The sequence below is a fragment of the Gymnogyps californianus genome, chromosome 15, assembly GCF_018139145.2.
Source record: "Gymnogyps californianus isolate 813 chromosome 15, ASM1813914v2, whole genome shotgun sequence".
Classification (NCBI taxonomy): domain Eukaryota; kingdom Metazoa; phylum Chordata; class Aves; order Accipitriformes; family Cathartidae; genus Gymnogyps; species Gymnogyps californianus.
Genome location: NC_059485.1, coordinates 4,142,439 through 4,689,932, shown reverse-complemented (window position 1 = coordinate 4,689,932; position 547,494 = coordinate 4,142,439). Strand labels below are relative to the sequence as shown.

The 547,494-nt window shown below is 50.1% G+C and overlaps 17 protein-coding genes and 2 pseudogenes across 27 annotated transcripts; 9 read left to right on the top strand and 10 right to left on the bottom strand.

Moving 5' to 3' along the window:
* Positions 1-11,634: 11,634 nt before the first annotated feature.
* MMD2 (monocyte to macrophage differentiation associated 2) lies at positions 11,635-14,616 on the bottom strand. Its single transcript, XM_050906180.1, has 7 exons — positions 14,552-14,616; positions 14,358-14,439; positions 13,525-13,685; positions 13,358-13,432; positions 12,949-13,050; positions 12,245-12,314; positions 11,635-11,838 (listed from the first exon to the last, which is right to left on the bottom strand). Exons 1-7 carry the CDS (start codon positions 14,614-14,616, stop codon positions 11,635-11,637), a joined length of 759 nt encoding a protein of 252 aa, XP_050762137.1.
* A 16,209-nt stretch (positions 14,617-30,825) lies between these two features.
* Positions 30,826-54,112, top strand: WIPI2 (WD repeat domain, phosphoinositide interacting 2). 2 transcript variants are annotated; one of them, XM_050905709.1, is made up of 12 exons: positions 30,826-30,959; positions 39,808-39,890; positions 44,539-44,708; positions 45,983-46,079; positions 46,692-46,789; positions 47,249-47,341; positions 48,147-48,217; positions 49,152-49,259; positions 50,016-50,180; positions 51,178-51,285; positions 52,465-52,562; positions 53,414-54,112. In XM_050905709.1, exons 1-12 carry the CDS (start codon positions 30,886-30,888, stop codon positions 53,524-53,526), a joined length of 1,278 nt encoding a protein of 425 aa, XP_050761666.1. In that variant the 5' UTR covers positions 30,826-30,885; the 3' UTR covers positions 53,527-54,112. The 2 variants fall into 2 exon arrangements, with proteins under 2 accessions (XP_050761666.1, XP_050761665.1); XM_050905708.1 differs by having other exon boundaries at positions 52,465-52,595.
* Positions 54,113-70,757: 16,645 nt separating this feature from the next.
* On the top strand, positions 70,758-74,891 carry SLC29A4 (solute carrier family 29 member 4). 3 transcript variants are annotated; one of them, XM_050906054.1, is made up of 10 exons: positions 70,758-70,927; positions 71,632-71,763; positions 71,877-71,990; positions 72,072-72,200; positions 72,720-72,794; positions 73,197-73,462; positions 73,551-73,686; positions 73,927-74,114; positions 74,387-74,627; positions 74,702-74,891. In XM_050906054.1, exons 1-10 carry the CDS (start codon positions 70,768-70,770, stop codon positions 74,842-74,844), a joined length of 1,584 nt encoding a protein of 527 aa, XP_050762011.1. In that variant the 5' UTR covers positions 70,758-70,767; the 3' UTR covers positions 74,845-74,891. The 3 variants fall into 3 exon arrangements, with proteins under 3 accessions (XP_050762011.1, XP_050762010.1, XP_050762009.1); XM_050906053.1 differs by having other exon boundaries at positions 70,768-70,927; positions 72,109-72,200; positions 72,725-72,794; positions 73,197-73,498; positions 73,563-73,686; XM_050906052.1 differs by having other exon boundaries at positions 70,768-70,927; positions 73,197-73,498; positions 73,563-73,686.
* Positions 74,892-76,557: 1,666 nt separating this feature from the next.
* TNRC18 (trinucleotide repeat containing 18) lies at positions 76,558-133,978 on the bottom strand. Of its 4 annotated transcripts, XM_050905666.1 has the most exons (30): positions 133,777-133,975; positions 116,318-116,443; positions 114,992-115,862; positions 114,060-114,937; positions 110,686-110,788; positions 110,054-110,259; positions 109,695-109,841; positions 108,996-109,180; positions 108,254-108,256; positions 107,789-108,212; positions 106,333-107,280; positions 105,506-105,681; positions 104,614-104,750; positions 104,030-104,158; positions 101,955-102,129; positions 100,518-100,878; positions 97,573-97,854; positions 90,311-90,550; positions 87,470-87,912; positions 86,487-86,648; positions 85,480-85,621; positions 84,900-85,017; positions 84,539-84,614; positions 84,052-84,160; positions 82,996-83,112; positions 82,554-82,718; positions 80,697-81,991; positions 80,113-80,349; positions 79,539-79,613; positions 76,558-78,978 (listed from the first exon to the last, which is right to left on the bottom strand). In XM_050905666.1, the coding sequence occupies exons 1-30, from the start codon at positions 133,973-133,975 to the stop codon at positions 78,772-78,774; spliced, it is 8,736 nt and encodes a 2,911-aa protein (XP_050761623.1). In that variant the 3' UTR covers positions 76,558-78,771. The 4 variants fall into 4 exon arrangements, with proteins under 4 accessions (XP_050761623.1, XP_050761620.1, XP_050761621.1 ...); XM_050905663.1 differs by lacking the exon at positions 108,254-108,256 and having other exon boundaries at positions 86,487-86,651; positions 114,060-115,862; positions 133,777-133,978; XM_050905664.1 differs by lacking the exon at positions 108,254-108,256 and having other exon boundaries at positions 86,487-86,651; positions 105,506-105,678; positions 114,060-115,862.
* A 41,054-nt stretch (positions 133,979-175,032) lies between these two features.
* Positions 175,033-196,495, bottom strand: FBXL18 (F-box and leucine rich repeat protein 18). The gene is given in 6 exon segments (XM_050906305.1): positions 175,033-177,624; positions 177,627-177,703; positions 189,482-189,700; positions 192,553-194,093; positions 194,991-195,191; positions 196,437-196,495. Coding segments are annotated over 6 exon segments (2,133 nt in total). The 5' UTR covers positions 196,455-196,495; the 3' UTR covers positions 175,033-177,547.
* Positions 196,496-202,153: 5,658 nt separating this feature from the next.
* On the bottom strand, positions 202,154-207,010 carry ACTB (actin beta). The gene is made up of 6 exons (XM_050905812.1): positions 206,936-207,010; positions 205,301-205,429; positions 204,745-204,984; positions 203,775-204,213; positions 203,276-203,457; positions 202,154-202,896 (listed from the first exon to the last, which is right to left on the bottom strand). The coding sequence occupies exons 2-6, from the start codon at positions 205,421-205,423 to the stop codon at positions 202,753-202,755; spliced, it is 1,128 nt and encodes a 375-aa protein (XP_050761769.1). The 5' UTR covers positions 205,424-205,429; positions 206,936-207,010; the 3' UTR covers positions 202,154-202,752.
* Positions 207,011-231,867: 24,857 nt separating this feature from the next.
* Positions 231,868-242,523, top strand: FSCN1 (fascin actin-bundling protein 1). Its single transcript, XM_050905900.1, has 5 exons — positions 231,868-232,701; positions 240,143-240,299; positions 240,792-240,913; positions 241,200-241,367; positions 241,468-242,523. The coding sequence occupies exons 1-5, from the start codon at positions 231,879-231,881 to the stop codon at positions 241,668-241,670; spliced, it is 1,473 nt and encodes a 490-aa protein (XP_050761857.1). The 5' UTR covers positions 231,868-231,878; the 3' UTR covers positions 241,671-242,523.
* Positions 242,524-248,363: 5,840 nt separating this feature from the next.
* On the bottom strand, positions 248,364-325,837 carry RNF216 (ring finger protein 216). The gene is given in 18 exon segments (XM_050905813.1): positions 248,364-249,288; positions 249,291-249,407; positions 250,062-250,131; positions 258,606-258,828; positions 261,348-261,445; positions 296,724-296,802; positions 297,263-297,411; positions 298,414-298,551; positions 299,567-299,617; positions 300,569-300,708; positions 300,994-301,108; positions 302,116-302,280; positions 303,200-303,302; positions 307,026-307,102; positions 308,894-309,751; positions 310,845-310,978; positions 312,169-312,297; positions 325,779-325,837. Coding segments are annotated over 17 exon segments (2,784 nt in total). The 5' UTR covers positions 312,236-312,297; positions 325,779-325,837; the 3' UTR covers positions 248,364-249,088.
* Positions 325,838-329,753: 3,916 nt separating this feature from the next.
* Positions 329,754-330,966, top strand: LOC127022547 (urotensin-2 receptor-like; annotated as a pseudogene).
* A 6,402-nt stretch (positions 330,967-337,368) lies between these two features.
* Positions 337,369-380,816, bottom strand: SMURF1 (SMAD specific E3 ubiquitin protein ligase 1). 2 transcript variants are annotated; one of them, XM_050905753.1, is made up of 18 exons: positions 380,740-380,816; positions 353,490-353,528; positions 352,704-352,812; positions 351,964-352,097; positions 351,781-351,846; positions 350,827-350,902; positions 350,225-350,463; positions 349,339-349,423; positions 346,903-347,049; positions 345,436-345,640; positions 345,059-345,162; positions 343,590-343,704; positions 342,438-342,616; positions 341,440-341,577; positions 340,938-341,058; positions 339,224-339,425; positions 338,319-338,403; positions 337,369-337,607 (listed from the first exon to the last, which is right to left on the bottom strand). In XM_050905753.1, the coding sequence occupies exons 1-18, from the start codon at positions 380,792-380,794 to the stop codon at positions 337,508-337,510; spliced, it is 2,199 nt and encodes a 732-aa protein (XP_050761710.1). In that variant the 5' UTR covers positions 380,795-380,816; the 3' UTR covers positions 337,369-337,507. The 2 variants fall into 2 exon arrangements, with proteins under 2 accessions (XP_050761710.1, XP_050761711.1); XM_050905754.1 differs by having other exon boundaries at positions 338,319-338,394.
* A 4,619-nt stretch (positions 380,817-385,435) lies between these two features.
* Positions 385,436-394,069, bottom strand: KPNA7 (karyopherin subunit alpha 7). Its single transcript, XM_050905780.1, has 10 exons — positions 393,961-394,069; positions 393,142-393,279; positions 392,502-392,587; positions 390,788-391,056; positions 390,197-390,279; positions 388,708-388,971; positions 388,108-388,341; positions 387,572-387,754; positions 386,719-386,868; positions 385,436-385,653 (listed from the first exon to the last, which is right to left on the bottom strand). Exons 1-10 carry the CDS (start codon positions 394,066-394,068, stop codon positions 385,573-385,575), a joined length of 1,596 nt encoding a protein of 531 aa, XP_050761737.1. The 5' UTR covers position 394,069; the 3' UTR covers positions 385,436-385,572.
* Positions 394,070-407,296: 13,227 nt separating this feature from the next.
* Positions 407,297-436,288, top strand: LOC127022546 (myosin-16-like; annotated as a pseudogene).
* Positions 436,289-445,758: 9,470 nt separating this feature from the next.
* ARPC1A (actin related protein 2/3 complex subunit 1A) lies at positions 445,759-461,554 on the top strand. The gene is made up of 10 exons (XM_050906131.1): positions 445,759-445,819; positions 449,092-449,196; positions 449,784-449,888; positions 452,179-452,401; positions 454,107-454,214; positions 457,629-457,841; positions 459,001-459,076; positions 459,277-459,470; positions 460,192-460,282; positions 461,171-461,554. Exons 2-10 carry the CDS (start codon positions 449,133-449,135, stop codon positions 461,207-461,209), a joined length of 1,113 nt encoding a protein of 370 aa, XP_050762088.1. The 5' UTR covers positions 445,759-445,819; positions 449,092-449,132; the 3' UTR covers positions 461,210-461,554.
* A 4,422-nt stretch (positions 461,555-465,976) lies between these two features.
* On the top strand, positions 465,977-473,972 carry ARPC1B (actin related protein 2/3 complex subunit 1B). 2 transcript variants are annotated; one of them, XM_050905852.1, is made up of 10 exons: positions 465,977-466,048; positions 468,904-468,977; positions 469,826-469,930; positions 470,526-470,748; positions 471,131-471,238; positions 471,613-471,819; positions 472,080-472,155; positions 472,240-472,436; positions 473,121-473,211; positions 473,662-473,972. In XM_050905852.1, exons 2-10 carry the CDS (start codon positions 468,914-468,916, stop codon positions 473,698-473,700), a joined length of 1,110 nt encoding a protein of 369 aa, XP_050761809.1. In that variant the 5' UTR covers positions 465,977-466,048; positions 468,904-468,913; the 3' UTR covers positions 473,701-473,972. The 2 variants fall into 2 exon arrangements, with proteins under 2 accessions (XP_050761809.1, XP_050761810.1); XM_050905853.1 differs by lacking the exon at positions 465,977-466,048 and adding an exon at positions 468,124-468,140.
* A 2,516-nt stretch (positions 473,973-476,488) lies between these two features.
* PDAP1 (PDGFA associated protein 1) lies at positions 476,489-485,317 on the bottom strand. The gene is made up of 6 exons (XM_050906003.1): positions 485,279-485,317; positions 481,202-481,293; positions 479,136-479,243; positions 478,615-478,736; positions 477,550-477,701; positions 476,489-476,838 (listed from the first exon to the last, which is right to left on the bottom strand). The coding sequence occupies exons 1-6, from the start codon at positions 485,289-485,291 to the stop codon at positions 476,780-476,782; spliced, it is 546 nt and encodes a 181-aa protein (XP_050761960.1). The 5' UTR covers positions 485,292-485,317; the 3' UTR covers positions 476,489-476,779.
* Positions 485,318-486,080: 763 nt separating this feature from the next.
* On the top strand, positions 486,081-487,993 carry BUD31 (BUD31 homolog). The gene is made up of 4 exons (XM_050905706.1): positions 486,081-486,285; positions 486,838-486,960; positions 487,201-487,367; positions 487,715-487,993. Exons 1-4 carry the CDS (start codon positions 486,192-486,194, stop codon positions 487,763-487,765), a joined length of 435 nt encoding a protein of 144 aa, XP_050761663.1. The 5' UTR covers positions 486,081-486,191; the 3' UTR covers positions 487,766-487,993.
* A 646-nt stretch (positions 487,994-488,639) lies between these two features.
* Positions 488,640-493,049, bottom strand: PTCD1 (pentatricopeptide repeat domain 1). Its single transcript, XM_050906178.1, has 7 exons — positions 492,579-493,049; positions 492,200-492,340; positions 491,774-491,992; positions 491,036-491,137; positions 489,938-490,690; positions 489,045-489,227; positions 488,640-488,819 (listed from the first exon to the last, which is right to left on the bottom strand). The coding sequence occupies exons 1-7, from the start codon at positions 493,047-493,049 to the stop codon at positions 488,640-488,642; spliced, it is 2,049 nt and encodes a 682-aa protein (XP_050762135.1).
* Positions 493,050-493,399: 350 nt separating this feature from the next.
* CPSF4 (cleavage and polyadenylation specific factor 4) lies at positions 493,400-500,472 on the top strand. 3 transcript variants are annotated; one of them, XM_050905704.1, is made up of 8 exons: positions 493,400-493,555; positions 494,507-494,557; positions 495,079-495,231; positions 496,023-496,118; positions 496,271-496,364; positions 496,821-496,893; positions 497,784-497,876; positions 499,255-500,472. In XM_050905704.1, exons 1-8 carry the CDS (start codon positions 493,453-493,455, stop codon positions 499,321-499,323), a joined length of 732 nt encoding a protein of 243 aa, XP_050761661.1. In that variant the 5' UTR covers positions 493,400-493,452; the 3' UTR covers positions 499,324-500,472. The 3 variants fall into 3 exon arrangements, with proteins under 3 accessions (XP_050761661.1, XP_050761662.1, XP_050761660.1); XM_050905705.1 differs by having other exon boundaries at positions 497,766-497,876; XM_050905703.1 differs by having other exon boundaries at positions 496,821-496,915; positions 497,731-497,876.
* Positions 500,473-501,634: 1,162 nt separating this feature from the next.
* On the bottom strand, positions 501,635-503,396 carry ATP5MF (ATP synthase membrane subunit f). Its single transcript, XM_050905707.1, has 4 exons — positions 503,362-503,396; positions 503,166-503,273; positions 502,180-502,296; positions 501,635-501,811 (listed from the first exon to the last, which is right to left on the bottom strand). The coding sequence occupies exons 1-4, from the start codon at positions 503,375-503,377 to the stop codon at positions 501,783-501,785; spliced, it is 270 nt and encodes an 89-aa protein (XP_050761664.1). The 5' UTR covers positions 503,378-503,396; the 3' UTR covers positions 501,635-501,782.
* Positions 503,397-547,494: the final 44,098 nt, after the last annotated feature.

Here is a 547,494-nt window from a genome sequence, read left to right as displayed (position 1 = left end):
TGCCCTTGTCACGTTAGCCAGGGCAGGGCTGCTTAGGGCAGCCCCAGGCTGGCAGTGACCGAAGGAGAGGTGGCCATGGCTGTGCGACAGCTCCCGGTGCACCTCGGTCCCCAGGAACGGGCTGGAAACCACGATGCTCTTCTGGCTTTAGGCAGATAGCGGTCCTGCCCGATGTCACTGCCAACATCTGGGGCTGGCTTTGAAATTGCATCCTGGATGCACGAACACCCAGTACTTGCACGGTGCTGATAACACCACCGGCTGCACCACGAACCGCTGGCAGGGAAGGTCTGGAAAGAGAATTTGAGCATTTCTGATTCGGACAGGACGGGGATGTCCCTCACCTCCAGATTTATAACGTGCAGCCTGCGTGCAGGGAACAGGCACGGTCAGGGACTCAGTGCATACACAGAGGATCCCCAAAATGTCCCATCTGCAGCTATCAGAGCGCTTTGATGCAGCAGTTGGCATGATCCAGCTGTGCATGGCCAGGGAGATGCAGGGTGCCGGCAGCTTTCTGCATCTGCAGCCCCGTCTCGCTCGGGCAGGATCTCGCCGCCGGAGCAAACCCAGCGCTATCAGGCAGAATGATGTCGGCCCTGGAAAGCCTCCAAACCACCATCTAATTCAGGAAGAAAAAGCGTCCCTGCTGCTAATGGAAGAGGTCACCTTCTAACCCAGAAACAACCTTCCTGCTGTACACGGAGGATTTCTGCAGGGTGTACATCTCCCCATCCCAGGACCAGAGGCCCATTGAACGCTGCAGATGGGGAAACCAAGGCACCAGCAAGCGCTAAGGCTGCAAGACGTGGCTGGGAGCTGTGCGATCCTACGATGCTGCTGCATCCCAAGTCACCCCTTTCCCCCCCCCAGCCCCACCAGGACTGTGAAAACGCTGGGGTTTGTCCTTACCAACCCACTGGCTCCGAAAGTGAGGAGGCAGCGGCTGTCCGGGTGCTGCGGGGCAGGGAGCGGAGCCGGCAGCCGCCCCGGCCCTGGCTCATCGCTGCTGCCTGGCTCCCTGAAACTGGGCTTAGTGATCAGCCTGGAAAGCAGAGCTTAGCATCTTGTGTTTTGTACCTCGCCAGCCGAGCGTTGGCCCCAACAGCTTCACCGCAACTCGCTGGATTTGGGGAAGGCTGTTCCTGCTCCCACCTTGCAGCTGGGGAAACTGAGGCAGGGATGAGGTCAGAGCTATGGCTCCCCCCACGCCGCTGCTCCTCCTCCAGCCAAGCCCAGAGCTGCTGCTCCAGCTGGGGACATCCCTTGGTGTCTGCTGTGTGACATCTCCCGGGAATGCCAGGGCGGACCCGACCTGGGGAGCAGGTCAGGGCACTGGCAGACAGTCGGGTTCAAGAACTGCTTCCCCAGGCTGTTAGCACGGCCCCGCCAGCCCTCATTAACATCGACCAGAAGAAAAACTACCCCAGTGTCCCTACGAGACCTTGCCATCAAGAATGCAAAAGACAAAACTTTGTCATCAAATCACTGTTTTCAGTTGGCGGATTTAATCTCCTCCACCCTGAAATACCTCCAGCACAAAGGGAAACCTTTTAACATCTGCTGGTGGTAAAATCGTTCCTTCAAGCCCACATCACAGACAGAGACACCATCCTCGCTTCTTGCAGGTCCCTGCCTGGTTTTGAATACGTTATTTATAGCTCAGCTATTTTCCTGCTCTTTCTATCAAACGCAGCTTCTACAGAGTACAAGGGCGAAGGCATTTCACAGGGAAAAAATAAGAAGCCTGGATCGGGAGAAGCTTCCAGCCCGGTCACCCCATTTTTCAACATCTGGAGCAACACTGGTGTGATTTCACCAGGCGCCAGTCCAGGTCACCTGAGAAATCACAGCCTTCTCCCAAAGAAAGCGTAATACATGGTCTTAATCCCCCTGAGGACTCGAATGGACACAATAAGATGATAACGAAAAGGGCTCTTCCTGCATCCGTGTGCTCAGGCACGCCAGTCACGGGCATCTCCGAGGAGGCTAAAGAGAAAACGGGTACGTGCAATGCTGTTGGGTCCTGCTGCAAGAGCGGGGATGCTCCAGCTGGACCCAGCTACCTGGGGACAAGCCGGCAAGGGCATTAACTGTTCAGGCACATCTTTCTGCAGGTTGGTGGGCCCCGTGCTCCTGGACCGCCCCAGCCCACGTGAGCCCCCTCCTCGCTGCAGGCAGCCCAGTTCCCCGGCCGTGCCGTCGCAGCCATGCACTGTTGGAGGACACACTCCTGCAGCTACAGAAGCGTGACCCAGACTTTCCAAAGAGTCCCTTTCTTCAGCATTCGGTGACATCTCTGCTAACAGCTATACAGTAATTAGCCAAAAGCCTGTGATTGCCTCCCAGCAGGATCTCTACCAGGTATCCTCCACCTCCTCACACGCTGTGCCTGGCTACACCAAAACCTGCTATTTTCCCCAGCCAGCACTGTCTGTATTTATTCTGCAGAATTATGACAAATGCTTTTGGTATTCACATGGCCACCACATGTCCTTCCATCACCACAACTGACTCTGCAACCACCGGGGACTTTCCTGCAGGGTCCAAGGTTCCTGCTCCCACCACGGGTGAGCAGCTCCTTCCCGCTGCCCCCACCCAGCACCCACTCAAAGCTTCCCCTTACCGTGCCATCCTTCTCATGTGCCTTTTCTCCTTCCATTCATCATCTTCCTCAAAACGGGCCTTCCCCGCTGTCGTGCATTGTCCCGGGCAGGTGTCCGTTGCACTTCTGCAAGAGGAAGAGGAGGAGCGGTCCTGGGCTGCTCACAGACATTGGCTGCTCACAGTGTGGTGGCTTTGGAGGGCTCAGAGATGCTGCAACTCCGCTCCCAATGTGCATCACATTTGCACGCAGGCCACTGGGCCACGTACATATCCCCTATAGCTCAGCATCTCACTATATTCCCCCTGCCTCAAATCAAACAGCCCAAGTGCTCGCTGCAGGCAAGCGCTGCTGACGCCTGGGACGGAGGGGGCACATCACCCACGCGGGACGCGTGGCTAGTGACACGTGTGTTTGCACATGTTCATCCAGCCACAGCCCATAGATGGGGAAGACCAGCCCGGCCCCAAGCTCAGGCTCCATCGCAGCAGGAACACGGCAGCCTTGGGGGGGGCAGATGGAGCAAACCCAGCCACGATGATGCCCACCAACAGCACCTACCCCATCGCAAAGAGACAAGGAGAGCTCAGGCTCCATCGCAGCAGGAACACGGCAGCCTTGGGGGGGGCAGATGGAGCAAACCCAGCCACGATGATGCCCACCAACAGCACCTACCCCATCGCAAAGAGACAAGGAGAGAACAGCTATAGGAAAAGAAACTCTATTGGAAAGGAAAGGCAAAGGGGAGAAGATGGGACCAGCAACAACCCCATGACCTTTATCTCCTTCTCCCAAGCACACATGTCCCTGGGGACGCCAGGCTGGGGACCCTCTCGCCCACAGGTGGACAACGAGCCCTGGACCAGCTCCTTCCCCCAGCAGCCACAACACGCTGGGATGCTCACCAAGATTTGTTTTTCCTGAATCTCAGTCTATTTTGCTGGACATCAAGGAGAGCCACCAAGCACGGTCCCCTCACCCCCCCACCACAGATCTGCGGGAACGTGACCGCTGGTAACCAAAAAAGAAAGAGAAAAGAAGCACCTGCAAAGTGCCTGCACTGATTTCACGGGTGTTTCTCAGAAAGAGGTGGCAGGGCACAAGAAATACTCTTTTCCATGGCTCCGTCGTTATTAAAGACAAACGCGCCATCTAATTAAATCACCTAATCAGGGCCTCGGTGTGGGTTCAATCCAGCCCCTCTTGCTGGCCCAGCACCGGGGCTACAGGAGAAACTTTCTGCAAGGTGACGGGTTGTGATGTGAAAGGCAAAGAGATGCTGAACCCACCTCTGCTGCTCATAGTTTCTTCCGATGATTAATCGCTCCTGCCGGTTAAATATTTATGCCTTATTTCCAATGTGTCTGGCTTCAGCTGCCAGACATTGATTCTTGTCGTGCTTTTCTCTGCTCAATTAACGAGCTTTTGGCTACCATGTATTTTCTCCTCTGCGAGAGTATTTAGATGCTTTAATCAAGCCCCCCTCATTCCTCTTTGATTTGATTTATGAGTAGACTAACTGGATAGCCATCTCGTCTCTCGCTGTAAGACATTTTCTGCAGCCCCTCGGTCCCTTCCCCTCGGTTCCCACATCGCCGCCGCCGAGATGGAGAGACTGGGTTTGGCTGTCATCATAAGCCCAAATTCGGTTCTGATAGCGCCCTGACCAAAAATGCAAATAACTGCTATTTTTTCCAGAGCAAAATTTCCCATTACACTGAAAATTTTCAATTCTCCAGCACAGAAACTGGGACAGACACACAGCTGCCCCCCAGGCAGCTCCGGCTGGAGGAGGGAGCCGGTGAGCCCCTGCGCTGCCTCTGCCAGCATCTGCGAGCAGCTCCTGCCGAAAATTTATCATCCAGATTAGGGACAGGAAAACACGTACAACTCCGGTTATTATTTCTGGGTGCAAAAAGGTTTCCATTTTCCTTTCCGCTCCAGCTAGGACGCCTTTCGCTCGCCCAGTTTACCATCCGGATTTGTACAAACTATTAACACTGTGCTGCTCTGGGTCAGCCCCAGGTTTTTCCAGAAATCATTTCTATCTCCTTCCAGATTAGTGATAAAAGCACTGACACGCCAGCAGCATGCTACCATCTAGCAGTGCCCAGCAGTGATAATCTCCTCTGATAACCGCCTTTGAAATGGATCAGGTTTATTTAATACTGGCTTTCTTGACAAGGTATAATGTCAGCTCTAAATACCGGACTGGACTGACTTTTTTAATACGGGAAAGTGCAGATTTTTACAAGAATATCACCTCGCATAACTCAAAGGCTTCACAAAAGCGTGTTACAGCCAGAGAGTCACCTCTTGTGTCAGAGATTGAAATAATTTCTACTTGCCCGGAGTTATTTTCCATATAGCCACGTTAGATGGCAGGAATTTATTCCTGGTGCTGAAGTCTTTAATCAATTAAAGCCTGAGCCAGGTTTCTCCCTCTTCTCCCCGGGGGGATGCTATCAAGCCAATCAACCTGTAGCTACCAGGTCATCTTACTCCCTTTTGGGAAGAGCAGCAACACTATTAAAACACTTTTTAATCTTCTGGAATTTCCCCGGGGCTCGACCCGGCACAGACACAGCTCTGCACGGATGGGCAGTGAAATTTCAGCTATAACCATCTCAGAACAGCAATCAGAAAAGCTATTTCCCCAGATCTCTATTTGAAAATTTTCCCTTTTTTTTCTTTTTTTTTTCCCTTTTTTTTTCTTTCTTTTTTTTTTTTTGACGGAAACCACTCGAGTCGCAGCCTCGGTCTAATGGCAACGACCGCAGCCTGGAAGCTGCGAGTGGAGGGAGAGGCCGCCCCGGCACTGCAATGTGGAACAAATTATAACTCAGAGAGCAAAGGAAATGAGAACACCCTGGACACGGCGGCTTTGACGTGCGCTCCTCGGCTCCAAATCCTGCCCCTCTGCAGATCCCATCCCTACAGCGGAGGCTGCTGGGGCAAAGCCCAGACCCCTCCGTTCTGAATCAGAGCCCCCACTCCCTTCCATTCTGGATCAAGTCTCCGCTTCAGAGCCCGGCCTTTTCTTGTGTGAGTTTTATCCATCTAATCTAGGGACAGATTGGAGGCTGATAATGGCGATGCCAGCCTCGGCGCTGTCTTTAGCTGGATCAGAGTGGTTAAACTCCTTACCACGTTATTATTAGCAGCAGGCACTCTGCGGTAGCGCCCTGGACCCCACGGCCCAGGGACCATTCAAACAGGATATAAAGGCAGTCCTGGTCTTGCAAAGATGAACTAACAGTTTGTCCTAAAGGCAGCTACAGCTCCACAAACAGATTATGATGATTTGGGACCCGATTCTACAAGGACAACAGGAGTCCTTTTAGCAGGTTTTCTTTTCTTGCAATTTTTTTTTTTTTTTTCATTATTTTGCGGGGTCTTTTGAGCCACCAATGTGCATCAGCTCTCCGGTAATGCGCAAGTACAAATGCCAGCCCTCTGCCTGGGTAGCTCTATTCACACACACACACACACGAAACATTTAACAAAGAGCGTTTGCTTTCTGCTGCCTTCCGAGCAGCAGAGTCTCGGTAGGCTGCCTAATTATAAGATCTTAGCAATAATTTTTTTCCAGCAATAATTAACTGATCCTGGAGAGCACTGAAAATAAGCACTTCCCAAGCAAGTAGCAAACTCCCCTGAGTTTTCTCTGCTAAAGTTACAACTCAGCATGAAACTGCTCCAGCCTCCCAGGGACACAGACCATCCTGGCACCTCCCTGCCAAGGCCTGGAATGCCACGACAGTCACAAGCAGCTGAATACAGGTGAAATAGCGTGTGCGGAATAGCAGTGGGATCCCAAGGAGTGTGCAACGGGACAAGGATCCCAAGGGGCATGCAATGGGGAGAAGGATCCCAAGGGACGTGCAATGGGTCAAAGACCCCAAGGGATGTGCGATGGGACAAGGACCCCCAGGGATGTGCGATGGGACAAGGACCCCCAGGGGCGTGCGATGGGACAAGGATCCCAAGGGACGTGCAATGGGGAGAAGGATCCCCAGGTGCCTGGCAATGGGACAAGGATCCCAAGGTGCTGCGTGTGCCCAGCACAGCCCTCCCTGCCTGCCCGCTGCCCGGTGTTGTTCGGCAGGCAGCAGGGCAGGTTGGGTCTCCAACGGCAACCGGACAAGCCTCAACACTCGCCGCCGCTTCCCTCCTGCCTCCACTTTCCAAGGCGAACGAGAAACAAACGTTCCCGTCCAAGCAGGCGGGGGGGGGGGGAACCTGCTGGCCCCATCCCGGGGACAGGCTCCCGGGTGCGGGGGGGTGTCAGCGCGGAGGAGGTGGCGGGGGTGTCTCGGGGATGCTGCAGGGGGGGATCTGCCCCAACACCCCTCCTCTCCCCCCAAAAAAGGGGGTACCTCGGGTAGGGTCTCTCCTCGCCAGCCCCCGCGGTGCGCGCCCCTCGCCCCCGATACTCACCGTGCGGGGCCCGGCGGGGCAACCTCGGCGCGGCCCCCGGCGGCTGCAGCGCCCGGAGCCGCCGGGGCTGCGCGGCCCGTCCCGCCGCCGGGGCGGAGCGCGGCGGAGCGGAGCGGCACTGCGGCGCCCCCCCGCGGCCGCCCGCCGCCACTGCCCGCCGCGCCGCGCAGCGCCGAGCACCGCGGGACGTGCCGCGGGTGGAACGGACGCGGGTGGAAGGGCTGCACCTTTCCGGGAGTGCGTTATAAACGGCCACGCCGCGGCGTGACGGTGGCCGGCTCTCCCTGCCGGTGCGTGGGCACGGTGCCCGATTAAAATGCCAGGGAGCGAGACAGGCAGGGCTGCGCGGGCAGCTGCTGGCTTTGGCTAAACAGGTTCCGTCAAACAAGCTCCGAAGTCGACCTGGAGACTGCTGTGGCTGCGCACAGGCTGGTGGTTGAAATCGGGAAGGGATGGATCGCGACTGCACCCAGTTGTTCGAGATGAGGTGGTCGCTGATGCTCTGCCTCCCTCGGTTAAAAATTCCCCTTTTGGTTAAAGGCGTGTTTCTCTGCCCCACGGTGCAGGGGTTACGCTTTGGGTGGGAAGGTGGGTCTGCCACCCAGACACCCTCTGGGAATGACAGCACGAAAGCAAAGCAAAGCCAGGAGGCCTCCCAGTCCAGCGCAATTGCCAGCAGCAAAGAAATTATGGGCAAAGTGGAAGTTGTGGGTCAGGTTTCGGGGTGAGTTCAGCTGCCCCTGGAAGCAGGGAACCCTCCCCAGCTCTCTGGAAAAGCTGCTGAGCATCACAGCCTGTGGGGGATCCAGCCCCAGCATAATTACGATGGAGAGGTACGAGCAAGAGGGCAGCCAGCGTATGTGCAGAGCCCAGGGCAGGCAGCGCCAGGCGGCAGGCTCCCTGGATGGCAGCAAATTCTCCCTCTGCAAGAGGAGGCAGTGCCCATGGGAGAGGCTGGTGGGAGCCAGTGGGTGACGGTGGGGGGGTTTCCCCTCTGGGGTCCACAGCAAGCAGTGCTTACCCTCTGCCTGGTCTGCCACAGATTTTCCTCCTCCCCAGATCTGGCATCCTTCCTCCCCTGCGGTGGCAGGCCCAGGGCTTGACACATGTCAACCGCAGACTCGGCCACCGCAGGAGGAGAAATGATAAGGCCAGAGCGGGCGTGCAGAGTGGTTACGCTGAAACCACTTTGGTGAGGCGCTGGCAAGCCCTTCAGCCGGCACCGCCGAGCACAGGGCCACCATCAGCAAACCCACCAATTTATATTTTTTTTTAAGGAAACTCTGCAGCTTGGAGCTCAACTCGTCCCCAACCTCCCAAATTTCCCCATGCAGCCGGTGTGAAGGGCGAAGAGGCGCTGGCCCCCCCCCGGCAAGCCGAGCCAGCAGATGGCAATGCTATCCATGCACCGAGGTGAGTTGGTGCTCAGTGCTCCATCGCCACGAGCGGGGCCTCGCTGCAGCTGGCTGAGTGGCTCCTCTCCTCACCGGGGAGCGATGCCGTGTGGAGCAAGTCTGATAGAAAATGGATTTATTTCCAGATGCTGCAGGGAAACTAATTTTGATTTAACAAGCAGGCAATAGTGAGGTATCTTGAGTTTTTATTTCAATCCTACTCCACAGGAAACAATATTCACTAGCGTTACCTTCCTTACATTTGTTTTTATTTGACCCAATACTGTGTTAAATATAAAATACTGACTGAACAAGAATGGACAGTGGAAAACATGAGATGCTAAAAAGGTCCCTCGAACCCTCCTCCACAGACATCCTGAATGTTACGAGTCATTTAAAATTAGTATAAAATAGGAGGACAATCCGATAACCTGCTCTGTGCCCCCCACCCTGCTTTGCAAAGGAAGGATTTGGGAAGCAAGAGAAAAGGGGGGACTTCTCAATTACAGAGAAGCCCACTCAGCAAATCTGGGCTCAAGGCAGGATGGTGATGTCCCCGACAGAGCCTGGCCACCCATTCCTGCCCGGGCATCTGCCCTGCGCTGGGTTTTCAGCAGGAGGCTGAGATGAAGCGGCCTCAGAAAGGTCATTCTGGCACCTCCCTGTGCCTCGGGAGACCCCAGGATGGATTTAAGGCTGAAAGCCCCCTATGGCAAAACGGCTTCCGAGATAAATCCCGTTGGATGAAGTCCGCGGACAAAATGTGATGGTGGTCCCTGGGCATCCTCAGCCCCTGCCAGGGGATGTTTGCCCGGCGGCTGGGACTGCTGTGTGCATGGTCTGTCCCCAGGGTGGTTCCCTCATGGGATTTAGGGATGGAGGGGGAGGAGACCCGGGCACACTGAGCCGCAGTTGTCACTGTGCCCCACGATGGCTCTGGGAATCCAGTCCCCCAGACTCAGTGAAAATTGAAGCGCATGTTTGTAAAGCACTGGTGGTCCTCCAAGTGCTTCACGGGGTCCTCACATGAGCCCTGTGAGGTAGATTGGTGTCTTCACCCCCATTTTACAGATGGGGAAACTGAGGCACGGAGAAGGGTAATGACTTGCCAGACAGCAACAATGGCAGCTCCCGCTCTGGGACCCCATATCCCGCTATTCCAACCCCAGACATGCTCCACCAACTGCTGGTTACCCACAGCTCATCCTTCTCCATCCCTCCATCTGCAGTAGGTGACGGAGCAAGGGCTGCATCCTGGGGACCTGGGAGAGGCAGCAGCAGAGACTGGGCTCACATTAGGTCATTCACCTCCTGTCCCTAAGACCACCCGTCACCCCAAGAGATGTCCCAGCCCAAAGGCTGCTTTGGAGCGCCCCGGACAGAGACCCCCCAGCAGCCCCATGCCAGGCTGGGGTGCCGGGCACAGCACTCGAGGCTCCTTATAGGAACCTTCTGCCTTTGGAAATAAAAACCCGCCAGATTTTTTTGCCAACCTGGTGACCACAGCCACCACGTCAGGAGAGGAAGAGTATCTGGATGCTTTCTCTTTGGTAATTTGTTGCAAAATGGCACAGCCCTGGAGAGCCGGTCCCGGGGCGCCGGAGGCTGGGGGGATCCTAAGCTCTGCGGGAGGTGGGGTAGAGCTGGGAACTCAGCTCCTCGGCATGCTGCCAGAGAAACAGGAGACGCGGGACAGTGGCCGTAAATGTCCTTTGCCTGCCATGTCGTGCTGAGACTGCTGCAGTTGTGATTAATCAAGAGGACAAAAAGAGATGATGGGAAATCGATGCCTTCGGGGGCTCCTGGGGAAGGGCTGAGAGCATCACTGCTCTGCCGCCTGGCTCCCAGCACAGACCTCGGCATGCACCAGAGCCCGGCACGCACCACAGCCCGGCACGCACCAGCCCCTGCCGGCTCCAGCAGCTTTGCTGGCGTGTTTGGGGAGCAGCACCGGGTGTGGTTTTCCCATTCCAGCACCATCGGGGCTGCTCCTGACAGCTGGATGGGTGCTCCATGTCTCGTTATCCTGCCTTGGAGAGCACTGTGTAGCCACGGTTAGGTGTTTAAAAACCAAGCATGACTAGGACCTCCCCATCACAGCTCACCTCCAAGCATCACGTGGATGCATTCCTTCCCTGCGGCAATCCTGGGAATGTCGGAAATCCTCCCAAAAGTGGAATTAAATCTGATGATGACCCTATTGCTCAGAATGGGAGCAGAGAAGGCAGGCAGCCCCGTGATCCCGATCCAAGGAGGTTCACTTCCCTCCTTCAAGGATAAAGAAAATCCCCTGATGCGGATGGGCTGACCCTAGCCAGGTGGGTGCCAGGAGCCCCCCTCTGCTCCCCACCGAAGGCACACATGCGGCAGAGCCTGGGAGCGGGGCCATGCTTCGGGGCTGCCACCGGCACCGAGATCGGAGAGGAAAACAAAGCACCTCAGGAAGAAAACGTCTGTGGGGGCTCCCAGGGCTCGTCTAGGGGGGATGTACCAAGTTATGCACTTAATACTGGCTTAGAGAAAGGGTTTTCCAGTGCTCAGGGACTCTGGGGTGCCCTGGAAGTGATTCACCTTTCAATCTCATGTAAGGCTTTGTTGACTCTGGACCTTCCCGTCAAGAACTTGGGAGGAGGCAGTTAATGCTGACATGACTTAGGACCATTTGGGAGCTGAGCCCGGGTGGTGCAGGGGTGCCAATGTGCCCCCCTCCCCGGCTGGGGCAGCCACATGCCCAGGCATCCCGGGGGAAAGGGGCTGGGTCTCTCCCCGTATCCCGACTCCTCCAGTCCCCTGGGTGGCCCACACTAAGGGCTCTGGTAGCCAAACCCAGGGTGTCACTGGCCAGGGATGTGCAGGGCCAGGGCCCCTGCTCCCGCGGGATGCTCAGGGTCAGGCAGATGAGCGAGGCCTTCCCGAGCCCCTGGCAAGTGGTCACTCCCCTATCACCCGCAGCCCATCGGTCGGTCACCATGTTACGAAACCTTTGCCTAAAAAAATAAACAGTTCCCGAGGTTAAAAAAGAAAAATCTGTTTAAAATCAACGTCCGGGCTCTCCTGTCTGTGCGGGAAGGGCACCAGCGGCTGCTGCCCACGGGGCGAGCTGGTGGTTTGGGGCGAGCCCACGGTGCAGGCTGCCTCCCCGCTCCCCTCCATGCCCCCATGTGCCGGTTGGCGCAAACGAAGTCCTTAAGGCGTCTACCGGGAAGTTTTAGTCTCCAGCACGCCAGGCCGGTAGAGGTACCTCCAAATGGCGTAGTAGTGGATGCCAGCTCCGATGGCCACAAAGAGGTGCCAAATGGCATGGGCGAAGGGAATGCGGCCGTCGCTTTTGAAGAAGACCATGCCCAGACAGTAGGAGAGTCCACCGGCCACCAGCTCCAGGAGGCCGTCCCTGTTGGGCTGGGAGCAAGCAGGGAGGCAGGGCTCAGCGGCGGCCGCGGCGTGCCTGCCCTTTCCCCACCATTCCATCAAGACCAGAAGCGTGGCCCCAGCTGCAGGGTGCAGGCAGGACCCTCGCTCTGCCTTCTGCTACACCCTCCCTTCCAGCAAGGCAGCAGGGACCCAGCAGCCTGGCTTTGCTGGGAAGATTTCAACACAACGGAGCCCGGGTAGGGGGTCTGCTGGAGATGCACATGGTATCTGCTGGGCACCCAAAGCACTTCCAAAAGAGAGCCGGGCCACATCATATTTGGGGATGGCTTTATCCATCACACAGCTTGGACCATGCCAACCCACCGGAGACAAACCAGCCCCATTGGGATTTATCCCTCGCGCTGAGCCCATGTGCTTCCCAGCAGTGGCTTACCATGGAGAGAATGACCAAGGCAGGGAAGAAGCCCATGATAACGTAGCACACCAGCTCCACCAGCTTGTACCTGCGACCGACAGAGAAGCTGCTTGGAGGCAGGTGCAGAGGGAGCGCCGACTTTTACGCTTGTAATGTCCACTGCCGTGCTATAGGAAAAGGGTTGGAGGTGCCATCACAGCAGGTCCCATGTCCTCATGTGTGAGCCACACCACCGCGGCGGGGCTGGCACCCTGCTCCGGGGGTGATGGACCCCCACCCTGGCTTGGGAGCTGCCAGCTCAGGGCCAGGCGCTTGGGGCTTCGGGGAGACATCGGGGCCTTTTGCTTTCTATTTGGTGCCACCATGTGGAAGAAACAACTCATGGCAGCACGTCCCTGCTCCCACGTCCCTGCTCCCACATCCCTGCTCCCACATCCCTCCTCCCACATCCCTCCTCCCACATCCCTGCCACCAAAGCTCCTAAAACCAGGGTGCGGATGGGGAAGGACGTGGGCCAAGGAAGCTCTCCACTGCCAGTTAACCAGGAGGCTGCCCAGGGACCCTGTACCTCCCTAGCTATCTGTCTGTCTGTCTGTCTGTCTGTCTCCACCTTTCTAGCTCTCCCCTGCAGCTTGACTGCTGTCGGGGCATTACGAGGGGCTGGCAGAGCTGAGCTGGGCTCTGCAGTACCCACCAGCACGGGGCCAGGTAAAGGCACTCACCGCTCATGGAAGAAGAAAACGTAGACAGTCCCGACAGACGCCATGATCCAGATGATCCAGCGCATGTGGGAGGCCCAGGGACCCAGCTCCCTCAGGTTCAGCCTGCAAGACCCAGGTCTGCGGTGAGGTGGGTCTAGGGCAGCACCCTGGTCCGGGCTGCGGGCAGCGAGGTGCCAGGGAAATGCTGCCCTCACCCCCATGGCTGTCCCACCAAAGGGTCTTCCCAACCTGTAACTTCCTCCACTTAAAGGGGTTGAAATCTATAGGATAGGAAGGTTTTGTGGAAAGGGGTAGGGTACAGCCTCGAGCAGAGCCAAAGCTGGAGAGGGAAACCCTATTTGTTGGAGCCAGGCTGATTTTCTCCCCTCCAGTGGGGCCAAGCAATGGCCCCCACCCACCAGCAACTCACCAGGGAGCGTATGACGCTGCGATGAAGAAGTAGATCACCATCCTGTCGAACATGTGCAAGCAGTGCTCCACGGTCCTGCAGGACAGACAGATGGGTCACAGCCTGCGGCACCGGGGGCCTTCGGACCCTCTGCCCCTTCCTGAGCCCCGAGCAATCGGGGCTGGTACCTGAGATGCCTCTTCTTCCAGGAGATGGTGTGGAAGATGGTGGAGACGATGAAGAGGCTGGACAAGCCAAAGCCATAGATCCAGGCTGAGATAGTTTCCCACTGGTCATCAGAGAGGATGTAGAGGATGGAGCTGCCGAGGATGCTGGGCAGGATCCAGAACTGGAAGGGAGAAGCAAACCTGTTGTTGACTCTCTGTGTTTCCATTCAGCAGCTACAATACAGTCTCTGCTTTTCCTTTTAGGTGTTTCTTTTGCTTCTGGTCAAAGCTACCATCCGTAAGAGGCAGGCTGGCCACCCACACGGGCCAGGCAGGGTTTCTCCCTGCATGGTGCAGCTCCATAATAGCTTCTCCAAGTGGAGGTAGGGAGGAGGAGGAAGGCACAAGGAAGATGGCTACCTCGGAGTCATCTCCCAGGGCTCGGAGTGGGAGCTGCCACCTCCCAAGGGAAACTGATGTGGGGAGTGCTCCCTCCCACTGCTGTGTAGGCAGCCCCATGGGGTGCCTGTCACCGTTCCTGCTGTGAAAAACACTCCATTTTCAGGGAGTTTTGCAAAATACTGCTCCACTAAGCCCATGGCCAGCTTCCTCAGGGACACAGGACCATGGTAGGTGAGAGCAAGGGAGATGCACATCAGCTTCCCAGGGCAGAAGGAGGGAGAGCATCCCCAGGAGCACCTGGAGCACATCTGCCTCATCACAGCCCCGAGACCCTCAGGAGCTGCTCCAGGGCTGAACACAGACATTTTTAGGTGCTTCTTGAGGTTCCTCAGGGGATCCCTGGAGAGCTGAGCACCATCCTCCCTCGCCCTGGGACGGGGACAGGGACTCACTGCGTGGGTAGCACAGTTCGCCGCATGCTCATACTCAGTCGGCTGGTACCTGCGGTTGGACGGGACGCGGTGATTCATGAACCTGCAGCGAGAAGCAGGGAGAGAAACACGCTCAGGGGACAGGGTTTGGGGGAAAGTCCTTTTGGAGGGGTCTGCATAGGGACACCCACCAGCCCCCCAGCCTGGAGGCCCACCTCGGCTGAGCTTTGCTCCAGCTGCCCTGCAGAAGTGACCCCGGCACCGGGCATGGCTTGTCCATCTGGCTGGCTCCAAACGCCAGGACCCCAGGTCTTGCTCAGCTATGGCTCAGGCTGAAGCATTTCCTGGTAGCTGCCGTGGCTTGGAGAGCAGAAGGCAGGAGCCAGCTCTGCCTGCTGCTGCGGGCAGGAGAGGGCAGACAACAGCAGTGGTGGGAAGAGCCCCAGCAGTGAAGAGAGCACAAGGGGTAGTGGGGGGACCTGCTGCGGGTCCCCGACCCATCCGCCGGTGACACCCTCATGTCACAGCAGTGTGCCCAGCTCCGACAAGGGTATCCCCATGATGCCTTTGGTTTCTGAGTACCACCTGCATCTACCTCCAACCTGTGGCCGCACATCCCAGCACAGATTGCTGCAGGGGGAAACCCCGCCACGCTCCCTTGAAAACCTGTATCTTTATTTCTGTTTCTCTTAGTCTGAAGTATCAGCTTGCTCTTGGCGTTCAGAGGAACATACCGATTTCCCCTGTCGGATCAACACACAGCAATAAAAAATAGTGTCAGGCTTGGCTAGTCCATTGCTAGGTGCATAACGCTGCATTAAGAGGCAAATTAAATGTGCATCCATGATAACAGGTCGGAGCAAAGTGCTGCCTTGCTCATTGTCCTCTTCTGGCAGGGGCCAGCAGTGGAGGCTGAGCGAAAGGGAGTAAGAAACAGGCAAACAGAGAGTGATCCTTCCCTGGCTGCTCCTGGTAATCAGGGATTTAAAGACTTTTTCTGCTGTGGCTCAGGTCAGGATGGCCAAGCTGAGCTGGCGCCAGCGGGGCTGCCCTGCAGGACCTGGGCTAATTGCTTTCTGACCCCGTTTGCTCTCGGCTCCGGCACCATCTGTGGTGCGTTTCACAGCTGGGCTGCACCCGGTGAGGGGGCGAGGGGGCTGGCAGGACCTTGCCGCTGGGTGCAGGGTGACCCCTCAGTCTAGGGCAGTGGGAAAGGCAGTAGAAGTCCCCTCTCCCCATCCCCAAGCCACCCATGCCTGTGGGGACTCCTCTGGCATCGCCTGCCTGCTCAGCCCCACCGCCTGAGCTGCTCACTGCTGTCCGTTAAAACTGCGCCAGGACGGATTAAATAGCTCAAATGACAAGGGTCTGAGTGGAGGCAGGGAGTGTGGCCGCAGGGGGCTCAGGCATGCGAGGTGATCCCCGGCAGGCAGCAGTGACAGCCCGTGCGGGGACCCTGTCCCCAGCCCCTGCCCTGCCTGCAGCCGGAGCCTGGCACTGCGGGAAGATGCATGGTCATCGTCACCAAAAAATGTCTCGAATTAAGAGGGGGAAATGGAGGGGCTAAGCTCTCGCTGCTCTGCAAATCAAGGACACGCGCTGGGTACATCAGGGTTTAGCAAGGCTGCCGTGGCCAGGAAGCAGCCAGGCATCCCTGGGGATGTGGTCATGGCCAGCATGCTGTCGCCTCCATCCCAGGGGACACCAGGAATGTCCTCCCCATCCCGCCGCTCCGGCCATGAGGGCTGGCCGGGCTCCCCGTGCTGGAGCCATGTCCCCCTGGCAAGAGGACATTACTGTCCCCAGCGTTGCCAGGAGACTGTCCCCAGCTCCCCTTCGCTTTCTGCTTCCCTTTCTTTTCCCTTTTAATAACAAGAAGGCGGCGGGGGGAAGGCCAGACATCCCGCGTGACGTCGTGGTTGCTGAGGAAACACGTTCGAGGCCTTTTCCTTGACTTTATTTATTTTAACAAAGCCCCGCACCATCTCCCCTCCGTTCTGGCGGTTGCTGTTCAGAGCAGTAATGGGGAGCAGAGGCAGGGCCGGTTCCCACAGCCCCCTCCACCAGGGCCAAGGAGTGCCCAGACCCTTTGGGAAGGGATCCCTGGGGTGCAAATATCCTCCCTAGCTCTGGTACAGGGATGGGGAGGCCAGGAAGGGCCACCCTGGCCATCGCCACGGGATGAAGGCGAACAGCATGCGTGTCCCTGAAGCCCAAAGCTGTGCTGGTGTGGCACACTGCAAACGCCTGCTTTTCCCAGAGGGAGAAATAGCCTTGAGGAGGAACTTTTTTTTGACCTGGGGAGAGATTGCTCTTGTTTTCCTGCCCTGCTTTCTAATAAGCATCATCCTGTGAAGGATGGGAAACGGAGTATGACGGATGTGGGACCTTGCTGCAAAGTGCTGGGCCAGCCTGGGTACAGTAGGGCCCTGCCGGAGCAGCCAGCGTTGCATTTTGGGGCTAGTTGGGCACATTTTCATGGTCCTCTGTGCTCAGAAGCAGAGCTGTGCAAACAAGCACGGGAGCAGCCAGTGTTTGCACATCTCCTGGCAGTGCAGGATGAGTCCCTGACTGCCCTGCAGCACCTTGCTCCCCAGGGGTGCAGAGGCCATTTCCTCGCCTTCTCTCCTGGGACTTTATCTATCTCCCAGACTATCCCAGGATGCCAAGCATCCATCCAGCTCATGTCTTCCCTGTGCACGCTGGCATGGGTACAGGGCAGGGCACGGGGAGCTCTGCATCATTCCCAGCCTGCAGAAAGTTGCCATACTGGTGTGCAAAACCAGCCTCAAACCTGAGCTCCAGCCAGGACAGATGAACGGACATGCTTGGAGAGGGCACCTGCGACTCTCATGAGAGCTCCTGAAAGCCCAGAGTGGCCGAGAGCCCCAGGGGAGGCTGCTGAGTGATTCCCAGCCCCAGCTCTGTGCAACTGGGGTCGGGAAAAGGAGAATTGCTGGCAGCCAGACAAAGCTCCAGGGTTTTTCAATGCAAGAAAATAAGGAGAAGAGAAACACCTCTCCAAACTTAGATCTCATCCCTGCAGCAAGTCTCCTGCCCTGCTGGCTAAATCCATGATCATCGCCAGCTCCGTGTCATTGTACCCGTACACCTGGGGACACCCTGACAGTGTCCCTGGGGTGGGAGGAGACGAAAGCGACTTGTCCCCAACAACCTCCAGCCTACACTGCCACGCACCTGGGGACTCAGAAAAGCCGCAGCGATGTGGCTCGCTCGACATGGCAGGTCCGGGAAGCCATGGGCAGCTGATTAAACACCGGCTGGGTGCTTCAATGCATTTTAGCAGGTGCTTTAGGATTGCAAAGTCCAAAAGACACAGAGAAGTTTAAAACCTCCTGCACGGCAGGAACACGAGCGTGTTCATTTTCAGGGATGGTGCCTGGGAAGCAGAGACTCGAGGGGCTCCCGGCCACCTTTTTCTCCCAGTGCTGTTTCTGGCAGACACTATACAGACCAGCTACATGAAGATGGGGAGCCTGGTGGGGGTCCGAGCAGGGTTTATTCACTGCAGCCCCAGGGTTTTTTGCCTGCCCTGCTTGTGCCTGCTTCCCCCTGGCCCCTTTCCCAGGGAGGGAGAGTGAAAAGGGCCAGTGCAGCAGGCTCCGGCCGGGGAAACAAAGAGCCCCTTGTCCCAGGCAGCCGGGGCAAAGTGCAGAGCCGGCTTCCCAGGCTTGTTCCTTTCTCCTTCTCTTTCTTCCACTCTGTTTTCTTGTGCCTTTCGAGGGGTTTTTTTGAGTTTTTTAAAGACTTTTATCCAAGAACAAAGTTCTGACCTCAAAAATCATGCAGATCTGCCTGGCTCTTGCTTTGCTGAGGTGGGGGAGAAGAAGGTAAAAAAGGGGATTAAATTAAATTCTTCCTCCGGAGGGCTCATGTGTGAGCATTTCAGCATCTGAGCTCTCCTGGGGGCACCAAGACAACCTGCATCAGCCACGCAGTCACGCGGGCAGAGCCGTGGGACACTTTGCAGGAAAGCTGTCCCCTACACACACAGGGGGCACAGCCCTGACGGAGACCCAGGCCAGGCTGCGATGGGGTTTAGTCCTGCCTTTGACACTGACTCGGTGGCTGGCCTCTGCCACGTCACTTCATTTCCCTCTCGCCCCCTTTTCCCCCTCTCCAAGTGAGGATAATAATTTTGACATCCTTTAGGCGAGCTGGTGGAAGGATAATGTGAGGAGGGTGTAAAATCACCAGGATACTAATGGAGAGGTGTGAGCTGGGGGTTGCCTCTACTCCCATTGAGCAGCTCATCCCTGCTCTTGCAAGAAGCCAGTCCAACACCTGACACCCCCAACCCTGCTATAAATCAGGCTATATACATGACATGTGGCTGTGTATCTATGCATTGAGGAGCTGGTCTTCCTCTGCACATTGCTGAGGCCGTGGCCGTGGCCATGACACTTGAAGAGCCAACACATCCCCTTCACAACCCGTGAAGCACTAAATGCCAGAGCCATGTGTTGCACTGCGGGCTGGGTGCCGCGGGGATAAAGGAGCAGCCGGCATGTCCGAGGTTGGTCCCTGGTGATGTGAATCTCCCCAGACCAGCTAATGTCTACAGGTTTTACCTGCAAACGGCTTATAAAAGGGCTTGGCTTGCTCAGGATCTGGCCTAATGTCTTTGGAGGCGGGATGCTGGTTTGCTGTGCATCTACCCTCCTGCCCAGGGAGCTGGGGCATTTCCAGGCTGCGTTCCCTGCTGGGCAGCTCTTGGGAATTTGACTGCAAAGGGAGAGGATTTCTCCTTCTCCTTGTGACTGGGTGGCAAAACCTCTTTTAGAGTAAGAGAGGAGGATTGTATCCTGATGGCAGTATCTTGTCAGAGAGGACAGGTGGAGAAAGCATTTGCTGGATGCTGACCAGCAGCGGTGGTAAGTCCTGCTGGGGCCCTTTGGGTTGTCCCTTGGTAGAGCAAGTGTTGTGACGCCTGAGGTGACAGTGATGGAGCAGATGTGTCCCTGTAGGGCAGACTGGCCCCAGACTCCTCTTCAGTTCATGGTCTGGATTTGCCCTAATGAGCCCAGAGGCTGCACACTCAGTGCAGATGCCAGGGCTTGGTCCTCAGGCTTGTGCTCACGTGTGAGCTGCAGCGGCATCCCTGTAAGCTGGGGCTTGGTGTGTGCTCTTGCTTCTGACCCGTAATCTGGTAATGCTCCAGCTGCAGTTCCTGGTAAGAGGCTTCATCCCCTTGAGCTCCTCTGTGGTTCATAATCAGCTCAGTCCTGGGGAGCTGTGTGTGATGGCACAGTGTACAGCCCCGAGTGCTGCTCATGCACAGGGCATGGTCCCAGGATGCAGGAGACAGAGCAGGACAGCAGAGATGTGCTCAGGGCCCCCTCTCAAATCCAGGACATCAATTCTGCAGCTCAGTGATGCGGGAAAGGCTCAGCAGCCCTCCCTTCTCCCCTGTGGCTGCAGCTCCCACTGCACAGCCCCTAGACTCTGCAGTACCACAAAGCTGCTTTACCCAGCCCAGGAGCACTCGAGAAATCCTGCTTTTCCTTCCTACCCATTGACACAGGAGCGTTTGCCACTGGGAAGCAGAAATGCAAAGGCTCAGGCTGATGCTGCCCAGCATTGTCAGCTGCAGAGCCACCCACGTGGGCATGTGCACGGCTGCGTGGCACCCCGATAAGAGCCGAAACCTCTATTGCCATGCCCGCTCCTCAGTGCTTGCATGCTCCTACGCGAACATATGGCGCTCCTGGTTTGGAAAGCTGAGCTGTGCATGGTGTGAGCTTGTTGGTAGGCTCCCTGGGCCAGGGGAGAAGGGGCAGCCAGGGCAAGCCTGCTCCGTGGGCTACTCCTTTGACTCCAGCCCATCCCGCATGAGAAGGGGCAGGAGGGCTGATGGAGCAAGACAGCGCAGCATTTTCTTTTGTACTGCTTCCTGGCATCATGCGAAGAGCTGGCAGCTTGCGTAGGGAGCAGAAAATGAAAGGCTTTTCATCTAAACCAGCATTTCTCAACCTTTCTTACGGGTAAATTAGCGGATCGCCAGATTTCTGGACTAACCTGCCCAGATGCCCCTGGTGCAAGCCTTGCTTCCACAAAGCAAGTCAAAACAGGCTGCAGATTGAATCGTCATTCATCACCTCCGATTACCCTCATCCCAATTTTGCTCGTTCCCAGCACTCTGACATGTGGTAACACCCTGGGCTGGCTGTAGACCATCCCCTGGCACTAAATTGCCTGCATGCCATGAGAAATGCTGAACAAGTCTGCTTGCTGACTTAGAGATGCTCCCAGACAGGGACCACGCACTCAGCCATGTCTGTGCTGTACCTGGCTCTGAACCGCAAGGCACAGATGTCCCCCATGAAGGGACAGGCAAGACACTGCCCCGGCGCATCCTGCTGCCACAGCAGTGGGTACACGAGGGGCCGAGGCTGGCAGGAGGGAAAATGCTGCTATTTCCCTGAACACACCAGGGATCACACCAAGGGTATACCTGATTCCTGTTCCTTGCTCCTCACCCTAGCAGAGACAAGCACTGGAGGCTCCAGGCTAGGCTGGATGCCGTTTCTGCACCCATGAAAGCCCATATATATCTAGGAGGGCTTGGCTGGTGGGTGGAAACTCAGCAGGTAATTCCCAGCAGGGTCATAACTGTCCGTATTCCCATCCTCTGTGCAGGGATATTTATTTTTCTCTCCAGCAGGCTTTCTGCTCTTTATGTAGATGGTATCTCTAACTCTTCCAAGGCAATTCATGACCCTGCAACTACCGCAGAGCTGTTTGTTTATTCACAACAGATGGGATTGGTGAGTGTTTCCCAAATTACTTTCTGAGCCGGGACTTCTTGTTTCATTTGGTACTCATGAGACCTCCAACAACAGCTGATTAGTCACAAAATGACTCTGATGTCCCAGGTGTTTCGTGAATGTTAGGAGGACTGTTTCCAGAACTGAAAATTCTCTATTATTCACTATTTGCTTGTTTGGAAAGTCGTTGTGCATGTTCCTTGCTGCCTTGCCTGCATTGCCCTGAGCACAGAAGTTAGTGGGACAAGTCCTGAGCTGGCTCTGCCTGCTTGAACTCTGCAACAGCCCAAGGTGGGCAGGAGTGAGTGCCACCACCGGCCCTTCTGCCCGCTGGCAGAGGATTTGGACAGTTTGGGCGCTGGAGCCTTCCCAGCCTCTAACCCTGGCTGCCACTGTGCCTGTGAAATGACATGGGCAGGTCACGGTTTCTCAGGTCCATAAGGTCTCCCCATAGCATCCCCCGAGAGACAGGGCCAGGCTCTCATTTGGGATTCCTGGATGCGACTCAAGTACAAATGGTATCTGTAAATTATTCAGCAAATGCCTCTGGACAACGAAGGCACAGAAGGAGAATCGTGCATTTCATCAGCCAGGCAAGCAGATACTAGGATTTCCACTAGTATTATTTGCAACAGAGAGCAGGGCTGTGTCTAATGCTATGGTACCAGCCAGTGCTGCTCAGCACAACAGAGGAGGTAACTCCTTGCCCCTGACCTGCTCATCAGCAGCAAGCCTGGACCGTAAACTTGAACAGGAGCACAGACTTGGATCCAAACTCTCCTGAAGGTCAGCACTGCTCAGCTCAACTAATTGGCATCTGAAGCAAACATCGGGAATATGATGCTCGTGGTATTGTCTTATCATGAGAAGTTGCAGTGTATCACATCAAGCCCATCAGACTCTGGATTTTCACTGCATGAAAATGTTGAGGTTCAATTACACCTGGAGAACCCCAAAGGGAGACCTGAGCTCTGTGTGTTTGGTCAGGTCTCCTCTGCCTTGCTCAGCCCCTGCTCTGAGCATCCATCCCCTTTCAGCATCTCTCTGAGTATTCAACCGATCTCCTTTTGCAGCTCCAGCTGAGCACCCCCCAAGAGCAATGAACTGAAATAACAGTCGTGCTCTTTTCCCTTCCTTTCCGTAGGAGTTGTAGTTGGTTTGCATTGCTTTGTCTCGCTGTGGAGCTGGGGGTGTGGGAAGGGAGGAGGAGGGGAAGGCGAGCCTGGGAGCAGTCCTGGCAGAGCCCCGCTTCTCGCATTCACTGACCTGCCGCCCTGGGCAGTGGCTTGAATTTCCCATGCATCATGTTGGCCGCTACGTCGTGAAGCTAGCCATGGCGAGCTCTGCCAAAGAATCACATCAGGCTGATATCCAACACCAGCTGAAGGAGGGAAAAGACCATCGTGCATCTGTTTCCCAGGCAGCCAAGAGACTGTCCTTCCCCCGAAAGCACAAGGCACAGGGCTTGGCTTGCCCACTGCTGCACATCTCCAGTGTGGTGCTCCCCACCTGAGCCTGTCCTGCCGGGTCTCCCGACCCACCCAAAGGAGGGAATGGGGCAGTTTGAGGGAATAGCCCATCGCAAATGATGCTCCGAGTACTTGTTACCTTCCAAATACCTGGCTCCAATGATAACTGCACCCTGGGCATCTAAACCTACATGAGATGAATCCTACCAGTGCTATCTTAAGAGGGTATCTGAGTCAACCTGGCCCCACAGAGCAACCAATATGGAATTAGGCAGTGACATCAGGTGATCCCGGTTTTCCCTAGGTATTTTGGGGGCCTCCCCATCTCTTGGAGCAGTGCCTTTTGCAGCAAGGAGATCTGCTCAGCTGCAGGCAGCCTGGCAGGTCTTGCTGGGGATGGTGGGATGAGGCTGGTGCTTGCACAGTGAGGAGCCCCTGCCTCTTGAGCAACTCTGAGCTGCGATATCAACACGGAAAGCATTTCCCTTCTCACTGCTTCATCCCACATGGGCTGTGGGGGAAGCAGAGCTCTTGGAAAGCATCTCGGCGTGTGTGGGAGCAGGCGAGGGCTGCTCGCGCTTTCATCATAAAGCAAACGGGGACCAGATCTTCCCAATGCGGTAGCTCTGCTCAGGCTGTCAGCCTGGCATTGTTTTCCTCGCGGTTGGGGTCTGAGGACCCCAATGTTTTCTCTCCCTCCTATTCCTGCTGGTTCTCCTCTCCCTCTCTTGCCTAGAGATGCTGGAGGAGGAGTCGGCGAATGTCCCCTTGCTCAGTAATTGCAGGTGCAGGGAGCAATAAGGAAGGTCTTCCCAGCTGCCTTTCCCCAAACTATGAGGATTTGCTTTTGAGCAAGCGTAGAGTTCAGATCTCCATCCCCTCGTGCCGGTGAGGAGGTGGCAGTGTCTACTTTGTGGACACCAGGTAGGTGAGGACAAACCTGGACCACACACCTACTCCCTAACCTCCTGCTTCTCGGCTGAGAAATTAACGTGGATTTTCCTGGCTGCTCCTCTCTGTGTTACTCTGTGCAGGGCAAGACAAGCAAATGCAGTAAGATTTAGAGTCTTTTACATCAACAAATCAAATAGTGAACTGCTATCAGTTTATTAGGATGATTCAGTGCCCTGCACAGCCTGCAGCTCCCAGCAAACCCCTCTCCGCCGGCTGCTCCAGAGCTGCTGAAGCCGGCCAGATACAGCAGCTCCCTGCTTAATCGTGTTTCCTTTCAATTACGGCTCTGGATGGCCAAAGCCTGGGAAGCGCTTTGTGTCCCTGCGGGGAGATTGGGGCTGAGCTGCAGCCCCATGGCAGCTACGTGGGCAGGAGGCACCGGCCCACGTCTGAGCAAAAAGTGGGCCAAAGCAAGGTCAAAGCCGGCAGTGAGGTGGAGGGAGGGATCGGTTACTGGCTTGGTGTAACCTGGCTGATGAGTTTAAGTGATGAAGATGCGACTTGCACCAATCTCTTGCTCTGGGGGGAAACCAGCACCATTTAGGTGAGCTGGGAGGAAGGGAGGAGGAGAGGGAAGGGTGGAGGGAGAGTGGAGGAATAACTATGTGGTGGTTGGATAAAGCAGGAGGAATCATATCTGCTTGCACCCTGTCACTGCGTGCTGCTGCTGGTGTCATGGCTGAATTTGGCCTGTCGGGCAGGAGATGGATATCATTTGCCACGGTGCAGGCTGTGAGCGACTGGGAAAGCCTTGCAGCAACCGTGCTTTTTAACTCCCTTTCCCCATCCCCAGTGGCAGATGATGGAAGACCCTCCTGGACCCCGAGCAGAGCAGAAACCACCAAGAGCCTCATTTATAACCACAACCTGCTCACACGGCATTGCCATGCATCCCTATTCCCACCACGGTGACAGCCCCCTCCCTTTGCTTTCTTCCCCCCTGCCCAGCTGCGATGCTCCGTCTCTGAAGCCCAGCCGGGAGGGATTCAGGGACACCCCGGTGCCCCTCCAGCCCCGAGTTTTCTCCTGGCAGTTCACGAAACGCTCCCACATTGATTGCCGCCTTTCATCTCTTTGTTCAAAGCCCAGTGCCTTCGCTACAGCTTTCCACACAACAGGTCTTTCATCACCACGCTGTACTTTATTTATTCCTTTTCGTGGGTGTATCGATGGCCAAGTTCCTCCTTTCTTGGTCCTCACTCAAAATTAGATAAAACAACATTAAAAATGAAGCTGTTCCAGGCTTTTCCACCACAAGGAAAACTTTCTGCTTTTTTTTTTTTTTTTTCCAGAGAAGGCCACAAGCAAGAGTTTCTCGTCCTCTGAAAAGATGTTGTAAGATGCTTCTGATGCCTTGAAGGGCATATGCCACTGTGAGCCCTGTGGCTCCTACTCACCCCATCACAGAGCCTGGTCCCTGTTACTTGCAGCCCAGGGAAGCCGAAAGAGCATCCCTGGCACAAAGGAAGGAGCAGCTTTTAGGGTTTCTTTTGGGATATGCCACAGCAGAGCATTTCTGCGGAGAGGAGAGCTGGTGTGCGTGGAGCACGGGGGGGGACAGGGATTAGCCAACTGTTATTTTTAAGCACTAGGCTAAGAGGATCTCTGCAGTGATTTAGGAAGCTCTAGGTTAGCATTACATGCTGGCGACTGCTTTGGTGTGTCTTGGGGTGAAAGCCAAGGGAGCACCCATCTCCTCCTGCTCCCCGTCCAGCCCTGGCACCCAGCGAGAGGTGGAGGACACCCTGCAGACCTGACCCTTCCCATGCCCCGCAACCCCTGCCCAGCACGTGGGCTCCATCCCTGCAAGGTACTCTGTAACACCTCATCCCCATTTAACAAGCTGTCTCCAGAAAGGACCATGACAAGGTTTGAGCACGCTGATTTTGGATAAATCAAGCAATAGGTTGGCAGATGGGTTCTGCGGGGCGGGGGGACTGAGGTGGAGGAGCAGCCCCTGCTCTGCTGCTCACCTCCCAAAGAGCCTCTGCACCGCTGCCGTGGGGCAAAAGTATGGTTTTCCTCCTGCTCTGGGGGTACAGAGTTTCACTCGGCTCTGTCTCCCCCTGGCCCTGTCCTCTGCACGCCAGCTGGGAAAAAAAAGTTTTGAATTCTCTGTTTTCACAAGGAGTTTTGTACCAGATGCATTGTGCAGACCTGCCGGGTACCTCCTGCATCTCCCCCAGGCAAAGGTTATTAGGAGGCAGCTACAGCATCAAAATTGTCTTTGAGCAGGTGCCCACAAGTTTCAGGCAGCTTTTGGAGGTGCAAGCATGGATTTTCCCCATGGGACACCTGGAAGGAGAGGAGCTGGTGGCTTGGGGGGGTGGGAGGGAGGTCTTCTGCCCTTACCCAGCCTGCCTGCCCGGAGCAGGCAAGAAACACCATCACCACTTCTTTCCAGACAAGTTTTTCTCTGGGATCTACCTCTAACAGGACCACTGGGAGTCTGGCAGTGGCAGCAGCAGAGCTGGGTGCCCCCGGGAACCGTGCCAGCCCATGGGACCCTCCGTAACCATGAAAACATCCCCACCGCAGTCACAGGGAGCTGGGAGCTAAAGCCTGTCCTTGGTAGGAAACTGAGCACCCCCAGCACCCCCCTGAGCCCCGTCTGGCCGTGCAGCACCCAGCGCTGTGCGACCTGACTCATCCTTAGCCACCCAGCGTGCCGGAGGGCTGCGGGTGACCGCTGTCCCCACGTCACCCACCAGCTCCCTCCTAAAGGCCACATCTGATCCCGCAACAGCGTGCGTGGCCAAGTGCCCTCTGACCCGTGCCCAGCGGTCCTCAGGTTTCCCCCTGCACAGATAACGCCACGACGTTTCCTGACACCCCTGAGCTTTTAAAACAAGTCCCTGCTGCTGCTGGAAAACCTCCCTGGGCATTTCATGGAGGGGGAGAAGGATCCACCACCGGTGCATCCCACGGGAACCCCATGGAGCCCCAAGGTCCACGCTGGGGGACCCACCCCGAGGGGACTTCACCTGGGCACAGCGGGACCCTGGGCAACATTGGTCCCTCTGTGGAGGGTTTGTCACAGCGGTGAGGTTTGTCCCCATGGCGAGCCAGGCTCCTGGTCCCCCAGCAGCGGGAGAACAACAGTGAAGTTAGACCCAGTGAAAGGCAGCGAGGGCTCCCAAGGATGCTCTGAATCCCTTAGGGATGCAGGAAAAACAGGTAGCCTTCTGCCAAAAGACCAGCCCGCACCTGGCTTTGGGGCACTCAGCAGCTTTTGAAGGTCCCTTCGGGCTCCATCCCCGCCGGAGCCGAGCCCGGGCAGGGGCTGGGGCTGTCCTGGGGCTCCGCAAGTACCCGGGGGTCGGGGACCGCCGCATCGACGGCTTTACCTGGCGTAGCGCGTCTTCTGGAAATCCAGGACCCGGGACACGAACATCGCGGCGGTGCCATGGGGGTCCCGGGGGGGGGGGGGGGGGCGGCGGCTGCTCAGCCCCGGGGCGGGAGGGAAAAGCGCCTCCCGGGGGGAACCGCACCAACTCCGCGGGCTCCGGCGGGGCGAGGAGGAGAAGGGGCGGCCGGTCCAGCCCAGCCCAGCCCAGCCCAGCCCGGCCCGGCCCCGGCCCCCTCCCGCCCCCCCGGCTGCTCGGGAAAGCGACACGGGGAAAACAAAGGCGACCTCCGGGAGGGGGAAGCCAGCCCCGCTGCCGCCCTCAGATGTGCAAAGAGGAGGAGGAGGAGGAAGAAAAAAAAGGGGGGGGGAGATCCCGTCCAACTCTGCCCGGCCACAGCAACCTGCACGATCTCTCTTAGCCGCCCCGGCAGCTTTAAGTACAGCTAAAAATATTCCCCCCTCCCCGCCGCCACCCTCGGAGGATCAAATAGCAGCAGATTTGAATTGAAAATGTGATTAAAGCATCGGGGGGGGCGGGGGGCGGGGGGAGCGGCGAGGGCAGGCAGCCTGCCCGCTCCTCTGGCCACGCTGTCCACGGCCGGGTCCTCCAGGAGGGGCACGGAGATGTCCCTGCCTGCACGCTGCCTGCCCCAGGGCAGGGCTAGCCCACCCCGGCATCCCCAGGGAGTTGCTTTGTTTGGCTTTGCTTTTATTTATTTGATTTTAATGATTTTTTTTCCATTATTTTCCAAGGGCCCCGGCAGGGGCGGGCGGCTCGGCCCCAGCTCCATCACTGCAGGGTGCCCGTGGGTGGGGACACGACTCCCACCAGCATCCCACCATCCATCCCCGCTCGGGAGAAGGGGGACAAAGCAGCACAACAGCAAGGCAAGGACTGGAGACCCCGGGAACCTCACCCCATCTCCATCCTAAGCCTTCACCCCTCCACCCTCTACATCACCCGGGGAGGCTCTCGCCGGAGGTGAGATCCCAATGTACATCTGAGGTTGGGCAGCTCGGAGAGGGGCTGTAAAGGGTGATGGGGGCTTGTCTGCAGGCAGATGGGCATCATCCGTGCCCACTTTGTGCCAGAGGTTGCAGGCACCTTCAGGCCAGCAGCTAAGGGACAAGAAAGGCCAGCAGCAACAGGAGGAGGAGAGCCCTGGTCTCCCCAGTGCGACCTCTCCTTGCTGATGCTGTAATAACATTGACGGGAGGAAGGTGGAACAGCCGAGGACATCTCGACACGAAGAGTTATGCTCATATGACCATTTCCATGGGAAATCAAACACACACACACACATCTTCCAAAAGCCAAAACAGACAAAAATTATGGGATCCCTTAATTCAAGGCATGAATTAATCCTGGCACCCTCTGCAACCCCTTCCAAAAGCAGCTCATCCCCCCAGGGGATGCAAAAGAGGTGAGGGTCCAGGTGCATGCTGCATTGTGGGGTGTCCTCAAGGCACACAAGAAGCACCCCAGTTCCCCAACGCCAGGAGCTGGCAGCAGAGTCAGCCTTCCTGCACGTTTCTCATCGTGGATGGAAGACACCTTTGGGGACCAGACTGGCGACAGCGGGATCCAGGAGGTGCGGGGGGAATAAAATAAGCCCCATCTTTGGTAGGACCTTCCCAGCGTATCTAGGACAGCCAAGCCCTGGCTGAGAGCGGCAGGTCCAAGCTGAGATGCAGGGTGAGATCATCTCCGAAAACCTCTCCCACGCTCTGCCACTTAGCCGGGAAGATTTTTTTTCAAGTTCCTTCCCCAGCGTTCTAGATGATGAGGCTTTGGCAAAGGCTATTTCATGATGCCTGTGCCCTGCTTTACCTTTTCTCTGGGCCTGAATAGGGGAGGGAGAGAAAATGGTGATAAATCGCGTTTAACAGAATAACCCCCATCCCGAAAGCCCCCAGCCCGCAGCCAGGGTGCTGGCAAGGGACACCTGAAGTGAACCATCAATCCCGAAATAGATCTGTCTCAGAGGGCAAAAGGCAAATTGAATGAAAAATAAGTTACTATTTTTGAAGCCTGAATCCAGTTGTTATGGCAACCAAAGCCTCGCGCATCGTGCTGGGGAATAGCTCCAGCCCCAGCACTGCCTCCAAACCCAGCGGCTGGAGAATCACAGGCAGCCGGGAGCAGCTCGATGGTGGGATGCGGAGATGTCCACGCTCACACCAGCCATACCCCACCGGGACATGTCCCCTCCCTGCATGGCAGCTCCCCTCACGTATCAGCTGGCCACGAGACTGCCTTGCTTTTCTTTTCTCCTCCATCCCTGGTGCAAAGATCTGAGTAATTGTAATGATGTTAAGGAGAGTTTCCAACATTAGGGGTACCCTGAATGCAGTGACATTTTTGTAACGTCACCAAAACAGGGAGGGGTCTTGCAGAGTTTTCCATTAGAGGAGGAATGGGTCATGAAGCTCAGGGCTGCTTCCTCCCCAAAATATGCAAAGTCCCATACCCTGCAGGAGTCCCAAAGCTGGGGACACCTCTGTGCGTTGTCCCCTGCTCCTGATGACAGGTCCCAGCGGGATCCTAGCTGTGAACGGTGCGAATATCCGCGCCTTTGGGTGCTATGATGGTGGCGTTGGGCTCTCCTGGCAGTGCACACTGTAATCACATCTGCCCAGGGAGGGAGGCTTTCCTGCACACTAAGCTGCTGGAGCCAGCAGGTAAGAAAAGAGACAACTTGAGATTAAAATCTGCCATCCCGTAGCAGGAAAAAGCTTCCCGCAAGAGAAGAAACTTTGGATGGGTAGAAGGAGTTACAGGACACACGGATGGGCTGGCAGCAGCTGTAGCAGAGGTGAGCGTGGGGGGCAGGACCGGCTGGGGGGTGGCCGTGGGCCGTGGCAGGGTGGACGCAGGGCAGCAGGGTGCTGGGGCAGGGCTGCTTGGGTTTAAGCCATTTGGAGGAGTCTTGTCACCAGCAGCTGGAGGGTGGTTAAACGTGGGGGAGCCCAAAGGGTCCCTTACACATCGGGACATGTATAATTGGTGAAGGAGATGGCTCCATCACTCCCTGCCACTGCACGGGCATCACTCACGAACCCTCCCGGATGAGCTGGCCCCAGAGGCACGAACTCCAACACCCTGCGCTCCCCAAATGAGCTCAGGCTCATTTCCCTGAGATTAACTCTTTTCAGGACCAAGCCCTTGATTTCAATCCGGTTTCCAGACATTCCCAGTTCAGTTGCCTTTTTTTGCCTGCCATTTTTATTATCTCCTGACAAGCTGCTCGCCGGATCTGGCAGCCCGTGACTCCCCTTGCTCTGAAATCGCCTCCTGCCCACACCTGGCTGTCCTGCAAGCTGGGGACCCCCAAAGGCAGACGCACCCCTGGCCACGACAAGGCCATTGCACTGAGTTGCGGGCTCCCTAGAACAGGCTGTGCCCGGGAGCAGAGCCCGCTGTCCCCCGCTGTCCCATCTGCTGAGCCTCGGGGACCTCCCCTGGTACCAAGCAGAACTGCAGAGGCGCCGGCGGGCGGGGACCGTGCCGGTAACGTGGCGGCCGCCGTCAAGGCTGGGGACACCGGGGACGCATCCGAACCGGGGACAGCCAGCCGGGCTTTGAGTCTCCCATCCAGCCGCCGATCCCCGCGGGCCCTGCTTAGCTTTAGAACGCCGCTGCCCGCCCACTCACCCCCCCCCCCCCGGCCTTTTCCCAGCCGAGTTCGGCGCCACCACCCGAGCGCATGCGCGACTCCTCCCGTCCCCCGCCGTAGGGCGGGTGCATGCGCGGCGGCAGTACGGTGGCCGGGAGGAGTGGCGGGCGGCGGGGGTCGACGGGGCGGGGGCGGGGCGGCGCAGGCGCGGGGCCGCTCCGCCGCCCGCAGCGTAAACAAGGGGCCGGCGGGGATGAGGAGGCCGAGGGTGCGCGGCGGGGGCCGGGGCCGCCGGGGCTGAGGTGTGCTGCCTGCTGGAGGCATTTCCCCCTCCCCCCCCCGCCGGACGGGGGTGGCGAGGGTCGTCCCGCCATGAACTTGGCCAGTCAGAGCGGCGACGCCGGCAGCGGCCATCTGCTCTTCGCCAACTTCAACCAGGACAACACGTAAGGGGGCGGCGCCCGGCCTGAGGGGGAGCCCGGCCTGACCGGGGGGCCCGGGCGCGGGGAAGGGGCGGCTGAGAGGGCTGCGGCCGGGGGACGCCGAGGAGGCCTGGCCGTTGGAGGGGGGGGGGGGCGTGGCGGGGTCCCCCTTTCCGCCATGGTGCCACCCCTTCCCGTGACAGGGAGCCCCCCTGCAGCCTCTCTCCTCGCTGCCGCAGAGCGGGGCCGGGGTCCCCCCCCCATCCCTGCAGCGAGGAGGGGTGGGAACAATCCCCCTCTGCCCTCCGGCTTGTGTGCCGAGCAGCAGGGTGTGAGGCCGCTCTCGGAGGGACACGCAGCAGAGGGCTAATGGGCTGCTTGAGCTGTGGTTGCAGCATGTCGCCTTCTCCCTCCCCCAGATTGTTGCCCTGGGGAGCTTTTCCTTCTTGTATTTGCGAAGCATTGCTCGCTGTTGCTTTGGGAAAGGGGGGGGGAGGGCTGCTTCTGCTTCTTGATGATGTCCAGCTTTTAGGAGGGCCTGAGATAACATGAAGACCCAAGTCTTCCAGGAGGCGCAAAGACTTCATCCGAAAGCTCGTTACAGCTATCTTTTCATACAGCTTTTTTTATTTTCACCTGCTGTCTGTGTTGAAGCAGTATGCCTTAGGCTTAAAAGTATTTTCAGGAGCCCATACTTCTTTTGGTTTTGATTTTGACAAAGAGGCCTTTCTCATGTAGTCCTTGAAATTGCACTTATTTGTGTTTCAGTTCTAGAAATGGTCAGATGGTTCATGCTGCACATCTTGCAAATTATTTAACCATTGTAGCATATTTAGATTAATTAGTGCATATTAATTTTATATGGGGTATTAAAAAGCAATATTTTTCAATTAAAGAAATCCCTAATAGTTGGAATTGGAGCATTAAAGATCCTTTAAAGAAGGATTTGACTGTCTTAAATACCTAAGAGGTGAAACTGGGGGGCAATAACCGAAAGAACTTGTACTTGAGAAAGGAGGAGTTTTGTTTTAGGAAGTGAGTAAGAGGAAATGATCTCAGGTTGGCATCACAGAGTGTAATCCATGTGTGTGGCAGTGGTTTTTTCTTTTAACAACTTATTTGTTTGTTTTACAAGCAACGATATCTTGTCCTCACCAGAGAGATCTTTGACTGTCTTCAGCATGTACTGTAGCATATGGGAATTGTGAAGGCGAGAATATTATTTGTGGTGACTGCCGAGATTGAGGAGAAAGGTCACATCACAGAAGGAAATACTCTGCTTGCTTTTGTAGGTTTTGTTGGGGGTGAAGAGATGAACAAGTGGATCTGGATAGACTTGAGACAAGAGACTTTAACAGTAAATAACTTACAATAAATGATGGGGGGGAAGCAATAGTCTTCTATGTATTTGTAAGTAAATCATTATCCATGTATTGATTCGAGCCAAAGACTTTTGCAGCTACTTTTCACGTTTTTTCATTGAGTACCGTATAGAGCTCACTCTGTGCATATAAAACATGCCCATGTTTTGCTCAGATACCATCCATTTTTTACCTATTACTAGATAAAACAAGTCATAATAACTCAGAAATCTGTCACGTCTTTCTTTTGCAGTTTATAAAGGTCATTGTATAAGGTTTTGAAGTTAAACTGTGCTGTCCAACGTGGTGATCTAAAAGCGTTAGTATTTCTCCTGCCTTAAAGCAACAGCCTGTTTTCAGTTGCACCTTAGCTTTGTGGAGAGCTGTATATATTTAAAGATCACTGAGTTGTGACAAAAATCTACTTCTTTTGAACAAGAGAGCTGCAGGCTTGACTTGAGAACAAACCCAAGACAAGCAGAAAGAAAGCAAATGTAATATAAGCTTATCTAGGTCTTCTTTGGCTTGTACGCCTTGAAATCTTTCTTCAAGGAAGAGTAAAGTGTGATTCCTTTTTAACTTTGAGTTTACGGAGGGGAAAAAAGGGACAACTGGCTAATGATTTCTTTCCTCAACTGTGTATGCTACTTTGCTACTTTTCCCATTTCATTTTCGTAAATATCCAACAAGTATTCTTCAATTTCTGTGCTATAGCTGATTTTTTTTTTAGTATTCAGCATTCTGATGTCCATTGTGCAGGTAGATTATTATTTATATATGTAAAGCATCTTGAGATTAGCTGACGAGAATTTTGGTAATATATCTTTTTATGTGATCCAGACCTGACCCATGTATCTTTGCAATTCAGAGTCTTGGGATACTAGGTCTTTTATGTCACTCTTGAATATTTTTGCATTTTCAGATATCCACTATGGAAACAACATAAATATAAAAAGGCTCCTGTTCGTATTTTTGTCTCAAAATTATGAGAATAATTTAAAAGGCCACTTACTTTGAGACAGATGACATGGTTGGATGAAGTCAAATAAGTATCCCTTCTTTCTAATAGTGTCTTGAAGAAATCTGTCTAAGAAAAGTAGTAAGTATAAAACAAGTCTTGCAGATGGCTTTGCAAGCAGCTTCTTACTGAAACACTTGTCTGATGTGGTAAGTGACCCAAATAACCAAGTTGCATTCTAGTTCTTAAACTGAGTAGAATTTAGTGGTTGTGTAAGTTCTTTAAACTGAAGTTTATTTGATTTTTATTTATTTATTTTTGCCCCTGCCCCCGATCTCTCTTAGTTTCTTGTTTGAATAGGGAAACAAGAAGTCAGCTCTCTGGGTTTACTAGTATACTATTCTATATATCTAGAAGATCACCATTTACCAGGTGAGAGGAGCTGAAAAGAACTTATTAGGAATGAATTACACTTTCCCATGCTGAGCCTCAGAAAGCTTACTTATTTTCAACTTATATTACAAGTAACTGGAGTCCTTCTCCAGACAGGCAAGGTAAACAAATGCATATTCTTTCAGCCAGTATATGAAAGATAAGCTTTGTTTACATCTTCCCAGTCAGTAGAGCTCGCATGATGTTTTAAGGTGTGCTTCAGTAATTAGAAAAATCACTGACAGACAAAACTGGAAAATAAATTACATGGGCGCATTGTTGTTATTACATTTAAAGCTTTTACCTTCAACTTAACAAGGTGCCAGTTCCACTCATGCTCAAATGTGTCTTGCTTACCTAGACAGCAGAGCCAATTGTGTTTATTAGGAGAAGATGGTACTTGTTGCTGTAAAAATAGGTATCAAGCTAACTTTTCCTAGGCTTTTTGAAGGGTTGGTAATTAATTATTGTCTCCTGTAGGAAGGAGATGAGCTTCATGGTGGCTTTTAGCCTTGGGAAATTGGATTGCTGGTAGTTAGAAGAATGTTGTCAACATAGAAGTTGCTGTTGCTTTTCCCAGTTGTTGCAATCCCTGGTGGCTGAAGCAGATATCCTCTATCTTGCTTTTAGTTGTTTGTTTTTTCTCAGACTTAACTTTTTTTTAACATTCATTCATGGATGCTGTATGTAGTGACATTGTCTCTTGGAATAGTATCTAGGTTATTGCAAGTGTTGTCTTGCCTCTTTATTCCGTATTGCCTGAAGCTTTATTTACATGAGAGTTTTGAATTATTGGCTGGAACTGGAACTCTGCCTGAAAACACTCCACCTATAATGTGGCAGAAGCAGTTGGTTTGTGGCTTCTCTTTGATATAATATGTTTTCATTAAGTAAAAACATGGAGAAGGTAGTTTTCAGATGTTAGTGTGCTTGTTTTGGACCTAGCCCTTTTCCCCAGTGAATCAATCATTGCACAACTCAGCATGACTGGCATTCTCTGATTGAGAGGCAGAAGCTCCAGCTTGCAGATGAAAGTGAAGTAACCGATCAGAATTCAGGTATCCTAGCAAAACCGTGCAGTAGAAGCTTGTGGGTGATCTTGGTGCTAGGTATGTTTTAGCAGTTGGACATCTTTAATGATAGATTTGGTAAGAAGTACCACTTAAACCTGAGTGCTGTTTGTATTGCTTCTGTGAGAACTACTAAAACTGAGCACAGATACATTTATGAAAAATTAAACTCACCTCATGAACTCATACAAGCTTTAAAACCCATAAGGGAAATGCATAATGTAATAGAAGTTTGTAACTCTTTAAGCAAAGCATAACTTCAAGATCTTAAAGCTGGTATGTATCTATAAAATAGGTAAAACTTTCAGTCTTCAAATTGTTACACAAATATTCCCAGAGAAATGCCTTTGGAAGAACTTAAATTAACTTATATGGTGTTCAGATTCAATTTACAAAAAAACCCCAAAAAACAAAAACCCAAAGAACCTGCTTGTGAAATAATGCAAGCTGACAGACTGTAGAGAAGTTTTAGTCGCCTTTTTAAAAATAGGTAATCACGTGACAGCACTTGCAAACAAAACAGTCGCCGTAGCTTTGAAAACAGACTCCTGATGAAAGGACAAAAGGAAGCCTTGCATTTGGACTTCTAATGAAAACACTGGTGTATGCCTTATTTGCAAGGTCTTCTTTAGTCTCTGCTTTCATTTATGTATGGAGTTACATGTGAGAGGTATCAGCCCATATATCTGGTCTTTCTGATTTAATTCTGCCCTTTTTTTCCCAAATAAATCAGTTTCATTCTATGTTCTGAGCAAACGCTTATAGCTCTAAAGTTGTATAGCATGCTTCATGTTGCAAAAGTTGTATTCTAGTTCCCTTACTGTGTGATGTTTGGATCTCTGTAGTAAACTGCTTGTGGTGAGAGGAACAAGGGTTAGGTGCTGAGCATTCACTCCTCTGCCTTTGTTTCTCCTATGTTTAGGTGTCATTCACCCATGATCCTTGAGGACAGGAGAGCTCTTTATTCCAAGGAGGCTTTAAAGCTAAACAAAAAAAAAAGGAAAGTGATCACATAGCTCTCATGCTCAGGGAAGATAGCTGAGAGAAGCAATCCTATGTTGTGTTACTCGCTGTTGTTGCAGTGGAGATAGCAGCTGAGGTCGGCTTGCCAGAGGAACTGTTCCTCAGTGTGTGACAATTTGGATGGGAATTTGGCTGAGGGCAGTGATATTTACTTGGATTACGAACTTTCTGTTGTCCCAGCCTTTTGCTGCATGTTAAGTAATGAGCAAGTGTGGTCTCCTTTTGCTGTAGCAGATTTAAGTTTGTGTTGGTTTTCTTTTAATATAAGAACAATGGGAAAATCTCCTGTGGGTTGTTGGAGTGTTGCTGACAAATCTGTTGAACGTATGAGTTTCTGTATCTAGCTCTTGTCCAAAATAATGACATTCTTGAGCTTTCTATTAAGACGTGTCTGAGATGTTACGACTTTGGTTTCAGCAGACATTTAGGAGGGGGAAATAAAGGAAAGTAAGTTTCCTTAGTAATTATTTTCTTACGTAATTTCATTGATTTTTCTTTTATTATTATTATTTTCCCCCTCTTCATCATAAGCCTTTGTTCACAAAATGTTTTGTCTTTGGAGATTTACATTGGTTTTGAAATGAGGTGGAGCATTAGTATAATGCGACTGTATCATAATGAAAGTACGTTTAATTAACCAGTTATTTAAAATAGTAATGACTTCTGGAGTCATGTTTATACTGCAGCTGCAATTGATTTTAATCTTTGAGAGAGCTGCCCTTAGTAGGATCTTTCTGATTAACATAGAATATTTCTGATTAATAGTTAAGGTCCTCTGATACGGAAAGGGAAAAACTGGTTTTCTTCCTTCTGTATGTATATTAAAGAAGCAAAAGAAAACCTGTACGTTTCTAACCCATCTGAAAAAACTTGTTTCTAAAGAACCAGAGAGATTGAACCAGCTGATTTCCCACTCTAGGTGAGCACACTTACAGTGAATGTCAGCATCTTGAAATGAGTGTGTGAAATATCTCATAACACTGTTTGCTTGATGAGGTTAGTTTTAATTATTTATGACAGCTGCTCTTGAAAATACTCTCAAGATCTATGTAGTCTTGGATCAGACTACAGTATTATCTTTGAAAGAAGTGGGTAAACACAGTTTCATAAATCACAGCTATATTGGTAATTTTGTACTGAGTAGACAACCTTGATGATGAAATAGCTCAAAGTCTACAATCTAAGGTGTGTAATAGAGGCTACACATAATAGAGCTAAAAACCCACCTGTGTGTAGCATAATGTTAGAAGAAAAAAGGCAATTTTTTTGGATATTGGTTTTATTTTCAATTTCAGTCTCATCAGCTTCTGAAAATTGGTGATAATAAAGCATAACACGAATGTTGTAAAAGGAGCTTCTGATAAACTACAGTAGCTTCTTGTTGGCCACTGTCTATTTGAGCAATAGCTGAATGGCTTATTGATCATATTTCTTCCCCATATGGTTGCACATTTTTTCGGAGGTGAGGTAATTTTGGCTAGATACTTGTTTTGTGGATTTGGTCATTTAGATAGCTATCAGGTGTCTTAAGGGCTTAAGTGTAGTGTCGGTGCAAGGGAAGATGGGGGATTTAAATCATTATGATTATGCTGGTATAACTCAGCCTAGTGAGTTCTCTTATTACATATAAAAAGCCTTTTTCCAATAGTTTCATAAGAAGTAATTTGAGAGTACATTAAAAAAAAAAACCAAAACAAACCCAAACCCTCCAAAACCAAGAGTGCTGTTCTAGAAGAAAAATAGGTTGTTTTGCAGTTATGCTTGTATACTGAAATGGATTTAATTATACTGACTCGAACTGTTCTGTGTAAACAAATGATTTGTGACTTCATCACCTTGATCCTGAAAGAAATAACAAAAAGCAGTTGCCATGGATGGAAAGGTCTGTTCTGTGCTTCTTCATTTTCGCTTCTACTCCGTCTAATGATTTATATCATGTATACAACTCGCTTTCGCCATTGTCTGAAGCTTGCTTAAATGAGATGTAGGTAGTTCGTAGGACAAGAAAAATGGGCTTCCTTACTGGTTTCAGTGATGTTGTCAGTAAAACAGTGATACAGCAATATTCTGTATTTAAAGCTGTAAATACAATACAGGAATCAATTCTGCCTAGTAATACACTCACAAATAGCTGCTATGTGGAATTCTCCATGAGGAAATCATCCTGTGTCTTTTGTAGATTGTTTATATTGCAAGGAGTCTTGTGACTCCATTTATTTTTAACTCAGTTGAGTGTTTGTTTACCTTTGTGAAATGACAGTTTTAATGTCATTCTTTGTTAAACTTTCTTTTGAGGGAAGCTGTAGATGATCTAAGAAAAGCTAATTCATTACTTTTTTCTCCAAATTAGTTTCATATGTTTTTTTCACAGAATTTAGATCTTCATTGAGTTGTAAAAAAGTAGTTGAGGTAAAACACTGAAGCGTATTTGGCGACTAATAAGATACAGTCTGTTGAACATACCGATTTTGTCTGAAGTAAAATTAAATTCAGTATTTCTAAGGTGACTTAGAGGAGCAGCAACAAAATTCTGTTTTATAGTTGCTTCTCTGTCTCTAAGCCTAATATGCTTTTTTAATGTCTTGGTTATTGAATCTGGGAAGACTTACTTCTCTTGCCTGGATAGTGCCTATTTTAATTTGAAGGTTTAAACCTTCTCAAATATAATTTCTTAACCAGACTGTGCTAGTTGGATTTTTTTTTCTAGAAGAGAAGGTCATACCATCATACAGAAGTTGATTTTATAGCTTGGGATCTTAATTTCAGAGTGTAAGCCATTTGAGGAACAATTTTTAATCTTCTGGGTACCTTGAAGTTTAAAAGGGCTCCCTTTGGAGCCGTGAGAGAAAAATGCAGGAACAGCAAGAAATCTAGGAATCTGTATTGTATTCTAAATGCAGAACTAATCATTAGTGCATCTGAATTACAAAGAATCATCTTACTGAGTTCAGAAGGGCATTTTGGCAGGCTGACTGGCAGGGTTAGGTTTGAGCCTTGTATTGAATGACTTGCCACAGTTTGGCATATCGAAATACATTTTATTGGAATTTAATTAGTTTTTCTCCATGTGTCCTGGCAGTAAGAAATACATGAACTATAAGCATACTAATACACTTCTGCACAACTGTATTGACTGTTAATATTCTTTTTCTGTGGCATTAAATCATCCTCCGCATGGGGAGGGGAAAATAAGAATGTGCCATTGTCTGCTGCCTTGATGTGCAAAGACCTGCAAGACAAGCCTAAAGGTTTTTCTAGCTTAAAATTTAAGACCTGTCTTTGACTCTGACTGGAAAAGCAATTAAATGGTCTGTGAGCTAAGTGTGAAAATTGAGTAATGGAGGAAAGAAGGGTTTGTAGTCAGTTTTTTAATGTTCTCTATTGTTAAAATCTGTTTAATATCAGTGACTAGCATTTTTAAGAGGGGGGCCTCTGATCAAAGATTCATCATGAGTATTTGTAAGACTGAGACCTAACAATGTTCTTTGGAGGTGCTAGAATATCATCAAATAAAACCAGAGAAAATTAGTTGGCAGTCTTTAATTCCGTTTTATTTTTTTTAATATGAAAGCTCTTTTGGGGTGGTTGGGGAAGGTTACAGTACAAAGAGCAAAAAATCCCCAGACAGCTCAGTTTAAAAGGTCTTGGAGGTCACCTCTAATGATGAGGCAATGATGTAATTGGTTTGCATTACATTATTCAAGTCATCATCTGTCCTCCACACTAAAGCTTTTAGTTTGTGTGGAGAAATCGCCAGTATGAATTGCACGGTAGGCTTACATTAAGCTGTGAACTCTCATTTCATAAAATGTGAAGCAGGATTCGACACCTGGGGTAATTCTGAAGCTGTTTGGCCTTTTCAGAGTTGAGGAAGCTATCTGTGTCTGTCATGGCTTTTTCGGTCAAGCTTTTTCTCGCTTTTCTTACTGAGCTAACCCAACTGGAGTTTTAGAATAGGATAAGAATCTGTCCAAGGGTAATCACAGCTGGTGTAGTTTATGTTCCTGACTGGCTTGTTTCTTTTTCAGATCCCTTGCAGTTGGCAGTAAATCAGGCTACAAATTCTTCTCTCTTTCTTCTGTGGACAAATTAGAGCAGATCTATGAATGCAGTGAGTATCTTTTTTTTCTTTTTTTTTCTTATCCGCTCAGTTGGCTTAATTTGGGAAGAATAAGACATGTTTCATTTTTTCACAGGTGGTTTGAAATTGACATAAGAGGAACCTTAAGTGTATGATGAAATATCACACAAATACAAAACAATTGATTGCTGGCAGGGTAAAACTGTATATATGTGTTCTGTATTTAAATTTAGCTGGTATGTTGTGAAATTTGGTAATAGCTATGAAGAGAACTCTTTGCTTTTCTAATTTTATGTCCAAAAGCCAGGTTATGTAGCAGCTGGGCATAAAAAAAAAAAATAATTTACGGGTGTGAGTGTGTCTTTTGCATCTTTCTACTGGCTATTGGGGCAGGCAACCACTAAAATACCTTTATCAAATAAGAAAACAAATCCTTGATTATCTTTTTCGCTAATCCTAATATTTGCTGTTAGAAAAATACTTTTTAACATGATAGCTGCAGGTTTACTCATCCAAAAGGGTGAATAATCCAAATTCCCATAACTTATCAATACCGGTCACAGCTGAGTAGGATATGAGATGAAATGGAGGGAGGCTTGGGGGAGAAGTGGTACCGCCTGTTTTGCCAGCAGTTCATACACTTCCCTTTTTTGAAGTGCTAATAAGTAAACTATGAATGCTATGCATGAGTATCCTTGCTTTCTTGTAAACTCCATGTGAACAGATGGTACCAATAGCTATGAGGTCAGCATTTATACTAGGATCTCGGTGTACCATGCTACACAGCAGAGTTGTCTTCAGACTCATTCCCTAAGTGACCTGACCCTGTGGCATCTTAAGTTTGAAAATGGTGTGTGATTCAGATCACCTATTATCTGTGGTGACAGCCTGATTCTGTATACAGTCAATGGAGAGAAGTAATTGTGAGGTTCAAATTAGGCACCTGTGGTCAGGTTAAATTGTGTTGCAGCTACATGTGCCTGTTTGAGTCATGATCTGGTTGTACTGGTTAATCGGTGGCTTTAATTCCATTTTATGCCGTTGAGTTTAGGTACCTGACCTCTGTAGTATGTTAGGCACTTACAGTATCTGGCCTGATATCACCCCAGGAGACTCAGTGAAGATGACTCCTGTTACACGAGACACTGAATAAACATACTGAGAGAGACTGAACTGAACTTTGCAGGACTGTTTCTTCTAGGTAGTCCTTGAAAGAAAAAGTACAGATTGGGTAAAGTGCCTTGCTCAAAATCTTGCAATAAACTGATAAAGCAGCTGGCATTGGAATTTAGAGCTGCTGATTCCAGTCTTGTCTCCAAACTGTTCTGGGATGCCTGTATTGGCTTAACCTCTTTGATGTTGTAAGTTTTCTTCCCTGAGTGTTAAGTCCGTAAATACAGAGGACAGAGTGTGAGGTCACATTTGGTAGAAAATTTGATGGTTTGACATGTGTAAGCCAGCCTGTCTTGACCTTTGCTCATAGGGCATGCAATGTCTGCAGCAGATCTAAATATCTGAGATCTTCATTTTTTGTATGCAGTTAAATAATTTTCAGTCTTGGGCTTGCAAACCATGCCTGTTTAAAACTTGATATGGGGATGGAGGGCTTCCTATGTGTTGGGTGCGGAAAGGAATTTTGAGGCCTGCTAGACGTGTGCCTCTGCCTCCCAATTTAGTTTAAGTGGGTCTAAAGACTTTGTGTTGTTTTGAGTGAGCACTTTTAAGGACCCCTCCCTCTCTTCTGTAAGACTGATGTGCCAGTTCTTGTGTAGGTGTCTGTAGTAAACTACAGAATATGCCCCGGCTGTCTTGTGTTTGAGAGAAGGACTGAAAAAGAATGGGAGGTTTCTTTGTCTGCTCCCATCACTGACTTCTACTGTGACTCTGCACAAATCGCCTAACTCCCTGCTCAGTTGATCCCCTTGTAAAAATAAATATTAGATTGGAGGGTGCTTTAGGGCTTAATGAATGCTTATAATGTGCTTCATGTTCTTGGATTAAAAATGGAATAAAAGCACAGCTGATCATAATCTAGCTGGTTCTAACCAGCTCTTGTCTGTGATGCTCCATGCTTGTGTTTATGAAACTGTAATCTTGTTATGTATTTGCTTGTTCTCCCCTCACTGCTGATACTTAAATCATTTTGCAGTTCTTCTTTTTGTTCTTACTGTATTTTGAATCTGAGTTTCTGGCAGTGCTCACTTGTGTAGTGTGAAGGAGAAAATACAAATAGAAAAAAACCTGTGATTAACAGCATTGCTATAGGACTTAACTAGTGCTTCTAAACATATGATTAATTCAGGTCAGCTGAATGTAGGATGTGCAGTATAGGCTGGTACTCTGCTTGAATGGTTACTCGTTAGGAAGCATACATGACTTGGCAGCTGTGAAGAGATTTTATCACTTCTTCCTGTTAGGGGAAGACAAAGGGACAGAGGTGCATCCTGTATTTTTAAAGTGAGTTTAATTAAAAGCCATCACAAAGCCCTTCTCTAAAGGTAACTATCTGTATTATAGTAAGTCTTTTTACGGTGAGACTGAAGGATTGTCTATACCTTTTAAGCGTTTTCCTTGTTGAAAGTTTTTTCTTCTGTCTGTGACTTAGTTCTTGATAGTGCTCTTCCCTGTGTGCCTTCTCTGCTGCCTATGCTTCCCATCAGTGCAGCATAGGACAGCACTTTTTCCATCTGAATCTCTGCTGCTGTTCCTCCTCTGAAATACCGGTTCTTCTGCCTGCCTGGAAGAGTAACAAATCCCAGAAGCTGTGTCTTAACACAGTTGCCCCTGAATGGGGAAAGAAGCTGTTCTTGCCCAGGAGCAGGGAGCAGTCAGACTGTGGTTTTTGGGTCTCTGTGTGCTGGTCTTCTGATTCTTGTAAAAGTGATGCCATCATTATAAAGGACTCCAGGCTTAGATGGAAAGCTGATAACCTATACTGTAAAATATTTGAGAATCTTTTGTGTTACTAGTCTGATTCAAGGAACATGGACCTCTGCAGTTGAAAGTCTATGCATAAATTTATTGAAGCAGATTTTTGTATTTCTTTTTCATGTGTTGTGTGTGGTATCAGGAAAATGGAGAACAATTCCTTGAAAACAAAGTCATTGCTAAAATGCATTATCCCTGTTGCATGAGGAAATTGAATTTTCAAAGCCTCTGAGCTGTTCTGTCTTCTCTGGAAAAGTACCATATTAAATATGAGATTTAGATAAAAGTCAATTATGTTGCATAGAATACTGAAAATGCTTAGTATAAACCTGCTCCTTTTCCATAAGGAGGCTATTTCTCTCTCTCTCAAAAGAATGTAGAGCATTGAGTATTTTCTGTTCTTTTTCTTGAAATAACTGCCCAGAAAAAGCACTTTCAAAGCAGACATGTCACACAGTGGTGACATTGTCATATGCTGAGAATGTTGGACAGAACTTTTTTCAGGGAGTTTCTGTCACTGGTGATGAGAACAGTGCCAACTAATTATTTATTGTGTCTCTTGGCCAAAACAGAAACCTTCAGAAATAAGCTTTTCTTTTTTATCAGCAGTTTTACGGTTTGGAATGTGTTAAGCATTGAGCTAATCCAGATACTGACTTCTGAAAAATTCGGTTGTTTCGATGGATCAAGGCCAAAGGCTGAAGTCACTTGTCTTGATTCAGTTCTGTAATGGAAGGGCATGTGTAGCCGGTAGCTGTGAGAGAGCTACAGAGAGTGGTAAAACTCTCTCCAGCTTTCTCCTGCTGTGAAAACTATGTCTACTATGTGTCTGGGGCTTTTGGAGAGGAGCTTCAGGGGATGGAAGGAGGAAGTACACACGCATGGGTAACTGGTGGTGGGACTCCTTGGACTCCTACCAGCTTAGTCCAATACTGTACTATAATCGAATGCTCTGAAAGTGCTGCTTTGCCAGAGATCCTGGACTCTCCTCCCTCGTGCTGTCTTCCCCATGTTTTGAATGGTGACTTGTGTTCCTCCTTTTCCTGCAGTGCTTCCATAGTAGAACACTTGACAAAAGTAACGCTGTTTTATGGCTACGTATACATGCTGGGCTTCGGTGATTCCTGTACAAATTGTTTTTAGGGACTGTCAGGTAAAAGATGGTATGTGTAAAAAATACTGATCAGTGGCTGAAGCAGTCTTATAACAAATGAGTTTACCAGCTTCTTTGAGTACAGTAACCTTTCTTTCTTTATGGAGAGGTGTGCAGAAGCTCCAAGGTTTTTGGTCATCAAAAACCCTTCCATGCATAGTATAGCTTTAAAAACAAAACAAAAAACACACACAAAAAAAAAACCCCAAACCCAAAAAACCTTTGCTTTCCTAGATTTCTGTAGAGGTAAGAGAAGATTATAAAATTCTAGAACTTGACAATTTGTCATTTTTTGTATCTTTGGGGTTTTTTTTCTGTTGGATCTTGGGCAGGAGGGAGTAGATGCTGTGTTCTGAAGTGTAAACTTGCGTGACACCTCGGGGCCGGGGGGAGGAAGTCTTTGTAAATCAGTATTCACTATGTAGATTTTCTGCTTTAAAAACCTGTCCTGCATCCCACCTTGACTCTGAGCTGTTGGGGCAGAATGTTTGTGGTGTTAGACTGTATTTTCTTAGACAGTATTTCTTGTTCATGTGCATCATTCTTCTTCCCTGAAATTTCCCTCTGTATTTTTCCCTTGTTATTGTGATTCCTCAGCTGACACAGAAGATGTGTGTATTGTGGAGAGGCTGTTCTCCAGTAGTCTGGTGGCCATAGTTAGCCTTAAAGCTCCACGCAAGCTGAAAGTTTGTCACTTTAAGAAGGGGACAGAGATTTGCAACTACAGTTACTCCAACACCATCTTGGCTGTCAAACTCAATAGACAGGTGAGTAGTCATTTTGACTAGGTGAAAACATGGGAAGGGGTTGTAGATCTTATTCTGGCAATTCCTCTGCTGATTGATGTCTCTTCCTTTGGTGACAGAATTGCTATTTGAAATTAACTTGTACTTTTCCAACTGTAGCTTCTGTATGGCATCTCAGTACTCATATTTGCTTAAGTATTTTTGGTTGTATGTTTATGTATTTACTTAGGAAAATGCCCTGAGTAAGCTGGGCATGCTTTGAGTAGGAGGTTGGACTAGAGATCTCCTGAGGTCCCTCTCAATGTGAATCATCCTGTGATCCTAAATATGAAAGTATCTGAAACTGACGGTTTCTGTTCAGGCCTAAACTTAAAGTTGTTGTCTATTCACTTTTTATGTTTTTAAATACAGTTTGCTGAATTCTTTTAAAAAAATAAAAATTTAAAAAAAAAAAAATCACTGAACTGGTGAAATTTTTGAGTTACGTACCTGGAACCATAGTTTGCTGTATTACTAAATCATTAGTAGGCTATTCTGCAAATACAAACTTCTCTGTTCAACCAGTTCATTCAAAGTAGAGAGAATGGCATCTGAAGGAGAAAATCTTCTTAGTGTCTGTCCCCGCTCCCAAAGATCAGGTGTGGGAGGATGGGATTCCTGTTTAAAATCATAAGGGAAACAGTGGCTAATTTGACTTCTGGCATAGTGAGGTAGCATTAAACGACTAACGTCTTGTCAGTCATCCAGATGTAGTCTACAAAAGTGTAAATGAGATGTTGAAGAACTTAAAAAAAAAAAAAAAAAAAGCCCCTCACAAATGATTATGAGTAAATAATAGGCTCTATAAATGGTTAAAAAAGTCTTCAATGATTTTTCTGTTTAGCCAAAGCAGAAAATTATTTCCACATGTGAATTGGCCTCTTGAGGGGGGGAATACATATGGGCAGGTACAGAATAAGAATTAAATAGCTTTAAATGAAGGTTTCTGGCTTGCTGACTTAAACTAGTAATGTAAATCATTTTCATTTAAATCAATTTGCACTAGCGTGGTTGAGAGGAGTCAAGTGCACTGGTCAGTTCAAGTGACCGAGTGTAGTATTGCGCTGTTGAAGCCTTGTCAAGAGGTGTATCTTGTGTATCTTCTATCAGACTCTTATTTCTTCCCATCAGGTGGGTACAACCTTTTCTCTATTGGAAGGTACCTACTGCATTTTTGGATACAATTTTTTTAGGATTGATAAATTAGTATAAACTCCAGTTTGATGTCAGCATTTCGTCCTCTTTCCCATGTCTAGAGGCTGATAGTATGTCTGGAAGAGTCTCTTTATATACACAACATACGAGACATGAAGGTATTACATACAATCAGGGAGACACCTCCCAATCCTGCAGGTATGTTGCTAGAATGCACTTTTCAGAGTTATGCTAGCTTCTGTGTCAACGTATGACATTTCCTACAGGGAACTGTAGCATTGTTAATTGCACTTTCAAATAAAAGTAACGATTAAATACATGAGTGTTGTCTTAAACCCTACCCATTTAATCCAGGTGAGGTTTTTCAGAACAAATAGCTGACTTCACCTTAAATTGCATCATCTTCTTATTTCGACCTTATTTTGGTCTCCTAGAGTGGATGTGTTGAAATGTTAGAAAGAAGTAGTAGAGATACAAACTGGATTTTGCCAGCACTTGGTATAGTTAAAGGCTTTGTCAGGTTGATGCTTTAGGAGTCATGGCAGACATGGGAAATTCTACTGCTTAATCAGTTATTGTAGCTCTGTTGGTGTTCTTCCTTTTCTACTTTATATTAAAGTTTAACTTATGTTAAAAAGTTGAATATGTTGCAGGTTGACTCTGAGATTACTCATCCTTGTTCTGTTTCTGTTGATACCTTGTGAGGATAACTTGAGTTGTCTTTGTAATATTCAAATGCAGAATCAGAAAGTTTTGCTGCATTTGTTTGGAATTTGCCTCTTTCTAATTCTGTTTCTGCATCCCTTCTAGGGTTGTGTGCTTTATCAATAAACAACGATAACTGCTACCTGGCCTATCCAGGAAGTGCAACTATTGGAGAAGTACAAGTCTTTGACACCATCAATCTGGTAAGGATCTTTGTGAATGCTGTTCCCCTTCTAAAGATCCAGTTTTTGGAAATGACTTAACTTGCTCAGAGAGGAATTACTAGACACTCAGTTAGGTTTCTCTACATCAGTTTACAGTATCTCTTATAGCCAGGCTTCACAGAATGTCGGCGAAGAGCATACAGATGCTAATATTAGATTTCATGAGTAGAGTTGGGCAAATGGGTGGAACAAAGTAAAGTAATTTCTATTTGAATTGTCTTTTAAGTATCCTTCTACTGCTTGTACTGTCTATGCACATGCTTCAGTGATAATTTTATGTACTTTTACTTAGCAGTTACTGAAATGTTGAAGCTGTTGTCCATAAAGTAAGACCCATATTTGCCTTGAATGCTCTTAACTATGCGGTCTGAAGCTGCAAAATTGTGGCTTTTAACCTGTACTGTACTAAGGTTATATTTTATTGATCCACTCCTGCAGAGAGCTGCTAATATGATCCCAGCTCATGATAGTCCCTTGGCTGCTTTGGCATTTGACGCAAGTGGTACTAAACTTGCCACTGCATCAGAAAAGGTAAGGTGGCTTTTTATTGAATTGCCGACAGTGATAAAAATGAGATTTGTTTCTAATCATTTTAAGTAAGTTTAAGTGTGCACAATTCTATGCGCAAGTGCCAAAAAAGGCGGCTTACAGTTATAACGGCAAATCTAAGTTAAGAACCGTTAATGATTTTTGACACAATTTCCATGCTGTGAAATGTTGGATAATAAGGTTACTTAAATAAACACATTTTAATCTGGCTGTAATCGGGGCAATCCTCTAAGTGTTTCTCCCTTTAGTGCAGAATACTTCTTAGAAATAGTTGTCTTGTTTTGATGCTGTCTTTCTAATGAAAACAAGACAGTTAAAAGTCAGAATAGAGAGAAATGTTTTGCCAGTCTTTGGCACATGATGACAAATTGTCCATCTAAACTGCGTAAATTAGAAAGTCTGAAGGTAATAAGCTCTTGGGGTAATAAGCTTAGAATATAAAGGTGTAACTGCATCTGATAAAGACACACAGACATGCGGGTGACTGTACTTGTGGTACTTGTCTAGTGTGGTCCTTTTCATGATCAAATATGATATGATATGGCTGTTCTTGATGCATAGCTTGTTCTCTACATTAGTAGCTCCCACCTCTTGTTGTTTCTCTACTCTTCAAACACATTCTACGAACAAGCTCCATAAATATTTCGTGCTAGTATGCGGTATGCATCAATGGCAGTAAGTTAACAGCAAAATGGTTTGCTGCTTGTAGTTGTACTCTGCTCACTAGAGCTAATACACAATGAACGAACTTGAAATGAAAAATGATTTATTTTTTTTTTCTTTACAGGGGACAGTGATAAGAGTGTTTTCCATTCCAGAGGGACAGAAACTCTTTGAATTCCGAAGGGGAGTGAAGAGGTAAAGTTCAACTGGGCTAATTATCTGAAGCTCATTCCACGTGGTAGATCGCCAGTATGTTCTGCAGTTGAGCTGGCATCCTGATTTTTGCCTATTTTCATCTTCATTCATCCCTGCCTGTATGCTTATAACAGTTTCAACTTGAATGTCTTCCAATTTCACTCCTTTGGACTTGACTATTCTACAAATCAGTCCTGTCAGAGTTGTACTCCCTCTTGCCTTTTAAAAATTTATTGGTGAGGGAACTTGTTTAAAGTGGGTCACCTTTTGTAAGATATATTATATTCTTATGGTAATTGGAGGCAGTACATCTAATATTCTGTCTCTCTTCTAAATCCTGCTAGTGCTGTGATCATTGATAGTCATTGTGAAATGGTACTATGATTTGTGGTAGTAGCAACTCTGTAGTTCTACTGTACTTTATAGAGAGGTAAGACTGAGTTCAGATTGTTACTAATTAACCCCCATATCTGGTATACACTGGAGTTGAACATCATTAATGGGGATCTTGCTCTTGAAGTGCTTTAAGAAGGTATCAGAGAATTCAGAATGCTTGCTATGGAAATGTTCTTTTTTTCTTATTTGCAAAGCAGTGGGTGACTGAGAAATTGGCTTAATTATTAATTAAGCCAAATACTTTGGCTTAATTGTGAGTCACCTGCAGTCTCTGACAGGAGAAGAGCCAGGTGAGTCTACTATGTGGCCACAGTTCCTCCCAGCTCTCCTAGTACAGCTCGTGTGAATGCTATGGAGCTCCTTATGAGTCTTTCTGCACATTGACTACTACCTACCAAAATGGGGAAGTAATATTCTCATTTAAGTCAATTCCCAGGAGTGAGTTAACACTAGCTTTCTTCTTGTACCAATTGGTACGGTACTAGAATGTCAAAAATAACGCTTCATTGTTTTTCCTTTCTTTTTTTTTTCCCCCTAGGTGTGTGAGCATCTGTTCATTGGCTTTCAGCACGGATGGCATGTTTCTGTCTGCATCCAGTAACACAGAGACAGTGCATATCTTCAAACTTGAGACTGTGAAAGAAAAGTAGGTTTCAGAGGTGCCTTAGATTTTTCAAGGAAAAGGCTTTAAAATAAATTATACTCAACAGGATGAGTTCTGCAAAGTGTGGACAGACTTCTTTTGAATACTTCTGTAAAGGGCTTAAGAAGTAACTTACGAATCAGCAACTGTAGCTGAGCTGTGTACTGTTCTCCCAGTGAATAGAAAAGGTATTTCTGCCGAAGAGAAATTGGCCATCCTTGGCAGAGGAATGTGGAGCAGTTTTAACATTCTCAGTTACATTTGTGTTTCATCTCTTCTGACATCCATATGGGAAGAGCTGTCTCAGCAATGCCTTCCAGCTGCCTATAGGGCTTTAAAAGGCACCAGGTTGTAAAATGTTCCTGTTTATGATTTGAGAGGACAGTCTTACATTTCTGTGGAAGTTGTTGGAAACAATGATTTGCTTAGTGATAGACAGGTGAATAAAATCCTTGAAGTGTAGCACTTTCTAGTAGATCTTGCTCTTGTATAATGAACCTTATGAAATGCAGTTTTATAAGCAGAAGTATCAGTTTACAATCAAACATGCTTAAATAACAGGCTGAGGGTACTGTAGGATACATTGTGCCCTGTAGCATAAATGGAGTGCCTTAGAGTTCTCAAGGGTGTTAGTTATTTCTGAAGAGAAACAAATAGCTGCTTAATATCTTTAAGAATAAAAAGATGTTTCAAAGTGTTTACACACCTTTCTCTCTAATGTGAAGGCAAAGTCAGTCACTTTTTTCTTCTGACTTGTAGACCTCAGGAAGAGCCTACAACCTGGACAGGTTACTTTGGAAAAGTGCTGATGGCCTCAACAAGCTATCTGCCCTCTCAAGTGACAGAAATGTTCAACCAGGGTAGAGCGTTTGCTACAGTCCGCCTGCCGTTCTGTGGGCACAAAAACATCTGTGCGCTTGCCACGTGAGTAAGGAAATTGAGCCTGCATTTGTCACCCACTGGATTGCCACGCTGGGCTATGGAGAGGCTGACACTGTAGAACATAACCTCATCTCCAGCAGAGCGGGTAGTACGCAGAGCAGTGGATCACTTGTAATCATTTCAAAGCCTCTTCCACTTCAAGAGCAACGTGTTAGAGCTAACACCTCACATCCCTGCGAGGGGAGGAGGGAAAGGCATAATATTTGGATGAGAATAGACTGTTTCTAAGCGTTGTTTAAAGATGTCTTTTAATTTTGAAAGAAGAATGTTGAGAACAGACCCATGGGCTTACGACGTTTGCTTCCATTAGTGTTAGGGGGAGTGAGACTGTATGTTGTGTTAGTGAATTGCAAAATTGGCCAATCCAGACTAACCATTAAAGAAGTTTTTGAAAGCAAGTTCATACTATTTTTGTCTCTAAAACAGCGTAGCATTCATTAAAGTTAATTTTGAGGACTAAATCTAATCTTTATTTTGTCTTCACTAGAGGCAGGTCCCATTTGGCACAGCTACCAAAGCAATAAGCTGAGCAGTGGTAAACTTTACTTTGTGGGGGTTTTATAGTTTTTATGCCAAATTGACTTCATGTCTGTACTCTCACTTCTCTGGTCTCAAAGCACCCTTTAAGCAATAATTAAGCCTTGTAACAACATTTCTGAAATAAGTAAATACTTCCCGTTAGAATATTTGTCTCTGGAGTTGCACAAAGCTCGATAACAGGATGGTAACTTCTGAATCTGTTTTACTGGTTATATGTAAGTTGCGTGATTCCTGTGGCATCCCATTAGCCCCAAAATGTGGTTATGCCTTTTTTACACACAGTTCTGTCCTAGGTGCTCTGTCTAAGTGCTAACAATGTTCCCTGTCTAGAAGCAAGAGCGTGGAAAATAATGGCTTAAAATCATGGGAGGGGAGGAGAGTGTGCTGATACAAAACTTAAGTTGTTCTTAATCTGTTGCTTTCCCCTAAACCTTTCTAGAATCCAGAAGATCCCTCGTTTATTGGTGGGAGCTGCTGATGGATATCTCTACATGTACAACCTAGACCCCCAAGAAGGAGGAGAGTGCACGCTAATGAAGCAGCACAAGTGAGTCCACATTAGCTGAGGACTTGTATTTTATTTTTTCACAAAATCCAGTTTGTTCTTAAACTTAGTTCTGTTCTGCAAAAGTCTAACTTAGAACAGCTCATTTCTTTAATCTTTTTCCAGACCTCTGACATGAATGAGTAACTTCAGAATCCCCCTGTGCCTGCCTTCCTAGTATCTACTACACTAAGCACCGCTTAGTATACTTGACACTGTCCAATTGCAGTGAAGGATCAATCGCTGTTAGCTGTATGATCCTGTTTCCTCTTACTTGGCAGTTTGAGTTGAGTTACTTAAACAAGAACTTGAAACGTCTGACACCATCCTCTTCATCAATAAATGAAGCGGTTACAGAGATAAGAAAGAGATGTTACTCTGACTTCACGGAGGGGAATCTGGCCTATGAAATTTTCTGTAATCTCTCTCTACCGGTGTCCTTATTAAACTTCCTTGCATATAGGCCAGCCAACTAATGTTCTGTAGCAGTACTGTAGAACACTTAAGGAAAATACGACAAGGCGTTGTAATTTTTTAATAAGGTTTGGCAGGAGAAGCTAGAGTAATATAGTCGGATTACTTGCATGATCAATCACAGAATTAAAGCCAGTAACTCAGGGTGATAATTCAGGTTTGCAGCTTTGGTCAATCTGTAATACTGGTCAAAAAGCATACCTTTGAACATTTTAAGGTATGACCTCTGGTTTCACTTGTAGATGAAGTGAAGTCTCAGAGGGAAGTTTTTATCAAGTTCTTAATCTCTGAAATGCTCTACTACCTTCACTAGAGGGTTTTCTAGTATATGTGTATGAAGCAACCGCTTCTGTTGTGGACAGAGCTCAAGAGGCAATCTGTAATATTGCTGATTGGAATGGTGGTTGTTTTTTTAAATCATGCACTCTTGTTTTGAGTCTCTTCTCGTAGCATCAGCTGCTAGGATTTAGATTCTCATGCCATGTCAGAGGCAAGCGTGTCGCTGATGTGTCTTCAGTGTTAAATATGAAGTGTTGTCAGATGCCGTCTTGACAGTCCTCTGGAATGGAGGGACCAAGTTCCTCCTGTTGCATGCGTATATGTATTATTCTTGCACATCTAATGAGATATTCTTCTGTAGCTGTCAACTAAAGCTGTATTATGCCCAGGTAGATCACCTCTCCAGCTAACCTCTACTCTGCTTGGTAGGCTCGATGGCAGTATGGAGCCAGCCAACGAAATTCTAGAGTCTGCATCCCATGACCGGCCGTTGGTAGCGCAGACATACAGTGCTGCTGTGACTAAAGGTACATATGTGCCTTCCTCACCCACAAGGCATGGTAAGGAGAAGGCTGGAAATGGGGCAGAGAGCACCTCTGCGTATTGCTTCATTCTAGATGGCTGCGTGAGCTCGTCTACTTCAACGCTGAGCTTTTCATAACTGCGGGTGTGATGTGGAGCATTGGTGAGCAGTAGGAAAAGAGCACTTGTGACGTACAGTAGCCTCCTATAGATGGATCACTCATCTTTCCCACTTTCTGAGTAGAACTTTGTCTCAAATTGTGGTTGATTACTGTAGTGATAGTTGCAGTACTTGCCAAATGGTTCTTGAGATGTCCTAACACAATTATTTCATGTGGGAGTTCTGCATCCAGACCTCATGCAAAGCATCTGAATTATAGCCCCCTTATTTTTTTAACAAGGTTGATAAGTGCTCCTGTCGTTCCTTTATGGGAGCAGTGACCTTTTAGCCTGATTTGCTGCTCTGTTAAATTGAGAGGATGAGAATTTGGTTAATGCTGCAGCTCTCAGAGTGGAGCTTCCGCCATCTATGCGTGGCACTCAGGTCAGTGCTTCAACTGCAGAGGAAGGACAGTCTGCATCAGTGCTGCAGTTGCGGCTGTAATGCATGGGTGGGGATTGAGAAAACCATCAGCCTGCCCAAAGCAGAAGTACGCGTGGGCGCACGTGCAGAGTAGTTTAACTTTGATCATAAACTGCTCTTGGCTTGGAGAAACACGGTCATGATAAAATGAAACATAGGGTGGCAGTGAAGCTGTTGCAAGTAATGTCTGGTGCTTCAGCTCTAATCGTTCACTTTGGATCCAAGCCTTGGTTTGTGCTGCTGATCCCCAACGACTTGTTCCTTTCTCTCCAGCCTATACGGATGACCTGGGTGCCGTGGGTGGAGTTTGCCTGGAAGATGAAACCAACTCACTTAGATTGGATGAAGACAGTGAGCATCCTCCCATGATTCTTCGGACAGACTGAACTTTGACCTGTGAACTCACTCCTGAAGCAGAGAACACTGGCTTGATGTTTCTTGAGGAATCTCGTGTTATGCTGCTATGAACTTTGACATGAGTTGGGAGAGAGGATGACAGACTCTTACAGTTTTAAGTCGTAGCTGTAGTTCTAATTCTATACAATTGGAAAAATATATGGTTTTCAATTCAGTGGCTTTTAATCTTGCTTATCTATTTTAGCTGTGTTTATTTTTTTGTTGCCAAAACCTGCTGTTTGTGCAGCCCTCAGAGCCTACTAGCTTTGCATGCGTTCATGTGCCAAGCAAGCATAGGAGGGGGAGAGAGAGAAGCCACTTTATAACAAACCCAAGTTTGTATTTTTTTTATATATGTATATAATATTTAGCTTATATAAGGAAGGAGTAGAGAAGTGGTTCTGGAAGCTGAGACTAGTTCTGCACTGACAAAGGTCCAAATGGTTTCCTGTGCATGGGCTTGCAGGCATACCTAGTGACTGACATGCAACCTTTCAAATGCAATGGCCTGTTTTTTTGGGTTCTCCCTCCCCTTTCCTGGACCATTTTGTTAATTAAAATTCCTTCTGAATGTTGTGTATTTGTGGGACTGTTCTGTTTGTTGGGATGGAAAACGGGAAGTGTTTCCCTGCATAAGGATATAGAATATAGAAAGTGCCTTTACATGGAAGAAAAGGAATTGCTGCAGGAAGAGAGCTAGAATGAAGGCGGACTTGCTAGAGACTCTTGTTTGTACACCTTTAGTACTTGGGTGTCTATAGCCCATAATGGCTGACTAAGCTCGTGGGTTTTTTTAGAGAAGGCTTGGAATGTACTCTTTTTTTCTCTCCTGTAGATTGTCTTATTTCCTTGGCAGAGTAGCAATAACCTTTTTTTATACTTTTTTTTAAATTATCCAAAGCAAGGATTCTGTCAGGCTGGAGGGAAGTCCCTGTAGAGTATGGCAGCCCCACTCTTTAAACAGCCTTAAGGTTTTCAGTTGGAAGGCATAGCTCTCAATTCTTGCTTCTCTTCAGTCTGGGGCTGAGTGTACTGCTCTGATAGTGAAGGTTCATGATTTTTTTCCAGATACTGATGTAAGTATAAATGATTTTGAAAGATTAATTTTCTTCTGGGTGTTCTTCTGCTGGATAACAGTGCTTTTTTTTTTTTATTTTTATTTTTTATTTCCCCTTTCATCAGAGTACCTCTTGTGATACACTCCAAGGACTGGTTGTCTCTTTGGCAGTTTTGGAATAAATCCTTAACTGCCCTGACCCTGGCTAGGGCTTTCCAAGGCTGAGCAGTGCTGCAGACTATTTTTAGGGTTGTAATGTGCCTTCTCTTAAGTCTTGGATAACAGTTAGTGAGCAAGTGATTAGCAAAGTACTTGGTGAGTGTTACTTTCCTTTGCCAAAATGAGCCTGCTTTGCCTTTTGTGTAGCAATGTGGGTTGCTTCCTTTCCCTCTACTGACTGCTTGCAAAGAAACAAAAACAGACAGGGAAATTGCAGATCTTGAGAGGAGGACAGAAGCTGAGTACTCCAGCTATGTGTGAACTCCCTACCACAACTAGACAGTGATGTGCTTTTAGGATTTGGTACTGTTAACAAGTCCTCTCTCAAGCAATAGCAGGCAGTGGTCTTTGTCCCCAAAGCCCTGTGTGGACAGGTGGGCTTCACCTTCCTCTGAAAGTGCAGAAGATGGTGGTAGCCCCTGCCAAGAGAGCTGCCTGTATCAGTGAGGTTACTGTTAGTCCGTGTAAGTGGAAGATGTTCTTACACGAGCACGTGTGGGAGAGAAGGGATCAGGCTTGTTTATTCACTGAAAACCCTTGAATGTCCTAAGTAGTTGGCTGGAGTGGCTTGTGGTGTCCTCTCCAGAACCCAGCACATTCAAAGCAAACCACTGAGCCATGCTGAAATCTCCCTTAAGTCTCTTGACTTTAAGCTCTGGCTGACAGCTAAATTCCATGGTCTGGAATTACTTTTTTTTTTTACTGCAAGTGCTATCAGCTTTGCTGTGGAGCTCATAACTGCAGAGTAAAATACAAGTCTTGAAGTAAATATAAGCTCAGTGAGCTTTGCTGGCAAACTGAACCGCCCAGGAGCTGTCAGATGTCTGCTCGTTCCAGACTAAAGCTGGTAACATTCCTGATAACATATTTGGAGGCTTGGCGTAGACTCCACAAGTAGAGTTAGCAGTAAACACGCATAAGCAACACAGGTCTCCTAAGCACACAAGTTCTACAGCTCTAGAGTGTAACAAAGGCCATCTTACATAGTAAGATACCCCTTAATGTAATTACTAACCTTTTACTGCTAAAAATTGAGAACACTTATTGTACTAATTTTATCCCCTTCTTAACTTTCACACCTTCTCTTCCACAGGTGAGTTGGAGATCCCATATTCACTGTATTTGTGTCTTCCATATGCTGTAGTATGCTCCTACTCCTGAGCCACACACTGTTGAATTGCTATGCCCTGCTTGGTTCACTTAAGTAGAAGCTGGAAGCCAGTTAAAGTATCTATCTTTTTGTTGTTGTTGTTATTGTAACTGGGAAAATCTTTTGAGAGCAAAAGTATTACTATTCTGGGGTTTGTGACCAGCGTGGAGCTAGTAGGGTAGAGTAGGTGGTTTCTGGTCCCCACTGACTGTATTTAAGAGTGGTGACAGTAGTTCGTCTTAAGTTCGTTGCATGAGGACATAAACTTTTTCTCAGATAAAATATGACTAATACCATTTCCCTCTGGCCTTAGGCCCTCAGTAACCGCCCTGTTGTGGTATGCTACCAAAGTTAGAAGCCTTTCAGGTTGGGGTTTCATCCCAATGACACAAAGATGGTTTTTTGGTTTTTTTTTTTTTTTCTCTTAAACATACCAGAAATGCTGTTTCCAGCTGCATCCTCACCTGAGTATGGAGCACGTGATTGCACTGTTATGCTCTGTGGATCAGGTGGTGTCTGAACATTTCTATTCTGATGGTCTAACAGCCCTGGATTCCCCAGGATAAGCCAAGGAAGCTCTAGCCCTGTGCTGTGGCCGTGGGCTTCTAGTCATATGACATGGGAACACCTATACAGCCCCTCTCGTTTTAGACTGACCTTCCTTGGAAGGACAGTGTTTGTTCTGTGACAGTCTGTGTCTCTAGATATGGGCTGTGCTTCTTGATAGCTTTTTAACTCAGTAGAGGGTTGGGGTCAGAGATAGACAACTGAAACAACCAAAGCTGGGGAGGGGGGAACACTTAGAAACTTGGAATCCTAAACTCAGGTCTTAGATTGCAGTGGGATCTGTTCCCAGTGAGTCCCGCAGGGAAGGAGCTCTTTCTCTTGATGTGCAAATAGGTAGCGAGTGTACATACTCCGCTGCTGTCTCGACATCTGTCTGTTTACCCTACTTTGTATTTCAAGTTCTGAGGCAGAAAGCTTTTATCTGCTCTGGTCTGTTCTTATGTCGCTGTTTCCAAAATACGAGTGATAGATACAAATCTAGCAGTTAAAAGGCTGGGCCTGGCAGAGGAGGAGGAAGTAAAAAGCATAAGGAGGTTAGTAAAAGCTGTTTCTTCTGGGGCCCTGTTCAGCAAGACATTTGTGCGAGCGCTCCCTCCGCGATCAGATGTGCGCACGTACCTCGCTGCCTCAGGTCGTACACAAGCGAGTTTCTTGGGCCTCTTTCTACAGAGGGTGGGGGTAGAGGTGGTGGCTTTTCAAGTCTGCCTGAATGCAAATAAATATCTGAGAAGACTCTTAATACAGTCACAGGTGTCTCCGCAGAGGAAACTTGCATCTGACCTATGGGTAATAGTAAAAAGGGAGGAATGAACTGAAGAGCCACCAACTCGGTGAGTAGGTTAGCGTAGAGCCCTGAGAAGCCGATCAGCAGAGCACTCTCTCTGTTACATCCCATGCTGTGCTTTCTTGGCTCTAGTAATGGCATTAGCACCAAAGCAACATGCAGTAAGACGGTAGAATTTCTTTCCTCGTAGGTCCCTGAGCTATTCAGTATACCACTTGTGTGCGCAGATGCTCCGCTGCTGTTTGCAGAGCAACAGGAGTCTTTGTCCAAAGCACTGGTGGGGATTAATCACTGCAGAGGTTTGGAAAGCTTTATTCTGTGCTCCAGCTGTCCTGGCTAACAGTTGCCTTGATTTAACCTGTTAACATCTGAGAGCAGGGCAGAGTGTCCTCTCCACATGTGTAGAGCAGGCCTTTCTTTTTCTGGAATCTCTGCTGCACCGTGAAAGGCTTGCACTGAAGAAAGCATGGCTCTGACGGTAAATAAATCAGTTTCCAGTTGCACAACCAAAGGAATTCGGGAAATTCCTATTTTTCTAGCCATGACATGCCTTCATTTTAACACTCTTCAAATTGGCAAATCTCATCTTACACTGCCTTGAAAATAACGGACAAGAAGTTTTTATTCTGGCTTGCAAATAGCTGCAGTTGTGCTCGTTACAGATGTCTCAGTGCTGTGGCTTTGACCGTGGGGCTGCAGCGATCTGTATGCCGCCTCCCCCTGCGCTGGCTTTGCGTGTGTCCAACTGGTTTCTCAGGAGTGGGGAGTTGTTCCCGAACCTGTAGCTCTGGGTTTCTATGGGGCGTTGACTCAACCCTTTGTCTGCTTGGATCTATTTGCTCTTGCATTTGCTTCCTCACCTGGAAAAAACCCTGCATCCTGCAGTGCTCACTTACTCTGATACCTGTGTCGATAAGTGGAAAAATCTGTCTAACATTCCACTTCACCAAGTGTCTGGCTCTCACTGCTAGTCCATCGCTCTTTGTAATTTTATAACTGCCTAAGAAATTAAATCTGTGTTGTGATAAGTATTCTGTGTCTTCTTCCTTTTGTTTGCTGCTTGGAGATGGAGCCGGATAAGATCAGGGAGATGCTACGTGTGTTCTGTACGCTGTGGCCCAAACCAAAACGCCAGCAGTAATAAGCCCTCAGTCCTAGCTGTGCTTTGTAGCCACTCTCAAAAGACACTGTCAGCTTGGGTTTTGCAGGGACTGGGAAAGGACAAGCTGAGTTTCTCCTGGCACATTTTGCTTGCAAATGTAATTTTCCCTCTCGTTCCTCCTTAAAGCTGCTCTTCTTGGGACTTGCACTCATGCATTTTTCTCCTGCTCCTCAGGTGAGTTTAGATAACTTTATTCTTTCTTTTATGGGTTGCATCTGAAGCAGACCTTTCAAATACGCACCCTGCTCACTGCTGTCATTCCAAGCTTGTTGCTTCTTGCCTTCGAGCCCAGGAGGAAGATCTGGAGCGAGCCCATGCGGATGGGTGAGGAGGCATCTCCTGCTTCTGTATGTATCCTTCCTTTTGCAAAGCCACGACAAACGCTTTGATCGGGGTGGACAGGAGGAGAAAAAGCCTTTCTGCTCTCACTAGCAATGGTGGAGCGTGCAGTGATGAGACTCTCCTTGTTCTCCTGCATGACCGTCTCATAGCGAGGCCTCAGCTGTGAAGCTGCAGACGTCTCCTCTCCTGATCTAGCTCTGGAGGGCAATGCTGTCCTTCAGGCGAAATAGGCTACGTTAGCTCAGATGAGTGTTTCTAAACTGTTCAGTCGGCTGCTGGTGACGTTTCCCGTCTTCTGCCTGGAGCAAACCGAAGATCTGAGAGAAGCTGCTGGTGGATTCAGTAAGTGGCAGCAACTTCCCGCTGTCGTGGTGATGCCAACAACTCCTCTGTCCCGCACGCCCCGGATGGATGTGGTCATCCAGACCTAGCGATGTTTCAGGAGGTCTGACTGCCCCTCTGCTTCTGCCCTAGGAGAGCAAAGCAGAATATTCTCCAGTAAGCGTGGGAGGAAAAATTGTAAATAATGGATCAAACCCAGCCCTGAACTGGGCAGCCGGAGTTGCGTTCAGATTGGCAGTCTCGCGTCTTGTCTGCTGTTACTGAGCCTGGCCCATTAAGCGTGAATTCCCAGGGAAGGGACTGAGAAATCTCATCTCCAATTATTTATCTTATTACAAGGGTAGACATGGACTCGTGCCTGTGTTCCTTCCCGGCACGCTTTCTCTTGGTAGTGAGGAGGCTTTTGGGTTTAGCTGCGCTGCAGTGGTCTGCCAAGTGACCGGGCACCGAGACCCTTTGCTACGCAGGACTGCAGTCCAAGATGAAATAACTGAACGGGAGCACAATTCTGGTGTAAAGAGCCCAACTTCACGGGCTGTGGCCGTGCCGAGCATGCTGCTGGGAGCAGAGGAAGGAGCAGAGGTACCGGCAGCTCCAGATCAGGGCTGATATTTTTTATCTGTGGAGGGCAGTCGGAGCGATGTCCCAGCGGAAGCCTGGGCCTTCTGATTGTGAAGGCGAGGGTGCTGGGAGCCGGGGGGGGCCGGGGGGAGCCGCGCTCTGCCGTCGCGCAGCCGCTAGATGGTGGTGCGGGGCCCCCCGCTCCTTCCCCGGCAGCGTCCCGGCCTCCTTCCCCTGGCACATCCATGTTCTTTCCTCCCTTCCCTGGGAGCAGCCCAGCCTTCTGCCTCCGGAGCATCCCTGCTCCTTCCCTGCATCCCTGCTCCTTCCCTTGTTTCCTCTCAGAGCAGCCCAACCTTCTGCCTCCGGAGCATCCCTGTTCCTTCCCTTGTTTCTTCTCAGAGCAGCCCAACCTTCTGCCTCCGGAGCATCCCTGCTCCTTCCCTGCATCCCTGCTCCTTCCCTTGTTTCCTCTCGGAGCAGCCCAGCCTTCTGCCTCTGGAGCATCCGTGCTCCTTCCCTTGTTTCCTCTCGGAGCAGCCCAGCCTTCTGCCTCCGGAGCATCCCTGCTCCTTCCCTTGTTTCCTCTCGGAGCAGCCCAGCCTTCTGCCTCCGGAGCATCCCTGCTCCTTCCCTTGTTTCCTCTCGGAGCATCCCTCTGCCCGCTTCTGCAGCAGAGCTCTGCAGTGCTTTCAGTGTGTGCTCAGGGCACCTTCTCTGCACTCTCATGACTCAGAGCAGAACAAGATAAGGGGGGGGGGGGAAGTCTGTGTCTGCGCTCACCCATTGAGCCTAAGCTGCTCGGGAAGGCAGAGGGCTCTTGGATGCTGTGTGTGCCACAAGCCTCCAGCATGGGAAAGCTGCTGGGAGGCTGGAGAAGGAGCTTAGCTGCAGCCGTGCCAGGCTGGGGGGACCGTGGTGGGGCCAGGCCGTAGCAGAGCGGTGATGGTTTTAGCTGTGTCTTTAAGCCAGTGACTGTACCGCTACTCTGCCATGTTTTCCTGAGCAAATTGTATTGCAGCTTTTGAAACTGGGCCCAAAAATTGAGTCCTGGCAGGAGGGGGCAAAGCTCTGGGCTTCACCTAGCCCCACAACCTCTGCTGTTGACTGAAGTCTGGAGTAGGTCTGGTTTGTAGGGAGATACAAACCCTACGCTGTGACCCCTCCCTATGTACCACTGGGGTACAGGGGTCTCTGCTCCAGGTGCCCCCTGAGGCCCCCCCGGCCCTTCAGCACCCCGTGCTTGCTCTGTATGGGCAACAAGCACGGCAAAATCGCAGAGAGCATCTCTTCTCTCTTCACCCGAAAACAATTTTGAAAATGAAAGCAGGGAGGCAGAGCCACCAGACGTTATCTCGCTCCCTTTTAACGTTTCATATAGGAAACAGCCTTTCATCTCTCCCAGGGCGAAAGGCAATTTGCATTTCAAGAGGTCAGGATGTAGCTATTTCTTTTTACCATCTGAAATTAGTTATTAAAAGTCTATTTGGAAACAAAACAACGCATGCACGGAAGGATGGCCTCTGCAGGCTCAAATTAACTGCTCCTGTCATCCCTGATTTCCCTGGCTGCTGCTGGAGGAATCTGAATCAAGGAGGTACGGGCACCGCCGGAGATGCAAACGATGCAAAACCACAAGCTCTTCATGTACGGCTGGAGCTGCTCCAGCCATGGGAGACCCGCCAGGCTAAGGGGGATCAGGGGTCTCCCCTGGGAATCAGGGGGCTTTGCACCCCGCTGCCGTGCACAAGCTTGGCTCTAGAAAGGGCGCTGCGGCGAGGGTAACTCAATAACCATCTCCCTGCAAACCCTGCCTCCCTGCTTGCTGCCAGCTCCCGCGCTCGCCCAGGAGTGGGACCTCAGCCTGGGCCCGGCAATCCAATTCTGCCTAATAAAAAGCCTCTGGCAGCCCCGAGCTTGGCCGGGGTTTGCTGGGCGCTGCTCGCTTTGTTTTCTCAGCTGCCGCCTCTGCCCTCCCTGAGCTCACCGCTGCCGCTTATTTATATTGGAGTTTGCATTAGCAGATGCACTCTGGGATATTCAATTACCTATAAAGAGCTGTAGCAACGCAAGCCTTTGCTGGAGCGATCGAGGGGGTTGGGGTTTTTTTTTCCTCGGTTTTGGGTGTTGGTTTTTTTGTTGGTTTTTTTTTTAACTTGCTTTTAAAAGAGATGTGGGGATGGGTAAAGTGGTGGCATTGAATAAAAAGAAATAAAAAGTGGAGTAAAGAGGGGGAGAAATAAATAAATAATTCTGTTTATGAAATGAAACAGCCGGGTAGAAAAATGATCTCCGGGAAGAAAGCAGCTCCCAGGGCTATTTTTAGCTCTTTTGTTTCTTTTTCTCTCCCCCCCGGCCCCCGCTCCGTGCCGGCTGTGGGTTTGGTGCGTGTCAGTCCCGCTGTTCTCCCTCACCTCTTGAGTGCCAGGTGATGCCTTTTTTTTATCTTTTTTTTTTTTTTTAATTTTTATTTTTTTTCATCTTATTTATAGTGTGGAGGGAAGGGGAAGGGCAGCAGCAGGCGGGAGAGGCTGTGCAGGCATCGCCCTCAGCCCTGGCTGGGAAAAGTGGGGGGCAAGCTGGCAGGGGGGCAGCAGGGGCCATGCCTCTCCTGCAGGACCTGTGTCAGCGGCGGGGTTACCCCAGAGCCAGACATGGGCCCCCCTTTTGCTCCTCAGCAGCTTCAGGGGCTGCTGTAACCCCCGCAAAGTCCCCTTTGCCTGGATCCTGGGTGGTTGCAGTTGCTGTGCTCCCCGCGGCTCCAGGGCAGAGTCACGTTTGGTGCGTTTTCATCCTTTGTGAGCCCCACGCTGTTGCAGCAACCAGGGCTGGAGGAGCCCCGGAGATCCATCAGGTCTTTCTCCTCCCCCTGGGCACCATCACTGCTCAGCCCATCCCAGCAAAGCTTTCCTCTGCTGCCCTCAAAGGCACTCGGCGCTGCAGCCTTCCCCTTCCCCAGGCATCCCTCCCAGTGCCCGTATCCTCCCTCGGCCCCAGATCTCCCATCACATCCCTCCTGGATGGTGCTGCTGCCCCAGGACCCCTCTCCCCGCATCTCCTCTGCCACCAGCTTCCCCCCCCGCCCAGCGAACATCCGCGTGGGCTCCCATCTTTGTGCCTTTATGGAAGAAATACATAATTCTTTTATTATTCAATTAGGAATTTAACACACAATCAGGTGATCGCTTTAAGAGGATTTCCTATAAGGCAGGATTTGAATAACCGGGCTACGAGTAATATATTCCCTTAACTGGTTTATTCCTTTATCAGATTTTTTTTTTCCCCCTAAGCACTTTAATGCATTTACTTTCCCATTGTCGACACTTTTCTCCGCGCTCTTCCTCCCTCCCCAAGCTTATGCAAATCCCCCGTAAGGCGTTTAACGCGCCGTGTGTGTCAATAGTGCTGAAATCTTCGCAACGGCATTAGGCTTCATGCATGCCCCGGCTGATTAAGAGGGGCAGTGGGGCCAGCCTGGCTGCCCAAGCCCCCTTTCAGCCCTCGCCGTGGGGCCGGGGAAGGGGCCCCCGGGCTGGGAGCTGCATTTTTCTAGAGAAAAGGCTGGAGCTGAAAGTAGCTCTTTTCTTTTGCAGGACGAAACGTGAATAGGGAGCGCGGGGCTGACCTGTCTGCCGCTGTTTGCTGCCCTGTCGCTCAGCTTTCGGGGTGCTGGAGGGGGTGCGTGGAAGTGTTAAAGTGGTGGGGGGGAAATGTCTGTGGGTGGGATGTGAGTGGAGGAGGAAGAGGAGGGTGGCAAAATAACTCACGAGCCAATATCAGCATCAATTTTCTTGCACGTCACCTGCCCGCGCGGCAGCGGGTGCGCAGGGTGCATCGCCCCTGGGTGCCCACCCGCCCCCCGGAGCCCTGTGGGAATGGCTTTGCGCATCGCTGGCAGGAAAAGCAGATTTTTTTCCAACTAATTGTGCCACCGAGGGCTTAGGTCAGCTCAGCTGGTGGCTCTGCCCATTGCCATGGCGCTGGGCGATGCTGCCCGGCCTCCCTCGTGCCGCTGGGTTCCTTTCCGAGGAGGTAGTGCCTTGCCGGCAGACCCGGCTTGCCGTCCTCTGGGCCTTGTTTTAGAGGAGTGGGGTTTGACAGCCTTCATGGCCACGGGGGTCTAACGTACCCGGTGGGTGGGGGAGAAGCCTGGAGCACTGGCTCTGGGGGATGCATTTGCCCCGCTCACCTTGGTGGAGCGTTCACTCTGAAACCTACAGACAAGCGCTTGGACACTGGAAAAAGGGAAGCATGGGGAGGAGGGCAGCATGTGGTAGCACGATGGGACTAGCTAAAGGGGCTGTATTGCCTGTAACTTGCAGTTTCCCCATCACCAGAGGGGCTCAGGCTTTGTGGCTACTGGCGAGGCCCTTTGTGAGCCCGGCATGGGGGAAAAAGCTCCATCCAAGGGTGACTGTCACCATTTTCTCCTTCCAGAGAAAAATCTCTTCTCAACCTGAGTCTTTAAATAGCCCGGTGAGTGGGAGCGAGCTGAACCGGCCCTTCCTGGCCGTTGTTTCCTCTGCGCCTGCCGCTGATTGTCTCCTTTTTTATCCCGTCCTGCCGCTCTGCCTGTGCGTGCAGCAATTATGCAAAGTTGCAATCAAGGAGCTGAATTAGGAGCTCATCTTGGATTAATTAGTGTGGATGCAAATCTCTTCCAAGAAAGAAGGGGGGGGGGGGGGGGGGGGAATGCAAAGGCTGTGCGTATCCTCTCTGGGTTTCTCCAGCTCTCCCAGGCTGGTTTAGCTGATTTGGGGGCAGGAGGGATGCACAGCGTAACCCCTTGCAGGAGAATCGGGGCATCTGCGTGGAAGAAGTTGGTCCTTGGCCTTGGGACGAGGGCTGGATGCCCCAAAGCTGATGCTCAGCTCAGCCCCTGCATCTCCCTAGAGCATTTAAACCCAGTGCTTTGGGTTTAGCGCGCCTCCTCCTCCCACCCCAGTCCTGTTGCAAAGCTCGGGGAAAACCCAGTTAATCCCCGCGGCCTCCAGTGCCGAGCTCCCGCCAGCACCGGGGATTTCTGTTCGCCTGCAATCGGATTGCAACAAACCCCTCCACTTGCATTGAACAAATTCCCTGGCTACTCCCCACTTCTCGCAGGCCCCGATAATCCCCCAAGTGTGACTCCGGCCAAGAGACAACATCCCTGATTAATCTCCGCCGTCTCCGTGCAAAGCCGGTGCTGCCGAGGATGCTCCCGGTGCCGGCACAGCACGCTCGGCTGGCGTTGGGAGCAGACTCCAGGGAAGGATGCAAAGGCTGCGATGCTATTTAAAGGAGCTTTTCCAAGAGGGGCTTGCAGGCTTGGGAACAGCCTCCCCTTCCCATGAAGCGGAAGGGATACATGCACAGCATTCCCGGGAGCACTGAGCATGGGGGTGCGGAAGGGGGGGGCTCAGATGTTTCATCCCGTTGCCTGGTCCCCCCCCCAGCTCAGCAATCACAGGAACGGTGTCACCCACCCCGGCTGGTGCAGAGGGGACACGGCATTGGGCACGGAACACCCGAGGCACCCTGGCAGGGTGAACACGGCTTGGTTAAGGAGTCGGGTTTTGCCACTCCTTGACCAAGGGACGGCTCGTGGCTGTGCCCACAGGGATGGGGACAGCAGGGACAGCCGCTTCCCGCACTCCCCAAGGGTTTAAAGCCATGGCCTGAGGTTTTTGGCAGTGCAGTGGGATGCAGACACCTGAAAGGTCTCTCCTTCGTCTCACCTCCGCAACAGCAATGATTAATAAAACCTGACTCCACTGGAAGAGCAAGAAAAAACTGCAATACAGGGGATTTCTGGAGACTGTCCTAATCCGACATCTTCGAGCCAAATGAATCAGCAGCATCTTATTCCACCCAGCGGGATTAATCAGTGTTCGACCAGGCTCCAGGAAAGCGAGGTGAGGCTCTGAACAGCACGGAGCCGTGGCGAGGTGGCCGCAGGGTGTTAGCTGGTTCACAGAGCCGAGCAAATCCCTCCTCGTAATCCGGCAAACACCACCGGGATGCACCCACTCGTGCCGGGAGCCGTGGTACAGCAGGGAGAGGCAGGAAAAGGGGAGAAGGCAAAAATACCTCTAACAAGCTGTGGTGTGGGTGAGGGATGCTCTGTGGCCCTTGTTGTTGGATGTGGGGGTGCAGGGGGAGACTCCAGGATGGGGCTGTGTGCGTGGGATGTCCCTCCTGCCACGGGGAACCAGGGCGTCTGGGCCAGCTTCGCCCCATTGCACTCGGAGCATCGTGCCTGGCAGGTTTTTCTGGCTGTTAAAGTGGGTCAAGCAGAAACCCAAGGAGAATCCAAGCTCACCGACCTTGAGCCAGCTACATCAAAGCTGAATTATTCAGGGCCAGCTTAAAAAATTGAAGAGCCCAGCAAAACTCAGGGATAGCCCAGCTCACAGCACCGCCACCCATGTCCCTGTCGGGCAGAGGCGGCTCAGCCTGCCCGTGCTTGGGGGGCACCTTGGGCACTTTGGGAGGGTGGACAGTGTCGTTTGGGTCTAACCCTGCCCTTGGGGATGGGGAAAGCAGAGACAAAGCACTCGGAGAAGTTCACCCTGATGGATTCATCTCCCTGTGATGCCTCATAGCCCTCCAAGCCGTAGCAGTTTCTTCAGGTACCCCAGCAGGGCCCGGTTGCACCCGTAACAGAAATAGCAGAAAGGGAACCCCCTTGTCCCCCAAAATGGGGATCAAGAGGTTGTGTGATTTTAGACAGGACGGTAAAAGTCAGGGGCTTGTTATTTGCCATGAGGTGTTCTGTCGCAGCATCTCCCCGCTGCTCAGAGAGTACCAAGCACATTTGGGAGCTGAGATGCTCCCCTGAGCTCGGTCACTTTTCAAGGACCCCCCCAGGCTCCGTACCTGGGGCTTCGGGATGGGGGAGAACCGGCTCATGGGGAGAATCCCTGCGGAAGGCGGTGAGTAATGCTGTCTGGCGAGTGCCGAGGCAGCAGGGCCTCGCCGGCGAGCTGTGAAAAGGCGAGCGCACATATGCTTCAGCTCGTCCTGCTCTTTTTGTAGAGCACTCGCACCGTCTGGGTGCCAACCAGCGGCAGGCGCGGACAGGGGACTCCCACCACAGTCACCCCCTTTTCTTAAATTTCCAGGGTACCTGGCAGGGGGTGACGGGGTCTGGTATAAGGCAAGGGGACATACCCCAAGAGGAGCGAGGTGGTATTTGAGATTTTACAATGACACTATCAAATTAGAGCTGAACAAACCCAGCCAAAACAAGCAGCCCGAAAAATCCCCTCTTGCACTAGTGCACTGAGCTGTGCAGGTGCTCAGCCAAGGGGGCAGTGGGGAAAGCTGAGCCCCTGGCTCCGGGCAGAGCTTGGCGCAGCAGTCTGGTTTGCTCTGAGCCAAGCTCCGGCTATTTCAGTCAAGGAGAAAAGATGGAAATTTCCACCTGGCCTGTTTTCCTCCCTGCGATGAATTTGCGGGAGACCCTTTGCTCAGCCCTGCTCCCGGCAGAAAGGCGGCTGAGGAGGCGCAGCCGGTTTTGTCTCTAATTTCCTCTGGCGTGAGCGACAGCAGCGCATCCCGCCGGCCCTGCGCACTGATTTATACGACGCAGCATTTATTGACTGCGAGAAGATTGTACTTCACCGCCCGGCGCGTTGCAGCCATGGCGTGCGAGCAGGGATGGTACCTCTCCTCCTTCCCGCTGCCGCCATCCTCCCACGCTCCGGGTGGGAAGAGCCCAGGAAGAGCTGGTCCCCCAGGGCTCTCACCCAGCTTGGTGGGAGGGGGCACCCGCTGTGTCCCCCCGCCGTGCCTTGCTGCTCCTGCGAGAAAACCCGATAGCATCAAATCCCCATGATGTTGCCTGCAGCCTTGGCCAGCTCACCCAGCTCAGGAGGGGTGGGGACACCTGCAGTGTCCCTGCCTGGAGCACCCTCCTCGGGGACACGCGTCCTCTCCCTGGACAGATGTCCCCACCGCCCCACGCTGCTGGTCCTCTTCCTTCTCTGCTTCCACCCCCTGGTTATGCTGGGGAGCAGAGACCCCCCACTTGCTTCCCCAAAAAGCTGCGGGATTGCTGCGTTCTGCTAGCCAGAGCTGCAATCCATCCATCCATCCGTCCATCCATCCATCCATCCGTCTGTCCGTCCGTCTGTCCGTCTGTCCATCCAGCCAGCCAGCCAGCAATCTGTCTGCCCATCTATTCATCCATCCATCTTTCTGTCCGTCCATCTATCCATCCTATCTGTACATCCATCCATCCATCCATGGGACAGCTCATGCTGACTCCGTGGGCCTGTCTTGTGCCAAAACCATTTGCAGGGTGGGAAGGACCCTGTCCCTGCAAAGCTCATGTCCTAAATGAAATTACCAGGGCTTTCTTCCTAATTAATCTCTCTTTGCAATTAGCTCCAGGCCTCCGAAATCCCTCTAAAGCGCCTACAGGCAGTGCCTATAGGCAGTACCTATAGGCGGTACCTGTAGACAGGGATATGAACGCGCCCTGTTCATTGGAAAAACCTTTCCTGCGGCCCCCGGGGCTAACCCAGCCCTCGCCCGGCGGCCCGGAGCTGGCGGAGGGGGGGGTCTCGGGGCGCCCCGGCTCCCGGTGCGCGCCCCCGGGGGGGGGGGGACGGGACCGGGGGGAGCGGAGGAGGAGTAAAGGGGAGGCGGGAGGATGCGGGGGGGGGGGAGGCGGGAGGCAGGGCCGGGGCCGCCTCTGCTCCTCGCTCGCAGCCGCCGCACTCGCTGCCGGCCTCCCCCCGCTCCGCGCCCCCCCCCCCCCCCCCGGAGGAGGCTCCGGCATGGCGGGGCCGGGGGCCGGCGGCCGCCGGTGCTGAGCGGGGCGGGCGCAGCGCCGATGCCGCAGAGCCGCCGCGGCGGAGGGAGGTAAGAGCCGCCGCCGACCTGTTGGGCACGGCCGGGACCGGCTGCGGGCGGGGGGGGGCGAGGTGCGGGGAGACGCCTCCCCCCGAACCCCCCTGCCCTCCCCGGCTCCCGAGCATCCTCCTCCCGGGCGCGGCCGGGGACGGGATTCCTCCCCGCTCCCTCCAGCGAGGAGCTTCTCCTTCAGCCCGAGGACGGGGGTTATTTGAATTCCCCCTGTTTATTGCAACTTCGCTGCTTGCAAGATGTCGGGGGACCCTTTTGCCAGAGCAAAAATCGTTTCTCTGCCTTGACGGGGGGGGGGGGTCTGCGGTGCCCGGGGGTCACCCGGCACTGGGGTGCAGTGGGGCACTGGTCCCCAGCTCTGCCCGGCCCTGCGGGTGCCCTGTCCCCGGGTGAGACCTCCCACCCCTGGCCGTGATGGAGGACCCCCTCCCCTCCCACCTTGGGTCCAGAAGGGCAGCAGGGCCCAAGTCCCCTCCCGTGTAGACGGGTGTAAATCCAAAGGGAGGGTAAAATCTGATTTACCGTGGTGCAGGGATGCTCGGAGCAAGCGAGGCAGACGGGTGCTGGAAGGCTGGTCCAGCACCGTGGCTGTGCAGTGCATCCGCTCTGCTCCCGGCCCCAAGAAGTTTGGGCCACAGTAGGTACGGGGCGTTTCCATCGGCGCGTTCTCCAAACTGGGATCTCTGCTATGGAAAAACCCTGCAACAGGCTTTCCCAGCATCCCAGGAGGTGCTTCCCATTGGGATTTATTGCCTGGGGTAGCATCAGGTGCAGGAGGGTGCTTGGTGGAGGGGATCACAGCCACCTCCTCCACGAGCAATGGGACGGAGCAGTGTCCCCAGCCAAAACGCGCCCCACTGGGTTGTCCTGCCCACAGTGCTCCGGGATGGGGGGGTCTTGGGGCCCACCCTGGCGTGGTGCAGGGTGGGGACCCCAGCCTGGCCCCATCCAGGCCTGCGCACAGCCTCGGGGCCGTGGCAGCGCTGCTCTGTGCCACCAGTCCCTGCAGCGAGCCGATGCATTTTAGGCTCCAGGATTGCTCTCGCAGGGTCTGTGGGCACCGCGTTTGCCACCCACCCCAGGGCCCCCCAGCATCCGACCCATCCCTGGCAGCCGGGGAGATGCTAGAAAACCTCTCTGCTCCTGCAAACGCCGCGTCTGGCAGGGAGACCAGAGAAATCACTGTCATTGATTTTTTTCCTCCCTTGCCTGCCTCAACCTGCTGCCTTGGAGAAGATTTATTTTTTTTTTCCAACCCCCCCCCAGCCGGCTGGGTGGTCTGCGGGCGGCGGGCGCGGAGGCAGGCTGGCATCTAGCGACTGGCGCCGGTAATACAGAGCGGCCCCCCCCAGCTGCCCCGGGCTGCTCCCCAAGGGCATGGGCTGGGATGGCCCCAGAGGGATGAACCCTGTTTTTTGGGTGGCTCTGGTAGGGTCGCTGGAGAATGCCAGGTGTTTTGGGAGCTCATTTTGGGATGCATTTGGTGCGGACCCTCTCGGGCATGCTGCTGGGGTCTCTCCGGCAGCGCTCTGAGCATTTCCCTGCTGTGCCACGGTCCCTCGGAGAAGCAGATCCAAAATGCTCGCCTTAAAAGCTGGGTTGCATCCCATCCTCTGCCTGAAAAGGCTGCCAGGAGTGTGTCTGCCCAGGCCGGTGGTGCTGCTCCAGCCCCGGGCAGCAGAGATGCTGAAAAAAGGCATAAACCAGAGTAAGTGTGTGCTGCCTGCGGAGAGCAAGGGCTTCCCGAGGCAGCCACGATCTTCCCCAGCAGCCACCCTCCGTGCGTGGTTTTCACCCATTAATTTCTCTAATTGCTTTTGGAAATCGCAGCGGCGTTTGGCATCCCAGCGAGGTGCTGAGCAGGGCTGGGGTGAGCGCTGTGCCACGGGGGTGGCTCATGCGGATCCCTCTCGATCACTGCTCACCACCCCAAATCTAAACTCCTGCCCAGTGGCTCAAGGGACCCTGCTCTCCTCAGGGAAAGCATCTTTCCAGGTGGAAAAAACATAGAGGCTGCAGCGATACGGGGGAGGGGGGGGGGGGGGTGACGAAGGCTCAGGGCCACCCAGGTGCCATCCGTCCCTTGCATACCCCTGGCATCACCCAGGGGGATGATCCCCAGGGGGGACACAGGAGCCGTGACCCACCTGTGTGCCCCAGGGGTGTCACCACTCTCCCTCCCAGGTTGGCCACGATGGGCTCGGTGGGAGCCGAGCGCTTCAAGGAGCTGAGCCCGGCGGGGACGCCGGAGGGCAACGTGGTGATGAGCTTCAGCTTCGACAGCTACCAGCTGGAGGAGGACGAGCTGCAGCGGGGCAGCCAGGCCAAGGGCGTCCTCACCTTCATGGAGCCAGGTGAGGGCAGGCACGGCCCCAACCCACAGCCAGGAGCAAGGTTCCCTGCTGGTTTCCCACCCATTTAGGGGCTTCCTGGGATGGGTTTAATAGCCACAAATGGCCTGAAATGCCATAAAATTGCCTAACGCCTTTTTTCGGACCTGTTTGTACCCACGTGAGCCACCACAGCATGCCATGGCAGTGGGCTCTGCAAGCTGGCAAGGAGCTGAGGGTTCATGCCCTGGCTCTCCTACCTAGCTCACCCCCAGCCTGCAGCTTCACCCTTCCCCGTGCAGGGCTTGGGGATGCTCCTGGGATTTACCCCAGCCCTGCTCCACATCCCGGGGCAGCCCTGTCCACCTCCACACCCCCCTCAAGCCCTCCTGCACCTTGACTTTGGCTGTTACCTACACTGCCTGGCTCTCAGGTTACTCGACTGCAATTAAAACTCATCAGCCCCCAAAGCCCGGGTGTTTTCCTGCCTCCTGGGTCTCTCGTTGAAATGCCTTTATTTAGGGAAGGAGTTTCTCGGGGCTGGGACCATTTATTTGTGAGATCTGCGGGGCGCTGGGCTGCTCGCTGTGGGTGGGACCCCCCCTCTTTTGCCATAAAGGATGTGGAAGCACCATTCATCGCCCCAAGGCTGGGGTCTGCTGCAGGTCCCATGGGTGCAGCAGTGCCACTGTCATGTCTTCTTCTCTTTCTTTCCCCTTTTGGGGCAGTTTCTGAGGATCCCGAGCCCCAGGATCGATACCATGGGATTTACTTTGCTATGCTGCTGGCCGGGGTGGGATTTCTCCTGCCGTACAACAGCTTTATCACCGATGTGGACTACCTGCACCATAAATACCCAGGTAGGTCTCCAGCAGCTGCAGCACTTCCCAGCCACCCCAAACCTGGGGAGAGCTCGGCCCCGCTTCCAGGGGAGCCGTACCCCTGCCACCCTCCATCACCTGCCTCCCTGCAGGGACCTCCATCGTCTTTGACATGAGCCTCACCTACATCCTGGTGGCCTTGGTGGCCGTCATCCTCAACAACGCGCTGGTGGAGCTGCTGAGCTTGCACACCCGGATCTCCGTGGGTGAGTGGAGGTCCCCGCACCCCTTGGCAGCGCCAGCCCCATGCTGTATCCCCACCAGCCGCCTCCGTCTCCCACCCGCAGGCTACCTCTTCGCCCTGGGGCCCCTGCTCTTCGTCAGCATCTGCGACATCTGGCTGGAGCTCTTCACCCGCAGGCAAGCCTACGCCATCAACCTGGTCGCTGTTGGGGTGGTGGCCTTTGGCTGCACAGGTATGCGGGACAGCGGCTGGCGCTGGGGCAAGCCCCTTCAGATAGGGGTGGGAAAACAGCCCCATCCCCAAGAGCCGTGGTCTCCTGAGGCAACTTCTTGCTCTGATCGCTATAAGCTGACCCTCACGTCCCTGCTCCATCCCCTCCACCTCTGTCCAGGCACCGTGGGACTGGCCAGGGGCACCAGCACCAAACCGTGCATTGGTCCTCAACACCACCGAGCTGGGCCACCACAATGGCTTTGCTATCTATCTATCTGGGCTGCCATGGTGGCTTCCCAAGTCCCTGCACCTGGTGGCCACCCTTGGTGGGAATAGCTGTGGTGGGGCATCCAGGGAGGGCAAAAAGCCCCCCTGCTTTTGGGGCAAGGAGGCTTTGGGCACTGCAGCGGCTGTTTGGGAAGGATGCAACTCCCGGATGGCACAGCACATGGGCTCCCACCGGGGTTTCTTCCCCCTGTCCGGCGTTTCGGCTGCAGCAATAATCCCTCCTTCTCCCCTCGGCGCATCTCTCCTGAAGTGCAGCAATCCAGCTTCTACGGCTACACGGGGCTGCTGCCCAAGCGCTACACACAGGGAGTGATGACGGGCGAGAGTAAGTACCTGCGTCCGCCGCCCGCGTCCACGTCCGACCGCATGGGCTTGCGCGGGGGGACCCTCCTGCGCCTTCTCCTGGGGCCCCAGTGAGTCACACCTGGGGCCCCGCTGTCCCCAGCACAGCCAAGCCAGGTTGCCAGTAGATCAGGGACACCCCAGGCTGCTCCCCAGCAAACTGGGGTGTTTAATGGTTTCTAAATCACTTGCAAGACCCACTGCACTGCCACGCCAAGCTGGGAGTGGGGATGTCTGCCAGGAGCCGGCTTCGTCACCCCAAAATCACCGCTGGTAGCTCCTCCACACCTGGAGGCATCACATTCACGTGGTGGGGGGCTGATGGGGGTTCCTGAGCCACGGGGCTCAGTGGGACCCGGTGCCCATAGCTCTCCCATGCCACCAGGCACTGCCGGGGTCATCATCTCGCTCAGCCGTATCTTCACCAAGCTGCTGCTGTCAGATGAGAAGGAGAACACGGTCATCTTCTTCTTCATCTCCATCGGCATGGAGCTGACATGCTTCGTCCTCCACCTCCTGGTGAAGCGCACCTACTTTGTCCGCTACTACACAGCCTGCTCCTGCAAGGGTCTCCCTGAGACCCGGGGGGCCAGTGACCGCGGGACGGGCTACCGCGTCCACCACGACGTCACTGCTGAGGACGTCCGATTTGTAAGCCAAGGGTGGGTTTCCCCGCTGGCCCCTGGGGTCCCTCTTGCCACCAGAGCTCAGCACTGGCGTCCCCTCTCCCCCCACCCAGGAGAACCGGCAGCGGGGGCAGTCGAGCTCCCCCCGGGGCAGCCCGGGCCCCGAAGCTGAGCTGGCTGGCAGCAGCACCTACATGCGCTTTGATGTCCCTCGGCCCAAAATCAAGAGGAGTTGGCCCAGCTTCAGAGGTGGGTGGTGGGCTTTGCGGGCAAGCCATACCAATGGGGTGGTTTTGCAGCATTTTGTGGAGCAGAATGAGCAATTGGTGGCCCAGGGCTTTGGGGAAGTGTCATGTCTTTCTCAATGTACCCAAAAACATGGGGCAATCTCATCTTTGGAAGCCACCCTTGGGGTGCATGCAAGACTTTCAGGCTCTGCAAGGGGAGGGCTGCAAGTTCTGGCTGAGCTGTGCTGCCTGTCCCTGCCAGACATGCTGCTCCACCGCTACATCGTGTCCCGCCTCATCTGGGCCTACATGCTCTCCATCGCCATGACCTACTTCATCACGCTGTGCCTCTTTCCTGGGCTGGAGTCGGAGATCCACAACTGCACACTGGGGGAATGGCTCCCCATCCTCATCATGGCCATCTTCAACCTCTCCGACTTTGTCGGCAAGGTAGGACAGAGGCCAACACCAACACAGTGGGGGCCTGCCTCCTTTTTGTGTCCTCTTCCAAAGCCACCTGGCTCCACCAAGGGTCATCTCCACCCATGGCTATCTAACCAGCGTGAAGCTGCTCACCAGCATGGGCGAGGTTGGGCTCCTGCAGCAGTTGGTCTTTCCACCATCGCATCTCCTCCTTGCTGCCCCATTTTGGGCACCATGTTGCCCTCCCCAACCTCCTCACCTCTCCCCCCCCCCAGCATGGTCTCTGCCCCTCGCTGCAGATCCTGGCTGCCCTGCCCTACGACTGGAGAGGGACCCACCTCCTCATCTACTCCTGCCTCCGCGTGGTCTTCATCCCCCTCTTCATCATGTGCGTCTACCCGAATGGGAGGCCCACCTTCAGCCACCCTGCCTGGCCCTGCATCTTCTCCCTCCTCATGGGCATCACCAACGGCTACTTCGGCAGCGTCCCCATGATCCTGGCTGCCGGCAAAGTGAGCCCCGAGCAGCGGGAGCTGGCAGGTAGGACCGAGCCCTCCCGGGAATCCCATGCAGGGTGGTCAGAGTGCCCTGACACCCCGTGTCCCTTCCCACAGGGAACACCATGACCGTGTCCTACATGACAGGCTTGACGCTGGGCTCAGCCGTGGCGTATTTTGCCTACAGCCTCACCAGTACGTCCCACAGTACCTGTTTCTACACCGAAACCTCCAACGGCTCCTTTACGTCGGGGTACTGAGCCCTGGGGCAGGGCGATGGGGACAAGATGGGACCTGCTTCCCACCATGGTCCCCACCGCCCCGCTTGGCCCACGTCCTTCCTTGAGGAGGGAGCCCGGAGCCAGAAAGCTACCCCAGAGTGGACAGGGACTGCCATCCTGTTGGCATGGGCCCGTGGCATCCCGAAACGGCCCGTGGCATCCCGAAACGGCCCGTGCTGCCCAGCCAAGCGCTGCGCAGGGCTACTTCTTGGGGTGACACTCCCCCCCACCCCAGGGGACGGTCCCATTGCTCTTGGGGGGCTCCCCATCAGCGATGTGCAGCTCTCTGGTGGAGGCGGGGGGGGGGTCTTCTCCTGTTTGAGCCAAGCCATTGCCAGGACAAGAAAATACTGCCAAATCCCAAAGGGAATAGGACTAGCGCTGGGGAGGAGGGTGATGGAGGGCTGGTGGGGAAGAGGAGGAGCAAGAGAGGAAGGAAACCCTCCTTCAGTCCTCGGTGGCTCTGGGAAGGTGGGTCTCAGCTTTCATTGATGGTGCTGCAGGTTTTCACCAAGAATGGCTTGAAATCACGATCCCTCCCCAAATACACCAATCGCTGTGTAAAAGACCCAACTCACTTCTGCTGGTTGGAAAAAAGTATCTTTTTTTTGGATGTGTCTTGTTTTTGCCACCCCTAACTGCGAGAGAGGCAGGGTCTTGCCTCCCCCACCCCACGCTGCAGGTCTGCCCCAATGGGGCAGAGGGGGGTCTTGTGGGCACAGCACTGCAGATGCCACCCATGGGCCACTGCTGAGCTTCAAAATTTATTGCAAGGGACAGAAATGAAGCCGACACCAGATTAAATGTCTCTGCAACGATGCCTGGTCATTAGCCGTGCCACTGGCACTGGCACGGCCTTGGCACTGCAGGCACTTGGCTGCTGGTGATGGGCTGGGCTGGCAAACACACACAGGGTGATGCCTGCTGCCTGTCCTGTGGGGTCTCGGGGTGCCCCTTGTGCTGTTCCCCATCTCCAAGGTCCCCTCTGTCCCCTGGGGCAGCTGGACTCGTCACCGGGTCCCATCGAACCCCTGCCAGCCTGCAAACTGCTGCTGAAGTGTAACACCTTTGTGGGCAGCAAGCGAGAGATGCAATGGGCTGAGCGGAGCAGAAACCATCTGGAGAAGGTGCCAACACCAGAGGCTGCTGCTTTTTGGGACTGGCTGCACCTCGCTGTGCCAGGAGTCGGCGGGTGCCACCTCCCAAGGAAGCAAAGCCCAAGGGCTGGAGGCGGTGGGAGCAGGAGGCAGCGAGCGCCGGGCTTGGCACCCCTGACCCAGCCCCACCAGCACCGGAGGGTCTCGCCATGCCAAGCCCCCGGCTGGTTGAAGCGCAGCTCACACCAAAAAGAGCAAATCCAGCGTTTCATCCTCAACACATCGTCCCTGCAGGGCTCGGGGTACGGGAGTTGCCGTGAGCGTGGTCGCAGGGGAAGGACTCCCATCTCCTGCCCCACGGGCCCCAGCGAGCAGAGACCTCTGCTCCAGGGTCCCATCCCGTCCATCGGTGCCACCCCGCAGGGGGACTGTCGGACGGACGGGGTCTCCCCAAAGAGCCACGCGGCGCCTGGGTTGGGTCTGTCCCCAAACATGAGGCAGGGGCTGAGCCAAAAAGCGATCATTGCCACCAAGGGGAGAAAAACCCCGCAGTCAGGACAAGCGAGACAAAGAAAGATGCTTCGTAGGGTTGCTTTTTTTCAATTATTTTTTTTTTTTTTATGAAAAAAGATCACACGGAGTTCTCCAACAAACAGAATGCCAAAAAAATTGTTTTAAACAAAACATAAACAAAACAAAACAAAAAAAAAAGACAAAAACCTGGCTCTCCTTTCCTCTCGATTGTCTGAAATATCCTTGTGTTCCATAGAAGGCAGTGGGTTTTAAGTGCTTTCTATTTAACATTAGCATAAAATCTCTCTCGCGCGCTCTCTCTCTCGCTCTTTAAAATATGCTCACACAATTTGCTTCTAGAAGTACAGTACACTTTGAGCGTGGGGGGTGTGGCTGTTCCCAGATCATTTACAATCACAATCCAACAGGAAATAAAAAATAATATTCTAAACGTCAGACTGTGTTCATTTCTGTTGTTGTTTTTTTTCTTTTTTTTTTATAATTTCATAATTTTTTTCACAGTTTTAAAAAGTTTATATTTATATATATATATTTATATTTATATTTATAATTAAAAAGTTGAATCCATTTAAAGACTTATAATACAGGAGGGCTAAAGAGTCTTTTGGTACATTAAAACTGTACAGGCTAGAACTGTCACTATCTGCCGCGCCGAGGTGCCGGTGGCCCGGGGTGGAGATGGTACGAGCTCAGCACCATGTGGTTCGTTTAAAGGACGAGGGGTAACTTTGCAGGGGCGTCCCTCTCCCCTGAGCCCCGGCCTCCAGTCTCTGGTACGCAGCCGGTACCAGGGCGGATAGTTTCCAATCTGTCCTTGTCTTAAGCATCTCCCCACCGGAGCCTGGGCCGTCGCTCCCGGCCAAGCCGGGCCCCGCTCCGTGTCCCAGCAATCTGTAGCGCGAGTCGGTAGTTGCAAAGATCAGTGCGTCTCTTGGAGGTTTTTTTTTTTTCATTTTAAGTGCAAGGATGTTGCATCGTTGCGTGGTTCTCCTCCGGTGTCCCCTCTGGCCAGGTGCAACCCTGGTGCGGCGGCGGTGGTGATGCCACGGGTCCGGCGTGTGCCCAGCGGGAGCGAGACGGTGGGTCAGCTCCGCAGAGGGAGGGAGGAGGCGATGGTGGCGGCTCTCCAGGAGCCGTGGGGAGGTTGGCCGGCTGGATGGAGCAAGCTGAATTGTCCCCTCCCCGAGCCTAAGGTGGCAGTGGGGCTGTGGCCGTGGAAACGCCGCAGGCAGGCACAGCCGGGCTTCACACTCTATCCTTCAAATGATGGGCAAGGGCTTCCCAGCAGCTCCACGTCCCTGCTCAGGCAAGGCATGGCGGGTAAAGCCGGGCGAGGGACGCCGAAATCCAATGGCCTGTGGTCTCCTCTGCTCCAAGCACCGAGCAGCAGCTTTTCCCAGTCATTTCCTGCCCCCCTTCACTGCACGCTCCAAGACGAGTTCTTTGTTCGCCAAGTGTCACCCCCTCACCATGTGCTTGCTCCCCCCAGCACCTTTCCAGGGCAGGAGGGACACAGAGTGACAGGGAAAGTGGGTTCAGACTGTTCAAGGCAGTGGGAAGGCAGCATCCCAGACTGGATGTTGGCTCGTCTTCCACCCAGCTCCTCCCAGCCCGGAGGACGTCTTCTGCCACCTCCATGCTGGGGCCAGCTCTGCCCCTTCGTGCTCCACGCTGCTGGCCGGGGGCCTCCAGGGAAAGGCAACCACAAAAAGGCGCTGAGAGGATCGAGACGAGGCGCTGAGAGAGACTCATCTCCTTTCTCTTTCACCCTGTCCTTCCTAAAGGGTCATGCGAAAATAAGCAGGAAAGGAAATATAAGGACGGAGAGGAGCGTACGCAGAAGGTTAGCGGGTGTCCTTCCACGTACAGGCGGCTGCTGAGTTACTGATGGGGCAAATGACACAAAAGGGATCCCTCCTGCCGGGGGGTCCCGCTGGTGAAATGATCACGAGACCCATGTGCTTTCCTGGACCAAAAGGAGGAAGGGAGAAGTTGGTCAAGTGTCACCTTACTTAAAGCCACTTCCAGAAGAGCCTTGGGGTTCAAGCACCACCACCACCACCACCCCCCAACGGCATCTTCCTCAAGTCCTGTAACTGCTTCCCCAACCCCTTTCTTCAGCCCTCTCCTTCCTCCTCGTGTCTCTCGCGCTCTCCTGTCTGTAGTGTGACACAGAAGTCATGAGCATTGAAAGAAACAATCATGTCGTCTGAACAGGCACGTCCTCAGGTTTGCCCCGTCCCTTCCCAGGGGGTGGCACGTGTCCCCTGGGCAGTCAGCAGATGACAGGGACCCCGTCAGTGTTGAAGATCATGCCCGTAGTGGGCTCGTAGGTCCCTGCAAGGTAGTAGAGGTCCTCACTGTCTTGGTATTTCTTCGTCTTTAGCATCTGCTCATACTGATCCAGACCAACAACAAGACACTTGTGTGAGATGGTCTGGACATCGTTTTCATCCACGTGAGAGGACTGGTAGAGGGCTCGCTGCATTACAGGAACAGAAGGAGGGAGACAGAAAGAAAAGGAGCAATTAGATCTCACAGGATTTACAGCATCACCTTCAGTATGCAGGAAAAACTTCCATTACAACTGGCCAGAGCTTGTGCTCATGCTCAAGCAGAACTCCCCGTTCATCCCCTGCCCCCAGGGGAGGGACACTGGGAATCTGCACGGGCCCACGGGCAGCGTGGACACAATCTGTCCAGCGCACTAAACCTGAGCTCTCGCTTTCACTCAGCTCCCACCGACGGGAACGCCGCGGCTGCCGAGCACACGGACAGGGGAATACGGAGGCCAGGAGTTCGTCACCCTCACTTCAAGGATACAAATGCAAAGATGAGTGCTGGATACCAGCCCTCTGTTCCTGCTAACACCTGCAGCGACTCCCACCCTCCCAGAAACACCCATCCAAAGTCCTGGGCACTGCGGACTCAGAAGCTGAGGCAAAAAGCAAGAGCCAGAGAAGCTCAGGGGGCATTTCCCCAGCAGCATTTGTTTTGGAGTCCCCCAGCATCCCCTCCCAGCACACCCCCAACCTCACGAACCTCCATAAAGTCCTTCCTCTGGTTGGATGCCTGCAAAGCTGTGGACAGACTCCTGCCCGATTTCTGATCCCAGCGCTGTGCCCAAGAGGAAGAGAAAAGAGAAAAGAGAAAAGAGAAAACAGAAATGAAAAGCAGGTGAATTAGTTGTTTTTCCATGCTATCACCTCCTGCCCACCACATGTGCCTTTACAACATCAACCCCTGTCCACAGCCACTGGTAATAAATACCAAGAGCTTACTGTAAACCACACTGCACACGTGTGCAAAATCCAGTGTTTCTGAGCACCAGGCCAGTCATTCTTACACTGTAAAAAGACTCGATCTGGCTCTTGAAACTCTTTTTGGACTGACACAAAAGTCTTTGTTTCCTAGTATGATAAAACCGACCCCTCCCCTGCTCAAGGGGTAAACACCAGGCTTGTCCACACCACAGGCAGCCCCCACAACATGAAACGATGGGGCCATCCCCATTATGGTACCAGTAACAAACTGGGTCACGGCTGTTTTCCTCATCCTTGGAAACAAAAGGGAAGAAGCAGCTTTGCAGCCCTCTCGGCAAAGGAGACCAGCCTACCTTGCCTTCGTTGAGTTTCTTCCCAGGGTTGGTTTCTTCTGGGTGATAAAACCATTTGACTCGGACCACCATGTTGTTCCCCCACGACTCCCACATGCTCTGGATCCGGCCAATGTAGGGCAGGTTGGGGCGGCCGGCTGAGAGGAAGACCGCACAGTCTCCGATGCGGATTATCTCCTTGCCCCGGACGATGGCCTTGTAGAAGAGCTTCCTGGCCTTCCCTTTCATTCCTCGTCTCTGCCAAGAGAGGATCACGCAGGTGAGCAGCCAGGGATCACCCAGGTTTTCCCCACCCACCACTGCCTGCCCTGTCCCACATCCCACCCTTCGCTGTCGGCAGAGCCACAGCATCCACAGGCATTCCTACAAGCAACGGGGCAGAGGGACACGCCAAGCAGGATGGCTCCCCGACACACGGCGAAGGCCAACCCCAACCTCCTTGCAAACTGGAGACCTTAGCCGGGGACACACCACGCCAGCAGAGTTTCACCACCCCAGGAGAAGGGAAAGGGCATGGGTAAGAGGCACCACAAGGCAAATGCCAGTGCCGAGCACTATGGAGCCGTGGGAGCGGCTCTGTTTACCTGTGTGGGTTTCCCAAACCACTTCCACAGCTGCCGTGCAGGGAGGAAAGCAGCAATCTTGGGCCTGTTCTCCACCGACGGCAGCCGCTGGCGCTTGGCCAGCTCCTTGGTGGTGGGCAGGTGGATGCCCTCGCGCTTTTTGGGCCTGCTCTTGTTGCCGCTCTGCTGCGGTGCCGGCTGTTGCACCGGCTGCTGCGCCGGCTGTTTCTGGCTCTGGGGGTGGGAGGATGCACGGGATTTCCCTGCCTGCTTGGTTTGCTTGGGTGGGAGGGTTTGCTGCACTGAGGAACTTGGCTGGGCCTCAGCTACTTCGTCATCAGAGCTACAGGAGGAGTCTTCATCCGTAGTGGAGGAGGAAGAAGAGCTGGAGCTCGATGAAGAAGAGGTCGATGAGGCCGAGGAAGAGGAGGAAGAGGAGGAGGAAGAGGAGCTGCTGCTAGAAGAGGAAGAGGAGGAGGAGTTAGAGGAAGAGAGAGGGGTGGATGCTCTCGAGCTGGCCGAGCTGCTGTCCTGGGCTTCCCCTCGGTTCTTCTCAGCCTCCTCTTCTCCCTCTGACTCCGAGCTGCTGTCGCTGCTGTTGCTCTCAGACTCCTCCACGGCTGCTGGAGCTGCTGCCTTTTCTTCCTGGTCCTTCGAAGCAGTGATGCTCTCCGCTGAGCCATCGAACTTTCCTCCAAAGCTGGCAGGGGAAGGGTCTCCCTCAGCTGCTTTGGCTCGGGAAGATTTCTGCTTGCCCTCTGCACCCACTGCAGGGGAATAGCCCAGCCCCAAGAGACTCTTGCCGTCTCTGCGACTGGCCAGGTTTGAGTCCTCCAGCATCCTCATCGCCTCCTTCATCTTCTTTGTCTTGGGAGACATCACGCCCTCATGGTCCAGCTTGATCAGGATTTCGTTGTCATGCTTCCTCTGAGCCTTGACCATGGTGCCAAACTCCTGGGTCTCTTCTGTGGGCCGCCCTTTCTTGGCCTTGGCTTTCGACGCCGAAGTATCGCTGGAGCCAAAGGCCGTCAGCGTCCCTGGGAGGTCGCTGTATGGTTCCGTGCCGAGGATGTTGCCGAACACAGCAGGCTGGTAAGTGGATTGCGGGGGGCTATGCAGCTTAGCGGAGATCTTCATTTTGCTGGCTTTTGACCGCTTTTCCTCTGCGGGGGCAGGAGAGCCTCCAGTCGGCAGCGGCTGTGATTTTCGTGACCCCTTCATGTTTGGCTTGCCCAAGCAGGCTGGCTTCTCTGGGACTGAAGAGGCAACAGGTGAAGACTCAACCTGATCCTTCTCTTCTGGCAAGGCAGCCTCTTCTGCAGAGGGGAGGAAACACAAAGGCATGATGGTATCCATCCAGATGGGCTTTATTAGCTCAGACACAACCCGACACCAGGGCTGACCGGTTTCTGGCCAAGGGTGGCTTGTTCCTGACTGCTTAGGTATCCCCAAAGAGGCAGAGGCCCCCACTGCTCACTGAACAGCCTTACTAAGCAGCCTGGCCTGACGCCAGCGCCTGTGAGCAGCTGATGGGCAATGCCCAGCGATGCTGCTTCAACAGCAGGGGAACCAAACTGCAGATCTCCTGCATCTTTGGCCCTACTGATGGCTGCTGAGATGCTCAGCTGAAAAAGGGACCCTGCTCTGCAGCCCTGACTGACAGAAGGAGGCTCTCGCAGCGCAGGCCAGCTTCTGAGCCAGCCTCCTGCAAACTGTAGCCACAGCAGAGCGAGCTGATGCATGGATGCTCTGCACTTAAGCAGTGCATCCATTTGCCTCCAAATCTTGCCCCAAGCAACAGCTCTAACTTGGGGAGAGTGGTGGGGAACCGTGCAAGGACTCGTATCAACTCCAGGTCTGGCAGTGGTGACAACCTACCAGCTTTCGCCTTGACGCTTGGCTTTCTCCCTCGCCCTTTGCCCTTTGACACAGGCTCCTCTGACCCCAGTGTAGCTCCCTCTTTTCCTTCTCCAGTGTCTTTGCTGGATTTACGGCTACGGCGCTTGGTGCTGGGTACCAAAAGGGCCGGGGAAGGCTCAGCACCTGGAACAGGTCAAAGAGATGGTCAAATGCAGTCAAATAACACATAAAACAGAGATGCGATACAGGGAACGTATCCCTACCAATTCTGCAATAGCGACTGGGCTTTTTTCCCTATGGGTTATATCCCACCCCAGCTCTGCATGTCCATAATTGATGGTGCAATCTTTGTGATTGAAAGTCTGTGAATTCATCCCAAAATCTCAGAGGCAGGTGGCCCGAAACTCCCTACATTTCATAGTGGGAAGTGTCATACAAAAAACTGAACAGCAAGACTCACACTGGATCTTGTAGTCAGGTGGGAGAAGCCGAATGTGAGACAGCGGGATACGTCCTGTGTCCCCATCATCAAACTCTACTGTGATGAGATCACCATCTTCCTCCAGATCCAGGGCTCCTGTGGGTTGGGGGAGCAGAAGATGGGATTAGGGACAAACATCAGAGTACAAACTCCTTGTCAGGGAAGCGGGGACGCGGGGAAAGACAGGGATCCCACACCAGCTCCAAAGCATCCCGTCCCCACCTTTCCTAGGCTGTGCAGGGAGAGCACAGAAGGCTCACTCTGCAACGGAAAGTCCCTGATAATACTAAACCAGCCCACTCAGTGTAAAATTTCCCAGGCAGCAGCACTGCTCCAGAACATAACCACCATTCCAGTTTGACTTCCCACCTCTTTCCCCTATTTCCCTCTATTCTTGCAGAAATTCGCTTCTCTGTTTTCACTGCAGTATTTTTTTTTAACCTGCATTTTGTTATCAGCCATCACAAGCTGCTGCTTTTCACCTTCTCTCCAAGAGAAACAAGCTGTGTTCCCACCCTCTTTTCTTGCATCAGCATCACTGATCTACAATTTATAAGTAATTCTTCCTTTATACACACGTAGTGCGACCAAGAGCCCAAAAGCAAGACCAGCCATGGTAGAATTGCCTAGGGCTCCTCACTGGCTTTTTAATGGGACCAGATGGGGGAGTTGATGTGTCAGAGGCAAAGCTATGAGTGTGCAGGTGATTTAGAAACCTCCACAACCTCAGAAATCTTTGGTGCCTGGAGTTAATTCTGACTTTTTGAAGTGTCTTGTATTTCTCTGATATTTTAAGCTCCTAAATTGCTCAGACCTCTTCCTACGAGAGCACATCTCCTGGACCAACAGGATGTTACTAAATCAGCATCACGACTGAGTTGGGCGTGACCTGGAGGAGAGGAATGCACGAGGCTCTGACCTCCAGGACACTCGCAGCAGACCTCAGGGCTTCCCCAGACAAACCTGACATCCCTCAGGACACATAGGACTGAGACATCCCTGGTTCGCAGTGCAGAGCAGCCAGGGTGGCCTTACCTCGGACAACTGTCCCTGGGTAGAGGCAGCGGTACTGCTGGCTCCAGTAGGCTGCAATCCTCGTGCCCTCGGGCAGGAATCGCACTGAAGGTGGTTTCACGTCGATGATCTGCTCGGGGCAAGAGGAAGGCAATTACTGACGTTCTTGGCACCAGCACAGACCATCCCACCACACTTGGTGTGTAGCAAAGCAGCTCTGGAGAAGGCAAGGGACAGTTTCCCTGTTGGGAAATGGCCTCCTGTCTGCTCACAGGGCAGCGTGAAGGACTATCCCTGCTGGCATACAGGCCTAGTGCCCACTGCCAGTGGGGGAGCTCAGCCACGGGGCAGCGACCCACCAAGGGGAGCTCTGCCCAGACTGGCCGTGGAGGCAGGACCAGGGCATCTCTGCAGCCCCAGCTGGGGGAGGAGGAGGCTTCCAGCTAGCCTCCTCCACCGCAAAACAGGGTTCAGGCACCAAGGACAGGCACCCTTTGGTCTCACATACCGCTTCCTGCAAGAGTTGCTCCAGGCAGTAAATGTGGGGACGGTTTCCCCTCTCGCCTTCCACGACCACACGGTATCTGAAAGACAAAGGCCCGGTCAGACACGGCGCATGGAAGGCATCACCCCGGATCAGCGAACACCTCCCTCTGAGCCCTACCACCAGTTTATTTGAGAGCATTTCATGAGAGGTAATTGGATTTTCCTCAGTGCTGATAAACCAGAGTGAACTCTCCTTCCCTCCTTGCCAGACTCTGTCAGTCTCTCTCCAGCCAGCTCTACACAACCCCCAAACTGATCCCTGCATCAGCTCCGTCCCCATTCACCGGCAGAGCCCGGGTGGATACGGTAGCTCCTCAACTCACATGTCTGGTGAATGCACCGTCTTGACATGCCCAGCATAGAGCAGCTTGTCATCCATGGGGATGAGGACACGCAGACCGTCTTTCAGCTCATCCTTGTCAATTATGCAGGAGCGGGGAGCTGTGAGGTGTTGGAGCAAGATGGGGATTAGAGAGCACCATACATGAAAAAGCGACAGCAAGCGGAGAAGGAAACCTCATACTCCCAGCATCACCCTCCCCTAGGAAAAGGCCAGTAAGCCCTTTGCAGAAAGGGTGCTCTCTGGCTAGCTCCTGGCAGAGGAAAATTTTGCCCTCTTGGTAATAATAAAAAGTCCCCCCTCTTGGTAATAATAACAATATACCAGTAAATGAAAATAGGGCAGCACAGAGACTGGGCTTCATCTAGATGTCACAGTGGGCCACTTTGATAAGGCTTGGTTTTGGCAAGCCAAATTGACTGGGAAAGTGGTATCTCTACCCCAAGGACTCATGGCTTTGGATGAGGAAGGTGTGAAAGCAGCACAGTCCTCTGAGCAGCCCTGGGAAACTTGCCCAGCTCCTCTACCTGTACGATTAGCCCCCTGGCCCCTCCTGCCCTCACCTGGTGTGGGCGGTCGTTCAACCAGCATGCTCAGTGGGATGTTCTCATCCTCTGAGAAGCTGCTGTCTTGGTTGGGTTCAAAATCCTCCTCTGCTGCCATGCTCTCCATGAGCTTGCTGACAGCTCCTCCTTTCCCTCGGTTCTGCAGGAGAGCAAGCAGCACGTCAGCTGGATGACAACAGGCAACAGTCTGATCCCATCTCACCTTCCTCCAGCAACAAATAACCTGAGGATATTGGGACAAACTTGTCTCCATCCTCAGCAACATTAATCACACAGAGAGTTAAGTGGGTGTACGCAAACTTGCTTTTTGGTTGAACAAAGACCTTTGTTTTTGTGGGTTTATCCCCAAGCATCATTGACAGCTGACGAAAAGCTATTTTACACATCCTAGCTACATCTCACTCCTGGAGGTTAGGAGAGATGCTGTGGAGCAGACAGCTGTAGCTTTGCTCTGCATTCACCATCTCTCTGCACAGTGTTCCTGAGACCCTGACTTCACTGAACAGGCAGCAGGCACTGTTCCTATTTCTTCTCAAAGCCCCACGATCCATTTCTTGCTGTTACACACAGACCATAAGCATTACACTCAGAAATCATGCGAGAAGATGCAGTAACGTGTGTTATGAGAGAAGACAGGCTACAGCAATGGAGCAGAAACCAGTTGTGACCCGGCTCACCCAGTGCTGAGCAAGGCAACTCCATCACCATCTCCTTGGTCCTTGCTATCTATGAAGGCTCTCCCTCCACCCTGTGGCAGCCTTAGAGAAAATCCTGCCTGCTCGTTAATTTGGGGGATGAAGGCAAATGAACACCAGATGGTAGCAGCAGGTACTACCTGATAGTCTTCCTTGGATTTTAGGCTTCTCAGACCAGCATTTTGCCTGTAACACACCCAGCAAAACCTGCGTGTCTGTTTTCCCTCCCTCACACTGCAATAGTCCAGGAAAAGAGCAGGGCTCTGCCAGCCACCCTCCAGTTCACCCAGATTAGAACCAGCCCCTCACCTCTTTTTTCACCTCCTTGGCTTTCACCTTGGCTTTGCTCTTCTTGGTGGAGCCCAGGGCATTTGCCAGGCTGACACGAACATCAGATGGGGAGCTAGGGATGCCAGGAGGAGACATGGACGAGGAAGAGGAGCAGCAGGGTGTTTCTTTACCCTTCTTCCGCTGCTAAAAATAAAAAGAAAACACTCCAATCAGTAAGGAGAGGATTGGTAAAGATCTGGGCCCAGAGAGGGGAAAGGTGGAGCAAAGCAGGCTGTGCACAGGTAGGATGACGTGCAGCCAGCAGTTAGTTCACTGACCGCACCACGTCCTACATCTCCCAGCTCTGCTTTCAGGCTTCACACATTTTGAGAAGTGCTTTTAATTACCCTGGAGAGTAATTCCTGCCCATCAAACCTTCCCCCAAAGAGCTCCAAGAAGATCCCAGCTGGCCTCATGTCACAACTAACTTGTCTAACTCTCCCCACAATCAGTGCTCCTCCATAATGCTGCCAGGAACTGAACCAGAGCCGGAGAGAGCCGAGCTTTCAGCCGAGATGAAGACCCAGCAACCCAGAGATCACTGCCACCACCAGCCAGGGACAGCCCTCAGAAGACACCATAGAAAAGGTGAACGGCCTTAAAGGCCAGCGTGGGGGCCACAGCTCAGCAAGTGGGTAAGGTCGTGCAGAGAGTGGGAGAGAGATTTCGCAGATGTTTTAATGCAGGATTGTCCACTGGATGGATTTGGGACATGGAGGGTGACACAAGTAACCTGCCCTGTTCAAACACAACAGGCTTTTACTCCCTGCGAGTCAGATCCAAGCCTGACAGCTCCTCTAGGCGTACATGGGGCTGGCAGGGGTGACAATGGGCAGCCGAACAGCACTGGGGCAACTGCCGAGACAGGACTCAACTCTCCTCTGCTCTAGCAGAGATAGTCGCCCTCCCCTCACCCTCAACTCCCAAGGGTCCCACACCAATTCCGCGAGCGCGTTCCTCACCTTGTTTAGCTCCTTCCTCTCCTTCCCCTTGCTGCCCTCCTTTTTGGGGCTCATGGGTGCCCCCTTGCCACAGCGCCCAGGCTTGGAGACAGGAGTGGAGCTGGCAGGTGCCGCAGGGGTCAGCATGGCCGAGGATGTGGTGGCGTCGTGGAGGAAGATCCGCTCGCTCCTGCGCCGGTTCCACAGGTCATCATCGCTGGCCTCCAGCCCAAACTCAAAGCTCAAGTCCTTGGGGGACTTGAATTTCTTCAGCTTGCGGCCTTTCTCAGACCCAAGCTTGGCCTTGTCAGTGCTCCCAGATCCGGAGTCGAGGCTGCTGGGGGCCTGGCTTGGCGGGATGCTGCTTGCCTCCAGTGGCCCCTTCTTTCCCCGCAGCAGCCCTGAAGGCGACTTCTTCCTGATCTTGATCTCACTCTCCGAGTCAGTGTATTCAAACTCTGTCCCTAGGTGCAAAGGATTTAACCATCAGTCAAAGCGCTGGCTGAGCCAAGAGGGGCCACATCCCGCTGGAAGCTTTCGGGCTCCATGGGAGATGCCGTGCCTGTTCAACAGAGCCCTTGCTTGTTCCCCTTTCCAATCCCCACATCCCTCAGATCTGAATTTCTGCCCCATAAAACACTGATTTCCCTGAAAATAAGTCTCCCCTGCCCCAAACCACAGCCCACCCATTCAGGCAGTGTGGTTCAGTATGTTCCCTGCCTCCGTTTTCTCCCTTCTCCCACAACCAAAACCCTACAGGAAGCTCTTAGGAGAAAAGATACTCTTAACATTTGCCCCTCCACAAAAAGGAGTTGCTCAGCTGAAGCCAAGCGTGAACCCCACAAGCTGAGCCTTCCTCCCCTCCCGGTGGGAGTCCTCTCCAGGCTCACCTTTGTTTCAGGAAAACAATCTCTTTAACAAATTCAATAAACCCATATTTCAAGCTTATTTTTTCCCATTGGCCAACAGACACCACAGATCTTTTTATTGGCTCAGGTAATCGCCTTCAAGTCAAGAGAGGTAACTGATCTTTTGTCTGTGGCAAATGGAAATCCCCTCACATTGGCCTCTGCTCAGCATCATTGGCACAGCAGTACCCGGAGGCCTGAAATACTGCAATAATGCCAAGATGTTCACCACCTTCAGTGTGTTCCCCAGAACTTGATAAAGGAGAGCAAGATCATACGTTTCCAGGGGCAGAAGGGAAACTGAGGCAGCACCTACATACCCAGCAACATGGGCAGGAGGTAGGCAAAGCACTGTGGCTGCACAGGCACTGTGCCATCAGAGGGATACCAGCCAGGAAGAAACCTGCCCAAGGTCATGCAGTAAGTCTATGTTGGAACAAGATACTGAGCCCAGATTTTCTAAATCCATTTATTTCCCAGGGCACTGGACCTCATGGGGTGGCACAGCACCTCTGAAGATGTGTACAAACATCAGCAGAACCTGGTTCTCCCTCCCCAAAAAAGAGCATCAGCCAAAGGTCTCTCTTGTATCCTCCTCCAGTCTGCTGTGGATCCGCCCTCTTTGCACACACATCTGCATGACTCTGCCTTCAGACCAGCAAGGTCTGAAATCAGGCCTTGCTTCATGCCAGGGACGTTGGCAGAAACTCTTCTCAAGCCCAACAGCGAACGGCCACTGCTGTGATAAACACCGCGTGCAGGAGACCCTTGAGAAAGGACACAAGGGACCGAACAACATTCACATGGGAAAATGAAAACGTACGAGGCACAAGCATGGAGAGCATCTTCTCTCAGTTCTCCTCTCTCAAATATGCTCACTTTCCTGGGTAAATTCAGTCTGCAGGAACCTGCCCTCATCTTCTACCCAAAGCTCTTCCCCTGAGACAGCCCCAGCACGAACAGGAAAAGAGCAAGCCTGTCAAAACCAACGCTGGCAAGGCTCAAAATGAAAAACCCATTGGAAATTACAACACTCCTCCTCTCTCACTGCCTCATGAGGCAATTTCTAGATGCTTCCAGTTTCAAGGAGGGCAGGTTACAAGACAATAAATTCTTAACAGAGGCCGTTGGAACAAGTTGGCAAAAGCCTAATATAGCATGGAAACAGTGCTAAAACAAGCCAGGCTCCTAAGGAAGACATCATTTTCCATTCTGAAGCATGCTATAAATTCCATTATCATTTAATAAATATTAATAGAGAATTTATAAATGGAGCCCATATAGATCTGTCTGACCGGGAACAATGTCACTAATGGGCACTTGTGCAGCAGGGCATGGGCAGGGGAAGGAATGAAACTCCCAATTATGTGTAACACACTGACACTGAGACAGAGATGGGGACAGAAACACAGGGTCTGGCACCGCAAACACATGAGCAGAGGAAGGAATGCTTGTTTCAGGTCTCGCTGGCTGGTTTCTGTGAGGAAACTGATGGAATGGGCCGATTGAAGGGGTTTTTCTTCTGCTTGGGTGTCTCTGCTTCTCTTGGGTATCTAAGATCAGCTGCATTTAGCACATGCTTCCTGCCCTAAAATGTAACAGCACTTCACTGCCTTCAGCACTCTGTCCAAGCGGACACAGTATCCCATCGCTTGCCTTTGCAGCATAACTGTTAAGGATTCGCCAGGTAGGAAAAGAGGAAACTCTGAGAAAGCCACAGGCAACTGCCCCTAGGGAAGCCATGGCTGCAGCTGCTAAACCTGCCATACCCGTGACTGGTTCTTGTTTTCTTGCCAGGTGATTCCCCCCGCCTTCAGCATCAGGACCAAGCAGCCAAAAGCAAAGAAAGGGCAAGACAGTGTCTGGGTAACAACCTGCTCTCTTGCAGCACAGCTGGGACCTCCTGAACCTTCCACCTTGCCCCCATGGCACCAACCCTAACCATGCAACTCACCCATCAGGCTCTGCCGCTCCTCCTTCTTCTTCGCCTTCTGCTTGGCCTCCAGCTGGATGATGGAAAGTGGAGGGGGAACGATGGGGCTGGGCATTGCACTGGCGGCAAACCTCGCTAAAAGGCCCAGGCCGCTCTCGTCAAGGGCAGGCGATGAAAGCCTGTCGGTGCCATCCGTCCCATAGTCCTCTGCTTCCTCCTCTTCCTCTTCGTCCTCCTCTTCCTCCTCCTCTGAGCTAGAATCTAGCACGCAGAAAAGAGGGAGCCCATTACAAATCTCATGGAGTTGTGCATCAGCCACATTTCCACCCCGAACCGATTACTCTCCTGCTGCTCTGTGCTCACCTAAGTAGCAATGAGCCACCCATGAGCTGAGCCAGAAGATGCTGGCCACGGACACACACGTGTCTTTGCAGCCATACAGCTGGCATCACCCTGCCTACCACCACCCTTGAAGGACACAGCAATACAGGGTACGGCAAAGAGGACCCACTCAAGCTGAGGGAGGGAAGAGCAGGGTGTTGGCAGAGATTTGAAAAGGATGCCACGCACCCCTTCCCTGCAGCTTTCAGGAGGAATTAAAAGCTTAATTCCTTTGAAAATCCCAACCTCGGAGCTGTGGGATTCCCCTCCCGCCCACCACCTCTTCCTCCATAACGAAATCCATTAGCGTAATCAGAATCAGAGATCAGCAGGGAAGGGGAATACCAGAGATCAGCCTGCGCCACGGCGGGAGGCAAGGAGGACACAGAGAGGAGAAGGGGCAGGAGGCAAAAATGCAAAGCGGGGGGGGAGGGAAATAATAATTCGAAAGCAATGGATTTGGAATGCATAAGGGGGGAAAAGTGTAGGTATTGTTGGAGACAAGGAGGAGTGTTTAAACACTCTGCCTCAAAACTCTCCGTGCCTTTCATTTCCCTCTCTACAGCTCAGGCTAGGGAAGCCCAGCTCAGCACAGGCAGGAAGAGCTGCCCACAGCCAAAATCTAATTCTGGCAAAGAAATCAGCCTTGCTGCCTGCCTCGGCTGACACCTGCAGAGAGCAGTGGGCTGGGGTTTTCCTTTATGGTGTATATACAGCAGGTATTTTGGGGGCAGATGCTCTGAGAGTGGCACCTCTCCCTTCCTACAGCACTTCCCAAGAGTCTGTCATCAGCTCAAAGGCAATTAATTTTAACAGCATCTCATCCAGTTAGTGCTGGTGAGCGAGAGTCACTACACAAATGCACATATACCACACACATACATATACACACACATATATGAGCACATATAGCTATAAATACATATATATATATATATTTAACTGCAAAAAGTGGGTCTGGAAAAGATATTTCATTTCTCTTGAAATTGAGGGCTTAAGTAGGATCATCAAGGTTGCTGGAGTATTTCCACCACTAGCAGGAGCCCTGCTCTCCCTGCCTGAGCCCACTCGCCAGCTCCCCGCCAGCCGCTATCCCTGTGTCTGAAAGCCAGCCAAATGAGAAACCAGATCCCTTCAAAATGAGCTGGAATGAACATGAAAATCCTTTTCTTTTCACGTATGCCCTCTGGGATAGATAAAAACGTCCTCAACACTTGGTTGTTCAAAAAAAAAAAAAAATACAATAACACAAGTGTTATTTTTCCACTTTGGATTATTTTTCCACGACATTAGAAATAACAGGAGTATCAGAAAACAGTGTTCTCATCCTTGCATTTTATCAACTGAAGTAATGGCCAGGTTTTTTTTTGTTTTAACAACGAGAGCTTATCTCCGTAGCATACATCAGATAGTCACAGAATACGAATTTTTAACTGCATAAAAATCCCTCCCCATTTCATTTGCTCAGGCTGGTTCCTTGTGATACAAAAATGCTAGTAAACCTACAGTCCTGCAGTAAATACTACAAAATCCACAGCCCTGCTCACTCCTTGCATAAAAACCACATGCAAAATAAACATCCGCAGCAAATTAGGATCAGATTCCTTCCCCTACCAGAAAAGGGGGCACAACTGCTGTTTTTCTACCACATTTTGCCAAAAAGAAAACAAATCCAGATGAACTCGGCTATTCTGAGACGTGGAAACCACCTGCCTGAAAAGCAGCAAAACCGTGCTTGAGTTCAATGACGCACCATGGGGTACTGAGACCCCCTCAACACATCACATTTGCCTCCGAAATTCAGCAATTCTCAGCAAAACCAGAAAAAAATTGGAAAAAATCAACCTGTACAGCCCCTCATGCCAAACCTAAAGTCGGCCGAGCCGACAGTGGCTCGCTGAGCAGCTGGGGAGGAGAACAGGCAAAAAAAGGGGAAAGTTTGCAGGAAAATCCCTCCGTGACCTGTCCCGCGCGAACCCCCCGCAGCACCCTTGGCTCAGCCACACCGACTGCCCAGGGGCTGTGCCGAGCACAGGCAGCACCACTCCTTCGGCACTTAAAGACTGTGCATGTGCAAGGGCATAAGGGTGCCCAGCAGCTACAGTATTTCAAATGCACCAAGGTAAAAGAGATTTAAAAGCCAGGATGAAAGCGGCTATTACTCACGTTACAGAAAACGTACAATACTGTAACGTACCTGGCAGTTATTCTAACCTCTTTCAAATATACGGTGTCACACTATGGAAAAGACAACTGAAGGTAGTCTCTTGTCAGCATTTTTACCAAAACACTTACATTTTTATCTGCATGAGATACCATTTTCAGCCTGAAAATAAACACATTTTAACACATTCACAGCACAGATCTATCCTCCTCCACCTCTCATGGCGAGGGCAGATCTTGCTAACTCCACTCTACATGCACAGCACAATCCCTGCTCCTCTTCCTCCTGATTTTCCAAGGGACAAAAACTAACAAATGAAACAAAAAGAACACATTTGGGGCTCTGCTCCAAACCCACATGCTTCTAAACTAAGTCCCCAAATTTATGGTCATGGTGGCAAACAAGCTGCTGGTGCTCTATGGCCATCTGCACGGCTTCTTGGAGAGACTCATGATGCCTGTATTTAATGTGAAGCAGGAGTTTTACTCCTACTGTACCCAAACTATGTGTGGGCTTAAAATGAAGTATGCACAGATGCCTTTACACAATTGAAGCCTCAATTTTTTCTCCTGAAAAGGTGATTTTTAGTTAACAATGGGGAAAAAGACATTTAAAAAATCATTTTTTCCTTCAACGGTAATTCTGTTAACACTGAGCAAGGGTAAGGGCAAAAATATTCAAAGTTAAAAATATCTTTTCTAATTGACATTTTTAAGAGCATGTATATGTGTGTATATACCCACACACGCAACCACACGTGTACATACAACTCTACAGCCAAAACAAACAATAAATTCATATTTAAATGCTACTGATGCCAGATAAACTGGAGCCAAAGAAGCTATTTTTTTCCTAAAATTTCTACCTGCATTACATTAAAACCAAACCCAATTAAAAATACTAAATTTTCTCATTGCTTTTAACAGCTAAGCTGCCGTGGTATTTTACTGTAGGAGAGCAGTAAATGAAGATTTGTGAATGATGAACAGAAATTGATTAAGCAATTTGGTTTTTAAAGACTGATGTAACAAGATGGATTGAGGAGGGTGTGGAGAGGAAAGGCTTGGGAAGGGGGGAGTAAAAACACACACTTAAAAGAGTCATTTCACATTGTAAAAAAAATAGCATGATTTTCTCATAACACCAAGCAGGCCTACAGCATACAAAGCAGGCTAAGTACAGGCAGACTTTAGACAGCTACTGGGTCATTGACATCTGATTTGTGTGATCTGTCCAAATTCTGGAGGTTACTTTTTTTGAATGTCCAATTTAAGATTGTACCTTTTTTTTTTTTCCAAACAAGTCAATTCTCATCATTGGAAGATTTTTTTTTTCCCCCCATATGTGCTGTGCTGCTGACTCCAGAAGTACTTATAAAAAATGAAAAATATTACAACTATCACATGGGAATGACTGTGTAGGGAACCGCTTATCCCTCGCTTTTTTTTTTTCACTGGGGTAAAATCATCCTCCAAGTCAGAGAAAGGAGAGCAGGGAAGAAGGTACTAATTTCTTAAGGAAAACAGAGTATGGAGGAGGAGGAAGTATGGGTCTTCAGTCTCAGAAAGCTCAAGGTATTTCCTATCCTGATGGCTTTCAAAAGTCCCATGTGGGTTTAGCCCACATTAGCAGTTTCCTCTCCAAGGTCACTGGATGAAAAACCACAAGCTTTGCCTGTTATCAAAACAGCAACGTGGTGTTTGGTCTGTAAGAAAGCAGTGTGTCCCTACCTCTTCTATCTCAAACCAGATGAAAACAGGTCTTCCTGCAGCTACTCCTACCTCTGACATAGACATTGGCAGGGCCACAGCCAGGCAATTACCCTCATACTAGGACAGTCTGCATCGTGGCCCAGAAACCTTTAAGGACAGTGGCAGAGCCTTTGCAGGCAGCGCCGTGACTTCTCATCTTGGATCCATCTGCAAATCCTTCCCTTTGCTAGGTTAAGGGGATCTCCAAAAGAAGGTCTGCAAACAGTAAAGCATTTCTGGAGTCCTCAAACACATACACACAAGCAAACCTTCCATGCAAGACTCTTCATGGACAGAGGAAAGTCAAAAGTGGACAGCAATCATCTTCAAAATTAAAATAACCAAGAGAATGCAAAGAGCTACGTGTCATTATTCATGGAGGTAACATCGAAACATCTGAGGCTGACAGATGACATAAAGAAAAGTTGTTTTGCCTACCTACATAACAATGGTCAAGGTTCGGGTTCATGGCTAGTGACCCTCGCTGAGAAGTGTCTGCCCTACAAACAGCCAACCACTTTGCTTCTTTAGTGCAGCGTGAGAGCAAATGCAAGAGACCGACACAGACATTCAAAGCATCATGGATAGGGGCAGGGGTGAAAGGGTTGGTCAAGCAGCTGCAAGGAGAAAGCGAGCACTTCTAGAAAAGCTGAGGTTATTAATCGGTTTAGTATCAGGGAAAGCCATTAGAAACCCTATTACCCAAATATCCCTTCAAGTAATGCTTCTGAGAAAGAACAACAACAAAAAAAAAATCATTTGCAGAAAAAACCAAAACTGTAACCAATAATCCCTCCCCGCCTCCCCCTCCATGCCCACCTCCCACCCCAGGAGGTTTTGCATCTTTGGTTTCCCCACCATTAAATGACACCCCAGAGGGATTTACAATGCATTTCCCCATTTGTTCCAGATTCCCCAACCTCCTCCCATATCCCATCCCCTCCCCAGACTTTATCCCATAAAACTGGGATTTTTTTTTTTAAAGCAGACAGGTTACTTGAAAAATAGACAAAGCCAATTAGGGACAAGTTACCTATCTGCTTACCTGGAGCAAAACCAAAAAGCAAACCCAAAAAACCCTCAAGAACTTGGTACCTAAAAGGGACTGATATCCTCAAAATTTCCAACAGCAGCAAAATAAACAAAGAAAAGATGCAGGAAGGAACAGGGAAGGGAAGAATGGAAGTTAACGCAGACTATTCATGGAAATGTGCCAATCTCACCCTTACATAAAATCCACTATCCACAGAACTTTTTGGGTTCTCTAAAGAATAATTTTATTAATTTTTTTTTTTGAAACATGTATTTCTCTCTTTTGGGCTTTCTTTGAAATGCATTGGTGGATCCAGCCCAGAGCCACATCAAACCAAATCAGCGTTCTGTATCTTTCTGCTGTGTTTGATAATTTTTTTTTAGCTTAAATCATCTTTCTTTGGAGGTCGGGTTTGGAGGGAAGAAAAAACAAACACGTGCATGGAGGAAATTAACATCAAAAAACTAAGAACAAACAAAACAAAAGCAAAATTATCCAGTCCCGTTTTCAATTAACGGCCGTCTGAGCAGTGTGAAATACTAAAAGGCTTTTGCTGTGCTACATCCAGGTCTGCCGTGTAACTTAGATGATAACAACTGGGGATGCTCTTGCTTAGCATTCAGCCCAGACGAGCTACTTTCTTTTGGGAGCTGAGGGCTCATTAAAATGACCTTTCCCCATGATTATTATTTAATGAGTGCGCTCTAAAACAGAAACCCCTTGTGTCTCTGGAGGAAAAGTCTCAAGTAATCTCTTTTCCCACTGAAGTACTAATGACAGGCTGACAAAAAAAAGCTGCAAGAAAAAAACTGGGGTGAGGGTGAGGGAGGGAAACTGCAGAGTTGAATTTAATGCAGTAATTGCCACATCCTTGAACACCGTGGGTTACATCTGGGCATCTGAAAAAAATCACCACCCAAAAGAGATGCAAAAACTTGCCGTATACATTTTATAAAGTGAAAAAGTAAAATTTCTGGCTGTTAAATAATGGGGACCTTACACCCAGCACCCTCCTGCAGCAGCAACAAGGACCAAGTGCCTCCACATTTTATCTGCCTGCCTTGAGAGAGTCTATCAACAGAGGAAACAAACTGAAAAAGAAAAAAAACAAAACTGGGTGAACATAATAAAAATTAAATTAAAGGGGTTGGGGGGGGGGAGGTAAGGCCTAGGCTTTATCTGGACAAAGGCAGCAGGGATATTTGAATAATAGAGAGTACCCCAGACTAGGTTAATTCCAGTTCTACTCATGGGGAGTGGGAGCAGGAGGGGGATGCAGAGCAGGATGAAGTGAAGCGGCAACCTAATCGCCTGATAAGAGACACAGCAAGAGAGACAAGGTACACAGGTTTAGTTAAAAATGAACTCGATATGTTTAATAAAGCTTGGTATACCAAATTGCAGTACAAACATCAAGTCACACGGCCACACAACAGTATCCCGGTATCAAAAAAAAAAAAAAAAAAAAAAAGGAAAAAGAAAAAAAGGAAAAAAAGGGGAAAGTAATTTTAAAAAAAAAAGCTCCTTCCAAACCTCTGCAAGGCTCATGCCAAAATAAAATAATAAGAAATAAAATAATAATAATAGTAATAATAATAATATAATGGTGGTGGTGGCAGCAAGGAAGAGAGTGAGGGAAAAACTGAAGGGAGGAAGGGAACAGGAAAGCAGGGAGAGGTGGACACTAAAACCCAGTTGATATAAAAGCTCTAAAAGAGCCAGCCAGTAATAATATCACAATGATACAGGTACAAAAAGGATAAAAAATAAACGTCGGGCTGATAAAGCAGGCTACGCTGCCAAGAACAAAGATGGCCGCCCTGGCTCCGACCATCAAAATGGCTGACCCCGGCCCGCCAGGCCCCTCGCTCACCCTTGCCCCCCGCCCCGCCCGCTCCCACACAGACATGGCAGAGGGGTGCGTTTGGGGTTGCGTTTGCTATAAGCTAGTAACCTTGATCGAACGAGTCCTCCGAGGAGTCACTGAAGGAAGATCCCGCCTCGGCCTCCCGCAGCAGCAGGCAGAAGGGCTGCTTCCGGCCCGCCGCCACCTTCGGCTTCAGCGGCCGCCCGGCCGCCGCGCTGCGGGGGGCCGCCTTGGGGCCACCGGCTGCCCGGCTGCCTTTCCTGGCTGCCGTGCTGTAGAGACCGGGTGGCCGTGGCTTGGGGGCGGACGGGGGCTGCGCCGGCCACTCGTCCCTCAAGGATCCCTCCTCCTCCTCCTCCGAGTCCGTATCTGTGGTCAAAGCGGGTGGGAAGAGTGTTACATCAGAGAATGGGGGTTGGGGTTTTTTTGGGTGGGGGTTTTTTGGGGGGTGCTTTGGTGCATTTCTTTGTGAAGAAGCTGTAAACCAGGAGGGAAAAACAGCTGCAGGAGGAGCCATGTGCCACCATTTTCCACCCATGCCAGGTCCCTTCATCACAAGTCTTGGGTTCAGCAAGTGGGAGCTGAATAAACACAGAAATACGTATTTCCTTCTTTCAGTCAGAAATAGACACTTTCCACCTAGGCCAAACGACTCCTGTCCTCCCTTAAGACAAGATCCAAGGAGTGGTTTTAGCTCAGGAGCAGACAACTGAGGTAGACATTTCTGCTATGAAGACGTCCACCAAAGGCACAGCAATGCCAACAACCAGGCTATCGACCTGAATTAGTCTTAACCATGGTTACGTTCAACACTCTGACCTAAATCTCCTTTTCTACATGAACCAACTGTCCCAGAGCGTTTTCGACACGGGCAGCCGAAGCGAGCCCAGCTGCCAAGCGGGCAATACATCTAACTCCAAATGTCTAACGCCAAACACTCTGTGGCATGCAATATAAAGTACACTGAAACAGAGCAGGGACCAAGCCGCTCCTCGGCCTGTGAACCGCGGCTTTACAAAGCTGCCAAGCCCCGCAGGCGGTGAGAAGTTATCCAGCGGTCCCCTCTGGCATCTGATGAGTGGAACAAAAAGCATACGGTACTCCTGGATGCAATAGAAGCGGGTATGAATCGTCACCTCCCCGTTTGTGAATGCACCATCAGCTCCACAACGTTACGGACATTGCAGTGGGGACCATTCCAGCCTGTGAGCAGCAGCAGATGCTCTCCAGCATCAGCCCAGGTCGGGCATCGCTCCCCACCTTCATTGCGTTGGTTGTGGAGAGGAAGAAATGAGGGATAGCAAGTTTAGGAGGCCCAAAGCCCAAATATGCAAATGATTTTGGGCATCTGACTTCTGTTAAAATCTGTGGGAATAGGATGCTCAGCTTGCCCTTTGGATCTATGCCCAAGGTTTTCAGGACTCCAGCTAGAAAATCATGAGATTAGGAGGCAGAAGGACTTGGTGCCAGTCCCACTTCTCCTCCTCCACAAGAGCAGCCCACCAGTCATGGGAGGTGCTGCCATATGCTCAACCTGCCTCCCCAAATCCATCACGCCTGAGTAACCAAATGACAGGCTAAAGCCCTTTCCTTGAACCTGCACACAGCTGAAAAACCACGCACCAAAGCTGAGCCATTTCAGAGTCGGTTCCTCAGTGACAACAATCCTCCTGAGCTGAGATTCACATGGCGAAGGGGCACATTCCTACATCAGGAGACTTGCTGGAGAGGGGAGGGGTCAGACAGAAGCTCCCTTAGGTCCGGGAGGGAGTTTTTGTTCATGAAACCACAGTACCAAGTGCAAGGGCACCGCAAAAGCTCCCTCTGCCACAAGCCAAGGCTTTTAGCTCCAGCAACAGCCCATGCCTCCTCTCCGCATTAGCTCCAGAGCTCCCAGTTTAGGAGCCATGGGAGTGTCTGTCCTTGGGAGTGAAGCACATTCAAGAACAGAACTGTTGGGTGGTGGGTACAGCACGATCAGCCAAAGGCTGTGTTCAAGTCCAGTGGACACAATGGCTCCTATTTTGCCATGTAAATGGCTAGTTTCATGCCAAACATTTGTTCCGTTGGAGAATCACTAGCTCATCATCTTCCCCATTAGTGAAATTTCTAAACCAGTGTTGCACTGAGAGATATATTTGTTATGCACACAAACACCCCATAAGGGTTTTAACATGGGACTTAAATAGCTGCAAGCAAAGGAAAAGATGCGTATGCAAGTGAGCTAAGACAATTACACAACCAGGCCTCAGACCATAAACTCCAAGTCCCTCACATGCTCTCTGCCCCATTGTCTGCCTGAATTGTTAAAGACTCTTCTGCCTCTGGTTCTACCGTCTTCCTGACACTATCTGCAATTCAGATTTTTCCTTCTGTAACAGGGGTCCCCAGCTCTGCTCGGTTGCAGGAACTTTTGCCTCGGGTGCACTTTGGGTTCAGGAACGGCAATCGGTACACAGGATGCCGGGGTGGAGATGAACACTGATGAGACAGATGGGAATGCTGAGCAGAGTCAGCCAGGAACCAAGCCACGACACTGAAGGGCAGGAGGATGCTCACAAACATCAGTGCTCTCTGGCAGGCTTTGCCTTCTCCAACTGACTCCGTGGCATGATCCTAAAGCCAATCCCACCCAACTCAACAAGGACTTCAAAAGTCAATCGTTAACCACCTCCTGGAGCGGAGGCTATGAGTACGCACCTGACAGGCAGAAGGAGAGTGTCTACTCCCACCGAAAGCAATAACGTAGGTCAACTTCTTTTTTAAAGCATTTTTCCCCATTGACGATAAGTACAACACAGGCCAGGAAGAGACGCACTGATATTGGTCACCTCTTGGAAAGCAAGTTGGGTGGACAACTCATGCTGACCCCAAAGATGCAGCAGCATTGATTAGCCAGGAAGGACATCACCTTTCACTCATGAGCAAAACCAGACCCATCTCCAAGACCCCTTCCAAGAGGCGAGAAACCCCCACCACAAGCCCCCACAACAGATTACACTGTAAGAAGAGATAAATGAGGGGTTACTTACTATAGGAGTAGCTGCTAACTTCAGATATTGCTGGTGAATGGGAAACCTTGAGCTGATTTTTGACTTTTAACCCCACCTCCATCTTCTTCATTTTGGCAGCCACTTTGTTTTTACCTTCCTTGGTGGTTTTCAGTGACAGGCCCAGGTTTTTGGCCAGGCTCTTCTCCTCCTTGCTCGGCAGAGCCTCGTGGGGTGGGAGGTACCTGCTGCCACCTCCACTAGTTTTCGGCCTTCCCCCAGAGCTGTCGGCAAACTTGAAGGGGGATTTGAGCTTGTCTTGTTTGGTGAGCGACAGGGCCTTGTCAAGCTTGCTGGCCAGCTGCTCCTGATCCGATGGCACCTTCTTCTTTTTGAGCTTTAACTGCCGAGGTGAAAGGAAGAGACACAGGTGAATATAGGGCAGATATCATGGCAGACCTGAGGAATTTTCCTAGCCCTCGTAACAGTCTCTCATGCACACTAGTTAATAAGGCCTCAAAACGATGGTCTTAAGCCCCAGTTGCCATAACCCACCATGGTGCTAGGGAGGAAGAAGAGGAAGATGTCAGCAAACAGCACAGCTTTAGCCTTATCTAGCACTACAAAATCACAAGGTTAAGTTAGAAAAATTGAATTTTCCTCCAAAAGACATATGTTCGTAGAACAACATGTTTTGGAGTTCTTTTTTTACAACACCTTTCAGTTTTTAGGATATGTTTGGGTTGGTTTTACAAGCTCTTCTCTAAATCATAAGAATTAAAAATCTTCTTTACCCAAAATCCCAGCCAAATAAATACGGATTTCCACATAATCAACCAGCTCCAGAGGCTGGGATACCAAAAAGACGCAAATACCTCTCAGCAAGAGCATCAGCACCACTGCATTACAGCCAGAGCTGTTACATCCTTTTCAGTATTTTCTTCTTGAAAAAAGTAAATATACTTTACATGTGCTACAGCTAGATAACAGCAGCTGTAACTCAGTACTTCGCCCGTATGCGTTTTGGATTTCATCAGCAGCTTAAAGCTCCAGTAAATATCTCATTGCCTTAGCACGAGCAGAAGAAAACCCTGCATTTAAAATAGTGAGGTTGCACTCCCTTTCCTCCCTCGCTTCAGAAACTCCATTCCCCTCCGCTATCTCGACAGGCAAAGGGATAAGACAAGCACTGCTCTGGATTCAGAGCTAGTGCAACACTGCTATGCTCTGGCTGGCTTGAAGGCGCTTGCCTCTCTGCTGCCTACCAAAGAGGTCCAACCTCTGTAAGCCAACGTTAGCCTTTGCAAACATTCCTCTGCTGCACAGACAGTCCTCTCATGAAGAGCTTCTAAACCCACATGAACTGAGAGCAGACACTCTAAGATCAGGAGGAGTTAATCAGTGCAAGCCAACACCAGCAAAGCAGGAAAGAGATCTGCTTTTGGCCCGTGGCTCCACGTTCCCCGTGAGGGCACTGACCTCATTTGAGAAGCTGGGAGCCGCATCGTGCTCTTCCCAGCTCTGGTTCCTCCCTTTCATCTTGCCACTGCCGCTCTCCACATCCTCATCCTCCTCCGGGAGGGCCCCTTTGTGCCTCTTCTTCATGCCCTCGCCAGTCTCAGAGTCTTCGGAGAGCAACAAGGACTTGCTCAGTCTGCAAGCCAAGCACAGGATGCGTCAAGGTGGGGGGCTTTCCTCCCTGTGATCCCCACCAAGCTCAAAAATGAGGTTAAATGCCTCCTAGGACAGTGGGGATCCTCAGCGGGAGCCAAGTCCACTGTGAAGTGACAGCAGTTTGGACAAGGTTTTCCATAAAACAGGAGAGCCCAGGAGCCCTTCTTGCACACTCTTGGCCTCCAGCACAGATGAGGGTGCCTGAAATCAGAGACCTGCAAGGTGGTCTCTGAAAGGAAGTATGTGGTGTCTTGAGTAACAGCCACCAAAAAGTGCCTGATTTGGTACAGAGCAGCAGAGGGAAGGACAGACAGCAGAGCTGGTCCTGTAGGTCTTTTCCCACCTCTACTTTCATGGACTCTGTAGGTGCAGAGAGAGATTCCCAAGGACCAGGGAGGTGCCTCACTGCCCAGACACTTGCTCTGGTTGCTCCGGTATGAGCAAGGAGGTGGTAAGGAAGTGCCACGCAGGGTGACACAGAGGGACAAGGGCACTGCAGGGACTGGCTCACTCAAAGGACAGGGAATCTGCTTTACAAGCCCAGCCCCTCTGTGAGAGGCATTTGTGATCTACGTCTTCGGTCTCGCTTCGGGATTTGGAGGAAAAGGAGAGGGTAAATAAATAATAAAAAAAAACCCAAAAAATAAAGTAGGTGAGACTAGAAGCACATCTTTCACTGCTCCCCAGCTGTCTCCAGTAACTATCTGATGGCTGATCAGTCAACACCTCAAGATCTCTACCAAGCCTCCATTAAAAGCTCTCATATGCCACCTCCTTCACGCTAAGCCTGCTGGCCCAGGTCATACCACCACCTAAAAGCCACTGACACGGGGCAGCCTCCTCAGCTTCCAAGCATTTCCCCTCCCCTCCGTCCTCTCTGCTGACCTCCGCAGACAGCTAAACCAACACCTCAGGCCCTGGACGTTGGCTGAGGGTGCATCTCCATCTCCCACGCCAGGCTGCTCAAGCATTCCTGTGATGCGGGGACATGCACACGCAACACGATCATGCACGCACACATGCACAACTCCAGCCACCTCTGGATGCCTCCAGCCTGTCCAGCCATCCAAACACGAAGAGCAAAACACAGAGCCACCAAGAGGACAGATTTTCAGAAGCGCATGGTCAGTGGGAGCTGGGCACCTGAATCTAATTTGTAGTCTTGAAATGACATTTGCAAAAATATGTAGCACGCAGGGAGGCAGCTTGGAAGTGCCTTCCCATTGGAGAGACGTGGCCATCTATGGGTGATTAGATGGCCAACAGTGGTGAGATCCAGGCATCCAAACAAGAGCAGCTGGACTTGCAAAAGAGAAAAAAGCAGAAGAGAGAATGATCCAGACACTTGAAAGAGAGAGGTCAGGCGAAACCAACTCCCACTGATTAAGGGAACAGAGATGAAGACAGCAGAAACCCAGCAGAAAGGCCCTACAAAGTAGATAACCTGGAATAGCCCTGTCCTTCCAGTTTTTGACATCAACATCCCTGCAATTAGCTCTACAGCACCCGCTTGCACCGTCCGCTCTCCTGAAAACACACGAGGATGCGCTCCCCAACACCAAGAGCTCACCTACAGGTCCCTGCCCAGCCGGCTGCTCCGTATCACCTCATCGCTGCTCAACTCAGCCTGTCCTACTTGCACCCAACACCACAGACACGTGCTCTACCAGCGGGGAGGGAGGACGCTGGCACCATATTCCCACTGTAAGGACACACTCACGTTAAATGCACACGCTTCCACAACACCACTGCTGCCAGAGACTGGCCTGCCAACAACAACGCCACGGTGAGCCCCCGCTGCATCCAAGATGCTCTCCCCAAGTAAGACCCTGGTGCAGCGACCCTGCCATTTTCCCGTCTTCCCCAAATTCCAGCCTTACTTTCCACTCTTGCTGTCACTCTTCCCTCTCTCCTTAATGGGTGACAGAGCGCTTGATCCAAGTTTCCTCTTCCTGGGCCTTCCAGGGCCTCTTCTCGCCAAGCTTCTACTTTTCTCGTCATGCTTTTCCCTTTAAAAAAACCACACGCTTCACTGTTAACCAAGGCAACAAAAAAAAAAAAAGGCAAAGAAAAAAAAGGCAAAATCAAATTTTGCAACCAAAAAGCAAAACAAACAGGAAAAAAAAAAATAAAGCAAATAAATCCAAAAAAGAAGAAAAAGGGAAAAAAATTAAAAGAAAGCAAGCAAGAACGGGAGCCAACCCAGAACCTTCGCCTGTCACCAAACTGCTAAACTGAGCTGCTGAAGCCAAGGTTGTCTCTAATACGGTCTCCCAGCTGCATTCACCAGTGATCAGGTTGTCGTGTCACATAGCCTAGGAGTGTGTTGTGCAAAGCTCTGGCGGGCCGTACCAGGAGGAGAGGACAGAGGGAGGGATGGAGGGCTGTTTTCTCTCCCGGACCGAGAGGCAGTGAAAGTGCCCAGCTGAAAAAAAAAAGACCGAGTGAGCAGCCTGCAACTTACTCGGAGTCCCTGCGGCGCTGCAGCTTCACCAGCTCCCGCTGCTTCTCCTTGTACCGCCGCTGCAGCTCCGCCAGCCTCATCCTGTAGTCCAGCTCCATCGCGTCCATGTTCTCGATGGCCGATTTGATGGAGTACATCTAGGGTGGGGAGGCAAGAGGGGGCGAGAAGGTCAGGACATGTCCAGGCTCCTCACCTAGACGGGGGTGGTGCACACTGGGGTGCCCTTGCAATGGCCAAGATCTGCACCCTGGCAGGGAAGCCCTCCATGCCGACAGTGGACCAGAGCACCCTCGCCCACAACAAGCACAGCCCTAGAGCCGTACCCAAGCAAAGCCAGCGGAGTGAAGATGTTCTGTGGGTTACGCATGGGATGGTATCAGCTTTGAGGGAGAGCAACCCTGAGAAAGAACCTGCAGGATAAAATACACCCATGGAGTCTCTCTTCCCTTATTTAAAAAGACAGATCAAAATATTCCCTGTCTTGGAACACTTACTTGCTAGGTACAAAATAATTTGTCAGTCTTTCCCAGGGGGAAGAGTCAGCAAAGAAAAAAACAAGGAAAAACCCCCTGCCACTATCTTTATTTATCCCCCTCCTGCCAAAGCAGTAACATACGAGTTCCTGCTGGCTTTGTATTACAAACGCCACTTCTAGGGCTGCCGAGGGTCCTGCTGAATTCAACGGTGTTAATTCACAAACAAGGGAGGAAGCTAAATCACACCACACCGTCTCCTGCACAGCTACGAACGCGACACGAGGGAAGCGTCGGCTCGCTTTGCTGAATGCAGAAAGGCAGCACAAGCCGGGTGGCAAACTGTGGCTGGAAGAGCAAGCTGCGGTGAGTGGATGCACTGTGGCTTTTCAGGCTCAGCCACACTAAGAGCTACTTACGGGTTCATCTTTCTTCTGCATCCAGCTGTACTTTTTGTTGGGATTCAGCTCTCGAGGCAGCCGGATGGTTTTCAGACTTTCCATAAAGGGGGTGGAAAGTACTTCCATGAGCATGTGGGTGCTGGCAGCCAGCAAACTCTCCAGCGTTGGCCGGACAGGGAAAGTCTCTGGACCTGCTGGGAAGGACAGAAAAAAAAAAGCTATAGAGGTTCCCATTCCAAGACTGTTCCTCCAGCAGGCACAAGGAGAGGCTGATGTCCCTTTCTGGACCATGGCAGCTCAAGGAGCCTCCCAGCCACCCTTGGCCCCCACTTGAGATCTCCTGTTGTACCCAGCCGTGGTGCAACTGGCAGTTCCCATCACGTCTCACCTCAGGAAGTTACTGGAAGGTGAGATCTTTTCAGGACCTGCCAAGCTCTTGGAAAGCATCATCTGGAGCTACTGGGGCCTCTTGTGCCAAACTCCGACAGACTGTAGACTCAGTGCCTGCCAGAAGGGTGTTACCCTGGCAGCTCTCGACAAGTGGGGCTCCGTTTCCGCTACGCATACCACAAACTGTCTAGACATGGCGAGGGCCTTTGGAAGGGGAGAGCAGTACAAAAGCCACACGTAGCTCAGCCTATTGCAACAAAAACCCTGCTCCAACTCCATCCAAAGTACCAGCCGCTCCTGCAGCTCAGGGCAATGCTATCCTTGCTGCCTGGCTGAGGCTGCAAGAGATCCCACCTGTGCCTCTGGCTCCTCTGCCCGCACGGAGAGCGCAGGGACCATATGCAGGGAGACCCAACCTGGCCCAAGGCTGGTCACACTCTGAACTCAGGACTTACTTTGCATTTCTTGCTTCCGTTTCTCCAGCTCCATCTCTGCAATTTCACTCAGCAAAGTGATCCCTTGCAGGAAGGAGTGCTCCAAGGCCTGGTCAGGTAACACCTCCACCTTCATCTGGGATGGAGTGACACTGGTGGTAGTCAACAAGGAACAAGCCTGAGGCATTTCTGTGGCAGCCACCAAAGCGTTCATCCCAGCCAGCGGGTCACCCGGCTTGATGTCCAGAGCTGGGATTTGGCAAGAGATGGCCTCTTCCGTGTAGGAAGGGATCTCTGGCCCCTGCTCCCCCTCCTCGGGTGGCAGGTTGGGAAACTCCCTCCCCCGGGGCACATCAGTGCTCTGCAGATCCATGGCTACAGAGGCCTCTTCCTGCTGGGGTGTCAAGTCCATCTCAGGCGGCTCGGTCTCCGCGTGCACGAGGGAACCGTCATAGTCCATGTGCATGGAGCAGGCTTCTGCTCCACTCCCAGTCTCTTCCTGAGCCTCTGCTTCTGCAGGGCAGGCCACAACCTGGTAAGGAGGTGGACAGCTCTGGAGGTCTTCCTGGTCCTGCTCCATAGCACCCAGGGCATCACCTTGATGCAACAGGAGATTGCAATTGTCCACGTTCTGCACTGGGACGGCTGCAGAGGCGGTGATGTTCAGAGTCCCCATGTCCTGCTCACAGATGCCTTCTTGGCTTTCCTCCATCTGCACCTCTGATTTCACCCTCTCTTCCAAGGACTCCTCTTCTGCTGCTGCTTGGATGGGCTCTAGTATTTTGGACGGAGACAGGTGGATGGGCTTGACCTCTGGGGAAAGCTCCATGTGCTCAGAGCCTTCAGCAGGCAGCGGGACATCAGGAGCCAGGCCATCCGCATCAGATGCTGCGGTGGGCTGGAGGAGGTAGGGATAGTGTCTTCCAAAGGAGGGAGGCAGGGACTGGAATGGATATCCCGGGGGGATCTCTGCAAGATATCAGAAGGACAGGCTGTGTAATGGCTGGGTCTCCAAAGCACCTTCTCTCTCACTAAGGCATAGAGATGGGTTCCCTTTGCTTCCATCACCTCTCGTCTCTTCCTGTTCTCAAGCAGTAGCTGCTTTGGGCACCTCTCTCCTGGCCAAGCTGCCACAGGCAGCAGCACCCCAGAGGTCCCTTCTCCACCTTTCCAGCACTCTCCTGCAACTGGAGAGAGATCTGCTTCTTACATCCTTCTCCCACTGAGACTTCAGCCCTGGAGGAACCGACCCAGGCTCGACCCAAGGGAAGAAGACAGGCTACAGCCCCAGGTGCCCCTACGACCCAGGCATCGATCCCAGTCCATCACACCACCCCTGGTCCTTGCCCCTCCCCTGCCTTTTAGAGGAGCTACGTGGTTTTCTCTAGGGGAAGGGATGGAAGCAGGAAAGAGCCGAGGAGAAAAAGGGAGGCAGGCACAAACACAACGGGACTCTGCCAAAGCAGGGCTCTCTTACCTGGGAACAAGGCCTGATATGGACCGGCAGCCTCTTTTTCCAGCTCCAGGTCTTTCTTCTCCACGGTCTCGGGCGCCTCTTCCTTTGGAGGGATGGCAGGGGCAGGGGGTGGAGAGGCGGGGGGCGGGCTGGAAGGGTGGGAGCTGGGGGTGGCAGGGTAGGAGTAGGCTGGCTGCGAAGGTGGCTCCTCCATCTTTTGGATCACCTCAGCTTTGAGCACAGACACGGGTGAGGCCCTGGGAGAGAGGGGAGGTGGACTCACAGCCTTGCTGTAGGACGTGGAGGCGCTGGGAGACAGCACGGGTGGTTTTCGGTGTACGAGTCCCGGGGCAGAGGAGGAAAGGCCTGATTTGGCACTGTCCAGGCTCCGTTTCGTCACCTTCTCTTCCATATCCGCACGCTGCTCGTTTGCCTTCAATCTCTCCTGCAACAAGAACAGAGCAAAACTCAGCACGACACCTCTACCTGCTCCTGGGAAGCGGCACAGACCTACCACCAAGGAAGACCAAAACATGGTCTTACCAAATACACACTGGAATAAAACACACGTTCCCCAGTACAACATCATTTTAAGACCAACCTGATGGAGGGTGATACTGATCTGTGATAGCTTTCTTTACAAATTCCCAGCTCCGGGAGTCATGTGAAGGGTGTCTCAGCTTTCACTTACAACTAAAGCAAACCATTTCTATTTCTAAGCCTCCAGCCTAGCAAGCACAGATGTAAAATGAAGGCTGAAAACCAGATGACCACTATAAAAGTTAAATGGGTGTAAAACACCCAAATGAAAGCTCACAACTTCCAAAATCATTTGGTGAATGAGAGCTGGCTCCAGGACCCAGCGTGATTGCTGCCAGTTTTGCAGCTGCTGCTTTGAGCCACTCAGGAGGTTTGTTTGCAGGTGACCAGGGATGAAACCACTCAGCTAAACAGAGACATCCCTAGGGAAGGAATCAAGGTCGTGCTGCTGCTGGGCAGCTCTCCTTGACAGCACTGCTCAACGGCTCTCCACCAAACCCCTCCAAAACCCACCCTAACTGTGCAGGATCCACTGAATGCCTCATATCCCAGGGACCAGGGCAGGATCGCTCAACGCATCTGTACCCGTGAGACACACTTGCACCACAGGCACAGCTGCTTTTTTCCCCCCAGACACTCCAACTTCAGGCTCGTTTCACGCCCAAGCAAGAAGCTCTTGAAAACCTACCACGAGCTGGGCACTTCTCTGTAGCTCCATGGCGTGGGCTGCTTGCTGCTGCAGGATGTACAGCTCGTGCTGCCGCAGCAGCTGCTGATGAGAGAGGAGCTGGAGCTGGTGAGCATGCTGGAGGGAGCTCCTGGTCGGGGGGTACATGGCGGGCCACAGTGGGGGCGCCCGGTCCATCAGCTCCGCTGGGGAGTGAGCAGAGATGCAGTCAGGGAGGCAGGAGGATGGGGATGGCTAGAGGATTCAGGATCGCTCAGGGCAAGTGTCTCTACCCCAGTCCCAGGGCGTGGGGGATGCCAAACATCGGGCTATGCAGAAACGCAACCAGAAATGCAGAGGGGAAAGCGTGCTGTCTTCCCCTTGGCAGCCCCACTCCCACCACCCTATGGGTCCTGGGGCCGTCTGACTTGCTTTGCTCTCTAGGCACCCTTGGTTTGACTGTCCCTGGCTGAGCCCATGAGTAGATTCTCCTAACCAAGGACTCAAACACTACGGGGTCCTGCAAGGGATGAGGAGCCACCGCTGCAGATTACACATTTCCATCTCCGACACACATCTAACAAGAGGTTAGCCATGCCCACCCTAGAGCTGTGGCTGCTGGTCCCCACAGGTACGTACGCTCCTATCCAGCCCTCTCCAAAGCCTGTTTCCTCCACAGCTGTCAAAGCACGGTCCTCAGGGACACGCTCACAGCCTTACCGAAGTGCGGCAAGTGCTCGCTGGGGATCACAACAAGCTGCCCCGACTGCGGGTCTCTGGCAAACTGGTAGGCGGAAGGGAGAGCTCCCCCCATGGCAGGGGGGAAGCCTGGAGTCATGCCCTGGTGCAGGGAAGGGTGACCAAGTCCTGGAAGAAGAAACACCACAGTCACAACTCAGGGGATGCAGGCAGCTCCTACCCACGCAAGAAGTCATCTACCATTTGATTGCTCCAAAATACCTCCTTCCCTTTCCCCTGTGATCAGACAGCAGCCTCACTGGGCACTTAGCAACACCTCTCCCTGGATTCCATCAGTGTGAACAGCCCATGGACACATCGCTCCCTCCCAGGGCACTCACCGTAGGGATGGCCGGCCAGCCACATGGAGGGGCTCCCTGTCCTGGGGAGCCAGGGGTGGGCTGCCAAGTGCGAAGCCGGGTCTGCAGACCAGCGCCCGGAGCCCGTCAAGGCTGGGCCTCCCGTCACCATGAGGTTGGAGTTCAAACCGTTCGTGGCGCAGCTGGAGGGGTGTATCCGGGCAAAATCTGCCAGCTCCTTGCTCTCTCTGGTGATGGAGGAGGCAAGAGAGAGAGTGAGGGAGGGTCTGAGCACTGCAGGTTACTGCATGGCTGGAGGAGCCCAGGGGTATGGACCAGTCTGCAGAATGAGTATGTTTGCAAACCAGGGTCAGACACTCAAGGAGAGCTGTGATGGAGGTGGTTAACATCATGTCCAGAATAAAACATCCCATCTCTCCATCCCTTTGGAGTAGGCACAGATTTGCAGCAGTCTATTAGGACTGCTCTGCTGCGGATTCAGGATCTGCCTATAACCCCATGGTACCCCACTCAGCGCTCCTCTCTGCACCAGCAAGGCTGGTGCCAGCAGCTACACCAGGATTGACGCAACCCTGTCCCCTCTCCGGACAGGCTGCCACCGAGCTCTGCTTGTGGCACTGTGGCAAGAGACCCCATCTCCCTCCAACCCTCACCTGAGCAGCTTCTCCTGATCCCGCTCCAAGCGCCCTGCCAGGAGGTGGCTGTCCCGGTGGCGGCTCCTCTCATCCCCACAGTCATCTTCTGAGCGTCCGTGCCCTAAGAGACAACCCAGCACCATCAGACACAAGAAACAGTCTGGGGGAAAGCTGTGCCCTCTCCTCTGGGCATGGAGAGGCAGTACCCTAGGAGCCAGCACACCCAAATGCCACTGTCCCCAAGACTATATCAGGCTCAAGTCCTAAAGGACTGGGCAAGGCTGTCTATGTGATCAAGATACTCTCACTAAGGTGGCTCCCAGTAGCACCCAGCTGCATGTGGTTTGAGGTTCGTGTCTCCAAGCCATCAAAGGAGCCACTCGCCAGGCCAGGCCGGTCTCCCAGGACAGGACGGCCACCAGCCTGGGAGCAACAGGACCAACGGGACCATTTTTGCTGAAGGACAGTGGCAGATTTCCCATCTCAGAAGGAGATGAGGCCCAGCTAAATCCCTGCATCAAACCACAGTCCTGCTTAGCACATCTCGCAAGGGGGAGGATTTTATCTCTGCACCTTCTGAAGCACCTTCTGCTCTTGTAAACCAGTCTGGGAGCACTGGGTATGCTCCAAATCCCTGTCCTTCTGCAACAGGCAGAACCAACACTACCGACCCTCACCAAATCAGCGTGCTCCCCTCTGCAATTCAACCTGTTAGCAGGAATCTGCATCCCGCCCTGAGTCATGCAACAAGAAAGGGTCTGACGAGGCAGGGACACATATGGCAGATGAGGGCAAGAGTCCAAAAAGAGGGGCTGGATGTTTGGCTGGAGAAATGGCTTGTCCAGAATCAGAACAGCTCTTGCAAATACAGCCTGGCATGGCAGCTGCTGCATCTGCGAGAGTTTAGGAAGCACCTTCACAGGAGTGAACAGCAGTGCCTCGCTTGGCCCTGCCAGGACCAGGTATTGGATCCACCCTTCCCTTATTTTATCCAAGGTCTTCACCTCAGCTGCCTGATTTTAGACTTGCTTTTCCCTAGTTTTTTCCCTAGCTTCTTTCTTGCATATGCATTTTTTCCACAATTCCCTGTTGCCCCTCTCCATGTTACGCTTTGGTGATATGATCTGCTCCCAAATCCCAGCCCTGCTTCCAGCAAGCAGCCAGCCGGTCTAATGGGGCCAGGAGGAAGGTGTCTGCTTCCCCCCAGCTCTCAGTGCTCCCTGCCAGCACATCCCCTGCCCGGGCAACGCTCTGCACCCCACGGGGCTCAGTGGCACAGCACAGCCTCGCACGGCTGCACTCTGGCTCCCCAGCAGCCCTTTCCAGGGTCCTCACTCTCCCGTTTGGATAAGGTTTGGCACATGGGAAAAGCATCTCGGAACATCAAGTCTATTCTGCTGACAGGCAGTCTTTTCAAGGAGAGCTCCGCTGTGTATTTCCACAAACCTGGACAGCCCATGGTTTTTTCGCTGTCAAGTCTCCAATTCCCTCAGCTTTTACTGTCAGAAGGAATCCAGGAACAAGACAACATCTCTCCCGGCTCCTCTCCCCAAGGCTCCTTCCATGGGCTTCAGGCAGAAGGCAAAGATGCTTTAAAACCTGCCACACACCTCTCCCTCCCGAAGGACTTTCCAGGGTCATCACATTGCCCTTGCAGCCTGCCAGGACACCGTGAGGAGTGGCTGTCCCCAACCAGCCCCTCCTCGACTCACTGAATGATGCCCCATGCAGCCTCCGTTGCTCAGTTTTACCACCCAGCCTCCACGGCATGAGGCACCGGGGCTCACGAATCCCTCCGGAGCCCCAGCATCCCTCCCTGCCTCTCCACCAGCATCCCCACTCACACACAAATCCCCTTCCACCCCCTAGCCCAGGTTTTGCCCCCTTGGAGCCCCTTTTCCTATTTATTTTCCCCAATCGATGCCCAACTGCCTCTTTGGTGTCAGCAATATGGAGCAAGCCCTTGGTTAACTCGCAGCCTCCCTCCCTTCCTTGGCACAAGGTGAGTTGACACCCACCCCCAGCCTTTTATTAGAAACACATCATTTTGTTATTTTATCTCCGCTCCTCCCTCTCCCATCTACATTACTTGCGCTCCGTTATTTATAGATTTTTTCATCTATATTATAGATATTTATCATCTTTTTCTCATCCCCCATCCAAACACACACACTTTCTTATGCCTCTAATTCCCGCCTAGCCCCCATCCCGCCGACAGGACGGTCCCTTTTCTGTACAGACCGACGATTGTCCAGACAGTGAATGATCATTTTGTCTATATATATGAACATGACGCACAGACCACATAGAAAAATTCAATCAGTTATGCATGGAGGAAAGGCTTAGGTCCGTTTCCTTGACAACCAATGCCCGGCACTAAATACTTGCATTTTACTTGCCAAATACTACAGATTAGCCAACTAAAGCCTGCTTTCTCCTTCTTAAAAGGTCTAAACATTCAAGCACCGTCCACTCAGCGCAAGCAAGCTAATGTTATTAGACGAATATCTCCTGGCACACAAAGGGGGGGCAGCATTTGGGGGCGAGAGGAGGAGAAAAGCAGTCTTGTTTTCTGTCTGAAAGCCAACTGCATCACTTAGCAACGAGCCCAGAGGCCTGCCAGAATTCAACCCTTGTTTGCAGCCTTTTAGTTCGGCTCAGTAAATTACATTTAACGCAAGCTGGGAGGGTCTGGGACGATTGAACGGCTGAACAAGCAGCTCCCTGTGCTGCCCACGAGGTCCTCGGTCAGCTTCTGCCCAGCCGCGGGGAGGGCGACGGGAGGTGATGGGAATGGGGAGAGGGGCTGCTGGCTGGGAGAAACTGCCTCTCGCCACTGAGGTTCGGGAGAGGGGGGCAAAGGCAGAAAAATGGGAACGGTGAAGGCTAAAAATGGAAAGCCAACCATCGCTCGCCGGCCGCTCGCTTTCGCATCGCTCCTTGGCACGCCAGAGCCGAGCTCTCCCCATGCTGGGCAGCCTCCAGGCGTTATTGTGCTACACAAGCCAAGCAGAGCACCAAAAAGCTCACCGGAGCCATCCCCCTCCTGCCAGCACCATGGCTTAAATCAAACCCATGAGATTAAAACACCAGCACAAATGTGGATTAAGGGGTTTCTCTGTCACTGCCTTTGCTAATGGGGATCAGACTCATGGGGAGGGGTTGTCCTTGGAGGTTGATAGAGGGGATGGAAGCAGGGAAAAGGGACTCCCGCTTGCGCAGGGAGTCTTGCTCCCCACTGTGGTTTACAACATGCCCTTGGCTGGGAATGGCGGGCAAAGGGAGCTGAGGATGCCAAACTCAGCTCATGCCACACAGCCTGCACTGGGTGGCTGCTCTCCCTAGGGAACAGATCCCGCAGGGAAGTCCTGAGACAGGTCTGGGGAACCTACCTTTGATGCTGCTGAGAGACAGTGAGCGATCCCGGTCTGCCAAGCTGGGCCCCAGTTTGCTGCTGCTACTGCTGCTGTTGTCCTTCTGCCGGGCCACAGCCACGGCAATGCCGACGGGCAAATGCCTCACCTCCACCTCACCCTGGGAGCCGATGCTCTCGCGGCCAAAGGATTTGGCACTCTCGGGTCTCTCGGGGTCCCTCTTCAGCTGCTTTGCTGGCTGCTGCAACAGCAGCTGCTGCACTTTGGAGGCACCCAGCTGCGAAGAGTCCAACTTCACGTTCCCCAAGCCACCAAAGGGGCTTTTCTTGCCGCAGCTCTGCCGGGACGCCGTCTCCTTGGCAAAGCTGCCGCTGTACTTGATGAGGCTTTGCATGGCCGACCCTTCGCCATGGGAGGCGGGGTGGAGGACGTCCGCAGCGCCCCGTGAGCCCACCACCGAGGACCGCGGCAAGCCGCTGGGGTCAAGGTAGACCTTCTTGGCTTCCTCCTCTGCCCGGGTGACGTGGTTGTGCTGCGCAGCCAGCACCGCCATCTGCGTGGTGGCAAAGTTGCCCATCTCAAAGGGCTTCCACTTCTGCTCGGGCGGTTTCAGCTGACCGTGGTCCAGGTGCTGCCGGGAGGAGTCCAAAGTGCCGTAGACCTTCGCCGCTTCTTTGGAGCTGGATCGCTGGAAGCGGTCCCGCTCGCAGGGGCGGTGCTCTGCCTCCGGACTCGGCTTCAGCAAGTCCTTGGAGGCCAGGAACTCCCTGCTCTCCGGAGAGCCCAGCCCCGGCCGGTTGAGGAAGGGCTCCGAAGTGACCTGTCTCTTCAGTGCCATGGAGTTCGCCCTGATCACCGAGCCCTTCTCCCTCAGAGCCTCCATCCTTTTGGCATCGCTGTGGCAAGAAAAGTCCTGGGACAAGAGCGTGCGGGAGGCATCCGTGAGGCACCGCTCCGTGGGCGACTGCAGCACCCCCACCTTGCCAAGGTCCTTGTCCTTCACCTTGTTGTCACGGGCCTGCGACGCGATTTGGATGGGCCCGCTCCTCTCGTCATAGGCTTCGACCGAAGGCACGAAGGTGGGGGCGATGACTTTGTGCTCCCTCCCCAGCTCCTTGGCCGGCGGGAAGATAGTGTACATGCTGGAATGGACAGGCTGCGGAGGGAATGTCGTGGCCGGCGTCATCTTCCCCGGCTGCGAGGGGTGCGGGGACGGGCAGCTGCAGGAGACGTGCAAAGCGCCCACGGAGGGCAGGAGGGGCTCCCCCCGCTTCAGCCGCTCAGCATGGGCGTGCGCAGAAGGCCTCATGTTCTCATCGTGCCGAGCGGGATCCTTGGCACAGCGGTCCTGCTCGGCACCCAGGACCTTCAGCATGGGGTCCCCGCCACCGTTGCAGTTGCTGAGGGAAGAGCTCTGCAGTGGGTTCTTGGACTTGGGTTCCCCACCGCCCATGCCCCGACTTGGCATGTGCTCGGCCAGGAACGGCGAGAGACGCTCGCCAACCTTCACCGCCTTCTCCACCACGCTCACTTTCCGGTCACTGTCGGGCTTGGTGTCCTGCGTGAGGTCTACCACGCTGCGGGGCCGGGGCTCCTCCTTCGGCTTGCCCTCCTTCTTGGCAAAAGGCATGGACAGATCGCTCCGGCATGCCCGCTCCTTCCCGCCGGGGTCTTTCAGGCCTTCTTTCGAGCTCTTGTGCAGCTGCCCAAGGTCCTTCTCCCGGAGCAAAGTGCTCGACGTGTGGTTGCCCGCGGTCCTCGAGAGGGGAGGCTGCGGGTGCAAAGCAGACTGGCCCGCGTGGCTGGACAGGTAGAACCCATCTGCAGAGCAAAACCAAACAAAATTACCATGGGCCTCCAACCCCTTCAGTCCCACACAGACAGGCAAGAGGTGGCAAACCAGGAGGGAACACATTTCAAGGATGTCTCAGACGTGGCCAGGAAGGACCAGAGCAGAGGAGACCAGGCAGGTACCTCCATGTGGCCCAGGTGGGACACAGGACAGCCCTGTCTCCGATGCACGCTGAGCCCTGTGATGCGGCAGCACGTGGGGGCTTCAAGGAGGGACCTGGCCAGGTTCCCCACAGCACAGCCACATCCAAGACCTTGGTACCGCTAAGGCCAGGAAACATCCCTGGATGATAACCCCAGGGGGTTCCTGCTTTTCACCCTCAACATCCCAGCATCCAGCAGCTCCAGCAGCCAAACAAGCTCAAAGGACAGGGCGAGCACTCAGGGGTGACCGAGGGGAAGGGTGCGTGGGGACCCAGACTCACCCTTCTGCGACTCGAAGAGGCTGTGCTGACCCAGCTGGGCCAGGAGAGGACTGCCGGCGCTGGGGGGCTCGAGGTGGCTCAGGGGAATGTACGATGGGTAGAGCCCGTTAGGCAGATGGGAAAAGCCTGCAGAAAATGGGAAACAGAAGAGGGAAACATGTTTCAGCCTAAGCAGCACGCCGCCTTGGAACAAGCCCCGCAGGAGCACAGACTGTTGTGGCTGTCGGTCCCTCGCGTGCCAGGAACGGCGGCTGCGAGGACGCATGCGGCAACGCACACCGCACGCGGCCCACGGTGGGGAGCACTGCTCGGGACCCCCGCTTCAGGTACTGACCCCCTCACTGTGGGTCCCCCAGCTCGCCCCTTGCACCTCTGCGGGGCTCTAACTTTGCAGCCGGTGAACTGCAAATGGAGTGTGCTGCTTTCTGAGCAGAGCCTTAAATCTGCAGGCTAAACGACCGAACCACCTGGCCGATAAGCCATTTTATCACAAGTACAGCGACCTGTGCGTGAGGGCACTCCCCAACACGCTTCCTGAGCAGCGATAAGACCCTCTTGCCAGCACAGCTTTGCCAACACAGCCCGTCCCTGCTGCAGCTGCCCAGCACTGGGTACGGGCTTTGGGAAAACACGAGAGCATCCTCCAAAGCAGCTCACACAAAGCATAGTTTCACATATCCGAAACCAGCACCTTATCCCAGAGGAAGGCAAAACAGAGCAGAAAACCTGCCACCCATCCACGAACTGATACAAAAGCAGCGTGTCCCCAAGGCCCTGCTTCCAGCAGTCTGGATTATGTCTTGGACACTGGGGCCTCCTCCAAGAGCGGGCGCCCCATCAATGTCCTCATGCAAATAACCATCATCAGCATTTCATCAGTGAATACAATCATCATAATAGTGATAATAACACAAGCTCTTGGCTACAGGCAGCAATTCCTCTGCAACACTGCCACCAAACGGCATCTGCGCAATACTACAAACCCCAATGCTCTGCAAAAACCAGCATCCCAGTTGGTGCCATCATTTAAAAAACGAATCAAAGCCATCAGGAGAGTCTGAAGGAGCCAGTCAAGCCCTCTGCAACCCTCCTCCCTTCCCCTCAGACCCCATCAGCAACCGACTTCCCCAAAATTCAACGATCCCACTGAAAGCAACCAGGCAACAAGTTTGTCAAGAGTCCAGCATCCAACTGGATCAAAACAACATCACACCAAAACCCAAGAGGAGACAGAGAAGTTCAGTCCCCGAAGCTGCACGTGGAGCACCATCTGCGAGAGCTAGTCAATATTTCACATTATTTAGACAGCCGGGATCTCTTTCACATACATGTTTGCATCCTGGCATATGTGCTTCACTGACGCGGTGCTCCGCACAGCTCCTGGCCCAGATCCATCACCCGACAGCTCCCAGCGGCATCACCCGCCCACGCCAACCCTCCAGCGGCAGGACCAGGGAGCTGCTGTGCCCATGAAGTTCAATGCAGAGCCCATTCCCAGCAGGTAAAACTTGCTATTTAATCTTGTGCAGGGTGCTGTAAAGGCACTGAGCGTGCACACACATTCACACCTCTCCTTGGTAACCCCAAAACCTTCACACTGGAGCATTTCCAAACACCTTTTCTTATTCCAGGGCTGGAGAGTGCTGGGTAGCACCCAGGAGCACCTAGCCCGGCTTAGCTGTGAGCAGCTCCACTCCACAGCACGTTTGCCTTGGCCGCGTCACCTCCACCGCGCCGCTCCGGCACGGCTGGGCTGGCGACGAGCCAGCGGCTGGAGCAGGAGCGACACATTTCCAAGGGAACGTGAGTCCCATCCGGCAGAGCACATGGTTGCAGCACGGCCAAGCCCTGGAGCACCCCAAGCCACACCAGCCCAGTGGCCCTGGCCCCAGACATCCCCATGTGAGCCCCTTCTTCCAGCCAGACCTTGATCCCAGCTGCAGCTGCTCCAGCAGGCGACAGCACCGGCATGGAGCTCGTGGTGAGACACACCCCACGCTGCAGACACCACCGTGCACAGATGCCCATGGCATGTCCCCACTTGCACATGGTGCAAGGACACGAAGCCACCTGCAGAGCTCCAGAAAGGGGACACGATCCAGCCCTGCCATCCAGCACAGGGACACCTGCACACAGCTTAAGCTACTGGTACCCAAAGAGGCATTTTGGTACCGGTTACATCCCTGGTCCTACTGGGGCAGCTACCTGCCTGCAGCATCTTATCCTGCCCAGGGATAACACAGGGTCAGCCCCAGCCTCAAATGCTCTGGGTCCTCCTCTGCAATCAGCATTATCACATCCCACCACAGGGACCCAGCCTCAGCCCAGGGCTGCAGGAAGAGGATGAGGAGGAGTGGAAAGGTTGGCCGAAAGAACGAGGAACTGTGGGATGACAGTGTCCAAAGGACAGATGAAATCCCCTCCAGCTGCCCAGCATAAGACGAGCTGTCACAGAGGTTTTCTAGCCGCTCTGCTGAAGCAGGGAGCAGAGTGGTAACAAGCGGCTTCATGTGCAGTCCGAGCTGCGGACAGGTTCAGGCGGACAGGTTGGGGACCCTGCAGGGCAGTGTCACCACCCCAGCTGGGAAGCAGCAGCAGAACCGAGCTGATGCCACCAGGCAAGCCCCAAAGCCGCCTCACACCAGGCAGCCCTTCCCAGCGCCTCCCGTGAGCCACGGCAGCAGTGCTGCTCCTGGGAGAGGCATAAGCCCAGCACGGGGGCTCAAATCACATCCCAAAGCTTTGCAGGTGAAGAAACTGAGGCACAGGCAGGTGCAAAGACTTGCCTGCATCATCCAGCTGATCAGCAGCAAAACCAGAGAGCCACTTGAACCCCAGCCTCAGGTTTACCGGTGATACCATTTTCCCTTGCTAAATTCCCAGAGGAGAAGCTGCCCAGGCTGTATTTACCTGGCCTGTTCCCTGCCAGGAACCAGAGCCGGGGCAGGGAGGAGGGATCTGAGCCACAGCCTTCCTGGGGATGAACCCAATGCAAATCCAACCTCGAGGCACTGCCAGAGCATCCCTTCCTCCATACAGCCCTCCAGCAGCAATGCTGGCAGGCTGGCGTAAGACTCGCACACAACCCGAAACTTGCTACCCTGCTCCCCCGGGGCAGGACCTGGAGATGAAGCTGCTCCTCCATGCACTAAGTAGCTGCATTTGCAGGAGGCGGCCACGGGCAAGTCGCTCCCTCCTTGGAACTCCGTGCCAGAAAGCGATGCCAAGGGGAGAAACTCTACCGCAGTGAGCAACGCACAGCTCACCCCAACCATGGGCTTCTGCCAGGAGAAAGGGAGGGGAAAGGGGGAAACCACAACCATCTCCATCTGCCCGGGGCCAGAGCATTTGCTGAACCAGCGCAAGATCCGCTTCGCCCAGGGACACACCAACAGGTCTCGGCAGGCTGAGCCACGCTCCTCCAGCCGACTGCTCGCCCAGAGGCAGGCTGGCACCACGGCACAGGCAGGGAGGTGCGAGTCGGCAGCGCTGCCAGCACCAGACCGGCTGTGCCCCCCTTCCCTTACCCGCCATGCCAAGCCAAACGCGCGTGCCCATCAGCACGGCCTCTGGCCGCCTGGGAAAGGCACCACCAATACAAATCTCACGCGAGCGCTTTGCCAGCATGGGCACACACAATCCAAAGCAGCCCAGCTCAGAGGGTAAAGGGGTTTAAGGGGCACAGAGATCGTCCCTCAAGCCACCTTAACCCTGCAGGAAGGTGACAGCCAGCAGCCAAAATGCACGTCCCTGCTCAGCTCCCCCGTGATGCTCCAGTGGGTGTAGTGGATGGGCATGGAGTGGGGACACACACCCGTCCCTCTCCTTCCCAGCTCCAAGATGATAAAACGTACCTGCTTTGCACGATTGAGACATAAATCACTAAGGGCTGTTACTAGAGGAACTTGGCGGGTGCAGATGTGTCAGCCCAGTTGAAAACATCTTCTTCGTCTTTGCTCAGCTCTCCAAAACAGCACGGGGAAGGGGGGAAGAGGTATGGCTGGGTGACTCACCACCGAGAGGGGATGTGACTGATGGGGAGATGAGATACCAGCGACCGCACAAACCGCACACCAAACGTCTGGAGGCCGGAGGTCGCGTCCGGGGGAAGCAGGAGGGAAACGGGCCCCACGTGCTCAGCTCGCTCGGGGTTTGCCCAAAGCTCCCCAGGAGGAGGGAGCCGCCAGAAAACATCGCCTGGCAGAGGTGGCGAAGGCAGGCGGGCGGGCGGGCATGCCCGCAGCGGAGTGGGCTGCCACGTGCTGCCGGTCGCCCAGAGTTTTTAACCTGCGGGGTCTCTCCGTCTCAGCCCCTCCAGTCCCCAGGCCTGAAATTCAGCCCCAGCCGGACGAGTCGGCCAAGCCTGGGTTGTGAAAGAGCCAGGCAGGAGGGGGACATGCTGGAGGGGACATGCTGGAGCTGAACGCATCTCCCCCATGGACAAGGCTCCGGCCGACGAGCAAGGCTACGTGCCTGATGCGACACGTGTGTGCGCCAGCGCTGGGAAAGCTGCTCCACCCCAGCCCGGCTGCAGGCAACCGGCCAGCACCTTCACAGCATCCCCACGCTGCCCTCCATGCCGGCTGCCGACCTGGCGCAGAGGTGATGCCTCGCTCGGGCACCCATGAAGGGTCAAGGACAGCAAGCAGGAGTGACACAGAGACATCACTCAATGGGGAATTCACTCCCCTGGTCCGGTTTTCCAAACCAGCTGGCAGCACTGATGCACCAGGGAGAAGCAGCATCCGCAAAGCCTCAGCTAGTGCCCAGGGACAGCTCTCCGGTCCCTGCTGTCGCCTCAAAGGGAATCACGCAACAGGACGCAGCTGTGTGACAGTGCCGGTGGCCTGGACAGGCAAGCAGGCAGCCACGTGCGATGCCGGTCACAAAGCACACCCCGAAGCCGAGCCCCGGGCACGAGCCATCTTTGCCTGAGAAGCCAGAGCCCCATCACCGGAAGACCAGTGGCCTCCAGTGCCCCGGGAGAAGTGAAGTAACTCTCCCTCATCAGCCCCGTCTGCCCGTTATGGGTTTCTGCCACTTATGAAATATTTCCAACTGCCAGCATCTCGCCCCATCCTCCCCGGGCCGTGATGGACGGACACACTGCTAGGAAGCAGGCTGGCACCACGCAGTGCTGTGCAAGGGGCTGTGGCCACAGAGGGACCTGAGCTGAAAAGCCTGGCCCCACGGTCCCTCCAGTCTGAGCCCAGAGGGGCTGGGAAACACAGCGGTGAGGCTTTGGGCTTATTTCCATGGGATGTTTTCAACTCTGGGCATCCAAGGGAGATTTGCAGCCCTGTTGCAGCCAGGGTCTCAGCTGGCTGCTGGGCTCTGGCACGGAGCAGGAGCCGCAGCCGCCCTTGGCCGGGAGCACAGTCACCTCTTCCCCAGTCCGGCTCGCAGTGCCTCACAGGCAGCCAACTGGGACACCAGTCCATGCCACAAACAGCTGGATAAACGTTTACGTCCTCATGAGTCCCCTTTCGCTGGCAGGGAGGGAGGGGAACCGGGAGAAGTCCAAGCACAGTGAGTACCCGCTGGCTGCCAGCCCCCACGGGGCACCCTCCCACTGCCGGCAGGACGGCTGCCGTACCAGCACCAGCTGCCCGTGCTCACCATCATCAGTGCATCCCTGATCCTCTCCCTGCAGAAGCAGCAGCTTCCCGGGGGAAACTCTTTTAGGGCCCCCCCCTCCAGCACACACCTCCCCATCTCTGCCCCACGACACAGGGGCATGCAGCGCGGCGAGGCACAGCCGCAGCTATTTCTCATGCACACATTTATGGCTGCAAACAGCTGAGAGCCAGGAGCGCTGACAGTGTAAATCTTTGCCGCCTCCTCCCCTGTCTGCCAGGGCAGCTCTAGTGACACCCAAGGCACCGGAGCCACCTTGACTCCGTGCCACGCACGAGACGCCAGCGATACGAGCCTCCGAACACGCCGGGCTGAAACCAAAGCCCCTGGATCAGATGTGCCCGGACCTCAGCGGCGGCCAGTCCCCGTCCTGTCCCCGCAGCCCCAAGCTGCTGCCGCCGTCGCAACCCACTGCTCTCCGCCCCAAAACCTGACCCTGCCCTATTTACACCCCGTGCCACGAGGCTGGCAGTTGCTTCAAAGCCTTAATTTAGAGCCTCGATTCTCTGCGTCCTCTGAAGGCCTTCGATCTCATCCCCTGGATCCAGAACAGCCAGATCATTTTAACTCCTCGTTTAATCTTCTAAGGGCCCCAGCGAGCTCAGAGACAGCATCCTCCGGTGGGGGGTCTGTGCTCCCAGCCTTTGCCGGCTTGAACACTGCTGCGCTGCTTTCCTTCAGCTGCAGAAATCACTACCTTAAAAGCCAAGGCGAGCTTCCCCCCAGCTCAGCGCAGCTCTCTACTGTTTCTTTTAATTTTATTTTATTCCACATGGGAATCTGTGTCCAGGTTGCTTTATTTTTAAGTGGCTCTTGCTCAATATTTACTATTGCTCGCAGCTGCGTCAGCACAGGAACACCACGCGCTCCCGCCAGGTTTCCGAGGAGCCCTCCCGCAGCCATTACCCCGTGCCGATGCCGTGCCATGATTTAGTGCCATGCTACCCTCGTGGTGAATCACCGCGTTGCCGGGCCTCCCGCAGCCAAGGCACACCAAAGGGCAGGGTGCGTGCACAGGGCATGGCGGAGTTCCCTGACTCTGTGGAAATAAATATCATCAGGTTGAGCCCTACTGCTCACCTCCTCCTCACCTGGGAGCTGGAACAGCCCCAATGCCTCGGAGATGGCGGAGGAGGAGAAAATAGGAAGAAGTGGCTGCAAGGGCTCAAGGGATCGGTGCTCACACCCCGGCTCTGCCCCTGGCGTCCTGCAGACTCAGCTTCCACCATGCAACAAAGCAAATGCAATCCAAGGTACACCAGTGCTTCAGGGCTTGGGGCCACAGGGGAAGGAGACCGATGAGATGCCCTGAAGATCTTCTGCAAGGTCACCAGCTGCCTGCTGACAGAGTCTTCATGGGGGGCAGCGAGAAGCCACCCAGGTTGGGACACGAATCCCTCTGGCAGAGGGAAGGTGGCTTTTCCTCCCACTGGAGGGGCCAGGATGGAAATCATCCCACTGGGATCCTTGACATGATGTGCAGCCGGTCTGCACAGCCTGAAACACGCGGTCTGGGAAGCATCAACCCGGTCCCACGTTAATCCTGACGCACAAACACTCAAACCAGTGTCAACGCTCCTGGGTCACTGTCGGCTGCTACAGCAGAAGCTTCTCCTCTGTGCCCCCAGCCTGAAATCCCCCACCATGTCAGATGTGTCTCCTTTTCCGCTGGCGTAATTAAACCTGACACCCCAACGGGGGTCCACCATAAACCTCCAGGCTCTCACTATGCAACCATACAGCTTTCCTCAAATAGCAAGGAGCGACTCACTGGGGTCTTCAGCTCCACATTTACTAAGATGCTGTATGGAAATTAAAAAATAGTAATTTTAACTCTCAAACTGATTAGCAGAATCCCAAGGAATGCAGAACCTGGCTGCTAGATTGTAGTCTCGCCTTCCTCTCCTGATTTTCTAGGACAGCATCAAAATGTCTTTGCTCCGGTCCGTCCTTCGTCAATGGTGAAGACCCTCCAGCCACTGGTGGCCAGCACAGGGGCCCTAGGGCTGACTCTGCTCCTGGCACTGGGCACACGCTTTCATTGCAGGTGCTCCCCCTTCTTCCCAAGCACAGAAATTTAACCCACTCTGGTTTTTTGTTGGTATTTTTTTTTTAAATCACCCAAACTCACTGCAGAAGATGAGATGCAAACAAGCGAGCCCCCACTCCCCAAAGGCTGAGCCCTGCCCGTGCAATTAACCCAGCGACACTCACGTACCAGCTCTGAGCCGCTGTCCTGTGCCTTCATTAGAAAAGAGCTCGTTACCCTTCACTGCCGGAGCTGGGAGAGCTACAGGCGCTCGGTGGGGGGAGGTTATTGTGGGATGGCACGGGTGCTGGTCCCCACATCACCTGCACCGAGTGCCTGCCAGCAGCAATTAAATCAGCCTTCAAACAGAGATCCCAGCTTTCCCAGCGCCATTAGCCGTGCCCTGGAGGGAACACAGTCTATTTTCAGCCACAATGACTTAAGACCAGGTCACCAGCAGGTTAAATGGGACTGTGCAGCATTATCTCCCTGCCCTCCCATTGAGAAATTAAACACCGCTGCGTGATGGGCAGCAGCCAGCCCTGCGGACGCACGCCGGGGCACCCACCGAAAGGTAAATGCCACCTGCCCTCTCCTCCCCTCGGCTTCCCATCGCCGGCCGTGGCCACCCGCTGCCCTGGCTGCCTTCCCTCTGCGTGGGGTGGTGGGCCACCGCAGGATCGCCCCCGGGTTCATCCCTGCCTGTCCTCCCGTCCAGCACAGTGAGGGGTTGCAGCCAGGATGGTCCCCACCATGCCCAAGCCCAGGCGTGCTGGAAGGAGCCTCAGCACTCCCCATTCTGCAAACCCAAGCCCGCACGGTGCCAGACCAGGGCTGCTCATCTCACCCCTTCCTCCAGAAATCAGGCAGCCCGACTGCAAGTCCCCAAGCTGGGGACTGCCCCAAGCCACAGGTTTCACCAGGGTTTCACCAGGGCCACCAGAGAGGTAGCATCTCCCCACGGCAGCTCAATCCGCTTTGCCGGGAGGGCCGCCACCGAAACCCAACCAGCCACCCCACCACTAACATCTGGCGGGGAGGTGGCAGCTGGATGTGGGTTTGTTTTGCCTCCCAGGCCCCTGCCAGGCGCAGTCAGCACGAGCCAGGATGACTCAAAGCCCTGGGAGACGTGGCCTCCATCGCTGTTTATTTTAAACCTTCTTGTTTGCAAAGCGGCTGCCACGGCTCAGCATCTCTCGGGGCACCTTGCAAAGGGGGGTGGCACTGCAAGGGGAAACTGAGGCGTGGAGCGGCACAGCACCCCGATCAGACCTGAACGCTGCAACACCAACACGTGCATGCTCAGCAAACAGCCGGCAACCACCACACGATACGGGGGTCCCAGCAGCGAGAGAAGACCTGCTCCAAGAAACACCCCAGGGCTGGAGCGAGGACATTGCCGATGACCCAACCGTGTTGCATCAGCTCCGGCTTTACAACTCCCACTTGGATACGGCATGGCCAGGATGGGGTAAGCGCAAGGTGAAGCCGGAGGCACCGGCATGTACTGCTCTGTGTGCCATGGGGGCGAACGCATCCCTCTCCCAGAGCCCAGCGCTGACCTCCACGGCACCTGCAGGGACCAAAACCACCCCGGGAGAAATTCAGCAACGGGCTGCAGACGCCTGGGGGTGGAAGAAGGAGATCCACAGACGGAGCACAATCCCGTAAGCCTCTTTTCCTTAGGAAACCAGGCTCAAAAGCTCAGCCTGTGCCCAGCCTCCCCTCCCGACCCCACGTTCAGCCCTTTTTCCTTCCAGAGGCTCCTGCCCTCCCCACATCCTCCTGAACATCAGCCCACGCCACCTTTTCTGCACCAAAAAAGCACCGAACCGTGAAGCAAAGGGGTCCCTGCGGCTAGCAAACGCCTAACACCGCACACCTCCCCGCTGCCGATAATGGGAGATAAACACAGAGGCAAATATTATGGCGGTGCAGTTTAATTCCTGATGAATTATGCAAATCTGTATTCAAATTGAAGCACAGCCCTTGGGCTCTTGACAAATTGCCAACCTGGCCCCGATGTCACAAGGCAGGGACAGCCAGCCCTCCGTCAGGTGAAGCACTAGATGGATGCCCTATATATGTATGTATACACACACATATGTTCACACATCTCAACCAGGGAGACCAAGGACCACCTGCAAGAATGATTCAAGAGTGACTTTTGCATTTCTCCTTCCTCCCAGCTGCATTTAGCCTGGCCAGGGAAGGCCACCGAGCTTTCGTGGCCTCCACAAGATGGAAGCGGCTTGGGCTGACGGCGAGATTCAAAGGAGGAAAGATAAAATTCACCGTGGCTGGGGCTGGGAAGGAGGAGAGGCAGAGCGGGGCGGGAAGGGAAAGCCTAAAACACTTGTGCCAATATGAATGTCAGCCCTGAAGCCGAGGAAAGGAAGATCTGTCCACCAAATACTCACAGAGAGGGCTCATCTGATGAAAATAGGAACTTCCGATCCCACACAAACCCCGAACATCCATTAAAAGCAGCAGAAGAATCACCGCTTTGTGTCACTAATCTCATTAGGGAGAAAGCCCCACTGTAGCGCTGGAATTGCAAAGGGAAACCCCGGCACGCTGCACACGCCGGGAGCCCAGCGCGGTGTGCCTGCCTGGCAGAGCGGAGCCAGGGGAAAGGTGTGTTGAGCTTTCACCAGGACCCCAGGAAGGTGCCTGCACCCATCTTTACTCGCCTGCCTGGATCTTTACTTGCTGGAGTATCATCCGCTTGGCTTGCGTGTGACGTGGCATGTGGGATGCCTCCCCACCCAGCAGACGAGGACACAAAACACCAGAATTACACACGCTGCGCGGCGATAACATGGGGGCTATTTCATTCACACACGGCTACCAGCACTGCCTGCAAGCAGCAAAGAGCTGAATCCCTTCAAAACCCTTCCTCTCAAGCACACTGGCCATTTCAATTACTATTTTTTTTTTTTAATTAAAAGCAATTAAACCAAATGTATTAAAAGCATATTCAAGCCACAGGGAATTCTGCTGAGAAGGGATCGGGGGCAGAAAGGGAAGCACGGGCAATATATCTAACCGCCAAACATAAACAGGGATCTTTGCTCGCAGTAACGTGGCAGGGTAAGATGGATGGCGGCAGAAGCAAGAGCAACCTTTGCAGAAGTTGCCGGGGATACAGATCCAGAGAGACAGGGCCGAGCGCTTTAAAATCTCCGTTACTCCCCTAAAAAGCCACATTATCTCCCAAACATACCACATCGCTCCTTCCCTTGCTCCGAGCCCACCATGTTCAGCTTGCCTGCCTGCATCCAGCTCCTTCAAAATGGCTCTTTGGCCACGGCTACGCTGGCAATAAAATTTATTCCCAAGGTCACTTCAATCCTTTTGCCACTATTTCAAGTCTCGCTGGATTTAAACAAAAACCAGCCTCAGCTATACCGAGCCCTCCCTCACCCCCTTCCTTTCTGCCCATCACCTCCCTGATTCAGAGATACCAAACTCTCAACTACCTTTCGCTTCCCATAACCGTCAGCAACAACAGCTGGAGAGGAAAACCGGAGCATATTGTGCACCCAACAGCTGATCCTCGCGGCGTGGGGAGAGAGCCCAACTGTCACCGCTGCGGCGCTGCCGTACGGCAGGGCTCCTGCCGCACCGTCCTCCCCAGCCAGCGCGGACGGGGATGGGTATAAAGGGTTTGGGCGGTTGCCGTCCCCTTGGTGTTAAAGAGCTGGAGAGAGGCGAACGATAAGCAACGCAAATAAATAGCAGAGAGAGACGGTGGTTTTCCCCAGCCGGTGGGTGAGTCGCAGTGCCTGCAGACATCCAGCTGTGCCATCCTGGAGTGAAGCCAGCCAGAAACGCGGGGCTGGGCGGAAACACGGGGAGAAGGAAACCCCCAAATCCTCATGGCCAGGGAGAGGCAGCACCCTGCACAGCAGCCGTGCTGGAGCACTCCCCTCCCAAACTTTGCTTTTAAAGAGCATCCCCAGCTGGAAAAGCCAGCGAGGGGCTGCCGCAGCTGGACGCAGCGCTGCTCCCTCGCCCCGGCCCCGCAGGCAGAGAGCTCGGGGCTGCCCTCGGCTCCCCCCCGGCCTTCCCCAACCCCGCCTGCATTTTCGGGTCGGTTCAGGGCCCACCATGCTCTCCGTTTCAGCAGCGAGGCAGAACAAAGCACTCCCTTGTCCTCGGCACCTCGAGCAGGCGATGCTGGATCGCGTTACCTAACCCAGACCAACATCTCCTCATCCCGGCAAGGCAGCTTTCATGTCAGCACATGCCAGGCTGGCCCCGATTCCCTGCACCACCTCCCGCCTGAAGCTTTAACTGGACCAGTTTAGTACACGCTGAAAACACACGGGGCCTTGTTTCAACTCGTCGGGCGCTAACCCCGGCTAAAGGAGGTGATCCGACACCCTCCCGTCGGTCGCAGCCGCGGCCGAGCCGCAAGGCGCTCACCTGGAAGGCTGCCGTAACGACATTAATTCCCCTTAACAATGTTCATTTCCATATTCATCAGAAGATGGTGAAATGACAAGATGGGGGGTTATTTACTATATAATTATAAACTAATTTCAGCTTTACCCTGGGTTATCCTAGGAAGGAGATCTAAAATTTCCCTTACGAAAGCCCTGCTCTGCTAACCACGTCTGCAGCGAGATTAATTCCCGGTAATTTCCATTTCTCCAACAGCTGCTGTGCTAGGAAAGAGCAGAAGCCTGTCCCCAACGCCGAGGACCTGCCCGGTGCCCCATGCCATCCCCAGATAGGATTTCTAGCACCGGCACATCCTCCAGATCAAATTTTCACTGGCACACCATCAGTCGGGGCTGGAACCAGTGGTTGTCCAACTCCACCAAGGAGACTTGGTGCTGGGTGGGGGGCAAGGCTCGCTCGGGGTGGGAGACGGGCTGCTAGGATCCATGCTAACAAAGCACATCTTGACCAGCACCGTGTATCAGAGGCAGGGCCAGGCTCCTGCACGTTCAGCTGCGGAAGGTATTAGAAATCCTAACACAGCAGAGGGTCCCACAGGACCTTGCTCCGAGCAAGTTTATGTCACCACACTGGCCCTTGGGCTCTCGTCTGCAGTCCGAGCCCAGCATCCCTACCACCAGCTATGGCCACTTGGGATGGGAACTTCAACGGGGGCTGGAGGACAGGGTGGACAGTCCTTCCCATCCCTCCTGAAGGATGTAGATGCCACCCCACAATCCACCCGGACCTCGGGGAAACCACCGGGACGTCAGAGAAACACGTCCCCAGCGCCCCAGGAGTGAATGGTGGGAGACTCCCAAAAATGCAGGAGGCCCTTCCTTCCCCCCCCCCATTTCATCCCCAGTGCAAAAACCAAAGAGACCGCTCCTGCCTTGCTCACAGCCTACAACTTGGCCGCAGGCCCGAGGGAGCTGCAGGGGCATCACTTCATGGTCGAGCACTTCCTCCACCCCCAGGGATGTCAGGTGTAAACGGAGAGTGCGACGGGTCCGAGCACAACATCCCTGCCCCGCACAGGCCAGCACCACCTCCCCGAGCCCTACCGGGACAAGCACGCTCGCTGCTCTGCCTGAAAACACGTATCAAAAAGCATCTAATTTCACCAGGGCCCCAAGGGAGGAGAAACATCTCCCCAGTCAGGCCTCCAGCCGGTCCACATTCCTCCCAGTGTTACACGGCAAGCCCCTGCCCCAAGGAGCCCCCCGCGCTCAGCCCCTCGCACCACCCCCTGGGCGGGCAGGGAGGGGGAACCGCGATTTCAAGGGCCATTAAACACCGATGGTATTTTCCTTGCAGCATCAAAACGTGACCAAAAAGAGCTGCATCAAACCACAGCCAAAATCCCACCGCTGATCCGGGAGTCCCCCCTCCTCCCCAGCCCAGCTATGGGGAGGAGCAGGGCACGGCTCGGTCCAGCACCGCATCGGTGCTATCCCGGTGTCTCCTATCAGCGAAGCGATTTTAGCGTGGATGCAGTTTAGATGAGCAAATTGTGCTTCTGCTGGCACCGCCGACGGCAAGGCCTCCTCTGCAAAATCTGCGGGCTCAGCAGAAGCACAATTTTGCCATTATAAGGATGGCTACAGTGGGATTTTGCTGGCACAGCAAAGCTACCCTGGGGGGGAAGGGTTTTTTTTTTTTTGTCCTACACTCCTACCTGGCCCAGCTGTCTGGAAAACTTCTCCCTGGGCACAGCAGGCCTGGAAGCAGGGATGGTCTCCAATCCGCCTTAAATCCCTGCATTTGAATGCACATGCTAATGTGGAAGTAGGAAAGCAAGCAAACCAAAAATCTCTCCCCTCCGCCTGACCACTTTCCTTTCAGCCATCGCTCTCGAGCTGAATTTAACACCACAAAGTCAGCTCTGCTCGTACAGGTGTGTCCCTTTTCCCAGGCACTGGAAAGCGTTTCTGAAGCACACTTTAATGGAAGAGGCTGGGCATCCTTTTATACAAACACGGATCTGTTCCGGCAGCCCCCCCATACGCATCCCACCCAAGAAAGGATACCTCAGTACATGGCAAAAAGCAGATTTTTATTGTTATTATTATTTTAAACTCGGAGAGTCTTTTTTGCATGTGGATGAGATTTGCTCGCACACAGACCCGCTGCCTGGCAGGGACGCGATCCCGGAGCAGCCCTTCGCAACTGAATCGGAGGGAGCCTTTTCCACCTCCCCCGAAACACAGAAGCGGCCAAGAACAACGCGCCCGCCGCGGGATGGAGCCGAGACCAGGACACTCGCTTGGACCTGAAGATGGTGGGGTAGGGAACGAGCAAAACTATAAACCCCCCCGTATTTTGAGCCACGGGCTGCAGAGCAGAGCAAGCTACTGCTTGAATGAACTCGGTCGCCTGACTCCATCGATTGCAGCCTCTTTTTATGCAAGGTCTTCCCGGCAAGCTCGGCCGCTGCCAGGGATGAAATTCCATTGCAAACAGTCACCTTCCTCCCCCAGCCCTCGGCGGGGCCCATCCGGAGCACCCCGCTGCTCCCTGGCCCCTATAACCCCCCCTGCCCTCCTCGGGGACGGGGAGATGGCGATGCCCGAGAGCGCAGGGGGGAACACGAGATGGCAGCCCCGCAGCCGAGGGCTGGCTCACCTCCCGCCTCAGCCTCCAGCTCACTCCTCCCTCCGTGCGCTTCCAACAAAGGGGCTTCTGTCCCTGTCCCCCTGCCCTGCACGGCAGCGGCTGAAACGCTACCACGGAATAGAAACCCCCCCCAGAGAAGAGCCAAGGGTCCGGGGGTCACTGGACGCAGCCCAGGCGCCTGTATTTTGGTGCTGGGGCAGAGCCCGGGCTGCCGTAACGAGCAGAGGGTACGAGAAAAATAAGGAGTCGGTGCCGGCGATAACTGGATTCTCAAATATGGCCAATCGCGCTATTTTTACAGGGGCGTATTTATTTTAGGAGGACGCTGGGACGGATTCAACAGTCTCTTTCTTCAGCCCGGAGGTATTTAAAGATCAGTTTGAACTGGCTCTATTTAAAGGCTTCACCTCCTGCCCACTTTTCTTAACCCCTTGCACAAGCCTTTGCTTTCCACCCCTCCAAACCCCTCCTAAAAACAAAACAAACCAAAAAAAACACAACAAAAAAAAAAACACACACCAACATCAACACTGCAAACGCAAACCTACAAAGGGCCCCTCCGTAGCAGGAAGCAATCATCATTTCAAACAATATTGTTAAAGCCGTAAAAAAAAAAATAATCCCTGCCTATCCCACTGCTGTGGTATAATGGAAGTTTCGACTGTTAATTGTACGGATCTTTTTAATGCAGTTTAGCCTGGTTGTGAATTGCCGTGCTGTGGAGAAGCTGATCTCACAGAGCGAGCTTTGCTAGCGATCATCCCGGGGAGCGCACGGGGGAGAGCCAGGCGCCACGGAGGTGCAGGCAGGGATGGGGGGGATTTTCAAAAGACTTCAGAGAAAGGAAAATAAAAATAAAAAGAAAAAGAACACATTAAAAAAAATATATTGGAGGGATCACAAAACCCACTCCCTCTGTGAGGGGCCCCGAATCCGAGGCTCGCTCCCAGCCCAAGGGCTTGCGGCGCAGTGGGAAAGCTCACGGACTGCGGCAGGGAACAACACTTTGTCGGCTCGGCCGGAGCTCAGCGCCTCCCTCCCGGGCTGCCTGGATTTCAGGGAAGCACCAGAAAAGGAAACTTTGGGAGGGGAAATAAAAGAAAACAACAAAAAAAAAAAAAAGAAAAAATCACCCAATAAAAAAAAATCAACAACAACAACAAAAAAGAAACAACAACCCGCACTCGGTTTGGCTTGAGATTGTCCAGACGAATTTTTGCAGAGATTGTATTCTGCTTTAGCAGGAGGTGGAGAAGGGGGGGGGGGAAGTACCCAGCACAAAAAAAGGAGGGGGGGGGAAAAAAAAAAAAGAGACAAAAGGGAAGGAAAAAAGGTGTTTGCCCATGTGCTTGGCTTCATAGCCGTTCGCTTTACACCTCTCCTCTTTGCACCTGGGAAATTGGCACTACCACCTAGTCTAAAACTAATAAATCTTTTTCCCTCGATTCGGGCTGCTTCCTTCTCTGCAGATGTTGGCAATCAGGTTTGCAAATTTCAAAGTCATTCATCCCGGGCGGCTGGGAGAAAAGCAGGTTTATTATTGCAAAACCTGTCACCCTCCCAACGCCTAAAGTAAACTCCGAGTCACCTCTCCACGCCCAGGGGAAAGAAAGGGAAGGGGAAAAAAAAAAAAAAAAAAAATAGAGCCAGAGAGGGAAATCAAACGGTCAGAAATCCCTCGCAGTCCTCCCAGGGCAAGCTCGGCGGCAGGCCGGCAAAACAGCGGGCAGGAGCGCGGGCAGGAGGGTGCAGGCAGCGTCCTCCCGGCGGCTGCCGGACCCCGCGTTATCCCACTCTGCGAGTCGCTGGGAAAGGGAGCTCGGAAAGGGGGGGAAAATAAAAATCCCTCCAAAAGAAAAAGTAATTCGAGCAAATAAATAAAAAGCTGACTGGCGGGAAAAAAAAAAAAAATAAACCCCGTACATTTCAATGTCTGCTTTTTTTTTTTTTTTAATGGCGAGGCAGCCGTGGGGCTGCCCGAGGATGAAGCGAGTCGAGAAGGGGAAAAAAAAATATAAGGAGAGAGCAGCGCCTGCATGGAAGTTTTGTTCGCAGGTTTAAAAAATAATAATTACCAAGAAAAAAAAGAAAAAAAAACCAAAAAACTCCAAAACCCGCGCTGCCGGCAGCGCTGCCCGGGGGTGGCAGGGACCGCGGCTGGGCTCGGGCTGCACCGCCCGCCGCCCCCCGGCCCCAGCGCGGAGGGAAATCACCAAAACTGCCCCGTTTTGCCCCTTTTCCCAGCCCGAGGGTGGTGGGTTTTTTTTTTTTTTTGCCTGGCCGTGAAGCAGCCGGCGGGGCAGCGCAGCCCCTTCCCCTCCGCACCCCGATCTGCCTCTCTCCCAGCCTTCCCGAAAACCGGATTTATTCCCTGGATTTTTCCACAAAACACCCGCAGCCGCCTCGACGGGCATTTTCCTCGGTGCCAACAAAACCGTGCGCTGGGGGGGATTTTTATCGGCTAGGAGCGATTTTTTTTTCCCCCATTCCCCTGTTTTTCTCCCCATTCCCCGGGGGTTTTTTCCAAATCAAAGGCAGGCGAAGCAGAAAACCCTTGGGAAAACATGCAAAAAAGCTACAAGCGTACATATATATATTTTTTTTGCGCTTAAAGCCCCGCCGGCTGCCGGCTCCGGGGGTCCGCAGCATCCGCCGCTGCCCGCGGAGGCGAAGGGGAGGCAAGGCGGCGGGGGGGAGGGGGCTGCCGGGGGGGTCCGCGGAGCCTTACCCGGGTGGGAGTGGAGGCTGATGCCCGATGCGAGGAACTTGCCGGGCTGGAGGGCGGCAGGGAGCCCGGCGGCCATGGGACCGGCGGCGGGGGCCAGGCGGCCGGTGGCTCCCAGGCGGTGGTTCTCCATGGCCAGCCCGGAGAGCAGCGGAGGGGGGCCGTGCACCGAGCGGGGGGGCCCGAAATCTCGGCCATCCATCATCCACTCGCCGGCTTCAAGGAGTCTCCCGGATCGCTGTCGGTGCCCGCCACCGCCTTCCCCCCCCCCCCGCCCCCCACCCCCCCTCCTCCTCCTCCTCCTCCTCCCCAAAAAAATCAGATGGTTTTCAAAAATAAGGCGTCCAAGCGTCCCATGGCGCGGTGCAGGGAGCCAGCCCCGGCGCGGCGGTCTCGGCGGTGCCTGCAAGAGAGAAGGGGGGTGTCGTGAGCCAACCTGCCCCGAACCCCCCTGCTCCCAACCACCCCCAATAAACACCCCCCAAAAACCCACCCTCACCTTCCCGACCGGGTCGGGGGGGGGGGGGAAGAAGGGGGGGAGAGTAATAATCCAAGGAAAACTTGTGGCAAAGGGCGGGGGGGGACACACAAAAAGTATTTTAAAATAATTTTTAAAAAAGAGTGTTAAATTTGTCACCCCCAAAACCAAAGAGGGGGAGCGCCCCGCCGCAGCGCCCGCAGCCCGGCTCCGGCGGCACTGATCCGGCGAGGACGCGGCATGGCACTTCTCCCCGGAGCGCAGGAAAAGAAACAGAAAAAAAACCCAAAACAACAACAACAACAACAAAAATTTAAAAAAAAAATCCCGATTTTCCTTTTTTTTTTTTTTTTCCCCTCCGTGGGGCTGCTTTACCCCGCCGAAAGCCGCCCCGGCAGCGGCAGCGGGCGGCAGCGCCCGCCGGGAAAAGGGCTCCGGCGGCGGCATCGCTCCCTCAGCTCCGTTTCTCGCCTCTTTTCCCCCATTCCCAGGGCTCCAAACCGCCGCCTGGGTTTTTTCCCCCCTCCCGTTTTTCCCAGCGCTGCTCCCGCTCGGGAAAAGAAAACATGTATTATTATTTCCCGACAGAGTGAAAAATATATATATATAAAAAAATTTATATGTTTGTACTTGCAGCCTGATGAAACGATCCCCCCCGCCCGTCGAGTTTTGCACCGGGATAGCAAGAAATAAACACTGCGGGGAATAAAGTGGGTTTTTCTCTTCCCCCCCACCCACCCCCCCTCTCCAGCGCTCCCGGAGCCCCGGGAGCCGCCGCTCCGCTCCGCCCCGGCTCCGCCGCCCTTCCCGGCTGCTCGCCGGCCGCTGCCAGCGCGGGGGAGGGGGGGTGCTGGCGGGCCAAGAAATGATTAACGAAAAAAAAAAAAAGAGAGAGGGAAAAATGCAAAATAATAAGAAAAATCCCACCGCCTCGTTCTTGTTTTTTGTTAATTTATTTGGGTGAAATTTTAAAAATTAAATCCTGCCTGCGTGGCTGAGCGGGGCGAGTCTCACCCCGGGGCTGCGGGAGCGGCCGGATCCCGGCTTGTAACTACTAAAATGAAGGGGGGGAAAAAAAAATGGGTAAAAAGGGGCAAAAAGCGCCCCGGGATGGGGCGGGGGGGGCCGGAGCGAAGCGAGGGGGGACGCGACGCCCCCGCCCCGGCCGGGCCGCTCCGGGGGAGGGGGCCGGGTCCTACCTCGGCGCGGTCAGGCCGCCTGGTCGCGGGGCATGGCGGCGGCGGTGCGGGGCTGGGGCGGGGGGTGCCGGCTCGCCGCCCTGCCCGCCGCCCGGCTCCGCTCCGCTCCGCTCCTCAGGGGCAGCGCGGGAGCGACGCGGCGGCCGCGCCATGGAGCGGCGGGGCCCCGCCGAGCTGCAGCATCGCCTCCACCCCCCTGGCCGGCCCCGCGCGCGGCTCGGCGGCGCTTAAAAAAAAGGAGGAGGGGAAAAAAAAAAAAATTTAAAAAAAAAAATTAAAAAAAAAAGGGGGGAGCGCGAGCGCGGGGCGGGCGGGAGGGGGGAAGAAAAAAAAAAAAACCGGGGTGGGGGGGGGAAACGGCGGCGCCGGGGCCATGAAACACGCATTGTTCTCGGCGCGACCGGGGCGGGCCCGCCGCCCATCCGCGCCGCCCCATTGGTCGGCCGGCCTGCCACTCACCGGCGGGTAAACAGGCGGCAGTTTCCAGGCTCCCCGCTTCCCCCCCCCCCCCCTCCCGCCCCTCGCGGTGAGGCGCTCCCGCCGCCGTTTCCAGGCCCCCCCCCTCACTCTCCCGCTCGGAGCTGGCGGCGGTTGGCGGGGGAAGCGGCCTCGGGTCCCCCCCCCCGCTCTGGGGAAGCTGCCTTGGGGGGGGGGGGGGTCCGCCCCACGACCCCCCCCTTACCCTTTATTATCTGTGGGGTTTAAATCCTTCTCCTCGCCCGCCCCCCGCCAGCACCGGGCTGAGGAACGTGAGGGCCCCCCCGGGAAGGGCTGAGGGGGAAGTGCCGGCGGGCCCTCTCCCACGGCCCCGCCGCGGACAAAGCGGCCTTTCAGGGAGAGGGGGAGAGGCTGGAAGGGGGGGGGAGCGGGGGGAGGGTCCCCTTCCCCCCCTGCGGGCCCCGCCCCCCCCCCAAATTTAAAAATAGGGTGAAAAGGAAGGCCGGGGGAGGAGATAGACCCCCCCGATTTAACGAAAACTCTGTTTTTTCCAGCTGGGCTTAGCGCGAGAAACGGGCGGGAGAAGCCGCGCTGCCAGCCGGGGGGGGGGGGGGCACGGCCCCCTCTCAAGCGCTGCCCGCCCAGGCTTGGGTTCTTCCCCGCCGTCCAGCCCAACTTTTACTTTTTTTTTTTTAATTTATTTTTCCTTTCTGCACCCAGCCCTGTGCAGCGCGGAGCGCCCCGGGTCGGGGGGGGGGGGAGGCGGACACCCCATCGGTGCCAACGGCCCCCCCCCCCCATAGAGCCTCCCAATCCGCCGCCCCGCTTCTTAATTAAAAAAAAAAAAAATCAGTTTTTCTAACGAAAGGGGGGGGAGGGGAAAATCTAATTTAATCTCGGTTAAAATTAAAAAAATAATAATGAAGCCGCCCCCCCCCCCCGCACGCCCGGGCAAGGAGAGTTTCGAGGCGCCCGCTGGGGCAGCGGCCAGAAAACGGGCGAAACAGCCCCAAAAGCGGAGGTCGCAGCCCCGCGGGAGCGGAGCGGCCCCCCCCGGGACACCCCCACCCCCCCCCAACGCCGCGAGACCCTCCCGCCCCCCCCCGGCACTTTCCTACTTATTTTTAATCGTTTTAAGAAAAGCGGCGCCGCGTTCCTCGAAAAGCTCTCACGCTCCGAAAGGCGCTGTGTTTAACGCGAAAGGAAAAAAAAAATATATATATATGTTTTTATTTATATCTAAGAGCAAAACCCGGCTGCGTCAGAGGCGAGGGCTCAAACCCCGACGCTTCCAGGGGAGGGCTTTTTTTTGCTGTCTCCTTTAGTAAACCAAAAAGGGGGGAATTGGAGGGGGGGGGACAGAGATATTAATGGCTTGATCGCTTTTATGTGGCTTTAAAAGCATATTTTATAAATGTTTAATGCCTTCACGCCCGGACCTCCCCGCCGCTGTCCCCGGGACGGGGGGTTGGCATGCCATAAATCAGGGAAATGCTAATAAAAACCCCGGCCCGGGCGTGGCGGGGGGGGGGCGCGCCCCCCCCCCCCCTTCCCCCGCGGCTCCGGCCCTTCCTCCTTCTCCTCCTCTTCCTCCTCCTCCTCCTCCCGCGGCCGGGAGCCATCTTGTAGCAGCAGCTCCGGGCTGGGGCAGCGCTGCTGCAAAGCACCGAGCTGTGTTCCCCCCCCCACCTCCCCCCACATCTCTATATACACATTCATTATTATTATTATTATTTATTATTATTATTATTATTTTTCCCTCCGAGGCGCGGTGCTGCGGCTGCCCTGGGGGCGGGCACCATTTTCCACATTACCGCCCCCCCCCTTTTCTCCCGATTATTTCCCCGAATATGGGGAACCTTCCCACCCCCGCCCACTGCAGCTGCCCCCGGGGCGGGGGGGGGGGGGGGCTGGGCTGGGCCCGCGAAGGTCCCGGGGAAGTTGGGGGGGTGGCGGCCGCTCTCACATTTTCCCCGCAAAGCTTTACCGCAAACATCGCTTTCTCCAAAAATACCCATTTTTATTAAAAAAATATTGGGGGGGGGTGGGTCCCGCGAGCAGCCGCTTGCTCAGCACCGCGTTCCCCCCCCCCCGTGCCTTGCCGCGGGCTCCCGGCAGGTTCCCACGGTGCCGCCCGCCCCCGGGCCGCCCCCCGCCCCGGGGAGGGGGCACCCCCGCCCGCCCTGCGCGCCCGGGTCCTCGTCCTCCATCTCTCCCCTTACGTTCTTTTCCCTTATTTTCTTTATTTTCCCTTTTTTTCCCTCCCTTTTTCTCCCATTTTTTTTTCTCTCCCCCCCCCCTTTTCGCATTTTTTTTCCTCTCTCTTTCCCCCCCCCCCCCGTCCACGAAATTCTCTCCGGGCCGGTCCCTCCTCTCCCCGTCCCCGCGGAGGCGGAGGGGAGCGGGCAGGAGGCGGCGGAGCGGTGCAGAGCTCACAGCCCCCGGCCCCACACCGGGCATTGCACCCCCCGGGGATGCAGGTAGGACCGGGGAGGGGGGGGAACGGGGGACGGGACACGACTGGGCTGGGGGGACACCTGTCTGGAGACTTGGGAGGCAAAAGAAACTGATGTCGTGTGTCCCCCCCAGTGCATCTTTCCCCATTTCGGGGGGCTGCCAAGGTTGGGGGGGGGGGGGCACTCACCCCTTCATTGCAAACCCAAAGCTCGACTTTGCACCCGCGGGCTGGGAGCAGGCCCTGCTGGAATCCCGTCCCATCCCCGGCCATCTGCTGGGACCCCCCCACATCACAGACACCCCCCCCAATAACCTCCCCCCCGTTATCTCCGTCCGCAGGCTCGGCAGCCCCCGCAGTGGGGGTGCTGTGCATCCCTTTCGCCCGGCGTTTTTAACGTGCTTACTACACGTTTTCAGGGTGGTTTTGGAGCTATATTTAAAGCGTGCAGTCAGTGGCTGGATTTAGAAAACCAGGCATAAATCACATTAAAACGCGGACGGCGACGATCCCAATGCGTCGGCAAAGCTTTGCCCTCATTTCATATCCCCCCCCCCCCCATCTTAAAAGCAGAACTGAGTCCAACAGCGGGGTCTCATCCCCCCCAAATAAAACCCTGTGGGGGCAGAGGTGGGATTTGAAGGCAAGGGGGTCCCTGCTGGCATTTATTCCAATGAATCCTGGGGGATTTATTCATCGATGGGGGGGGTTGGTTAATTCAAAAGCCCGGGGTCCCTCCCCACCCCAGCCACCTTGCCTGCAAGGAAAGAGCTGCCGTCCGTGGAGAGGGGGCTGCGGGGTGGGGGGTCCCGATGACGAGATCCCTTGGGAAATGGCTTGGGAACCGAGCGAAGAATTCCTGATTAATGACCAGAACAGCTCAGGATTTCGTTTTTCTCCATAAATCCTGGCTGATTATAAACCCTGCGCTCAGCCTGGCTGCGGGCTTTGCATGGGACGGGGGGGAGCCCGAGAAATCCCCCCCCCCCCCCCCAGGGGCTGTACCCAGCTCCCGGGAGCAGCTGGAGGCTGCAGCATCCTCGCACCATCTCGGCCCCGCTGACCCATTGCCCCGCCGGCGTGGGAGAAGGGCTGGGGGGGCGCACAGGGACACGGGTGGTACCCCCCCACCCCACCCCATTCACAGCAGTTCCGATCCCACAGCTCCAGGATTTGGAAAGCCAAACGTCTCCCAAACCGCAGTCTGGTTTTCAAGTCCAAATAAAGCCTGCTGGGTTTTTTTTTCCCTGCCCGGCACGGCAAGGCGGGTGTGTATGCACAAAACCGCCCCTGCTTTCCCGCTCTGCCACCTGCATGCTCGCTTGGCCCCCCGAACCCCGAGCTGGGACCTCCGTGTGTCAGGACCTGCCCCGTGGTGGGTGCCCCGTACTTCTCACAGCCTCCGCGAAACCCCCAGTACCGGGCTTTTGTCACAGCTAGACTTGATCTTTGATAGATCAGGGTGGTTTTCTTTTCTTTTTTTTTTTTTCCCCCTTTTACCCAATAATAAGCTTTTTTCATCCAAGATCAGGAAAAGAAAAAAAAAATAGGGAGGAAGGCTGACATGCACAAGCCGTAGAGCCATTGAGAGGAGCGTGAATCCCAAAGCTGTAATTACTGCCTGCGTTTTTCGGCTACGGACGGGCTGCTAAATTGGTTGTAAGGCGCGGAAATGGCAGTTACACCTTTCAGCGGAAAAAATGTGGTTTAGCAGCGAAACATGCATGGGAAACCTCCCCAAATCTGCAATCCCCGTATAACACCCCAGCATTGCACGTTCTGCATTTCTGAGTTTAAAACGATCCTACGTCCAGGCGAACGGGAATGCTGAGCTCCGAATGACAAGATCTTCTACATCAACAGAGTGAATTGGGGATTTTTCCCTTGATCTGTCAGTTAAATCAAAAATACCTTCCTGGATGCAGGACACGAGCGAGCGAGAGGCAGTAGCATGTGCTATTTTGAGGTTTGATATAAAATAGATACCCTTGGCTTCAGCATTTCTCCGTAGCCCGGCCCACAGGAGCTGCAGGTACTTTCGTATGCATACAAAACATTTTAAAATGGAAAATATTCACAGCTGCTCTTGCCGTTTTGATGGGGGGAGAGGAATCGCGGGGCATGTTAAGGAGATATTAAAAGCTGTGGTTTGAAGCTCCTAAAGCATTTACTCAGCGGGAGATCCAGAGAAAGAAGTTTAGAAGTTAACTGCATACTTGTGTGCCTTTGCTCTGTCCTTCTTAAAATTCACCTCTCCTATCTGCTTCTAATTTAAACAAGCAGAGCCCTCCAGGAACTGGAAAATCCAGATTTGCAGCATCTCCCAGGGAAAGATGATTTCCTACGTGCCCCCCAGCGCGAGGGTCCTGCTGAAGGTTAAACTCCCGAGTGCCTCTGGTTTTGCACCAAGTTAATCTCCCCCCAAAATAAGAGACCAGGGGAACGCCGGTGAAAACTGCCCTGATGTTGCCAGCTGGTCCCCGGCTTGGTCCCATCCCTCTTCCAGAGCCAGGCAGGGATTTCACCACCGCTGCTGGTGTTAAATGCTCATCCCCGCACCATGCCCTGGCCTGCTTCGGCTTCTCCGCCTGCAAACAAGGTAAACCCATCCACCTCCCCGGGGTACATTATCGTGGCTTAAAATTAACACTCACAAATGTATTTTCAAATCCCTTCATGAAAGGCACCAGAAGCTCTAGGTATTATTAGAATAGATCTTTCGCCTTTTAACAGCTGTTAATTGCCATTAAAACCAAACATCCACAGCTTTATTGGAACAGCATCTGAATTTCCATGTCGCACGCCGCGCGTTGCAGAGCCTGCGTGTGTGCTTGGTCTTGCTTTCTCGCACGTGCCAGCCTGCCACGACGAGGTGCGATCGCTAAATCCTACCTCAGTGGTAGTTATCTTGCATACTGGGACCCGTTTTGGGGTCCCTTGATGCCAGGCTTTTTCCTTCGCCCTCCCTACCGTGCTGCAAGTCGTTGCACCAGACGTGCCGTCATTGCAAGAAACTCAACACCCCCCCCCTCGACTTGCTAGCAGAAAAGAAGATGGGATGCAAAACCTGTTCCCAAAAATACCCCGAAGAAGCAAGCAGGAACCTGCCCGCGAGGAAATGGGTCCCTAAGGCTGAATCCAGCCTGCAGCTGCCAGCAAAAGCACGTGCTGGGTGTCACAGGGATGGGAATAGCCCGCTGTGAGGAACGCGGAGTAAATCAAAGTCATTAACCGGCAGGGCCGGGGGGAAGGCTGCCAGCCCTGCCCTCCCCGCAGCCGCCCCGCTGGGGGCTCCTTTCCCCGCTCCCTTTGGGGTCCGTCGAGCCAGCCCTGTCTGCAGCATCCCTCCATCACCTCACGACCCGGGATCTGCGACCGCCGTACGGAGAAGCCGAGCACTGGGCAGGGGAGAAACCCTTGGGAAAACGGTGCAGCAGGAGTTTTCCCCGTGTCCAGGAAGCTGCTGGCTCCTCGCATCCCTCGTGGGTATTTTATGCGCCCACCAGATGATCGCACCCGCCTGGGAGTCCCCTGCCACGGCCTACGCTGGGTACCGAACTGCTGATGCTAAAACACGTGAGGTGGATTCAGCGGGGCAAGAGGGGAAGAACTATCTGTGGTTCCAAGCCCTCAAGCATCTTGTTAGACCCCAGTGTTTCCTCTCACCCCGAACCCCAACCCAAGGAGGGGGTGCCCATGGCTGGCTCCTGGGGCTATCCCCTCTCTTTTCCCGTCACCCTAGTCCTCTGCACGGCCCCGGGTGGAGCCAAGGGGGAAGGAGCGGTTGGGCAGGTCGAGCCCTTTCTGCTCCACAAAGCTCGTCAGCCAGCAGCACTGGGCTTATAATTATTACTTCCTTAAAGACGAGCCGAGCAGCTATAGACAAAAAAAGTCCCCTCTTGTGGGAGCTGGAATTTGATGTCCTAACGACTGTTTTTGTGCTGTGCCTGTTAGAGGAAAGAGCTCGGCAGGAGGGGGAAAGAGAGATTTAATTATAGAGCTGCATTGTGATTTTGCACACATAGCTGGCTGTTGTAATCAGGTTACAAGTGTATCTGATTTTCTTCCCTCCCCTCCCTCTTCCTCCTCTTTCTCTTTCTTTTCTTCCCCCCACCCCCTTTTTCCTTTCGGTGGTCCAAATTAGTTGCTTATGCTTGGGTGTTGCAGAGACGAACTGTTATTTGGCTTCGCTGAAGATCTTGATCAAGGGAACAATGTTTCCGAAGAGCCTCGGCAGCTCTTTGCCGGAGAAAGCCGACGGTTCCCAGCTCCGGCAGAACCCCCCCGGGCTGTGCCAGGCACTCGCATCCCACCATCCCGGGGATCCCCTTCCACCGCCACAATAAGGGGACACACACATATACATCTGCCCCCTCCATGCTCCCCACCAAATTCCTGCACATCCAGGATTCCCTCAATAAATAGCGGCTTTGGAAGAAGAGGAGGAGCCCTATTTACCTCCATTGGGGTGGGAGGAGGAAAAGAGAGGAGAAAAGAGAATGTTTAAAAGCAACTTTATATTTTTCTGTCCAAGGCAAGTGATGCTGCACTTGGATTGGGGACTGTTGTTGGGTTCATTTAGGAATCCATTGTTGTCCATGTGAATTCTTTTTTACATTTCAAATAACAGGATTATTTCCCCAGGGGGTAATATCCTGTAATCTGAACACAATAATGGGAATAAATTACTTACTTAGAACTAATAACGACAGCCTGATTCCAATATATATAGGAACTGTAACAGCTTTGGTTAGTTAAAGTGTAATTGTGTCGACGGATGACATTTTCTTTCAAAGGAATCTGAATGACTTTTAATTAAATTTGCTGGGGGTGGGGAAGAGAGGGAGAGACACGCTGGGAGATCTCGGCTGCCGGGGCTGCCAGTAGGTCCCAGCCGTGGTGCCCCAAGCCGGGCATCGCCCCACGGTTGCCGAGTTTTCAGACCAGGCACATAACAGGGGAGAAGGAAACCGCCGCCGAGCCCCATGGCCAAGGGAGGTTTGCAAAGTTGCAGGGCAAGGAGAAGGGACAGCTTCCCCCACCCCAGTTTGCCCAGTTTAGCATTCCCAGGGGGCCAGATTGCCACCGTCCAGACAGGACCGCGCTGCCCCAGCCACCGCTGGGCCATCCCCGGCCTCGAGCGTGGATGCTCCATTTCAACCATCGCCGTCGGGATGCAGGGATGCTGCGGTGAGAGCCCACCGGGCCCCCAGGGCACTCACCCTGTCCCCTGTCCCACCTTGCCGGAGCATCACCTCTGCTGCTGCTCCGGATGGGCAGGGAGGGATGGAGGGATGGCGGTGAGGGATGGAGAGATAGAGGGGATGGAGGGATGGACGCCAGCCCATTTCCCAAGCTCCAGCCTAGGCCAGGCAGAGGGCAGGGCAATGCCCGTATCCTGCCCTGGGTACCGCTACGTTGCCTCTACCTGCGTGGGGGAACGGAGGAGCTGACGGAGGGCAGGAGGCACCAGCAGCCAGGCAAGGCTCTGCTGCTAATATTACCGATATTGCCAATATTGCCACCTCAGCCTGGGGTGCTGCCCCATGGGGATTCCCCAGGGAGGGCAGCTCTGCCTGAGGGGGACCTGCACCAGCAGCCGTGCATCCCGGCTCCTTACCCTCACCCCAAAACTCCCCTGCAAGCCCTGGGCTTTGCACCTCTCCCCACCGCTGGCTTCAAGGCCAACCGCTCCTCGGGTTTATTTTTGAGTCAGAAGCACACGAGGTTCCCTTCGGAGGCAAAAGAAAAAAGCATCTTTCAGCTGCAGCATGCAGAAAGCCAAGTTCCTGCCCTGAAATATCTCCGAGAGGAGCGGCGTGCCACTGTCAGCGGCTCCGACCTCCTCCAGGACTCATTTTCCTCTGTTTATCTTGAAAATATTTCTGCGCTGAGGTCCCACCCCGCACGGCGGAGCCCTGCGAGGCCGCCTTCAGCCTGACACACGGCCTCTTGTTTATCCAGAGCGAGTTTTACAAATAGCTTATTAAGCCCAGAGGTCTGTTTGCTGGAGGAAAACCTCACGGAGCAGCCCCTGCAGCCCCCACCGAGGCTCCTGCCAGCCGGCTCCCCCCTGCCCCAACCCCTCTGACATGCATCGAGTGGCTCAGGCCTCTGCAGACATTGGTGTCTGCTGGTTTTTGGAATCACTCATGTTTTAAAAAAAATAGCAGGTGTGCTGGTGATGGAGCTCCCACCGCCCTCATCCTCTCCGGGCTCCCGAGGCCGATGTCCCAGCTGGGATCTCAGCGTGGCACAGGGATGCCATGGCACTGCCAGCTCTGGTTCATGTGATCCCACAGTGGCAGCCGCCGGGTCGTTTTTGCTTTTTGTAAGACCCCACTGCAAAGGCTGCTGGTTTTGGGGGGCTTGCAGGGGTTTGGGTTGCAGGGAGTATGTGTTTCAGGGGTAGCTGAATTGGTCATGCTTTGGAGGTTGCTGAAAACATGCCCAAACCCATGAGAGATGAGGACAGTCGGATGCTGCATACGGTGGTCCTGGCAGAGGCCCGGTGGGACCGTGCCTCGGTTTCCCTGCCTGCGCCTCTGCTGCCCACCCAGCCCCGGGAGCCCCCAGGATGGAGCTGGGATGGAGGGTTTCAGCCCACAGCAAACGGCATCAGGGATGTCCCGTGGGGCTCGAGCCCACGGGCACCACTGCGGCCACAGAGTCTGGCAAACACATGCCTGAGCACCTCTGTCCCTGCTGCCACCACTGCCCTCGGCAAGCGGGACAGGAGCCCGGCTGTGCCCTCTCCCCATCCCCACTCCCTGCCGATGGACTCAGCACCGACCTGGGGCACCCACCCCTAGAGCATCACTCATCGCCCAGAGCACACACCCACGCGAAACCCCATAACACAGAAACATTCATAACCTGGCTGATGAGATTAAATTACCTGCCCCTGGAAGAATAAAGGAGGCATTCAGCCATTTTTTTTCATGTCTTTTCCCCTGCCAAGGCCAGACACCACGGTGACAGTCGCGCACAGAGGCAGAGAAACATGAGCCCTCGCCTCTCCCTCCGAGGGTGACCCCGATCCGCCCCGCGTCCCCCCCCTTCTCCGACCCTTTAACACCCAGGAGAGCACATGCTTCGCTTGCCCGTCACGAGCTCCCTTATCTTTTAATAAAACCTTTAAGAGCAGAAGTCAGGCAATGCCGGCACAAAGGCAGCTAAACCTCCTCCCGGGACATTAATCATTTTCTTTGACACGTTTTGCTAATTAGCCAAAGCGTTTGCCTCGACAGGGGAGAAATTGGGGCCTGGGAAAAAAAAAAATAATAAGAAAAAGGGGGAGAGGTGGAAAGGGAGGAAGAAATGGGGGAAGAAGGAGCTGACGTTGCTCCTGTGCCATCCGGCATCCCTGGGCATCACCTCGCCGGGAGGAAACCTGGCCCCAGCCTCGTCCCGAGGGTATCAGGACACGGTGATCTGCGATACCCGTTTTACCTTCCCCATCCCACTCCTTATTACCCCACTTATTACATATTGCAGCAGCGGTGGGTTATTTGAAACATGCTGTTTGGAGGTTTAACTCACTGCTTTATCTTTTACATGGCTGTTAATCCTTGGGACACATGTTTCCTATCAGCTGTTGATATTTAACATACAATAAGTGTCTTATTAAATCACAGCGACTGGCTCCACACAGACTGCTCCCCCCAAAACCCACCCCGGGGGCACCCCGAAGGCAGCCGGGGCACCCCGGTTCAGGCACCGCTTTCGGGTGCACAACATGTTATACCCAACGGGGAGAGAAATACAGCGGGGTGAAGGCTCCTCTGCAGCAGGAATTCAGCCTCTAAATTGGGTCTTTGAGCCCCTGAGCAGCCATCACTCCCGCATATAGGGAGAATCCCTTGCAATTTTTAAAAATATATTATTTTTAAGGGTTTTCTGGCAACACTGTGGTGGCCAGTGATCGCAGGGATGAGCCCATCCCGGGCAGGACCAGCTACTGCCCCAGCATGACTTCTTTTTCCAAGAGTCCGACCCAGTTTTCATAAGACCTGATGGTTTTTTGGGGATAGGGACCGTAGAGAGAGCAACCCACAGTGAAATCGCTCTAATCCACGGCATTGGGGAAAAAAAAAAAAAATCCCAAGAAGAAACCATCGCCTGGCTCACGCCTCCCTCCAGCCTGGCACGGCAAAATATTGGCTCCTGTCCCATCGCTTAACATCGGTTCTCCATCCGAATCCCCTCGGGAAGAGCAGGGCAGAAAACCGCATGGCACAATCCCCTTTTCCCCGCAAAAACAAGTGTAAGGACAACTAAATTGGGTGATAGGTCCCCCGCACTGGAAGGGTACCCACCTGTGGGTGTCCCCTGCCCACGGCAGCTCGGCCATTCCCATCGACGGGTACAAGGGAGCGAGAGCAGCATCCTGGAGCCAAGTCAGTCCTTTGGGTAGCGTTAAAAAAATAAATCACAGCTCTTTGCGCCTCTTCAGCACGAGCTTCTCATTGCTGCGGGATGACACACATCGTCCCCTCCAAAACAAGGCGCTTTATTATTATTCTGTTTCTAATTTAGGGGTTGGAAATAATTTTCCATCCCGGCTTCCAAACTAAACCATCCCAAAAAAAAATAAAATACTGATCTGCTTTCCAGAGAGCGGTGGCAGGGTCGGTGCTCTGCGAGAAAAACGTGAAGGTGTGTAAGTCAGGCGGGAAAGCTCGCGGTGACAAGCACCAAGGAGCATCCCTCTCCACTCCCATTTCCAAGAAAAAACATTTTAAAAAGCCAATTCAGTTAAATATAGAGCTGCCCCGGGCTCACTCTCCGACCGGCTGGGGCTGGGATGGGCTGGTCCCACTGGGAAGGGGCCGTGCTCCATCCCTGCCCTCTGAAGGATGGAGGGAAAAAAAGAGGTGAAAGGCAAGTATTTGGGAAGCAGCGCAGTGCTGGGAATCCAAAGCGTAAATCAGCGTCATTCACCATTTTGAGTGTTTTAACCCAAATCGACCAGTGGATCCTGCTTGCTCCCTACAAGGCAGCAAGGAGCCAAGCTGTGCAGCGAGGTCCCACTTCACCCTGTCCTGCCTGGCCTTGGGGACAGCAGGGACACGCAGAAAGAGCCGGGCTGAGTCCCCAGCCCCGTCGCCCCAGATTGTGCCACAAACCTTGTGGAGAGGCTTGGGGGGGGCCCGGTGCAGCCGGCGGTGCTGGCAGGCGTGCCGAAACCAGCACGCAAGGAGCTGGCGCGGGGCGGTGGAAACCCTCCAAGCTTCCTCCGCCGTTGTATAAGAGCTGCTCAAAAATAATAATCCCCAAAAAATTCAACCCTGGGAGCGCGACCGGGCCGCTTCCCAGGCGGCCGCCGGAGCGTGGTTTGCACTGCCAGCCCTGTATGCATGCAGGGGGAAAAAAAAAATGCCTTCAGGTGAGGCAAGCTCCGCAGGAAGGTCAGGATCCCAGATGTTTTCATACCAAAGATCTTTTTAAAAAAAAAAAAAAAAAAAAAGGAGAGTGAGGCACAAAGGCAGAAACACCCGTCATGCCGAGCGGCCGCTGCAAAACAAGCATTTTTCTGTGAGTCACCAGTGGAAAGACCAGATCAGGCGTCCCACGGGTGGGCTCGGCCAGAGCCGGCTCCCCGTCCCCGGCACGGCCGGGAGGATGCTCGGCTGGGGGATGCTGCGTGTGCAGCCCCGTGCACCTTCGCTGCGCCGCTCTCAGCCCCGGGGCCGGCTCGGGATGCCTGACCCTGCTGGGGGGGGGGTTTCCTGAGGCTGCCAGTAAAATTGCTTTGGGGTCACGCTGGGATGGATTCAATGGAAAGCCCCAAGCGCTGAGGGCCTCCGGGCACGGGGCCGCATCCTGGTGGTGTTTAGACATGGGGAGCGGTGTTTAGTCTGTACCAGCGGTGCGGGATTTTCCCGACACCCCTTTTCCCGGCCACCGACATTTCACATGGAGACCCAACGCGTGCCCTCACCGTGGCCTCGGGGCTGCTTCGCTGCTCTGCCGCTATCCCCCACGCCTCTGGTATCCTCCAAAACCCTCGGGGACTGAGAGAGGCAGCGGCAGGGGGAGAAATAAAAATAAATAAAGGAACGGGGAAGGAGCAACCCGAAACAAACAGGTTTGATTTATCGGTGGCGGGAAGGAGGCGAGCGCGTTGAAAGGCAGCGCAGGAAGTCCCGGGGATCGTAAATCCTGGCGGGAGCGGATAAAGCCGATGTGCTTCCATGCGCTGGGAAAGCGGGAGGTTACGGGGAGGGCGGGCGGGTAAAGTTTAGGGAATCTGGGGTGGGGTGGGGGGTTTTTGTGGTTTATAAAAAGGCGGCGATGAAGGGGAGGCAACGCCGCAGCCCCGACCGCCCTCCCCGGGGCAGCACCCAGGGCAGGGTGCCGGCTGCAGCCCGGGAAGGGATGAGATCGCATCCTCAGGAGGGCTGGAGCTCCGTCCCATCATCGTCACCCGCAGAATAACAGCAATACTGGCTGTGTTGTGGGTACAGAAACGGCACGTACTTGTTGCTGGCCGGGTTTCCTGGCAGCCCCAGGCAGGATTTGGCTGCGCAGGAATTTGGAAGCTGCCTGAAATCCAGAAAGAAATGAGAAAAGGCTGAGAGCGACTTTCTGAGCAGAGTTCAGCTGCAAATCTCTGCTCGGCGGCGGCTCAGAGCGGGGCACCGGCCGCGGCTGCCCTCTCCTGCTCCTCCCGACGCATGGGGTTGGGGATGAGGTTGGAGACATAGCTGCCGGGTATCGCGTCCTCCTCCATGGGGACATCGAGGAGGGCTCCCCAGCACCCCCGGACGCCACCGCTTCCCTCTTCCCCCTCCCCAAAAAGCCTCCTCGGCCACGATGCACCTCAGCACCCAACCCTCCATCCCACCTCCCCGCGCTGAGACGGCCCCAGCGATCGATAGCACTGATACGAAACCCCATAAATCCACCTCACCTTCGCCCCGGGGCTGCCGGTGGCCGCTTTCGCCCCGTGGATGTGCTGGCTCAGCTGCGGACCGACGCCAGGCTTCACCCTGACCTTGAGACTGACGGGGCGGCGATGGCATTGCTGGGAAGACCCATGGTCAGCGGCCACGCTTGTTGCTCATTTGGGAGGTATCGAGGAGGAAAGGGATGAAAAAGAGGCAGGAGGTGCCAAGCACTCTAAAAATCAGCAGCAAAAACCCAAAGAAATTAAAAATCACCCCAGAGCCTCCTCCAGATGCTCAGGAAGGCACTTCCCTACCTCTGGAGCTCTGCACAGGCAGCTCTCCTCATCCAGGGTCGGTGCTGGGGTCACCTCAGCCCCATACCCATCAGGAGTCCGGCTCTGGCTCTTCATGACCCCAAATCCACTTCCAGGGACCTGCCTCCTGCGCATCCCGGCTCGTCATATTCATGGGAAATTCAGAGTTTCTTGGGAAAAACAGGCTCAGTGCCTGTGATGGGAGATTACCTGTATCTGCTCAAAACCGCTCCCCACCGTGCACAAGGATGCTCCCCGCAGCCGCAGCTCTCCCTGCAATAACCGAGAAGCGTTTTTGGCCGCGCATGGGAACAGCCACACCAGCTTCAAGCTGGAAATCAGTATAAACCACCACCATTCCCAACCCGCTCCAGTTTCCCAGCCAAAGCTCGGCTTCCCCGGCGACATCCCCAGATGGAGAGGGTTCCAGTGATGGATGGTTCCCATCCCTGCATCACCGGAGGAGGCTCCGGGATTCGGGTTGCCCCTCGTCCTGAAGAGCTGAGGAGGAGCAGCAAAGCGCTTTCCACCGCGGCGATTTTTTATCTCACTTAGGAGAACATTTTTAATTAATATTGCCATTACCCCGTGCACTTGCTGGATAAACAAGACCTCTCCTTGATGACTTAAACGGCCTGAAATCACACACTTTAATTAAGGCATCCGTCGGGGTAAATAACCGGCCTCGCCGTTCTGCCAGAGGAAGGGGCAGCCCAAGACGAGGAGGCTGGTTTGCTGCAGGAATGAATATGCTCTGAACATACCCCAAAAACCATCATCTTCGTGTTTCCCAGCTCTCTTCTCATTCAGAGACAGGGACCAACACAGGGCACCCCGTGCCATGTCCCCTGCGAGTCCCTATATTTGCCCTAAAGGGATTTTTCTGCCTTTTTGCCCTGGCTCAAGCGCCGTCCTTTCCTATAGCACCTGGGACCCGACAAACATTACTCAACATCCCAGCTCGGTTTTAAATATTAATCCTTCAGCTCCCAAACTGGAGCTTGCAGGGGGAAAATCAAGTCTGATGGGAACGGGATCCCAGTCACAGCACTCCCTATTTTTCAGGCATCTCGGTCGGCCGCTCGAGCATCGTTTCGGGGAGAGAATGGCTTTTCCATATTGGGCTGTGGCTCGCGCTGTCTCTCCTCGCCGGAGAAGCCCTTGAGCATCGTGGAAAGGGCTTAGCTTTGCTTTGGTGGAAAGCTGCTTTCTCGGCAAAACCTCAAAAAACAAGCTTTCTGTAAGAAAAAAAGATGGTTTGGGGTGACCGGGGGATGTTCGTCAGGGATTTGGGACTGGCTTTGGGCCCCCTGGGGCCCCCATCAGCCAACGTAGCCCCCCCAAAAAGCCATTTTTGCTAATTGCTAATAATCCACTGCAAAGAGGGGAGGAAAAAAAAATCCCTTCGTGCCCTAACTTATGCACAGACAAGAAAATGTCGTTAAACTAAACCAAAGAAACGAATCAAGAGGCAAAGAGAAAAATCACATTAGTCCGAATCATAAATCCCGGAGAGGGGTATTTACAGGCTGAATTGCCAAGTGCATTGAAACTGCAGAGAATCCGAAAAGCAGATAGCCATAAAGGCAGACAACGGCCCTGAAAAAATGCTTTGATTAGGATCTGGGCAGCATTCAACCCAGATGTTCATTTGTCAATGAAAGAGGGATGGGGGGGAGGTGAGAAAGGCTTTAAATTAATCTTTACAACTAGAAAGGAGCTTGTAATACACACCATATGGGGAGAAACGTCCTTCGAACCCCCTCGCCTTCCCCCAGCCTGGCGTGTTCGGAGTCAGGCTGGGACCCTCCGGCTGGAGCGTGTCCTCCCCGGCTCCCATCGCTGTTTCATCCCCCTATTTTCTCCATGCCCCAAACACCCTGTGAACCCAAACTGCTCGGCTCGGCCCCTTCCACATGTGCTTTTTTTTACCGTGAACAAAACAAACTGCAATTCCTCTTACAACACCAGCTCTCTTTTATTATCTCCCCCCCCACCCCATACCTGCTTCCCCCCCCCCATCCCCGATATCCACATGTGGTTTCTTTTTAACCCTTCTGAGATGGCGGCGGGCGGCGGGGGGAGAGGAGGAACGAGGCTGTTTATTAAATGCCAACCATTCAAATTAATTCCCCTAATGGACTCGCCGACATCATGGTGTGCATTTAAATGAACGCTTTGTCATATTTCATAGCCAACCTGCAGCTCTCTGCAGAGCAAACCTGCTGGAAAGCAGGGCCGGGAACAGCAGCAATGACAGGGACAAACCTATGAAGAAATAAATAAGAATTAAATACAAATCCCAAACACAACACGGGGGTGACAAGGGAACCCAAGGAAGCCCTTGGAAATTTGCAGGTGGGGCGCAAGCGAGACCCCGGGCAGGGCAAAAAGAGCTGTGCAACGGCAACAGGAGCTTCTCGTCCGCATGTGAGGAGGAAAAACCCTCTCGCTGCTGGGGCAGGAGGGCCCAAAGCTCCCTTGCCTGGGATGGAGACCCCTCGAAGCCACCGCTTCCCAGCTGGTGTCTGGGCTGTGTTTGCTCCACCGAAGCCCCAGGGAGCCCCACCACGGCCGGGACCAGCCCCAGCACTCCCTGCTCGGCCGCAGGGACCCAGGGAGGCAGCAGACCCCCATCCATCCTGCACCTCCAGCCGATGCATCCCCCTGGACCATTGATTTGGGGGCCGACGGCGGAGCTGCCTGGCCAGTGTCCCTCCTCACAACGCGGGCTGGGATGCTGAAACCCAACCCCTCCTCGGCAAGCTGTTACTGCCGCAGAGCCGACCGCCCTGGCTCCTGGCAGAGCATCCCTGCTGCTCTTGAGTAAACAGGCCTTTCCCCCCCGCCGCTCCCGGGACAGCCACAGGTTACTCGCCTTGGCTTCAGCTTCAAGAGCTCCCGGTCCTTTCATCAGCCTGATGGAAAGCCGGCATGCATACACACACATGCTCGCTCGCTGCAAGCACCGGCTATGTCATGCTCACAACCTCTCCTCCCATCTTGTTCCATCTCTTCCCCCCCATTAAGAGCTGCCGGGGGGCTTTCTTTCTGCCTTTGAGGGTCCTCCTCCTTTTCTCCATCCTGCCCCACTCGGCTTCCCCAGGGGCCAGAGGATGAGGAGGGGATAGGGAGAGGGGATGGGGGGAAGCATTGCTGCTCCCCTCCTGTTTGGCACACTGGCCCGAGGAGGGGCTTTCGCACACCATGAGGGCCAAGGGAAGGGGGGACCTTCGTGGTCCAGGATGGGGATGTGGGCGGCAGCCCCGGCCACGGGTTTGGCATGGGCAGGAGAGCAGAGGGAACAGTGAGCGCTGGCAGCCGGGTCTCCCTCTGTCCTTCTAACCCCGCTGCAGGCTGAAGGTCACTAAACACCGACGGGCCAAGAAAGCAAAAAGGATGAGAGCAGGCGCTGGTCCGCGGGCTGGGCTCAGCGGGTGGGATGCTGGTGGCTTTGAAGGAGCAGAGCTCTGCTGTTTTGAAAGCAAAAGTTAAACCAGATCCAGCTGATGATGTCTGAGCTCATGGGGTATCAGCAGCCCAAGTAAAATGGGAGTCGGGGGGAGGAAACAGCTCACGTTGGAGGGGACCACGGGAGCAGCAAGAGCATCCCAGCAAGAGACTGGGCTTAAACAGAAACAGGAGCTGGCTCAGGAGGGGGCTGGTGCTGCCCTTCCACACCAGGCAGGGTCCTGGGTCATGGCAGTGATTCGGGGCTCCTCGGTCACACCTGGAGCAAGTGGCCGAGCCCCAGCGGGGGCATGGGAGCTGTTCAGACGAGGGCTCGCTCTCTGTAACACCCGTACGCAGAGATTTCTTCTCTCACCCCTGTCCTTTTACCCTTGCGCATCTCTGAGCACGGGCGCTTTGGGCTCCTGCTGCCGCCGAGCCGGAGTCCCCGCTCCTGGGGGTCCCGGTCCTTCCCCCCCGGCTTGTCCCTGGACCATCAGGGCTGGGGAAGGGAGAGGAGACCACAGGGCACTCGCTGCCCATCCCCAACCCGGAGAGCTGGGCTAAGATGGAGCTGGCCAGAGCAAACCAGCCCAATGATGCACCTGGAGAGCAGGCGATGGAGGGGGAGACATGGCTTCCCCACACGTCTGTCCATCCGTCCATCCGCTATTGCATCAGCATGGCAGCCCCAGCTACAAACATGGGCTGCAAAAACATTAATAACCATCATCATAACAGCTCTTTCATTTTCTTTCGATATGAAAATAAACCAGCGCTGTTTGCAGAAGGTTCTCATTTAGGGAAACATCTGGAGTCAGCACTTCTCCCCCGAAGGGCAGCGAAGGGTTCAGAGGATACCAGCCCATGTGCCGGGGAGGAAGAGGAGGAGGAAGGAGCCAATTGCCCGTGGTCCCGGGGAAGGGACGCGGCACGTTCCTGTGCAGTGTCTGCTACCTGGCCTCAAGCGAGCGAGGCACTGTCCCTCCTGGGGCGAAGGGTGCAAACCCCCCTGGCACCCCGACCAGGAGAACAGCCCCTCCAGGTCCCTAAAGCTGTGGGTGCCAAGCAGGTCTTGGTGATGCCCGAGGTCCCCCCAGGGCCAAGGAGACACCCGGGTTTGGCTGCTGGGAAGGACCTTGGGGACCCGAGAGGACAGGAGGAGCAGGGATGCTCCTGGTCCCCTGGGCTGTGGGTGAGTGGGGAAAAGGGCTTACAGAGGGGCAGCACATCTGGTGGCACGGGCTGGCATCACAGCCCAGCCAGGGGTCATCATCCCTTCTTCAAAGTCCTTCTGGACCTTCTTCCAGGTCCTCCGAGGGCCCCAGGGCAGGAGCATCCCCCACCCATCAACACCTGGGGTGCAAGCGAAGCCCTTCCTGCCACCCCGGGGGCTTGCAGGCGAGGAATGGTCCCCATCCCATCCTATCCCATCCCGTCCCATCCCTGGCAGGTCCCCAGAAGCCAGCAGGACACTCAGGGCCAGCACGGGGCGTGGGAGCAGGACTGCTCCCCGGCTGGCCCATGTCCCCCAGGCGGGACGGTCCCCGCGCAGGCTGTAGTGACACCAGGCTGCAGTGACATCTGCTGGGCTCCCACTCGGGGAAACCCTCTAGCCCCGGGCTGGCCGCAGACCCTCTGGAACCCCACAGCCCCACGCCATGACCAGGCCCCACTCCCACGCAGAGCCCGGGGGCTCCCAGCTCCGGCCAGGGCTCCGTGTTTCCAGCCCCAACCCTGCACAAGACCACCCTGATCCTCTCCAGCTCCTGTTCAGACACCTCCACACCACGTCCCCCACAGCCAGCTCCAGGCAAAGCCCACTGCAGCCAGAGAGGAGGGGCAGCACCCCCCCCCAGCACCCAGCACCCATGCTCCCTGGGGAGGGGTCCCAGGGGGGTCGTGGTGCTCCTGAGAAGACCAAAGAGCTGAAAAACCTGCATTAAGGGAGAAAACGCACAAATTAAGAGTGGTGGTAGGGATGCGGGGGGGGGAGAGTTGTTTATCTAGAGCTGATTTTGATTTTCTTCTTTCAAATATCAGCAGGATGCTGAGCCTCGCCTCATTATGCAAATAGAAGCAATTAGAGCTCACCCAGGCTCTGCCCACGTGACGGGTTTATGGCACTCGCAGAAATCCTTCCTGCTACATGAGAGGAATAACAACAGCTCCCCTGCGCCGGCTCCAGCCCCACACGGCCGGGAACCTGGGATGGTTTGGTAAGGGGAGCCCCAGAGTCGGGACAAGCCCCCCCATCGCCACCCCTGGGGCCTTTCAAAGCCCTCGGAGAAGGACTTTCCCAAGGAAGAGTCTTCCCCTCTTCCATGGAGACACCAACCCTGCCGGCAGCAAGTCCTCACCGGCTCTCAGGATGGGAGAGAAGGAGGGATGGAGGGGGAGAGCATCGCTGGGAGCGACTCGCAAGCCTTTTTCTCCACCAAGTCAGAAAGTCAGCCCCCAGCAGGGCATCGCTACGCTTTGGGACTGCTGCCTGAGCAGACATGCTTTGCTGAACACCAGCAGAAAGAGGCAAAGCAAAAATACCTGAATTCCCTGAACTGGGCTTAAAAAGCAAAGAAAACTCACCCAGACACACCACACCAGCCCAAGTCCCACCTCAGCTGCAGCAGGACGCCGGGGCCGGGGGCTGGTGGCGGGAGGTGCGGCGGCAGCTCCGGTCCCCGTCCGGCTCTTCGCCTCCCCAGGGGCACACGCCAACCTGCAGGGACCAGATACAGGAGCGTAAATCAGGCACGACTCCCATAAATCCATCATCTTCCTCCTGATTTACATCAAGGTAGCCAGGAGGATTTATTCCCAGTACCTGCCTCAAGTTTCCCACCCCCAGAGGAGCATGTAAAAAAAAAAAAAAGGCTCTATGAATATTGATCTTTCTCCTAAATCTTTTTTTTTTTTTTTCTTCTTTTGAATGCAAATGGAGATTGATGAGCCCGGGCGGGCGGCTCCTCACCTCTGAGGGCAATTTCTATCTGTGTTCCCAGGGCGGGGAGGAGGAATGAGCAGTGGGATGCCCGTGAGTCCTGCTCCGCAGAGGCCATCACCCGTGGCCAGGGGAGAGCTCCCAGGCACCTGGTTCAGCCCGGAGGCACTCGCTGCGGAGCGGGCTGAGAGACATCATCACGGACCGTTTCGCGGTGTTACCGCGTTTGAGCTAGCGAGCATCCCGCGGGAAACCTCCAGCCTGCATCCCTGTTCTGACTCCGTCCCTGACTCCATCCCCACACCGGCTGCTCTTTCCAGGGCTTATAGGCGGGAAGAGCACCCAGGGAGCCCTTTCCATCTCCCCCAACTAGAGCCGCTCAGGCTCCCATTGTAAGGCAGCGTGTGATTGCCGTGGAGAGATGTATTTCTGCAGCCACAGGATGGTTTGGGAGTAAGACCCTCATACCCGCCCTGAAGGACTCAAGTGCGACCCAAAGCTTTAGGAGCCACCCAGGCACCCAGGAGCATGGCTGGAGCTGCCTTGGGGTACCCCCACATTGCCCCCCGAAAGAGACACGCTTGCTCAGAGCTTATCCACGCACTGGAAACACTCAGTGGCACCGTACGTGACACCAGCACCAGACATAGAGATGAAGACCCTCCTTGGTGCTGCCACTGGAGGACGGGGTCCGGCTCAGCCGTAGGCTGCAGCGCTCTGGAGCCGAGCTGCCTTTTTCCCAAGGACTTGATGCTTTCCAGACCTTCTCCCTAAGGTGCAGGCAGAGCCTGCAGGCAGGGGCTGTAATGGGAGCACTGATCCTCCAGGCAGGCTGCTTCCAAGGGACTCCTGCCTGCACAGGGTGCAAGACCCCATCAAACTCGTGCCAGGGCTTGGCCACACCACAGGGAAGCAGGACAGCTCCAGCACAGCTGAAAAAGAGGGGTCAGGTCCCGATAACCCCAGAGCTTGGCACGCAGACTCCTCTGCCCCACACTCGTGGGTCCACGGAGGAGCCGAGGAACCACACAGGGCAGGAGTCAGCTCCCCAGAGCCGCTTCTCCGCCGAGCAGTGCAGGCAGCGGGAGCTGCAGGCAGCGGGAGCTGCAGCAACGGGAGCTGCAGGCAACGGGAGCTGCAGGCAACGGGAGCTGCAGGCAACGGGAGCTGCAGGCAGGCAACGGAGCCGGGAGCCGTGGGGAAAGGGCTGAGTCAGCACCAGGAGAGTTGCCCCCAGCCAGGCCATTTGGCAGGCAAAGGTTGGGAAGGAGTTTTTCTTCCGTAACAGGGCCGAGCGAATAATTCATAGCGGATAAATAATTCACCAGGATTTTAGCCTTCCTCTGGCAGTGGATTGTCTGCGAGCTGTTAGCAATTATCCCGTATTTATTTGCGATCCTGAATTTTTAGTTGAATTATTCAGACAAGTCGTCGTTGGGCTGAGGAAAAGCCTGCGGAAAGGAGGCGATACCTGAAACGACAGGAAAAATCATCGTCAGGATGAGTCTGTGGCTCGGGAAGACATGGTGTTGTTATGATTATTTAGCATCTGTAGTGCAAGAAATACCCAGAGCTGCAACGGGCCCCACGGCCGGAGGCGATGCAGAAGTGAGCAGATGGATGCAGAGGAGGCACCGGATTGTTGGGTTTCCACCACCCAGCTCCATTTCCAACCAAGAGCCCCTGGACATCCCCGGGTTTTCTGTTTCCTACCAGCAAATTCGTCTGCTGGGAGATTTGTAGAAGAGGACACCAAAGGAAAGACAGCGCGAGCAAAATAAATTCACATTTCTGTTTGGATTAATATCTCCAAAATTGTCTTAACGAAGCATCTACCTGGTTCGTTCAGCAGCAGGGCTGCTGGGTGGCTCTTCTACAGCCACACAAGTTCGTGTGGTGGGGACACCCACACGTGTCTTAACTCATCCGGAGTCATCAGCCCTAGGGCTTGGTCCCTGCCTCCCACATGCAAACCAGAGCTGGCCTGCAAAGACACACCGAGATGCGTTTCAGGGGAGAAAAACCCAATATACTCAATTCAAGCAAAAAAGAAATTTTCTTGAAGGACAAAGCAATGCTTCCAGCAGAAAAGGAGTGGATTGCAGGGACACAGAGAATGAGAGCAGCAACAACCAGCAGCAACAACCTCGTGCTGTGGCTCCTCGGGCTCTGGCTGCTGGACCCGCTCCTGCTTCCACGGAGGTTTGGCTCTTCCCCTTGACCAGAGCAGAACATCCTCCACAGCAGCAACAGCACCGGCTTCTGGCTCTTGCCCAGGCAGCTCTGTCTACTTTTGATTCCCAGAACAACAGACTGGTGAAGAAGACGACTCAAACCACGCAAGGCAGCCTGCCACCTTTCCCAAGACACAGCCATGGATGTTTAGCTAGCGGTCTGGCTGGAGTCACCTCTCTCTAACAAGAAACAGCAATAACCCACCCCACTGCAAGCTACAGGACCCTAAACCTCCCAACTGCAGAGAAAAGCTTTGCAGGTGACTCCTGAAAACACCCAGACGTACTGAAGAGTCTAATAATAATAATAATCAAAACAAACACGATCTCATCGTTGGATTTTTTTTAAGCCCATCTTGTGATTTTAAGTGTTTAACTCACGTTTACTGGCTCCTCAGGGCTAGCCACCCAGCACCCCAGGGCTGGTGGTGACTGTCCCAGCAGCGTGACCAAGGGTCCTTGTCCTTTCCCGTGGTGGAGAGCAGCTTTGGCAGAGCTGGCGACCGCTTTCCTGCCTTCCCAGAGCCGCTCCAGGCACCACACGCTGCCCAGGAAATAGAGCAAACACCTCTCCCAGCTCCCTCGGAAGGCTGGCGTCCCAGCCCATGCTGCCACGGTCCCCACTCATGGCACAAAGCATCCCCCCGAGCCAGGAGCTTCAGCAAACTCCCACCCTCCACCAACCAAAGCTTTGCAAGACTCCTGAATTAACAAACCTCTCTCTCTGGGAGCCAACTGCTATAGGCTCCGGATCAATGAAATAGGTAAAAAGAAGAAAAGCGAAAGAAATTTGCATGACTGTTCCCTGACGGATGTTTCGTTACACAAAAGGAACTCATCTCCTCCGGCTGGGCTGAGATCCTCAGCAATAATAAGCATTTCTTCTATTTTCCCTTGAATTGCCAGTCATGCATTTAAAATTATTAAAAAAAAAAAAAGAAAGAAAAAAAGTGATCACCCAGGGAGAAGCTAACTCAGAGGCATGGTCCCGTGGAGAGGCGTACAGGGAAGAAGGAGGTACCAGACCAGTGCAAGCTGCTTTCTGGGCTGCCAGAGCCCACCCAAAGGAGGACGAAGCCCACAGGAGGGTTTTCCCGCTGCCTAGAAGGGACTCGCTCGTGGGTGTCACACGCTACCTTCCTCCACTTCTTGCTCCTCACCCTCACCTCGCCCCTGCCAGCTCCCAGGACATTCAGACAAGTGGTCCTCAGCCTGCAGCCATCTCCATCTCAGCTGGGACAGCCCAGAGAGACAGTCTTGGTGAGTTAATCCACGTGATTTCGCCCAAATTTGATGAGGGAGCGATTTATGACACGCTGCAAACTGGCAGGGGTGGCAGTAAGCAGGCAGGAGCGGCAGCCAGCATCCCTGGCAGGAGGGGAGATGTGGGCAGAGGTTTGGGCGCAGGGAACAACCCCAGGGCTCAGGTTGGGAAGTCCAGGAAAGTTTCCTCCTCCTTGCTGAGGCTGCCCAGGTGCCTTCATGGGGCAGGCTGGTGGAAGGCTGGAGGTAGAAGAAGCCATTGAGGACTAGGAAGGGGAGCCAGTGGCCAGGGAGGGTGGGTGAGGACATTGGGGACCCCCTGCCCAGCTCACCAAGCACCTCTTCAGGTATCAAGTGGGTCATTGGGTCATGCATCTCTGGTGCTTGCTTGGTCTCACTGTCCACTGCCTTGGCTGTATCCCCTTTCCCCAGGATACTCTTTGAAGGACAAACAAGGCATCAGCATGGATTTATCTCACTAGTCTTCCTCACCGGAGCCCACTGCAGGATGAGCAGGGGCCTCCGTCTTTCCTGCTGTGTCATCCCATACGATGGCCACCAGCTCCTGAGATCATGTCCTACCAAACCAAGCGGGTGTCCGGAGCTCAGTGTCCTACGTGTCTACTGCTGATGGAAGGCCCAAAGCACATGCTCAACCCGTGCACCCAGCAGGACCTTGCAGGCAGGAGGAGGCTTTCCTAACAGCAAGATGATGGATAACCGTTTCCAAAGATGACTCCTAGCTCTGTCTTGCATGTGGATCACACTTGCTCAGGGTCCTTCCCACTTACCAACTCTTCCTTCCTCCACTACCCAAACATGATCCACCTCTTCTCCTCCGAAACTACCATTCCTCCTCTTCCTCTCTGCAAGGCTCCCATTGCACCGGCAGAGGCTCCCGGCACGCACCAGGGCTGCAACACCAGCCCGGGAGCCTGAGCCCAGGGTCTGAACATCTTCACCCAGACCCTGCCTGGAGGGTTGGTTGTTTTGCTCCGGCGCTGGCTTTGCGAAGGATGCTGGCTGCCGGGAAAGCTGCCCAGGAGCGAGGACAAAGCAGTGTCACAAGCTGTGGTAGTGGAGACGCCTGCCTGGGGAGAGGGTCAGGGACAAGACCCAAAGCAACCACAGAAGCAACCTCGGCATCCCCCCCACCGCCTCACCACCTAAGCCAGGGGCAGCCCGTCTCAGCCCTTTCCCAGGGCTGGGGTCCTCCCCTGCAGACCCCTCCAGGGTGGAGGCTTCCATCAGTGCCGGGGGGTCCCAGGGGATCTGCTCGGCCACCGGAATGCAGCTGAGCTGGGGGTTGGCACCTGGCTGCTCTTCTGCTGAGTGCAGGAGCTGCAGCCAGGCACTGGCACATAAATACACCGTCCTGGAAGGACCCTGTGGTGGATCAGAGAGCAGCCCACGGCCACGAGGAGACCTACTCCGTCCCATCCCATCCCATCCCACGGGAGCCGGCTCGCCAGGAATGCCCTGCGTCAGCGCTTCGCCAGTGATAAATAAGGGAGGAATGTGGTGGTTCTGGCCCCCAGGATCTGCCAGGCTTCTCCATCAGAGAGGAAAAATGAGGGCTCTGGAGATGCTGGCACCCTTGCCCCTGTCAAGGCTCCCCCTCCACCACCGCCAGCCCGGGGGTGACAGCGAGGGTGTCCAGAGCTGCCTTCTTGCTCCTGTCCCTGCACGGCCCCGAGGAGGAGGATGATACACAGCAAGGCATCCCGAGACCCCCAGGACGAGGGGAGAAGTACAAGCCAAAAAAAAGAGCTTTTATACAAAAACCAGATACTTCCATCCCAGCTGATGTGCAAGGACATGGGGAGTGGGGAGAAAAGCAGCAGCTGGGATTTCGGAGAACAATGTGGGGAGAAAGAGAGAGGAAGACGAGCGCAGTTGAGTCGCCCGCGGTTGTCAGCCCTTTTTGGGGGGAGGGCAGCGGGAAGGTTAGTGATCAGCCACATCTGAAACCAGACAAAACTATTTCCACATGCCAATAAAACCCCGAGCGCGAAGAGTTTGCAGGGCTCTGGGGCCCCCGCGCTGCCTCTAAAACAAAACAGAAGAGCTGGGAAGCTCACCCGGGCAGGAGCTGGTGCGTGGAAGGGAGCACAGTGATAGCATCTGACCTTTCCTTCCTCATCATCCTCCCCCTCCTCGCCTGCCGCAGCTCATCCCTCCCGGCATTGCTTGGTCTGCGTCAAAGGGACACATGGAAAAGCAAGCGGGCAGCGCAGGCATCGCTTAGTGGGGCCAGTGATGCTTGTGGGGGGACCTTGCCTCCCACAAGGGTCTGAGAGCTGAGAACCTCAAACTCATCTCCCTTGTGTCTTTGGTAGGCTGCAGCATGTGGGGTCAGGGATTGAATGGCTGAAAGCATCCCTGCTGCCATGAAGCCAGCCCTTCACAGAGGCTGAGCTGAGGCAGCCCCCGCCCCGGGGAGGCCGACGGCCCCAGCCCTCCCCATGCCAAGATGGGGACGTTCTCCAAGCCGCAGCTGAAAGGGACCTGCTCCCGCCCGCGTCCCACCACGCGGTGACCTTGGCTGAGCCTTTAACTCGCCCACAGCTTAGTCACGGCAGCCGTAAAACCCAGTGCAATCGCCAAGACCTTGCCAGAGAGGAAAGCAGCTGCTGCCCTGAGCCACTATAAATCACCGCACCAAAAAGCGCGGCACCCACCTCCCCGCTCCCCGGCTGTAAATCTGCAGGAGCAGAAACCAGAACAGCTTATCAGGAGAGGCCACATCGCCGCCCCAGCCCGGCTCAGCCCTCGTGAGGCCACGTGGGTCCCCCCCCGCCTCCCACACCTCCCCGGGGAGAGGAAGAGGATGCCCGGTTAATATTAACTGCCAGCAGCACTCACAGCCTTATCAGACAGGCAGCGGGCACCCTGCGTCTGCCGAGCTTCGCACCACCCGACGCTTGCTCCCACGCTCGGGGTAATCGCTGCCTCCATGGCCCCCGTAAGGGAACCGCCAGCTCCGGGCTGTGAACAGAGCCGAGCAAACCCTCGGCATGTCCCCAAGCCCTCCGTGTGCCCGTGCTGTCCCCCAGCCCCGGGGCTGTGTCTGTCTCCGTATCTCCACACCCTTCCTGCCACTTGGGCGGACGATGGCCAGGGCCCAAGGCCAGTCCCTCAGCCTGGAGGAAACCTCTTCATCCTTTGACCATTTGCTCAACAAGCACAAGGACTGGACAACTATGAAGTTTCCCTCTTTGTTGCAAGAGTTTAAGAAACCTTGGACAACTCAATCCTATGGGAACCTCCTGTTCTCCGGTGGGTACAGGAGCCAGAACCGAAGGGCAGCACTGCCATCTCCTCTGGACACGGGAGAGGAGGCCATCAAGGACGATAGAATCATGGAATGGTTTGGGTTGGAAGGGACCTTAAAGATCATCTAGTTCCAACCCCCCTGCCATGGGCAGGGACACCTTCCGCTAGACCAGGTTGCTCAAAGCCCCATCCAACCTGGCCTTGAACACTTCCAGGGATGGGGCATCCACAGCCTCTCTGGGCAACCTGTGCCAGTGCCTCACCACCCTCACAGTGAAGAATTTCTTCCTAATATCTCATCTAAATCTACCCTCTTTCAGTGTAAAGCCATTACCCCTTGTCCTATCACTACTTGCCTTTGTAAAAAGGGCCAAGGACACACCGAGTATGGTCCTTGTGTACTTCGGGCACATTTGGAAACTGAAGGGTTTCAGTTCACAAGGCAGCCTGGAAGTCGCTGCCACACTGATCTGTGCTCACGCAATGCCAGTGCCTGTCTCTCCAAGAAAGGCTTCACCTTTGCTACGTTAATTAACAGCGCAGAAGAAAAAAAAAAATCGAGCACGGGTCTGTGCCCTGCCCCATCATCCCATCCCACCAAGGCAAAACCATCAGGCTTTGCAGCTCCAGCCGCCCAGAGCCACTCCCCAGCCTTCCCCATCCCAGGGAATCCACAGGTTTCACCAGAAAGCAACAAAAATTCATCCACTCTGAAACGCTCTCCCCTTGTTCTCCACTCCCATCCTCCCTCCTGCGCTCATTACCCGGGTGCTATTCTGCTCAGGTCCTCCCGGCGTGCTCATCACCGCAGCATCCCCACCGCCAGCAGTGACTAACATCTGTCACATGTTTGCTCTCTCATCCTTGCCCAGAGGCAGGAAAGCGCCTGCATGTGTGTACACGCATCCTTCAACATGCCAACGCCGAAGCCCCAGGTTAAAGCCACTGGCTCATTTCGGTGTAAATCACGGTTTTGCGAGGTGTTTGCATCAAAGACAGCGTCTTGCCCTGAGAGCAGAAGGCACTGACTTGGCTGTGGTCTGTGATCCCAAGGTGGTTTGTGCTCTTCCTCACCGAAGAAACATCACCATCAGCATCACCACAGAGCATTTGCAAACGCCCAAACCTGCCCAGCACAGCATCCAGGAGACCAAGCGATACTCCACACACCGCAGCACATCCCTCCAGCCCAGCTCTCCGTGCTGCCCCGACCAGCACCAGCACACGGGGCTCACCGCCGCCCGGCCGTTCATCACTCTTGAGCTGGCCTGATCCAGGCGCTGGGCGATGCTGGTGCCGGCAGGGCTGCAGGCAGGGAAGGAGAACGCGAACTGGGAGTCACTTGGCATTCCCAGAGGACCAGCACAGTGGGGAGACCCTGAGCATCTTGGTCATCTTAAAAAAGCAGCAGCTCCTGGCAACGTAAGGAGAGATTGCGTCCTACTGCCGAGAGGCGAGGAGGGCTGCCCGCGCCACCCTCACTCCCGTCTGCTGCACACCACATACCCTTAAAGCTTTCTTTGAGTTTTTTAATGATTTCTTTTTTAATCCAAGACTGTAAAAGGAGTTGGATTCCTGTGGTTAATCCAGCGCAGGGTCCATGCAGTGAGCCCACCTGCTAACACAGCTCCATCGAGTCATCCAGTCACCACCATCTCCACATCACTCACTGGGGTGAGCTGCAAGTTGCATGTCGGCCGTCAGGAGTAGCTGGCTCTTACTACGAGCATCTTGCAGCCCAGGGAAGGCGGTACGGACCCTCCTCAGTAAGGGACACGTGCAGAAGATCTGACCACCTCCACCTCCAGCCCAGAACATCGAAGGAGGCAGCTCAAGGAACTGCAGGATTTGGATAGACGGCATTAGCAAGATGTGAGTGGTGTCACAGTACAGGAGGAGGGCAAACGGTGTCCCCGTCATTAGGAAAGGGGAAAGCAACTCAAGGGAGAAATGAAAAACTGCTAGGCCAATGTCAGTAGTAAATTGAGGCTCTAAAACTCATTTAGAGAGATGCTGTGTAAAGCAAAAATATACATGGGACCAACATTTTGTCACCTACACCTGAAGAGAGTCAGATCATACTGGATTTCCCCAGCATCACCTGACTTTCTTGAGAAAGGAAGATCAGTCCTGGAATCACAACTAATCCTGGCACAAAAAGAAATGTCTGTGGCAGCAGCTCTGGGAGGAGCCGGTTTCCCCTGGGAACTGGGTGGCCCTGAGAGCAGGGCGATGGAAGTGAGGTGGCCACCGGCAGCACAATGGGGAAGGTGACGCATTCAGTGAGGACAAATTTTGGGTATAAGAAGGCAGCCTGCATGGGAAGCAGCGAGGCAGGGATAGACCCAGGTGCATTGGGACATCGGGAGCTGATCAAGAGCCACTGATGGGTGAAAAGGCATATGCAATTTTAAATTTGAGAAGCGTTTTCAGTAAAGGCAGAGGAATACAAGTGCTGTTAGACCAGACACTGGGGGAACTTCATCTGAAAGGCAAATATTTCAAGGGGAGTAAAATCTTGAGAAGGACAGAAGACCTCATCCAGCTGAAGGTCAGCACTGATCCAAGAGGAAGGGTACAAACCAGTGTAACTTAAAGAGGGTGGGAATTTGAGGTCTGCTCCCGACCGTCAGAGCAAGGAGATGCTGGCACAACCCTGCCTAAGAAAAGCAGGCGTGAAACACCCAACTGCTCAAAACAGAGCAGGATCCGTTTCCCTGACACGGTCACCAACAATAACAGGAGATGACAGTCAAATCGGAGCCTTAACCCTGCTATAAATGAAGAGAGACACATTCTGATTAAAACAACTGGGCGCCTAGTTAAAGCCTGATTGCAATAGGCTGCTCACACATTTGTTGACCAGCTGAGCTGTGCTCCTGCGGAGCTTGTAGGGCAGGGGTAGGATTACGCTGGAAATGGGAACATTCCTCAAAATCATACACGCTGATCCTCACGGAGTCCGTCACCTTCCCCATAGCAAATGAGCCTGCAAAAGTCAATGGGACAAGAAAGAAAATGGTAATGAGACATTTGGAGTTTGAAGGCACCACTGAAAACCAGGTCTTAGGTGCAGATAAACGTTACCCTGAGTTTTGAAATAATAAAACCTGATGCAAACGTCAGAGCTTCTGCAGGAGGCTGGTGAAAGCCTTGCCCTCTCCCACCACGCTCGGTGGTCCTCACTTCCCACCCAGACGAGCTTAGTGATGTGCTGCACCCAACATCTGCAAACCATGGAAGAGCTGGGAGGCTGGAGACACAAAATACCTCTTCGTCACCCTTCAGACTATCAACTACCATCAGGAACATGGTTTGTGGAGCTCAACCGGGCTCATGCCCCTGCAGCTGCACCAAACCCATGTGCTTCTGGGAAGAAAGCTACAATCCCAGAAGGGACCTCAGGAAGCCACCCAGCTCCGTCCACACCATGGTGGGATCTGATGTACCCCAGGCTTTGCTGGCCAGGAAGCACTGGTATGAAAGCCGTGCTGAGCACAGCCATCCTGCACGGTCACTGCCCCCCTCGGGGGAATGGAAACCACAGTAGGGTTTTACGATGGCATTAAACTCAATGTTCCCAGCACCTCTGGAAGCGCGGGACCTGCTCAGAAGGGTTATTCCAGCCTGAAGGGCAGATTTACCAGAAACAAATCCAAACGGAGAAGCAGCCGCGGGGCTGTTTGCACACCTTCTGCCAAGAAATGTTGGGGCCTCCAGGACGAGAGGGGCAACAACTTGTTTCTTCCTTTCTCCTTTCTTTTTCCTAGTAAATTAAAAATAATAATAACGGTAGTAAACTCCCCTTGGCTTTATCCTCCCCCACCAGAGCAGATTCAATTAGCAGCTTCCCTGAGTAGCAGAGGTGTGATTTACTCCCAGAACGGGACGCATTAAGATGTAGGGCAGCGGGAAGTTTCCATCTGCCCCCCAACCAAATTCCCCTCCCCAGCCGTTCCCACCGCTGAGGATCAGATAAGCTTTCCTGCTTCGCTTCCTCATTAACAGGTTTGGGAAGCACAGCCTGTGGTTTGGTTAAAGAAGCCCTGAAGACACATTCACCCGGGCAAGCTCACACCAGACTCCTTTCTTCATGCAAAGTGGATGCCATCACCCATCCATGGGATGCTCTCTAAGTCCGAGCATCCCCCGAAACCGTGTTGGTACCCACTAGCTGGGCACAAGCTGCTTCATAACCTGAGTTGGCAGCAGCTGCTGCCGATAGGCAAAGCCTCCCAAAATATCCCAGGCCCAACGTGAATTCCCACGATACTGGTGGGCAGCTGAAACCTTAACAGGTCCCATATCAAAAGGGCCAGTCCCCGTATCAAAAGGGCCAGTCCCCAGTATGGGACGCGGCTGCAACCTCGTGGCATCCAAACTATTCAGCTAGCTGCAGCAACTATAGCCATCCCCATCCCAGCACCATGCCCCACACGAGGGGCAGCTATCAGCCCCCCCAGAGGACCCGAAAACACAAGCTGTTCCCTGTCCACCCACATATCATCCTCCTGATGCTCTCAGACAGCTTTTCACACCGCTTCCCAGAGCCGAGCTCCCAGCGAGGGCTGCTGTGTCCTCATGGAGGCCGGGGAGGAGAGGCAACGATGCTCCACGCCGTTCACATCAAGCCCTCCGCACCCCGCGATTTCTATTTGATTCCCTTTTAAAGGGGCTGTAACGCAGCGCGTATTTATGCTTCAAAACAGCTTGTTTGTGTAATTGCCAAAAAAAATGTAAAAAAAAAAAAAAAAAAAGACACAAAACAACCCTGCTACAATGACTAATTAGCTCGCTCCTGCCTCGTACCCTGTAAACAAATGTATTTGTAACCAATTTGCAAGCACTTTGCATAAGGGGCCCAGAACACTCGTGCCTGTTTGATGCATTTTGACATTAATTTGATAATAGCGGCTTAACAAGGAATCCAGGCTCCCTAGCTATAAATATGCTGCTTTTCCACTTCCTTTTATCTGCACAGTGAAATAATGTTGTTTTTCCCCCTGCTGCAATAACCACCATCCAAGCCTTTCATGAATGCCCTTTATGTCCTTTAGCATTTTCAAGGCTTTTTTTTTTTTTTTCCCCCTCCTCCTGGAGAAAGTAGAAGGGTTTTATTAGTTGTATTTTTAATTCCTGTTCATCGGGGGGAAGGAGAAGAGAGGACAGCGATGGTACTCTGATAATGCAGCTTCCAGGAGACAGGGATGAGAGACTTGTTTGTTCAGAAATACTTCTCCATCCATTTGTGCTTCTTAGGAGAGAGAATGCTCATCCTTTTCCTCCTCTTCTCCACTCGCTGTGGCTCTCCCTCTCCATGCAAGCCTTCACTGGCACACCAGAAAGCAGATTCAAGCACAGTGAAATGGGAACAGGACACTGGGGTCCACTCTGATGCCAACCAGAAAGCCACCATGGGCCCCAGCCCTAAAGAGTGGCACTACAGGATCACGCCACTCCAAATCTCTGCTTGATGGGACAGTCCACTCCACCACAAGAACCATCACGTGTCCCACGGGGAAAGCACAAAAAGGGCTGGATCATGGCAAGTGAACTGGGGCTACGGCTTATCCATGCCCTGACAACACCGTTTCTCCTCCTTCTGGTCCCTCCCAAGACTTTCCACCTATCCCCATGGTCAGAACCTTCCTCACACACAGGTTCTCACTCGTGCACGTGTCCTCCACCTCTGCCTTGCCTGTCAGCCCCTGAGGAGACACTGTTTCTAGGGTCTGGGAAGCAGCAAGCACAAAATTAGCACCTTGGAAATTGTCAGCTGCATCCTGCGGCCACAGACGAAGCCTCTGGGAGATGGAGCAATTTGGCCTCTCTGCTCCATACTCCTTTCTCCCGCCTCCACCTTGGAGCCAGTGATGCACAAGCTGCTCCCAAATTGATCCAGGAGGCGAGAAGTCGCACTCAGAGCACAGACCCGGAGGAGCTCTCCTCCTGCCATCCCAGGCCTAGAGACCTCCCAGACAAGGTCCCAGCAGACGGAAGAACAAGTGTTTGCTGCTGTAGGCTGAGTGTGAGGGTCTGGGAGGTGTTTTAGCCAGCACCCTGCAGACCTGCCTCCTCTGAGGTGCTCTCACCCAAGACACAGCAAATGCTGAAGAGCAGCTGGTAGGAGATAAGGGCTATGAAAAATAGATCAGGTGGACCAGCCCAGAGAGCAGCATTAGTGCTCATCCACGCTTCCCATTTTGACCTGCAGTGCTCAGGTGTCCAGTAGCAAGAGAGTCTGCAAAGCGAGAAGAGGACCAGATCTCCAGGCAGAAGAGAACTGGATCATCTGGTCCGTTTAAATGTCCTCCCCAAACCCTTAACTACAATTACCAGCCAGCTTCTTTCCATGGCTAGAGATACCGTTAAAGATGCTTCGCCCCTGCCTCCCCGCTGAATCTCCAGGACTTCTTCACACCGTAAGTGCATCAGCCCCCCACGCTGACCCTCCTCTGCCCGACGCGCGCAGGCTGCAGAGCTGCGGTGTCAGTGGTAACCTGCTACTTTCCCAGCAGGCTGGTACTTGCTGCCCAGCAAACCCAGTTAAACCAGGCAGCAAAAAGGCAGTTGGGCAGAAAACAGAAGCAGAGAGGCGGGGAAGGGAGCAGGGGACAGCCCCTGCCCCACCGCACGGCACTTCGGCAGGCGGGGGAAATCATTAACGACCCAGACCTGCACGTACAAGGTCTCCTTTCCCCTTCACACGGCAAGGAAAGGCAGGCACAGCCTTGTTCTCCATGAGCAGGTCCCACCCGACCCTCTTCACACAGCTGGGTCTGGAGGACAACAAGGATCTGGGAACTGTCTTCTGCACATCCACGTGCTGCCGTGAGCCCAAAGGTCTCTGTCAGCCCGGGGACTATCGAGCATCTCTGGAGGTGCAGGGCTCCAGCCCTGCGGCCACCCACCCCCATCAGGAGACAGGCAGGAAAGGAGGGAGAAAACCCACAGGGCAAGCCAGTAGCCTTCCCAATTTTATTTTTTCTTCTCTTTAAACACATCCCAGATTGCCATGATCTAGACTGAGGCACTTGTGCTTGCTGTGGGGAAGGAGGAGGCTGGGCAAGCGCCTCTTGCCCCCTCTCCCTGACCCTCCCTCGCAGAGATCAACGCTCCATTTGCCCAAATAATGGCTGTATAGGTGAGGGCAAAGCCAGAAACACACCAAGCCATCCAAGCGGTCACGGGAGATCTCTCCCTCTGCCAGGCTGAGCTCTTCACCCTCAGCCTTTTCACACCTCCGCTCCAGTTCTCCCTCCTGGAAACCGAGTCATGTCCCTCCTCGCCAACAGATAAGCTGGAAGAGGGCACAACGTCCGTACCGAACGGGAAGAGGGTTGCTCCGCGCGGGCCTTGCCCAGGTTTCCTCCCACCAGTGTATCGTATCGACCACAGCCCTTTCAGCCATTTCCCCCTTAAGTCCTCCTCCGGGATCGTTAATGCCGAAACCCCATGGCAAGTCCCAGCGATAAGTTAGAGGCTTAGCAGAGTCCAAAAGCACATTCTTTCCTCAGCCTCCTCCCTCCTTATCTCTTTCCTCCCTCCCCCAAAAACACATTTAGATAAAAGTTATTGGAACAATAAAATCCATAACTTAAACACAAGCGCAGGAGGGATGGAGGGAGGGTCTCTGCTCTGTGCCCTGGTGAGCAGAGCTGCCAGAACAGAAAAACAACAGAGGAGAGCCCATGATCCCCTCTGAAATAAAACCTTGCGCAGGACTGCGGGGAGAGACCGCAGCACATGTGCTCTCCTGCAGTCCCACCGCAAGTCCTGCACAGACGCATTCACCTTTTAAAAACCGATCACACATCAATTTCGAGTGATCTCCTACTGCTTCACCTACCTGGGGTGAGTCGATTTAAGCATGTGGGTACACGAGCTGCATCATTTTCCACCAAGCTGTTCCTCCTGCGTGTTTGTTTTGTGGATTTTTTTAATCCAAAGTAGGTGCTGCCAGTACCTGAAGCTGGGTTTCCCCATGTATGACTACCCTGTGCTGCAGAAACAGCAACACAAGAGACAGCTCAATAGCATGCATATTTTCTTTAGCATTGATCAGCCTTTCCACGCAGGCCAGCCCAGCGGCTGGTGCTGCTCCAGCTGTAGAATGCACAGGGCTGTGGTCCAGCACATCCATCCCACTCCCCTCCACCCCTTCAATATTTGGTGGCAATACACTTTCAGCCACCACCGCGGGCCCCCAGGATCCAGGGACCACGCGTCTGCCGGGGCAGAACTGCTGCTGCCAGGGCAGGTTAATGCCTGCAGAGTTTCCTTCATCGCGAGCAGCCCGCGCTGCCCGCTTCCACCATACCAGCTTCCCCTTCCCACGGCGTCAGCCATCCCAACTCAACTACATCCATGCACTCGTGGTGGCATTAATGGGATTTTGGCCACCCCAGTTCACATTTAACCAGACCCTTGATTTCAGCTCTTGGCTTCACGCAAAGAAGTGGTGCAGGTCCAGACTGCTGCCCGAGGGTTGGAGTGGTCGGAGCAAGGCGTAGGTTGTAGCCTGGGGTTTCTCAGAGTAGCGGACCTTCCGCAAGTCACTTTGAGTCGCTTTGGTTCACTTACCCAGGGATGACGGTTGTTTTGTCCCACAGCAACACGGCTCAGCAGTTGAGTGCTCGGAGATCCACGGAAGAAAAGCATTTCCTAAACACAAAATAGCTCCTTCTTTAACCTGCAGCTGAGCCCGCAGCCACAAGCACCAAGGTGCATAGAGCAGCATCCGCAAACCTCAGACCTGGAGGAACAGGGCTGTAAACCCCATTAGCACCGCTCACCCCAGCACTCCCAGCAGGTGACACTTCCACAGCTCCCAGTCCAGACTGGGGCTACACCCAGGCACATCCCTGCCCACGCACACCTCGCCACAGCAACTCACCTCACATCGCTTAAACTTAAAATGCGACACCAAAGCGTGCCTCCTAGGAGGATGGCTTTGGGCTTTGGTTTTAAAGGGAAATGAGAGGCAGAAGGCAACGAGAGAGACCTGGTTCAAAATGGTTTTCACTCTTTATTTGAAGTTTTACATGCCACCAGCGTACATGAAAGTTGCACATTCAGAATTCGACTCACTACTAGAACAAAGGGCCAGATGCAAACACAAGTGTCAAACGAGCGCACAGATGGAGGAGCCCGAACTGAGGAGCTTGTCGGTATTTGCGACCAGGCTGCGCCGCATCCTGATGGCGCTTCAGGCGTCAGAGGCGAACCCACAGTTTTGAGGGCCACCTCCCTTTGCAATCTCCAGGGCATTGGTTGTGACCCGGGTCTTCTCTCCTAAAGCAGCACCGTTCTCTTTCAACAAGCTAAACAAGCATTTTTTGGTAACATCTCTACCAGAACCGAGGGTGTTTGGAGACCAACTGCCCATTTAATGCTTTTCTGAATTCCTTTTTCTATCAATGCCAGCAGTTTTTACAATGAGAAACAATTTCCACCCGCTGTTTATAGGGAGAGATGACAGAAATAGGGACTCTTACACTGACATTTTATATTCAAAAAAAGTTTTGATAGAAAAACATTTTCCCCAGCAGCCTAGGGCAGAGAGTCGCAGCTTCCACTTCAAAGGACAAACTTCAAAAACAAATCCAGTGTCCTAATGGTTTTGTGCTACATTACTTAATTGTCATACAGCTAATTAGCAATGCCTGATTTCACATTCTCTGTACATAGATGAAGTTCACAAAAGAAGAGGCTACTTAAAACAATAAATAAAACAAGGCACCAGGCAGCCAGACTCCGACAACATTAACATAAAACGTTACACTTTGCCATTTAAAAAACCGAAATAAAAACCCCATCATGATTAAACCTACATTGATCTGTCTTCCTTCAGATCTCAGAGCTTTGAATCTCTGCAAGGAAGGGGGGAGAACACAACGCAGGAAGCGGGGGCTTAGCGTGCGCGTCTGTGTATGTGTTTCGCCAGCGTGCAGCAGAGATCTTTAAAATTCTAATTATTTCCCTATCACCAAGTAAGATCGGGATCAATAGATGGTATAAACTGACCCCTTTCCTCAAGTGTCAGGGGGAAATTAAAAAAAAAAGAAAGGGGAGGGCGAAACGAGAGCGTCAGAGGTCAATGCCACAAAACAATAGATATTGATGTCTCCATTCATTTCAAACAGCGGAAAGGTCAATGCCTCCCTTGCTTCATGTTTTATGGCTGAAATCCTGCTGCTAACAGCAACAATGTTAGTAGTCAGACCTCATCCATCCTTTTTTATTATTATGATTATTTCTAACCAGGTTAGCCATTTTGAAAATTTGACGAAAGCTGGGAAGCAGCAGTGGGGGGCAGGGTAGGAGGAGAAGAGGGGAAGCTGCCTGGAAATTAATGGAAGGGATGGTTTCCATTAGTTTTCGAGCCTGCCTGTCCCCCCACCTGTGCTCCGGTTTGTCCCTCGCTGCCCCCTAAAAAATGAAAAGGGCCCGAGGCAACATCCCTTCACTATTAATCATTATTCCCCGTACAACATCCCAATTGGTTTCTATGGAAATGATTCTCCTGCTAGAGTACCCTGGCTGCCTGCGCATCTAATCAAAGAGGTAGGAGAGCTGCCATGGAAGGAGCTTTGCCTCTGCAGCACCCAGCACGGCTCGCGTGGCTCCCTGCACAGGTCTCCCTGCAGACAGGGGAGAGGAGCTCGGCTGGACACTCTCCGCTGGGACCGGCCAAGGGGGGATTGCATCTCCCTTAAGAAGACGAAACAACCCTTCTGCATCGATTAACTCTGCCAACGGAGAAGCCCCACATTTCTGCGGCCGTGGGGGGATACCCCATCCTGAAAAAGGGCTGCTGGGAGAAAGCACCCAGCACCTCACAATGCACAGACCCGTTCCTGTACGTCGCCCCACGACTTTCATGCCTCTGAAGATCGGCAAGGCGAAGGGACGGATCCTGCTCTGCTCCCCTGGGAGTCTCACATGCCTCGGCAGAGGAGGAGGTAGTCATGCGAATTAAAGTGAGCAGGGTTGCTGCTCTGCTACCCGTCAGCCTGCGTTAGCAGCCCCAGCGCTGCCCTCTCCTCTCAAGGGAGCACCACCTCGCCTGGAGGGGAGAGCGTTTTGCACCCCTGCAAGCTCCCTTGCGCGAGGCGGGTGAGCTCTCCTCCCCTTTCACAAGTGGGGAAACCGAGGCCAAGTCTCACAGCGCATGTCTGGCTTCCAGTTCGAGGTCCGTGACACAGTCCTGCCCTGCCTCCTTTCACTCCCATCTCTTCTCCTCCTGCTGAACCACCTCCTCGACAGACGAGCAACTGCAGTCCAAGCTCTCCTGAAGGGAGAGGCCGTTGCCACACAGCCCCCTTTCCAAACGGAGCAGTGGATACACCGCCATTTTCTAAAGAGACCATGAAATCAGCTTTGCAAAACGGCTGAGGAAGCAATCCTTTAACTACAGTCCTTCTAAGAAACCTACCGAAACACTGATGACTTAGCCCCACCAAATTCCCCACACCAAAACCACTGTCACTTTTCGGGTCTAGACCCTCGCAGCCTGCAGGAACCCAATGCCACTTTGCTAAACAAGACTTTGGACATTAGCAGAGCAGCAAACAACTTCTGATTTTACACGCTAATGGCACTTGTCCCAGAATATCCTTCTCCCAAAGAAGCACGGACACCGCGTTGTGGTCAAAGCAAAGATTTCTTCTGCAGTCCCCAAAGATCAGAGGTCTGATTTGGAGCGCAGCAAGAAACACGGCAGCAGGGACTGGGAATCCTGCAGAGGCACTCCCTGCGAGAAGGGCACCTTCTGTAATTGAGTTCATTTATTTTAGACTACGGACAGTGGCATCAGCAGGCTCAGAGATCACCTCATTAAATGCTCACAGATAGCGGGAGGGAGGTTTCTGGAGAGATGGGTACAGAGACCAGAGAAAAGGAGGGGGAATTTCGTATTAAATAAAAGCTACAAACAGAACACCCATCTCTCCGTTCTCCTCTCCTCCTCTAACACTGCATGCCGGAGTCTCAGTGCTGAGCGGGCTCCGAGACCCATATATTGCTCTGCTCAGAACATATGGTGCTATGTTTAATAGCCTGGCTCTGCCAATTGGGGACTATTAGGGTGGGTTCTTTTCCCAGTGTAAATGTTGCAGAATATAAATTGTAATTAACACCGATGCCAAAATAGCACTTAGAGAAAATAAGCACATTATTAACATCTGGTGAATCCTGCCTGGAGTGCAGAAGCAGCGGAAATTCTCACTCACCGTAAGAGGATTTGTAGTAGAGATATTGAGCATTGGCCCGGAGTTGGAGGAGAGTCTCGGGGCGTGGGGATAGCGATAAAGGTAACATTTGCATCAGGACTTCTGACCCACTTGCGTGAATACAGATGTCTAAACATCATACTCCAGGCAACAGAATAATGGCGTTATAAAACATGCCCGATTGCCTGCCCCGATCTAGCAAGACACGAGGCAGATGATGGGCATCGCTTTGCCAAGCAAAAGGTACAGCACGTTTCATCAGGTTACTCTAACCCCCAAGACCAAAGGGTTAACACCACCATTAAGCAACAGGTAGTTTCTGCACACCAGTGTCCCCCAAGCCAGGTTTTCCAGCGGGACGGGAACAGGCGAGCTGGCGGTTCTGCCAAACTCTTGCCGGTGCCACAGCGTGCATGTGGAGGGGAAATCCCTGCTGAGGGTGGGAATGGCCTCGCTCCTATAGCGCAGACCAAACGTTGGGATACCTCCACAGGACAAAACGGGTCCCCTTAGGCATCAGAGAACTGGCTCCATACCCTCAGCCTTCCCTCTACCCTGCCCTGAGGCTAGAGGCACAAGGAGGAGAAAGCAGCTTTGCTAACGCTTCAAAAAAGGAGCAGAAAGCAGCTTTGAAAACACTCGCTGCCTAACCCTCGCTATTTATTCTAGGAAAGAAACCCAGACAAAAACTAGGCAGAGCTGAAGTGGCCTGAACTGGACAGAGCAGTGGCTCGTGTTCCTGCCAAAAAGTACATCTGATTTGCTGAAGCGAGGGAGAAGGAGAGAAGCAAGCTGTTAGAGAGGGAGAGAGGGATTCAGACAGGCGAGTAATATGACAAGAGGTAGAAAGAACGACCTCGTCGGGAAAGCGGGAGAGAAAACAGTGGCAGGATGCCAAGAACAGGGCACCAGCTCCTCGCACTCACCCGCACAGTGTCTAACCTGAGGCAGAGTCTCAAATACTTCAGGAGTGATTGCAGCTCAGCTGCAGCCGTTCCTGGAGGAGCATGAGCCAGCCTCACCACCTTGTTACCGGCTGCAAACCGGAGACCGCTGCTGGCACCCTGTCCTGAGTGGGGAAGGGAGAGAAACTCAGGGCAGACAGCAAACGCGTGCAGGGGTTAGTTTTAGCAATGCACAGACTTGTGCTAGTAGAAGGCTAACATTAACCTGCTTGTTAATACCGTAACCTATCTGAGCACAAGGGTTACCGCAGTCTGGCTCAACATTTACAGCAGCAAGACAGATTTCCAGGCAGGTTCACACCTGACTGATGGGAAAATAAGGAGGGAAAGTCCTCCAAAGCTGTGAGATGCATTCTGCTCTCAAATCTATCCCATCAGACCAGGCTTCCTACGAAGCACTGATGGCAGAATACCATTTGGGAGATGGCATCTTGTGTAGAAGATGCCGACAAGGAGATGGGGACATCATCTTTGGACGACACCGGGCCTCCCCAGAAAAGCACTGCTCAATACATTAGGCAGTGTTTAGGTGGAGAAGTTAGACAGCTCTGGTTGATAGCTGTTTTGCAGAAGACAGACCCAGTGTGCTACCACAAAATACTCCAGCAGAAGGGAAATCCGACTGCCACCCAGAAACATAGCTCCAGGAATTCGTAACTTGGCTTTTGGTACAGCTGTCTGATGCTTTCAAAAGTGCTCAGTAAATAAGGCAATATGAAAGTGATCCAGACCACTACTGATGCCCGAGGAAGTTCTGTGGAGCAGAGAAGCTGACTGAAATCACACTGTGAAAATACTTCATAACATCTCTAAAATTAGCATGAGCTCAAGGCATGGGATCTAAGGACAGAACTGGAACACTACATTCCCATCTACACTGCAAGACAGACTGCATTTAAATCAGGTCTGAGCCTCAACTTTTTCACTGTAGGCACCATCTACCCTAGGACAAGGATTTCCAAAAGAGCTGAGAACTTTTTCCACCAGACTGATGGAAACAGCATCAGCAGGAACATACCATGGTTGAGGCGCTAATGACCTTAATTTGTTATTCAAAAATAAAAAAGAGTCCTTGTGGTACTTCTCAATCAAAAAAAAATCCTTTAAATATCTGTGATTGTGTGTGTGTGACTACAAATGCATATTTGTAACATAGAAAAGATGTGATGCACTTCAATTGAGCAACACATTTTTGTGCCTCTTAGCTGGCTTAGGCTTTCTACTTTGCCAAAAATAGGCTGAAGCAAAGAATGATTTCCACCAATATCACAAAGCACACTGCCAAAGTACACAGGAGCCCTTAGGAAATACACCAGGCGACACAGGGGAAAGAGCATCGTTAAGTCAGTTTCTCTTACCTTTAACTTCAGTAAAATAACAAAACAATTCATATTAACCGCAAGGAAATACTCATCAGATTCCAGAAGCCTTTTAGACACGATTTTCAGATGCAAGCAATATCCAATAGATGTTTCCCCACTGCAAAGGACCAGCTTTTTTTTATTTTGCAATTGCACCTATTTAAAGTGATTGTACAGCATCCAGTGAGGTGGCCAGGAGCTGAAGATGGGGAATCTAGGCCAACAAGAAGCTATTTCATGTGTTCACGCTGACTGTCCTTTCCATGCCATGACAGTCACCACCACAAGTTGGGAGGTTCCTCGGCCACTCTGCTTTTAAACAAGGTAATTTCATCCAAGTGGCGCATGGGACATCTCTGATGACCTCTGTCAAGTCCTCATGAAGCAGAGGGAAAATGACGACATTTAATGCAGGGCGGTCCGCCTGGAAACTAAATCAAAAACAGGTTATTAGCTGAGGAAAAATACGAATTCTCCAGTGCAAGAGAAGGGAATTGCATGGATATAGATCATGCGGTGGTGGGGGCAAGGAAGGATTGTTCAGGAGGCAGGAGGGGCAGCTGGAAGTCAAGGTCTCCCACTCTCCTCTCTATGTGTCAGCGGGGAGTGCAGGCTGGGCTTGCACCCCTTTTCAGCAAGTCTGTTGAGCTGACACAAGTCCAAATTGGGCCCAACATGGGGAGGGAGGAAAAAGTTTTTAAAACTTAATAAATAAATCACAACATCTAGGTATTCTTAGAGGACTACAGATCCTAAGAGCTCTGCCCAAGCTGGGCAAGGTGCTCAGAGATAACAATTTAAACCACCTACAAACCAGCGGCAAGTTGCAGACCCATTAAGAAAATCAGGCCATAGCAGTGCCAGGCATTCCCTCGGGGCTGATCTTGGGATTATCACTTCAGGCTGGGTTGTTCTGCATGCAGAGTCTACACTCTGCAATTAGAGCACAGGCAAGTTTAGAAAGCTCAGATCTGCAGATAAGCATTTAAGTGCACGCGTGCACAGACACACACACACACACACACACACACACACGCAGGCACTGCAGCCTCCTTTTTAATCCAAGTTGCAGAAAACCTGTCTTGGCACGACAGGAATTTGCCCTAACAGAAACACACGCAAGTATCCCTGTTTGCCACTTGAATTTTGGGTTCCAGTTTCTGAATCTACAGCCTCAGCCTTTTGGTCCCCTCTTAGAGAAATCTGCATTCTCCTGCTCTCCCAGCTCTTCTTGCCAACATCACACCACTGGGTCTGCCTTCCAGCACACATCCCAGACCTTGCAAGTGAGAGGTCTGATAAGACAACATGAGAGAGGAGCAGCAGGGTTATAACTACAGAGCAGAGGAAGAGAACAGCAAAAGTTAAAGCCATTTATACAATGTAAAAAGAACCATACAAAAAAAGCCCAAGTCCCCATCAGCAAGTACTCTACATGATAGCAACCTGGTGAGTAAGAGAACACGGGGGAAGAGAAATCATATTACTCAGTGTAGCATAACAAGAGTTCAGTCTTTTAAAGCTGGGGGGTAAAGGGAAGTTATGCTATAGCTTAAGAGTTACACCCTTCAGATTAAAAGACTTGTGACTATTAGCCCCATGCCACCAAGATGCTTCCTCCGAACCGTGTGACAAGGGCCAGTTCATTATCACTCTAAAGGAGGCACAGTCAAACTGGCAGCACCAGTCCCTTGAGGCTGAACACAGTTGTGTTGGGTCAAAAGAGGAGTTCACTGCTCAACAAACTTCTCTTATACAGATGTGTGTCTGGAAAATTCCCAGCTCATCTCTAGCTCTGAAATGGCCAGATTTCTGTCAAACAGAGGGAACGGCAGGAGATTCAGCTGCTGGAAACACACATGAAAACCCCAGGTAGCAATACAGCCAGCTGAAGAAAAGGCCACGAGAGACTGACATTTCCCAGGAGACAGAAAGGATATTCCCATCCACAAATTATTTGGAGTAGAGCAAAAATGTAGCAGAGAAACTCCCATTCCAAGGCTAGTTGCTCAGTCCTGGTGGGTTAAATTAATTTGCCTGAACCTAAGTAGCTGCAGGAGTAAGGATTTCCAGCAAGAAAGCTACCCAGGGCAATTTTATATCTTTCTGCATCACAGACCTGCCCTTCATGCCTCGTGCCTAAGGGCTGGCAGAAAATGACACTGCTCCTTGAGTGGATCTGGGGGCTTGTATAGGAGCTGCGCAGTTTCTTACTTCCACAGCGCTGCCTATAAGAAATCAACCAGCAAATAACTGCTGATCTGGGAGGCAGTTGGTAAAGTCTGCAGTGAAATTACATAAAATACAGCAAATGTCTCTTTGATAGTCCCTCTTCTGCCTCAGCTCTTCATGTTTCTTATCCAACACCACAGTCCTGCAGAGAAAATCATGTTAATAGACCAAGTTTACTCAAGTTCAGCTAGGAAGAAAGAGCCATCTCCCCAAGGCAAAGAAACCTCTGCTTCTTTCTTTGTATACAGACTCTCCCAAATTAGATCTGCATGCTGCCTTCTCACCATATACGACATTGTAGTTTATAAGCAGCCTTTACATGTAGCTATAAAAACGAGAACCTAGACAAGTTTACATGACAATCTGCCACCAAGACAACTGAAAAACCCCAACACAGTAAGTATACCTTCCAAAGAGGCTGGATTTATATGCGAGGTTTGAACTTGATCTTAAAAAAAAAAAAAAAGAAAAAAAGAAAGCTTTGTAATTTTCTCCCCCCCTCAACAGGAAACTGTACGTTACTGCAAACCTTGTAAATTCCATACCCCAGCAAGTTGACGCCGGAGAATTCTTTCCATGTACAATTTGCGTGATTTAAGAAAAAAAAAATCAAATGCACATGGTTCACTATTATTCTCAGCTAAATGTGCGTGCAAAGCCTCTCCTTTAACTGCCTGTTAAAAAACACCCTGATTTTAACGAGCAGCTGTCATAACGTTAAACTGGGATTAGCAGTTCCCAAAAGCAGACTCCCTCTGCAATCTATGCTCCTTTAGTCCTTCCCCGGAAGGCAATTCCTTTCTTCATACACCTGTCCAGGTGGGCTAGATTAAGTGAGAAGCACTTAGAGCACTAGTTCGAAAGGCCCCAGGCATGGGGAGGAGATAACAAGAAGGGGAAGAGATTGAGTTAATGAGTTGCAGAATAGCTCCTGTAATCTTCTTGACGGTTCTTTCCTCATTCCACACCTGGATGGACTTCAAACTGGATCCACCTCTGCAAGCGCATGGCTTGTAAAATTAAAACCCGAAGGACAGAGAAGGATGTCGACCTGGGGAGACAAAAGAACTGCAGTTTCAGACATGAAACCCTGCTTTTTTTCCAAGGGAAAGAAGCCAAGGATATGCTTGCTTGCTCTCTCCTACAAAACCTCCAGACTAAACTCATCATGATTAATTAAATGAAAGCAAGTTTTCTAGGCAACTGACTAGGAGCCCCTTCAAAACAGATCCTTTAATCAGAAACAACCACTGGGATAACAAAGAAAATACCCCCACACAAACATATTTTCCAGCATAGCCTCTGGTCCAGCAGACTCAACACCAAACCAACAACCATCCAGCAGGAACTTTTACAAGGAGGTCTCTGAAGTGTCCTCATTTGGATGTGGACACGTAGTGGGCCTGACCTCAGCAGCTGGCTGGAATCTTCCATGCAGCTGGGAAATGAACAGCGAAGCGCACCCTGTGCCACAAATTCCTCCTGCCATCAGCAGAGGTATAACCTCACTCTACAGTTAGATCTTGAACGGGTTGCATGTGGCTGAAAGGGTTAATGGCGCTTTGTTATTTGCCTCCAAAATTATCCCAGAACAGGTGTGGACTGGACACAGTAAGGTTATTTTCAAGTGAACAGCTTGGTAAATAGCCTAACACTACGGTCTCAATTACTTCCAACCAGCGTGGCAGGATCCAAGATGTAGGTCAGGGACAAAGTCAAAAAGAAAGAGAAAAAGTCTAAAGCAAGGCTGCACTTTGATCAGATTTCCTCGATTTTAGCAAGACAAAAGAGTCACTCCCTGGAATGCAGTTATCTCCTGGCAAACACTCTCAGTGTGTGTTTTCAGACATACCTCTCTAGAGAGGCCAGTGAGTCCCCAGGACTCCACCTGCTGATAGAGCTAAAGGGCAGCCCAAAGCCATAGCAGAATCTCACCAGCCAGCCTGTAACGATGGATTATGCCGTCCTGCAACTCTCTGCACCACGGACCCCAGAAGACAACAGCTCCACTGCGTTAGGTGCTGCTCAGACTTACCTTCCCTTATTTGTAAGGAAAGGACAAGGCAGCATTTGGGACTGAAGAATGTATTTCCCCTTGAGATTTCCAGAGAAACCTAAGAAAAGCCCTATGCCAAATTCAGACATTTCAGCACATCCCACTTCACAAATGCTGGCAAGCAGGAATAAGGGCACACAAGGTGGTATAATTAAGCACTGGCAACAAAAGCAGTACACACCAGATAAAATGAGGAAATACGGCGTATCAGGAGTGGATCAAGGCCAGATTTTTGAACTCCACCAACTGAGATGAGCTTATGGGAAAAGAGGCTCTAGAGAAGTAAAGTAAGGAAGGAAATCAGGAGAAGCTTGATTTGGGGGAACAGAGCACAGCGGGGACAGAGCAGATGTGGACTCTGGTTTGCACAAATGCAAACCAATCTCTGCTGCAGTCGCACACCTTCTCCCCCCTCCATTTAGACTTCCCCCACAGGCTGATGAGCTGCTTCTGGAGAGGCACAAGTTTCCCAAGAGACGAGAATTCAGATCAACTCACTTTTTGCCCTGTACACAGCTCTTTCAGCTACACGCACAAAAACCTTGTTAATCCTCCACCAGGCACAGCATAAGTCTGTTTTCACTGGAAGACTTGCTCACATCTGAAAGTTCAAATGTGGCATCTGTCTTGAAAGCTTCAGCCAGCATACCTGAGCCAGGCTGGAAACTCTCATCCCTGAAGCATGGCATGGTGGAACGGAGGAAGTGCCAGGACAAGCTGGAGCAGCTGACAAGTGGCATGACCCGACATACACACACACGCTTTTCTCATCTTTTCAGGGAAGGCCAGACATGCACTTAAAATTTGTTCCACTGGCCATGCCCTGAACTCAGTACCAGGAAACTGCAAAAGCTCTCCTTGCTTACAGTGACTGCCAACAGTGTAAAATGAAGCTTCTTCAGAGCATCTTCCAGCCACGCCAAAGAAACTGCGGGTGGGATTCCCCCAGACCCCTTCCTCTGTGAGCAGGGAGGACCCTTGCCCCCACTCATCCCCCAGAAGCCTCTCAAGAAGGGTCCAAAGCCGCCACACACTGACTAAAGCAGACCCATTCCTTAGTGCCATTCTCACATCCAGCCCTGCCAGAGTACCAGCGCTGAGCAGACTTCATTTTCCAACCTCACAAATGGACTTCAAAAGTTCCTGAGGAAAGCTGTTGTGATTCCTCACGTTGCTCTCAACTCCACACAATGAGATATTTCCTCCATAAAGTGTTTTCCTTTAAGGGTGTCTTCCATCCCCTCATGTCTACACTGACAAACTGGCATTCTCCCAAGGCCTGTGATTTCCCCTCACCTTAAATCCCATCACTATAGCCTCCAACCTGAGACAAAGGGACATAGACAGGACTCTGGAAGTCACTTGCACACAACACTGCCAACTCTCCCATTATCTTCAATGCAGCATCCTCTCCCACTGCATCGTGTCATGGGGAAGGAGCAATATGCATCAGACTCATGCTGGGTAGAGGCAAATTACACCTCTACTGTGGTTTCTCTCTGTAAGGCATGAATGACACTCCGCTACTTCTCCTGTGAACTGAGGTTTATATCAAACACACTCGCAGATTGAGGTTCTTACATTATTTTGCCAGCTGAACTCTGCATCAGTCAAATGTGACCGGACAATTAGAGGGGGAGGGAATAAGAACCCAAAGAGCGATGCCAGAGTGCCCAGGACACGTCCTAGGGGAGTGCTCTGCCAGAGCAAGCTGAAAGTTATTTCCTAATCTCTTCCACAAATTAAAAAGCTACTGCAGTAACTGCTCAATTAGATTTATTTTACTATGGAAATGCTTTAAAGCTGCAGTTAATGCTTCCGTTCAGCCTTTTACACCCTCGTGAAGAGAAAGCACGACAGTACTATTCCAATACTATTTCTCAGCCAAGAGAGAGGAGGACATTCCTTGAAACCTATTTCATGCACAAACCAATCTACCCACTAAGGAAGGTTTCAGGACTGAATTCCCTTCAAAACACATGAGCTAGCAGTTAGAACAAGCCATTTGGGCCAACCACAGGAATGCATTTAAGAAGGGGGTATGTTAGTACCCCCAAAAGAAGATACATTAATATGCCAAACTGGAGATGGTCCCACAAGCCGTGCTGGCTTGTAAAGTATTTGAACCCACGCATAAACAACATCCCTGATAGAAGCAAAGGTGTCCGGGCCACACCTCAAGCAGAGTCAGCCTTCGCCAAGCCCGCCAAAGAATTCTTGGGTAACACAAGCTGACAGGGATGCAGTTTGTTATTCAGTCTGTGACAGAATGATTCAGGGGTTTCCAAGAGCAGGAAATGAAACAGACAATGAAAGCTGGAACAGGATGCTAATGATTCACTACACCAGCCTAGCGATACATTAAGTCTTCTGCAATCAGACGCAGGGCCTGAGCCCACAACATGCTTAGGCTAGCGGAGTGGGATTGGCAGCTACCGTGCTGGCTCTGGGATTCAGGAAAGCCAGCAGCGTACTGAGAAGGACTTTTTCAAGATCAGAAGGAAGAGAAGGTGGTGAAGGGATGCAAAAACAGCTTGAAAATCTCAAATAAGCCCTAGGTGGTAATACCAGCTTTTTGCAGTGTCAATACAATTGCAGCAGTCAGGTGGGCAGTGCAGGATGGACGCTGGAGGACTCTGCTGAATTCAAAGATGAATTCAAAGATGATCTTGCACTCGCTTACTGCCCTAACAGCCCCCTCCCACCCAATCTAACAGTAAAAAGGATTACCCAAAAGGGCTTTTCTGAGGCCGAGCCCACAATGAGAATCCAGGCAGGAGGAATACTGCAGGGATATCCAGGGCCATAGCAACAAGGGAGGGGGGAACGCTTAGCTCTGAGGTGAGCAAAAATTCATTTGTGATAGTTCAGTCCTGTGCTAAATGCCAGGAGAGGGACTGGCTCACTCAGCACTTTCCAAATACTCAGTTTCACCCCCATGCTCCCACCTGGAAGCCCTATTTCTGCAACTGAATCCCAGGAGGGTGCTTCATCCCTTCAGCGAGCATCACGGCTCTCACAGCCACACAGAGCCACTGGAATCAGCAGTTTAAGAAAAGGTAAGATCCAGCCAAGAGTTTCATGTTAAAAAAGGACAGTAACAAGCAGGGGAAAATTTAGGCAATGCTACAGAAGCTTGAATAGTAAAATCTAATTCAGACTGAAATAGCTGTTCCTGGAAAGTGGCAGGAGTCCTATGGTGAAAGTCACTTCAAACTAAGCGGTGGTCATACCTAACACAGGCAGAAGGAAGGTTAAGTTAGTGTTTCTCTTTCTCTCAGCCTTGGATCCCCAGAACAGGCAGATTGTCCTAAAACGGTAAAATCCTCTGCACTGTCCAGCACTGGTTAACCCTCAGAGTCACCTGAGTCACACATTCACTTTGCAAAGCCATTTGCTGGAGACAGGTAGCCAGCGTGGCTTAGGGGAACAGGGGCAGAGAGCTTGAGCTAGGACTGCCAACTCCCTACTCCAACCCCACAGCTCTCGGGGGATGCTGCACCAGGACCCCAGCCAGCCCCAGCCCTCTGCACCTTCTCCCAACAGCTATCAGACCCCAGGAGGTTACAACAGCGCTTTTGGGAGACACGAGCAGCTGAGCCCAGCTACCCACCCACCTCCCCAAAACACACTTCAGCCGCACCACGATCTTTCGCTTCCTGACCACGCTCTCCACCATGGCTTAACTTGGATTGCATTTTTATAAATCACAACTCGCCTCTATGCCTTGACACTTTCCCTCTATGTATGAAGAATCCCTAATGACACTGCGCGCTCAGAGATTTTTTGTTTGGCTTTGGTTTTTTTTTTTTTTATTGTTGCTTTCTTGATCTTTTCCAAGGTGTTTTTTTCCAAGGACTTTTCACAGGCTTGTATTGTCTGGTGTTGTAGAGTCCTTGAAATCATTACAATGATAGGAGCTATCTAAACACTTAAGCTAAACCCGACAAGATTCTAAAGAAACACACTGAAAAATAAAATCTGTCCTTGAGGCCAAGGGGATATTTGCCAAAGCACTTCCCATCCCCTCTTCCAGCCTGTTTTCTGCTGGTAAGCTTCACCAGGAAAGCAACTTCTCCTGCACATTTGTGAAGTGCCCACTAACCACAGCATGTAGCTGTGCAATCCTGAAGTCATCCAAATTCCTTGCCCGCAAGATTTCTGGGGCAGAGAAATACAGGCGTATAAATACGATTATTTAGCATGCAACACATCAGTAAGCAGTGGGACACCTTCCATAGGTCACAGCTCCATCTACTGACTGTTTCACAAAATAACAGTGTTAAAACCCTCGGGGAAAGCTGCTCGAAGCAAGCCCTGTCCCCCCGGACCGGGCTTTGGACACACAGCTCTTTGCAAGCATTTAGAAAGAATCCCAGCACAGCAACTCAGTCCAAAAGGGAGAAGCACATCTCCCTTTTCTGCAAAGAAGCCTCTTTGCACAGCAACAGGTCTGGGGTCATGCTTGAACCTACAACCGTGGGTCCTCAAATTGTGGTATTTTAGTGCTTCTGGAATTACTGTTGCAGTGGTTTTAACAGAAGAGTTATTTAAACAAAGAAAACACGCGCTTGGAGCTAAGCACTTTGGCAAAGTTAGGGTCCAAGCGTAAAAGGGAAAACATTGTGTTCGTCAGATCTGCTACTATCTGAAGTGTGGCAGCAGCTGAGCACCATGTGATAGGAAAAAAAAAATGTCATTTTACAGAGAAACTGAGACTAGACCACTGTCACATGTGAAATCTGAGGAAGATCAGGGAAGTGGATATGGATCACTCAAGCCACATCTCCCACTCTAACCGCTAGGCCCTTCTTATGTGCACAGAGTATCTCCCTGAACCATAAAGGAGATTATCCCTCCCATTCACACAGAAGAAAAAAGAATAAAGAAAAACACTGCAATGATTTATCTGCCCAGAGGGAAACAGTCTTCTATAAAGCTCAGAGGAGACCTTGCCCTTGCAAGCCTCTTGTTTGCTGATGAGGGCTCCAGATGAGTGCTGTTCTGCTTCCTGTGTTTCATTGCAAAAGAGGCAGAACTGAATCAGAGGCTTTTAATGACTTAAATACATAAACTAATTTGTCCCAAATAGCAGCAAACTTCAACCAGAAAACTGCCCACAAGCAAGGTGGACACCACACGGCCTGGTTTAGAGCTGTCACAAGACTAACAAACATGAGAATAACTCTCTTTTCGGGCCAGTAGAACAGAAATGCATAATACTAACCTTATTTTACAGTCAAAGGGAAGAGTTTGTGAATCAGTTCAGGCTTTAAGCCATCGGTGTGATGCAAGAGATTTAATACCCAAGCTCCCATCACCACACCCTGTATATATACCATCTTCCAGTACAACTCCGCAGCTGAAACCCGTCTGTTCTCCCCAAATCGGTCCCAGCCTCTTCTGTGATCCGAACCCTCCTGTGCATTCACATCTGAAAAAGGATTGTACTGCACTAGATTGCATTTTCAAGCCCTCCCAGCTCTACCACCTGCAGCAAACTACTGGTGCATTTCCCGTTCCCACTCACATTTCTTCTCTTTTTAGAGGCATCGGGAGAATGGGAGTCACTTTGGCCCCATCTCCCTGTTCAAAAACAGCAATCCCTTGGCTGCTCTCAGCCTAAACAAGACCATCTCCATAGCCCTAAACCAGGAACTCTAACCCTTAATGGGATCCGAGGAATATGGATCAATTCCTCCAGCTCAAGAAAGGGAGCAAACAAAGAAAGGCTCACAGCCTTGCCTTCCCTCCTCTCGCCTCCTCCTTCCCACTCACTCTCCATGTTTTCACTGCACACACAGCATCTGCACATATTCCAAACAAACAAAAACACCAAAAAAGAGGACAAATCACCTTATTTCATTCTGGCACAAGGATATATAACTTCAAACTTGCTGCCCAACTGGGCTCTTCCAATTTAAAACTTGGATTCAAGAGACACTAGCAGCACATTTTCAGAGGAAGCCATGCTGCGTGAATTAGAGCCTTATCGGCAGGTTTAAGCAATGAACTAGCTCACACAGGGATTTTACTGCACGTCTCTCTGCCCTTGGAGTAGTAGACAAAATACAGTCAAGAGAAAGTCAATTCCTGACCCCATTTGAAGGCACATTTGTGCAAGGATGAGAATGGGATCACTGGAAAAGTCACGTGGTTAAAGACTCACTGATGGCTCGTGGAAGACTCCAGGCTTTGCTTACACATCATTTTCTGTATTTTGCTCCTTCCATTTTATTACTAGAGACAGTTGCATGAGAACGGGATCTTTGTTGCTTAGGAGAGCATCTGCTCCCACCGCTTATCCTCCTCCTGAAGTCATAATGTTACGTGACATCAAAATCATTTCCGGAGCCACCAATTACAATGTCACAGAGGATTATGACTTCAGGTGTAGAATTTGCAGTGGGAGCAGATGCTTTCTTCAGGGGGGGAAAAAAAACCAAACAAACCTTCAAAAAATCCTGTTTTCATACAAATGTCTCTATTAATAAAATGCAAAAGAAGAAAAATAGTATGACAGTCAGAACTGTTGCTAAATATAAAAACAGTTTTTAACATTTCCACGAGGCATCAGCTGCTCTTTGGAAAGTTCCCAGGGTTTAAATTATTAAGAGGTACAGAACGTAGTGAGAATCTGTCCACGACAGAGAAAAAGAGGGAGAAAAGACTGCAGAAGAGCATATTTCTGCTCAGTAAGTGGACATGAAAATTTTGGCCAGTGCTGCAATGGCATCTCAGAGGGGAGGGCAAAATAAAAAACGTGAACTGTGGATTTTTGGTTCTTTTTAAGGATCCCCAAAGCACAACTGAAATCAACCAAGAATTTTTTTTACAGATATGAAGCCCTGCAAAAAACAAACTCAAAGAATCCTTGTCACATCACAAGGAATTTACTTCGACGTTTCCAACGATCACTATCCCAGAAGGACACAGAGCCTTTTAGAGGCAGTAACAATCTCATGTGCAGTTTGGTAGGTAGCTAATATAGTCATAGGCTCTTCTGGATTTGATCCGTGGAAACAAGCCAAGTGTAATAAGTCAGTCTGAAGCAGGAGAAAGGCTGAGGGGGAGGAGCACCCTTTAGGATGCCGTAATAATGCCGTGTGATTTGAAATTTTTATTAGAGCTTAACAGGGCAAAGCAACAGTAGGTGACAAAGAAAACAGACTGAAGGCGGAGAAAAAGCCTTATAGAAAAAAAAATAATAATGGAAAGTCTGTTGCATGGGAAATATTTTGTAAGATGACTGCCACTATTAGAAGATTTCAAAATGCCAAGCGTAATTAAAAGCTCTCTTTTCAAATGCAGTTCACGGCTCACACACAAACGTTTCCCACCACGTGAGCCTCAGAACACTGCAAGGGGCCAAGCAAAATGCATTTAAGAACTGCCAAACGTGCAAAGGCAGTTTGTACCAATTCTCCCCCACACACACCCCCCGAAGAAAAACCCTTCACAACAACCCTTTAAAGGCTTTGAATTGCGCTGCCAGGGGATTATCAGTAAGTGACATTTACAAGTGATTAGAGGACAGAGAATTATCTTAGTCACTTGTGGGAAAGGAGGAAAGCTTCAAGGTCAAATCTCTCAGTACTTAAAATGTCGGCAGATGTTTTGTTTACACAAAAAGTGTCATTTGATTTATGATGGAGCTTTACATCCAGAACTTCAACTCAGCCAACGGAACTGCAGAGAACATGGGTGGGAATGGAATCAAAAATTCATATAATACCTTCAAGTATTTCACTGATTCACTCTTATTAAAATAAGAGGCTAGTTCATGTGCCAAGCGGTTACACCGTACCTATTAGCTTCTTGGAACAAGTGCTCCAAGCCATATAAACCTTGGCAAGCAAGGAAATGGAGATAAATCTTCAACAGCTCCAGAAATCCCACATCAACCCCTTTCCGCACTCACCTCCGGACAATAGATTGCTGGAGATTTTTGCAAACGGTAAGAGATTCTCCCATAAACATGTGGCACATGATGACCTCAAGGCAGTTGGCCATGAATGACATCACTGCGTCAGACTGCAGAGTCCCACTTCGGGAGACGATGCAAAGCCGCTGGAGAGAGGAGCAATGACTCAGTGCCTGGAAGAACTGGGCGCCCGCACAGAAGTACGGCTGTTCCAGCCTGCAAGAATAAACAAAAACAAGTCAATGGGCAATTCATGCTTGGGCCACTTTCAGACAAGAGGGAAGACAGCACATTCATGGCGGGGGGCTGGCAAATAGAGCAACCAGTGTCCCCCACCGCCTGTTTCACTTACACATGCGATAACATTCTACCTGCTTGTGCCAGCGGCATGGCATAACAAACCCAACATTGCAAGCTCAGACCTCTTGCTTGCTAGTTACTCTTGAACGGTGTGTGCTAAAGGACAAGGACACAAATAGGCAGAAAGGCCCTAAGCTGCAGAATTCCAGCGCCCATAGGGAGTAACTCTGGTTTTGCAAGTTTTCCATAAAGTATGTTGCGTAAGATGGGCCTTAGGTCTGACCAGCAGATCCATTCTGGTCTTATGACAAGCACAGCCTGGCTTTTGCTACCTGACATCCACCGAGCAGATGGTGTGGATTTAGGGACTTACTGCTCCAGTGCACCAAACACTGATCAGACTGGTCATCTTCAGTTTACTGCCTAGAGAGAAGCAGGCATGAAAAATTCACAATGCACGCATGGTCATGCAGAACTTGGGCCTCTGAGCCAACAGAGTGACCACAACCAGCCCTCCCTGGTCAGAGGATGGCAAAGGATCAAAGCTACTGCTCTCCCACAGGAAGAACAGCCGTCATCAATCCAACCTTTATCTTAACCACTTGGCCTAGAGAAGAGAGACAGGATCCTCTATCATGCCATCCACAATCTTACGTCACAGCCCAGATCAGGACAACAAAATGACATGGTGAAGCCATACCTGACCAACAAGGGGTCTATGTTTTACCTAGCAGCATAACTGGATGACTCCCTCACAGAAACCAGTCTGCAGAAAGCAGAACCTGCTCAGGGCTGGTGTCACCAGGAGAGTACATCTGCTTAGTGCAGATTTACTACAGGGCCTCAGAGCACTTGGGAATCCCAGTCATTCGGTCAGCAAGGCCAAGAGCTCCAAGAAGGTTAATCCACTAGGTGATAACAAGCTGTTGGTCCCAACCTGACCTGGATAATCTCTGCATAGGCTTTTGTAGTACATGGGGGTATCTCAGCAACTTAATCCTGTTAATTGATAAATTCTGTTTTAAGAGTCTCAGCCTGCAACTGCTGGTCAGGTAGCATTGCCTGAAGAGATCCTAACAGCCCATAGGCACTTTGGGTAATAGCTTAAAATTAATATTAAGGAAATGGGAAGCCTCTTCAATTTTTCAACAGCGTTATTGGTCCATTGTAAGTTTAGGACAAAAAGCACAGCATCTCTGGCAACCTCACAGCAGGTTTCTAGGTAAATCTCTGTGACACAACAGCCATACTTGCAATACTGCCTTTCGCTCGCTAGATGACAATGTTGCTTTAGAATATCCCCTTAAACTAGTTTCTCAGCCTGGAAAATGGGGAAGGGGAAAAAGGGTAGAAGCAGCAGAGAATTAGTCAAATGAAAAGGAAACTATCTTATCAGGAGGAAGTGCTAAACATTAAAATCCTCTTAAACCTATATAAAACCTTAGACTTTAGTCAGGAAAAAACAACGACAGCTTACATCGAAATGCCTGGCTGTTACAAGGAGACACCTTTGTTTGTCCTTTATTCAAGGCTCTACGCTGCCTCCCATCTTGATCACTCTTGGCCTCAAGTCTCTGGAAACCACAGGGCCTAGACTGAGGGAAGCAACACTGCACACTCAAGCCTCCTTCCCCAGACCTTAGTTCTTCCATGGCTATTTAGTCTCCTGAAGGTTAAAGATACATTCACATGACCCAAGCCATTAAGCAACTGAATTTCCAACAGCTGCCATGCCTTGGATGAGAGACCAACACACTCCTTGCCTGTTATAAATGGGAAGTAGTGGAAAATGAAGACCCTCCTGAGGTGTTTTAGCCACCCTGGCTCCCTTCACTATCGCAATGGATCAGGAACATGCATACAAACAACAGTCTCAGCCGATCAGCAACAATTTTAGTCACAGTAAGTCTCTTTGTGATCACAGAAGTGACCTTGCTGTTGCTACTATTAGGCATTTTAGACCCATTTTGTGAACAGAGGATGACAACGGGACTGACAGGTCTAGCAGTTTCACCAACAGAAGCTGATTAAGGGAAAAAAAATAAAAAATAAAAGTGTCTTTCTCAAGTAATAACATTTGTGTTCATATGGACTGGTGCAAGGAAACAGTCACAGTTTGTGCCCTTTGCTTTCATAAGCACATTTTGGCTACTGTGAAGTAACTTTATGCACCCCTTAGGATCAGATCCTTGGTAGGATCCTACCAAGAAAGAAACATCAACAGGACAAACTCTAAAATGCTTTCAATATACTACCAAGAAAAGAAAAAGAAACCAAAAAAATAAAGAGGCAAGACTGTAATACAAACCAAAGGCAGAAAAATATCTCATTGGGAAACCTGAGGAGAACTCTACATTATCTAGACATTGTAGGAGTCTCTTCCTTCCTGGAAATTTAAGAGATGTATGCGTACACAAAGCCAAAAAGTCAGCAAAGGCACGTAGTATTTAACCTAGCCCTGACAGGCTGCTAGCTCTCAAATATGCAGCATCCACTCTTCCTTGTCTAAAAGGAAGGCAGTTGCAGCACAGAGACTTTTTGCTCTTAAAACACTGGTTAAAGGGCATATCCTGAGCCTTCAAGGACAGCATGTGATGCCTTCCCGTTCTCCACAAGTCAGGAAGGAAAATACCCGGTTTTCAAGCCATTGCAGCTACTTTTGACCAGAACAGGAACACTCACAGTTTTAACACTAGCCACAACAAACCACGCACTACATTTCTGGAGATCCACAAACAAAACGGAGATGTTCAATGGCAGCCCCTCACCTGAGATCTCTCAAACACTTGCAGTGTTTCAGCATGTCCATGAGAGCAGACATATAGACCACTTTCCCCATCATGCCCAGGTTGGCCAACGAAAGAGTCCGCAAGTGCTGGCACTGCAATCCAATGTTAATAAGCCCAGAGCCAGTAAGAATATTTGGCAGTTGTGCTAAGGTGAGGCTCTGCAAGTAAGTCAATTGGCTAATGGCAGCCACCTCTGAATCCCCCACGCTTTGTGCCCGGACACAAGGAGGCAACGAGTTCCGAATTGCTGGCTCGTTGCGGGGCATGGCAGAGGAAAAACTGGACCCAATTATTTCCAAGGTTTCCAAAAATCGGAGGCTTCCCATCAGAGCCCAGAATACTGAAGACTCTATCTTCTGATTTGCCTGGTCTGCTAAGTTCCTCGGATATGTCTGTATCCCAATCCGAACTTTCCTTCCAAATGTCTGGGGCACCAAATTAGACGCCATGGGAGGCTTTTCCACATTCGCAGCAATATCTGTGATGGAGCAAACCGGTAGCGCTAAGGAGAGCAGGTGCTTTAGCCTGGACAGAAGCTGGCACAAGTGATTCCCTATGCTTTCTGAGCTGTGATGGTGAGCTGCAGAGAGGTTGAGATGTCTCAGGTTGCAGCAAGACACTACCAGGCTTTCCAGAATGCTGCTGTCAATGTCATCTTCCGCTTTTCGGAACAAGGACTCCGGAGCCAGACAGTGAACGCAGCCACTGAGATTCAAACTGGTCAAGCTTTTAAGATCCTTCCCACCATTAATAACCCTCTGGATGAGGTGACCACCAGATAAGGTGCATCGGCTAAAGCTGAAGTAGAAAGGGTTGTTGAACTTCAAGTGTTGCAGAAGCCCAGAGCCATTAATCCAGGCTTTGGGCAATTGTAAAGCATCCAGACGTACGTTTCGAGCCATAGAGTCCAGGAGGTTTTTAGTGGCTCCCGTCTCCGCAAAGCTACCGGGGGCAGAAATAAGGAAGGCATGAAGGTTCTCAGGTGTCCGATCACTTAGCACCGCCAAGTACAGCCTCACCACCTCCTGATTAACATAGCCAGGAGCCAGCCTGGCATAGAAGACGCGGAGGTTCTGGTAATGGGGCACATTGCTCTCACCTACCATTAGCTGCCCAGAGAGCATAAAACCTTCTCGCGAGCGATCAAGGATCTCAAAATAAAGCAGCAGTTTCTCAAGGCTAGTGCAGCATGGAACGACACCATATGACGGCGTGTAAAGGGTTTGCTTCAATTCCAAGACACGGCTAAGAGTGGCTTTACACTCACTGCTTAGCCGACTGGCATCGAAACCCGGATTTACATCTATCGCCAGGGAGCGCAGGTGCTGGAGCGTGGACAGCATCTTTGAGAGACGGAGGGAGGTGATGTGGCACCCAGACAAGTTCAGTTTTACCAGGTTCTTGCATCGTGTTACGTGATCAATAGTGGAGCTGGGCAGCCAATAGCACCCAGCCATGTTCAGCTGGTAAATCTCTTTTCCGATATCCCTCATCAGTTGCTTCACTTTGTCTTTGTTTACCTGTACTCAAACAAAACCAGATTCAGTGAGATATATGGCAATGGTGTGTACTGACTCAGTTTCCCATCTGATGATGGGGATAACAGAGGTTAGCACTTAGATTACGTGGCTCATCCAAAGGTCTCAGGATGCTAGCACAGTCTAAGAATTATTATCCTGCTGGTAGCTGGCTTAGTCTGCCATGCTTTGGACTCTTAAGATTACACTTCCTTTAGCTTCTTAGTCTGTGCAGTTCTGCATTACTGCCTGTGAGGCCAAATCTGCTCAGCAACTGATAGTGGAATGGAGGACCATCTCCATTTTCTAACAGCAAAGCTATTTCAGCAGAACTAGCTATCTGCGGAAACCTCAAATTGAAAGAAGAATGTTTCCATTCTCCTTCATCCAGTTTCCTCTTTTGGAAATGAGTAAGAGAGGCTTCCCCTTGCCTGCACTTGGTGATACAGTCCTCATAAAACATATCACCCTTCATTCCCAAACTTTATTTTTGTTATAACACATACACAATTCCTGGCTTAGCTGACTGCATGCCTGGCAGCAATATGCACAACATTTTTTTTGCACAACAATATGGAAAATGTATTTTGAGAAAATGATAACTTTACACAACCACAGCTACAAATGGAAAGTCACGTTTACTTTCATTTTAGCTTCCAGAAACACAGAGAAGATAGTTTTCACTGACAGTATTTTATATAACTAAGGGAGCACAGAGCTGTTCTAACAAAGCATTCTGGAAAACAAATGCTTTTATAAAACAGTTTATTCTTTATTTGATTTCAGAGTTCAAGAGCATTTCATTTATGCAGACACATTGGAAAGTTCTACTTCTTGGCATTTTTTCAGAAGTCAGATTTGTCTTCATAGCTAACAGAAGCAGCAAGCTACTCTCCCCACCTTATAGTCTTTCTGAAGTAAAACAGTATGGGTTAGACTCTTGTCAAGGCAAAGCATTGCGAGTTTCCTGCAGGTTCTCCTGACGTTCAGGACAAGGTCTGTGCAAGGGACATAGCTGAGGATGTGCAAAAGGATCTCATCTGAGAACTCCATCAAGTTGATGCCATTACTTTCCTCCTCGCTCTCCCCACTTATGATCTCCTAGGGGAGGGGAAAAAAAAAAAGAAAAAGAAAAAAGAAAAAAAGAAAAGCTACTAGCTCAGAAACTTCAGCAAAGCTTGTGAGAAAACAGATACCCCAAATCTCATAAGGATTTATAAAGTGAGACAAAACAGAAATGCTTGAATCTTTAAGTACTTCCATCTGCATGAAGAAATCAAAACCTTTCCCTTAGAAGACAATATGGAGGTAGTGCGAAACTTCACAGAAAGCCACAGTATTTTCACTTGCTCTTTCCCTGTTGGCTACTTTAGAATGAGGACAAAAAACATTTACATTCATTCCACTTTTGCCACTTACTTTGCCATTGGAGAAGTGACTGTCCCTGATTCTTTCTAAATATAACACAGCAGTCTCTTTCTACATCTTTCCTCTAAGTGCCATCCATTTCAATAACCTTAAGAGTTATATAACCATATATATATAGAGATATATACACACAAACAAAACTGCAGTCCAGCATCGGATCACCCATAGCTCTTCTGCAACGTGCTTACACCTCAACCATATGAAACCAGACGATTGAGAGCCGGGCTCCAAAGGGGACACGAGAACCCCCTTGCTCCTCCACCCCACACTCCCTTCCTTCGATGCTGGGATGACAAGAGGCACCCCAGCAATCGCACCCCAAACCCACCAGGACCGCCTGACAAGGCGGCAACAGGGTGCACGCAGCCTTGTGTGGTGCGGGGACCTGACACGGCCCCCAGCCCACCCCACCACGATGATGGCCGTTTCGGGGTGGGCAGCTGGGACTTTAGCACCGTTTTTAATAAAGCTCAAGTTGGCATTAATGCCATGGCATCCCCTAAAGGGAAAGGGGGAGCTGGGCCCACATCACAGCCCCTGTAAAACCCCCACAGAGGCACCCCAGAGGAGGGCGATTTCGGTGCCCGTACCCAGCCCCGTTAGACGGCGGCAGGCCCGCCTCAGAAACCGGCTCCCCGCGGCCTCCCCACGCCGCCGGGCAGCCCGAGCCGAGCCCCGCGGGGAGAGTGGGCCGCCGCCATTTGAGCCCCTTCACCGCCCCCGGGGCCGGCTCCAGCCCCTCTCGCCTCGCCCCCATCCCTGAGAGGGGCCCGGCTCCGCCCGGCCCCAGCCCGGAGAGACGGCGGCGGAGGACGAGCCCCGCTACAGCCCCAGTTAACGGCCGGCCCTCCGAGGGGCCGGGGCGGGGGGGAGGGAAGCGGAAGGCGAGAAGACACCCCCCCCCCCGCCCCGGCTCACCTCTCCACAGCGGAACATGGCGGCGGCCGCGCAGTGCCGCCGCCTCCCCCGGGCACCGCTCAAACCGGCCGCGTCCCGGCCTGGCTCCCCGCCGGCCCGGCCGCCGCACGGTTCTTCCGGCGCTGCCATGACCCGGCTTCCGCGGCTCGCCACACCCCCGCCGCCCCCTCGGCCGCTCCGCGCCGCCATCTTGAGCGTGGCCCGGCGTGCGGTGGGAGGGAGGGGAGGTGTCATCGGTCGTTCGGCGCCATCTTGAGGGCGGCGCCGCCATGATGGGAGTGGCGGGTCCCATGTTGTGGACGCCCGCCTCCGTTGTGCCGTCCCCTCACGCTTCGGCTGTCTCTGAGGGCGCCCTTCATCTTGAGGGCGACGGCTCTCTGCGGAGGCGAAATCCGAATTGTTCAGCGGGCAGCAGCCTGGCTCCCTCCCCTCTGCCCCAAGGCCACCAGTGCTGAGGTGTCGGGGACGGTAGGAGCCAGGCGAGCGGCCGCTCGGCCTCCTCCGCCCTCGGCAGCTCCCAGCCACGGGCCCTCTGCCACCCCAGCAGCTGACTCACACCGGGCCCGCACCCCACGAAGCCCTGAGTCGGCTCCGAAAATGTAAATCCGCCCTGCGAGGAGCCGCGGGGCGCAGCAGTGACTCAGCGGGCGAGCGGGGGGCAGAGGGAGCCCCGCCGGTTTGGCGGGACACCCTCGCCGGGCTGTTGTGCGGCCCCCCCCCGGGGTGCTCGCTGCGTTAGCACCCTGGTTTTCCGGGGAAGCGGCGGAGCATTTGGGAGAATGATCTCCCGATTCATGCTGTGGGTTGAAAGCAGCCGGGGCGTGGAAGACAGGACACCCATGGGCACTGAAGGGGTGGGTGCTAACAAGGGGGCTGCAGGTACCACGCCCTGCCTCGCAGGAAAGCCCTAAATACAAACCTGCCGGCTTCAGGTTCGCTGGTCACGTCTGCAACGATCATCCATCTGGGCTCTAGCCAGGCTAAATATTCGTAACTTTGGCTGTGGGTGTGAGATACGATCCTTCGCTGATGCGCAGAGGGCCGTGCAGAAGTCATCCAGAGCTGCTGTGAGCGCAGCCATTGCGCACAGTCACGTCCAAGGGGAGCAGCTGGCTCAGCACTGTTACTATTAGCTCCTCATCCCAAATCTCAAGTACAGACAGGACCGGAGTGCTGGAATTTCCAGTTACGTGTATGCTTCGGGAATTTTGTTCGTAGAAAATGTGTTTTAAAGATGACCCACAAAGGAAGATGAATAGGTTGCTGTTTTCTTCCTTCTTGATTGTTGCCATGTAAGGCCATGAATTAGATTAGGGGTAGATTGGGGGTTTCGCTTAGAAATAGCAAGTGTCTCAAGTCTTGATTACCTATTCTGCTTCTAGGCCTGTGAGAAGGCTCTGGAATTGAAGAGGAAAACTCCTCTTAGCCCTTAAATGAGGGAGAGCCTCAGTAAGAGAATCTGTACCTGCTTTGTTTGTCATGTGTTTTACTTAAATAGAAGGTAATGACAAATTAAATCCGGAGGGCCTTCAGTCAAGACTGACTTGTTTGACATCTGGGAAAAATACCAACCCACCATATTTGCAGTCATCAGGGAAAGCAGAGACCAGGGTGGAGGAGACCTGCATTTCCAATGCAAATGGTAAATAAAATCATCAGCAAGGCCCATAAGCGGAGTAAAAGCCCTGCCCAGAGAGCCAGATCGGCTGGAGCAGCCTGCGTTAGGACTAGCCATGCGTTCCCTCCAGCCCTGGGGCGTACATGGACCAGACAGCAGTTGACAACCTCGAATAAGAACTGGGAACAGAGATAGGTGTAAGAACCTCCCGAGCAGAAACCAGGCTCACAGCAGTTCGTAAGAGGAGCTGCACTTGGACTTATGAGCTACCAAATAAATGAGCAATGTGGCGGTGTAGATAAGACACACCGGTTGAACACAAGGCAGCAGCAGGACACCAGATGGGCGGTAAAGGAGGAAGGAAATGAACAGCTACACCGAACTCTGGCATTTCTCTTGATGGTCGCTGGGAGGTGGCCAGCCGGTGAGAGGAGAAACCCTCCCTGCTGCGCCTCGCTTCAGGAACGCTCTTCTCAATGTGGGCACTTACGAGTCTTCTGTGAAGATGCTGGTTCAGTTCAGGGCTGGGCCATCTTGGGGCAGACTTTGTTCATCTTATGACTAATACACAGTTTTCTTAGCCCAAAGAAGGCAGGTACATACCATGCTGTCCCAGTCCTGGAGGGCAAACAAACAAATTAATGCTAGTATCAAGATATTTTGCTCTGTATAAGACAAAATCTCTCAACTGTTCAAGACCAGACTGACCTGGGGATTTTATATTTTTTCCTCTGCAAAGTCTTGGGTCATTTCTCTCCTCTGATTCTTCTTAAGACTGATACAGTCTGGACATCTCATCTTTTTGTTAGCATGACTAAAGCCGAGCTGGACTACAGTGGCCAGAGCACTTAGTATGCTTGGGTGAACTGCTAGCTCCACTGCTGTAAGTGATTTTCAATACTTGATACGGTTTAATACCATAAGGCCTGCTAAAGTAGATTACAGATGGGTGTAATACAAGTCAGGGCAGGCTCCAGGCCAGCAATCCCTCTGCAAAGACCAACTTCAAAGACCAGGAGTCCTCCTGCCCCAAGCACAGCCGATACCCACAGTCCCATCCCTGAACTGATACCTCGGAAAACCCATTTTCTGAAGCTGACGCTTTGCACCCTCGGAGGGGACTTCTGTGAGGAGGCCAGTTTTGTTTGAATGCTCTGGGATTTCCTGGGACTTTTGCATGCAGCCAGCTGGCACCTTTCCTGAAGCAGCACACGCTTGCTACGAGAACGGGCTCCCCCAGCCAGGGACCATTTCTGGTTAAGACTCCCTGACACAGCTAACAGACAATAAGGCCCTTCAGGACTAAATCCCGAGAGCCGCAACCGTCTCCTTTGCCAAGGACATCACTAATTCCTGGCGGTGGCTTGATTCCATAAGCGGCTCAGCAAGGTGACTTTCCAGGTCAGCAGCTAATTGCAGGTGAAGTGCCAGTGACTGTCTCCAGCAGGAGCGAAAGTTGGGAGCTCTGGGGGAAGAAAGGGCGTAAAACGTGTTTGCTCAGCTCCCTTGAGCTGAGCCAGCTCCCCCTGGGCAGCTAAAGGGAGGCGAAAAAGGACTGGGTGGATTGCAAGGATCTACAGCCGAGTCCCGCCGTCTCTGCAGCCTGAGGAATCCTGGTACGTCACCACCGCTGAGCCAGACAGGAGGACGCGCTCAGCCTGGCCCGTGGGCGGCCATTTTAAACCTCCTGGTCCCCCCCCAACCTCTGGCTATTTGTGTGCTGGAGGAGGTAGTCAGGGGACTGATTATTCCCTACACACCTTCTCCTTTGAGTCTTGCCCATGGCTGGTGGCATCAAGAGCCAGGACACGGCTAAACCAACTCCTCTACTGCCCTTCCTGTGACAGGCCCCTCAGCATTTCCCCACCTCTGTGAAACAGCGAGGGGCGAACCAAGCCCTCCGAAACACGATGACGGAGAAACTGCGGTTAAAAAAAAATCCCCCCCTCTTCCAGCGCCTGGCGTTCCTGAGAGGAAACCACGCCGGGCTCCCCCCTGCTCGCCGGAGTCGGGAGCAGTGAGTAATGCTCGCAGGCTTCCCTGCCCGGCACCACATTCTTTTCTCCAGCATGTAATGGCCCAGAGGAGGAATAAACTGAGCCTTGCTGGAGCAGCCTGCAGAGTAGCTGTGCACGCCGCGGCCTCGCGCCGGAGAGGCATCGGGAAGGGTTGTGAAAGGCTCAGCCTCATTTTATTGGGGGGCTGGTTGCCTGGAACAGCAAGTGAAATAGGAAGAAAGGAGAAAAAACACCCTGCAAAGTGATAACTAACAAACAGAAAGCCTCGCCTGCTGTGCTCGGGAGCATGAAAGTCAGCCCGGCTCCCCTGTGCCCAGTGGCTCTGCACCAGCCCATCGCTCGCCTTCTCCTGTGCCCGCACCTCTGCCCGCCTGAGCGGCTCTTGGCCCCCGGTGTTTTGCTGTTCTCTGGTTTCTTCCTCACCACCACCATCATCTCTTCTGTTCTTTGTGTCTCAACACATTTTTCCACAGCCATCAGTGACCGTTTCAGGGAGGGCTGAAGAAAGCCGCCCCATTTCCCTCTTGCCATCATCTCTTCTTGCCTTCTGGCCTTTTTCCTGCCCCGCTCCCACCAGCTCCCTCCCCAGGAGCTGCCATTGCCTCCTCCTCACCCCATTTCCCCAAGACCTCAGGTTATAAGCCCAGTTTGGGCCTTGCCGCAACCTGTTTCACCTCCCCTGTTGCAAACTGGTGCTTCCAGTAACTTGTCTGCCCAGCCCAGTGTCTGCACCTACAGCCCTGCCAGTCTCCTACTGCACCCAGGGCAGCCGGGAGGGAGGCCGGGGAGATGAAGGGCAGAAACCGGCAGGTCCACCCTGAATACAGCATGATGCCGGAGCAGGATCAGGCCAGGCAGAGGATTAAAGAGCCAATGGAGCCTGTTCCCTGCCTTTCATCTGCTGTGAGCATGACACAATCACAGCCATTAGCTCTTCAAAGACAGGCAGGTTGGAGGAGCCTTGGGAAGCCAGCACGCCTGTCAGCAAGGCTCCAAGGTCTGGTCTGCCTGAGTTGGCAACGTGCAGTGTCACCTGGCTTTGCTCTCCCTGGTCCCTGACCTGGCAGCTTGGTCCTCTCTCTCTCCTTCCTTCCACACCAGTGGCTCCAGCTCCTGGGGCTCGCAGGCTTTGCTGTGCCCAACAGGGTCTCAGCTCCCAGCACGGCGCTGTGAGGGTCCCCACTGTGGCTATACTCCTTTTCATGAAACTGGAGAATTTCATCCATCAAACAAGGCTGAAGCTTCACAGGAGGTTCAGAAGCCCAGAGGATGAGGACAGAGCCAAGAAGCCGTGCAGACCTCCTTCCTGGCAGAGGCTGGGCTAGAGGCAGGTATCTGCACTGCCCACAGCAAGTCCTGGAGCTGTAGGTGTCACTTGCCATGCAAGAGCTTCCTCCTTCCCCACACCCTTTTCCCAGCCCCACCCCTGCCCAGTGGCCCTGCTCTCTGAAGTCATTTTTTTTCCACTTCACAAGACTTTCTCTTGCTTTCACCTGAAAGCTGCTCCACCCAGCAAGCAGCTTGCCAGAGAGCATGAGTCTCCCAGCCTGAACCCAGGCCTCCCTCCCAGGGCAAACCAGCAGGACAGCTGAGCTCAGGCACCTAGTGCAGGGAGAAGAGGGGACACTGCCCCATGGGCCATGGAGGGCTGCAGACAAGCCACAGGAGAAGCCAGCTGCTTTGGCATGATGTTTATGTCACCACCACCCCACTTGCTTTCATCAGGCCAAAGCTAGTCATACTGCTAAGGAGACACACACAAGGCAGCATTTCAGAAGATGCAGTTGAATCCCCACTAAGCCCAGCTCCTCCAGCAGCTCCCTGTTGCACACACTGGCAGTATCTGGAGAGCTCCAGCCCAGGGCAGCCCGAGAGACCTGCAGGTTTGGCAGGCTCAGCTCTTCCCCACTGTATCACCATGAGCCATCTGGCTTGCACACCGGACAGCCTGCAGCACCAGCATCCACCCCCAGTCAGATAGCTGACCTGTGCAGCCTGGCAAGGCCAGATCAGAGCACGTAGTAACTGTCAAGAAGTGGCACGGAAGAAAGAAAATGAACAATCAACACCAGTCAAGCCTCTATGGTGTGCACTTTTATTTGAACTGGTCTTAAGTCAGTGTACAGATAGCCCCTCCCTCCCCCACATACTGGCACCACTTCTCCTAGATCCTGCGGGGGACTGTAAAGCCTTCATTCACATCTATCACTGGGGAACACAGCCTGCTTGCTTGACAAATCGAAGAGAGAAAGGATCAAGTGTGTTTTGTTTTTAAGGCGGAAAGATACAAAAAGACACTTGTTGGGTTACATAATTTACAGACAAGCAATTATAACCTAACACCAGTAACTGGCATCGGCTCCCTCCGAGCTGGGCTGCTGCCTTCACAGAGGCGAGTAACATCCTGTAACAATGCATTATAACAATATTTGGAATGACTATTAAAAAAAGAAACAAATGTACAATCAAAGTCCTCAGATGCATTGTAGAACTTTGGGGGCGTTCGCTCCAACATGTTTCATTTTAAGACTGCTGCTGACACCTTCACCGTTCCAGTTTTTTAATCCTGAGTCAAGCGCCAAAAAAAAAACAAATAAAGCCATGCCAATCTCGTCTTGTTTTATGCGCACTTATGGGTTTCATTTCATCACAAGGGTGTGGGTGTTGGTAACAGTCCGGTTTAGAAGCATTTGCGGTGGACAATGGAGGGTCCGGATTCATCGTACTCCTGCTTGCTGATCCACATCTGCTGGAAGGTGGACAGGGAGGCCAGGATGGAGCCTCCGATCCAGACAGAGTACTTGCGCTCAGGTGGGGCAATGATCTGCAGGGAAGAGGAGGAAATCAGTCAGGTGCACAGTGTCACACTACACTCACAGCCCACGCATGGCCCTGCAAGACAGAGCTGCCCAGTTCCCTTATCTAGCCTTGGCGAAGATACTATGAAGTCCAAACAGGCTTAAGACACAACCTCACACGCCCACCTCTCTCCTCCCCCCCTTTGCAGCCAGTATTTACACTAATCCCATTATTCATACAGTTGGGTGGATGCCATCTTGCCCAGAGCAAGGCCATTAAGGCTGCACCAAACAGAGAAGTATGGTTTCTATCTTTTCTAGCAGGAGTTTAGCTTACCCCCCTCCACCCACTCTGCATTTCAGCATTAACAGGGGTGCCGAGAGGTTCCCCTGACTCCATCCTACCTTGATTTTCATTGTGCTGGGTGCCAGGGCTGTGATCTCCTTCTGCATCCTGTCAGCAATGCCAGGGTACATTGTGGTACCACCAGACAGCACTGTGTTGGCATACAGGTCCTTACGGATATCCACATCGCACTTCATGATGGAGTTGAAGGTAGTTTCATGGATACCACAGGACTCCATACCTGTGAGGAAGAAGCAGTCTCAAGTCAGCAAGGGCTCAGACACAGCCAAGGAAGCCTGAGGAACTACTACGCAGCCCCTTCGGTGGGAAGGCACTACAAAGCCATAGCTCTGACAAGCAAAACCTCCTGCTCTACTGTCCCAAGTCCCTCAAGCAAACAGCTTTGGGCTGTGTGGAAAGTGAGGCTAACAAGTGGGACAGCACAGGCCTTGCTATGGACCAGCAATAACATGGTACCTGGCTGCCATGGTCCCCAGGTCACCCTTCACAGAAAGGAACACTGAGGGGCACAGGGTATCCTAGAAGAGTTGGACTTACCCAAGAAAGATGGCTGGAAGAGGGCCTCAGGGCACCTGAACCTCTCATTGCCAATGGTGATGACCTGGCCATCAGGGAGTTCATAGCTCTTCTCCAGGGAAGAGCTAGAGGCAGCTGTGGCCATCTCCTGCTCAAAATCCAGGGCAACATAGCACAGCTTCTCCTTGATGTCACGCACAATTTCTCTCTCGGCTGTGGTGGTGAAGCTGTAGCCTCTCTCTGTCAGGATCTTCATGAGGTAGTCCGTCAGGTCACGGCCAGCCAGATCCAGACGGAGGATGGCATGGGGGAGGGCATAACCTTCGTAGATGGGCACAGTGTGGGTAACACCATCACCAGAGTCCATCACAATACCAGTGGTACGACCGGAGGCATACAGGGACAACACAGCCTGGATGGCTACATACATGGCTGGGGTGTTGAAGGTCTCGAACATGATCTAGAGAGAGGAAAGAAGGGGTTGAGTCAACAGCAAAAACCAAGGCTCTCGCTACAGGTCTACGCCAAGTCCATGCAAGTGGTTTTACTTTTGTCCCTAGCAAGAGACTTCTCTCCACTCCCCCTCAAAGTCCATGCTTATCTTGCCTGGTCTCCACCCACACCTACCAGGTCAGAGCCTGAGCAGGGACACCACCACAACAGACCCATCCACATGTCACAGCAAGGAACAAAACAAATGCCAATAAACTACAGTACAGTCACTCAAGGTTGGTAAATGGATTAGTGTGCCTAGGCAGAAACTGCAGTTAGACAAGTTGCTAGTTCAGTCTCAGAGAAAGCCAGCTTAGAAGAGCAAACAAAACCTGTCAAGGTCCAGCAAAGAGGAGACTCAGGTCAGGAAAGGAAAACCCTGTAAAGATGGCAAAAAGGGAGAATAGTGGTGAAGGAGGAGAGAGGACAACGTGGAAGAGGAGAGCTGGCCTGCAGCAACATCTGCTGTAGCTCCAAGCTCCAGAGTTTTTTTACACACCTGTGTCATCTTCTCTCTGTTGGCTTTGGGGTTCAGGGGAGCCTCTGTGAGCAGCACAGGGTGCTCCTCAGGGGCTACTCTCAGCTCGTTGTAGAAAGTGTGGTGCCAGATCTTCTCCATGTCATCCCAGTTGGTGACAATACCGTGTTCAATGGGGTACTTCAGGGTCAGGATACCTCTTTTGCTCTGGGCTTCATCACCAACATAGCTGTCTTTCTGGCCCATACCAACCATCACACCCTGCACAACAAAGAATAAGCAGTTAATTACAGCTGAAGGGCAAGCCCCACTGGATGCATAACCCGCTCTTCCCAAAGCCGGGTCTCCGATTACTGTCCCCACTCTATCAAGAAAGGCGTTCAGCCAACTGCTCCAACACACACTGCACAACAGCTCTGCAGGAGGCTGTATTCCCCACCAGTTGTGTTGCAGCACAGAAGCCTCTTGTGTTACAAAGCCAAATCAAAGGGCTTCTTGAAGCTCAATGCCTCTAGGGGAACCACTTCCAACGAAAACACCTCTCTCTTGTCTGATAACGGGCACCCCAGCCACCTACCTGATGTCTGGGGCGACCCACAATGGATGGGAAGACAGCACGGGGGGCATCATCCCCAGCAAAACCGGCCTTGCACATACCGGAACCATTGTCAACAACGAGTGCGGCAATATCATCATCCATGGCTGGCTGCAGGAAGAAGAGAAGAGAGAAGGGGACATGAGCATCACCGGTCACGCACCAGCCACCCAGCCCTGTCCCCGCAGCGGCAGGCAGGGAAGGGAAGGCGATGCCGCCAAGGCCTTCCCCACCCATTTCCTTCCTGCCGGCACAGCACCGCTTCGCCCGGCGCCCGCTAGAGGGTGCGACGCCCGCCAGATTTCGGCGCTGCACGGGTTTGGGACAAAGGAAGTCCCTGCGCCCTCTCGCAGTATTACCATAAAAGGCAATGGATGGAGCGCGCCGCGCCTCATCGGCCTCGCCCGCCGCCAGCTTTTGGGGGGACGCTGGCGGCCACTCCCCTCCCCACGCCCCCCCCCCCCGGGCTGGGTGGGCGCGGCTGCCACGCCCCAGCACCCCGCCGTGTGCCAGCCAGCGGGGCTCGACGCCTCGCCCGGCTCCGCACAGACCCTGCGGGTCATGCACGGTGCTCGCCCCGGTGCAGAGCGGCTCGGGGAACCAGAGGCACCCCAAAAGCGCTCCTGCAGCCTCAGAGGGCCACTGCAAGGAGCCGCGGCAGGGTGAGCAGTAGCCACCTCGTCCAGCTCGCTAGCCAAGCGTGACCAGGGCTCTGCCCCCATCAAACGCCGGCAGCACGGGTGGGATTAAAGCCACCATCTTATGCAATTGCCGCCTGCCCCGAGAAAGGAGAGCTCAGCTCCGGCGCCTCCGACAGCACCGGTTTAATCCGCTGGCAAGGGGGGGGGGGGGGGGGGGGGCCGGCAGCTGCCGACACATGTGCCAGCCCCGCACGGGGCAGCCTGGGAAGTGTAGTCGCTGCCCGCAGCGGGCAGCCTGCCTGCACAAGGGCACCGCCGCTGCCCAGACACACGGGGGCTCTTCCTCTTCTCCCCTCCCACCCCTCTGCATGCAGCTTTTGTTCCGATGCAACAACCTCGCCCTCGGGAAGGGGTGCCGCCCCCCTTCCCCTGCAAGAAAAAGCCACCGAGGTTGTTTGCATGTGCCCGGGCGGGGGGGGGGGGTGACGACGGCACCCCTCCCCAGCGGGGGACAACGCCCCCAGGCCCAGCCGCGCCGTGGGCCCCTCAAACCCCCCCACCGCTGGGGGAGGGGGGGCAGCACGGAGCAGACAAAGCCCCGCGCCCCATTTCCCCCCTCCCGCCGCTCCCCGGGACACAATAGCCGAGCCGCCCGCTCCCACCAGCCCCGTGCACGGCCGCCAGCAATCCTCTTACGAGGTGGATTAGCCCCACGGGCAGTAGGGGGACGACCACCCCACCCCCCCCCCCGCAACACCCCCGAACCCCTATTAAACCGCGATGTCCTTTTACATCCCCTAAAATATTACAGCGCACGGCTGGCCGGGCTCCCCCACCACCCCCCCCAGCAAACAAAGGGCGCCCCAGCAGCGTGCACGCCATCTTCTAACACGCTTAATTCAACTAGCATTAATAATAGCAACGTTTTAACGCTGGGGCGCGGAGAGGAGCCCCCCCCCCCCCCGGTCCCGCTCACCTTCGGGGAGTTGCGCGGTCGGAGCCGGGGCGGACGGCGCGAGACGGCGGCGGGAGCGGGGCGCGCGCGCGCGAGAGGCAGGCAGAGCTCGCAGCGGCTCCCGCCCGCCGCCCGCCCCGCCTTTTATCGGGCCGCCGCCGCCGCCGCCTCGCCATAAAAGGAAACTTTCGGAGCGCGCGGCTCTGATTGGCCCCCGCCGCGCCTCCCCGCCTCGTGCCGCCCCGCCTCCCCGGCGCGCGCGCGCGCGCGCTGCGCCGCCCCGCCCGGCGCGCGCGGCAGCGCCCCCCGCCCTGCAAAGCGAAAAAATATTGGGGGGGAGGGGGGGGGTGGGGAAGCAAATCGGGGGCGGTGGGGTGCGGGGGTGGGGGGGCGCTGTGGGTGCAAATCCCCCCCCCCCCCGGTTTCACTCTGCTTTGCTGGGGAAGGGGCCTGTTGCCCCCGTGCTCGGCCCCCCGGGGGTCGCGATGGTCCGGCCGTCCCCGTGCAGTCCCGTCCCGTCCCCCCCACGCCCGGAGGGGAACCGCCGCAACGCTCACACAAAGCCCCGCGGGTGGGAGGGCCCGGCTCGTTCACCCCCGGGATGTACGGGAGCCGGGTGGGCACCTGCAGCCCCCCAGGAGGGGAAGGGGGTACCCCCGGGGGCAACGTGCTGCAGGACCCCGCTCCCTGCGGGGGGGGGGTGGTGTTGGCTCCTGCCTGCTCCTGCCTGCAGCGCTGCCCATCGCCCTGGCCATGGGGAGAGCCCGTCGCCTGCACCCCCTGGTGCGGGGCAAACACCAGTAACCCCCAGCGGGTCCCAGTCTAGAGCAGGATGCGGGGCCAAGTTCACTGCTGATGTCAGCAGGCAGCGGCGACGCGGCTCCTGCCAGACCGCTGCCAGCCCGCTGCCAGGCCTTCGGCCCTTGAACCTGCCCGGGGATCGTCGTGGCCGCCTCCGGGCACCGTTAAAGGCCGTGTCGGCGATACCTGGGGGAAGGAAACGCTCCACCGGCTCTGACTCGGGCACTGAATCAAGCAGGGGGCCCTGGTCCCCACTCCCTGTCCTGCCCCAGGCTGGCAGGGGTCACCGTGGGAGCAGCAATTTGGTCAGATTTGGGCAATATTTCTTTCCGTTCTCTTTGATCCAAAGCTTGCCGGAGCGGGAGACGTGGCTGCTCCTGCCCGGCCTGCCTTTCTGCAATTCCCTCTTTGGCTGTTTTGATCAAATATTGGTTGGAAATAAAGGTGAGGGCAGCGTCCGCGGAGCAGCAGGCAGCAGTGACAAGAGGGCTTTGCATCTCCAGAGCGTTGTGCGAATGCGGGCTGATTAATCAAGTTAATTAAGCAGCCGTGTAAGTAAAGTAGCAGCAGCCACTCACAATCTGTTGCTGGTTGGAAGCATGCAGGCTTCGACATGGGGACCTTGAACGTCTAATCTCAGCGGTTTGAAAACAGCAATGACAGAGAAAAAAATTAAAATTCCCTGGAAAAAAAAAAATGCTAGAAATGCCTGTTCTCCGCAGGACACCCCTCGCCTGGCGTCGTGGGGGAAGCCAGCCCTGCCATCAGGGTCTTGCACCCCACACCAGCCAAGCTCTTTGTCACCAGGGAGCTGCAGAGATCACAGTGAGGATGAGGATGGAGCCTGGAGGATGGGGCTCCCTCCCCGAACCGCCAGCCACCCTCCCCAGCGTGGGGTCTGGCCGAGGGGGGGGGGGCCCAGGCGTTATTCCCCCCACCAGCATTGCTCCCTGCTGTGGGACAAACAAAGGAGGAGAGCAGCAGGAGGAACCTGCCAAAGCCTGCTGAGATGGAGATTTGCAATGACCTGGGGGAGGGGTGGAGGGGGATGGGAGGAGATGGGACGCAGGGCATGGATGGGGAACACGAGGAGCAGCCCTTTTCCATGGGACGGCATCCCCTTCCCCAGGGGCACCTTGTCCAGAAGCTGTTGGAGGTGCCCCAAAACCCAGCACCATGGCTGCTCCCAGATGGGTGCTTTGGTGGGGATGGCGTGGAGAAGAGAGACAGGAGCTCTGTGGGCTCTGCTGGGCCACCCCAGAGTGGCCATGCCTCATCCCTCGGAGTAGAGGTGGCCATGATGATGGACCTGCCCTGCCAGGCCACCTTGGGACCGTGCCATCCCCTCCACGCTGGAGATGGCCATGGGGACGGAGCAGAGATACCCCAGCACACAGGGACTGTCCCCATGGGAAGCCCTCGGTGGAAGGAGACCCAGCCCCGGGCGCGCCAGGGTTTCTGCAGGGCCATGCCGGAGCAGAGCTGCCTTTGCACGGTCATTTCCCTGCCACCTCGGGTGGATCGTGCAAGATCTCTCTATCGCAGCTTCCCTTGCAGTAAAATGGGAGTCATGGCTGTTAATTACCTACCTCACGGGGAATTAATTAATGTTTGTGCTCCACTTTGAAAAGGCTGATTATTAATTAGAAGATTGTACGTCAAATAAGGGGACCCACAAGGCACGGGTACAGCTGATGGCCCTTGCGGGTGTAAAGTGTGGTCCACGAACGTGCTGATAAGGGGTCTGCAGACAACAGCAGCGGGAAAAAGTCCTACAATAGCACTGGGGTGATGGGTGTGGGATGGGGAACGTCAGCAGGAGGTCAGGACCAGGTGGAGAGGCCACCATGGCTCATAGGGGTCTTGGTCAGCTGGATGGGGCGTGCATCAGAGGGATGGGATGCTCTGCTCCGCTGCATCCCGGTGAGCCGGTTGGGTGGAGCGGGGCAGGGGAGCCACGGATGCAAGACAGCCCATTAGGCAGGGTGGGGAATTACCAGGCAATTAGCATCTCTTGATTATTGGACTGAATCATAAAGCAAGCAATCCGCCAGCATCCGGCGGGCAGTAACACCGGCCCCGCGTCTCCTGGCCTTGGGGGGGTGGTGGGATTTGACCTCGGTGGGGATGGCAGGATGTGGCCCGCAGCACACGGCCGGGTGCCACCGCTTCCTCCCAGCCTGAACATGCTTTGATAGCGAAGCCACCAGCCAGTCACCGTGTTCACCACCCAGACCATGCACGGTGCGACGGACCAAGCCGGCTCCGCTGGCCACGGCTTGGGGCTCTCCTCCCGCCTGCTCCTGGGGTGTCGCAAGAGCCGAGAGGAGAGAAAGGGGAACCGAGCAAAGAGGTCCCCGGCTGTCGTGTTACCCTTGGGCAGACATCGCAGGCTCCCGAGTTTCCCTGTTTTGCTTCACTTCTCCCTGCTTGTCCTTGGCGCTCGGCTTGCCCCGGCTCTGGACAAAACTATCTGGGGGAGGATCCTCCTGCCCTTCGCTGGCTGATACGGCCAGGCTTGAATTTCTGCGCTTGTGGGACAACATGTGAGCTCTCCTTTCCACTCGCTTCTTCCAGCCCTTCCCCTAGAGCAGAAGCCCTTTGCTCGCGCAGGGACGGCGTCTGCTGCACATTTGGGGAGAGGAGGGTCAAGCGGGGGTGAAATAACCCCAGCAGCTTTTGGGGCTGGCTTGAATTTCTGCACATCCCCTTCAGCGCCAGCTCCTCCATCGCTGCTCCCGCCATGCGCTCGGGCCTCCGTTCTCTCCCTCCCGCTGTCGTGACAATGAGAAAAGAGGTGGAAACTTCTGAAACCAGCCCAGTTGCTTTAAATCACCCTCCTGCAAAAATCGTGGAGGTTTTTTGGAGCGCTGCCTTTCTCCTCCCTTCCCACTCCCCAAGGGGAAGAGGGAAAGGCGCTGGCCACATCCCCTATTTCGCAGGCCCGGGGACCATCCCAGCACCTTCCTCTTTTTCAATTCTCTCCTTGCAGCATCAGCTGCAATGGGAATTTGCAGGAGGTAAAACCTAAGCAGGAACACCAGGCCCATCTGCCCCTTTGGAGATGTTCGGGGGCCTCACTGCAGCCCCTACCTCTCCCTTTACGGGGACACGTTCAGCGTTAAAACCTGAAGCAAAACAGACCCTGACATTTTCCTGACTCGTTGCATTGCATCCCCGATGCTAGCTCATCTCCAACGAGCTGCAGACTCTCCTCTCCCCCTTTAAGCATCACTCTCCACTCTTGTACGTCCCTCCCTGAGGTTCTTGCTCCTTTGTATTGATCCTCGAGCTCTCTCCGATTTATCAGTGCCTTTTGCAGAGAGAGATGAAAGCTTTTCCCTCTGCAGACCTCCATGTGCAAGGGACCGTTCTCCCCTGATCTGCTGCATCTGCATGGATGGGCTAACGGTGCATGGAGCATCTCTCCCATCCACACCGAAGGTAAATCATTATATTGTATCACGCTGGAAAACTGTATAAATTCACCGCTTTCCTTCTTTGGGGCACCAAGAGACAATTTGTGCCAGGTTTTGTTGAGGCTGTTGGAAAGGGCACAGCCCAGCCCAGGTAGCAGAGGTGGCAGAAGGGGACACGTGCCTGGTTTACAGCCTGCTGTCCCTGATAACAGGACTTTGCTGGGGGGGCTGAAGCCCTGAGCAGTGGTTTTTCTCCACCCATTTCCCCAGCCGTGCCTGTCCTCGCTGCCTCCAGACCCATCTCGCCGTGCCCCCGTGCCTTCCCTAGCCCCTTCATTGCGTACCCCCGAGCTGATCCCTGCGCCAACATTTCCAGATCATGACGCTGGCCCCATGGTCCCCCAGCCCGCACAGGCAGCAGGAGACCAGGGCTTTGTTCCCAGCCTTGCAGGCAACCAGGTAAGCAGCGGTCAGCCCGTGCCTGAGCTGGGCATCCTCTGCCCAGCTCCGTCCTGGCCCCCAGCAGCCGTGCCGCCCTCCCACCATCCCTGGGCTGAGCTGGTTCAGCCGGAGCAGAGCAAAGCCCTCCCTTCCCCCACCGGTTAAATGTGCCGCTGGTGCTGTCTTGGTCGACCTTGACAGCAAGAGCCGGTGAGGCCCAAGCATTGAATTGTTTTCCGCCCAAGGTCATTCCCCAGCACAGCATGATTACACCGGCGCAGCCAGACCCCCGAGGCGATGCCGGCTGGGCTCCCAGCCTCAGCCCTCCTGGCCACCCTGTGCATCTTTGGGGTCCGCTTCTCCCACGGCGATGGGACAGGTATAAGCTAAGCCCTACGCTGGCCTCTTCCCCCAGGCGAAGAGCTTTCCCGCAGGGATTGAGAGCAGCAGAGCAGCCCTGCCCCTCCAGCCAGGCCTGGCGTCAGCTTCGGGGGATATTTCCTCCAGCTAAAAACAGAAGGGGAAGAGAAAAAGCTGATTCTCCCTCGGCTTTCTCTGCAAGTCTCAGCCCTCTGGCCCCGCTCACACCACCCACATCGCCTCCCAAATGCCACTGACCCCTCTATTGTCATGCAGCCCCCGGGGGGGGACTTTCCCCGTAAAGGATGCTCCCTGGGGTTCGGTTACCTGGCCCGCCAAAAGGCTCCCGCACGTGTTACATGGCGCTATGCTGAGCCGTACGGTGTATTTTCAACTGCTTCTTAATTACTTTGAGAATTGATTTTTCTCGGTCGCTGACGATAAAGGCAGGGAGGCAGCTGGATGGAGTTTTCCGCTCGTACTGTACCTAGGAAATGAAACAGATCCTGGGCTACCCAAGCACACTGGGAAATTCGCTTTGATCTCTGCTGGGCTAATGGCTCTTTCCATCTGGGGGCTTCAAGGCTTTGGCAGAGGTGACCTGTCCCACCTTGGAGAGGGAGGGAAGAGCGCTGCCTTTGTTTTCGGTGTGGGAAATGGAGGAGCAGAGAGCGGGGATGCCTGTTGCCCCCGGTCGGGAGGGCTCTCCCACCCGTCCCAGGTAATATAAAGCACTTCTGACTCTGCAGGCAATTCTGCTTTGCGTTTGGGGGCATAATCCCCGTTTATCTCCAGCAACGGGGGTCACGTTGGCTTAGCGGTTAAATGGAAGAGAGGGGTCTGAGACAGCCGTGCTGTGCTGCTGCGGCTGGAGCAGCCCTGAGCGCCTGCAGACGGGGACCCCCACCCCTCCGGCGGCCCCAGACCTGCACCCAGCTCCCCCGCCCGTGGGTGCAGGGATGCTCGGGGAACGGGTGGGCGAGGCGGGGTTTGCCTGTTCCTAGAAGGAGGGATACGGAGGCACCCACTGGAGCCTCTCTGGGCCCCGTCCCAGCCCCATCCCTGCCCGGGCTGGCCCCCGGCTCTGTTTGCACAGCCGATGCTGAGTCCTGACGCAAGCGGCTCACCGCAGGCGGGGAGTCGGTGATGGAGGAGTGGGACCTGCTCTTGTCAATGCCCCATCCACTCCCCGTGCTCTTCTGGGTTAAAATAAACCCTCAGGGGTGATTCAGCCTGTACGGAACGCTCAGCCCTTTCACGAGAGCCACCAGAAATGAAATTCAGCTGCCGTCCGTCTCCCCCCACATTGGCTCCTTACCGGGGAGCGGGTGCAGGGGATGAGGACCAGGAGGTTTTCACCCGCTGCCAGGCAGAGCAGGCTTGTTTCTGGTCCCCATGGCAGGGATAACGGCGGGGTGACACCGCTCACGACGGGCAGTCGGCGGGGAAGGAGGGAGCCCGTGTGCTCTGCGGGGTGATGCCGCTCCCAACCAGCCCCTCTGGTTCAGCTCTCGCCGAGATCTGCAGCAAACCCAGGGGCAAGCCAGCGAGCTTGCAACGATATCATCCCTCCGATATCATCCAGAGGCCACTCCACACACAAACTGGGGACGAAAAGAAACCACCGCCACAAAGGCTGGGTGCCTCCGCTGCATTTTATTACCCTCTCAGCCCATTGCCCCCAAAGTTTCCAGCCCTCACTCGAGACAGTATTTCCGCGTGTGCTTTGTTTGGCTCATTTCACACATTCCTGCTGGCAGGAGATAAGATCTCAAGAGAAAGGCAAACAAAAGCTGTGGGTGCCATGTGCTGACTGTCACTCCCCTGATGCATTAAGGTTCCCTGCCTGCTCCTCACCAGCTCTGACCTGGGACTAGCGAGGACATCCTGGTGTTCATCCCACCATGGGCTGCTCTGTGGGATGGAGATCTGGAAGGAGAAAGTGTGATGGGGCTCAGGTGGTTTTGTGAGTTGTCAGGTCCCTCCTGCTCGTGAGGAGGAGGACAGCAGACCTCTGCTCTCTCCTGGCGCCAGGGTCCCTTTGCCACCCTTGGGTGCCCTCTCTGCTGTCCCATGTGGGTGATGTGTGCCTGGGCAGGCACTGAGTCCCTCCGGGGTGGTGGAGGTGTTATCGGCTCTCAGAATATTTGAAAAATGCACTTAAGTCCCATTAAAACCTCGAGGGCTTGCAGCTCACAGGTGGCACTCACCCGAGCAATGGCACTGCCCTGGGGACTCCCTGCCTGCCCTGGCCCAGGCATCCCGCAAGGGACCCCGTGCTGGCACGTGCAGGATGGTGTACGAACACATCTCTCCCTCCTCTGGCCCTTAACGATAAATGGGATTAAGACCTCCACATTCCTGTTCTCTTCCCTTCCCCATGCTGGAGCCGGAGCCATGCAGGGTTGCAGAGGTGGCTTCCAGACCTCCTCCATCACTGGAGCACCATGGGCAGCAGAGCAGCAGAGGAAGCCAAGCAGATACAGGGGCCACCAGGGCCATGGTGGGGCTCAGACAGAAAATGGGCTGAGACAGGAAGGGTAGCTGCTGTCTCTACAGCTTCTCAGCCCAAGGAAGAGGCAAGCCAGCAAGCAGAAAACCAGGGAGCAATTTTCCTACAGGGGCTTTGCAGGAGCCCCCTTGGTCCCAATACCACTACCCATGACTGTGAGATGGCTGCACAGCGCCTTTCACTCTCTGGGAGCCCTTGTTCTTGTTTCGCAAGAGCTCGGGGGGGGGCCACAAGCAAGAGGAAGATGCAGCGACCAGCTGCAGTGCTGGGAATGAGGAAGCCCTGAGCACGGGGCAGCTCCGGCCCCGGCACAGCCTGGGCTCAGTCCTGGCAACAGCCTGGCAGGGCAGGGGGTGTCCCTGCTTCACCCTGGCATCACCCAGCTCAGGTCCCTCGCTCGGGGCTGGCTCGGCGGGCAGGGGGGCTGCTCACCCAGTCCCATGGGACCGGAGCCCCCTGCCCGGACCCTGCAGCCTCTGGGACCGGGAAAGGTTTTGTCCTGCCCATCCAACACGGGGCACATCGCTCCACAGCCGAACCCAGATCCCTTCCCTCGGCTTTTTCCTTTGCTGCGGAGGTCGGCGAAAGGAGGAGACATGGGAAGGAGGGAGATCGGGATGGCGAGGGTCCCCCCTCCTCGCCCGCGAGCACCCACCCCTCTCTGGGCACACATTTTAATTAACGCAGAGTGCCCAAGGGACCGACCTACCCAGCAGCTCTCAGCACAGCCGCCGGCCTGGGGAAATAAACCTTAAATGGCAAAACCTGGCCCTGTCTTCATGTAACCAGCCAGAGAAAGAGGCAGCGGAAACCGGAAACCAGAGAGCAGCTGAGGCCTGCCGCCCGCCACCCGCCACCCCCTCTCCGTCGCTTCATAAACCCTAAATTCACCAGGAATACGCCTTAGAAATGATCCCCTCCCTCCTCTGCCCTGTCAGAGCGGTGGGGGTGCCCTCCTGCGGGATGGATGCCCCGGATCATCCTGCACTCTGGATCATCCTGCACCCCTGTTCCCGGGGCAGGCACGGGAAGGGAAAAGGTCTCCGTATTTCCCCTCCCTTGTGCATCAGCTCAAGGAACAACGACAGACAAAAGCCCCACCGACCCCCGTTGTTAGTTTTGCATGTTAACTTCCAGCAGATGCCAGGGCTCGAGTTGCTGAAGTGCTGCAGGCCTGTGCTTGCTTCCAAGTTAACTCTGTGCTCAGCACTGAAAACATTTCTGAGCTCCCAAAGTCTCCATGTACTGGGATGGAAAGGAGCTTGGATGCTCACTCATCTCCTGGGGATTTCGAGGTGCCCCCTCAAGTCCAGCTGCCCGTAAAGGAGAGCCACCGATCTGCTGGCAGCCTGAGCCCCTCTGCATGGTTAATCTTCTCCATTGGGTTGTGGGCAAGGGGGGGTCTTGCAGTGCAGGACAAGCCCACCAGCATCATGAATTTCCTCCCATAAATCACCAGTCCCACCTAATGAACCCTACGCTGGTGCCCGGCGTGTCGGGAGCTCCCAATATTTGCTTTGGCGGTTTATTGGCCATCCCATTTTTTTTTTTGGATGAGCATATTTCTTACACTTGGTCTAATCACATCCTGATAGCGAGCGGGCAGCGGGCTGTCAGCAAGCCCCTCCTGGCTGATGCTGGGCTGGACAGCAAGGTCCTTTGCCCAGCTGCTCCCATGGATTCACATCTCTGGATTGGGACAGACAGCCCGGAAAGCTGCGCGATCCCAATGCCGAGACTTGCTGCGTTACCATTTCCCAGCGTGTTTCTCCATGAGTGCTCTGCCAGCAGACTCGTTAGCTGTGACATCTCATTAAAGCAACCGTCCTTGGGGGAATTGGCTTGCACACAGGAGCGCTGGTTTTGGCGTTGCCCTTTTCCTCCACACCTTCAGACGGGAGCGAGGACCGAGCGGTGGGAGAAGACCCGTCCGTTGGGATACGCGCAGCAACTCCCCTTGCTGCAAGGGAAAATCTGCAAAGGGAAAGTCAGAGGGAGAAGTCTGCACACATCAAAAAGAAATAATCTCAGCAAAGTCACGATTATTTAAAAACCACACAGACAGTCGCCTCCCTACAGCTCTCATTGAGCTTGCAGAGGAGATGGGTTTCTCCTCTGCCAGGACTGGTTTCCGAGCTCGCCAGCCGGGTGTGGATGAAGCTTCGCCTGCCAGCCCCGCTCTGTCACAGGGTCCCCACCCCGGCCGGCCAGGGGACGGGGAGTCGCAGCACCCACAGCCCCTGGACTGGGAGCGTTTCCTCCTGGAGAAGGAGTATGGAAAGGACCTGAAACTGGCTCTGGGTGGATTTAATCCCGTCTGATTTCCTCTTCTGTGAGCTTCAACCAAGTCTTTTGAAATTGTTTCCACTCCTAAATAATAAGAGATGTTTCCAGCATGGGATACGCTCTTCTTCATCAAATAGGGAAGCACCAACCCCTTCATCTCCCTCTGCTACAGAAGTCCTGAGGCTTAAGTTAAATAGGACACAACCATCCCTGTTGGGTAGAGACTTAAATCCCGTAATTCTAAGCCCAATTTTAAACAACAAAATGAGGCTGCGGGAGACCAGCAGAGCGATCGATCCCTGCAGCCGTCCAGCACTTTGCTGTCCAGGGTGGTTGATTTTCACCATTAAAGGTGATGCCACCACCAGCAGTTGGCCATTGTCACTGGGTCACCTCCAAGCTGCTTCCCGGTGCTCAGTCTTGCAGAAAAATCACAGAAAATGAGGCTCTGAGGATGGAGACCCCACAGTCTGCACGGGAAGGGTTTCCTCACCTCTAGCCCACGTCTCTGCCGCTGACGGTTCAGCCCAGGATTTCTGCCATCGGTCACTGTGGCCATGGAGGACAAGGTGGTTCCTTCCTCTCCACCTTGCCCAGTTGTATCTCCTCTAACTTCTTTTCTCCAGACAGATAAGGGGAAGGGAAGGTTCCCTGCAGCCCAAGCGCTGGGGATGCTCAGCACAGTTCTAAGGCAGGTGAGGCTTTTTCCAACCCATCACAGCTGGGTCTGGAGCTCAGGTCTCCCAGCTCACCTCCACCCTGCTTTATTTCTAATATTTCACATGCGGCGGGTTTGAGCATGACCAGCTCAGTGAGGAGAAGAAAAACAAAGATTAAAAAGTTTTTTAAATCCCTTCACCCTAACTTTTTCAAGCCTCAGAGAAGCTCAGCCCCTCTCGGCATGAGCTCCTGGTCCTGGGAGGACCTCACTGTCCCTCCAATGCAGGCAGCAGAACCAAGCCATAAAAAACCAAAAGGACTCTGAGCCCCTTCTCCATGGTTTTATTTCTCTGCCGGCAGCTGCCAGGAGCAGTCATGCTGCTCAAGGAGGTCGGACGGTATTTTTTCCCCATGGGTTGTCTTGACCCAGGGTTGAGCGAGCCCTGCCCTCCAGCCAAACCCAGCTGCCAGCAGCTGCAGTCGGGCCGGGCGCCCGCAGGGACCGTCCTCCGTCACGCCGTTCCCACAGTCCCAGCCTTCGAAGGTTTCACCTTCTCTGAGGCGGAGCAGTGCCTAATGACAAGCGAAGGATGGTGCCACACCTGCAGAAAGCCATTTTTGGAAGGACACCTGGGGAAGAAATGATTCCCATGTTGCTGCTCTGTAATTAGCATTAATTACTGGGGCTTGTGAAACCTCTTCCCCATTTACTCCAGGCAGCACCTGATGGAAACTGTGGGAATCCCGTCAGGCTGAGTCAGCCGGGAGCTGGGGAGGGGACGACGGGCCCCCGCGGGGTGCAGGGACGAGTCCCTGGGGTCCCTCCCTCTGCGCCCCAGCCCACGGGGACAGGGGTTTGGTTGGGGGACTGCAGGGCTGGTTAATACACCAAAGGACAGCCAAGGCTCATCCATCTCGCCCTTCCCAACGAGGTGCCGAGGTCCTTCCCCACCCCGGTGACAACATGGCACATCCTGGGGCTGGGGGGCTCTCATGTGCCCCCCTTTAAAGCATCCTCGCTCCCCAGCCCTGCCTTGCATGGCAGAGCAAGAGGGCTGTCCCCAGCAGCACATTCCCTCGGGTATTTGCCTCTACTCCAGCTCATTGCCTTCAGCAACACCCCGAGGTGTTGTTATAGGCCGGGGGAAAATCCACCCCAAAAGCCTAACCCCAAGCAGCCGCTCCGTCACCACCAAATGGCAGGGTACCACTGCCTGAGTCACTCCTTCTTCAGTCTTTTCTTTTTTTTTTTTTTTTTTTAATATTAATGATTTGAATGAATCAGGACATTTCATCATCCGGAGCCGCTTCGGAGTCATCTCACCCTGCCCCAGTGACTCCTCGGTGGCCCGGGGCTGGGGACACATCCAGCCTCGCCCCCAGGGGGGCCGCCTGCTGCAGCCTCACCCCAAACCGGCAGTGTTTGGCTTCAAAATAAAATTACAAAACAAGAGGAAAAACCCCTCCCCACCCACAGGGGCTGTTTTCTCCCCAACTGCTTGCAGCAGCTCAGGGTGCTCCAGCATCCTGGGGGGGCCGGGGGTGACCCCAACCACCACCCTGGGTGATGGTCCTAGTGGCATAGGGCATTACGATGGGGGTCCCAGGGGCAATGCCTGGGTGTCCCCCAACTTTCTGTACACCATCACTGCTCTGATCCCCAGTGGTGGCCGTGGTCCCCGTCCCCCACACGGGACCCCCATCCCTCCCCAGGGACCCAGGCGTCCCCTCACCCTCCCACTTGACCTAACCTCCTGTCCATAAATGGAGAGGTTTGAGAGCGCGTCCCCGGGGTGGAGGAGGAGGAGAAAAAAGGAGAATAATGCCAAGAATGCAGGACACAACATGAGGAGCCCGGTCCCAGCCCTCCGGCGCGGGCTGGGGGCTACTGGGGTGGCCGCCCCGGGTGCTGGGGGAGCCCGGCCAAAGCCTGGCCCCAGCCCCGTAAGCCACCCCAGCCACTGGAAGGAAAGGTGCTATTTTGGTTTCTCTTTCTCTGCATTTCTCACCAGCTGGGGACTTTCCGAGGCTGGGCTGCCCCATTTCCACCTCAGCCCCATGGAGCAGCCCCGGGGTGCAGAGCGGTGCCCCCCTCCCCTGGGGTGTCCCTTTACAGCAGTGTGTCCCCTGCAATGCCGTCACCTTGCAGCAACATGTCCCTGTGCAGATGATGTCCCTACCCCTGCAGCAGTGTCCCCTTGCAGCAATGTGCCCCCGTGTAGAGACAGGTCCCCCCCCCCGCTTCCTCTCTCCCCTTCACCCCAGTGCCCACAGGACCCCCAGCCTGCGGGACAGCCACGCTGGGATGGACGTGGGACAGAGGGGTGGCCTCAAAGGCGGCTGGCATGGAGGGTGCCAGCAGCCGCACGCCCTGGCTGGCACCGTGGGCCAGGCCTCCGCTCGGGGCCAGCGTCCAGCTCCTTAAAATAGAAAGTGAAAACATTCAGGTGCCCCATCCGGACGAGGGGGGGGGGGGGGTCCATCCCCGCCTCCACCGGCCGCACGCTGCCCCAGCGTCTCGCCACCCACCCTGCTCCTCAGCCACCTCCAGCCACGCCATCCCCAACCCGGCAGTGCCCATCCCCAAGGTCAGGGTGGATCCCTTCGGGTTCTCTCGGAGAATTGCTCCAGCGGCTCGCTCAAATCCTCCATAAAAGGAAAAACAGCCGGCAGGTAGCACTGCCAAACTTAGTCATCCCCAGTCCGGCAGCGCTCGCAGCTCCGTCAGCAGCAATTTCCTCCCCGCGTTCCCCTCCGTGCGGGGGGGACAGGGAGGAGCTGCTCTGCCTCGGCAAACGCCATGCCGAAAGCACCCTGCGCCGGCCACGATGTGCCGGGCTTGGCCGAGGGCCGCTGCCGGACTCATTGGGCTTGGGGAGATGCTGCTGTGGTCCCGCACAAGATCCAGGGGGGAAATGCACACCCTCGGGCCAGGTCCGGGGAAAGCAGAAAGCTTGGCACCTAGTGCAGTGGTACCGCAGTTGGCCAGGCATGGAAATCTCACTCTCTGCAAAGAATTTGGTCTAGAGGCACGGAAGTGTAAATGCACCTGGGAGCACCGTGAAGCACCTGGAGTTTGGTGGGCAAAGCCTGTTCGCTGCCTGCAGGACAGGCATCACGGAGCCCATCACTAATATAAAGGACCTCCAGCCCATCCAGAGCACAGGGACTGGATCCTGGTCCCATCCCGGTGCCGGGCTGGCTCCAAGGGTGACCCCTGAGCTGGCCCATCCTTCCCCAGAGTGGGACATGGGGCATCCCTGGGTCCCCCGCCATGCCACCTCCTCCAGCCCCAGCTCTGCCTCGATTTCCCCATGGAGGAAGCAGGGCTGATCACCCGCTCCGCCCCGGAGTGGTTTAACAAGCCCTCAAGAAGCAACCAGGGCTCAGCGCCGCCACGGTTCGGCTCATCCCTGCCGGGGATTGCCCGCGTGACGCATTCACCCGGGATTAAATGCCCCAGGGCGCGAGGGAGGAAGCGGTGTTTTCTCCCATCGCCCTGCGAGACAGCCCGGGTATTGGTCCGGGTGGCCCCGTCACCCGCCCATCTCCTGTCACCTCGCCCCGGGGACATGGCAGTACCCTGCGGTTGGGAGCCTTCCCCTGACCAAGGGGCTGGGAGGGAATCAGAGTGGTGGCATCCCTGCCTGCACGATGGGGCAAACAAACACCCTGAAATACTCATGGGGAGGCCAAAGCAGCAAAGGGGCAACAGCCAACCCTGCAATCGCCCCAGCAGTAGGATTTCAGCTGGGTTCTCACTCCAGAGCTTTCCCAAATCCTGGCTAAACAAACCCACCCCAGATGGGCAGCCCCAGCAGGCAGCGATCTCGGCCACGCACCGACCGTCCGCCCCGTTCCCTAAATGCCCCTTTTGCAACCGGTTCCCTGTGCGGGGCAGAGGAACCGATGATGACCCCTCAGCTCACGGCTTCACTCGGGGAGCAAGACCCCCCCCCGTCCTGGCACCAGCTGTTACCAGGCTTTTGTAGGCAGCCTGCCTGCCCTGGTTAATGATTCACCCCAGTGATAAAAGACTGGGAAAATGTTCTGGTGACGTCCTGCAGCATCAAAGGCGTGTGTGGGGCCACGGGTGTGCAGCATCCTGGAGTGAAGGAAGCCCCGAGGGATGGCCAGGGCTGCTTTGGGGTAGTTTGTGCTTTTCTAGTGCAGTTTTCCTGCATGCTTTGGTGAAGGGCGATCTGGTCTGTGCCGAGGCCAGGTCCCCCCCGAGTCCCACCAGCCACAGGGAGCAGCAGTGGGGATGATGCTGAGAGCATCATGTGGGGTGGGGGTCTGGGGGACCCACAGCCTCTCGTCCCTGCGCTGGGTACCACAATCTGGATCAGGCTGTGATGGAGTGAGCGGTTACACCATCACTTTGTGAAATCACAGCGCAAGACAAACCAGCCCGAGTGATCAGGTTGGAGTCTGCTGTCAGCAGCACCAAGCCTCCGGCTTCACTGGCAGGGATCGGCTGGCGCTGGGGCACCCAGTTCCCCTTGCTGTGACGCTCGCTCCCACCCTGGGCTCAAATCCTGCAGCACCAGCTGGCAGACTGCTGCAGAGTCCTGTTTTGTGTTTGCAGATGATGCACAAGAGCAACGGGTCTGCTCCTGGAGAGACGCAGCATCCCCAGAGGGCATCAGAGACTGCTGTGGGGCCTGTGCACGCAGCAAAGCCTCCACGCTCACTCCCCTTAGCCGCTTTGTTCGTCTCCATATTGTCCACCCCGCCAAGGATTTCCACAAGCTGCAACACCAGTCTGACCCGCTGCAAAGCACGGCCGGGCTGCTGGGTGGCAGTGTTGGGATGCACACTGCACTGCGCAGAGCTGCACGCAGGGCCCCGTACAGCCAGACACACGCTGCACGCAGGACTGCGCACGCCAAGATGCACGCTGCATGCGGGATCACGCACGCCAAGATGCACGCTCCGCGCGGGATTGCATGCACTGAGGTGCAGACTGCACATATGCACCTCGGTGTGCGTGATCCCAACACACATGGAGGTGCATGTACCAACGTGCGCACTGCACATGGGATTGCACACACCAACATGCATGTTGCACAAGGAATTGCACACGCTGAGGTGCATGCTGCACACAGCAAAAGGGCACACTGCACATGGGATCGCATGTGCCAAGGTGCACACTGCACACTGAGGTGCACGCTGCACATGGGAGTGCACACAGCAAAGTGCACACCGCACACGGGATCATGCACACCAAGGTGCACGCTGCACACGGGATCACATATACCAACACGCATATTGCACAAGGAATTGCACGCACTGAGGTGCATGCTGCAGGTGGGATTGAGCACTGACCAAGGACCTCATCCAGCTCCAGCCCCCCCCCACCGACACGTGGTCCCCGCTCCCCACCAAAGGCCTTTGCTTTGTCCTGCAACGCTACAGCAATCCCTGTCCCACCCCCCTCTCCTTCCAGCGACCCTCAGGGTGGCTCTGCACAGGGGACCCAGTGCCTTCCCCAGAGTGCAGGAAGGCCAATCTCCAGCCCAGTTTTTTGGGTGCATGCCCAGGACCGAGGAACCGCTCTGCTCCCCCTGGACCCCCAGCCCCACATCATCCAGGGTTTAGTCTCCTTCTCGCCTCCATTTCCAGCTGGGAAGCTCTCGCACGGATTAACCCCGGTTGACAAGAGACCGGGGGAGGGGGTTACCAGCACCTTCACTAAAAGTGGGGGGGCTGCACAGGCGAGCCACAACCGCCCCCGCATCCCCGACACCCCGGTGGGCGCAGAGCCCGGTGCCGGGCGGTGCAGCAGCCCCTTCCCGGCCCGAAGCCGAGGGGCCTCCCGCCCGCAGCCGCCGCCGGGCCGGATGCTGAGAACCGGGGCCCCTGCACGGAGGTTTTGGGTTTCAGCAGCGGCCCCCCCGCCCCGCATTCCTGCCTTCCCGGGGGCCTCCCTGCAGCCAGCCCGGCCGCAGGCTTGCAGAGGAACCCCCCCCACCCCCCCCCGTGTCTCCCCGTAGCCCTTCGCCCGTGGATAAAGCCGGCTTGACAGCCCCTGTAACGGGAAGCGAAGGCAGCGGTGGGATGGAGGGGTGGGGGAGGCGAAAGCCCCCCCCCCCCCCGGCTCCCATTGCCACCAATTTCACACCAGAAGCCCCCAGGTTTGCCGAGCCAGAGGTTGGATCCGGCACCTCTTTGCAGAGCACATGGGGAGTCACGGTCAATTCAACAAGCGGCTCCAAATTTTGGGTGTCCCCCCACCCCAGCCCTACCACCCCTCCTTGCAGACCCCACAGGAAGGACAGCCTCCATTTTCATCCCAGACGTGGTTTTCCACAAGTCGGACGGCAAGCGTGGCTGGGCTCCCCCCCGCCTCAGTTTCCCCACGTGCAAAACCCTCCAGCCTCGCTGGGGCCCTATAAGAACGCGTAGGAAGCCCAGATACTAAAGGGAGATGGGCATGGATGTACCTAGGGAGAGAAATGAGGGGCTGCAAGGACTCTCAGGCTGTCCAAGAGCCAAAATCCTGGTCTGGGACAATAATCCCTTTCCCTCCTGCAGCCCTGAGCCCCCCTGGCCCACAGCTGCCCCCAACCCTACAAAAGCACAGCCTGCCCCGAGCCAGAGCAGGGAGGTCTCTGCTTGCCCCAAAGGCTCCCTCCTCCCTTCCAGCACCCGTTCCCCGCCAGCGGATCAGCGGCCGAGGCGGCACGGTCCTGTGCGCCGGCTGCCGGCAGTGCCGCCGGGACAAGCAGCACGGGGGGCTGCAGACTCCCCCCGCCCGAGGAGTGCTGTGGCTGGGGGAGTTCGCAAGCACATGAGAAAATGGAATGGGGAGTAGGATATCGAGTCGCTTGGGGACCCAGTTCACTTCTTTCCGCCAGCTCCTCCATTTCTCAGCCCCACGGCTGAACAGGAGCCCCATTCTCTCCTGCATCTGAAAACGGGGTGGGGTGGGGAATGACACAGTGCCTCAAGGAGGCAGAGATGGGCACCCCCCAGCCCCACACCCACGGGAAGCAGGGGAGGGCTGGGTGGGAGGTGCGGGGCTAATCCCCAAAGGCCCTGTTCCTAATCCTGACTAATGGACTCTTTTCACCATCAACAATGGGGTTATCCATCTGGAAGGGGATGTCCGGGCCCAGGAAGGCACAGCTGGCGGGGCCGTGCCTAGGCAGGGAGGTTTGGCCCCCCCAGCCTCAAACCGCTGCTTCCAGCCCCCTCCCTGGGCCAAAATCCCAGCCCCCACCCACCCCAGTGCTCCCCGCTGCAGGTATGGGTGCACGCACTGCTGCTGCCCTGCATCCCACCCCAGGATGCTCTGATACCTCCACCAAAGAATCAAATAACCCCTCACCTCCTCTCCAAGCCAAAGCCCCCCCCAACCCCTCTCAGCCCTTCATAGGAATCCCCTGGGGCTTCCCAGCTGGCTCCTGTTACCGCTCCCTCATCCTTAAAGAGTTGGGCCCCCCTGCTCTGGGGGTGTCTGGGGGGAACCCCCTGGTCCTGTTGGGGCTTGGCCTCTGTTTCTCTCCAGGCTGAGCCTCAGCCCTCTCACCCCACTGGAAGGGTTTGCACACAAACTTGTGCACCCGTGGGTGCAGCCCCCGAGGGGACGGGGGTCTTGGCACCGGCCCCCTGCAACAGCATCCTGCAAACGGTGTCCATGCATCCACTCCAAAGCTGTGCCTCAAGCCTGCACCGAGAAGCTAGGGAGATGGCAAACACAAAAACATGAGCTGCCACCTCCTCCTCGTCCCCCATCCTCAGTGGCTTCCTCCCAGCCTGCTCACCTTGTCCCCTGTTCCTGACATCCCTCCCCACCGCCTTCTGACTCATTTCCAGCCGCTCCAAGGCTTCTCCGTCCCTCTTATGTCCTCTTTGGGATGCACCGTGCACCAGCCCAAGGTGAGGCTGGAGCCACTGCGTTGTGTCGGATCGCAATGGCGTTGTGCCGGGGATGGGGACCGCCATCCCAGCCACGCTCAGACCAGCTTTTTGGCACGCTGCAGGTTCGGAGAGAGCAGCCATGCCCTGGGGATTCAGGCAGTGCCATTCCTCTGCCCACCAAAAACTTCGGCAGCCCTGGATGAGGCCATGAGCGGAGGCGGCGCTGGGGCCGTGCATCGGGCATGGTGTACAACCGCAGCGGGAAACACGGATCCGGGCATGACCGAGCGAGAAAATCAGAGCAGAAAGGAGCTGCTGTCGCAAGCTGAGTCACCTGCTCTGCCTGGCGCTGCCGAGCGGCTGGGGCCGTGTTATTTTGGAGAGCTGCGTGGGCAGATGCTGATAACACACTTTCTTCTTCCCTGCAAATTCTTCTGCGCTGACTCTGTGCTGCAGCGGGGAATTAAAAGCGGGGACATGCGCTGGGCGATGGGGCTGGCACTGAAGTCTTCCTCTTGGCCTCCTGGTTAGGGTCGTGGCTGCGGCTTAAGTGCTGACGGGTGCAAACTGCAGGCGAGAGCTGAGCACGTGCGCGCTCGTTGCACCTCTGGGCAGCAGCACCCCTGTGGCTTCCCCCAGCATCACCCTCCTGTCGCCACGCACCGACCCGACCCTGGCCCCGGCCGAAACCTCCGCACTGGAGCAGCCACGGGGAGGAGGGCAGCCGGCATTGCCTGCTGCCGGAGGCTCCTCTGAAGTGGTTTTGGGGCCAAAATTCACCGCCGGGCTGCACGTGGGCGGCCAGCAAGAGGCAAACACACTGCGACACTGCCCGTGGGTCGGGGCAGGAGGCCCAGGGAGGCACTGCAGGAACCTGCCACCATCACACAGACACGGCTTATTTTTCCCCCTAAGGGACTACAACAAGCCCCCAGGGCTCTCACACCGGCCGCTCGCAAAATGTGCCGCATTTTTCTGCAAGATGGGCAGCAAAGAATGGACACGTCCCTGTTTTTTTTTTTTTCCCTGTTTTTTTGGTCTTTTTTTTTGAAAGGCTGGAAAGCATCCCCTGCTACGTGATTATTTTGGCCCACAAAATGCCCTGCGTCTCTCATCTGCGGCTCCTGGGCACTTCCATGGGGTTACGGGTACCTTGTGCCCCGACAGAGCCCCCGGGGACCAGGCAGGGCGCTGGCTCCAGGACAAAGAGCATCGTCCCTGCCGCGGAGGTGAATAACCGCTACACAAAAGGTCTTTTAAGCTTTCCTAATAAAATTCATTCTCCTGCTGGATGAACCCGGCTCCGGCCTCCGTCCCACCTCCACGGGGTCCTCGGGGGGAGCTGGAGGAAGGGGCAGGTTTTCGCCTTAGCTTCTGATAATGTAAAAACCACACCAGAAAACAAGCTTGAGCAGGAAGAGAGGGACAAAGTCCCAACCAGACCCAGCACTGCCTGGCTGTACATGCTTTTCCGTCCACTTTCTTCCTTCATTTGTTTGAGCCTTGCCTATGCCCAACACCCAAACTGCTTGAAACGGGGCACTTCAAGCATTTCCATCCCTTATTGCGCTCTGGATGCAATTAAATTAAGCTAACAGGATAAACCCAGCTAATAAAGCGCCGACCAAGCACCACGACCAGTACCATGACCGCTCCCGACGGCTGCGAGATGCGGGACATGTCTGAGCCCCGACGACGCTCCACCACCGTCCCTTGCTTCCCGGGTTGTGGGGCTGAGCAAGCTCCCTTGGGGCAGCATCCCATGGGAAAACTCCCCCGGAGCGCTATCCGCCACTCCGAGCCCCTCTCAGGGCTGCCCTTTGTTTTCCCTGGTGCCGCTGCTTTTATTTTAAATACTGCCTAATACAATTTTAATGAGGCTGAGGCGCCTGCCAAATGTCAGGAGAGCTGCCAGAGAACCTCTGCTGAGCTGCTTGGCGGCATATGGCAGTGAGGACGGGGCAGCCGGGCACCCTAGGGTGTCCCCCATGGCCCCCAGCAGCGGCAAGGGACACATCAGGGACCCCGGGGAGATGCAGCCTCTAACCAGGGAGTTGAGTCTGTGCCTGGGGCTTGTTCCCGGCCCTGATCCAGCATTCCCCGATCGCCGGGTGGTTTTGGCAAAGCCCTTTATCCCACCGGAGGACAGCTCGCTGGGCTGCACAAGGCCACCCCATCCTGCACAAGGGCTCCTGTTGTCACCAAGCCCTGTCCCACGCGGGGACAGAGGTGGCTGGAGCGATGGTGGCCACCCGGCAATGCAGTCCCCAATCTCTGCCAAGCCCCTCCACGGGGTGAGGGGGGTACCCCCGCTGGGGGGGGGCTTCCCAGGCCAGCCTTGGCCATCTCGCAGCCACTGCCACCACCACGAGGGACATTGACACCCCTGGGACGTCTGTCTGCACATGGCAGTGACACCGAGCCAGGGTTCGCAGCACGCAGGCGTCCCGGGGGAAGCAGGCGGCCGTAAGCCAGCCCGTCTCCCCTGTGCTGCTGGGATGAAAACCTGCGAGCAGCCCCCTCGCAGCGAGCCCCCAAAATTGCTCCAGCAAGGACAAGGAGGGCTCAGGCCAGGCTGGCAGCTGAGATGTGGCTTGAAGCCAGAGGACAGATGTGCCCTGAGGGGTGACTCTGTGGCACCGGCTCTGGACACCCCGTGACATAGCCGTGACCCAACAAGCTGTGTGTGCCGGAGGAGAGGAGAGGGCTGGACACACAGCCCAAAGCATCCCCCGGCTGCTGCGCCTCGGGCTGCTGCCTCTGCCTCCACACTGCCCCTTCACCCAGGGGTGTCTCCCGCTGCCCTGGGACGGCTCCACTGCCCTCCTGGGGGACACAGGGATGAAACAACCCGTTGCACCCCCATAATGCTTCTCCAGACATTGCCGTACGCTGTGTTTGCCATCTCTGCCCCCCCCTCAAGCCCCTCGTGCCTGATGTTGGCACGGTGCTGGCGTGCCCTGCAACCCACCCTCCCTGCAGCGGTCCCAGCCACCAGCTCCGTGTTCAAGCCTGATTTCACAAGCTCGACTAAAAGCCCCGGGACCGCTCACAAACGAGGCTGAGCTGCAACAAAAAGCATCCAGGCAAGCATGAAAATCTGAGGGCGTTTCTGTGCCCGAGGCAGGCAAGACAAGGGTCACTCCATGACCGGGGCTCCTTTTCTCCTTGCTTTTCTTTTCTGGAGCTGGGGTTTATTTGAAGTCCCAGCGGGTGAGTCACGCAGCCCCTCCGGAGGGGACACGGCCACGCTCCGGAAAGCCCTTGTCATGGATGCCATGCACCGGGGATTGGGTCTCCTGTGGGAGTGGCGGTGGGACGGTGAGGTGACCTCAGAAGCATTTAGTCACGCCGGCTTGCAAAGACAACGGGAAATGCAATATATAGAGGGAAACCCAGCACCTTTCTTACTGCTCCAGCGCACCCGGCATGCACGGATGCACTCAGGAGACAGGTTGTGGCTGCTGCATCCCCAGGCCGGGGGGCACTGGTCACCCTTTGCCACCACAGTGACATGTGGGGATGTCTCAGACAGCATTTGGGGCTCTCCTGTCCCCCGCAAGCAGAGGGTGCAGGCAGGACGGGTGCAGGCAGGCTGCCCACTCCGCAAGGGCAGGCCCTGCTGAGCCAGGCGGTGCCAGCCATCCACGCCGCGCTGCTGGGCGGTGGGGAGAAAACAGGGTGGTTTTTTTTTTTTTCCTCCCTGCATAATTGCTATTTTTTTTTTATGTCGAGCAGAAAAGCCGTTTCTTTCTGAGCCTCACCACCATCTGCCTGCTGCGGCAGGAGAAGGCAGATCCCGGCAGCTGTGGGCCCGGGCAGCTGCTCGGCCTCGTGGCCGGGTCCTAACGCCTGGGTGCTTTTAGCAAGAAGAGCAAAAGGGGTTTGCAAAACAAACGTGGATCTGCCTCGCTGGAGCTGGGGGGGGGATTTGTTTCCAACCCAGCTGAGAGGCTGTGGGGTTGGTTCTGGTTGCAAACGGTCGATCGGTCGGTCTGTCCGGATTTGCAGGGCTGCGTGGCAAGCACGAGCACAGAGCAGGTCTGCCCAAGGTATCCAGGAAAACAAACCCTATCCAGACCTGGCAGGTTTGCCCCGGGGTGGTTGTGCCAGCGACCCCCCCCGGGCAGGGGTGGGTGGTTGTGGTGCAGCCCTGAGGTGGAACAGTGGCTCTAACCAGTATGGCCAGTGCAGAACCAGTGGAGCCTGGAGTGCCTGGGGAGACGGGGGCTGGATGAGGGCCTGCCCCGGGGGGGGGACGGACACAACACACGAGCCTGGGGAAAGCCTTTGTGCCAGCCAGCCCTGCATGTGCCCTTTTGCACCCTCCCATCTGCACCCACGCTCCAGCCCTTCCCTTGTCCCGCTTCAGCCGGGGCAGGCGGTTCAGCTGCCTGATCCGGCTGAAAATGATCCCCTGTGTCCCTCCCATCCCTCTTTCTCCGATTTTCTGTTTCTGCACATTTCCCCAGCAAACAGCTCGTTTCCCCCAGCCAGCTCCCCTCACTGTGAGCACATGGGTGTGCTGCACCCAGGCCGTGGTCCCTTCCTGGGATCAGCCCTGTCGTACGTGCCAGCGGAGCACGGCCTCACGCGTGGACAGCAATGCCGCTCACCTACACCCTGAGAAATGGCCTCGAAACACCCCCCCCCCTTGCACAGGAGTGCCCATGTTTTGCTTCTGGCTGTGCTGGAGGAATTTGGATTCCCCAGGGCCCGGATACTCCAGCCTTGCTGGTGCCTGGCATGGGGTGCTGGGATGGCTCAGAGATGGCGGGGGGCCGTGGCATCTTTCACCCTTCCTGCCTTCTGTCCTGCAGCCCTGCAGCATGGCCAACAGCCCGGGAGGGGCAGAGGGGTGCGGGGGGGGGGGTGTCCAGCAATGTAGGAGGAGTCTTGCAATGGAATGGGGTCTTGCAATGCAGAGGGGATTCTTGCAACGCAGGAGGGGGACTTGCAGTTCAAAGGGGATGTCTTGCAATGCAGGGGGTGGTCTTACAATGTGGGGGGATCCTGAAATGCATAGGGGGTCTTGCACTGTGGGGTTGGGTCTTGCCACACAGGGGGTGTTCTTGCAATGGGGGAGTGTCCTGTGATTCAAGGGGGCTCTTGCTATGCAAGGAGGGGGCTTGCGATGCCAAGGGTTTTTGCAATGCGGAGGGGAGTCTTGCAATGGGGGGGGATGTCTTGCATTGCAGGAGAGGGGTCTTGCAATGTGGGGGGTTCCTGCAATGCAGAGGGGAGTCTTGCAATGGGGGGGGTGTCTTGCATTGCAGGAGAGGGGTCTTGCAATGTGGGGGGTTCCTGCAATGCAGAGGGGAGTCTTGCAATGGGGGGGGTGTCTTGCATTGCAGGAGAGGGGTCTTGCAATGTGGGGGGTTCCTGCAATGCAGAGGGGAGTCTTGCAATGGGGGGGGTGTCTTGCATTGCAGGAGAGGGGTCTTGCAATGTGGGGGGTTCCTGCAATGCAGAGGGGAGTCTTGCAATGGGGGGGGTGTCTTGCATTGCAGGAGAGGGGTCTTGCAATGTGGGGGGTTCCTGCAATGCAGAGGGGCTCTTGCAGTGTGCGTAGGGTGGCCTTGTAAGGAGGGGTCTTGCCTTGTGGTGGAGGTTTCACAATGTGGGAGGTGCCCTGCAATTCAACGGGGTTCTTCCTATGCAAGGAGTGGTCTTGTTATACAGTGGGGGTCTTGCAATGGGGGGGTGGTGGTGGTCCTGCAATTCAAGGGGGCTGTTGCAATGCAGGGAAGGGTCTTGCCATGCCAAGGAGTCTTGCAATGTATGGGGGGTCCTGCAATGGAAGGGGTCTCTTGCTATGCCAGAAGGGGTCTTGCCATGCAGTGGGGCCTTGCATGGGGGGGGGGGGGCTGCAATTCAAGGAGGCTCCTGCAATGCAGGGAGGGGTCTTGCCATGTGGTGGGGTCTCGCAATGTGGGGGGGGAAGGCCCTGCAATTCAAGGGAGCTCTCGCCATACACTGGGGACTTGCAATGTGTGTGGGGGTCCTGCATTTCAAGGAGGCTCCTGCAATGCAGGGAGGGGTCTTGCCTTGCAGTGGGGGTCTTGCAATGTGTGGGGGAGTCCTGCAATTCAAGTAGGCTCCTGCAGTGCAGGGAGGGGTCTTGCCATGCAGTGGGGGTCTTGCAATGTGTGGGGGGAGTCCTGCAATTCAAGTAGGCTCCTGCAGTGCAGGGAGGGGTCTTGCCATGCAGTGGGGGTCTTGCAATGTGGGGGGGGGGATCCTGCAATTCAAGGGGGCTTTTGTAATGCAGGGAACAGTCTTGCAATGCAGCGGACTCTCGCGGGGGGGGGGATGTGGGGGGGTGTCCTGCAATTCACGGGGGCTCTTGCTACACCAGGCAGGGTCCTGCCACGCCGCGGGGCTCCGCAGCGATGCCGGGGGCGGCGGGGGGGGTGCAGCGGCGGAGGCCGGAGCGGCCGGAGGGGCGGCGGGGAGGGGGCGGGGGGGGGGGGGGGGGTCGCGGCGGGGGGGCGGCCCCGGCGGGCGGGCGGGGGCGGTGCCGCGGCGGCGACGGTGCTATAAAGGCGGCGTCGGGGCGGGCGCGGCGGCAGCGGCGGTCGGTGGCGGCGGCAGCAGGAGCAGCAGCAGGGGCGGCAGGATGACGGCGAACGGGACGGCGGAGCCGGTGCAGATCCAGTTCGGGCTCATCAACTGCAGCAACAAGTACCTGACGGCGGAGGCCTTCGGCTTCAAGGTGAACGCCTCGGCCGCCAGCATGAAGAAGAAGCAGATCTGGACGCTGGAGCAGGACGGGGAGGACTCCAGCGCCGTGCTGCTCAAGAGCCACCTGGGCCGGTACCTGGCAGCCGACAAGGACGGCCGAGTGAGCTGCGACAGCGAAGAGCCGGGTCCCGACTGTCGCTTCTTGGTGGTGGCTCACGGCGACGGGCGCTGGTCGCTGCAGTCCGAGCCCCACCGCCGCTTCTTCGGCGGCACCGAGGACCGGCTCTCCTGCTTCGCCCCCGCCGTCTCGGCGACCGAGAAATGGAGCGTCCACCTGGCCATGCATCCCCAGGCCAACCTCTACAGCCTGGCCCGCAAGCGCTACGCCCACCTGGGACCTCGCCGCGATGAGCTGGCCGTGGACCGCGACGTGCCGTGGGGCGTGGACGCCCTCATCACCCTCCTCTTCGTGGAGCAGCGTTACAGCCTGCAGAGCTGCGACCACCGCCTCCTGCGCTGCGACGGCCGCCTGGTCCCCGCCGCCGAGCCCGGCACCGCCTTCACCCTCGAGTTTCGCTGCGGGAAGGTGGCCTTTCGCGACGGGGAGGGCCGCTACCTCGCCCCCTCGGGACCCAGCGGCACCCTCAAGGCGGGCAAGAGCTCCAAGGTGGGCAAGGATGAGCTCTTCGCCCTCGAGCAGAGCTGCCCGCAGGTCGTGCTCCGAGCCGGCAACGACAGGAACGTCTCCACCCGGCAAGGTACGAGGGGATGGGGGGGGACGACACACGACCTCGGCCGCCCCCAAGTCCCTGCGGCGTCGCCGCCCCGGGGTGCGCCCTTGCATCCCTCCGGCATCATCATCATCCCTCGGGCATCGCCCGCCCCGAGCTGCCCCCCTGCATCCCTCCGGCATCACCTCCTCCGTCTCCCCTGCATCCCTCCAGAATCGCCACCCCGGAGCGGCCCCCCCCTGCAGCGCTGCCCCCCCCGGCAGCCCCCCACGTCCCTCCAGCATCCCCTGCCTTCCTGCAGCAGCAACCCCACAGGGTGCTCCCCTGCACCCCTCTGCCATCACCTCTTTAGGGTCTCTCCCCCACCGCTTGAATCCCTTCTCACACACGCCCCTACACCCCTCCCCTGAAGTCAGCATCTCCCCAGGGCACCCCCCTGCACCCCTCCAGCATGGCTGCCCGCGGTCCCTCCCCAATCCCTCCATCATCATCCCCCCGCATCCCTCCCACATCCCTTTCCCTTCCCCCTCCCGCATCCCTCCAGCATCGCCTGCCTGGGGGCCCCCATCCCTCCAGCACCCCCATCGCTGCAGCATCGCCTCTGCAGGGCGCCCTGGGTGGGGGAGGAATGGTGAGGGGCCTGCCTTGGGGTTCAGGGATGGACCGGGGGGGGGCGGCTGTGGGGGGGTGGATGGGGTCTTCCCTTGCTGCGAAGGAGGCAGGGCTGCCATCCATCGCCTTCCTACCTGCGGAGCTCATTGTTCACCCAACAAAGCCTCCACCAAACTCCCCCTTCCCCGAGCATTGCTGAGCCACACGACTTGCAGAGCGGGGCCCTGGGGGCTGCGCTCCCCCCCCCCCCCCGGGACTGCAGTTCCCTCCATGGGGCTGCATTCCCCAGTGGGTGGGGGAGTGGGTGCCACCTGCCCCTCCCCAGGCCTCGGCAGCGTTACAAAAATGGCTTCGCCAAAACGCTCATGTCGAGCCATGACCTACATCCACCCGCACAAAGGCAGCTGTCCCTCCGTGCCCGCTGCGCCGCTCGTGCCTGTCCCTGTCCCTGTCCCCTCCGCTCGCCGGAGGGGCCACCACGCCGCCTGCCTCGAGCGTTGTGGCCACACGGCACAGCTCCCGGGGCACATGGCCGCCTGCCCGCCTTCGAGCACCCAGCGTGCATCCCACCCCCAGCTTGAGGGGTGCTTGCTGGAGGACGGGGGGGGGTCCCCCCCGTGTAGGCAGGGCAATGCTGGAGGTGCACGGCTGTGTGCCGCGGCCAGGCCGGTGTGGGAGCCCTGGGGCACATCGCCGGCGTGCCAAGTCAGGCCGGCACACGCCGAGCGCGGAATGGGTACGAGCATGTCTCGCTGCAGCAAAGCCTGGAGGAACAAGCAGCGGGGAATTTTCTTTGTGTGTATAGGTTGCAGCTTAACCCCCGTCCGTGCCTGGGCAGCTCCTTGCAGGGAGCTCACTGCCTTTCTCCTTTCCGAGAGCAAATCCTGCCCTGCAAAGCAGCTCCTTAAAAAAAAAAACAACCTGAAAACCAACAAAATGCCTGCAAAGATGGGCAGTGGGGACTATTTGCCCAGGCGCAGGGGTTTGGGGAGGAGGATCGCGATGGCGGGAGGCTGCCGCAGCGCCGTGGGGGAAGGGCTGCTGCAGCCCTTTGTCACCGGAGATGGGAAAACCAGATGTGGGGGGAGATGTGCGGGATGGGGCGGCGGCGGTGGTGGGGGACCCCACGGCGTGGGTGGGAGCGCTGCTGGCAGACCCGCTGGCTTTGTGTGATTCAGGATGGATGGGGGGGGGGGTGAGAAAGGGGGGGGACGACAAATCTCCCCAGCAACAGGGGGCTCTGGGCTGTGCCCGGCCCCTTTCCAAGCAAAACACAGCGAGGAGGGGTGTGCTGGGGCTGCACATCCTCGCTCGAGTCTGTTTTAGCCGGAGAAGCTGTTTCTACCTGGTTTATCCTGCCCGGCAGCAGCGAGAGGCTGGGAGCTGCCGCTCTCTGGGGCTCGCCCTCCCTTCTCCTGTCAGGAAAGTGCCTTGTCCCAAGGTTACCACGAAGGCAGGCGAAAAACAGCCGTCGGAGGAAGCGGTTGCAGACAGCCCTTTCCCCCGCCGAGCTGATAAGCGCCCTGCTGCTGGCAGATGCGCCGCAGGCCGGCGGGGATGCGGGATGTGGGCAGGGAGCGGCTGCGGCTCCGCGCAGGCTCGTGGGAAAAGGCAGCTCGTGCCCGTGTGGAGTCGGGCAGGGAGCAGGGATGGCAGTGGCTGTGTTTCCCCCCCCCCCGCCCCATGGGAGGAACGGGGATGGGGCCACAGGGCTTTTGTGGCTCCCCTGGCTGGGAGCTGGAGCCGGTCCAGCCTTGGGACAGCGCTGTCCCATGAGTGCCGAGTCAGCTCCTGGCTTGGAGCCTCCTCCCTGTCCCCGGGATGGCTGGCGTCGCCATCCCCTGCACGCAGGGCACTGGGAGCCACGACGCTAGCCATCCCGGGGTGAGGCATGAGGTGGGTGCCAGCCCTACCTCTGCACTGGGGCTGGGGGTGGCCCTGGCACCTCTCCCCTGCCTCCAGCTGCAGAAGGATGGGGTCCCCAGGGAGCCCCAGGCTTCGTGAGAGCCCCCATCTCCCCATTGCACCTTCAAACAGAGCTGAGTCGAGTGCTGTCAGCAGAAAGCAGCCTCCTCCCCAGCTCAATGGCTCCTTTCTAGCCCTGGCTGCGGCAACAAAGGGCCCTTTGTGGGCGCGAGGGTCCCCGGGGGCAGAGCGCTGGCGTCCTCCCCGCTCCGCTGGGCCCCTGCCAGCCCCCCGCCCAGGGGAGGTGTGCCGCCTGCCTCCCCCACCCGCATGGGGGGAGAGGATGGGCCCACTCGGGAGCGAGGCATTTCGGGAAATGGGGGTCCGGGGAGGGGGGGCGAGCGAGCAGTGCGGCGACGGGAGCGTGCCTGGGCATGCCAGGTTGGTGATGGGGAGCTCTGCTCCGGGGCCAGGAGCCCTCCTGGCACGGGGTGGCTTGGTGCTGGCTGCAGCCGCAGCCAATTCCCCCCCCCCCAGTTCATCTCTGTGCCGCAGCGAGGTGGGGAGACGCAGCTCCGGGGCTGGGGGCACATGGCCTCAGCCGCAGGTTTTAATCCATAGATGCCAAGTGGCATGTTGGCACTTGGTGATACCACGAAGCCACAGGAAATCCATAGGGAAGGAGGGATGGGTTTTCCAGGAAATCCGTGTTTCACCCCCGCCTATGACCCCCTTACAGAGCTGCACCCCCAGCAGAGGACCTGCACGGTCCCCGGCTGCTCCAGGCTTTGCTTTTAGACAAAAACATGCTTGGATTTATGTACGGGTACAACATAAGCCCATCCAAAGGGCAGGGAGGGGACAAGACAAGTCTTGGGGCACGTGCGTGGCTGCAGCATGGGGTGGTGGGTGCCAGAGCCCTGCAGGGAGACTGGACCCGACCTGCATGGGCAGAGCTGGGTGCAGCATCCCCTGGGCTGCTGGGGCACGAGGACCCGAAATCCTGCCCTGCCGCTCACGAGGGCTCGGGGCCGCTGCAGGGTGCTGCCGGCGCTCCCTCGGAGGGAGGTGGGCTTGGGTTTTTTTTCAGGCATAATCAAGGTTTTTTTGAAAGGGAGCCTCTTGGCCTCTGGGGAGTTGGAGGATGGGAAAGGTGAAGCCTCCTGTCTGCTCCTGGTGCTGGGCAGGGCTGGCAGCTGCCTGCGGGCCCTGCCGGCTCCCAGCCGTAGAAAGGCAGGGAGCAGAGCCCGTGCGTAGGCAGCTCCTGATGTGCGGGTCTGCCCCGTCGTGGGTCCAGGCATGGGGGCTGCTCCAGCTGGCTTGTCCCACCGGTTAGCCATGGTCCTCCAGGCTCTTGGCCTCCTCTCCATGGAGTGTATCCCACTGGGTCTCACCAGCATCCCGAGACGGCTTGTAGGACACCTTCTGCATGAGTTTAATGTAGAGGGAAAGTCTTCTACATGCCATAAACGCCCCCCACGCTGGGTCTGCGGCCCCTCATGGCATGGAGGTTGGCACAGCCACAGCAAACTGCTGCTCCTTTGGATGGAGAAGCTTGTCTCTTTGGGAGGTGTGGGAAGGCGTGTGCGTGCTCTGGGATGGCCATGGGCCTCCGTGCGCATCCACTGTCGTGGGCTGGAGAGCAGCAAGGGCTGGGGCATTGATCCTGCAAACCTGAGGGGTTGGCAGCAGCTGGAAACCTCGGCAGCCGAGGAATTGGGAAGCCCTTTCCTGCTCCAGTGCTGGCTCTCCTCCCCCTTGCCCTTTACCAGCTCTCTGAGGACCTTGAGCCCAGGGGCTTGCTTTGGGGGGGCTCGGCGTTAGGAAGCCCTGAGGGGACACACACCTCAGCCCCCAGCTCCCACTGCCAGCCTCTGCGTCATCCCCAAGACCCCCATGGCGAACCCGTGTTGCAGACTGAGCGGAGGCCATCCCACGCGGGGAATTTTGGGGGGCACAGGCGTGCCTCCGCTCTCCCCCCTCCTGAAGCGCCGCTCTGCCGCGGCGTGCTCGCTCCCTCCCGCCTCCAGCTGTAATTAGCAGCTTCATCAAGGTCAGGCAGAGTCATGCCGGCTCCAGACTGTAAATTTACCAAGATCAGTAATTAAAGCGTGATTGCAGCGGGAGCGGCTCGGCCGGGCGTTGCGGGAGAGCGGGCGGACGCCGGCTCCCTGCCACAGCCCTGGGCTGCAAAAAGCAGGGGTGGTGGCGGGGGGTGGCTGCAGGGACAGCCTCTGTCCTCTGCTGTGGGGACATGGGGACATCTCTGTCAGACCCGCCGTGGTCCTACCACCTCTCAGCCCATGCTTCCTGCAATGTTTCTCCCATCCCGCCTAGCTCTGACCCCTCAAACCTCCTGCTCCAGCTCAGTTACAGCCCTTTGAAGCCTCCTTCTGCCCCAGCTGTAATTGCATTCCTTTCTGCTGAGTCGGTGTAACCCAACCCAGCGCCGCTTTCGGGGACAGGGCGGTGGGAGACCCTCCTGCCGCCGGGCCCTGCGAGGCACCGGGGGAAAGCCAAACCTCTGCGCAACGGTGAGAGCGTGGGCAATCGCACGGCAGCGGGGTGGGGGAGGCTGGTGGGTTCGCTGTGCTCCGTGGTGGGGGTCTCTGGGGGAGAGGGGATGGTGTTGGGAGGCTCCCGGCACTCGCTGTCCCGTCTCCAGCCCATCCGATCCTGCTCTGTGGCACAAAGCATCCCCCTCAGGCTCTCCCCATCGAGGTGCCTGCAGGTCAGGGAGCTCTTCTCCTAAAAGCGCAGGGAGGAGGAAGCGCTGCCACCCGCTTCTCCCCCCCGACGCAAACCGCAGCAGCTCTTGCAGGTTTGGGGGGGTTCAGGGGTGCTGGCAGCCTTGGGCGGTGGGCTGCATCCCCCCTCCTGCAGCCCAGTTTCTCTCCACGAGCCCCCGCAGAGCCCCTCTCTCCAGCGAGCAGGCGGTGGTACGGCTCTCGAGAGGGGCTGGAGCAGCCTGCCGCGGCGCTGCTTTCCCCGGCGGGGGTGCAAAATCAAAACCAAATGTTTCCACCGACCGCCGGTTCAGACCCCGGCAGCCCTGGGAAGCGGCGAGTGTGGGCTCAACCAGCGCAAGCCGAGGACTTGGCCAGTGGGGCTGGGGTTGGTGGCCGTGCAGCACCCCTTTCCCCTGCCCTGCGCTACCCCAAATACCCTGGGGAGCAAAGCACCGGGGTGGCTGCGTGTCCATCAGGAGCTGCAGAAGGTGCTGGAGGATGCCTGGCGGGAAAGGGGATGCTGTGAAGAGGCAGCGGTGTGGCAGCCGTAGGACAGTTTGGGTGTGGGAGATAAGATTATAGCCAACAAAGCAAAGCCTTCAAAGCCTAATCCCTTTGGGAAAGGTGGGAGACTGATATGCAAAGCGGAGGCTGCTCCCCCGGGGGCCACTGGATGGGGATGCCTGTTTGGAGATGCAGATGGGGCGACGGGAAGCCGCCAGGTAGCTGTGTGTCTGCAGGATCTGAGGGAAGATATCTCCATTTCCAAGGCTGATAGCTGGTGTGTGGAGGAAGATGGTCCCTCCCCACGTGGGTCAGCACCCGCTGGGTGCAGCTGGTAGGACTTGGCTGGTGGCTTTCCAGTGCAGAAGGGCCACCAAGGCTGCAGTCCCTGAAGCCCTCCCAGCGACCGTGTATTGCAATGCTTGAAATCCCAGCACTCGAGAAACTGGGAGGCAGTGTGCTGCGGAGGTGCATGGGGCTGAACACATTGCCAGCCTCACGAGCAGGTTCTTGGCTCTAGGAAAAGGCAGATTTGGGCAGAAAGGTTGCGTGCACGCTTTGCATCCTTTCCAGGACCAGGTGCATGGTTGGACTCGAGCCTGTAGCACCCATGCGGCAGGGGAGGGATGTGAGTGCTTTCTGCTCTGAAAAACTCATCTGGTTCCACTAAACCGCAGTCCGTATCGCCATCCCCTCCCGGGCTGCTCTCACTGGTTACGGACCCATGCCCCGCTGGTGCTACTGGGGCGCGTCTCCACTCTTCCCAGTTGTAGGTAGGCAGGGAGGAGCGGGGCTGAGCACCGTACCCTGGCTCTCTCCCCAAAACCCGGCATGGCAGCTCGGCCGCTTTGCTTTGGCTCCAGGCTACGGCTTTGTGACTCGCATCCCAAAAGTATTTTTAGGCAGAAATCCACCAAGTGGGAGAGCTCTGGAGAGGATTTGGCCCCGCTAGCCCTGACTAAGCAGGTTTGCTTGGGCTCAGTGCCTGTGGGTGGATGTGCACGTGGCCGGGGGGGGCTGGCGGTGGCCCCAGGACTGTGGCCAGTGGCCCCAGGACCAGCTGCATCCACCTCCGAGGCTGCCGGGGCAAATGCTGTCTCCGGTCCCTTTGGTGCAGGGACAGGTCATCCCAGCTGGCAGAGCTGGGGGACAGACTGGTGCCGATGGTTTTTTTGGGAGCCAGGGAAAGGCTTGGCTGACCCAGGGCTTTCCCGAGCTTCCTCTTCCTGCAAAATTCACCGCCCCAATGGGCTGTGACAATTTACGGATGACAAACGGTGCCACAGTCCTTAAACATGCCACGAGCTGGGGATTCATAGGTGGTTCGGCGGCCTCTGGTAATGGATTGAATAACCTGGCTGTCACCTCCGGGGAAAAAACTACAGCCCTTTTCTGTGTGAAATATCTAAGTTGGTCTTTGCTTGGTGCTTAATCGTGATGGAGATGGAGAGTCCTGAGCTGAAGCTCATGGCTGCCTCAGCTCAGTCCAGCCCTCATTTCTGGCCTTAATACTTGAGTGCCCAAATGAAAACCTGGATTTGAACCGAAAATGCCAGGGGGGAGATGCGTGTGAGGGATTTGGGAGTCGCCAAAGCTCACCCAGGGGAGCAGGAGCCCCTCTCAGTTGGGTTTCCCTGGCTGCCCCTGCACCCAGACCTGCTGGAGGTGGGTTGGGGTCCCCCTGGTGCCCCCCACCTCCATCTGCCTCTGTCCCACAGGGATGGACCTCTCAGCCAACCAAGACGAGGAGGGTGACCAGGAGACCTACCAGCTGGAGATCAACAAGGACACCAAGAAATGCGCCTTCAGGACCTACACTGGGAAGTACTGGACCCTCACCTCCAACGGGGGCATCCAGTCCACCGCCTCCACAAAGTGAGTCCCCTGTCCCCGGTGGCTCTGGGCCATGCCTGGGCTTTGGGGACCCCTCTGCATCTCCCACGGGAATCCAAGGGGGATTTTCCAGTCTAGGTGCTTGCCCCAAAACGCTTTCCAGCGAAGGCAGTGAATTCCCCAGAGAGCTGGGGCCGGGTTGAGGCTTGCCGCCCACGATGCTCGGGAAGTCCCTCAGGCCACGTAATCCTTCCCGGCTGGCTGGAGCTGTCGAAATGCTTTACCCTGCAGTTCAACCCTGCGCTAGCTGAGAGCCGGGCGGAAACCCCAAAAGTGCATTTGGCTGCCTGCCTGCCTCCTGCCTGCGGGGCGAGGGCTTCCCATTGGGATGGCCACCACGACGTGGCTCATCCCGCAAAAATGGATCGACTTGGGGTCTCCCGATCCAGCTGTGGCCCTTTCCGAGCCGGCGGGGTGGCACCGGCAGGGTCCCCATCCGTCGCATCCCGCTGACCGCCCTCTGTGCCCCCGCAGGAACGCGAGCTGCTATTTCGACATCGAGTGGTGCGACAAGCGCATCACCCTGAAAGCTGCCAACGGCAAGTACGTGACGGCAAAGAAGAACGGGCAGCTGGCGGCCTCCATGGAGACGGCGGGTAAGGGACCCCCTTAGGGACCCCCGCCCTGCGCTGAGGCGGCAGGGGATGAACAAAGTGTCCCCGTCCCCCCCCGAGCCAGGCTCCTCTTCCAAGTGTGCAGGATGGAGGCAATAAGTTTTCTTAATGACTGTTTCATGTGCTGTGAGATGGGGGGACAGATGGGGCGGGTGAGAAATGGGTGGGGGGCACAGCCCACCCTCCTCACTGCTGCCTGCCAGCCGCGGGGTCCGGGCTCTGTGCTCCCCCGGGGCTGCTCTCACAGCCCCTCTCCCCTCCGGTGCAGGTGAGACAGAGCATTTCGTGATGAAGCTGATCAACAGGCCCATCATCGTCCTCCGTGGCGAGCACGGCTTCATCGGGTGCCGGAAGGTGACCGGCACCCTGGACTCCAACCGCTCCTCCTACGACGTCTTCCAGCTGGAGTTCAACGACGGAGCCTACAACATCAAGGGTGAGTCCCCGGGGATGGGTATGGGCTGGGGGGGTGATGGCCATTGGGGTCCCCGTGGTGGCTCACGGGGCCACCTTGTCCCCTCTCCCTCTGCCTGCAGATGCCACTGGGAAGTACTGGATGGTGGGGAGCGAGTCATCCGTCACCAGCAGCAGCGACACCCCCGTGGACTTCTTTTTTGAGTTCTGCGACTATAACAAAGTGGCTATCAAAATCAATGGCAAATACCTGAAGGGCGACCATGCCGGGGTCCTCAAGGCATCTGCCGACGCCATTGATGCCTCCACCCTCTGGGAATATTAATGCACTTTAGCGTACCTCCCATTGCCAACTTTTCTTCCCCCTCCTCTGTCCTTTTTTTCTTTTGGGTTTTGTTTCTCCTCTTTAAAAGGATTTTCAGACTGGCTTGCCCTTCCCTCCCACCGTAGAGTTGGTGCGTTATGTGGGAGGTGGGTCTCCATAAACTGGAAAAGTGATGGGGCAGCCTGCCTATAGCTTTGTAGAGGGGTCTGTCTCCCTCCCCCCCCCCGCCTCCCTCCAGGTTTGCTGGGCTTGGAAACTGCCGTACCCTCCTCCCGGCCCCGAGCATCACCTTAGGTAGTTTATTTTCCTCTCCTCGATTGAAAAAAGGGAATAAGATCACCTTTGTGCTCGCTTCTGCCATATCAGCACTGGTGCCACCTCAGTCTGTGCTGCCAGTGTCCCCCGGAGCACCCGTCCCATCCCGCCCCACTCCAGCCAGGGGCAGAGCGACGGTGCTGGGCTCAGCCAGCTCCTCCCAGCTGCCCCCGGCATCTTCTCTCCGCTCCTGGCTTTCGGGGCAGGATGCATCCCCAGCTGAGCCGTAAGTGGTGACCTTACACATCACAGCATCCCCAGGGATAGGGCTGGTGTGTGCCAGCATGCGTCCCCGTGGAAGGGCCAGCGAGCTGACCTCTTCCCCGCCCCAGTGCACCTGGAAATGATTTTTTTTAGGGTGATCCCGTCTGGAAAGCCTCAGCCTTTCATCTCGTGGAGCCCTCGCGCTCCTTGTGTCCCTCTGCCCCTCCTTGTGCTTCTGGCTCTGGAGGAGCAGCGTAGATCCCAATGGTGGGTCCAGCCTGGCAGGCGCCTGCCCTGAGGCTGGTCCTGCTGCTGTGCCTGGGAGGGGATGGAGTGGGGGGGGACACACACACAGAGCAAGCCCGTGCCGGGTGGGGGGCTTCATCCAGCCCACCTCCAGCGCCGGCAGGCTTTGGTCCCCGCAGGAGCCTGGCTGGCTGATACAACCTCCCCCGGGCAGTGGCTGGAAGCATGAACTGCAGATTTTGGTTTACAGAATAGAAAAGTTCCTTAGCAAACTTTGCACAGTGATATTTGCTCAGTACCTTTGTGGTTTGTTCCCCCCCCCCCCTTTCTCTCTCTCTCTCTCTCATAAAATACTGGAACAGTGAAGCAAATCACTGAACACCTGATGCTGAATTAGGAAGCGCCCGTTCCCGCGGGCTCCCCCCCAGGAGGGCAGCTCCCGGTCCCGCTGCCCCCGGGGCACCTGGGCTCGGCTCTCGTGCCATCGCAACCCTACTGGAAAAAAAAAAAAAAAAAGAGAAAAAAAAAGAGAAAAAAAAGACCAAAACAGTATTTTTGTTAGTCTCTATTTATATATGCTCTCCATGGCACTGTGTTACCAGCTGTTGTCTGTACTAGGTCTGCATTAGAGTATAACGCTGTTTGTAACGGGTGATGCTGACGTGTTCGTTAGGGTGTTGAAAGGCACTTTATCCTTTGGGGCCTTCCCGGGGCCGGTATTTGCTCCCTGCAAACACACCAAGGAGCCTTTTTCCCCCGTGGGCCCCCGCCAGGGAGGGAGCACTGGTGTGTCCCCCCCCACACCCACGCCAAGGGTGCTCGCGGCATCGCTGCCGTGCCAAAACAGGGCCGGTCCCTATTGCCAGAGGCAAGGTAGGGGCTCGTCAGCCTTAAAACCATGTGGAGGGCTAACCCTCTGTAGGAGCTTGGTGCTAAACTCTCAGCTGGGAGAGCGAGCAACCCCCGTCCCCTGCCAGGGGGACAACTCCGGGCTGGGGTCCCTCACCGGCGCAGGGGATCCCGGCTGGGATTCTACCTCGGCTCTGCGCTCACATCCAGGGGCTGCCTGCGCTCGCACGGGCACCACACGTGCCCGCCCGCCCGGGGACCACGATGCCCCTCGAAGGACCGAGTGTCTTGATGAAGCCCTGAGTGACCCTGTGACTTGGCACACACTTTTTGCTGGCCTTCACCCCTCCACCCCGTGTCGCCTCCTCCCCGTTCCCCGTCGCAGTTCGAACCATCTAACTCCCGCTCCGGCTTCTTCCATGTGACACTAGGTCAACATCTCTCCTGTCCCCTCTTATCGGGTGTCGTGACTCTCTGAAAACATCTCACTCTGAAAAGATAAGTTTTGGGTTTGTTCATTTTTTGGTTTTGGTTTTTTTTTTTTTATTATTATTTTTTTGTAAGTGCCATTTGTATAACTTAAAAAAAAAAAAGCTTCAAATGGAGAAAGATGAATAAAAAATAAAACCTGCATTCGGATACGAGCGGTGCTGTGTGGTCTGTCGGGGTGACTGCGTCTGGGGCTGCAACAACCTTTTAATGAGAGGCACGAGTCTGAGCAGAGAGCATTTGGGGTGCCGGAGCCTTTGGGGGCCAGACTGCTTCACAAAGCTTGAGCTGGCTCTAGAGGGCTCAGATGAGTTGGTGGGAAGGGAATGGTGAGCAACAGGCTCATCTTCGCCGAGCAGGCCTAAAGCCAAAGCTGGCTGGAGGCTGGGTCGCCTCTCGAGATGCTCAGAGCAGCCCTAAGCCACCGAGCCCACGGGCATCTTTGAGGATGGGTGACCTATGTATGGGTCAGGGAGATGCGCCAGCAAACCGGCTCTCCTGCAAACCACCTCCTCCTGCAAACCAGCTCTCCTGCAAACCACCTCCTCCTGCAAACCAGCTCTCCTGCCCTTGCAGCTGGAAGCGAAGCCGTGCCCCCCCTTCAGCCTGGCAGCGCTGCGAAGGAGCTGCTTTTTCTCCCCCTGGCTCAGATGTTTCCCCCCCATACGATGGCCCTGAGGGGGAGGCACCTGCTGGGAGGGAAGAGCGATGGGATGCTGGTTTTGGGTGCGTGGCATGGTGGGGGTCAACAATAAGCCCCCTCCTCCTCTGCTCGGTGATACTGAGAAGGGGAAGATAAAAAAAAAAACCCTCAGGATGGGAAGGAGGTGGGAAGCCCAGCCGCTGCAGCCCAGCCCAGGCCAAAACATGGCGCCCAGCCGGAGGAGCCAGGATGTCTGGGATGTGCCCCCAGCCTTCCTGAGACAGCCAAAACCAGCCCTAAAACTCGACCAGCCCACTCAGGTTTGATGCTGGGGCCAACCTCAGTCTCAGCTATGAAAATGGGGTGCAGCATGTGCTTATGGAGGGGCCGGGCACCAACTCCATCACCCGTGCCAAGAGCAGCCAGCCCCTTCGCTGCCCTTCATCGCCCACAGCCCAGCTCAGCACCTGCAGGTCACCGACGGGCTCCTGTTTGGCTTTTAAAAACTAAAGCTGGTTTGGTAAAAGCAAGGTTTAGGAAAGGGGGGCTGCCCAGCTCCCCCCCAGACGCACATCCCGGGGGGGGACGGCGGGAGGGCACTGCCAGGAGGGACCTTCAACTTCAGACACGGGTTTAAGCAAGGGCCGAACGAAGGAAGGATGTTCATTCCTTACTATAAACAGGGCGAAATTAAGGCTGTGCAGGAAACGCTGAGCAGCTCCAATTGCCACACGCTCGCCCTCGCCCCCCCAGCGACATCTGCGTGTGCACGAGCAAACCCGGCCATGACACCCCCCCGTGACACCCGGCCTGGGGAGGAGGTGGCAGGGAGGTTTGCCGGCATGGCCGAGGGGTGCCGGTGCAGGGAAGGGGCTCAGGAGCCGCTGCGCCGTGGCAGGGAGGACCCTCGCCCTTCCCCTCTCCCCCAGTCGCCAACACACATTTCCTTTTGCTGTTAAGGCCAGATTCTGCATTTACCATCGCTCCTGCGAGGGGGGAAAGCCCCCCCAGCCTTTCCCCCGTGCAGCACGCATCCTGGTTTCCATTTAAAGCAGTGACTGGAAACCATTTTCTATCCCGTCCAGTTTTTCCTCGGGAGCATGTGGAAAGTATTAAGCTTTTCCAGGAGGGTCAAATGGGTTTTGCCTTGCAACTTGCAGAGTTTTCAACCGCACGGGCTGAGCTCTGGCGACACAGCCCTGCCTGCTTGGCCCTGCTGCCTGCTGCTGCTGCCTGTCATTAGCCCCAGCATCAAGCCGGCGCAGTCGGGATGGAAGGACGATGTTTCAGCCGTAACGCAAGCACAGAGGTAAAAGCCAGAGTGCACAAATTTATTTACAAAAATTCAAATTACAATATAATACAGGAACTTTTTACACACAGAATATTAGAACGGTTTACTACCAGAAGGTAAAGAAAAATATTTTTTGTTTTGTTTTGTTTTTTAATAAACCACCTATTTATTTTCAGCTATTGTTATACAAAGTTGCAGAACATGCACATCTTTACAGGGTTTCTTTCTTTTAATATAATGTTTTGCTAAGTGCAAATACTAAGTTTCTCTCTCCACCTTTAAGGCAAGTAAAATGGGACACTGCAATTAACCATAAGAAGTACCTGTTATGGGATCAGCCTGGGCACAGCAACCTCCCTGTCGCCTTTTAAAGGACAAATGGTTTCAAGGATGGCGGGGCGGGAGGGAAAACAGGATGCAGGAGTCAGAGACCAGATCACGGATGGCTCTGGTGGTTGTGCAGTAAGGTTTGGGGTTTTCTTTCTTTTTTTTAAATAAATCAACACAGATGCGAGCGCTATCAGCAACCACAACTTGAGGTCTCTTGGGTTAGAGGGGAGGAGCAGCCACACACTTTGGCTGCGGAGTAATTTTCAGTGAAATGAGTGTTTCCTCGGGGAGAGAAGCAGTGCTGGGAGCCCAGCGTTGCCCCAGGGCTGGGTGGAGGGCTCAGCCCATCACCTGGGGCTGCCGGGTGCGGTGCACCTCCCCGTCACAGACCAAGCACCGATTTCTCTTCTCTCAGACACAAATAAGCTCATGGTTTTGCCGGGGACATGGGGACAGCGGTCCTCTCTCCCCCTACCTCTACCAGGCTCCTCCAGGACCATGACTGCTGCACCACGGCAGCAGAAGATGCTCACATCCTAAGCAGGAGGACAGACCACGGACACCAACCTTCCCTTGCCACCTCTGCCCGACGCTTCTCCATCCCTCTCACTCCATCTCTGCATTTCCCTCTGCCAAGGCTTAGCTCTTGACCCCCCCCCATCTCTAGACACGCACCAAAGATGGGATTAGACCATCATTTTTTTGCTAGTGCTGCCAGCCACGTAGCGCTGGGTGGCACATCACGTTTCCTTCGTAGCTTGGGCCACGGGTTCAGCACCTGAGCCCCGGCTGCCCGACTCCCCTTTGCCCAGGCAGGTGCTGGGGGACAACCATGACCACCACCCTGCCGGAGAAAGGCACGTGCTTTAGAAAGCCGGCCTTTGAGCCCAGAAAATCTCAGCTATCAAAAACCCCCAGGATTCCCTTTCCATAAGGGGAAGCCACCTGTGCTTCTTCTGACCTAGGTCCATTTTCTCACCACCCACTAACGCTGTGAACACAGCTCTCCCCAAATCCAACGGGACACCCTGCTCCTGGCTACTGCAGGAATCACTCGGTGCAAGGTAGGATTTAAACCTGGCTAAAACCTAGCTGAGCAGCAATCGATAAGCTGCTGCAGCCCCCAGACTACTTCCAGAAAGAAATTAAAGTAAAAAAAGCAAATGATAGCAGCAAGGGAATACCACTTGGTTATTAATGCTATAGAGACCGCGGCACTGAGGAGCTGGAACAGAGCACTCCGCAGGGTACGTTCAACCCATAGGCAATGCCCAAGAGGGGAGAAATTGCTGACTCAGCTCCAAAAAGCATGGAAGTCCCTTCTGGGAGACCTCCTGGGGACAGCAGTCCCCAGATGCTGTCCTGGGCTGCGGTGGAGGCTGCCTCTCTCCGGGAGCATCCCACTGACAGCCCCATGCCATCGCTCACTGCACGCCCGAGGAGATGCTGTGCCGCGAGCAGTTACAGAGAGCTGCAAGCAAGGGCTTGGCAGAAGCCACGAGGCGGAGGCAGGGAGTTTTACCTGAAAAACAAATAAAAACCAAAAGACACCTAGATGCTCAAATTCCAGGGGGAATAACGGGAGGGGACATGCACCCAGCGGGTTCCCAGCAGGACGGAGCAGGATGCAGCCCAGACCAAAGCACTCGGGGAATGACAGCCCAACTGGGCTGCTAAAAAACAGCCCAGTGTTTCTGGGAGGAGGTTTTTTTTTTTTTCCACTCCAACTATTTTCTTTTCTAGAGGGGGCCTGTACCAGAGAGTACAGCCAAGGGCTGTGGGGAAACGGCTTTGTGCCAACGCTCCTCCCGCAGCCCAGCAACTACACCCTCCGCTTCTTACACGGAAGTTTTGCTTTTCCTAAACCCTCGCTTCCTAAGCCCAGCAATACTCGCATTTGCCTTTTAACGTGCTTTTCCGAAGCCAATTAAGCCGAAACACGCGTCTTCAGAAGTTATTAAGCGCCACGGAAGCAGCCAGCTTCCCGCAGCACAAGGCTACAGCTGCCCGTTCGGTTGCAGGGGGTTCGGCTAAGGGGGCTCCCGGCTCGCTGCCGCCTGCATGCACGACTACAGGGGTAGTTCCTAATTTTTCTGCCACAGCACACATCACACACCACTGTCTACGCATCTAACCGGGTATTTGCCCAAGCAGTTTTTGCAACGAAGGGCGCAGCTTAGGCTCCGGCTGCTTCTACCAGCTGTTCGAGGACTGTTTGAAATTTGGGATGCCAGATGAGAACAGCAAAGCAAAGGCCACGTTTTGGAAGCTGAGAGGCACCACCTCTGGGGGAAAAAAACCTGAGCCCTTTTGAAAGGGGCAAGTTCAGTTCAGCCAAAGATTAGGGTGCCCGAGTCTTCTGCTACTTGCTAAAGCCCTGAGACAGAACATAGCTCTGGGCTTCCTACCAAGATCTCAGCAACGAGATGGCTGCTGCACCCCCTCACTCCACTTGCAGAGGGAGAAATGCTAAAAACACTAGTTTGACTTGGTTTTGAACAATTTATTTCTGCTGGGAGGTGCTAGCAGGTTACAGGGATGCTGGAGAACGTGGGAACCCCAGCCTCGTGCCTCTCCGCAGGCAGGAGGCTAGGGCAGCCGACTCCTGTTAACTCGAAGGTCTTACTCAGATGCCAAGTCTCTCCTCCCTTCCCCCAAGACTCACTTGACTGTGTGGCAGCTGCTCTGGCCAGCAGGAAGGTAGGATTTTTGGAAAGTCCCCGAGGAACGGCTGCATCCCTGCGCTCCACAAAGTCTCACTTTCCCTCCCAACAGCTGCCTGAACAGGCTTTGTCAAATCAAAATATCTGGATGCCCAACCATACGGGAAATGCAGCACCAAGCCCTGTTGCAGCACAGGTTGAAATGTTTGACTGCAAAGGTTCAGAGAAGCTCTAGAGCGAAGGGGTGCAGTGCAGGTACGCGTCAGTCAGAGCAGGTCCCCTTGCAGCTGGCTAAACCGAGAGGGGCTGGAGCAGGAAGGGGGGTGACGTTACCGGGGTGGCTTTGCCCTGCAGTGACTCTACGCCAAGTGCTGTTGGAACCAGGTCAGAACCGGTGTCGAGGCTGAGGGCCAAAGTGCATAGGCAAGTTGTGCTCCAGCTGAACGTTGATCTGGGGAAAATCATAGTTCACCCTCATGTTAGGTAACGGGGGGACGTAGGGGGCAGGGATAGGGCCGATGTTGAGGGGGATGTTATTGTACATGGGACGGACAGGAGGGAGCGGGAAGGGAGGGTGCACAAGGGGTAAGGGGGCATCCGGGGCTGATGGAGGTTCTGAGGAACAGGTCTGGGGATGACTTCAATTCTCTGGATTTTCTCCATGGGTTTTTCTGCAGGAGGGCCGATCCGCTTGAAGCTGTTCTCTGCAGACGGAGGAGAGAAAAGAACCAGTCATCCCACAAACAAAAACTCACCGATCTTGGTCCGTGGTTTACATTTGCAATCGGCATCCTCCATCCCCAGCACGTTCCTTAAGCATGCTCTCTACAGCATCAGGCACCTCTCTCGAGGCACCACGGAGCACAGCACTAGCTTCCCAGGTTGGCTCCTTTCATCAATACCACACCACAAAGGGGGAACGCTTCCTTTTGCAGGGATGTGGGGCAGCCCCTTGCACACCCCTGTGCCCCCCACCACAGAGCACAAGAGGTTAGGCTGCCCTTCAGCTACTTTGCCAAGCAGAGAGGAGACAGGTCTGTGCATCCACGACACCCGGCGCCAAGCGAGAGCCGGACACAAGCCTTGTGCCTCCCCACGGTCCCAGCCAAAGCCTGCAGGCAACAGCACTTTAAAGCTAGACGGTTCCCAGGAGGAACAGGGTGATGGCTTGCACTCCTCTCTGGAGCAAGATTTGGGTGATGCTTGGTGCAGCATAGCAATCCACGGAGAAGCCTGCAAGCAGCCAGGCCACGGGAAGAATCCAGTGAAGATCCAGAGACTTGTCAGTAGCTGGTAACCCTATGGTCTCCGGTCATGCTCAGTCTGATCTCAAAGCACAGGTACAGACTGTGACTTACCTCCATTTTTCTTCCTTTGCTCCTCTTCAGCCTCTTTCTGAATCTCCTGGATTATCTTCTCATCATCCTCCTAGAAATCACAGGAGTATCAAGAGTCAGCGGGCTAATTCCTGCTGCAGCAACCTTCTATTGTCTCAATGCTGCTTTTCTTTTCAGCACATGTTTGCATGGGAATAAAAAGGTAAATTCGGCTGAATTGTCCTCATCCGGGGTTGACCCAGGTTTAGTCAAAAGCAAGGCTGCGAAGGGGGATTGCAGCAGGAGTAACTTGCACAGAGCCAAGCCTACTCTACGGAGTATGCCTAAGAGGCTTAGATCAGCTTTCGAGGGAGATCAGTGCTAAAATTCATTGACTTGACGGAAACCAGAGAACTGCAACCCAGCTCCGCCCACCTGAAGAGTTGCTGGAGAGCTGTTAATCTTTTAAATGGCAATAGTTTATTAAATATTTACATTATGCTAGCACTTCTAGAGTTTTTGGCCCAACAGCTGGAATTAACACAACTTAAATTCTGGCTCTAGTAGCTAAACGGTGCCGTGACAAGGCCATTTAGATCTTATCTGTAACTCTGAGGAGGGCATAAATTGCAGTATGTTTCTTTAATGTCTATCTAGAGGTTATAGCAAGAATATTCAGACCTGCTGCTCAACAAGAACACAAGGACAAGCCAGAAATTGAAAGCATCCTTCTGCCTCTCATCATCTTCGGTTTTCTCAACCCAAAGGAGCAGCAGTGAGACCAAACAATGCAGTGAAGCCTCAGGTGGCTGCAGGTATCTACAGAGATGGCATTTACACCACCTTTTACTAGACCAAGGGAGCGTGATGGACAAAGTCCTGGAAGAAGACTACGCGACTCCTGAGCTAGCAGAGGCTTGCCTGGAGGGATGGCCACGGGCACCGACAGCCCATAGGGTCGAGGCAGCTCTCAGGCTTTACACAAGGCCACGCTAGCGTTGGCATGAAACCAGAGAAACACCCCAATTCATGCTTCAGCATCAGCTGTCCGCTCCCAAGAATGGCTGTGAAAAATGAGTTTCTTCACTGCACCACAGCGTGCAACATCTATTAGGGTAATAAAGATCACACCAAACAACTAAAGAGACAACTCCCTTTTAGTGCCAGGCAGCAGATGCTTCTGCTGGCCATATGTGCAGCGATGGCAACAGAGGTCCTCCCGGTCTCTGCAGGGTTGCATCTGCTGCTGCTTCGTGTCCGTTGGGATGAAACACTACCTGGCACTTTGAGAAAACAAATGAGAATAGCTAAGCCTCCTGGATAGCGTTTGTACTCTTGATGTTAGTTATTAGGGAAGAAGGCCAAGAACAGGAGCTGTTGGATGACACACAGCACCTGCATCAGGCATCAGCCACTCCGGGTCTACCTGCATACGAAGGAGCATTTGGTTTCCTTCAGCAGTTCATCTGCAAGCGCTAACGGTGGAGCAGGAGGGAAACCCCAAGCCCCACGTACCCCACAATGCACAAGACACGGCTTCATTTTATTCATCCTAATTTCAGTACTGCCAAAACCCATAAATTTCTTCCTGAACACTCTTAATGTGGAAAATATCCTCTATTTTGAAGAGTGCTCTGGGACTCAATTCAAAATATGCTCCATGTGTGCAGCTACGTTGAAATTATTTTAAGTCTAGCCAGCTTCCCAGTTCCAATCTCATGGTCCTGCATATGTCTAGCAGCAACGCCTGGGAGGCTTGCTAAGATGTCCCCTCCTCCCGCCACCAGATAAGGTTTCCCTGGGAGACTGAAGTTATCTTAATCTGCAGAAAGCCATCAAACTCAATACTTCCCTCCCTTTTATTATTCTGTGAGTCAATGGTTAAAATTAAGACTTTCCAGGACATACCTTTTTTTTTTTTCCCCCAAGCAGGCTGCTTCCATGGACTGTTAATTACAGCCTATCTATCTCCATAAAAACTGCTGAAGAATAGCTCTTCTGAACCTACACAGAACTTCTAATTACCCCCCAAGTATCAGATTGCGACGTTCCCTGGCTGGAAAACAGCCTGGGCACGCTCTGCAACAGGCAACCAAACACCCGCCGCTCCTTTGCTGCCCGAGCAGCGCTCTCAAACGGTGGCCCCAAAGCTTCAAGATTTCAATATTTTTCTTCTCAGAATATTTTTTGCAATGCTGTTGAAAATGGAGATAGCCACCTCTCCCATCTTATTGCCACTTCTGGAAAAGATGCACCTGAAGGGTTTTTTTTAGTTATATGACAAGTAAGAAACATATTTTAAGCCCAACTGAACCAGATCACCCTATCTCCTTCCCTCACGCAAAGGCGTAAACCTCACCTTAAAGCCTAGAAACATGCAGAAGTCCCTTCTAACTTAAAAAACGCTTTTACTGTAGTCTAAGTCTGGGATTAACCCTCTGAAACAGTGCTTTCCACGGACACCACCACCCGTGATGCTGCAGCTCCTGCAAACCCCGCTGTCGATACCAGTCAGCCCTGCAGAAGTCTGGGGAATCGGACACATCAACAACGCAACTTTACAAGATCCTCCTGCAGCGAGGGCTACTCAACCCTCGGAGTTTAAACTGCAGCTGACCTCCACACTAATGAGGGATCAACAAAGCCATCTGCCCCCAGGGCTGGCGAGCCAGCTGCACACACACCCAAGGTGATGCTGGCTTCAATTACTGCAGCTCCCACAGCGCCGGGGAAACGCATAACAGCAAACCCCATCTGCCAGATCTCCGAAATGACGTCTATCTCGCAAGGACAACATAAAACACATCACCTCAAATGCAGCAGCCAGAGATGCATACTCATCCCCATCCCCTCTTGGTCTTCAAGAGGGGGCAAACCTTGCAGCACACCCTGGATGCAAAAAAAGGGCTAAGAACAGACCTGGATTGCAATGATGAGTTCCCGACTAGTTCTGCAACTGCAAATCACAGCAGAGGCACATCAAACCACATCTCCAAGAACAGAAGTTACCAGCTTTGTTGCTTCTCTGCTGATAAAAGTGTATTCTCACATTGGAAGGTTAAGAAATATTTATACTTAATCCCACATACCAAGCCTTGGCTTAGAATTTTTTTGCATCAGTATTTCTGAAAAACTGGTGTCCACTGATACAGAAAGAACAAAAAACCACTGCACAATACGCACCTTCCTACTTAAGAAGCTGACATTAAATTTGGAAAGTGATGCATACACAGCGCAGTTCAATACCTGCAGTATTTAGGAAAGATCCACATCCCAGCTGGAACAAAAAAATCGATGATATGTGCACAAGAAGTTAATTTTAGGATATTTGTGAACGAAAGCTGATGCCACAAGTTCTGGCTATTACACATTGCACTGGCACAGGTCAGAATTAGAAAACAAGTCTCAGTCCTGCAAATATTCACCATGTACAACAGCGATTTTTGCAAAACACCGCTAATTCTTTGAGAAGCAAAGGCTGGTTTTTTTGACGCCACAGTTAATTGGAGAGAGATGACAGATTCATCTAGGGGCAAAGCATCCACACCAAAAATTAAGTTTTCATTAGCGCACTTATGGCTGGCTGTTGTGGTAAGAAACCATTTAATGTCACATGAGGTGGAGGCTGCAGTACAATTTCAAAAGCCTCTTGTGTCCATTTTCCTGAGCGGGTTCAAGTCCCTTAATAAAGGATTAGATTATAATTTTAATAGCCTGTTCACAGGCTGTGTGGATTGAAGGGATTTATCTTGTCAAGTTAACAGTCATCTTCCTGTCAGCTGCCTTGCCTAGAGCAAAAAAAAAAAAAGAAAAAAAAAGGAAAAAAAAAAGCAAAAAGCAAAAAAGCAAAAAGCAACCCCCCAAACCCTGGGGGGTTCCCAGCACTGGCCAGCCCGCATGTTTTTTGAGCAAGGATGTAACTTGCCTCTCCTCCTGAGAGAGAAAATGCAGGGCGATGCTATAGCACGGCCCTTCCCCATGCTCCGTTGCATCACGGGAGAAGGGAGGTGGCCAAGAGAAAAATGCAACGGATCTATGAGATGTATTCACCCTTCTTATCTGCAAACACTGCAGAAAGCAAATGCCGTTATTAATAGCAGCTGCATTTTTAAGTGGCAAAACAGGACCGAGCTTTGCCCCAAACCCAACAGCAGGATGCTCCTTGCAGGAACCATCCCCAGTCCCGTAGCCAAAAAAAAAAATGTTGGTCCCTGGCCGGTCTGAGAGCCTGTCCTTGTGATCCCCCACCTGCGAAAGGGTCTCGGCATGGAGGAGGCTTTTCCTTTCAGCCCTCTCCCATTGAATCCAGGGAATGCGGCGAGCACGGAACCAATCACAGCAGAAAGGATGGCTCGGGTTTGTGGATGGATTAACTAAAGAGCTGGGCTGGGTTGCTAAGCGAGGCACCTTTTCATGGCAGGGAGGCCCGTTTCAACAATGCTGGTACAGAGAAGCCACGTCCAGCATCCACGCAGGGCCCTGCACGCATGCAGAAAGAGCCGCCGGAGAAACAAACAGCCCATCGGGAACAAGAAAATACAGCAGCAAAGGAGATAAAAGCTCCACCAGTCACACAGAGACAACCTCCCCTCAAATAAAACCTCCTCTGCCCAGAACAAAAGTGCCATCCATGGAGCTTTTGAAAGCTGTTTTTATCTACTGCGCTTCTTGTTATCTTTAATTATTAAGTGTCACGGGAAAGCGGCTGCCCGCCTCCTGAAAGAGGGAAAACAAGAGACCTGGTAACTATTTCTGGGCTGTGCAACCCCTCCCCTGGCTTTAGAAAGTGCCTTCGCCACCATTGCCTCCCCCTTTCTGGCTTTTTTACGGCTTTCTTTTTCCACGTACGTGTGGCCGCAGCCGTTACTAATAAACTTGAAATGATTTTTCACGACGGAGGCTTCCAAAGGACTAAGGGGTTTTGTTTCAAATCATTCCCAGATCAGCTGCGGAGAGCCTGAGCAAGAACAGGCATCGGCTGTCTCCAGCGTGTTCCTCCATGCAGCAGGAAGCAGGGGATAAAAGCAGGCTGTGTTGTAACTGGAACAGGGCATCCGCAGTGCTGCAGGAAAAGGGGGGCCAGAACGGGGATGAAGCACACGCTGGCGTTTAAGAAATGCAGAGTTATTTTAGCAACAGGCATTCCATATTGATGGCTTTCTGTGAATACCCTGGATTAACTGTATGCTTATGATTAAGGCATTTTATAGCACGTTAAAAAAAAAAAACCCACACCCTAAATTTAGGGGTGCTTCCCCCCCTCCAAATCCTAAAGGCAGTGCTGTGTACTTCATGCATTTCCTCAATGCATTTGAAGTTTTACACAGTCTTCGCTCAACATCTTCTTTTTATAACGCTAGAAGGAGGGATAATTGCAAACACCTTATAATGATTAGTCTTCTGCTTTGAACTTTAATGATGGGCCTTTGGGAGTGTTTTAAGAGTTTACTGAAAACATCTTAAACTTGAAAGCCAAAAAAGCCGCTATGCAATATTATTGCTAGTCCAAAGATGAGTATTAAATTAAAAATAATACATACGAGAGCAGAACCTGGTTTACCGAAACGGTCAGAATGCATTAGTCAAATTGCATCACGGGATTTGTACAAACCGGCTAAAACACACACATCAGCCTCAGGTTTGCTACAGATATTCAGAAATCAGGGAAAACACAGCCCCCGAGTCCCAGAGCCTGCTGTTCGCAGAGCCAATTCTCACTGCTCCGTCCTGAGCTTTGTCTCTGGCAATATTGCATCAGCCCCTCCTGCAGCCAGCAACGTCTCGGCGAGCCGAGCCAAAGCTAGCACGGGCTGCAGAACAGGCACACGAGGACTTGTGGCCAAGCAGCTTACTGAGAAGAGCTCCTGGCACGTGTTCGTATCCTACAGGGGTGCAGGGCACCGATTAGCTCTGGAAGAAATGCAGTGATTAAGCGATTACCGCCTGCTACCCTGGAAGCTGCTGACCACAGCCCGATTGCAGCTTGTCTCTGAGCCAGCAAATATTGCACCAGTACTTTTAAATTAGACTCCAGTCTGATTACAGCATAGGGACCAGATTTTAACTAACCTTTTATTATGGGAAATTTTGAAACGTCTGCTTTACTCTCTCAAGATCATTTGAGACAAAGACTAACAGATGCTGCAGTTCCTAGAGGACTGTCTTTAATTTGTTTTTAACCCAAGCTAATGAATAGGTTTACTTATACTTTCGCAAGAATCATTTCAGACTCAGAAAACGTTAAACATTTGGAAAAGAACAAAGGTCCCCTATTTTAAAGAAACCTGAATTTTGCTGTAAATAATGGGGAGTTAGACCCAAAACTGATCCTTCACAAAGGATTATCCAGGTTTGACAGAAAGCTGAAGTCTATGTCCGTGAAACGCAAATGGACAAGACCATGGTACTGTGACCGTGCCACTGGTCTGCTGTAAAGACGGTTGAGGCTGTACATGAGCGTATCAGAAATCAGAACAAAAACATCCTGTCACCCCCTGGAAGCCAGGCTTTGGTGTCACATGTGTGCCCTCTCCATTTTGCAGCAGAGCCTAAATCCAGGGAGAGGAGCGGCAGCTCCTAAGCGATGGGCTGCAAATTCCATGGGTGACGAAACGACCCAGTCTCGCCTCCTCTGTACTTGCACGCACACAGAGCATGGCTGCAAACACTTGCAAGCCCACAAAGGATACCCTCTTCCTATATGCACAGCATCAGCTGGCTACTGACTTCAACAAAATAGAAGAAATTGAGCCAAAAGAGGAAACAGAGGAGTTGAGAAAGGCACAAGAAGATGCCAACGCAGCAGCCAGAAGAGCCGGGATGGGGTAATCCCTTGGATGGACATCATCCCTGACAAAGGACAAGACGCTACTGATACAATGGCCTTTTGCTCTTTCAGATCCCTACGCCAAGATTCAAATTCATTCCCCCTCTTCACACCTACCACGTTAACTCCTGTTTACATGTCCCATACGAGAGCGCAGATCACCCAGGTGGGACCGGGTGAGTGTCACTAAGCCCCTTACGAAGGGGGACGATGCACACAGGTATCCATCAGTTCAGCCTTAGAAGCCAACAGTTGACTTTCACGTTATTCTTTGCAGCGCAGCGAGGACAGTCACCCAACTTCACCTCCCCAGCCCACCAGTGCTCCATCATCCAAAAAAAAAAAAAAAAGAAAAAAAAGCAGGCAGTGCCAGCTCTTTGCTGACGGTGGGAACTTTCTCTTTGCCACAACGTTGGTTAATTAGGGCTGGAAAGGGCCTGGTGACAGTGCCCTCTTTGTGCTGCTTATTTATTTATTTATTTTAAAGTACAGTACGAGCTTTTTGAGAGGCCTCATGTTTTCTCTGGCTCTGAACAAATGCCATCACCCAGCACAATGAGCAGCCTGACGGGAACAAAGGACGCCAGCGCTGCCGAACCCTGAATCACATCCTGGTGGAAAACAGGGAGGAGTGGGACAGGAATCTGAGAAGCGCATAACCAGGTGTTGGAAACGCTACAGGGGTGCCTAGAAGGAGGTGTCTGTGTTTAGTTTAACACCTCGCATCGACAGGATAATGCAGGGAATAAAGGCAGGCAAGCAGAGGACTAGGAAGTTTACACTGGTTGGGACACCGCTGGGAGATGCCCACGAGCCTGCAGGTAGAAGGGAGAGATTTAGAGTGGCTTTTCCTTGGCTCCATGCACATGCAGGATTGTGCGCATCCCCTGCAGAAAGAGGGGCTGGTAGCTGTCTGGCAAGCTGCAGCAACCTGAGACAAAGAAGTGTTGGGACAAACGAAGCGCAGGCAAGCCCTGGGAAGGCAGATCCACATTCACGTTTGCTCTACCGCTTTGCTGAAATCAGGAAATTGAACTCCTGCTCCTACCTACACTCCTTCTGGATTTCTGGTATTGAAGACTTCTATTTACAGAGATGCTGCACTAAGTTTTCCCATTCTTCTCACAGCTACAAGCTGTATTAAGTTACTACAGCTTCCCTTACAGCTCAGTCCATGCTTCGGTTCTCCCTCTGCAGCTGCTCACAACAGCCGTGAGAACAGACCCAACGATAACTCGGGCCCGCTGGCTTGCAGGCAGTTTTCTCGGTGGGTCCATCTCTGCAAAGGGACTCGCAGAGGGAGCACTCGGACGATCTGGGCACCAAAAAGACGCAACTCCCTTTGCCTCCAGATGCAAAGCCATACCAAACAGCATCTCAGCTGCAAAACTAGGAACGAGTCCCAATAATCCCAATGCTGGCTACTGTGCCTGGTGCCAGCACACGCTCCCCACCAGCTCTTTCCACAAGCCCCACTCCCCAGAACAATGCTCAGAGCACTTCCAGCCAAAGCTCTCGTCTAACAGGAGCTGTTTTTCCCTAAAGCAACACCAGTTCCTTCCAAGTTGCGGTCAGATGTGACTCTGTGCTGATGTAGGCTTCCAGTGTGTTTTTTAGCTGCCTTGGGAAAGGAAAAAAAAGTTGTGCTGTCTAAAAACAGCCGTTTTCCTCTGGTGGAAGGCATGTATTTCAACGCGCTGGCGTCGAACGGTAATGGAAATCAGGGTGCGAATCATTCACAAAAGTCCTTCGTTACTTACTGTGGGATCTGTCCAGAGAGAGCACTTTGCACAGTCCTGGCAGGGAGCCCCGGGCGACCGGGGGTGTTGGCAGAAGTGGTCATACCCGTTAATGGCAGCGCGGCAGAGGTAGCACATCTGAGCACCGCAACGGCAGGACATGCGGTTGCAACCCTCCGATTTAATTAGGCCAGTCCCACACTTGTGGCATTTTCTAATTCGGGCAGCTGTCATTTTCTCTTCTCTGCAACACAAGGGGAGGGACAAGAATTAGAGAAGGGGTGTTCGCAGTCACCAGCCTGCGGTAAAATTACTGTTACGCTGTCCCAGCAACGCTTTAACCTCCCTTTCCCCAGTGCATTTCTCCCCCTCCTCTTTCCTCCTACGCCATCCCCACGGTCCACCGCTGTTCCAAGGAGGTCTGGGCTCAGCTCCACTTGGAGCCAACCCATGACAACTCAAGAACAAATTAAGTGAAAGAAAGTCAATCACTGGCTGCATGCTGCAGACCCGATCCTGGTTTCCGTGCGAGCCAAAACGCCGCAGCGCCAGGCTCTGGCTTGGGAGGAATTTAAGCCGTAAGTCGAAGGGCCAAAGGGCACGTGGATGCTTGACTTGGCTGCGGAGAAATACAGCCCGGGAGATAAAGTTCAGGAAAAGCAAACCCTTGGCTGTCATCTGCTAGCTAGTTTTATGTTTGCCTGTTGCTCCGGCTACAAAGTTGCCACGACCATATAATTTTTTTTCCAACCCTGGCTGCTACACTCCAGATTTATTTGGTTTTTGTTAAATTTAAATCAGTAACTGAAAAATAATCACATCTTTCCCCACAGAGACTGGGCTTTCCCCCTTCTCTTAAGATTCCCTACATACATTTTCCAGAGGTTATTGCTTTAGGTTCAAGAGATGGGTTTTACTCTAACGGAGCACAAATGGGAATCCAGGACAAAGCACAGTCCCTGTCCCCGAGAGACACCCTGGCAGCGACACGCGCTCCAGGGCAAAGGCTCAGCTCGCAGCAATACTATTTTGGCACAGAAATGGAGGAAAGCCTCGGTCATTTAATTAAAAGACTTAAGAATATAAGTTGTCATCCTAAGGGCCAATTTTCTGACCGCTGGAGATCACATTACCATTTAATTCACAACCTAGAAGTGAAATCTGATGACAGAAGAGTAAAGAGACTGTGTTTTCATTGAGGGAAGCACAGTTCTCTGGCTGTGCTGACCTGACAGTGGGGAATGATCTTCCCCAGCCAGGCATCTCCACCCAACTACTTTAGTGGACCTGCAAAGTCAACATATGTTTGGGAGATGACAGGGAGGTATTTTTGAGGAGGATCACAGCAGCAAACCAGGCTACAGCACAACCCCACAAACCGCTCCGTCAGCCTAACCGGAGGAGCAGGGAACGGCGAGGTGGGAACTTCAGCTGCCTTGCAGCTACCCAAAGCTCCCAGGCAGTTATACCTGGCATGACCTGCGCCCAGGCATTTGGAGATACGCTAAGAATAGAGACAAAAAAACCCCAAAACAAAACACAAAAAACCAACCCAACTTGAGACTGACTTTCCTCTGAGCTGCAGCTGCTCTTCCCTCCACTACTCAACAGGATGCTGCTGCTGCAGATTTTTTTTTGGAAACTTTGAGCAAGGCAGGAAGTTTGGCCATAACTCCAGCTGTGCTTCCCTTTCCTTACGCAGGGCTTCAAAAGGAAGCTTTTATTGTATCAGGCAGTTAGACTCATCTATCCACAGCAACATTCTGCTAAAGGTTTTGAAATGGATATTTTTTTCCTTATTAGAGACATGACAACTTGTTCCTCCTCCCTCTCACCACTCTTTCCTACAGGGAAAGGAGTGGCAGAGAAAGAAGTCATCAAATCTGTAAAGATTTGGTTCTGAATTAGGGACTGCGGGATGAGCAAGCAACAGTCATTCTGCCTTCCAGTGGTGGAGCTTTCCAAACTCTGCTCATGCCAGACAGACTCTAAATCAGAGAGGAAAGGATTGGGCAATGTGGGCAAGTCCCATTTGACTGCACCAGACACGCAGCTCCATGGATGAACCTTCCCTTATTTCCTAAAGGCAGAGGATTTTGTCATTTGCTGTAGGAACGAGAAAGATCAAACTTCAAAAGATTTTAGGAAAACACTCAGGATTTACACCTGCGTATTTCAAAACGTGACGCCATTCTGTAACAATTCTACAAATCAGTTAGAAACAGAGACAATCTTCTGTAAGAAAACACTTCCCCTCCCACGAAGCCAGAAAGCAGTAGCTGAGCAAACCGCACATGTCTCCACTCTAGATTTTCAAAGGGTAATAGCGACTTACTGTGACTCAATACACTTCTTTGCCTCTGTGCAACACCTCCCTTCTCCCCGCCACCCCGAAGCAACGCTAATGGGGGTTTTTCACCTCTGAGAAGGACCAGGTTCCAGCCTGCGAGACACCGGGCTAGCCAGAGGAACAGGCTGGTCTGGTGACAACTCTCCCACGTTCTGAAATTACCAGCTGGATCCACTGCCAAGTGTCTTTCACAGAAAGAAATCCCATCCTGGGAGCCTTCTGACCCCTCAGCTTTGAGATCCCTAGGACCTCCCTGATGGAAGGCAGTGACACCCAGCAGAACTGTAGGGCCTCTACTAGTCACAAGAAGAGGGGTTTCTCACCCCCTCCACACCAGAGCGTATTGCCTAGCGTATCGCTATTATGAGTTCATCCACTCCCCCCGTTTTTGCCTGGTTGTGGAGTTTACTTACATGGACGTCCTGTATTTGATGTCATCCTTCTCAGCCAGCTGCTCGCAGGTGAGGTTCATGTGCTCCTTCCACAGCCCCTGGCACTTCCGACACGTTTCCTGAGGAGGATAACAAGCATTAAAGGAAGAGAAGACCCAGCACACCACTAACAGCATCAGGAATTGGAAAAATTCCCATCTCTTGCCCCACCACGTTGCAGGTTCTCAGTTGAGGATGGGCTGGTAGTATGGTATAGAGGTCTGCAGGTCTGTCCTCCACCGGAGACCAGAATAAGTCCATCAAATAATGGGAGCCAAGGGTTTTTCCAAGGCACAAGAACCCAGGTACAAAATGAGTCCATAAATCCTATTTCACCTAAAACTCATGGAACAGCTACCAGGTTCACCAGTTACTTCCCGGAGGAGACTGCAGAGATGAAAACATGGTGCTAAAGGACATCAAGTTCATCTGTTTCCTGACCAAAATCCTTCACCTTCATATAAAGGGCTTCTAGTTCAGCAGGCAATGGAAACCTTGCAGCTGCATCAAAAACTCTGTTTCACCATGCATACAAGCAAATCCATATTATGCTTTGTAAAACCTCACAAAGTTAAAGCAGTTTACATGAGTAAACAGCTTAAAAAGACAGGATGTGGACAAACGTCCATAAAACAGAGGTGGAATATGAGCAAATATTTATTAATTTAACCAGAATAGCTGAACTAAACTTAGAGCATGTGACTGAACTCTCCTGTCCTTGTAAACTCTTTAGCAACAAGGCTCTAATCCGGGACCGGTAAAGCTGCGTGGAGCAGGAGAGCTGTGGAGGCACTATTGGCAAGGGAACTTGGACTAACACTTGGAACAGAGTTGATTTTTTCAGTTGGCTAGCCAAAGAAAACATAATTTTGTTTTGGGTCAAACAAGAGATTTTCCTTTAATTTGAGGAAGATTAAAAAACATCCAGATCAGACTTGGAAAAAGTACATATTTCACAATCCAACTGTTTCATCTTCAGGATGGCTGGGGCTCAGGCTTTTAAATCCAACTTTCTCCCCCTGGCAGGAAAACCCATACGGCTGTGAAGCATCCTCTTCCCCTCCACACCAAAGAAGGTCCCAAAAGAGCTTTGCCCAGCTCTGGTCACGCTGTTAGCAAAAGGCGACGACTGCAGAGACACATCTTATTTGCTTGCATTACCTTCATTTTATTTTAATGAAGAAATTGGACATTTATATGAGATATGATAGAAGTAACTGCTTAAAGACATACGTAGGCAGCAACACTCTTTTGATCGTGAATCAGACAAACAGGATGAACACCAAAGCTTCCAAGGAAGCCACCCCTAGGAGGGGGGTGCAAAATGTTGTCTTGTTTGTATTTGTGCTCGCTGGGAGATGCGTAACAGCTTGTGCTTTCATCTGGAGAAATAAAGGCTCCTCGTCCTGGCTGGTAAGCCAGACGTGTTTGCAGACTGCAGGGTAAGGGCTGTAGTAAGAGGAGAGCCAAGTGCGTGACTGTGTCCCAGAAGCTCAGCAGTGGATTTTGTGATCACTCACCTTGCAAATGCACCCCTTGGCAGGCAGGCACTAGTTTTAAGGGGCAGTAAATGCCCTGGTTCTATTGATCCTCATGAATCATTCATCATACCCTGTGTTTTCCTGCTAAAGCTGTTAAAACAGGCACCATTTTGTGTGCATTTGTTGGCAGGCCACGTCTGGCTGTTATCGGCACAGGAGGATCAGACTTGGAGCCGTTCATGTACCTCGATGAGGACCCACCTTCCCCTTTTAGTCTCAATGCCTGGCCACGTGCCATTCCAAGATCAAAAGTGCCGTAGGTTTTGGGTTTTTTACATATACCAAGGGTTAAAAACAGTCTTTGGAGCCCTGCTACACAGAACCACTTTCACACGCCAGCAACAAAGATTTAAAAGCTTTTTGCCAGAAGGGTTGGCACACTTTCCAGCCAGGAGCCTACTATTCCCAATTACTTAACTCCAGGAGCCTCCTTCGCTGCCGAATTAGAAATGATGCCCTTCTGAAGCAGATGGTGCCGCTTATACTTTCATACCAAGTCATTCCCTTTGCCTTTTGCTACTGCCACCATCCTTGCTTTGCACGCTGCAGGTATTTAAAAACAATGCTCTCCCTTGAGCTGAGGCTGCCGTTATTTGCCAAACAGTTGTCTCCTACACTCAGGAAAAGGGATTTCTGTGCAGGCGAGGAGAAAGGGAAGAGGCATGGCAATATAGATTTCCCAAACGCGCTGGGGTGGCATGAGACAGGAGGTATCTGGTTCTCCGCATTACTGTGACCGCTGCACAGCGAGTGCCATCGCAGCTGTGCACATTTCTGGGATCCCTCCCAAGACACGTTGGGCACGAGGAGCTGCAAACCCATGGACAATTCTGCCTGCCTGTTCCAATGCACCCCGTGAAGGAGATGTCCCCATGGCTTCCTAACTTCGAGTGTCACCTGGTGCTGCCTCTGACCAAGCCACATCCTCTCCAAAACAGAGGCAGGGGAAAAAAATGAACAATACATGTGCCATCAGCAGAACTCGGTGTGGCTTCTCCCCTTGTTCTACCCAAGACAACGGCACATTGTTGGCAGTTACAGGAACCCGTGTTGGACCCCTGCCCACAAAAGCGGGGAGAAAGCCCACAGTTCAGACAAAGGCAACTGCTCCAGCGCCACAACTGAGGTCACAGCTCTCGCCCAAGAAAAGAAAAGTGACTTTAATTTTTACTCTTAGTCGAATCCAACCTGCTCGCTGATGAGGGTTTTGCACATCTCGCGTGATGACAATTCTGATCTCTACAATTTCCACAGGGGGTTCTTTTATTTTAGAAACAGCTTTTTGTTTGATAAAGAAACATACTCTGCCATTACCATATTAATTAACCGAAACACACAGTAGGATAGCTGATTTTTTGCAACCAGTCTAGATTATTTCTATTGTAAGAGCAGCACTTGGCACTAAGACTGGCTACCGCAATATAAGGCAGCTCCTAAACCCACACAAAGAGGGAACGAGTCCTTCCCAGCCCTGAAATCTTCTACTCCAAGTGTAGCAGCCAAAAAGCAAGTCAGTCCACCAAAACAAAGACCTTGCCCAACTTCTTCAGCACTTTGTCCATTAGCAAACCCTGGCCTACTCGCGTAGGGGTACCTGATGTGGGAAAGCATGTTTTGTTTTAGTTTTAACAGCTGTTCAACTAAATTCATCATTTCTGGATGGTACGCATTCCATGTGTTTCTCCCGCCCTTCCCCAGCCCGCTCCTCCTCGCAGGCAGGTACAGCTAACGCAGCTCACGCTTTCGGTGCGAGGGGCGGCGTGTTTGCGGAAGCCTTGGCATTAGCAGACGGCTCCAAACCAGGCATGGGTGCCGGAGATTAAGTATCTGCTGCCTGTTACATCTGCCCGAGCTTGGCAGGCAGCCTAGTACAGTCCATTAATGTGCCAGGCTGGGATGGCGGAGAGGAGGATGTCATGGAGAGGGTGTTTAATCGCACACTGTAATCTCCTCACTGTACATCTGTTAGAGGTAGTGGCTCCGTTTCCTCTCGCTGGCCGCCAGGAAGCAGCCGGGATTAACACAAACATGTTTGGGTTCAGGAGGATCCTTTGTTCCCAGGGTCAGCAGTGCGGATACGCAGCTTTCTGTGCTCAGGGCCAGCCTGGCTAAGGGTGGGCAGTTTGCTTTTAGCACGGGCATCACAATCCTTAAACGTCCTTGTTAATTGTCCCAGCACCTAATGAAGGTAGAAGGGAGCATTTTATGCGAACCTACCACCTTCCTCAGCGCTTCTACTGGTACTTACAATGGATGCTACAGTTTTAAAACACAGCCTAAACTTTTTTTTCACTCTGCTATCTACTAAAAATAACTCTCCAAGGTCCAGCCCACATATCAGGGGGAAAAAAACCCAAAACCCAAGTAATCAACTTCTCCCTGCTAGTCTCCATATCCTTTTGGCTACAGTCAGGCTGTTGTACGCGCTGCCGGCAATGTAGATGCACCAGCTTTCCTGGTTTCAACCCAAACAAACGCCACACGGACAAAACCATCAGATGATACACACAGATCACGGACCAACTGCCCACGGCATTCCTGCGTGCCCGCTTCTTCTGTAGGAGTTTACACGAAGCCATTTACTGATTGAGCAAAATGCAAAAGGGAGCGAGGGGGGAAGCTCAACTTAAACAACAACAGGCAATGGACTAGGCTGTCATCACCACCCTCCAGCTCTCAGTGGTGGCTCCGAGCAGAGTCCAGCGCTTGGCTTAGCTCTCCATATGCCGGTTAATTAAATCCTTTTGCCGCTGTGCCGTGCGACTCCCTGCGTCCCCCAGGAAGGGCAAGTTGCACACTCCAGCGGTCTCTGCTGATTGCACACACGGGGACATTTGCTGCTGTGCTCCCTGCTAGGAGTGAGAGGGAGGTAAAACATACTGTGTATCCCTTCGATGCTCGCTGGGATGGAGCCCCAGTGATTGATTCTCTGCTTCTTCCTGCTTTTAGACACACAATAGCGCAGGCTAACCTCAAACAGGCCAAGTTTTACCCAAAAGCAGATGTGAATGCAATAGTCTTAGAATAGCACCTCAGGGCCAGTCCATACTGCGCTGGTTTAATTAAAGGGCTGCAATTCCCAACCAGATGAGTTAATGGGAAAACAAAGAACCACACAGTCTTCCTCCCCACAAAGTCTCCACTGTCCATAAAGCTGCACTGACCTTAACTTAAAATGGATGCAGAAGTAGCTAAATGAATACAACCTTTAAGCATGGATAAGTCCTCACGATCAAACTCCTTCGGGACTGTTTCTGGAATTTCCTATATGTTAAACTGGGATAAAGAGGCTATAATCCAGCCCAAGACAATCCATTTTGGTGAGAGACCCCTCTTTAGAGATGTACAAACACCCAGCACAGGGAAGTGGGACCCCAACTCCACAGGTACCCGACCGTCCAGTACAGAGAGCGCTCCTTCCAGCACCAACTGCTGCAGCAGCTCTCCAGTCCCGGAGCCACCGGCATCGCTGCATACAACGGGCAAGAGAGGCAGCGGGTACCAACCCCAAATGCACCAAAATCCACGTAGTGTGGAGAAATGAATGCTGTGCCTCGGATGGGCGATGGGGCAAGGAGCAAGGGGCTGGGAGGACATCGGTGCTGGGTGGGTTTGCTGCTCCCCCCCGGGGGAGCTGTGCGGGGTCCCCGAGCAAGGCTGTTCCCCGGGCAGCGCTGCCGCTCAGCGGCCGCCGGCCACACCGCAGCTCCGGGCCCTGGGACAGAAAGGAGGAGGCGAGCAGCTAAGAGAAACCCAGGAAAAAACCGAAGCCCCCTCTCCTTAGCACAGCCGTGATTTATTCTGGGAGGGGAGAGGTTGCAGGAAGAAATAAAGCAAAGGCACAAGCCTTGGACTAGGCTGTAAGAACGTGCCAGGGTGTAAACATAGAGACCTCCGAGTGATGGAGAGTTAAAAGCTGGATAAGGAAAATACGCATTTATATCCAACATCCACCAGGAGGGCTGGTTAAAGCTTTTATGGCCATATATTAAACCCCATTACCAAAAACGATGACCCCAACCAATGTCTCCTGTTTTGCATGCTCTTTTTAAATTGAGCATCTTGTACTCCCTCCTCATCTTTGAGACACTGGAGATAGGCAATGCCCTTTTGCTTCCAGAAACGTGCCAGCAGGCCGGTTCCCACAGAGGTTTGGGTCATCCGCATTAGAATCTGAGAACCAGAAACACATGGTAACTCTAACCCCACGCTTGCCTAAGTCAGTAGGACTATCTCGTATCTGTAATTCAGAAGTTCCTGAAACACATATACCAAATCAAAGCAAGCTTTTCCCCTCCCCAGAGCTTGACTTTAAAAGGCCAGATCAGCTGCTGGTTTGGGTGCAGTGGTTAGGGACCCATAGAGCAAAAATATCTGCAGCTTCACACAAGAAGTACTGCTAAGCATCAATATCACCCTACGGCTGGTCAGAGGTGGAAACTGCGCTAGCACTAGAAATTGCTCGCCGATCTCATGCTCATGTACCACAGTGTAATCGGAATAAGAGAAACAGCTCTTTCACCGACAAGGAGTGTGACTTAATTTGAACTTGTACAAAACTTAAAGGTTTTTTCATCAAAGCTACTTCCTCTCAAGCTCCAGAGGCGTGAGGAATATATCAAAAGCTGCAGGCAGCAGGTCGGCTGCGTAAATGAGCACTGGAGTATTTGCATCACACATTCATTGCACCAGGATCCCTTCCCCTAAACAGAGGAACAAGTGTTTCTCATAAGGATAAGCTCCCCTCCCCTAAAATAACATTTTTCAGAAGCTAGTCCCCTGCCCTGAGCAGACTGATATTGCACACAGCATCTCTCCAGCTCAGCACACTGGGAAATTTGGGTATGGCCGGGGTGGATAGGCTTTGTGACCTATCCAGAGGTGGTCACCTACCAACCTGAGTCAGCCTGCAGTGCAGGTAGAGGAAACCACCGCTTGGTCACTTTATAAAGGCAGGTTAAATATAGTCTGCGACCTCACACCGAAGATGTTGTCTAAATCAGTATACCTGAGGTCATATTGCTCCTTCCCAGGGCAGAAAGTTAAGAGAAATTCAGTAAATGCTACTGGAAACACATCTGTAGTTGTTAACCACAGTTTTTGGATCTGTTGGACTGATTGCAGATAATAGCTATATGCCTTCCCAGCCAACGTAAATAATTAAATACTAGCAGACTAGTTCAAAGCACTCAGCAGCTGACCTCCTTGCTCTCCCCCCAGTGCAGATTGCCTTACCCCATTCAGCAGAGGAGATCTAAGAGGTTATCCATTTAATCCTACGCACAACCTCACACAAGAAGGGATGTTGCTTCCAATAGCTGGAACTCTTAACTGATGAGATCTAGCAGGGCTAAACAACAGCGGCAGCAACTGTGGAACTGGTCGAAACAAGAGAGACCTTAGGAGAGGAACAGATTTAGATTTCAAGACAAGCAACCTGATTTTTAAAGGATAACTCTGGAAGGTTACTCAAGGGGTTGCACCCAACAACATCAAGAAGGTTAAGGTGTAACAAAAGCAAGGTATCTTATTTGCAGAGGCATCTGCTAGTGATGCATTGTAAGACTGAGAGGAGGAACAATTACTGAAGTTAATTTTGAAACTTCCCTCTTACACCAGCATATGATAAACAAATCCCTCCGTCACTCCGCCCCAGACACAAATCCCTACCCAGGGCCGTCGGTGGCAGGAACTGGAGAAAGCCTCCCCCAGATCTGCCCTATTTTTCCTGTGGTTCTCTCTCCCCCTACCGTCTCCCAGATTTTATCGTATTATGAAAGGCTCACATGAGGAACTCTGTTACAGATGTCCTCTCCTCCATCAACAGCTGCGTGGAGACCCAGGTTTATGTAACACACCTACAACCACTTTTAATGACTCTCTGCAATATGGCAATTTTGATGGTAATTTAGCAGCATTAACACACTTCATTTCCAATTTAGAGCCTTTTTAACCGTACTCTCTACCTACAGCAGAAGTTAACACTCCAGCTCATTATAACAGCAGCAAGGGATGAGAAAAGGTGAACTGTCTGAGCAGAGCAGCTATACGGGTAAATAGCTTTAGTCTAGGTACAAATAAACCCTCAGAAACTGGGCAAGTACAGCTTGCTTTGCCAGGGAAATTAAACCCAAATGAGGGGAAAACCCCAAAGTAAGGTGCTCCTAGCTTTAAACTGGCCATAGTAAAACAAAAATAAGTAAAAAATGTTCAGGAACTAGCAAGGATAAAGAAAAATTAAAGCAAAGTGATACCTGGCCTCCATGAAATCTCAGAAGTTCACATGGTTTATTGTTTTAATGCCTATGTGGTACAGAGTTACCTCTTACCTGCTGCTCCCCGCAAGAGCTCTGTGCAGACAGTAAGGGGACTGCTTTGCAGCCCCTGAACCGAGCCACACAGCGCAAGAGCCACAGCAGCTGGCCTTGTAACTATAGTATTTATAGCTATAGTATTTGCAGCAGATAAACTGAAAATGGCCCTCTGAACTGCTAACCTCCATCTTCCAAATTCACCAATGTGACCGTGAGTCATCTGCAGCTCATTTGCTATGCTAAAATAAGCTAGTGGTAAAACCAAAGCCGATGGCCCATACCAGCAGCCTGCTGAAACTTCCCGGCAAGAGAGAGCGCTGTGCGAGATTTTAAATAGCCAAAACCACCAAGAAGTGCAGCGTGATGGAAGAGTTTACATCTGAAGCTCCAGTGCAGACATGCACTGGATTTCCTCCTGCACCACAAAAGCTATTCAGTTGCCTGTTCAAAATAATAACAACAACAATAAAAAAATGGTATCAAGCAAATGAGTATGCAAATAAAGCAGAGTAAAGTACTGAAAGCTAATCAGGGAAATAGATATGCTGGCAACTCACTGATTCCTCTTTCAGAGGCCCCAGATGATGTTTCCATTCCCTCGCGTACCTAAAGCACCCACCAGCCCAACCTAACACCGGCTGGGCCTGGGTTTCTGTTTGGTGCAGATGTGGCAAAGAAGCCTCAAAACTGCAATTTGGGGGTGTTTTTTTAAGCCCTGCTAAGGCTAAGCTTAGCTGCAGGCTAAGGCCCTGCAGCTTCGGTACATGCAACGTGCCTCCCCAGGGCTGCAGGGAGCAGAGGGACACTGGGAAGGAGATGCAGTGAGACAAGTGATGTCCAAAACCATTGGGCACAGGCTGCAGCGATCAAAAGTCTTTCTTACCCAAAGCACACGTTGCAATGGGGGAAAACACCGCTTCAGCCCTTGCCGGGTGTACGTTGTCACATCCCCACAGGTCACTGCACCAGCACCGTGTGAAGAGAGTATTTAGCAGGCAGGAGCATACCAGCCTTGAGGGGGAATGCCCAGTGCACACCCCGCAAACCCGCCAGCCCCGGCAAAGAGCACGGCAGAGGGGATAGAGCGATCTGAGGCCATTGTGCAAAGTGCCCGCTTACCCCCAGACCAGTCTAATCTTGACCAAAGCCGATCAGCCGCCTTAACTCCTGAGGGAGGACGGGCAGGTTAATAACAGTGCGGCTGCAATATCCTGCCAAACAAGGGTAATTCAGGACACGTTTGTCTTCTAATTAGAAGAGTTCTTTAATCTGTAATTTAATTTTCATTTAAGTCATATAATTCCTTTCAATTCACTTTTTTTTTTTTTAAATAGTCACAGAAAAATGTGGGGCTTGGAAACACTTTGGAATAAGAGGAAAACCATCTCACATCTGGGGATATTGAAGCTAAACTGAGTTAGCAATTCCAAGGGGATCCTCTCTACCCGCACCAGCTCGGAAACAAAAGCTGGTAATCCAGCAAGATAGGCTCGCTTCCGCACAACCATGTGAGACTGGGCAAGAGGCAGGGAAAACGAGACGGAAAACACCACCTTGAACCCTGAAACATTTGTGAGGTCCCAGCGCCACGCAGAAGACGGCCCATCGCAACAGAAGTGAGACGGGAAGAGTGCGCTGCAACCCTCGGCGTTGTGAAATCCCCAAGGCAAGCAGTTCCCTTTCTGTTACGCTTAGAAACACCGATCAGAAAGACCCGTTCCCCTCTTCTCCCCCGGCTTCAGTAGAGCACACAAGTTTAAGTGCGCTGCTCAACTATTTGCATGGCATGACTTGTCTACAAACCAGAGATGTTGCAAGCCTGTTTTTTGTAAAAGCAAAAAAAAAAAAAAAGGGGGGGTGGGGGGGCACAAGCCACCTCATCTCCAGGGATCCGTTTGAGACCCCGCAGTCATTCCCAAGTAGCAACAGTCATTTCTGCCACGACCCAACCACAACGGCAAAACAAACCGGAATATTTCATGTTGTATCGCTGACATGAATTCAATTCTGAGGGGAGAATCCTGGCTGGTTCAGGAGAAGGAAAGCCATCCTACCACCCCGGGTCACTGAGGAATGCTGCTCCTGTTGCAAGACGGGGGTCCACTGGGTGTTCACCTTTACCACACACAGACCATCTCCCTTCTTCTACACCCATACAGTAAGAAAAAATTAAAAGAACTGCAAGTACGGAGTGCTTTGGTATGGTTGAATGTAGGTAAGAATCAAGACTGGTGCTTTGGGGGTTACCTTATCAAAAGGGTGGATTATTAAGTTATGCTGTACATGCAGTTCCTCCGAAAGGATTAAGTACGATATCCTCAGAGGGGTACGAACCACAGACAAAAATGTAGAGTGTGGGATACTGAAAGATTAAATCAACAATTTTGGCAGCACAAGTGAAGTATTTTGAAACAGGGCTGCTTTCGGCCATTTCCCCAGCCCCAGAGCAGCTTACAGATCCTGTTCTCATTTTCCCGGGACCTCTATTGTAAAGACAAGGAGAGGAAGGGGGGAAAAAAAAAAAAAAGTGCGATCACAAACACACCATCATTAAAACAGAGTTGAAGAATATGCAGATGCTACTGAAAACCATTTCCAAACTGCTTCCCCAACACGTGGGGAAGCACTAGCTCGTACTGACCAGGTAGTAACCCTGGGGAAGAGGCTTTCCATACCAGCAAAACCTGCTGCCCTTCCTACAGTCAACCACCAAGGAATGGAGATCTTCAAAACACCTTTCTCCAAAAGAGAAGCCCCAACTGTACGCCCGCAACTGGAAGCGATGATCTAGCGAGGGGTGGCTGGAATTAAACACCAGATCCATAACATACTGAGATAGTTGCATGAGACCACCTCCGCCGCTCATTTTGAACGTCCAACTCATTTGTTCAAAGCTGCAAGTAGGGAAATAACAACCAGTTGGACCAGGGTAAGAATGGTCTTTCAGCTGCCTGCCAGAGGAAAGAGCAGGGGAGCCCGTAAAATGAACCATTTTGTTTAGGTCAGCAGCTACTGGAAGTAATGCAGGCTCATGGACAGTCCTGGGAACATCACAACAGACTCTCCTAACTAGTTACTCTTTTTTTTTTTTTTCCTCCTCCTAATTTCAGAGCTCAAGTGCTGAATAAGAACCGAAACTGAAGTGGCAGCCAACGGGTTTTGCAGGGAAGAAACACGAGCTGTACCACTTAAAAATCGAGCAGTTTAACCGATTGCCAAACGAGCCATTTGCATTAACGTCGTGAAACAGGATATGAAGCACTTTGTAGCAAGAAACAGGAGATTCACTTTATTAGAAAAATACTTTTAAGGTTCAAATTCATCGAACCATTTCCAGCCACAGATGATTTGTGAAAGACATTATTGGCTGACAAAGTTGGCTTTTGGCTTACCAACACCATCGGCAATTACCACCCAGAGGGACATTACCTGTTCTCAGCTAATGGGTGAAACCAGTGCCAAGTGTCAGGCACAATGACCACATTAACTGCTGCAGAAAATGCCTCTTTAGGGTCCAGGAAGAAAACTATTTTGAGACATCCATAAGAGGCCAAGACATTTTGCTTGGTGTAAAGGACTGAAGGTGACTGTTAAAAAGAAGTGGGTATTGTCCTCCTATGCTTATCTAGATTCAATTACAGTTATCTAGACTCAATCAGCCTATCTGAAAACCATCCTGCGTTTGGACCAGATAAACTTCTCCCCATGAAATTAAGGAGAGTCACAATTCCTAATTGCTGTCTTAAGCAACAGGACTGGAAACCTAAGGCATCCCTCAAGCAAACAAAACCAGCACCTCTGGGTAGATGTTGTAACTTGGTTTATTTTAGCCTCAAATTTACTATGTCGCAAATCACATCCCCACCCATTCAGAGCTGGTAAAGCCAGCCCCTTCCCCCTGCCTGACTTCTCCCTTCCACTTCTGACCCAGGATTTTATTGCAAAGGGAAACCAGCATTATTGGCCATAAAAGGAAAAGACCCATCTGTCACATTTCTGCGGAGGGGAGTCAACGAGGAGGAACTTCATCAACTTCCTTATAACTCCGGAAACACCAGAGGCCACCGCTGTCCCCCCCGTAAGGATTAAAGGGTTTTTCTCCCGTTTCCGTCAGGGATGCACATGGGCAACGACACCCGACTGCGGAGGAGCACAGATGTCTCGTTTTAAAGGAAGACAAAAGGGGAGGGAAACAAACAAAAAAAAAGATGGCAGCAAACAGGCAGAGTCGGGCAGCGTTCCGGGAGCTATGCCCTGGGCTCCCGTGCGTGGGCTGGCAAGCCTCCGCGAGTGCACTTCATATGCACGATGCACCGTTTTACCAGGTGACCCAATATGCTCCTCTCCACGCAACCCTACTTATGCATCTGCTGGAAAACGATGCTTAACAAGCTGAGAATTTCATTTAAATTAGGAATGCATTTGGCCTTTTAGTTGTGGCATGTTTACGTTTGCTTAACAAACCCCTATGTTTCTTCCATCAGATGTTATTCCGAATTCCTCAGCTTAAATGCAGACACACTCAATCCAAAAATAAGAGCAGGCAGAAGCTATTCTATTCAGGAACAGTAACTTTGCTTTTATGCCTTTTTTTTTTTTTTTTAAAAAAAGTATTCTCTTACCTTTACACCATTAAACACAGCCATACATAAACCCACTTACACGAAGACAAAGGTGAAATGACCCTGCACTGAAAATCGTTTGCTGGTTGCCATGAGCACTTTACACCTTGCATTTCAGATGCATCAACAACAAAAGCTGACAGGACAATTTCATTTTTGCTCGGCCCTAGTTTCACTTTCAGAATCACATAAAACAATGCAGCAGTATTGGGTGGAAACCACAAAACTGATCATGACTCCAGAAGTAAAAATGAACCCAAGCTTCAGTTTGTCAAGTCTTATTAAGGGAGATGACATCTGCACAACCGCATTTGGGGAGAAAAGTCAGTGTAATGCTTGTAGGGCACGTTAAGATCCCAAGATATCATCTACTGTAGTTTTTTGGGGGGAGGTTGCTATTACTGAGGAAGCTACATAGTTGGAGCTCTATGTTAAAAAGGCGTTTTAGAAGACGTCAAAGAATCACCGCTTTGTACTCGCAATGTCTCCAAGTTTCTTCCCTGCTGTGGTTCCCACATGCACGACTGGTGCATCCCCCCTCCCCAGCACCAGCCTCTCAAACCAGAAGACTTCCAGCAAGAAGGGAGCCAGACAACACTAAAGGATCTGTGTCCTTCCCCTTTATACCAACGGAAATATTGCTCTGTCTCACGCCAGACCTTAGCACAAGCTGCTTCACTCCGGGCATCTCCCGAACGTCTCCAGTTGCTCTCCAGCGAAAGTCCCACTAGTAGAGCACCCAAGACCACTTCCAGTATTTATCTTGAGTTTCATTTAGCCTTGTTCAGGTGCATAAGCTTAACCTTCGGTAACACACACACTACAACCGAGTACTTTTGTGAAATGGTTTGGTGTGGCGGGTTAGATGCTGCCTAGCAGCCAGAGTGAGCAGCTATTGAGACCCTCAACCTTCTCTCCCTTTTTTTAATATATAAACACTACTACTTGACTTCCCAGGAGCGCAAAGAGGATATACTACAACAGAAAACCCACAAAAACTTCACTTATTGATTTTGGCCACCAATCTGGAACCTCTCCCTTGGAAGACCAGCTTTTCAGAACAAGCCTGAAAAAACACCTTGTCTTATGGGAGCGTCTACATTACAGGACAGGTGAACAGAAAAAAGTTAGCCTCCCCGAGACACAATAAAACACCAAAATTAAATACAGATCAGATAGACATCAGACAGCTTCAGGCTGCAAGGTTTCTCTGGGTGTATTGTTCAAAACATATTCTTCTTAAATTAGATCTTCACTGCCCACTAAGTGTTTGGCCGGTTGCGGGTCCCACTGCTAAACCTGGTGCTGATGTCCCCTTGCAAGCAAGCCAGTGGGCTGTTAGCTACCCCAACAATTTCCAAAGCCAATTCATTTTATGAAGCAAGAGCCTCAGCACACATACTCAGAGAAAAAAAGAAAAAAAAAGCAGGTACAATACCTCGTTTTATTGTTTTCAGACGCAAAAACCTCACAAAGCTTTTTTGACATGAGGCTGCTAAAAATAACTCATCCTTAAAAAGTCCTGTTATTTTTATACAGTCACAAGAATCACTGGATTGCTTCTAATTATCCCATCCTTCCTTGGAATTTCTATTTGTGCTTAACAAGACACAACAGGCTGCCTCACCAGTGCAATCATCACGCATCTTGAATTACAGGCAACTGGATAAGTTTAGTTTCTCCTTGTGAACAATTTTGGGAGAACAACAGTTAAAAAAAAAGCCTGTTTTACTGTGGTCTTTGGAGTCTATGTTAAAAAAGGGACAAGCTTACAGTTAGGTGCCAGATCAAAGTAGAAACAGACCTTACACTGGCTGTGCTTGAAAACAAACCCAGTCTCTAACATGGATTCACAGCAGGATTAGAAATGTTCCACCTAAACAGGATCAACAAGGAGATTCCTAAACAGCCCCTAGAGCAGGACTAGGTCTATTGGACTTCACTAGCTTTCCTGCAAATACATCCTTACTGCTTCTGGCTTCCAGGGGACATTTACTTTCCCCGAGACTGTGGTCACATGGAGGAATCTGCTCTAGGCACAACAGAAATATAAATAGTTAGCCATCTGCACTGTGCCTGACTGTACCAGACTGGCAGCTGTATCTTCACTGGTAAGCACGCTATCAGTGCATGGTCCCTACTCGCCCAGTATGCCCCATGGTGCGAGTCAGCAGTCAGCTATTACTGGAACTCATTACTGCATGTCCAAATATTTGCATGGAAAACTTGCTGGACGCTTACTCATAGGATGCCTGGCTCCTGCATGATCTTCTTAATGCTCCCTCGACACCCCAAGGGGAAGAACATTTCCAGAATTAGCACCTACAGCCCCACGTTTTTCTAGCAAGCTGCATCTACTTGAAGCGAGAATTCACACCATATTTCAACTGCTATTATTTTACACCACTTTTTTTTTTTTTCCTCCTTTGAAAAACGTGATGCTTTTATCTGAAGAGTCATCCATTGCAATTTGTATTGTCATGGCAACACAACTCCCTCCCCTGCCCCAAACCCCATCCCCGAGCCTCATTGTGTTCGTTACCAGACGGGCACGCAGCACGCTGCATACAGATGAACGGCACCTCTCAAAGTGGTCTCAGGCCTCCTCTCCCTGCAGCTGTACTGACACAGCTCCTGCTACGGGGGTATAGTTGCAACAGGAGAAGGGAAGGAGTCTTACTAAGTCAAATTTCTCTATTCAGACAAAGAAATAAGCTTTATTAGTACAAGGCATTTTTGTAGTATGTACAACTATACTGGTTAAAATGAAGAGACCGGGTTCATAACCAGTCTGAGCAATATAAGGAAAAAAAAATATTTAGAGCAGGTGTAAGAGGGTTTTGCTAAGGCAGCTTGGAGATATTGGTAAAGAAAAAGGGGAAGATCGCTCCACAAAGGAGCGTACTCAAGAACAGGGCTCTGGAGCCCTCTTACGGCAGCTTGCTCTCAGCTTCCTCGGAGCAAAATCCCACGCATGCCTCATAGTATCTCTGTGTAGACAAGGATGCAATGCCATTGAGATAGGGTGGGAAAGAACATCATCTGGCTCGGAGCAAGCTTTGATAACACAAACATCAACCCCCCACACTTCCAGCTACTTGACTGCTCCTGATGTGGGTGCAAAGACTGGAAAACGCTCATGTTTAAAGGGGGTGACTGAAGACAGTGAGACCAACCTCCTCCGAAGCTAAAGTGTTGCTTTAGCAATAGAAACGCATGAGGGGTGCTAAGGAAACTACTAAATCTACCACTCCAGTACTAACAACTGCTCCATAGGGATGTCAGGCTGCCCAGTGCCATGTAGGAAGGCCATCCTGGTTTCATACCAATCCTTTCTTGATTTCTTCAGGCCAGTAAGGTCCAACAGAGCCACAGAGCTCAGTTATCGATAGGTGAAAAATCTCTGCCCAGCAGATACTCAGGAAGCACACGGCAAGGAGGCGGCTCGCTGCTAGCAGGGAAGAGCACGGCTGCTGGGCTCCGAAGGGGTTACAAAGATTCAACAGCAGGGAAATATTTATGGAGGAAAGATGCTGAGCTGTGCATGTTTCCCAGGCTGGAGATGGTTTTAATTTACCTCTTGCAAAGGCTGTGATTATTTGCTGCTGTTTTTTGTTGAAAGCAACTATTTCAGGCTCACTTGCTCCCTCTGGTGTCACAGCTCTGCAGCTGATTCAGAATAAAAACGCTCCCCAAACCCACACAAACTACAAGGAATCCTGGGGTTTTCCCCCCCACCCCGGGAAAGAGGAGGCAATATTTATAAGCATTAGCGATTACCACGGCCTTGCCAGGCACAAAGCATTCTTTGACTATGGCATGCTAAGGACATTACAGATATCTCCCAGAGTTTAGAGCTACATCCACAAAGAGTCTCCTTCTCTTTTTCCAGCTTTCCCCTTCAGAGACTGGTCTCTGCCTGACTTTAGCTGAACTGCAACATCCACTGTGCTCCTCATTAGGTTTTCCTCCGCAGCAGCCCCCGAGTGCACGGTTCACACGTGTGAGTGACATGCTGCTATTAAAATCTTAGTTTAGATCTTTTTATGAGCACAGGGATTTTAAAACTAGGAGAGTATCCTCACCATTAGCTAGACTGCAGTCTGGCACCTTGGGACTAGCTGTACTGTGAGGGAGGAAGCCGTACCTCGTTTGCCCTCTCATGTCACCCCCCAATCTCCAGAAACCTGCACAGCCCCACAGACAAAGAAGAATCAGCCTACTCCACGATTAAAACTATCACCTCCCATCCAATACTGCCTGCCCAGGCATTTATTAGATGCCACCTTGCTGTATAGCTCTTTTGCTTCTTTCTTCCAGCCTCAAGCTGCTCCTCCTTTGCTTTGCCTTTGTGTTTCTTTTCCTTTACTCTCATCGCTGAGTTGCTGCCTGATGCTGCTATAGCACCGAGGGCAACTGAGACACTGGTTCTCTTTGCCCCCTTTTCCCTTTGTAAGCTGCAGCTGCTCCTCTCCCCATCCCCACCTGGGGAATGCCGCACACCGAGGCTGCCCAGCCCCTGCGTCCCCCCCTGCACCCTCACCAACACCCCAGCGGCGTCGGCTGCCCCGTGCCTCTTCCCCAAGCCAGCAGCAGCAGCTTACCCAGCCTGGCAGAATCCCTTCAGCCCATGTAAGCAAGGGCTTCCAAGCTCTCCTCAAAGCACCTACCCCACTTCACATTCTCAGATTAATATGTACCTTGAAGGGAATCATAAATATTTGCCTGAATTTTCTGTTAATCTTGCTATGACATAGCTATTAGGATTACTGGAGTGCGGGTTGATAAGCAATGGGGTGGAGTGCTGAAGTGTTTCAGGAGATGACAGTAACATCTCGCTGTATTTTACTGATGTGGATGCCTTGGTGACCTGCGCTAAGCCACTTGGAAAATTACTATGAGAGAATAAAGAGTCTTAAAATAGGAAGCAGGAGTTAGAGTGCTGCAAAGAGGAGTTTAGTTCCAGACCAGCCTTTTCTAAGTATATGCATAAACATCTGTGTTCAACACCAAGCGGAGAATCACAAACAGAAACACGCAGAGAACCACCCAGAGCAGGACCTTCCTGCACGCCCACATCCACGTGCATTGGTTCAGTAGCAGGAGAAATCGAGGAACCCTAGTTTATAGCATAACCTTTCTCTCAGTATATAGGTACAGAAACAACTACCTTCAGCCTGGAACAACAGCTGTTTAACAAACCACCGTGCCAAAATGAAGGCTGTTTTGCAGAGTTCAGGCCAAAAGTGGAGTTTTAGATGCAGCGATTACCTACAGCCCTTTTCATACAGATCTCTTACTCCTGAATATCAAGATGGTGCTAGTTTTCTCCACCGGTAAAATTAGTGTGACCTATAGCGTGGTGTCATAGAAGTCCATCTAGACCTGTGTTGTTTCCAGCATAGGAAGACGGAGGGCAGGTAGGAAGCACCTTACGGACAGGGCAGGCATGCTGCTCCTGCATGCTGCTCCGCGTGGGCCAGGGACTTCCAGCACCATTGGTGGTACTTCATCTAATGGCTCTCTATACATTTTTCTTCTTTGAGTTTGTCCTGTGGCCTTTGAATCACACATGTTCCAAGGCTGTCTCTCCCCTGGTAGTGCTAATTAACACAGCACACAATCCCCAGGAGAGCATTACCTATTGAGTCCAGGCTACCACTTCTTGCAGTTCTTCGGCTCCTTGGCTGTCAGCCAGCCACGTCTGTTCACACCTAGTCTGGCTTAGCCTGGACAATCTAGCTGAATCACAGCTTGAAATGGTGGGGCTACAGATTGTAATGATGTTAAAGCAATAGACTTCAACCCAGAATGAAGCCACAAGTGACCATTAAAGTAGGGAGTCCTGTAAAAGCATCTATTCCCTACATAAAAAATTCCATTTACAACTAAGTCTAAAATCTCCCTTCCTCCTTCTCCACCAAGATATCCAACTTGATCCAAAAGCTCCAGGCTGACTCAAAGCATGGGTTTTCAAGCAGCTTTACCTTTTAGACTTTTAATACTACCTTACCATTACCTGTTACATTTAAGATGTTACATACATCTCTGAAGGTGTACATTTACAGACTTATCAAGTGATATCGTAACATTTCTCTTTGAAGAGTTAACTTTAACACCTTACCGTAAGGCAGGATTTCTAGACTGCAGACAATACTTTTAAACCTTTGCTAAGGGTCTTCTAGCTTCCTGTCATTCTTGACTAAGGATCAGAACAAAACATTGGTGTCACTAATGCCATAATATAAAGAAAATAAGATCTTTCTCCAACTCTCCATGCCCCAGCATGCAAGTCCAAGGACTACATCAGCTTTCCTGGTAATTGCATTGCTTGCTTTCACTTCTCCATGGTGATGTGAGGTACTTTAGAGGAACTGTCCAGTCCAAATGTTGAGGATAGCATCTGTCATCAAGCCCACAGAAAGCAGCGAGAAGGCCCACCGATACTCCAGGCATAAAACAGAGAGGCACTCTGAACAGAAAGGAATCTGGAGTAACACATGCAAACAGACCATGGGAATTTTGCATCTTCCTGACAAGTAGTTGTAATGAGTCCACGTGGGAGAGGAGTCAGAGGAACTCGGTCTGTTTTGGTACAGCTGTGCAGTTGCACAACTCATTACATACAAGAACAGTCCGCCCAATGCACTGAGTAAATACCTTTCAGTTTTACATAGCCAAATCAGCCAAGCCAGCCTTTCCCCCACACCCTCCAACTCCCCAGCGCCTCTGGGCTTCTCAGGGTCGGGGCTGTTTATCCAGTCTCGCAGGCAATGAAAAAAAAAAATCAGAGAAAGGCTGTACAGGAACAGCAGGGGAGTGTGTATGTGCAGGCACACACAACACACTAACAACACTTGCTTTTGCAGATACTTTCTGGGCACTGGAGATGACAGATACCCATTTCTATAAAAAAAGCTGAAGAATAATCCTCGATTTCAAAATAACAATAATTGATCGGTGTCTTAGCCATGGCAACTTGCTACATATAACAGGATGCCGGCAAAGGATAACATGTCTCTTATTCAGCAGCTACTTCATTCCCATTTAACTTTCAGAGCTCACAGGAAGGAACAGAAAAGGTAACAGCTACAGCTAATGCACAGCAGCTTTTGCCTGATCAGGTCATCTCATTCCTCACCCTGGCTCTGCTCACAGCTGGACTTTAAGGCTGCCCCTCGCAGAGACAAGAGATTTGAGCCAACTGCAATTTGAGAAAGCGTGTATGCTTTTACACATACGGCCATGCACAGCTATCGCTTGCCAGTCATTTTCCTCTAGTACGAGTCGCCCACATTGGGACCGAGAAAACTGATTTTATACTACATGTTTTAATTTATCTACTTATGGAGGTAAAGCGTAAGGAAGGCAGTTGCAAGTGTCACAGCAGTAAGAGTTCAAATTTCAGACAAGGAACCTGATCCACGTGTTTGGCGAGTACCCGGGGCTTGTACCTGGTCCTTAGGAGATCACCTGCATTTCTCCATATGACCATCGCTTTTTCTCATTTGCACACTTTGAGTTCATCACCGTGCTTAGATCAGAAAAAGGAAAGTAAATACAATTATACATAAGGCACTGCTTTTCGAAAGAGCAATGCTTGGTTTTTTTTAGATCAGGGGTCAGCTTTAACTAGGTAAAGGGTGCTTTGCTTTTAGAGGACCAGCTCAAAACAGCTGCGTTAAGTCTCCTATGCAGAACGTGGTTTAGTCTGGCAGATGGAGATGCTAAGTAAAACTCATTAATCTGTTATCACTTTCACTCACCCACAAAAATCCCAGTGGTCTGAAGTCATGGTTTTCTGACACAAATCTAGAAATCCATAGCTTGTACAACAGCTGCAACCAGAATAAAGTTCCAGGAAGAAAAAAACGCTTCATTTAATTACATGGGTAGGTCAGAATTATTCCAGGCAGGGATCTCTTACAGTAAAAGAAATTTGCGTCTGAATGTATCTGTGTGCTTGTTTGTGGTACAAAGCTGGAAAAGCTACCTAATGACTCCTGCAAAGCTCCTGTTCTTCACTCTGCACACCTGAAATACACCACAAAGGGTTAAAGCCATAGGATAACAAAATACTCCAAAAAGAAGCTTTTATTAAAAAAATACCCCAGCTTTCACGTACAGACAGAACAGCTAAAAAAAATTCTTGTTCACATAACCTCATCTAACTATCCTGTACCCCAAACACGGGAACAGCAAGGACCAAGCCTGAAAACAACAACTATAAAGCCGAGAAGTTGGCAAGCTGTTGTTCAGAGCTGGCTGGTGGTGTGCCTATCTCCATATCTAGAAAGCTTCAATGCTTTCATTCTGGGAGGCCAAGAGAAACTAAATATAGTAGCAGGCTACCAGCAAACACACTAACCGGCACAGCTTCCAGCTACCTGAAAGATCCATCCCTCTCTTCGCAGGCCACTCCGATAGCTGCGATCCTTTCCCTTGTTTGGGGAGAACGTGCCGTAAGGAGGCACTTTCAGGTTTTACTTACATGGATAATTGCATACACAAACTTCAGGATGGAGGTAATGCAATAACACCACCGATACTCCTCTTGCTTCACCGAGGAGATCATCTGTCTCTTTCAGATTGTTTTTTTTTTTTATTAAGCCTGACATCCGCTTGCAAATAGGAGGTAGCATCCTCGTTTCGTGTGCCAAGAGCCAAGGCAAGGCCTCTTACGGCAACTGCCTCTTAGCAGAGCAGAGACACCATCCAAGAGCATCTGTTTTGTTTTAACCTCTGCCCTTTAAGGAGGACCCAGAAAGGAAAAAAAAAAACACCAAACACAAAACCCTTCTAGCTGCAGACTGGCTTTGTTGGTTTGTAAGAGGCTGGATATTGTGGCGAGGCTTTTCAATACAGAAAAGGCCTTAGGGAGAGATGCTCACCTCTCAGCTTCTGAATGGCATCTCTGCCACTAACAGCCCACAGATACTGTGTTTTAAGCAGCAACCCTGAAGACAGACCCCAATTTCGACCAGGCTTTGAGATTTAGCTTAAAAGCATGCATGCTCCCAACACAAAAGATGAGGTCAAAGAAGTTTCTTTTGAAAAAATAAATAGAGCAATAAAGCATTCTTTCAGATTAGCTTCACAGAGGATAAATCACTGAACAAATATGACCATCTTATCTTGTTGGCAAATGGTGCATTACAGTGTCCAGCTTTATGGGAAATATGTTGGTTGGTCTGGAGAGCAAACTGAGTTTACATTGTCTAGAAAAATGCTGTTCTTTACTTTTTACAAGATGTGTTTGTTTTTAAAAAAATCCATATGATCTCTAAGCAGTGCCAAGCCTGCTTTGCCTCCTGCCTCTTGACGCTTTCCTGGATGCCTCAGGACTTCCTAGCAACCTCGAGGCAGAAACACGATCCATCTCCTTTTACCAGAAGGACAACTTGTTTAAAACAAGATCCCAGCTGCCCTCCTGCCATTCACCAAACAGGTGGGACACAGTAACCACGGGACCCCACAAACGCTGGGGGCAAGGCGGTGAAGCAGGCAGGGCTTTCCCAGCACACGGAGGTCAAGCTTTCCCCAAACCCTCTGTTTTCAGCCTCTATTTGTCCCTTCTAAAGTCAAACACTAAGAGCACCCAGCAAGGAAAGCAGCCACCAAATAGCTAATGGGTGGTTACAGAAACGTCGCTGGCTGCGGGATCCAGCGGCAGCTATGCCTGTTCAGTATTTTGGCACTGATTTATGACAAGTGTACTTGCGTTTCCATTAGCTGCAGCTTTCTTAGTTGACCCCTCGGCTCGGATAGGCAGACTCGACATTAAACTCCCATCAGCTTTCAGTACCGCTGACCTCATCCTCAAAACTCGCAGCGATGTTTTACATCAGCCGGGGCCGATGCATTCCATTAATGCTCCTCCGACTCAGGGAAACATCTGCTCTGTTTACACTGGTAGCAGCACGGAGACCACTTAAGCATCACCTCTGCTCCCTGAGCCCGCGGCGGGAGGAGCAGCCGCACACGGGCCAGGCTCTGGGCCTCCTGGCCCCCACCACGACGACCCGGCCATAGTTATTCGACAGGGTAGAGGTCACTTAAACCATCAAGGTGCAGGAGAGGTGTTCTGTAGTAGCAAAGAAGGTGGTTTCCTTCAGGCCAGAAGTGCAAGCTTGACAGAGGTATTTGTGCTGACTCCAGCTGAAGATGAGCAGGCTGACTAGAAATAAGGAAGGATTAAAGAATGCCAGAAAATAATTAAATTTTTTTAACCCCAATGGTTTTACGGATTCATCTTTTCAGGCAGAGATTCAATGGATACGGCTGATTAATGCAGGTTAGAGCTCACACATGGAGGGCACCTCTCTCCATGCCGCCTCTCTAAATGCATATCACTAGGGTGCTGGGTGCCAAACCCACCCTCGCACCCCTCCGGCTCCACGGCCAGGGCAGAGGTACCTGCAGGACCGCTCTTCCCACAGCAACAGGAATAGACCAGATACCTTCCTGAAAGCAAAGCACAGTTCATCCAAAACAAAGCCCCCCAAACGTACCCCAGGCACCACCTTATACACCACAGCTTACCAGCAGCCACCAGCTTGTTACTGGGAAAGCCTGACAGCTCTGAAATACCTGTTCATGTAGGGGATGCTTATCTATCAGTACCACATGCCGGACTACTATGGCAAGTCTCCACCAGATCAAGGGGATGCTACTGCGTATTTTCCCAAGGATTTTTGACAGCTAAGACCTCAAAAAGGCAAAACTCTAACACACTTGTTGCTCCTATCATTCCAATGTTAGATGTGCACTAAATTAACACTCGATGTCTTCTGTTGCTGCTGGAAGCTTTCGTTTCTATTAACCATCTAGTCAAGGCTATAGTTGCTAACAAGCCCATGAGGACACATAAAAACCTACAGTAGCCTTGGAATATTTGACAGCATCTGTCACAAATAGAGATAGAGCGCGCCACGTACGGGGGCATTCAGCAAGGGTCGTAAGTTTTTATTATAACGAAGTCAGGAACACGATCGGCTGTTTCCATCACGGATCATTTCACTGGTACATGGATTTGCTGCATTTTAGATTTTTGCCCTTTTACAGAGCTTTGCAGAGCTTCGACTACCAGCTCGCACAACAGTTAATACAAGAGGACCACAAAAAAGACCTTGATTCTCACAGAGGTCTTAGGCACTAAAACCACAACTCAAATGCCCCTGTAAACATGCAAGAAATTCACCCCCAAAACACCCTTTTTTTTTTTTTTCTTCCTTTTTTTAACCGCACGCTAATGAAGGCTGGTTTGATTTGGGCTGTGGCATGCAATTCAGTTAACTTAACCCCACCAATCCTGAATGTGATGGCAGGTATTGGAGTGGGAGAAGAATAAAAACCATATTTGCTCTCGATCTTCTGCCATACATTAGGGATGAATGACACAATCTGCACAAACACTCCCTGTTTTTCACCTCATTCCCAGTGTCCGAGGTGTCGGCAGCTCACAGCTTTGCCAATTCCACCGCAAAGCTAAAACACTGACTTAAGAAAACATTTTTATCTAATCCTCTTTCAACCAAAAAGAGATGAAAAATCAGGAGAAGAGGAAGAAGCTGACACTGAATGAGACAATTCAAATTGCCCCTTTCCAGTTCCTTAATTCACATGTTAGGGGACAACCACAGCTGGGAATTTCAATCTCTGGAGCAATTAAAGAAAATTAAATTCAGGGAATGAGGCCTTATGCACTCAAAGCTTCATTAACCCTGTCGCCTTTTAATTAAATACGTGCACATGAAATTTTGGTCAGAGAAAGCATTTGCCTTACTGACAATGCTCGGTTTTAATGGCAAATGAGTACTTGTCTGTTCAAAAAAAAAAAAAGAATACTGGGGTCGTAAACTCTAGACCTCTCCAGCTCCACAATAGCTTTATTAAATACGTGGTAGAAATTACTGCCTATCATCAGCTCCCACTGCATGGGAATGTCTGCTCTCCCTCAAATGCCCTAAGCTGCACAGGCAAAGCTCTGCCTTGGGCTCGCTTCAAGATAACAGGCAGCCCCACCAACACCACAGATAAAACATGAGCCAGGATTTAAGAGCTCTACACTTATTATGATCAGTTAGAGAAATCAAGTTGGCTAGCTACAGCAGGATAGATTTTTCAGCCCACAGAGAAGAGATTAGAGTAGCCAGCCTCTCTTTTAAATACCGTTCATCCTTATAAAAGGCTCCGGCAGGCGCCAAAGGCGGTGTGCGACTAGGACAGTTTAAAGGATAAACTTTGAAAGGCGATATTGTCAAGTCTGCCCAGCCTAAATATCCAGCTCGCTTTGTGCGAGTTACCATCTGACTTGTGAGGGAGTCATGCTGCTCATGTGCCAGCCTCCCGGCTTTGTCGAGAATATAAATGAAGCACGCCACTAGTTTATCTGGATGCACGACCGCCTAGCAGGGACTGAGCACAAATTGCTTTGATGCTTTCCCATATTCATCTAAAAGCAGCGTCACCCAACTGATGCATGCAGACGTGGTCACGCATACTGGGACCAGCGACACAGAGAGGGAAGAAACGCACAGTCCCTTCCCTGTCTCCAAGAGAATTCTAAGGAATGTGCCACCTTGAGCCAACCATCTCGCCCAGAGACATGCTCTTGTCCCCTCATCACTAGCAAACAAATTTATACCTCTGGGAGAGATTAGACTTCAGTTTGTCTTTTTTCTTTTAAAGCATCTTTCTGGGGGATGAACTTCAGTCTTTTGCCAGCACACGCTGGTCAATTTTGTATTTGTGTTTTATCGCTGACCTATGCATTTTAGCTGTTTTAACTATTTCAAAGACGACAGCATGCGTTTAAAGAGATTACTTTCTCTAACTGTCACTTACCATAAGAGTCGATATGTTTTACAGTAAATGACACTTCCCTTTTCACACTTGCCCCTCTCTCAAGGAGCAAGCTAACGTAACAGCACAACTGTTCACGCAAGGCCTCCAAGGGATGCCAGATTCCCAAACGGATGCTCTGCCCAATTGAGTGAAGAGGCACAGCTCCATTAACCAGAAGCAGGATAGACAGGCAATTCCTTATGCTTACAGCAGCCCAGTACTCACAGGTTAATTGCTGCATCCCCAAAATAATGTTCTCATTCTGATTTCACAGCAGCCATATTCTCTTACATGGAGCATGGAGAGCAGTTTGCTGCTATAGGATGCCCTTGGTACTACCAAGGACAATCTGAACGCATCGAGTGCGACAGGCTCTCACTGAATGCAAAAATAAACGCAGCCACTTATGCTTCCTCAGCCTTTGATAGCAACAAGGGAAGGGGCTTCCTACTACAGTGCCAGCAGCGAAGAGCACATGAATTTTGTGATGCTTGAAGTGCTACCAGGCAGAACACAACATATCACTCCATTCCTCTGCTCCTGGAAATTACAGGTCCATTAACCTTTTAGTGTGTGCGAGATGGTCTCCCCATCTGCATGCAGCAAATAAGCAAGGAGGACGCGCATGGTGAACGTGCACAGGTATGCTACTGGGTGAAGGAGGCCATTTCCAATGCAAACCTGCTCGTACAAAGAATTCTGCTCCCCGGTTCTGATGCTATCATTTTATGATGACAACATTTCCTGACCCAGTTTCTATCTTGCTCCTCATTCCTCTGCTACAAGTAGTAATTAGTAATGTCAGTGTTCTGGCTGAATTGCTACAGTCCCATTAATAATGCAAGAGTAGTAACAGAGAGAGAGGAGAAGAGGAGAGGCTTGAAGGTTAAAAGCAATAAGAGAATGCATTTTGGGGGACACTGGAAGGGGAGGGAGGAGGAGAAGAAATGCTGGCCTACTGAGATTATAAACCATATACTTCAAAACATATCGTTCCTTTCAGGTGGAAGTGGTGAGTCAGTCATGGCTAATTAGAAGATAATATGCAAATAAGAATGACACACAGAGGTGATTTTTACTAAATTAGAAGAATACTTCTGTTTCACCTTCCCTTTCCCCCTCTAAACTTGCTGCCTCACCACTTCATGTTCCCATTTCTCCGTTACTCATGTTTCAGAGGTCAATGGTAGCCTGGCATCCAACACATGACACACACTGAAGTCTCCTCTCTCCAGAAACTTCTGCAGAGACCAGCCCGTACCTGCCCATCTACAGCCAAACCTTTAACGCCGGTAATCAAGCTGCTCCTGGTGCACCTTAACCTGAGGCTCTGCTGAAGCTGTTTATGACATGTACTCTGAACCTAAAATAGTGCCGGATTTGAATAGGTAACCCAGCATCTCCCTGTGCTTCCAAGGCCAGGGACTCTTCTCCAACACAGACAGCAGCTCCCTCAACAGCAATAGCTTTACCACCACGTAAGGCACACAAGCCTCCCGATCGCATTGAATAAAGCTGCTGGAACTGCACCCTCAACTGCATCGCCTGGAAACTTTTTTTCTTTTCTTTCTCTCTCTCTTTTCCTGCTAAGTCCAGCATAGAAATAAAAGTAATAAAGGAGCCTGCAGGTTTGGTATTGATTCCTCAGCTGTTCCTATTGCTGAATGAAAACTCACATTGACAGTGGAAGGGCTAAACTGTCTCCTGCGTGCCAGGAAGGCAGCTTGTTTGGGGCTGACTCTGGTCCAACACCAAAAAGCAGGCATCTTCTAAAGGGGTTGGCGGTCGCTAATTTTCTTAAGGATTTGCAAGACACATGAGCTAACTTTTAAAGGTCATTTAGCAGAACTGACCAGCCACATTATTTCTTTTCCCCGTGTTTGGCATTTACAGCTTCCTACATGGTACCAGGCCTCTTGTTAGTGCTGATGTATGAAACAAAACAAAGCACTTGGTCTTTCCATTAGCTGAAATCACACACGTCTCTCCTCCTTGCAATATATATTCCAATATATCAGCTTATCAATGTTATTATTTAACTGCAGCATAGCCCCCTCTGTCACTTAAGAGAACTATTTCAAAGTCCCCTAGCACTAAGGGCTCACATGACCACCCAGAAGGGACAAAAAGCCAGCAGGCTCATTGAGATGAACTCACGAAAGAGTGGCAAAGGAGGAAAAAACGAAAAAAAAAAATTGGAAAGATCAGCTTCAGAACTGCATTGCTTTTTCAAAGAGACCTTTCAAGTATCACTTCCTCTGCAGAGAGGAAGTGAGAGGAGCTGGAGGTTCTCCGATACAAACAGCTTCCCCTCCACGACAATGATATAAAAGGATGGGTGTTTTTAAAAAGGAAAGAAAAAAAAAAAAAGAAGAAAAAAGGAAAGCAGGCCAGCCCTGAGCACACTGTGACCAAATTAGGAAACAAACTCTACTGACAGCCTCCAAAATGGACATCATCTGCAGCAGCCTTGTATTAGCTCAGGAAGTCTGATGACTCTGTCATCTGCTGAAATCTGTTTATGTGCAAACAGAAAGGAGAAGCAAAACACCTCCTTGCACTACACACGCCAGGTTAGGCCATCTCAGTGCTCTGGCCCGAAGGAGCCAGTCATCAGCTGCCCTGACACAATACTATTCAAAACCTCCACTGCTGACTCACGCCCCTCCAAAGATAACTCTGCCCTGGAAGCGCTAAGGTACAGCAAGATGAGGTGTATGCAGAGAGTCAGTGGTTTTTAAGTGCATTTTTTAAGTGGTTAGCTGTGGCAGATGAAGCTGAGGTTAGAGATCAGTGATTACTACGACAGGAATGTGAGGGGGAGGAAAGACAGAGGGAAGATGTAGCTTCTTGACTAAGGTCAGAACAATGTTTTTAATTTGGCTTGGGAACAGCCTTTTTCCATCCTTTCCAACCTCCATTTCCACTGTAGCAGCGAAACGATAACCCTGCTCCAACGCCCTGCAAATACAAGTAGCACCGGGCAGAGTTTTAACCTTAAACTCGCCCCTGTCTGCTGTGGAGGGTACCTGTACTGAGCTCCCACAGCAGTTCCAGGGCAGCTCGGTGGCATCGCTACCTGTTGTGAGGACAGACAAGTGACAGAGGCTAAGTTACTTCCCTGTTTAAAAATCAAACAAATCAAGCAATCTGAGCATTTTGGTCCATACAGAGGTTTAGGGTTTCTCCCTGATGTTAGGGCAATCACATTACATTCCTCCCTCTCTTGTTGCCTGCCTGAAATGGAAGAACACCACTCCTCCCTTTCTTTTTCAAAGGGACCTCGGAAGAAAAGGCAAAGCTTACAGCTCATCTCAGCCTGCAGCAGGTCTCAGCCTCTGCTCCATCCTCAGCACAAATACAGCCTTCAGGCTCCTTCCAGCCCCAGCACTTTGGCTACGGGACCACTCCGGCGACTTGCCGCATTCAAGGCAGCCGAGGACCTTTCACACCCCGGCACCACCCACCCAGGGTGCTCTTATCCAACCCGTAGTGGACTCCATCAGCTTATCTCCAAAGACACCGTCATCGCACGTCTGCACCGACACCGTCATCGCACCGACCACCACAGGTTTGCAGCTGGTCTCAGTGGTTCCTTTGCCTAAATGGTGGCAGGCTGTGCCCAGGGAGAGAAGGTGAGACAAGACTGCTGAGGCTGAAGTTTCCATCCCCACCTGAAGTTGTGTTCAGCTTATTACCTCTGGACTTTTCCTCGGCAAAGGACAAAGCTATGAGGGGAAGATAGCGCTGCTACCTCTTATGGACCTGACAGAGGTATTCGCTGGTCAGTAAACAGTGGGAGAATTGCCTTTTCACTGAATGGATATTGCTATATAAGGCAGAGAGCAAGCACAGGAGTAAGCTTTGTTGCTTGAAGTTGCACTGACTTACACAGTCTATTTTTAAAGAGACTAGTTTGGGTTCTCGCTTTCAGCAGCTTTTGTTTTTTTTTTTTTCCCCTCTAAGAGACAGATACCCCATTTAAATTGACCTCTTTCCTCAGGTCCATTTCCAGGCTGGGCTTCGCCCTCTCCTCCTCTGCCAGACTCATTTATCAAGTGAAGCATTTCCACATACCACTGCATTAGTAGACTTGACCTTGTAAAAGCAGCAGCACCTGAGCTCCCACTGATGGAGTCTCTCCACCCCACCACAGCAACAAACCCAGCCTGCTCCTACCCTCTTTCCAGGTGAGGTACTCTCGGAGCTCCTACAGCCCCTTCCTAAGTGTCCCGAGGAAGGGTGGCAGGTATATAGACAAGGCAAGGAGTGATTCTGGGCTGATCACTGTGCTTCCTCTATGGAAAGGGGCATTTAGGAGCAAGCTACTGCTGGCACCACTCAATTCTTGTAGCTGCTCCCGGCCCAGACGAAGCATACACCAAAAAAATCAAGCTATGGGAGCTTCCCCAGGGTGGACGACTCACTTCTGGTCCCTGGCTTTCCTAGATGCTCTCTCTCTCAGCCAGGGAGCAAGCTGTGGGCATGCACCATCCAGCTTCCAGGGAAGCAAGGAGAGCCCCTGACATGTGGCTTTCCCTTGTTCCCCTTGCAGCCTGCTCTAAAAGGTAAGTATCTTGCCCAGCATAAAGCTGGGGATGAGAAGATCTCCCAACTCTCAGCACTCCCCATGCAACTTTGACCGTACATGCCTCGATGGGATGGACCACGTGGTTTAGCACACGCATACTCTTCCTACATGGGACTGTACTTTTAAGGCTTTGCTGTACCAGGAGCACTCTCCTGTTATCTATCTTCCTTTAGGACTTGGCAATAAAATCTACTGGGGTGTTATCTGCCGCCTACAATCACCTCATCCCCACCTTCGGCCTTGGTCCCTCCCTCCTGCCCATCCCTTTGAGGAGAGACATGGAAATCACTGGCACTCCTGCTGCAGTACTGCCGGCACTGCTGTCGATAGCATCGCCGCTCGCCCTGCCTGCAGCACAGAGCACCGCCGCTGCAGACGAGTTTCAATGTCCTTTTATGGAAGAAAAATGAAAATCGCCTGCCCAGCCGCGGAGTGCCTCAGAGCCGAGCCGAGATGACAGACGGAAACTTGCCATTTGTTGTGGTTTTGGCAGTAACAGAGTGGAGCGTGTTCCCATGCGCACCGCTCATTTAAAAAGGGTGCAGTGAAGGCACTGAGCTGGAGGAGAAAGCTGAGAGCTCCAGAGCGGGAGGTTTCAGGGATGCAGTGCTGAGGAGGAAGATGGCAGAGTCATGAAAAGATGGCTTCGACCATTCTGCCGGCCCGGACAAGCGGGAGACAGGCCTCCGGACAAAAGTGTACACAGGCACAAGTGCTCCATTCCCAAACCCCCCAGTGAGACACATAGCAAGGTCCTCCACACCGCATTTCCCTTTTTTCCTCATCCCAACAAATTCTGCTAAGCTGCATTCATACAGACACAGGAGGATGGGAATTTAAATGCGGGAGTTGGGCCTTGAGGTCATTGTCACCAGAAGAAATTACAGGGGTCTCCCATAAGCGAGTGCCACCTTTGGCTCCGCTCTCCACTAAAGCTGTGGGGCTAAGCTCTAAGTAACAATCAAATCTAAATAAATAGGCTCAAGGAAAAGCATACAGAGAACAGCAATAAGAATGGCTGAACACAGAATGAGACGGGGCCATGGGACCTTCAAAAATGTTTGCGCTGCTGTCAGGAAGCTGAATGAGACAGCAGACTTCAACAGCTGGGAAAACATGTTGCAAAACAAGGAGAATTAAGTAATTCTCCATATGCACATCCTACTCCGAGGCATTTTGGACAAGCTCAATTTCTCCAACCAGAACAATTTTTTTTTCCATGTTGCACACGCACCCTGCCAGTGACAAATCTCGATACAGTTTAAGCCTAAAACCACAGCGCATCTGGAGTCGGGCAGGGCAGCTCCGGGCAGCAATGGGCCAGCCTCTGGCACAGAAGTCATGGGCCCTGTGGTATGTGTTAGATGACATCCTTGGAAGGCTATGTCATCCCGAACACATCCCCTGCTGCTGGGTACTTGATCACACAAACATTTCCCCTTGCACCCTATAAAACACTTGCAACTGGATCATAGGTGGCTGGGGCTGCCTCATTACCTACCTCTGAATCACAAGCAGCTGCGTGCCCCATTACCGCACCAGGTACAGAGATCACAGGCATTGCAGCATGCCCCTTAGCTGCTTCTGTAACTTTAAGTCTGGTTGATCGTGCAACAATTTATTTCAGCAAGGCCACTCACGTCAAAAGTTGCTGCAAACCGTACAACGCGACTTACGCTTATTAACATAGGTTGCGGATGCAGTGTTAGCACCCTGCTAAGAGAAGCCATGTTCAGACACAGCTTGCTAGGCAGAACTCTGTACAAGCTTAAACCTGTCTCGCTTCCAACAGAAAATGAAGGTTAAAAGCAGCTGGGTGCATCTGTTCCTAGCCAGCACCTTGAAATCAATCCTGAGACATTCTAGCAGCTTAAAAAAGAAGTCCCCTAAAATACCAAGTCTTAGTCCTGCAAATTAAAAGTACACACAAGGAGTGCTGTGACCAGAGAGCCTAACCTGAAGATGAAAAGGGAAAAGAGCGGAGATTTTATCCATCTGACACAGGCACATCAATGCTCCTTTTTCCAGCGTGACAGTTTGGATGCCCGGCAGGCAAACCCGCTCCCCAAACACAGCCTCATTAATAGGATGCACGAAGGAGCCCTGAACAAGAGTGGCAGCTGCCCAGTCCAAGGGCAATGCGATTTAGCACCATGCAACCGTATACCATCACCTCTTTGCATCCAGCCAGCACGGAGGCAGACAACAACTCGGTACAATAAAGTAACAAAAATTTTAAGCTATGCAAAAGGAGTTTTAAGGAAAAGTCTTGGAAATGCAAGTCCCTGCAATGTGGCCTGGCTATGAAATGAGTGTTGAGGGTTTCGAGCTCTCCGGCACCAGAGGGACAGCGCTGCTCCGTGCATGCATTATTTCCATGGCAACGGCAGCTTTCACCTCCCCATCTCTTCGCTGGCTGAAAGCCCTGCAGTGCTTTGTGCTGAGACTGCAAAGAGGGGAGACTATCTCCCTCACCCGCAACACGGCGCTGGGGATAGCAGCAAGCAGCCCGGGAACAAAAGCCTTGTCTTCACCAACAATATGGGGTGCTGGGGAGAGGGAGGCTGAGCAGAAAGGATGGACTTCCTTTTCTGGTGGGAAACAGTACTTCCCCCAACATGCAAAAGTGCATGCTCACTTCCCAGTGCTGCACAAGTCAACAAGCAACATGTGCCTTTCCTAGTTTTACCAGAATTGCCAGTTTTGGTTTGCTCTATCAGAGCGCTGGGAGGAGAAACGCACATCAGTAGAGATGAGAAATTCGAGCGCTCCTTCCACGCAGTGATCCCTGTGCAGAATAAGATGGAGGTTGACCAAGCAGGCTGGCAAACCCTCCTGTCACCGGGAAGCCTGGCTCCATGCGTGGTCAGCAACCCATTATAGAGCGAAATCTCAAAACTCGGACAGGTCTGAGCGAAAGCTGCCTCTCCCCCAGCACCAGCTCGGATTGCACACACACACAGGAGAACGCACCCATAGGGTGGCTTGGGCAACGTTTTTCCTTGGCTAATTAAGCTTTTCCTCCACCCTGCAGTTCATATGATTAAGATTCAAGCCCTGGCCACCTAACTAGGAGCCAAACTTCACGCCACACAGCTGGAGCCACAGTGGCCCTAGCAGATGGTGCAGGCTCATCTGCATGCTCTCCATGCAGCCGTTCAGTCACAGAAGGCAACGGGCAGCTCTGCCCATTGCTGAGGTTACAATTAGCCACATTTTGGTCCCTGCAAGGTGCAAATAACTGGAACGACAGGTGAGATGCATAAGCAGCAACCTGGGTATGCCTAGAGCTCTTATTATTGAGCCCAACATACATATATACAGCCAAAATGAAGGCTTCCAGCTGGTTCCCATCGCTTACTTTACAATACATCCATAGCTGGCCCAAATATAAATCAATCTCTCTGCAAGATTTAAAGGAAAGCCTGAGAGTATCAACACGAACTCTCAAAGCAAGACAAAGCATCCAGGTGATGCAGCACAGAAATACAACAGGTCCACCATCTGGTCCTCCTCTCCCCACCCTTGAAGAGCTTTGAGGTTTCAGGACAGGCACGTTTTGACCTTTCCCTTTCCACACTTCCCCTCGCTTTAGGTTCAGCTGTGCAAGTGCAGTCCTTCCAACCAGAAAGGGACTCCTTCCAGGATCAGTCATCACCACCACCGAGGCTGCCAGAGGCACTGCTAGCAAAGCCAATGCATCCTCTCCAACCTCTGTAGAGCTCCCTAGATTAGCCCTTTCCTCCCTAAGGGCAACAGTTTCCTGCAAGCAAGAGCATTAACGGAAATTCTTCATTCTGGAGAGAGACAAGATAGCGGGAATATGAAGAACCACTGCAGTTGATGCTGTGAGACAACACCACATCCTGCTATCCAAATTCCTCACCCTCGACTTCAAATCCTAAAGTCGTTCAAGACTCCTAAGAAGAGCACAAAGCTACTCAGCAGATTTTCAGCTAATGAATCAACACAAGCTGTCCAGGAAACCAGAAATCCAGCCCACTGGAATGCTGCAACCCCAGGGAGGGGGGACAGGCAGTACGCTAGGAAGGAAATGAAACAGCAAACCAGAAGGAAAGGAACATTTCAGCACTGACCCTTCTTACCACAGTTACTGTGCCACATTACACATTTTAGGAAAAAAAGCAACTTCAATTCGTTTTGCACATTGAAGCATTCATGTTCTTCAAGCCTGAATTTTGTTCTGTGGTGCTGACATATGTACATTTTGAAAACAACTCGGTTTTTGCAAAAAAAAAAAAATTTAAACGTGAATCAACATTGCCACCTAGTGACTAGCAAACCTCCTTGCTTATGACACTTGGATGATCCATCAGAATCACATTTCTTTCCCTAATGCTAGATGTGGATGTTAGCAAAACATATCTGGAGATCAGAGATCTAAAGTGGAATAGTGCATCTTTCATAAGCAGCTTTCCCCTGCCAGTACATTCAATTTTCACTACAGAATGCAAAGTTCACTGCTGGCAACTTCAATTTTTCCAGACAACAGAACTTGACTTCCTATAACTTTCTCAATACAGGCAAATGGTGGCATCACATCCATACGAGAACCCAAAGCTATGGCAGCTACAAGCATAAGGTTAATGCACTCAAGGGGAATTTCAGTGATTAGCAGAAATCTCTGCTGGGGGACAGGCAGTTCCCTGAATATTGCACAAGAATTCATTGTTGTGGCTAAAGTTACCCAAGACGCCTTGTAGCTCCAGTGCTAAACACTGACACTGTACTGGCCTCGGCTGACTGGCACCAGATGTAAGTGGGGTTCTGCATACATTCAGGAGACTGGAAAACACTTTTCTATGTTTCTATTTTTCCCCAGAACAGATGGTGCAGAAGTAGCAGCAGCAAGTCCGTCCCCGCATTGGGCCAGATGATTCTCCCGTTATGGCTATTAGCAAACTTTAAGAGAAGCACAAAGATCTTCCACATGAGCTCTTCAAACAAGTTTTTTTGTCACTTCCCACTGAATCTGTATTCAGGCGACAGCATAAATGAAAAATGCAGATGCTAATTCTTTTAACGATAGCACGTAAGGTTGTTTCAGCTCATTCTCCAGAAGTTTCATTAGATAAAAGGATTACAATTTGGTTTTATGCCTTTTAAACACCCAGATCCCTGTTCACCTAAACCATTTCTGTATATGCAAGACAGCAACCTATCGCATCCATAAGCTCTTTTAGCCAACATCTTCCAAGGAAAGAAAGGAATACTGTTGTCTTTACCGACAGTGCCCTGAAATTCATCTGTCCAGCCACACAATTTTATAGAACATCAGTAGGATCCAGCAAACACTTTGACTGCTGCCCCATGTAGCCACATTAGATATTGATTCACCTGCTACTAGGAAGCGTGAGTTGCCCTCCCAGCTCTCCTGCCCAACACTCCAGAAGAGACTAAATGGCAAAGTATCCCCCAGTTACCTTTCTGCAGCGGGGATTAGGGCAGCTGAACCGCTTCACATCATTGTCCAGTAGAGCTGGGAAGTTACAGAACGGACACCTGCAGCCCAAAATAAGATGCCATTAATGCAGAGTGCCAAACATATCTTTGCTGAAAGCGGATTTAGTCAGATAGCTATGTGGTAGTTAAGAAGGCTGCCAACCAAATGGCTGCCGCCAGGATGTGCTGACTAGCGCCTTTTTGCTCATATTTCTTCGATCACTTCCCTGTTTGCAATCAAAATACTATACGCTCAGCACTGCTTTTGACCATGTAATTTAGTGGATCAGCACAGAGCTGGCAAGCAAGTCTTGGGGGAGACAAGTCTATTGAATTTTAATCTGCTCCTAGTCAAAGGCAGACCAACCTGAATAAAAACAGACCTGGGAAGGCAGAAGCCTGAATTTATAATACAGCTCTTTGAAAGCTACCTATCTCATAGTCAGCACACATTTAGGGGTTTTAAGGAACAATTTTCTACAACAGAAAGTGCAGCCTGCATCCTCTGCTGGACACTTACCTGACAAGTTCATCTGCACAGGCAGCAGCCACCTCCTCCTCAGCTTTCCGCTCATAGTATTTACAGAGGATGTTCTCTGGAAGCACTTTCTCCAGCTCGCTGGTGGGGAACGAACACGTGCAACTGCCTTCCATGCAGCTGAGCTCTGACTAGGGTTGGAAGGAGAGAGCTCAGGTTCAGTATGATACTAGCAAAAAGCAAGACTCAGTACCCAGAACGTTTCCAAATAAACCAGGGCAGAGCCTTGCTTAGAGAGAATACAGCTTAAGTCGGCAGATGACTGCTAGAGAATGGGCTTGCTACAGAAGAACAAGACTAGTTAAACGGATCAGGCCTCAAACAAGGATGGGCATGAAGATGCTGTTGATAGCTGGGATCACAGTTCACTCACTCCAAGTCCACCGTGACCACATAGCGGCCCGTTATTACTGTATGGTCTCTGCTGAGAACTCTGCTCACTAACAACATGTTGCATTTTTGGCAATACGGTCATATAAAATACAGCTGCCAGTTTATAGGTTTACATGAAATATAGATGACAGATTACAAAAGCATCCCACAATTTGATCATCATACCCCAAGGCAAAAGCGCATGCACACCTCAGAGCAGGTTAATGACTTGTTTATAGCTCAGCTAAGTACCAGGATAATTGCTAGCTAAATTGGAGACTAAGAAGGTTAGTAGTATCATAGAGGAACCAATCCCCAAATTAAGTTGGGATCACAGTGATATTACAAAGGACAAATACTCTTAGCTAGGAGAAGACTGGCCAAGTCAGAGAGAAGAGTGTGTTCTCTGTGCAGATACCATTGGTTTATTAAGTAGAAAATAAAAAACAGACAAGGCCAAGTTATTGTTGTTACTATGAATGCTGTAGAAAGTTTTCCTAATAATCCAAGTTGCTAAGCATAGAGCACAAAAGATGGAGGTTAGCAAAACTGAAATCCTATCCAGCAAAGATCCCATTGTGAAGTTGTTGGCTTCGCTTGATGGTGAGACTGACTTGTTGGATTTGGATTTCAGGACACAATTCCATTCAAACATTTCCTGGGAAATGCAGTTACATCTGATTTAAGCAACAACACTAGGTAAACAGCAATGTGATCTCCCAATAGCAGTTTACCCATTTTCCCTTCAGGGAAATTCTTACCTTCCCAGAGCCAAAGACTGCCTCCTGAGCATATTTAATTAGGCACTCCTTGCAGAACAAGTGACCATCTGCACACTGAGTTAGCTCTTCAAATGCAAACTCCCCGTAACAACAGCGGCACTCTATCATCTGACCATCCTGCAGCCATAAATAGAGGTATTAGCATCATCATCAAAACATCAATAGCTATAGCAACATACAGACACATACAACTGCAAGCCACAAGCAATGCCAGCATTAATTCTAAAAAAGAGCAACAGATATACAGCATTCCATTAGATATCCTATTTGGTGGTCAAAACTCACTAAGCACAAAAAGAAACTCAGTTTTAAGTAACTTAATATCTACATGTCCTGCTTGACAGGTTCCAAAAAGCTACAGAACACATGGTGTTAATAATTCTTAGCTCACAGGCAGAGAAGCATCTTGGGTTCAGGAAGCTGCAATCGGAGGGAAGCGGCAGAGAGTACACACCATTCATATAGGGAAAACCAAGCTTCAGATCTGTTGCCCTCTAAAGGAACATTTACCCATCTGCCTGGAGAGACCTTGTCTTGGCCTCTTCACTGCAGGGGTGGAGAAGCTTGCCGCTGTTAAAAAGTAAGTATGCCCAATTCTTCAAAGGTCCAACATCATCTCCAAAGTTTGAAGAGAAATGGGCATTGAGAACGAAAAGGTAATCCACAGCTACTGAACTGATCTAACTTTTCTCTCTTTGTTTAAAGGGAAAGACCTGATTTTCAGGTTTTTAAAAAGTCCTTTCTGCAAATGAGGAAGACCTTTCCACTGGCAGAGCTCCAACAACAGCGAATCTGTTTTAAACAGCCATAATAGTGGCAGCAAGAGCAAACCTGGTACTATTCTATTGCAATGTTTGTTCTGGCCAGTAAAGGTACAAGCAGCAGACGACTGAATTACTACAGATCATTACATGCATCAATACTGTCTTGCTGGACTCAGCTCTTGTCTACCTTTTCTAAAAGCCAGCCAACACACACTATGCAGGTTTTACCAGCTCAGCAAAAGCAGCACAGTGCAAATGCAGCTTTAGAAAAGCTCCATTCCAGAAGCCAAAAGTGCCTGTGAAGTAGTAAGTGCAAAACAGTGTCTATGCATAAGCTGAACTCAACGGACCACATTATAGATACTGACCTTCTGATACTGCTCCTCATTCATCTGCAGAGCAAGGAGAAAGTCTGCATGCTGTAAGACAGACATGTGCATCTGTATTTACAGAATAGATAAAGCAATTTTCCAGCCTCTACACTCTTTTACATTATCTCAGGGCTTACAAACCACCATAAAAGGCTCACTGTCTGCTTACAACATCACTCAGCCCATCCTTCCAATCCATTAAGCTATTTATGATTCAGCTAAAACAGATGGGAGAAGCAAAGGCAGCAAGAACAAAGAACCAAATTCTATATTACGGAGGGCTGCTGGTTCAGGTTTCCATGGGCAGAGATGATCTCACCCAATGGGCCCCTCCAGAGAAAGCCCCAAGGAACATTAGCTTTGTGTTTAAAAGGAGACACTATCCATCTGCCTAAGAGACAAGGATCTTTAAGAAGCTACTTTAGGAAGGACTGTAGGTGCAGAGCTGTGAATTCAGTCTTTCCTCAGGCTACGAGGGGAAGACAACACACCAGCGGGTGTTGCAGGGTTCTGCTTCCAAACACATGGTCCTCAGCACAGGACAAGATGTTCTGGAGACACAGGACTGCCAACTTGTGGAAGGCAGAGCGAGTGGACAGACCGCCTTGGGCCTGGTCATTATTCACCACCAACACTGAGCTGCAATTACAAGCCCCAAAGCAGCGGAGAAGGCTGCTAACAATTAGAGGAAAGAATTAATTAGTAGAGCTTTTACTACTTCATAGCAAAAAAGGTCCAGAACAGTGTTTGCAAAAGTAGCAGCTATATATTTAAGTAAACATGAAACTCTGTGCTTGGCTTTTTTTCCTTCAAAAATGAGTTACTTGGGAAAAGTCATACATGTTAGCAGGTAGTAAAGGGGCAAAGGTAGTCAGTTACTCAGTATTTTGTTCAGCGTTTGAATTTCTCTAAGAGGCAGATTTCCATGTTTAGGGCCGAGACCCCTACAGTAGCTGAAGTCGTTTGGACCACAAGATCAAAGCAGCTCCTACCGCTCACCTCCGCCATCTCTTTAACTTTCTGCTCATAGAATTCCTGCTCCAGTAGCACCGGTGGGAGAAGTGAGAGCTTGTCGTAGGACCTCCAGTGCCGTCTCTTATTCTCCAGGAAGAACATGCGCTTCTCAATTTTCACATCCCCTAAAGCAGAGTTAAAGGCACAATGAAATGGGATGGAGCAGCCAGAACAAAGCTTAAATCCGTCTCCCTCGACACACCACCAGCTGCATAACTTCAGCATCTCAAACAGCACTCTATCAAGCAGAGGTACTAATGAAGAATATCTCCAGAACAGATACCAGACAGGGACAGAAACATAGCTGTTTTGGGATCACATCCCTTTTCAAGAACAGTACTTTCTGCTGCAAGCCAGTTCTCCTTACAATAACGATGCAGGGAGCACAATACAAACAGCTTGGTATTTACCTTGCTCAAATTTGAAGTCTATATATGAATACTGATTCATTTCTTTCCTCCTTTTTCGTTTCCCACTGGTTTCGGGAGACAGCTCCTGCCATTTTTTGATAGCATCTGAAAAGGCCTAGAAAACAACATACAGACTTAAATCCTGTCTGTTCCTGGAAGAAAGCAGAAGCACGTACTTCAAATCGAAGCACAGTACAAACACGTGCATGAGACTGATCCAAAACCAGAAAGCCAAACACCCCATATAGAGGCAAGTATACTTCTTTCCTTTGCTCACCTTGTTGCTTTATGTACTCAGAAAGCAACCGTTCCATAAAAACAAAATAGTTGAATGATACTTCACAACACCTCAGCTATTAACTCTTATACAGCTGGTGTCCACTCTGATGCAACAGAGCTGGTTTGGCTTCTTTTTGTTGTCAGGTTTGGTTTTTTATTTAAGAAAAAATGAAGCCTAAATACTCAGTGCTCAATCAGGCAAGTGAAGAGACAAGGAGTTTTTGTTTTAGTTAAGTCCTGGAATAGTAGAGAATGAAGCTCAAGCAAGAGGAGTGTATCAGAGGGCTAGATCCAAGTCAAAAGCTTGAAGCTACATTTACATTCAGTTTGTTGATACTTAAAAACAAGTGTCTCTGCAGCTCCACTACAGTGAAACTCTGTTACGAGGAATATAGGACTCATTACACAAGTCATAATAAGAAGAAACAGGATAGTAAGACTTGGGCTTCTTTTCAGTTATATGCATTCAGTTAACTAATAGCAGCAGTTAAATGTTTTAAGATTTAGCTAAATGTCTAGGCTTTATTGGCAATTATATCGCACTTCAGCAGCGACGTACAGGAACACTTCTCAGTTTAATGCATCACCCAACATCAACTAGCTAGTGTTTCCCCAGTTCTCCTATTAGGGAAAAGTAAAAACTTCCTGCAGCATTCTGTCTGGCCAATAAATTTTGCAAGTCTCTACTAAATGGATTAATACTTCTTAAAAGGAAAGGAAGATTATTAAAAAAGCCCATAACTACACACTAGCAGATGGTACAGTAAGGCAAAAGACATCACACTGCTCTCCACAGACACAGGAGATAACCCTAGGAAAGAAAACAGACTTGAACTGGAGAACCTTTCGCGTGATTGCATAGTGTCCCTTGAGTTCGTGTAGTGCCCACTTAATGTCTTGGCTGCTCAGCATTTTGAAGTCTGCCATAAGGAGGTCAGCTGCCTGAATAAAGCACCGCTGATCAAGTGGGGCAAGCTTGGAAAAGTCGAAGTAGTCCACTTTAGGCACCTAAGGAGAAAATGCAAAAGATATAAAAAGGCTGCTATAAATACACACAAGAACACCTCAAACCACTCTTTCAGTGGTCAGGATCTTCTGCAAGATCACTCAAAATTCAGGTTACACGGCACCCAGTTCTGAGCACCTATCTAGCCATCAGCTTAGAGCACAGCATGGGTGTGAAGCCTACTGGCCTATGCACTTGTGCGGGGAACCTGCCCTGAGCTGCACCACACCGCAGCTCTGCTCCTAGCAGGACCCACACCACGTAGTGTAAAGCAATTGTGCGTGGCTGCACGAGACAGTGAGGAGAGGATACATTTAGGTTACTATAAAGGGTGAACAACTTTATTGGCTCGAGGTTGAGAGATGCTTCCAAGAGTAGAAAGAGGTATTCAACGTTTCTCTCTCTCAGGCCACACACAGCTATTTCAACATACTCAAAGCGGCTCAGAGACAATTTTTTGTCAAACGGACTTTAAAAAACAAATAAAGTCAAGAAGCTGTAGGGAGATTTGCAGTTAGGAGGCTGAAAGGCAATGCCCAAAGGCCACACAAGCCAGACCTGAGGGCCAAGTCTACTTCATGTGACAGAATGACCATGGAATTCTTGTATCAGTTTATCAAAATGAACACTTCAGATGGGGTAGCTGCAGGCAGGCAGGGCAGAGGGTCTCGCTGAAGCAATAGGGCAGAGACGGTGCAGCTATGCAACAGCAAAACAGGAAAGTCTTGCAAGTCATCTTGCAAGTAACTAGCTATTGCTATTTAACACCATCTTAAACGCACCCAGAGGCCTCCTGTGAAAGTATGGCTCAACCAAGCACTCTACAAATACGTGCTAATAGAACCAGACATCCCAAGGTCCACTCAGGTTGAACAGACTGGATGAGAGGCATGCTGTAGATGAGGATACTCTCACACTTGCCTTTGTCTCATCTTGGCTGGCAAGCAGGCTGCTGCTGGGATTTAAAACCACTCTGCCTTCCTTCTTTGGGTAATCTGGATTTTCCAGAAGAAAGTTACAAAGTCTGAAAAGACAAATATAGTTACTTCAGGGTTTGGGAGCTCAGGTTCATTCCTCGCTTGTCCAATTTTTAGTATGCTATAATTATGAGGCTAGGCAGGCAAGTCACAGCCTGCCCTGTAAGAACCAAGGGAGGTCCTAGACTAGAGCAAACTGCAAGTAAATGACTGAGAATTAAGTAAAGAATGACCGGCTGTATGACTGCAGAAGGAAAAGCAAATAGCTTTGTCTTTCAACAATTACATTTACATACATGAAGCTTGTATGAGTGAGCTACTAACCAATCTACATCTCTCCATGCCAGAGGTGAACAATCAGGCTTACTTCCCCACTCACATCCATGGGTAAAACCATGTAAAGCGGTACCTCCTTTGAGCACGTGTCAAATCCTGCATGACTAACAGTTAAGGTGTACTAACTTTCCACTATTCTGGAATTAACATTATGAAGACCATACAAGAAAGAACAGTCACAACGTTAGCAGCATTAATTAAAATCTATTTGTCATCTACTGTGGCTAATGCAAATGCATCTACGGAAAAAGAAGCATACAAACCCCTACAAAACCGGTGAAAGGTTGATGTCTTCCTCAACAAAAGATTACAGATTCAAATTTGAATTAAGGCCTCCAGTCTCGATCTACTTTCACATTAAAGCAGAGACAGAAACATGTTCAAACTGTGTTTACATACAATATGTACTCTGAATACAGGTTTCATTGTAATAAAGCTTGAAATCACACCAGCATTGTCCAAATTCCATTAGAAACTCGTCTAGTGAGAACAGCATTTAGAAAATAATCACCAAAAATTGCTGAAAAAATTGCATACTAGCCTGTAAATGCAGCATACCTGAGGTCCTATCACTATCAATCATAACTGTCAGGTAAATTTAGTTTAACCGAGTATTTCAGCTTAGAAAAGACTCTAGCAAGTAGTTTCAGAATACCCCATTGCCAGAGATCCACAAATACTTCAGAAGCCCTTTTGAAAGGGAAACTTGCTGTAGGCTATCTGTCTGAATCGGACTTTCACAGCTTATTCTCAACCATCACTAACCAGCTGTGCTAGCTGGGTCAAGTAACATAAGCTGTTCCTCAGTTTCCCCAGCTGTAGAACAATATCCTTCTGAAAGGAGCTAGGACAAGCAATTAACATTTGTAAAACTTTTTGAATGAGAAGGTGCTAGGTTGCAGCAAAGACATAATTGCAGCTAATTTACATTCCTGATGTCAGAAATCAGTCCCTAATTAAGAAACCTCAACTGGCTTGAAGCATTAACCCACTATCAAGGCATGATTACTTTAGCCCTGCTTTCACATTCAAAGCAGAGGCATTTCTTTTTGTTTAATCAGGTATGGACATATTGAGCCAGAAGCTTTTGACTGAGTGTGAATGCTTCTGGAGCGCAAAAGCTGAATAGACGATATCCTGCTAAGAGGAGCTCCCACATCTTATCTTTCACATCAGTTGAAAGTTTTAAGACGATCATTTCGGAAAACAACAAAATATCTTGGCACTGAGCATTTAATAGCTTCCATCCCTCCCTCCTCCATCCCTTTTGTAGAAGAGAACTGTTTTAATCCAACAAAACAGAAACTTCAAGGAGCTCAAATCACTGCAGCTCAAACGCAAGGGTTTCAGCTGGGGCACAGTCAGAACACATTTGAACTATTCTGCATGTTGCCATTTCAATGCTCAGGATTTTCAGAGATGTTAACCTTCAATGTCTGACAATTAGTTAAGTGGGTCCCAGCGCGCAATGCACGCACACTTGCAGCACTGTTCATTAATATCTGCACCACAGGACACAGAGCCAGTTAAAAGCCTCATCCCTGCCCAAACCCAGCCACCCTTATTTATTATATTTCAAGCCTGATTCAGCTTGACATACCATGGAGATCAAAGAGACCCTGCCAGCGAGGCTGACCAGTGCTTTGACCCATTTGTTCTCATACAAAAGATGCAGTGACAACTCAAAAGACAGTTTGGTTAAAGGAATAAAAATATGGAGAAGAAATCTTTATCATCCAGTAAGTGGGTAACGCACCGCTGAGCAGACACTGTAGATGGCCTACAGGGAAGCCTGTAAGCACCTTTTCATCTCACTGGGTCTGTGGCACACAATAGGAGAGAAGAGATTTCGGGAGCAAAAAGGGAAGGAACACATTAAGGCTGATAGAAGCCGATACTGGGATTTAATTCTATCAGGCTTCACTAAATCCCCGCAGGACACAATAACGAGTTTTTTCACACAATCTGTGAGAGGGTCCTGCAGCCAGATGCCTAACTTCAACGGCCCAACCGCCCCGAGGAACGGCCCTACCAGTCTTCTACACTCCCAATGCAACCATCCACGCCGAGGTGCACCAAGTACGCGGTGTGGGCACCTGAAAGCTTCTCTCATGCTGACCACGCCACCGCCGCAGGGAAAGCACTTTCGAAAGACAAGAAAGAAGTTACAGCCTGATGACTTTCTAACCAAGAAGCCCTACTTCGGAGACACGACTTCACAACACAGGCAAAGGCAGCAGAACAGGAAATCTATGCCCAATGGATGGGATCATCCTTAGTTCCTTGCCAGTTAACTTATTTATGGTCCAATAATTAATTCTAAGTCTCACGCACTTAAATACTGCTTAATTAGTGCCCTAGTTAACTGGAAAGGGCATTGGATTCATACTAGAGTGAATACTCTGGCAACCAACACCTATTCTTCATTCTTGTATCACATAATAACTAGTTTCAACATGTTTGAGATAGCAGTGACAGCTGCAGAGGGGGAAAGAGAGGGGTTGATGAAAGCCTAGCATCAGACACAAGTCACAAGTGATTTCCTTCAAACCACTCTCCCCTCTGTGTAGCTGGTGCCAACACACACAATCCTTTGCTCTTCAGCTGTACAACCTTTACCCAAAAGGGTAGGGAGATAATGCAACTTATCGATAAGGTTAATGACTTTTTTTAAACTTTTGATTCTAACATGACTCCAGAGATATCAAGCATGACGAACACTAAGGTATTCTTGAGCCGCTAACACAATTGGGAAAGCAACAGTCCTCACGTTGATTTTCCACTCCTTTTATTTCCCTTCTTGGCTCACGTTTCTGCTCAGTTTGACCAAAATCAGTCCCTCAACAGATACCTGGAATCAATCCTACCAGCCCTTAAATGTGTTTGCTCTATTCTATCTGCAAAAAGCGATGCGAGAGAACTCAAACAGTACCACTGCTACTTAATCAAGAAAAGGGGATAAAAGCCAACAACATGACACTAAATAAGGGAGTCCAAAACAGGTCAGCTTTACCTGGAAAAAGCCAAAAGCCAGTGGAATGAAGAGGTAGGAAACTATTTTCTCCAACTCAAAATTCACCAACCCACCTTCGTACTATGTTTTATAGACGTCGTCTCAACACCTTAATCCTGACACTCACCCTTTTTAAGAACCCTAGTAATAGTTAAGAGGAAATTACATGTAGTATCTTTAAATAAGCAAATGATCTTAAAAGCAGAGAAGCTACAGCACAACGTCAGAATTAGAGAGCATTTAAGAAAAGCTCTACTAGAAGGAAAAAAATAAAATTCTCTGCTCTCTGGCACTATCAACGCAGTGCTGATTCCCAGCCTGGATATGCTCTAGAACAGCACCATTAGCAGGTGGGGAAATGGAAATGTGACTGCAGCCAGACTGCTGTATGATACACCCTGGCTCTGAGCTCTATACTTACACATTTAAGTCATAGCAGTTCTTGATGCTGATTAGCTCTTCAATATATTCCTTCTTCACATCTGGGAATCTTGCTTCCTACAGTAGGAAAAGCTAAAGGTTACGTAGGTATTAGAGGAGCTGTGTAGCACAACCTAGCAACAGCACCAAAGACAGAGATTTATAGGTAATTATCTAGCACGCTCTTGAGACAAGGGCCAAAATGGATTTCAAGAGACCATTTATATCCATCCAGCCTGGATACTGCTGCCCTTCCTTTGCTCCACAGGATGATTACTAACAGCTCTTTCTCACAAGAAGAGTATGGGTAGTGATGTCAATGGCCATGAGCAGCTGGCCTAATGAGTGATTCAGGCTGACTGGAAAGAGGCAAGGCACATAGGTATGATCTACAACACAAGAAAAGCTAATATTTACCTTCAGACAGAAGATTAAGGAGTTCCACATCATGTGCTGAAATACAGCATTCCAAAGCAAAAGGAAAAAACCCAACAATACATATACCCACCCAAAGCACCCAGACACACTAGCAACGAGATTACAACAGCCAACAAACCTTTACTGGCATTTCTGTGAAAGCTCTCCCAGCATTAGCCACGTAGCAAAGAGCACCCTTTGCTGCTCTCTCTTGTTGGGTTTCTGTACGGGTATTGCAATCAATTGCACCATATGATATTTTGCTTTGCAAGATTGGACTGGTCAGGGTTGTCTGGCAACCCTGACAATGCAAGAGTATCTACTTACCCATCTCAAAGCAAGTCACTGACCAACAAGGCCTTACTTGGAAAGAACTGAATTTTGTTGGACTGCTGCTTAAAGAATATTTTCCTCAACCCCAGTTTTCCCAAATAGACTGAGATATGGGATGTGGAGGGAAGACTTGGAGGGGATGGGAGCAGTGGTGTAAGACACAGACACAATAAACTACGCTTGTTTGCAAAGAAGTATTCCATAAGGCATCAAGAGAGACCCTTCCTCCCTAGCCATCAAGGGGAGGAGTGTGCACTGGAGGGGAAAACATTAGACATGAGAAGCATCACCACATTTTTTTGTTTTGTTTTTTAAATATACACCACATTGCCCAAGCTGCTGAATATACCAAAGGTTAAGGAGTACCCTTCTTGGTAGTTCAGTTCTTGTAACTAGTGCCCTTCATGCTAAGCTTCACACGCAGAGTCAGAAAGGAGCATGTGGAGTTAACATATATGAGTCTTCATGCTGCTTATCCAGTAATCCCTCAGTGCTACTGCTTGGAAACCCACACTGCAAGGGCAACCACTACCCCTGACCACCATGGTGGTCTTAACATGGCCATGGACCAAACTACAGCAGCCATGGCTCTCAGCCATGTGTCTCTAAGCCTTCTCTACCCCACCCTCTATCCCGCTGCCAGTGTTCAGTGCCTCAGTTTTGCTCGTTTAGCTCTACATCCATTCCTAAACCAGCTCTACAGAGTTGGGTTAGGAATCAGCCAGACAAAAACAAACTAGCAGAACTGAGAGGGCAGTAGCCTTTAAGGGAACAGATCCGTGTTATTTCACCTCACTGTGCCCTTGAGACCCTGCAATCAGCTCTGCTAAACCTCTCCAGCCAAGAGCCCATCCCAAAGCAAACAGTGCCCTCAAGATCTGCATCCTCTCACCATTTCTGCCATAGTGCTGGGGTTAGTCTTTCACACCAAAGTTTTCCAAGACAGTTCATTGCATGCTCCTCACCTGGGGCATAGCTGAGTCTCAGCCAAAACGAAGAGGATTTGCAGCTGAAGTCAATAGGGCTGTGCTCTGAGCATGTGAAACACTAACACACCTTGAAAAACCTGTCTGAAAATAACATGCACACAGAAGGCAAACAAGCCCTGGGAATACTTACTGTCTCTCTGATGAGCAGTGCAGTAAGGTCTTGGTCCTGCCCAGCAGCTCCTTGTTCCGGCACATTACTAGAGCCAAGTTCGTGAGAGCCCTGTGCGGGGAATGCTGGACCTGGCTGTTCATTGTCTATTGCTGCCTGCTGACCCGTTTCTTCTGGTGGATGCGCTGGCTGGGGCGAAGCGGGACCTGGAATCCCATCCTGCTGTGGTTCAGGTCGGGGGAAGGCTGGCCCAGGAGCCTCCTCTCCGTATGCCCTCAAAGATCCTGGGTCTGCTTCAGGCTGCCCTTGCTGAGGAGCACAACCATTTACTACAGCATGTGGCTCACCTTCCAACGGCTGGAAGTATGGGTGATCCAGCTGGCTGTTTTCGTGGATCTCCTGGCCTGTGGTAGTTGCAGCAGCTGTTCCGCAAAGGTTTTGCTCTGGCTCCAAGTCCTCTCCTTGCCATCCCTGGGCTTCCACCTTTTCTTCCTGTTGTGGTAGAAGGTCTGCATTCTCCAGACTAATGATCTCTCTGTTAACAACAGGCTGTGGACTCGTCTTTACTGCTGGAAGCAAACTTGGGCCAGGCTCCTGGTTACTTGTAAGTTCAAACCTGGGGCCGTTAAGCTCAGATGGTCCAGGCTGCTGCAAGGCAAAGTTCATATTCTCATCCCTGCTTGCTCCAGCACTGCTCTCTACCATGTGATTATACCGGTCTCCCTGGCACAGCAGAGCTGAGATCTCATCTTGCAGATATATGCTCCTCAAGGGCTCGACAGCACTTCTGGATCCTCCTTCTCCCACAGTGTTTGCACCCTGCCATTGAGCAGCAGGTCTGATGACATTGGGACGCAGAAGCTGCTGATGCTTTGGGGTCTAAAAAGAAGACAGACAAGAGTAAGTAGGAGTTCTTGTCTGTATGTCAGAATCCTTGCTCCAGATGATCTTTTGCATCTAACCAAATTTCTGATGGGAAGCAGATGAGAAGTCTGTTTAACAAGGTGCTTAATAAGGCATAAAACTGCAAGCCACATACCTTTGTTTCACTGAACTCCATCCTCAGTCTGTCCCCAGGTACTAAGAGAACATTTGGCAGAACTGGGGATGCACAGGACTTTCACACTGGAATAATTTCCTGAGCTCATCTTAGTCCCCACTTCCTTCCCAGTAAAATAGTCTGGGAAGGAGGAACTACCTGATGGAATATTTGCATTCTCACCGATTTATTTAAACAGGCAGGAACCAAAGCTCAAAACATTAATCTCTGGCCTTGTTCTTGCCTCTGGCAGACAGACTGCTGTGTGCCAACAGAGTCTGAATATTCTCTGCTACTGTTTTCAACTAAGAAACAGAAAGGTCAGCTTCGCAACCCATTTCCTCAATGCCTCTGGTTACTTTAACAGAACAGTGGAATATATTCTTAATATAGCTTAGATATGAAATTAGACACTTAAAATAATCAGGGTAAGCTAAAGCCTTTGGCCCTCCTATGTGTGACTGCCTGTGCCAGTGGCAAGAGATTTATCAGGTGGGCTGGCTTTGCAAAACTGCAAAAATTTAAGTGCCTGCAACAGCCCAACAAGAATCCAAATAGCACAGAGGAATATAAAGCATACAAGGTCAAACAAGGCATGTTTTGAAAACTTGCCTTCTAAGGAACATCAAGTCCTCTTACAAAGCACTCCATCTTTCTGGATTTAGACAGATAACTTTATGGAAGCTACAGCCTTCGTTAAGTAGAACTTTAAATACAATGCAGTTTAACAGTCTAGTTCTCCCCTCCTGTGCCCAAAATATGATTAAACACTTAAAGCCAGCAAAATGCCATCATTTCAACATTCATTCCAGACATCCTAAGTAAATTACTGTAACCGGACAGGACTCTCAAAGGAATGCATCAGATATTTGCACAAGAGTTGGCTATAAAGGTCATGAATAAAGCAGGGCAAGTACAAGAATGAAAAATTACCTCTGCCAAGATGACTACATCATCGTCATCTTCCTCACGCTGCTGCTCTGCTGGCGTTTCCAGCAACAAAGGTAATTCTTCATCCGAGGAATCTGATATCGTGATAAGACCTTCGTCCCTGCGGTTTATCCAGTCTGTAGTAAAGTAAGTAAAGTTAGCTATTTGCTAAAGGTAAATAACTGAAATTACAGGGCATAAGCACCGAAACATCTGAAAAAGCAATCTTCACATTTGCATTGCAGCAACAGGGAAGAAGCGCTCAAAGGTCACGGTTCCTCTGCAAGTTACTGTTACAGCCGCTCCTACCTCCCTCGGCCCTCTGAGCAAAACACCTGCACAAACTATAGCTCACCACAACGGCACGTGCATGAAACAGTCACTCTGACACTTATGCAGAGATTCTTCTATCCCAAACTTCAGCACGAGTCAAGCTGCTGCAAAAATTATTCTGAAAAAGCTATGTACAGAGTACTTCCTAATTTTTGCAGAGAAGTCCTGAAGTTTCAGTATCTCAGGGACGATACATTTTTTTTTAATTAATGTGCAGTGCATTCTAGAGGAGAGATAAGGTTCCCTGTGCAATTCAGCCTCTTCTGAAAGAGTGTGACTTTGCAGGAGTACCTTACACAAGGCTGAGATAGGGCCCCTGGCTGTGGGTGCAGAAGATATCCTGCTATTAGATGACAACCTTGTCCCTCAAGGCTTGTCAAGAGTGGAATACAGATGCTACTGAACACAGCTGCTGGAACGCAGGAGAGACACTCAAGCCAGAAACTGAGGGTTTCTGTACTGCAGAGACAGCATACAACCATGCTTTCCCTACAATTTGACACAACATTTTGGCTTATGCTTTAGCATGAGTATTCACGACTATTCATTCATCACCTTTCAGGCATACACAGAAAGCATCACTTTGAATTCCACTCTTGGAGGAACGGGTGCCAACGCATACAGTCCCATAAGGGTATGAAAGCAGAGCCAGCCTCTCTCCTAGGAGGTCCTCAGAAAGGTGAAACACCATAAGCCCCTCAGATCTGCTGAACTACCTCTACACGGTGTTCCCAAGAAGTTAGCAATCTGCCTTAAGGCAGTACAACATCAGAAAGACAAGAGCCAAATATTTTGCATGTCTGCATAAAATGAAAGAATTTTCTGGAGGTGGCTGTGAAGTTAAGTGTAACAGAGCAGTGTATGACATGGCAAAACAGACCACTAGCAGGTTCCCATTAACAGCACTCTTGCAAGTTTAGTGTCTATGAATCCTGCTGCTTGTAAGCAGAGTTTTACAAAGAGAGTTTCGAAATACACACCGATCGGTACTCACCTTTCCCTCTGTGACTATGGAAGCTGTTCAAGTTAATTACTTCTTCATTTCCACCTCTCTCTGCCATTTTAAATGGCTGTACCTGAAAGTGTCAATGCCCAGGCATGGCAGTCAGGCTCGCATGAGGAACTAGAAGACAAAATAAAAACAGGAGAGAGTAAGGCAAACTCAGCAGCACCCTAATCAGGCTTTCCCAAGGCTAAGCTGCTAGATCATTTTGGGGGTTCTCCTGGCTCTCCCAGCACAGTCTCTCCATGAGGATATTTTTCTGTACCACCTTCTCAGTGCCTAAAAGCAGACATGTTTCTGTTATCTTCTGTTCCAACAGTTAAGACAGCCAACTGAAGAGTGAGATCAAGCCCGAGAAGCCTCTCTGGAGAAGACATGAAGATGCTTATAGCTATGCAATGACAAAAGGGCGGGGGGGAGATGCAATTCTGTCCAGCCAGGACTTAAACCTTCCCCATATGTGGATCTTCTCCTGTTTCCAAGAAGTCAAAAACCTGATACATCAACTCATATAGCGGTGTTTCTGCCACCATCTACTGGTAAGAGGAGCTAAAGCCACTTGCCTGAGCTGCCACAGGGCAACACCATGTAAGCCTGCATCTCAAACGTACCAGTCAATGTCATCACAACCATCCCCTATCGCACTTAACGCCATGAAGTCACACCACGCACAAGCGCTGCAGGAACGCTAGCACGGAGGTGAACAGCCAATATTATGGGTCAGACCTGACAGCCTCGCTGTTGAGGAGCTGAACCATGAAGTGAGCCACGCTGCTAAAATGGAGACACCAGCACCACACCCTGAATTCTCTTGTGTGCTGCCAAGCTGAGGCACAACTTCAGAGGGCCCAGAGACACTCTGAGCTCACTTCCACAACATCCATGTTGTTGGCACGTCAGAAGGAAGCTGCACCCCTGGCAGGGCAGCATGTAAGTCCGTGTTTTGTGCCTGCACTGTGAACCAGCATGGGAACAAGTCATATTTACAGAGCACGCTTTCTTGCCACCATCTGCTATTTTAAAGAAGAGACTTCCCTGATTTACAACACATTCCCTCCTCAGTGAGGGTTTGGTACAAATTCCAGGATATGCCACCTGCTCTCAAACCGAAAAGAGGGATCAGGTTCCTTCACAAGACTGGGCTTTTGGGACTAAAATTTGCTACCCCCACCTGTTCTCAGAGAGGCACAATGAGCCGGCTGGAGGCTCCCAAACAGGATTAGGAGGTCAGAGGAATCACTGCAACCTGAACAGTAGGTTTCCATTTTATGGTCTGTCAGCTTATAGCTCTCAATTCCCACTATCGCAGAGCAGCTGAATACATACAGGAACTCCGAGCACAATTTGATCACTGGAACGAGAAAGGAGGTCTTTTTATTGAGAAGTATTCATCTCATTATTAGAGCACAGAGGACTCTGTATTATTAAATATTTATTGATGCATAAGTTGGAAGAAAATGGTGGGTCTGCTATAAAATCCTGTTTGCTAGTACACAAGAGCAGTATAAATTCCTCCTCGATAATTCTACTTAACCTCCTCTGCAGGGAACAGGATTTGCAGCTAGGACAGCAAAATGAAGAAATCAGTTCAGATGCCTACTACGTACTCATATCTATATCCCCCCCAAGGACTAGTCATTACCATCTTCAAAATATTTTAATACAGGATAAAATAATAAAAAAAGTATAATTTAGCACTTAAAGCCAAAACCCAAGTCACATTTCACAGAAAGCGCACGCTGCACGGCAGCGCCGAGAGTCGGCCAGCTTTGGGCAGGAACGCACCCTCCTCCCGCAGAACAGCCTGCGCAGACACGGTCCGCAGCCTCGCACCGTAGGCAGTGGGATAAACGAGCACGGCAGCAGCGTTTTCCCATTTGCAGGGCAGGACGCTTGCTCAACGCGCACAAAGGGTGCCAGCAGCACGGCTCAGTGCCTGAAGCAGCCTTCTCCGGAGGAACCTCCACCATAAGGGTTTCAAGGCTGGGCTACAACCAACCACGCTCACCTGGTCCCAGCACTGGTGACGGTCCAAATTTGAGTGGGACATTAGGCTAGGGAACTGCAGAGGCCTCTTCTAACCAGCATTACTACAAATATGCAACTACCCCTATACTTGAGCCCTGAAACCTCAGTAGCATGCCCTGTTTCCAGTAAGCAACTCCAAGAGTATCACGGGCATATTGATGCTTTGAAAACACTTCAAAAGCAAGATTTTGGGAGTGTTTCCACTAGGTTCTTCATCTTCTGCCTTATAAGCAAGGAGAAATAAATCTTAATTTGCCAGAATGGCATGAATGTGCTGTTCTCATCATTGCAGACAGGTGCTGGAGCAGCAGCTCAGTAGCTGGGTCACTGTAAGCATACTTGGTGAAAACCCTGTCCTTTTAAAGGACACATCCACATTATTACAGTTGTATTTCCCCTGGTACTCGTGAATAGCTACCACCTAGTCCTGCATAGCATTTTTCCATCCTTAGCCCTCTCAGTACTTTAGAAAACAAGATCCTTGCCATTTAAAAGATGGAGAAATGGAAACATGGAAAGGACCAGTGTGGTCAAGGCCACCAAGCAGGCTAGCAGCAAAGCCAGGAGCAGCACCCAGGCCTCTTCAGCTCACGTACCCATGCCAGCCACTTCTGCTTCCCAGCAGGTTGATCCTACAAAGCACTCCTTGCAATAACCAACAGCCCCTGCATAGCTAGCACCCGCCTCGTCTCAGCTGCCTTCATGCAGGCTCACGCTCAACAAAGGAACCTCTTGGCAGGCAAAAACTGCAAAGGATCACTCCAAGACTGGCTGGGGAGGAACAAGGACGTTCACGAAAGCCACAAATCAGCCCTCGCAGCATCGAGCAGTGCGGACAGAGGCTAGACAGGTGTCTACTCAGATTTGCTCTGAGCAAAGCTAAGTGGCTTGGATATTTCTCCCGTACAGGGGCATACAATGCATTAGCAGAGTTGGGTATGCGTGTACACGTGGGTGGGTCGACATCGCAAATGCTCAGCACAGTCACCAAAAAAATCTTCTCCCAAATAGCTCAAACGGTGCTTTGTCCAATGCTGGCTAAACCACAGCTGTTCACATCCCAGAACAAGGGATAAGCCACAAGACTAACATTAAGACTGTATTCTCTATACGCAACTCTGGTTCCCGTAGAGAGGAACTTGCACACTTCATAGAATGGTTCGGGTTGGAAGGGACCTTAAAGATAACCTAGTTCCAACCCCCCACCATGGGCAGGGACACCTTCCGCTAGACCAGGTTGCTCAAAGCCCCATTCAACCTGGCCTTGAACACTTCCAGGGATGGGGCATCCACAACTTCTCTGGGCAACCTGTGCCAGTGCCTCACCACCATTTCAACCTTCAGCATCAAGAAAGAGGTACAGGAGATAATCTGAAATGAAATTTGGGATAACAGACTGTCTCCCCCGTTGTACAAGAGAAAGATGTGTACACATCACTAAAGACTCATGGTGGTTTAAAAGCAGGAATATAATAAATAGCATTAACTGTAGTACACAGTCAAGGCAACAACAAAAAAAAGCCAAGCCTGGAAAGAACTGGCAACGTACCACTTCTCTATTTCAAAACAGACTGCATAAAAACCCAAGCAGCTTAATAAAGCACTGCTTTGAGGGTAAAAGCCAAGCTTCCACTGAGAGCTAGCAATTCATTTTGTCAATACTCAATACAGAGCTCAAGTTTAAACAACTATCTATAAGCATGGGCCAGTTCCACCTAGTGGCATGAATAAGAAGTTTATTCATGTTTATAGCACTAGGCCGCCAAGAACGTGAAGTAACAAGATCAAAGCCACCCTAGGGTCTTGCCCTACATAAACAACATAATAAAAAGCAAGCAAGACAGATGGAAAGAAGCTATCCCACACTACCTCAGTGATTTCAGTGCCTATTTATAGGTAAAGAATAAGGCTACCTATAACCAAGCTCTAACATGACCATCAGCTTTTTTGCAATACAGTTAAGGACAGGATACTAGAACCATTTTAAAAGAAAAAAGACCTGGCAGCAGGCAGTTATACACTTTGCAAGCTTTTTTTTTTTTTCTTTTTCCTCCTTTTTCTTAAGAACTCCCACTGGCACTACAGCACACCAAACTGGATTTGGACTTGAATCCCTATACAGCATCCGGGTGACACAAAACTCATGTCATGACTTCAAAGGCACCCGCTGACAGCGCAGTGAAGACCGCCACACCGAAGATGTGGTTCCACCAAATCTCCCCTCTGTTTTCCACAGTACTCCATGTATTCATGACTCTGCACATCCAAGTTGTTTCACTGTGCAGGCAATAAAATCCTCCCCGTTTTCCTACAGCAACTTGAGAGAAGAACCCATTAACAGAACAGCTACTGGAAAAAAAAATCAGAGACCATCAGGGACTTAGGTATAACTGTTCTCTGAACTTACTAGATCTCAGACTGACAGTTGAAGTTGTACGTACTTCCCAAACAAGCTTCTCATACATGCAAAAATATAATCTACAAAACCACTGGTCCCAACCACTACTATGAGTTTATGGATCAGCTGCTACGAGGTGAAGCAGGTCTCAGGTGCACACAGAATGCTTACACAAGGATTTCCAAAACCCATTCGAAATCCCTGCAAACACCACGTTACATATTTTTAGCCTAACCTAAAAATAGCAAGCATCGGTACTGTGCATATATTTAAACTCCCGGTATATGCAGGCATTTCTGGACTGCAGTAATTGGAGCAGAACTCAAGTCCGCTCCCTCCACCTCGCATTTGTGCTGCAACGAGCATCTTCAGACGGTGCTGGAATTTAAAGCGACAGTCGAGGGGAGACCCCCTCTCCTAGACACAGTGTAAGGTATTTTTTCTCCCACTTAGGGCATTTGAAATCTTGAACTCCCACACACCCAAGGTGGGACTAGACCCAAAGTGCTCTTTTCTGGCTCTAGCTCAAGGCAACAGGACTAGACAGAAAGCACTGCAGGGGAGGTAGGAATTGAAATCCCAACCGAATGGCGGCAGGGGGGAACAGCAACTTGAAAGAGATGTCAGCAACTTCAAATCATTGTGTGTTTTAGCCTCTCCCCCATACAGCAACACCACTGTTGCTCACCTACGTTGACAGAAGAGCATCAACTCCTACTTTTTGCCTGCGGGCAGCAAACGTGTCTGCAGGTAGCCTGCGAGCAAGGTGAAATTCTGGCTCGTTTCAAGCTGCTAAAACAAAGAGAAGCTACTTAAATAATGCATGGCTTGTGACAACCAGCAAAATGAAAAGCTAAAAATTCAGCCCTTAAAAAAAAAAAGAAAAGCACAACAGAAGGGAAATAAAACAGCCCGACTTACTGTCAAGCATTTCACTGAAACATTTCAAAGGGTTCACAATTTGCTGGGGGCTGCTCCTTGTAACAGTCACTTAGCAAAAGCAGGGAGAGTTTAACAGCGGTTGATCGTGTTAAGCGGCATCATCCCAACCGAAAATTAGAAATCCCCTGATCATAAGCCTGACAAGAACCGCTGTGCACAAACAAGTCCTATTTGCTATGCACAAGGCAGCTACCGCCGCTGCATCGCACCTCGCAAAGGAATAAAGCCAGAGGTTAAAACGTGGACCTGCAGCACGGCTTCCTCTGAGCAGGTTTGCACGGAGGCCTGCCCACAGCTCAGGCAAAAGTGGGAAACCACGCCAAAACAAAAGCTTTGGCCCCAGCCCAAAAGCCTTACCCTTGGCCTCCTGAAGATAGGAGTGTGTGGGCAGTGGCTCGCAGGCAAGACCACCTGGTTCCCAGGTTTGCTAAGAAAAAAGCACAACCAGCTACAGATATCACAGAAAAGCTCCTCTCAGGAGCACAGAACGAGGGTAGACTTATGACAACTGCATCCACGTAGCTCTGCCACCAATTTTTGGACCCGTTGCATGTGCTGAAGAGGAACAACATACCAGAAGATCATTTAATAAACAGAACTGGCTTATAAGTTTTAGAACAGTCCCTAAGTGTTTCACAAGACTTTAGCAACTGGCTTCGTTTACCATTAGACAGACACATACGTCCTCTAAGAAGGAAAAGACAGGATTCCTGATCTGAGAAAAATCAAGGAACAGAAACTGAAGTGAACAATTTTTTCTCCATTAAGAGCCAGGTAACACAGTTCTGCTGCTGAAAGCTAGAGAATTGATTTCATCACACCAAAACATAAGACAGTATAACGCTAGAAGCATTTTGTGGCAAGTAAATCAAAACTGAATGTTTACCTCCCCATACACACAAGACGGCCAACACACACATTGTTCAGAAAATACCTCAGAAGAGCAGCCACTATTTCTGCAGCCACATCAGCATCGTAACTGGCTTCAGAAGCAGTGCTCCAGGCTAGGACATTATTAAGATGGACAAGAGGGACAGGGAGTCTTCAAGTTTCTCTGGCAGCAATCACAACTTCTAGTTATCTCACTGACATTCCCTATTCCTCGTCCTCTCTTACCCAAGAAAAGCCACACCGTGAAACACGCACTGAAGCAAGCGATGCCCTTCCCACCAAGGCATACCGTTGATGCGAGCTCTCTTGATAACTGCAGAGTGCTTAGTGATCACTGCATCGACGAAAAGCAAACTATGAGCTCACTAACACGGGGCTGTCCGGCTTTACTAAAATCCTGCTTGTGGCTAGAACAAGGACCAGGCGTTGTAGCTTCGTGCAGAGCTCTGCTGTGCATTTTTACAGTCAATTGTCAGTCAACGGCGTTACCAAGAACACATCAGAAGATATTTTGAAAAGAGAGGCTATGGATTAACAGGGTATGAGCTACATCTATGTGCCACTGCTCTGGTCTAATGAAAATTGCTTAGTCAGGAGCAATTAAGAGAGCAGATTTTCAGCGATTACTTAGGTTCAAATCCCTAACTATACTTTTCCCATTTTGCAAGTCAGCTTAGGACTTAGAGGAAACTTCTGCACTGTCTGTACATCACAAGATTTCTAATCAACCTCACTTGCAGTTCATCATTCCATTAAGGTGACAATATCGCTTAATCATAATTTTTTGAAATACCCAATCTCCATTTTTATTGCATCTTAACACAAAGTACAAGAGAAAAGAAATCTGTCCAGTTTTGTCTTACTCACCTAACAGCTAGCCACCTACAATGATACCAGTTTTCCTAGCAAAACCAATCTCTGCTCTGTGAGCTCGTCTCTAAAATGTAAGACTGTTTTGAAACAGATGTATTTGTTTTCCAAAAATGGGCAACTACTAATTCAACTCAACTGAAAGTTCCTGATGCCTTCAAGCTACTCCCTGATGATGGGCATCAAGGTCAACTGCTGGACATTTCAGTGCCTTCCCACGACCCCCGTCAGTCCTTCTGCTAAATAACAGGGCTCCATATCGTCACATCTCCCTGACCAGCACGAGACTGCTAATTTTGATGTATGCAAAAAACCACACTCTGCACTAGAGGTGGGGAGCTTTGGATCAGTCATTTGCCTTGCCTACCAAATTGAGTCCTGGGGAAAAAAAAAAAAGTTAAATTTACAAAGTCTGGTTAGAAAGGAGAGTTAATGCCATTGCCTTGGGCAGCTCATTTTAAGAGCAAAGTGAAAATTCATGGCTTGGAGGGAGGAAGAGGAGTCTCTGCCGTTAGCTCCTGTAAAGGGTACTACTCTGCCTGCCTCAGGCTTCTGGCATGTGCAAGATCATACGGTATAATCCCCCAAATCCCAAACCTCCCTCCCACATCACAAACACAGGTGCCAGCTTGGCGTTTCATGTTCAAGCAACAATTCAGACACCAGCAGCTCAGCGCTTAGCTACGGCAACACACACACACAAACCCAACCTCTTTGGGCTCACAGCCTATCTCCCAAATCATCATTTTAAAGAATTGTTTTGTTCTGATTTTGCGGTATAAGGGTGGGGATGAACGGAAAGGCATGTGAAACCATATGATTTGCAGCTTTACCACTTCCAGAGCAAGTTTTACTTCCAGTTTTCTTGCCCCGAACTCACGTGTATGCCAAGAGAAGGGGACAGAGGCTCCTTTCTCCGAGCAGCACCGTTATTAAACCCACTGGTGTCTGAAAAAACCCGGACTCCACAGACTACCAGGTGTTGCACATACCTGCCAGGGCTGTACATAATATTAATTGCACATAACTTATCTCTTCCCCATCAACTCAGCGACCACACAGAAAAGAACAAAAGAAATGCCCTACGTCCCCCAGGATGTACATGAGAGCGCTCCTCTCTTACTTGTACTTCATAGAGCTCTCCAGGGGAAAGGACACAGCATTTCCTCTCCAAATCCTTAGTAGTTTTTTTCCTTTTTTCTTTCCTTTTTTAAGGGATCCTGAATGTCACCTTTAAAAGGTGTAACAGAACAAAGAAAACCAAGTGCAACCTTTTAAGTAGTTATTTAACAAGTCGGATGCACGTTTTCAGGAACCTTCAGGTTACCATCTTGGCACCGTTTTTCACTGGAGAGGAAACAGAGAAAGAAAGGAGTTTAAGGCTGCTGGTTAGAGTAACCCTAGGAGAGGCTACGGCACTGACATTCACATAGATGAGCAACCAGCAGCCTGCTCCGCTCACAGCCCTGTTCGCAGGGGGCACCGGAGCAAGAAGAGAGACAGGCTGCCCACAACCGCAAACTGCTATTAAAAGCAGCAGCGAGGGACTAACTAGACCAAAGTCAAGAGGGCTGGAAAGCACAAAGAGTCAGTTTTAGTTGCAGTAACAGCCAGAAGACTTTAAAAATCACAAAGGATTGATAGGTTGCAATGGCATCCTAGATGTTAAGCTGCTGCTCAGCAGAGCAACTCCAGAAACAAACATCTAAGCTGCAACTGGGAAGTTGCGTTCCAGAAAAAACATAATGCACCCCCAGGAGCAAATGTGGAAAGGAAGGGGGAATTTATTTTATTTTATTTTAAACGTGACCTGAACCTACCACAAGAAACTTTGCTTTCAAGGATGGCTGCAGTCTGCAAAGCACACCTCACCTCATTTCACAAAGCTGCTGACAATATAAAAGCTAAGACTTGACCTTGAGGTGGCACAGAAGGAAAAAAAAACTGACTTGTTGCATTAGCCCACCTTAGCAAAAAGGAAGGTTTCTGTGGCGATCTGCACAGTACTTTTAGAAGTATCGACTTAAAGTTAGGTGTCAAACATCCCAGAATTAAGGGCTTCACAGGTCACATATTCCAGTTGTTATAGCCGTACCCTTTTTTTGAGCCATGTTAAGCATCTGAGCATGCCATAATTTCAAAGGTCAGTGGCCAGAAGCTGTGGCTTCATGTTAAGAAGGGTTTCACTGCAATATCTGCTTAAGATGATCACATTCCCGCACCACAGCCTGTCACCTCCTCTCACACTGAGCTCTACCAGCATTTGTTACAGCTTTGAAAAGAAATGCCCTGGAAAACTTTTTTGTAGGATTCAGATCAGATACCTTCTCTCCTTACACATCCACCACAGTATAACTGGGAGAACAGAAATAAGATGCTAAAATAAACTGCAAGAAGGGGGAAGATCTTAAGCTGCAGCCTAACAGTTGACACTATGCAACCACAGCCGATACCTAACTAGCACTCAAACTACACGTGCTCCAAGTCCAAGATCAGGCACTGCCTTTGAAAGATGCTTTTACACATTTAATTGAAGGGCTTGAATACATACAAAAGTCAGCTTAGAGCCATACTGAGCCAACAGGCCAGGTTCACTGCAGTGAAACGAGTTTTAAACTGCCTTAAGTACTGAGAGTAAAATACAGATAGAAACCTTCTAAGGCACGCACAAGACCTGAGCAGCAAGTCCACGCTCTGCACTGATTCCTGCTGGAAAGAGTAAAAAAAGCTGCCTATTGCAGCCAACAACTGCTGCACAAGAAAGATTGCCACCAACCCATCTGGAGAATGGTAACTATGTCCTTACTGCTCAAGCACCGCAGATGACGAGTTGTTACAAGATTTTTCAAGCCAGCCAGCAATTGCTTTTGTAAAACTGGGTTTAGTTTTGTTTGCGGCCACGCGTTAGCCTTGTGGCCAACCAATTCCAGCCCAGCAAGCAGGCTCGCAGCAGCAGAAACTGAGGGCAGCCTTCCAGGCTCATGACAGTTGTCCAGTCTGACTTCATCCACACCACGTGGCAGTGGCCATTGCAGGGTTTAAGCAGAATATGTTAAAGTAGCAGAAAAGCAAAGAGGTTGTATTTGAGATAAGCATACCACTACATCAGAACTGAAAACAGTGAAATCAGATCTCGGCCAGATTTAGAGATGCTCCATATCCAGCATTATTCTTTTCTGAGCCTATTAAAGTTCACAAACAAATGAGTTATCAGTTGGCCACCTAAAAAGCAAGGAAAGAAACACTGCACATTAATTCTCCAGGTCCACAGTCACGCAGGTTTAGGAGACTGCAAGGTACCTAACAATTTCACCCCAAGGCAAACAAACATTTCACATATGCAAGCCTACAAAAACCACTACAGGCCACAGCTAAGAGATTACACAGGCTGCAGTCAGACCATTTGCTAAGGACACGACTGTTTTCAGGCTGCAAATTTGCGTGCCTATCCCTTAGTCATCGCAGTCAAGTGTCCAACACTGTTTAAGCCTTCACATAGCAGAATATAAATTCTTTTCTTGGGTGTTGCAACAGTACAACATCAAACAGATTATTTAACCACCTGGGACGGAGGGGCAGTAAAAGCAGCCACAAACTGCTAAACAAACACAAAAACATTAAGCTGAGGAGCACTCTTCAGACACTGAGTTCAAGTCAGAGGTGCGTTCCAGCCATTGCAAGCTGGTCTGTGCTAGTTGTGGCTGATCCAAGGGCACCTCCCAGTTTATACACAATGAAGCCTGCTCCACTACAATAGGATTCCGGTTTAACAATATAGAGAGAGGACACGAACTATTTATGCTAGCCAAGTTACTGCTAATGGGTCTTGCCGGTCTTGTTCATCTGTAGCTGGAAATCCTAGCAGCAGGGGAGGTATGAAACGCCCTACGCTGCTGGTTTCCTGCAAGGGAGAAAAAGCTTCTTTTCCTGCCTCCCCATTATGCTGCTGCTGTCATCTTCCTCAAATTGCATTACAGCGCACTACAGCGAGAGCAGGGAGAGAGGAAAGTCTTCTAGGCAGCATCGCCGCTCTGCTGCAGGCAGCTGTCAACATCGCTGCCTGTTCCACTCTGCTATCCCACGGTAACACGTTTAGCCAACAACATTTTGTACTTGCCACGGGTATGCAGGTAAGCGCTCCTTCCGCTACCAGCCTTCAGGTACCTTCAAGCAAAAATGATCTGCAAGAGAGGTTTCCCTCCCCCCTCCATCAAATATAAAAATGCATCACGTCTTCAGGATGGTATTTGGAAGTAGACACGTAAATCTGTTCCTAACTCTGGTTTTGCAAAGGCTGCAAAAAGCCAACCACTGTCTTCCTTTCTCCAATCGAGAAACAGCAATAACAGTGCCCACAGCTTGGTAAGAGCACGTCAGTATTGACAAAGCAGTACAGGAGCCTTGTGTATATTACTTGAGGCCATTTTCCATCCCTATATTCCCCAAACAAAGATTCTAGCCAGTACAAATCCTGATCACCTTATACTACAGAGTAATATCACATGATGCCTCCACAGATCTTGTCCAAATGTTTATCTAAATAATGCAAACAGTAGCTTGGCCTCCTTACAGAAGGAAGCAGACCAAGCGTGAGCAATACAGCACTTGTCCTCAGAAGCCAACTGAAAACATTTCAGGTCACCCTGACACCTACATACACTCCCAGATTTATTTCAGCTTATCAACTTTGCTTCTCGTTACAAGTGACGACGACAGCCTCCAAAAGTCACCCTGTGAACAGACAAGCACCGTCAGCATCAGCAAAGGAGTCGGGCTCCCCCAAAGCCAGCGAGGAAGCCACACTTAATTTAAATTCCCCGAGACCTGGGTCAGAAACACTATGAGATGGCATCATGACTCGGGGTAGCAGCTGCCCCGTGTTGAAATCTTTCCCCAAAGCTCAATGCTTTTTCCACTTAATCGGGCACTGACAGTTCCCCTCACGAACACGGGGAAGGAACCACAGCAGCGCTGGTAATTAGGAGAAAGGTGTCATTCAGCAGGAATATGATTTCTAGTCCTCAGGAATTGAGCTTTCTCAAGGATCATTATGAATTTAAAACCACCGCAAGCTCTTAAGCACTGACCCAGAGGAAAAACATCACGCCTGAGATATTCCAAAATAAACCTGAAATTCTATAAAAGCAACATGAAGGCTGCTGAGAGTGAGATTATCCCAGCTCAGTAAAACATTCCTTATTATCTCACATCTCAGTGCTTTGGCAAGGATAACTTATTCAAGCCACCAGGACACTGCTAAGTGGCCTTTTTCTCTTTTTCCTGTTCTCCCTGCCTACCCCTCCCCAGTTTCCCAGATTTCCCTGTCCCAGTAACCTGCTTAAAACAAAACCGCTCTACTTCTCGTCAGACTAATGCTGATCAGCACGTTATTTAGCTGAATTTCAAACACAGGAACTATCATGTCAGTACACAGATAACCTTATCTCCTGGGCTGGTACTGGAAGATAGCTAGCGTCCCGAGTCAGCTGCACGTTTCACACCTTCCACTGCTCACTGTATTAAAAAAAGGCACCTACCCCACCAGGGTTAGATCCTACCGAGAGTAATTGAAGTTACATGTAGCAGCTTCAAAAGCCCACCCATCGACCAAGGCAGGCAATACACAACACTATTATTTTAGCGCACACACAGACTTCTGAGACTATTAGTGCCTCTCCTTTAAGTAGTTAAGAAAATGTCTGAATTCAATAATTTAAATTTAGACTTAAAATATCTCCAGACCAAATCCACGTGCAAAAAAAACCCCAAGCTTCTGACGAGAGGAATTAGTGGCGTAGTTCTGACTGTCCCGAAAAGAATGCAGCCAGCGGCAAGCCCCGACACTCATCACCGCGCCGAGCTGCCGGCGCTATGACACAGTAAACCACTCACAATGACTTTAAAAAGAAATAAATAAAAATAAGACACCCATTCCAAATTAATGAATGGGAACTTCTTCCAGCCGGCACGAAAACACACCCAAAGGGCTCCACGGCTCTCTCACATGGGTTTGTGCGACTCAGGCTTGCTAATCAGCTCCTGGCCCCCGAGATATGCTTCCTGCCTCTCTCCAGCTGCGCCGAAGTCGCCGGAGTTGCGTGCTCGCTCCACCTATTTTTGCCACAGGACTTTTGAGCGATTTGTGTCCAATTTCAAAGCACAAGTCACACTGCCAGCGATTGTAGCTCGCCGGCAGCACTAACGCCCACTGCATTCTCAGGCAAAGCATGGACTACCCAGGAATTTGGACTTCCGAGGCAGTTTCTGAAACACAAGCCCAGGAACAGGCCACCAGCACCCTGCTGGAAACCAGAATGTACCTTATCATCAGTAAAGCCTGCCCCAACAGCCCTCCCAGGCACTGTTATTCGTGCCCTAACTTATGCAGTTGCCCGAGAAGGATGCCTGCAGCCAGGCTGACAGGAAAACATCCTAGGAAGGAAAGAAAAAGAGATGGAAGAAGGCCCATTACCAAAATGTAGCACTACCAGGCGGGCTGAATGTGTGTACAGATCTTCTTCAGGAAGTGGGTCTGAGTCCTTTCCCAAGTCTTGGTATTCCAGGCACAAACTCCTGTCAAGACGATTGTTTATTAACATCCAGTCACACCATGCAGACACCCAGCACATGAAATCTATTAAGATGTTTACAATATCAAAAGGCCTGATGTAAGGCAGTGGAACTTTTGCACGGCATTCATCCTAGAAATGAAAAGCTCAGATTAAAGCCGTAAATCCCACAGTTCTGTAATTAAAAGCTGTCCTTGCAATTCTACTAGTCCTAAAGAAAACGGGTTCCACCATACGGTTTGTGCTGCACGCTCCTACGGCCCAGCACCTGTACAGGGATGTACCAGAACCTGCTCAAAATTTGGGTCTGCAGAATGATGGGTCTCAAACATCCCCCCTCACCTTCCAAACAGGTCGCTGGAGGGAAAAAGCTCTTATGCCATCCTCTCTGGAAGCAGCACGATGCCACTTTATAACTGAGCATGCAAAGTCCAGTCTATCCACCTGATGGGGGACGCCTGCCTTCTCCTCCATTGCTACCACTGGAACCCTGCAACAGCTCCTAAGTACATCAATCGAGATAGCAGAAATTGTAAGAAAGAGGAATCAACCACCACAGAGACAGAATAGAGACACAGAACTCTGCTCGTAGGTCTTAGCACTAAGGCCGCCCGTCCCTTTCAGCCACCAAGGCAATTAGCTATTGCTTTTAGGATTGCTGCCCGAAATACAGCAAGAAGAGTCTGCTGTTCTGTGTGGCAGGCAGTAAGCTGGAAAAGAAACACAAAAAGAGACGCTGTGAAAAGTACACAGACAGCCGAGTTACAGTCCCTCAGCATTTGACCTCGATAATGGAAATAAAACTGCACAGCAGCAACATCAGCTTTTCTTTTTTAAAGCATCGGAGGTCTCAAACCAGTGACCGAACCGTAACACCTCACGTAAGAAACTGAACCTTGCTTGACGAGCAGTACGGAAGCTGCATAGAAACACTGACAACTAAACTTACTCATATAAAAGCTATGTTTCGGTATAAGTATTATTCCATAAGACTCTAAGATAAGGTATTAGAAGACATCTGAAGACAACGCTTCAGGTCATAAAGCAAAAGGTGAGATGAAAAGAAAAACCTCCCGGGCCAGACTCGCAGGCGCAAGCGGCCGTTATCCGCCCAATGGCCGCACAGGGGTTCCAGCGAGCGCAGCTGCAAAGCCAGCGGATCCACGAGACGACGGCGACTTTTTAAGCTGACCTACATTTCGCCCATCCCAAACCGGCGTGCGGGAGCGCGGCCTGGGCGAGCTCACGCTCCTCTCTTCACACGCACGCTGGAGTCAGCTGCGGCTCTTCACTCTCAGAATACTTTGGTGAAACCCTGGCCTTCCTCCAGCCATTCGGGGGGAACGAGCACGGCTCCAGAGGCAGAAACACCCATCAGACACGTCCATTATATAAACGCCATGTATGTTAGCGCTTCCAGCGTTTGCTCTCTCCCACCAAGCTGAGCTAGCACTCAAATCAATAGAGAGAGAGGAGAAGAGGAGGAGGAGGAGTATCTCTTACACAGATCCCTCAACTCTGAGGACAGCTGTGTTTCGGGTTCCTTTTCTGCAGCAGCTCCCACAGCAGATGCCTGAAATGTCAAGATGTCCCAACGGCACCAAGTGTTTCCACAACAAGACGGGGGTCGGAAGAGAAGAACAAGCTTATATCCACCTTTCCCCACCAGCTCCGGAGCCGACGCTATTTTTCTTCCCCAGTATAAACACGCAGCCCAGGGTACCTGAAACGAGCCGGTGAAGAGAGCCCACAGAGAGCAGCGCCGGGACATTGTACCTGGGTGCCCCCCACCCTCTTCACCTCCCTGTTGGGGGGGGACACACACACACCGGGACTTCAGCAGGACCCCAGGGCCAGGAGGGAGGTGAGGGCCTCACCGGGGCCAGCCACTGACTCCGCGGGAGGGAGAAGGGAGCGGGGCCGGCCCCGGGGAGGGGGAGAACGGACCGAGGCGGGGAGGACGACACACCACGACGACGACGACGACGACTCCGGCCCTGAGGGCAAGGGTCGGGGGGAAGGACCCGGCCCTGAGGGGGGGGACGGACACGCGAGGCACGACTCCAGCCGGCTGCAGCGACCGACCCCCCCCCACCGAAGGGGCGGGCGAGGCCCAGGGGACGAGGCGGGGAGCCGCAGCGTGAACCCCGGCGTCCGGACCGAGCCCCTCCCCCGCCGCCCGGTTACCGCCGTTCTCTCCCGCCCCGCCCGGGATGCAGAGACCGCAGCCCGGGCCCGCGGGTGAGGCCCGCGGCCAGCACTCACCGGGCCCGTCCGCCCCCGCGCCGCCCCTCCGGCCCCGCTTCATTTAGCCGCCGCTGCCCGGCTCCTTCCGGCCTGCCCGCCCCACGTGACCGCACCGCCCCGCACCATAGAGAAGAGCGGCGGGGAGCGGAGAGCGGCGAGGGAGAGACGGGCGGCCCGAGCTGTCCCGTCTCGGCAAACCTACCATAGAGGCGGGGGGGGGGAGGGCGGTCCTCCAGGCAGCCCCGCCCCGCCCCCTTCCGGGCGGTCAGTGTTTTCGGGGGAGTGGGCGGGGCCTGAGGGGAAGGGGCGGGGCGAGGAGCTGCACGTGTTTCCCATGGGTGGGGGCGCTCTGCTATGGGTGGGGGGTCAGTTCCCCTATGGGGTGCAGGCCCCCTATGGGGTGCTCTGCCGGGGGAGGGAGTCAGGTCCCTTACGGGGTGCAGGTCCCCTGTGGGGTGCTCTGCTGGGGGAGGGAGTCAGGTCCCTTACGGGGTGCAGGTCCCCTATGGGGTGCTCTGCCATGGGTGGTGGGGGGGTGGTGGTGCAGGTCCCCTCCCGCTGCGGTGGTTAAGCTGCTGGAAGGGAAACCCGTGCAGAGGGCCCGGCCATCCTTGTGGGCTGGGAGCCAGACCCCGGGGTGATCCCCTGCAAGGGCCCTGCTGCCTTTGGAGGTGTTAAATTGTGGGTTTGGGGTGCAAAGTGGCTCTAGAACAGAGCCGTGGGGCTCTCTGCGCCCTCGTTGCCTGTGGACCAGGATGCCTTTCTTTCCTCCATCACCGACGTTTCTAATTCAGCCCCAAAGCATGGGTGAAGCCAGGAGCTTTCTGTTTCCCATATGTTGCTCATAAGGACCCAAGCTGGTCCATGGACTCTTCTTCTCACCTTCCTGGGACCCTTGAGCTGCCTCCTTCCCAGCACCGCATCGGTGGGGGCCGGTTGCCATCCCAAGGATGCCCTCAAAATCCAGCAACCCTTGCCCCCTCCCTGCCCAGCCATGGGACAGAGCAGCTTTGGGGACAAGACACCGCTGTGAATTTTTGATGACATTAATTTCTCCTTTGATACCTGGTCACGGGGAGCTGAGCCCCCTGGGGAGGGCGAGGGCTGGGCCACATCCCGCTCCCACGAAGCCTCCTAGTCCAAGGTCAAACCAGCACCGCAGACCTGGAGACACCCGGGAGATGGGTAAAAATAAAAAAGAATAGTAATTAAAAACAAATCTCATAGAAAATGATCCGTCTGCAGCAATGCACATTACGGAAGGAGCAAGGCAGGTGCCCAGGGGCAGCGGGAAGGGCTGGTGGGTGGCTGGGGCGTCCGCGGCATCCCTGCCACGAGGGCAGAGGGACAAATCCCACCTCCACTGAGGCTGGTCCCCCCCTCGCTGCGTGTGGGGAAGGCAAATGGCTTTTCCAGGCAGTGCCGGGGAGAGCGGCGCTCGTCGGAGCAGAGCTGCTGCTGCTGCTGCTGCTGCCACCCCGTCCCACTGCCGGCTCATCGCCGGGATGGCTCAGCCGGCAGCTCCCGCTTCTGCAGCTCAGGATTTTCTCCAGAAGAGCTCCCTTGGGGCGGCTCTCGGCGAGGGAGGATGGAGCCGAGCACGTGCATCTCGGTGCCCTGCCACCCTGAAAATGCCACCCGAAAATGCCACCCCCCAGCCCAACACCTCTTCCGAAAGCGCCAGCGACCTCTTGGTCACCTCCTTCCTCGGCTGCATCCTGGCCACCACGTGCGCGGTTGGGGTGGTGAGAAACATCTACACGCTGGTGGTCACCACGGCTCCATGAGGTGCACTGGCTCCATGTACGTGTACATCGTCACCGGGGCCCTGGCCGATCTCCTGTACTTACCCACCATCCTCTTCGTGGTCTGCACGTACTTTGCGCGGGACTGGTACTTCGGAGACCTGGGCTGCAGGATCCTCTTCAGCCTCGACCTCCTCACCATGCAGGCCAGCATCTTCATCCTCACCATCATGAGCACTGAGCACTACCTGGCCGTCATCAGGCCTCTGGACACCCTGCGCGGGTTGAGGGACCACCGGCGGGCGGTCACCTGCCTGGCACGGCTGGTGGCCTTCCTCCTCACCCTCCCGGCCATGATCCTCGTCGACCTGCGCACCAGCCACCGTGCCGGGGTGACCAAGCGTATGTGCCACCCCACATGGTGGATGGGGACCTACGGGGTGTATCTCACCATCCTCTTCAACACCTGCATCCTCGCCCCGGGCATCATCATCTGCTGCTTGTACACCAAGCTGGCTAGGACCTGCTGGAGGTCCCAGCGGGCTCTTGTTCTCAGCACCGAGGAAACCCGCTGACGTCCCAGGCAGAAGGTCCTGTGTCCTGGACTTGGTTCCTGCCCTTCTGGCTGTGGCAGCTCTTCAGCATCTGTTGGTACGGGCAGGGGGACCGGGGTGGCACCACCATCATCCCCATCAACTTCCTCGTGACTTGCCAGGCCTACAGCAACGGCTGCCTCAACCCCTTCCTCTACACGCTGCTCTCCAAAGATTACAGTGAGTACCTGTGGAGCTGGCACCAGGCTGCCACAAGCCTGCCCGGCCCCCGGTGTGTCCCCCCCAGCCATCACCCGGCTCCCAGGGGGCTCTGGAGAGGACGGGTGCTCCCTGTGAGAGGTGGGTGCCCATCTTACACGCCGGTGTGCCATCGGGTTAAGCCTTTCTGCCGGGGGACACGGTGCTGTTCCCGCCTGCGTGAGGCCGGCAAGAGCTATCGAGTACGGTAATAAACAAAAGGATAAAAGTCGGCTCCCCTGCGGCAGGGCGGCTCTGATCACTGAACTCGCCCTGAGCCTTTTGCTAAACGTCTTTCTCGCAGTTAAGTTTTTATCTAGGAGCTCTTTTGAGAACTAGTTTATTGCCAGAGGCTGTGTCAGAGGACAGTACAGGCACCCGGTGACACTAAACGCAGCCCACGTCAGACAGCAGGGATCGGTCCCTTTGGATAAAGGACGTTCGCTTGCTATCCTCCTGCAGAGCCAGACCGAGCAGATCTACCCATCGGAGCATCCAGCCCAGATCCGCATCGTGCAGACACGTCACCGTCACTGCCCCTTCCAGATCCGTACCGAGATACACAGCATCGGTCTCGCGCGTCCTCGGCACGCTCAGGAAAAGCTGACCAAGCCAGGCATCGCCGGCCACCTCCCCTCGGGGTCAGCGGGGCCAAGACGTGCTCCTGGACCCGACCCCCGCGGGACTTCGATGGCAGGTCTTGCCTGGCTGTGTCCAAGACCGGAATCGGGAGAGGCAGCCAGGCTCGTTTAATCAGCATCCAATTAAAATTTAATTTCAAAATCTCCCAGACCAAATGCTTCACACCAGCCCAGGAAGATGCAACGTACGGTAGCTCTCTGACCAGGGTTATCTCTGTAGAAGAGACCAAGCTGCACCAGCAAGACTCACGTTGCTTGCTTATCTTTTCCGCCTCATCACCACATCCAGAAGGTTTCTCTCGCAGATCTTCTCCTAAAACCTGGCCAAATACCCCAACCCGTGCCAGGCTTTCCCCGGCCCTCCAGGAACATTTCTCTCCCCGCTCCCTGCACAGGGACCGCTGTGGCTCAGCCATGTTGTTTCCAGCCGCAGCCTGCCCTCCGTTCCGGGTGCCAACTGCTTCCGAATCTGGGACAGAGATCAGCAAAACTTGGCGCGACTCTCCTGCGGCCGTCTGTGAAGCCACGCTCACACCCCCCCCCCCCCCGAAACACCCCTCTTCTGCAGGCCATAAAAGCCAGGCTGTGGGGCGAGAAAACCTGTGTCCTTCTCAACCTGCTGGCGCCCAACCTCCTTCCCCTCCATCTTGCATCCAGCCACGAGCAATCCAGGCGGATTTTCTTGCATGACGTGTCTGTGCAACGGAGCGGCATCCTGGTCCCGTGTCAGGGGCTCTCGTTCTCTAGAGGGATATAAGGAACAAAATAACGCTGCGGCCAAGGCTGGGAGAGGGTCCGCAGGAGAGGTGGGCGTTGTTTCCATCATCCATCCAGCAAGTAGCTGTGAGATTGCAGAAAGGGGTTCTGTAAATGTATAACCTCCCCTCCTCATCTTGTTTGATCTTGTTTCAAATTAGCATCATCAGAAAGAGAGGCAGCATCCTCTCCTCCTGCCCTCCATCCCCCCCCGCCACCTGAAAGGATTTTGTCTGTCATTGTTTATTGGCAAAGCTTTGGGGTTTTAGATTTGCCCTATGCCAATGTGAAGAAAGGCTGAAAAGGGAAGCATCAAACTGTAAAGCACCAACAGAAAATATAAAGAGATTTGCTTGTGAATTAAAACCCATTCTGCCGTGCCTTTTTAAAGCACATACTACTGGGCAGGGGCTGTCTTTCCCCAAGCAGGCAGAGTGCCTGGGACACAGGAGCATCACCATAAATCAGAAAAGAAATTGCCACTCAAGACCAGTGCTCCTGCTCACAGTCTGGTTTTGTACCTCCTGCAGAAAGAGGCAGAGACTGGAAAATTTAACTTGAGGAATTTAATTGACTTGCCAAGCTTCCATAAACGAGACAGCCAATTCCTTGAGCTCTGTAAGATTTCCTAAGAGAAGTATTAATTTTTTTATCGTGTTTTCAAAAAGTACACATAGCGCAGAAGTCCTACAGCAACCCCTCTCCAGCATACCACATCCACTGGAGCAGGCTGCAGGAATCCTCCTCTCTCTTAGCTATGTCTGCATACCAAAAGGATACCAGAAATCGGGAATACTTCACAAAAAGTATTCATTAAACACAAAGCAGGACCAGCGTTTGACAGAGCACTGAAGGACCGACAGCATTTCTTGCTCCGAATCAAGCAGAAATTGTTCAGTCCCTGCTGCTGGCTGAAATGAGGGGGTGGGCGAAACTGGCTCCCCAGTCATTTGCTCATTATATATTAATGCATTCGATCATATTGTGAAGTTACTCAAAGAATAAAAAACATTACTGAATTGTGTGCCCCCCCCTTTTTTTTTTAAATAAAATATGCACAGATTAAAGAACTCCTGTCTTTCAGCTTTAGAGAGGGAAGGCTCTGCTGCAGCGCACACCCTGATAGGGAGCACTGACTGATCACTGCCAGCACCGTCCTCAGACTCGTACCTGTCTTTCTCCACTTGCAAAACACTAATTAGAAAAACCAAGCAAACAGGAAAGCAGCGGTTCATCAGCATTAATGAATCTTTCTCCAGCTCTCACTAAGGAGGGGATTGTAATTTCTTTCATGAAAACTGAGGTTTCGGAAAAGTAACAGGACAAATAACAAGAAGGGAAAAAGATAAAGGCTGGTAATGAATCAGTTAAAGAATGAATGAAACGAAGCGTTCTACCTGGAAAGGAGGAGTTTTATCTGGGCAGTCCGTATAAATCTGTTAAATCAGTTGCATTTCCATACCTTGACCACTGAGTTAGCTACCACAACCACAATCCCACCGCAGAGGTGCCGGTACCCAGAAAAGAGTGAGCCAGTTTTGTGAGCAAACACTGATGCTCAATATTCATGAGAGACCAGTGCTAACACCAGGACAGCTTCACCACGCCGAACGCTGGGTCTGTCAAACAAACCGGGGTTTTTTTTTAACCTCACTCGCTATTTTGTAATGCTACGCCATTTTCAGTAACAGAAATACTTTTGTTGCTGCCTTTAACACTCTGCCTTTATCCTCCACCCCCCCCCATTTCCAGCTAAGCACAGCACAGCACTACCACACTCTTTAATTATGAGCGTATCAATTTTCCTGTGACTTCCATAAATATTTTAACAAACAAAATGGTGGATACCAAGAGTTTAAAGTTGTGAGTTTATTGCATATGTAACAAAAATGAACATGACCTCCTGGGTCCAGCCTACTATACAATCACTGTTTATTCCAGCTGGTTCCATAACCACATTAAATAGAACTAGTATTTCTTTAAATACTTTGATTTAGACATAAAATGAAACATTAGTGTACAACTTTCACAAAATAAATCTGCAATAAAAACAGTGGGAAGAATAACAAGGATAGCAGCAATACTTAAACATGACATTACAAAATAATAAATTAAAAAAATACATTATAAAGTGGTTGAGGAACAAAAAAATTAACAAATTAAAAACAGATCCATACTGTGTTTCTGGGAACTTGCTGTGCCACACAGCCCTGAACCTGGGCACCGGCTCCAGAGCGCCCGGTGGCTGGATCACTAATTTACAAAATCTGTTGGATTTCATAACCACCTCGACTTGAACTAAGTACATACTGCTGAGCAAACGCCGATTTCACCATCTGGAGCTTCGAGCAGCCTTTTTGAAGCAGGGTCTCGTCTAACATAATGCCCAAGTTAACGCTAACATTCATAAAACAGTCTCGTTTCTTCCCGATTTAAAACACGAGCGAAGTGGTGGTTTCCTACATCCCTGAGCATATATAGTGTAGGCTGATGAGCAGTATCAGGGCAAGCACTGAAGGTCTGTGCCAATGGACCAGCTTTTAGGTTTGCCTTGAGGACAGGAACAAAAGACACACTGTACCTTGTATTTCCTTCAGGTCAGATCCAAGAGTATCCATGTACAAGGTGGAACGGGTAACGACAAAATGAACACCAGACTCGATGTTATTCTTTGGGCAAGTTTGAGAAGTAACAACCAGTTCGAGTGCTGGCAGACCAAGTGGGAACGAACACGCAAATTCAGGCAGCTGAGGTTATCCGAGCAGCTCCCGAGACCTCAGAGAGTCAATGGCTCAAGCCATGCAAACTCTTCTTTGCGTTTCATCCTTCCCTGGCCTTGAAACCAGCCACAGGAAGAACAAGCCATCGCTCAAAACCCATTCTGCCTCGCTTCTTTATTTTCCTCCCTCCACCCAACCAGCTTTAAGGCCTGCCTCAAATGCACGTGCAGAACAATACAAAAAAATGTCTTCGTCGTCGCTGAAGTGGCACAAAATTGCAAAGACAACACGATGGGAGAGGTGGTGAAGCTGTTTAAAAGAGAACTGAAATAATTAAAAAGACAGCGCCCCATTCTCGTTACTGTCAGCATGGAGGAGGTACCTTGACAAGGGCTTTTAAATACAGCAAAAAACAGACGGACTTTTCAAAACAACAATCCTTGCCTATTCTTATTTTGTGCATTCAATAAAACACTGACCTAGCAAAGACATTAGGAACTATCATATGTCAACTGTGTCATTGACATAAAGCTACTTGACCTATAGATCTCCAAATCAAGGGCCTTTACCTTCACCTCGCTTGGTTTTTACTGAGCCAGCTGTGCTGCATGTAGAGCTTGTGTGATAGGATTTCTGTCAGTGGTGGGCTTTAGTATCTGTTTTTTTTAAACTCTTTTAGTGAAAAATCCACATGAGACTGCATGCAAAGCTTTTGGGCAATAATCCATTTTGCATTTTTCCTATCTGACTGGTTTATTGCACATTCAAACGTACTGAAAGGATTAAATACACTCTATGAACAGGTACAACTTCACAGCCATTTTGCAATCAAGCCAGGGCTGTGGGGATTCTGCTACTCAGCCCAAGACCGTAGAGATGCTTGTCTGCCGACAGTTGCATTTCCTCTCTTTTCTGCAAAAGAGCCCCATAGTTTCATTTACGTCCCAACAACCAGTACTGCAGACGCTGGTCCCCAAGTGCCAAAAGATTCCTACAGAACATGGGTCTAAATACGCCTCTCCTGTACAGTCTTGCAGGATGAGCATCTTTAGCTACCCCGTGCAAATCTCACAATATGGTACAATTTTACACCTCCAATGCAATCCTTACTCCCAACAACAAATCACAAGAATTATGGTCAATGGAAAAAAGAAAACCACAAACAAACAAAACAGAGAACGATGCCAGGGTTTTGACAAGTGTCTACTTTCTGTCCTATCACAGTTTAAAGCTATTATCAAATTCAATTAAAAAAAAGACAAAATAGAAGTATTCCAGTAGACATCTTCTAAGAACGATCTCTTACCCACAGCTGAATTTCAATGCACTATTCCATAAACATAACATCTGTTAAATGTTTCAGTAATGAATCTCTCTAAAAATCAGGCTTGCCAGAGAAAAAAATCCTATACAAGCAAGTCTGCATTACTTAAGTTTAGACATGTCTGATAGATAACTGGGTCTTTCTGAAGCCGTGTTATTTGTTAAAATACTGTCTCATCTTGGTGTGCAAACTGGAAAAAATGTTAGTGATTCAGGTATTTGATTTGCTTTTGTTTCCCCTGGGAAGTCATTTTAGCAATGTGTTAGAGAACAAACCTTTTAATATTAGTTTCAGATATTTGAAAAAATAGCCTTATATGGCTCTCTGGAGAAATTTTCATCCCTACAGAACTGAAGTCATAAATTCTTCCAATAGCTTTCCATAACATTTAAAACGTACTCACTATATAGTTACCCTTTTACCTCAACCTCCAAATAAACCTTTCCCAAGGCCAAAAACTTCAGAACAGAAGTCTGCTCTGTTAGCTTTCAGCGATTTCCATGTGAGTCTTAGAATTTGAAGTCACACAAACACATCTCGGGTAAAGAGAGTGGCACAGAAATCACAGCTTTGGGATTGAATAGAGTTTTATCCTCCGTCTCCTCCTTACAAGGCTTCTCTGCAAGGTACTTACATCTGAACGAACTATGGAAAGTAATTCTGCAGGAGGAAATAATTGTTTTCATGTGCAAAACAATTAGATTTCAGCCAGGACAACCAAAAAGAAATCATACAATACCATTTAAGCTGTCCCAGATTCCTTCACTTTTCTCAAGGTGAGCCACAGCTTCCACTGGGAGCTTCCTGCTAAGGCAGAACTTGGATTTCTTTACCTTTCAGTTAAGTGTTCATATGGAGGTATTTTCTGCTAGAAGTTTATTTTTTAAACAGGTGTTTAAAATGTGCAATGCAAATTCTAGTGCCAGTCAGACACTCTGCACCTGCCGGACTCTACAAGGGCTCAAGCTTGATTTAAGACAAACTAACCAGGTACACCTACCAGTGGCAAGTCCTCAGCAACTTAAGCTCATTCTTAATTACACTTTGATTCTCCTATTAAAAAAAACCCCACAGGTCACCGACCCTATCACAATATGTGTTACAAATCTAGCAGAATATCCTGTGTAACCAAAGCCAAATGCTGAACTTGGCTGCATTTCGTTTTATGGGGGATGGAAGAAGAGGGAAGGGGTTATTGTAACAAAGGGGAGAAAACAGAGTTGGAAACCACCAACAAAAGCCCCTACCCCCCCCCTCATCCACCAGCGGCGGAAGGGAAACAGCCCCATCTCTAAGTTGTCTAGAGTTCCGATGCTTCAGACAGCTTAGCAGGAAGTTCACAGCAAGCTTCTTCTAGCTTTTGATTTGGTGGTCCATGAGCTAGCATCTGTTTCCTTTGGTTGCTTTTTCACTCCACAGCAAACCCACATGTCTCTTCCACAGCTGTCAACAGCTTCTCATAAAGCTTCTCGTATGACTCATAAGGCGGAATGTCAATCCGGTTAAAGCTAGAGGTAAAATAACAACACACTGCAGTATATGAATCTAAAATATTTATTGGAAAAAAAAATAATTTCTAGATCAGCTACATATAGATAGAATTTGTAAAAAAAATCGAAGAAAGCCTCAGCCACTTCAGTGGCCAAAGGAGGCAAGATAAAAAACAACTGTATTACTGCAGCAGGAATGCGTGACTTACTAGGGCAGCATTTGGGAGGAGGAGGCAGGTGGCAGATGCAGGAGACTTGCAAATAAAGCAAGACCTCAGAGAGGCCTGCTCCCTGCTCTGCCTGCAGACAATCTGTGCCGCTGCCGAAATGATTTCCTGTCTCTGACAGAGGGAGACTTCCGTACAAGAGCGCAGTTCCGTGCCTGGACTGTACCAATAGCGCACTTTTCCTACAGTTTACATCTGAAAACTCTTCTTTGTAATCCTGCATGAGGACTCATTGCTGTGAGTCAGTCGTTCTCACAAACACCTCGCTATCCATGGGATAAACAAAAACCACAGACAGTATAGACGACAAATCAAGCTATAAGAAGAGAAGTCGATTATTTTGCTGGCTGCAGAGTACAGATATTTCCAAGCTAGCAGAGCACACTTGGAGTCATCTATGCATATCACATGGTTAATCCATACCCAGGACAAACAGAGATGAGTCCTTTAAACGAAGACAAAGGGAAAGCAAGCACTGACATGCAGAATGTTTTCATCTTACCAAGTGTGGGCTTTTGGAAGGTTGTCTGTGTTTGCATCTATTAAATGGATGGTAAACAGTCTGGGTCCTGCAGCGCCTGTAGAACCTTACAGACAGACATTCTAGTTAATGCACTTCAACAAAACATCATTCATGCACACAAATTTTTCTGCTTATAAAAAGGCAAGAGAGAAAATTACAGTTCCAGCTGCAAACATAAGTATGTCATAGGCTAAATCTGTAAGATCAGATTTGCAGCTGATGAAGGGACGGCAGAAGCGATAGGGCTGTTCATGACAGTTAATTTGCAGACTGGAATTTTGGAAAGCTGCTAAATTTTATATTAACAAAGTTGCATCTTCAAAAATGAAAAGACTTAAGTGCAAGAAGGTTTCCTTGTAAAACAGAACTATATATTTTAATTTTGAACATCAGTTTATTGTCGGCCACAGATGGAATGTTATCAGAAGAATCACAACAGGCTAGGACACTGCCACCTTTTCTGATGACAAAAACTGCAATTTTCAGGAACTTGTCTTAAAGTCTAATGGTTTGTTGCCAAACAATGAAGGGAATACAATTCTCATGTCAAAAAGTTGTTCGGTCAGCTCTATAATCATGCACGTGCTTACATGCAATGATTTTAACATCAGTCCAGAGTTGTAGGAGACTGATAAGCTAATATTGACACCAGTCAAAGCGCTACACGATGACAGATTTACCAGCTTCTATCACTATCAGCAAGGGCTTAAGTGTTCGCCATCAGCAGAGCTGCGGACAAACGTAAAACCGCTCTTGGGATCTAAAGTTTGTAAGTGCTTGAGTTATCCAGTAATACGCTGATATTTTACAAGGGGCTAGTAAATACCACACGATTTTTATCTCTTTCTCCCACCGCAGATTAACTCGGTCTCCACATCAGTCACCTTGTAAAGCCTTGAAACCTTGAAGTGGGACACGCGTCGAACCCGTCACAAACTGCAGCAGCCTTGCCCTTCTTTCTTCATCAAATGTTTCCACTGCTTGCCAGAACCACTTCACAATATTGCTATCTGCCATGCAGTGCTTTAGACGTGTGTTTGACTTCCAGTCATTCAGGTCTATCTTATCCAGACCTCCTATGATTAGCTGTTAAAGGATTAGAAAACGCTTTAACATTCAGAGTCATTTCGGGTTTGCAGCTATAAAAACATACATCCAACCATTTCACGAAGCCTAGCATTCTTCACGCGCTTGAACCACCTTTTTGGTGCAAGGTAACACTCCAAAACAGTTTAGAAGAGGCCGTAAATCTCTCCCGTTTAACTGCAATGAAACTGAGGCCAAGGAGTACCCTTACCAGAACTAGAATTTTCACAAGAAACTAGAGTCAGAAGCCCATTCAAGACCTGCTTCGTTAAATCTGTGCTACCTGAAAAGTACAGCATATCTTTACGAGGGTACAGCACAGACTTGGAAGAAGGCTGCACTACACAACGTCATTGTCCTGATGCAGGTTTGTCCTAGAGGTGCCAACACCAACTACGACAGAATCCTGCTTGGTTTATGGTAACATCCTAGTTGGTTTGTTGTTCCACAACAAACTACAGAAACTTTTCATCTGTGTTCTGATGTCGTTTGTGAGAGGCTCTGACACAGACCAGACATATTACTTCAATTTCTTTTCTAGATGATACCAAGTTGCAACATACTGTAAAAGGAAGTCACTGCTGGCCATGAATCTAACCACCTCCCCTGGCAATGACAAATAAATGGCATAGAGAAAACTTCATCACTCCAAACAAAATGTGTGTCATATTCTAAATTTCCCCTAATATTTCATATTGAGGATCACATTTCTGAGAGCTACCGTTTAGCAGCTGCCTTTTTGTGCCACCAAGACAGCACCCGCTTACGCTCATTTACATTATTAGGACAGTTGTGACTGTTCTGACGTAGACAGTATTGAAATATTTAATGGATTTTTAATCTGCCTTTTCAAGCAGCTAGCAAATGGAATGCAATAACTTCATGGGATTAATCAGTATGCACGAACAACTAGCATGAAGCTAGTGCTTCCAATACCACAAATGGTTGATATTCCACAGATTGCCTTATTTTTTTAAAAAGGCAAAAACAGAGGAAAAATTGCTATAACAGGAATTATTTTAAGAGGTAGAATTCTGCACCTCAGGATTAAATGAGAAGACATTTAATTCATTTCTTTTCTATATGTTCTACATTTCTATTTTAGTCCCTGTAAACCATGCCCTATGTGCATATAGAAACAGCCATGCATGAAAACAGTTACTGAAGAAAACAAGTTCTGGAGTGGATAACACGTTAGGTCTTGCCAACAATTCCTCAAACTTGCAGTACTCCTTCCCTGCTCAGACCACCTGCTTTGAGCATTAGTCCTTGGTTAGACAACATGGTGTATTTGTCTTTCCCTGTTTAAGTAGCCCTCTCAATAATGTTAACCTAAAGAACGTCTAGAATAACCCAAAAAGGGTTTGTTAAACAAATACACAGCTTTCTGGTATATAACTTGGAATAAGTTTTGTGGGTTTGTTTTTTGTTTGTTTTGTTTTTTTAAAATCAGTGCTTGATTGTGGACCAAACAAATTACAAAACAATATTCCGTGTGGATAAAACATATACCTCAAGTTCCTTCTGGTCGAAAGGCTTAAGGAGATGTTGAGGAATAAGTTCATTAAAACCTTTCTGCAGAGCCAGGAACTGTGCCTCTATTCCTCTCATAAATCGCCAGTTTACATACAACCTGGGGGGGGGGGAAGAAAAAGTCAGGGATGATGAGCTAGATAGGACTGGTTTTTTTATATAGCAGAGCTGGAAAATGCTCGCTTCACAGAGGAACTTGTTTTAATACACACATTTTGTATTATGAAAGAAGTGCTTATCAGTTCCTTTTTCCATCAACAATTAATTATTGCACCATCAACAGAAAAACCAAAGTAACAATTCACAGCTTCATCTTCCCAGGTCTTACAATAGCGCATTGTGTGAAAACACTCTGTCATTAATGAGTCAGGTATTTCCCCTCATAATACTTATTTCATTAGTTTCACTATATAAAAAGAATTCATCCATTTACTACCTTCTTTCCACTACATTTGCAGGATATATTTTTGTTCTGCAATACCTGACATATTCTTTCTTGTTCTCTTCTGTCACTGGAATATTCCTGCCATTTGGTTTGAGTTCATGCTGTAAAATCCGCCCAAAAGCATTGTGTTCCACACAAAATGTATGGTCCAGAACTGGGGTGATATCGTTCTCTCTGGCAATGGAAAGACAGAGGGTAAACCTAGTATTTTTGATATTTTGATAACTCTCAGTGGTGATGCTGACAGTTTGTTATTTGAACACTTAGCCTTCAGGATAAACCTAGTAACTAGCCATCTGCATTTCACACCACTAGAGGAATACTGCCACAATCACCAATTTCTATATAGCTTAATGCATGTTGAACAGCCTGATCAGATATGGGTCATCCATCTAATTCTAGCAGTACTCAGGATAATGAATAAACCCCTATAGACACAAAAACACACACAGACGTATATATACACAGCAATAATCTGATCTGCTGTCATGTATCAGTGTGAAGCATGGAAGAGATCACATGCAGTGAACTTCAACATCAGTAACTTTAAACAGAACATTCAAAACAGCATTTAGGAAAAGAAATCGAGATAATGCAAAGCAGTGCTGAAGAGTCCCAAAGCTACACTGAATGTTGGATTTTGTTCTGAACTGTAAGCATGCAGAAGCCCAAATTACTTCCATTTATTTCCATCTTAATCAAAGTTGGTTTTCTTTTGAACAAGCCTGTACTTCCCCTCAGAACTCTGTGCTGAGCTTGGATTTTGATACTGTGATATTCTACCATACCCATGCAACGTTTAATGATTTAGTATCTACTTCGCTGCAAGACAGCTAACACAGAGTTTGCAATGAGAACTTTTCCTCAAGTACCTTCAGCTTTTTGACATAGAAACAGTAGTTTAATAATTTTGTACAGATCTCCACCATTACAAGATTTTTACAAACATTTTCTGTCAAGTGTTATCTCACTATTGCCAATATACTCTACCCTATCTTCTCTACAACGAGACAATTGATAAATACAGTACTTACAAGATCCAGACTAAACTTTTGTGTAATTCTGGGTCAACAGATTCCAGATCGGAGAGCTGAATGGGCTTCCCCAGCAGCTGTTTGTAAAAGGGAACCGTGAAACCCCCATTGATATAGTGTCCATGGAACACAGCCAAACCCATTATCCGACCAACAAAATGGAAATAAGACAAATGGTCCTGCAGGGAGAGAGGAGAAGAAAAATCAGGCAGCGGGAAGACACTGACATCTTGTGGTTATATCTGTGCCATCAGTTGTATGTTCAGTGCAAGTTACCTGCAACCCTCTGGGCAAGAGGAGCCACCATTTTTGCTCGTAACATAACCAAGAACAGAAGCATTTAATGATTAAACACCTCAAGTCTCTGTGCATTACCTGACTAATAAATTGGATACAAGTCCTCTAGACCTCTCACAGGGCAAAACTCAGAAAAAAAAAATCCCCATGAAACCCCCAGAATCCCAAGAAGATATGACAATTCCAAACAAATTAGTTTATTCTTTGTTTAACCATCAAAATCTTTTTGCTCTTGAGGAAGCAGGCCATGTGCTTGTTTCCTTCATGTCGCTTCTAAACTGACTTTTGAAAACTGAGGCATAATCCTACAGTTGAGATTCTTCCAATCTACCTTCCCCATCTTAGAGAGCAAATGTCAGGAAATGTCATGTCAGGAAAAATTCCCCTGTACTAATAGAGAATTGCTGCTGCTTTTAGGGTCTGCATCAATACAAATCCTCCAGTAAGAAAAAAGAGCAAGCACAGCAGCTTATTGAGAAAGGGCAGCAAGGCGTACAAGCCCCTACAGTCATGGGGTGAACACTGCTTAGAATGCAATGCTGTTTACACAACCGCCTGCATTCACAGCGAACATGAATTTCACCTACATATACCTTCTCAGAATCGCCGTGCATCCCTATCAGCATTGAGGAGTCTCAAAGAAATCAGATACTTATCAAAGGATACCTCTTCCGTCATGTTTTTAATTTCTGAACAAAACCCCTCTGCTTCATACTATATCAATATAAGACTCTAACACATTCTTATTCTGCTTTACCCTTCAGTTTACACTCTTGTCATGGAAGAACAGTTGTAAGAAAAAACTGCAGGGGACATCTGTTAAAGTAGGTATGTCGCTCAGAAGTTAATACTTACAGGATTGATAGAAGAGTCTGGATTGATTTGCAGCATGTAAATATTATCTGTGGAGTACTGGAAGAGTCCATAATAGGGATTCAACATTTCATGGCACAGTAAATACAACCATTCTCTGCCCCAAAAAAAAAAAGTTTTAGAAGGGTGCAACCTCCACTTAAGTTTCAGACAACACAAGTATTGTGAATCATCAGTTATGAAATGCTTATTTCAAAATCAGATCACCTTGTACTGCCCTTCATTTGCAGACCAAAAAGGTATGCTTAAAAACCCTTAAAGTGTCTTACTCCACTCACAGGTAGACTTGTTTTAGTTTAGAAGTACTAAAGGGATTAACATCAATTAGAGAAGCTATAGCAAACTGTTAGACAACGCCACCAACAAATTGAGTCTGAACAAGACCCACTCCCAAAAAAATCTTGACTTTGTACTGAGTTCAGATATTTGGAGACTAAGAGATCTGCTCCTCTGCAACTTGTATAGTATAAAGAAATATTCAAAAAAATCTGTTGTTTAAAATCAGCTCAATCACTGCCCCATCAGGGCAACAGTGCAGACACTCAAGGTTGCGTCGGGTAAGGCAACTCAGAATGTTCCAACTCCTTTCCTTCGTCCAGCGATGGGTTACTGAAAGACACCTAAGTGGGTGATGCAGCCTTTGTGGATTTGAGAAATTTCTCAGTGAATTTACACAATGCATCTGAGCCACCGCAAAAATGAGCATTTTGGTGATGCTACAATCAGCTCTAGAACTTCAGATCTGATGTGACTCACAGGGAATTATTATTATTTTTAAGAGGGAGGCAAGTCCTCTCTAAAATTTTAGCCTTTGTTTAGGATTAGTTCATCTCCATTCCTGCTCCAACAGATCAGAGGACTCTCCTGAACGTGGTCGAGACGTAACAAAAAGGAACCCCTATCGTCTTACAATCTGCTGGAAATCAGGCAGGTGTATTTAACAAAACCTTTACTGTGATTTGGATTTTACTTCAGAGTCTATATGCTTCTTGAAAGACCTCATAATTTGAGCTGATCACACTTTCACTTATGAACCTGGAGCCTGTTGCTGGGATCAGCACTTTCTCCTGTAAGATCAATAGCCTATCCTAAACAAGCCTTTCACACTCACTGGGTAATGGTGATGACAACAGAGTACCTACGGAGAAGAGGGGAAACAGAAACACCTCAATCTGGCGTTAATTCCAGTAATGTTCCCAAATACAAGGCATATCAAGTCATTTAGTACGAGCCTTTGACACCAGGAGGGCTGTGGGACAACTGTTAAATCACATGCTTACACTTTCCAGTCTACCATGATATGAAGACTGAAGCTATGACCACTACCTATAAGCTAGATCACAAATAACTTATATATATATCATTAACCGATAATTTGAAAGGGAATGGTATCAGCCACGGGTCACTTTAAGGACAATTTAAAAAGTGTTAGAGAACCCCCCAAATCTCACCTTGCTACTCCTCCATAATCCAGGCCTTCCTCTCCTCGAAATTTCACCATAAGCCTCTTTTTCAAGTCCTTTGGCCTCATCTTCATTATCTGACGGTAGGATTCCTATATGTGTATTTTTAGAATTAGATACTTTATTCCCTTCCTATAATTAAGTCTACTAAGATGCATTACTGTAATATATAGATTGTTACTCAACTACAGAAAACATTATTCTGTTAAAGTGCTAATCTGAAGCAAATCCCAATGACAACTCTGTAACACTTGGTGGTATTCGCTACCTCTCTCGTGAAGCAAACTTGCTATAATCAAAGATCAGTTTTACTTAACTCTTGAGTGACAAAAGCCGCTATTAGTAGTAAAAACTCAATCAAATACCTCAAATATTTCCTCTCTGGATACTTCAATGCGACAGTGACCAGCCTGTGGTTGCTGAAGAGAGAGCTCATGTCTAAGAACTTTCAACTTTTGTACCAAGTCTCGTTCATATCTCTGCGCAGGCAACTCCTCACCGTCTTCTAGTGAGCCCTCATTTGGAGCTGGCAGAGGCTGCTGGCTGGGCTCTTTTAGCTGGCATTGATGGCTTTGAAAGAAAAGTAAAATATTTATTCTAGAAGCATAACAACAAGGAATATGTAAAACAATGATGGAAGAACTGATTAAGCTTCTCTAAGAGGAACCTGGAGCGAAATGTGTATTCAGCTGGGTAACTTCACCTACGTTCAGGGACGTAAGGAATACAGATATTTACAATAAAGAGTTTCAGCATTTTTCAGCTCAGTTTTTATATGGCAATACATTGTGGAAGGCTGTGGAGCATGATCACTGAATGCTGACTGAGCAGTAATTAAAAAGTTTGTGTGGTATTTCTCCCATATGGAGACAATTTTCAAGAGTACAACACGAAAAGAGGCCTCTAATGGAACAAACAGCTTTATAAATGGAACTATCTAACAACTGCAATGAATTTTTTTCCAGCTCCACGCAAAATAAGGCTGGGATTCTTGACACAGTAGAAGTACTGCATCTATGGTTATTAATAGAGTAAGATGTACTTGTCCCAAATAGTTGCAGCTTCATACATTCAACTATCCTTATCCATCAGTGCTTTATTTGGGTTGTGGAGCAATTATTTTTTAGATACAGAGATTCCCCAGCTGGTTTCAAGCACTGACAACTCAGATACAGAAAAAAGTCTGATCTTGGGCACAGCAAGCACTGCCAGGCCGCTTCCAGGGTCAGTTCTGTAACAGTTCAGCTGCCTTTGCATGATGCAGAGCTTGAGCTTATTAAATCCTGCTAAACTCAAACTGGCTGTGCACAGCACCAGGCGACCAGACTCCAGCTGGCTTTATATTCCTGTTGTCTGGAGCTCAAAGGAGCACGAAGCCAGTTCAAGTCTAGCATAGCTAGCACAGAGCTAGAACTGCTAATCCAGACAGGCATGAGCTGACTGCTGTGGAACTGCCTGGCAGACCCTCTACCCCACGCCCCAGCATTTCCAGAACTGCATATTCACTCCAGCACAGCTTGGGGCAATTTTGTCAAACCAGCTTAAAGAGATTAGTGTTGTGCCAAAATAAGCAAGCCCTCCCTTAAACCTGAGGACTGCAAAGCATAGTAAAAACATTTTTGAAGAGTCTCTGCAAAAAGCTTAGATAAAACCAGCAGTGAGAACGAATGCTCAGACCCTGACTAGAGCACTGGTTGCATCTGTTCCCCACTATCGTTATCATGCAGTTTTTCAGCCCCTTGCGACTCCCAGACTGTAGTTAAAATTGGACAAAACCAAAAGGTTTAAGAATCCAAACGTGACATGAATTATTTATCAGGCAAGGTTCTTACTTCATGATGTGATGTAGTCGTGGATCTGTGAATTGTGTGGTTCTGTTGTTATGATCTACAAAATATATTCTTCCTGAAACTGTACTTCTAACTTCCCAACCTGGAGGCAAAGGTCCTAGTTCATCGCAATTCACACTGTTAAGGTCTCTAAGGAGAAAAGCAAACAAAATGTTAAAGCACTTCTGAAGTTAAGATGAAACCAATTTACATTCAGGGGAGAGGGGGAGAATGAGTTCGGTGCTCAGTGATTCTACGCTATGAAAGTCTTAGGAAGGACAGAATAGCTATTTTAATGCTGTCTTTTTAGAATCCTCGATCTAAGCAGTGCAACTCCCTGTGTATGCATGGTACACGGGTAGAAAGGTAAATCAGCAAAACACCTTCTGTCTTTGAAAGGCTTTGAAAGTAACAAAGCTATACAGCTTAAAAGTAACTTCAATATGCAGCATCATCATTTAGGTGATGACAGGACTTCTGAGGGCTGTAAAAGGAGGAAGAGACATTTTTTCATAGCAAAAATCTCACAGAAGAATTCCCATTAACACTAATGTGATCCACGTGCAGAAAGCCAAACAATTAACCAAAGGCCTCTGCACCAACCACTGTCTCCAAACACCCAATAAGTTAAGAGGCTAAGGCAGCCAAATACTAAGATCACCTAAAAAAAAAAAAATCACCTCTTTAATTACACAAGGTTAGAATCCTAACTATTTGACTGATAAATCATTGAGAGTAAGGCTTTACCAACACATTCACCCCTTTCATCCTAAATAAATTTCGGATATCATTCTAAGTGCTGCTAAAGGTAGTCACCGACTTCCAGGTAGTGTTTGAATTCAATATGTAGGATGTATTTACACCTAGAAAACTGAAAACACTTAAGGCCCCAGCCACCTAATAGAGGAAAACTCTAAGAGTGGCAAGAAAAGGAAGGAAGGAAACCTGAAGATTATTTTTAGACAGAAAAGCTATTGTTAAGTAAAGCTGGCATGGATTCATCTATTATCCAGGGTTGAAGACACCACTCTATATATTTCCTTACCTAAATCTAACCATGCAACATCAGTGTAAATGAGTAAACTGACAAGCTTTAGAATGGTAGAAACACTTTGTACACCAAAGGCTTCATTAGTGTCACAGTGAGTATAAGCCAGCAGGGGATACGCAGGCAGACAGACAAGCCTTTGTTAGGCTCCTTAAGGAAGATTATGGTTGTAACCATTTGTTTCAATCAGCTGTGCATCTCAAAGTACTGTAGAGATCTGATTACATCAAGTTTTAACCTACATCTGTGCTAAATGCCAAGGTTAGGTTTTTGCACTGCGAGTCGGTAGTATGAAAGCCACCTTTAAAATAAGAATGACCTGTGACTCACAAGACACTGTTGTGTCCACTTACACTGCTGGTCCTGAAAACCTGGCTCTAAGATTTGTTGAGAGAAGACGCAATACCTTTCATTGGGCCAACCAGCATCACTTGAAGAAGAGACAAGGCTTTGGGCACACAAGCCTGACACGAGTGACACGAAGAATGAGCATTGTCATTTCTTCTTCCAATGACAGCAGCTAATCTATCAGCTATTTTCTCTCTCTCAACTTTATTTTTCATATCCTTCCATATACTGTGGTTTTATCAACACTTTTGCCTACACTACTTTATATCATTTTTCTAATATCCTGTATCACATTCATGTATTATCCAGCCAGCGCGCAGCTGAAGGAGTTACAAACTTCGTGTTTCACTCTTGAATCTGGTGTGCAGGTGGTCCAGCGAAACAGCCCAGATTCAGAGCTCCTCAAGGAATAGCGCCAGACCTTAGTCACAAAGACCTGGATTAACTGTAGGTTAAGGTTTAAAGAGGCTTTACTAAATTAATCATGTGGAGGATTCAAATTTTCTAGCTGCAAATCATTGGTCTAAAGCATAAAAAAAACCCAACACCACTTCAAGTTTAAAGATGACAAGTAATCTCTGCTTCAGTTATACATGAGCGAGCACTATTAGAGCAAAAGTTACAAGTTCAATACTCAAGAAACAATGGCTTTAAGAAAGTAGCCACTTTTCTTCAATTTGCAGGCCAAACGCTTTTCATACAAAAAAAAAATTTAGGTAAGATTCAGAAATCTGTAGCTTCACCAAAAAACAAAGTCACATTGACATTTTAGGAAGAATTTGTCAAATGGGAATTTCTGAAGGACTACGTATTTTTTTTCCCTTTTGTTTTACATGATTCACAAGTAGATAATTCTTTCTTTCAAAAAGAGCAATCCTTAATGTTTGGTGAAAAGGTAACTAGAAAGATCCAAAATTATTCCTCTGCTCATAGCTCTCCCTTTAGACAGGCCATTTCATAGTTTTTTGCTCTTAAAGATTCAGTTTACTGCCAAAGACACACACACACCAAAAAAACCTGACTTTGTAACTATAAATACATACCTTGGTATCCTAGGGTCATGCCATGTGCTAACTCCAGTCTGTGTGTGCAAAAAATAAACCTGTCCCTGTACCGTTGTTCTTTGTTCTATGAAAAGGGAAGAAAGAGTATTCTTAATTACAAATCTGAAAAAAATCAGAATAAACAGTTTGTTCAAAGCCATTAGCATATTATCCTTCTGTCAGAGCTAGGAGAAAGTACTTGAGCCATCCCCTGATCTCTTGCAGCATGGACTGCTTTGTCCTTAAACACTGTCTTCACAAATTTACTTGACTACACATTTCAGTCTTCTTTTTGAAACTCACAAATCCATGCACCAGTACGTTTTAGTTTGCATTTTTATTTTTAGATTTTGAGACAACCCAAACCCCCAAACTGGATTTCTTTACTCCTAGATTTGGTGTGCTCTTTTCCAAGATTTAAATTCTCCTTAATCTTATCCTCCCTAATCTTCTGTACTACTGGCTGCTTTGTTGCTTTTATATTTTCCTGATCTTTTCTCAAATGTGGGCTCAAACCTACACAACATGCCAAGGGGGAAGGAAAAAATAGCACTACTGCTCTAGTTTAAAAAGCTCTTTACATTCGTTCTCCCTAGATACACAGCCAAGATTAGCAGTGATTTTTCTGTAACAGCATCATACTACAACCTCATGTTTAATTTACCATCAACCCCTGAGTGTATCCTGGCGTAGCCAACTGCTAATTAGCCAATCTCAAACTCCCATCTGCACTGCTTAGTTCCTTTTCCAAAATGCAGACCATTAGATGCATGTGGATGCTGCATGTTCTAACAGGTAAACCACATCTATATATTAAAATGGGAGAATTTTTCTCTGAAGTCTTTTGAAAAAAAACTTCAATTTTATAGTTCTGGAAAACTCTTACCGTAGCCTTCTGGTAGGTCAGGCGACTGGTGACCGTGCGGTCTGTTCTGAGGTGTCTGTACATGACCTCTGACTTCAGGAGTCCGAAGTCGCTGTGCCTGAAGCCTCTGATCTTGACTGGGGGACTCCACGAAGCGACAGTTGCCTCCGCCAGCAGCCCCCGTAGTGTCTGTATACGGTGCTGGTTCTTCCATAAAACAGCTCAGCGGCCTTCCCGGTCCAGAATCTTCATAAACCGTTCTGAAAATAGGGAAACTTCAAGAGTTTCCATCACAAGAGAAGTGAATGCAGAAATAACTGTTTCTCTCTCTCTCTCCATTACTTCAAGTACTGCAACTTTTAACCCAAGATATGCCACTTTCTTAATGTTTTTATACCCCAAATTTCTCATGGAAGTGCCAGAAGCACTGGTAACAAAAAATATCAAGTCCTACCCAGTTTAGCTTATTTTCTTCAAGTAAGAATCCAGCTATAACCTTATTACCTGATACATATTCCCAGACAATATATAGTCACACTGATATTTAATATTTATAGTGTTAATTACATTCTTTCCACATATAAACCATTTTTCTAATTAAGTGTAAAGAAAACAATCCTTACCCTTCATTCTCCAAAAGCCCTCTACAGTCTACTACAGAACCTCCTGTGCCTATTCTGTCCCGTGTCTGTAAACTGACTGAAATTAAAAAAAAAACAAACACAAGTTAATAATAAAAGAACAACTGTTCCCTTAAAAACAACATAAAGACAAAAACCCCACATTTATACAGGGTAAAATATTCAGGAAAGCTATATCCTATACACAAGAGCACACCACTTACCAAAACTCCTTCTACAACCCTAAAGCATTACTGATTTTTTAAAAAGGCAGAAGAGAAACCAGAGGCATCACCCCCTCAAAACTTAAGCTGAGTCTATTTCTGTAAATATCAAACATGTCAGGTTCTACATCTGTGTTTCATGAGGATCCAGAAAGGTAAGCTGGAAAGGAATTACTCACCACTAGATGTCATCATTACAGTGAGAATTTGGGGTTTGCCAAATATATTTATGTATCAATGAAAAGCTTGGCTTGGGCGGGGGGCAGCAAAACGTGGTAAGATGGGGTAAATTAGCCATAAAACTAGCACTGCCTTGTTGAAATGTGGAAATGGGTTGCACGAGTCGAAGGTATTAAAACAGCAATTTGCAAAATTTCTTTTAACTCCTTCAGATCCTCTTTTCCATATAAGATTCTCTTTGCCTGTCACCTTGGTCCAGATGCAATCAGTTTCACAGTAACATTTACCCTTCCAGAGCTGCATTAGAAACCTTGCCAGATGCACTCCCTCTTTTTAATATTGTTTCCCATTATCAACTGAGAGAAAACAAACTCCTACATAGGAGTACAATGAAAATTTTCAGGTTATGTAATTTAGTCCCATTAAAGTCAGAAGAAACAACACAGAAAAGGCACAGAAGCAATAATGACTGCAGGTTTCTTTTTTCATACACCATCTGTCCATATAGTATATTTACCCAAGAAGATGAAAGTTTAGCTGAGAGTATTCTTACCCACTATTTGGCCTCGTACAGCATCGGTATCTGTGGGATTTAGTTTGCATAGATCCAAACGCTGGTCTGCAAATGAGAATAGGAAAGATCAACAAAACGCTGGGAGGGTGTGGGAATACTATTCACTACTCAGATACAAGGCACCGAAGGCTCTCGATTGCACCAGGTAGGAATTGCTCTTACATCCAGTATCTTTTAGCCTGCTGATGGCATTGGAGAGGAGTCGGACACACCCCAGGAAGCCAGCTCCCTGTTTCTTGTGGATTTTTTTATGGTTCCATACACTGATGGTTATAGAATCTGTCTTCCCAACATATCTAGAAAAATACATATCAGAAGAGTAATTTTAGAAAAAATAACCTCTTTTTACTCCACAGAATTTATGCTTTATTTGGTACAAATTCAGATACATTTTAGTGCATTGGTCATGCTGCTTTATTATAAATACAGAAGTGCTTAAGCCTGAAATGGTGTTATTAATGAATTACTGCACTATGATTTCACACAGCATGTTAAATTGATATTGCTGCAGCATGAATTTAACTAGACAGCCTCATTAAGAGCTATGCAACAAGCTGATTAACGTACAAAACTTTAAAATTTATGTTTCTAATAATTTGAAGAAAATAAATCACTACAACAAGGACAATCTTTTGTAAAGACTGGACTGCACTGCTCTAGTAGAACTTATTCTAAGCAGTTGTGCTGTGTACCTGACACACAAATATTTCCAAATTCAAACACCTAAAAGCAAAGTACCACTCCTTTATTAACAGGTAATTCCTTGTTGCAAAAAATCAGTCCTCCTCAGCAAATGTGACTTCTTGCTAACACAAAATGAAGCTGCAGTGCCAACCCTCGCATTCCGTTTACTACATAAATCCCTGGAATATTTTTTACTTATGACTTTATGAACAACTCACAGATCGTAATGCTGGTTCCATTTGGGGTCCAATGTGTTCTTCACAGTGTCAGTTGAATGGCACTGACCTGACCCATCAACAACTATTTTTGCGAATGGGTCAGGAAGTCCTGTGGAAGGGAAAAGGTGCTATTAAACATAATACTTTCTGGTTTGTTTCTTCCAAGATAATGCTATCATGAGCTCCTGCTTGCTCCCCCTCCCAAGAAAGGAAAGTTGCCATTACCTTAAAATGATTTTAGTAAATCCAAAAATAGAGAATTGAGTTCCTAATTAGATAACACATTTCTGTCATACAGATTGATTTTCTGCCATAAATTGTGAAAGTTTTTAGAAAACAAAAGGTTAAACATGCTTAATTTAACAGTGCTTAAGTGACCCATGCACACTGGTAAGTAGCCATTTTTATTCAGTCCTTAACGTAACATCGAGACTGCAGCACTGGGATATTTTACTCGTACCCTTGGCACGCTTTACAACAGAGCCGTCTTTGAGATGGATGCTCTTGGTACCCCCCAACACAGAATTGTAAGCAGCAACCTGCTTGTGGTCTCATCAGCCAGACTTTCAACTAGAATTTGAGAGTCCTCCGTCTTTCCAACCCTAGAGTCTACGCTATCTAAATACAATTCAGGGTAATGTGTACTCATGTAGTAATGCAATGTTACTGCAAGAATGGAACCACAGAACAAATGACATACATAGATGAGCCACGACAGTAATGTACAATCCACAAATAAATCTGATTAATCAAGAGCAGAAAGTTATACAATTAGGGCATACTTACTGAAGAAATCTTTCTTTGCAAGATTCTTGGCACATAATACTGCAAAACAAAATATCAGATAAAGGAATCTTAAAACCATAGAAAAAAACTTTCTGGCAATCATAACAGCTACAATACTACCTGATCACAATTCATTAAAAAACACCCAAGTACTAAATGTGAGCATTGTTTTATTTAGATAAAGATTTACATAAAGAGAAAAATTCCTTTGCTGCTTTTGTTCTATTGTTACAATACACAGAAGATTTACTGAACGTCCCTTTGCGTTAAAACCTCCTAATTTTCTATACTGCATACTTACACAAATGCTAAAGCAGATTTTTGTTGTTGTTGTTTCAGAACCCACCCATTTTAGAACAAGGACTAAACAGTTTCTAAACCAAGAACAGTTCTGGGACTCCTGGAAGAGACCTCTATGCTAAGTCCCATCAAATACAGTGCAACCTCCTGCTCTTTGCACACAAAAGGTACATGATACTTGTAAAACAAAACATGGGAGGTATGCTATAACAGCATAAGCAGTTGGCAATACAAAAAGGTTTTGTGGTAAGTATGGCACGACCTCACTCAGGAGAAAAAAAAAATACTGAAAAAAATTGCATCAAGATGTTTTCCTTTGAAACGGCCACAAATGAGACATCATTTCCCTCTCTCCAATTCAACTAAATAGCACAGTAGTTTAAGCAAAAATTAGATCAGGAAACTCACATCAATCTCCATTTCTACTAGGTCTATTACCAGCTACAAGTCTAATTTTGCTTTTCAATAAGGACTGCTCAGTACGATCTCAGCAACCCAAGTTGTTCAGTATCCATTAAACTCTTATAACAGGCCAGGAAAAATAACTACAGAGCCAAAGATGAAAATATTAGAGCTCTAACTTATCTAAAACTAGGATCCAAGAGAGGAAGATAACTATAAAAGACCTATTTTTGAGGTAGTCTCTTTCCCACCTGGTTCTGATCTTTCAGCATGAGAATGAATGCTCACTAGATACTCAAATGGCCATTTCCCCTGGTACGGACCATTTCTCCTTCTCATCTCTATCTCACCTTGCTCCTGACTTGCACTCAGTCTCACCTTAACTCTATACTGGAGAAAGTGAAGATGCGGTAGCAAAAATAAGGGAACAAAAAAAAAAAATTTTTTTTTTTTAAAACACATCTACTAGAATTGCACCTCTCAACTCCAAAGCAATGTTCCCCACCTCACATAGCTAGCAGATAAAAACTGCCTCACCTCACATGTCGAGCAAACAGACCAAAGTCGTCCACTATTTAACACAGATGTTCATGGAAAAAAAACACCCCCACAAATCCTCCGTCTTAGTAATAATTAAAGCAGCCACACCAGGAAACTATTTTTAGAATGGATTAAAAATTACTTATTTCTTACATTGGCAAACTGCATAATCAGAGAAAGCTTCTCTTGTATTTTTTTTTAATAACTGACCGAAAAAGAGAAGTCTGCAGGACTATGGCAATTCAATTTGAAACAAAACAGGATTACAGAATCACCATCCGCTGTTCTATGGAAGCCCAACAGAACAACCTTTAATTTCCTCTTCCTGTTGCGAGTGCTTCAGCGGACAAAAATATCAGAAAAACAGGGCATAAGTACAGGTAAAATCAGAACTTGTATGTTCTGGTACTAGCCAAAAGGAATTTTAAAGTTCCTGTGAGTGGTGGAGCTTTTTTTTTTTTTTTTTTTTTTTTTTAAATCAAGTAACTCATTTTACTTTCCCATCCCCAATTTTAAGAATACATTATTGAGCTGGAAAAGCATGCCATCTGTAACTATCTGCATGTAGTCTGACTATATAATTATTACCTTTATTCTATATTTCAGGTGTGCTTTCTAGAGCTAACTAGCAGCATAAGTTTCTAAAGCTATTATTGAAGAATTATATTTTTTCATTTAACTCTTCTCCCTCTGCCACGGGCTTTCAGTCTACAGTAGATGAGCACGGCTGCCAATTTTCCAGTTGCAGCCTGTGAAACCCTCAATTTCAGGTTGCAAAAATCATTACTCTTTCTTGTAAGAAAAATATTGGCACAACAGCTAATAGCCGAAATAAACCTTTATGGAGCAATCTCCAGAATCAGGCTGCCCAAGATGGACCATTGGCTCTGTTCCACTATTTGCATATTAAACCCACTAGAGCAAAAAATATTTTCGAGTGCTCTATCACTTAAAAGCCATAGATTTCTAAATTCCAGTAAAGAAACAGGTGACAAAGGTCAGCAACGGGAGACTTGGACATGAAACAACGCCAGCGGCAGAGCAGACAGCCCCTCCCTGCTCTGTAAAGCTGGGTATATGCCAGCTTTGCTTCTTAAATGCATTGTCTCCAATAGGAGTTCAGCAAGACTGCTAGCAGGATCTGACTGCTGCTACCTCAAGCCCAAAACCCGTGAACTCAGGTAGATTTGGCTACAAAGGCTTAAAAAGTTATTAATTTTATCCCTGCATCAGAGGCGGTGTAGGAGAACGGGACGGATACTTATCTGCAAACCAGGCAACTGAGACGCGCGTTGCAGAAGCTTTGCACAAACCTCGTCTTTGCCTATTTTCCATCTTTCCAAAGTGCTTTTTCTTTTCGTTTTTCTTTCTTTTAAACGAGAAAGGTTTAGGGCTTGTCAGCAGGAGCAATCTCCCTGCATTTGTTGCAACATTACAAAAGGTACTAATTCTCCTGACTTGGGCATTTACATTCTGCCTTCTCAAAGTCAACCGACTTGTTTCAGCTTGACATAGTATTTGTTTATACTCCGCTCTGGATTGCTGCACAGCACTGAAGAACTATTTTTTTTTAATACAACAGATCCCAAACAACACTGAAACAATGTCTTTACATCTAGATTATAATATTTATAAAGGGATGGGAATGTTTTTTTAAGTACCTGACATTACTGAGATAATTTCAAAGGCCAAATTAGCCAGCTGGGTAAAGTACTAGTGTGAAAGCATATTTGGCAGGAGGTGAAGAAAGGATGAGCCTTGTACAAAGTCAGTATTCACCCTGGGGATGTCTTCAATGCAGATGTAACTTGAGTGGTTCCTCTGCCGGCCCCCCAGTTGTCCACCCTGCTTCCAAAGCAGAAATGAATCATCTGCTGTGGTTCAGGAGGTGCCGCAGGAGCAAGCTACAGACGGGTGTAGCAAGGAAAGCACAGAGTGGCACCAATGTCTGAACAATCCAGCCAAGAACCGTACCAGAAAGCTGCTGCTTCATCACTGAGACACCTATCTCTGCAGCAAGACCAGCATTTTCAGAAAGGAGGCAGAGAAAGACAGCCTGGGTGAGGAACCATTTCAAACATCTCCAAGTAAACAGACCCAGCCCACAAAATCAAAGCCTTCGTGTGCAAGTTCCTCCTCCTGAACTGTCAGCGCTGAAAGGATGGCTGCTAGTCTGCAAGAGAGTCCTCACATTGCTGTCTCTGCATTAACACCGGATTTATTCACATGCAACGTACCCCATCCCATAGCACAGTGCTAAGATGCTACAACTGTTTTCAGCTGCACAGTGTAAAAACTACGTAGTTGTGTTTTGAGACCTAGGGAGAAAAAATAAAAGGAAAAAAGAAAAAAAAAAAAGGTAAGCAATGAAAATATTCTGTAGGTCCCAGCCTGTACCTACGCAAAATAGCAGGCAAATTTGCACCTCCTTGCTCAAATTAAGGACTTTTACACATGGATAGAATCTGAGCTAACGACAGCCTTCAATTTAGTACTCAAGTTAATTCTGAAGACAAGACAAACCAGCAGTACGTCCGCATCTTCCTTAGGAAAGGCAGGGAGGAGGTCATACTGAACGATGCTAGCAAATACACCTTTCAGCCATCTTTGGCCTTCCCTTTGATATTCCAGGTTAATCATTTGTGCTTGTACAAACAGGCAGCTAGATTCCAGGATACATTCGTTTTACTTTCTGACAGAAGATAAACACAAGCCAGCAGGCTGATGACGTAGAAAGGACTTTACTTAATATTTACTTCTGCACAGACCATCTTTAATCATAGAGATATGTGGCATAATCATTAAAAGCATCACAGGTCGGTTGGTTTGTTTTAAGATATAAGCAAGAAGCAAAGAAGAACAATGAGGCTTTGGAGGAGAGAGCAATAAAGATCTTGATATAAAATAAAACTAAAGTTACTGCATACCATTGAAAAATAAAAAAGGCTGCAAAGCAGGTCAGATTTGATGCATCCAAGTAATGGAAACATCTCTGCTAATGCTTCAATGTCTGCCTAGCTTTTGACTTGTGAAGCTGGTAACCTGTGTTGGACATAGGGTTGCTCCAGCTCTACTGTATGACGGCAGGACACCCCCCGTGCACGCCAGCTTACAGGTTGGTTTCCACAGCAAAAATTTTGCCATTCTGAAAAACAGTTTTCAGAAGGCTGCATGGCAAAAATAATGTGCTTGAAGTGTAAAAAAGCCTCCAAAAAACAAGGAAAAAAGCAAACATCAGCTATTTACCACATGCTGCTCTAACGCCCCAAAGCGCCGTGGCCCACAATTAAAATCTTTGCTGAATCTGTTATGTGAAATCACGTCTCGTCCAAATGGTTCGGCGTATTTTGTGGAAAAAACTCTGAATACCACAAGCCACCCCTTCTTAATCGCCTTTACGAATGACTCTGCTTACTGTTCCTATTCTCTGCACATAACCTTAAACGAGACTTCACTGCAGATAAACATCTGCTTTTATTTCTACTACTAGGCAACCCATGAAGGTTTTAAGTGTTCTGTTTTTTTTAAGGGTGACAATCATTTATATTTGGTAGGGTACAAGAGAAAGGGTTTAATGGGAAAGGAAAGATGGCTGAAGGCACCAAGTGTATAAAAATGCAGTTTCTTTACAGCTAGCCACATTACTGAACTGAAATATACCACTTTATTCACAAATTGGAGTTTAAATTGTCACCACAAAGGCCAAGGTTTCTATTCTAGTCCTTTTTTTGTTTGCTTTAGGAATACTTTTGGTCTTTCTCTTCGTCTGCTTGAGACTGAAATGCATAAATCCACAGACTGCTTTAACTTCTCAGTAACCGAATCTGAATCACTGCAGCGCCTAGCATGCAGAAAGAGATAAACAAAACTGAAATCTTCTGTTACATTTGCCAAATAAACCAATTAGCTGTACAGAACTAATTTTATACAGACGTGTACACTGAGTGGCCTTCACCAACAATCTTAGCATCATGGTGCCGATGAGATTTGCAATCTGACACATAAGTCAACCAAAAAACTCCCGAGACCCCTCAGACTTCAGGACCAGCATACATCATGCCCTGACATTGGGAGACTCTGCCTGAACTCATGCTAAAACAGACCTTGACTACCAGATAAAAGCAATGCTTCATTAAAAAACCTCAATTCTCAAAGAGTTGCTAGATTTGATACGCGAAGCCTTTTCGTGGCCCTTTTGTGTAGGCTGCAGTAAAAATCAAAGCCTCTTTTCAAGGCATGCTTTCCTCGTGGGTTGGAACTTGGCTTCGTGTAGCCAGTTACAAACACTAGACAACTTTGAAGAGATCTTCAAAAAACCACACACCCAGAAAAAGCCATTTTTATTAGTCCATTAACATGTCATTAAAGTATCTACTTAGCCAGAAATCAAAATTCCATCCTACCTAAGCAGAAACCTGTCACGAATGAGAGTCAGTCCTCGTAGTGCAAACAATACCAAGTTGACAGAACAGAAGAGTTTCATCTCCAGGATTCCTAAGAATTACTCAAACTGAAAAATCCTCCTGGGCACTGACCAACAGTAAGTCTTCATATACACACCAGCAAGGGCTGATTTAGCTCTCAATAACATAAATCATTAAAAAACCAGCACAGGACTATTGGAAGAACAAGACTCATTAAATTCCCAGTTAACTGAGACTGCGTGCAACACAAGACCAGTAAAGCAAGTTTAAGAACAAACTGACTGAGATGTAAAACTTGGAGAAACACTAAGAGTTATGGAATTAGTTTAAGAACTTTGCAGGGATAAAAAAAAGGGAGATCAATAGGAAGCTGAATGAATGCTGATGTACAGAATCAGAGAAAGGCACACAAATCAGAGAGGTGGAAATGAGCATATCCCATTATCCCTCATACTAACTTCTTTCTCTTCTTCCCCCTCTGCTCACCCGTAACAAATGCCTGATATGAAGGCTACCTCCCAGATTAAATCTTTCATTAAATCCTAGCTATTACATCAGTTTTCTTACAACTTTGCTATGCCTTCCTCTAATCCAGGCCAAGAACCTTCTCATACTCTCTACACAGTCTATTTACTAGATAGACATAAACCCCAAGCATCCTTGACTGCTTGAGTCTTACAGACATGCCCTCAGCCCAGCCTCAGCTCTGAAAGCAGGAGCTGCCCATGGGATTTGTTTGCCCCATGCACCATGGGGCAAATTCCAGCTACATTAAGTTCCTATATCTCACTCAAATTGTATTTCCCGGGGCCTTTTTTTTTTTTTTTTTAAAGTTTATTTTTTAGGGCAAACCTTTCATAAACTGCTGCTTCACCACCTTCAGCTAATTATTCATCTTGGCCCTACAGTGACTGCTCAGCTGTAAGAAATACAGCTGGAGATACTGGGGCAAGAGTGAGACCATAACTGATGAAGCCTCCTCTGTCATCAAGAAGATGCCCTTGAAGCACTGTCCTCCCTCACATCCTTGCACCTTTTCTTTGCAGACTGTCTCCCAACATGTTCAAAGCACAACCATTTTCTTTGAGAACTGGAATTCAAGAGGTAAATCAGTTGTTACTATCGGCATTTTACAGCCATTCTCAAAAAACATCCTATCAATTACACAGATTTACCAGATAAAACATTAACAGAACATAAAGTCATTTATATCCACTGTCTGGTTTTTAAAACTCAGTCCTCCACCCCCACCAACACATCTGTGAGAACCACAACCAAGTAGAATAATAATTTTGTAGAGGGAGATTTACCAAATTCAATCAAGTTTTTCCTCTGTTAAAGTGTCCACAAATGGTCTCCCAACTCTCTGAAAACAGAGTATACATTCAGGCTTCAGCTATAGCGTCAGCTTCTGTATACACTAGTAAGAAATAGAAATATCTGGAAAGAACTCAAAATTTCTGTTAAAACCACACAGAATAATACCCTGTTCTCAGGGCAAATACAATCGCTTAGCTGACAGCGAAACAAAACAATTCCAATGACAAAATTCCTACTGGAAATGCAAAATGGCATTTTACATTTACTCTGCACTTCATTGTGCAAGTTGTAGTTACTGGGGCCAACACAATTCTGGATTTCTTCCCTTACATCTCTTGCATCTCCAACCACGTGCACTTACATTGAATAATTCATAATTACAAGCAAGTAGCGTCTATCACGATAGGCTTATCTGCACAGCTTGCACATACTTGTGCTCATATTTTGAAACAGACGCTGACATGCGCTGTGCGACATCATCGCCATAATAAAGTTAAAAACACGCCACGAAACTATGTGGCTCAATTTTCTTAAATTACATTAAAACTGAGGAATAAATCCATGCTGAAGTCTTAATACTTTAGCTTTTATAGTTACCCAAGCACTGAAAAAGCATCTGGAAAAAAATTCCTAAAGCATGAAAAACATGTTCCTCCACCCACATGCACTCATAACTCAGATTCCAAACTGAATTTTACTAAGATTGCCAAAAATATTTTGCACTTTTAACACTTGGAGTTTTCAAAGCACCTTTTTCAAATCTTTACAAATGTCAATACCTAACAGGACCATATACTCAACCTAAGATTACTCACAACAGGTCCCAGGCAGAGCTGGGGATCAAGCTCAAACCTAGCCCTACTCCCATACTCCCAGTAAACAAAAGGTCCTTTCTAGAAATACTGTCCAGCTCTTCAGACGTATAGATTTGTTTCCCTGAAAAATGCTAGACGAACAACAGTGAATTACTAATCAAATACAGAAAAAAAAAAAACCCCCAAAACGCAAACACGCTAGATATTGCTTAGGCAGAAATTATATATTAAATAGTTGACACTCCTGTAACGGAGAATGAGAGCCCCTGTGCAGCACAGTCTACTGCTCAGTCAGCATTTAATTTAGGTGTGTTTAATTTAACATGCCTCTGATCTCCACTTTCATAAGTTAAATGTATAAAGCATTAAACACCTTATTTTCATTACCAAAAAGAAGCTTATAAGGACTCTCCCATGCAGCTGATCATTTGCTTACTAATTCAGTACATAAAAGGCTTTTCCAATAAATATTATGTTCACTATAAAACACAGAAATTTAGATTTCCCTTCTTCCCAAATATTCTCTATGGGGCTACCCATACCACTACTACAACTGTATGTTTTATAACCAGTTTGTGAGACTCAAGTTACAAGTACATTTCTGTATGAACAGCAGCTTTTCCCCCCCCCAACAAAACACCATCCAATTAATGGACTTAGAGCTTTTACAAGACATTCATTTCCTAAGTCCAGGAGGAAACCCTGCACAACTGCTCTCTGCTGCTTTATAAAGGAGGAAAAAGTACAGAACAAGAGACCAAAACCAGAAGCAACACATTTGCAGATGCTTACCATAGACCTAGAATTAGTAGAAAGCCCAAGCAATCATACCAATTAGAACAGATCCAGCCTTGGGGTCCTGTCCATGGAGCAAAACATTTTTGCAATGATAGGAACAGAACACACAACTTTTGTACTTTCTAACCCAATATTATCTCCAGCTCTCTTCATATACATATCGTCTTGCCTCAAAATATCTGCCTGTTCTGCAGAAAGCAGAAAAAAGTCTGACCTTCCACTGCAAAACATGTAAAACCTGTGAAAGCAGAAACCTCGGTACTGAAAATCTTGGCAAAGTTTGACTAGATACAACCAAGCAACATTTCAATAGAAACACTGAATTTCTGTCAAACAGTAAAAGGTCTAAAACTTCCAAGCTAAAATGAAGCAGATTTTTCAGTTTAAAACCTAAACCATATGTTTTATATCTCCAAAGAGTGGCTGGTATTTACATCCCTTTACATATAGGTAGCGTCAATATTTCAACAAAGCAATTTGAATGTTAAACACTATTGTAAAGGAGGAAAAACGAATGCAATTTAACACATTCTCAAATTAAGAACTGAGATTTGTTTTTCCAGGCAGAACCAGTATTTGACTTCTTTGCTATCTTACTGCAATTAAATAAGGTACAAAATCAACTTTATAGGAACAAAAGTTTCCAATGGGGGTATTTTAATAAACGGTACAAAATTAATGTCTGGTTTTCATCAAGCGCTAAGTAGGTTGCTTAAAAGCAAGAACACTGTTATTTAAAAAATGAATGGCATTAAGTTATGTGTAAGTTGTAAACTATGTAAACTATTAGTTCATCTCATGAGGGCTTAAATGTATCAGTAGAAGAGTTTTAGTTAAACAATTCACATGGAAGATTGCCTTAAAGCTGAATACACAGGTTTGGCTCTGATCAAAGTAGCTCAACTCAGTGTTGAAGTACAGCTGCACTGTGAACCAAGAACAGGAAGCTGGCAAGAGAATTGCTTAGGTGACCTAGGACGCTGCTGGTGTTGAAATTAACTGCCAGCAAAATGAAAAAAAAACCAAAACCAACAACCAAAACCAACCAAACAAAAAACAAACAAACTTTAAAAACATTGAAAATACAAACCAACAAATTTTGCCAGAGTAACTTTTAGAAGTCACAATTAAAAGTATAAAACACTGATGACCACCATGGTCACAATATTCAAGAATCCACATTTCTTCGTTCATTCTGAAACATTTGAGTGAAGAATCTCCAATACCGAAATTCCACAGAAAAAGAAATTTAGCCTATAGAATATTAGGTATATAAAAAGAACAAACCTCAGGAAAAACAGTGCACTGGGCTTAAGCTGTTTTAGTAAAACTCGGATGCATTTTGCATTTCTTTAGTAACTGGACAGTTTTATAACAAGCAGTTTCTAGAAATCTACTGCAAAGAATAATAATTACAAAGCACCTCTTCTAGCATTACTAACAACTTCAGTAACTGCTACCAGAACAAATTCCAACAGGTACTGGATGACTTTTCAAGAGGCACAGTCAACACCCCAAATTTTTCTGCAAGTAAATGAAAAGCATTCTTTCTTTCAAGCAAGTACCGTATCATTGCTTTAAAACCACATACCTCAGGTTAACAAATGACTTACAAACTTTCCCTAATTTCTAGCGCATCTAGTTGTTTTCCATGCTCGTATTTTAACTGAGGTATGCCGAGTGCTTTTTGGCATGTTTGGATAGAAAAATAAAAAGCCTCAAGTCTTGTCATATAAAGCTTTTCAAAGTCATGGGCCTCACTGCTGAAGAAACTTTTTCATGCTCTTACAGCTTTTGCCTTCCTTATTTGTAAATCTGTTGTTCGTTTTGCAGTAAGCATGCTAACAAACAGATGAGATGGAGTAGTACTTTCTGAAGAGACCGCGAGCGAGTTCAGATTTAAAAATCAGGGCAGTGAAAGTCAATATTCAGTGAAGAGTTAACAGTGTACAAAAGCCTAGAGCAATGAGTTCATTTTGTTCTAGGCTACTTAGTGAATGGACAGCCAAAAATTGAACAAGCTGGAATTCATTCAGAAGTACTTCTTTCTTCCCGTAGCTCCCTGGGCTGTCATTATCAACTTGAGGATAACAAACATATGGATCAAGATCGAGCTGGTGCTGGAAAGAAGTGGCATAGCCTAATAGCCCATAATAAAAGAAGTTTTGATCCTCACTTAGTACTGAGGTATAAATGCTTTTAGTGTCTTGTGGGGAAAACGAGGATTTGCCCACGCTAGATGGAGTTAAAAGATTCTACTGACTTCTCTTCTTGATGATTACCTTGTTACCAGCCCTTGTACATGTAATGTTTAGTGAACAGCTTTAACCTCCATTCTTTTGCCGGGTTTCAGCTGCTGTCAATACAGAACAGACAGTATAGATTACTGAAATGGGAAGACTGCATCTGTTTTAAAATACTCAGTCAAGTAAAGGTATTACTGCAAAAAAATGCCAGAGTTGTTCAAAATGCCACCTGGATACCTTTCTGTAGCAGATCTGTACTAAAAGGGAGGTGAGCAGTTTTATTCGTCGCACACAACTGACACCATATGTCGAGAACGGAGCGGGGTTTCACATAAAGCACCATCTTGTATTTTTTCCAAGTCCATTCAGCCGGGCTGAGCAGAGCTTGGCCGTCGGTACGGGCACAGCCACCCCACGATCGGCACAGAGGAGGATCGCCCTTGCAACCGCCACCGTCAGACCAGCGTTCTGCAGGAACACTAACCACGAGCCTGTTACAGCAACTCTGCGTACTGACATTGGGCAAAATAAAGCCACACATCTATTTTTGTCTTCATTACCATTTCATATTCAAATTATATCCATCAGGCTCCAGACAATTCAAGAGGCACATGCAAAAAACTGGAAAAATGACACCTTGACTGTCCAGGTAAAATTAAAAAAATAATTCAGACTGATTAAGTGCTTAGCTACAAAAAGGGAAAAATTACTTTAGTAATTTCCAATACAAAAGCTAAAATAAAGGTGCAAAGTTTAAATTCAGGAAGAGGAAAGAAAAAACTGTGTTCGCCCAAATTAAATTCTTGACATCACATCTGATTTTGAATAAAGTACATCAGCTGTTTTAGAATATTGGTTTTAATTACTGGAAATTTTCAACTCCAAAATCTTCAGTAGTTTGTTTCGTGATTATTCAGCCTGTTATAATCCCTTTCAACATCCACCCAAGATGTTACAAATCGCTCTCCACTTTCTTTATGCAGTTCTTTTTTCATTTGTTCAGAGAGCTCAGCTTAAACCCTCCTTGTTTACAAATGAAAAAACACAGGAATCACCAAACGCATGACTGTATTTGTGAAGGGCACGGATGCTAAAAGGTGAGCACCGACGCTGGATACCTGCCAGTCAATAAGCTTGTCTCGGCTTATTAGCCTGGGCTCCGCGCCAGCACTGCTGAACTCGCAGGGGGTGCGTGGGGAGCGGGAGGTGACAGCGGTGGCACTAGTTCATGGGGAAGGGGGGGGTGTGTGTGTGTGTGTCTGCGCGCTGTACGTGCAGGAATAAGGAAGCTGTGGCAGAGGGGAAAGGAGAACAGGACAGAAACGAGGCTTGTTCCAAAAAAAGACTGCAATTACAGAGATATTAATAGCTTTTGGAAGCCAAATTTTTATCATTCATTCACCTACTTTTGTTCTATTAACCCCAGTACAGAATCACTATTTTCTTCTATAGGACATTTGTCCATCTGTTGCAGGAAAAACATCCCTATGTCACAAACTTTCCTAGGAATTAGTATGAAAGCTTTTATGTAGAGAAAATAAATCTGACTTAATAACCAGTCCTATTTAAAAGCTACAATAAGAGAACAATGCATAAGAGACTTTTTTGATGCTGCTGTTGTTATACAGTAAGTCTTGTCTACAAGAAGCACATACACACACTCTCTACAATCCACCTACACCTATTAGTCGCACTAATTTTAGGTAAATCCCTAAAAGCACTTCGGCTCGGGTCATGCAAATGCTGGATGAACCAAGTTACATCAGTTATCATCTGATTTCCAAGCAATGAGATGCACGTGACTGCTGCTCTGCCCGAGGAAATGTGGGTCAATATGTGTGCATCCTACGGCTGAATTTGCACGCTCTCTAGGGACTCGCAGCAGTGTGACTCAGGAGCACTGGGCTGTCTGCAGGCGCACGCTGCACATATATTAATGAGATTATCACTGCTCCTTGCCGGTGCGTTCACACTACACCGCCAGTCGTCTGTAATGGATCTTCAAGGAGTCCAGCACACATAGAGCAAAATACTCCGCATCTCTTATGGCCATGCTCCATCTAAAATGTTAAAATGATTTAGAAGGCTGACAGGCACATCGCACAACAGTAACCATTAAAAGGAAACGTCTTCCTTCAGAAATAATTAATCACCCGTTGTGTTTGAGTATAAACATCCAGATCTAACAGGCATGTGTTTCTCTCAGCTGAGCAGCAGCGAGATGGACAATCAAAAACCGCTACTGCTTCAGAGCTGGAAGTAAGCTGCTCACTTGCTTGGAGCAGTATTCCTCCCCAAGACATGCTCTAGCTGGATGTGGTTAACCAATAATCTCATGTTAGCACCCCCTTCTTCCAAACACGATTTCCAGTTAGTATCAAAGTTCAGCAGATTCATGTTATATCAGCGTCATCGCTCTCTTACACAAGCAAAGTCATCCTCTTCACTTTAGATATTTTAAACAAAATGTCTAATTCTTGTGTGACCTACGGAAGGCACAAAACTGAGAGCTGAATAGCACCAAACAAGATTTCATGAAAAGAAGGCTTTTATTCAGAATAAAGCTGTATCAGCCTATGTGTTACTCCCTTGTTCTAATTATATAGGACAGCATCTATTTAAACTGCCAAGTTAATGACTTCAAATTTGATCAATAGTCTCTGTTTATTCAGCCCAGCGCTACTGACAGTCACCAGGGACGAACAACAAAACAAACAGACTGGTCAGAGCCAATCTATGGTTGAGCAAGAAAAACCAATCCGCGACGGCAAATACGCTTCGATTTAGTTGGAAGGTGGGGAGGGAGGTCTGTCGCCTACGGACATTGACACAGTCCCTTTCCTTCGTGCCCATAAAACATTTATCCGCATTACTCTGCTAACCACCAACCCGTGAGTTGAGTGAGCTCAAGCAGAACTAACATCACGGATACAGAGTGACTCCAACCCTTATCTTGTACCATCTAGCTATGTTAAATATTTCCATTTGTTTTCAGATTAAGCATGGTAGGACATAACAACAAGAGGATGTCACTAAGCCTTGGGACCATAAGCAGTGACTTCCCTCATTGTCACCGTATCCACTACGGAAGGAAATTTCCTTTGGAGCAGCTTCAAGAAAGGCTGGAACCATCTTCTTGAGAGCAGGATGAAAAACGTCCTTGACTAAATCGCCAGCCAAAAGATGCTAGGAATGTTTTAGTTACAGACTGGCTTCAGAGAGCAAAATAAAAATAAGAGCTTAGAATGAAAACAGATAACATACAGCATGCATGTAGCATTCTAGCAAAGATTTTTTTTTAAATTAAAAAAATAAACACTTTCATTGCAAAGTCAGTTTCTCAACAGTGGCTTAACAGCAACGTATGTGGACTTCCCCCCCCTGCCCCGGGAAATTTTTTCCCCCAAGAAAAACTTGCAAGCTACTCAATAAAGGAAACCCCCTTTCCAATCCCCGGTGAATCCACAGTCACAAAGGCTGGGATCTTGATGAAAATGCTTTCGTGCATTATTCTGACCAGGATGTTTGGTTACCATTTTCTCAACATTATACAGTCATCACTTTGTCTGCAAAAGCAACTGTTTGCTGTTTTCCTTGTATGAAATGTCAGTGTCCATTACATCAATAAATTATAATCCCACTACTGCTCTGAGATACCTCAATCAAAGGTATTATATAAGTAAACTGGAGCTTGAATGAAAAGATACCATGCCTCTTCCCATACGACCTTAACGTATGTGTTTCATATTCAGACATAGGATTTTATGCAAGTGACACCACTCAGCTGCAGGATCCTGCAACAAAAAATATGAAGAAAGTTCTCCTAAACAAAAAGTTCTTTATCAAACTACTATATTAACACATCCAAAGTCCAAAATTTAATATCTAAAAAAAACAATACATGAGGACAGCTGGTTCAGTCAAAGCCTAAGACATTTGCTTTCCATTTTAAATTGATTAAATAGATTCAGTACCTTACATTTCGCACGGGTGGTTAACAGTGCTAATATTCCAGATAAAATGAAATGCTGTATGAGGAAAATGCTCACTAGGGCTAGGTCTCACTGGATATATTACTTGCTCTCACAGTAATTTAGTATAATGGAGGCCTAACAATTTCACTGAACAGGATTACAAAAAACATCTCTTCACAGTTCATGACACAGAAGCTCCCAGAAATATTTATTTCTTCACTACCTTCTCAACACAAGGAATGCACTTGGAAACAGGCTAATGCTTGCTTTGTGGGAACCATAAAATAATATAACGTTTGTGGTTTGGTTTTTTTTTTTAAGAAGGTGATTCCTATTTATCAAATAGTCGAGCTATTAAAAGCAAGCCTTTTATTTGCATTCATATCACTAACAGGACTCGCACACCTAGGAATCTGATATTGTCCAAGCACTGAATGACGAACTACTAGATAGAATCAAAAGAGAGCAAAATTTAATAAACAATTTTCATAAGAGAAAAACCTTTAAACACCATTTCACTCCTTACTAAAATAAGCTATGTGGCACTAATTTGAAGTGATAGTGCTGTTCTTTTAATTAAAAAATGCCAGTAGGAGGTTGATGCATTGGCTGATGCTGCAAGTGACATCCTCACAGGACACAGATGAATCTTTGTGTAAGGAATTAACGCACAATTTCATCTGGGTTAAAAAGCAAAACAAAACCCCTAAGTCAAAACAAACACGTAAGGAGTGTTATTACAGGTGCTTGATAAAGTCATCTGGATGCTTTCCTCAGAGAATGTTGTTAAATTCTGGGGGGGAAAAGAACCAAAAAACCAAAACACTCTCAGTCCGGCTGTGCAATTAGGAGTTTAATTCATGAAGCTTGATTTACCTATCGGTGTGTGGTGGACTTAATACATATATGTCCCTCCCCTTCCTACCTCAGAACTCCTCTCCCACTCTCCCAGGTTGCTCCTTCCACGTCTCCTGTCCACACGGCTGGGACCGGGGCTGGGCACCCCTCCTTGCCCCCTCTGGCAGCTCCGGCAGGCCAAGGGAGGGGAGTTTCGTTCTACCAAGCTACTCCTCTCCACGAGTCTTGGAGACCTGGTATGCTTAGGATCTCTGCCTCTTAACAAATTTGACTGGAATCAGATGAAGAGCCAAAAATTAGTTAGAGGAGAATGACAGGTGTGATCCCTTTTTCAGCCTGGTAATTTTTTAGTCTGGTAATTTTTTAGTCTGGAAAGAAGATTAAGCTTGTCCCATAAGTTTATCCATTAGCCTGATTATCAACTAAGGCAGCAGCGTCTCCCGAAATCTGTAGACAGCTTCCGTGTGCCAGGTTTCACTGCTGATTTGTGAAACCACCAAAAGCCTAGAAAACTGATTAATATCAGCTTTCCAGTCTAGAAGAAATCCCCGCAAAAATATTTGCTGGATCCTTTTCCCCTTGGTCTTGCAACATCTTAATTCCACCACCCCAGAAGAGGCTGGCAGCCATGACCAGGACCTCCTGCACAAGTCTTTCGTTGCTGCTATCATTTAAAAAAAAAAAAAAAAAAAAAAATCTACATCAGCATCTGGAAGCATGACCGTCCTTAAAACTGGCAGCTGCTCCGCCTGATACAGCCTCATTGGTGAAGAAATATCACAGAAACAAGCAGGACATTTTGTCTTTACTTGGTATACAGACTACCAAAGAGAAGTCAGTTTATCCAAAGGCTTCTAGTATATTTACTCACCACTCCTACAATGACTATTTCAATCATGTTTACACTACCAGCATCATCTCAAACATCACAGATTAATCTGTTTCCTTCTGGTGTTTCAAAGTCTGTTTTCTCTCTGCACACTTGTAGGATTTACATCCTAAGGCAATGACAAAAAAAAAAAGGTACTACTTTCCAACTGGACTTTTTCTTTTTTTCCCCCTTCTATCAAAAATAGTTCTCATCTATGCTCTAGTTCAATTTGGAAGTAGCACATGCAGACTTGATAAGCATCCTGCGAAGGAAATGCCTTGAATTGCAGACTACTTACAATACATTTTCCCATGCAACTTTTTATAAATCCCATTTGATGGCTGCCTTGCTAATTTCTATTGAAGTTTATCAAAACATTATTTGTAGACAAGTCAAATTACTTCTGTGATTGAACAAAAAAAAAAAAAAAAAAAAAAATCACTGTGACTGCAAGTCGAAGCCAAGCTGTTGGATTATATCGAAGTATTATTTATCCTGTTACCAGACAGACATTTAACTCTGAGAAGGTATTTAATTTTAAACTAAAGAACACAACACAGAAAAGCGCCGATTTACATGTTTCGTTTGCCTAAGTCTCCTTCTAGACTATGTAAAAGCACTACTAAGAAGAGCTGGTGACAGTGCAATTATTGGCACTGATTACATTACCCTAAGCAGATCTAGGGGTTGCACGCTGGTGTCTGTCTGGCCGACTCTCATACCTGTGCTCGTTTATTGTGCTGTAACAGACACATCTAATTAATACACCTTGAAAAAAGTCTATTAACATTCAATTCCCTAAAAATCTTGGAAAGAAGGAATAAAAGATGTAGGTGCTCCTATTATGGCATATTAGCTCTACATGTAGCATACTATATTTTAGTTAATTATTGCACAATATGCAGAAGTCAGTCTTACAAAGAGCCAGACATTTATTCCTATAGCCTGTGCTTTTACAGTAGCAAATTTAATGTTGGATTATTTAATGAATTATAGGGTCTCTGGGAAAAGGTGCAGGGGCAGAGATTTAAACCCAACTATGGTTACATCACACAACTTGGTTACATCACACAACTACCAAGTTGAACAAAGTCATTAAAGTGTAAGTTCACAATTCGGACCCCTTCTCTGACTCCGGTACATTCACAGGCTGATGGACCACACCATGTTTCAAACGGTTGTGCCACTCGCTGGCACGTACTAGCTCCCTAACTTCACTGACACCTTTTAATCTTATCTCATCTCATTTCAGCATTCATCTGTGAAAGGGGGACCTCAACAGAAGTATTTTCACTCTGGTTAAAAACAATTTCAGGAGCAGGTTAAATGCATCAGCAGATCACAGCATGAAACTGCTTCACGTAATAAATAGCTGGGAGATGAAAAATTACATACGCAGAAGTTCTCTGCAAATTCCAAAAGCCCCAATACTTCAGGCATTTTTTTTTTTCCCCCACCAAGCCATTTCTGTTCTCTCTGATCTGTTGTTTAGTAGGGTATTTACAGACACATGAAATATGAACGTGCCCATCGTAGTACTTACCATGACAGTTACCTGTCTGCAGACATTTTTAAGAAAGAGATACAAAAGATACTGCTTGGAATTTCTACTATATATAACGCTGAAGTAAATACCATTTCAAGAGCCCAGAAAATTCACCCAATTTTTCTTCCAAAGGCTGACATCAGACCTTTAGCTTACATTTACCTACTCAATTCCGAACCCAAAGTTTACCAAATCTAACGGATTCTCTTCCCATTAACGCTAAAGATGCCTTTTTCAACAATGAGGTATCCGCTAATTAGACTTATACTTGTAGAATACGATGCCTCTGCATTTTAACTCTGAGTTTAAACTGAAGTTCCCACACGCTTAGAAAAATGTCTGCATGTGTGAAAAAAAACCCAAAACACATCAGCTGGAAGGATAAAGGCGGCGGCTTCCCCTGGAAGTACATCAGTCACTGCAAGCCTGAATCAAATTGAAACTCCTCACTTTTCTAAATTCTGCACTTGTGTAGTCAAAAAATGACGTTAAAGCAACAGCACAATCCATACACTCAGTTAATTTTCATATGCAGTCTGGACTTTTTTTTTTTTCTTTCTTCTGTTGCTCTCCAGGAAAACGGAGCACATGCATTTCAAAAGATGTTTCCTTTTCAATAAACTTTTTGGGTCATACACCCTGTGTACTAGAAGATGTAAAAACGCTGACCACAGGAACTGAATTTTCTGTTGTTATGTCCGGTTTGCTTTGGGGATGCAATACAGACCACATTGGGGGTGTGACAAAGAAAAGTCAGGACCATGAAAAAAAGAGAGTTCAGACTGATGTTAGTAGTTGCCTTGAATTCAAAAGAAATAAAAAGGCAACTATCTTCAATGGGTTTTTAACCTTTATTTTAAGGAGAAAAATACAAAGGGAAGCTTTTAATAGAATTCCTGTCCTGGAAACTAGGGAGATTAATTAGAAGAATAGATTTTAACACATGCAAATTTAATTTGCCATTTTGTGAAGTAAACAAGAGATGGAAACCATGACAAAACTTTAAATTGATAAGAACATATGCATTTTATCTTGGTCTAACCATTAGAGGAAATAGGCAGATTTTTATGGAAGGCAAAAATGCAAACATATGAAAAGGTCAAAGAAAACGCTATTCCTCCTAGTTCACTCATACAAAAATGCCATTTTACTTCAAATAATAAAACGTATCTAGAAAGACCTCATCAACTTCAGGAAAAAAGATTGCATCCTATCGAAAATATTTCTTTACCTGCTACTGGTTACCTGTAAAAGCAAAAACTACTGCAAGAGAAAGATAATACCAGGTTATCTATGAAAGAAAGAGAAACAAATTTTATGTTCTTCAGCAGGGCTTCTTCATAATCATTTGGGAAAGAAACATCTACCAGTCAAAAAAACCAACCATGGCTAAAACTGCATATTAGTGAGGACATTCAGGGACATATAATATTCCTGGAGTATTCTAGTGGTCAATAATACTTGAAGTTAATAGTGTGGTTTAACATTGTCCTTTGTTCCTAAATGGGCTGCTGTATATTCTTAGGAGAGAAACAGGAATCAAAGTGTAAAATAGAAAGCTATTACAAACACCTAATTCCACAGGATTTTCCATCATTTCTTATGGCCATAACAGCACGATTTAGGATTATGAGCTTAACCCATCTGAACTGCTTCATCACACAACAGCCAACGTAAAGAGCTGGTGCTCACCGGGACGCGATGCTGGAGCCGGTCCCTCCAGCTGTGGCGGAGGTGAGCACAGCTGGAACGGCGGAGCAGCCTGCAGCACCACGCAGTCACTGGGGGGATTGTGCATTATTTTTGCATTACTCCCAAACAATAATGGATTGTTTTACCCACAAACAGATGAACAAACCTTCCATTTAAATACTTTCTGTTGAATTGTATTAGTATGCGTAATAGTGTCCATATCCTCAAAAAAAAACCCAGGCAAGAGGATTTTTTTTCATGGGGGAAGGGAAGAAGAGTCAATGAGTAAACCATGCTCTGCCAGCTTTATCTATCTATGCTGTGAATTGGGTAGCCTTGGGGATTTTTGCCTGCTGTGCTTAGTGTCCTTGACAACAAGCCAGTTTGAATTTTGGCCTTTAACTTGACAAAAATGACTTACTGAAGAGGAAGGCATCAAGCTATTACAGCCCTGTGGAGAGATTCTTTCTAAAACAGCATGCATGCTTATTCTGCCAATTCAACTGGAGTATCGTCAAATTTATCATCCAGCTCCTATACCCCCAAATATTCCCAATGTAGTTGCCAGTTCATAAGAGAATATTTGAAAGAAAAACTTTAAACATTTTTGCTATGTCCTCCCATTGCATTTTTAAGACTTTCACAAAGAAAGATAGAGATGGAAAACAGAGAAAAATATCCCCAGGGATCCCCTCTCAGAAATTACTGAATTTCCCTTCAAAGAGATGTGAAACAAAGTTTAAAAAAATGTAGCATCTTAACCTGTTATAGACCTACTGACTCTCCTTTAGCAAACATATGTGCGGGTTTCTTCTTATATTACATTAATACTTAAATAAATCTTTTGTAAATTGATATATACTAATAAACAAGCTCTAGCAAAGCTTGCTGTGTTGTTTAAGAAATCACTACTCTCTCTCTCTTCTGTTTTTCTCTCCCAAAATCAACTCCCAACAGAAGGCAACACATGCACATACCTCAGCTTTTCAAAGTCCAGCATCTTAGCTTAAATTCTTGAGCTAGACTTACATGGGGAAGCTGAATTTGCACTGAAGCAGCTGAAGTACGAGCACAGGTTTTCTTCCGCCAGACTTCTCGTGGTGGGTGACAAATTTTTGGCAATGGGGGTCAGCAGACTGGCAAGGAGATAACATCTTCAGTTACTGCAGCAATATCTGCGGGAACTCATTTGTAAGCACCTAAAACATCACAATCTGAGAGCAGTGCAGCTTCCTCACCACCAGCCATAACACGAGTGCTCGATGTCAACTACCCGCATGCTTAACTTTAGGCTTTCCAATATACATGCTAAAGAAGGTGAGATGGTATCAAGGTAAAAAAAGCTGGAAGTCGATCAACTGTAGCGCTGTCCTCACCATCAAAAGAGGAGGCATCCTGGTGTTGGCAAAAGCATCGAGGACTATAAGTGAAACCTTGACACAGACATACCCTAAAACCTAAACAGATCCACAACAGGAGAAACAACGCGGTGATTGTCAACAAGTATCTCGAGACTCAAGACCTCACTGACTCCTTTTCCCCCTCGCAACTGCTGGTATAAGAAACAACAAACCATTTTCAGTAACAGCTTGTTTCACTCTGGGAGAATAAATCAGCATCAGTTTTCATGAAAAATATATTCCAGAATTTGGTCCTTTTCACAGTAAAATTTTGACCATTTCCAGAGGAATCATAATGGAAAAACATGACATAAAAGATTCAATTCTTAATTTAGGGAAAAAGATGGCAGGTGGAACTGTCTCTTCTAGCCTTTTTTTTTTAATATTCTCTTCACTCAAGTCTTAAACGCGTTGCTCTGCTGTGTACATACCTAAACTTTACAAGTATACTACACTGACCAATTTAACCGCATCTTTTCCAAACCGCTGTGCCCTATCACGCTACCTCAACCAACACGGCCCAAACCAACAGGCAGCCGAGTGAGTAGTTAACTCTAGAACCATAAATAGCAGCAAGTAATCTAACCAGATTAATCCAACTTTAAGCGTGTCAACTGGACTTGCTTCAAGTTGGGCAGCAATCCAGGTAAACCTCCAACACATACACACACACGGACGGATGGTATTTCCATACAGTACTTCTTCATTCTGTGACCCACCAAGCACACCTCCAGCCAGCCACAGAAACAACCGAGGGGTCTTGTTTATCTTTATTTACAGTGGCAGTTCTAGCAGTCTCTGAGTTGCTGTCAGTAAGAGGTCAGCTACCCAGCAAACATAACATCACAGCGTAAAATCGACTTCCTCACTGAAAAATTGGAAACACTGCTTATATTACCCCGGAATTGATGCTTAATTTTGCAACACAAAGAGAAAGTATGATGCTACAAAATTTTAGAAATGTGATAAAGCCATTTAAGGAAACGGATGAGAAAACTGTTCTTAGACTGGTGGGTAGTATGGAATAGAAAAGAAGAAATCATTAAGTAACTGCACAACCACATCCCAAATTGCATTTCTTTATATGAAGCCATTCAGTTTGAGAAAAGAAAGTTTCAAGTTAGGAATAAAGTAGTTATTGTTTCTACTTTCCCTGCCTGAGGGGGATGTTCAAACAAACTCCTTTTGGAGATTTAATTTACTTCCACCAGGACAATGGTGCTGGCACAGCTTTGACTTACTGGGAGAAACAAAAAAGGAGACTGGCTACCCATAGCCTGCCCAGAGGAAAAGGCTGCTCTTTGGATTCCCACTCCGGCAGCCCAAAGATGCCAGCTGGCTGGCTGCAAAGGCTGCGCTCTCCACTTCCCCCCATGAAAGCAAGATTTTATTTTTTTTCTTAAAGTCCCCATAGTGATATGCCACAAGCCTTTTTGCCATCCCTATCCAAGGGGCTCTGAACAGCCACAAATTTACCTTCACGAAAATGCTACTACTTCATAACACAAATGGGGAAGAGAGGCAGAGAGAGATTAAACGCCTCGCTCAGCATCGCACAGGAAATCTGCGGCAAAGCTCAGCGTCGAGTTCCAGCCCAGCGCTCCAACCACAACCAGGCAACCCGCTCCCACAAGACGTGGAGTAGAGAAAATCCTTACGAGAAGAAAATAACGAGACATAGATTTCGACATACTCCCAGATTACCACGCAAAATAAATTTGGAGCTACTAAACTGCCGCTTCCCACCGTGTTCCCCATTGCATGAAACCGGCTCAATGTTAAATTCCAAATGCCAAGGCAGGCTGGGCTGAGCGGCCAGCCGTTTCTGCCTTCTTGCACCAGCACTCTTAGCCTGTAACCCATAGTCTTTCTAATGTACGACCATAAAACTACAGACAGCCTATGAAGTATTTACGATGTCTGATATAGAGATCCCTACACAGATATTCACTGTTCCTGAACACTGGACATAAAACTGTCCAGGTCACCAATATTAGTGTTGCTATTGATCAGTCAGTTAACTTTGCTACATTGATCAATACATTAGTCATGAAAGGGAAGCAAAACATACTGACGTTTGTGACATTTTAACCTGTGCCTTTATAACAATCCTACGTGAACACTGCTTTAAGGTAACATAATATTTTATTTTCTACTTGAAGTCGCTGTGTTCTTTCATGTATTCTTTAAATTACAAATGCATGTCTGCAAAAAGACCCGAAGCCACCCATTTACCAGCTACTAACTGGTCAGGTTTTGTGGATGGGACTTCCCTAAACCATGCTGACTACAGTGAACTGAAAGTGGTGTTCAGGATACTCATCTGCATCACTTCTTTCCTCTTTCCCTTTCCTTTGCCACTGCTAAGCACCACCACCTTTCCTACAGGAATCAAACTTGTCGCCTACAAATCCCCTCCGACTCTTCCCCTCAACTCACAGAAACCACTTGCTTCCCCATCATCTTCCTCACTCCTCCCCAATGCTTCTGCCACTGCACTTTCCTCCTCCTCACACCTGGGAGGGCTCTCACCTATACCCTCCCTCCAAAACGGCAACAACAACAACAACCAGCAGCCCAGCACCTCCCCAAGCCAGGTCTGCCAAGGAGGAACATATTTTTACACTCTTGAGTACTCTGAACTTCGCTAAGTGAGATGCTTGGAGACGATTATTTGTATTCTCCTGTTATACCAACTCCTGCTTTTCTGTTAAAGAAACTGGTTTTGCCATCAGCCCTCAACACGGCCATCTGACCTTATACACAAGATCCCCCCCCTTCCTGCTCCATCTATGAAGTGATCCATAAAGTTTAAACTAATGCCTTTTCCTTCCCAATCTTTTCTCAGTTCCACAATGGTACCAGGAGCCAGCCAGCTTTTAACACCTCAGCTGAGACACTGCTGAAAAAGCCAGTACCAATGAAGCCAGAACACAACTTGCAGCTTTTTTTGGTAGAAAAGTTACATGTTTAGTCCACTTCTTCACAGTCTTTCCAATTCCATCTGCAACCTTCGCCTGCAAGCTACCTGGAACAGGAACACCTCCGATACCCAGCACAATGAGACTGCAGTTTTCACGAGTACTTCTGGGTGACATAACAGTATGAGCACGACGCGTTTAAGCCTTGGAGATGATGAACCCTTTGGAACTTCCCCAGGGAGCAGCGACTGCAGCAGCAAACAAAGGCTTCAGAGAAGCACATCAGTAAAAATGGGACACGTGCTCCACGAAGGTCCCCTGGCCTGTGGATTGTGTTCCTCCCTGACCCGGCAGATCCCAAGCGGACTTTTCAAGCACGTGCACTCACAATATCACTTTATTATTTCCATCCCTGTTTTGGTAATTCTGCCACCGTTGCACTACCCTGATGACACTACGGATACAAAGAGACCACAGACTCAACAATAAGTTTTACCTTACTTTGCCTAGAACTGCTCCAAGCGGCAAAAGACAAGGCCATGAGTATCTCTGGCTCCTACATCACCAGCAGTGGTGAAAGCTCCAATGGGAATAAAAGGAACAGGCTTTTGGAGAAACTGAGATACGACGAGAGATTAGCATGTTTGAGATCCATAGGACACAAAGTCATTTTAACCTGCTATCCAACTTACTTGCTGATGTTGTTTTTTTAATATATTTGTAAACAGGATGCATTATTTGCCATTTTACTTCATTACGATTTGTATCGGGATAGGACTGACACCATTCTGTATAAGCTGGAAGATCATATCTGATAATCATCAGAGGATCCAGAGCTTTTAGATATATTCACATAAATAATCCCAACACTCTGCTAATACAAATATCTTTCCAATATACAGGGAAAAAAAATTACGTCTTTAAAAAAGCATGAAAGGTTCTACCACTGTTCACTTCCCATTTACAAAGTAACGCTCACAGGCATCTTCAGACTAAGTGGTATTTACACACCTATTTTCAGTAATGCAAAACGTAAATGGTTTCTAATCACAGGAAACACAATGCAGGTAGTAAATCATAACAGAAGAGGTCCTCTGTCTTGATTTAAATCTGCTCAAATCTCCCAATAGCAAAACAGATGAGAAAACAAAAGCCACGCTAGCTACAGCTATTTGAAACAGGTAAGTCAGCACACTAGTCTCCAGCGAAGCCAAGAATACAGCATTGCCTAACGATTCTAAAGCTAAACCTCTCCCAAAGCAATTTATTTTTTTATTAAATACAGCAATTTTTGTCACACCACCCAGGTTTCCTGCTTGTAAAAACAGATGATGTGTTTGAGCAAGCAGGGGACTTCTTCAATATAGTTAAAAAAGGAGAGTTTAAAAAAAAAAAAAAATCCATGAAGTTACTCAGTAAACTAAAACTCCAGTCTCTTCCAGAAAATATTCTCAGCTAGGAGAAAAGACTAGTGCATGCTAAAAGTAAAAAAGCATTTTGATGCAGCATTCGTTCTTTAAAATTAAAACCAACAGCTTCTCTCTGTTATTTAAACGATATCCTCCAGCTCAGAAAAAGGGCTATGACCACGGCGTAAGTTACTTAACTGACAACATTTTTATTGACTGACTTGCATAAAAATAAGCCACATTAATGACTGAGTTGACATTTAGTATACATCACCACAAAACTAATTTCAGATCAAACATCATCCATACAACCTAAAAATATTTTCAGCCTTCTCACATCCAAGAAAAGGATTTTCAGATTTACATTATCCTCACAAACTTTAGTCTTCTACAGCACAAGCAGTGCAGAATCAAAAAAAGGATTAAAAGAAAACCAGGATTTTTTTGAAGAGCTGCTTCTGATTGATTGCATTATACGCCAGAAGCAAGTTAACCTGTAACGGAACTTTAACTAGCGCCGTTTTCTCATTATTTGACGATGTTTTATGCTCTATATAGATCGATGCCAGTGACTCGGAGTAGCACCATGGCTCCTTCAGCCCAAGAGATCTCCAAGCACCCACCTGTTGCTTTTGAAAGACTGGACTGGACCTTATTTATTAACAATTCACACGGCAGTCTCAAGAAGCAGAAACTGTATCTCTTCCCATTAAAGAAGCAGTCTCGGCATCGACCGGAGCAGCTTCCAGAAAACTTACTCCAGATCTTTCAGGCTGCAACAGAAGTTGGCTTATCCATACGTGCACCCTCGCAGAGGCCTCGTAAGGAGGCACGACACACACCGCTTTTGGTGTCACCTCTCGCTCCGGGAAGGAACTTCAAAAGTTGAATGCGTGATTTGCCAAGCGAGAGCAAGTTGCAAGGAAGAAGGGGAAAAAAAACCCCCAACCTACTAGAAAAAAGCTAAAAGCAACTAAATGCACGTTTTCTCATTAACAACTGAGTTCTCCTCGGCACATGGAAGGCTGGGGGGATTTATTAACTAAAGCGAAGCAAGGCAAATTACAGAAGGCTTTGCTGAAAGCCTGTCCGGGGGAAAGGTGGCCCTGGAAATCCTCCTGGGGAAGATGCAGAGGAGACCCCAGGAAGGGACAGGGTGGGCTGGCTTGCTGGAAACAGGGTGTGGGGCGGCCCCCCATGGGGAAGGTGCAGAAGAGACCCCAGGAAGGAGCAAGGTGCTCTGGCTTGCTGGAAGGTGGGGGGACACAAGGACCCCCCCACGGGGAAGGTGCAGAAGAGACCCCAGGAAGGGGCAGGGTGCCCTGGCCTGCTGGAAGGAGGGGAGAGACAAGGGGTACCCCCCCCACCCCCCAAATTTGTGTCAGCCCGAGGGCTGAAACAGCCAGTGGAGTCCACACGGGGCGAGGAAAAACAATATAAATAAATAAGAATTAAGAGAGGCTCCGCCGGGCCACGGAGGTGGAAGCAGGACTAAAAAACGGCGGATAAAAGTTAAGTAACGATCGGAGCTCGGTCGCCGCCGCCGCAGCCTCGGCCTCCCCTCACGCCGCTGTCCGTCCCCCCCCATCTTGGGCCCGGCCTCCCCTCCCCTCACGCCGCCAGGCCGGGGAGGGGGCGGCCGCCCCCTCCCCGGCCTGGCGGCGTGAGGGGAGGGGAGGCCGGGCCCCAGGAGAGTGTGTGTGGGGGAAGACGGCGTCGCCGCCGCCCCGTTACCTGTGAGGCGGATCTTGATGCTGGAGCCGTTCCGGCGGGTACCGGGATTCGACATCGCGCTGGGAAACAGCAGCAGCGGCGGCGGCGGCGGCAGCAGCAGCAGCAGCAGCGCCGAGATCAACCGACGGCCCCACGCACCCCCCCCATGCGGGCCCGCCCGCTCGTCGCGATGCCGTTGATCCCCGGCCTCCGCGCTCCGCCGCTCGCCTCAGTCGCCGCCAGACCGACGCGCCCGCCCGGCCCGGCCCGGCCGCGGAGAGGGCGCTGGCCACGCCTCCGCCCCCGCCCCGCGCACGTCGGATGGTGGTGACGTCAGCGCGCGGCGCGGCGCGGCCGCACCGCGCCGCCATCATGGGAAGGTCGGAGGGGAGGTGGGGACGCATGCGCTGGCGGACGGGCTTTGAGGGCGGGATAGCGCCCCCTGGCGATGGGGAGGAGGCTGGGGGTGGCATGCGGGGTGGCATAGGGTGTATAGGGGTGCGGGGGGGGTGGCATAGGGTGTATAGGGGTGCAGCGGGGTGGCATGGAGAGTGAATAGGGGTGCTCTGGGGGTGGAATGGAGGGTGTATAAGGGTTCCCAGGGGTGCATGGGGGTGACATGCAGGGTGGCGTGGAGGGTGCACGGGGGTGCCTGGGGGTGGCGTGGAAGATGGCATAGGGGTGGCATGGCTGTGGCATGGAGGGTGGCATGGAGGGTATATAGAGGTGCGTGGGGGTGGCATGGAAGGTGTGTGGCGGTGACAGGCAAGGTGGCATGGAGGGTGTATGGGGGTGACATGCAGGGTGGCATGCAGGGCAGCATGGAGGGTGCACAAGGGTGCCTGGGGGTGGCATGGAAGGTGGCATAGGGGTGACATAGCTATGGCATGGAGGGTATATAGGGGTGCATGGGCGGTGACATGCAGGGTGGCATTGAGATGGCATGGAGGGGGAATAGAGGTGCATGGGGGTGACATGCCAGGTGGCATGCTGGGTGGCATGGAGGGTGTATAGGGGTGCACAGGAGTGGATAGGGGTGACATGGAAGTGGCATGGAGGTTGAAGAGGGGTGCATGGGGGTGACATGCTGGGTGGCATTCAGGGTGGCATGGAGGGTGAATAGGGGTGCCTGGGGGTGGCATGGAAGGTCGCATAGGGGTGACATGGCTGTGGCATGGAGGGTGGCATGGAAGGTGGCAAGGGAATGGGTGTCAACACGTGCGCATCAAGCATGTGGGGTCTGGGAGCAATGCCCACAGCCCTGGGCAGCTGGGACCACCGGCTCAGCCCCCAGGACCCGCCCTGAATGGTCCCCACGTCCCCACGTCCCTCACCTTGCAGGCTAACAGCCGCTAACTTCAGGTGCTGCTGCCCGCCCGCTCCGCCGTGCCCCATCCCTCCGTCCTTCTCGTGACCCAACCCCAACTACTGATTTATAAACTGCCAAAAAAACCCCCCAAAGCATCCCACAAACCAGCCCTCCCACTCCCACCAGAAATGAAATCACATCCAGTGGAAAAATCCCTAAATCCTGAACCCCTCCAGAGGCACAAGCGTCCTCCCGGTTCCCTGCACAGAGGCACACCTTGGGGCCAGCCTTGCTTCACACCAGGCGGCTGAGGCTGCGCTGGGCTGTCTGCTCTGGCACGTGCCGAGGGTACCCACGGCCTGGCACAAGCAGTAAATACCTGGCTTTTATTTCTTTGTTCTGTCCACCCTTTCCCAGGGGCAAGAGGAGGAAAAAGCCTTTCCCCATAAATTCCAGGGAGAAAGCAAAATAGGGATGGGGAAGAGGAGAAAGCCTCAACGATTTATGGCCAAGCATCAGGTGCAGCAGCAGACCTGGAAGCTCGGGCGGTGCTTTTCGCCATCCAAATTCTTCCTTAAAATCCCCCTCCCCAGCCTTCCCCTGCCCTGAAACACTAACCTGGCTTGGTCCCCACACCGAGATGCTGCCCGCCCCGGGCAGACTCCTGCCCAGCCAAACTTGCCCAAAGCCATCTCTCCCACCTCCTCTTCCTTCTCACCAACCATCGGTTTTCAGCTCACGTAGCTCCCCAAACTGGCTCCTGCAGGCTCCAGGTTTGCAGCCTCAGGGACAGCCACAGAAAGCCCCTTCCACCCGCTCCTGCAAAGCCAGACCCGGGTAACGAGTCTGCACAGTGCTCGGGAGGCTGCGGGGTGCACCCATGGCGGTAGGAAACAAACAATTAGGCATAAAAGTGCTTTAGAAGAGACACTGCTTCGTATGCATAAATTAATTGGGTCCTAAGTCAGAGCAAACAGGCCACCACAGGCACTGGCAGCACCTTTTCCAGCTCTCCAGTGACGTGGGGACCGAGCAGCCATCACCGTGCTCCTCTGGGGCCAGGACACAGGATGCTTTAATTAGAAAAACTACTTTTTTTGTACATCTCTAGAGGGAGGTTGTGCTGCTCTGGGGAAGCAACGGGGAAGCGGCATGGCAGCATCTCACCCTCGCTGGTCCCCACGGATGCCCTGTCCCATCCCACCGGGAGAACTGGGTGGCTCCAATCCCGCAGAGCAGAGCACCGAAGCCAAACTTGCCACAGCGGCTGCTGCCTGTGCCCCGGGCGGGAGAGCCGGGGCTGGCAACGATCAGAGGAGAGCAGCTCCAATTAACCAGGCAAGCAGACGCCTGTAGGTCGCTCGCACGCCCACGACACAGCAGCAGGCAGGTACAACCCAGTAGCCTCGCCGTTCCGGCAGGCACCGGTCCCGGTTCTCCAGCCGCTGTGGGATGACAGTGGCGGTGCTGCCCCAAACACCTCCTCCACTTTGCTTGCCCTGCGGCACAGGACAGTATGCACATACCGAGGCTCTTAAGGGGCATGTTTTTCTCTCCATTGCATTCAGGACTATAGGGACACTATTTTATTGCAGCTTAAGGGCACGACAGCAGAAGCGAGTAGCTTTGGTCCCAGAGCTCTGCGTAACACCATCTACCACAGACTTACATCCAGCACACGCAGGAAAGCAGGAAAAAAGTCAAATAGCTCTGCCCTTTCTCTTTTTAGTTCGCTTTAAGTCAGCAGAGCATCAGCAAACAGCAGCCCTGCTGCCCAAGCGCCTGTAAGCGACAGCCCTGCCCGACCGTGGGACAAGCCACGTGGGATGCCCTGCGCTGGACCACGGTCCAAAGTCAGGGTGGCCGTGCAGACCCCAGCTCCGGTCTGCATCTCCATTTACACTGAGGAAGCACCTGCCTCAGATTCGTTTTACCTGGTGAAATCTGACCATTTCCAGCCTCGTCAGCAGCAGCACGCTACGAGAAAGCGCACGCAGCCGAGTCGGAGCCCTTTGTGTTAACCCACGGGCACAAACAAAGGATTTTCACAGGCACTTGTTTCAGTTGCATGTTCAGGCATTGCTTTATCGCAGTTTTAAGTACCTAGTTTTGGATCCAAGAAATAAAAACCAAGAAGCACTTTGTGATTCGTCAGTTCCAGCATTTTAATATTAAATAAGTGACACCCAGCTCTGGCACACACAATCAGGGCTGCACGCCTCCTTGCAGGGCACAAAGCACAACCAGACTGTAACTACCAACTCCCTTTTTCCTAGGTGGCCTGGAGGAGAAATGCATAAATCCTCTGATGAACAGATCCAGGGTGGAGGAAGAGGTTCTGCTTCCTGGAGAGAAGATTTTCCCTTCAGATTAAGTTACCTGTCACATCACCTCCCACTGCATCTGAGGAAGCAAAGCCCTGAACCCACCCAGGGTCATTTTGACAAGTCAGACCCCCCAGAGCAGGGAGGAGGATGCTGCCACCCCCATCTTGCATAGAGCAAAGCTCCTGAGATAGCTTCAGCCCCTGGGGACTGAAGGGTACTAAGCAGAACCTTCCACAACCCATCAGCACTACAAGGATGGTGCAGTGTCCAGCAGCCTGTTACGAACCTGCAGCACGTAACATTTGTGCAATGCATCCGCTAGCAGAGCAGCGGCTATAGCTGCAGGGATGGACAAAGGGCACCAGAGCTTGCTGCAAGCTGGGCTCAAGAGCCACATCAACTCCATCCTCACCTTCTGCTCAGCCTGCAGCTAGAGACCAAAGTTGGAGGGCTTGGAGAGAAGGAGGACTCCTCTCAAGGGAGAGTGACACACAATGGAAACCTGAAATACAGGTCCTCAATATTAAAGGGCAGCTCTAGGCAGAGCCAGATCAGCGGGCTCCGGGCTAGTGGATGGCATCTGGGGGTGGGAGGTGAATTAGCTCCCATGGCCATAGCCGCCTCTAATATAGCCTTGCTGCCAAAGGACCAGCATTTACTCCTGTGTCCAGACACCGACACTTCCATGTGGAGTAGCACACACAGGGGTGAGAGTGACCTACCTTCCCCTGGCCGATTTCCTTCTCTGCTAGAAGGATCTGCTCTCACATGGAGGTGGCTTCACCTGCAGAAGGGTGAAACACCTCTTGAATAGCTCTTCAGACCTGCTTCAGCCACTCCAAGTCAAGCCTAGAAGTTTCAGCACAAGCACTGAGACCCAGTTGGATTTGGTGGTAACACCCTGCTCTCCAGCAGCTTAATGCAGTTAGCAGAAAGTTTCTGGCTGCACTTTCCACCCAGAAAACATGCCCACAAGCTCCAATACATTTCTGCAGGGCCTTAAGACACTATGGAAAAGAGTCTATACTGTTTGCAACAGCAGCTTATGAGGAAAAGAAAAAAAAAATCAAAAGGCAAGAAGTACAAAGCCAGAAGTGCAATTTATTGACAAGTTTCAAAAGTAAAAAGACTCAGCATCTTCGCTCCTCTTGGTTTGGATGCCTGAGCTTTACCAGGACACCTCCACCCATCAGCTCAGAGCTGTGTAGTGCTTCATCTTCAGAAGTTGAAGTCTTGCTTCTCCACTGAGAAATCGTATAGTCCGTCTTGGCTAGTGCCAGGCTGCAGATCTGGATTTTCCTAGGAGGAAGTTGATAGCCATCAGTTGGAGGTTCTGCATCTTAATAAACCTAAGCTCTTTGCACCAGAGTTTGCCTGAAGCTTTTTACACCAGCTTACTGTTTTATTCTTGTTTTAAAAAATTCTGCTGCTGTAACAAGCTGTTACGATCAGCTTGACTCTAACAGCACCCTTGGAGACCAGACCAAATCCTGTTGTTCTTTACAGCACACCGAAGCTGCAGTGTCCCTGCCTCTCACACAAAAAGCAGCCAAGCCTACAGGCTCAGACACCAGAGGTAGAAAAAGTGGCTGGAGTGACAGAACTCACTCAAATTAAATAGCCTGCTTGGAACAAGCCAGGACTGCTTTGGAGAGATGTTCCCTCTGGCATCCAGCCCCTCAGGCAGGTGCCAGTGTGTAGGAGAGCTTCCTCCGCACCCTCTCACGGGGACATCCCGCAGACCCTGTTCTGGGCAAAGGACTAAACCAGACGTTTGCTGCCTGCTGCTGCAGTTCACATCTAGACTGAGCCTCAGCTCAGAGATCTGCCAAACCGCTAAGCCTCTTCCCTGATGTTTGCCCATCTGCAAGACTAAGGCTAGGACCAAGCATGGCATCTGTGACAGTCATGGGACTCTTGCAACTGCTAGCTGGTGTCCTACCCTCTTTTTTTCCATAAGTTCGTTAGCATGAGAAGGGTCAAGTAATCCAAATGCAACCTGAGCACGGTTATCAGCTGAGTAGGAGGTTTCCATTCATAGTGACAAGCTAGCTCAGCTCCAAAGGAGGAAACTTCTCCACATTTGGTATTCATATCAGCAACTGCAGTAACTCCAGCTGATGCCAGTTTAAATTCCAGCAGCAAAACACTGTCAAGGCATCCATATCTGTTGTGCAACTCATCAGCTGACAGCTCAGAGGTTTTGCAGACCTTTAAAAGCAACTGGAACAAGCTGCAAGGACTACTCTAGTCATGTAGAGGTCTCTTCCAAAAAACCCATTTCAGCATCCTTAAAGTCTGTGCTTCATTCCAGTGTGTAATAGCTTCATATTTTCAGATGAGAAACAGCAAGAGCTCACATACCTCACCAGAAAAATATTTCTCTATGATAGTCAGTGCAGCTCGGTAGACCATGTTGTTGTCATGGGTTTGCAAGGCTTCAATTTTCTCCAGACCATCAAGCTCTTCCACCAGCAGACACAACCTTTCTGTCTCTCCCAGCTTCTCAGCTGCCTGTGACAGCAGATAACCAAGCAGGAAAATATAACCTTATATCAGTATCAGGTCTGCGATGGTCTTTACTGTAAGATCCTGATCTACAAGTCAAAGGACCACAGTCCCTGCATTTACAGTCCCTACCTGATCCCAGCAACATGACTACCACGTATATGAAACATCAGTCCCTGCTGGGATTACTGCACAATGGCTTGACTGCCAACCAAACAAGCTAGCCAAACCCTACTCAGTCACATCCACCACTGAGAAGCAGCAGGTGTGACCTGCCACCCACCATTTCATTTGCAAAAGCCTTTTCACTGGTTCAAAGGTGCTACAAGAAACAGGCTTTCAAGTGAGAGGCACATAGACATCAGCTGGCAGGGAGCAGAGCTGAAATGCCCCCAGGACCACTTGATTTCTCTACAGTTGCATTTCTGCAAGACCTTCACCTCTGTCCAGCTTGGTGATTAACACATAACCTCTTCTCCTTTCCAGAAGGAGACTAAGTCACAGGAGGTGAAGAGGAACACTTTGGGAACTTAATCTTGTCAAGCCCTTTGGACAACCCTTGGGTTGTCCAAGAACAAGTTAGACAACATGAAGTCTACCTCTTACTCCTGCAAGATCAGCAGCTGCTGTTCTAACCACACAATGTGAGCATTCGGCTCACACCTTGCTGCTCTTTTGGAGAAGGAATGCAAGAGATAGGCGATCTTACCAGGAAGAGATTTGAAATGGTATCCAGGATGACCAGGATGGTTTTGCTGTCTTTGGCCAAGAGCAGGTTGAGCAGAGGTTTGAGGACCCCAGACTGGACGAGCTCCACCACCTGCTCCACAGTGCCTCCTGTCGTGAAGTTGGCCACTGCCCACACAGCCTCCTTCTGAGCTTTAAAGTCCCCCTGGAAGAGCAGCACAGTGAAGGCACTCCCAAGCTTTAGCATCCCTCTAAGATCAGCGTGAGGTGAGGGTAGCCATTTCCCTTGTATTCAGCGTGGGCTGACCCACCTTCCCCAGCACTGAGCAATGCGTGGACACCTGGCAGAGCTGCCAAGAGCAGCTTCAAGCCATGCTTTCATCCAGGTGTACTGACAAAGTCTGAGTGCCCAGGCTGTTCCAAGGATCTCAACAGCTTTGAAGCAGATTGCTCAGGTGGGCACATGTGAGCGCTTCACATATGAGGCATCATGGACCTCATGAACCTCAGCATTGCTTCTGCAGCAGCTGTATGTGCAGCACTGCACCCATCCCTTACCTTATCGAGCAGCTCCACCAGAGGTGGCAATAACCCACAGGTGATGAGTTGCTGGATCTGCCGGCAAGGCCCTGCTGCGATGTTACTGAGCGTCCATGCGGCTTCCTTCTGTATAGTTGGCTTTGCATGCCGCAGGAGACAGGGCAGGACAGCCAAGACACCAGCATCAATAGCCGCCTGGGTCTGCTCGTCAGTCCCCGTGACTACATTCCCAATGGCACGGAGAGCTGGAGTCTAGACAGAGATTAAAAGGAGATGAGGAGAATCCTTACCTCAAGGGATACATGCCAGAAAGTCAAGCGAGATCCCTTACTAAGTGCTTGATCCTTCAAGTAAGGAAAGCATCGTGGGTGATTACTCTTGTATTTACAGACCTATCATCCTCCTATTTTGCTCTAAGCAGCTTTACAGTCACTATCCAGTCTGCCAGCCACAGCAAGCTGGAACAGAGCAGTGGCTTGATCAACAACCAAGCAGTGCCGCAGTCTGAGGAGACAGCAGACCACACTAGCCACATATAGTAAGGAGATGTGCCTTCCCTCTCCTCAGATGTTCCTACATTAAGAGACCAGAGGCTGGAGATTGCCAATTGTTTCCTACCATAACGATCAACTCTGGGCTGGCCATGAGTTCCACCAGCCTTGGGAGAATCCCTGTATCCACCACAATTTGGATGCGATCGTTGGAGCCGTCAGTCAGATAGGAGATGGCCCAGCAGGAGTCAGAAATGATGTCCTTGTCCTCATGTTCCATGAGGCAGATGAGGACTGGCAGCATCTTTTTTACCGCATCCAGGGGAGGGTAGGGGTTCTTGTTCCTACAGAGGTTTGACAGCGTCCATGTGATGTTCCTCAGGAACCCGACCTGAAACAAGGGAGGTGTAAGATCCTCACTGCAGTAACAAGTGAGGAAGAGGTAGCACCCTGCCTCTGGTCCCTACAGCTCAGAGGTGTTATCCAGTAGCCAGAAGCAGCCTTCCTAAGGGCTGAGGCTTATTGGAAAAAGGCAGATGAAACAGTTAAGTGACTAAGACAGCAGATTCACCTCCTCCCTCCCCAATATTAAGTTCCAATAACTTCAGCTCTAGTGGTGTGACAAGCTACCATGACTAACAAAAGGTGCCAAACAGCTTATTTGCTGGGTCCTTGGACAAATTACAGAGCATTCTTCAGACAATCAGGAATTTGTTTTTTTAATGTTAGCATTAATAAATATTAGCAGCTCATTGTTCTAGAGTAGGGCACCTCGAGGATTTGATTAAGTTGCATCATTCAGACAGTTCACCCCAGTAAGGATGCTCCCAGGAGAGCAGCAGAGCTACATTCAAAGCATCGCAGCTACCAAGGTGTGTGTACATATGAACTGGTGTTTTGTCATGTTTCCTCCACACGGCTCCCTCAGAAGAGGCAAGGGTGAGCTGGGCTAGGAACCGAGCAGCCAGAAAAGTTCGTTGCTATACTGCAAGATTTTTTTTTTCTTAAAAAATAAACTCCCAGAAGGCCTAGAGGGTGTTTTCTTAACACTAGCCTGAAAGGCCAGAGTTATGCCTACAGAAAGCATACAGCTTCCACCATACCCAGGGATGGGAAACCTGGAGGCATCGGTGCCACTGTTACAGCCTCTAAGAGCTTCTCAGTCCACCTTATGCTTCTCCAAGAAGGTCCTTCTCCCCAGAGACAGAGGAAGCAGTGGGGCAGGCACCATTGCAGAAGGGCAGAGATAAGGCACAAATCCAGTAGTTTAGAGCTACCCAAAAAGCAGCAGGAGGAAGCTGGAAGGGCAAGTTCAGCCCTTCCAAGTGCATATACAAGTCTACCTTGTACCAGTTTCATCTCATTCCTAGCTTGAGATGGTCAAAGCTGGATAGGGAAGCTGAGACTAGAAGACATCACATTGACTTGAAGACAGTCTGCTTGGCATCCCCAGCTTTGTATATAGCTCAGAGGCAGGGTCATTAAAAGCAGTTTAGGACAGGGTCTCATTCAATTATACAAACAGCTTGTTGTTTATAAGGCAGATTGTAGACCACCATTAACCCAGTACCCAAGTGATTAAAAGCTGTTAAGTCAAGAAAATGAAGGTTATTTACTGGAGTTACAGGTGACACCAGAGCCAGCAAGGGAGGAATCACATTGCAATTGATAAGAGCATCTCTGTATAGAGGACCATCACCTGTACAGATGAAAAAGGGTTGGTTGTTGCATCTGCCCAAGTCACAAGACAGTCAACATCAAATAGCAATCAGACCTGCAGGCACAGGCCAGGGCTGGGTGACCAGGCTCACTCACCAGCCATACACCATTAATAGTTTCAGGTGGGGAGGATTTACCAGGTAGGCTGGAGTGCCATCATGGCTGGTTTGTGGCAGGCTAACTAGACATGACCCATTCTGTTCTCCTTACTGACAACACTAGTAGGTTAGACCATCCCAGCAGGATGGAGTCTTGCATTTGGCTTTGGCCAAAAGCCTCTTGCAGAACCAACACAGGGTCTCAAAGGCTGCCAGGCCACATGAAGGGACTGAAGGGTTAAAAGTTTCAACATGGGCAGCAGCTTGGAGACAAAGCTGCAAGGAGACAAGGCTATCTTGAGGAGCACCAATATTTTTAGCTCCCCAGCACTGGCTTGGGCAGTGACACTCTGCATGCCCCTAAACCCGGGCCTGGAGACCTCTGCTTACCTGCGATGTTGCCCAGTGCCCACACAGACTGCTCGCTGATGTGCATGTGCGGGGAGGACAGGAGGGAGATGAAGGCTGGGATAGCACCTCCCTCCACCACTGCCTTGGTGTGGTCAGAGGTACCAGAGGCGATGTTAGTCAGTGCCCAGGCTGCTTCAAACTGCAGAGGAGCACTGTCAGCACGGGTCAGGAATTCAACCAGCCTAGGGATGATCCCCAGCTCTATGATCTGATTGATAGGGGGGTCCTTCTGCCTGGACAGCATTCTCCTGCAAGAGAGGACACCGCACAGCCTGCCATCAGAAGCCACGTGGTGCCATGATGGACCGCAATCCTGTGGCCACATACAAGGCTGTGGCCTGCAAGGGAAGCAGCACTTGTAAGAGATGCTTGTTCAGCACCCCATGTCAGCAAACCCTCTGGCAGAGGAGTTGCCAGAGAGAGGCTTCTGCAGGAGGCACATCTAAGAAGATGCTGAAGCAACAGCAGGGTGTCTGTTAGAGTGCAATACTTCACACATCCCTTTGGGACCATGACAGCATTATTCCATGCTCCCCACCTTGCAGGGGTTTGAGACAGTGAAAAATCAGTATCTGCAATTTGTTCTCTTACAGCCTACAAGCCTGCTTCTGCCACTTCCCGGCCCAGGAGCACTGGCCAGCCCTGCACAGACCAGAGATCACATTTAATATGATTTTTTCACAGACTGCTTTTCCAGCTAAAAACCAGAATCACCAACTCCCTGCTGCTGTTCTGCCTCATACCGGCACAGAAGCATGTGGACCTGCCAGGGCATTGATCAAGTCAAAGGAAGCCAGAAAAAGAAATGCTTTGAGCCAGATCTGCTTTCCAGCCTGGTTTGTGAGTGCTGGCAGAGGCTAGCACACAGGCGTGAACCCACAGCTCAGAGCTGTGTTAGTGCTGCCGCTGGTACCCCACCATGGCTTGGTGGGCTGTCAGGGTACCCCTGGTGCGGGCAGGCTTGGTTTGGGCAGGCAGAAAGCCAGCTCTGTGCTGCACAGCAGCTTAGGGAGCTAGTCATGACTTGCCCCTTTAGGAAGGGTCTGCTCTGGCCAGCCTCCAGTTAACACCTTGGGAGCAAAGCCTTTGATCTGCTCACCATGAGCAGACATGCTCACAGCCATTGGGAACGGCACTGGTCCCCCCAGCACTGATCTGGCAGCTCAAGCCAGCCAAGGAAGCACCAACAGCAACGCAGCCTCTCCTGGACCCTTGGGAGACATCCCTGCTGCCAGCTGGGTGATGATGGCACCCTGTGATCCCTCCTACCCCCACCCAGGTGGGGACAGCCCTGCTCAGCTTTGACCCTTACAGAGCCAGGCTCTCCAGCCCTCATCCTGCCCAAGCCTTTGGCACCCGATTTCTTGTGGGAGCCAGCGTGGTCTCTGCCCCAGCAGAGGCACAGCGAGCAGGGCAGCTCCAGGAGCCACGGCCAAGCCCTTGGCTGGCTCCAGCCACACAGGTCCCTGCCACAAGCACTGCCCAGGACTGTGCTAGAGCCAAGCAAGGCACACAGGGCACAAAACAGGCACCAGCTGAGGTTCCTCAGGGCAGTTCAGGTTACCAGGCTCCTTCCCCCTCTGTCATCTCTTCAGAGAGCTCTTCAGACAGGAAGAAATGCCTTCTGCTGGCAGGACCCACCACAGCTCCAGCAGCCACCTCCCTCCCAGCGCGGAGCAGCCAGGCAGCATACCTGGTGGCCTGCGTGGCCTGCAGCTGCAGCTCGGTGTTGCTCCCATTCACAGCTTGAACGATTTCCTCCAAGGACAGCTGAATAATCTGTGTCACAGGGAATGATTCAGAGTCAGATGGCAAGCCAGGACTCCCTCCAGTTTAATCTCCACAGTCAATCAGCTGTCTAGACCCGAGTCAGTCACCACTTCATATCTAAGCAATGTCTATTCTTTATGCAATGCAGTTTCGAGATGAGGCAGAGGAAGAGAATCCACAAAAGCCTTCAAGGCAACTAATCCTTATAATCAAGCATTGAAAGAGTCACTGACACACAGTAATGGGCCTACGAGCTCAGTAATTACCCCTCGCTGTACAGGGAGCCAGACAGGAGCTTTGCCAGCTCCCAGCGAGGTGGAGCACCAGCCAGTTCTACCTGCCATCAAGGGAAGCCACACGGGACATCATCTCCATGCAAAATAACACAGAAGAAGGCTAGGCAGTCTAAAACACTCCCCAGCACTGGGCATGGCGATCAGGAATGGCCCTGGCTATTTAACCCAGGTCACCCGAGCTGGACTCAGTAGTGGTCCAAGTAGATGATACCTACTGCACAAGCTGCAGCACTGATCTTACCTGGGTGCAGAGCACCCATCACCCACCTCATTTCTTTTGTCTTCTCCCGGAGAGAGACTCTCATCCAGCAGACTGAATGAAATACTCCTGCGCTTCAGGATCTGCTCATCCTTCTTGGCCTTTCGTAGCTCGATGTTCACCTCCACTCTCTGCCTCCGCAGGGCCTGGAGGGGAGGAGGGCACCATCCCACTGGTGTCTGCATCACCCACTTCCCCAAGGAGCTCATCTCTACTCAGCTCTGTAACCCTCTGCCCCAAGTTGCCTACACGAGGAGCATCTGCTCTCAGGCAGCTCCTTGCTATGGCCTGGAGGGTTATGTAGGAGATGGGACAGTAAAGCCTCTCAGTGCCTCCCAAGGACCTGGGCTTCTGGATGAACCAGCAACCAGTGGGCTTTTTTAAAAAGTAGATTTACTGAACCTGAAAGGCAAACCCTCGTCTCCTCTACTGGCTTAAAGCAAGCTGACAGATCCCATGGTCTGACATCCCATACCAGCCCCCTCTCCACAGGGAGAACCGCTGCTGAGAGCTCAGCAGGTTGGGGCTGAACCATCTCCCTTCCCCAGCACATTCACCAGTGAAACTCAGAGCCACCCACCCAAAACTCATGTTCCCCTTGCCTGTCCCACCACACTCCTTGCAGCCCAGCCAGCTCCACACCACATCTCAAAACATAACTGAGCATCCCTGCTGGCAGAGCCATCCCCCCCCACCCCAACCTTTGCTACCCCGTACACGTAGATTTGGGGGCAATTGCCCTTCAGAAGCCTCCACATCAGCTCCTGCCAACAGGCAAACCCTCAGTGGGGGCCAGTGTCCAAAGGGTGGTGGAGATCAGTACTTACGGCCGTGTCCTTGCCCTTGTTCTTGAACTTCTTCATCCGCTCACTGTGGTCGCTCACAACTGGCATCTTGGCAGGTTTGAGAGAGGCGCCAGCTGAAAGCCTTGACATGCTTTTGGGGTTCAGGACAGAGCAGGGTCAGGTCACAACTGCACCAGCAACATCCACCTCCATCCACGGAGCGGTCTGGAACCCCCTACACTCCCACCAATAGCCTGGGCCACGCATTTTTCTCCCCCACCTCCCCAGCACAGGAGATGCTGGGGGTCCCCTGCCCTAAGCAGGGCTCAGTAGGATCCTCACACGCTGCAGCTGAGCCACTGAACTAAATGCAAGCACAAACTACCACTTAACAGCAGGCTACAGAAATTACAGCTGCTGCTATAATCCCATGAGGAAGCAGGACACACCACTTCTCATTGTTACAGGAACACCACCTTCCTCCGGTTCTGATCCCAGGGCTTTTGGGTTTGCTTAGACACAGAGCCCAAGCCTGGCAAGGCCTCTTGCCTCCAAAAGCATCAGCTTAAGGTCTGATTTAAGGACAAGTAGCCACATCCAAGCCTACTCTTTCACCCCACCATGCAAGTCCAGCTTGGCTTCCTACACCAGGGCCCCCCCCGCTAGGAAAGACACAAGGTCACATGCAGTGGCACAAAGTGACCAAGCTGAACTAAGCAAAGAGTTCTCCTGGAAACTCAGCTACCAGTAAGGATTGCCAGATGAAAAACATTAAATAAGGACAGGTAAAAATAATTTCTAAGCCTCTCCTAGTAAGAGCCACAGACATACACACAAATAAGACCAAGAGCAGGCCTTCAGACAGGTTTTGTCAGAAAAAAAGCAAGGCTTCCACCCAGCAGAAGCGGAGGCATTTTCAGAGCAGCCAGACACCACCAAGGGCCCCTTAAAGCCAGGTTGTGCACAAACACCCTCAGGGGTCAATCACACACAGGTAGTGCATCTTCACCTTCCCTCCAGGCTTACAGCCAACACCTGTGGCTCAGACCAGCCTCCAAGAGCTCCCCTCCTTCCATCTTTAAGCTAAAGGCTTTGGTGGTGGGGTTTTTTTTTGTCCTCTCTCTCCCTATTTCCTGCCCCAGCAAGCAAGGCTGGATACCAGCAGCATCAGCTCTTTACCCCAACACAAGCTGCAGACCTCCCCCAGCTCACAGAGGGACCAGGATGAGCCACCTCTTGGCTCAAGCCAGTTACACCCCATAGCCTTAAGCCCTACACTCAAACCTCAAGGACTGCTTTAGCCTCCCTTCTTCTGTTTCCCCTCCAACAGAGAAGAGTAACACCCCAAAAGACCTCTCCTTTTTGGGGACCTTCCTCCACCCCCACCTCAGCAGAGGTGCACCACAACCCCCTTGCTGATACCAGCCAAGCAGGAGACGCAGCACAGCCCCAAACAGCCAGAGTCCAACCAGCAGCCCCATGCTTATCATAGGGTAGAAGGGAACAAACAGACACTTACTACCCTAAAGAGAGGTAACAAAAACCACTCACCCAACTCCTTCTCACAACCCCATCACCCTCAGACTGCCTCTTTTATTGCCGCCATGGAGCCACGTACCCCCCAGCTCCCCCCCACGATTGGCTCTTCCCAGGACAGCCTCCCCGTTATCTCCAGCTGCTTCTTTGCCATGGCCACCTGGATGCACCTGGAGGAGGATGGATGGTGATGCCTTCCCTCCGGAGCTGGGGATGGTGATGCCTTCCCTCCCTCCCACCTGGGCCTCCCTGCTCACCCCCCCGCTCCCCACCTCCTCTATACATTTACGCTTTGCTCACTTTGCCCTCGTTTGTGGCCAGACCTTTCATGGGAGATGCCAGCCTGCACCCATCCAATGTCCCGTGACGTGGGGGACAGTCTGGGTGCTGCCTCCCCATCGCTGCACAGGTGAGGGGGAGTGCAGGGGACGGGCAGTCTGGAGATGCTCCTTTTTTGACTGGGGAGCTGGAAAGTCCTTGTGGGTGGTGATGCAGGCCAGGAGAGCAGCCGCCTTCGGTGAGTGGGAACCAGTATCGTGGAGCCAGGCGGTAGCTGAGCGGAATTGGCTGCACGGAGGTTGCAAGTGGGCTAAAACAAGATTAAGAAACTTGGAGCAGCAGCAGGCGCTGAGCTGCTGGCTGGCACAGGCGGGAGCCCGGCGGGGCCGCGGCAGGAGGTAGCATGGAGAGAAACCCAGCAGGAACCTATTATCTTCATGAGTCCTTTAGATTTTGGCCAGGAGCTGCTGGGCAGCTTTTATCATGCTACATTATGTGCCTATCACAGTCTCCATCAGCTTTTGTCAAGAGATCGTTTGCATTTATCGTGCCCTAACACCAGTTACGCTGATGCTCGGGCTGCTTGCGCAGCTTGTCCTCCTGCCAGTGCCACCGCTCCAGCCAACAGGGACAACAGCATCCCTGCCCTCAAAATAACCACTCGCAGCGGGGCTTGGCTACAGCACTGCGGGCAGTTTGGGGGCCTCTGAAGTGCTGAAGGCATCCTGGTTTTGCAAGCCCTCCAAGCCATCGCCCTTTCTAGCAAAGCCCCGTAAAACCCACTCCGTGCCCCTCCGTGTGTGCGGAGGTGCCAGCCTGGTCCGGCCGATGGGGAGAGGAGGAGCAGCGTTTGCCAAATGGGTAGGGAAAGCAGCTATTAAAGTATTTAATTAAAACCTGATTTTAATTTACTTGACATCTTTTTCTGCGAGGGAGATGGGAAGCACAGTAATTCAGAGCGGGCGCCTGGGCTCGCTGCGGGAAGGCGGGAGCGGGTGGGTGCTGGGAGGCAGGCGGGAGCAGCACCCACCGCCGGGGTCTGCACCCTCCGCACCCCGGGAGCGCAGCCTGGGCCTTTGTACCCTGCCAGCCACGTACACGGGAACCATTTCAAACTAAATTATATGAGTTACAGGGAACAACTAGTTCACTGTGCAGCTATTTCCAGCATGGAAATACCTATGGAAATACGCTGCGCGATACCCAGGCTGCTTTAAGTCACGGATTAAAATCCCGGGCTCGTACCAATTCTCCCTTTCAAGGCAAATGAAACAAGTTGTACGAAGCTTTGTGCGGAAGGTGATGGGGGGAGGTTTGAGAGAAGACCTTCAGATAAATCTGTTGTTTGTGGGCATTAAAAAGCCAGTTGTGCTAATCCTAGATGCTATATTTGTAAGCTTCAAGTGCCACCAGTTGCATTATCGTGTTTCTTGGCTGCTTGAGACAGGAAAATTACATTTCAATTGCTTTTTAATTCAACTTAATCTGGTGCAAAAGTTAGCGTGCACACTCTAATTTTGTTTTCTGAGCGGTTTGTTTCAGCTAATTCCTAATCAGCCAACGCTAAATCAAAACAGGCCTAGCTCCAGCTGAAATAGATGAATCCTCGCAACCTTGCCAAGCAATTTAATTAAATTGGCTTAAAATCACGCCCCAAGATAAGTGGGGGCAGCCTCCTGCGTAGGCCACCCCCCAGCATTTGCTCCTCTGCCTGGAGAGCTCTCTTGCCCAAGGTGTTGCAGGATACGGATGCGCAACAAGGCTGCGAGAAGTTTATCGTTATCCTGGGCTGCTCTTTCCTTCTCTGCCCTTTCCATTCCCTCTCCCCCTGCCAAGCGCAATCAGACCCATCCTGTTCAGTTGCTCTGTCGCTGCCTGCGCAGGCAGGGAGAGGATGGGGAGAGAAAAACACGTGCAAATTGATTAGCAACCCCCCTCCCCGGCCTTCGCTTCAGTCCCTGATGGCAGGAGAGGTGGCACCACCGAGCGCTCGGCCCCACGAGCAGGCAGAGGATGAGCGGGGCCGATTTCAACCCGTGCTGAGGACATGGGCAGATCAATATTTGCCCAACGGGAACAGGAACAACCGCCGGCGGAAAAAAAACGTTTCGGTTTTCAGCGTAAGAAGAGGGTATCACAGCCAATGGAGAGGAAAGGAGATAAAATCCTAAATCTACATGACAGTGTCCCCTGAGCTCAGCCTTGTGTGCTCAAGCTGAAAATCCGCATCATGACAGGTATGAAAAGCTGCGGTTCCAGTTTGGAGGTTTTCTTTGCGGCTGCTCGCTCCCACCCTGCCGCCCTTCGCCCCACGCTCCCACCAGGGCACCGCAGGTTAGTTAGACTGTGACTGGTGGCAGATTTGAAAACACCGGTTTTAAGCCCCGAGATAAAAGCACTGATTTTCCCTCCTCTGTTTTTTTCATGTTTCTTTAATAGGTTTACCCTCACCGCATGCAGAGAAAGGTACTGGTCAGGAACGATGTCAGCGTGTGGCATCTCCGCAGCGGGGTATAGACGAGGCAGGAACAGCCCGGGCTCCATCGCGGGAGGTTGCACGGCCACCGCAGCTGGTTGGAGCAACCCTTCTGCTAAAGGAGAACCTCACCTGGCAGAGAGCGAGCAAAGGCAGGGATTCCTGCCAGCCCCCTGACCGTCTGCTCTCAGACAGCATATTTTCTCCGTCAGCTCTAATGTAGTCTATTAAGTTAACATCAACAAATTAATTTTACTTATTAGTTACAGTAACAGCAAGGAAATATCCATGCGGGTTCCTGAACCAACTGCCGAGGTAACTGCTGGTGGATGCGGGGCAATTCCCAAGTGTGGCAGGGATGGAGCCTGGAAATTCCTCCTTTTTCGGTTGGGATGCATCCTCCCAGCACACGATCCCGGAGCTAGACAGCACTAACTCTGCAGCCCGCACTGGTTCCTCCCGGGGAGGCAGATGTCAGGCAGCCGGAGACCTCCCCGCCGCCAGCCATTAGATTCATTTCAGTCCTATTGTTCGTGCTGCAGCCACGGGTTGGAGTCAAGATCCGAGCTGCATTGTGCCAGGCACTAAACAAGGACGCAGTAAGTGACAGCCCCCGTCCGTTACAGTCTATCTAATCAGGACATGCAGAAAGTGGGAGAAGGGATTTATTGTTATCCCTGTCTTACTGCTGAGCCAGAGGCAAAGCCGAGCTCTGCAGCTGGATTTTCCAAGGCTCAAGGTGCAGCTTGTTGTTTCCCCTAATTTAGTGTAGCAGCCTCAAAAAAGTGGTCCTGCTTTTCTCCCCCTCCCCTGCTTTTCTCCCCCTGCTCCTCTGCAGCTGGGGAGCCATGGGGATGCGTTAGTTCAGACAGCTCATTCGAAGGGAAAGCAACCCAGGAAAATAAAGAAAGAAATATGGTTTTCCATCCATTCGGTTGAAACAGCTCCTGCTGTGGCCATGGGATCATTAGAGCTGGTAGAGAAGGAGGAGAGGTGTCCCCGAGGGCGGGTAGCAGCGCAGCATCGCATCTTGCATTGCCGGCAGTTACGGCACGTCACGGCAAACTGGTCCCCAGTCCAGTGCCTCGTCCCTGCAGTCGGTACAGGAACGTACCAGGGCTCTGCGATGGGGTGGCACCAAGAGGAGGTAAGTCTGTCCTAAAGGCAGCTTAATTTTCTCCCAAATACCTGGGAATTTGGCCCGTTAAAGTGGGTTTGAGAAATACCAACTCTGCCGTGGTTGCCCGCTGCACTGTGGGACATCTCCATTCCCGCGATTCTAGTTCAAGTTTGCTAGGAGTTTTTATTTGGTTGAGCAAATAGACTATTCACGCCTAATACTTCTATGAGGTTATATGGGCCAGAAAATTTGTCCCTCTGTGTGGTGCTTTTCAAGGCAAAGTGTTCTTCAGCGCCTTTTTCCAGCCAAGAAATGGAGTCACTCACTCAGAAATGTAGGTGCTGGAAAAAAAAAAGAAAAAAAAAGTCACATTGATGTTGTACAGAAGAGATCTATATTTATGGATAAAGAGGCCTGGCAGAGCTGGGAATTCCCTGGGAATTAAGGAGAAGGGAATTACTGTGCGGGAAGAGAGCTTGTAAAGTGGATAACACCGTGAAGTGTAACACCAACCGATTATCCCATCGGCTGGGCTGGAGTCGGTGGGAGCTCCTGCCGAGCTAACTGAGCCTGGGGAAGGAGAAGGGCTAACAGCACGAGTTGCGGGAGCCCTTTCCCACTTGCCAAATGCAGTTGTTAATGTCCATTAGGCAGGCGGTGTAAGCGGATGCCCCAGAAAACCAGCACAGCCCTGGAGGGCCTGTAACTCCACACCAGGCTGAACGTTAAGGAACTAATTTTAACTTCTAAGCAGCATCCTTTCTGCCAGCCACGGAGGGATTAGTGTAACAGTTTTTGAAATTATTTAAAAATAACATCAGACTTAATCATAGCTATTTATTAAATCCATTATCCTCTGTCAGTTATGGGACACTGATTTATTCAGCTGCGGAAACTATAATCACCTATGGCCAAAAATCTTACCTTTTTTTTTTTCTTCTTCCCCTAACGGGCCCCAGTAATAATTATTCCTTTAGTCCCTGAATCTGTAACTCAAGGATCTGAAACAGAGAAATCTACGGTGAATTTGGGGATGAGGCACAACGGAGTAATGGAGAAACCTTGGACTCAGTGAAAAAACACATAATTTTGTATCAGTCTTGTGTGACCTTGCTCCATGGCACCTAGCGGGAGAAAGGCTAAGGAGTGGAGTACCTTGTAAATCATGTAGGGGAGAGAAACCCCATGAAAACACCAGAAAACCCATATAAATCATGGGGTCTTGAGCCTCTGGATGCCACTTTGCTGTCAGGGAGTCCATGTGCAGCTTAATTAGGCAAGGAGATGAGCTCTCCCCTTCTCCTGTGCACACAGTGCTGTTCCTGGGGTTTCCTCGGCGGGGAAACCTTGCTCCGGCGCCTCTGATTATCACAGCGGAGGACAGAAGTTCAACAGAAATTAGTGTCTTTGGTTAAAATGTGTATTTAGGGGCCTTCGTTTGAAAGCCACGCTTAGGAAATGCTAAAAAGAGGATTCAACATGCATATTCCACCTGATCCTAGGAGCTGAAGATAATTTTTGCTAAGCCCGGGGGCGATATTCGTCTCTGTTTCAACTGCTTCACATCTCATACACACACTCATTTGGTAATGAGCTTTCGCGGGGCGAGGGGGGGTGAGTAATTACATCTCATTGTGCCATCTCCTTCCTGCCACTCCACTGCCCTGAGGTCTGTCACGGACAAGCCGGTGGGAGCAGCTCCCTCTGCACCAGCGCAGCCCCTGGGCAGCACCGTCCTGCCGGTGTGATCCTCCAGGCAGGTTTGTTTTAACTGGGGTGGCTGGTATTCGGGGATTAGATATGTAAAAATACGTACTCAAATTCTGCAGGTCACTCCGAGTGGGCAGGTAATCGGTGTGGTCCATTTTTCTGAGGCTGAGGTGCACAGCTCCTGGGGAAAAAGGGAAACCAGGGGAGGAGGAATGGCAGAGCCCCCCTCCCGCCTGCTCTGCCTTGGCTTTTCTGCTCCGGAATGTTACAGGCAGAGTAAAGTGAACAGGAGGTGCCCGCAGCACGAACGGAGCGACCCAGCAGGTGAGCTCCCAAACACACACATGGTGAAGGCCCTGCAGACCTGCTAACGAAGCTGCTGATTGCTTACGTTGAGAGCCTGGCAATCACAGCCCGTGGTGAGGACTAGGGCTGTGGTTTTACTGGTATCCTCGCCCAGGGCTGTGGATGGTGGGCCAGTCAGAGATGGGGTGGAAAGGACCCCCATGCCTATGCTGGAAGGGAGTGACCCAGGGACAGTCCCAGTATGGGGCTGGGATTTGGGACTCTTTTGTGGGTTGGGGCTGGCCCAGTCCCACTGCTGGAGGCTGGGAGATGATCCCTGTCCAGGGTGAGGTTGTGGCTCCCGATGGTCTCTGGCTAAGCGTAAGGATTTGGTTGTTGGTGGTCCTTGGCCAGAACTAGACGTAGAGCCCTGAGGCTGACGGTTGGACTTAGGGGAAGACTAACTGATAGACCTTCTTCAGGTTTAGGGTGGGCTCTGAGGGTTTTGGCTATCCCTGACCTCCGTGTCCGATACATTGGGAGAACTAAGGTAGGACAGAGAGGGAGGGATGGGCAGGCGTGCTAGCTGTTAGTCCCCACTCCCTTCCAGATCTGGGCAGAGACCTGTTTTCTGACTGTTAACACTCGCTGCTGTTGGCAGACGCAGCTAAACCCTGGTGGAACAGTTGGCTTCGCCCTCTGTACAGCCGGTCCACCTCGGGCAGAGACACTCAGCAGAGCTCTGCGTCTCTCCATGAGCTCAAGTGGCAAAAGTCTGTGCTACGGATTAAAAATTCCCAACCTTGCCAACGGTCTGTATGGGGTCAATTCGATTGCCACGTGCCAGAGGTTTCAGGAGATTTTTTCCCCTCTTTTTCCTTTAAAAAAAAAAAACCTTCAGAAGCTTTGGGGCTGTTTGTTTTGCCTCCATAATTCCTTGCATTAAAAGACTGCTACAATTGAACAGCTGAGCACTGAAAAGTTAGACACCAGAAAGACCTGAACTGTGCTTCCAGGTGCCTACACTTCCCCGTAGAGTTTTCGATCACCGAAGTGCACAAACTGTCTTCTGCAGGACCCGTGACTCACTGAGCACCTACTGGGATTCGAAAGCGCTTGGCCTTGTCCCCATCAGACCCTCTGTGCCTCACAGGCAGCGATCTGCCCTTGTTTGGTTAGAGACCGGTCGCCTCTCCGTACAGCCAATATCCCTCCAGCCCTCACAGGAATACACTGAGCCTCCCCAAGCAAGCAACAGACAACAGCTGAGAATGAGGATACAGCTTTCATTACAGAACCAGCATTATTATTTAAATGACTAATAAATGCAAAAACATCTTGCAGTCTCCTAGGCCAGATCTTTATATAACCCTGTGATCCTTCGGCAGGGCTTTCTGATCCGGATACTGTTCCTCCCCTAACCACCAGAGATCAGTTTGCTGCTGCTGCTCCTGAAATGCAACCCCGAAAGGCAGCATCTGAACTGAGTTCCTTCTTACTCCACAGCTTGTCACTGCAGGACAAAGGCTGAGGCTCTACAGCGAGCCCTCAAAAGTGGTTTTGTACTCCCTGTCCCTCACCCTGCCCTCCTCCATTTACAACCTCCTTTGTGACTGGGAATGTCACTATGGTCACCTGGGCTACAGTGTTTAGCCTGGGATCCCTGGCAGCACTAGGAGGGAGAGACCAGAGCCTTTCTTCCACATGGTCTGTATTATACGGGCTGATTTGCCCCTTACCTGAAGACCATTTTCCAATCTGAAACATAGTTATGCTCCCCATCCCTTCGGGCAAGAAGGCTGGACTCTTAGTCTCACTTTAACATGATGAAGAAATCTGTGTCAGGGCAAGAAACCGAGCCCACACCGAAGGCAAACACCCTGCTTAGCAGACAGCTCCCTCCCCATGATCCGTTGGCTGCAGAGCTTGCTGTGCGGTGCTATCAGGACATGTCACTGCACAATGTCTCCTTCATTTTCTAAGAGAACCTTCAAAAACCTCCTTACCAGATAATATAGTCGTCGTAGCGGGATGTGGCTGGATGAACCAGCTGCAGCCCAACCCGGGCTGTCACAGCGGGATTTGCAGAGTGCGGTGATGTGCTGGAGAACAGCGTGGCCAGGGACGATACAGGACGGGGCCTGTGCTATGGAAACTGCAATGACATTTCATTAAACTCAGCAAGAGGCATCCCAGTTACTCAGGAAGCAATTTGGCTGAGTTCTAGCCGCTGCTGATCTGTTCACGGGCTGAGTGAGCTTGCAGCTATTTAAGGTTTGCCATTTTGACCTGTATCACTTCATCGAGAGATCCGATTGCTCCCTTTGCAGCTCACTCCTCCTATGCGGTCAAAACAGACATTTATGCACGTTACACATGAGTGAACAGGTCAGAACCCATTATTTATTTGATGCATTTCACATCTTTCTCGAAGATGTTTGTCTGAGAACTGTTGACAATCTTCATTCACAGATTCAAGGTTTGAAATAATTACCTAAAAAAGCCCAGAAAGTATGACTTGCTCCGGATACATTCCTGAGAAGTTAATCACAATTCTCAATATTCAAGACTCAGGCTGGCCCATGGTTTCTGTGGTATTATTCTGCTCCTGACGGGACATGCTGAGTTCTCAGAATCAGATTTTCAGGGTGAATAGTCAGTTACAAATTCAAGAGGTGGGTGTAACATGAACTCTCTAATTTTCACCTCAAAGCAGCTGTTTATCTGAATCTTCCTGCTTGGAAACTCTATCCCAAGCGTATTCACCCGAAACACCCACAATGGCAATACTTGCAGAGTAACCACATCCCAGAGGCTCTCCAGCTGAGGCACATATAAGCAGAGAAATACTTAAAGCTGATAGAGAAGCAGTTGTCTTTCAGGGCAGTTCATATCTACTGAGCAACTGAAACAAGCAAGACTGTAACACAACAACAGCCTTTATCCTCTCTGCTTGTAGCAAACATACAGAATTTATTCATCATAAAGACGGGGCCTAGGAGTTATTTTAAAATGCAACTTTAATTCCATCACCAACGTGGCTGCTCCCGCCGAGGATTCAGTCTGAGGTTTCTCTGCCAAAGATCAGCTCCTCTCACCGATGAAATCCCCCAGTCCACCTGGGCAAGAAGGGCACAGGCAAAGGTGTGACTTTGAATGAAGGCTCCATTAGACTGTCTTTCTGTTTCAGCCTCTTGTCCCTCTACTCCAGCAGCTGAGTTCATAAAGCACCCTATAAGGAAAGGAAAGGAAAGACAAGGAGAAATCCCCACGAAACAAAGCATTATCTGATCTCTCCTGAGGGACCAAAGCTTTCCCAATCAGGCTCCCAGCATTACAGTCCGCTGAACTTAGGGATAAGGAAATGTGTTGTCTCTTTTAAAACGTAAGTGCTGGCTCAGGCCCTTTGGACAGCTATGAAAGAGCCTGGCCAGCCCTCGTAAACACACATCTTCCAGGATCATGGGTTTAGGCTGGTAGGTACTTGCCGGGTGTGATTGCTGGGAAGAGGTGTGGGGTGGAGATGAGGAAGGACCATGTGGCAGAAATTGCAAGCAGAGGCAGAAAGAGCAAAGCACGGCGCCTGCAGGTGTACGTGAAGCCCGTCTGGATCGATAGTCACTGTGTTTTGCAACACATAGACTTGAACTCACGGGTATTTTACCCATAAGTTTATTAAATTCCATGTGATTTTTGGGAAATGAAACTTCAGAATTTTAACTCTCCCCCAATTGTTGGCATGGCCTTACCACTTCCTTGACCTATGGCTTTTGGGACTACATTTATGCCTGAGCTTTTAAAAACAGGTATTGTCTCTGGGTACCTAAACAACACAGTTGAGGGCTGCCTTTAGAGCAGCTAAGCACCAGTCACTCCTACTGACTTTAGACTGAAAGGCCGGAATAAAATAGACTTTTTGTAGGTACTTCGTCTGCCAAAGACTGGACTGACAATGGGTGGACAACTCCGAAGATTTAAGTTGTTGTCATGCTGTGCCTCAGTTTCCCCAGCTGTAAAAGCATAGTGAGGCATAAAGAATTTGAAGTTCTTTAAAGGTCTGAGACCTGCACCCAAGAAACTCTGTTTGGTGCAAGTATGAACTATTTTCAGTCACATGCATTTATCTTCTGTAGGTGTTTGGTTTAACATGTCATTGATCTGTTTCAGAGACCATGCAAGTCCATGTATTTCAGGAAGGTGACAGACAAAGTGTAGACCTGAGTCAAGTCTCAAATATACATTGCCAATCTGGGCATCTAAAACCAGCAAGCCTACAGATTTAACCGTATAGATTGAGAGGGGAAATGATTGCTGAGCTGTTATAGTTCCTTATCTCTGCCTGATCAGAAGTGGAAACGGACAGAGGAAAGTTTCTCCTTCCTGCTTTGTGGGTGAAATTCATCCTAGAGCAGCAGATTGCAAGTGACAGTGTTAGACCAGGACCTTCTTGAGCCCTGAAACCAGTTTCCAAAGGTGCAGCACCACTGCCTTGGAGTCCTTGCACGCATATATTTTTAGACCATCAAGGTTTTCAGGAGGATGGTGGGGAAAATGAGATCACCAGAAGGGCCAGCGCCGACATCGTCTCTAACCAGTGCCAAGCTATTCTGACTTCAGCCCAAGCAGTAGCCTCCAAAACCAGACCCTGCTGGCAAAGAGTCCCCTGCCCACCCCAGGGGCTTCTCCCACTTACCCCAGACTAACTCCTGTGCAGACGGCTGTGACTCACAAGGCTGGCACGAAGCATTGCTTGGGGCTGTCATCGCGGGGGCTGCCGAGGTGGAACGGAGAGCAGCCCTTGGCCTGGGCAGCGTGTCTGCACTGTGAAACAAAGCCACAGCGTAGCCCGCGTTCCCTTTAATCTAAGTAATGCATAGTAGTGATGAAAACAGCTTTGCCTCTGCAGGGAGCAACAAGTTGAGCAGGTATCGTAGGTCCCCAGGAGGCACGTCTTTAGGTAGCTGGACACTGACAAAGACTACTCACCATCAGCAGTTTGACTGTTGCCTTGACAACATTAAAGCTAGTTCAGATGTGTGGGTGGGAGAAGGAAGGCTGCCTGGAGTGTGGGACATAGTCTGCTCCCAACATGGAACAGGTCCCAAAAAACGCAAAGCCTTGGGACATGAGTCATGTCCTTGAACTCCCCTGCTCCCTCCTGTGGAATGGCTTTGCCACAGGTATGGTCTCAGGTTGTGACAAGGGTGAAAACCACCAAGGGGCATGTGAAATGGATGTGCCATGGGCTCTCCTGGATGACCCTGGTGGTTTTTGATGGCTGAGGACAGGAGCTGATGAACCAGGTCCTCCCTTTCAGGTTCCTCTGAACCCCTTTTACAGCCGTGCCTGCGTTTGTGCTATTTTGTGCACTGCTGTAGCCTTTCATGCTGAGAGGGTTTATGCCCGTACTGCACAGGAGGCATCTGCATGGGACTTGCCTTACCCCAGGGAGGGAGTGAGAAGCTCTGTGGTTGCTCTGACTCACAGCTACTTTATGGGTTTCTCTGGGAGCCACAGAAAACCACCAACACCCTCAGCACTCCCGAAATCCCACTGGCACCCCCCATCCAAGAACTGACCTCTCCAGAATTGGGTCTTAGGGTCTTGCAGTGTTTGGGAACAAAAGATGGGAGAAAGGCCCTCCTTCTCAGCCATAGGCAGGTTCCCAGTGGCCCGGCACTGGACAGTGAGGAAGGCTGAAGAGAAAGTGGGAATGTTCTTCCTATTTCTCCTCAGTTCATCTCTCACTTTCTGGCCCCTCTTAGGAACTACCACCCAGGTTTGGGATGTTGACTTGCCTGTTCCTTCTGCTGCAGGTTCCTATTGAACTGGAAGGTATTGTTGGTGTGAACAGGACAGCATCACAGGAAATTCCAGGCTTCTTCAATCTCTGCTTTCTTAGCAATGTGGGAAGCACTGTTCCCCTTCCCCGTTCCTTCTAGTTTTACCTTCTGCCTAGAAGAGAAGCCAAGATGTCTGAGGGTTATAAGGAAGAGTGTGTGAATGACGCTGACCCCATGCAGTTCCTCGCTCCTCCTGAGAAAGAGAAAACGGAGGCTGTGAACAAGCCCTGTGACATCAGGACATCCTGCCGGGTGAAGGATGAGAAAGGGGGTTTCCTTGCTGGGGAGATCCAGTCTGGAAAGGATGACAAAGTCATGGTAATCAACCAGCTAAGCTCTGCTTCATGGGTTCAACAGGAAAGCTGGAGCCTGCTGCCCCCAGAGGAAGTGCAACCACATCTGAGTCCAGACCTATTTTGCTCTGTCAGCCGATTTGCGGGACTCCTTTCCTGAGGCCACCAGCCAGGGGCAGTGGCAGCTAGAACAAGACTTGAAGTGGAAGCATGTCCAAGAGAGTGTCTTCCCATGCGGTCCACGGATACCTATCTGGGATAACATCACCTCCTTCCTGTTCCCCAACACTGCAGACCATCACGGTGAAGAATGTCCAGCAGATGGATGGAACGGGGGATGACGAACCCGCCCAAGTTCAACCAGATCAACGACATGGCAAACATGACCTTCCTGAATGAGGCCAGCGTCCTGGACAACCTATGTCAGCGTTACACCCACACGAGAATCTATGATTTGAAAGGGCAGAGGGGAACTGGCAAAGCAGCATGGGGTAATGGCGGGACAGGAGAGGGCCAACCTGTGCTGCTGTGAAGTGCGTGTGTGTGACTGAGATCTTCCGATGTCCGCTCACATCCCAGCCCCTTTTCCCTGCCTGTCTGTCACTTGTTAAAAGCAAACGGCAAAGCACCAGGACACTTGAGTTCTCTGCTTCGCTCTGCCCTGTCTTCAAATTAATTCCCTGCCTTTCTTTTTTCCCATTCATAAAAACAGAGGGTGATACTGATCTGTGGCTGCAACGAATCTACCCTCACCCAGAGCTCTGGGGGCTTGCAGGTGGTCTGGAAACTGAAATAAATAGCAGTGGGAGGAATAATCACAGTGTTTGCAGAGAGCGTGGAGATTCTTGAGAGAACAGTGCTGTAGAGCAGCCTCAGGGATCCTCGGCCAGGTGGGATTTCCCAGCGCTTTATTTCCTGCCACCCACAAAACCAAAACAGAGTAAAAAGTGTTTTGTCTGGGTAAAACATTGTGAAGAGCAAGTTATCCAAATAATAAAAGAGACATAAGCATCAATAATCAGGGAGGGAGACCTGGTCTTTTTTCTCACGATAGCAATGAAGTATGTTGTTTGGCAGCAAATAGAAAGAAGCCCTCCATGCTAATGGCTGCTTCAGCATGCAGAGGCATTGCAGCTTCTAAGGCTGAGAGCAGTGGTTTCTCCTCTCCCCTCTCCCCTCCCCTCCTCCTCTCCTCCTCCTCCTCTCCTCTCCTCTCCTCTCCTCTCCTCTCCTCTCCTCTCCTCTCCTCTCCTCTCCTCTCCTCTTCTTTCTCTCTCCCCTTCTCTTTTTCTTTTTTGTTTTTTCTTTTTTGTTTTTTTCTTTTTCTTTTTCTTTTTCTTTTTCTTTTTCTTTTTTTTTTTCTCTTTCTTTTTCTCTTTCTCTTTCTCTTTTTCCTCTCCCCTCTGACTCTACTATGGGGGTCAGTAAAACAATTCAGTATTTAAAGACATAAATAGCAGCTACATTTGGCCTTGCAGCAAAAATCCTGTTATTCTAGCCTTGTGAGATTCCTTCGGTGGCTTCCTATTTCTCCTTCCAGCTTCCTCACCGCCAGAGCTCTGGATTGTCATGTCCCAGCTTGTACCTCTGCGCCTGTTTCCTCCTCCACAACTTCTCCCCCCGAGGCTGTCCCTACCCTACACGCATTCCTAGCCTGTCTTATGCTGCCCTCTATCCTTGGAATAACCTTCCTCTTCCTACAAGCAATAAACCTCATTCCTCTTTCCTAGCTTGCTGCCTGCAGATCCCAGCGTCGCCCTACCATTCCCCTGGGGGTCTCTCAATCCTGGCACGTCCCAAAAACTCTTTTCTGGAAGACTGAAGTACTAAGCACTGAAAACTGCATTCCGCTTTGCATTTGGTGTGCCTTCTTGGAACTGAGGAGATTAGCCAGACTCCTGCCTGCCCCAAATCCCCAAAGCTGGACCTCTGTGGAGAGCCTTTGGTAGGGCTGAACCTGAAAAGGAATTACTGCTCACAGCAGTAATTCAGCTTTCTGTGGGAGCTGACTGACAGAAAATGTATTTACCGGGTTGCTTTGGATGGTGAGGAGTAGTTGCGCTCAAAGGCTAAGTCTTCAGTGTTGGGCATCCTGCTGATGCTGACTTTTATCTTCTTTTTGTAGGAATCCCTGGAAGATCAAATCATCCAGGTGAATCCTGTTCTGGAGACCCTTGATAATGCTAAAACTACAAGGAAGAACAATTCCTCCCCTTTTGTAAGTACCAGCCCTTCACTGATAGGTCACTTGTAGGTCATACAAAGATGTTCCCTCAGAAGAAATAAAAAAAAAAATTACTTTAAAATGCTTCCTCAAGCACTACAGTTAGTTTGTATTTACTAACATTTCACACGAAGCATTATTGGTTCCCATTTTCTTGAACTAAGTAAGTTTGTCAGTTGATTTTGTTTTGACTTCATATTTTTATATGTCAAAAGAAAAAAATAGTTTTGATCAACCCCAAATCAATGCCCTTTCAACTGTTCACTTCTGCAAAGATTCAAAATGCTTTCATTTTTTGCAGATTCTTTTTAATTTTGAAATTGCCAGGGAAAATGTAAAACATTGAGGTTTTCAACTGAAGAAGTCTCATTCCTCTGTTTCTGTGTGCTACACGCTTCTGCCATATGCTGCAGAGAAAGGAGGATTTCTTTAAGCTCTAATACAGAATCCAAGAAGAAAGAGGTTTTTTATAGATCTGATCTTTGAAAAGATTAAATTTCCTCTCACTGACTTGCAAATTTGCCCCTACAGGCAATGCTGTCTGTCCCTGAGGAACGCTCAGAACCTCTCAGCTACTTTCTGTTTTCCTACAGATATTGCAATCTTGATTAACAGACTCATCTTTTATTTTCTCATCTAGGGCAAATTTATCTGAATTCACTTCGGTAGCACAGGCAAACTGGCTGGGGCTAACACTGAGAGTTGTAAGTAAGCACATAATTTTTTATATTAATTTTGCTTTGGATTTTTTCTTGTGTTGAATGGACCCTGTTCCGATTACCTCAGACACGTGCAAATCTGAAATGAATTGTGTTAACTTGAGGGATCTGCACTGCTGTAAATGAAACCAAAATCTGCCCCTACTTCCACAGTGAAGTTACGTGCTTTAGATGATGACAAATTTATTTCTTCTTTCTTTAGTTGCCTGTGAGACTCTGTGAACACATGAACGGCACAATGCCTCCCCCCAAAGCTGTACACTTTTCATTCTACAATTATATTGCAACCATTACTCACATTCATCAGTACAACACTATAATTGTCTTGCAACCAAGACCCTAAAAATAGCTATCCAGGGAAGGTGCATTGTTCTTTGTTTGCACACGTGCATCCAAGACTAAATCGAGAACCACAAATCCCAGCTCTCAAGGTAAAAAGACCCCATCATGTTTCCTGACTAAAGCCCTTTAGCATGCAGAAAAAGGAGCGAGGAAACATATGGACCGGTTATTCTTTAATGTGGGATTGTCTACATCCCTCCTACTTTCAACTCATCCCAGATTTGCATCACATCCAGGGACCATATGTTGGATTTGCCTCTCCGGACAGTGGGCCAAGGCAAGTTCAGGTTGTTTACTGGCAGGCTGTAGCTTCTTCCAGCCTGGCCTGGAGAGCAAGGGCATGGACACACCTTCACTGTGCAAGCAGCAGCACCGGCTGAAGGTCCTTCTGCACCCTGGCTGGAGCTCTGCTGGCAGAAGGGATTGTACAAGTGCTCCCTGAAGTCACCTGGACTAACTAAAATTGACAATAAAGGTGGTTTGAGTCAACCCAAATTTGTCTGAAGAACTCACGTGATGCCGTTCACCAGCAGAGCTATATGGAGAGAAGACTTCAGCTGAGAGGCAAGGATGAAAAACGCCCAGCCAGGATTGCCAGCAAGGTCTGGTGATTCAGTACAGCTGAATGAATCGATACAGTGAGGTCTGGAGGAGGATGGTTTTTGTGGAGACCAGAAGCCAAACTAAGCACGTTAGTGCCTGACGGAAGGTACGGGCAGAGTGATCACAGGGTACAAAACGTCTTTTCCAGAGCTCTTCTCAGAAAGAAAGGGCAGTATAAGGGGCACGTTTCACAGGTCAATCTTACAAACCATGCACTGGCAATTCAGAGGATGCTTAGAAGTAGGATGAGTTAGTCTGGAGATCTGTTCCTGAACCCGTAACTGGACAAGTGATGGCAGCTTTTGCCTCCATTTCACGAGCTGCCAAAATAGCTGTACTAAAACTTGTGCCAGTGGGAATGTTGTGAAGCTTAAAAGCATGCTTTGAGAGCATCACTGAAGGATACTATGGTTCTTGCTGCACTCACAGGACTTCCAAGGGACATTGGAGAAATGCTGGTTTCACTGATGTCAGAATTCTCACTGACATCCGTAGGGCCATGATTTTTCAGTCTCTGGCTGCCACCTGCACCTGGATGTGTTTCCCTCTGTGTTTCAGGTCTGGAGAAGTCACCTGTCATTTCCCAGGAAGCAGCGGAGAGAGATTATCGCATCTTCCATCAGATTCTCTCCAGGAAGAAACTGGAACTTACTGGTATGGCACTTTATGTGTGTTAGTCACTCCCTTTAATGCACATATCCCTGCTCAATCCTCTGTCTCTAGAATAAGAAACCTACTCACCAGAACGGTACTTGGCTAGAGATTGAAATAGGTTCTCTGCAGTGGGGGTTTGTTACTAATTATCCAGGAAGAAGAGGATTGCAAGTGACTTGTCCTTAGGCAGGCCAGAGTGAGAAAAGAAAGCTGTCTTTCCTGATCTTGATCAATGCGTGGTGAGGTCCCGCTTGATCTGGCAGGGCTGCCACTAAGGTAAAAATGATCATTTTCAAGCTGAAGTGTTGAGCTGCTTCATGTCAATTGCTTACGGCTCCTCAGGACAGGAAAGACAGCCGGGACAAGTTTTTCAATACTGTTGAAAAGGTTTGGGTGTTAGATCCCACTTACTTTGACGCAGTTGCTATGTCAAAATCTCCTAGGTAGCCTAAGCAACTCATCCCACAAAAGGCTTTTTTCTTAAGTGATACACTCAAAACGTGCTCAGGAGTTGAAACCTAGAAGAACCCTCAGCCTCCAGTCCAAAATCTCGTGTTTTGCCTAGATTGTACTGATGGCAATTGGTGTAATCACCTCTTGGTCTGTCCCTTGCTGCAGAAACTGCTTCTTGTGCCCAGTTCTAATCATTACCACTGGGCGCGTCAAGGTGTGATCACAGCAGGCGACACGGATGATGGGGAAGAGCCACTTCTCACTAATGTAAGTCTGGAGAAACATCAGTGAAATGGAAAATACAGCAAACAGGATGCTGCCCCCCCCGGCCTAAGTTTCCCCTAGGAATAAAATTCAGCTTCTTCAACTTGAGGATAAATAACCTACTGGAAGAGCAGCTAGGGGTAGCCTAAAGATTTGTTCAATTGTCTGTGAGCTGAAGCCTGAATGTAAAAGATCTGCTCCAGAGCAAATGAGCTTGACGTAGGAGTTTCTGGTTAACATTCAACGGCCTGAGGTTTGCAGGACTTCAAACGAGCTAGTTACAGCGTTTGTTTGAAGCCTGAAAACTGACAGATCTGAAAGCTGTGCCAGAGACTATGGGTTAAAACCTGCTCATCTCGCATATACGTGTAATCTCAAGGAGCAGCTTTTGTAAGAGGAAGACTTGGCCCTTTGTCTGGTTTTGACACACATTTTCCTTTTTAATATCATTTTGAAGAGTATCTGTTGCTGAAAAGAGCTTATTGGGAATATCTGCTGGCTCCTGAGACTATTATTATAAGCAGGACTTGAGCTACAGAGAGATCAAACAGTCTCCAGCTGCTGAACTTGCAGTGCCCTTTCTAGCAGCCATTGGTATTTTACAGCTTCCAGGATTTGTGCATTGCAAACAAGCCTTTTGTACAAAGCAGATATGATTTTCGTAGCCACCAAGACAGGCAAGTCCCAAATCATGGCTCACGAGCAACACGCTGCAAGATTCTCTGGCATGCTCCGAGTCGTGCGCTCTCCCTTCTCCGGGCATTCTGTGAGAGCAAAGCACGACGTTCCCAGCAGAGCTACACTTCCTCCGTATCTGTGCTAGCTGAGATGCGGGATAATTGCTATAAGGGGATGCTGCTGCTCATGTCCTGCTGATTTTAAAAAGCATGGAGAAGAGTGGAATGAGCTGATATCCCAGATGATACGTTGCATTTTGCTCATGGTATCAGAGACACTTAGAACAACTGCTGTCAAAGCACCTGGTTCTTAGCTAGCATAAATCAGGATACAAAAGAAAAGCAGAGTGCCGGTTTACAGGAACATTAAGCTACTCTGGCCCGTGCTAGTCTGAAGGGACCTGGCTGGTCAAATTTCAATGGGCTGGAAAATTATTTTAGATGTTTAGCGCTATGGGCTGGCTTCCAGCTTACAGTGCAGATTAAGAATTCCCTTGTGTGGGTCTGTGTCCCTTCTGCCAGGTGGCCTTTGATGTCCTGGGCTCCAGTCCAGAAGAGAGGATCTGTGTTTACAAGCTGACTAGGGGTATCATGCACTTGGGCACTATGAAGTTCAAGCAGAAGCCAAGAGAGGAGCAGGCAGAGGTGGAGAACACGGAGGCAGGTTGAGATCTTACGCTCGGTGACAGCAAACCAGGACAAAGCCAGCATGCTAAGAGCTCAGCCAGTTCGTTAAGATTGCAAAAGCTGCTAAAACCAGACTTTTGTTTCCAGGGAATACAAAATGACCTTAAACAACACACTGATTTTTTTTTTTTTTCCAAATGAACAGATGTGCTATTGAGAGTCAGAGCTGGCATTCACAGCTGGCACGGGGCAGCAGGCCTAGCCAGATGGCTGAGCTCTCAGCTAAGGACTTGATCCTTCTTTGTTGAACAGCCCTGCTTTGCAGGTGGTTTTGGAGCCATGGTGGAGCAAGCAGGCACATACCTCCCAGAGCATATGGGAGCCCAGGCACCTTGTTTGAGGTGTGTACTATTGCCTCGGCTCCATCCAGCAAGCTCTGCTGAACGGTGTGTGTGTGAAGGGACAGAGCTGAGACCTGCTTCCCTTCTGTCCTTCCCAGCGAGCTCCCAGCAGGGCTGGAGAGCTTGCCTGCCCCTGAAAGCAGAGCCTGTAACCATTTTTCTGAGTATGCAGCAAGGGTATGGGGACAATGAGCGATTTTCTTCCTGTAACTCAGATTAAACGTGTCAATCTTCCCTCTAACAGTGGCTGACAAAGTTACGCAGCTCATGGGTCTGAAGTCTGGAGAGCTCCAGAGCGGGCATCGCCAGGCCCAGGGTGAAAGCAGGGAACAAGCTGGAGCAGAAAGGCGGACCCTCTCAGCACTAGGGTGCCAGAACCGCGATTTGGCCAGCATGCGCACGTTCCCCAAGGCCACTGATGGCTACTGAAGGCTGCCATTGTAACAACCATCTGGGCAAATCACCCAACTCCCTCAAGCCCAAGGGAGGCAAAGGCAAAGGGGAAGAAGCTCACTTGGAGCACCGCGGTGCAGTACATTGGCACAGTAAGCACAGACCAGTGCTGTTTCTGCCGTACCCCTGTCTCTAACCCTGCGTAAGCTGGAACATGCACTTAGCGAGGTCAGACGTGAGGCCGAGACATAGGGGCCAAGCCCTCTGCATGAACAGATCACATCAAACTTCCATAGGTTTTAACGTACAGCAACCCTGGGAAAAGGACTTTGCTGGTGCAAATTAATGTGTCTCTGTTGCCTTAAAGAAGTACTGCAGCCAGAGATTGGCTCTGCTGCATAGAAATGTGCATCTTAGAAATCCTGTCCAGTAACAATTAATTGAAAACAGTGATTGTGCAAATGTCTGACCAGTGACGCAACAGCTGAGCATTTTAACGTACAAACAACAGCAAGGCTGTTTTCGTGACTCTTCAACATGTTGCCACTGGCCTTGATTAAAAATATAATCCTTATAGGTATTCTGAAAAGGAAGAAAACCCCAAAAACTCAAGCCAAGCCTTGTTTCTAGTAACGAAAAGCTGTAGGAAAGCTACCCAAAAGGCACATCAGCCAAAAGATTAAATTCATTTTTGCTTCTGTTGCTTACGTGTTGCTGGAAGAGCCAGAGTCCTGCAGTTCGCTGCAGCGTGTCTAGCCTTTCCCGGTGTATGTGACTTGCCTCTCCGCTGTGTTGTCAAGCAGCCATGCTAATGCTTAGCAGCGGGAACAGTATTTAAGCATATTATCAAACTCCACCAGTTATTCATATACTCCACTGCACAGACATACTGACAGAACATGATCAGAGCATGAATCACAGGCCCTTTGCTCTATCTTTTTTACACTCAGCAACTATTTCCTTTCTTTGCTACCAAGCAGGTTTTTGAAAGTGACATTTGACCGTGCCAAAATATGTTCTGATTGTGCTTGATTATACCAGTCTATAAGCCACATTGTCCCCTCTGTCAGCGTATCAAAGTATGAGCCTAAAAGGTAGAAATGTAATCTCTCCGCAACATCCTTTCCTTCGGCAGTCCTGCAGAATCATTTATTCAGGGCAAATGGGCTTTCCGTGGTAAGGGCCCCCCATGAGTCCGAGACTCTAGGGAGTGCATTAGTGCTATTCCCACGCCAGCATTAACTCGCTGCCTTTCCCTAGACCCACAGAGGATTCCTCCCTCTCTCTGCGCAGGTTAACAATCAGAAATGTGCTTTCTCATGCACTGCTACTGGGCTGTTCTCTCACCGAATCTGAACTGGTCATGCCTTTTCTCCCCTGCTCCTTTCCAGGTGTGACACAGTATCACAGGGTGGCTCCAGAAGAACGAAGATCCCCTGAATGAAGCAGTGGTGGGCTTGCTCCAGAAATCCAGCATGGCCCTGCTCTGGGTCCTCTTTAAAGAGGAGGAGGCTGCAGGTAGAGCGAACATTCTGCGGTACAATCAATACTGTCAGCTCAATGTGTCAGCAAGCAAATGTCATCGGTTCTGGCGCCCAGTGCTTCCCCATCATTCTTTTGTGGAAAGGATTAAGCCTGTCATTGTAACACTCCCTTCATCCAGGTAACAGCCTGTGTCTGCCTCTGCATACTTCTCCTGCGTGCTGAAAGACAATCATCTAGCTCTGTCCTTGAAAATTCTGCCCCTCCAGCACTAAGAGAGGCAGATGGTGCACACTGTGTTCACTTTTCTCGGTGAAGGCACTACCAAGCACTGCTGCAGGAACATGCTTGCACAGATGGAAGCGTGAGTGCGGTCCCGGCTTAACGACAGGCTACATAATCCCCTCCTGGCAGTCAGTGGCCTTCTGCTGCCCAGACAAATGTCAGGTTTCTATCAAACAGAAAAACTTGCTGCCGACTAGGACTGTCATCAGCCCGGCCCAGGACTCTGCAGCTGAAAGGTGAATGGGAAACAGTTTAGGAAACTGCTTTTCAGATTTCGAGCTATCAGATAGACAGGGTCGGATCTTATTTCTACTTCCTGCATGTGCAAGTGCATCTCAGCCTACGCTGAACTCGTAAAGCAGCACCAACGTAAGAGAGAGGAGACTGACTCAGAGTGCAAAAAATTGTGTACGCCGACATATTGTGAATGCAGCTTCTCTTCTTTTCCAAGGACTGTCTTCACTTCTGGTTTGAGGATTTCTTTAGAGTAGTAAACAATGAAAGAACAACCTCTAAACCAGAGCAGAATGCAGGTAAAATGATGCATGTTTTTATTTGATTAGCAGTTTATCCAGACAGCACTGAACTGCTGACTTACGTCAGTTAAGACAGATTTATGTTGGAGTATACTACACTATACTACTTCAGCGTGACTCGTTTTCAAGAGCATCTCTCACATATTCTGTGCAATAATACTGATTTTAGCTGGTGGCAGCAAGAGGCAGGAAAGAGGGTCCTCTCTTGTGACTGCCTCCAGTTTCTACAGGGTAAGCAATCATCCATGCCTTTGTATTTAAACTGCCGTCAATGCCTTTGTATTCCAGCAGCCGCCTAGTCTCCCTAGTTTATCTTCAACCCTGCCCAAGGCTGGCTAATGCCATTACCCTGCTTTTACCAATGCAGAACTAAAAGAGAGAAGGGTGGCATTCAGCTAACAGAACCTTTGGCATCTCGCGTCATCGGTGTAATTTAAAATGCCCTTGGGTATCGGGGACATGCACAAGGGGCAAAAAGATACAACACAGGGCTGCAAAGAGACCAGGGCTCCTCTGCAGCAGTGGCTGGTGATACATGAATGCATCTAAAATGTCACTACGTTTAGGCAACTGAAACCCCTCTAAGAGACTTGCAGGGTCACACGGGAAGGATACGGCAGAGCAGAGAATTACACCCCAGCCTCCTGAGATGCCGGCCAGCACCGGGAGGATGCGATATACCTTTCCGAGGCTGGCGTCACAGTAGTTACATTAGCTGTCCTGAGTGCTAGACACAGGACAAGAAAGGTCTGAAGAAGCCCGTTAGTATTTTGGCTTGAAAGTCACAAATGAAGAGGGGAAATACATTATGGGGAAAGTCCTGTGTTATTATTTCTATGGAATCCAAAGCTGAATGCCAGCTGATACGGTCATGGACGAGTTCAGTCCAGTCCTTTCAGACATCCTTATTTGCTTTTATTACGCACCGTGCTGCCATTTCACCCACTCTTGATCCCTGACAGCCAGGCAGGAGGTTTCACATAAGCCTAAATGAGGTTACTGTGCGCTGCCCGTCCTCTGTAGCATGCTTCTCTCTCTAGGGACTGGTCCACCCAGCAAATAAAAGCCAATTGCTGTTATCAGTTCATGGAGTTATTCCTCTAGGCTTGCTAGGGGAGAGCAGGTCTTCTCATTGTTAACTCTTTGTATGACGGTAATCCCTGAAGGAACAGTCATATAACACGATAAGCCAGAATCATGAACAACATTAACCTGAAATTGTTTCAGGTTCACACCGTGCCCAAGGTTGCTTCCATGCACGGAAGCTTGTACCCCGGGGCCACGTAGACCAGGCTCACTTCCTACCTTGTTGTGTGGGGTTTTTTTGTTTGTTTGTTTGTTTGTTTGTTTCCAGCTGTGAAATGCAAATGACTTTATAAACCAGAAGGTTTTCTCTCTCCAGCCTTGGTAACTCCTGTTAGTTTTTTCACTCCACTCCTCTTTGTCTCGTTCGAGGAGCAGCTGAACTAGCTGCTGACCGCTTTGCATTTCATCCACTGCATTGTTCCAAATGAATTCAAACAGTCTGGTAAAGCAATCCTCAGGCAAAGCCACACAGTGCCTTCAGCACAAGCTGTGGCTGGCTGAACAGCAGATCTTTATTCAGGAATGAAAGAAGTTGGGTCATCACTTCACAGACTACCTTCTAGCCCTTCAAGGGAATGTTAAGTCTGAGAGACACTTCCAAGCAGCAGGGCTAGAGACAGGATGTCTAATAAACCTCTCATTTCGTGAGAGGAGCACAAAGAATTAGGAAATACACGAGCTGGAACTAGACAAATTGGCACCATTATTTATTAGGCTGCTTTGCTTCCTGCAACCCTTTTTTTGCAGGATTGACCACGGAAACAGTGAGTTGCAGAGGGGAAGAGCAACCTAAGTTCTCACCTGTGATATAGAATAAAGTGGAAGGGCAAGTAATGGAAAGCAGTGAACAGCAAACAAATCTGCTATGAACAGGCAGTTACTCATGTTGTTTGAATTCCAACACTATTACTGAACGCACATCTTCCACTTTCAGATGACGGAGGTATGCATCCTGTGCAGCGATCTTGTCCATGAGAAATCAGAGAGGGAGTGGGTATGAATGCCTCCTAACACTTCTGCATCCTCCTCCGAGAAGTTCCACTTTGCGCAGGCGGATAGAAATGTCCACAAGCTTCCTTACCACCAGTATTTCAGTGCCATGCCCGTGGGGCTAGGAAGCTAAACCAGAGAAGATTTTAAGCAGTGATTAGCCTTTCTGCACTGCCGCTAACTGTAGCTCTTATATCATTATACTGGTCTTTCTCATTTTAGATACCAAAGCCTGAATCCCAGCATAATCCCTCCAGGGTCTGTGGACAATAAAAAGGCATCAGAGTTGCTGCTTGGCTCTACTGACCTGGGGGAAAAGGAGTACAGAATTGGATATAACTACGTACTGTTTACTCCTACCAAATTGAGCTAAATAAATTGATGGCAGTTATGACTCAGCATGCCTTTGGTGTAGATATAGCTGCAAAGTTAGAGTTTCTACAGCAACCCACTTCCTCGTGCATATAATGTTCTCTCTTACACATGCTCCCCAAACTGACTTTTAATCAGACAGTACAGTTAATATAATGCAAAAGAAGTGCACCTTCAGCTATGCGATAAATCTCACTTGCTCTTTACTATTCCTTAGTCAGGCAAAAATCCACTAACTGATCATTTATCCAATTTAAGACTGGAAAGGAAAATGGAGACTGTGGTAGCTGTCTAACATTAGCAGCACATATAATTAATTTTGCACATATGTTTTTGTCATAACATAATGAAAGTAGCTATTGTAACAGCCAAGCAAAAGGGAGCATTCTGTTCTTTGCATGAACCCAAAATCTGCATTTCCCAACTTTTATAATAATTACACAATAGTCATCACTCCTCCAGCCTATGCTATCCTTAAATTTCAACTTATGGATGGAGGTTAAAGTGGGCCAGACACTGTCCTGATCTTACTTTTAAAGCCAACAGCCACAAGATTACTACTATTATTTTTTCATTGTCACTGAAACTACTTAGTGCATTTCCTGTCACAGGAGAGCACAAGGTATACTTGGGTTTCATCAAGGAAAAGACTTCCACCCCTGCTTTACTATACACCACTTGGCTAGATCTTATGATGGTCCCAATGTTATTTTTTATAGCTAGACACCTTGGGCATAGAAAAGGCTGAAGAACTCCAGGCAAATCCCTGCTAAAGGTGAATGGAATATTGGTCTTCCATTCCCATAACCTCCCCAAACTTTATCCTTTTTGTAAATGTAAGCAGAGAACCAGACAAGATCACAACGGGATAAATCGACATGTAAAGACCAAAGAAGTAAAATATCCTCATTTCTGAGTGCTAATACAGAGCACGTCCAGAGTTTCACAGTCCCCAAGGTGACCTAGAACTCCAGGTTCTAACAGTCTCCTGTCTTCCAACATATTTTTCTGTGCTGGGATCCTGGCCACACTGGAAGACATGAGAGACTAACCTCTGGCAAAGATCATGACCATGCTGCAATGTCGTGCTCATGGCTTCCTGATGAGGACTGAGTACAAAAAGATGCTGGAAAGAAGGTATCCTTGGGGAAAAAAACCTAGAAAACTATTCTGTGAATCCAAGGCGGCATTAGAAACCAACCACTAATGTAACTCATTTACTAGCAAGAACCATGAAATGAAACGGGGACTTCGAAGTTCTACATCCCAGTACACAGCAAAGCAATAAAGCTTTCCTGCTGTTTCCACAAGGCTCCATGCAGTAGAACAATATTGCAGCTAGACAGCTGGGTAGCTCCATCACCTCCTGTGCGTCCACTCCAAAGACCAACAGCTGGAGGATCTCTGTAATTTGGTAGTGAGCATTATCCCTGCCAAGAAACCCTAACTCACGTGGTGATGCTGTGAGTCTCCTGGAACTCAACCACAATACATATGTTTACGAGTCACAAGATTTTGGTTTCGATCTGTGGACTTTTTCTGTCGCTGCCTATGGTATCTGTGGCTGCAGGACAGAGGAGAGGAAAGACAGGAGGCAAAAAACACCCTTTCAATTAGCTTCCAGTTTATTTGTATATTTTTATTTGTATATTTCCAGCAGCATTTGTTTCTTCTAGTGCATAAAAGCTTCAATTTCTACATCCACAGTAGCATTTTTTAAACAAATTCAATTCTGTTGTCTTTTTTCCTATGTCAGCAAACTGCTGTGACTCTTCTTGCATGCCAAAAAATTGTGGGGCATCGAGGCCTACCCCATTTGACTGAGACTACATACTGACTCCAGCATTCTGCTGCGTACGATCAAGTGTGAACACGTTGAGTCCCCCTACGTACGCTGCAGGGAAACAGAGTTGTTTCTAAGCCCCACATGTTCTGTTTGCTACAGGCTAGGGCTGATGGCAATTCAGAGGAATGTCCAGAAGTTTCTGCAGCTGCTTTTCTGGGGAGGGTGGAAATTGTACATTAAGGTGAGAAAAATACCCTGAGGTTGTCCTGTTCTGCAGAATTAAACAGTGGCAATTACAGGCACTGAGAACCTTGGGATGTCTGGGCAGGGAAGATAAGGGCTGGGAGAAAAAATAATGGCCATGTTCACTTAAGTAAAGACACTGAGAAAGCTAGTGACTTTCTTGTTAATTATTAATAGGGCAAGGGGCCTGAATAATTTCTTTCCAAATCAATGCCAGAAAAGTTAGTAAATGGAGGAAGCCCTGAAATCTGAGTCTAAGCCTGCTACCTCCAGGGAGTGGAAAGAGAGTGTCTTAGAAATTCAAGACCTGGACTTCCCACTTCTCAAAACAGCATAGAGAAAAGTGGTGAGGTTATGACCATGGGAATACAAGATTTCACTATTCATTAACATTTAAAACCTGAAACAAAGCTGCTTGGTTCACTTCTCTTAAGCAGGACCACATTGTCATCCTGAAGGGGCAGTTCCAGCTCAGACTCTCTTCACTTAGTCCCAGGATGAATAATTCAGTTGGTTTTCTGGTAAGAGAGGAAAGAAAGCGTTGATCAAGATACTCAAGCTTAAGTGAAACAAAACTATGTTAAAGCCAATTTTCCACATATAGGTGAAACAAAATCTGCCTTCTTACCCAGGGACACACCTTCCCAACTCCAGTGCAAACCAAATGAACTTCCATAGCATTAGAAAGAGCGAGCTTTCAAAGGGTTCTGGTCCCATTTGGACTGGTATGAATCTAGATCATTGTAAGAATCATTCTGCATTTATATCAGCTCAGAATCTGGAATACAGTCCTGATTTCTATGCTGGCATGCAGATCTGTTACTGTGCACCATAACAACCTTTTCTAGGAGTTGTATTACTCACACTATAGATATGAAACCCTCTGCACTAAACAGGCATTTCAGGAAACACCAGGCCTCCGACTGGTATGCAAAAAATACTGGGATCTGATAATAAAACGACCACCTCAGGGCTTTCAGGGACCATTATAATAGAAAAGGCTTGTTTTGGGAACCTCATTGCTTGAACTCCTTACTTCCAGGTGAAGCCATTGCTGAATGTGGCCCAACAGGAGGAGGAAATGTAACTGAAGGAATTGGATGTGAGAAAAAGCATATCAAAGACTCGGGAGCTCACACAACACGCGAAAGAGCAGAGGAGCAGACAGCCACCCTCAGCCAGGAGAAGAATGACCTCCCCATCCAACTGCAGGCTGAGCGTTATCAATAGGGAATGGTTAAAGGCTTAGTATTCATTTAGGTAGGGCATCGGCTTTCTCAAATGACTCATAAGAGGCGCCTTTTCAGAATATGGAATGAATAAAGAGCATATGGGGATGATGCATGAGATTCACAGACAGCCTGACTGTATCTTAAATAAAGTTAAGTCCTTAGAAAACAGAGGAGACTGAAAGGCCTCACGGCTAAAGCAAAGGAGCTGTTGTCACAAGTCCCGAGTTCTCTTCCCAGTTAACCACTGATGCTCAGCATGACCTACGGCAAGCCAGGGTGGCATCTTTTTAAAATGCAAACTCTTCTTTAAGGATCTCTGTGTGTACAAACAAACAGATTTTTTGATGCTTAACTTCAAGAAGCTATGGCCTGAGTCATGGAGATTCAGATCAACTATAACAACAGGTATGTTAAAGGAATCTTAATAAACTCTGCGGAAGAGGCAAGATCTTGCATTTCTTGCAAATGGAAGTTTGCTGCCGTAAGAGGCAGGAGTTGTAGCAGCCTTTCATAGGATGAACACTGGATTCCCACCCCTTCATTAGGAACAAGAGAACTTGTTGGATGGTGAGGAGTGCCTGGCCCAAATGATGAAATCAAAGATGGACCTACTGAGCAAGATCCTGGATATGAAGGAGCTGACACGAGTGCCAGCAAGCAGATGCTAGAGGATTAGCTCAGTGATTTGAAATGTGACCTGGAAAGGCTGGAGGCTACCTTGGCTAAAACTGAGAAGGAAAAGCAGGTATGAAGCATGACAGAGAGGTTCTTTCTGCCTTATTCTTCAGGGGAATGAAGCCCGACAACTGTTACAGCTCCTCCAGTCAGAGCACCCTTTGGGATGCTCAGATTCACTCAGCTGATCTCCCCCACAGTTTCTTATATTGTCTTCTAGCATCTCATATAACCTGGGATGGATTTAATTCTACACTTCACCCTTCTACCCCACAGTAATAGTCATTTCACAGCAATTTCTAGGGATCCCGCTACATAAAGACATCTGCATCTCCTCTACATTCTTTATTAATTATACTCAGTTTTACATGGCAATGCTGGTAGGCCTCTACTTATAAAATGTCCCCCTCCACAGCCATGTAACTCCTTTCCACCTAGCCTGGGGGAATACTTCTCCCTCTCCTGCACCTGAACTGTTTTTTATTTAATGTAATTGGAGAAGTTTTAAATCTGTACTGTAGCAGCCATGTGGCTGTCTGCTGCTTCTTCTGAAGTCAGTGTTAACATCCACAGGATGTTAAACTCACAGATGCCTCATATGTCTCAGAATTTATTAACTGAATCTCAGATTCCTTCTAAAGAAATACAAGTTTCCAGTGACATTTTGTCCTGATGCTGCTGACGGCTTGTGTGATCCACAAAACCTGTGTGATGTTCTCTTTCCTGTCTGCAGGCATTAGACCACAGAGTTCGAACTCTGACTTCAGATCTCTCCGCTCAGAATGACTCAGTCGCTAAATTCCAAAAGGAGAAGAGGGCTTTGGAGGAAGTTCATCAGGCAGAAATAACTGCTCCATTTTTCTTTACTCTCTCCCATTCTCATTCTCCCAGTCTGGGGAAAGGGAAGAAAAAAAAAAAACAACCCCACATTGTCTGCTTGCTTACATATGGCGAGACTACAGTGTGCTGCACAAACAGGAAGGGAGCTGTGTTTTTCTAGGTATTAACTCATGGCAGCTCAGTGAAGTGTTGCCAATTTGTGCCACTGCCCAAAAGAGCTACGTGAATTGCTGAGGGCAAGCAGGATTCTTCTGTAAGAGTCAAGGCTGGACCGAGTTCCTGTGGGCCTATTGAAAATGCACACACGAAGCGCATACTGCTTTCAGGAAGCACCTCAGATAAATCTATTCTTTGGGTTTTCAGTCTGTTGCCAGGGCAGGATAGTTAGTTTCTCACCCAACTCTGTGCACTAGTCTTAGTCTCTCCCTTTCTAGAAAACTGCAAGGCGAGGAGAACAAGGTGAACCACCTCACCAAGAAAAACAGCAAACCTACCACCCAGACGCATGAGGTAAGGTGCAGTCGCTATGGTCTATATTTTAGATGGCCCTCTTTGGTCTGTTTTTGACATCTTGGGCCCTTCTGACAAACACGACCTATATGTTTGTTACAAAGTTCTTTTTCACACTGATTCCACTTTTTTCAACTAGCTGGAGGACAACTGGGAACAAGAAACAAAGATCCATGGCAAGGTGGAAAAGGCTCATCATAAAGCAGAGAGTGACCTCAGAATGATAATTGCTAACCTCAGTGAGATGAGATGAAATGAGCCAAACTCGGAAGATATTCTAAGGAAGTGTCAATTGTAACAGAATTTTCCAGGGTACAGGATCCTACTGCGTGCAGTTGTGCTACATCATAGCTCTGACAGCATTAGCTACACCTGAAAAAGTCACTTGGTCATAAAGTCACTGGGAAAATCCAGTCATACCCTGATCTCTTCAGTGTTAACCTAACGACAAGCAGAAGTACAGTTCAGTAGTTCAGGCAAGCAGAATCAGAAATACAGGATTTTGTTTCCGAAGTCTTTCTCTGACTCATTGTCTGATATTTGTAATTCATCTTCCACGCTCACCCACATATAAAATGTGTATAATCACCGGGAAGTTAGGAGGCTTAAATGATTCATGTTTATGTAAGGCCTTATGATCCTCAGATAAAAACTGTTTTAGAAATGCAAAATATTATCACAAATTAGAACTTTATTTTAGTGTCACTATTGACTACTTTAGTGATGGGTCTGCCAGCACTTCTCCGACAAACCTCCCCTTAGAAATTAACTTCCCAGAATACAAATATCCAACTCTATATTATCCAAACCACTAATTTACCTAGTTAAAGAGCTAAGTAGCTAAGGCAATGTGTACAATCATTAACAAATACCGGGAAGCTTTGCTAATTCAAATTCTAACACAGCACTCCACAGGGAATACAAGATACTTGTGCTTCAGAGCAAGGCCACTGGGATGTTTAAGTGACAGAAGAAAAATTAAGTGCTGGTGTTAGTCCTTCAGAGCTGCAGCTGCAAACAGACGACAATTTCCTGGGGTGCTTGTGCCTTTACTTGCAGACTAGTTAATGATGGGGTAAGGAAGAGCTTCAACAAAGGAAAAAGGGACTTAAGTGCCCTGCCAGTCCCACTAAGGAGACAGGACAGTAGATCTCAACCCACTTTCAACAAAGATTAACCTGTTTCCTACAGAGTAGAAACACTTATTTGGCTTAACTCATTTGCTGTAACATCCTACCCACAGTAGCCTGCTTGCGCAGCTTTGTCTTTTTGTAAGACTGAGTTGGCATAAAAGATTAATACAGACCTTTTAAACCTACCCTGTTAAAATGGAGTCTGGAGCCTATCACTCTTTAAACCCTTAAATAACAACCAGCTGAGATCTAGCATTTATTTTTCCCCAGGTAGATTTTGACTTTTTTTCTATAGCAGATTCTGACTACTTCTCTATGAGCTTGTGAAACCCCTCAGCTAGGAAACATTTGCCTTTTCAGCTTGCAGTGAATCAATAGTTCAGCCAGCTCTGAGATCCAGCTTGTCTTGTATATTATCCACTCACTCTAAACTCGACTTTCTTTGAAGCCTGGGGAACCGTATGCTCACTGCAGACCTCCTGCCATGCTGCTATGGCCAGAAGAAAGGTGATCTGCTGCAGGGACCTCTTCTGCTTGCAGGCAGCCAGCAAAGACAGCTGACAGACCTTTTCATCCACATTAACGCCAAAGGCTCCTGCAAGGCACTCTCCCTCTCACTATGGAAGGAAAGGTGGTAAATAAAACCAGAAACGAGGCCACAGCTCACAGGATGCACAGTGTTACCATTCTGAATTCAAATATTTCTTTCATCCACCGTATTCCAGTGCCCAAATATTTAACTGAAAACTCAGCATTTCAACAAAAACATGACCCGCAAACCTAGATTGCAGCTATTTCTACAAACAAGCCTCTATGTCCCTCAAGTAACCAAATCAGCTTGATTATATTCCTGAAGGCCAAATTCCAACATGATACAGGAAGCTAACCATGCTGCAGATAACATCAGTTGTCTACTGAGACACCTGGCCAGGTCTTTCCTGCTTTGTTGGCTCAGTATTCCCAGCTGTAGATCTCTCCCGGGAAAGAAAATCCAGTAGAGCCGATAAACATATAGAGAAGGGAGTGAAGAAATTAAGATTCTTGTTTGTATTTCCACAAATTTCTCTCACATCTCTTGCTCATAGACACTGCTGTGCTTGTGTGTGCGCTCCAGGGTTGTATACTGAAGAGTTGGAAGAAGACCTGGAAGCTGAGCATGCTGTAAGAACACAGGTAACAGTATCTGAGGAATAAACTCCTCAGGGGAGTGATTATACCTCTGAAAAGACCTGATGACATTAAACTACTAATTAAAAAACAAAATTCCTTATGAAAGAGTAATAAGATGGACAACAATCTTGAACTCTAGTTTTAGCCTATGCAAACTCACCATTACAAACTGCACTTGCTACTCCTTTCATAGAAACCTCTGAAGCCGCCAGTTACTGACGGGGCAGTCCTGCACAGAGCGAGAGAGTAGCAGGTCAGGGAAAATGGGCATTTCTCTGTCCTGTGCTTCAGCTATCAAATCACTCCATCCACTTTTTACAGTTCGGTAGTGATGGATAGATCTACTCTAATAAATCTTACATAAATTGCCAGGATGTGGTTGTTAAATATATAATCAGATTCATTAACAATGGAAAAGCCTGAAGATAATTTAGTCCCCAAAAGGCTATATTTTAATAGAATGCTCTGAACACATTCTAATGACTAATACAAATGGATAGCATCAATAATAAGTAACATTTCCATTTCAATTCACTTTAGAAATGCTAGCTAATTAATTCTCAACCATATCAGGAGATTGGTCAGTGTTGTTAGACACCTTGCACAGGTGGGAAAACAGAGGTAAAGGAACTTGTCCAGTGACACAAAAAGCAGCAACGTTGGTTAAAGCAGAGCACAGCATTTGGGAATTCCTGTTCCCTCCCTGATTATGCCTCACACTTGCTACCATTGTTTCCAAAATGGCTATGCTTCTAAGTATACACACGCTCTTTGGCATGAAATAAAGAGTTTCTTCCCCTCTTTCCCACTAGGTGGAGAAACAAGGAAGATTGCCTGGAAGAAGTTGGTGTTGCAACAACTGCTCAGGTCAGACACCTTCCCAGCATCTGAGCATCTTGTCTCTTTCCTTGGAGAATGAGACATGTCACTTGGACTCTCCAAAGGAGAAGCTTCTTCAGCAGCTTCTCTGAGCTCGTAAGTGGGCCAGATCCTGCAGACCTTACCCACTCTTCCCCTCACACTGCAGACCTTGGAAGGGGTAAAGCATCTACGTTCCATAAAATTCACTGTGAGCTTTGTTATTCCTATAGAGTTGGAGTGGAAGGTGATTAGAGATTCATTAGAAGGTTGCTAATTCAGAAGCACACAGTAAAAAGAGGAGGCAGAACTATTAGGTGTATTTTCTATTGTTTTGCAAGAAAAATAGACGGCCTGCAGTCCCGAGAATTACTTTGAGCTTTAGCAAGGAGGCCTAGAGATGGTTAATCTTTCTGGAAGATATCAGCCACTGGCCTTCTAATGGATTAATACCAAAGATGGGATTTGTCCCAAATAAAGAGACTATTAAAGCTAAATAAAAGGCTTCCAGATGTCTTATACAGCATCCCCGAGGGCCTTACTGAGACTCCAGGGCTGCCAGATCCCAGCTGACAACACGTCCTTGGCCCCTTCTCAGATCTAACAGATTTGCAAGTGGGAAGCTGGGCTGCTGAAGCTGCTCCTTGAGCTGGAGGAGGCAGCCCTGCAGATCCAGGCCACGGGCTCTACCCTGCGCAGGAAGCACACAGTTGCCATGGCTGAAATGGCAGAGCGTGTGGAGAAGCCCCAGAGTGAAAGCAAAGCTGGAGACGGACAAACAGGTCACGAAAGCAGAGATGGATGACCTCAGTGCAAGCATGAAGTCTCTGCAGAAATCCAAGGTGAGAGGCCACCAGGAAATTCCTCAACAAACCACCAACGCAGCCACGGGCGCAGCCATCAGTGCAAGGCAGAATTCAGCCCTCCGCAGTGGGAGTGAACTGATACCAGAAAGCAGCTGTTTGCAGGTGGTGCTGAGCGCTGCCCGTCCTGGCTGATGGAGTGGGCATCCCCCTCACTAAAGATCAGGACACTCTGCACTCCCCCTTGCTATTACAGTTATCCCATTGTAATTACAACCAACTGGAATAAACTAAGTTTGCAAGAGAGGGAGGATATTTGGCCCTTCAGGCCTTACTCAGCATCATATGACTGACTTCTCTCTTACAGCTGAACTCAGATGCTCATGTTCACAAGCTGGAAGATAACCTGTCTGAAGCCAATGCCCAGCTGGCTGAGGTGGAGAAGAGCCAAGCTGAAATTAATGCCATCAGGCTCCAAAGTAAATTCCTTGACAGCTTTGTGCAATGTTACCTCCCTCTGATCCTCTTCTTCCCCTACATTTCATCCAGCTCTGGCAGCCCGGCCCTGTCTCCTCTAGCAAATCTGCCCAATCTTTCTAGCCTTCACTTCTCTGTCTCTCCGGTCAGGTTGAATTAGATCCTCTCCGGCTTCTTTATGCAGTCTTCCCACAGCCAAAACCAGCCAGCTGAGTCGGGAGCACAAGGAAGCTCAGAGCAGGCTTAACCAGATTGTCCACATGAAGATTTCTCTCCCCTCACAAGCAGACGACTTCAAGAAGCAGCTGGATGAAGAGTCAAAGGTCCTGGCGAACACCAACTGCCTACAGAGGTTGTTGTTGTCATGGGACATGCAGTGCCTGCTCTTTTGCACCCTGTCCACTTCAGAGTGACAAATCTTTTGTGTTAGCTCTCACAAAGGAAAACTTTCTCATCCAAATTAATCTCTGGGCTTGTTACCAGCGGATCTTGGAGGCGGTGTGGGGGACATGAGCCTTGTATGGATATGAAAATAAGATACAGAATCTCCCATGAGTCAGCAGCAAAGAGCAGAACACATACCTCTTGATTCTCAGCCCACTGTCCGTTCAGTGGATCATACAGCAGTTTATTTGCATAGACCACACAAGTTTGGCTCAAAATATACCAGTATTTCAGCTGTCTGACACCTCTGTCTTGGAAATTTCTGCTTATCTCCAAAGAGTAATTCTAGTGCTGCACCTGTATATCAAAAGTCTGGCAAGAATTCTGTGTTCAGAACAATCACCAAATGGGTTTACTGTCCTAATTCTTTTGAAACACTGTTTGAGAGAAAACAGTGATGATGACAAGCCAAGTCTGTTTTCAGTTGTATGAGCTCAACTCAATTCACTGCAGTACAGCAAAAAACAGGTACGGAGAACAGAAATTTGGCTCCTGACCAGGAAGATATTCTGAAGCCTGAGATGTTTCTAGCTGGTCCAGAACTGAGTTGTTCAAGTGGAGCACTCTAGCTCTGGGGAGTGAGGTCAGTGTATTCATACTTCCAATAGGACAGACGCACAGTAATGGCTGTGCTATCTCTAGTCCTGCACTGCTGCTGTAGTGAGCCACCAAGCATGATTTGGACCTGATGAAAGAGTAATTGGAGGAAGAGGAGGAAAGCAAAGCTGAACTGCAGTGCCTGGTCTCTAAACTCCATACTGAAGTCACAATCTGGAGGACTAAACACAGGACTGATGCCACTGAAAGAACCAAAGAGCTGGAAGAAACCAAGTGAGCACTCAGTTTTCAGGGAGTCTGGGATGGGTCTTACGGCAGTCTCATCATTTAGTCTGGCTGCTGAGTCACAGCTTATAGATGTGATCTGTTAGGACTCAATTTGGTAAGACAGAGAGAAAGCAAAGGGCTCCAGCCAAGAGAAAGAAAAGAATAATTGCAATAATAAACAGAGACTGTTGAGACCTAACACTTGTACACTGACAACAGAAAACCAACACTGATCCTTTCTGATAAAGTCTTGAATTTGGATAGCCTTTCTTTATTCCAACAAGGACTTTACTCTTCCAGCAGCCCTACAAAAGCCACTAGCACTTCCTAAGGATAAAGCAAGCACCAAACCAGATTAAACCCCTTAGAATCTGGTCCTTGAGATCTGGTATTACAGGCTAGAAGCTGAGCCAATCTTTGTAGCAGTCTCTCTAACAGAGCTAACATAAAGGGTGCTTTCACATAATAGCAACAAAAGTTAAGGCATCTGGAGGGTTTCACTGTGTTCCTGAACAAGTTGAGACAAATGGAATAAGCTACTACATCTCTGCATGACTTTATACTGAGACGCAGGGATATTCACAAGGGAGGGAGGCTGCTTTGCTCTTAGACAATATCCGACACGAATGGAAGGTGGAAGTGTCTATCACAAGGTAACAATCCAGCAATAAAGACATGAGCTGCAGCCCAATATGCCATATCTAGCAGGGGAGGGGAAGAATCAGCCACATCCTAGTAATGGTTTTACAGTCCCTTTTCTGAGACTGCTGCCAGGATTTCACCTTTTCGCTGGTGAAAACAGTGATGGTGCTCTAGGAGATGAGGGCTGCTGACTCCTACCACTCCTCACTCCATGAACTACTCACCAGGATATTTCTGCCCTCCTTCCCTCAGGACAAAGTTGGCTGTGAGGCTCCAAGAAGCAGAGGAGACAGCTGAATCAGTCCAAGCCCGGGTTGCCAACACAGAGAAAACTAAGCAGAGGCTTCAGAACGAAGTGGAGTACCTCACTGTTCACCTTGAGAAGGCAAGAAATCCAGCCATTCAAGAGTGCATCCAGCACAAGCCTGACCAGCAAGATCTAAGACCTGGTACTGGAAGCCCTGGGAGTCTCTCTGTTAACTCAGGTCAGCTTTGGACTGGTCTCTTATTTCTTAAGATTTTAAGATCTCTCTATTAAACGTCAAGTAACCTGTATGGCCATGAGAAGCAAAGCTAAGATTTATCACATCAAGAGAAAACCCAGATGAGAGCCGCAGCTACTTCCTAGGAGCACGCAGCATGCTTCTCGTAAGCTCATTAACTGACTTCCAGAAACAAGAGTACAGCTAAAGCAAAAGCCCTCCTTTACTGCAAGGCAAGGTATTCATCTTCTTTTTAAGGATAATGATATACTGCTTTGAACTTTTCAGTGTTGCAGTACGAGTGGGTTGGCCGCTGGTTATTAACTACCATACTCAAAGCAGATCTAAACAACATGTAGTTTAAACACTAGCAACAAACGCTCCTTCATTAAATTAGTATTTCTGCTCTTGCTAGTGTTAGTGTAAGAGCATGAATAGTAGTGCAACTGTGGGACATTTGAATAAAAATGTTACTTAAAATAGGCACAAAGGCTGCTCCAAATCCACTGAAGTCCTTGGGTATCTGCCAATGACTGCAGTCGGCTTTAGAACAGGTCTCAAGAGCCGAAAATCCCACATACAGCATTACATTACTGGGCTGAAAAAATCTGTTTCACCAGCACTTTAACGAAGCAGTTCTTTATCCTATGGTTCCTGTGGTGTGCTTGTCACCATGGTATCTGAACGCATGTGCGGATCATAAGGATATGTAGAATATTTGTGATTAAAAGCTCCTAGGAAAGAAAAATGTACCTTTATTCTTTGCCTTTATGACAAGCAGTTAAACACAGTCTAAAATAGTCTTGAATAACATCTTGTTTGTAACCGAATCATCTTTGAAATAGAAAGAGTCACACTAATCAACCCAGGCAATTACTAACAGCACATCTGCACAAGGAATATCTGAAGTGGAAAACATTTGCTCCACAGCAGCATCATTATAACTGCAGGAGCAAGGAAGACTATCACGCTGATGGGAACTGGGTGATCTTGTTAAATTCCTAATGGTGAGGAAAGAAAGCCTTGTAAACATTTTAATCATCCATTCAGGGTGACCAAGAGAATCTCTGCCAGTCATCAGAGTGGCTGCCAATTTAGCTGTGACTAGCTGGCAGGACACGCAGAGAAGTGAAGTGTAAAGACAACTTGTGTCCGGTGAATGCTTGGCTTTATCTTTCCAGGCCAATGCTGCTTGTGCTGCCCTGGACAAGAAGCAGAGAGCCTTTGATAAGATGCTAGCAGAATGGCAACAAAAAATGCAAAGAGCTGCAGGTGGAAGTGGATAGTTCCCAGAAGGAATGTACACAACTGAAAATCTTGAGCTTAAGACTGCCTATGAAGAATCCCTGGAGCACCCGGAATCTATGAAGAAGGAGAACAAGGCTCTTCAGGGTAAGTACTGGTTTGATGTTAAAAAACCCTGCAAATCATAAGCCCCTTGATTCCTACTGAATGATCGCTTGTGGTGTCCTCCAGTACCAATTCCACTTTTCTTACTTCTAGCAGTGCTTTCACTCTCTGGGGACATACAACACTTAAAGTTGCAGGTTAGACTCTGCTCTTGGGACAGAGTCTGCACTCACACACACGCCACCCCTGTCGGATCACCCAAGATTGTAAGTAGTACCAGCGTACTGCTTCCAGGGAACAGACTCTGGGGATAACATTCAGGATCGAGGTCCCTTCTGAACCCTCAAAATGCAATCACAATAGCAGGTTGGTTGTACTTGCTGTTATACTAGGAGGTCATCACTCCAGGCTGGGCCAGGTATCATCACTAGAGCACCACATAAAGGAATAACGGACTGGTTACAGCATTAGGCTTAAACAAGACACAGGCTGCAGTCCCAGTTCTGGCTACCAGCATTCTCTCTAATTCTGAGCAATTCACTTAGGGGACTATTAACAATGGCCGGCTTTACCCTGGGAAGATGACATTCCCTTTAACCTCAGTGGGGAGGATTAGACATCTCCAGGAATCAGTTCAGAGCACGTCAGTTAAACTCCTGCTCAGAGTCTCTCTCTTGGCATCGCTTCTCCCCCACTGGCTGTACAAGGAGCCCAGCTGCCTTGGCTCCTTTTTGGTTTTTTTGGTTTGTTTTTTTTGTTTTGTTTTTTTTTTTTAAAAAACACTTCTGTAAATTGCAAAAATTGATCTCGTACAGGAGGCTGGAAGACGACACTGTAAATATTTAGAAGACGCTACAATCTGCTGCCCTTGTGGCCAACAGAAAAGAGTGATGGACTCTCTGGCACAGACCCAGTGCTTTCTGGGCTATCTCCCCCAACCCTTTGCTATGGCCTACATCAGCTGGCAGAGAGCCCCATTCTGCTGCAGAGAGATGATGTGGTGTCCTGTTTTCATTTTGTAAGAGCAACCATCTGAAAGGGGGAGAGGAGAAGGCTGGATAAAAACTGGAAAAAAATTCTCTTGATTTAATGGACTTCATTCTTCCACCTCCATGAACACATGCAGCTAGCAGGGCTCATTCAGAAATGCAGAATAATATTTAGCAACGAAGGAAAAGGGCAGCTGATATAAAGTGACTGGAACCATTTCATGCCATTTCCATTCAAAGAATCTGTCTAGTGCACTTGGTAAAGTTCACAGTCCTGAAATAAACCTATCATATGAAATATCCGTTTTCTTCCCTAGAGGAAATTAAGGATCTAATCAATCAGCTGGGGGAGGGAGGGAAAAGCATTCATGAGCTGCAAAAGACAGAGACTGGAGATTGAGAAGGAGGAACTGCAGGTGGCACTGGAGGAAGCAGAGTCTTCCCTGGAGGTACCAATGCTACAGATGTGAAAGCTGCATGCCAGCCTGGTGCCTGCTGCCCACATTCCATCAGATGGATTTTGTATGTATAACCCCACAAAGGGCATTTATTCATCCATCTGTTGCACCCTTCCTTGCAGGCTGAAGAAAGTAAACTGATTTGCATTCAGCTCAAAGTGGCTCAGGTTAAAGCTGACATTGACAGGAGAACATGAGAAGGAAGAATTTGAAACAACCAGGTATAGCGATGATATGACATTAAGCCGCAGGCAAAGGCTGCAGCATGGAGGTTTTAAGTTAGACACTAGGTAAGTTTTATATTTGTTAAGGGGCATTACTCCTAGGACCAGATTGTCTGGAGGTTGTAGAGTCTCCATTATTGGAAGTTAAGTGCAGTCTGGTCACACGTTGTCTAGTGGGACTGGTTTAGCAGGAGGTCATCCAGATTTTAGGCAGGAGATTTTTAAAGACAACCTCTTCAAAGCTCTCCTAGCCCTATGTTTTAAAAGAAGGTATTCATGAATGGCTTGGTGCAAAATCCTGGTACCTCAGTTTTAAACAGGTTTGAAAAGTTACTGTATTTTTATTACTTAGTGGGCAATAATTTGATACAAAAGCTGGATCAGACTCAACATAACAGAATGCTGTACCATATGCTTCACTGGACTCTGCAGAAATAATCACCAGCATGCAACTGAGTCTCTGCAGGCGAGTCTGGAGACTGAAGTGGAGTGCTGAAGCTCTCAGGCTCAAGAAGATGGACACTGACCTGACCAGCACGGAAATGCAACTGGATCGTGCCGAGAGGAACAAGAGTGAGCTTGTAGGGACACTGAATAAACTGCAACAGCATGTCAAGGTAAACTGGAGAGGGTGGAAGCAGGTCCCTGGACGGAAAAGCGTACCAGTTCTGTTTTACAGCTTAAGCAACAAAGCAGTAGATTATGTACTCTTGTTTAGACAGACATCTTGAACAAATTGAGAATTTATATTCAAAAGCCCTGGTTCTCCCACTCATACCAATTTCAGTCTGCACTAGTTCCAACAAACCTTATACAAGACAAGTATTAGTATCAGCTTTTGTCAAACTAGAAACCCAAAGAACTATTCATATGTAATTAAAACAAAAAGTTCTGCTTTTAAAAGAAGTTGTAATTGCTGTTTGAACAGGATAGCCAAGAAATGGACTAGAAACTAACAGAGATGTAAAACTAAGGAGCTTCCTTTGGCTCTTCATTTCTAAAATAAAACTAAGTAAATTACTTTTACTAGTAAATTAGTAAAAGGCTAGTCTCTTTGTTGGAATAAAGTCATACAACTGCTGCCAAAAATCCAATTTTAGTAACTTAAAGAATAACAACAAAGATTCTTTCTCTCTATACACGTGTATATACATATATACACACACTCAAACCTAACTTGTCCTCAGTTACATCAGCCTCAGTCAGAAGTAATTGTCTTAAAGTTGGCATGGCTACAATGACGTAAGACAGACATACATGATACTGGGATCCAGCGATGGGGGTTTTTGGGGGGGGTTGTTTTTTTAGATTATTTTTAAATCTGGCATCACCTTAAAGAACAGCTTTGTAGAGAGACCTCCTACATCTTTCAGCTTCCTCTCCCTTCATTATTTAATCTTTCATCTTCGGATCTAAACAGATCAGGATGCTTACCAGCATGAGGAGAAGCTGCAGGAGCAGTACATGCCGCCTCTGCCCGCTACAGACAGAGCTGGAAGAAGTGCAGACTGGCCTCGAGGGCAGCAAGCACTCTTGCAAACTCCTGGAGCAGGCAGAGGCCATGGAGAAGATGCAGTGAACTCAATGTCCACGTACAGAGAAAGTAGAACTATTAATGCAACAGCTATCTTGTCAGAGGGTTTATGTGCAAATGGTTTAACATTAAATCTTAACTCTGGGTAAGAAGTGCAAGATTAGGCCAATAATGGATAAATATAACAGTGGTCTATAAGATAGGTCTGATAACTCTATGGAACACGAAGAGCTCCATCTTTAGAGATATTACACTGATAGCGGGATTTTTAAAAAAGCACCATCTTGGCCCAGCTTTGCTCCTAGCAATGCCTATGAAAAGACTTCTAGCAAATTCGGCGGAAGAGTTAAGACAGTGTTGAGCACTTCTGAAAAACCCACCTTAAAAGGGACAGTGTAAAATTCTGCCTCCACTGAAACTATAGTTTTACTAGTTGTTTACATGGTGCTCAGATTTCTTCCATAGACTGTAGCCCACAGGGAGATCCATTTTAGTGAAATTTTAAGCATCCTTGCGTTACAGATTGCAGTATGAAATAACATACCTGCCATTTCATTTTGTGCATAGATTTAAGAAGCTACTTTAACATTCACCATGACAATCTGCAGTTCTTTTCCATAAAGACCACACGTGCTAACATTTCCAAGGAGAAGAGTATAACTTCTGGCAAGCACTGATAATACAAGAAGCATTTCTCAGCTGCAATTATGGGACATCAGTTATAAAAACTGAGTCGTAAATGTGGCTTTTATTCAAATAGGTTAAAAATGCAACCAATACATTCACTTTCAATTGACTGATAATAAAAGGATACATTTTTAGCAGGTGAACTGCTATCTCCATACCAAATTTGGGGTTTTAAACTTATTTGTTATACAAAACCTACATAGCACAGAACTTGTGCAGCATTCTGGAACACAATGGCACATTTACATTATGTTGTTTTGCTGAAGAGCAGCTTGTGTTGCTAGAATGCAGTTTTTCTATTAAAGCCTTTGTAGTTCTCCTTCCTTGGGGGGGCAGGGGTGTTTATTATTTATTATTTTTACAGCAGCAACAACAGTCCTCCAATGATTCATATCAGTAAACAGTAAGCACTAAATGAGCTGTGGGGCTCATATTTTCCATGAGATAAAGAGACACATACATATCGTAAACTGTGGAGCAGAGACTATATTTGTTGAGAAAGCAATCAAATACAGTTTCAGTTGGGTCCAAAGCCAGCTGCTGCTACCGCAGCATAACTTTGAAATAAATAATATTAGTAGATAAACTCAAATCCATATATACAGAAATTCAGCAAAACAGACTCAGACTCAAGGCCTTCATAATCAACAGGGTCTATTTCTGCCTCAGAAGTGTATCATCACTTTAGTTCTCATTTAAGCGTGCAAGTAAATACACAGGTCCTAAAGTTCCATAATGCAGATCCAGTGGGGATGAATCCCACTTGGCTTAACAGTGCACAATTTTATAGAGAAAAAACAAACTCCACAGAAAACCATGATGCACAAATCGTCTCTTTGAGAGCCAGATGGAAGAACAGAGCAGATAAGACATTCTGGGTCTCTAAGACTTCTTTCTGCCCTCTAGAATCAGTCTGCTTACTATTAAATGAAAGCCGGAGCCTGGCCTTCAACACAGAACTAATGAGCGTAAGGAAATCATCAGTGAGTACTGAGCAGCTGATGAGAGAGCAAAGAAAGCTGTGGCTGATGTAACTCACCTCCCCACCTTTCTGCCCTTTATGTTGGTAGCTGGAAACCTTAAGGTATATATTCCATTATTTCTCTCCAGTGCTGATCTGAAAGCATAGTGTTAATAATACATGTTAGCACTTGCATTGCTTTTTATGATCCTGAAAAGCAGAATGCATGTTAGCTCACTGATTGCAGCCTGGCAAAATTAATCCACAAAAGAAGAAATCCACTTCCTCTCTGCCTCCCTGGTAATCTACATCACAGATGGCACCCTGAGGAATTCCTCCATTTCCTCTCGATTTGTCCTTTCTTTCACTTATTACACAACTCCACTCATCACACCTATCAGGCCTCCAACAAAGAGGAGGCCAGCTTCCCTCTCCAGCTAGTCAATGGCATTCGTAATTGGCACAGAGGGGAGAAAAGTTGCCAGCACCGAGCAGATTGCTCCTTTGGCACTGTGCTGACAACTGGCACTTCAGAAATATCATAGCTAGCTGTGGATTTAATGCACAGCATTTCCTCCCAGAGCGAGGCTGAGCCTTCTGCCACCTTTGTGCTTTCAGCTACTGCATGTTCAGACAATATCTTCACCTTCCATCTACAGCACGCTCTCAGCCACCCTCTTTCCATTGAATGGTAGAAATAAAAGCCTGAAGTGTCATTAGAAGTAAAGCTATTGACTTAATAACAGGTGGGGATAATACCTTTGACTAGTCCAGTGGTACTAAGCGAGCATACCACCACCTGGTTTATGGTCTGATCTAGAGTTGTCCAAGTCAGCTGGGATTACTTCCATTGATTGCAGTGAACTGTGGATCCAGTCTTTAGAAAGGCAGCCTATGATACACAGAAAAATTTAAGGTATGACCAAATTTCTCAGAAGGTAACATACAGATATCGGGTCTACATATGCTAGCTTTCAATGATCTGTATAAATAGCTGTGCTGTCGATCTGTTTCATACCTTCCTCACAGGCTTCGTGTGTGGCAAAAGATCTGTGTCAGGAGCAGGATCATTATGTGCACCTGGAAAAGATTAAGAAGAACTATTAAATTGCAATAAAAGACCTGTAAGTCAAGATGGAATAGGCTGAGCAGTTAGCCCTGAAAGGAGAAAAAAAAAAAGCACTATCATGAAACTCCAGGGTAAGAAAAACATGTACAAATACATTAGATCATTCCAACAGAGCAGCTATGAAACTCTTTCCTGCACCTGAGCTTCCACGTTCAGCACAAATACCTGAAAAGGAACATTTTCATTTAACAACCAACATGTCCCAAAGGGAATGCACTAATTTAAGGAAATCCAGACTAGGCAGAAAAGATGCATGTAGGACACTCAACTCACTGAAGCACAAGAGAACTTCAGCACTTTGCACTCTGTGCAGAACTCATCGATCAGAATCGTTATGGTGCTTGAGTACAGCAGTAACAAGACACTGGTATCAGCAGCTGATCTACACCCACGAAGGAGAATTTGCAAGGTGTACTGTCATCAGTGGCATTACTTGCCATTTATTTTTCAAGTGCAACAAAACTCTAGAGTACAAGTAGCTTCAAATTCCTTGGGTAGATACCATCTTCCTATTTCTTTTTCTGATTGTCATAATTGCACTTCAATTATCCTTCTGCTCCTTTTCAGATTAAGGAACTGGACACAGAGCTAGACTCCAAACAGAAACACCGTGTGGAGACTGAAAATTCTGCACAACAACAAGAGGCCTCTAAAGGAGCCAGTCTTCCACAAAAGAACAAACCGTAAACTTAGAAGACGCAAATTGAGGAGGCTGTACATATTCCCTGCTCCAGCTCACTGTTTCATCACTTGGGAGTTGGACTCTATGACCCTTATGGGTCCCTTCCAACTTGAGACAGTCTGTGATCACACAGTCGCACCTTGCACACACCAGGTTTTGCCTCTCCAAAACACATACTGCAGGAAGCACACGTTCAATTTATACCGACAGCATCCCTAGACACGTGGCCCATTGTAGATTTGCATGCACCTTTTGAGACAGTGTTGTGGTTTAACCCCAGCCGGCAACTAAGCACCATGCAGCTGCTCGCTCACTCCCCCCACCCAGTGGGATGGGGAAGAGAATCGAAAAAAAAAACCCAAACCTCATGGGCTGAGATAAAGACAGTCTAATAGGACAGAAAGGAAGGAAAATAATAATAATAATAATAAAATGACAATAATAATACTAAAAGAAACAAAACAAGTGATGCACAATGCAATTGCTCACCACTCGCCGACCGATGCTCAGTTAGTTCCCGAGCAGCGATCTGCCCCTCCTGGCCAACTCCCCCCAGTTTATATACTGGGCATGACGTCATATGGTATGGAATAACTCTTTGGCCAGTTTGGGTCAGCTGTCCTGGCTGTGTCCCCTCCCAACTTCTTGTGCCCCTCCAGCCTTCTTGCTGGCTGGGCATGAGCAGCTGAAAAATCCTTGACTTAGTATAAACACTACTTAGCAACAACTAAAAACCTCAGTGTGTTATCAACATTATTTTTCCTACTAAATCCAAAACACAGCACTATACCAGCTACTAGGAAGAAAGTTAACTCTATCCCAGCCGAAACCAGGACAGTCACCCAAAAGTGTGCATCATTCTCTACGAAGGATTCTTCTCCTCTCCCTTCTTTGCAGCCACGTTCTGTCCTCAAATACAGTCTCTAATATGTGCAGACATGAACACACAATTTAAAAAATACCTATTAACTACCATTCTTCAGGGTCATGACTGTACTCTTCACCTTGATGTCATTATGCACAGATATCGGACATGTTCCAGGTCAGTTTTTTCCAGTGCAAAGATTTCTCTTGTTAAATCAAACTGTTTCTGGTACAGGAACAGGAGGCTAACCAGAGCCTGGCCAAGTAAAGGAAGACCATACATGAACTGGATGACACAGAGGAGAGGGAGATGGGATGGCTGAATCAGCTCTAAACAAACTGCACACCAGGCATTGTGTCTCAGCAAGCAAAGGGCTCGCTTTCTGGGGAGGTTATCCAAGTGCCTCAGTCCTCTTCCTCTGTGTCAGTAGCTGAGGAATAGGCACCAAAGCTGGAGCTTGCATGTTTGAACCCACCTGCCATGAATTTATTAGAGCAGAAAAGGGTGTGGGATGGAGATGAGGAAAACATAGGTGTGTTCTCAACACCAGGTGACTCATGCAGTTCCCTACAAAAGGGAACAGAGGTATTCCACAAGTCCCTATGCACAGAGATAAGTTCTGAAATGGCTAATGGTTAGTACAGATGTGTCTTCACTAATGGTAAAAGAGACAGGGGAAAAGAGTAGCATCCTTCTACTTCCAAAAGGAATGCACATTAAGGGCTAAATCTTATCTCAAGGGCACCAAAATTGCACAGCAACTGGGTGAGGAAAAAGCCCACCTCATCCTGGAACAGTACTCCAGGACACTTCAGTACACTCCAGCAGTCTAGCAGGGAAGACAGGGACCAAAACTATACAGGGCAAGTACCACCCAATTCCTACTCCCTCTCCTTCCTCTGGGGTAAAAACAAGGGGTTGCTTATCAAATGCGCCTAGACATTATAGCATTTCTACCTTCTGTCTTAGCAAGGTTTTGAAAGGTAAATAAGATGCTACTGCAACACAGCTTCAGTCTCCTCTTTTCTTCCACAGTACTGTGTATCTTGCCAAGAGCTGCCCATTGAAAAATTGCTGTAGTACTGATTAAAACAACAGGTCTGAGATATCAAGAAGTGGCCTACCTGGGAAAAAGACTAGAAGACAGAAAAAGCGTGCAATGATCTGCAGATAGAAGAATTATCTGTGTGTCAGACCCGAAAACTTGCAAATATACTCCTCAAGTATACCTGGAATGATAGAAGATATCCAGCACTACTTGAAAAGGATCTGTGCTAACACAGATTTGGGATTTTTCAAGTCAAAGATAGAAGGTGCGATCTGGGCCATCTCGTGCAAATAATTCCTGTAATCAATAGCCTTCATTCATAGTCTTAATAAAGTTTATTGTACGGGGAAAAATGTGAACTTGTTTGCAGCGAGACAGCAGAACATAGTGTTCAGGGTTGCTGCTCAAACCTAAGATGCTAGCCGTAGCAGGGTGCTGCAACAGGAGAGTAGAGTAGCACAGAAAGTGCAAATTCAAACAAGCTGGGAGGCAGAAACAGCTCCTGCGGCAGCACAGTGGGGTACAGTCTGCAGGACATGAGACTTTGTTGGTTGGGGGAGAATTACAGAACTAGGAGGGCTGACCCTTAGGGAATGCCTCGAACCAGCTGATGTGAACAATGCCAATGTACAATTTTGCTACCATAATCTAAAAAAATGGTGACAAACACTGCTGCTGTTTCTTTTCTAGTGATCATTTTCTGTAGGAGCTAGAGTAAAACACTGCTGTCATCCAAACACCCTGCTGTTGTTCACCAAGCCCTGCGTGGACAAGTGGAACATCTGCATTTAGGCATACAACCTTTGAAAAGCAGGCTAACAGCGCAGATGCTGCCAGATGTCACACACTTTATACTTTGCTCTGAAGGTAGTCATTTAGAGCCTGAGCCTAGGGGCCTGCCGGCCTGAACACGCAGGCTCCTACCTGCTTCATCACAGATCTTCTCTGGCAGCAGGGGAAAGCAGTCAGCATCAAGCTCATCATTACCTAGAAAGCCAGTATGCAAAAAGACTGCACTGTAAAAGTCTGGTCAAGCTGCACGCAGTGGGAGCAGTCTTCCTTCTTTCTCATTCTGTATTATGACCATCGCACACACTCCACAAAGTTAAAACAGGAGCTGGCAAGGAGGACACAGTATTAAGTGGCAAAAAAGCAGGACATAGGGATACATGGACTTTTCCTGCTTAAAAATCCCAGATTTGCAGTTATTTAAATCATCATTCAAGAATATTACTGATGAAACCCAATTTTGACAAATTACTGTGTTCTAGATAGCAGTTCTAGAGAAGCAGGGAATACAATTAGGGGAAAAAATTACATTTGTTGCATCTTCCTTTTAAACATCAGGCATGATATGACACTGTGCTGGGAACTGCTATATTTTCAAATACTGGGGTGAACAATGCACATCTACAATGCCTCTCAAGGCAAGTATTTTCATCCACAATTACTTGTTTGTATATGTAACAGTCTGCTTCCAAAAGACCTCTTTTTGACTAGCTGCTACCCATCTGCATGCATTCGCTGCATGACAATGTCCCAGCTCAAATCTTTTTCATATATATCTTAAGGTCAGACTGCACCTAAACTACTTCCACTAAGATCAGTTCAGTCTTGCTTCTGAGGCCTTAATCTCAAAAACATTGGCATCCTTTCTGGATTAGCACGGCATAGTTGTATCAGCAATACAGCAGAACAACAGTGGAAAATTCTCAGGAAAGCTTCGCTGGAGATAGGGCCTTAGCTTTTAATGCTTAAAAGCTCTGCAGAGTTCCTCATTTAGATAGTTTCACTCCATCTGGTGAAAATCAATTTGTAAACATAAAACCATACTTAAACATAATTTCATTCCTGTTATGTAATTTTACTTGGCCTAGTTGCGTACCTTTAATCTGTGCAGCTGATCTAGTCTTATCGTTAAGCCAATAAGGGCTGCAATGATTACATATCTCAGTTACAGAACCACAGTAACACTGATTTAGGAGACCATCCACTCTAGCCTCCTTCCCAAATGCAAGATCTTATATTGCACTTTTGCCATTCTGACAAACATCTGTCTGATTCATTCTTAAAAACCTCTAAGAAGAGCCCCACACCCTGCCGAGTCAGTCCAACACAGGGCTTGACTACTTCAAAGGTATCACTGAGAATTTTTTTTCACTGTAACCTAGATCTGCCTTGCTGTTATCTTCACTTATGACTTCTCGCCCTACCCCCAGTGGACATAAGAGAACAAATTGTTCGTTTCCTCATAGCAGCAGCCTTTTATCTATTTGAAGACTTACCACATCTTTCCTCAGTTTTCTGTCCTCTCAACAGGCTCAGCAAAAGTCATGCGTTCAAAGACTCTGATCATTACTGCCACCTTTTTCTCCAAATCATCCATATTTCTCTTGTGCAGAGCCCAGTCCAGGACTGGACGTACTCTTCTAGCGCAGCACAGCAGAGGATTCCTGCATATGCGTTACTAGCATTTTCCTACCTATATGGACCTGCATGGCATTTGCCTCTTCTGCAACAGCAAGACATTACGGACTCCTATTCAGCTTATGACCCACGGCAGCCCCTCCATCCTTTCCTGCAGCACAGCCAGCTGCCCAATTCTTCCCAGTCTTGTAATTCTGAAGTTGATTATGTTAAAGCGTACAGCACCGCACCTGCTACTGAACTGCATCCTATTCTTTCCATAGAGCTCCCATTTTGAATCCTAGTTCTATGACTGTGTTTATTCTGCCTTCAAACTTGATCTCATCTTCAAATGCAATAATTACATTCTTTATTTCATCATGGATGAGTAATGGACCCAGTGTAATTCCCTGTACAGGCACTGATATCAAGTATGTTTTTCCTCAACCAGTTTTGCAACTCCCTTAGAGCAGTATCATCTAGACTGGTTTCCCAGTTTATTATTAGAATATCCTGCAAGCCAGTGTCAGAAGCTCTACTAAAAATCAAGATCTATGACATATACTGCTTCTCCCTTATCTGCAAGCCTTGTTATGCTGCCAGAAAAGGAAATTAGATTGGCTCAATTCATTCACAACAAAGCCATACTGGCTAGCATTCACCTTCTTGTTTCCTTCTAGATGCTTATAAATTGTTTATTTTCTCTCAGATTTGAAATTAAACTCGCTACTCTATTGCTCCTCAGTATATCTGGGAGTCACTAATCTCTCCCCATTCCCCCATACTTGCCTTTTTGTGGTGGTGTTGTACTTGAGCTCACAAAACCTCACAGGCAATGGAGTTTGAAGTTTTACAGGACCCGAACTGTAAGACCCCAACCAGCACGCAGCTCCTCAAGGGGATTAAGAGTAGGGCACAGTACTGCAAATGCACTTCTTTCTATATTCCAGCCAGATAGGAGGGAAAGTCCTACAGCATCTGAATGAGTTAGGATAGGATTGTTATCCCCTGCAGTGGAGAGCGCCTTCCTTCCATCCTTCAGCCTCTGAAAGGGAGGAAGGTCACAAAGACACCCAGCACGGTAGCTCTCCAACTCTCTGTAAGTCAGCCTACACTGAAGAAGCCCAAATGGTCTCCCTTCAACTCCTCACAACCTCCTCCCCAAGGCTACAGCTCTCCCCTGCCAACCCTCACCTCGGGAGACCTCACACAAACCAGCCCCTCCAGCAGCACTTTGGGACTCCCCAAATCCAGAGAGCCCACAGACACCTAGCTCCCGCCCCTTCCAACAGGGGCGACCATAGCCTCCCTCACCTCAAAAGGCTACAAAGCACCAGAGGGTGACAAGAACTCCCTTCCCTGGGAGAACTTAGCTCCTTCTCCTCGCAGCCCCTCGCCCACTCATCCCCTCCCGCCCCTCCGTGAGGGGAACGAACACCTCACTGCGCATGCGCCCGCCCCACCGCGCGCCCGCGCACGCCCCGCCCGCCGCCTTTGTGTGAGGCGCGGGCACAGCGCGCGACTCCCCCACCTCCGGCCCTCCCGCCGCGCAGGCGCAGAGCGGCTCCCCGGCGCGCCCCGGCTTCCCCCGCCCGTGCAGCGCGGCGGCGGCGCAGGCGCAGCCCGCGGGGCGGCCGGCGGGCGGCGCGCAGGCGCAGAGCGCGTTTCCTGGCTCCCTTGTCAGTGCCGGGCCCCCCCGTCGGCCTCCGCTGCCGGCCGCTCCCTCTCCCGCCGCCCGGAGCGGAGTCGCGTTGACTGACCAGAGTCCGCGAGTCCCGCTCCGCTCCCGCCGCCTCAGGTGAGTCCCCGCGTCGGGGGCGGCTGTCCGCGGCGCCGCTGGGCCGGCCTGCCCCCGCCCCGAGAGGGATGGGGGGCGGGAGGAGCCTGCAGGCCCGCCGGTGCTGAGGGGATGGCGGGGGCGGGGGGGGGAGTCACCTCAGCCCCGGCCTGCCCGGGGGTGGGGGGCCGTGCCCGGCCCTGCCGCTGCGCGGGGGGGGTTGGGGGCACCCTTCTGAGGGTGAGGCGATGGGGACCCCTCAGCCCCTTCGCCCTGAAGGGACGGGGACGGCTGGGGCCGGGGAGGGAGCAGCCGGGCGGGCCTCGGCGGGGCAGCTCCTGCCTTGCCTCCTGCCCCTGCCCCACCGTGGCCTCCGCAAGCAGCGCTGTGCACCTGTGTTATCAGCGCGGGGCAGGGCCGCAGCCCGCAATCCATCCCAAACCAGTCGGCTTTACAATGCTAATGGTGTCCCGTGTCAGTAGGCTTGCCTGTGAGGAGTCACCCTCTTGGGAAAGCTGCGCTGAGTGACTTGGAAGGGAATGACAGTAGTAGGAGGCAGTCCTTAATTATAGGCACTTCTCTTCCAGATGTTTGCAAGTGATGTAGGTACTCTGAAAATAGGCAAGGATTAAAAAGATCCCTTTCTCTTTCTCTCTCACACACACATGCTATCTCCACTTCTGAGTCTGCAACCGTGCTAGTTGCTTGTCCAGGGATGGTCTTACACCACATATTTCTCACTCCACTGAGAGATGACAGGAGCTGAGTCCTGTACTTCCCAACCTTGATCTTTTCAGTTTACATACTGAAAGAACTCCTGCTGTACAAATGTGCAAGATTTCCTTTTTTTTTTCTCCTTTTTTAAAAATTTTATTGAAACTCAAGGACAATTACTTTGCATTTGAAAAAAAGGTCAGGGATAGCTGCGTTAAGTACTTGGCTAACAAAGTTGTCATAACAGTATCTTCGCTGTGTGAGATTCTGAGGTTGGCTGACAGGAAGGCATTGAAGGGTTTACTACATATGAATGATATCAAGAATCATAGAGCCAGCTGCATTTTCTCTGGTGAAATGTGAGTTTGATTTTGTCTATGTATTGGTAAGGATTAAATATAACTGGAAGACTTCATTAACTTTTATCTTCCTGAAGAAAATAGCACTGCAACTATCAGATGACAGAAATAGTAGTGCTTTTTGAGATTATCATCACTGTTGTTTTTTATTAGTTTGTTACCAAGCCAAAATGGAAAACAGTTGCTTGCTACAAGTTATGGTGCTCAAGAAACTCAATCAATGGGAAGGAATGGATCATACTGCTTGTCTAGGCTGTCTTTGGGAACAGCATGTAGGTCAGTAAAAATCTCTGAACTAGAAGTTAGGATGGGACCATATTGTTTATATATAGTGCCAATCTGTGAAGAAAATACCAGGGTTGTATTAGAAAGTGTTTCAGAATAGCTGCGTTCCTTGGGGAGGGGAGATTGGATATTTTTACATTTTATTTCGGAAAGAGTAGAAAAGGCTGAGCATTCCTTGTTGGTAGAACAGCTCTTCAACTTTTCCTGTATATGGAAATGTACTGCTACTGAATGTTGGCATGTACTAAAGCAAGATTGTGGAAAAAGCAATTTGCAGTCGTGTTTTGCTTCTGTTAACACATGGAATCTCAAATCATGGCTGTCCAAGGTCAAAGGTAACTTGGATTATGTCAACGTTTTCACATTAATAAAAAGTAATTAATTATTTTGCTTAGGACTGCATTTATTTAACAGCTTCATTTGACGGGTAGAATATGATTATTAGAAGAACCATGAAAATCATGCTGGTTAAAATTATGAACTGGACTTAAAGCTCATGTAGTTAAAAGTTATATTTGAAGTACATTGGAAATGTAACCATAAGTTGTATTTCTTTAAAATAGCAGTGCTTGATTTCTTAAAAATAAAAGGAGAAAAGAAAAGAAAAAGTCTCTCCAATTATTTGCATTGGCGAAGTACTGTATCATCTCTGCTCCAAGAGTCAGCACTTTCAGCATATTTGTTAAACTAGTGGTGTGATAGTAATTGCTAAGCTCCGTAAGAACGTACTCATCTTTCATTCACTCCTGAGTTTCTGTTGGACTGCCATTCATTTCCTGTTTGCTTCCAAATTCCTACCTTGTCCTGAAGTCTCCACCCTCTGCTAACATGGCCATACTTGGGTATGTTGTAATTTCAGGCTATAATGGGTGTGGATGTCTTGGAATGACATCACAGAGATATTTCTTTTTAGATGTATATGTAGGGGTAAAAAGACTTTGATCTATCAGCCAAGGGTAAATTGCAATGAAAATGAGCGGAATATATGGAAGGAATTGACAAATCCAAGTTGTATGTATTGAACTGTACACGTTTTAATTATTACAGGTGACCTTGAGTTTTTACGATGTTATCTTCGATCCATTTATGCTGCCCTTGATTAGTACAGGACATACAATACGATATGTATTTTAAACCACTTTGTAATTGCTGGTCGGTGTGCCTCCAATTGCAGATGTTCAGCACTGTCTTTTGTAGCAGTCATAAGTTAAAGAAAAAGCTAGGTGTCTAGCTTTTTTTTTTTTTTAAACAAAATACTTACAAACTAGAATGAATCACCTTGTTCTTTTAGTGTTTGAGTCTCATGGGGGCAAAAGCCTAACTATAAAACAGTTTAGTGCTAGAATTAATTTGAAGAAATGAGTAATTAGTTAGTTACTAATCTTAATACTTTTTCCCTAGGATGCATACAAATGGCTTTATCAAATAATACATCAGCAGATTACAGTTACATATCAATGTTCTGGACACACCAATTTAACCTCCTGAAAAAGAAGAAGAAAAAGATTTTATTGTAGTGCTGCCTGTGAGCCTTGATACATGTCAGGATTTTGAATCAATTCACTGAGCTATGTCCCTAGATTTTTTTTTCCAAGTATTCTCTTTCCATAGTAAAATTATTAGGTTTGTTAGATTTCCTAAGAACCTGCTCTCTCGCCTGTGAGGATACACTAAGAAGTAAGCGTATATGGCTTTTAGGGCAATTGCAATTAGCTATAGTAAGCAGGACAGTTAAAATTCATCAGCCTACTGAACATATCAGGGTGTATGGCAAAGGCAGCTCTTTAGTGGCCTTAACATATTTACTGAGTTGTGATCTTCTGTAAGTAAATTGTAGTACTGGACTGAAACAACCTTAGTAAATGTTGAAGGCTGATTTTGTTCTAATAATTATCTAATTTTGAAGTGTTTTGTTTTCAATTTTACACCTTTCAGCTTTTTCAATTTTTACAACATAGGAATATCTTTAACTCGGAATGTCTCTACATCAGTTTTTACTAGAGCCAATCACCTGCCATGCATGGAACAGAGACCGTACTCGTAAGTAATACGTTAGTTTTAATTTTAATTTTTTTTTCAATTGCAATTTTCTCTTTGCTGTCAGTTTGTGATCTTGTAATGTTCTGGATCATGTTTAGGGAAGGTATGGTCAAATACATAGTGCTACATGTTGAATGTTCCACTTATGATCCAAAAAGCATGCGTCTTCTAAATCTGAACTTTTCTAAACCCATTACTGGAACTCTGGCATACAAGCAAATCTAGTCTTCCTAGTGTTCCCGAAAGCTTTGCCTCTCGGTCTGCACCTCGTGAGAATGACCTGGCCCTTACCCTCTTTGACTCTCTATTTCCATACCACAAACCAGCCCTTTCTTTTAATAGCCTAGTTTTCTACTGTAATGTGGACTGTTATGTTCCAAATGTATTGTCTTTCTGTGCAGTATACTCATGATGATGTTATGACCATAATTTGAGATTATCCAGGGATGTTGGCCCTTTGTTTACAAAATCCATGTAACACTCTGAAATTTGAGAATACAGGTTTTAGATTGGAAAGTCTTTCCAAGTAAAACATTTGGTATTAAAAAGCCTTCTGTACTATTGGATTGTTTCATTTCTTCTTCAAGAGATTGCCATTAGCCCTAATAATCATGAAGTCCACATCTACAAGAAGAGCGGGAACCAGTGGGTAAAGGCTCATGAGCTAAAGGAACACAATGGACACATTACAGGTAAGAGAAGATTGTGCTGTGCCAGACATTAAGTTTGTCCGCCCCCTGTTTTCCCCAGTTGAGAATCTGAACAGGAAATCTGCAAGTGTTGAGTAAATAGATCTTTTTGTAGGTTGGCATTCCCACTTACAGAGAGCTTTGCAGCATTTTTCTGGACTGCATGCAATGATTTTTAGGAAGAAAAGCCCTATTTCATTTCCAGACATTTCGGTAGAGTAACTGAGCCTTTCTTTCTTATCTATTGCTTATTTTTCATCTGTAATGACATAATGAGAATAAATCTTCAGTCTACGGAAGTAATCTGGTTGTGTCACAAATTCTCCTGGTGATACGTGCTGCTCCCTTTCAAGTGCTAGTATTAAAACTTCCTCAAGTATACAACTGTTGCATTGGTTTCTGGTTTCCGACAGCAATAAATATCCTTTTTTAGGGACTGTGTAAAGACTTGAAGTGGTCAGTCCTGGACTTATGACAAACCATCAGTGAGCACATTTTACTGCAGGCCCAGAGTATCTGTAGATCCACAATGAAAATGTAAGAAGAGCTGCCACGATGAGTCACAAGGTGTTATTTTTAAAATGTGATTGTCCTGTGGTAGTCTTTTATATTACTGTTTTTTTTTTCATGGTGATATTTTTATAAGGGCTTTATTCTCTAAGGAAATGAAAGTAATTAATACAAGCACTTGCCCAAAACAGCAATATCCTTTATTCTGTTCTCAACCCACTAATGGGCAGAAGTATCTGCCCAACAGTGTTTTGCAGGAACTTTATTCAATTTATCTGATTCTTACTGTCAAAGAGCACAACTGTACGTGCTCTTCTGTGAAGAGTCCCTTGGGCTGAATTTACAAATGACGTGCTGTTCCCCAAAGACATTTTTCTGCATTTTACTTGTACCTGTTAGTGTTAGAAGCCAAATATTCATGACTTGGGAAAAGAGCTCTCCCTGCTTTCCTGCATAGCCTATACCTTTGGAATACTAAATGCTGTGGTTGTTGTAAAGAGTAGACTTAAACTGTGGTTAGACACAGGAGATAGACTGATCAAACCGCTTGTTGCCTCTGACGAGAGTGATTCAACTGCTGCCCCTCCAGCTTTTGATCACAAGGGACAAGGTCCCTTGTCTTGCCTTCTGTGTCTTGATTCAGAGATTTGTGGTGAGCTGCTTCTGTTCACTTACAGAAAGAGCATTATTCACTCTCTTTGCTGGCTTAGTTTTCTGCTAAGCTAAAAAGCTGAACTTGCTGTGGGTCGGAAGAACACCAGTGCTGGTGTAAGGGAGGTGGTGGGCAAGAGAAGTAAAGAGAGGCAGGATGGTCCCCCTTTCAAAAGCAGTGCTAGATTGACCGGTGTAACTATGGTTTTAGACTACCACCCTCTTCAAAACTGAACTTTTTAAGCATAAGCCTATTTTGAAGTAGAGCATATATGAATAATATTGTAAAATTAGTACAGATTCTTTCCGTATCTTTTATCCTTTTTTCAGTTTGTGTGCTTAAGGAATGCTTTTAATACTGAACACAGTTAAGGAAAATTATTGAAATAAAATTTTGTGGCAGGAGAGTTCAGGATTGCACTCTGCATCTCAAAGAAGGATGCTAAAGAAAAGATGAAAAATAATGTTGCCGTAAGACTTTCCAATTGAGAACATCCTTCATTACATAGGATGGGAAAGAAGCAATGGCAGACTTATCAAAGGCTTCATTTTATTCTTGGAATTTGTCATTTTTGCTTGGTCAACGTGTCTTTCTCATGGCACAGCTTAAACAGGCATGGAAAAACTGTGAGGATTGTATCAGTACATAAAGATCAATAACTTCTAACCAAAAATCCCCCTGCTATCTAAACTTTTAGATCATGGCTACGGTCTGGCAGCAAGCAGACAACTATGTTAGAGGTTTGTGCATAGTTTTAGAATCGCTGGGTTTCAGCTGTTGAAACAGGTCTCTTGCAGAAGTCAGTGGTTTGCAGTCTGCGGACGGACAGGCCTTAGCCAGTCTGCAGAGCTCCACCTGTTGGCCAGCCGTCAGAGCAGGCTTCCTTAGCGGGCAAATTCTCTGTGGAATCTGGAAATTTGGGATCTGCAATTTTGATGAAAGCTAGAGGGACAAACCGATGTGCCTAACAGTTTAAAATGGCGCCTGGAGAATAAGTGAACAAGGGGAATACTAACATAACAGTAACAACTGTCTCTGTGGTAGAAGGCTGTGAGATTGTCTCTGTTTTGGCTTACTGTAAAGCAAACAGTATATAAAGGGAAAAGTTATAATGTGAACTCTAAATTGCAGGTATTGACTGGGCTCCCAAAAGCGATCGCATTGTAACTTGCGGTGCAGACCGTAATGCCTATGTCTGGAGTCAGAAAGACGGCGTGTGGAAACCAACCCTTGTGATCCTGAGAATTAATCGTGCGGCCACCTTTGTGAAATGGTCTCCCTTGGAGAATAAATTTGCTGTGGGAAGTGGAGCTCGACTTATATCTGTGTGCTACTTTGAATCTGAAAACGACTGGTGAGCTGTTTAAGTTTAATTTCCATTTATACCTTCACTGTCTGCATGGGAAAGCTAAAGCCTGGATTTTAATGGTGCTAAGTAGGTTACTATTTTTCTAATTCCTAAAATCTTCAGGAAATGTAGAGGGATAGGCCTCATCAGTTCCTTCATGGACTTTTTACATTTTAGGGAGAGGGTTCCCTCTTTTACTTCTTTACTCTGGTGTAGCACCTAAAGGCCTTGGACTTAGCCTATTTTCAGGTTATATATGTTGGCGGGGATGTGTTCCGGCTGACTGCCGTAAACATACATTGCTTTTCTAAAAGTGCAAGAATTTCTGCAGAGTAAAAATTTCTTTACCACAACTGTATGGTTGAAAAAAGAGAAATGTTTCCTCCCCCCACCTCCTTCCAGAAGGAATGAAGAAACCTTGACTTTGAGTTTTTCTTCCGTATAGATTATTTTGGGCCATTTCTTGTCATTAAAGAATTCAAGTCTGTCACTTATCTCCAGGGCGGTCTATTAGAAGATGTTTGAGCTTGTCATCTACCTGTTCTGTATTCTGTCGTATATTTTTATCACAGTTTATAGATTTCAGACAGGACTATCACAAATATTTCCACCATTAACATTTTTTTTTTCTCTTTGGCATCTAAACTTAGTGCTTCTGATCTGTAATGGATCTACATTTGTAGCTGTACGTGTTGGAGCTACATTTACCATATCATCTGTAGGTGAAAACAGTATGTTGAGTATCTATTATTTCGGGTTGCATAAACATGCATAAAAACACAGGTGTCTGTGCCTGCCGTTCTGTATGCAGTCTTCCATGTGGGGATGGTAAACAATGAGACCATCTGCAAAATACATTTTAAAGATTCTTTTGGACTTTTATGCTTTCCAACACATTCAGTTATTAACATTTTCTCTGCCTCACTTGTCTGCAGAAGAATCAAAACCCCATATGTTGAAGACAAATAATGCGATCCTTAAAACTGCTTGTGCCTGATGGAAGTAAATTCAAAGAAAAAGCACCATCATCCCAAAGGCCATCAAGTGAATAACAGATTTCATTACTATTTTGTAAATAGTTCAAACAAACTAAATCTGCTGAGACATATTTAGGCTAATATTGATGTATTCAACATCAGGACCACTTTTCACTGTACTTCAAATAATTGAGATGTATACACTGGTCATATCATGGGCAGTTCACTCATTTACTTGTTGCGTTTTACAGTTATTGTATTATTAAAGAGTAGAAAAGTCGATAGGCAAGAGAGATGACTGTAAAACTCATTGGAAGGAGCTGGAGAGGACTTGTACTTAGTGATCTAAGAAAATAGTGCTTCTTGGCTCAATATCACAGTCAAAGCTGAGCTCTTATTCATAGGATGTAAGGGACCAGGCAATTGCCGTGCAAAATTCACATTAAGGAGTTCTGTCTGATGCATTATAAAAATTAGTTAGAAGGGGAATAGGACTCAGGTGAAGAGATACATATGTAACATGAGTTTGTTCATAGTATTTAAAATTTTAATTAAAATAACCGTATAAAGTTCACAGACTGTACAAGGGAATATGAAAGATTTGGGCATAATGTGTGTTTTGCAAAACTGATGTGTTTAGTCATTGGCAAAGGATGATCTTTTTGAGGGATACTTCATGGATTTGGGGGAGTCTGGTAAAATATTTTCATATAAATTTTATCTCTTTAATTTAGGTGGGTGAGCAAACACATTAAAAAGCCCATTCGTTCCACTGTCCTTAGCCTGGACTGGCACCCCAACAATGTTTTGCTGGCTGCGGGATCCTGTGACTTCAAGTGCAGGTGAGAGAAAATAAAGCATTTGTAAATCAATTTGGATTACTGGTTCAAGTTAGGCAGTAGCATAAGCATGTTGATCATGCATCTGGTATTAGAATAGAAGATGGCTCATTGCATACTGTCGTTGTTACCAAAATAAAATATCCAGATTCAGAGTTTGGCTTTGGTGCTCCTGCATGCAGACTTTGGACTACTAACATTTATCTGTCGAGGGACACGCCTGAATTTAACGAACTGGTGGGTTTCTGTAGTAGGAGTATACAGAAGTACTACTACTCAGCACTGAGTGCTGAGATCTAGTTGTTAGGCTGAAATTAGACTAACAGGTGCTATCTTGTAGAAAAACATCACTGTTACTTAGGTAGAGTTTAAAAAGCAATATCCTAATGCTGCAGTTCCAAAATCAGGGTAAGTCGGTGCTTCCAAAGGAGGTATCTCACCTTTTTCTTCCTGTTCTCTCCCCTTCGCCTGTGCTAGCCTTAATGTTCTCGCAGCCCTGTGGTGAGCAGGGTCAAGGAATTGATCCACCCAAAACTCAGCATTACTTTTTTGAAGAACAATAAGAAAAAAGCTGGTAAAAGCAGGTTGGCATGTGAGATGGATGGGGTAGTCTTTCAAAGTGATTATGAAATTACACCATGAGGGATAGGTCCTGCAAGTTGCTCTGTGCTGAGTGATTGGGGTCACTGCAATGAAGTCTGCATGGGGAACTGTCTGCAGAGTGGTTAACTTTAATTCATATTTTACTTAATCACTTATACCTTGAATAATAATGAAAGCTTCTTTTCTTAAATTCTTTATGTAATAGGGCAATTTTTAAGCTTCAAAGTGTGTACTAAAAATGACTAAGGAGGAGTGGGAGGGGGAGGTGGGACCGACTATTACATTCCTTATTTCAGAATGAAACCCATGCATCTAAATTCTATCCTTTGATACCTTTTTATGTAAGGAGAGACGTTAAATGGAAGCTGGGAAGGAGATGAGAGTTGTCTCCCTTTCCTGCCTTGTCTCCAGTTTTGATTAGATAAGCTATACATGTTCACTAACTTTCACAAAAAATGTGATATAAAATGTACTCATTCATCTTCCAGAAGCAGCTGCTTTTCACATGTGGAAATTTTTTCCTGTGTGTTCATAAAGCATCTTGGGACTTTGACATTAAGTCAGCTGATACATCTCTCTCTCTCTCTCTCTCTCTCTCTCTCTCTCTCTCTCTCTCTCTCTCTCTCTCCTTTGGACTTCAGATCTTTTGTCTCCAGGCTTTGTTCGGTGCTTGTTAATTACGTTGCATCCCTGATTATCTCCTCTTTCCTGTTTTGGTTGAGAAGTTAGATTCACATAATTATCTGTTCAGTAAGATTTTTTTTTCTTTTTCTTTTTTTTTTTTTTTTTTTTGGAAGAAAGTCAAGGTGTGGTTCAGTCAATTTCATAGGAGTATTCTCTAGAAGACTTGCTTAGTCTTTTGTTTCCCATCAGAAAACTCATTCTGTCCTGCATCTTATTTCTCTGAAAATGGGATATATTTTGAAAAAAACAGTTCTTGGTCTAAAACATTTGGGAAACTTTCTGCTCTTCCTTAACATTGTACTTTAGGATGAATCATTTAATAATTTTGCTGCTTTTATCATAGAAATCTCCGTATAGAAACATTAAAGAAAGGAAAAGTAATGGAGATTGGTACTGGGTTTATGTTTCTATTTCATCCCCAAAACCATGAAAGAATATTCTCTTTGGTAAATGATGAATACAGATCTCTAGAATTCCAGTTCTGGGGAATGTTCAGTTACATATTAAAGATAATAAAGATATCTGGGCCTGAAGTATGAATCTGTTCTGATAGGTGGTTCTGAAGAAAATTATGAAATGGATCTGCCAGAGCCACTGCCAAGTAATAAGCAGCTAAGTGGGAGACATTTTGGAAAAAGAATGGAGGGCAGAAGAGGCGCCAAGTTGATAGGTATTCAGCAGAGTGTTTTTGGTGGCTGGCCTAGATGAGCTCCTCTTACGTTTATCTTTAGAAATATATATATAGCTAACAGCACCGCATAGGTGTGAATTTTATATTCTTGCTGGAACAATGTTGCTGTGGGAATGAAAGTCATTTCCCAATGTTCTTTGAAGGCTGGGGCCTTCAAGCTGAGATGATTTTGGTTTTAAAAGAGAGGGAGACTTCAGTAAGGGGAATTTTATTTTTTTTTTTTTTAAGTAACAGTTATCTTCAAGGTCCTTCACTACTTAGGAATGATTTTTCTGCCTTGTATCAAAGGCTGTTGCTTTAAACATCTTGTCCTATTTCCATACATTAAGAGAACCGTCTTTTTAGATGTCTCTATAAAATTAAGTTTGTTGAAGGATTATCATTAGATTATATTTAAACTGATAGAGCCAAATATAAATTCATACTTAATTCTCTGAAAATCTGTACCTAATATAGCTGCAGTTAAACCCTTCTTGTTCCAAATGATCAGCTTTATTTGAATAAGCTGAATATAGGTACCTTTTGAAGTGCGTACCCCACACGTGTAAAAGATTTAAAAAACAGGGAGGGGGAAGCAACATTTCCTTAAACTCACTATGAAATAATTCCTTTTTGTGTTTGACTGTAACCATGAATATTTGATCACGATTTTTCGTTTATACTGAAACGTTTCTCTGGTAGTAGTATGGCGTAGCTCGCTTGCTCCTCCTGTTCAATGGACTCGAATCCTATGTTTGTGACGTCCCAGTAACTTCCATGGTAACAGTCAAGAACACCATATTGTGGCATGTCTGAATCATGCAGAAAGAATTTGATGAAAGGGGGAGGCTTTCTATTTAAATATATCTTGAAAATTGTAGTGCTGGGAAAAAAAACTATAAAAACATTGTGGTGTTTCAGGTTTTCAAGGCATTCTTTCAGTAATGAGCCAGAATAAGGTGGCTCAGAGCCCCTTTGCTGGCATTTGAACATCAGTTTTCTTTCTTTGAAATCCTGCTAAAAAGTGAATGTTCTTAAAAAATGGGTAATTTTGTAGGTGTTTGTATTAGCTTCTAATTATACAGTGCAATTCGTGGTTTTTCTCTAACTGAAGAATTGACTCTGACAGTTATTAGCGCTGCAAAAGGATGAAAGGGAAATCTTAGCACAGTGAAAAATGCAATGACAATATATGTTTTTGTGCCATCTTCTGGAAAAAAAGGAGAGAGATACAAGAAAGGCATTTATGAGAAACCTATATGCATTACACCCTTTGTACTATTGCTTTCTCTCTGTATACTGAAGCTTCCCAGCCACTAGTGGCTTGTTGTTTAAAGATAGCATAGTATTTTATTTTGGTAGAATTAGAATGCATCTATGTGCTTCCAATGTGAAATGTACATGAAGCTCGCAGGAGGTTTTTTTCTGTCTTTGTTCATGCTGAAATCTTTTATTTGCAGGGTGTTTTCTGCTTACATTAAGGAAGTGGATGAAAAACCAGCCAGTACACCATGGGGCTCCAAAATGCCTTTTGGGCAGCTGATGTCAGAATTTGGGGGTGCTGGAAGCGGCGGATGGGTGCACAGTGTCAGTTTTTCTGCCAGCGGTAACCGCCTAGCGTGGGTCAGTCATGATAGTACTGTGTCAGTTGCTGATGCCTCAAAAAATATGATGTAAGTATGCTCTTTCTGTTAGTTATTAGCTGTTTGACGTAGAAGAAAGCAGTATGTGGAATATTGTGCTTGCAACAGCAAGAGCTGTGACTCCTGTTTCCAGTTTTGACAATTTTACTGTAGATTCCAGGAGTCTCTTTGAGGCCTGTATAAATAACGTAGATTCTTAGAATTTTACATTATAGAATTTAAATTTCTTATATGAATTCTTCAGTGAGGGTATAGTCAATTTACTTTGGGGGCAGGAGAAAAAGCATTTGAAAAAAAAAGTATTCCACTCTAGTGATTGGGGAAACAATATTTCCTTGTAAATGGATTCAAGCGAATCCAGAAACATGCTCACTCCGTAACTACTAAGACCCTATCGCCAACCAGGATCTGGAAAATAAGTTGTTCATTTCATGAAATGTTAATTCCAACCACCGTCCTTAAGACACTGCTGCTGCAAGGTTTCAACTTACACCTTCCAATCCAACAAAATACTTTATTAGCAATTCCTCCTTCTGCTCCTCATCTTGATCCGAATAACTTTTCAGTGTCTGTGGCTTTCTAACCAAGAAGGAAGAGATTCCCCATATGTTTTGATAGCAGAGATGTCTGGTGGATCATCCAGGCGTTGCTGTGCTTCATTTTGAATTATGGTTCTGATGGCTACAGCTGTATAAGTACCTGGCTGGGGATATCATTAAGTATGAAGCGTTTTAGAACCCTTTTCTCATTTGTTATAAAATCACAAAAGTTGACCTGATGTAACATAGAGGCTTTTTCGTCCTGAAAAGATGATGTCAGGCACTGAAACTTGAAGTGTTTTTTATACGCAAATGAAATTAATAGCTTCATCAATTTGAACCTTTTATGGGGGTATTCTTTTTAAACTTTTGCCACTGTTTACACAGAATACTAGATAACTTCAGCCTTTCACCTGGAATACTTCATGATTGTTATAGATCTTCCAGGACACTTTCATTAGGTTAAAACTTTTTGTTACAAATTACAACCTGGTGTCACCTCAGGTCTGGTGTCTGGTGTCACCTCAGGACAACTGAGCTACACTGACTTCTTTTCCAATAATCCTTGTGTGGGAACGGTCTCTATTTTTTGTTGGAGCCGGAGATGAGAGGTTTCAGTGAAGTCCTCTAACAAATGTTCTTGTGTTCAGGGTTTCGCAGCTGAAAACAGAGTTCCTCCCGCTCCTGAGTGTGTCGTTTGTCTCTGAGAACAGTGTGGTGGCAGCTGTAAGTGTCTGTTATTTTCTCCTTGTAAAGTGTTGTAGTGTTTTGGAGAGGGAGAAACACCATACATTATGAAGTTAGTAATAAGCAAGCTCTTCCATAGTGTCAGTCTTTGCATTTCTGCAATTAACAGCCGCAGAAAAACGAAATGCTGATTATGTAGGTTATATTTCCTGACATGCTTTCACGATATCTGGTTGCAGGGCCACGACTGCTGCCCGATGCTCTTTAACTGTGACGACCGTGGCTTGCTGACCTTCGTTTCCAAACTAGACATTCCAAAACAGAGCATCCAGCGCAATATTTCCGCTATGGAACGCTTCCGAAACATGGATAAAAGAGCCACTACAGAAGATCGTAACACTACCCTGGAGACACTGCACCAAAACAGTATAACGTGAGTGTCTTGGCCACCAACACGAGGGGAAGGAACGCTCTCCACGTCACTTTGGTTTCCCAGGATGTGCTGCAAACCTATGAGAGCTCAAATTTGCTATACCAGATGGGTTTAGCTGGCATCCTATTTTCATTTTAGTCTTTCACTAACAGCTGTCTATTTCTGCGGCTTATATGGAAGCTGGTAAGGTTAATCATTAACGTGGCAGGCATGCTACTACTGTTTGCCCATGTTTAATGTGTTCTGTTACTTGAACACAGTTTATCTTATCAAATATGTAGATAGTTCACAAGAGTTTGGTAGCACTGTGTAAAATGTAGCCAGCAAAATTCACCTGAAACAGGAATTCAAATACCAGCTTCCAATTTCAGATGTTATTTCCATGCGTGTGTATTCATCAAAAGGATTGATTTGGGTTAATCGAGTAAAATATCCTTGCATTTAAAAAAGTATGTGAGCCCAGAGGACGCTAACATTTCTGAAGCAATTGGTCTTTATTCAAGGAATACGTTTAGGCTACAGACACCAAGTGATAAAAGAGCTTTCAACATCCTTTTTCTTTGCTTATTTTTCTGAAGCATTGTACCAAAAATCTAGCATAAGCTCTGCTATACTCATGTCTCCCTTTGAGAGAGTAGGAGTTGAATTCAACCCAAATTTCCCAGCTTTTTGGCTCTCTGGAATGGGTGTCTGTGTTACAGCTATCACTCTCTGTTTTCAGCCAAGTGTCTATTTATGAGATAGACAAACGAGATTGTCGTAAATTCTGCACCACCGGCATTGATGGAGCAATGACCATCTGGGATTTCAAGGTATGCGTTTACTGCCATGTTTATGTGAAGTGGGTGCGATGTTGGGGTTTTTTTGATCTCTAGCATCAACTTCTGGGGCTCAGCCCTAATTTTTTATTAGCAGTAGGAAATCCAGACTGGAATATTCAAGACCATTAGTGAACTCCGTAAGGAAGACAGATCCAAGATTCAGCATAAATGCAGATATACTTTGTTTAGCAGATGGTGCTAATCGAGACTTAATTTTTTTTAAGGGGATCGCTTAATGTCCATGTAGGGATCCCACTAATTCTTTCCTTCTCCAACCTCTACCTCAGCCACAATCAGGCTGGAACGATCATTGGTTCGACATGGCCTGCTGCCTCTTCTCGCTCCCATCCCTTTGGTCTCTGCTCACTGTCTTCCTGCAGAACATGGTCCTGCCCTCTCATAATTAACTTCTCGAAGTAGTAAGAAGTTACCTCAAACAGTTAGAAAATACAGTAAGCACTGTATTGAAAACTCTGAAAGGATTTAATAATGCAAGTGCTTGCTTTGCTGAGGACTGGCCAACAGAGGTCTCTGCTGGCCTCCCCAAGCTGCTGAGAGCTGTGCACTGCCTTTTAGGAAAAGAATAGTTTGTATTCTATAATGCCAGAAAGCTCGGGGCGGGGGGGACAGGAGCCAAATAAGAAATTGAGGTGATATATAAGCTGCTTTAATGCAGTTTCAGGGGAAGGGGGTGGAATCATTGGTCTATATATGCATGAGTGTGAAATGAATGACTATAGTGGTCTCTGGCTCTTGAATGTGAGTCTAATCTCAAGTATTCAGGGTTTTTACTCGTTTTTCTTAGCATCAGCATTTACACTGAATTATTTAACACAGGATACTGTAGCAGATTGTGATTAAGATTTTCTCTCTTTCAAGACCTTAGAGTCCTCTATTCAAGGTCTACGAATCATGTAAAGATGGATTTCCACGATCTAGCAGGACAAACTGCTTGACAGAATGCAGCTCCCACATCTGCAGAAACCCGAAAAGGGAGGAGGAAGGTGGAATATTTGGAAACACTGAGAAAATACAGCTTGGCAGATTTTCTTTTGAATATAAATTTGGTGAATTGTGTTGGTTTCAAAATCAGCTGTGATTGTTCTTTTTTTATTTTTTTTCGGTTGGTTGTTTCATTCCATTCTTTACCAAAGCTGCTCCTTAAGTAGTTTATTGCAGGAAGTTATGAATCACTAACTTAAAAGGGGAATTTTATGTAAATTGTCTGCTAGAAATAATAATAATAAAAAAATGAAAAACTGATTCTTTGTTTTGATACTCATTAGCAGTGATTAAAAAAGGGATATTAAGGGAATTAACTCTGAGGGAGAGAGCGGGAAAACCCTGCGCTGATATTTTATGGCCTTAAAACAGGAAAAGTTCCTTTTAACTGGAAGTTTCTTAAAGTTGACAGATGAAGATCTGGATGTGAAGATTCAGCTGGGCTTCTTTCAGGGGAATTGTTCCCTTGAGGTGATGATTTTGGAGGATGAACGATTTTGTCCTACTACTCTTAATTCTGCCTGCCTAGCATTTAATCCAGTAATAATGCTAAATTAACCTGAACGTCTTTTTTATTGTCCATTTAGCGGGTCATAGTTTTCCAAAGGCGAATGACCAGAATTATTTGTAGTTACCTTTCAGGATTTGTACAAAGACTTCTCACAATGCAGTACCTAGGATACGGGCTGGAAGGCTGCATGTGGAAAGCGAGGCAAAAATCTGCTGAGCCAGATCTTAGGAGGACAAATTAAAAGCAACTCACTTTGTAAGTCCGTGAAGCTACACAGGCCTGCATGTTGTGTTGGAGCCGAGTGCTGGGCCTATAAAATTCTGTGTTTATAAGGACTGGTGGAGAAATGAAACGCACTTAATCAGAGGTCTCAGTGTGGTCTGGCTTCTGTGCAGATCCTTTGTCTCCGGGTGACTGTACCTTTTGAAGTTCAGTTCTGAGCCTCGGTAGCTCACGGAGGCATTTGCACGCAACTTATTTTATTCACGTGGTCTAATTACTCTTAAACTGTATTGCTGCCTTGAGGCTTGAGGCAGGCTGTGCTCTGGAGGGGATTATCTGGCTCACAGCATTGCTTTACAAGGTTTAAGACTTTGTCATTTCTGTTGAAAATGCAGAAGTGTCTTAAAAAAACCCCGATGACTAAATTTACCACTTCCTCTGGAACCAGAGTTGCTTCATACGCCGCTTGTTTCTCAGCTCTGAGTGATTGAAAAGGGAGGGTGGAAGATCAGCTCGCAAAGCTGACAACTGCCGCTGTTCTGCTGCAAGTGAACTGTGTCCATCACAGAGCTGGATCATTTTCAGGTGCGATGTTGGTTGCGTGCAGAGAATCAACTGTTTTTCCAGTTCCTTCAGGTTTTCTTGTGTCTCCCACCTTCCTCCCCTGGCAGTCAGGCGTGGCTTTGCAATTTCCTCTCCCTTCTAAACATAAAGTAATGACTATTTAACCTCTACTCTTGCAGTTTAGTGACCTGATGTGTACAATGACTTGTGGTGGGGTTGAGTTTATCGGCTAGAATACAATGCTAAGGGAGTTAAGTGTCTTCTGGATCGAAGTGACCCTGCCAGCCTTGGCGGATGGACAGAGGAGCACGGGTTTGGCTTTGTCCATCTCCGTACGTACTATTAGATGCTTATATCTCACAGGCAGTCATGATTTTGTTTCTGAAGTCACTTTTGAAAGTGTGGTGGTTTATTTCCAAAAAGTATTAAAAAAAACCAACCAAGATTCTAAAAGGTATGGTGCAAGTAACATAAAAGGATGGAAAAAATCATCTAATGAGAGAGTGGAGGAAATGGATCTGTACATTTTTATGCCTTGCTCTTTTTCTGTGTGAAAGAGCTGGAGAAGGTAGAATGAGCCCGTTTGCTCCAAAAATCCAACAACCTGAGGTTTGATGAAACTGCCCTAGGTTACTGTCTGAGAGAAACACGCCTGCTAGAAGTCTGAGATTAAAAACAGATCGGAGATATTTATAATAGAAAAGGACTGAGCAAGGGGAATATAAACAACCATCACTCGAGGCACAATTCGACTTAAAACTGCTGCGTGCGCAGGGGCCGGGGAGAGCTCTGCGCCTTCCCCGCCGTCCGATGGTGGGGGACGGTGGCTCTCTGGATTTCCAGGCCATCGCTCCGCTCTGGGAGGACGTTCTGCCGCCATCCCACCTCCGGTGTCTGTGAGCTGCCGTGAAGGTAGGCGGTTGTTTTGCCTCTACCGTTTCCTTGGTCGCCTCCCCCGTCTCTAACACTGTCCTTTGTGTCCAGCGTGGGTGAGAATTCACCGGCGTATTTAGCTAACCGCAGCACCAGGCTTCTTAGCACGTGCTTGTATGTGCTCGGGTTAACGGTGCCTTGGAAAGCCATGTTCACACTAAAGCTCGTGGTTGCAGTCTTCGTTACAGGATAGCTGCCGGCTGCATATGCTCCACGTTACACGCCAGTTAACAGACTGTTGGGGGCAAGAAACGGGGCTGTACGCAAGCAGGGATGCCAGGGACTGTTCACTGGAGCCTGCCTGAAAAACTCCCCGGCCTCTAAATGGAAAGAAGCTGCAGAATCGCTGCCGCTCCCCATCGCCTCTGCCCCACCTCCAAAGAAAACCCCAGCAAAAAACCGTTCTGGCGTCCCCAGCATCTGTGCAGCGGGATAGTTCCTCCACGGCCTTTCTGCGGAGGCCCCGAGCGTTACAAGACATGCCGCTGTGGATGCGGGAGAACCTTTCCACTTAAGAAAATGGAGGCAGAAGCAGGTAAAGGATTTAGCCAAACCTCGAGCTGGATCTGGCAAGAGATCCAGCAGGGCTGAGCCTTCGTCCCTGGCCTCCACAGCGCTGGCTTATTCCCCCATGGGCTGTCGAGTCCCGGGGGAAACCCAAGCAGTGTTCAAAATTGGTGTGTCCCCAGCGGAGGCAGCTCACCGCTCTCATTAGCCCAGGCTCAGAGAGAAGCCGCAGCAGGAGCAGCCTCGAAATGTGATGGCAGGCAAGGAACCGCACAGCAGGCAGCGCTGGGGGTGATGCTCTCCTCTCCCTTCTCTTAATAACATACCCTGATTCCTACTGCAGAAGTTAAACTGAGCTACCATTCCTTCGCAGGGGTCTGATGTGAAGGGATGAGCAGAGGGATGGTCTCCTGTCCTGCCTCCTCCCATCCCACACGGATGAGAGCTCCTGGCCTTGGTGCAGGGCTGGTGCAGGAGGCAGTGATCGGATACCTGGAAAGCCTGAACCCTCCTGGTGAAGAGCAGAGCCAGAGCAGCTGGTAGCCAAAGGAGGACTAGAGAAAACGTGAAGGCAGCAGGAAAAACTTCAAAAAGCCACAGCTTTCAGCCACGTGGGAGCTGTTGCGGGAGCTGCGTCCCTCTTGCTGCATTTGGGGCAGCAGCGATGCTGGGGGCGAGGCTGGGTGCTGCAATGGGTAAACTGGTGCCGGAGGATGGGGCAGCTCGCTGCTTCTGAGAGGGACTTCTCCCAGCATGGGGATTCACTCCTGACCAGAGCCGCAGAGACCCACCACCCTCCGGGGGCATCTCAGGATCTCTACGAGTGTCTGCATGGGATCACAGCAACACACATGAAGGGAAGTACGGCTAACGGACTTGAGGACCAAGGGAGAGATGAGCTGCCTGCTCAGTGCCACCCCGCAGAGCCTTTATCTACCCCTGACCTCTCACTTGCGGATTAATTCTGCAGCTCAACGAATACGAGGTTATTGTATCCACGTCCTGCAGCCGAGAAGCCCTGCCAGGGCCCTGCCCTCCCCGTACGAGACCCCGGTGTGCTGCTGTCCCGCTTCTGTGATGTTACTCCGGGACGGAAGGGGTGAGTGCATCCCTCCACACGTGACTCTGCAGCTAGCTTGCAGCAGGGGAGCAAGAAGCTGAAGCCCATCTCTCCTTCCCAGCACTTCCAGCAGGAGCAGAGCTCCTGGGAGTTACCCTGCCTGGTCCGGAATGGCCGGGAGAAAAATTAGTTGCTCTGAAGCAGGAGGAAAAAAAAAAATAGAGGGGGTGGCATGGCTGGTAGGTGGGGGTACACGCATGGTGTGTTGGGGCGAGCAGAGCTGTGACTGCAGCCAGCCTGGGCTTGGGTCCCAGTGGGCTCGGTGGGATGCAGGAACCGGCGGCAGCTGCTGCTCAGGGCGGCCGGATCCAGGCGCCGCGGGGTCCTGCCGAGCTGCGAATCTCCCCAGCCGTGGGAGGTGATGCCGACGCACGTCTCACCCCGGGTGGGTTCCGACCACAGCTATCGCCTGCTGTGGGCCAGCGCTAGCAGGCAGGGCCTCCCTGCTGCGTCCATCCCCCCGAAACGCATCGGGGACCGAGGGGGGGGGGTGAGCAACCCTCCTGCTGTCGGAGGGAGAAGACGGGGATCCTTCCCCTCTGCTCTCCCGGCCGCATCCTTCCCTGGTGCACCCGGGGCGAGTTGCCCACATCCCACCGAGCAGCGGGGGCTGCCGGGAGCATCCCGGGGCCGGTGGCCCATCCACGTGCGGCGATGGCGGAGAGGCCTGGCTCGCAGGCAGGCAGGCAGGCAGGGGCAGGGCGACCGCCGAGCTGCTTTGCACTCCCCCAACGCCCACGTAAGGAAGTGGTTGCATTTCTCAGAGAGGAAAAGGGAAGTCGGGCTGCCTCGGCGGGGCAGCCAGCAGCTCCCGCCGCTCGCTCCGGGCTGCTGTTCGTGTCGACTGCCCAGAGTCCATGAACTAGCCCTGCCTGCCCTGCCTGCGCTGCCCAGCAAGGTAAGGAGTGGGGAGGCAGCTCTGCCACCCCAGCGAGGAGCTGAGTCTGTCCCATGGGGGCTGTGGCCGTCACCTCTCCCATTGCTCGCACCCTGCTTGAGGGGAGGTGGGGAACCCCCCGGCCGGGGCTGCTTTGGGGTCCGAGGGGGGTGCAGGCAGCGCCTCGCCGCTCGTGGGTTTTGTTGTCGCTGTGTTTTGGGCTTTTTTTTTTTTTTTCCCCCCAGCTTTGGCAGCAAGTTTGAGTTTTGTTCTCTTGCCGGAGGCCCAGCAGCTGCGGGGTGTTGGAAAGGGTCCCCCGGCGGGGGTCCCGCAGGGCTTGGTGCTGGCAGAGCCAGAGCTGCCTGCAGTCTGCCTGCCTCTCCTCCTCGGGCATCAACTGCCTCAGGCCTTGCCCAGCGCGAGGAAGAGGAGGGTCAGAGCTGCCCTCCATCTGCCCTGGGGCAGCCATGTCCCCCCAGGGCCAGGCTGGCTCCTGGGGTACCCCACACCAACACTGGGGACCGAGGATAGGTGTCCCCAACCTGGCTGGCAGGAGCATGGGGGGGTGACACCCTACAGCCGCCGCCGGGAGCAGAGGGGCTCCCAGGGGTTGGTGCTGGGGCCTCGGTGGTGCAGGAGGACAGGGCCACCATGGTGGCCAGGGACAGCTTCATGGGGTCCTGCGGCTCCCAGCGGGACTGTCACCGCGTCCATGTGCTGGTGGGTGCAAACCCCCCTCCCGCCCCTCCGCCAGGCTCGGCAAAACCGAAAATACAGCTCCTCCGGTGCAGAGCTTCCTCCCTGGGACCGGGAGGAGCTCCCAGCGCTCAGCTCCTGCCAAGGTTTGGTTATCATCTCCTCCAAGGATGTTTCCGAACTGCTCGGGGCTGGCCGGGGAGATAATGGAGCTGCATTGGGTCCCAATCCTGCCTTGTCTGGCCATCCGAAAATGCCCTTTTTCCTCCCTTGAAAGCGTTCGTGTCAAGCGGGCGGATAGCTGCGACCCCTCTGATGCTCTTCCCTGCTGGGAAAGGGGCTGCCGAGCTCCCCGTGGGTCACCCCACGGCTCTCCCCCCGCCCCGGGTGGGAGCACGGCTCAGCACACGGGGCGTCAGGAGGGAACTGGCTGTAAACCGGCTGCTGGGGAAATGAAACATAAACCGCTGCAGGGAGCGATTGCAGCTCGAACGGCCGAGCAGCCCTCGCTTCTTACTGCGGCGGCTGGGGGATGGCTTCTGCTCCCCGGTGCAGTGGCCGAGCCCGTCCCTTCGGGGGCTGGCATTAAATGGGCAAACAGCGAGACCCGCCGGGAGGAGGGTTCAGGCCTCTGAGCATCCAAACCACCTGAAAAAAAAAAAAAAAAAGCATCACTGTTTTCTTAGCGAACGTTGAAGCCGGAAAGCGCTGCGGCACGCCCGGCCTCCCATCCCTCCTCCCCGGGAGCCGTTTCAGCCGGGTCCCCATTTCACACGCTTTTCTGCTCCTCATCTTTTGCAACGCCAACAGCAGCGTCCCCCCCTCGCCAGTCATTTTATTCGGCAGTCGCGGTGCAGCTCTGGCTGCAGGGCTCAGGGCAGAGGCATGCAGTGGCAGCAGCTTTGTACCCTCCCGTGGGTCACCCCGTGCTGAACCCCGGCAGGATCGGTGGGGCTGGGGTCAGGCAGCTGCCTGCTCAGCCATGCCTGCATTCTTGGCTGGGGGGGACGAGTGTTTTGGCAGGGGCTTGGCCGTGGGGTGCGTGACAGCAGGGGTTGTGCCGTGCATCGGCATTGGGATTTCTCCACATGCAAAAGGCAGGTGATGGAGCTCCGTGGATTTTCTTTTCACCAGCCTGGGGACAGAGGTTTGCTGGGAGGGACTTTTTTCCTTCCCCTGTACCGTTTTTAGCTGCCAAAGAAAACGGGCAGCATTCAGGGAGTTCCCAAAATAGCTGAGAGGCAAACTGTGAGTAATCCCCGTCCGTCACACCCTGGCGAGGTGTTTCCCTAAATCCGTGTGTTACCTCAGCCAGATGGCCAAGGGGCTGCACTGCTGCTCCGAGCCCTTCCCGGTCCCACGGCACCCGGAGGGGGCTTGCAGGAAGCTGCTCCATCCTGCGGCACCGGAGCGGTCGGTGGGCGCTGGCGGGAGCGGTGGGAGCTCAGCCAGGGGAAGGGATTAGTCACCAGCTTGCCGGGGCTGAGCACACATGGGATGGGACGGGATGGGATGGAATGGAGGTGCCTCCGTGGGGCTTTGGCTCCTCCTAAATGAGAGACGGGGAAGGAGCAAGCGGATCTGGCCCCACGGGGCTGGTGGGACCAGCCGGAGAGAGGAGGTGCTGCCCATAGCAGGACCCCCAGGGTGCACGTGGGGCTGGTGGTGCCAGCACCGGGGTCCCCGTGTGCCCGGCCAGCTCCTGCCCACCAAGCTCCAGCTGGCCAGGACAGGATGACGGTGTGGTTTGAAGTCCCTGGAAGCGGTCCCCGCTTCCCATCTGGCGATGGGATGCCCATGTGACACCCAGCTATGGGGTGGCTGGCCATGGGGCACCCAGCTGTGGGCATCTAGCCATGGGCACCCATCTGGCACCCAGCCATGGGACACTCAGTGTGGGGTGCCCGGCCACAGGGCAGCACCACGGGGAATGTCTCCTCCAGCTCCAGCCGGACCCTCCCTTTCCCCCACACCCTGAGCCTGGGCAGTCTCTGAGCTTGGAAATTCTTGGGGAAACCCCTTCCCTGGCAGAGGGGAGACATTGTGGGCTGCAACGTGGGGCTGATCCTGGTGGGAGGGAATGCTCAGTGGGGCTGGGAGCTAGGGGTCCCGCTGGGGGCTTGTCCCCATGGCCGGAGCAGCATCTTCTGATGGCCACGGGGGTCTCGTCTCATCCCCAGCCTGCAAGCCATGGCCTACCACAGCTTCCTGCTGGAGCCCATCAGCTGCCATGCCTGGAACAAGGACCGGACCCGTAAGTACGGCTGGGGCACCCCATCCCAAAATCCCCAGGAAAGGCCTGAAGCACCGACTGTCCCGGCTGAACATCCCCGCAGTGGGTGATGCCCCCCCGGACGGGGCAGAGTTGGGTTGGGGGTGGGTTTGGGGAAGCAGGTCCTGCCACGGACACAATTTGGGGCTGGGATAGCACATGTCCCCCTGCGTCCCCCTGGTCCCGCTGCCGGGGCAGAGCCCGGCGCAGGGGGTGCCGGCACTGCGTCCGGCCCTGAGGCACCACGGCAGCCAGCACGGGAAGGGACGGATGAAGCACGGAGAGGAGAGGAGAGCAGAGCCGGGTGATTCACAGCTGATGGCATTTCCCGGCCACGGCACAGGGGACGTGGGAGAGAACAAAAAGGGCTTTCTCTGCTGCGGCCGGTGTGCCAGGCAGGCGGGGCAGGACGGGGCTGGATGGGAGCTGAGCACCCGCAGCCATCCCATCCCATCCTCTCCCATCCCGTCCCATCCCATCTCATCCCATCCCATCCTCTCCCATCTCAGTCTCGTCCCGTCCCATCCCACCAGCCCCACGGGACCACACGCTGGGGAAGGGAGGACGTTGGGCTGTCGGATCTGGGGGAGGTTCTCCCTTCCCAGTAGGCACAGTTTGCAGGAGCAGGGCCAGCATCGGGGCAGCGTGGAGCTGGGGCTGGGGGGCTTGGTGGGATCTCACCGTGCAGATGGGGCTCAGTGGGGTCCCACCGTGCCTCGCCGAGCCTGGAGCACAGGAAGGGGCAGGTCGACGCTGGCTGGCCCCCCTCCCCTCCCGGCAGAGCCCATGACCCAGGGGAGGGCTTTGCCCTGGCTGCTCTCACCCCACAGAGATTGCCCTCTGCCCCAACAACCATGAGGTCCACATCTACCGCAAGGACGGGGCCAAGTGGAGCAAAGTCCATGAGCTGAAGGAACACAACGGGCAGGTGACAGGTGAGTCCCGGCTGACGGAGGGGACGGGGACACGGATGGTGGGTGGCCCTGCCCCAGAACCGGTCCCAGCCCCGCACGGTGGCACTGGCAGCTTCTGGGTGGGGGTGGTGGAGTGGGTAGAGGAGAGGGAGCAGGTTGTGTCTACCTCTCCTGGCCCCGATCTAGCATGTCAGAAGGCACTCAGGGGTGGGATGGATGGGATGGGAGAGATGGAGAGGGATGGGGTGGGGAGGGATGAGATGGATAGATGGATGGATGGATGGGAAGGGATATGGATAGATGGAAGAGATGGGGTGAGATGGGTTGGGATGGAATGGGATAGGGTGGGAGGGATGGGATGGGAAGGGATGAGGTGGGATGAGATGGATGGATGGGAGAGATGGGGTGGGATGGGTTGGGATGGAATGCTTTGGGGTGGGAGGGACGGGAAGGGATGGGGTGGGATGATTTGGGATGGATGTGGGAGTAGGGCAAAGAGGGACTCTGGAGCAGAGACCACCCAGAACACACTGCCTTCAAATGGCCTCCAGTCCCGAGTGACCCATCCCCATCCTCATGGCTCCCTGGGCCACCATCACCCCCCTCTGCCTTCCAGGCATCGACTGGGCGCCTGAGAGCAACCGGCTGGTGACATGTGGGACCGACCGCAATGCCTACGTCTGGACCCTGAAGGGCAACATCTGGAAACCCACCCTGGTCATCCTGCGGATCAACCGGGCTGCCCGCTGCGTCAAGTGGTCCCCCAAGGAGAACAAGTTTGCTGTGGGCAGCGGCTCCCGGCTCATCTCCATCTGCTACTTTGAGCAGGAGAACGACTGGTGAGGCTCTGCCATGGCCTCGCTGGGGGAGGTGGAGGGGAGAAAGATGGAGGGGAGATGGAGAAGAGATGGATGGATGGACAGATGGATGGATGGATGGACAGGGAGACGGAAGGGAGATGGATAGTGAGATAGGAGACCGGAGGTGTTGGAGATGAGACAGGAGACGAGGGAGGCAGAGAGGAGCTGGAGGAGGAGGTGGAGACAGATGGGGAGACGGAGGGAGGTACTCCCCATGCCCAAGCTGCTACTGCGGGGTGGTGGCCCAGGGCAGCTCCTGGGGCACCTGGAGCCCCAGCCACCCTCAGCCAGCCCCCCAAAAGCCCAGGGGTTCCCAGGGGTGATGATGCTCCCCCACTGACGCCAACCGCTCTCCACGCAGGTGGGTTTGCAAGCACATCAAGAAGCCCATCCGCTCGACAGTGCTCAGCCTCGACTGGCACCCCAACAATGTCCTCCTGGCCGCTGGCTCCTGCGACTTCAAGTGCCGGTGAGGAGCAGGAGGGGTGGATGACTGGGGGGCCTGAGGTGGGGGAACCCCCCAAGGATGGGTTGGGGTCCCACCCTGGTGCAGCACAGAGGTATGTGGGGCAGCCCAGCACCCTGGCTCGCCCATGGGACAGGCTTCACCCCTCTGGGTACAGCTGGGAGCCAGGGCTGGGGCACAGGGGAGATGGAGGGAGGGCTGGGGGGGTGCCCTGGGGACCATCCCAGCATTACAGCACCCAGCGGGGCATGGGAGGCAGCGGGGCACCCCACGGACTCTGGCAGGGAAACTGAGGCACGCAAGGGGCCAGGGATGGAGGCAGCTCCGGTGCTGTGTCCAGGGACACATGGCAAGGCTCTCCCCCCTGCCCCGGCCAGGATCTTCTCAGCTTACATCAAGGAGGTGGAGGAGCGGCCCAGCCCCACGCCGTGGGGCTCCAAGATGCCCTTCGGGGAGCTGATGTTCGAGTCGAGCAGCAGCTGCGGGTGGGTGCACAGCATCTGCTTCTCGGCCAGCGGCGCCCGCGTGGCCTGGGTGAGCCACGACAGCACCCTCTGCCTCGCCGATGCCAACAAGAAGATGGCGTAAGCAGGGCTGGGGAGAGGAGGGGGGCTCGGGGGGGGCTGGGAGTGGGCGTGCTGTGGGTGGCAGGGGGGGTTGACCCCAAAACCGACCCAGGGATGGAGACATCTGTGTTGGATTGGGCCAAGCAGACATGGATGGAGGAGGCGGCGCGTCCTCTCCTTGCAGTCTTGTGGCTTCCACCTATGTTACGAGCTGTGCCGGTCTCAGCGCAGAGAGGCTGCAGCTCAGCTCACTGCTAACGCCCTGCTCTCCCTCGCAGTGTCGCCTCCCTGTGCACCGAGACCCTGCCCCTCCTGGCCGTCACCTTCATCACCGAAAACAGCCTGGTGGCTGCGGTGAGTCCGGGCTGGGGATGCGGGGTGGGTGCCGCGCCGGGAGCTGGCAGGATGGTGCTGAGCAGGACGGTCTGCTTTCCCCAGGGCCATGACTGCTACCCGATGCTGTTCACCTACGAGGAGAGCCAGGGCGTGCTGACCTTCGGGGGGAAGCTGGATGTCCCCAAGCAGAGCTCCCAGCGCGGCCTCACCGCCCGCGAGCGCTTCCAGAACCTGGACAAGAAAGCGAGCTCGGACACCGCCAACGCCACGCTGGACACCCTGCACAAGAACAGCATCAGGCGCGTACTGGGGGGCGAGTGGGTGGAGGGACAGGCTTGGCTGGGTCACCCTGGGGGCTGCTTGGGGGTGCTGGCACCCAAGCATCCCCTGGCTGTGTTGCTGTCTGGCCCGGGAGCTGGGACAGCCCTGGAGCATCCCCAGAGCATCCCTGGGTAACCCTGGGCATTCCTGGAGCATCCCTGGGCATCCCTGAGGCATCCCTGCATGTGGGTGGGGGAGATGGAGGGGTCCAGCCCCAGGAGCTGGGACAGCCCTGGAGCACCTCTGGAGCACCCCTGGATATCCCTGAGCATCCCTGGGTATCCCCAGAGCATCCCTGCACATGGGTGGGGCAGATGGAGGGGTCCAGCTCTGGGAGCTGAGACAGCGCCAGAGCATCCCTGGAGCACCCCTGAACATCCCGGAATGCGGGTGGAAGAGACGGAGGGGTCCATGCCTGGGAGCTGAGACAGCCCCAGAGCATCCCTGGAGCACCCCTGAACATCCCGGAATGCGGGTGGAAGAGATGGAGGGGTCCATCCCTGGGAGCTGGGACAGCCCCAGAGCATCCCTGGAGAATCCCTACCCATGGGTTGGGGAGGAGAAGGGTTCCAGCCCCACTCCCACCCACCGGCTACCGGGCAGCCCCGAGGGCTCGGCAGGGACCTGGCGCTGACTCCCTGCCACCTCTTTGCACCCCGCAGCCAGATCTCGGTGCTGGTGGGCGGGAAGGCCAACTGCTCGCAGTTCTGCACCACAGGGATGGACGGCGGCATGAGCATCTGGGATGTCAAGGTAAGGCGTCCCCACGGTGCAGCAGTCCCCCCCCCAGCATCGAACCCTCGTTAGCCGCAGCTCTAATTGCAATCCCTCACCCCGCTGCTGCGCAGCGCTTTGCTGCGGTGGTGGGGCCCATCCTACCCACGGGGGTCCCACAGTCCTGGGTGGGATCTCCTTTAATCCAGGGCTGGGTGGGGGACACCCCTGGGTGGCACTTTCACAGCTCACCATCAGAGGAGGGGCTGGCGCTAGCCTTGCACAGGGATCCAGCACCCTCTCCTGGCTTCAGCTTTGAAAAATGAGCCAAAACCAGCCGAAGTTGGGATCTCCTCCCCGTGGGGATGGGTTGGCACCCCAGGGGACAGCTTCCCCCCCCAATTTTGCCCCTCTTTCAGCTCCCCAACCACCTCCAGTTGCCTTGGAAAGCAAAAAGCTGTTAACGAACGACCTCCTGTTTCATTTTAGAGCCTGGAGTCAGCGCTGAAGGATCTCAAGATCAAATGAAGGAGCCATCCGGGAAGGGCATCCCGGCTGCCAGCCTGCCCCTGCTCTGCTGCGCCTGCCTGCTTTCCCCCGCGAGCCCCCGTGCCAGGCAAGCCGGCCACGATGCCACCAGCGCGCTTCCCCGGCTGCCAGCCAGCCCCGGCGGCTGCTCTCAGACAAAGAAAACAATTTTTTTTTTTACTATTTTTGTTACCATCCTACCCGATGCTGGTCATACATCGCTTAAAGAAATGAAAAATAAAGTAAGGATTTTCCTTCCTGTATAAATCCAATGATTTTTTTTTTGCCTTTTTTTTTTTTAAACAAGTTCAATGCGAACATGTGCGCGATTAGAGCACATCACGGCTGCTGTGCCGCATCTCACCACGGGCGGTCACGTCCTTTCTGCCGCCAGCTCTGAGGATGAATCGGGACCGTGGGGATAAGGGGAACGTCACCTCCCCGTTCCCTGCTTCAGCACGAGTTCAAGACAGGATCGGTACTAGAGAAAAAGTGAGGATGGAGGTGGCAAGGGAGCGCAGGGTTCCCGTATTGCTCCCAGCACCGAGCTCCTCCTGGACACCGGTCAAGTCCCATCAGGGGTGCAATTCCACACCCTGGGAGCCAGCTCGGAAACTGCCGAACCAATCCCACCCCTTTCCAGCCCGTTATGGCAGGCTGCCAGGCAATTTTGATCAGAGCACCTCCGACTTCCACCTTCCTCATCTCCGACTCCGGGTACGAGCAGTCCCATCTCACAGCTGGACTGGGAAGACAAAGCTGCTCCCAGGAGTGCCGGGGAGCCTTTGAAGAAAGCTGGAAGAAAGTGGATAAATCTTTCTACGTTTCGGAGCAGGGTTTAATTGCATGTGGTAAACAATGGGCAGGGTCACACACTTCAGAGGGTACGAAATCACGATGAAGTGGTTGGTAAGGGCTTTGGCAAAGGCAGAAGAAGAACCAGTACGCCGGCAGGTATGTTGGGGCAGGCAAGATGCCTGCCAGCCACTCCTCCAGCGTCGCCGTATCTTAAACTGAGCGTCTCTGCAAGGGAAATCCTCCATTTGTCACCAAAAGGAAAAGGAACCTGTGCAGTGTGACGTGGTTATTCCTCCCAGGATCAGACCTCGCTGTGACAGCTTGGGTTAAACCCCGGTCCTGGCGGTACCCCTCAAAGCAGACCAGCCCTTACCTTGACCACGGCCGGGGAGGGAAGTGCTGGCTGGCAGAGGGACGGTGACATTTGGGTTCTGGTCCAGACATTAGTTAGTGGGAGGTGTGTTCTACTGGGAAAAGATTTTTCCACCCATTTCTGCATGTTCACCCCATGCGAACAAGCCCCATCCCTCTCCCCCCCCCGACCTGTGGCTCCTGCCCTGCCCCGTCCCAGGCATCAGCCCGCTGCCTCCCACCACTCTGCTCCATCCGCCTCCCTGCGCTCCAAGGACCCCCCAAACTTTCTGTGTCACTTCTGTCCCCACCGCATCAGTTCCTCCCTCTTGGAGCTGACAGCAAGGGCACCTCTCCGGGTACCACTCACCTTGCGTAGCTCCCTGAAGATATTTGCTGTCTCAAATTGTGCCTCGGGGCACAAAAGCACATGCAGATACGACCCAGCACTCCCGCCCCAGGAAAGCCAGTTCCCCACCGCGGTTTGAGCAGGCAGCTCACCGCGACGTTCCCCGTCGCACGTCCCTCTGTCACACCCTCATGCCCGAGTCCCCGCAGCCCCAGGCACGGACAGGATTACACAGAACAGATCACGACGTTTGTCATCCTGCATCTCGACGACCGTAACCTCTCTGCTAGTGACTCCGAGAGCGCTCTCGTCGCAGCTCTGGGGCTGAATCTCCCCCAGCTCTCGGTGAGCGAGTCTGGGAAGCGCTGGTGTCCCCGGCGCAGGCTGACAGCAGGACTCCCGGCACCTCCCGGGGCGCAGCGGGTTGGAGCATCTCCTGCTCCAGCAGCCCTACCCTGTGAGGACATCTGACAGGGGTGACAGTTTGGGGACTGGCCGCCTGATACAGTGACTAGGTTAGACAGCAGCCCCGGGGGTCATTGTTTTCTCCACTGTGGTAACCAGATTGTGCGAGACGTCCATCAGAGACAGCAGGAAAAGCTTTTTGCCTTCAGGCTGCATCTGCTGATGGAGCTCCTGAACCTCGAGCCAAATTCCACGCCACAAACAACACGGAAACAGCAAAGCAGCAGACGTAGCAGTCACCACGCCACCAGACTGCTACTGCACCTTGCATCTCAGCAGCAGCCTGTACGCTTGTGTTCATTTACACACACACAAGGCGAGGACAGAGCAGTTATGATAACTTACATTTTAATCAGCCAAATATACAAGTTCTGTTGTTGTTGTTTTTTAAACTTTTATCAAGTTTTTTTTTCCATCTGGGTCTGATACAATTAATGTTGTTGTTTGTTTTTTCCTTTAAACAAAGGATGATGTGGTTAAAAACTGGCACTATCCCTAATAAGGAGAAGGAAAAAAAAAAAAAAAAATGAAGAGGAGGGAAAAGGGGAGACTGGCTGCAAGAAAGGAGGGATGAAACCGGGAAGGAACGGCACTCCAGATGTCCATGAAGTCAGGCTCCCAGCTTATACTGCAACACCCTGCAGCAAAATTTGATGGGCCATTTGCCCAAAAGGATTCCTCAAATACATTATCCTTTGGGCTTTCACTAGCAAGTCAAAGTTCCCCACCCCATGCCCCACCCCACAATGACCCCACAATCTATTTTCTTGCAATCTAATATTTGAAGCATCTCCCCTCCCGCACAGCTCCCTCCCGCCCTGCCCCCTGCCTATGAGTTCTTAATCCTAAAAACAGCAAAAACATTCAGGTTTCCAAACTGTTACAGAGAATTGCTGTTCAGCACAGCTCTGCACCGAAGATAGCAGCTGCCCCTAACCCCAAATGGAAATCTGTGCCAGGATGAGGACAAACACATCGTCAGCGTCTCTTGGAGGTGAAGGTGATTTCGATGCCGCAGTACACCCTACGTGGCACCTATGGTATGCAACACGACAGAGTTCCTGGCAGGCACCAGGCACAGTTCCCTGGCGTTTCCTCCTCTTGCATGTCCTGTGCTTACTTGTTAAGGGATAGTGACTGCAGTCTTTTACCTGCCATAGCCGCTTCGTCTTTTGCTGGGGGAGGAAAAGAACAGAGGTTTCGTCATTTCACAGCATGTATCAGGGACTGGTGGTGGCTTGACAGCCCCGGAGACTGAAATCCTGCTAGCCACGTACAGTGAGGTAACAGGAAAAAATCCGAGCCTCCCCGCCAATCCCTGGTAGATCCCCTCCAGAGCTAAGAGGAGCAGCCCCCCTTGCACGTTCCCTTCTGTCCTTGGCCTCTCTTCAGGCGTTCACAAATTACCCTGATGCTGACGCACAAACTTCTCAGTGGAAGCCACTGAGAAGACACGCTCATCACAGTTCTGCTTCACACCTCTCAGAGCTGAAGAGAAAGCCCAGGCAGGGGAGGAGCGCTGCAAATTCCCCGGGCAGTTGGGATCCCCAGCACGCAAAGCAGACAAATCACACAAGGAACCCGCTAAACCCCCAAACTGGAGCAAGCATTGCCTGCGAGGCTGAGGACAACACGGTTATCAAGGGCAATTCCCTTCTCTCTTTCCCTGCTCCCTGTTCAGCTGTCCTAGAGCTTTACAAAGCAAGAGCTTTATAAGAATGAAACAGCTGAACCTGGTTTTGATGGGAGAAGTTGTGATGACACTCAGCAACACCACGCAGTCTCAGGAAATGAGGGATAACGATGCGTGATAGGAGAAATCATGCCTCTTGGCAGTACAGCCATTGCAAAGAGAAGTAAGAGGATATGATTAATTAGTCTCTAACCTTTTCTTTCTTCTTCTTTCTTTCTGGCAGCTTCTTCCCTTTGCTTCCGAATGATGGCTAGTCGGGCGAGATCTGCCTTCGCTTGTTCTGTTTTGCCAGCTAGGTGCATTTTCATGTATCTTTCTTTTGCCTTTTGTTTCTCTATTTCCTCTCTGTTTGAGTGAAACACACCAGTCACCAGAGTATCCGAGTAAGCACGCGGGGACAGGCAGAGAGGGGGAGGCTTTCTGACTGGGCAGGACAGCGAGGACAGAGATGGATCGCCCACAGAGTCTGGGGGGCCCTGTCACCGGTTTTCAAGCACAGGTTCTATCTATTGCAGGGCTTGAACAGGGACGACGAGAGAGATTATTTCTACCTTTGTTCGGCTAAATAAGGACGCTGACACACAATGAGGTCAAGCGAATTAGCCCCAGACTGCGCAGCACCATGACATGTTTTTCCCAGCCTTACCCTCAAAGGTGTACTTCTGCTGAAGCAATCTATCCCAAATAAGCAAGCTTAAATCTTTCATTCTGAAACTCTCCATTGCTAAATGAAACTAGAAGATTAAACTTTGGTTCTCATCTTATTCATCTGCTCAGACAAAAATTTCACGCCGCCGCCTGGAATCTGGGAAACCGCTACCTGTCACTAGGGCACCTTCTGTAGCAAGATTAAAGCGGACCCCAAGGTGACCTCTGCTTAATGGATTTCAGCTACGTCTGATTTTTGGCATAAAACTTCAGGAAAGGAATGGCCTACATCTGCTTCACGGCAACAAACTTCCCTCTCTTAGTGCACCTGGCCAAGCTGCCTGGCTCCAGGATGGCCACAGCTACTCCCAGAGGACAGACAACTTCTGTAAAGTTTGTAAGGAAAGACATTTTGAACCACAGTGAGTCCTGCTTGACAGTTCGCTGCTGTTCAGCGTCTGCTTTAGACAGGAACACATTTAAAGGGCTTCCCTGCAACACCAACGCACACACAGCAGGGAAACATCTCCCCGTGTTAAACTCCTGCCGCCAGCAAGGATGAAATTCCAGGAACGCACTGGCTCCTGCCGAGGCAGCAGGAAAGACTCACCGCTCTCGTCGTGATAGTTCCTTAGGTCCATCCAGGTCCAGCTGAGTTACTTTTTTGGTTGTCTGAATTACACGATTGGGATTCTCTATGTCTATCAACCCTTCCACTCCTTTGCGCTTTTGCTAAGGTTCAAGAACAAGAGGAAGGTTAAAAAGCTCTCTCATACCCACCATTGTGTTGTATCAGAGCTCATCAAATACACTGCAACACACCCCAAAAGCAGAATTCAAGATGTTTTTACTACCAGACAGCAAAACCATTTATGAACCAAGATTTATACCACCAGGCGTCTTCAGCCTTTTTTGAAATATTCTTGCCTTTCCATTTCACATATAAAAATACACAAGTTTTCATTCTGAGGACAAAATGCTGTCAAGCAAGGTTTTTTGGGCTTCTAAAAATAGTTCTTCCATAAAAAATTTACTATAGGTAGCTCTCAAAGAGTCAAGAGCGTGCCTCTCTCTCCTGCCCCAAGAATCTGGGTGGTGCAAATGCATGAAGTGCCCTGAGAATGACAGTACCTGATAATCCTCATCATCTTCATCACTCTCATCTGAATCTAAAGACTTCTTCTCCTTTTTGGGGTCCCCTGTGGCTCCTTCGCCTCCTTCTTCTTGCTCCTCTTCTTCCTACAAAATCACAGGAAATTAGAGAAAATGTATGTCAATAAAAATCCCAAATCCAACAGTGACTCTTAAATGAGATCATTTTGGAGGGATGAGAGAGAGCTCCGAGAGCGTTGGTGTTCCTGACGTGGCCCTTATGACACCAAGGGTGCCTGGCTGTTACAAAACATGAGCTCATTCTCAACACCTAAGTGCGCATCACCTGCCCCAGCAGATCACCTCTAAACAACCCTGCTGTTCTCTCTGTGTAACAGGCCAGGAAAATGATCGTAAAAGACAGAACTGGCACTTTACTTTCCCCAAATGAAAGATCTCCAGGAGACATTTTGGCCCGGGTTTCCAGTGCACAATATCTCAGGGACTGGAAACTACACGGATGTAGCGTAGAGCTGGATCCCATCCTAGATCTTGATAAAAAAAAAAAAACTAGAGAAGAGCAGATTGACAACCATCAACCCAAACATTATTATCCAAGAAATTACAGCCTTTTTAGCACAGCTTTTACCAGTCAGAAGTCTTCATTTGTAAATCATTAGAAGATAAGATTAGAAGAACCAACATGGGTGTGAACAGCTTGCTTTACCATTGCCAAATATCCCTCATCACAGCAACTGGCAAAGTGGATGAGCTATGGGCAGTAAGGGGAGTAATTTTGTTAATTGCGGTTTTTTTAAGCTTTCCCTAACAAAATAGCGTTAGATGTAACCATCACTACGTGGTACGGATTATCACCAGAAAAAAAAGAAATCCCTCTCAAAGAGCAGTTCTCTGCTTTGTTTTGAAACAAGACAGACCTTTCAAGTGGGGTCCTGCCTGTTCTGTGCCATTTCCAGTTGGTATTTTTATTAACAACTCGGAAGTAGAGAACACTTATAAAGTTTGTGAATGACATCGCACTGGTAGGAGTTGGAATCATTTTGGAAAACAGGATCAGACCCATAAGTAGTTTCAGAATTTGGAAAGATGGCGTGAAACCAAGAAGGTGGAATCAGAAAACAAACCAAGAGGAGTTATACTTCGGAAGAAGAAATCCAACACAAAGTAGGAATATGTGGCTAAGCAGCAAACCACACAATCATCTTGAGTTACAGCTGGTCAAAACATTAAAAAGGAGTCAACAATATGGCTCATAACTGCTTGAAAGAGTAACCTTCTTCTCAGAGGTATTCATCAGTATTTCCTACATGGGGTATAATTATCCTACTGTAGTCAGTGCTGTGAGGCTTCAGCTGGAATAGTGTATTTGGGCTTAGGCAGCACTTTCAGAAAGTCACAGAAAAGCAGCAGTGAGAGTGCCATCGTAGCTGTCATAATTTGGGAACAGAAGAGAGCAAGTACTGCAAAAAGTAGTCATGCCTTTTATAATACCAGTCAGGTAGTTTTGGAAGTGAGGGGAGCTGTTACAATCCTATGTTGGGGCATAGAAACATGTCCAAAAAAGGACTCACGCCAGAAAACTCTGCTGTCTCTCCCTACAACTCAGAGGCAAACAAGAAAACCATGTGTACAGGAAGAAGTCAAAGGAGTTTGGTCTTTTAAGTCTAGAAGAGAAAGAGGGCAAATATAATAATTTCAATATACGATAAGACGTGAAGATGTGAGCCCTTTTTCTCCACAGCCAAGCTGCAGAGCACAGATAAAAAAATCAGCTGACATTGGAGACTAGAACAATGAAATATGGGGGGAAAAGATGTCTAGAGCTGCTGTATAATCATCTTCCCTATCCTTTAACCTTCAAATTGTGAACTGGATGGTCTACCTGGCCTCACTTCTGTGAGGAACCAGACTGGATCACACCTTGCAGTCTCCCCAGCCACAGATATTCAGAATTGATATTGTGATCACTGACGGAATGATCTGCAACACTTGACTAAGCTGCCATTTCTCATGAACTGCAAGTTAAGCATGCTGCCCAAGCCAGGATTTATGACAGTAAGCACATAACGTAGGCAAACACATACCCTTGCCTTTTGCTTTTCTGCCTGGAGCTGGGCATCGATCTCTTCAGGACTTGTGTACTGTCTTGCTCGGCCTTTGTGGCCTCCTTTTCTACCTGTACAAAAAAATAAAATTAATAAATGGTTTAGCGATAAGCTTCCAGAAAGGTCTGCTCCTCCCGCAGCACTCCCTCTGGATTTTTGGTGCAGAAAGGACAAACCAAAATAGCTCCTCTGATAGAATCTAAACAACAATGAAAAAAGGATGCATTGAACTTGCCAGTCTCAGTGAAACACTCCAAGAATTTTGGGTGAGTTACACAGAGGATTGGGATTATCCATCCATAGAAAGATACTTGGAGAATCAGTTCTTTCATTCCCCTTAGCCTGGTTTTGGAGACACCAGAACTGAGAGCAGCCTACCAGCCGTACAGTGTTTTCCAAACGAAGCACAGGTTTGTCCTACAGAGAGGGAGCCAGGAAGGTATTCCCCGAAGGGGGTACCCCCGTCCCTCAACCATCGCAGAGAGCCGTGACACCAGTTACCAGGCAACAAGCTTCCACGTGCCCCCTCAGCTCTCGGTGACGCCACCCTTCCTTGCCCACCCGTGCTTATTACGCTTGTGGCCTCTCTGATTCACTTCCCGGGCTGGCAAGGGGTGCTCGCTCCCAGAGCCGCTCTCTGCGTTTCCTGCGCAGGAGGAATCACAGCATGTTCCTGCGGCAGCCGCGGTTACAACCAACTCTCCGACAAGCTTGCCTCCTTAACCCCTCCCCTACACTCAGGCTGTGCCAAGAGAAAATAGGAAGCTAATTGGACAAAAGCTTTGGGAATTATAATGAGAGCTGAAGAACTACTAAAAGGAGCCTCCATGTTTTACTGCTTTATAAGGAAAAATAAAAACAAGCTCTAGGAACCAGGAAGAGGAGAGAGTCAGCTTAGCTGGCTGGACTGCCTGGCTAAGATCTGCTCTCAAGTCCCAAATTCTGTTGATTAACGAATTGCTGAAGCCATTAATGCTTCCTGCAAGCGGCTGCTCCGTTTATGTTCTTACAGCTCTAAGAACTGCTGGAAAGCAAGCTGAATAGAGTCAGTCTCTAGCCTTCAGCCAGGGAGCTCAACGTACAACCGGTACGTGAGACTGGCAAAAAGCAAACAGCTCAGGGAAGGGAGCTCTCTGCTACTGCAGGAGTCTTTGAAGTCCGACGGAAGGAGCAGGGAATCCTCATGCTCTCTCTCACCCTCCCTGCTTCATCTGCCAAGGACAACGGAAACCTTACAGTGGCGGGGAGGGCCGAGGGGATCATCCCTCCTTCCTCGGGACTGCGCAGGACGCGTGGAAGAGACCTGTCAGTACTGTACCGCTGTGCCACGGCCACGCCTGGCTGCGCTGTTGGGCTCGGAGGGAGAGGGAGCACCAGCGCAGGCAGCCTCTGTGAGCTGCGAGCTTTAGAAATTCAACGTTTTCTGACCAGTCCTCCCGGCTCAGCAGAGACAAACTCTCATACGTTTTTAGCTCAGTAAAAGCTGAGCTGTGGAATAAATTATCTCAAAAACCCCACTGTGAAGCCTTACAGAGACTCCCGAGATGTTTTTCTCACGTGAAATGGGGAAGCACAGAGACTAGATTCTTCTCTCTGAACCCAGCTGTGGAAGCTCGTGGGCCCTCAAACCATAAGCACAACCAAAAGCTTTGCTGCACCCAAAGACGTGTGTTTTCTGTTTGTCTGTTCCCAACCATCCCACGTGGCAATACTGACCTCCTCTGGGAACGAGATCTGCCACGGGAGCGCTCTAACCCAGGAGACATTACCTCACTGCCCAGCAAATGACATCACTCTAAATGGAACAACAGGAATATCTTTGACACACTACTTAACACCAAGAAAACCTAAATAAACCAAACCAACGCTGTGCCTCAAGCTTAGCCGATGGCAGACAGCCTTCTTGTCCAGCTGGGCTCAGAATTTTACACTGGGCTTTTTTGTGAAGAACACAAAATCCTAATTACTGCAAATAAACAGCAGTAATAAGGGGTGGAAAGCAACTCAAGAGAAATTATCTTACATTAAATGCCTAAAAAGAAGCAAATGGAAGAGTGAATCAATCTCATTTATATTCGAGCCTGCACACAGAGAAGTAAGTTTGAGCGGGAGCAGCAGTGCTGCCGGCTCAGCAGCTGGAGGGACTGTGGGGAGCTCAGCACGGGGCAGGGACGGGGCTCTGCTCTTCATAGCGAGATCAAAACGCACGTCAGACAAGCGGCGTGCCGGTCCTACATCTGCCACTGACCTACCGCATCACGCTGCACAACTCGCTTCAGCTCTGTGCCTCAGTTTCCCCATCTGTAAAATAGGGATAATGAGTCTTATCCTCCTCTGTGAAGCACTTTTAAAATATAATCACCTGCAGATTTCACCTGCAGTAAAGACCACTGGCACCTAAGGCAGGCACACTTTCAAATACATTTGTCTTCAGCTTTAGACAGCATAATTAAGGAATTTAAATCAAAGAGAATGGAAGAATATTGAAGGAATCATTTTTTTCTTTTTAAATCAAGGTATTCAAAAAACAATGAGAAATAATCCTGTAAGAAAATTTATTATTGGCTGCTTAACCCCCGTCCCCATTTTATATTAAAGAGTGAGTGCAAAAATCCACTCTTCTGCTAACAGTACAATAACTACTACTGACTTGGGGGGGGGCTGGGCAGGACGAGGAAAGATCCCTCTTTTCCCAAGAAGCAAAAGGTTTGAAACAAACATTTAAAACTGCACAATGTAATACAGCGCAGGAAATCCTGAGTTACGGGGCACTTAAATATGGCAGCCAGGCTTACAACCCACCACAGTTCTTTGCCTTCACAAAAAAAATGCGAAAGCTTCAGCCCTATGTACTACCATTGGACACAAAATAAAGCGCTTAAAGAAAATCTAAACAGGGAAGCAGATTTGGTACTAAAGCTTGGGAAATGCTGATGAAATAAATTGGAGCAAACTACAGAGAAGACGAATGACGAGGGCTGGTTTACATTAATGTACATGACTGGGGTTTCACAGACGCTCGCACAAGAGCCAATTATGCAGATGGTGCATCTGGAGAAGGTTCTGGGTGGATCCAGCTCAGCCCTGACAGTCTGTCAGTCCCTCATTACTTCTTAATCACACAAGCAAGTCGGTACCCGCTCCATAATACTCAAGATGCGGAGCTGCCGGAGCCACATGAAAGGAACCGCATTTGGAGCCCCTAAACCAAAGACCACCTCCGCATCCCCCCCACGCTGCCCCTCAGGGCCGGACCCTCTGCCCGGCCGCTCACATTCCCCGTACCCAGCCCCGAAGCCCTCCACCATTGAACCACCGGGACGGGAAGGCCGTCAGCCACCACACACAGCCTGTGCCCCCCGGGATGACCCCCGGGATCCCCGGTGTAGCTGTAAACTCCCCTCCCCAGCCATCCGTGTGCCTCAAGCCCTGCCCCGGGAGAACCGGCTGCAGTTTCCAGCCGAGCAGGGAGCACATGGGGTTCAGGCCCGGACAGCCACGGGGGCTGCTGCGGTCCCATGGCACTTGTTGGGGGGCACAGAATGGGACACCCAGCTCCGTGAGAAACGTAAAGAATCTGCCATCTCTTCGGGGGCTGGGGGGGGGGGACGGGAAGGGGAGCGAGGCTCCCCCCGAAGCTCTCCAGGAGCGGGCTGGGGGAAGAAACCGAGACCTCCCCCAGAAGCCATCCACAGCCGAAGCGGGGGTGCAGCAAGGGGACCTCCCTCCAAGACCCTCCGTGGCCGGTAAGGGGGAAAGGAGACCCCCCCCCACCCAGCTCCCCAAGGCCGGGGACAGGGGGGAAAGAAACCTCCCTTCAGACCCGAGGGCGGGGAACAAGACCTGCCCCCCCCCCCCCCCCCCCCCCAGCACCTCCACAGCCGAGATGGGGGGGAAGGACGAGCCCTGTCCCCCCGAGCCTCCACAGCCGGGGCCTCCCCCCACGCCCCTCCTCTCCTCCCGGGGCCTGAGGGGCCTACACCGCCTCAGCCCCCTCCTCCCTCTCCCACCCCCGCTGCTTCTCGCAGGGACGAACCCCCCCAGCCCGGCCCCCACCTCCTTTCGGCATCGCGGCGGCGATGGCGGCTGCGGCAGCTGCAGCGAGGCCCCCCCCCGCGGCCCCGAGCGGCGACCCGGAAGCGGAAGCCGCCCCACCCCCCCGCGCGCGGCGCGAGGCCCTCGCCGCCCGCCCAGTCACCACAGCCCGTGAGGCTGCCCTCAGCGCCGCCGCTCCCGCCTCCACTCCGGGTTCCCCCCCGCAGCGGAGAGCGGGGCCGCTTCCCCTCCTGACGGGCCGTGCTCTCCGCCCTGCCCCGGCTGAGGCGGGGGGGGACGGACACGCACGGCGGGGAGGGTTTCCCTCAGGCACCGCGGCGGGCACCCCAGAAGGGCGGGGCCACGGGTGGGAGAGGCCCCGCGGGTGACGGCGGCGGCGGCGCGACGGCGGAGCGGAAGCTGAGCCCCTCGGCAGGTGAGCGGGACCGCGGGCTGGGGCCTCCCCGCTCCGTCGCCGACACGGCCCGGGCCCCGGCGAGTCCCGGGGGCCGCACTGGGGCTGGCGGGGCGGGGCCGGGCCGGGCCGGCTCGCCCGGGTTTTCAGTAGGAGCTGAGGGAAGTTGTTGCTTCAGGGTAGCCCGGAGTGGGGGAGGGGCGGCTGTCGCCTCACTTTTCTGAGGAGAAAAAATGATTTGTTGTGGTGAGGCGGATGCAGCGGTCACCCCAGGGTCTGCCGGTATCTCCAGGGCCGCATTGGGCGAGATTTTATCTCTTTCACGAGCTCGATAAAGCTTATTTTTATCATTGAAGTGCAAAATGGCAAAGGGGCACAGAAATCTTAGGGGAAATATCTCTTAACAACTGTTTTCCTTTCGTTTTTTTCCAGTGGTTCTCAGGGCTTTGAAGCACCTGCACGTTTGAGTGCTGGCAAACCCTCGTTCGCTCGCCTTTCGCCTTCCTCGTTTCTGAGGCAATGCCCAAAGTGAAGAGGAGCAGGAAGCCTCCCCCGGATGGCTGGGAGCTGATTGAGCCAACGCTGGATGAGCTGGATCAGAAGATGAGAGAAGGTAGGTGGCAGAGCTGGGTGTTCTCAAGGATATGACCCTGAAACAAGCTAATCCTTAAACTGCTTCATGAAGCACAGCTTCCCCCGCGAATGTAGATTGACCTTTTTTTATATCTTTGCCCCGCAGTGATACTGCAGACTGAGACTGGGCCAGTACTGGTCGCTTTTTTTCTGGGTGCGCACTGGTTACAGAGCACAGAGGTTTGGTGTACAGTTGTTTTAGGGCACGCAATGGCCGAGCCCTGGCTGAAGCTTGCTGGTGTGCATGGAGGGACTGGTGGCTCTGGTCAGACGAGCCAGAGCAGCCATGAAGTCACCTGCCATCCCAGCACGGGTCATGTCATCCCCACTGTCATTCTGGTTTTGTTTCCTAAAGGAGCTGTTCCAGGCCAGGTCCCTTTCATGTGAATCTTTTCCCATTAAACTTGATCTTATCTCTGTAAGGTATTAAAGTTATGAACGCTCTTGGAACGGTTTATTGCAAAGTGACTAAGGAAATAAGTTGGCCGCCTGAAACAGTCAGCTGAAACCTGGTGTTTGTGTTCCCTCCCAGCGGAGACCGAGCCTCACGAAGGGAAGAGGAAAGTGGAATCCCTTTGGCCTATCTTCAGAATTCATCACCAGAAAACACGTTACATCTTTGATCTCTTCTATAAAAGAAAAGCTATCAGCAGAGGTGAGGAATGCAAATGCTTTACCCTGGGCAGGGGAAAACAGAACGGAGTAAGGTGTCCGCCTGCGGATGCGCCTGACCTGGGGCGTTGGTGGGAAGGATCAGGTTTCTGGGGAGGGAAGAGGGAGGGAAGGCTGGCAGCTGCCAGGCTTTAACTGCTAGTTACTACAGCTAGTAATTTCTGATGGCGAGTCTTCTAACGCTTCCCGAGAGCTGCTTCTGATGGTGTCTGCTCCTCTACAGAGCTCTATGAATACTGCATCAAGGAAGGATACGCTGACAAAAACCTGATTGCAAAGTGGAAAAAACAGGGTTACGAGAACCTCTGCTGCCTGCGGTGTATCCAGACGCGGGACACCAACTTTGGAACCAACTGCATCTGCAGGGTCCCCAAAAGCAAGCTGGAAGTGGTAAGAGTTTTCAGCTTGTTCCTCTGCTTGTCTGGACCCTTGCAGTACCCGGTCTAACTTCTCCCAGGTCAGGGACAGTAGAGGAGGTAGTGCTGTTCTTCCTTGTAATTTCCACTAGTTCTAACATTTTCTGTCTTTGCTGGTAGAGTTGGCATCTAGTCGGTTCTAAAGTTACTGTCAGCTTTGGCATGCAGTCGTTTAAAGTTGTTAAAGTATGGGAAACAACAGAAAACTAGATGGTAGAAACCCTTCCCGCGCAGACCCGTTCTCTGCCTTGAGGCTCAAGCCTGCTGGTCTGTCCGCTCACGTAGCTTGGCTGAAATACTCTCCTCATGTTTCTTTTCCAGGGGAGAATCATTGAATGCACTCACTGCGGATGCAGAGGCTGTTCTGGGTGAAGCCTTTAGCTGTAAGACTACTTTTTGAACTCTGAGGGATATCATCCTACGCAATGGACTATTAGTGCAGTTATAGCCACCTTCTGTGTGATTGGGTATTTCTGTATAGCAATTAAACCAGCGACGTATTCATCTGGATCGTATATACAATGGTGGTTGTTTTGGAGTAGGTTTTTGTGTAGCCATTTATTTTAAAATAAAGTCTGCGCTCCTGAGAGAGCAGTGCGATCTTCTGGCAAAACGTTTCTATGCCCCTCTTCTCCTGTTGGATGTGTTTTGGTTGGTTTGTTTGTTTGAAGGTTGCTCTACATACTGTGAGGTGTTCTAAATGTGGGTTGTTTTTTAACCCGCTCATATCCCTCTTTCTCAACTAACTGAATTTAAAAGGCTGTGTGGAAAGGAAATAACAACAGTTCTCAAATGTCCAGTCTGATTCATTCCTTGTGTAGAAGGAAGCTAAATTTCACTGGAACTCTCTGCTAAGGTTTGTAACCTGGAATTAGTGTGTAGATCCATTCAGGAATGCTAGCAGTCTATAGACTTACCGGCCACATGTTAAGTGCCCAGATGAACACAGGAAAGAGACAAAACTAGCACTGAGCTAAACCACTGTTAAATCTGATTTTGCTTCTTCCTTGTTTAGCACGGGGTTTGTTAAACTACAGCCTATCTAATCCTCTGCACTTTAAGGAAATTCCCTGAAAATGTATTTGCTTCTCCTTAAAAGGAAGGACAAGTATTTTATTATGCAGTTACCGCAAGTACTTGGGTTCATGGAAATACAAAGCAGCTTTACTACACGACAGTTTAAGGGAGCAAGGTCCAAGTTCTTCCAGCACGAGGAAGATGCAGGACTTCAGCGTCCTGCTCACTGCTACTTCTGCCCTGGCTGCTCCTGCACAGCCTCTTCCTTCTTGTCATCTACCGCACGTTTCGCTGTTCTGTATTTTTCCCAGGGGTGAGGGGTCTCCTCTCCTGCCATTACTTTTAACCACCGATAGTAGTAGCCACGGAAACCATCAATTTTCTCCAGGTATGGGTTCTTTGACTTATACTGCAAACAGAAATCCAACAAAACAAGTTTCTGTTAGAAGAGAGCTCGCTTCAATACCAGCATGCAATAGCTACAAGCTGCTACTAAAGAAACAGCTACCAAGTAACCGTCAGCCAGATCAGACAAACCCAAAGGAAAAAGACTCAGGCAGACATCTTAAGTTTCCCCTCCCTTGTTGGTGTCCTTCGTGATGCCTTCGCACTGTGACCAGTCGTGGCTACTTACCCTGTCAAATTTCGGAGGGTACTGTGCTGCGAACTCCAGCTGGCGTATGATAACTTCATTGGGAGGCACCTGGCTATTCCTCATGTCTCGCAGGATCTCTGTGAGGTACCTGTAATCCAGCTGCCTCACAGCGGCAGCAATGAGGGTGCTGTAGATGTACTTGTTGGGAGTTACTCCAGACCTCTGGAAACAACAAACGCTACAGTTAAACTTGTTTATCTGCCGACTAGTGCAGGACTCCTAGAAGGAAAAGGCAGGCAGGCACTTCTTGCACAAGGAGCACAGCTCTCGCTCCAGAACCCGTGTAGAACTGGTTCTACAGTGCCAGCACAGCCCTTCCCATGAGCCCCCTCCTATGCCAGCGCAGGTGTAGGACAGGCCACGTGAGCTGGCACCTAGAGTTGCATGTTTTTGGAGTGAGAACACAACCACTCACCACAGAAACCTCCGCAGGTCTTTTTAGAAGCATTAACGCTTCACTTTGCCTCTTCCTGCAGCTCGAACCCCAAGCAGCAGAGTTTATTACCTTCAAATCTGAGAGTAACTGCAGTCCATCCTTCTCTCGGTGGCAAGCGATCGCCAAGTTACAAAAGGTCTGGAGGTTAGGCGACAGTCCCCTCTTCACTAGAGCTGGCAGCACACTCTGCAAGATACAAGTGTTGGCATCAGTTTCCAAAAAGTCTCGCTGTAGCTTTCCAGACAGAGTGCCGAATGTGCTAGAACAGAATCCATACATGCTTAGAAATTAAACCAAGCACTGGTTTGTGGAAAACAGTGTGAGATCCCCAGTTTCTATTGCAGATAGAGGAACAGGTCTCACAGCAAAACACAGCTAACACGGGAGGCCTGAGACAAGGAGGTGGTGACAGGGCTGGTTCTGAGTTTTTTCTCACCTTTGCTCCTTCCAGGTCTCCCTGACAACTTTTCTTCCTTATTAAGGTGTTAAAGAAGGTCACATCTACTTTCACTTTATGCTCATCTAGGAGTGCCAGCAAAGAGGACTCCGAGGGGCTTTGGGGTTCCACCAGCTCAGCCAGTAACGTAAATGTTTTAATATTGGGTTCTGCATTGTCTTCTTTCATTTTATTCAAGAAGCCCTCCACACCCCCCATCAAAGCCAGTCGATCGGACGGCGTGGCCACTGTCCCCAAGGAAACCACGGCTGCGTCGGGCATCCTGGAATCCAGCAAGTTGGGCAGGTTGCAGAAATGCAGCTTCTGGCTTAGGCGTGCTTGTTCCTGCTCCATCTTGTTCTGGCCTCTCCTCATCAACGCTCCAGTCCTGCTGTGAGCTACGCTGGGGCTGTCGAGAGCAGCTGGCTCTGTTTCAGCCCGATTCACATCTTTATGTTGTTGCCAGATCTGTTCTTCAGGCTGCACCGAACTCTCCTGAAATAATTGCTTTTCCATAGCTTCCACATCCAGCTGGACAGCAGCTGCGCTCTCTGATCCCTTCTTCCTCTGATTTTTCACCTTCTGCCTCCCGGGTGCAAGCCTTAGCTGAGATGAGTTCTCATCGGTGGGTCTGAGCAGGAGTCCAGAGGCCACAACCGGATCGCCGATTCCACAGTCTCTTGCAGCACGCAGCATCAAATTGTAAGTGTGGCTGTCGCCCTTTATTCCAAGTTTAGTCATTTGTTTCCAAACCTGAAGAGAGGAAGATGAAGACCAGATGTATGTGACATTAAATAACAGGAGCATTTCTAGCAGACTGTAAGCACATCTGTTAACGGTATCTGCTTGCAGAAAAGGAGCGAGTTTACAGCATGACGAGGTGAGATGCCACTGGACAGTGAACAGCCACCTCGAGCTAGTACAGTCCTGTGGTTTACCTGCGTACGAGATGTCCTAATGGAAGTCTAGTTTACAGAACAACTCCTAGGAGGAGCTGAACTGTTTCATCAGCTCTGAGCAACCTGCTGCCTTCTGTGTGTTCTGCAAGTTACAATACAGAAGCACTTTCTCCTCCCCACTTAGAACATGAAGACAAACCTGTAAGGCATATCGGAAGCCATTTTCACTGTCCTTTATGCAGCTCATGAGAAGGAAGCTGAAGGTCTCGGCTGTGAGAACGTGGCCCTTGTCCACGATTTCCTAAAAGAGCAGAGAGAGCATTAAACTTGCCAGTTACCCAAACGGTCTGTCGCCGCTGGCTCTGAAGCTCAAATACGGCTGTTGTCTTCTGGGGATACATCAGCAACAAAGCATTGGGTGAACTCCCAGTGCTGCGAGCGGAACGATCGCTCCAGGAGAAAGAGAGCCCTGAAACACCTGCACAGATCCTAGCTTCTCCCTGATGGGAGCGACAGGGAATTTGGGGGCAGGAACAGCAATCCTTTTAGCTATCGCCAGACTGGCCCTTCTGAGAAGGGCTGCTGTAAGAGCTCTAAAAGGAGCTAGGTGTCAATATATGGGTCTTCAAAACGAGAAACGGAGACAGACACAGTAGCTGCGAACTCCACAAAAACTTTGTTCGGTAAGTCTTCAACGCACCTGACCAGAGTTTTAAAGCCAACCTCTGCAGCTGCCTCCTTTTATGTACTTAAGCTTAATGTTTGGTATGTACGAAGACAATTGCATTGTATGAGACCAAGGATCGATGAAATAGAAACACGTGATCTGTAATCACCTCTGCTGGAAATGAAAGAAAGAAGTCTATGCAATATGGCAACTTCCAGCAGCTTTAACCAGAGCAGACTACACTTAATATGAGAAAAGTCACGTATTTACCTTCAGTACGTCAAAGCACATCCTGAGATCTGAGCACAGGGCACAGACCTTCAGCAGCGCGTGGTAGGCGATCAGGTTCAGCTCTTCATTTCTGCTCTTTAGCTGCTGCCGTAATTTGAGAGCGCTCTGCAGGCCGGAGTCTTTCCACGGCGATTCGGCACAGGCATTGAACAGGGCTGTGTAAGTGGCCTCGGTGGGAGTTAAGCCTCGTTTTTTCATCTAAGGGAGGAGAAGAACAATGTGAACTGGCTTTTTAGGAAAGGACTTCTAGAATTTCTTAACTTGTTCTTAAGAGTTTCAGGCTAAGAAGGTGCAAACAGCAACTCAAAGGCATTTTGGAGACAAAGTAATGTGACCAAATGCTTGAAACAGTTTTAGCTTAGAAAACGTAATGAAGGTTCGAGAGAGGGGAGAACGTAAACCTACGTCATTGTAGAGCCTGAATGCCTTTTTCACGTAGCCAACCCTGCCACAGCCGCCAATTAGAACAGTGTAATTGCTTTCTTCCGGCCGCACACGCTCTTCCTTCAGCATCTCCACCTCAAACAGCTCCAGAGCCTCCGCCAGCTACAGGGAAGAGGAAAACCCACGATGAGGCAGCAAGAGAATCAATTACAATGGATATTAATATACGCAGCTGTGGGCAGGTCGTGGCAGAAGTCCCTCAGAGCACGGGATTCCTCACAAATTCTTATTTTACTTCTTTCTGTAAAGATGCTGAGTGGTAGGACGATACAGATGGGCCAGAGTTGCATCTTTCATCAATGCTATTAAAAACCAAAGAAGGGAAGAGCTGGGAACAAACCTTGTCGGCTTTGATGAGGGCTTTGCACTTTAAGAAGTACCAGTACGGGGTGTTCTTAGGACCGCGGCGAGGTTTTCTTTCCGGTTCTTCCTCTCCCTCTTCTTGAAGCTTTAAGTTCTGAAAGCGCGATGTGGTTTTGTGATAATAATTTCTAGAAGAAAATTTATCAGACAGCGTCCCGAACTCCACGCCTTCATCCTCATCCTCCTCCTCACCAACAGCTTCAGCGCAGCTGCCCGCATCGACCTCTCTCAGGTCGCTGCCGGGCAGCTTGCAGGACGCTTGTGACGAACGGAACGGCCTCCAGCCCGGCAGCGGCCACTGGCCCGGGGGCCGGAGCAGGCGCGGCGCCTTCCCGGGCTGCTCGGGGACTGCCCACCGCCCCCGCGGGAGAGCGGAGGAGGCCCAGCGGCACCGCGAGGCGAGCGGCCGCAGGGGGGGGAGGAGGAGGAGGAGCCGCACGGACCTCATGATGTGCCCGTGGCCACCGGGAGGCCGCGTCCCCGGCAGCGGAGCGGGGACCAGCCCCGGGCCCGCACCGGCCCCGCTCCGCTCAACCTCACCTCAGCCACGGCGCCTGCGCGGGCGGAAGGGGCGGGGAGCGGAGCCGACCGGCGCGCTCTGATTGGCGGAGGCGCGCGTGGGCGCGCGTTGCCCGCTGGGCGGCGGGGTCAGAGGTGATTCCCGGCATTCCGCGGGCGGGCGGCGCGGGGCGGCGAGGTGCTGCCGCCGCCGCCTCCCCTCTCCTCAGGCGCTGCCGGCGCGGAGCGGAGCGGGCCGGGCCGGGCCAGCCCGGGCCCGGCCGCCCGCCGCCACCACCGCCACCACCATACCCCCCCTTCCTTCCCGCTGCCGCCGCCCCCCAGCCGCCACCATGCAGGAGCTCATCGCCAGCGTGGACCACATCAAGTTCGACCTGGAGCTGGCCGTGGAGCAGCAGCTGGGGGCGCAGCCGCTGCCCTTCCCCGGCATGGACAGTGCGTGCGGGCACCGGGCGCTGCGCGGCTCCCTCCTCCCCGGGGTGCTCGGGGCTGGCTCTTGTCCGCCGTCACCGGAGCCGTCCGCGGGGCTGGGGCCGCCCCCGGGCTCCCGCCCGGGGGCAGCTGGGGCGGGGGGTGGGAGGTTTGCGAGGGTCTGAGCGCCTTGCTCAGGTCTTATCCTTAGATCCACCCGGCTTCTGCTTTCCCTGTGCGGTTTCTGTCTTAATCCAGATGTTTTTCGTTCCTGCTTAATGAAAGTTGTAGTTAGTACCCAGCCAGGCTGGAAAACGAAAGTTGAGGCATTATCGTGAATAAACATCGCTTTCCTGCACAGTACTTTATTATTGTTTTTTCATTCCCTTTTGATCGATAAGGCATTTTGATGGCAGGGAGACTTCATCTTTAGGTATATCTGTGGCCTGGTCTCTAAACCTTTTCCTCCAGTCTAATAATCTGGTAGTCTCAGGAGACTCATAGTTTGCTGAAATTTTCTGGCTGGGCTACTAACCTTGCGTTTTAATTCCCTCGAATGTTGTGGTTCCTGTTGCTCAGGATCAGCAAGGGGTAACACACTAATGGTTGTTTCAGGATGTTCTGGTCAAAAGACGTAAGACTGTCGTTACCAGGACTGTAAATACAGAGTTCACTGACATGATTGACTTAACAGCAGAGGAAAACCCGGTCAATAAAACCTAAATATCTGAAAAGCAAAACAAGCACCGCCAACCTCTGCAAATTCCCCTTGGTGTCCCCCAAGAAGAATACAGATCTTTGTGAGGGCCAGACCTGAACAAGGAACTTATGCGGGAAAGTAAATTCCCCAAACCAAAATGCTGCTGTTCTTTTGATGTTGAGGACCAGATTGTCTTTCTGGGGAAGCAAATATTTTAAAAGTTGCCACTTTGAAACTTTGTTAAAATTAATTATGTTTCTTTGTTCTCTCCGCAGAATCAGGCGCAGCTGTCTGTGAATTTTTTTTAAAAGCGGCTTGTGGAAAAGGCAAGTAGTATTTCCAATACAATTATACTCATGGGAGTGGAGGGGGAAAACTAGGTTTTCTAGCACTGTCTACAGTACTCTTGTTTTTTGTAAAGATGAGGGGATAACCTAGATAGAGGATAAAACTGACAGATGTTGGAATAACTCCAGCAATTGTGAAATAATGGTATTTTTTTAAGAAATTGGGAGGTGAATAAGCAAAGCTACCAGCAAAGCAAGGCTTGAACTTACCGCATGCAGACCTTGCTGTGGATGTGCCTGTATTAGTTGCTGTGGGTCGTGGTTGCCAGGATTAAGAGCTGGAGACTACGTTGCTTAGCTCGTTGGAGGGTAACATAAGACTTGTCTGGAACTCCCTGTTTTGCTGTTGCCACTGAAAGCTAAATTCATAAGAAAAAGTGATGCGTTCTGAAACCCGTCTTGCAGAGGGGAATGAAGTGTTGCTGTTGCCCTGTGCCTTCTTGTGCCACAGATTTTAACTGTTCTTTTTTTTCCCTTCTCCTTGCCCCATCCTTCCTCAGGAGGCATGTGCCCGTTCCGACACATCAGTGGGGAAAAGACAGTTGTTTGCAAACACTGGCTACGAGGACTGTGCAAAAAGGGAGACCAGTGCGAGTTTCTGCACGAGTACGACATGACCAAGATGCCTGAGTGTTACTTCTACTCCAAATTTGGTAAGGGGCGTTGTAGCTCCTACTTAGCGTTCCTTGCTGGCGTGGGAGTCTGGTGAAGAGGATCCTGGTACATCCCTCTCATCCATCTTCAGAGCATTACAGTTCTTCTGTGTCTGATGATATTGTTAGATTGTAATTTTTCAGATCTGCTTAGTCCTTCATCTTATTATCCCCCTAAATTTGTGACGTATTGTAGATGTCTTCTCTCTCAAGAGCTTGTCCCTTGGGGGAAGAGGGGGGAAGTTCAAGTTTTTACTGGGTTTTATGCCTTATGTTCTGTTTTGGGTATGAGATGAGTAGGCTGAGCAGTTGGTCTTTGCATGACTCTTATTTTGGGGAGTTGATGAGCAGCAGAGGGCATGGGGGTGCAAAACTTTTATGCACTTGCTTTCCAGCTCTGGAGATCTGGACATAATGAGGCAACTTGCTGTCAGAAACTTACAGTCTTGTAGGTTTCCTTGGATTGAGGTTAGTGCGCAATTTGTAGTTTCTCCACACTTCTGGTGCACTAAATGTTTGGTTTTTGTTATCATGACTGCTCTTTCAAATTTAGTTTCCGCATTGTTTTTAAAAGCACACATAAATAATCCAGTCTGGTAGAACTTTACACACCAGGGGTGAGTCCTTGGTGTTCTTCATCTAGGTTAAGGCAGGCAGTAAGACTGTTGTGCCTGAACTTATAAATGTTGGTAACAGCTTTGTGGGAGCTACATGATCCAGGTAATGTTTTGAGAGTCATTTGATCTCAAACCTGCACCATTCACTAAGAAGTGTGTTTGCCTTTGGTACAGGGGAATGCAGTAACAAAGAATGTCCATTCTTGCACATTGACCCGGAGTCTAAGATCAAAGACTGTCCCTGGTATGACAGAGGCTTCTGTAAACATGGTATGTATGTCGCACGGTTGCTGCTTCTGTGGCTATAGATCAAGGGTAGGGTGTTGCTATTCTTTCTTTGTGTGATCTGCTTGTGTACCTGTTACTGCTGAGTGCTGGGGTATGTATATATGGAACGTGAACTGCTGAGCTTTGTGTTGCAGGTCCGCTCTGCAGGCACCGACACACTCGAAGAGTCATTTGTGTGAATTACCTAGTAGGATTCTGTCCGGAGGGGCCTACCTGTAAATTCATGCAGTGAGTATGCTTCCAGGCTTGTCCTGTAATCTTGTGTTTCCATTGTAATCCGGTATATGTCACATGAGGGTGCTCCAGTGCTTCCCAGTGGCTCTGGAGATTTGGCCAACGTTTAGTTTGTTGTACCGATTTGAGGATATGGGGCAGGGCCTCTTCAGGGAGTTACTGGTAAGACTCTAGAGTGGTGATCAGATGCCATCAGTGTAGTGGGATCACATGGGTTTATATTCTAGAAGACTTCACAGGTAGAGGGATATACCACATACTGGATTGTCATTTTCTTATACGTAATTGCTGAGCGTCAGAATGCAAAGAGAAGTGGGGAGGTCTATTTTCTGTGAGCCGAATTTAATTGGCTGAATGTTTGTTTTGTTGTTTGGAGTTACTTGACTGAGCTGATGGTAAAATGTTGGCTTGCGATTTGAGAATCGATTTTCTTGTTTCCATCTAAACCAGCCCTCGGTTTGAACTGCCAATGGGAACCACAGAGCAACCACCACTGCCTCAGCCGACACAAACACAGCAAAAGGTACACAATTCCCCTGCCTCCCCTCCACGCCCACCCTCAAAGCATTTTCCACCGTGCTGTAAAAGAGGGTATATTGTCTAGCAGTCAAAACTGGACACCTGGGCTCTTGGATCTGGCTTGCTGGAAAGTCTTGGAGAAATACTCACTGAATGAGGGAAAACCTTTCCTATTTTACAACAGGGTGTGATATTCTGTTGTAATTAAGAACTTGGAGATAAATCCTAATAAACCGCAAAGCACTGTCCCTTCTCTCTCCTCCTCCCAGCCCTCTAATGTCCACCATCTGATCACAACAGACTGCTGTTGCCTTCGTCCTGGGAGCGTGGTGTTTTGCTTTGTTCTGTTTCTCCCCTCGCCTTGGTTAACCTTCTCAGTCCTTCGTACTGTCCTCCAGCTCAGAGGCCAGCAGTGGCAGTTCTGTTGCTTGGGGCGCTGCCTGGAAGGGAGGGTGCTATGCAAGAATTAAGCAGTGAGCAACCCTGAGTGCTGTTGTAATGCTGAAAGCGCTACAATTGCTCCAACTTTACATGGAGATCTAGTCACAGAACACTCCCACATTACATAGAAGCACTCCATACGTGGTTGTGCAGCAGTCTGCCAGTTTTTGTAATCTGCGTGACATCTCTCAGTGATGGCAATGATATTTTAGCAGCCTAAACCTACTCTCTAAATCTGCTTTCCAGAGAAAAGCAGGATCTCTAGCCTTTGTAAGCCTCAGTGCTTGATTTCTTCTCTCTGGTGCTCCAGCTGGCAGAGCACCCACACATCGATTTGGAGGAAAATTGATCATTTGATATACGGAGTGCTCTTTTCCCTTCTTAACTAAATAACAAGCATAAAGGTCTTTATCCTCAATGCACTTAACGAGTCAGAACTCTTCTAACCAACAGAGGACACCCCAAGTCATTGGAGTCATGCAGTCTCAAAACAACAACACTGGGAACAGAGGACCCCGGCCGTTGGAGCAGGTCACCTGCTACAAGGTAATTCAGAGGGGAGGGACGGGGAGGGAAAGCAGAGGGTGCTAGATTTAAGCAGTACAGAGCACACATCACCTGGACTACATCATGCTGCTTTGCTGCTGGTTGCTTGTCACAGGCAAAGGAACGGACTGTTGCCTGTGGGGTGTTGGTCCTGCAAAAGGTTTTTTTTCACAGTGTAAACAGGTTCGTGAAATGTGCGCTCTGCTCAATAGACGTTGCATCTTGGTGCCCGGGTACAGCTGTGGGAATTAGCGTTGAGTTCTGAGGCCTCTAGGTCGCTGGTTTGCCAGCTCATGGACTTGCTGTGACAATTAAGGCTCCTGTAGGACAGACTTTGTTCGTCTGCTAATAAACAGGAAACCCTACCACAATGACAGTTAAAGGAACTGTACGTTTCAAAATAACAGTTAATGTTAATTTTGTATCATGAGTTAATTTGCCGACACTTGGTGACTGTAGAAAGATTTTCTTCTCCCCTGTTAGCCTGGAAGGTCCTTGCGAGTAACAGAAATGGAATATGCAAAGACTGTTCAGTATTTCAGCTGTAAGTGCACCCCGTTGCTGTCAAACCGAGGAATGAGCTATTCACCTTGGTTGCTCGTTGAGGAGCACCAGTAAAACTTTGACCCAATTGAGTTTCCATCTCTGTTTATTTTTCCACAAAAGCCCCAACCCTAGCCACTAGAAGAGGGCAAAGAATCTTACTGTCCCATCAGCTTTGACAGTTACGTCGTCGTACATGCCAACTTCTGTGCCTTAGGTGCTTGTTTGGATAAAAATTACTGTGATTGGAGAGGGATATTAAGCAGCTGAATCCATTTCACTGAAAACCTTTAATAGCTGCTTATTATTTTAGCTGCAAGTACGTTACATATCTGGAGAATGCTGTTGCACCAGATACTGGCATTTCTCTCTGGGCTTGAATAGCTTCAAGGTGCAAAGTCATGAATCTCTTTTTCAGATGCACTTTTCTCTGTCTTAATTCAGGATAGCCGATCAGGAGAGTCCCCATAGATCTCTGATTTAGTGCATATCAGATGGAGCAGTCTTGGAAGCCTCAAACATTGAAATTCTCCTTGTGCGTTCCAGCCCTTTGCTGTTCACGGTGGTGTGCTGAGAGCTCTCTCCTTTGTAGTGTGTTATTATAACGTGGTGTCAGGTTGCTCCCAGCACAGAAGCGGCTTTTGCTCCAAGGAGTGGAAATAGCCCATAAATCGTGCCCCTTGTGACACCATGTTTCACTTCACCTGCTAAATGCTGCGTCTTCCATACGCGGAAAAGCTTCCAAATCGAACAGTTGCCGGCTACCTTAGTGAAGGCAGCTAGAGGGAAAAAAGCTGTAACTGTGTAATAATTCCTCTCTCTCTTTCTCTTTTAGTGTGGTGAAAAAGGTCATTATGCCAACAGATGCACCAAAGGACATCTGGCCTTTCTCAGTGGACAGTGAAAGAGCAGAACGAAGAGTGCAAGGGAGCTATTAACACTGAGAAAAGGTTTCTGCCTAGCACTATGTCTTGAACTATTAATCAGGTTGTTTTTTAATGCCATTACTGAAAGAACTGGTCAGAGGCTGGCTGCTGCTAAGCAACATTTTTGTAATTGTCCACAACTTTTTTTTATGTTTTAACCTTTTTAAAATAGATTTTGGCCTCCGCCTATTTTCATTGAGCCCTGCTGAAAGGTAGATCTAAAAGCCAATAGATACGCAAACCCCTCACCGGTGCAGCACTCTACGTAAACGCATCTTACGCCAGTGTTTCTTTAAAGTGTTTTCCTTCTGCCACTTCTCTTTGGAGAGCCTGCAGCGTTTCAGCCCTCCCTGTGGAAGCAGGAAGACTGACTGGGAAAACTGATACTTGAAATGCCTTCCCTTCAGTGAGGAAGCAGGGATTCTGCTGTCCTGTAGCTCTTAAAAAGCAAAGTCGTGTTCCCAGGTCCAGCCTGTTGTAGTCGGTAAGCTTGTCCTGGTGGCTGACTTAACGCGTCACGTACATCAGGCTGTAAAACTCTCGTCCACTTGCTTTGTTTCTGTGCTTCTTGCTATACTGAAGGTTAGAAATTAATCTTCTGGGTGAGAACCGATCAAGGGGAGAATAAATTGGCCTCTCTGTGGTTAGCCAAACAACGAGGAGCAATGATTGTAGGAAAGCTGCACGTGTACTCATTTTCTGTTTGCAAAAAGCAAGGAGGGAAATGAACACGGCTTGAAGAGTAGGAATAGAAGAGCCTTGTCTCAGCCCCCCCAGCGTCCAGCTCACACTGAGCAGGTATTTCCGTAGCCTAGAGAAGACCAAGAAGTGGAGATGTCTATTCTTATGGAACACTGCTTTTAAAAGTGGTAGAGCATTCTTCCGAGAGCAATTTTTGCAAGCCAAAACCCATTCATTTTGTGAGAAGACTATTTCAAAAGGGCCAATGATAAAATGTGAATTAAAAAAAAAAAATTGCACCTACAATGTGAGCCTTATTGATTCTAACCCATCTCTCATTTGCTGACTGCCTTTATACTTTGTTTTTATTGAAATGTACTGATGGAAAAAGCTGGCTGTGAATTTATTTTTTTTTAAGAACAAGGTAATATGACGAGATGAAGAGAAGTGACCGGAGCCTATGTTGGTTTGAATGACTGCAGTTATTTCACTGTGGAGAGTCGGAGTCAGTCAAACTAGAAGTTTCAAGTCTAACTGACTATGGTATGACAGACCATCAGACACTTCTCATAAAATGTCGTGCCCCCAAAGGCTGAACAGTGGCCAAACTATGAGATGCGTTATCTGTGTGTAACTGGGCACGTGCAAAGGGAACTAAAACACTTTGGTGTCTGGCTACCTTCCCCATCTAGTTCAGGAGTTTATGGTCTTCGCTACCTGAACAGGCGTTTTCCAAAAGTGAAAGCCTTTCTGTTACCACTGAGAGATTCTTCATATCCCTTAAGAAGTGGTTTTCACTCTCCCTCCCATTCAGAAAAGGATACTGCAGGTTGTAGCTGCAACGCCCAGCTGCAGTTATGAGCGTCAGCAGGTCGCGGTGTGAGAGGGGGATGCGCTTGCTTAGGGAGGTGCGCGAGGAAGGTCGTCAGCTGGGGCCAAACCCACAGATGCTCCTTTAAACTGCATTTAGGCACATGGTGTCCTCGCTTAAACTTCTCACCCCTGCATTTCAGTCAAGAAACAAAGTTTTCCTTCAGTTTAACTTCATGGACCTTTGTTACGTTAAAGTTCTTTTAAGCTCATACCCCTTCAGAATAACCTTCCAGCTTCTCGTAGCAATGAAAGTAGGTAAAGTTTTGATAGAAAGGTCAGGTTATCAGGGGTAAGAAGCGTTAGAATCCCAGTGACAGAAAGAGTTGCGGACCTCCTTAAAGCTAAACCGATCTCATCTCAGACAGTACTCCACAATGATGGAAAACTGCCCAAATACCTACAGTCCCTGGGTGACAGCCTGGCTGAGCATCAGAAACACGTGGCCGTGCCAACAAGCCTCTTAAAGCTCAGATATTGTTCTTTCAAATCAAAATATATCCTTTCAGCTAGTTGTCCAACCTGTACATAACGGCCATTAAGAAGCAATCCAATGCTTTTTACTTTTCTCAAACAGTTAAATAGGAATTAATTGTAATAGTTTCCCCAGTTCATAACGCAACCCAAGTAGCAGACGCTTTCCCAGCCATCTCTGAACTTATTCTTGAGGGCTGAAGCTCTAAGAAGACAAACTCACTTGCACAGTACAATTAAGAAGTCAGTTATGAGAGTGTCAGCTCAGTAAACGTAGAGTGTATGCACTTTATTATTGGTCATAATAGTTACAGATTTTAATATGAATAGTTCCGATGTCTTCTGTCAGGGTAACTGTTCCAGTAGCCAAGTCTGTTCAAGAGCTGTACCTTCACTTTCTGAAATTCACGCTTCAGTGGTACTTCCTGTGGCGGTCATGCTCTGTATCATTCAAAGTAAAGCAAGTTAATTTTACTGAAGTCACAAGAAAAAAACCACACCTGAAATTACAAGAAAGAAAGCACTCTAAAAAAATCTGAGTATCTGAGTATAATCAGGTCAGGCAGGCAACAAGATCTAAGCTTTCTTCCTCACCAAGAAACTATTGGCCTTGATAACTTACTTAGTAAGCATTCAAGTTTTCTATGGCTAAAAGAAGTTTGCTTGCCCACAGTCTCGGATTCAAGCAGCAATGGTTAGCACAGTCTTTCCTTTTATTTCTAAAAGCAGCAGCAGAGCAACTGTTTTTATTGCCCCAAGCAAGCTTCCAAGCTGCATTATACACACTCAGCCATACTGCTTTTACTTACTCAGGTGACTGTAGCTCCAGATGTAGCTGACAACAACATAACCAGCAAGCACCATGGCGATACCACCGATGCCCCCTTTCTTGACATTGATATATTTATTGTAGTATCTGTCGTAACCTGTGTAGGAGAAAAGTTTTCATAGCAGCCGGATGAGTTGCGTATTTTTCTGTGTCAGAAAGAAGCAGACCGGTTTCACAGAACTTCAGGAAATTGTTTCTAATGAAACGTCTGAGGGTCCTGGAAGCAAGTCTGAGAGAAGGCAACCTGTGTGTTAGTTAAGCAAGGTGAACTCAAGTTCATAGTGCTAAGCCTTAAAAAAAAAGGAAAAAAAAAAAGCCATTTATTATTTTTCCCTAAACATTATTGTGACTTTCATGAACTCAAGCTGCTTTGGAATTATCTAATTCTTTCATACTAGTGTATATACATTATGTAGACGCTTGCATTTGATATAGTGTGTTTAAATCTACCTGAATGCCATATCTGTATCTATAGCAAAGGGCATCGGTCAAAACTTTTGCCAAGTGATCTATAAAAGCCCTGTGTCCTTTCTTATCATCTTTAGGGATCAATTGCTTTTTTTTTTTTTTTTATTTACTTGTGATGTTGGGAAACCTCAAGATTTTCAGCAAATAGGTTCAGGATTCAGGAGTAAGGTCATCATATTTCCTCTTTATACAAGAAAGAATACTGAAACCAAACCTCTGGTGGAGAAAGCCCAGGCAAGAAACAAATTTACCGACGGGAGAACAGGACGCTAGAGGCGGCACTGTTCTGGGGAAGCAAAACCCGCCCTAAAGCAGCCCCTGCACTGCCGGATCCCCCCCGCCGCGGCCAGGGTCCGCTCCAGCAGCCAGAGATGCTTACGCCCTGATCTGCCTAGCTCCGTCAGGAGAAGGGATTCACACCCTCCGGCTCTCCGCCGGCCGAGGGGGTGCGGAGCCGTTTCCGCAGGGCGGGCAGCCCCGCCGCGGGCCCCCCCTCACCTCTTCGCAGGGCCCCCACCATGCCACCGGGGGTGAAGTCTCTCATGGCCAGCCAGGTAGGCAGCTGGCCCAGTTTCACGTCCAGCAGCTTCATGTCCTTGAGGGGAACTGCGGCACAGAGAGAGACACAGCCCGGTCAGCGGGGAAGGGAAGGAGGGAGGGAGCCGCGGTCACCTTGGCGGCCCGCCTCACTCACCCGGCGGCTGCGCCATCTTGCCGCTGCTGCTCTCCGCCGCCGAGGGGGAAGCCGGGAAGGGGCGGGCCGCTGAGGCTCACGGGAGGAAGGTCCGGCGGGAACCCGGATGTTGGGGCGGGTGGCGAAGGGCTGGCGCCATGTTGGGCGGGTCGAGCGGCCACCTTCAGGGCGAGCTCGCTGAGGCGGTGCTGGCCCCGGTGTCGCCATGTCCCTGCCCCATCCCCTCACTGCGGGGGCCAGGTCCCCGAGGAGGGCTGCACACGCTGCCTCAGTTGCCACAGGCACTGCGTTGAGGCCTGTGCCTGTGGGGGGCCCTCTCACGGGGCTGGGGGCACCCTGAGGAGTTTTCCCTCCCTGTCCCGCTCCAGCAGGTCTTCTCAGCAGCCGGGACCCTCGTCAGGAGATGCTGGCCCAGCGACGCAGGATGACTTGTGCAGGGTGTCCTCCGATGCCCCAGGGCAGGCCAGCGCCGTGCACCATCCCCGCCATACCGGTGCTTGCCAGGGCTGTGGAGGTGAAGACTCCTGCAGATCGTGAAAATAGCAGAGACACAAATTCACACGTCTTCATCAGCATCGTCACGAGACTTCGTCAGTAGTCTTTTGGGGGCTGCTGATATCCCACAAATGGACCTTTTCCGGCGTGCTGTGAAGAAGCTGCAACTCTTAACACTGTAAATGTGCATTCACAGATAGTATATATTGCAACGTACATTTAAATTTTTTATCACATATTGTAATGTAGGAAGTGAGGCCTTCTCAGACCTCTTCCAGGGGTCACCTGCCCTCTCCTGCAGCCGCCTTGGGTGGCTTCAAGGCGAGAGGAGGAATGTTAGACTGTATTTTCCCCAGGGATTAGGTGACAGATGAGTAATGTATCGTGTGGTCCCATTTCAGTGCCCACTCAGGACTTTTCCCTGTGGGAATATGCTGCGTTTTACTACAGCTCCTCTGGAAGGAGGTCAAAGTCGAGAGGCCAGGCCTCGGTACGTGGTGGAAGTAAACCTCCGTAACCAGAGTGGTGGAAGAGGTAATGTGCAGATAAAGACAACTTTTGCCTTCCTGCAATAGGAAAGAGCCACCTAGTTTTCTTTCACGTTCCCAAGTGTCTGTCTGGGGGATTTAGTGCTCGCAGGTCCCCAGAAGGTTCCCCCTGGGCAGATAAAACACCTGCAGAGCTGGCCGTGGTGGGAGGCGGGTGGCTTGCGGGGAAGAGGACTCCGGCAGGTGTCACTGGCGCTTAGCAGAATGCAGCTGCTGGGGAGATGCTCTCCATTAGCCTGACCTCTAGAGGTTCTAAATCGTATCGTTCAGGTTCATAAAATACTGTCAGGTTTTGTTGTTGTTTATCGTGCTCAATATGAAAAGCAAAGTGATACAGCAGGAAACAGGGAGCAGGCATCCACCGCTGTTTCTGACAGGTCAGCCGGGACCCCAGGTTTCCTAGATATTACATCTCCATCCCACAGAGGACTGTTGGAACGGATCAGAGATGATGAAGACTAAATTAAGGACACGGAAGGGGGCCTGCAGGGCTCCTACATAGGCACTGAGCTACTAATCTCCACAGCTTTTACTTCTCTTAGGTTGCAGAGTCTTATTCCACATGCCTTCCTCCTGCCACTGCAGGATTCTTGCATTATAATCTGTAGGGTTTGTGTTACCTGGTATTAAATGAGTTGAGGCATGGGACCTCCGTTGTCTCAAGACATATGGTACTCTGTAATGCGTCTTACTCAGAGCCTGGTCTACATGTCTAGCTTCAGCCTCTATTTTACTGAAATTAATTTATTTACATCGAATAGTGCTCTCCCATGACATAAAAATAAAAGCAGAAGGAATAGCTTACTGCCTATTTTTTTCTTTTACTTACTAACAGAGAGTAGGATTAGGAAAGTATAGTGTGCTTGATCACTTGAAGAAAGGGTTCCAAATTTAGTCCCTGTTAAATGGGTTAAAAATCCCCTTATTAAATTATCCTTTATTTTATTATTGGACTTTGCCGGTAACTGCCATTTTATTGCTGAAGTGTCCCCTCTTGAACTATTACGTGGCCTTTTTACAGTACTTGCTTAAAAGCATGCTTCAAACTTGCTTCCCTCATTCTTGCAAGGCAACCTATTGTTTTAAATAGGATTACTCATGCAAGGCAGATTAATTCACCTACAGGAAAAAAGCCAATGGCAGGTGCTTCATTTTAAGGAGTTCCCTGCAGAGCAGAAGAGCGCATAGAGTTGCTCAAACTGCTTAGAGCAAGGTCTGGGGAAATTTGGTTCGTTGGGGTAGGAATGGAAGTCCATAACAAGGATAATCTCCAGTGCAATTAGGGACAGCAGTGACCTAAACCTTGGCCTGAACTGCCCGCTCTGGTAGAGTAAGAGAGGACTAGTGCTGTTGTCTTTATGCCATCTTAATCCTGAAGCAAGCAGGAAGAGTTAAACGGTACAGATGTGCGGGAGGTTTTGCAGCACACGTTTCCTCCCTTTGACCCGTGCTGCTGGCCAAAATTCAGGGTCTTGTTGGTTGATCCAGATGGGAGGAGGAGTGATGAAGAAAGGTATTTCTGGTGTATTTCTCTTTGCTTACAAGAATGCTCACGGCCCTTCTTTCCTGAACACAGGAGAAATCACGCAGTTGAAGCCAGTTTCCTTGCTTATAGCTCCAGACCTGCTCCAGGCGGCGATGTGACCCCAAATCCCTCTGTTCTTGTATTCAGTCCAGGTTTTATATCAATGATTGTTCAGGCTCTTTGAAGTTTCCGTTCCCTGCCTGTTTCAATATGCTGTCTTTCTGTCTCATCCTCCACCTGAACTGTATCCACACATAACCTTCTTTCCTTTTAGTATCCTACCCAAAACTGTCCTCCCAGAGCCTTCAGGTACTTGAGCAATCTTGCATTGGGGGTGGAAATAGACTTAATGTCTCCTTCAGCTACCATAAATAAAGGAATGCAGTTAAACCTACCAGTTTCAAGAAGGTTTAACCCAACCTATAAAAATAAAAGCCTAATGGAGTGTTGCCCTGAGGTTTTCATCTTACTGAAGACCCCTCTAGAAAATGCTGTGAAGTTTATAAGTAATGGCATAGAAATAATAGGGAGTACATCATTCAGAAAACCCAGAGTATTTTGCAAAAGACGTCAACAGATAAGAAAGAGGCTTCCTTTTTCTGGTAGCAACCGTAACACATAATATTGCAGCTTTCAATCCAAAGATTCAGTTGTGGCCTGAAAAGTTAAGTAACACTCTTCATTAAAGTTGCTGAAAAGGCAAATTAAAAAGCATAACACAACCTCCCTCAGACTGTAAGGTCTTAGAGGCTGGGATCATTTTTTCTGTTCTGTGTGCCACCCTTTGAAAACTCAGGGTCTCACCTGGGCCTGGTGGTCAGGGATACGATAGTAATAGGCAGACACAGTGTCCGTAGGTGTGTAAAGTAGCACAGAGTGGCCTTCAAGAAGGTCAAGAGATGAGGATTTACCTAACTGATCCTGTGCCCGCTGAAACTGATGACGAAGCACCCGGTGCTTTTAATAAAGGATCAAACCTACACAAGTGGACAGATACGGTTCTGAAACGTGTGGTTTGGCATAGGATGCTTCTTGGCTCCTAAACACTTACTTCAATCATCTGATGTCTTCCCACCAGCCCAGGTTAAGCGGCTGCAGCCATCAAGGAGAAAGAGAGATCATGGGCTACGAGCACTTCCAGAAGCTCAATGGAGAGATGCGTGTTTTATCAACCAGTGATTTGGAGAAAAGTTATGGTCCTGGGTAGCTTGATCCAGTCTGTTATTTTTTAATTGTATGAACGGTTTGATGTGGTGAGAGCAGGGCAGCTGCTCAGCGTAAGTGTCAACCTCATTCATCTAAAATTGTGCTTGCAGTGGAAACCAGACTCCTGAGTTGAACGGAATGAGAAAGGGGTGTGGAGTTTGGAATCTCTTCCATGGCCAGACTTCCTCAGGAAAATGGTGAATTGCCTTGCGTAGATAATAATACCTAGGGATTGACCCAGCAAAAGCAGTTCAGAGAATTAACCTATGATTGTAAGCAGATTGCTTGCTCTGTGTTATTACAGAGCCATTTTCCTTAGTCAACCTCAAAACACTTTACAAAGGAGATAGCTTACCAATGATTAATAGTTTAGCATGTACATAGTTCTTTTCTCCTTCACAGCACTTGAGTATCGATCGGACTTCATGCGCTTCTGATGAAATGTGTAAGTTAATGTTATGATTATCTTTTCAAGTGGAGAAATTTGAGCCCTGTGTTTAGGACTGAGGAGGGGGAATTCCTCCCTCCTCCTTTGGTCCCATCTTGCTGGCCTTTGCTAGTATCTAGTGTCAGTTGCAAAAGTACCGTATTTTGTAGGTCTTTGATCAGCCTGCTGGTTAGCTAAATATATACCTGTGGGGAGATAATTACATGCTATCAGTAGTAAAGTGTAGTAAAATAATTTACGTTAATTAAAACACTTGCAAAAACCAAAGCAGGGATTTTCACAAAGATAAGTCTGCTGCAGCGACAGCTGTATCTGAGACTGCCTGCTTCCCCTAGACAAACATGAAAGTAAAACCACAGACCAGTAAAAACCAGTTTCTTCATGCTAAAAAGAGGAAAGACATGTACCCACTGGGAAAACCAGGGTGGTATCAATCCAGAAGGGCAGGGCTGCACACATCTTCGATCTGTGCAAGCAGATCTGCCTTCATGAGCGTGGGGAAGATTGGTGTGATGAATCCCGTCTTATCAATGTGTCTGTTGTTTGGCTAAGTGTGAGTGGCCCAGCAGGAGGGTTGTACAAATGGGCCTCATATTATCGGGGGAGGATTTGGAGACTAGTTAAATAGTGTGACAGAGGCTGAAAAAAATCACCTTGTTACCATCTTTGAATCCACTGTCAGTGCCTCCAGCACAATCCTTGTACTCTTCCTCCCTTCCCACATTTACGTCTGATGAAAATACTCAGCACTTTCATAGCCTTGCCTGGAAGCTGTCTGTCTGACCTTCCCAGCTGAAGCAGTTGATGGCTATTCTCCCTCTGCTACCTCGTATCTTGGAAGAAGCTCAGCTGCTGACGTGGGTCTAATTCAGACCAAAGGCACTGGTGGATTTGGGACGTTATCGCTTCCACAGCTCTGTGGAGGTGCCCATTGATGTTGCTTTTTGCAGATCTCGGAACACAGCCGGTCTCCAGTTCAACCCAGTGCAACTCCCCATTGAGCGCTTCTGGAAGGGCTTGTATCCCAGGGTTTCTCTTTCGTCCTGATGGCCGCGGTTGCTTAACCTGTGATAGTGAGAAGACATCAGATTGCAGTCAGTGCTTAGGAGCCAAGAAGCACTACTGTTTCATTTAGACCTCATTCTTATTTTTTTACCAATGGGTGAGCTAAGCATCTTCTTAGCAGACACAAAGGAATCAGGAGGTTTATAGGGCTGCAAGGGGAGAGCCACAGCTCGGCCCCCACCAGCCAATTGTCTCTCACTACAGATTTAGCCCAGGCCTTCCAGTTTGGTAATTGCACACCCAGAGAGTTAGACCATGCCTCTTTCTCCAATCAATAGATGCAGTCACCGTTGCAGGATTCACGGCTGTGTTTGATTGATTAGTTGGTGACTGAGCTGGTAAGATACCTGCTCCTCCATCTGTTCTCCCTTTTCCCAGTGCTTCTCTGTGGCGCAGCGTGGATGCATGCGTGTTTGTTTGCATCGTTCTCCCCCCCTGCATGTATATCTCTGTGGTTTTGTTGTCATACTTCACTCACAAATGAGCGATGCTTTGCACCCCCTCCCCAACTTGCACCAGATCAAATTCTAGCTTTTTGCAAGGTAGTGAAAGTGGCATAACAGATCTGTCTGATCAGGCTTGCCCAGCGGCCATGTTATCCTATACGCTTGGCAAGAAAGGATCTTAAAGCCAGGGTGAGAAAGATTCCTCCCTAAAGATCAGCTAAGCGTCGGGTGGGATTTCAGCCATGCGACTCTGACATTCCAGCAGGGCACATGGGGACCCCCCCTTCCCTCTCCTGCTCTGCAGCGTGAACTGGGAGGGACCGCAGGGGACTGGGTCAGGGGAGCCAAGCTGCAGCAGGAAGTATTCAAATGTATTTTATTTCAGGGTGACCTTTAACAGGTGTGGATTTACTGATGGGGAGGGGAGAGAGAAGTAAGCGAGGGATTAAGGGGACTTCAACCCTCCCTCCACTTTAAGCACCAGCTTGCACAGCACTCCAGTGCTGTGAGATGCAATTTGTGGCTGTATGGCTTTATATCTTCTGCCTCCCTCGGTTCTGGTCAGGGTTGTGGCTGCCCCTGCTCTTTAGCACTGCTGGGGGATTCCGTAGATGGAATAGTGTACTGCCAGGTGTCTCAGATATGAACCTGGGGTGCGGGGTGGGGGAGAAAAATCACCCTCTTATCTGCAAGAATTGGGATTTAACCTATAGTGGAAGTGCACAGTTCAGGCAAACACAAGGTGTGTGGTACATTCCCCGGGTGACTTTGCCTGGAGATCTTCTCTTCTTGTTCTAGTGCTGCTGCATGCCGTTGAACAGCTGCTTTCCTCTAACCCAGTGTCTGCTGCGGTTCGGTGATGGATTAAGGCAACTCTCCATTTTCCTTATCCCTCTCCGAGGGGAGTTGTAAAGTTTAATTAATTACATTTTGCAAAACATGATGAAGTTCTTGGATGATAAATGCTACACGAATGTAGAGTATTTTTTAATGAGCACCGTATGATGGCTGCAACAAAACGCTTGTTTAATCAAACCGATTTGAGCTGCAAAAAATCCTCACCCTGCTGCTATCAAACAGAAATGTTGCCAAGCACTCTTTCATGGACTATTTGATTTGAGGGTCCCAAGGCGTTTTTTGAAACTTTAACAAAGTAAAAAGGCAAGGAGTATATGTATATATCTGTATTTTATAGATCTTTCCCTTTATGTATGCAGCTTAGATTATATAACAATACCACTTAGCAAGAGGGAAGGGAAAGATCAGTTAACGGTGTGGCTAGATGTCATGGCTGTGTGGCAGGGGTATGTATACCTGCTCTAGTTTTGCCTGGCCATGTCAGGGACCAGAGTTCTGGCACCATATATTTTGTGTTTTGCAAGTTTCCCACAGCTGTGGGTATGTGAAATCATGCTGGCTGCAGCTTCTCTGGTACTCCCTCCTAAGCAAACGAGGTTAAAATGAAGTCTGGTAACGTCTGTCTGTCTTTGTTGTACACTGCAATGGAAGCCTACCCGCAGAACTAAAGGTAGTTTCCATAATGAAAATTGCAGCCTGCTGCAATTGCGAGCAGAGTGCCATTTCTTTTGCTGGAATTCGGTCAGGAAAAAAGCGAGTAATTTCTTGAGCTAAAAGGCCTGCCTTGGGCTACTCGGTGGCTAGAACTTTCTCCAGAAAGCTGCTTCTACTGTTATCAGAATGCTGAAGCGTCAGATCACCAGTGAATAGAGGAGAGATACGATTTGAAGAAGCACTTAAAGCAGAGACTGGAAGAGGCAGTCTATAGATTTCCATCCAGTGATGATGCAGCCCAGTCCTACCCAGCCTTTGGGATCCAAGGATGCTCTTGGCAGAGGCTACTATGGTTGCTGGCACTGGTGGTGTGGGATTGAAATGGTGGCAGCAATCAGTCAGAGCCCCCTGTACTTCATCTGCACTACCATTTCCTTAAAGCTGCTGCTTTGCAAAATTTGCCTTTTCTGGACCTTTTATAATCTCTGCTTCTTATGGTCAGCTGGAGTTTTCCTTAAGGGGAAAAGAAGAGGAGGAGAACGGCCTCTGTGCAGATATTGGCTGGCTGTGCCGGGAAGAAAAAAGAAGACATAAGAAATGAGCTGTTGAACCCGTGGTGATAGGAGAGGGATGAGTGAGACATTTTAGGGAATAACCAACCAATCAACCAATCTCACAAGCAATTTGTCTTTCCTCATTATACAGCAACACCATAGTGGGAGAAATGTAGGGCCATTCTTCAGAAGATTTATTGCCCTGTAGCATCTGCGTGAGAAAACTCTGAGTGCTGAGTAGAGCAGGAAATTGGAAGTAGATTGCACAACCTGCAATTCAACAAAGTTCTTGGACCTTCTGTGGAAAGAAAGTGCTGGAGTTTCAAAGCTGGCTCTAGCTTTTAAGGCTTCGTCAGTCCTGGGAGAAGAACCAATGTAGGTTTGGTTAGAGCTGATGGAGGCTTTGTCATTTACTGGTCTAGATAATAAGAGCATCCCAGAGCGCTGCTTTAACCAGTACAGAGGAAAATACCTCCCAGTGCTGTGATGGATCTAACTGTGCCTGAGATTAGTGAACCAAATGCATTTACGTGAGCTCTTGGAGTTTACAGGACCTCTGACACGAGAGGGGTGCCTATGTTTCCTGCCTGTGAACGTATCTCTTTACAGCCCGCTGTATGTACAGCATTTTCTCAGAAACCAGCCTCAGGGACAATTATACATTAATAGCTACTTCTTTCAGAAGCAGCCAGCCCTGCTCCTGAGAAACAGCTATTTTCAGGCAGTCTTGTTCCTGAGGAACTGCTATTTTTAGTGAGTTCTATTTCTGAGGCAAAAAAAAGAAGAAGAAGCCATTTCTGTATCCCTCCACCATGGCCCAGACCCACTGGCTGTGGTTGACTTGCATTTTGCAGTAAACATTTCCTCTTTACATCTCAGTAGCCTGAAGAAAGTGGTTCTCCGGCCATTACAGAAAGCAGCAATCTGAGCTGGGGCTAATTATGCAGGGAGGGCTTGTGGGAGGCAAAGCCGCGCTCACATACTATAGATTCCATTAGAACGAGTAGGGCGATGTAATGGGGCTCTCCTGGGAGATGCAGGACTTTTAGATACCTAATTTGGAAGTCCGTTCTGGTATCCATTTTCAACATCCCAAGAGTAATGATTAATCCTGTACTCCAGGTTTCTCTGAATCAGTTTGTAGCTGTAGTAAATACGGGCTGAACACGATAACGTCATTGATGCTATGGGTAAATGACTTGAGGCAAGAGAAGCTCAGGTTTTGTGGCCCTTAACTCACTGTGCACAGTCATCTGGCAGCGATTTCGACTCAGGAATCTGCAGCTGAGATAAAAGAGGCTCTGTCAGAGCTGAGGAATGTGGTGTTTTGCAATATAAGTATCTAATATGCCAAAGGCCCCATAAATGCACCCCGGCAATGCTGTGTTCTCATTCCTGCAGCATCCCAACAGTTATGGACCCGGAGATCTTCCGTATGTTCTTGCGGCCATGGCCTTTCAAGGGGCATTTGGTAGATGCAACCACATGAAAATTCCGGTAATACCTTTTTGTTATTCACAGATTTAATGCAAATACTAGTGTCCTGACACAAGGGTGAAGCGATTCTCACCATGCTGAAGCTATCCTGAATTTCAGCAGAGCCTGTGCAAAGTTCATCTCAAGTGTGTTATAATCTTTTCCCCACAGCTGCTTCTGCCTCTGATAGGTGTGTTGCTGAAGGTAACAGGTTTGGGGAACAGTGGCATCAGCAAAGAACATACACTGGAACCATGTCCTGGCAGGTTTGTATATACTAGTAGGTCTTTCCTTGGCAGGGTGTTGCTATCTGGATTCAGCAGAATCAGCAGCTTTAGTCTTTGAACAGGGTCACGGCGGTATTGAAAAAAAGCCGCCCATCCTTGCTCCGGCACCGTTTGCTCAGGGGCTGCTCTCTAAAGACTCTGGTGTGTGTGTGGTCTGAAGGTCACTCTTTCTCGGCGAGAGGCTCTTCTTTCCTGTCGGAGTGAGAAGGGGAGGCTGTTAGCGGTTCAGCGTTGTAAGCAGTTTCCCTCTGCTCTTGTGCAGGCAATACTGATGAACTTGGTCTCTAAGTGAAGATTATTTATCTTGTTTTTAACCCTCTGCAAGAGGGGAACTTGGTTGTGTTTGTCCTGCAAAACCAGACAATCCCCCCTGCCCTTCTTTTTTTAAAATATTTCTCGTATCCTCCCATCTCCAGGAAAAGTCATTATCTCTGGACAGTTTCTTGAAACCCAATTGCCTTTGTATTCCGGTCATAAGCAGAGCATTGTTCAAAGTGCGAGTGAGTCGTGGCTGCTTTTATCACAACGAGAGCCCATTATTGGCACTTTTCCCTTTTTACTGCTTCACTAGAGAAAGGCAGGCGAAAAATGGGACAGAAATCTAGGAAATGAAGGGTAATTTACAGTTCACAAAGGAGCAGTAAAAATTAATTAGCTGTCTGAGGATCCATTCCCACCTGGGCCGTGGAGTTTGTGCCAGCTCTTTGCATTGCATAAACTGTCTGTGCTGTGCGAGGCTGCTGAGATCAGGCTTGTGCTGTGAAATTAAGGCTCTTTGCTGAGGTAGAAGTCCTTTGGGGCATGCAAAATGTGTATGCACACCTAATTTGGTGTGCCAAAGAGACATGATGGTGCATATAACTCGGGTCATTACATGCTCAACTCGCTACTTATGACGTTCACTATTAGTTGTCACAGTAACTGCTCATGTAAATTACAGATACAGTTATCCACATAATTTAACACTGAGCTCCTTTGAAAATCCAGGCCTAATTCCTGCTCCTTTTCCATGTTGGTGTCTGCGTGAATGAAACACGCTTTACACACCATATCCATATGGTCCAATTCCAAAAGGGGACAGAGCCCCAGAGGGACTGGAGAGGTGACAAGACACTGGCCCAGCTGGGCTATGGGCCAGTTTGGTCCTGCTGTGGGATGCAGGAACTAAGCAACTCCAGCATCTTGCCAATCATGTTGCCAGCCCTCCAGTCAAGCCTGAGATCCCCACCTGGAGAAAGAACTTCACAAATCAGAAATGTCCTAAATTGGATCCTTTTTTGGTGCATAATTTTCAAAACTGTAATTTCCATTTGAGAACTATTTGTCCTGATCCTGAGCGTCAGCTGAACTCATTTTTTTTCCCTGTAGTTTAATTTAGGCAGCAGATGCCATCAGAATGTTAATGCCTTCTTAATTCTCACCTACATGCTTTTATTCTTATTAATTTGTTATCTGGGGCTTTAATATTCTATTTTTTTCCTGCTTTGATCAGTTGAAATAATTTGATGGCAGCATTTCAACAGGGCTTGCAATGGGAAAGTGTGTAATGGTGCATCACCAATGTATGTTGCTGTGTATCCTGCAGCGTGCTCAGCTGTTGTACTGTGAGAGCATGAATCATGTGATGTTTTTAGGTGATTATAGATGAGGCCTCACTTATCCCCGCTGTGAATAACTAGAGAGGGAACAAGCTCTAAGGACCGTTTCCCTGGTTCAGGATTTTGCCCGGTGCAATCTAAGGGTTGGCAATCCAGGAGTGTGATCCTGGCCCATGGAAGTGCAACTGAGCTTGCATTCAACGTGCTCGGATAGCTGCCCAGCCACAGCGGATGCTTGCAGGCAGCACCCTTAAACCAGTGGTACGGGGAGGCGATGGAGGTGTACCCACAGGACTCCCTGTTCTCAGCTCGGGGATGGTGCTTCCTAAATGAGAGCCGCGGGGAATGGGGCAGGGACCTTTCCCAGCTGGGATGCGGTGCTGGAGGACGTCACCTCCCAGTACCAGAGGGCAGCAGGAGCTCTTTGCAGAGAATTGGGCATGGATGGGTTCATTGCTGCTCCCCAGCTGATACCAGATCCGACTGCCCAGGAGCGTCTCTCTTACTTGGGCGCAGGGAGGCAGCAGGTTTGGCTTCTGAGACTGGTGTAGTGAACGCTACCTAGGAAAGGACGTTTCAAGCTGGCTAGAAGTAACAAAGATAAAGTTAAGGAGTGCCAGAGAAAATGAACGGTTTTACTAATTTCATCAAAACAGTTCTGCTTAAAGGAAGAGGAAGAAAAATGCCCAAGGCCCAGACAGTTTCTCAGTCAGTGTGGTTCACTCCCTCCTGGCAGCAAAGAGAGGGGACGCCTCACCAAACTTTACTGACTACTTTGGTACAACTTCAACAAGGAAAGAAGCCCTTTTGCCCAGTAGAGGATGGGAATGACCTGAATCCACCTACCAGGAGGTAAATAAGTAGAGGGAGAGGGGAACTATTTGACCCTTTATGTTATGACAAAACTCTGCTCTTAATGCACTCACATGTAGGTTTGGGGTAGGCAGCTGGAAGGTTATCTTGTCATAACTGAAAGATACAGGATGAGATTTTCTAGAGAGACTCTCCCCTTTGTGAGAGAAAAGGCGGAAGAGAAGGAAAGGGATGAGGATGAATCAACGTTTTACTATGTTTCTTGTCAAGCCCAGTTTCTACAATGGGTTCCAACATGTGCATACTTAGTGCTCTAAATTGGGTTTACCTACCCTTAAACTATTCAGTTTGTCCTAGCAAATCGAAGTCTGTGGGCTTGGAAATACACCTTTTCCTAATGCCACTGGCTCAGTTTTGGGAGACAGTAACTCAGGAATAAGGATATGACTCTCTGTGTTCTTGTTATTGCTTGTTATTTAGGGGATAGATATGTCTTGGGTTGTCCCCCAGACTTTCTGGGAAGAGCATGGGACCAGGTTCCATTTTATCTGTGATACTATTTGCAGATACCAGAGGGTCAGAGCAAACATCTCTTTTCGTTGGATCCTACTTACAGGACGAGGGGTGGAGAAAGTTGCAAAGTCACATGGTTGGCTTTTAATAGGATTGCAAAGAAGTTTTTGAAGGTGAAGTTTGTGTTCGAGTGAGCAATGGCCTGCATTTGCACTCCCAAACATATCTGAGTAAAGTCCCAATCCAGACGTGCCCTTTATAGACTGTTACGAATAACTGGCTAGTCTGTGTGGGTTTTTGCACAGGATCTGTGCTCCAAGCCAGGCAAACGCTAGCCAGTACTATGTGCTCGGAAGTACTGTGTTCATCGGAGCACAGTGACTCCAGATCAGAGCTTGCTCATGTCCAGGCAGCCTGAAGGGTGACTGAAATGGTGACAACGAGCTTGTGAAAGAAAATCTCCGCATTCAGACCAAAGACCGCATAAGGCAGGGGCCTGGGTAACAGCTGCATCCAGCAGTTTGGTGGGAAAAATCTGAGTAGGGTGAAACTGTGGCTTTCATTTGGGCAGCTGTAGTCCATCTGCTGATGGGATCAGGGACGGGACAGCATCCTCTGGAAAGCTGGGATTAAGATACACACGCGGTGCATGCAAATTAGGCATCAGATTAGGCACATGCGAACCATGACAGTCTTCTGGTATTTTGGTTGGCTTCCAGGTTCGGATTTGGAGTCCTTTATTTCTGGTGCATGAAGGCAGCAGCTGATGTGCTGTGCCTCAAAAGATGCTTCTGCCCCTGACGTCCGGATTCCAGCATGACCCGGTGCAATGACAGTCACACACTCAGCGCAAGCTGTCCCCCCCTCCCTCCGTACTTCCCTCCACAGGAAAGTGGATCCGTCTGCCAACCAGTCCCAGCTTGGACAGAGATGCCAGAGGAAAAAGTTTCAGAGGCCAGGTCCTTCCACAGGCTTTGCCCTGTCCATCACCCTTGAAACTCAGTCCCATTAAGAGACGATAGCTTTCTGGCTGATGCGAACTGCTGCATGACACATCGGATATTGTGTATAGGACTTGAAGAGGTCGATGAGAGCTATCTGAATCATTCATTACCCGGTGAAGTAGGTGAGTGACTGCTGTTGTCCTTATCCTTTTAGAGAAGGATGCTCAAGCACAAAAAGGTTGAGAGATTTAGTGAAGGTCCCTAAAGGAGGAACCATCAGAGCTCAGAAATAGTGCTTGTTCCCATGCTCAGACAATTGATCTTCACCTGTTTCTCTCTGAAAATCATGTACTAAGGATTAGTGTTATTACGGCTGGTCAGCTTATGCCATAGAAACACTATAATGTGAATTTAGTCTTTTCCGCTATTTTTTGGTAGTCCATGAATCAATCCCAGTTCACCAAACAGTTCCCGCTGTGTCTCCATGATAAGCTTTCTCTCTTGATAGGTGTTTTGTGTGCTTGGTTGGTCGTTCGGTTCACGTGGGGGTTTTCCTGATTCTTGTTCTGAGGAATGAGGCTTTTTTTAAAAACAAGGAAATCCTCAGTGTTAGATTGCTGCTAACATTCCCTGGGGCTGCGTGGAAGGATTCATTCTTTAGGCTTCCTGAATGGTTTCTTTGGTTCTCAGCAGCTCTCGCGCCGTTCACAAACAATGTTGTTATTTGTGTCATTATTGCAACCAGACGCTGACTTGGGCACCAGTGGTGCTAGGTGCTGTACAAACACAGAGCAACTGGGTGGTCCTTGTCCTAAGGAACTTATGAGATCAAGGTTTGCAGTGTGCTGCAGGTCAGGTCTGTCTTTATCCTTCCAGCTCTAGTGCAATTGTGAGAGGTAAATCGAAAGAATAGAGTGGGAAGAAGGTCTTCTGCCTGAGATGATGTGTATCTGAGGTAATTCCAGGATAGTGGGGAATGGTGAAATTCATAGATATACACTGGTAAATATGTATAAATGAGGGACTTGAAGAGACCTTCTGTCTATTTGGGAACAACTAGAATTCCTGCTAAATAAGACTCAGCAATTCATGTGGCAACTAGGGTGGTCTTGATTTTTAACCAATAAAAGAGCCAGCCTCTTGATCCCTGGCTTTTTTGCAGTATCTGTTTCTTTCTCTCTTTTTCTTTTTCCTTTTCCCAGCCAAATGCTCAAACATACCCAGAAAAGCCTGTTCTTTTCCCAGCTGCCTGCATCTCTGTGGAGAGAGTCTGTGGCCCTCTCCCATTTCAGGCCTGTTTGACCTTGCCTTGTAACCAGATGTTTCACTGGAGAACTTACACTTGGGAGAGCCTGGGTTGCATTCAGCTGCTGGTGAACTCTCTGCCTCGGTCAAGCGGCTGTAAACAAAACCAGCCCAAGAAAAACAAAACCTTTTCTAAACTGAGTTGGCCAAGGACAGGACTGAATCCAGAGATGCAGATGGCTGTTAGCATGTCGGTGAGGCTGCAGAGAGAAGCTCATCTGCCATCCCTGATCTTCAAACATGGGTTTCACTTAGCTGAGGGATCGGTTTTTTTGGATAACAACTATTGTTCCCCTGGTTTCCAGGGGTTTGGAGATACATGACACAGAGACCCCTTCGGATGCTGCCCACTCTGCATCATCCTGTTTGCAGCTGTCCATGCATGGGAGTGAGTTTCTGGCCAAGAGTACTTAGAAAGCGGTGGCTTGCTGGCCTGAAAGTCTCAGAAGAAGAAATCACAAGACCATAGCAAAACGATTAGTCAGGGACATCCTTCCTTTCTTTTGAGAGGCATGTCACATGCCTGTTGAGATTATTCACCTGGCGCTTGTAGACAGGCTTTCTGCAGAAACGGTCCTGTCTTCCACATTTGATCGGGAGAAGATGTGAGCAATGTCTTCTGGGGTTAAAACTACAGCGGGAGTTTAGATTGTCAGAATGTTGTTCTTCAGTTTGGGAAGTGCCCAACTCTCACAGTTCCCGTTTTGCACAAGATACAGTGGGGCTGATCTGATCATTAGCGTAGATGCGGTGAGAGCCTCACTTGCAAGATGGCATCTAGAACAGCATGGGGTCCCCTCATCCCATAGTGACAAGTTACAGGAGTTGAGGGCTGCTGCCCCAGGCTCTTCCAGCTTGGTTTGGACCCGGGGTTCAAATCTGAGAAGGCTTTTTCCATTTGTGTTGTGCTTGGCCAGGTTAGAGGGCAGAGGAGCTGTGCAAACAGCGAGATTTGCCCCATCATCTCTGAATAGAATCAGTTCTTGAGCGAGAGCCATTCTCCAGTGAAAGGGTGTATTATGCCGAGTTGAGATCGCTGGGGGAGGGATTGCTTGGCACACTGATCACTGCTGTGCCAGGAAGGATGGAGGCCTGTGACTGAGCACCGTACACACAGAATCGTGTTGATACCCACATCAGTGATTTCTCCTCTGCAAGGGTCAGGCTTGCCTGTCCCCAAACATCTGCTACCACTCAGCAGACATCCACCACTGTGCTGAGATATTTACCCAATATTCAGTATTCCCTCAGAGGGAAATGTGCCATCTCCTGCTCCTACGTGTATACTAGCTCCACTTTCTACAGCCAAGTACCAGCTTGCCATAGGAAATGTCGAGGTGACCGGGCTACAGCCCATGGCCACTTTCTCCTGTGATCCATCTCTGGCCCCACAAATCATTTTTAATAACCAGAGTGCTCTTAATGCAGCAGTTCTAATGTGGGCTAGATCTGTTTAACCTAATCTGAGTATTAAAGCTGGTCACAGTGATATCTGAGCACCTGTGACTTCCTCAGACCAGCTAGAATTCAGGACTGCGAAGCCAATGGCTTTTCCTGTTCATGCTGTACTGACAAATCCCTCTTGGGGTGATTAATACCTTCCAGAGATGGCATTAAGGTCGGTTACACCAAGGGAAGGAAGAGATGAATGGGGCCGTAGGGCAGATATTCCTTTCAGATTCCCAAACGAAAAAGTTTTCAGACTTCCCAGACCTTAGCTTCGGCATCTCAGGGAGACATTCTTCTTTTGTAAGAAGCTCTGGGGGTGGCATTGCTCAGCCAACTGGGCACAAGGAGACAGCTGGAAAGAGGAAGGGATCTGATAACACTGCTTTGCCCTCTATGCTTAGATCGACACTTCACTCTGTTTTAAACATCCGCTTCATCATTCCTGCTGTCCAATATCCCACTATGGCCCCAGCAAGAGCTATTTTAATTCCTCGTCATTCATCGGGAGGCCCCTTCCTGTTCCCTTTCTATCTGCTCCCGCATGCATCTATGTGCATCTCTCCACCGCGAAATCCCGTGCTAGCTGTTGTCGGAAAGGTCACCCAGGGATATTCACAAACAGCAGGTGTAAAATTAACAACTGGTGCGATTCCAATCATCTGGCAGGAAGGAAAACATTGGATAATAGGTAGAGCCAGGGTAAAGTTTCCAGCTGAAGGCTCATTGCCTGATATAGGACGGCAGATTGGTGGGCTGGGAACTCTCCTAAGAATGTGAAACCGATAGGGTATTAGCAGGCCCTCTCTGCCCCTCCAACACAATTGTTTTCAGCTTGCTCAAAAATATTTGGAAATGTTACCGAGCAGGACGTGTGGGCGAGAAGGCATCCTCCAGCCAATCAGCCGAGTAGATTTCAGCCCTCCCCTTGAATTTCAAACTTTTGTTTTCCCTGATGGAAGGCAAGGTGAATCCTCCATGATTAGTTTAGGGATCTTAAAGCATTTTAGATGAGTTCCTGCAGCACACTAACAAGTGGTGCTCTCAAGGATTATGGAAATTGTGGAGAGATGGCAAGATAGATGGGTGGATATATGATCGATACGGATTCTGACCCCTTATCATATTTGATAGTGGAACTGATTTTAGCTGCATGGAACAATGTGAGTGTTGCTCGATAATGGCGTCTTGATGGTATAAGTCTTTTGGAGGCAAGGATGGTAGATCCTGTTAGACCTTGACTAGTGTCAGCAACCAGAGTGGTGGCTTGAGTCTATGAGCACAGGAGCAAGATTTACTGTATAATTCAGGCTGTGGATGTACCCAAGGGAAGTTGGCAGCACTGAACACAGTGAAGACAATGGAGAATGGAAAAGCTTGTTGAGAAGTTACCGTGGTGAGCTGAGTTGTTCTGCAAGTGTTAGAGAGAGTGCAGTAGCTGTTCCCAGCATGGAGAAAGAGTTTGGCCAGAGGTTTTAATTAACACACAGCCTTTCCTCTGCTAGAGTTCAAAGACAGAAGTCTTGCCTCTATGAAGCAAGAATAAACGCATGGGAATCGCTGCACCTCAAGAACAGTACATCAGTGCCTACAGCTATCTGGCTTCTTTAGTCTCCGCTGCCCTTCTCCTTCCCCACCCTCAAAGCTATCAGTCAGTGTGAAGTGACACCAGACGTCCTTTGGGAAAATGCTACCACACCACAACCAGAATGTGTAGGCTCCTGTCCAGCTTACACAGTGTCCATCCTCTGTCTAAACAGGTTTGGTACAAGCTCCATCCACCACAATACAATTAGTGCTGAAAAAGTGCTCTTGTGGGTCTCTGAGCGTATGTAGGTATCCCGTTGCTCTCGCTTAGCAGGGATCTCACACGTGGACTGTGCTGACAAAGGATGCCTGGGCTGAGAGGAGGTCTGATAACGCGGTGTAACCCTGACATACGTTGTCAGCAGTGCTGCCATCGCCAACGAGAGCAAGGGGGAGGACTGAAATTCTCCCGTTCAATTGGGCGAATTTGACACCTTCTCGTTCTTGTGTCCTCGTGGCTCGGCCACTTGACATTTCTAAACATTCTCAAGCAAGTTCACTGGAAAACTATCCCATGTCAGGAGCTGGTGATGTCAAGGCTAATAACAGTCCTGGGGTCAAATCCTTCTGATCCTTCAGGCAAGGACCTCAAGGTTTGGCTCCAAGTCAATAACAAGGTCTGTCACATCAACGATGGCTTATTATGAATCCTAGCGCAAGCCTTTCCCAAACAAAGTGCGTTTGTTTGGTTTTCCATGCAGGAAAAGGTTAGCAGTTTCCAAAGGCGGGTTCTCTCTTCCTTGCGTGGAGCCGCGAGCAAAACTGGTGAGCTTGGAACGGGCAACAGCACTTCGCCTTAGAGCAGGAGATGGGGACGGCGATAAATCTTTATCTGGGAAATTCTTCTCTTCCCCTCTGGAATGGTGCAAGCTGATTGTTTTCATCTCTAGAGAAGCTGGTGGTTTTTTTTTCTGTGTCCCCTTCCATCATTTGAATGTTAACAATACCACTTGGCTGCCTTTGTTAATGTTACAATGGACCTCAGAAAGAGGGAGCTAGCCATACTGGGAAATGCACGGCTGGATGTCGGGGAAGGAGATAGCAGGGATCTTACTGGCTCACACTTGGGCTGCAGTGAAAAAAGGAATTGTAGGATGACATTCACTTTGCTATTACGTTATAATCCTGACAGCGTGTTGAGAATGATGCCACTGGAATGGTGTCCAAAATGGTAATTATAACCACTTCCTATTTTTAATTTCTTCTTAATAAGAGAATCATCCTAACAATAATGATTCTGCTCTGCCCTTCCAGATGTCAGAACATTACAAAGCATGGGTTAACAAACACTGATGTCTCTCTACAGGCCGTTCTTCTGAACTGAAAACTCCTGTGCAAGCCAGCCCACCCAGACACACACATCAGCAGGTACAAACCAGGGCGCTACAGAAAATGCTGTACCTGCTTTTCGGTTGGCCTCATTTTACAAGGGAGTATTTGAATCATGGAGAAATAAGGTGACTTGCTCCATGTCCCTTGGTGAGTCAGTGGTAGAGAACAGATTCAGCTGTTCACATCTCCCCATTTTTCTCTGTCAAATGGCCTTTTTGCTATTTTTTAGAAGGCATTTGACATGAGGTTCCTAAATATGTAAGCTGATGTTCAGAATTGCTGAGTCCTCACTAGTTCCTCTCCAGGCGGTACCTAAACAAGATATCCGTGGGGAAAGATGCCTTGTCTTGAATATCAGCAGCTGCTAATGGTTATTCCTCTTTACACGCTTGTACATGTTTTTGCAGGTGGACCCCAGCTCTGCCCACCTCTCCAATCTGATGCACACAGAACCAGCACAAGACAAGGAGGACCACAGCAGATAGCCCTGGTTTCCTCAACTGCTATTAACAACAACGTGACTGTTTCACACATCCCTCCTAAAGACCCACCTGATTATAGGAAGTCCTTTGGCTGGGAGAGTTTGAACTATGGTTGTCAAAAGTCTTAGCTAAGGGAGAGTTGGTCCGTGTGGCTTGGCTGAGTGACGCTTTGGTTCTGAGCAGCTCTTGACTCCAGAGAGAGTGGGTTTCTCATTTTGCAAAGCGCTAATCTCCTGCTGGTTTATAGGAAGTTTCTGTAGGATCTCTCTCCATTGAAGGTCAGATTTCATGTATCTTCTGAGATCCTAGAACCAGGGTTCTGCTGTGCTAGAAAAGCAGAAAGGAGAAGACTATATGAGGTTAGCAACATCTGAGAAAAACAGCGTTCTTGGCTCAGACAGCAATTCTAATTATCCAGCACTTAGGCATCGAGAAGATTCAGATAAGAGGTCTCAGATTTAGCTCCTCTCTTCTCTCTGCAAGTTAATGTGCCACTTTTCTCCTTTTTTTAAGCAGACAATCAAATCTGTGATAGCAAATTTCAAGTTAAAGGGAAAAGATTGTCTCTGCAGAGAATGGAAAGAACCGTTTTGGCTCTAGGGTGAGTTTTGTGATCCACCTGAGGCATGGGTAGCTGGCATTGCACGCACACTAAACAGAAGCTAGCGAGCTTGTTGCAAGAGTAGCTGGATAAAATCCTATGGCTTTTTATATACAGGGTATCAGACCAGATGGGTGGTCCTGTCTGGCCTCAAAATATTTGAGTCCATGATAAATCATTTGCTGTACTGGGTAAAACCTAACTGAGCTCCTGTTATGCTTCCACCAGGGCTATTTATACACTGTGACAATGCAGGAACCTAGTTTCTGACTTCTGCCTTAAATCTGAGAAGAGACAATTGAAAATCATATAGTTCCTGCAGTATTAGATCGTATGAAAACCTTAACAAAAGCTCTGCTCTATAGCCCCATCTATTTTGCCTCCATTGCAAGGGGCTAGGTTGCCAAAAGAAGAGGTGTCATCACCAAGCTGATAGGAGCCGTCTCCCTTCCTTCCCTGGAGTATTTATACAGGTCAGCCCCTCTAATACGTAAGCTCTCATCTCCTGGCAGTTTCCTCATAGGAGAGCTTCCGAATTTTCCTTCTCTCCTCACTGCATAGCCACCCACAAACAGCCTTTCTGTCATCTGAATGCTTGTAGATCACTAGCATGTAGCAAAGCTTTAAGGAGCGTGCACAAACAACCTATATACTAATCCAACAGCACTGTGTTGAGGCTTGGCTTTATTTTCTGGGATAGATAATCATCATCTTTAGAAGAGCTTCTTCCTTAACACCTTGCTTCTAGAAGGTCATCAGTCCAATCCAACCCTGTTTTCTACCAAGAGCTATGGCTCTGAACCCTGTTATACTTCTGTGATGCCCGTGGCACTCACCCATTCTAGGTACTTCTAGTTACCTGGGTATGTCAGCAAAAACTTCTGCAGGGTCCTGACACCTGGTGTGAGGGTTAGGCAGCAGCAAAGCCCTGCTTCTTTGAGCCTTTTCTATCTATCTGCCACACGGCTGATTGAATCTCTTCCCCTACTTGCCCTTTGCATTACGCTGTGGGGTGGAGAGGAAGCAATCCTCTGAATCTGTAACGCTCCTACCCTTCTTTTCCCACACAAGTTAACTCCCAGCCCTTGCTTGCTTCTGCTCCAGCCCCCTTCTGAGCGTGCTCTCATTAAGACCCCAGAGGGAGGAGGTGATGCTCTGAAATTGTCTTAATTGCTCTTGTTTATGCTGGTTACGATGGCAATAAGTTGCCATGCAGAGGAGGCTTTCTTCAGATGTGCAGGTTCTCCATTGTTCTGTATTCTGAAGGATTGTCTGTAGGCAGCTCCAAGTCATTTACAACAATAGATTAATATGAAGATCAGTAATACTGGGTGACTCACAGTCACACACATGCGAGACCCGCCAATCGCTGTGACCTGCCACCGGATTTGAGGGGAGGTTAAATGTTGCTGGTATGCTCTCGCAGGGTGCTGAAGAGATAATGCTCTGCACTTGCACCGTTTCTGCTATCCAGGAGCTCCCCAAACATGAATGGAGAATGCTATTTTGCTAGGGCAGGCGATGACTGTTACACTCGCTGGAAAGCAGGGGACTGGAACAGAGTGTGTCTTTTGTCCGATGTAAATTTGCGTGTGCCAAAGTTTAAACAGGGGTCAGGAATCTTGACTTTTAGTCCCTGATCTATCTGCCAGGCACTTTATCATCCAGACCCTAAAGAGAATCTTTCACGTGTGTTGTGTGCTACTTGTACTGTATCCCATTTATCACCCTTGACAAATGACAGAGAACAGCTCCATCTCACAGGTTCTTCTCTAGACCTCTGCAGTACAGTGCCTGGGTCTTCATTAGGCAGAGACCCATTGGAGATGATGTTGAGATACCTCAGCTGTGGGTTTGTCCCTTCTGTCCCACTGTTCAGACTTAGGGCTTCATACTGGGACTGACTGCATTGGACTAGGGGTACTTTGCTTTCCATTCTCACTTTTCTGGGTAGTCCCAGTCTGCCAGATCAATATCAGAGACACCCTGCATCCCTCTGATCCATCCCTTGAATCAAGAGGTCTGTGTGCCATCCTTTCCCCTATATCCTTGGCTCAGGTATATATGTGCCCTCCTACTATGTCCCCACTAGTCCTCGTTCACCCAGGATCCACCATTCTCCTTCCATGTGCCAGGCACTCCATGCATCCCCTGCCTCTCTCACCCATCATTCTCCCTACTTCTACCCTGCTGTCAGGGTCTCATCATTCCCCCCGTCTTTCCTCTCCCCCATACTGGCTGAAAGGGGAGATGCCCACTCCCATTTTTTCCCTGTTTGGGAGATATACATTATTCAAAGTGTAGGGAACACAGGCAGAGCTGAGAGGAAGGCTGGCTTGTCCCAGAAGGGATTAACCGCTGTCCAACCTGCTCTTGACTCTGAAGTCCATTACGGAGCTGGGTCAAGCTGCTGAAACTCCCCACCAGTTTCCTATTTGCCGCCTATCTTCAGTCCTTGCATGCTGTCAACAGCCCCATAATTTCCAGTGTCAGTTAGGTTGGGTGCTCCGTTGTACCATATTGCACGTACTCCAGCAGACAGACAAGTGGAGAAATACTTTCCAGCTGAGTGTGAAAAATTGCCTTGCTCAGTCCATAAGTAATGTGCTTCGTTGAGTCTAGCTAATTTTCTTCCCCGTATAAAACAGTGCAGTTTCTGCATAATTTTGTGCATTACAAAAACACCAGATCTCAAGAGCTTGATGGTGGGCCAGGCCCCAAGTGTGTCGCTAAGCAATTACTGAGTCCCCACCTGCCTCACACTGAATAAAACCTTGAGGCAGAAGCTGAGGACCTGACCCCTGATTAGATCTGTGTGCTTTTCCATATTCATAACAACAGAAGAGAGCTTATACTGGGTCAGCAAAGGGCTGATTCAGTATCCTGTCTTATGTATAGCCCCAAAGAAGGTGCCTAGGAAGGACTAGGAAGACTTTTCTTCCATAAATATGTATTTCATTTGGAAATATGACTTATATAAATGGTTAGAAGTTCTGTGTAATTAGTAACCCTCTGTGGATTTCTCTTCCACAAACTTTTCCAGATTCCCCTTAAGTTCACATACATTCTTAGCCTCTTCAACCTCCTGTGGCAAGGAGTTCCTCAGCTTAACCACACCTCTCCTTTCATTTGAACCTGAAATCCCCCTGTTCCCAGGAGGTTTTGAACCACCAACCTTTTAGCTAGCAGTGGTACACGTTCACAAAGATCTTGAATTAGCCATATATTTAGCAGTCAAGTTTTTCTACTTTCTCCATCCATTTGAATCCACTATCTGCTGTAAATCTGCCCTGCAGTGTAGTCACCATGCTGGAAGGAGAAATGCGGAAGAACTTGAAGCTCTTTTTGAATGAAATAGTGCAAAGCACCTGCATGAGGTACCAGTGGTCGCCTACGAACCAGTCCCCTTGGAGTCACCACGTGTTGCCATCACTAGACGGTGACATCTCCCAAGCTTTGGAGCAGACTTGGTTGCCGATCCAGAAGAGGGCAATGGTGACACATCCTCACTGATGCTCTGAGCACCAAATCAGCTGAGGACAGCCACTGTAGGAATGTAGCCAAATAGCCAAACCACCTTGGCTAGCAAATCTGCATGTTCCTGGCTGTTTTGTGGCAAGCAGATTGAAGTGGGAGGCAGCTTTCAGCTACTGTCTCAGGTCAGATGGGACTGTCAGTCAATTGTTAATTATGACTCTTCTTCTTACTAATTTCTGTAACTTCTATCACCATGGCAGCTAACTGCCGTGGAAAGGCTCAGCCAGAAAAAGGAGAAGACAACCAAACTTTTCATAGCAAGGGAAGAGGAACTAGCTACAGAGGAGGGGGGGTGGAGGAAGAGATCTGTAAATTGTCTTCTAGGAGAGTCTAACTCCACACTCTGAAAGCTGGTCAGGTTTGGCTTTGCATGGTCCTATCAAAGGGAGTCAAACCTGTGTTCTGACTGTCCTGTGCTTGAGACCTTACGTTCAGCTAGCCTGGTCCCAGCACAGCACCTGATGAATATATGGTACCTGTTCATTGCACAGGATGCTGGGCGCTAGGATTTTTCTTACTGTGTGCCGATTACTGGAAAACTGCGTTATGATCACATCTTCTCTGCCCTGACCTGGTCAGTCGATCAGTTTTAATCTTTGGTGATGGCTGTGTGTCCGCATAGGGAGGGAGGAGGAGGAACTTGACAGCACTTTGAGCTCTGATTAATTTTTAAACTTCCTCCCTTTCTGCTTATTTTGTAGCTTTTGTCCTGATGCTGAATGTGTTCTTTCCCCCATGTGTCACTTCCAGAGGAATATTGTGGAGACGAAATGCCACTCAGCCATCGCAGGGCATTTTACCTGTGGGGGCTGGATGGAAAGTCATAGGCTGGGACCACACAGGGCCCTAGGACAACTGGCGACTTCTGTCACTGCAGCAGCTCACAGGAACATCGTGACACAGTGCCTGAGTACTTCTGTAGTACGGGCAGAGCAGGTTGCATGGGATCATTAAAACAACATCCATTTTGTTGCTGTTTTGCAGCAGCACCACGCGATTCTTGCTAAAATGACTGTGTCTGGCCCATTCAGCAGCTTTCATTTCTGATGAAGCTTTCCAGCCTGTAGGTATCATCTCTCACACCTGTCTTACCATTTCCATTTAGAAAGGTTTAATTTAGAAACCCATTGTACCTGGCCCTGCACAGAGCAAGCCAATTTATTTTACATAATGCCTCAGCACTTTAGGGAAACAGACTTGTTCTAAGTCCTTTCTGGAGGGAAGGATGGACTCATGCTTCAGGTACTGGTTTGAGATCCAGGAGACAGTGTTCTGACAGCGTTCACAGATTTCCCGAGACCTTTATCAAATCAGTTACCCTGCCTTGAACTTAACTTCTGTATCTGGAAAATAGTCAACATAACAACACTTTCCCTACCTCTGGTTTTAGGAGGATAAACATAGTATCTAGATGGCATCAAAGTCCTTGTGTTCTGGGCTTTACAAATAGAATAAAAAGCTGATTTCTGTGCTGGGGGGACTTCAGTGCGTAAGTGCAAGACGGGGACAACAGGCAGGTGCAAGTCTGCTGAGAAGCGATGAAACAAGGCAGAGCTGACGGGCAAATAGACCCTGGGCATTGCCCCCCGGCTGCCTGGCTGCTGGCAGCCTTTCCATCGGCATCTCGTCGGGGATGTGCAGGGAGAGAACGAATCACTCCGTGGGTGTTCACAGGAAGCTACCCCCGAGTGCGAGGGAGAGGCACAGGGCAACGCACACGAAGGGCGGTTTGAGAATCCATGTGGGTGATCTTCCCAGCAAGCCTGGGGGACGCGAGACTCCGTGATATGCCTGAAGGAGGCACAAACACCCCCCTCCTTGGCAGAGAACTCAGCTGGCAAGATTTGGTCTTTTCGTTCACTTGAGGTTTTCTGTTTGTTCACTAAATGCCCCTGGACCTTACTTTTCAAGGTTCTTTTCCTTCTCTTTCGTTGTCACTGCCACAGCAACATGTGAGTTTGAGAAGTTATGCGCAGGGGAAGATGAGTTTGCACTGAGGAGGTGGCTTGAATCCTTTCCAGATGCCACTGGAACCAGTAGATCTGAAGACAGATGCTCTCCATCCATGGGGCCACGAGCATGGGTGAACCTTCCAGTGGCTACGTGCCCTCCAGAGCTCTCGTCACCATCAGTCAAGCTCTTCCCCACAAAACAGTAGCAGGGGAAGCTCAAGAAGTATTGCTTTTTAATTTCAGTGCTGTCACAGTCACTGACGTCCTCGCTAATCCTCTTGCGGCAGCAGGCTGCTAATCAAAAACTCTTTGCTCGCCACTTTGGCATCATTCTGGGAAGCCAACGGAGCGAGGAGATGCTCAATTCCTCCCCCTCCACACACCTTCCATTGTCTTCAGGACTGACAGCTCTGATGTGGAGCAGTGATAAAAGCCAGCTGATGCTGTCAGGGCCTGGTACAATTGCACCGCAGGGAAAAAGGCGACTGGCTCTGACTCATCCTAGCCGCCTGGAGCTCAAGATGCCTTGCACGCATGCTGTCTCCTGGCACGGCTCATCGCAGAGCAATGCACCTTCGGTGGGTTCTGGATACTGCCCTGTGAGGCAGGAGTTGACTGTTGGCCTTTGAAAGGGCTAGCACTGGTGGCCAACTGGGTGGCCAGCCATCCTTTGAGATGCTAGAAAAACCTGCAGGAAAAAAAAAAAGACTCGCTTGCAGATCTCTGCTGAAGTCTTTGGTGTGTATGGAGGAATAAAGGTAGTTGGTTGGATGTTCGTCTGCTTGACCTGTGTTCAGGGGTGTTTAGCAAAGCATTTGTGCAACTCCTGAGTGGTAATCTATGACCGTAGCACCTCTCCTTCAGCTCCTCACATACCCATCCTTATGGAATGAGCTGAGCTGGGGTGGAATTTCTGGGAGGCTCCAAAATGCAAGGGGTCCAGGCTTGAAATGCATCAGGAGTGCCAAGGCAAGATGCGAAGGACATTCAAAGAGGGGAAGTTGGACTGTGATGTGAACTTCTGGGTGACCTTGAGGAAATCGGCTCAATGCTGCCCATCCTGGGCAGGTCAGCAGCTGAAATTTCCATTACTGAAGGTAGAAAATCAGGGGCCATTTCTGTTTCATTTTTCACTTTTTCCTAAACATGACATTGAATGAGAGGCATTAGGAGTTTCTCCTATAAATAGGATCACCCCTGTCAAAGCTGGTTAAGTCATACCCGGTGTCAAGCCCATAAACAAGGTGCCTCTCAGATGCACTGTCTGGAGGGTGCAGAGGGGCATACAGGGAAGTTTGACAGCTCCCTGTTTGACTAGTTGGCATTGGACACCAGCTATTTTCAAGGCAACAAACTTAATCATCCCCAGCTCCCATCTGGAGGATTTGGGGAGCGGTGCAGGACAGAGGCAATGTAGTCGAGGACCGTTGCTATATGTTGTAGCAGAAGTGAAGCCTCCCAGCTGTATTGTGAGAGGAGGCACCTAAGGCATAAAGTATGCAGGTGCTGGGACTTTCATGGCTGCTGGGGTTAAACGCTCTGATTTCATCTGTTCCGTCAAGGTCTTTCCCCAATTCTGCCCTAGAGGTCTGGGATGACCTGGAAACCCTGCACTTTCAGTTGACTCAGTTTCCCCTGGAGGGAGCTGCAGTTTCCTCTTCCTTTAGAACTGCCCGGTTCTTCTTTAGCATCACGAGAAGCGGCAGTTTCAGTGGCATCTGTTACAAAGCGCCTTTGCCGTACTGGAAGTCAGCTGGGGCATGGCAGTGAAGCCAGAGACACAAAGCAAAGCATCTTTGAAACAAGAGAGTGTAAGTGTCCCCGCCGTGCCAGCTGCAGGGACATCTGGATGGAGCTGGCTTGGTAGAGCTGCAGGAGTCACCCGAGTAAGGCATCACGGGTGACTCCGTGGCAGAGCACCTCAGGGTAGCAGGAGCTGGCGGAGGGATGCCGAGGCCCCCTTCACTTTCCTTCTCACCCCTGGGAGCTTCTTCCCACCTCTTCACCAAACTTTGTGCTGCTCTGAGACTGGGGGCTGCAAGGGACCTGTTCTGCTGAAGTGATGCAAGTGAATGTGTCTTGAAAAAACAAAGAAGGATTTATTTAAAAAAAAATAGATCATCTCTGTGGTCTGATTTCCCCACAGATCCACAAGCAGTTGCATCAGTACAGCTGAGGGGGTGGAAAACTGAAGTGGGGGCAGAAAGGAACAAAAACTTTCTAAGTCAGCTCTACCACTGAAAATTTTCTATAACTATATGGAGACCTATAGCCGCTTGTCCCTTCCAGACTTTAAGAGCTGTCTGGTTCTTGTGCGCGGAGACACAGCCAGCAGAGCAGAGAGGAGAAGATGATTTGTTTGAAGCTGAACTGGGAGAAGCTTAGCAGGGGAGGAATCGCTACTTGTTCCGAGATAGAACAAGTCTAATTATATTCTGTGTCCTTGGAAGCCAACCCTTTTCTACTCTGCTTGCATAATAGAGATCCTACAGCTTTTTACAGAAGTACAAGGGTTTCCCTCCCATCACCGCTGTACACAGCAGCCTGTCCCACTGCCAGCCTCCACCCCAGAAGCATCTGGATGTCAGTCCCGCATTCCCCGGAGGGCTGCTGAAGCACTTTGGATTCCTCGGAGATGGAAACCTTTCTAGAAACGCAGGGTAGAGTTACTCTAATTCCTTGCTGTTTGGGATCAAACTGAAGCCTGCTGCTTAATGGGGGATAAGTGGATGTAATGCAGTCAGTCAATAACTTTACGCACACACGCCGAGCCCTTTCGATTACTGATTTCCAAAAGACAGTCTCCCTCACGAACCCTACAACACACTGACTCAGCCCTGAGCCTTTTGACTTTGTTTTTCCTTCTTTACGAAGTGACTTGTACTTTTCATTCTTCTCCCCCCGCCCTATTCATTTTTTTCCCCACTTATTCATTTTTTTCCCCCATAAAAGTTTTCAGCTTGTCAAACGACTCTCCCTCTCTCTTTTCTCTTTGCCTTTTGCAGTGGGAGGAAAGATAATAATAAAAGGAGCAGTTTTCAAATAAAAAGCCCCACGTGTTACCTGGGAACTGTCTCTCAGCATCCAAATACCCGCTGGGGCAGAGATCGCTGAGTCCCCGCTGTTGTTTTGTACCCGCCAGACACTGTTTGTGTTTTGTCACTAAATGTTCCTGTCAGGTCTGTCACTTGGTACAAGCAGGACTGACGGGGCCCTTGTAAAATAGGATTTCCCTTTACACCTCCCTGCTAAGCGCTCCTCACTCCTTCCCTTCCTCCTGACAGGGGAAATTGTTGCTTCTGCTGCTGCCATGGTAGTTCCCAGGATGGAGGAATGGGTTTGGGAGTGCTTGTGCTTTCTGCCTCATCACTCCGAAACGCTCCTCATCTTGGGCAGCCCGTTGGTCCTGCCTTACATCTCAGCAGGGAGGGAAGGGTGAGATGGCGTCGGTGAGCCTGCCTTCCTCTCTCTGTCGGTCTTCAGTCCCTGCTCAGCTTCAAGCTGAGCCCTTCAGAAGTTCAGCGCTCTCTGCAGCCTCTTGGGACATCTAGGTTTTGGCCACCTTTTTTGTGGCTTTACTGAATTGCTCGTAGAAGGAGAAACTTGCAGAAGAAGGAGCTCCAGACCAAGGTATTCCTGTAAGACCAAAGGACTTGAAATGGCTCCCTTGGGCCCCCGAGATGGGGAGAGGCAGGAGGTGATGGCCCACGCTGCCGCACTTATCCCAGCCCTCTCCATTCCCCTCCAGGCTCTGAGCTAAAAGGCTCATTTGACTTTTATGAGGGCTGGAGAGACCAAGCAAGCAAAGCCTCAGGGTTTAGTCAGCGCCAGTGGGTACAGCACATGCCTCTTCCTTCTCTCCCCTCCTTTCATTCCTGCTGACAGCTCTCCCAAACACGTGGTGTCTGCTTGGCTCGGGAGCCTCTCCTCAGGAATGAGCCTATTGATTGGAGCAGGAGAATATTTCGTACCATCTCAAGTGGGGGCTGCCTTCTCTTTCACTTCCAGAACATCTCGATACCCTCTGAGCTCCAAGGCAGCTGAGAAAGGCAGGGAAAGAAGGGGAGAGATGCTGGAAGTGTCTTGAAGCATGGAGATGCTCTGTTGGATGGAGAAGTGATTCAGGCATGAGCCCAAAAGTTTCCAGATAGAAGGGACATGGCATTTTCCCTCCCTGCTCTTCCCCAGAGCTCTGACTTACAACCACAGCCTGTGCTTTCCACTTTGCCAGTGGTGAGGGTCAGAGGAATTCACTGACCTCAAGTTATGGTCCCCACACCATCAGCCTCCCCTAAGCTGAGGGTCTGGCTTGGGTCACTGCAAAGGTAGAGCTGGAGGCAACGTTTGGAGCTGCAGCAGAAAAGCTCCTTTTCCTACACACCGCTGGGTTTTGTTGAGCGTGACAAACCTCTCCCTTGGCTGCTGGACCTGGGAATGAAGCTTTGCTCATCCTGCTTCTCTGTTCATTACAGGAGTTTTGGGAATCTTTGTAAATAAGCCAAGAACATGAGAAACAGAAATTCCTCCCGTTCCAGGCCCTGCCTGACACTGCACAGATCCTTTGTTCTTGGCTTCTTTCTCCCTCCCAAGGCCTCAGAGAAGTTCTTCCAACAACACACCACCACCCTGCTCAGCCTCTTCCACCAATTAGCAGTTATCCATTAACTGGCCATGAATAATTCCATCAATTAGCCCATCTCTTGAGGATCACCTTCCCCAGGTGCTAGCAATGCCACTTTAGCACCAACAAGAAAGGAGCACTCAAGAGCTATAAACATATATATATAAATGCTTGTATAAGACCTTTTTGTTCTTGCTAACTTTATGGTGCTCCTGGTTTCAGCTGGTCCACAGAGAGCGCAGGATCAGCCCATATCCTTCTTATTGCTAGGAGTCCTGCATTCCGGGCTGTGCTGGCAGAGGGGAATCAGACCTTTCTGGCATCCATTTTCTTGCTTTTTATTGGAGGGAGTGTGTGAAGATGCCAGGAAGGCTTTGAAATCAACCCATGGTATCCTGTGACCTGGTCAGGCATGATGGATCCAGGATGGTAAGAAATAAGCTATATGTGTTGCAATGAAGACTGTTCAATAAAATAAATGTTTTTGAAGGAGAAGGAAAGTAGCAGGAACTAGTAGAAGAAAGGATGTTTTCAGCCCTTGAAAGGGAATCTGGAGAGAGATCCTTTTTAAAGTGTAAAATGGTGTCAGTAGGAACATAGTATTGTTACTCCTTTGATGAGAGCAGTTAGCTGAAAATGGGAAGAGTTGCAGGTTATCCCAGGTAGGAGGAGAAAGTGGCAATGGAGTGGAGGTTCCTTTGAAGTGCTCTGGTCCTGAAAAGAAAGGACACACTCCTGCTCGCCTGTACCCAGCAGGAATCAGAAGCAGGGGATGTGGCCACTCTCACAGCGCTGCCCTGCTTTGTCAGCGCTCAGCACAGATGTCTCTGGCCCCGTCTCTTCTCTGGGCCGTGCTCTCAGAGCCCTGCCTGGCTGAGCCTGGAATTTCCTTGCTGCTTTTCTCCCTTTTCCATGGTTTGTCCTGCTTATTTCCCCCAACGTATGTACACTGCTTTGCATTTAAGACATCACCTAGCAAATTCTCTCAGCCCCTTCCTGGGCACATCCACCTGCTTTGGTTTTGCGTTGTCTGAGGTGCGGATTGCTGCTGGTTTGTTGTCTTCTCTCAGTGCCTGTTCTCCAAATGCTAAAGGTGAGCCATAGGGACAGGATCAAGGTACAGGAGGAAGAGAGAAGGTAAGTGGATTAGCCAGGACAGCTCTGCATATCTAGGAGCTCTTAAACTGTGTGATGGTCTTGCAAGGGAAATGATGGAAGACTGAAAACTGGGGATACCCAAACCTAGCCTAAGGTGGAGGACGGTGAAGGGGAAAGGATGTGATATTCTCTGGCATCTGCTTTTTGCTCTGGCACCCTCCAGCTTTCAGTTCCTGATACAAGCGTGGCAGCACCCAGCTGGTATGAGTGGAGCTGTACCTGCTCCCATCAGCCGGGAAGGTGTGTGTGTGTGTGTGTGATTCGATGCTATGCTTTTAGTGCCCAGATACATTTTGAAAGCTTCTCCACCTTGTCTCTTTTCACAGGGCCATAGGGGAGTGTGGCCAGCTATTTCGTAGTTCCCTAAGGGAAATGCTAAACAGGGACCCGAGAAACTATATACCCAAATCCCGGGAGTAAGCTGCGGGCGCTCCTCTGCGCTCCACTCAGTAATGCAGCTAGGCGGTGCACTCGGTTCTGCTCAGGTAACACAAAAGAAAAGGACGGTGGCTGCAAATTAATTACTGTTAATGATGCCACCTTCCTGCAGAGCACAGCAATTTCTGCAGAGGGCACAAGGCTTGGTTTTGTCGAGTGCCCAGCCTGTAAAGATGCCTTCTGGCAGCCCTGCACTGTCCATGAGCCCATATGCTCCCAGTGGGAGCCACGGAGCCATCAGGCAGTGCCGGATGGAAGCATGTTTTGACTTATGGGTCAGAGGCTGTGCAGAGAAGTCTATCGTTCCCAGTCACTTCTTTAATTGACACAGTGAAAGAAGCCACATCTTCCTGCCTTATTCTGACCAGGTCTGTAATCAAATTCAGCCCAACATCTCCGTTTCAGTCCCCCAGGGGCCCATCAATTAATGATGGATTTTTTCTCGCCTTGGGAATTTCTCCTTGCTCCCATTCTTTTTATTTAATAGGATCTAGTGAGAAAACCGGTAGTAGCAAATCTCCCACCCCCCATTTCCTACCTTTCCCAAAGGTGCCTCATGAAGAAAAGTGCTTGGGCATTAAAAGAGAGACAAGTGAACTTCAGGGATTGAAAACGTGTGCAGCTTTCCTGTCTTTTGTTCATTCATCCTTTCTCTCACTCCTCTCGGGTCTTTTGTTTCTCTTTGCCAAAACTGCTTGCGCACACTTCACTCAGGATCTAACGAGACTGTTTTAGAAACTGCAAAGCTGAATTGGATCCTTCTTTTTTCCCCCCTCAGAGTGCAACGTCTGTTTAACCTTTCTCCCTTGGCATCTGTCTCTCCCGGCAACCTATTTGCAGCTCCTATAGTTGCAAAGAAATCCCAGTGCTGACTGGGTTTAAAATTGGGGGTTGCTGGGGATGTAGGCAGGAGTATGTGATAGGCTGTAGGGTACAATTTCAGGCTGGCTGCAGGGGGCAGTTACTCCATGGATCTGACTTAGCCTGGTCTCTCCAAGCCCTGCCAAGATGTAGAGGTTTTTCATTGCTTCTTGAAAGGGAAACGTGATTTGCATGTCAAAGAGTGAGAAAGGACAGGGGTCGGCAGTTCTCCAGCCTCTTTATCATCTCCTGGTCTCTCTCCCCCTCCCCACATCCCCCCAGCTTTCCTTTTGGCTTTCCTGTGCCGCTAATGAGTTATTGCTGCGTTAAAGCATTCAGTCATCACGGGAGAGATCTTGGGGTTTCTTAAACTGTTGGATCCTGTTGAACATCCCTGTTAAACTTCGCCCTTACTGCTGCGTGCGGGGAGCTTCCCACGCAGACCAAAGTTCGGTCCCCAGCCCACCAGTTCTCCTCCACAGGCGGTGACGTACGAGTCTCTGCACGCAGGAGGCGGTGAGGGGAGGGTGTTTGGGAGAACATGTCTCTGAAGCAGTGACTGTTTGGTGAACGTGCAGAGAGACAAGTGGACTGGGTTTGGTGGTTAACCAGGTGAGAGCATGGTGTCTCCAGTCCTTGCTTTTAGAGAAAGCCCACTAACCCTGCTCCTTGTCCTTGCCAGCCACAGCTGGGGATGGGTGGGAGGAAAGAGCGGAGGGGGCAATCCCTCCCTGACCCTCTCCTTGGTGGTCCACTTTTCCTGTGTACACACGTGAGAAGGGATGAAGTTGCCCAGGTTTTGTAGGAGATCTGGGTCCATTGTACGTGATGCTCGCCTGAAGGACTAAAAGGCGGAGAGCTTTTTCCCTCCTTCCCTTCACTCTGTGATTCTTTCCCAGTTTCCAGGAGTTTTTCTGGTTTGTTTTTGTTTTTTTCCCACATGTGGCTGCCAGGCCTATGCTACACTTCTCTGTGGGGATCCACATTCGCTGCCCAGATCTCCTGGAGCAGGCGAGCCAGGAAGATGCTCACACACAGCTGGGAAGAGTGCATAAACCTCAGGATGCTGCTTCCAGCCACCTGCTCCTGAGACCATTAAGACAGTACCTTCACATGGTGCTGAGGTTGGCTACACCAAGAACTCATAGGACGATATAGCTCTGCGGTGTCCCAGAGATACCAGCACCTGCCATGACTGGTGAGAGCAATAGCCTGCTCTCCATGTGCTGAGACCCTCGTTTAGCTGGCAGCAACAGTCCTGGAGGCAGGGACAGTCATAGCAACATGTGCTTGTGTCCTGCCTCCGCCAGCTGCGAGGAGGAGGAGATCCTTGTCGTTAGGTTGTGCTGAGACATCGATGGGATCATTAGCTTAGGGAGATTTAAGCGTTTGTTTTCTATTCGCAGTGTCTTACTTTCCCAGGCCTGGCAGAGAGCAGGGAAGAGTCATCTGCAAGTCTGAGCTCAGATCAGTGGGAGCAGGGCTGTTACCCTGCACATGTACAGGATTGTTCTCACGCCCCGTTTCCTTTGTGGACAGAAAGAAGAGTTATCAGGAACCTGCACCTGCTTCCAGCTGAGGAGAGGAAATGCTTCTGGAGGGAGCAGAGGATGGTGGTGGTGTCTCAGGAGTCCAGGAAAGATCAGGGCTCGGTTGGGCTCAGCATTGTAGAGACTGATATTGCAAGCTTGTGGTCAGGGTGGTTGGAAAAATCATTGCCGTCGGCAGGAGAGGGCTCAGAATTAAAATCGTCACCCTGATGATTTGTAGAACTGAGCTGCTGGTGTAAGTGTGAGCTGCCCCAGGCCACAGAGGACATGTTCCCCAGCCCATGGGTCAGTAAAGGCTGTAGCTTCCCTCCTTGCACTACCTGCTGCCTGGCTGCACAAAAGCGAGGAGCACCTCAGCTGCCCCCATCGCCCTCCTGGCTGCTGTCGGGCACAGCTGGGGCTCTTGGCTCCATCCCACAGCAATGCTTTAGTCCTGGGGACGCCCAGTTCTGTCCTGGCTGTGTCCCAAAGGCCCTGGAGACCTGAAGGAGATGTCCAGACAGCTAAACTGCATGGCCTGAGGGAAGGGAGGGCAAATAGATCTGAGTTAGGGAGTGATCATGTTAGTGTGATGCATTAATGGGGAAATTGAGTTAAAGGAGTTCATCAGGGATGTAAAGTGAGTCGGTGGCAGGCTGGAAGTCTCCTAATGGGTGCTCTCCCCTGGGTTTTCTACCCTTTTGTGAAGCCAGGATGCGCTGTTTTGAAACAGTACATTAACTCAACGCTAAGAGGCTTCCTAGGGGTGGGTGGGGAGAAAGAAACCAGGAGATGGAGAGAAGCACTAGAGAGAGCAATGCAGAGAGATGCAGCTCAGAGGGTCACGCTGGATCTGAACTCCCCTGTGACTTTGGGCATGATCAAGAGCCTGGACATTCCAGCACAATGAGATGCTGACTCAGCTCTGGACACAACAACTCCAGCCCTTCCCTAATGCCAACGTGTCCTTGGAGGCACCTTCCCACATGAGGAGTTGAGCAACAGCACAACCAGGTCCCCCTTGGCACAGGGCACCCAGCAGCTCTACTTACCTTTGTGTGATAAGGTTAAATCACTGCCTCACTGGAGCCCTCAAATTAAGTCACCACCTTGCTGGATCAATACTATTTTCCATGATGCACTTGTGACACTAAGTCTGGGAGATGGATTGATGCTGGGAGGCTGAAGCGCTGCAGGGGAGCTCCAGTTAGACCCAGCACTGGGCAGGGTTCGTTATCGGGGGAAAAACACCAAATTTCCATGGAGAGCAGTAGCTGATGGCAGAGGCAGGAGGTGTGGTGGAGTGGGGACACGAGGACAGTGCTCATGTCTCCTGGCACCTTGTGAGGCTTGGTGCTGGACCCCATTTTAGACTTGCAGGGCTATTACAGGGAGAAGGTTCTTGTCTGTGAGAAGCCTGTGGCAGCAACGATCTCATCCAGGTTTGTCTGCACTGGGAGCTTGGGCTAAAATGGGCTGTTCTCTCCTCCTCCCCATTCCTCTTCCCTCTGAGCAAGGTCTGGGAGAGGAAAGGCCGAAGGAGCAGCTCCCACGGGGTGATCACAGAGGCGTGTGGGTGCCCGGGGCTGCCTGATGCCATACTGACCCCTCTGCACAGGAGATGCAGCCTTCCCACCCCAGCAGCCACCATCGCAGAGGCTCCCTGTCCCCACTGTCCATGAGAACTGCCACCATGCACTGGTTGAGATATGACCAAAGGGGCTCTCCAGCTGCCTTGAGCCCTCTGGAAAGATGTTAACTGGTGTCTACCAGGTTGCCGTGGCTCAGCTAGGGACTGGATCCAAGCGAGGAGTCCCTGGGGCTGAGTTTGAGGCGAGTTGTGGGGCAGTTTGCGATCCTGGGTGCCAGATCACTGTGCTCTGAGCTGCAGCCAGGCCAGAAAAAGTTTGTGGCCAGAGCGAATCCTGGCAGTCCCAAATCCCAGCCCTGGGATGTTTGCACTTCTGCCAGCTCCCCACGCAGGGAGGCTTGGAGTGGACATCTCTGCCCTTTCCAGTGGTGCGGTGTGGACCAGAGACCACCCACCTCATCCCAGCCACCCGCCCCGCTCCAGATGCCAGGGCTAAGGTCACTACTGCATCTCTCGCCCCTGCCTCCCTCGCCCCGTGCCTTTCCCACCTCCCTCACCGCTCTGCCACTGGGACCAGTAAGCACACGATCCCCCGGCGCTGGGTGCTTGTTCAGCTGGCTGGGAGGAGCAGGCAGGGCAGCTGGGTGGGTGGTGCAGAGCAGGGGCTACAACCTCCTTCCTGCCGCTGCAGCTGAACACCACACCGCTGGGTGCTGGGGAGGGGAATGGGACCAGTCCGCTGAGTGGACTGGGTGGATTTAACCCTTCCAGGACAGGCCTGGCTCTGTTGAACATCTCTGTGCAAAATCAGAGCCTTCTGCAGAGCCAGCCTACTCACTGGGAGCAGGGGGAATTCAGAGGAGCAATCGTAGCCCTGAAACCATTCCTCACCCCACAGACTCAAACACCTCCTGCCCCCAGGGTGCCCACATCGCTGCCAAACCAGAACTCCTGGGTGCTGGCTGTATTTTCTTTCTAAACCTGCAGCAGCACAATTTATTCAAGATATTTGGCATAAAAGATGGCATTCCTCCTCTTAATCCCTCTCCAGGCGTGCCCAGAGGTGACCTAGCGGCTGTCACAGCCTCGTATTTGGGCAGAGGCGGAGGAGTGGGTACCAAGGCAGCAGGTTGCTGCCCACCCCAAGGCATGAGGAGGGGGTGAGTGGGTGCTTCTGAATAAAATACTAAGGCAACGGGAGGAGGGCAAAGCTGATAAAAATGCCCAGAGCGGCTGTGGCAATGTGGGCAATGAGGTGATACCACAATCGGCTGTCGCTTATTTTGAGGCTTATCATCTCTGGCTTGCTTAAGAAGCCTTGTTCTTTCTGTCCCAAGAGCCCTCTTAGGAGCTGAAGCATTTCTGCAGCCCAAATGTCTCTGATCTGCCTCCAGCAGCGATGCAGGAGCAAGTCCAGGGAGCAGGACAGGACCCGTTGTGAGAAACGGGGGCTGCTGGCCTCTTCGGGCTGAAAAGGTCTGATTTAAAGGTGAGAGGGAGGAAGAAACTTTTGTGTCTTTCTGGCTCACGCAGGGAGCAGTTCAGGAGCTGATCCCCACCCCAGGAAGCTCATCCCTGGCCTGGAGAGCAGGGAGCGCACACAGCTCGTGTCTGCGCTGCCAGGGCAGCGGGGCTGTCCCCGCAGAGGCAGAGAGCTGAGCTCTTTGTTCATCCCTGCCCTGCTACGAAGCAAGAGAAAAACGCTCCTGCCGAGCGCAGCCAGAAATAACCCAGGCCTCCAGCAGCCAAAAAGCTTCCAAGGGGGAATTTTAAAGTGCTGGGAATTTGGCCTCTCAGCCTGTGCTTCGGGCTGTCGTAATGTCCCAGGCAGGGAAAGGCAGACCCTGAACATAGCCCTGCTCCTGATATCCAGGAACCAGCGTCTCAACAGGGAACAGTTCACTCCCAGGTCACCCCAAGACCCGCTCAGCTCCTGTTTTCACCCCAGCCTTTTCCAGCACCGTCATCACCGTCACCGTCACAGCTCCTGCCTTGAAAGGACACTGGTGATGGACAGCACTTCCCCTGTGGGATGTGCTTCAGGGGCTGTCATGCCCCAACATCCCTCAAGAGCCCTTCGCTTTGCTGCATTACTGGCTCAGGATGCCCCTGAGATGAGTCCACCTTGCAGTGACAGCCCTGCTGCTGGTGAGGCCAGAATCTGGGTATCTGTAAGGGGAATGTAGTAAGGATGAATAAGCTTGAGCAGTCCTGTTGCCCACAGGAGGGAGGAGTTGGGGGCAGTTATAAAACAGGCCTTCCCTGTCTCTGGAAAGGACAGCAGATTCCTGCACTATCCAGATGGGATTTGAGTCACATTGTGAAGAAAACGGTCTCTCCGTGGCACATGTCAGAGGCTGCAGGGAAGATAAATGTTGCTTCATTGCCCTGGCCCCACTGTTTGTTCACCCACAGGGATCTCCTGGCCAGCTTTTCCATATGTCAGCATCTTCTCACCACCCCAGAGCAAGGGCATCGTGTGGCAGATGCTCCACGGAGGAGGAGACACCTCGTCACGCAGCAACAGCTCTGCTCCAGCTTCTGGGGCGGCTCAAGGCTGCTCCATCCCTTCGCTCGGGGATGTAACCCAGCGCATTGCTCGGCTTCCAGCATCCACAGGCAGGCTGCAACCTTTGGAAGCCTCCCATGCCCCTGCACACCCCAAACTGCCGCTCTGGTGCAGGACACCAAGATGGAACGAACCAAGTGGTCTGGGTGCATGCAGGAGGTCATTGAAGACATGCCGGCTTTGCAAAACAGATCCCGTGATGGATACAGGATCGTCTATTTATTTTAAGTTTTATAGGGGGCATTTTCCCTTGCCAGGAGCTGGAGAATAGAGGACCCGGGTACCATCTGCCCAGGGGACTGGTGAATCATCCTATTTTCCAGTTAACAGCACTTGTTTGCTTTGGGAGATCTCCAAGTTAAGGGGGAAGAAAAAGAAAACCCAACCCATGGATCTTTTCCCACACAATAAGAAAAATGCCTTTTTTCTTTTTTTTTTTCTTTTTTTTTTCTTTTTTTTTTTTTTTACAAAAGCCAGTGTCAACTCTGCTTTTACTTAGCAGTGGGCTGGATAAAAATAGACAGTGAAGTCATGACGCCTTCAGAAGAAGAACCAGGTATGGCCTGGGGAGAGGGGGTGAGTGAAGTCAGGCTTGGAGGAGAGGGACAAAAAGCCAGCATGATGGGAGCAGGCAGAGTTTTTGTCCCAGGACCATGCTGGGACAAGGAGAGCTGCTTACCCCGGTGCCTTGTGATTTCCCCGGCACGTTGCTGGGAGAGGCAGGAGGCTCTTTGGTGGATGCACCAGAGTTCAAGCTGTCGTTCACGTGATGCGGATAGGGCTGTGGCCCAGCAAACACCAGGAGATCGGCTCTTTGCAAAGCCGAGACATTCGGAGCTTGAGGCACACTGGAAAGCAAGGGTAGCGGCAGGGAAGGGAAGCCAAGGGGTTGTGCTCCTGCTTTCTCCAGGACCATATTGCTGCAGCCTCCTCTCTTAGTTTTCTGCTCAGATCTGGCTTTTTCTCTTGTTTTATCGCCGTGCCAGGCTGTGAGCACGCTGGGCTGTTTGGAAGGAGTGTGCAAGTGAGGGACTTTGATGTCTCCTGCTCAGGGCAGGGGCCTTGGAAGCCACTGGGCCACCTGAAGCATGAGGAGGTGCAGCTGATGCCCACATCTCGGTTCTGCTGGTGGGAGGCTCCTGTGGCAAAGCCTTCATGGGGCTTTTCATGCAGGGTCAGGGCACATCCTGAGCTCAGCCAGGCTCTGTGCTGGGATGGCTGCAGGTGAAGATCCTCTGGGGGACACTCTCTGCAGTATTTCTGCATCACGGGAGAAATAAGGGATGTGAGGGCAACTTTACAGCCCCCCAAGGGAATGTGAAAGCCCAGCACGTACCAGGGAAACGGTCAATCCCCCCTGCAGGGCTGGCTTGTCTCAGGTGTGTCTTGGTTGAGTGCTGAAGGTGACCCCAAATTGCTGGTCCTCCCCAGCCCTTGTTGCAATGGGACTCTGTGGTGTCCCCTCGGTCACCACGCAGCTCTAGCTCTGCTCCTGCCAAAGCCACAGCTACTGCATCGGCGTTGTAGCCTTGCAACCAAGCACCAACTTGGGTCATGACTGAAATGAGTTTGGCAGGCCTCAGCACGCCCTTCCATGGGTATTTCTTTACATGCTTGGAAACACCATGGTAGCTGCAAGGAGATGCCAATTTTACGTAGCAAAAGGATGCTGCACAGCAGGGGCAACGTGCCCTGCCAGAACGGGGGGAGCTGGAGCTTCAGACTTTTGATTTTCAGGATACAAGGTGAGGGGGTTTTTGCCCTTCTACTTAAACAACAAAAACTTCCAAGGAAAAAATAATCCCTTTGGAAACTTTAGCCTCGCCCACAAGGAAAGAACCTTCTATCAACAAGAAAATTCACATGATAGGAAAAAACATATCCTTTTCTGCTCAGCAGCAAATGCTTCCACCCGCTCCTGGACGCTGAGCCACGGTTTCTCTGCAGCAGGAGGCTGGAGAGGCGCGAGGGGAATATCTGCATTTCTCCCCGATCAGTCACTGGAACTAGCATTATCACTGGAACAATGGGCTCAGCCCAGGCCCGCCTTGCCAGAGCGGCTTCGCTGCAGTGCTCGCTCCCGGATTTATTTTTGTCCGGGCTTGGAGCGGGTTGCAGAGATCAGGTGACGGTGCCCGAGGAGCACTTGGCATCGCCTGTCCTGCCACCGTGTGTGCACATGTCCGTGGGAGTAATGAGCAGGCAGGAATGATGGAGCGGGGCTCGTCAGGCAGTGCGGCTGCACTCTCGTCACTGGATCCTTTTCTCTCGGCTGAGCCCACTCTGGTGACCAGCTCGAGGGAGAAGGGATGCTCTCTCACAGTGCGGGGACTACTGATGCTCCCGCTTGCCCTGGCTCATAGCTTTGCAACTCAGTCTAGGGAATCAAAACCAGTACCTGTGCTTTGGCACTGGGATTAGGACCTGGAAAGCAGTTTCTGATGGAATTGAGTCATGGGCATTAAGGGAGGTGACCAAGGAGACACGCAAAGGACTGTGGCAGAGCAGGGGAAGCCCAGCTTCCCAAGGACCAGTGCAATGTCTCCATCTCTGAGCTTGTCTCCTTTCCATATGGTTTCCATACGGTTTCCATACTGGGTTGTGTTTGAGCAGTGACTGAGAACCGAGTTCATTCCCAGTGCCCCCGTGCTGTCCCAGAAGAGCAGTCAGCCTGGCAGATGCAGCTGAGAGAACCTTTGAGTTGGCTAGTTTGGCAAGGTAGCCAAATCTCAGCAATCTTGGACACAACAATAAGTACTGAGGGTCCCTGGGGCACAACAAGAAAACCTGAGCTTCTTGGTGACTCCAGAAAGCACCAGGACACAGGGGCTTGGGGCAGAAGCTGGGTTCATGGTCCTGCCCAGTCTGAGGGATGCTGGGATGGGGTATTTCCCCCCCGCTCCCTCTCGGTGCCATGGGGACGTGGTGCATTCCCAGTGCGCAGTGGTCAGCTGTGCCATGCAGACCAGGCTGGCAACCAAGCTGTTCGGATCTGAACCTCCCAACCTTTGCTATAAATCAACCCAAAATCTAGGTCATGCCAACCCTGGACTGTGACATGTTCAAAGCCTGGATCAGAGCCATCTGCGAGGATGAACCAATCCCAGACTGGCCGTGGTCCTGAGCAGGGATATTTGGAGCCTTCTTCTCCCTGACCCCCAGATATCCTCTTCCAAAAGGACCTGGTGAAGCTGCTACAGCGAGGAGCCAACCTCAGGCTATGGCATCTGCGATGCTCTAAATGAAAACGTCCCCCAGCAATACGGCTTGGGCTCGGTTTTCCAGAAGCAACGTGAAGGTACCTGCGGGGGTTCAAAGGGGTACCCTCAAAGGGAGCCAAGTGCTCTGTGGCAGAGGCTGGGGCTTACCCTGATCCCGGGGGTATTCAAGCTGCAGTCTCCGAGCAGCACACTGCACATGTCACCCGCCGTGGGTCAGGCCATCCTGCAAAGAATCCCCTTTTATATAAATCCCAGCACATGATGCGAGAGTGGAAGGAGCCTACCCTGCCCCAGCAGGTCATTTCAGGCTTGGCTGAGCTTCTTTCCTCTTGAGGGGATGCTTGCCAGCACCTCAGAAATGGCGCCGGTGGGATCTGCAGCCCAGGCACAGCACCGTCAGTCAAGGACCTGCTCTCTGCAGCTCAGAGCAGCAAATCCCTCTTGCAGCAGGAGGATGAGGAGGAACGGAGTGGGAGCAGCTCCCTCTGCCAGCCCCGTGCTGTCCTCGCTGAGCAGGAGGCAGCGGTACCTGCTCCCACGTTGGGAACTCATGACCGTTCTCATGTGCAGCGGGGACACGGTGACAATCCCGGCCTTACCTGCTGCTCCCTGTGGTTTCTGTGCCTTGTTGTCATGTGTAAAACAGATGATTTATATTGACGCTGGGCCTCCAGGGGAAGCTTTATGGCTTGTGGCATATGGAAAACTGTGGACCCCTCTGGCAACAGTTGCATTGAGTCTAACACAGCTCCAAGGGACTGACCCTGCCGGTGCCTCCCAGCTGCGTTTCCCTGGATCACCGTGTTTGGATATCTCTGATGTTGAGATCAAAGAGCCTGTGTTCATCCACAGGACTGGAAACACCCACTGGAAGGGATGCAGGCACAAAGTACTGTCCTCTTCTGCACTCTCAGCATAACCCTTACAGTGCTGTGGGGAGAAAGGACACAAACACACACAGAAGTAAAATTGTGGATATCACCCGTCAGTCTTCCCGTGGGGAAGATTACCGGACTGCTCTGCTCTGCTGGATGAAATTCTGTGGATATTTAGCCCACAGGAGCTGGCTGCATTGCATGCAAGGTGCATCCAGGTAGGATTTGTACCGGGGGTCCGATGCACATCCCAGTCGCTGGACTGTCACAGTGAAGGCAACGCAACTTTCTGGGCTGATTAGGAAAAGTGTCAGGGACCTTGCAGCCTAATACTGTAAAGCAGCCAAGACTGACAGGCCAGGGCTTCTCCTCTCACTCTGCTGGTGTTCCACTAATTGCAGCTCTCCCTAATTAAAAGTCAGTGATGTGGCTTTGGCGGCTGCAAGCCAGGTCCCCCCAGGCGAGCCCCGGGCAGAGGCTGGGCGGTGGGGAAGGATGGGGTCATCCCTGGAGCCCGGCATGCTCCCTGCCAAGCCGTGGTCGGGTGCTGCGGAGGAGCCAAGCATCCAGGAGAGTCCTCAAAAGGAGGAATGAAATCGGAGCCAACCTTGCCAGAGACATGGGGCAGCCGGGGGCTGCTCCGGCCCCTGAGTTGTTGCGCTGAGCTGGAGTGAAATGCTCTGTGCCAGCTGCAAAGTCGCTTTCCAGGTGGCAATGGTGACTCTGCTAACCACACGGCTCCGGGAGCTGGGTTTTTTGCAGCAGAGGTAGCAAATCCCACGACAGACTTGTGTGAGCTGGCAACACTCTGCCTCTCCCAGGGGAAAAGAAGGGCCACCTTGCTGCCAGGCACTTAAAATAAGACAAAGTAAAAGCTGGATCATCTTTAGAAGCGCAGTTGCCTCTTGGCTTGTTGGTTGCTGATCCAACAGGTCTTTCTCCTTCCTTATTTCCATGTGAGAACAGCTCAGTTTTGGTTCAGGTATGTCTTCCCATGGGATAATAATCTCTGCAAGCAAACTCATCCTGAGCGAAGCCAGGATGAGCATCCGGATGCCAGCGCGAATGTGTAATGTAAGTGACTCCGGGGTGATTTCATTAAGAAGTACTTGTGCTCTTACTGCATCAATACAAACTCACAGACAACAGTGAATTTTCACCCCAGACACATCTTCAACTCAAGCATGTGTCCTGCTCTCTCAGGCTGGAGCAAATAACATGCCTTAGACCTTTTCATACCCGTATATGTCCTGTTTTGAAATCCATGGCCCAAGGGGGTGTTAATTACATGGCAGGAAGGATATCTGTTAAGAGCTTGATAGATGATGCTTTTGTCACCTGGAGAAGCCGGAGATGGGAGTAGAGACATCAGCTTATATCGCTGTCGTGGTTTGACCCCAGCCAGCAACTCAGCACCACAGAGCCGCTCACCCCTCCCCACTCCCAGTAGGATGGGGAGAAGGATCAGGAAAAAAAAAGCAAAACTCATGGGTTGAGATAAGAACTGTTTAATAACTAAAGTAAAATAAAATATAATACTAATTAATAATAATAAAAATATAATAATAGTAATGAAAAGGAATATAACAAAAAAAAGA

Excerpts from the sequence above, each read along its gene's own strand:
- PDAP1 (XM_050906003.1), bottom strand. Across the intron at positions 479,244-481,201 it reads CAGAAAAGCAAAAGGCAAGG|GAAGAAGAGGAGCAAGAAGA; the intron begins GTATGTGTTTGC and ends GTGATTTTGTAG. Across the intron at positions 477,702-478,614 it reads GAACTATCACGACGAGAGCG|AGAGGAAATAGAGAAACAAA; the intron begins GTGAGTCTTTCC and ends TCACTCAAACAG.
- BUD31 (XM_050905706.1), top strand. The coding sequence starts at position 486,192 with ATGCCCAAAGTGAAGAGGAGCAGGAAGCCTCCCCCGGATGGCTGGGAG. Across the intron at positions 486,286-486,837 it reads GGATCAGAAGATGAGAGAAG|CGGAGACCGAGCCTCACGAA; the intron begins GTAGGTGGCAGA and ends GTTCCCTCCCAG. Across the intron at positions 487,368-487,714 it reads CCAAAAGCAAGCTGGAAGTG|GGGAGAATCATTGAATGCAC; the intron begins GTAAGAGTTTTC and ends TTTCTTTTCCAG.
- CPSF4 (XM_050905703.1), top strand. The coding sequence starts at position 493,453 with ATGCAGGAGCTCATCGCCAGCGTGGACCACATCAAGTTCGACCTGGAG. Across the intron at positions 493,556-494,506 it reads GCCCTTCCCCGGCATGGACA|AATCAGGCGCAGCTGTCTGT; the intron begins GTGCGTGCGGGC and ends TTCTCTCCGCAG. Across the intron at positions 496,119-496,270 it reads CAGAGGCTTCTGTAAACATG|GTCCGCTCTGCAGGCACCGA; the intron begins GTATGTATGTCG and ends TTTGTGTTGCAG.
- KPNA7 (XM_050905780.1), bottom strand. The coding sequence starts at position 394,068 with ATGTCAAGGCTTTCAGCTGGCGCCTCTCTCAAACCTGCCAAGATGCCA. Across the intron at positions 390,280-390,787 it reads GGCACTGGGCAACATCGCAG|GTGATGGTCCTCTATACAGA; the intron begins GTAAGCAGAGGT and ends TCATCTGTACAG. Across the intron at positions 385,654-386,718 it reads AGAAATATTTTTCTGGTGAG|GAAAATCCAGATCTGCAGCC; the intron begins GTATGTGAGCTC and ends ACTTCCTCCTAG.
- ARPC1B (XM_050905852.1), top strand. The coding sequence starts at position 468,914 with ATGGCCTACCACAGCTTCCTGCTGGAGCCCATCAGCTGCCATGCCTGG. Across the intron at positions 471,239-471,612 it reads TCCTGCGACTTCAAGTGCCG|GATCTTCTCAGCTTACATCA; the intron begins GTGAGGAGCAGG and ends TGCCCCGGCCAG. Across the intron at positions 473,212-473,661 it reads TGAGCATCTGGGATGTCAAG|AGCCTGGAGTCAGCGCTGAA; the intron begins GTAAGGCGTCCC and ends GTTTCATTTTAG.
- TNRC18 (XM_050905663.1), bottom strand. The coding sequence starts at position 133,978 with ATGATGGATGGCCGAGATTTCGGGCCCCCCCGCTCGGTGCACGGCCCC. Across the intron at positions 110,260-110,685 it reads GATCAGGAGAAGCTGCTCAG|AGAGAGCAAGGAGCTGGCAG; the intron begins GTGAGGGTTGGA and ends CTCCATCACCAG. Across the intron at positions 81,992-82,553 it reads AAGCGTCAAGGCGAAAGCTG|AAGAGGCTGCCTTGCCAGAA; the intron begins GTAGGTTGTCAC and ends TCCCCTCTGCAG.
- SLC29A4 (XM_050906052.1), top strand. The coding sequence starts at position 70,768 with ATGGGCTCGGTGGGAGCCGAGCGCTTCAAGGAGCTGAGCCCGGCGGGG. Across the intron at positions 72,201-72,719 it reads GGTGGCCTTTGGCTGCACAG|TGCAGCAATCCAGCTTCTAC; the intron begins GTATGCGGGACA and ends TCTCTCCTGAAG. Across the intron at positions 72,795-73,196 it reads GGGAGTGATGACGGGCGAGA|GCACTGCCGGGGTCATCATC; the intron begins GTAAGTACCTGC and ends CCATGCCACCAG.
- SMURF1 (XM_050905753.1), bottom strand. The coding sequence starts at position 380,794 with ATGTCGAATCCCGGTACCCGCCGGAACGGCTCCAGCATCAAGATCCGC. Across the intron at positions 343,705-345,058 it reads GATTATGGAGGAGTAGCAAG|AGAATGGTTGTATTTACTGT; the intron begins GTGAGATTTGGG and ends TTTTTGGGGCAG. Across the intron at positions 338,404-339,223 it reads AGGTTTCAAGGCTTTACAAG|GTTCTACAGGCGCTGCAGGA; the intron begins GTGACTGATGTG and ends TCTGTCTGTAAG.
- MMD2 (XM_050906180.1), bottom strand. The coding sequence starts at position 14,616 with ATGGACAAGCCATGCCCGGTGCCGGGGTCACTTCTGCAGGGCAGCTGG. Across the intron at positions 14,440-14,551 it reads TGGAGCAAAGCTCAGCCGAG|GTTCATGAATCACCGCGTCC; the intron begins GTGGGCCTCCAG and ends TTCTCGCTGCAG. Across the intron at positions 12,315-12,948 it reads GTTTTCTTCTTCCATGAGCG|GTACAAGCTGGTGGAGCTGG; the intron begins GTGAGTGCCTTT and ends TGTCGGTCGCAG.
- ACTB (XM_050905812.1), bottom strand. The coding sequence starts at position 205,423 with ATGGATGATGATATTGCCGCACTCGTTGTTGACAATGGTTCCGGTATG. Across the intron at positions 203,458-203,774 it reads CTTCCAGCCATCTTTCTTGG|GTATGGAGTCCTGTGGTATC; the intron begins GTAAGTCCAACT and ends TCTTCCTCACAG. Across the intron at positions 202,897-203,275 it reads CCAGCACAATGAAAATCAAG|ATCATTGCCCCACCTGAGCG; the intron begins GTAGGATGGAGT and ends TCTTCCCTGCAG.
- WIPI2 (XM_050905708.1), top strand. The coding sequence starts at position 30,886 with ATGAACTTGGCCAGTCAGAGCGGCGACGCCGGCAGCGGCCATCTGCTC. Across the intron at positions 39,891-44,538 it reads AGAGCAGATCTATGAATGCA|CTGACACAGAAGATGTGTGT; the intron begins GTGAGTATCTTT and ends GTGATTCCTCAG. Across the intron at positions 46,080-46,691 it reads GACACCTCCCAATCCTGCAG|GGTTGTGTGCTTTATCAATA; the intron begins GTATGTTGCTAG and ends CATCCCTTCTAG.
- FSCN1 (XM_050905900.1), top strand. The coding sequence starts at position 231,879 with ATGACGGCGAACGGGACGGCGGAGCCGGTGCAGATCCAGTTCGGGCTC. Across the intron at positions 232,702-240,142 it reads GAACGTCTCCACCCGGCAAG|GGATGGACCTCTCAGCCAAC; the intron begins GTACGAGGGGAT and ends TCTGTCCCACAG. Across the intron at positions 240,300-240,791 it reads CAGTCCACCGCCTCCACAAA|GAACGCGAGCTGCTATTTCG; the intron begins GTGAGTCCCCTG and ends GTGCCCCCGCAG.
- ATP5MF (XM_050905707.1), bottom strand. Across the intron at positions 502,297-503,165 it reads GGTGGGGGCCCTGCGAAGAG|GTTACGACAGATACTACAAT; the intron begins GTGAGGGGGGGC and ends TCTCCTACACAG. Across the intron at positions 501,812-502,179 it reads CTGGAGCTACAGTCACCTGA|AGCATGACCGCCACAGGAAG; the intron begins GTAAGTAAAAGC and ends TGAATGATACAG.
- PTCD1 (XM_050906178.1), bottom strand. The coding sequence starts at position 493,049 with ATGAGGTCCGTGCGGCTCCTCCTCCTCCTCCCCCCCCTGCGGCCGCTC. Across the intron at positions 492,341-492,578 it reads CCCTCATCAAAGCCGACAAG|CTGGCGGAGGCTCTGGAGCT; the intron begins GTTTGTTCCCAG and ends TCTTCCCTGTAG. Across the intron at positions 489,228-489,937 it reads GAGACCTGGAAGGAGCAAAG|AGGTCTGGAGTAACTCCCAA; the intron begins GTGAGAAAAAAC and ends TGTTGTTTCCAG.
- ARPC1A (XM_050906131.1), top strand. The coding sequence starts at position 449,133 with ATGTCTCTACATCAGTTTTTACTAGAGCCAATCACCTGCCATGCATGG. Across the intron at positions 454,215-457,628 it reads TCCTGTGACTTCAAGTGCAG|GGTGTTTTCTGCTTACATTA; the intron begins GTGAGAGAAAAT and ends TTTTATTTGCAG. Across the intron at positions 459,077-459,276 it reads AGAACAGTGTGGTGGCAGCT|GGCCACGACTGCTGCCCGAT; the intron begins GTAAGTGTCTGT and ends ATCTGGTTGCAG.